Here is a 576,561-nt window from a genome sequence, read left to right as displayed (position 1 = left end):
TTTTTTAACATCTTTATTGGAGTATAATTGCTTTACAATGTTGTGTTAGTTTCTCCTGTATAAGAAATTGAATCAGCTATAAATATACATATATCCCCATATCCCCTCCCTCTTGCATCTCCCTGCGACACTCCCTATCCGCCCCCCCAGGTGGTCACAAAGCACCAAGCTGATCTCCCTGTGCTATGCGGCTGCTTCCCACTAGCTATCTATTTTACATTTGGTAGAGTATATATATCCATGCCATTCTCCTACTTCATCCCAGCTTACCCTTCTCCCACCCAGTGTCCTCAAGTCCATTCTCTACATCTGTGTCTTTATTCCTGTCCTGCTCCTGGGTTCTTAAGAAACTTTTTTTTTTGTTACATTCCAGATATATGTGTTAGCATACAGTATTTGTTTTTGTCTAACTTACTTCACTCTGTATGACAGTCTCTAGGTCCATCCACCTCACTACAAATAGCTCAATTTCATTTCTTTTTATGGCTGAGTAATATTCCATTGTATATATGTGCCACATCTTCTTTATCCATTCATCTGTCGATGGACATTTAGGTTGCTTCCATGTCCTGGCTATTGTAAATAGAGCTGCAATGAACACTGTGGGACATGACTTTTTTTGAATTATGGTTTTCTCAGGGTATATGCCCAGTAGTGGGATTGCTGGGTTATATGATAATTCTATGTTTAGTTTTTTAAGGAACCTCCATAATGTTCTCTATACTGGCTATATCAATTTACATTTCCACCAACAGTGCAGGAGGTTTCTCCACACCCTCTCCAGCATTTATTGTTTGTACATTTTTTGATGATGGCAATTCTGACCGAAGTGAGGTGATACATCATTGTAGTTTTGATTTGCATTTCTCTAATGATTAGTGATGTTGAGCATCCTTTCATGTATTTGTTGGCAATCTGTATATCTTCTTTGGAGAAATGTCTATTTAGGTCCTCTGCCCATTTTTTTGATTAGGTTGTTTTTTTTTTTGATAGTGAGCTGCATGAGCTGCTTGTATATTTTGGAGATTAATCCTTTGTCAGTAGCTTAATTTGCAAATATTTTCTCCCATTCTGAGGATTGTCTTTTCATCTTGTTTATGGCTTCCTCTGCTATGCAAAAGCTTTCAAGTTTCAAGGTCCCAATTGTTTACTTTTGGTTTTATTTCCACTTCTCTAGGAGGTGAGTCAAAAAGGATCTTCCCGTGATTTCTGTCATATAGTGTTGTGCCTATGTTTTCCTCTAAGAGTTTTATAGTGTCTGGCCTTATATTTAGGTCTTTAATCCATTTTGAGTTTATTTTTGTATATGGTGTTAGGGAGTGTTCTAATTTCATTCTTTTACATGAAGCTATCCAGTTTTCCAGCACCACTTATCGAAAAGACTGTCTTTTCTGGACTGTATATTCTTGACTCCTTTATAAAAGATAAGGTGACCATATGTGAGTGGGTTTACCTCTGTGCTGTCTATCCTGTTCCATTGATCTATATTTCTGTTTTTGTGCCAGTACCATAATGACATGATTACTGTAGCTTTGTAGTATCGTCTGAGATCCAGGAGCCTGATTCCTCCAGCTACGTTTTTCTTTCTCAAGACTGCATTGGCTATTTGGGGGCTTCTGTGTTTCCATACAAATTGTGAAACTTTTTGTTTTAATTCTGTGAAAAATGCCTTTGGTAGTTTGATAGGGATTGCATTGACTCTGTAGACTGCTTTGGGTAGAGTCATTTGCACAATATTGATTCTTCCAATCCAAGACCATGGTATATATCTCCATCTGTTTCTATCATCTTTAATTTTTTCATCAGTGTCTTATAGTTTTCTGCATACAGGTCTTTTGTCTCCTTTGGCATGTATATTCCTAGGTATTTTCTTCTTTTTGTTGCAATGATAAATGGGAGTGTTTCCTTAATTTCTCTTTCAGATTTTTCATAATTAGTGTTTAGGAATGCAAGAGATTTCTGTGCATTAATTTTGTATCCTGCTACTTTACCAAATTCATTGATTAGCTCTAATAGCTTTGTGGTAGCATTTTTAGGATTCTCTATGTAAAATATCATGTCATCTGCAAACAGTGACAGTTTTACTTCTTCTTTTCCGATTTGGTTTCCTTTTATTTCTTTTTCTTCTCTGATTGCTTTGGCTAAAACTTCCATAACTATGTTGAATAATAGTGGTGAGAGTAGGCAACCTTGTCTTTTTCCTGATCTTTGTGGAAATGGTTTCAGTTTTTCACCATTGAGAACGATGTTGGCTGTGGGTTTATCATATATGGCCTTTATTATGTTGAGGTAACTTCCCTCTATGCCTGCTTTCTGAAAAGTTTTTATCATAAATCAGTGTTGAATTTTGTTGAAAGATGTTTCTTCATCTATTGAGATGATCACATGGTTTTTCTCCTTCGATTTGTTAATGTGGTGTATCACATTGATTGATTTGCATATATTGAAGGATCCTTGCAATCCTGGGATAAACACCACTTCATCATGGTTTATGATCCTTATAATGTGCTCTTGGATTCTATTTTCTAGTATTTTGTTGAGGATTTTTGCATCTATTATGTTCATCAATGATATTGGCCTGTAGTTTTCTTTCTTTGTGACATCTTTGTCTGGTTTTGGTATCAGAGTGATAGCCTCGTTGAATGAGTTTGGGAGTGTTCCTCTCTCTGCTATATTTTGGAAGAGTTTGAGAAGGATAGGTGTTAGCTCTTCTCTAAATATTTGTTACAATTTTCCTGTGAAGCCACCAGGCCTGGACTTCTGTTTGCTGGAAGATCTTTGATCACAGTTTCAATTTCAGTGCTTTTGATTGATCTGTTTATATTTTCTATTTCTTCCTGGTTCAGCCTCAGAGGGTTGTGCTTTTCTAAGAATTTGTCCATTTCTTCCAGGTTGTCTAATTTATTAGCATATAGTTGCTTGTAGTAATCTGTCATGATACTTTGTATTTCTCCAATGTCAGTTTTACATCTCTTTTTCATTTCTAATTCTGCTGATTTGAGTCTTCTCCCTTTATTTCTTGAACAGTCTGGCTAATGGTTTATCAATTTTGTTTAAATTCTCAAAGAACCAGCTTTTAGTTTTATTGATCTTTGTTATTGTTTCCTTGATTTCTTTTTCATTTATTTCTGATCTGATCTTTATTATTTCTTTCCTTCTGCTAATTTTGGGGGTTTTTTGTTTCTCTTTCTCTAATTACTTTAGGTGTATTGTTAAGTTGTTATTTTAGAGATTTTTCTTGTTTCTTGAGGTAGTATTGTATTGCTATAAACTTCCCTCTGAGAACTGCTTTTACTGAATCCCATAGGTTTTGGGCCATTGTGTTTTCACTGTCATTTGCTTCTAGGTATTTTTTTATTTCCTCTTTGATTTCTTCAGTGATTTCTTGGTTATTTAGGAGCATATTGTTTAGCCTCCATGTGTTTATATTTTTTACAACTTTTTTCCTTTAATTGATATCTAGTCTCATAACACTCGTTGGGAAAGATACTTGATATGATTTCAGTTTTCTTAAATTTACCAAGGCTTGATTGGTGACCCAAGATATGATCTATTCTGGAGAATGTTCCATGAGCACTTGAGAAGAAACTGTTCTTTTTGGATGGAATGTCCTATCAATATCAATATCAATTAAGTCCATCTTGTTTAATATGTCATTTAATGCTTGTGTTTCCTTATTTATTTTCATTTTGGATGATCTGTCCATTGATGAAAGTGGGGTGTTAATGTCCCCTACTATGATTGTGTAACTATTGATTTCCCCTTTTATGGCTGTTAGCATTTGCGTTATGTATTGAGGTTCTCCTATGTTGGGTGCCTAAATATTTACAATTGTTATATCTTCTTTTTGGATTGATATCTTGATCATTATGTAGTGTCGTTCTTTGTCTCTTGTAATACTCTTTATTTTAAAGTCTATTTTTTCTGATATGAGAATTGTTACTCCACGCTTCTTTTGGTTTCCATTTGAATGGAATATCTTTTTCCATCCCTTTACTTTCAGTCTGTATGTGTCCCTAGGTATGAAGTGGTTCTCTTGTAGACAGCATATATATGGGTCTTGTTTTTGTATCAATTCAGTGAGCCTGTGTCTTTTGGTTACAGCATTTAATCCATTCACATTTGAGGTAATTATCGATATGTAAGTTCCTATTATCATTTTCTTCATTGTTTTGGGTTTGTTTGGGTTTTTTTGTAGGTCCTTTTCTTCTCTTGTGTTTCCCACTTACAGAGATTCCTTTAGCATTTGTTTTAGAGCTGGTTTGGTGGTGCTGAATTATCTTAGCTTTTGCTTGTCTGTAAAGGTTTTGATTTCTCCTTTGAATCTGAATGAGATCCTTGCTTGGTTGAGTAATCTTGATTGTAAGTTTTTCCCTTTCATCATTTTAAGTATGTCCTGCCACTCCCGTCTGGCTTGCAGAGTTTCTGATGAAAAATCAGCTGTTAACTTTATGGGGATTCCCTTTTATGTTATGTGTTGCTTTTCCCTTGCTGCTTTTAATGTTTTTTATTTGTATTTAATCTTTGATAGTTTGATTAATATGTGTCTTGGCATGTTTACCCTTGGATTTATCCCGTATGGGACTCTCTGTGCTTCCTGGACTTGACTATTTCCTTTCCCATATTAGGAAAGTTTTCAACTATAATCTCTTCAAATATTTTCTCAGTCCCTTTAACTCTTCTTCTTCTGGGACCCCTATAATTTGAATGTTGGTGAGTTTAATGTTGTTCCAGTTGTCTCTAAGATTGCCCTCAATTCTTTTCATTATTTTTTTTCTTTATTCTGCTCTGCAATAGTTATTTCCACTATTTTATCTTCCAGGTCACTTATCCATTCTTCTGCCTCAGTTATTCTGCTATTGATTCCTTCTAGAGAATTTTAAATTTTATTTATTGTGTTTTTCATCATTGTTTGTTTGCTCTTTAGTTCTTCTAGGTCCTTTTTAAACATTTCTTGTGTGTTCTCCATTCTATTTCCAAGATTTTGGATCATCTTTACTATCATTACTCAGAGTCCTTTTTCAGGTAGACTGCCTATTTCCTCTTCACTTGTTTGCTCTGGTGGGTTTTTACTTTGCTCCTTCATCTGCTCTGTATTTCTCTCTCTTCTCATTTTGCTTAACTTACTGTGTTTGGGGTCTCCTTTTGCAGGCTGCAGATTCATAGTTCCCGTTGTTTTCAGTGTCTTCCCCCAGTGTCTAATGTTGGTTCAGTTGGTTGTGTAGGCTTTCTAGTGGAGGGGACTAGTGCCTGTGTTCTGGTGGATGAGTCTGGATCTTGTCTTTCTGGTGGGCAGGACCACGTCTGGTGGTGTATTTTGAATGGTCTGTGAACTTATTATGATTTTACACAGCCTCTCTGACAATGGGTGGAGTTGTATTCCTTTATTGCTAGTTGTTTGGCATAGGGTGTCCAGCAATATATCTAGCTGGTCGTTTAGTGGAACTGGGTCTTAGTGTTGTGATGGAGATCTCTGAGAGCATTCTCCATTTGATATTATGTGGAGCCCAGCAGGTCTCTGGTGGACCAATGTCCTGAACTTGCTCTCCCACCTCAGAGGCTCAGACCTGACACCTGCGGAGCACCAAAATCCTGTCAGCCACACTGCTCAGAAGAAAAGGGAGAAAAAAATAATTAAGAATGAAAGAAAGAAGGAAAAAAATAAAATAAATGAAGTTATTAAAATAAAAAATTATTAAAAACAAATAATAAAAGACAGAAAGAAAGAAGAGAGCAACCAAGCCAAAATCCAGTCCACCAATGATAAGAAGCGTTAAAAACTATACAAAAAACAAAACAAAACAAACAAACAAACAAAAAAAATGGGCAGACAGAAACCTAGGACAAATGGTAAAAGCAAAGCTATACAGACAAAATCACTAAAAGACACATACAGATACACACTCAGAAAAAGAGAAAAAGGAACAAACAAAAATATATATATGTATATATAAAAGGAAAAGAGCAACCAAATCAATAAACAAATCTACCAATGATAATAAACTCTAAATACTAAGATAAACATAAAACCAGAATCTAATTAGATATAAAAAGCAAACCCCAAGTCTACATTTGCTCCCAAAGTTCACCGCCTCAATTTTGGGATGATTTGTTGTCTAGTCAGGTTTTCCACAGATGCAGGGTACATCACTTTGATTGTGGAGATTTAATCCGCTGCTCCTGAGGCTGCTGGAAGAAATTTCCCTTTCTCTTCTTTGTTTGCAGAGCTCCTGGGGTTCAGCTTTGGATTTGGCCCCACCTCTGTGTGTAGGTCATCTGAGGGCATCTGTTCCCTAACCAGACAGGACGGGGTTAAAGTAACAGCTGATTAGGGGGCTCTGGCTCACTCAGGCCTGGGAGAGGGAGGGGTACAGAATGTTGGGGGAGCCTGCAGCGGCAGAGGATGGTGTGACGTTGCAACAGCCTGAGGCATGCAGTTGTTCTCCTGGGTAAGTTGTCCCTGCATCACAGGACCCTGGCAGTGGCGAGCTGCACAGGCTTCTGGGAGGGTAGGTTTGGATGGTTTGGATAGTGACCTGTGCTTGCACACAGGCTCACTGGTAGCTGCAGTAGCAGCCTTAGCATTTCATGCCCATCTCTGGTGTCTGAGCTAATAGCTGCAGCTTGCGCTCATCTCTGGAGCTCGTTTAGGCGGTGCTTGGAATACCCTCTCTTTGTGCACCCCGAAACAATGTTCTCTTGCCTTTTAGGCAGTTCCAGACTTTTTCCAGGACTCCCTCCCAGTTAGCTGTGGTGCACTAGCCCCCTTCAGGCTGTGTTCATGCAGCCCACACCAGTCTTCTCCCTGGGATCTGAGCTCCGAAGCCAGGTCCTCAGCTCCCAGCCCCTACCCGCCCTGGTGGGTGAGCAGACAAGCCTCCTGGATGATGAGTGCTGGTTGGCACTGATCCTATGTGCAGGAATCTCTCTGCTTTGCCCTCTGTGCCCCTGTTGCTGCGTTCTCCTCTGTGGCTCCAAAGCATCCCCCCACCCACCCCCTGTCTCCACCAGTGAAGTGGCTTCCTAGTGTGTGGAAAGTTTTCCTCTTTCACAGTTCCCTCCCAGAGAGGCAGGTCCCATCTCTATACTTTTGTCTCTGTTTTTCCTTTTTTCTTTTGCCCTACCCAGGTATGTGAGGAGTTTCTTGCCTTTTGGGAAATCTGAGGTCTTCTGCCAGCATTCAGCAGGTGTTCTGTAGGAGTTGTTCCACATGTAGCTGTATTTTTTATGTATTTGCGGGGAGGAAGGTGATCTCCACGCCTTACTTCTTCGCCATCTTGAAGGTCCCCTTCTTTTATTTTTTAAATGCATACACCGAAGTAGAATCACTGGATCATATGGCAGTTCTGTTTTTAATTTCAGGCTGAACCTCCATACCGTATTCCACAGTGGCTGTACCAATTTACATTCCCACAAACAGTTTATTAGAGTTCCCTTTCATGACCTCCTCATCAGCACTTGTTATCGCTTGTCTTTTTGATAGTGACCATTCTAACAAGGGTAAGGTGATATCTCATTGTGATTTTGATTTGCATTTCTCTTATTATTAGATAATTACTGATGCTGAACACATTTTCATTTACCTGTTGGCCGTTTGAAGGTCTTCTTTGTTAAAATGTCTATTCAGGTCCTTTGCCCACTTTTAGTTAAGTTATTTGTTTTCATTTCTTTGTTCACGTGTTTTGGTATTGTTATGTGTTTCTTATATATTTTGGATATGAACCCCTTATCACATATGTGGTTTTCAAATATTTTCCCCCATTCTGTAAGTTGCTGTTTTATTTTGTTGAACATTTCTTTTGCTGTGCAGAAGATTTTGTTTGATGTAGTCTCATATGTTTATTTATTTATTTGTTTTTGTTTTTGTTTTTGTTTTTATTTTTTTTACGCAGGCCTCTCACTGTTGTAGCCTCTCCCATTGCGGAGCACAGGCTGCGGACACGCAGGCTCAGTGGCCATGGCTCATGGGCCCAGCCGCTCCGCAGCATGTGGGGTCTTCCCAGACCGGGGCACGAACCCGTGTCCCCTGCATCGGCAGGCGGATTCTCAACCACTGCGCCACCAGGGAAGCCCTATTTATTTGTTTTTTAATAGTGATCTTGGGGTCTTCTTATTTATTTTATTTTAGTTTTGGCTATGTTGGGTCTTCGTTTCTGTGCGAGGGCTTTCTCTAATTGTGGCAAGTGGGAGCCACTCTTCATCATGGCATGCAGATCTCTCACTATCGTGGCCTCTCTTGTTGTGGAGCACAGGTTCCAGATGCACAGGCTAAGTAGTTGTGGCTCACGGGCCTAGTTGCTCCACAACATGTGGGATCGTCACAGACCAGGGCTCAAACCCGTGTCCCCTGCATTAGCAGGCAGATTCTCAACCACTGCACCACCAGGGAAGCCCTCATATGTTTATTTTTGCTTTTGTTGCTTGTGCTGTTGGTGTCATATCCAAAAAGTCATTGCCAAGACCAACGTCAAGACGATTTCTTTCTATGTTTCTTCTAGGAGTTTTATGGTTTCACTTCTTACATTTCAGTCTTTAATCCATTTCAAGTTAATTTTTGTGAGTGGTGTGAGACAGGGTTCTAGTTTCATTCTTTTATATGTGACTATCCATTTTCTCTACTTATTTAATAAGCACTACTTATTAAAGAGACTGCATTGAGTATTGTCTGCCTTGTCAAACATTAGTTGATTGCATATTCATGGCTTTATTTCTGGGCTTGATTTTCTGTTCCAATGTTCTATGTTTCTGTTTCAATGCCAGTATCATACTATTTTGATTACGATAGCTTTGTAAAATAGTTTGAAATCAGGAAGTGTGATGCCTCCATCTTTGTTTTTCTTGCTCAAAATTGCTTTGGCTATTTAGGAACTTTTGTGGTTCCAAAATAATTTTAAGATTATGTTTTCCATTCTGTAAAAAATACCATTGGAATCTTGACAGGGATTACATTGAATCTATAAATGGCTTTGGGCAGTGGGACATTTTATCAACATTAATTTTTCCAATTCATGAACATGGGATATCTTTCCATTTATTTTCATCTTCTTCCATTTCATGAATGTCTTATAGTTTTCAGTGTACAAATCTTTCACCTCCTTGGATAGATATATTTCTAAGTATTTTATTGTTTTTGATGCTCTTATGAGATTGTTTATTTCTTTTTCAGATAACTCATTTTCAGTGTATAGAAATACAACTGATGTTTGTATTTTGATTTTATATTCTGCAACTTTACTAAATTTGTTGATTAGAGTTAACAGATTTTTGGTGGATTCTTTAGGATTTTCTATATATAAAACTATGTTATCTGCAAACACATATAATTTTACTTCATTTCCTAATTACATGCTTTTTATTTATTTTCCTTGGTTGATTCCTAGGCAAGGACTTCCAGTACTATGTCAAATAAGAGTGGTTATAGTAGGCATCCTTGTGTTGTTCCTGATCTTAGAGGAAAAAATTTCAACCTTTCACCATTGAATATAACATCAGCCTCATGCTTGTCATTATGGTCTTTATTATGTTGATATATTTTCATTCCAAGTCCAAGTTCTTGAGAGTTTTTATCATAAATGGATGTTGAACTTTGTCAAATACTTTTTCGGCATTTATTGAGATGATCACATGATAATCTTTCATTAATATGGTGTATCACATTTATTGAGTTGCAGATATTAAACCATTCTTGTATATCAGGGATGAATTCCAATTGATCATGGTGTTTAAAGACCCAAATAAATAAAACTATAAATGAGAGACATAACTGATACCACAGAAGTATAAAATGATCATAAGATACTACTATGAACAAATATATGCCAACATATTGGAAAACATAGAGGAAATGGGTACCTTTTTATTTACATGCAACCTACCAAGACTGAACTATGAATAAATAGAAAATTGGAACAAGTCAACAAGTAAGAAGACTGACTCAGTAATCAAAAACCTCCCAGCATAGAAGAGCATAAGACCAGATGGTTTCACTGGTGAATTTTACCAAATATTTAAAGAAGAATGAATTAACAATCCCTATCAAAATCTTCCAAAAAATTGAAGAGGAGAGAACACTCCCAAACTCATCTTAGGAGGCCAGCATTACTCTAATACCAAGGCCAGGTAAGGAAACTACAAGAAAATAAAACTACAGATCAATATCCCTAATGAATATAGATGCAAATATTCTCAACAAAATATGCACAAGCCAAGTTCAACAACACATTAAGAAGATCACACACCATCACGAGCTAATTTTTGTTCTGTATTCAACTCTTGGTTTCTGCATTATTAGCTCTTATAAGACTAGATTTTTTTTTTCTGACTCATTTCATTGTGGTAGACTTAGAGATACCTTGTAAATACAAGTATATTTGACGTAATACGAAAGATATTTTTCTTCTAAACTGTGTATACATAGAATGTTCTAGACTGAGTTCCTTAAAAAAGATATTTGAGTGTAAAAATTAGTAAAACAAGGAAGGATGAGAAGCAATTGACTGGCTTCTTGATGAGCCTTGAAACAACACAGCCAGTGAATGGCAGATGTGTCCATTCAGCCAAGTGGTACATAACCAGATATGCTAAATGGAGAAATCATGTCTCAGAACAGTCTTTGGAAGCCAGTGTCTGAAGGTTTTAGAGGCAATGCCAGGGGAATCCAAGAAAGTGCGTAAATATATTATGAAATTTTTGTAAATTAGGATTATTTGAAATGCAATAAAGCAATGAATTTTTTGTGTGTACATCTATCAGCATCACCTGTGGATCTTAGTTAAATTCCATATAACTGAACTAGGTGCTTCTGACACTCATCAGGGGAAATCACAATTTAAAAAATACTCAAGGTGGTCTTGAGATTTAAATCATCATCTTCTAATTTATTTGTTTGAAGAAAAAAGAATTCAATTTTATTTTTTATAGAGAAGAACACCTTCACATAAGATACCTATCTTCTTTTCAAATGTTTATGTTATTTTATTTAGGTCTTCAGAAAAAAAAGATAATTCAAATGAATACTGAAATTAAATGAGCAGTATATACTCGTCTATTTTTTATGCAACACACACACACCGACATGTTAAATTATACTATGTTAAACATATATATAAAGTTATTACTTAACTACACTATGTTAAACATATATATAAAGTTATTATTCTGAAAGTACAAGAAACATTTTTTTAAACCAGGACCATTTTAACTGTAAACTCATCTAACCAACTGAAATTTAATTCAATTTGAAAATATTTTAATTAAATATCTGCCAAATTTTCAACCATATCCATTCTACATAAAAAAGTAGATCTGTGCATCATATTTTTCTAAAATTTATTGTGAACTGACCCACTATTTTTTTACTGACCCTTGCAGAAAAACAATAAGAATGATTATCTTAATTCTAAGCTATTTCTCAGCATACCAATTATGATTAGAACAACTGTGTTTTTATTTCTTTTGTTACTTTTAATTTTAGTTTGTAGAAACGTGAAATGAATACTTTTTCTTATAAAAAAAGCAAATTTTCTTTTTTTCAAAAAAACAAATATATCACTGAATTTGATTGTATACTTATGCATATAAAGTCTGTCATTTTTACTTCAGGTCTTCATTTCAAATCTCAACACTTTTGTGGGGAAAAAATACTTTCCATCCAAAAATTATAAATCTACCCACAGCAAAATAATAAAGGAAAAAAAAGGCACTTTTTGATTTTTTTAAATATGAATGTCAACTCTCTATATAGGGAAACTTAATTGGTTGCAAATATTGAGTCAGATTCTCCAACATTCAGAAGACTCTGATTGCAGATAATTTTATGTTAACTATTTCATGTAGGAGTATTTTTCTTATATAAATTATTTAAAAATTTACTCACTTATTGGAAACTGTTAAGCTTTGATCAATAAATAAGCCACTGTCTCTAGTAATACACGGTGGGTTTTGGGTTTTTTTTTTTTTTGAGCTCTTTTGCAATTTTTAAAAATATTTTTATGGATTTGCAGCATTTAATTCAGTACCATGAACCATGTATATATATTTAAAAAGCAACTGATGAAAATGATGATAATGATGATGTGTTCATGATTTTAGTAGCTCTCACATTCATATTTTTTGAGAAATTCTTAGTGTATAATGTGTTGCTTTTTCTTTTAGTAAGAGCCTTTTGCTATTTTCAAGATCCACATAAGCCATGAATCATTTACATATCCAACTCTGCATTTGTATTCTAGAACTTTGGTTTCTAAATCTATATAGGAGAGATTTGCATCATTATTTCCCTACTTTAAATCCTTATCTTTCAATTTTAGTTGGTAAAATAAGAAGCATTTGAATATTTTGGATGTATAAATACATGAGATTTTCAAAACAATTATGAATTCTTCATGTAATCTTCGTTTGGCAAAAGCCAATCACTCTTTCTTGAAAGAGAAAAAAAAGTCACCCTTTACAATTATAAAATACTATCATATGGAATTTAATACTATTTTAATGATTTTTTTTTTTTTGCAACTTCGTAATGTCCTAGTAGGAAAATCTCAGTTCCAAGGACAGATGTCAGGAGTATGGAGTGCCTCAAACAAATACTGCCTCTGCTACATACATATGTCATACACATGTAACATCTAGCAAGTTACCTAGCTATCCTGTGTTTCAGTTCCTTTGTGTATAAAGCAGAGATAATCGGGTTATATTGAGAATAAAATTAATGAATATGTGGAAAGCAGTTAGAAAAGTATCTGGCAAATGTCTGGTGGTATGTAACTGTAGGCTTATGTCTTGGTTTATATTATATTTCACTGTCATTTTGTCAGAAAGTTTCTCACATTTACTTACATGCAATATTTGCTAGTAACATATGCTACATTATTAAGTAACAGAGAGGGAAGAGGAATGTTATACTATGTATTGCATGTATTTTGTATAGTAAGTACACTCCAGCTCTGCCTTTAAAATTTAATAAGTCCAAGTTGAAACTGAAAAATTTAGCCAATGTACTTATTTTTATTATTTATTTAATGTCACTCATCTACACATTCTGAACCTTAGATAAATGAATTAATCATTTTTCTTGAATTGATATATTGATTATACAATACTATCATGCACTCAACAAATAGTATTTATTAAACACTGGTTATGTGCTAAGCATTGTGTTAGGCTCAAGTCATACATGGAAATTATCTTAATGACTTTTGATATAAAACCATCTAAATATACAGGTAAGGAAACAAATCATGATACAAATTGGGAAGGATACTCTCTGTGGACACTAAGTGCTGGGAGAAATGCTTTTTGAGTAGGGAAAAGGCTGAAAAAGAGAGTCAAGGAAAGCTCCATAGAAGAATGGATACTAAAGAGTATTTAGTAATAGACAAATGTCTCATTCTCAATTCTCAGTCAGTGAACAAAACTGATTTATTTTTTCTTCTAACTGTGTCTTAAAATTTTCCTCTCCTAATTTTTTCTATCCTCCCTCTCTCACCCCCCATTTAAAAATTCATACTGCTAACACTTAAAATTAGTTCAAAAATCCTTAGCTGGCTTTTCTGATTTTTGTCTCAACCACATCCAATTAATCATCTCATGACATTAACACCAATTTAACTTTCTTCAAATGCTACACATATCATGTCCCTCCTCAAAACCAAAACCCTTGTGTTTAGTAGATCAAACCTTAACTCTTTGGCTTCAGTTTTTAAATCAGTTACAATCTACTCTTACTTAGCTTTTTGAATACATAATCTTCCTCTATTGGCCAATATAGACTTTCCATTAAAGTTGGAATCAATTCCTCATGACTATGAAGGCAACTTGTGACAAATCTGGAAGAGCCTTCTTTAATATTGTTTATCTCTCTATGAATAATCCTCTTGTATCCATGCCCCTGTCCATATGCAGCCACTCACTGGAAATCCAACTCAAGTGCCACTTCCTGCTTAAAACTTCTTAGTGGCATCTTCCTTCATTTGTTTTCCCTATCTCTGGGTACTCTTAAACCACTGCACAGAATTTAGTATGTTTCTATGTGTGTTATATGTCTGCTTCCTTGTTGTTTTTTTATAGGATTCACAATAAACAGATGGTACAAATATAAGATAGTAAGGCCTCTGTTACCCTGGGTCTATAAACATCAATTTGGAATATAGTCTCCTACCTTCTTGTGTCAAAGATGCAGTATAAATGAGAAATAAATTTTTTTGTAGTGGTTCTCAAACATGTTACTCTCAGAACTCTTTTGCTCTCCTGAAAAATATTGAGATTAAAAACTTTGTTTATATGTGTTTTACCTATCAATAATTCCTATATTTCAAATTAAAGCAGAAATGTATTAAAGTTTAAACCTTTTATTTGTAATACATTTAAAATAGCATATCTTATGTAAAATAAATGTATATTTCAAAGAACAAAATGAGTGAGAACAGTTGTATCTAATAACATTAAATTTCTTTATATTTGCCTTAATAGAATAAAATTGAATTTTCTTATCTGGTTCTGGATTCAATCAGTTGAAATATGTTGTTTTAATAGACGTACATGAAGGGAATCTTGCCTTGCACACATATGTAGTTAAAAACGAGAGGAGTGTTTTAAGGCTTTCCAGATAATTATGGATCTTATTCTTTGGTATTAGACAAAAATACTCAACAACTCACAGTTTCTTAAGAGTTAATGGCACTTAGGACTCTAAAGCCATATCAATTAACTTTTTACACTCCTTTCATTAAAACATTTTATCTATCATGAATTTTGAATGGAGTTTTACTGAGGCGTAATTATGTAATATCATGCATTGGTCACCTGAAAAAAATGGATTTACTGAATTATTCAGACTTTCCAGCTTTTGATATGTTTTTAAATTCAATATTTAAAAATAACAATTGATATTATCACAAATCTCATCTGCAAAATCTTTAGGTACTGGGAAGTTGTCAAGTTCACTATGAAAGATATATGATTTCCAAAGTTATTTCATTTGAAATCTTAATATAAATCATTGGTCATAAAAGCTGTCAATTGTTTTTCATGAAGCAACAGTCTCATTTCATTCATTTATTTTAGAAAATGTCTGCCAAATACCCAATTTTAAATAAGCATAGATTTTCAGTAATTCATTTAAGTAAAAATGACATTCCATGAAAAAAGGGCTAATTCAGCTGGCAATTCAATTACACAGGTACTTTTCCTGTATGACAATCATCATACTTTTATGTGTACTGGAAGTGTATACTTCCCATTGTGTCATATAGAATACTAAAAAAACATGTACTCACGGGTCAAAATTTAATAAAATTGATAATATTTACTGCTTCATCAAGGACGTTTTCAAGTGAAACTGTCCTTGTTTTTCCTTCTTGCCAGCAAAATATAGCAAAAAATATAATGTCTAATAGTAGCTTAGTTTGAAACCATTGTCTTTAATCGTGATGTTGCATCATCAGTGCAAACGTCAACAAGGTTAAAAGACAATAGCATTTTACTATTATTTTGAGAGTAGGTTTGCCCTCATCAACACTCTGAAAGGCGTCTTAGGGAATCCTATATATCCATGGACCATACTTCGAGTATCACTGTTTAATTTTGTTAAACCATGAGTTTAGGGCTTGCATGCAGCATAACCTATATATCCTGATCAATATAAATAAGTAGGAAATTTATAAACAAGAGGAGAAGTGTTTTAGTTAAAAGGCAGCACTTGCAAAGGCACAGTTGAAGAAAGATTCACAGCATATATGGGCAACAAAAATCACACCTGTGTGAATGGAGCTTAGGGTACATGAGAATGGGGGTTAAATTAAGAAGATTACTATTAAAAGACAGAGCAAAAACAGATTTTGAAGGACAACTGAATTCCATGACAAGGAGTTTGTACTTTATTCTATAGGTAAAAAGCAAATAATTATGAAAGATGGAGTGATATAATACAGATTTTTTTAGTAATTATAATACACTATAATGAAGTGAGAGGCAGACAATTCAGAAAGGGACAATGGAAATTGCAAGAGTGAGTGGGAAAGTGTTAGATACTGTGCAAATAAAATAAGTAGGTAGTTGAAAATTGAATATAAAATATCAATGAGGAAAAATGGTATTGTTTACTGCTTTTACTTTGGAAAGATTATCATAATAAAAAAAATTGGGAGAGTTTTTTATGTGATTTAAGTTAAGTTGTTATCAGCTTAAGATAAACAGTTATAATTATATGAATTTTTATGCAAGACTTATCATAAGCACAAAGAAAAAACCTACAGTAGATACAAAAAAGACAAATAAAGGAGAATCAATGCATATCCCTACAGATAAGTATCAAAACACAAAGGAGAAGAGCATGAGAAGAAGAAATGAACAAAAAGATCTACAAAACAGAGAGAACACAAATAACAAAATGTCAATTGTAAATTCTTACCTATCAATAATTATTTTATATATAAATGGTTTAAACTCACCAATCAAAAGATAATAGAGGGGCTTCCCTGGTGGCGCAGTGGTTGAGAGTCCGCCTGCCGATGCAGGAGACACGGGTTCGTGCCCTGGTCCGGGAGGATCCCACATGCCGCGGAGCAACTAAGCCCGTGAGCCATGGCCGCTGGGCCTGCGCGTCCGGAGCCTGTGCTCCGCAACGGGAGAGGCCACAGCAGTGAGAGGCCCGCATACCGCAAAAAAAAAAAAAAAAAAAAAAAAAAAAAAAAAAAAAAAAAAAAAAAAAAGATAATAGAGTGATTGAATGGATTAAAAAGTGAGATCCAACTATATGCTCTTTACAAGAAACTAGCTTTAGATTTAAGAATACACATAGGCTGAAAGTGAAGGTATGGGGAAAAGATATTCCATGGAAATGGTAACCAAAAGAAAACAAGAGTTCCTATATTTATGAGAAAAAAAAAAGTTTGTCAAAAACTGTAAGAAGAGACAAAGAAGGTCATCACATAATAAAAAAAGTCAATTTGACAAGAAGATACAACAATTACACCCAGTATATGCACCCAACATCAGAGCACCTAAATATATAAAGCAAATCATTGACAGATCTGAAGGGAGAAATAGCAATATAATACTAATAGAAGACTTCAACACCCCACTTTCAATAATGTATAGATCATCCAGAGAGAAAATCAATAGAGAACAAGAGACTTGAACACCACTATAGATCAAATTAACTTAAAATATATAGAACATTCCACCTAAAGCAGCAGAATACACACTCTTCTCAAGCACACATGGAACATTCTCCAGGATAGCTCATAGGTTAGTTTGCAAAAAAGTCTGAAAAATTACGAAGATTGAAATCATCCCAAGTATCCTTTCTAACCACACAGATTAAAACCAGAAATCAGTAAAAAAGAAAATCAGGAAACTCCACAAATATGTGGAAATTAAACAACACACTCTTGGACAACCACTGGGTCAAAAAATCAAAAGGAAAATTTTTAAAAATACCTTTAAGACAAATGAAAATAAAATCACAACATACCAAAACTTATCAGTAGTAAGAGAGAAGTTTACAGCAAAAAACACCTACATTAAAAAAGAAGAAATCTCAAACAGACAACCTAACTTTATAACTCAAAGAACAATAAAAAGAAAAACAAACTAAGCCCAAAGTTAGCAGAAGGAAGGAAATCAGATTAAAGCAGAAATAAATGGAACTGAGAATAGAAAAACATTTGAAAAAATTGACAAAACTAAGAGATCTTTTTTTGAAAAAAATAAAATAACCTTTTAACCAGACTAACCAAGAAACAAAAAAAGAGAAGACTCAAAGAAAAGTAGAAATGAAAGAAGATACATTACAATGGATGTCACAGAAATTTTAAAAATCATAAAAAATATTACAAACACTTATATATCAACAAATTGGACAACTTAAGACACGGATAAATTCCTATAAACATACAACATACCAAGACTAAATCAAGTAGAAAAAGAAAGGCTGAACAAACCAAAAATAAATAAGGAGATTGAATCAGTAATCAAAACTTCCCAACAAAGAAAATCCCAGGGCCATATGACATCACAGGTGAATTCTACCAAATATTTAAAGAAGAATTAAGACAAGTTTTTCTTATATTTTTCAAAAAAATTGAAGAGGGAACACTCCCAAATTCATTCTATGAAGCCAGTGTTACCCTGATACCAAAGCCAGTCAAAGACAACAAGAAAACTACAGGCAAATATTCCTGATGAACATGGATGCAAAAATCCTGAACAAAATATTAGCAATTAGAATTCAACAGCATATTAAAAAGAGGATACAACATTACCAGTTGGGGTGTATCCCTGAGATGGAAGGATGGTTTAACATAAGCAAATCAATAAACTTGATAAATGACATTAACAGAATAAAGGATAAAAATTTACAATCATCTCAATAGTTGTAGAAAAAGCATTTGACAAAGTTTAACATCCTTTCATGATAAAAACTCTCAACAAATTATGTGTAGAATGAATGCACCTCAATATAATAAAGGCCATATTTGAAAAGTCCACAGCTAACATCATATTCAATGGTGAAAAACTGAAAGCTTTTCCTCCAAGATCGTGAAGAAGGCAAAGATGCCTAATGTCACCACTTCCGTTCAACATAGTATTTACTGGAATAACTATCCAGAGCACTCAGGCAAGAAAAAGAAATAAAGCCATCCAAATTTGAAAGGAAGAAACAAAATTATCTCTGCAGAAGATATAATAGAAAACTGTAAAGACTACACACACACACACACACACAAACAGAACCAAAGAACAAATTTAATAAAGTTGCAGGATACAACATACAAAAACCAACTGCGTTTTTATACACCAACAACAAACCATCCGAAATGGAAATTAAGAATACGATTCCATTCACAATATCATAAAAAATAATAAAATACTTAGGAATAAACTTAACCAAGGAAGTAAATGACTTGTACACTGAAAATTATAAATCACTTTTGAAAGAATTAAAACTAACACAAATAAGTGGAAAGACATGCTGTTCATGGGTTGAAGAAATAATATTTTTTAAAATGTCCCTACAACTCAAAACCAGCTATGGATTCAATGCAATCCCTATCAAAATCACCATGGCATTTTTCACAAACATGGAAAAAACAATCCTAAAATTTATATAGAACCACAAATAGACAAAGTAATTTTGAGCAAGAACAAAGTTCAAGTCATCACTCTTCCTGATTTCAAACTACATTACAAAGCTATAGTAATCAAAGTAGTATGGTAGTGGAAGAAAGAAAAGACACATAAATCAATTGAACAAAATAGAGAGCCTGGAAATAAATTGACATATATACGGTAAACTAATCTTTGACAAGGTTGCCAAGAACACACAATGAGGAAAGGATAGTCTTTTCAATAAATGGTGTGAAAACTGTTTATCCACATGCAAAGGAAAGAAATTGGATCCTTATCTATGCAATACATAAAATTAACTCAAAATAGATTAAAGACTTAAACATAAGACTTGAAATTATAAAATTACTAGAAGAAAACATAGAAGGATAGCTTCTTCACATTGATTTTAGCAATGATTTATTGGATATGATACAAAAAGCACAGGCAACTAAAGCAAAAATAGATAAATGGGACTACAGAAAAAAAAAAAAAAAATCCTGCTCAGCAAAGGAAACAAGTAACAAAATAAAAAGGCAACTTACAGAATGGGAGAAAATATTTGAAAACCATATATCAGTTAAATAAGGAGCTCATACAACTCAAAAAATGGATAATTCAATTATAAAATGTCAAAGGATCTGAACAGACATATCTCCAAAGAAGATATATAGATGTATAAAAAGCTGCTGAGTACCACAAATCATCAGAGAAATACAAACCAAATCACAATGAGATATCACCTACCAACTGTTAGAATGGCTATTATCAAGAAAACAAACAATAAGTGCTGACAAGGATGTGAAGAAAGGGAACACTTGGGCACTCTTGGTAGGAATGTAAACTGCTTCAGCCACTATGGAAAACAGTATGGAGATCCCTCAAAAATATTAAAATATATATTCAAAAGAAATGAAAACAAGATCTCAAAGAGATATCTACATTTCTATGCTCATTGCAGCACTGTTCACAATAGCCAAGATATAGAAACAATCTAGATATCCATCAACAGATGAATGGACAAAGAAAATACAATATATAGATACGATGGAATATCATTCAGCCTTTAAAAAAGAAGGAAATCCTCCATTTGTGACAACATAGATGAACCTGAAGGACATTATGCTAAGTAAAGTAAACCAGTCACAGGTAAATATTACATGCTACCACTCATATGAAGATCCTAACATAGTGTAACTCATAGAAGCATAGAGTAGAATTTTGCTCGGCAGGAGCTGGGAAGAGGGAGAAATGGTACAAAATTTTAGTTATGCAAATTGAATAAGGCCTAGAGATCTACCATTCCATATATTGCTTATGGTTAACAACACTGTAATGTATACTTTAAAATTTGCTAAGAGGGTAGATCTTATGTTGTGTTCCAATAATAAATATAAGAATAAGAACAAAAAGGAGAAGGAGGAGGAGAAAAACAAGAAAAAATAGGGCAGGAAGAAACTTTTGGAGGTGATGAATATATTAATAACATAGATTGTGATGAAGGGTTCATGGATGTATACATATCTCCAAACTCATCAAATGGTATATATTAAATATGTACACTTTTGTATGACAATCATGGATCAATATAATAGTTTAAATAAAAGAGAGGATAGTCAGGGTGGCTTTCCTTAAGAATATGACATTTAAGCAAAGGTTTTTCAAAGGGGAAGAAATTAGCCTTATCAATATGTGTAGGTAGAACATTTCAGAGAGGAAATAGCCAGTGCAAAAGCCCTGCATTAGAATAATACAAAGCATGTTAGAAAAAGCAAGGAAGCCAATGTCAGTAGCAGGGCATACTGAGGTGAGAGAAAGGTGGGAGATGGAGTCAGAAAAGTAAAAAGGGTCTGGATCCTGTAGGACTTTTTGGATGCCTGTGTAAGAAGTTTGCCTTCTTCCCTGAATAAAAAGGTTGGAACGTTACACAGTTTTCGACAGATGAATTACAGATGTCTTAAAAGTATTACTCTGGTTGATACCGGAGCTCTGTTTGTAAAGAGAATGGGGAGAAGGGGATATAGGGTAAGCAACAATTTTTGCCACATCTAGTGCCTAGTAGTGAGCATATCACAGAAACTCAGTAAATTCTCATTAACTGAATGCAGAGTTACTGCCATTTTTCCATGCAAAAGTATTAATTTTTTGCAATTATAAAGCAAGCGCTAATCAAAAAGTGTTCAACCCAGATAAATGTGAAGTATTATTTTATGGCTTCTTATTGTATGGCAAATGTGGGTTAATGTTCTGGTTCCATAATTCTAGTTATTTCAAATATGCTTCCAATACTTTCCTATGAAGTTGATGTGTCTTGGGTTTAACTTTGGAACAAATTTAAAAACTGAAAAAATAATATGCTTCCAATACTAGTCACTAACTTACTGAACCCTCTCAAAGTTTAGTTATTCACAACACATTTATGTATGCTTTGTGCAACTAAGTAGCAATTTGCTTATAATACAAGCTGTGATGGAAGAAGACATTAATATTGTAAAGAATCTTGTTCAAAGACCCATATTTGCTTTTATATGCTGTAAAGTAAATATAGAAAAATGAATTCATTGCAATGAGAAAAATTTCTGCAACAAAATGCACTTAAAAGAGAGCTTTCTGTTCAGTGGCATCTCCCTTGCACATATATTATGCTTTATAAATTTTGCATGATTTTGGCTTATCCACCTCCATGCTGCTGCTGGTGGTGAAGGAAGTTACAATTGTCTTGAAGGAGGAATCTTTGTGAATCAGATTGCATTTCTGCAGACTTCTAAATCCATCCAGTCCTTTCATATCACTTATCATTTGCATTAGCACCACCATTCACATAACTCCACCCCATTACTTCCTCTCCTTCATTCACAAATACAATCAATCTCCAAGTCTACTGATTCTTTCTCTGAAAAATTTAAGTACTGATCTCTTTCTTTTTAGTCTTGCTATAATCACCACTGTATAGCTGTAACAGCTACTTTGAATATTTCTCCAGTTGCTATCCATGCTATGACCTCTGTATCAGGGTTCTCCAGAGGAACAGAACCAATAGGATATGTATAGGATATAAGAGGAGATTCATTACAGGAATTAGCTCACATAGTTATGGGGGCCAAGAAGTCCCACTATCTGCTCTCTCCAAGCTGAAGATCCAGAAAAGCTGGTGGTATAATTCAGTGTGAGTCCAAAGGACTGAAAATCTTAGTGCTGATGGTGTAGGTCCCAGTTTGAATCTGAAAGTCTGATGTTCAAGGGCATCAGACTGATGGCTGCCTCAGCCTAAGCAGAGAGAGTTAAATTGCCTTTCTCTGCCTTTTTGTTCAATATAGGCCCTCAACAGATTAGATGATGCCCACCTGCATTTGTGAGGGTGATCTTCTTTACTCGGTCTACAGAATCAAATGCTAATTTCTTCCAGAGACACCCTCACAGACACAACCAGAAATAATATTTTCCCAGCTGAGCATCCCTTAGCCCAGTGAAGTTGACACATAAAGTCAACCATTAGAGCCTTAAAGGAGAATTTGGCAGGCCATATAGACACAAGGAGGAAAATCCACTTATGGCTGATGGTACACTGACTACTTCCCAAAAGGGCAGAAGCAATGAGTGTCATGATAACTTACCTCTTCTAGAGACATCTAAGAGAGTTCACTGACATGTGAACTAAAAATTGTCCTTTGACTCCTCCAATTGTTGATCGAGTCCCTCATTATATTACTGTTTATTCCTCTTTTATCAGCCAAGTTTTTTATAATCTCTGGCCTTTTTTTTCCTTTGTTTCTCTCCTGGCTGTTCACCCATGCTTTCACTAGCCCTCTTCTCTTTACCTAGAATTTTCTTGTCTCAACAGCTGTTTGACAAAGTGCTAGATAAGACTGGCTAGGAATAATTCACCTTAGCACCAGTGACTTCTGCTCTCAACATTACCAGTTGAATCTGAAACATCTAAAGCCATATTACACCAGGTCCTGTCTCTCCACAAACTCTCAGGAACATGGTTACTTTATTCCAATTATGACATGAAACTGGGTAGATCCTTGGATGTAGTACAAAAGAGAAACTTGTAGCTTAAGCATGTTCTCTACTGACTATTAAATTAATTCAGTGAGAAAAAACTTAGCTCTTAAACCAATAACTTACATTAGGTATGTTGTCCCATAAGTTAATATTTATTATAATTAATATTTATAAAAGACCTATTATGAGCCAGGCCTAGATCTAAGGGCTTTACATGCATTAATTCAATAAATCATCACAGTAACCTTACAAATCAGAGAGTTTATTATGCCCATTTTATAGAATGGGCATTGTTCCAAGTCCCAGAGGGAACCAAGTCAATGCTGTGGTTGACAGCCTACTCCCCAAACCAAGTGTGTGGAGTATGAGTCTCAGCCACAATAACACTTAGAGATGAAATCATTGACTTATATAGTCAGTTCTACAAGTAGAAGTTTGTTTCTCAGAGCTGGAGAGGTAGTTGACACAGTATTGACAACACCAATTATAGCCACTAAGATGAGAGGGACAACCAGAACCACACAATTCCACATCCACATGCATTTATTGTTCCTCGACTCTAGAAAGAACAAAGTTCTCCCCTTACAGTGTAACCCGTTCTCAAACCCAATCTCCATATCTTTGGGTGATTCTTTAGCCTCATTTTTTTTTTTTTCATTTCATGGATAATTATTTAAAAGTTGAATTTGTGAAAACAGGTCTTAGATTACACTGGTCTATCCTAGTGAAGACTTACAAGACACCTAAAGCATCTGGTAAAAAGATAGGAAGAGGATAGCCAGCAAATGTTCCCAGTTGAGCCAAAACCCCAGATTATCTTTCATAGCAAAAGTGAGGCTGGTGATCAGAGGGTTGTGGAAAGGACAAGAATAGGCAAGAAGTTGCACCCAGCAGAAGCTATCAATAGCAAATCCCAGTCACTGGGAAGTAAAGTGCCCAGAAGAATTCTATTACTGAAGAGACCTCGCAGGGAGTCAAGTCACAAAAAGAGAAAAGGGAACAAGATAGCATTCCAGCCGCTGGGAAAGATGGGTCCATAGAGGTTACCCATAGCTAATCAACTGAGTTACCCCACAGGAAGACACATCACATGGAAAAAGGACCCAAATCACCAAGTGACTAGGAGAGTGACACTCAAAATCTAAGCCAGGATACAACAATATTTATTCAATTCTCCTCTAGGAATATCCTCAAGGACAATATATATTATTTTTCAGGCCTGGGTATCACATTACTATCAAAGACTGGAGTAATATTAAAGCATTTACAGACACTGAAAAATAATAGAGAGTCCTGAATTGACATCAGCATTCATCTTTCTACAAGTTCTTATTAAACATCCACTCTGCATCTTTTTGAGGAATAGGTGATGCTCAAGGCAGGAAATCCTTTTGCCCCGATAATTGGGAGAACAGCTTTCTGACTTCACTTCCACTATTGACTACAACCTTATGAAAGTCAGGCACTTCTTCCAAGTGAGGGCAGTCAGGCTAGCCACTACATAAGGCCCCATTCAATTCTAACTTTCTGAAATTCTGAAATTAAGTAGATATCTGTGTACCCTAAGTATGACTTTTGGAATGTTTGGATCAATTTAGATGTTGGAATATTCTATGTCAACAGGTTACTTTATTTATTCCTCTGCTAAAAGGAAGCTCCTCTTTCTCTCATGGGGGCTTTGTGTTGCTTTTCCCTGAAATAATTGTTATTATATTTCAAAATATGTGGATTTAAACTACAATTAATCAGAAATGCAGAAAGGAGTAATTGTCTTGGCACTAAATCTTAAGATTAAATCAAATGACTCAACAATGGAAAATCTTGAACTCTAGATTTAATTGAATGAGGACAAAAGGCTATTGCCAGAAGACAAAGCTATAATTATGTGCTTTAAACAATGGCTGAACTGTAATATCCAGGTATTAAGTAGAAATTCTTAATTAAAAGATTCCTATGATATTTCTACAGGTCCTTATATTTATGAAGTACCCAATAAGTGCAGTTTGGATTTTAAAATGCTTAATAATGAGACATTAGCTAATAGTCAATGAACACTTACTGTGTCCCTGGCACTGTAGTAAATGTTTAAATACAGGAATTCATTTAATCCTTATAACAACCCTATGAAGTAGTTAAGTTTTACAAATGAAAAACAAAACAAAACAAACAAGCAAATAAACTATGACACAGAGAAGCCAAATAACTTGTCTAATTTCATACATCTAATACGTCCAGGCAGTACCAGTATTGCCTTTACACACCCTTGCTCTGCCCATGTCCTCTGAGCTATGTGTCCCAGACTAGACTCCAAAATTAGACGGTCATTCTTTAGGAATAACTATTAGTAATCTTTGAAGAGCTGAACCAAACATAAATTGATGTTGCCATATGTCTGTTATTAATATTAATTAATATTTGTAAAGCTTCTTGTATATGTAAAGCTTTATACCTCAGGGTAGTGTTGAAGAATGTATTATTTGTTCACCTGTTTCAAGAAACCAAACAAACAAAAAGGTCCCAGAGACTGGGCCATTTACTCATTCTGATATTAGGGTTGATCTTGTCTAGTGTTTAATGCTCTTAACACACTGGGGCACAAGTACTAAACTCACCAGAGTCCTTTTTGACATTTATAGCAGGAAATCTGTTAGTAAATTTGCATGAGAAGCAAAGTGGTGAAAAGAAGAAAACATCTGGCAAATATGAAGTAAGCAAAAGGACTGAAAAAGGGAAAAACAGGTACAAGTAAGATGATACTACAAATTGTAGCAAGCTTTTTTCGTCTGGCCAACATATCATAAAAACAACTTTTAATTAATACATCATAATTTCCCAGTCACTCCTCTAGGTCTTTTATATACAATAATATAATACAAAACTCACAATAATTTTGAGAAATTAGTAACATTGCCAACATTTTACAAATACTTGGACAAAGAATATTTCTAATAATACTTCCTCTACCCAACAACAAATTTCTCTCCAGACCATATTTTTCTGGTTATATTCAGTTACAGCTCCAGAGAAATTGGGTACTTGAGCATTGAGCAGGACCCAAAAGCTTTTAGCTGGGTCTCTGGCTGCCAGGGTGGTGGGTAGAAGAGGTTGATATTATTTCTTCAACTAGATTAGTTTTCAAGAAACCCAACAAGCAGTAATGTCCTGGTATAAGACACAGGAAAAACACATAGGGCAAATCTTATTCCCACCCTCAATATATTTACACTGGGAAGAACTGCTTCAATATAGGAAGATCTGGATAAGATCTGATTATCAAGCTTATCACTGAAAAGAAAATGAAGAAACTGATATTCCAGTTACATATTATCATCAGCTGAAATAACTTCTTCCTCTTGACAAATCTCAAAATTCCATGCCTTTCAAAGCTACTATTCCGTGGACAAAGTAGTACCAAAGTGAAAGGACCAAGAAAATCAGTCAGATTCACTGATTCTTAGGGATGTCTTTATCCATAGTATGAAATGATTACATAGTAACAAACATAGGCCTGGATGGAATTTTCCAGTCCCTGTTGATCCGACAAGCATATACATAGATTTTCTTAAAATTGTGATCCAAATGAATTTTGAAATCTGGTATCATGTGGAAATGAAAGGCTATTTTATTTCTCTTCAGGATGGGCTTCAATTACCTCAAGCCTTTCTGCAGATGCTCAGGTACATTTATGCCCATATATAAAACATTCCATTTTTAAGCTCCCAAATAATAGGATAAATAACTCTTACTTAAAACAGTTTTTCCTTGCAAATTATTCCATTGTATTGGTCTTCTTAATGTATGCCTCATCTTCTCCAATTGTAAAATAATACAATTTTAATTTTTAAAAATGTCAGAAACCTATGTTTAAAAACAAACATAATCTTACAAAATTGCAACAAACATAACATTCCTGATCATCTCTTTTTCCAACTGCCGCCTAAATAATTGTTAACCTGAATAAATGTCTGAAGCACCTGGAGTACAGAGCCACCTGCTTAAGTGTATTTTACACCGCATATTTAAATACGTTGTATTATTTTTTTCAGAAGGATTATAAAGCAGAAAGGTTCTCATTTAATGCTTTTGAAAGGTAGATATTGTAAGTATAATAAAACACTGTACAATGCATTCATATGTAACATTTGCACAACCAAGGTCAGGTCTATTTATTTACCCCCCAAAAAAGGGCAAATCTATGCATAATTCATTGTATTGGGCTCTTTAGTGACCAATTCTGATCCCTGCCAATGTCTGATTGATTGTTCTATTAATACATCCAAGGCAAAAAATGAAGAATAAATTAAGCAATCGAGGACCAACTTAGTCATTCTACAGAGACATGGTCTATAAGCCAAAAAGCAAAATCCTTTGCAAAGCTTGGCTGAGTAGCTATTGACTGCCTGCTAAACCACTGCTGTCTTTGTGAATTAGGCTGGTTTGGGGGAGAAGAGAGGAGGGAGAGCCAAGGGAGCGGGGATTAGAAAGGGCAAGGAGCCACGGTTGATACATGTTAGTGGTATATGAGCTAGTATTTGTAGGTATTATACTATATGTGACCTGTATTTTCCATTATGAGATGATTTGTCTTTCAAGTTAAGTTATTGCCTTTCCAGAAATGTCCTTTTGAAAATCAAAGTACATCAGAGAAAGGTGATATATTAACAAATTTATTTGTCCATGACCAGCAAACCAGGAAGCAGACAAGATCATACTATAGGACAAGCTCTTCTCCTCTGAACAGCACATATGTATATTCTCAACCTCTCACCTCCCATTCACTCCTCAGTCTTCTGGAATTTGGCTTTTGTCCCTACCATTCCAGCAAATATCCTTTTATGGTAACTACTTACATCCAAACTGCTAAATTAAAAGAGTGCATTTTATTGCTTACCCTACTAAAACTCACTGCTGCTTTTAAATTTGTGAATCATTTCACTGTTCTTGAAATTGGCTTTCCTTTTACCTCATCCTCACTATTGCTTGATGAATTTTACACCTTTCCTTTCCCCTTTCCTAAATAGCCTCTTCACCCTTCATCCATTCCAGGCTTTTGTTCTCAGAACCTTTTTTACTCTGTAAGCACAGGTTTTCAGAATGAAACATATGTTAAACATTCCTAAATCTATACCTCCAGCACAAAATTTGTCACGGTTCTAAAAGTCATGTATCCAACAGCCTACTAAACTGAGTCATGTTGCCAACCCTTAATCATCCTTCTCTCATCCTCAAACTCTACCCATCACCAAGTGAGTCCCCTTGCTTTTATTACCTAAAAGAGTGGCCTGCCCTCACTCTTCCCTGCCTGTCCCCCACCCTTCTCTTCCCGAAATACAGCCCTCTCTATACTTGATTCTTGTTTCTCTCAAAGGCTGATAGAATCTCTTGATTTGTCTCTAGGTTTGAGCTCTTCAAATCTGTCCTCTTGAAATTTACTGTCTAGAAGAAGAGGCAGACAATAAACAAAATAAGTAAATATTCTAAAAGGTGATAAGTGCAATAGAAAAAAAATCAGGGTGGAGGATGGGAGACACATAGGCTGACTCCTCCCTACCATTTTAACTTCACCTCCCAAATTTTAAAGTTTTACACCAAACTATTTGCTTTTTTTTTCTAGAAAACACGATACAGTTTGCTACTCCTATATCTTTGTTTGTTCCCCTTCACTGAAGAATTCCTACTCATTTAAGCATTATTGGACTTACACTAGGCTGGCACAATGTTTGGACCTTCTAGTTCCTTGTGTACCCTGTGCATTCCTTTACTATGCAGTTAGGGCTGTGAATTATTATTTTCAGTTTATTTTTCTGTCTCTCTCACCAGGAGACACAATAAGATAGGGATCTGATTTTGCTCACATTTGTATTCCCAACATATTCAAATGGGCATTGCTTTATTTGCCCTGTGACTATATTTCTATAATTCCATGGTTGTTCAACTTCCACTTCTTTTCATATAGACACATTCTTTAGATACGCTATTTTTTTCTTTATTTATAATCCAAGATAGTTGATTTAAAATATCTTCTATTTCTTTCTAGTGTTTTTCATTTCTATGTATTATGATTAAATATTCAGAGTAATCCATCTAAAGATTCCAAAATCAGTCTTTCATCCATTTCCAAATTTCTGGGGTAGGATGAGGTGGGGGGGGGGGCGGATCACACCACTATAGTCCCCAAATCCAAAGAGTGCAAAATATATGTGCAATTTTTAAATAGAAATGAACTCTCTGGAAAATGGGGAATAGGAAGGAAAAAAAAAAAGATGTGCAGAAAAATACGCCATCTTTTCTAATCATAGTCACTATGTTACAAGAAAACTGGTCTATAAAAGTGGGTGGCCAAGGACACTACAATTTGAATTTTCTTCCTCCAAATTATTTGAAATGTGTCTCTTCACCATAATTTTAAAGCAGTGCTCTATGTACATTATTTTTAACTTAGTTTGTCTGACTTATTGCATATTTTTCCACTTCATATATTTATACATTTATAGCCTGCTTAAAAATATATATATTTGTGTACATACATACATATATTTTTATTTTTGTGAATGCTAAATATATATTTTAATATTCATGAATAATATACCTTGAGCTGTAACAACAATTTTTTTAAAGGTAAACCTTTATTTTTAAAAATGTTATATATTATACATATGTTTAACAAACATAGGGCAAACACTGCCAGTAAGTTATTCATGTAAATCAACAGGAATTTCAGTTAATTGCTGGTCATTAAAATTAGTAATGAAAAAGAAATAGACAAAAAGTAAATGTGAACTAATTTATAGTATCTCATTAAAAATGCTTTGTCGGGCTTCCCTGGTGGCGCAGTGGTGTAAAGTCCGCCTGCCGATGCAGGGGACACCGGTTCGTGCCCCGGTCCGTGAAGATCCCACAGGCCACAGAGCGGCTAGGCCCGTGAGCCATGGCCGCTGAGCCTGCGTGTCCGGAGCCTGTGCTCCGCAACGAGACAGGCCACAACAGTGCGAGGCCCACGTACCGAGAAAAAAAAAAAAAAAAAAACTTTGTCAAAAGCAAAATAGTATCTTTCAAGTTAAAAGTAATTGGAGCAATGAATTAGTCTAGGTTTTAATTAAAAATTGAAAATTCAGTAAAGCTGTTACCTAATTTCACCAGCTAGAAAAATAAAGCACAATAAAATTTAGTTAAACTGGTTTAATATTTATATTTATTAATGAAGAGATATCTGGAACATTATGTTTGATATACATTTGCAAATTAATTACAAATGAGGTGCCTAAGGTGGATATTTGAAAAGAAATGTACATATAACATGTAACTTTGCTCAAATTAATATGTTCTTAAATATCTGACAAAGCAAACAAAAATGGCTTCAAAAATGTTAAGGATTAATAATTTGCATTGCCCTGATATAGAATATACAATAAGCACAAATTCCAAATATGAACATTAATGCTTAGCCATAGACTAATGTTTAGCCATAGACCAGCTCTAATACAGAAGTGAGTAGATACATTCAAATAACCAAATAGCTTTCTATTTTCTAATATCTAATCTCATGATGGAAAGCAAGAATATTTGTTTTTGTAATTTTCTTATTTCACACTGTCCTCTGGATATTTTTATTTGATATCCTTTCATATTTTCAAATTCATCATCATCCTTCCACCTTCAAAGCTCCTTTACATTCCTCATGTTACTTTTATTAATGAAACTTGATGCTTCTAGAGCCTGCATATTCTTCCTTAGCCAATGCTTTGGTTAACATTATTCCTATACATGACATCCTTCAGTGACTAACCATTGCTTACCAAAGGAATTCCAATTTCCTTAGAATGCCATTTGCATCATTTATGACTTAGTCTCAAACTGTCTTTCTGGATTTAGCTCTCACTACTATAAAACAAACCCTAGAGTACAATCAAACTGACTACGTGTTATTGCACAGATGTGTGCTTCCTATTTTAAATTCTGAGTTCAGCTTGTTCTGTTCCTCTACCTCTGGTCTGAATGAGCATTAAACCTAATCTTTAATTCCCTTTTTGTCAGATCTCCATCTTTAAAATCTTACCCATCCTTCAAGCCCTGTTTCAAATTTCAATTCATCCACAAATCTTTCCCTCATCACCTAAGAAATAATAATTTTTCTTCCACTCAATTCCCATTAAGAGGCTGTATATTAATTACATTCCTGTGAACATTTTTATTTTAACACACTTATACTAAGTAGCAACTATGGCCAAGACACTGTCAGACAGTCCAAGGGATACTATGGTAAAGATATAATCCCTACTCTAAAGAATATTATAATCTAGTGGAGGTACAAGATAAGTGTACAAATGATTGTAATATCAGAAAGAGTGAGGACATTTTCCTAAGAAAAGTACATAAAAATTTGGGGAGGATATTAAAATCTACTGTTGAGATAAACTTCATTTGTAATGACAACTGAGATACATCGTGAACAAAATGAAATGATTTGGAAGACAGAGATAAGGTACAGAATATTCCCAGTTAAATAAATATGAATCAAGGTTTTGGAGAGAAACATGTTCAGAGTATGCTCATGGATAGTGTTATAGGCTGAACTCCTTTCCTTCAAAATTTCTATGTTAAAAACCTAACCTCCAGTACCTCAAAACATAACTATATTTGTATAGGGCCTTTAAAGAGGTGATTTAGTTAAAATGAAGCTGTTAGGGTGGTCCTAATTCAATCTGACTGGTGTCCTTACAAGAAGAGGAGATTTGGACACACAGAAAGACACCAGAGATGCATGCACACAGAGAAAAGGCTATGAAAGGACACAGCAAGAAGGTGGTCATCTGCAAGCCAGGGAGAGAAACCAACCATGCTCACAGCTTGAGCTTGGACTTCCAGCCTGCAGAACTGTTAGAAAATAAACTTCTATTGTTTAAGCCATATGGTATCCTGTTATGGCATCCCTAGCCAAGTAATATTAATACCTTATTCAATTATGCAACATAAATACCAAGTAATGGAAGTTAAAGCTAGATATGTAAGTTGGAGTTGATAATATAAATAAGTGAATTGATACTTATAATACATATAAAACACTTAGGACAGTATCTTGACTACTCAACCTACACTCTACTTCAAATGATGAATCTTAACCAATCATGGTAGTTTGATGCCCCTTGCTTGCCAATGATCAACTCATGGATTGGCAGTCTTAAGTCATTTCTGGACAATGAGACATGAGGTAGTAGGGATGCTTCTGGGGACAGCTTCCTTACCAATAAGAGAGAACAGAGGCAGAGATAGTCACTTTTTTCCTTCTTATGTTGTCTTGTCTGTATACAAGTCTGGGACCACAGCAGCCATCTTATTACCAGCCTGAGAGTGAAGGGATTCCCGACATAGAAGAGCAAGATGATGATGCCACTGAACTACTGAATCAACCTACCCTGGTGTCTGTTCTACCTCTGATTCCCTATTAATTAAGATAGTACATTTTTCATTGATTAAAACAATTGAGTTAAGTATAGTGTTCCTTGCAGACAAAAGCAACTTAAACAAATATAGGCTGAGCTGAGTAATACGTACTATATTCAAAGGCTAGTCATTAAAATATTGTATTTAGTAGTAATATTTTAGAAGTAGTGTAGGTGGGATTAGAGTGAAGGAAGTCATGAAGTTGGGAGACCCAGTTAAGAGTCTAATTATCTTAGTAAAAGTTAAATAGGCTTAAGCCTAGGAACATGACAGGGTTCTAGAGAAGGTGGCAGTGGTAGTGGAATAAGTTAATGGGGTTTTATTTCCAACTTCTTTGTCATTATTCAAATCCAGGTGTTTGTCTTTTCTTTCCCAAATTACTGTAGTAGTTGTCACTAATTTGTGCTCCTGCCTTTGAGTTTGCTCCCTTAATCTCACCCTCTTTTTCTACCCTTCTAAAATCCATTTACGATATGGCTACTAGGATTATCTTTATAAAAATGTTAATTCCACTCTTGTCACTCAAAATCTTTTCATTGCCTTTACAGAGCCTTTTAGAATAAAACCCAACTACTTAGCATTCTATACAAGACTTTTCAAAATCTGTCCCTCTATGTCTCATCCTAACACATTGTTACGGGTTGAATTTTGCCACCCCCCAAAAAAAATTATGCTAAAATCCTAACCCCCAATACCTCAGAATGTGACCTTATTTGGAAATATGGCTGCTGCAGATGTAGTTTGCAACAGTCTCCCACAGTCTCCTGGACTCTTCCTAACTCTTTGGCAACTCTTTTTTTGTTTCTCCTCCTAAATATTGTAGTATTCCAGTCTTTAGTCCTAGGTATTACTCCCTTTTCTGTCTGGTCACACTTGTTCTTTCGCAAGGCTTTAAATATCAACTCTAAACTGTGACCCTGAAATTTATACCTATAGTCATCAACAGCCCCACTAGATTTGTATATCTAACTTTCTACCCAATATCTCCAAATGTCTAATAAAGAGCATAACCCTCATACATCCAACAAGGCTCTAGACTCTTTCCCACCACAACTCATCCCCTCCAATAATTTTTCCCATCTCGGCAATTGCTATAACTATCGTGTCAGTTGTTCAGTTATCATCTCTGCTTCTTCTCATATAATTTAAATTTAATCCATCTCAGTCCTCCCAGGTTTTCTTTCATAATATATGTTAAATCTGATCACTTTTCATCACTTCAAACATTAAACAAGAGCTTCTTCGTCTCCAGAATGGACTTCTGTATACTGTTGCCACCTAAATGCCTTCATGTTTCCTATCTGGCTTCCTATGGTCTGTCTTCCACAAGTAACAAGAGTGAACTCTGTTAAATATGAATAATTAATACATTACATATATTAGGTCATTTATTTCTCACAACAACCTAATACGAAGGTTACATTTACTTTTCCATTTCACAGATAAGAAAAATGAGTAACTTGCCCAAGATCATAGCTGATAACAGACAGACTGGGATTGAAACTGAGGCAGCCTGCTTTCTTAAGTCATACTGTTATATATTCACATCTATACTTAAAACCATTCAATGGCTTTTCATCATCCACTGTGTTAAAGTAAAACACAAAATAGAGACCAGACTTGAAAACTCCTTGAGCAGACAAAACCATTTAAGCCATGTAGGCAAAACTAAATCTCTTTTCTTGAATTTAAGTGAAACTTAGGTTATTTCTTATAAATGCCTTTGATAATCAAAACAAACTTGTCATCTTCCTAAAAATGATACAAGATAATCACTTTTAACCAATCCCTGCCCTCTGGAAACCTCACTGTAATAACCAATCATTGTAAAGGTTAAACAACTTCCTCATTTTCACTCTGTAAGCCATCCTGTAACAAAGGACCTCTGAGCTTCATATCAGTCTTGAATTTGAAAGCTCCCAGTTCAAGAACTGCTCTTTTTTTTTTTTTTTTTTTTTTGCGGTACGTGGGCCTCTCACTGCTGTGGCCTCTCCCATTGCGGAGCACAGGCTCCGCGGCCGCGGCTCACGGGCCCAGCCGCTCCGCGGCACGTGGGATCCTCCCGGACCGGGGCACGAACCCGTGTCCCCTGCATCGGCAAGCGGGCTCTCAACCACTGCGCCACCAGGGAAGCCCAAGAACTGCTCTTATATGCATAATAAACTCTTACTAAATACTATTTTATTGATCTGGTGGTTTTAATTTTGCTGTTTCTGAATTTCTTTTTAATTTATTATTTATTTATTTATGTATTTTTAGCTGCATTGGGTCTTCATTACTGTGTGCGGTCTTTCTCTAGTTGCAGCAAGCGGGGGCTACTCTTCATTGCGGTGCACAGCCTTCTCATTGCAGTGGCTTCTCTTGTTGCAGAGCACGGGCTCTAGGCGCACGGGCTTCAGTAGTTGTGGCACACAGGCTCAATAGTTGTGGCTCGCGGGCTCTCGAGCGCAGGCTCAGTAGTTGTGGTGCACAGGCTTAGTTGCTCCGTGGCATGTGGGATCTTTCTAGACCAGGGCTCGAACCCGTGTCCCCTGCATTGGCAGGCGGATTCTTAACCACTGTGCCACCAGGGAAGCCCTGTTTCTGACTTTTTGACAGAATGCACACTTCTTACCATGACTTAGGCCTACATAATTTTTCATGATTTTGCCCCTGACTACATCTCCAACTCATTGCAACCATTCTCCCCTCCATCTTTATTGCTCATCAAACACCACCAAGTTGGTTTCCATCTCAGAGCTTCTGCACTTTTTGACATTGTGGTTTCCTCCTAGTCTTCTCCCAAATCTTTGTATGACTCCCTCCCTCAATTATTTAGGTATCTGTTCAACTGTCTCTAGCATACCTATCAGAAATAACCTTCTCTCTCAGGTTTTTCCTCTCTCCACCCCTTCACTCTCCATCCCTTTAGATGGCTGCACTACCCTCATCACTGCCTGGAATTATTAAAAGATATTTGTTTAGTGTTTAACTGTATGAAATTGATATGTTTAGCATAATATTATTTTATTTACAATTTTGATGTCTACAGTTTGAAACAACTTCACACTGATTAAAATGTGTTTCTATTTACTAATACAATCTTGGAAGAGGTCAACCTACAAGAAAAATTATACTTAACCATCCTTATATCCATGTAAAGTGCCCGCACAGTGCTATTCTTATTATAGACATTTGAAAAAGATATACTTAATAAATGAACACATTTTTTAAATGTCATTAACTAAATAATGATTTTCATTTGGGATAAACATTCTCTGACAAATTTAAAGTACCCAACTATAGTTGATAGCAATAAATTGTTTCAGGAAAAATAAGAGTTAATATAAATTAGAAATGACTGCCTTCCCTAATTCTCAGTGTCCTTAATTTCTCTTGCCTCCAATTCAAGTCCAACCATGAGACTATTAACCAAAGTGCCATTGCACTAGTACATCTATTCTTGTTAGTTGGCATCACTGTTTTAAAAATAAGATGAATATTTTACTTGAATGTGAGTTGGGCCAATTTTTGCAAACTTTAGAATATAGTTCAATTGTTAGTCTGGTAATACATTTTAAAATATCCTATCTCTTCAAGGGTTTTTGGATTCCTTCATTTCTTAAAATACTAGATGAAAGAAGAATACTTGTAAAGATAGAAAGTAACATGCCAAAGTTTGGAAAAGCAGCAGGTATGTGATGCATGTGAAAATAATGAGGCAAGTATATTTGCTGATCTGGACTTCAATAGCAGGCTGTTCTCCTGGGAAGGTGTTTTTACAGACACTTCAATCATTTATGCTACTAGCCTTTGCTTTACTGGTGGGTGTTGAGGGTTTTTTTGTTTGTTTGTTTTGTTTTTTCCTAAGTGGGTCAAGAGCACAAATGTTTTAACCACAGAAAAATATGTTAAGGTACTAAATAATAAGGCCTGGATTTTAAAATTATAGCATTCACAAGGATGTTAGTTATTCCCAGTGTGACCTCCTGGGTTTACTTGATTCTCAGCAGAAAACCATCTGCATTCTCTACAATGTATGCAAATGCTACCAAGTGTTTTGGGAGAAACACAACATATTAAGCACATGATGTGTCAGGTAAGAGAAAAAGAAAAGTGTTTTTCCTCTTGAATTTTAATCCCCTTCCTTCCTCATTTTTTGTTCTCTCCACAGTAGTAAATCTGTGCTGTGTGGTGAGATGTGTCAACTCGTTCAGGCCACTGGAGTCCCATTTAATGCCCTCATGTCCTTATGCTTTCAGTGACTGTCTCAATGTCCCCTTTCACTCCAGATTCCTGAACAAATTTATTACCTTCCTCCCTGTGCGTTTACAAAATATCCATTTCTTAGCATTCCAGGGATATTCAGAATGAAAAATAAAAATCTCCATCCAAGGCTGAGATTTCTATGAGTTAATGGATTTTTTTTTTCTTTTTTTTTTTTTTTTTTTTTTGTGGTACGCGGGCCTCTCACTTTTGTGGCCTCTCCCGCTGCGGAGCACAGGCTCCGGACGCTCAGGCTCAGTGGCCATGGCCCACGGGCCCAGCCGCTCCGCGGCATGTGGGATCTTCCCGGACCGGGGCACGAACCCGTGTCCCCTGCATCGGCAGGCGGATTCTCAACCACTGAGCCACCAGGGAAGCCCAAGAGTTCATGGATTTGAAGAAATGACAAAAGTAAACATTTATTAGATGTCTTGACCAATGAAAAAAGGAGACAAGGCAGAGAGGGAGAAAAGGAAATGTGTGAGTCTTGGATTTGTGGACAGATTGATCTTTTTGTCTAGTTATTCAGGCCTTGAAATTTCCAAATATTTGGGCTTTATAATTTCCTTTTTTGAAAACCTTAGCTGGTCTTTTCTTCACAGAACACAGAGGCAAATAGTTGTCAGCTTGGTTATTTGGTATATAAGTGATTGCCCAGCAAGTTATTAAATTTAGAAAAATATTTTCATGGAGTAGTTTTGGCCCTACTTATACACTTAAACAGTTTTATTAATTCTAGAAAGCTACAATATGCTCCAATTCTTTCATTAAGTATCTAAGCAAAAGCTGCACTTATTGACGAAATAAATGTAAACTTTTACATTATATGTAATCCCTACATACCAGTTTGTTCACTTTACTGTACTAAAATATAGATTTTTTTAGAAACTAAAAACATTCTTGTCATTCATGCTCAGCAGATGTCAGGTTGGAGAATTCACTAAGTGTTTAAAAAATATAATCGCTCTATGATAAATGTATTTGTTCATAAATGTCAGCTAGGCTTTTAAGCCTGGAGGAAACAAGTCTTGTAAAACTTTAAATTTTTATAAACTTTTAACATTAAATGTAGTCTGGAGGAATACAAATTAAGGCTGCTTCCTGTAAAAATGCACATTTATCCCCCCTCAGAGGTACTCCACTGCAAATATGCTATAAGTAACTCAAGTCATAGGACCAGGCTATGCTTTACTACTTAGTTGTATGACAAGAGGCTTAATCAGCCTGAAAAATGTTGACACCTCAAGATTTGTGTTAGAAAAGAACATAATGACTGATCTTTGGAACTTGGGACTAAAAGCTCACACTTTTCATTTAATAGAAAATCAGATAACTATACACCAGTAGGAATAGATGGTGCAGAAAAATTCAAATTAAATATGAAAGATGAAAATTGTCAAGCATTAGACTGTGCACTTACATTTGATTTAATGAAGCCCAATGTCTAGAGAAAGACCTCTAACTTGTCAGGTTTTTCTCCATAAAATGAACATTTTTCCTGCACCATGTTGCTCTTTTCAAAGGTTTATTTCTAACGTAGCCCGATTTCTACAGGGAAGCTCTTGGAAACAAAACCCACAGACTTCTAAAATACTTAGCAGTGGAATATATTAACTGACAACAGTAAGTTGAAGGACATATGTAATAAATATTTTGAATTAAATTATTTCTTAAGACACTTATTATGGTACAGTTTTCTAATCAAATTTGACTTTTAAAATTATTAAATTCTGCTGTTCTCAGACTAATGCAACTGGTTCAGAACCCCATTCATTTACTTCTTTGTTTACTAAATAATAATTGAATGGCTAGCACATGCTAGGCTCTTCTTGGATTTTCAAGGGCATTTGTTTCACTGTCTCATGAAAGGCATTAGAGATGCTAATAACTCTGGCGGTCAAATGAGCTTCTAAGACAATAGTTTGATACTCTATAATTCCAGAAGGAAAGACAAGCACAAATCATAACAGCATGTGACAGTATGAGTTCATATTTGAACATAGCCACTTAGTAGTTGCAGGAACTTGGTCACTTGAACCCTCAGTATCTCGATTTTTTTCATCTGTGCAAGGAAGAATACAATGATACCTTACTCATCATATTGTTGTGAGGGTTACAACATGTGATAATAGATGTAATGTATTTAGCACAGTGCTAGGGACATAGAAAAATGCCCAGTAAATATTAGCTACTCCTAGTAGTATTTGCGGTAGTATTCAATAGCAGCAGCAGTAGAATTTGTACTTAGGCTAATGCATTTTAATATATTCTGTATATAGTTCACAGATATATATTTATTAAACATATATAGCTTATGTAAAAAATATTTTGTGAATTATTCTTTTATTCTTCCTGTTAGATTATAACCTCCCAAATAAATTTATACATACACATGCACATACATTTGTATATATGTGTGTGCACAAATATATGTTCATGCTTTGTGTAATATGCATGTGTGTGCATATATAAAGGGAGAGAGCGATGAAGAGAACTTCATAAGGGGAGCATCCGACATCTGCCCCATTCTAAGATTTTACTCTAAGAAATGCAATTATAGTTACATTATCTCACTCATTTTGACTGATGCTGATTAACCTAAATTAATAAAATCTGAATTATAATACTCCTTTTAAAAATGTAACATTACTACTCCATTAAAATTACAAGCAATGCTACCTATGTATTATTCAGTAATTATAAATTAAATATTAACTATTTAAATGTTTACAAATATCAAATCTTCAGCATAGATACAATTATCAAGCAATAAACTATTGGTCGTTCACATTATGGGTAGATGAATTGTTATTCTCATCATCATCATTATTAAGGGATGTTAAACAACTTCTTTTTGTTTTAAAGATTCTCTATAAATATTCTCTAAAAATTAGTGGAGTATTAATATGCAAATCTACAAAATAATGAAAAGATTTACATAAGCAACAGCAAACTAAGTTACAACTACTAAAATTATTACAGACACCATGATGATTGAACCTGTATTAATGAGGTTTGGTTATGACAAGGACAGTATGATTTGTTCTGCTTCCCCAAATAAAATAAATTTTGTCCTGTCAATTTTTTTACTTAAATAGGCAATTTTAGTTAAGTAACTTTCATTAAATTATAGAAATAAAGTCAATAAATGCAATATATATTTGCCAAGAAAAAAATTATTATAACATAGTTTATAAGGTAAAGTAAGGAGAGTTTACATTTACAGTACTTGGATACTTCTTTCATTTAACCCCATTTCTTAGAGTATCTGTTGGGTGGCAGACACTATTCTAGGTATTAGGGGTTTGGCAGTGAACCTGATGAAGGCTCTAACTTCATGCAACTCCATACAAGAGCCACACAAGGGATGTTAGATTTCTTTCCTTATTAATAACAAATAGTTGTTGGCATAAATACTGCTTTTACTCATTTAAGAATATTTAACCTATTTAATTCAATAAACATATAGTAAGTTCTTACTGTGTGCTTAGTACTCCGTCAGGCACTTTAAGAACATAAGCGTTAAGTGAAAATGTCTCTGCCTTCCTAAGTCTGGCAAACCAGAAAAAATAATGGCACTGTGATACAAAGCAACCTCCAGGAAAACAACATAGAAACAAACAAAAAGCTCCTGAAAATATCAGGAGATTATATGGTAAGGAAAGAGACATATAACCAATTAAATTGTGAATGTGGGAAAGAGTGAGGGAGATGCTAGATCACATCTGTGTGAAGAATCGAAACAGTTTCTTTCAGTTGAGTAGAAAGAGAAAGGGGAGAAAATGTAGGGGGAAATGAAGCCTGAGCTATTTTCTCACAGGACCTCTGAAATCTATAAGGGAAAATCTTACCTTGTCTCTTAGCTTCTGCCACTTTGCCAGCAATCTTTGGTATATCTTGGTATGCAGTTTCTTAACACTGATCTCTGCCATTGTCATCACATAGTATTCTCCATGCCTGTGTGTCTGTCTGTGTCTTCACATGGCCATCTTTTTATAAGGACATCAACGCATTGGATTAGGGTTCACTCTACTCCAGTATGATCTCATCTCGACTAAATATTTTGCAACAATCCTATTTCCAAATATCATCCCATTCTGAGGTCCTGGAAAGTAAGACTGCAAGGTAGCATTCTTAGGGGGGAATATAATTAATCCATAATAAGACCTAATATAAAAATTATCTACTCAAAGAAAAAAGGAAAGAAGTTAAACATAGAGAAATAATTAAATTTTAGTTCATCCAGTTCATTAAAAAATTAGACAAAAAATTAGATTTAGTAAAGTTCATTACATCAGAAATATTTCTTTTAATTGAAAATAGGCTTAAAATATATATATACTATATAACTAAAAATAAAAGTCTATACTAAAATATAATGGAAAGAAATTCACCAAAATGTTTATTATGGTTCAATTAGGTGATAAGAACTTAGGAATTCTTTTTAAAATGTTTTTTACATTTTAATATTTTTCACATTTAATATATATTACTTTATTATGTATAAAATATTTCTTGATAAAATATTTTCCAAAAACTTTTGTGAAATTAGACGGGAATAAAGACGCAGACCTACTAGAGAATGGACTTGAGGATATGGGGAGGGGGAAGGGTAAGCTGGGACAAAGTGAGAGACTGGCATGGACATATATACACTACCAAATGTAAAATAGATAGCTAGTGGGAAGCAACCACATAGCACACGGAGATCAGCTCAGTGCTTTGTGGCCACCTTGAGGGGTGGGATAGGGAGGGTGGGAGGGAGGGAGACGCAAGAGGGAAGAGATATGGGGATATATGTATATGTATAACTGATTCACTTTGTTATAAAGCAGAAACTAACACACCATTGTAAAGCAATTATGCTCCAGTGAAGATGTTAAAAAAAATGAAATTATAAATTGTAAGTGAAATGTTAAAGCTCTCATTTTTGTTAATAAAGATTAAACATTAAACTGTATGAGCAACTCCAATTCTAGATAAATATCCTAACATAATTATTCTACATGTATACAAGAAAACATGTATAAAATTAATTATTGCAGCATCAACCCAGTAAAACCGGAAACAACGCATATGTCTATCAGTAGGAGAATGGATAAATAAATTGTACTTTTATTCCTACCATAGCAAATAAATAGAATATTGGGCAACAAATAGAATTTATAAATTTATATCTAGAAGTTACATATGGTTAAATATATAAAGTTATGTATAGTCAGAGTTCTACAAGAAACAGAATATATATATACATATATATGTGTGTGTATGTATATATATGTATGTGTGTATATATATATATATATATATATATATATATGGATTTATCTTATTTCAATTATGTGATTCATGCAATTATGGAAGCTGACAAGTCTTGAATCTTGTCAGCCAGTAGGGCAGACTTGCTGGCTGGGAAGTCAAACAAGTGATATTGCATTCTTGAGTGTGAAATTTGAAGAGCTAGCTGAAAGGCTGGAAACTCAGGCACAATTTCTATGCTACTGTCCTGACAAATTTCCTCCACTCTAGAAAACCTGTTTATTCTCTTACGGTCTTCAACTTAATGGAGGATGCCCACCCACATTTTTGAGGGTAATCTTTTTTACTTAAAGTCTATGGATGTTAAGTTTTAATCACATCTACAAAATATATTCACAACAACATCTAGACTAGCATTTGGCCAACAACTGGGCAAGTCAAGTCAACGTGACATATAAAATTAACAATCACATAGAATATAATATAATTTATGTAAATCATATTGGATACAAAACAACTCATTCATTGACTTACTCAACAAATAAATTTAGGGGGCTACTCTGTGCGAGGGACATCAGTGACCAGACAAAAATTGCTGACCTCATAGAGTCTATAGTCAGGGGAAGAAGACCATAAAAAAAACAATCCATTCGTGTTTTAGAGGATAGATGGTATAGAAAATATAGAGCAAGATAAGAGAAATTCAAAGTGATGAAATGGGGTTTGAAATGTTTCTAAATATAGTCACAATAGACATCATTGAGGTGACATCTGAGCAAAGACTTCAAGGAATATTAGTTTATCATTTGGCTTTCACTGAGTTATGCTGTGTTAACCACCCCCAAGTCACCATGGTTTAGAAAAACTGGTGTGTATTCCCCAGGTACATGGCATGACCTTCATGGATCAGCTGTGGCACTGCTTCAAGTTGTTGTAAATTCAGGAAACAGATGAGAAAAGCAGCCTCTATCTGGAGCATGCCAATCCCATGTCAGAGTAGGAGAGAAAATGAATGGAGGAACCACAAAATGCCCTATGGAAGTGGACTAACATGCCACTTCCATTCACTTTTTATTGCCCCAAGCAAGTCACTTGGCCAAACCCGATATCAATGGAGTAGGAGTACTCATCGCACAGGAGTGTCAGGAGTAATTGGAAGCAATAATACATCTTGTTTCCCTCTCCTTCTCACATGAAATACACTTGCCTCACCCACACACAAAAAACCAACCTAATTGTGCTATCATGCTCAAAGTCCATGATATGGTAGTCTTTAGATCAGGCCCATAATTAGCTTTTCCTGATCCAAAGATCCAAGAACTGAATAGTCAAGTTATCTGTCCAACACACATCACACAGAGTGGTGGAATACAGACAGACTGACCACAATAAACATTCCCATTGAAACAGGGTGAGAATAGAAAACAGACATCATCTGAAATCTCCCCAGGGAGAAATTACAAAGGGCCCCCACCCTGGAGGAAGAGAATGTTCCTTAATTAGGCTCAGCTTGCATTACTTTGAAGTAAATCCTAGTCCGATGTTCTTTTGGTATGTGTCGCTCCCTCCAGGAGATTTTCCTTTTCTGTGTCTCCTAAGTTCTCATCTGAAGACAACACTGAAGAAAATATTCTCCCTGAGGGCTACACAGCTTTCTCACATTCCTTTCTGTCTGTGGAAAGTGGGGACCCAAAGTTAAGTCTCAAGGAGTCACAGTGTATTTTAAATCCAGACTAATGACTCCTTTGGCAGTACAACTCTTTCAAAAGTATAGTTTGCTTTTCTTCTGTTTCCCAGCTCTTAAAGCTTCTACTTTGGAGAGGCATATATCACTGTTCATTTCATTAGGCAGATCAGTCATACATCCCAATGGGGTAGCAAAAACCTTTTCAAAGCAAAGAATGTTTGGCAACCATAACAATCTGCCACAGGGAGACAGCAATGCAGACATCTGGCACAAGGGAATTTCAGGCACAATGAACAGCCAGTGCAAAAAGTGGGAATATGTCTGTGAATAGAGAAAAGCGTGTAAGCTGGGAAGTTGTCAAGTGCAGAGATGGGAGAAGGAACAAAATTTTGTAGGGCTTTGTAGGCTATTGTAATGACTTTGGCTTTTAGAGTAAAGGAAGAGTTTTGAGCAAAGAAGTAATGTCCCCTAAGTTTTATTTTAAAGGAATCACTGTAGCTGCTGTGACTAGATGACATGGACAGTGGACATGTTAGAAGGATATTGCTATAAAAGTGAGAAAGTGATACCTTAGAGGTATATATATTTTATATATATAGATAGATAGATATATAGGTATATATATAATATATACATTACCTTAGAGGTAATAGAGATGGAGGTACAGAGGTGTGGTCAGAAGTGTATTGAAGGTGAGCCACAAGTTCTCCTAGTGGGTTTAATATGGAATGTGAGAGAAATAAAAATCAAAGTTAGATTCAGGATCTAACTTCTAACTTGCAACTAAAAGGAAGTTGTCATTAACTGATATGGGGAAGGTTGTGGGTACAGCAGGTTTAGGGAGAAGATTAGGAGTTCCACTTAGCATACAAGTTTGAGATGGCAATAAGATATCCACGTGTAGAAGTCAAGTTTGGGGGAAAGAAGGATGAATTTAAAAAATAAGAGATTATGAGTCTATAATTTTATTTAAAACCATTGGATTGAATGAAAAAAACAAATGTGTGAGTATAATTAGAAAAGATGACAAGGTCACTCCAATTTTAAGAGATCCAGGAGAAGAAAATGAACAAGGAAGCGCGATTGAGTTTACAGGGGGAAAACTAATAGTGTGTGATATGCTGAAAGCTAAGAAATTAATGTGTTCAAGGAGACAGGTGTGATCAAATGTATCAAATGATGCTGCTAGATTACTTAAAAAGAGACTGAGATTTTCCCCCTGGCTTAGCAACTTAGAAGTTATTGTGACTTTGAAAAGAACAGTTATGTGAAGTGATGGGGCAAAAACCAAACAGGAGTAATGTTAAGGACGAACAAAAGACAAGAATGGGGACACTGAGTATAGATAATATATCCAAGAGAGAATGGAACGGGCCTGGTGTAAGTTATATAATGGATTTCAACTTCACATAAGATGGTTTATTCTTTTATAAAAATTGACAGTAACAATATTCTAACATTTGTTAATTTCTATGAAAACGAAACATAGGTGTTTTCTAGTATGCTTTGTACTTTTCATTTAAAAGAAAAAGAAGGTAGAACAAAAATGAGTCCTTTAGAAGAGAATTAAGAAATTCAAACTTTAGGAATTTGATGACTGCTTAGAAAATCATGTAAAGAGAGGAAAAATATTCTAATTCTAATTCAGCCAAGACTGATTTATTATGGCTATCTCTTTTATTGTCAAAAAATCTGTGGGAGCTAATTAGATATGGTTGGAATAGATATGGTGGGAATCCCACTAGATATGGTGGGAATCCGAGTCCTGGGGCAAGTTGAGGGATGGGTTGTGATTTGTAAAGGTGAGAGGTAGAAAGAAACCAAGCAAGACAGATGACGTGCATATCCTTTATGAAGTCTGGGATCGAAGACCTGTGGCAAAATAAGTCAAATTATCTGTGAGTGTCAGGGAGATGAGAAATAAGGTTAGAAACTAGAGTCAAACAGATGAACAGAGTAAAAAGCTGAAGGTATCAATAATTCTAGGCTGTGTGTGAGAGGGAAAGGGGAGTAGTATGTAGATAAGATGTAGATGTGGATTAGGACAGAGGAACTGGATAGCTAAAATGCCCTTGAAGAAGTTAACTCTACCTCCGCTACTTCATAAAGAAAACCAAATTGCCTCTGGAAAACATTATGACCCTACATTTTTCACTGAGTTTGGTCAGGCTGCTTCTGGGCATTTTCAAACAGATCTATATCTATATCTATATCTATATCTATATCTATAACTATATGAAGAATAAGCTACAGATATGATATTGCAATAAGCTCCTTCATGGCAGTTACTTTGTTCTCTTATATGCACCCATCCCCCTTAATCTACGCTCAAAAATTAGAAAGGGTTCAGTATACACTATTCAGTGAACATTGATGTTCTTATAGTCAATAGATAAACTTGGTAAACAAATAACTTCAGATATATATGTATATATAACATGTTGATGAACTAAATCATATTTAAAGGCAATAGAAGACATTGCTTTTTCAAGGACTCAGTTGGATTCCTTTTTAAGGAGAATATATTTATGAAATAAAATTTACCCATTAAGCTAAATTGTATGTGGGTATCATTTAGATTACAGATTTAATGTAGTGCTTCAAAATTCAAAGTATTAAATATTTGTCTGAAAAGTGAAAAATATATCACAAAAGTGCCTTTGGGGTTCTTCAAAAATTAAATGTAATCAGTCAGAAACGGAATGTAACAAAAATTACCACTATATCGATACTTATTTTAATCATAAAATAAAACTGCTTAATACAATTGATTTTTCATTCCACTGCATTAGCTTAGAATTAAGTCCAGTATATTAAATCAAGAGTTAATTGGAAAATGTTGTTAAAGTTAAATATAACAGGTTTTGCTGAGATCAAAGCAGCTTTCTTTTAATAAACCCAAAGGTAACATTATAGTTGAATATGTTCCCCTTGAATATTTTGGAGTATTACTATGCTAAGACCAGCCTTTTAAGAGTTTTAAACTGCCAAGTATGATCTTATTTTATCTGATATATCTGAAGAACTCTTAAAAGTAATTAAGATGAGCAAGCCTTTAATTTGACATTTCTTAAATTTAAATATTCATAAGGCGATTGATATTTAAACATTATCTACTGAAGAGCTCAATTTCAATGAACCAATCAATGTATCAAATTCAGATGTATTACTTTGGGATGATGAGGGAACAGTAAAAGAGGAAAACCTGTTTGTTTTTATTAGAAAATGGATTTTAAATATATATCTAGTTTAATCTGTGAGACCTGATTTTTAAAGATGAATTAAGGGCTTCCCTGGTGGCGCAGTGGTTGAGAGCCTGCCTGCCGATGCAGGGGACGCGGGTTCGCGCCCCGGTCCGGGAAGATCCCACATGCCCCGGAGCGGCAAAAAAAAAAAATAAAATAAAGATGAATCAAATTTTCTGTAACTAAAAATACTATTGTCCTCTGTATTACAATATTTGCTACATATTATTTTATTATATTTTAATTGAAATATATTTTGCTGTAAAATTAAGTAAATATTTTAAAAGTGAATTTTATTATGGGAAACAAAAAGAAACTTACTGACCTTGCACATGAACTTTATATAATTTGCTCTCCATAAAAATATATATCTGGAAACTAAGAAGAATGTACATTTGTTTTAAGACCACAAAAATTCAAGTAAGGACAGGATTTAGGATATGAAATATAACTCAAAAAGTTAGATTTTTATAAACAGTTGCAAAATGATTCAGTATTCAAGATCCTGTTGAACTTTCAAAAACGATGGAGAAACTTTTTAACTCAAAAGTCAGAGATCTTGCAAAATATTTGGTAGGGATTAAAAAATCTCAATGACTGCCCTATAAAAACAAAGTGTTTCACACATATTTTTGTTGAATTAGAGAAAATATTTCAAAATTCAATGTTTTATTTCTAATGGGATAGATGGAGAATTTTTAAATCAATAAGGATAGGATGAAGTTCCAAATAAAAAAGTGCCGAGATAACTGGATCTGAAGGGTAAAAGTATCACCCTCTGTATAAAATGTGAAATACTAAAAAGTAAAACTATTTCATCACTGAAAGAATAGATTTTACTTTTGTTTGCTTAGAAGGAAAGGAAAGTGTACCTAATCATAAAAGCAAAGGAAGAAGCTATAATATAAGAGATGGATTTTTAGAATCTAGGAAATGTGAAATATTTTAGGTCAAACATTCTCAGAAACAAAGGAAAAAAAACACAATCATCAGTGAAAAACCACTTGCAACTTTTAGGAGAGAGACCTCGTATTATTACTATAAAGTAAATTCTCACAAATCAATAACAAAAAGCAAATAACGTGAGAGGAAATTATCCCCAAACAAAATAGATTAATATGTAATTAGTGGTATAAGGGGCTGGGCAGTAGGGGTGAAAATACACAACCTAACCAATAGTAAGTGAAGGACGAAATAAAATCACAGTTGCGGGCCTGCCTGACCACTTGTAGTTCAGCGCTGCTCTATCAGAATTGATTTTTGGTTGGGAGTCCGCCTTGGGATGCAGGGGACACGGGTTCGTGCCCCGGTCCGGGAGGATCCCACGTGCCGCGGAGCGGCTGGGCCCGTGAGCCATGGCCGCTGAGCCTGCGCGTCCGGAGCCTGTGCTCCGCAAGGGGAGAGGCCACAGCAGTGAGAGGCCCGTGTACCACCAAAAAAAAAAAAAAAAAGAAAAAGAAAAACCCAAAACTCTTAAAATTTGTAATATGGGTCAGTTAATCTTAAACAGTTCTGGTATCAGAAGGAACCTAGTAAGACCCCAGACAGCCCCTCAGAAACAATGACCGAGAAGGTGTAGGTACCTTTGGGCCTGAAGCCTGTGGGGTGGCGGGTAAATCCCTATGGGATCCTGGATTCTTAGCGCCTTTTCGTTCTGAGCTTTCAGATGTTTTTGCAGCCTTTCTTTTTCCGGCTTCAGGCAGGAAACCAGCCGGAGTCGGACCGGGTCCGTTCCTGGACCCGGTCCGACTGAGAAACCGGACTGGGTCCAGTGTGAGGCCCAGGTGAACAAAGTTTTGTTTTAAGGCTGAACAAGTAGGCATCAAAAGCCGAACTGCACTATGAGTAAAACAAGCAAAAAAAAAAAATGAGTTTATTGCAAAGGTTTTGACCTACAAGCAGGCAAACTTAGGGCTATGAAGGCAACGTGTTCCCAGCGGCTCACAGATTTGTGGCTTTTTATGGAGTAACTTCGAGAGTTGGTTTTTTCAGCGGATGGGAGGCCTGATGGTCTTTTTTCCTATTTGGGGAAGTATAGCCTAGTCACGGGACAGAAACGTCCAGAGAGGGCATAAACAGACTTGGCATTTGGGGACTGCCTGTCATCCTCTGCTGATTTCTAAGAACTGCAAATTCCTGCAACTTCTGTTAGGTAAAGTTTTGTTACCTAACTTTCTTAAATGCTCCTGTGTTGGCCAGCTCCATTTTGTCCCCAACATAAGTGACTCCATTTTAGTTTTGGTTCTACAGAGGTTAAACTTACCAAAGATAAAATTCAGTTACAATGGCCGCACTGGAGAACTTATAACCATCTGAGATAAGCTTATCCATTTAAAAGATGCCCTAAAGAAAAAGAGGTCTCAGTCAGGCACACACTTTAGAGGGTAAAAGGAAAATTATTTTTCCTCCTCTACAGGTTCTGGTGACCAGAATGAGACCCGCTGGGACAATCCACTGACTCTGGAGCCTACAGATGGCATCCTGGCAAAACCGGCAGAAGCTGGCAAAGGGTAAGAATTCCTACGGAAGTCAGCACTCCCAGATCTCTATCTGTGGTGTCTGGTCAAGAGAAGAAGGTAAAATTTCACATTGTCTCTTTCTTTCCAAATTCATATTGGCAGAAAGAACACATCATTTATCAATCCTTTCTTGCCTTCTTGTTTGTGTAAGAACTTGGCTTGGCAGCTGTCAGTTTGGGGTCCCTCAAACTATGGCTGGACAAAAATGTGGGTTGCCCTCCATTTATAGCTGGGGTCCTACTGACTGCTTCCAGCTCTCACGGGAAGTGTCTTAAGTCTTTCTTTCTTTTGGTTATCTTTGAGAGTGGCTCTGAATCCTGGGAGAATAGTAGCTTTTGCACCCTGTTGGGGACCCCTCTTGTGTGCATGGGGTTGTTCAATACTGCCAAGAATACCTACTGTTTCCCCTGGCTGAAACTTGACAAGGTATTTAAAAGGTGTTTTGTTTTGTTTTGTTTTGTTTTGTTTTGTTTTGTTTAAGTATCTCTGTGATCAGAAGTTGGCCAAATTGGAAGCTTATATTTAGAACCTGATTGGAACCGTGTTTTTAGGCCTTTTCCCATAAGCTGTTTTTAGGCCTTTTCCCATAAGCTAAAATGAAACTATGCACCCAAAAGGAAAGGAAAATATTCTCAAACCACTGTAGAAGGATTTACTAAAACATTCCAAAGACATGCAGCTCTAAATCTAAAGCATAGGGATCTTTTGATTTCCATCTTAGTTGAAGATCTTTGCCCTGAAGAAGGAGTTTGTACCATAATAAATACCTCTTGTACCTAGATCATCAACATCTCTGGTATTTTAGCAAATACAAAAAACTAACAAATAAGCCATTTGGCTAAAATAGGTTGATGCCCCTTCAGATACATTTCTTGACTTATTTGATATCAACTGGTTTCGTTCATTAAAATAATAATAATAAGTAAAATTCAAATCATGAGGTCATCACTCATGTTCAGATTGGTACCCTTTTAGACATAAGCATATATCCAATGTCAGTGAGGTGAGTTCATAACACTTATCAGAGCCTTAAAAAGGAATGTTTATATTTTGATCCAGAAATGAATACTACTATGGAAACTTCCTCTAGGAAAGTTAGAAACTTAGTCCAAGATAAAAATAAAATAAAATAAAATATACACATAAAATGTATATACAAGAATGGCTACTGGAGAATTATATAGGCAAAACTGGAAACAAATCCAATGTATAAATAATGCAACTAACTAAATAAATCTTCACATATTCATGAACTAGAGTACTCTGCTAGCATTGGAAAGCATGTTTTATAAAAATACTTAATGACTCAGGAAATGTCATGTTACTGATGCCTTTTTAAACTTAGAAAGGATTAGTAATAATAGGATTATTTTAAGACTAAAATGATAAATATGTAAAATATGTCATATATGTAAATAGATGTTTATATGTACATTCATGGTGTGGGGATATTACTAACAAGCTTTTCCTGATTATCATATTATTTTCCTGATCTTTTATCTGACTGAGATAATTTTGGGAGATTATTTTGCTTGGAACATTCTTTCAAAGTTAGATTTTTCAAACTTGCTTCATTTTTAAAACTCAGGAAAGACTTTCCTACTTCCTTCTCTATGGCAGCTTAAGCCTCAAGCCTTCCTACTCACAGGCAATCAAACCAGCAGCATCAGAGCAATTTGAGAGCTTGTTAGAAAAGAGAGTCTTAGGCTTCACCCCAGATGTACTACATCAGGTTCTATCAATATGTTGTAACATGATGGGGGGGGGGGTAATTTGTATGCATATTGAAATTTGAGAAGCACTTCTCTAAAACATTAAGAGGAATTGAAAATATATATTACTCACCTAACGATTCTTGCCAGTAACAGAATCATTTCAGAAAAAATTCAAAGTCTAAGAGAGAATGGGGCTTCCCTGGTGGCGCAGTGGTTGAGAGTCTGCCTGCCGATGCAGGGGACACGGTTTCGTGTCCCGGTCCGGGAAGATCCCACATGCCGTGGAGCGGCTAGGCCCGTGAGCCATGGCCGCTGAGCCTGCACGTCCGGAGCCTGTGCTCCACAACGGGAGAGGCCGCAAAAAAAAAAAAAAAAAAAAAAAAAAAAAAGAGAGAGAGAGAATGGGACTTGAGGACACGGGGGTGAGGGGGAAGCTGGGGCAAAGTGAGAGTAGCAGTGACATATATACACTGCCAAATGTAAAATAGCTAGCGGGAAGCAGCAGCATAGCACAGGGAGATCAGCTCAGTGCTTTGCAATGACCTAGAAGGGTGGGATAGGGAGGGGATATGGGGACATATGTATGCATATGGCTGATTCACTTTGTTGTACAACAGAAACTAACTAGCATTGTGAAGCAATTATAGTCCAATAAAGCTGTATTTTAAAAAGATTAATTTATGCGGTTGGAGTACTAATTAGTACAATTATTTTGAAACCATTCAACTCAGATTGGGACTTGAACCCAATATCTTTTCATTGAGATCACACACCTGGTCTCAGGACTTAATGAAGCTTAGGTTCTTGATGTCTCATCTCAGAAAGAATTCAGTGAGAAACAAAGTGATAGGTAAGAAGTGGATTTATTTAGAGAAAAACATACTCTACAGAGTATGGGCCATCTCAGAAGGGAAGAGGCCCTGAAATATGGGGCAGTTCGTTTTTACGGAATGGGTAATTTCATAAGGTAATGGGTGGGAGGATTATTCCAACTATTTGAAGGAAGGGGTTGAGATTTCCAGGAATTGGGCTGCCTCCCAATTTTTATTTTTATTTTTTTTGCGGTACGCGGGCCTCTCACTGTTGTGGCCTCTCCCGTTGCACAGCACAGGCTCCGGACGCGCAGGCTCAGCGGCCATGGCTCACAGGCCCAGCCGCTCCGCAGCATGTGGGATCTTCCCGGACCGGGACACGAACTCGTGTCCCCTGCATCAGCAGGCGGACTCTCAACCACTGCGCCACCAGGGAAGCCCGCACTTTTTAATCTTTGATGTTCAGCCTCGGAACTGTCATGGTGCTGATGGGTGTGTCAGCTTATGCTAATGTATTACAGTGAACATATAATGAGGCCCAAGGTCCACTGGAAGTCGAATATTCTGCCGTCTTGGACCTAGTTAGTTCTAATAAGTTTTTGTTACGTCCTATGGCTATGTCATTCTTCTTAAGGTTGTGCCCTGCCCCCTTCCCTCCTGTTTCAGTTTTGACAATTTGGAAATAGTATCAGAAATCTTAGAACGGTTATGCTTTATGCTTTCATACCTAATAATACACTTCTGGAAATGTATCCTAGTGGAAGAATCCAATGAATGGTAAAAGTTTTATGTACAAAGATGTTCATTGTAGCCTTATCTAAAATAGCAAAAAATTAGAAACAAACTAAATGTTCAACAATAGAAAAATAAATAAATTCTGGTAATCTACTAGGTAGTTTTATTGAACAAACAAAATTATGTTTTAAAAAATTTATATTTTAAATTCTTCTTTATCCATTTTGATAATGTTACTATTAATTATCTTTATATCTAACATCATTGCTTCAATTAATTTTTTTACATATCTCTGGTAATTCTTTTTTCATCCTTTATTTTCAACATTTCGGTGTCATTTTGTTTTAGATGTGTTTTTTGTAAACAGTTAAATTTTTATTTTTATTTATCCAATCTGAAATATCTTTTAATAGGTAACCTTAACCTATGGGTCTGAAAACATTGTCTAAAAAATAAAAACACTCTTAGTTCTTAGCCCATACAAAACAGTCCATGGACTTGCCAACACCTGGGTTAAACTTTAATCCTTTCAAATTGAACAACTCTAGTTAACATTTATGCAGAAGTTTCCACATGCTAGACACTATCCTAAGAACCCTGCATATAATAATTTAATAACCTACAGTAAGAACTATTATTATCCCCATTATACAGATGAAGAAATTGAGGGACAGAGACTTGCCCAAGGCCACACAAATAGTGATGGAACTAGAATTTGATCCCAGGCCATCTGGCTCCAGAATCTACAGACTTGATCATTACAGTATATTTCAACTTATAAATTAAAGACTGAAACGTGTGTTTCACAATCTCCCTACCATCTTATTTCACATTTTCTTTTATAAGTGATTAGTTTTGTATTGCTACTGTAACAAACTGACACAAACTTAGTGGCTTAAGACAACACAAATTTATTATCTCAGTTCTTTAGTTCAGAAATCCAGTGGGTTCATCTGTGCCATTTTCTTCAGGTCTTATGAGGCTGACATCAAGATACTGATGGGGTTGCATCCCTTTCTGGAGGCTCTAGGGATACATCCACTTCTAGATTCACTCAGGTTGTTGACAGAATTCAGTTCCATGTAGGTATAGGACTAAGGCTTTTCTTTACCTTGTGGGCCAGTAGCTGCACTTAGCTTCTGGAAGCTGCCCACATTCCCTGGTCATGCCCATCTCTCCTCCATCTTCAAAGCAAACTGAAGAATTGAGTCTTTTTCATGCTTCAGATATCTATTCTGTTTCCCTTTCCGAAACCTCCACCTCTCACTCTCTTCTGGCCTACTCTTTAGCTTTTAAGGGCCCAAGTGATTACATTGGATCCACCTTGATAATCTAATCTTCATATTTTAATGTCAGTTGATTTAGTGACCTTAGTTTCATCTGAAAACTCCTTTCACAGCAGTACCTGGATTCGTGTTTGATTAGATAACCAGAGAACAGAAAACTTGAAGGCATATCTTTCATAGATTTCTGTTTACTAGGCTTTCTTTTTCATTTTTTAAAAATTTCCCTCTCTGAATTTTCAATCTGGAAATATAGTCTTTTAAAATATTTATTCTGCTTTTTGTATAAGTTAATTTTCCTAGCAAGAGAGCTACAGAAAGCTCATTTCATCTCATTTGTGCTGCTTATCTTAAGAAGTCCTTTCCCATCAGATCTTTAACTGCATTTTGTAAACCTATATTTTCATTTCCCATAGGTTTTTAAGATTTGGGGAAAAATATTTTTAGTTTTATTTTTCTTACCTAGTCAGACCATTATATTAACTTTCCTTTTAATTGAATGCACAATATAATAACATTTTAACTAGGCAACACCATTTACCTATGTTCATACTACTCTCACATAACCATTTTTGCATATTACTTTTCAATTATCCATGTTTATATTTTACATAACTGCAATCATAGGTATATAATACTTTCAGTTTTTCAATTTCAAAACTGTAAAGATAATTGACTTTTTCATTCTTTTGTGAACATTTCATTGCCTAGGGAAGATACATGAGAAAGTAATATAGAGCCTTCAAAGCATGGTAAAAAGAGTTCCTCAGACCTGGACCCTGTCAACTTATCCTGCCCAAACATCACTTCTACTCATTTGACCCTCATATATTCATTTCAACATAACACAAAATTTGCAATTCTCACCTTTGTACACATGTCATCTGACTTCATTTTCTTCTGCTAATTCCTATTTGCCTTTCAAGACTAAGCTTATGTGTCACCTCCCTTCAGGAAATTTTCCTAGTCCAGGTTAAGTGACTGTTTTATATGTGCCCATAAAATTCTTTGAATACTTTTGTCAGGGCATTTTTTCATATTCAATTATAATCATCTGATTATTTCTACAGCTCTCAGAATGACTTTGCTTGTAAGCAAAGCCTGTGCCCTACTAGTCTTTTAACTGAGATGTGTTAGGTTTGGCTTCAATTAACAAAGAACACTCAAATATCAGTGGCTTAAGTCAACTCAGGTTTTTTTGTTTGTTTTTTTTAAACATCTTTATTGGAGTATAATTGCTTTACAGTGGTATGTTAGTTTCTGCTTTATAACAAGGTGAGTCAGCTATACATATACATATATCCCCAAATCTCTTCCCTCTTGCATCTCCCTCCCGCCCACCCTCCCTATCCAACCCCTCTAGGTGGTCACAAAGAACCGAGCTGATCGCCCTGTGCTATGCGGCTGCTTCCCACTAGCTATTTTACATTTGGTAGTATATATAAATCCATGCCACTTTCTCATTTCATCCCAGCTTACACTTCCCCCTCCCCATGTCCTCAAGTCCATTCTCTATATCTGTGTCTTAATTCCTGTCCTGCCCCTAACTTCTTCAGAACCATTTTTTTTCTAGATTCCATATATATGTGTTAGCATACAGTAATTGTTTTTCTCTTTCAGACTTACTTTACTCTGTATGACAGACTCTAAGTCCATCCACCTCACTACAAATAACTCAATTTTGTTTCTTTTTATGGCTGAGTAATATTCCATTGTATATATGTGCCACATCTTCTTTGTCCATTCATCTGTCAATGGATATTAGGTTGCTTCCACGTCCTGCTATTGTAAATAGAGCTGCAATAAATATTGTGGTACGTGATTCTTTTTGAATTATGGTTTTCTCTGGGTATATGCCCAGTAATGGGATTGCTGGGTCGTAAGGTAGTTCTATTTTTAGTTTTTTAAAGAACCTTCATACTGTTCTCCATAGTGGCTGTATCAATTTACATTCCCACCAACAGTACAAGAGTGTTCCCTTTTCTCCACACCCTCTCCAGCATTTATTGTTTGTAGATTTCTGATGATGCCCATTCTGACTGGTGTGAGGTGATATCTCATTGTAGTTTTGATTTGCACTTCTCTAATGATTAATGATGTTGAGCATTCTTTCATTTGTTTGTTAGAAATCTGTATACCTTCTTTGGAGAAATGTCTATTTAGCTCTTCTGCCCATTTTTGGATTGGGTTGTTCCTTTTTTGATATTGAGCTGCATGAGTTTCTTGTAAATTTTGGAGATTAACCCTTTGTCAATTGCTTCATTTGCCAATATTTTCTCCCATTCTGAGGGTTGTCTTTTCATCTTGTTTATGGTTTCCTTGCTGTGCAAAAGCTTTTAAGTTTCATTAGGTCCCATTTGTTTATTTTTGTTATCTCCATTTCTCTAGGAGGTGGGTCAAAAAAGATCTTGCTGTGATATATGTCATAGAGTGTTCTGCCTATGTTTTCCTCAGAGTTTTATAGTGTCTGGCCTTACATTTAGGTCTTTAATCCATTTTGAGTTCATTTTTCTGTATGGTGTTAGGTAGTGTTCTAATTCAAACTTTCACATGTTGCTGTCCAGTTTTCCCAGCACCACTTATTGAAGAGGCCGTCTTTTCTCCAATGTATATTCTTGCCTCCTTTATCAAAAATAAGGTGACCATATGTACTTGGGTTTATCTCTGGGCTTTCTATCCTGTTCCATTGATCTATATTTCTGTTTTTGTGCCAGTACCATACTCTTTTCATTACTGTAGCTTTGTAGTATAGTCTGAAGTCTGGGATCCTGATTCCTCCAGCTTCGTTTTTCTTTCTCAAGATTGCTTTGGCTCTTCAGGGTCTTTTGTGTTTCCATAGAAACTGTGAAAATTTTTGTTCTATTTCTGTAAAAAATGCCATTGATAGTTTGATAGGGATTGCATTGAATCTGTATATTGCTTTGGATAGTATAGTCATTTTCACAATGTTGATTCTTCCAATCCAAGAACATGGTATATCTCTCCATCTGTTTCTATCATCTTTAATTTCTTTCATCACTGTCTTATAGTTTTCTGCATACAAGTCTTTTGTCTCCCTAGGTACTTTATTCCTAGGTATTTTATTCTTTTGTTGCAGTGGTAAATGGAAGTGTTTCCTTAATTTCACTTTCAGATTTTTCATCATTAGTGTATAGGAATGCAAGAGATTTCTATGCATTAATTTTGTATATCCTGCTACTTTACCAAATTCATTGATTAGCTCTAGTAGTTTTCTAGTAGCATCTTTAGGATTCTCTATGTATAGTATCATGTCATCTGCAAAAAGTGACAGTATTACTTCTTTTCCAATTTGGATTCCTTTTATTTCTTTCTCTTCTCTGATTGCCGTGGCTAAAACTTCCAAAATTATGTTGAATAATAGTGGTGAGAGTGGAAAACATTGTCTGGAAATGGTTTCAGTTTTTCACCATTGAGAATGATTTTGGCTGTGGGTTTGTCATATATGACCTTTATTATGTTAAGATAACTTTCCTTTATGCCTACTTTCTGGAGGGTTTTTATTATAAATCGGTGTTGACTTTTGTCTAAAGCTTTTTCTGCATCTATTGAGATGATCGTATGGTTTTTCTCCTTCAGTTTCTTAACATGGTTTATCACATTGATTGATTTGCATATATTGAAGAATCCTTGCATTCCTGGCATAAAGCCCACTTGATCATTGTGTACGATCCTTTTAATGTGCTGTTGGATTCTGTTTGCTAGTATTTTTTTGACGATTTCTGCATCTCTGTTCATCAGTGATATTAGCCTGTAGTGTTATTTTCTTGTGACATCTTTGTCTGGTTTTAGTATCAGAGTGATGGTGGCCTCGTAGAATGAGTTTGTGAGTGTTCCTCCCTCTGATATACTTTAGAAGAGTTTTAGAAGGATAACTGTTACCTCTTCTTTAGATGTGAGGATTCGTCTGTGAAGCCATCTGGTCCTGAGCTTTTGTTTGTTGGAAGATTTTTAATCACAGTTTCAATTTCAGTGCTTTGGATTGGCCTGTTTATATTTTCTATTTCTCCTGGTTCAGTCTCAGAAGGTTGTTCTTTTCTAAGAATTTGGCCTTTTCTTCCAGGTTTTTCTTGTTTATTGCCATATATTTGTAATCTTGCTTGTAGTAATCTTGCTTGCAGTAATCTCTCATGATCTCTTGTATTTCTGCAGTGTCATTTGTTACTTCTCCTTTTTCATTTCTAATTCTATTGATTTCAGTCTCCTCCGTTTTTTTCTAGATGAGTCTGGCTAATGGCTTATCAATTTTGTTTATCTTCTCAAATAACTAGATTTTAGTTTTATTGTTCTTTGCTATTGTTTTCTTCATTTCTTTTTCATTTATTTCTGATCTGATCTTTATGAGTTCTTTCCTTCCGCTAACTTTGGGGGTTTTTTGTTCTTATTTCTCTAATTGCTTTAGGTGTAAGGTTAGGTTGTTTATTTGAGATTTTTCTTGTTTCTTGAGGTAGCAGTGTATTGCTATAAACTTCCCTCTTAGAACTGCTTTTGCTGCATCCCATAGGTTTTGGGTCATCGTGTTTTCATTGTCATTTGTTTCCAGTTATTTTTTATTTCCTCTTTGATTTCTTCAGTGATCTTTTGGTTATTAAGTAATGTATTGCTTAGCCTCCATGTGTTTGTATTTTTTACAGTTTTTTTTTCCTGTAATTGATATCTAGTCTCATAGCATTGCAGTTGGAAAAGATACTTGGTACAATTTCAATTTCCTTAAATTCACCAAGGCTTGATTTGTGACCCAAGATATGATCTATCCTGGAGACTGTTCCATGACCACTTGAGAAGAAAGTGTATTCTGTTATTTTGGAAGGAATGTCCTGTAAATATCAATTAAGTCCATCTTGTTTAATGTATCATTTAAAGCTTGTGTTTCCTTATTTATTTTCATTTTGGATGATCTGTCCATTGGTGACAGTGGGGTGTTAAAAGCCCCCACTCTGATTGTGTTACTGTCAATTTCCCCTTTTATGGCTGTTAGCATTTGCCTTATGTATTGAGGTTCTGCAATTGAGTGCATAAATATGTACAATTCTTATATCTTCTTCTTGGGTTGATCCCTTGATCATTATGTAGTGTCCTTCTTTGTCTCTTGTAATAGTCTTTATATTTTAAAGTCTATTTTGTCTGATATGAGAATTGCTACTCTCACTTTCTTTTGATTTCCATTTGCATGGAATATCTTTTTCCATCCACTCACTTTCAGTCTGTATGTGTCACTAGGTCTGAAGTGTGTCTCTTGTAGACAGCATATATATGGGTCTAGTTTTTTATCCATTCAGCCAGTCTCTGTTTCTTGGTTGGAGCATTTAATCAATTTACTTTTAGGTATTATCGATATGTATTTTCCTATTACCATTTTCTTAATTGTTTTGAGTTTGTTACTGTGGTCTTTTCCTTCTCTTTTGTTTCCTGCCTAGAGAATTTACTTTAACATTTGTTGTAAAGCTGATTTGGTGGTGCTGTATTCTCTTAACTTTTGCTTGTCTGTAAAGATTTTAATTTCTCTGTCAATTCTGAATGAGATCCTTCTGGGTAGAGTAATACTGGTTGTAGATTTTTTCTCTTTCATCACTTTAAATATGTCCTGCCACTCCCTTCTGGCTTGCAGACTTTCTGCTGAAAGATCAGGTGTTAAACTTATGGGGATTCCCTTGTATGTTATTTTTGTTTTTCCCTTGCTGCTTTTATTTTTTTTCCTTGTATTTAATTTTTGATACTTTGATTAATATGTGTCTTGGCATGTTTATCCTTGGATTTATCCTGTATGGGACCCTCTATGCTTCCTGATCTTGATTAACTATTTCCTTTCCCATATTAGGGAATTTTTCAACTATAATCTTTTCAAATATTTCCTCAGTCCCTTTCTTTTTCTCTTCTTTTTCTAGGACCCCTATAATTCAAATGTTGGTGAATTTAATGTTTTCCTGGAGGTCTCTGAGTCTGTCCTTAATTCTTTTCCTTCTTTTTTCTTTATTCTGCTCTGCAGTAGTTATTTCCATTATTTTATTTTCCAGGTCACTTACCTGTTCTTCTGCCTCAGTTATTCTGCTATTGATTCCTTCTAGAGAATTTTTAATTTCATTTATTGTGTTGTTCATCATTGTTTGTTTGCTCTTTAGTTCTTCTAGGTCCTTGTTAAACATTTCTTGTATTTTCGCCATTCTATTTCCAAGATTTTGGATCATCTTTATTATCATTATTCTGAATTCTTTTTCAGGTAGACTGCCTATTTCCTCTTTATTTGCTTTTTCTGGTGGGTTTTCAACTTGCTTCTCCATCTGCCATGTGTCTTCTCATTTTGCTTAACTTACTGTGTTTGTGGGTCTTCTTTTCTTAGGCTGCCACTTCGTAGTTCCTGTTGTTTTTGGTGTCTGCCCCCAGTGTCTAAGGTTAGTTCAGTGGGTTGTGTAGACTTCCTAGTTGTGGGGACTGGTGCCTGTGTTCTGGTGGATGAGGCTGAATCTTGTCTTTCTAATGGGCAGGACCACATCCGGTGGTGTGTTTTGGGGTGTCTGTTACTTTACTAAGATTTTAGGCAGCCTCTGTGCTAATGGGTGTGGTTGTGTTCCTCTCTTGCTAGTTGTGTGGCATAGGGTGTCCAGCACTGTAGCTTGCTGGTCATTGAGTGGAGCTGGGTCTTAGCGTGAGATGGAGATATCTGGAAGGGCTTCACCATTTGATAGTATGTGGAATTATGTGGACCAATAACCAGAACTCAACTCTCCCACCCCAGAGACATAGGCCTGACACCCAGCCTGAGCACAAAGACCCTGTCAGCCACATGGCTCAGAAGAAAAGTAAGAAAGAAAGGAAGAAATGAAGGTAGGAAGGAAGGAAGGAATTAAAAGCAAAAATTTTTTAATTATTAAAAATTTAAAAAACATAATTTCAAAAAAAGAAAAGAAAAAGAAAGAAAGAAGAGTGCAACCAAACCAAAAAAAAAAAAAAAAAATGATAGCAAGCGCTAACAACTATACTTAAAAAACAAAAACAACAACAACAAAAAATGGACAGAGCGAACCCTAGGATAAATGGTAAAAGCAAAACTATACAAACAAAATGACACAAAGAAACATACACACTCACAAAAAGAGGAAATGGAAAAATATATATGTCTATATATAAAGAAAAAAGGAAGAAAGCAACCAAATCAATAAACAAACCTACCAATGATAATAAACTCTAAGTACTAAACTAAGGTAAACATAAAACCAGAAACAAATTAGATACAGAAAGCAAACCCCACGTCTACAGCTGCTCCCAAAGTCCACTGCCTCAATTTTGGGATGATTCATTGTCTATTTAGTTATTCCAGAGATTCAGGGTACATCACGTTGATTGTGGAGATTTAATCCGCTGCTCCTGAGGCTGCTGGGAGAGATTTCCCTTTCTCTTCTTTGTTCGCACAGCTCCTGTGGTTCAGCTGTGGATTTGACCTCACCTCTGCATTTAGATCACCTGAGGGCATCTGTTCTTCACTCAGAGAGGACGGGGTTAAAATAGCAGCTGATTAGGGGGCTCTGGCTTACTCAGGCTGGGGGGAAGGAGGGGTATAGAATGTAGGGTGAGCCTGTGGTGGCATAGGCCAGCATGACATTCCAACAGCCTGAGGTGTGGTCTCCTGAGGAAGTTGTCCCAGGATCACAGGACCCTGGCAGTGGCAGGCTGCACAGGCTCCCAGGTCCCCACCTGCAAGGTGTGGATAGTGACCTGTGCTTGAACATGGGCTTCTTGGTGGCTGCGGCAGAAGCCTCAGTGTTTCATGCCTGTCTCTGGTGTCCGCGCTGATAGCCGTGGCTTGCACCCATCTCTGGAGCTCTTTTAGGCAGTGCTCTGAATCCCCTCTCCTTGAGCACCCTGAGGAGAAACAATGGTCACTTTCCTTTTAGACAGTTGCAGACATTTTCCTGGATTCCCTTCCAGCTAGCTGTGGTACACTAGCCCCTTTCAGGCTGTGTCATGCAGCCGACCCCAGTCCTCTCCCTGGGATCTGACCCCTGAAGCCAGAGCCTCAGCCCCCAGCCCCCACCTACCCTGGTGGGTGAGCAGACAAGCCTCTCAGGCTGGTGAGTGGTGGTTGGCACTGGTCCTCTGTGTGGGAATCTCTCTGCTTTGCCCTCTGCACCCCTATTGCTGCACTCTCCCCTGTAGCTCCAAAGCTTCCTCCCCCACCCCCCATCTCTGCCAGTGAAGGGGCTTCCTAGTGTGTGGAAACTTCCTCCTTCACAGCTCCCTCCCAGAGGTGCAGGTCCTGTCCCTATCCTTTTGTCTCTGTTTTTTCTTTTTTTCTTTTGCCCTACCCCAGTACATGGGGTGTGTCTTGCCTTTTGGGAAGTCTGAGGTCTTCTGCCAGCATTCAGTAGGTGTTCAGTGGGTGTTGTTCCACATATAGATGTATTTCTGACGTATTTGTGGGGAGGAAGGTGATCTCCATGTCTTACTCCTCCACCATCTTGAAGGTCTTCCAACACAGGTTTATTTCATCTTCACACTACACATGCATCATGGAGCAGCTGGAGGCTCTGTTTTGTGCACTTTTAACTGACAAAGCTGTCATTGTCTCTAAGATTACCAGCTGCTAAGACAGAGGAAAAGAGAAAGCATGATGAAGTGTACAATGACTCCTAAACCATCTCCCTGAAGTGACATATGTTATGTCTGCTTACCTTTCATTGACAAAGAAAGGATATGACCATCTCTATCCTCAAAAGGAAAGAAGCTGACTCCTATATGTGCCAGAAGAGAGTTATATTTGGTGAATAACACTAATAACAGTCAACAGCCACAATCAGGCTCTGTAACTAAGGATGTGGACTAGTTTCCCAGCATGGCCATAGCAAAATACCACATATTTGGTGACTTAAAGAGAAATTTTTTGTTTCACATTTCTGTAACCTAAAAGCCCTTTTGAGGGATGTTAAGGGAATGATCTCTTCCAGGTCCTTTCCTTGGCTTGAGGACAGCCATCTTCTCCCTGTGTCTCTTCACATCATCTTCTCTTCATGTCAAATTTTTCTCTTTTATAAGAACACCAGTCATATTGGATTAGGACTTACACTAATTCATTTTAAACTCATTTTAACTTGATTAATTCTGTAAAGATCCTATCTGCAAATAACATCACATTCTGATGTACTGAGCATTAGACTTCAATGTATGAATTTGGGAGAGACACATTCAATCCATAAAAACGTAATAATGTCACTGACATAATATCTTTCTTGAATTAGTGACTAAATCATGCCTGTTCTCATGTCTCTAAATAACCTTCATAACTATGATGTTAATGGATATGATTTAAGGGATATTTAATTTTCTAGGCAGAGTAAAACAATATTTATCATTGTTTTTTATCATAGGAAAACCACAATTAACACTTTCTTCTTAGAGTTTTCATTTTTCCCAGTTGATATTTTCTTAGGCTAAGGTTCCTACAATGGAATAACTGGTTATACATTATTTTATATATTAAGATTTTAATATGCATTGCCAAAATACTTTCTGGGGAAGAAAAATGTTCTGCTAATTAAGAATGTCACTGACAGTGACACAGTTAACACAGTAATTGTGGCAAAAATTTTACTGCCATAATTAATTATAGTTCCATATTTACAAAATAATATCTTAAATTTGTTTTTAAGTGGATTTTATTACTACCTAGATGACATTTCCCTATATGTATGTTCACTCTTCAATTAATCTCTGACTCTTTCACCATATTATATGTTCTGCTCAACACTGTATGCCCAACACTTAATAAGACAGAACAGTGTAGGCATTCATACAGTGGTTAAGAGAACAGCCAGAATACAAAGGAATGAATGCTGATCCCACCACTTAATGTTGGTGAAATCTTGGGTAATCTTTGGTGCTTCCTTCCTATGCTAAATTTCCTCATTTATAGAGTGGGAATCATAACATTCCCTACCTCACTGGTTTCCTTTGAAGATTGAGTTAATGCATATCAAGTACTGAAAGCAAAGTTTATAAGATGGTAAGCACTTAGTACATGTAGACTTGTATTAAAATTCTTGTTATTCTATACAATTTAGATATTAATGGGCTTTTCTGTATTTGGATTAAATTGTTTCAGAGTCCAAAATTAAATACTTTCCTCTTCTGATTGTTTCTTCCCAACTTTGAATGATTTTAAAAACCAAATTTATCACAGTATAATATATATACAGTAAACTGCATCAGTTTTAATTGAATATTTTGATGGGTTTTGAAATTGTATATACCCATGTAATCACCATCAGTATATTGAAAGATACCATTATTCCTAAAACAATCTCTTGTGCTCCTTAGCAAACAATCAACAGCCCCATGCCTGGCCCCAGGCAACAACCAGTGTGCTGTGTGACTCCCTCCTTTCGAAAACTCTGCCTTGCAATTTACAACGACCTCAGTCTCCCTGTACTCTGACATCTCCTCAATTCCATGAATCCGCTGAACTTTGGGATTCCTCCCTCTCATACTTCATCTAAAAAATGCAGTTATGCAGAAATCAACATATAATAGGAAACCTCATTAGTTACCTTCTTGCAAGAACAGACCTGAAAATAGTAGCTACATGTATTTTGTCCTATTTTTCTAGTTTTGATCAACAACAAATTAAGTCCAGTCCTTTAAACCACAGTGGCCACAGTGGAGGTATATGATACTTATTTAGAGAGAATTTATTTTGTAGTTGATGATGTGCTTATAAAGCTAAAAAACTGAGATACATCCACATGTATAAGAAAGCTCAAAGGCACATCTCTTAACAAACAAACCATGCCAGCACCCTCAGTCTGGACAGTTTCCTTAGTAAGGTAAAAATACTCATTTCCCATGAAAATTTAATGAATTAAAATACTCTGTTCCCCAGTCATGTCACTTAAGGAATACATTACTCCATGAATGAAAATTCTTTTAAAAATATTTGATGTTACATGAAAGAAGTGTTAAGAACTGATAAAAATTTTTAAATAAAAAAATTACTTTAATTAATATTTAAAATTTCAATGTCTATATTCATAGCCATTATACCAAATGGAATTTTATCTGGAATCATATTTTGTTGTATACTTCTTGAATAATATTGTATTGTTAACTTATTTAATTTTTAAAATTTATTTGTGCCCCCATCCTATTTCAGGAACTACTTATAATAGTAAAATCTTATTGCAATAACAATATGTTTATTCATGTGGTAGGGATTCATCAGACAAGAAAAAAGTAAATACAAACATATAAAACATATGAACAATGGTCTCCAAAGAAACCATATCCCATCAGACAACTTGTGATGTTTGAATAAAAACATATTGAGGAGGACCTTCAAGATGGTGGAGGAGTAAGACATGAAGATCACCTTCCTCCTCCCAAATACATCAAAAATACATCTACATGTGGAACAACTCCTTCAGAAGACCTACTGAAAGCTGGCAGAAGACCTCAGACTTCCCAAAAGGCAAGAAACTCCTCACGTACCTGGTTAGGGCAAAAGAAAATACAGAGACAAAAGAATAGGGATGGGACCTCCATCTCTGGGAGGGAGCTGTGAAGGAGGAAATGTTTCCACACACTAGGAAGCCCCTTCACTGGTGGAGACAGGCTTGGCAGTGGGGAAGCTTCAGAGCCATGGAGGAAAGCACAGCAACAGGATTGCAGAGGGCAAAGCTGAGAGATTCCCGCACAGAGGGTCAGTGCCAGCCAGCACTCACCAGCCTGCGAGGCTTGTCTGCTCACTTACCAGGGCGGGTGGGGGCTGGGAGGTAAGACTAGGGCTTCAGAGATCAGATCCCAAGGAGAGGACTGGGGTTGGCTGTGTTCACACAGCCAACACTAGAAGGGGGCTAGTGTGGCTCAGCTAACCGGGAGGGAGTCCAGGAAAAAATATGGAATGCCTAAGAGTCAAGAGACCATTGTTTCAGGGTGTGCAAGGAAAGGAGATTCAGAGCACTGCCTAAATGAGCTTCAGAGACAGGCGTGAGCCACAGCTCTCAGCACAGACACCAGAGACGGACATGAAATGCTAAGCCTGCTGCTGCAGCCACCAAGAAGCCTGTGTGCAAGCACAAGTCACTATCCACACCTCCCCTCCCGGGAGCCTATGGAGCCCACCACTGCCAGCATCTCATGATCTAGGGACAACTTCTCTGGGAGAACACAAGGCATGCCTTAGGCTGTTGCAACATCATGTCAGCGCAGTCTCACCCTGCATTCCGTACCCCTCCCTCCCCAGGACCTGAGTGAGTCAGAGCCCCCAATTCAGCCTCTCCTTTAACCCCCTCCTGTCTGGGTGAAGAAGAGATGACAGAGGGTGACCTACATGCAGAAGTAGGGCCAAATCCAAAGCTGAACCCCAGGAGCTGTGCAAACAAAGAAGAAAAAGGGAAATTTCTCTTTACAGCCTCGGGAGCAGCAGTTTAAATTTCAACAATCAACTTAATGTACCCTACATCTGTGGAATACCTGAATAGACAACGAATCATCCCAAAATTGAGGTGGTGGACTTTGGGAGCAAATATAGACTTCAGGTTTGCTGTATGCGACTGACTAGTTTCTGATTTATAAGTTTATCTTAGTATAGTTTTTAGTGCTGCTTGTTATCATTGGTGGATTTTTTTTTACTGGTTTGGTTGCTCTCCTTTTTTTTTAAATTTTTTAATTTTAGTAATATATTTTTAAATTTTTTATTTCAATGAATATTTTATTTTACTTTATTTTATTTCTTTTTTTCTCTCCTTTTTCTTCTGAGCCATGTGGCTGACAGGGCCTTTGTGCTCCAGCCAGGTGTCAGGTCTGAGCCTCTAAAGTGGGAGAGCCGAGTTTAGGACACTGGACCACCAGACACCTCCCAGCCCCACGTAATATCTGTTGGAGAGACCTCTCCCAGAGATCTCCATCTGAACGCTAAGACCCAGCTCCACTCAACAACCAGCAAGCTCTAGTGTTGGACATCCGATGTCAGACAACTAGCAAGACAGGAACACAACACCACCCATTAGCAAAGAGACTGCCTAAAGTCATAGTAAGTTCACAGAAACCTCAAAGCACACCACCGGATGCAGTTCTGCCCACCAGAAAGACAAGATCCAGCCCCACCCACCAGAACACAGGCACCAGTGCCCTCCACCAGGAAGGCTACACAACCCACTAAACCAAAACTTAGCAATTGGGGAAGTTTGGTTTTAGACACCAAAAACACTGGGAACTATGAACCTGCAGCCTGTGAAAAGGAGACCCCCAAACACAGTAAGTTAAGCAAAATAAGAAGACAGAGAAATACACAGCAGATGAAGGAGCAAAGTAAAAAACCACCAGACCAAATAAATGAAGGGGAAATAGGCAGTCTACTGGAAACAGAATTCAGAGTAAATATAATAAAGATGATCCAAAACCTTGGAAACAGAGTAGAGAAAATACAAGAAATGTATAGGAAGAACCCAGAAGAACTAAAGAGTAAACAAACAATGATGAACAACACAATAAATGAAATTTAAAATTCTCTAAAAGGATTCAATAGCAGAATAACTGAAGCAGAAGAATGGATAAATGACCTGGAAGATAAAATAGTGGAAATAACTACAGCAGAGCAGAATAAAGGAAAAAGAAGGAAAAGAATTGAGAAGTCTCAGAGACCACTGGAGTAACATTAAATGTACCAACATTCAAATTACAGGGCCCCCAGAAGAAGAAGAGAAAAAGAAAGGGGCTGAGAAAATATTTGAAGAGATTATAGTTGAAAAATTCCCTAACTTGGGAAAGGAAATAATCAAGTCCAAGAAGCACAGAGAATCCCAAACAGGATAAATCCAAGGAGAAACATGCTAAGACACATATTAATCAAACTATCAAAAATTAAATACAACGAAAAAATATTAAAAGCAGCAAGGGGAAAGCAACAAACAACATACAAAGGAATCCCCATAAGTTTAACAGCTGATCTTTCAGCAGAAACTCTGCAAGCCAGAAGGGAGTAGCAGGACATATTTAAAGTGATGAAAGGGAACAATCGGAAAGCAAGATTACTCTACCCAGCAAGGATCTCACTCAGATACAACAGAGAAATTAAAACCTTTACAGACAAGCAAAAGCTGAGAGAGTTCAGCACCACCAAACCAGCATTACAACAAATGTTAAAGGAACTTCTCTAGGCAGGAAAACAAGGGAAAGAAAAGACCTACAATGACAAACCCAAAACAATTAGGAAAATGGTAATAGGAACATACATATGGATAATTACCTTAAATGTAAATGAATTAAATGCTCCAACCAAAGACATAGACTGGCTGAATAAATACAAAAACAAGGCTTGTATATATGCTGTCCACAAGAGACCCACTTCAGACCTAGGGACACATACAGACTGAAAGTGAGGGGATGGAAAAAGATATAGAAAAAACAATTCTCATATCACACAAAATAGAGTTTAAAATAAAGATTATTACAAGAGGCAAAGAAGGACACTACATAATGATCAAGGGATCAATCCTAGAAGATGATATAACAACTGTAAATACTTATGCACCCAACATGGGAGCCCCTGAATACCTAAAGCAAATGCTAACAGCCATAAATGGGGAAATCGACAGTAACACAGTCATAGTAGGGGACTTTAACACCCCACGTTCACCAATAAACAGATTATCCAAAATGAAAAACTAATATAGAAACACAGCTCTAAATTATACATTAAACAAGACAGAATTAATTGATATTTATAGGACATTCCATCCACAAACAACAGAATACACTTTCTTCTCAAGTGCTTATAGAACATTCTCCAGGATAGATCATATCTTGGGTCACAAATCAAGCTTTGGTGGATTTAAGAAAATTGAAATCATATCAAGTATTTTTACCAACTTCAATGCTCTAAGACTAGATATCAATTAAAGGGAAAAAATGTAAAAAAATAAAAACACATGGAGGCGAAACAATACACTACTGAATAACCAAGATATCACTGAAGAAATCAAAGAGGAAATCAAAAATACCTAGAAACAAATGACAATGAAAACACAATGACACAAAACCTATGAGATGCAGCAAAAGCAGTTCTAAGAGGGAAGTTTATATCAATACAATCCTACCTCAATAAACAAGAAAAATCTCAAATAAACAACCTAACCTCACACCTAAAGCCATAAGAGAAAGAGGAACAAAAAAACCCCAAAGTTAGTAGAAGGAAAGAAATCATAAGGATCAGATCAGAAATAAATGAAAAAGAAATTAACAAATAATAGTAGAGATCAATAAAACTAAAATCTGGTTCTTTGAGAAGATAAACAAAATTGATAAACCATTAGCCAGACTTATGAAGAAAAAAAGGGAGAAGAATCAAATCAACTGAATTAGAAATGAAAAAGGAGAAGTAACAACTGACACTGCAAAAATACAAAGGATCATGAGAGATTACTATAGGCAACTCTATGCCAATAAAATGGACAACCTGGAAAAAATGGACAAATTCTTAGAAAATCACAACTTTCTGAGAATGAACCAGGAAGAAATAGAAAATATAAACAGACCAATCACAAGCACTGAAATTGAGACTGTGATTAAAAATCTTCCAACAAACAAAAGCCCAGGACCAGACGGCTTCACAGGCGAATTCTATCAAACATTTAGAGAGGAGCTAACACCTATCCTTCTCAAAGTCTTCCAAAATATAGCAGAGTGAGGAACACTTCCAAACTCATTCTACAAGTCCACCATCACCCTGATACCAAAAGCACACAAAGATGTCACAAAGAAAGAATACTACAGGCCAATTTCACTAATGAACATAGATGCAAATATCCTCAACACAATACTAGCAAAGAGAATCCAACAGCACATTGAAAGGATCATATGCCATGATCAAGTGGGCTTTATTCCAGGAATGCAAGGATTCTTCAATATATGCAAATCAATCAGTGTGATATACCATATTAACAAATTGAAGAATAAAAAACATGATAATCACAATAGATGCAGAAAAAGCTTTTGACACTATTCAACGCCCATTTATGATAAAAACCCTCCAGAAAGTAGGCATAGAGGGAAGTTACCTCAACATATTAAAGGCCATATATGAGAAACCCACAGCCAACATCATTCTCAATAGTGAAAAATTGAAATCATTTCCACTAATATCAGGAACGAGACAAGGTTCTCCACTCTCACCACTATTATTCAACATAGTTTTGGAAGTTTTAGCCACAGCAATCAGAGAAGAAAAAGAATTAAAAGGAATCCACATCAGAAAAGAAGAAGTATAGCTGTCACTGTTTGCAGATGACATGATGCTATACATAGAGAATCCTAAAGAGGCTACCAGAAAACTACTAGAGCTAATCAATGAATTTAGTAAAGTAGCAGGATACAAAATTAATGCACAGAAATCTCTTGCATCCCTATACTCTAATGATGAAAAATCTGAAAGAGAAATTAAGGAAACACTCACATTTACCATTGAAACAAAAAGGATAAAACATCTAGGAATAAACCTACCTAAGGAGACAAAAGACCTGTATGCAAAAAACTATAAGACACTGATGAAAGAAATTAAAGATGATACAAACAGATGGAGAGATATACCATGTTCTTGGATTGGAAGAATCAACATTGTGAAAATGACTCTACTACCCAAAGCAATGTACAGATTCAGTGCAATCCCTATCAAACTATCAATGGCATTTTTCACAGAACTAGAACAAAAAATTTCACAATTTGTATGGAAACACAAAAGACCCCAAAAATCCAAAGCAATCTTGAGAAAGAAAAACTCAGCAGGAGGGATCAGGCTCCCTGACTTCAGACTAAACTAAAAAGCTACAGTAATCAAGACGGTATGGTACTGACACAAAAACAGAAATATAGATCAATGGAACAGGATAGAAAGCCTAGAGATAAACCCACGCACATATGGTCACCTTATCTTTGATAGACGGGAGAATATACCATGGAGAAAAGACAGCCTTTTCAATAAGTGGTGCTGGGAAAACTCAACAGCTATATGTAAAAGAATGAAATTAGAACACTCCCTGTCAACATACACAAAAATGAAATCTAAATGGATTAAAGACCTAAATGTAAGACCAGAGAGTATAAAACTCTTAGAGGAAAACATAGGCAGAACACTCTTTGACATAAATCACAGCAAGTTCTTTTTTGTTCCACCTCCTAGAGAACTGGAAATAAAAACAAAAATAAACAAAGAGACCTAATGAGACTTAAAAGCTTCTGCAAAGCAATGGAAACTGTAAAAAAGACAAAAAGACAACTCTCAGAACGGGAGAAAATATTTGCAAAATAAGCAACTGACAAAGGATTAATCTCCAAAATATACAAGCAGCTCATTCATATCAATATCAAAAAAAACCAAACAACCCAATCCAAAAATGGGCAGAAGACCTACATAGACATTTCTCCAAAGAAGATATACAGATTTCCAACAAATACATGAAAGGATGCTCAACATCACTAATCATTAGAAAAATACAAATCAAAACTACAATGAGGTATCACCTCACACCCGTCAGTATGGCCATCATCAAGAAATCGACAAACAATAAATGCTGGAGAGGGTGTGGAGAAAAGGGAACCCTCTTGCCCTGTTGGTGGGAATGTAAATTTATACAGCCACTCTGGAGAACAGTATGGAGTTTCCTTAAAAAACTAAAAATAGAACTACCATACGTCCTAGCAATCCCACTTCTGTTCGTATGCCCTGAGAAAACCATAATTCAAAAAGAATCAAGTACCACACTGTTCACCTCAGCACTATTTAAAATAGTCAGGACATGGAAGTAACTGAAGTGTCCATCAACAGATGAATGTTTAAAGTTGTGGCACATATATACAGTGGACTATTACTCAGCCATAAAAGGAAACAAAGTTGATTTATTTGTAGTCAGGTGGATGGACGTAGAGTCTGTCCTACAGAGTGAACTCAGAAAGAGAAAAACAAACACCATATGCTAACACATATATATGGAATCAAAAAAAAATAATCGTCCTGAAGAACCTAGGGGCAGGACAGTAATAAAGACACAAACGTAGAAAATAGACTTGAGGACACGGGGAGTGGGAAGGTTAAGCTGGGACGAAGTGAGAGAGTGGCATTGACATATATACACTACCAAATGTAAAATAGGTAGCTAGTGGGAAGCAGCCACATAGCACGGGGAGATCAGCTCAGTGCTCTGTGACGACCTAGAGGGGTGGGATAGGGAGGGTGGGAGGTAGATGTAAGAGGGAAGGCATATGGAGAGATATGTATATGTACAGCTGATTCACTTTGTTATACAGCAGAAACTAACATAACGCTGTAAAGCAATTAGAGTCCAATAAAGATGTTAAAAAAATAAAAAACGTTCAATTCAATTCCCTCAAAATCTATTCAACACATATATACATTTAGTATATATATCAACACTATCCAATGCCTAGAACAGTACTGGTAAAAGTACTCCCTAAATATTTCTTATTAAATTATCACTACAGGAAAGAGAAGATAAAATGTAAAAATAGAAATATGCAAAGTTACAAAATATATATACAGCAGAGTATTCACATTATTATATAAGTTGAATATAAATGTTTTGTTTTGATCACAGTTTGGGTATTTGATTAACAATGGCAATGATTCAAAAACAAAATATGTCTAAAGGGCTATCTTTTTAAATTGCAGTGTTCATTTTGAAATGCAGTTAATTCTATACTTAATCCTTTGGTCCTTGAACTAATTTAATGGGACCAATAACATATTTGGTTTTAATTATGCACAGTATGTTTTTTTTTTTTTTTTTTTTTTGTGGTATGCGGGCCTCACTGCCGTGGCCTCTCCTGTTGCGGAGCACAGGCTCCGGACGCCCAGGCCCAGCGGCCATGGCTCACGGGCCCAGCCGCTCCGCGGCACGTGGGATCCTCCCAGACCGGGGCACGAACCCGCGTCCCCTGCATCGGCAGGCGGACTCCCAACCACCGCGCCACCAGGGAAGCCCCACAGTATGTATTTTTGATGTTACCAATTTTCCTAAAGAATAGTAAATGTTGCTTTTTACTCAATAGCTTTGATTTTGTGCATTACATGCTACACATTTTCTTTTTCCTGTAACAAATATTAAGCATGTTGACACCCACAATGTCCCAGCATGGCCAGGTGTCCCTTAGGATGTTTTTGCTAAGAATAACATAATTTTTAAGTGTTCATACTTTAAAAAATAATATATAACTTAAATATTAAAACTAAAACATTAATCCTAGTAGAAATTTGTGAAAATGATGGTGGAAATCTATCTAGTGCTGACTTAAAAGTTTCTATGCTCCTGAAATCCTGTATTCTTTCTTCTCTTTCATTGTTTATTCAAACGTGTGTATGTGAGTGTTGGTGTGTCTATGTTCATGTGTGTCTGTGTGTGTATCTGTAGACATACTGTTTTATTATGACTTCAGATATTCAAGGCATCATTCTTTCAAGATGCATTATTCTGCAGAAGGCACGATTATATAGATGTCTGTTGAGATAAATGAACTGATGTACTTACTCAGTATATTGGTTTAAACTCCCCCAGCACAAAAAAAAAAAAAAAAAAAAAAAAAGCAGAAAACATTCTCTTCAACTCTATCTCTTTCTGTCTTGCATACTTACTCACACACTAGTAAATGTGCACATAAAGCTAAACCATTACATACTTTTAAATACTTTTTTATGGTGTCTTCTTAATGATCATTTGTTCCCTTTGCTTTCTGAAAAATGGGAGCACTATATGAGCTACATAAAAATCACACGAAGTAGGTATGTTTCAAACTAACTACAGTGACCCTTTTTCTCAAGTGATGTTAAGCATTGTTGAAAAACTCAAGACGAAGTTTTATTTTAATTTCTCTCTTTAAATGAAACATTCCAACAGCCTTTCTAGAACCCTATCTATAAATGTCAGGGTCAGTTGGGTGAAAATATTTACAAACGGCTTTGTTTCATGTGAAGAGGTGTCAGGAGGAGGAAAAGGAAAGACCTTTACCCAAATTCTCAAAATGCATGCCAAGTTCAGGCAGAATCATAATTAACAGGAATGCAAGCTGGCAGTGTGGTTCAAACATAAAGTCAAAATTACCAAGAAGGGAGGATTGCATGTGGATGGATTAGGAATAGACAATTTGTAGTTAAAATGTGATAGATGGGAGATTACATACATACATACATACATACACACACACATATTTACATAAACATACTCAGGATTAAACCCATAGATAGAGATGTAAATCGGATTGAGAGTTCAGGGCTCTGGGAAGGGAGTGTGCTGTTTTAACTTTTTTCTGGTTCCTGTTGCTAAGGCTGACTGAGGTGTGGAAAGAAGCCTCAGTAAGTGAATATTAATGGTTCACATATGACTAATAATAATTCATTGAACATGTATACATGCAAATGCTGTGCTATATATTTTGTCTTTAATCCTTGCAATAGTATTGTGAGGGATGTACAACTTTTATCCCCATTATACAGATGGTGAAACAGAAGCTTGGAGAAGATAAATATCTTGTTCAAGCTTATAGAGCTACTAAGGCAGTGACGGAGTATGGATTTGAACTCAGTTCTCTCTGACCCTAGCCTCTGATATCTCAACTACTACACTTGTACTGTCAAATATGGTACTCACTAGCCACTTGTGGCTATTTAAATTTAGATTAATTAAAAGTCAGTAAAAATTTAAATTCAATTCCTCAGTCTTACTGGCCACATTTCAAATGCTCAGTAGCGACATGGATTTAGTGACGACCACATTGGCCAGGACAGATACAGATTTCTGTCATTGCAGAAAGTCCCCTGGGACAGTGTTGCAATAGACTGCACTGTTTTATCAGAAATTATTATTCTCCTACCTGATGCAATAGGGTTTATTTCAAAACCAAATAATTATCAATCTTCTTGAAAGAGATCACAGTTCAGGTTGACAAATTCTCCTTCCCTATTCAGGGCTTCTTTGCTTCAGCACTATTGACATTTTGGGCTGAACGATTCTTTGTTGTGAGGGGCTATCTTGTGCATTTTAAGACATTTAGTAGCAGCATCCCTGGCCTCTACTCACTGAACACTATATATTGATAGCATCCCCTCCCAGTCATGACAGTCAAACATCTCTAGACATTGCCAAATGTCCTCTGGGGAACAAAATTATTCCTAGTTGAGAACCACTTCATGATGTCACTTATAATAATATGTGACGAAGGAAGCAAGTTCAGTAAAGTCTGAGAAGACCTTTATTTTAAAAAATACTTTTTTATAAAAATCTGTGCACTTCCTGCACCTATAGCAGCGAGTAGCCAGAGCCAGTGAGGCCACCAGAAAGTTTCCTTTCTTGCCAGCCATTGTAATTTTCAGGGCTCTGCTTCTCTCAGCTAGCTTGGTGGGCTGTTTTCTAGAGACCCTATGGATTTCTCCTGTAATACACTGACCAACTAAATTTTTTTAAAAATGAGTCAATGAATGAAAGAACAAAGAAATGTACAAATATGTACCACGTGCCAGGACCTGTCACTCTATGACCTTTTCACAATGTTATATTCTCATGGCCTCAATCTTAGATTGGTTTTCCCCCAGAAGCAGACCCTGAAACAAAGTATTTGTGCACAAGTAGTTTATTTGGAAAGTAGTCCCAGGAAGAACCAGCAGTGGAGTGGGTTAGTGAGATAGACAAGGGAACGTGAGGAGTAAAGTGTGTGTTATTAATTCAGTTACAGCAATGGGTAACTGGAACTTAATCCCGCTGAGGAATTCTGAGACTCAGTGAGGATGGTGTGTCTTAGAGTTGTCCACACAACCCACACAAGGGGCGATAGAACTAGGGTGTTTATAGACCAACATGAACCAATCATGGAATAAAAACTCCTGGGAGGTCGCATGTGGCCAAGTTAGGTTCCCCCTTTATTGTAAGTGCTTTATATAGATTAACCCATTTAATTGTCACAATTTCTTGGATGTGTGTTATTAAGATAGTAATTTTACAGATGGGGAAGTTAAGGCAAAGGATGCTTGTTAGAGATTACACTACTGAAAAGAAGTGAGCAAATCTAGGGAATCTGACCCTGGGAGCCATGCTCTTAATGATTATGCTATTTTGTCTTCAGATAGAAGAAGGGATGGATACATATAGCGAGTTGTGCTGTTTTTAATAAGAAAATGACAACAGGCAAACTCGCAGTACAAAATATCATGGGCAAAAGAGGTAACACTGACAGAGAACTTTCATGATCAGTATAGAAAAGAAGGACATAGTTTCTATCTTTGGAGAGAGCGACAGATGGTATAGATGGTATATGGTATATAGATGGTATAATGGCTCTCAAAATCAAGAAAATGGAAATAATGAAACTTAGGACAGAGGCTTAAATTTAGACCAAAGCAATAGGCATTTTTAAGCAAATTGCTTCTTAAATATTTTAAAGTATGTGACAAGAGGCAATCTTTTTTTTTCAATATGTGATATGTCCAAATATCTAGTTTAATTATAGTGTTTCATTTGCTTTTATAAATCACAGTTAACATGTATATTTGAGCAAATCAAAACCACATTGAGCTATCACCTCACACCTATTAGATTGACTGTTATCAAAAACACAAGAAATAACAAGTGTTGGTGAAGATGTGGAGAAAAGGGGACCCATGTGCACTGTGGTAGGATTGTTTTTTTTGTTTTTTTGTTTTTTTAAAAAACATATTTATTTGAGTATAACTGTTTTACAATAGTGTGTTAGTTTCTCCTTTACAACAAAGTGAATCAGTTATACATATACATATGTTCCCATATCTCTTCCCTCTTGCATCACCCTCCCTCCCACCCTCCCTATCCCACCCCTCTAGGTGGTCACAAAGCACAGAGGTGAACTCCCTGTGCTATGTGGCAGCTTCCCACTAGCTATCTAATTTACATTTGGTAGTGTGTATATGTCCCTGCCACTCTCTCACATCGTCACAGCTTACCCTTCCCCCTCCCCATATCCTCAAGTCCATGCTCTAGTAGGTCTGTGTTTTATTCCCGTCCTACCACTAATCTCTTCATGACATTTTTTTTTTCTTAGATTCCATATATATGTGTTAGCGTACGGTATTTGTTTTTCTCCTTCTGACTTACTTCACTCTGTATGACAGACTCCAGGTCTATCCACCTCATTAAGATGCAATCTTAAAAGCTTTCTCTCCAAGAAGCTCTAGAACCCTTAAGATAATGAGGAAGATAGTGTCCTGTACTCACAGATTTAAGGTACAGAGATTCAGGATGTCAGAGTGGACAGAAGCACCAGTGGAGAATTAAAGAACCAGGAAACCAAGGGGACAGTAGAGAGCCTGACCAGGGGAAGCTATCACATTGGGACTGGAAGACCTCATCTGAAAAAATAAGGATTTCTGGAAATCAACCTCATTTTATTACCAGGAGCTACTCCTTAATTCCTTCTCTTATGGAAAAGCACAGACTTTTCTACCTGGAGAGCACAGCAACCCCAAGTTATATATTCATATGCCCTGTCCTCTAATGTAGAGCAGGTACACATGAAGCTCCAGAAACAGCTACAGAATCTATGGCTGTCCGATGTTTGTGTGCACTTTAATGCTTAATAATGGCCCTCTACTGAATATTTAAATAAAATTTAAATTTAAATGACTTTCAAAAATATAAACTGTTGGCTAAGAAACAAGGCAGGTCTTTCAGGATTTCTCAGAAATAGTCTGGCTTCAATTGTCCATGTGAGCCACAATATTTTGACAAAATGTCAAAAGGAGTCAAATTATACATAAGCATCCCCTTCCCCTTCACCCCCAGCCCCACAGGCGTCCACTTATCTGCCTTCGTTCTTCCCTCTGGCATCTTGCCAGGGTTTTTGATCCTAGTTCTGTGACACTCTGGAGTCTCCAAGTACCTTAAGGACTATAAGATTCCCATAATGAGATTAATTTTAGTTCACCTCAATTTAAAAAGCAAATATATGTCAGACTGTGCTTTTAGGAAGAGAAAATGACACAATGAAATTAAAGGTCTTTGCCTCCTGGCAAGCTGACAGGGCTGACCTTGAGCAGAAGTAGATAATATTTTCTCTGGGGCGTCTTCCCACATCATGCTAGTCAGCATTCACTTCCCAGGAGTCTACTGCTATCCGTTGGCTTGCTCCCATCTGTAATGAAAAGGACAATGGAACATCAACTGCATGCTAGACCCTACCCTGAGAAATTAATGCATCTCTGATCTACACAGAAACCCTGCAAGTCAGCCGTTGAGCTCCCATTTTACAGATCAGGAAAATCTTTCAGAGAAGTTAGCTGTTTTGCTTAAATATCTTGAGTAATAAATGAATTGGCTTAGAATCAAAGATTTCTCTGGCTCCAAATCCCCTCTTATGTGCTAATGAGGAGAGAAAATTTCCTTTTGTTGTTGTTTTTCTTCTCTCTTTAACCTTTGCCCAATAAGAGATGTTCAATTATACATTAGAATCTACCTCTAAAGCATTGCAAGGCAGGCTAACCCTTCTGGAAACACCAAACAGAGATGATGAGAAATTAAAGGTTTGAAATCAAGAAGTCAAGAACAATACAGGCTGATTCAGTGGGCAGTTCCTTTATGACAACCCCTATAAAGATACACAGGACAGATGCAGACCATGGAATTGAGTAATCAATACCCTAAAGAGCTATTAACTGAATGGTCGTAATAAAAAATCTCATAACAGAGTAGAAGCAACAAAGTGGAAGAGCTCTAACTAGCAGAGTGAGAGGCAGGCATGTTCAGTAAAAGTAACATTAGGCGGATTTACAAAGAAAAATCGGGAAAGAAAGCAAGCATAACACCAGCTTTCATTCATTGAGTACTTACAATGCACCAGGCTCTATGAACCATGTTTCACATTCATCATCTCACATAACCATCAAAAATGTTATTAAAATACCCAAAGTTCTTCTGCTAGGATTTGAACCTAGATATATCTGATTCCAGGATATTTCACACCCCCATGATAATTAGAAGTGGAAGAATGTCCAATAAATGAAATCAGATTTGTAAGTGATCAGTTCTTTTCGTTCTTTTTAGATTTTTTTAGATTTATAAGTGATCAGTTCTTTTATTACTCATTACCTGAATCCTTCTTCAAGGATTCAGATAATGAGTAATCAGTTCCCTCATACTATGTAAACATGTTCACAGTATTGAGTTTATACTAAATTTTATGTCATCAAGAAAAGTTTACACTTTGTTTAGTCATCTTCTCTTTGAAAAGCCAGAGGTTCATTTAATGTGTCTATGAAAGTTTTCCATTTTTATTATTGTTTACTTAATATTGACACTTTTAAGAATAAACTTCAGTCTGAAGGATGAATTCAAGGCCAACATTTTTCTTCTCAACTGTAGAGGATTGTCCTAACCGTGGCCGAACAACATCTCTTATAACCTACCTCCTTACTCTTGGTCTACTTTCTCACGTTACAAATCCTTGTCTTTCCAAAGTACAAGTCAGAAAATTCACATTTTCAGCCTCTTCCGCAGCTGGCTGCAGGCACATGACCTAGCTTCTGACAATTAGAAGCACCCGTGGAGATGTGAATTTGGAAGTGAACACCACGAGAAAGGTGCCACACATACCACACATACTCCATCTCCTGCAAAGACAGTACCCCTGGTGACCAGTCCCCATATCCTAGGTACACAGCAGCAGTGGCAGCAGATTTTTGCCTAAAGAAGTCCCCCACGCCCACTTGCCTCACTCCTCCTCACTTCTCCAACACCTTCTCCTTCTGTGGTTTGGCATAAGTCATGGCAGCATAACTTCCTAGCCTGGCTCCAGTCCTCCAGGAAATTCTAACCTGATATATTTGTAAACTTAAACCTAATGTACTTGTGTGCTTGAGCTAGCCAGGGTAGAGCCTATTGTTTACAGAAAAACAAAAACAATAACAAAAAACCCTGACAGACACCCAAATGCAAACACATCCTCATAAAAGAGAATAGTGCTTTTGAAGCATTACTATATTGAAGGGTACAGGTTTAGTGAAAATATAAAATATTTTCTGAATATATATTGAGGGAAAGTTTTATCTCAAGATTTTAAATTCAGAAAGTTAGAGTTTTGATAGACTTAAGTGATCATCCTAGTCTCCCTTGATCAAATTCCAGTAAGGACCTCACAAGTTGCAACATTAGCAAGCTCATCCCTTCTTTTTCAGTTGTTTCTATATTCATTATAAAAAGATGAAAAGAGCATTTAGGTTAGATGCAAGTTATATTTATAGAGAGCCTGCATGCTGTTTCATATATCAGTAGGTCATTAAAACCCCAGGGAGATGATGGCACCACCTTTCACCTTGATTGATGGGGAGAATTCTATTCTGTATCAGAGAGACCACATTGCATTGTGCTTAACGAATGGCTCAGGACCTCTATCAATAATTAATTATGTCCCCTTGAGCATGCTATTACTTAGTCTCTTGAAAGCCTTGGTTTCTTTCCTTGTATATTGGGACTAAAATATCACTTATCTCATAAAGATATTTATGAGTAACAGTTCATATAAAGTGCCACATATAGAGTAAGTACTTTACAAATGTTAGATATGCTGTTCAAATATATAAATATATTTATAACAGTCATTCACATTCTTAAGCAGTTCTGATCTCACATTTCTTTTAGAACTTCTGATTTCTATGACCTGCTGCCACAGCATCCAGTCAAGTTCGGGCTAGATACAGTGTAAAGGCAGTCTCTAGCTTAGAATATACCCTGAATACCATGACTATTATAAGTTGTCTACAGCTGCCTTATTCCCAAGCAGAGGTTGCATTGCTAACTTTGTACAAGAAACCCTGTATGGGGTGAGGATGAGGGGGGTGCTGAGGGGGAGAAAGCAAAAGCAATTTTAAATATTACTCATAAAAATTAAAGTCAAAACTCTTAGATCCATTATATGGAAGATGCCACAGTGGACATAAATCTTTAATGTGACAACAGTAGTAAATACCACAGTACACTGCTGTTTGGCTCTACATTGAGTTAGAACACAGCCAGAATTACCGAACTTTTGGTATGGTTTCACCCTATGTCTGATATGGCTTGAGAATAATGCTAAATGTGCTCTAGTGTTTTCTCCCAGGCTATAGACTTCAACATGGAGCCCTGTTGACTCTGCCTTCTTACTCCAGGGCCTGCTTTATACCTTGCTTACTAAAGCTATAGAAGAGAGTAGATCAGGAAATTTACCAAAGGCAGGTAAATGTCCTTCCCTTTACCAGTCTGTAATCTCCCCTAATATTACAGAGGAATTGCACCAAACCTTTAACAGGTTTATGCTGAAGTATTCAAATCAGGTGGTTACGTATCTTTTTGATTCATAGAGTACGATTCATAGAGTAAGATGATGCAGCTTCTCTTAGTAAGATACTATGCTTAACAATTTGTATCATTAGGAAGTGGCTAGTTTAAAGCCCACAGGCAATTTACTATCAATGCTAATGAACCAGACTAGATGTCTAAAAGTTAGTTTGAATATATTTTAGTATTGGCAAAGTTCGTTGCGTATATGTTTGTTATTCTTCTTGCACACAACTCTAATCTGTGTATAAATTATATTTCTACTTGCTTGTGATTCATTCTGAGGTTTTTCTGGCATCACCACTTACACTAATGAAACAATAATTTGGTTTGGAAAGGTCTTCCAAAGGCTGAATTTAGGATTGAATTTACAGTCAACTTTTCTGACCCATGTCATTTTTCTTTGTTATACGGTTTCGAATCTAAGCTGTCCTATAAATAGCCACTAGTCACATGTAGCTATTTACATTTAAATTAATTAAAATTACATTAAATTAAAAATTAAATGCCTCAGTTATGCTAGTCACATTCATGTGCTCAACAGCTAATGGTTAACTTAATTGGACAGTATAGAGAACATTCCTATCTACAGGAGAAATTCTGTTTGGTACCACTTTTCTAGAAGATATGTTAACAATGGAAAAAGCAAGTGAAGTAATAACATTAATTGAAATTACTCACTTGCTAGGCAGTTAAGAAGGGATTGGATATTATTATTATCCTCATTTCAGAAGCATGACTGGTGGGATATAATTACAAACAATTTAAATTGTGTTTCCCATGGCCTTTCAAATACACTCAATGGAGGGAGTTTTCTTCTGGCTCCTATGTGAAAATTTAGACAGTCTGTGACTTTTCTGGTCACTCCAAGAAATTTCTACAATAACTTTAAGTCACAAAACATAGTATCAATTCAATAATTAGAATTTCTGGTCCCATGTAATTATCAAAGCTCTGAAACTGATTTAAAATTGAGGCTTCACCCTTCCTGCAGTCTGGGCCCATAGCTGGCAGGAAGATGTCATGTGATAAGGGAAGTTTGGTTGGCTTCTTCCTTGTTCTTCTGCCTCGCATGTTTTCCTCCTCTATCGGCTTGAATATAACAACTGGTTTAACATTTCTATTATGGTCTGAATGTTCAGGTACACCTAGAATTCATATGTTGAAACCTAATGTTCAGTATGATTGCATTAGGAGGCAGGGCCTTTGGAAGGTGATTAGGACAGGGCCAGTGATTACTCTATACTGCCTCTTCTTCATGGTGATGATCAATCTCTGATCCATAGGAAACATTCACAAATCCTTTGCACTGAACAAACTCTGGGGATTTAGATTACTAGACAAAGCAGCAAGCTCTCCTGTTTCCACCACTGGAGTAGCTAGCCAGCCAGTCATTCATCCTTTCAATTAATCAGACTTGGTGATGCCAGCCCATTGTGTCCTCCAAAGTCCAGGAGATACATGTTAATGAGCCCTCAGAATGGTCACCTTAAAACTGCTATCTTATAATTGAGGAAGCTGGAACTCAAAGCATAACTCTCACCAAAGAAAATTTCCCCAGTCTCTAGCTCTGAAATTTTTTATGCCCTCAGTGTGGATGAGTAGATTATGAGCCATTTAACAGGGTTTTAAAGTATTTCCTTTCTTTTTCTTAATGTATAAACTTCAATAGTTTTTTTAGTGTAGTCACAGAATTGTGCAACCATCACCATACTAAATTTGAAAACATTTCATCACTCCCAAAAGAAATAGTACTGTAGCGCTTCCCTGGTGGCACAGTGGTTGAAAGTCCAACTGCTGATGCAGGGGACGCGGGTTCGTGCCCCGGTCCGGGAAGATCCCACATGCTGTGGGGCAGCTGGGCCCGTGAGCCATGGCCGCTGAGCCTGCGCGTCCGGAGCCTGTGCTCCGTAACGGGAGAAGCCACAACAGTGAGAGGCCCACGTACCACAAAAAAAAAAAAAAAAAAGGAAAGAAAGAAATAGTACTGTATACATTAGCAGTCAGTCCCCATTCGTCCCAATTACCACAGCCCTAAGCACCAACTAATCTACAGTCTGCCTCTGTAGATTTGCTTATTCTTGACATCTTACTTAAATGAATACAATATGTTGCCATTTGTGACTGGCTTCTTTCATTTAATCTAATGTTTTCAAGGTTTATCTATGTTTTAGGATGTTTCAATACTTAATTCCTTTTCATTGTGAAATAGTATTCATTATATGAATACACCACATTTTGTTTATCCATTCATCAGTTAATGGACATTTGGGTTGTTTCTACATTTTGGCTATAATGAATAATACACTATGAACATTTGCATAGAAGATTTTGTGTGGACATATCTTATTACTTCTCCTAGGAAAATACATAGGAGTTGAATTTCTGTGTCATATGGTAACTCCATGTTTAACATCTTTAAGATCTGACAGAGTATTTTCCAAAGGGTCTATATCATTTTACATTCTAACCAGCCGTGTATGAAAGTTTTAATTTCTCTGTATTGTTGTCATCATTTATTTTCTGTCTTTTTGTATTATAGTCACTCTAGTGGATGTGAAGTAGTATCCCATTTGGTTTTGATTTGCATTTCTTTGCTGGCTAATGATGCTGAGTATCTTTTCATTTGCTTATTGGATATTTGTATATCTTCTTTAAAGAAATGTCTATTCAGATACTTTGACCTTTTTTAAATTCAGTTATTTTTTAAAAGTTATTCATAGTTTTTTAATATATTCTGAATATAAAACATTTATCATAAACATGATTTGCAAATATTTTGTCCTATTATGTATTTTGTCTTTTCACGCTTTTGATGGTATGGTATGTTGCACAGAAGTGTTTGATTTTGACAAACTCCAATGTATCTTTATTTCTTCTGTTACTTGAGCTTTTGGTGTTATATACAAGGTTTTGCCTAACCCAAGGTCACAAAGATATACTTATATTTTCTTGTAAGAGTTTTATACTTTTAGCTCTTATATTTAGGTCTGTGATCCATTTTGAGGTATTTTTGTATATGATTTTAAAAAGGGGTCCAATTTCATTCTTTTACATATGGATATCCAGTTGTTCCACTGTCATTCACTGAAAAGATTATTCTTTACCATATTGAATTATCATAGCACCCTTGTCAAAAATCATTTGAACATAAATATAAGAGTTTATTTCTGGACCTTCAATTCCATTCCATTGATCTATATGTCTGTGCTTATGTCTTAATCTCTGTAACTCTGCAGTAAGTTTTGAAATCGCCTTAGGAAGTGTGAATCCTCCAACTTTGTTCTTCTTTTTAAAGATTATATTGACTATTCATTTCCATATGAATTTTAGGAATGGCTTGTAAATTTCAGAAAAGAAAACTGAAGTTGTGATAAGGATACAATGAATCTGTATCATCTGGGGGAGTATTGTCATCTTAATATTAATTATTTTGATACAGGAGCATGGAATGTCTTTCCACTTATTTAGGTCTTCTTTTATTACTTTCAACAATGTTTTGCAGTTTTCAGAGTACACGTGTTACATTTATTTTTTTATTAAACTTTTTCCTAAACATTTTATTTTTTGATGTTATTTTACAAGAAATTACTTTCTTAATTTTATATTCTGATTATTTATTTCTAGTTTACAGAATACTAATGATTTTTGTATAATGATATTATATTCTTCAACCTTTCAGAGCTCCTTTATTATTTACAAGTTTTTGTGGACATTCTTAAGGATTTTCTATATTTAAGATCATGTCATTGGCAAATAGAAAGTTTTCCTTTCCTACATGGACGCATTTTATTTATTTTTGTTGCCTGACTGCCCTTGGTAGAACATTCAGCACAGTGTTAAATAGAAGTAGTGAAAGATAGCCTTGTCTTGTACCTGATCTTGGGGGAAACTATATAGACTTTCATTAGTAAGTATGATGTTAGCTATGTTTTTTGTTTTTTGGTTTGTTTTAATAGATGCCCTTTATCTGGTTGAGAAAGTTTCTTTTTATTCCAAATTTATTGAGTGATTTAATCATAAAACAAAGTTTGATTTTGTCAAATGCTTTTTCTGTTTCTCTGGAAGTGATGATATGTTTCTTTTCCTTTATTCTGGTAATATAATGTGTCACATTAATTGCATTCTAGGGATAAATCCCACTTTGTTATAGGGTATAATTCTTTTTATATGTGGATAAATTTCACTTGCTAGTTTTTAGTTCAGGATTTTTACATATATATTCATTAAGATATTGCTCAGTAATTTTATTTTTTATGATATCTTTGTCTGGTTTTGTATCAGGATAATACATGATCTCATAGAATGATTTTGGAAGTATTTCCTCCTCTTCTATTTTTTAGGAAGTTTGTTAAGGAGTCACATTAATTGTTCTTTAAATTTTAGAGTTTACTAATGAAAAGTCATCTGGGCCTGGGATTTTTTTATGGAAAGTTTTTTAAATTACTAATTTAATCTCTTTGCTTTTATAGATATATTCACATTTTCTATTTCTTCATGAATTGATTTTTGTAGTTTATGTCTTTCTAGGAGTGTGTCCATTTCATCAGGCTATCTCATTTGTTGGTATACAGATTTTATAATATTCCCTAATATTGCTTTTTATTCTTGTAAGGTTGTCAGCTATGTCCCTCTTTAAATCCTGATTTTAATAATTTGAGTCATCTTTTTTTCCATAGTCAGTCTGTATAAAGGTTTGTCAATTTTGTTGATGTTTTCAAAGAAATAACTTTTCATTGATTTTCTCTGTTGTTTTTTCTATTCTGAATTTTCTTCATATTCACTCTAATCTTTATTATTTTCTACCTTCAGGTTTAATTTTCTCTTCCTTTTCCAATGTCTTATGGTGGAAGCTTAGGTTATGATTTGAGATACTTCATTTTAACATAAGTATTTACAGGTATAGATTTCTCTCAGAATACTGCTTTCATTGCATTTCCTAAATTTTATTGAGTTGTGTTTTCATTTTCTTGTATCTCAGAGTACCTTCTGATTTCTCTGGTAATTTCTTCTTTGATTTATTGGTCATTAAGAATTATATAATTTACATATATTTGTGATTTTCCTTTTTTTTCTCTTATTGAGTTCTAACATACTTTATCTGGTTTTAATCCTTTTAAATCTATTTTGGCCTCACAATAAAAACATTCTCTAGGCTCTATGCTAGAGAATGTTCCATGTGCATTTGAAAGGGAATGTTCTGATGTTTTGGAGGTGTAGTGTTTTATAGACGTTCTATAGATGTCTGTTAGGTATAGTTGGCTTCTGGTGTTGAAGTCTTGTATTTGCTTGTTGAACTTCCATACTTGTTACATCCCTTATTTAAAATTAGGTGTTAAAATCTCCAACTATTATTGTTGAATTGTTTGTTTCTTTCTTCAATTCTGTCATTTTGCTTCATGTATTTTGGGACCCTGTTAGGTGCATGTGTGTTTTTAAGTATTATATCTTAATGGGTTGATCTATCTATAAACTCTACAATGTTTGTCTTTGAAAATGTGCCACATAGTCTGAAACTTCATTTTGGCTACGGTTCTTTGGGAACTTTCATTTAACATTTATATTCTGTCTTAGAAGTTCTGTTACTTTCCCAGTGTTAGGAAACTAGAAAGGGAAGTCAGTGCCTACTATTATGCTAATTATTTAAATATCTCCTGCTTTGTTTCTTGGCCCAAGCCTCTTTTTTTCAGACATTTCTTCCAGAAATGCATCCTTTCAGAATTCCTTTTTTTTAATTTTAAATTTTATTTTCTTTATTTTTTTTATACAGCAGGTTCTTATTAGTCATCCATTTTATAAATAATAGTGTATACAGGTCAATCCCAATCTCCCAATTCATCCCACCACCACCACCTCCCCTGCCACTTTCCCCTTGGTGTCCATACGTTTGTTCTCTACATCTGTATCTCTATTTCTGCCCTGCAAACCAGTTCATCTGTACCATTTTTCTAGGTTCCACATATATGCATTAATATACAATATCTGTTTTTCTCTTTCTGACTTACTTCACTCTGTATGACAGTCTCTAGATTCATCCACATCTCTAAAAATGACCCAATGTCGTTCCTTTTTATGGCTGAGTAATATTCCATTGTATATGTGTAGCACATCTTCTTTATCCATTCGTCTATTGTTGGGCATTTCGGTTGTTTCTATGACCTGGCTATTGTAGATAGTGCTGCAATGAACATTGGGGTGCATGTGTCTTTTAGAACTATGGTTTTCTCTGGGTATATGCCCAGTAGTGGGATTTCTGCGTCATATGGTAATTCTATTTTCAGTTTTTTAAGGAACCTCCATACTGTTCTCCATAGTGGCTGTATCAATTTACAGTGTCACCAACAGTGCAAGAGGGTTCCCTTTTCTCCACATCCTCTCCAGCATTTGTTGTCTGTAGATTTTCTGATGATGCCCATTCTAACTGGTGTGAGGTGATCCCTCATTGTAGTTTTGATTTGCATTTCTCAAATAATTAGTGATGTTGAGCAGCTTTTCATGTGCTTCTTGGCCATCTGTATGTCTTCTTTGGAGAAATGTCTATTTAAGTCTTCTGCCCATTTTTGGATTGGGTTGTTTGTTTTTTTAATATTGAGCTGCATGAGCTGTTTATATATTTTGTCCATTGATTCATTTGCAAACATTTTCTCCCATTCTGAGGGTTGTCTTTTCGTCTTGTTTGTAATTTCCTTTGCTTTGCAAACATTTTTTAAGTTTCATTAGGTCCCATTTGTTTATTTGTGTTTTTATTTACATTACTGTAGGAGGTGGATCAAAAAAGATCTTGCTGTGATTTATGTCAAAGAGTGTTCTTTGTTTTCCTCTAAGAGTTTTATAGTATCTGGTCTTACATTTAGGTCTCTAATCCATTTTGAGTTTATTTTTGTGCATGGTGTTAGGAAGTGTTCTCATTTCATGCTTTTACATGTAGAAGACACTGTCTTTTCTCCATTGTATATCCTTGCCTCCTTTGTCATAGATTAGTTGACCATAGGTATGCGGGTGTATCTCTGGGCTTTCTATCCTGTTCCATTGATGTATATTTCTTTTTTTGTGCCAGTACCATATTTTCTTGATTACTGTAGCTTTGTAGTATGGTCTGAAGTCAGGGAGTCTGATTCCTCCAGCTCCGTTTTTTTCTCTAAGGACTGCTTTGGCTATTCGGGGTCTTTGTGTCTCCATACAAATTTTAAGATATTTGTTTTAGTTCTGTAAAAAATACCGCTGGTAATTTGATAGGGATTGCATTGAATCTGTGGATTGCTTTGGGTAGTATAGTCATTTTCACAATATTGATTCTTCCAATCTAAGAACATGGTATATCTCTCCATCTGTTTATATCATCTTTAAATTGTTTCATCAGTGTTTTATTGTTTTCTGCATACAGGTCTTTTGTCTCCCTAGGTAGGTTTATTCCTAGGTATTTTATTCTTATTTTTGCAATGGTAAATGGGACTGTTTCCTTAATTTCTCTTTCCGATTATTCATCATTAGAGTATAGGGATGCAAGAGATTTCTGTGCATTAATTTTGTATCCTGCTACTTTACTAAATTCATTGATTAGCTCTAGTAGTTTTCTGGTAGCATCTTTAGGATTCTCTATGTATAGTATCATGTCATCTGCAAACAGTGACAGTTTTCATTCTTTGCCAATTTGGATTCCTTTTATTTCTTTTTCATCTCTGATTTCTGTGGCTAAAACTTCTCAGAATATGTTGAATAATAGTGATGAGAGTGGGCAAACTTGTCTTGTTCCTGACCTTAGAGGAAATAGTTTCAGTTTTTCACCATTGAGAACGATGTTGGCAGTGGGTTTCTCATATATGACCTTTATTATTTTGAGGTAGGTTCCCTCTATGCCTACTTTCTGGAGGGTTTTTATCATAAATGGGTGTTGAATTTTGTCAAAAGCTTTTTCTGCATCTGTTGAGATTATCATATGGTTTTTCTCCTTCAGTTTGTTGATATGGGGTATCAAATTGATTGATTTGTATATATTGAAGAATCCTTGCATTCCTGAGATAAACCGCACTTGATCATGGTGTATGATCCTTTTAATGTGCTGCTGGCTTCTGTTTGCTAGTGTTTTGTTGAGGATTTTTGCATCTATGTTTATTAGAGGTATTGAACTCTAGTTTTTTTGTGACATCGTTGTCTGGTTTTGGTATCAGGGTGATGGTGGTCTCATAGAATGACTTTGGGAGTGTTCCTTCCTCTGCATTTTTTTGCAAGAGTTTGAGAAGGATGGGTGTTAGCTCTTCTCTGAATGTTTGATAGAATTAACCTGTGAAGCCATCTGTTCCTGGACTTTTGTTTGTTAGAAGATTTTTAAACAATTTCAATTTCATTACTTGTTATTTGTCTGTTCATATTTGTTTGTTGGAAGATTTTTAAACACAATTTCAATTTCATTACTTGTTATTGGTCTGTTCATACTTTTTATTTCTTCCTGGTTCAGTGTTGGAAGGTTATACTTTTATAACAATTTGTCCATTTCTTCCAGTTTCTCAATTTTATTGGTATAGAGTTGCTTGTAGTTGTCTCTTAGGATTCTTTGTATTTCTGTGGTACCTGTTGTAACTTCTCCTTTTTCATTTCTAACTTTATTGTTTTGAGTACTTTCCCTCTTTTACTTGACGAGTCTGGCTAACGGTTTATCAATTTGTTTATCTTCTCAAATAACCAGCTTTTAGTTTTATTGATCTTTGCTCTTGTTTTCTTTGTTTCTATTTCATTTATTTCTGCTCTGATCTTTATGATTTCTTTCCCTCTACCAACTTTGAGTTTTGTTTGTTCTTCTTTCTCTAGTTCCTTGTAGAAGGTTAGTTTGTTTATTTGAGATTTTTCTTGTTTCTTGAGGTGGGCTTTTATTGCTATAAACTTCCCTCGTAGAATTGCTTTTGCTCCATCCCATAGGTTTTGGATCATCATGTTTTCATTGTAATTTGTCGCTAGGTAGTTTTTGATTTCCTCTTTGATTTCTTCAGCGATCTCTTTGTTATGTAGTTATGTGATGTTTAGCCTCCATATGTTTGTGTTTTTTAGTTTTTTTTTTCCCCTGTAATTTATTTCTAATCTCATAGCATTGTGGTCAGAAAAGATGTATGATATGATTTCAATTTTCTTAAATTTACTGAGGCTTGATTTGTGACCCAAGATGTGATCAATCCTGGAGAATGTTCCATGTGCACTTGAGAAGAAAGTGTAATCTGCTGTTTTTGGATGGAATGTCCTGTAAATATCAATTAAATCTATCTGGTCTATGGTGTCATTTAAAGCTTGTGTTTTCTTATTAATTTTCTGTTTAGATGATTTGTTCATTGGTGTAAATGAGGTGTTAAAGTCCCCCACTATTTTTGTGTTACTGTCGTTTTCCTCTTTTATAGCTGTTAGAAGTTACCTTATGTATTCAAGTGCTCCTATGTTGGGTGCATATATATTTATAATTATTATATCTTCTTCTTGGATTGATCCCTTGATCATTATGTAATGTCCTTCCTTGTCTCTTGTAACTTTCTTTATTTTAAAGTCTATTTTATCTGATATGAGTATTGCTATTCCAGCTTTGTTTTGATTTCCATTTGCATGGAAAATGTTTTTCTATCCCCTCACTTTCAGTCTGTATGTGTCCCTAGGTCTGAAGTGGGTCTCTTGTAGACAGTATATATATGGGTCTTGTTTTTGTGTCCATTCAGCGAGCCTGTGTCTTTTGGTTGGAGCATTTAATCCATTCACGTTAAGGTAATTATCGATATGTATGTTCCTATTACCATTTTCTTAATTGTTTGGGGTTTGTTTTTGTAGGTCCTTTTCTTCTTTTGTGTTTCCCACTTAGAGAAGTTCCTTTAGCATTTGTTTTAGAGCTGGTTTGGTGGTGCTGAATTCTCTTAGCTTTTGCTTGTCTGTAAAGCTTTTGATTTCTCCATCGAATCTGAATGAGATCCTTGACAGGTACAGTAATCTTGATTGTCGGTTCTTTTTCATCACTTTAAATATATCATGCCCCTCCCTTCTGGCTTATAGAGTTTCTGCTGAGAAAGAAGCTGTTAACCTTATGGCAATTCCCTGTATGTTATTTGTCATTTTTCCCTTGTTGCTTTCAATAATTTTTCTTTGCCTTTAATTTTTGTCAGTTCGATTACTATGTGTCTTGGCATGTTTCTCCTTGGGTTTATCCTGCCTAGGGCTCTCTGTGCTTCCTGGACTTGGGTGGCTATTTCCTTTCCCATGTTAGGGAAGTTTTCGACTATAATCTCTTCCAACATTTTCTCGGGTTCTTTCTCTCTCTCTTCTCCTCCTGGGACTGCTCTAATACAAATGTTGTTGCATTTAATGTTGTCCCAGAGGTCTCTTAGGCTGTCTTCATTTCTTTTCATTCTTTTTTCTTTATTCTGTTCTGCGGCAGTGAATTCCACCATTCTGTCTTCCAGGTCATTTATCCCTTCTTCTGCCTCAGTTATTGTGCTATTGATTCCTTCTAGTGTGATTTTCATTTCAGTTATTGTATTGTTCATCTCTGTTTGTTCTCTAATTCTTCTAGGTCTTTGTTAAACATTTCTTGCATCTTCTCCATCTTTGCCTCATTGTTTTTCCGAGGTCCTGTATCATCTTTGCTATCATTATTCTGAATTCTGTTTCTGGAACGTTGCCTATCTCCACTTCATTTCGTTGTTTTTCTGGGGTTTTATCTTGTTCCTTCATCTGGTACATAGCTCTCTGCCTTTTCATCTTGTCTTTCATTCTGTGAAAATGGTTTTTTTCTACAGGCTGCAAGATTGTAGTTCTTCTTGCTTCTGCTGTCTGCCCTCTGGTGTGCCCTAAGCCTTTTGGTGAGAACCTAAATATCTGACAATCATTTAATGCTTCTGAGAAATAACTGGGTGCAGCTGAATTCATGAGCTTTAGAATCAATAATCTGTTATAAAGAGTAGAATAAATAAAATCAAAAGATAAATAATTTCTGGGAAAAATATAGTATCTAGTACAATTGCTTCACCTTGTGAAAATTGGTTAGTTTATTCTTAATATGCAAAGAAATCCTAGAATCAAAAACAAAATATAAATATTAAAAGTAAAAACTGTAGTAAAATATTAACAGGAACTTTAAAGAAGGAAAAATTCAATGATGTCTTGATGAGAAAATATTTTAGTTTTTAAAATGAAATATTCATATAATAGACTGGCAAACAATTAAAAATATTAAGACTATACTTAGGAAGTGTGAACTCTTAGACTTTCATGGAGGAAGTGTGAACTGTTTAAATCTTTCTAAAAGTTAATCTGGAATATCTATTAAAATTCAAACTGTGAATATATTTTAACCACTCTTGTGTTTGGAACCTATCCTGTACAAGTAAAAGCACCAGCTATATGTGGGTATGGAAGTAAGCATTCTTTTCTTTTTTTTTTTTTTTTTTTTTTTTTTTTTTGGTGATAAAATTTTACCAACATACTAAATTCTTTCTGTATGGAGAATAACTGAATTAGATAGTACATCCAGAATATAGAATATTACTCAGCTATGTAAAATCATGTTATACTGCTCATATTGACTGGGAGAAAGTTTCATTTGTAGGCAAAGTATTTGGTATAGTTTAACTGTTTATTAAAGAACAAAAATAAAAGAGATACATATATGTGTATATATACTTATATATATACATATATATGTATATACACACACACACAAGTTGTCTGTTTGTATTAAATTAGAGTAAAATGAGGAAAGCTACATCACCAATATGTTAGTATCTGTTACCTCAGGGAATGACACCTTTTGGTAAGGGAATATCATTACTTTTCATTTTGTATATTTGTACTGTTTGACTTGTTACAAGAAGCAGATATGACATTTCTAATTTTTAAAACTCAATATATATTTTAAAGACATGGAAGAGAAAAAATGGATGAGGTCAAAGGGAAAGAAACAGCAAGAGAAGATGGTAGAAGAAATATCACAGGTAAGTCTCAAATAGAATAGAAGTAAAATGAGAAAAACTCAGCACTAGATCATGCACTTTGGGTCAGTTAGTACTGTTGGATGAGGAAAGGCAAACACCTAGCAGCCTCACTTCTCCACTGTGGGAACATTTGCTTTAGCAACTGCAGGCACCTGACCATACCTGAAATCTTTCATTTTTACTCTGCTCTTACTTGTCAAATAATACTTCTGCTTTCTGTGGGAAGTGTCATTCTGCGTTTTCACTGCCCTTGAAGAAAGACACTGTGGTGTCAGAGACATCAAATTCCAATCAAGCTTGCTTCTGGAAATGAAACATGAGCATTTGGTTTTAAAATCAGTCAGGAGATTTCCATCAGAGTGGCCCTTCACTGAAGATAATTTGGTAGATGGTCATAAAACTCAATCCCATTATATAAGTTCATCCCTAGATGATATTTAATAATAATGAAATATCATTGTCGTTTTTACTTAAAAATGGCAATGGCAGGAAAGGAAAGAAACAAATAATAGGCTTAGAATGCATTCATGGTCTGTGGAACATCCCTATACCACCAATTCGCTTATTATTTATCAAAGCAACACACACACACACACACACACACACACACACAAACACACACACACACACTGTCCATAAGGAACAAGCTAGAATATATGCGTTTACAAATTTGGAGTATAAATCATACTGTGTCATTATAATGTTAAGGTTTAGAACAATCTTTATCTATAAAGTGATTTTAGATACTATCTGCAAAAAAAGAAGACCTTTTCTTTACCATAAATATAAAAGCCATGTTTTACAAATATTAACATACAGTGCTACTTAATAAATTTGATTAAAGTAATTTTTATTTTCAGCTTTTCCAAGGAAAGTCCCTAGGAGTTTTTCCCTTAATATATTAAAAGAAATTGTTGTTCCTACAGATCTTTAAAATATACATATTTTGCTGAACTCAAGGTGTCTGATGCAGGCTAGAAAATGCTGAAAAGCAATTCTAGTAAATTGTATTTGTTTATTGTATTATAATTCTTCATATTTTAATTTACATACTTACACGAGAGTCTTTATTACTTAAATTCATTTTTTTAAATGCTCTAGAAAACAAAAACAGCAATGGTAGTGTTTAGTGTACCTCTAATTCTTTTATATGTGATTTAGTTTCTAAATTCAATCATCATTATATATTTTAAGGCCTATCTTGTGTCTCAGTCTTTCAGTCCTGGCATTCCCTGTTTGGAACACTTCTTGGAGTGTTGCAGTTATGCCTAAGGGTTATTTCTTTTCTTAGTGGTATCTCTCAGAAGATGCCCAAAAGCAACATTGACAGTTTCCACTCCATTCCTTATTTAGGATACCATAAATCAAGCTACTTCTATATATAATTTCCTCTAAATACATGCTATTTAATACTTTTGACATGTCTCCATTTGTACTTAAATATATTCACAAATAAACATATATATATTATGTATATCTAAGTATAACAAATTTAATTAAAATCTTTATTAAAATATTAATATTTATATAATTAGATGACAAATTACCTATAAACTTCCATGCAAAGAGGTTTCTAAATAAAGACAGCTAGCAAATAATACAATTAAATAGAAAAATACTATCTTCTCAAAGAGTAATCATCATAAATTGAGATACAGTAAGTCCCCTACATACGAACTTTCAAGTTGCGAACTTTCAAAGATGCAAACATGCATTCACATGTCCAATCATGTAAGTTAGTTCACATGTCTGGTGTACATTGTCACGTGCGTCCATCCTCTACGAGTTGTGCTTTTGTGTACTTTGCTGTACAGTACTGTATAGAGTACAGTAGTACAGTATCTTTATTTCAAACTAGATCTGCAAGAGGACGACTTCATGAACTTCTTGCTGTGCAACACAAGGTGCTTTCTAATGACTACCTGATGTAATTGGAGGTCCAGAGAAAGGATGAAGAGAGACAAGAGAAGGAAGAAGTAACTGAAGAACTGAAGAGATTCAGAACGCAGGAAATGGCAGGGGATTTTCTTTATTTGAGGAGGCACTGTTAGTTTTTGAGGCACAGGACCTGAACTTAGAATGCTACACGAAGGTTGCAGCAGCCATTCAGAATGCCATCCAGTGCTACCATGTCATCTATGACAAGAAAAAAAGAGCTACTACCCAGACATCACTGGACTGTTTTTTCAAGAGGCTAGATAGAATTGAACCCAGCAAGGAATCAGAACCTGTGCCATCAATGTCAGGCGTGAGTGAAATTGCTGCTTGCCCTCCATCTCCTATTGCTGATGATCCTTCAGCTCTACCATCCCTCACCTCCTCTCCCTCCTCCAGCCAGTAACCCTTCTTGCCTGTTCACTAGATGCTAGACCCTGTATGCCAGCTGTTGTACCATACTACTGTGCCTTTCAAGGTACTGTATTGTAAGATTAAAAATGTTTTCATTATTTTTTGTGTTTGTTTTTTATGTATTATTTGTGTGAAAAGTATTATAAACTTATTACAGTATAGTACTATATATCTGATTGTGTTAGTTGTGTACCTAGGCTAACTTTGTTGGACTTAGGAACAAATTGGACTTAAGAACGAGCTCTCGGAATATACCTCGTTCATATGTAGAGGACTTACTGTATGCCAGAACCTCCCTATCTTATAACTTCTAATTCATGATTGGTCCTTTTATTTACCACATTATCCTGTGCATTTATTCTTCTGTTGGTGTACATTGTTAATATCAATGGTTCATATTTACAATTGAATGTTTGAATGCTTGCTTAGTTTTCTGTCTCCATTTATTTGTGATAACAGTTGTGCTGTTTACTTTAATGAAAGAATGATAATAATAACATGTATTCAGCACTATCTCTGGGCCAGGACCATTCTAAGCACTTTATATAGATTTTACTTTTTGTTTTTCTCATAGGTAGTTTCTACTTTTATTATTTCCACTTTATAGAAGAGAAGAAATCTGAGTCACAGAGAGTTTGTACAACTTGGCCAAAGCCACAGAGTTAAGCATCAGAAGACTCTAACTCCAAAGCTTCAATGATTAGTTAATAAATAACATCTGCTCTATAGACTAGATGTTTGAAATGCAGAGAGTTGAAAATCATGTATATTAGATATCTATTTCTGCATAGCACAATACCCAAAAAGCTAGTGGCTTAAATCAACAAAATGTATTATCTCACAGTTTCTCTGAGTCAGGAAATTGGGAGTGGCTTAGCTGGTGCCTCTGGTTCAGGATCTATCACAATAGTGCTTGGTGTCTGCTTGGTCTGTGGTCTCAACTGAAAATATGACTGGGGAGAATCCTCTTCTAAGCTCACTCACATGGCAGTTGGCAGGTCTCAGAAGATCCAAGCACATCCGGGTGACTATTGGCAGGCTTAAGGTTCTTGCTGAATGTTGACCAGAGATAACAGTTCCTGTCCATTTGGGCCTCTCTATGGAGTTACTCCTAACTGACAGCAGGTTTCCTCAGAGACAACAAAGGAGAGACCAAGAGACAGTCCAGGTGCAAGCCACAGTCTCTCTTTAACCTAATGTTGGAAATGACGCTTTTACTTTCACTATAATCTCTTTATTAGAAGTGAGTCACTAAATCCAGCCCACCAAAGAGGAGGAGATTACATGAATACCAAGGAGCAAGGATAATTGGGTGCCATCTTAGAGGTAGTCTACCAATCATGGGAACTCTCTTTTAATTTAGAATCTGCTACAAAATAGTTACTACTTCAGCAAGTCACAGTCACTAATTTTCTCATCAAGCACATGATGATAATAACCAGTCTGACCAAAGTCTTGGGGCTATTCAAGGAATAAAAGAAAAATCATAGATATGAAAAGTTAAGAGCTTGATATAAATATGACTTTACTATATTATTATTTTTCAAAGGCAAGGGATTATGACTAACTCATTTTGATTAGATCATATCTCTTCTCCATTTAGTTCCTCATTATACTGAATATCAGTGCTAAATTTCACTTTCATCTTATATCCAAAGATAAGCAAGTAATCAGAAAACGTGTGAAATGGCCAAAGAAATGCAAACTAATATTTGTGAAGCATAACTCTTATGTTGATCTCTGTGCCGGGTACTTTATATACATGATCTCATTTAAATCCTCACAATTATTTTCTTAGGGAGTAGCCCCTCTATTCCTTCTGCAGGATTCTGACCCTTACAGAAGGAGTACAGCTAATGATCAGACAGAGTAGCTCTATTTTTCCTCTCTCTTGTCCTCCAAGGCAAGTCCATGCTAGTATCTTTCATTTTGCCCCATTCAGAGAGTTTTAGAGATATAGAAATAACCTTATTAATCTTGTTCATTTTTTTTACCTCCAGGCAATACCACAGCCTCTAAAAATCCCATAAATATCCATCTATCATTTTCTTTAAAATCTCCAGAAAAAGAAACCTCCTTGTTTAACATGTCACATCACATTGGTTCAGTGCCTGCAGTACAGTGGCTCAGACTCCTCATATGTTGCTCCACATACATTATGTCCTCAGGTTAGATCACAACGCTTCAACAATAGAGATAACACCTTTCATAAAGCATAAAGTAATGAATCTCTCCCTTTCAGATATGCACAGATACGTGCACACAATATGCATAATATGTACACCTGTATGCATACACACACTTAAATCAAAGGAATAGTCACAAAAGTGCCTCAAGTACCTGGAATAGGAAATCCAAGAATGTTCAGAGCACTTGCAGTATCATGGAAGTAATTGCTCAACTTTTCAAAGTGACAAATTTGAAGGTACCTGAACTTATTAGATGCTAGACTCTGATTTGCTAGCTTTCAGAAATGCCTTTAGTAATTTTATATCACATCATAGTTAGCCCTATCCTAGAGGAGTGTTGTTCTCCATGAGAAGTCAAGGCATAAATACATTCATACTAAACAACTTAAATGTGTGATTTATGTATGATTATATTCCATGCTGGTTAAAATTAAATTAATGAAATTACTTGGGTCACATCATATACCTCTGCATCTCCCATAGTCCCTTGCTAATGTTTAGGTACAAAGTAGGTAAATAACATGAGTTTAAATTAAATTTTATGTGTGAAACTGATTACTGATGAGCAACTCTGGCATTTTCAAATGATACATCCCAAACTTTACGATAACAATCAATTAATTCCAAGCTAAAAATCACTCCCAAATAAGCTATATATTTTAATGCTTCCTTTGAACAATTGCTGAGTTTAGAAGACCATGAGGCAATGTAATGGAAACAAATTACTGGGTATATAATTCAAAAAAACCACAATTCTGGCCACAGAATTTCATTTAATGGGCTGAATGGCTTTGGTATAGTTGTTTTGCTTTCATATGATTGAGTTTTCCTGTTTGAAATTGGGAAACCTAAAATCATAGAATGTAAGTTCTGTAAGTGACTTTAGAGATATCTAGTTAAAAATCCCACATTTTATAGATCAAGAGACTACATCCATCAAAATTTGCCCCGAAACAAACACTCTCTAAATATCAGGAACATAAAACAGCAAGGGTTTATGTCTCACTCTTACAAAGACTACTCAAGATTTGTGTCACTATCCTGGGCATCTGTATTAAATAATTTAATAAAGCTCCAATGAATTAGGTACTACTAAAACCCCTAACTCCCATGACCAGTTACTGAATTGAGCATTTATGGTGGACCTAACCAAGGATGACCAGGGAATGTTTGTGTACTCTGCATGTTGGCTAAACACTCCAGACTGCTTTAATCTCACAATGCATATATATATTAACATGGTTAATTTTATGTGTCAATTTGATTGGGCCACACAGTGCCCAGATATTTGGTCAAGCATACTGGGTGTGTCCATGAGGATGTTTTTGGATGAGATTAACATTTGAATCAGTAGACTGAGTGAATCATTGCCCTCCTTAATGTGGGTGGCCCTCATCTAAACAGTTGAAGACCTGAACAGACCAAAAAGACTGAGTATAACAGGGATCTTCTCCTGTCTTACCACTTGAGTTGGGACATTGAGTTTTTTTCGGTCTTTGGACTCGGACTGAAATGTTGGCTCTTCTTGAGGCGTGAGCCTGCCAAACACAGATCTTGGGACTTCTCAGCTTCCAAAATCACTTGAACCATTTCTTCTAGCTCTTTTTCTCTCTTTCATAAACATGTGAGATGTATGTGCATATTATATACATATATCCTATATCTCATAGCTTCTGGTTTTCTGGAGGCTAATGTAATGCAAATTTTGGTACCAAGAGAAGGTCTAGAGAAACAGAATTTTAAGGATGAGTTTTCTGAATCGGTTCTGAGGTTTCTGGATTGGCTTTCTAATCTGTTTAAATGTAAAGATGCTAATGAATATATTTGCAATAGTAGAGAGCGTACTGATAGTCCATGGTGTGATTTGGCTCTTAGAGGTATGCAAAATAGCACCACTGGGTACTCCTAATCAACCACTTAGAAGAAGTAAGGATCTTGGTGACTCTGTATTTGTTACCTTTGCTAAGGTATATAATGAGATTGGCTAGTTACTCGTATTGTAGCTGGATAAAGTGGGGAAAATAAGGATGAGCTCAGAGATTCAAATTCCCGCTCAAGTGCCATATACATGACCTGAAAGTTTCTGTATGTGACCTCAAGCAGCTCCTTATCTCCTGTAGTTACAGTGCTGAGATTGCTGAAAATTAAACACAAAATATTTCCTGTAGCTGGCTGAATTACAATTCAAGTTGAATTTCCAGCTTTTCACAGTAGCTATTGTTAAAATGGAGGCATTAACCGGGAAGAAATGATATGTTATGATGTGAGCTGCCCATCATGAGCTGGGTCTCATAAAGTTGTATATGCACAGCAATATCCATTATTAAATGGAAGTGTTATATATATAATTGAACCCAAACAGGCCCAGAAGGCACAAGAAAGTTACATGAAGAAGTGGTCCAAATGTTCATGGTCCCCACTTCTGCTCCACTACCTTCTCTCTCTGTCTATATCTCTGACCTCATAGAGAGTTTCCTACAATCAGTTGACAGGGGAAGAGAACACAAGGATCTTGTTTACAAATGATTCTGCACAATATTCAGGCATCACCTGAAAGTGGATGGTTGCAGCTGTATCGCCTCTTATGGGACATCCCTGAATGACAGTAGTGAAGGGAAACCTTACTAGTGATCAGAATTTCAAGCAGTACAGATGTTGTTTACTTGGTATAGAAGGAGAAATGGCCAGAAGTATGGTTATAATGATTCATGGGCTATGGCCATTGGGTTGGCTGGATGGTCACAGGCCTGAAAGGAATATGACTTGAAAATTGGTGATAAAAAAATTTGAGAAAGAGGTATGTGGATAGGCCTCTCTGAAAAGGCAAAAAATATGAAGGTCTGTGTGTCCTATGTGAATGTTCACCAAAGGGTGTCCTCAGCAGAGGATGATTTTAATAATCAAGTTGATAAGGTGACCCTTTCTGAGATACCAGTCAGCATCTTTCCCCAGCCACCCCTGTTATTGCTCAATGGGCTCAAAAACAAAGTAGCCATGGTGGGAGGGATGAAATTTATGCATGGGCTCAGAAACATGGACTCTTACTCACCAAGGCCAACCTAGCTCTAGTCATGGCTGAATGCCCAATCTGCCATCAGCCAGGTCCAACACCATTCCTGAAGGTGATCAACAAGCTACCTCATGGCAGGTTGATTACATCTGACTACTTCCATCATAGAAGGGGCAGTCTCTTATTCTTACCTTAATAGAAACTCACTCTGGATAGAAATTTGCCTTTCCTGAATGTAGTACTTCTGTCAAAACTACCATCCATCAATTTACAAAATGCCTTATCCACCATCCTATTATTGTGCTCAGCATTGCTTCTGATCAAGGGACTCAATTCACAGCAAAAGTGTAGCAATGGGTTCATGCTCATGGAATTCACTGTTCTTATCATGCTCCCTTTTGGAAAGGCAGTCTCATGTGTGCAGTCTTTCCACCCCCACTTGGCCATATAAGAATGGGCCTTGGGCCTGGACCACTTCCTCACCAAGAGATAAAGAGCCCACACAGCCTGTCACAGGCTTATCAACTTGTGTGGGACTATCTTTCTCTGTTTCTGTCTCAATAAGCGTTGCTTTGTGCTGTTTAGGCATGTACATCAATGGCCCTCAGGCAGAAACCTACCTTTTAGTATTTCAGACTTCATGGAAGAGGGGCCAAAGTCCTTCTACTGTAGCATGAGAGGTATACATCTAGGCAAGTGGCCCTTCTTCAGCTGCTAGTAGAGTGGATGAGATGGAACTTGCTAATCTTAAGGGACCAATGTACACTACTGAAGCTGATGTTTCTCTGTCTCTTCACTATGTGAGTAAAACCCCTGTCCCATCCAGGGCTTGACGTTATTGTGTTTTCCTTAGCAACCTTGATATCAAAATGCAGTGGGTAGAAGTGTTTGGACTTCTAATCCTGGTGGCTGGCAGTGTGATAATTTTTGTTATTCCTCCACATAGTTTGAGTCCTCCCTTGCCATTGGTTAAGTGTGCAAGGTGTTTTGCTGTACATTTCCCACCGTCCTGAAGAAGCTGGCTTGATAAAACTGTGAAATGGCCTTTTGAAAACTCATTTACAGTGCCAGTTAGGTGGCAGTGTCTTGAAGGGCTGGGGAAATGTTCGTTAGAAGGAAGTATATGCTCTGAATAAATGTTGAATACACGGTGCTGTTTCCCTGATAGCCAGGATTCACAGGAATCAAGACATCAGGAATCAAGTAGGAATCAAGGGATAGAAATTCAAGTAGCACCATTATTACCCCTAGTGATGCAGAAAAAAATGTTTGTTTCTTGTTCCCACAAACATTATTCTGGGTTTTGTCTGTGAGGATGTTTTTGGTTGGGGTTAACAGTTTAGTCAGTAGACTGAGTAAAGCAGATTTTCCTCCTTAATGTGGGTGGTCCTCATTCAATCAGTTGGCGGTGCAAATAGAACAAAAAGACTGACTATGAGGAAACTTCTCCTGACTGCTTGAGCTGTGACATTGTGTTTTTTCTAGGCTTGGGACTCAGACTGAAACATCAGCTCTTCTTGGGTTGAGTGTGCTATTTTTAGACTAGAATTTATGCCATGGGCTCTTCTGGTGTCCTCTCTCTTTCTCTCTCTCTCTCTCTCTCCCTCCCTCCCGTATTATATATGCTCTGTTTCTCCGGAGAAAGCTAATATAACGTTAAGGAAGAAAAGATGGAACATTGTGTGCTGGCTCTTAAATGCCTCCACCAGGAGAAGACCCATATCATTTCTGTTTATATGTCCTTGACCAATGCCATTCCCATGGCCACCCTGACTTCTAGATATATAGAAGTATAGTCCTTCCTATGCTTGAATGTAGTCAGCAATGCACTTCGGTGAGTAATGAAAAATGACTAGCACAGTAATTTATTCCACTTATGAAGACGCTCCTAGTTTGTAGTAAAGTTCTTGTCATATTACTTGTCTATCCTTCAGGCATGTAATGAAGGTCAAGGCCGTAATAGAAGATGGAGGATCAAAATAAGTACAAAAAGCAGAAATTACATACAAATTTGAGGGCTTTATGAATATTAATCCATTGGACTGTTTATTAATTTAATATGTGTAAAGAGCCTAGAATTGTCCTTGGTATACCATAAGTGCTCAATTAATATTACCAATTGCTCTGATCATTGTTACAAAATGGTGCTCTACAGACAAAAATTAGATTATCAATAATCCTCTTAAAGAGGTCCTCTTTCTGAAAATACCAAGATAATGATAATTGCTACCATACTGTGGCTTAACACACTATAACAACATTTTGTGGCATGGATCATAAAGGTAACGAAAACATTACAGTGAAGCAGAAATGAAATATCAAAGCATGGGATTTTTCCATAAATATTGACTGTGTATCATCTTTGGAAATAAAGCTCCTTGGACTGAATATTTCCGTCAAAACATTCTGAATTAAATGAAGGGTCCTTGAAAGTTAGGAACAAATGGCATACTTGCTTTGATCTGAAATAAGGGAGATAGGTACATTTAAATACAGCCCTATTCGATGTTTCAGTCCAGAGAACTAGGAGCAGACTGTCAGTTAAAAACAGTTACACTCGGGCTTCCCTGGTGGCGCAGTGGTTGAGAATCCGCCTGCGGATGCAGGAGACACGGGTTCGTGCCCTGGTCCGGGAAGATCCCACATGCCGCGGAGCAACTAAGCCCGTGAGCCATGGCCGCGGAGCCTGTGCTCCGCAACGGGAGAGGCCACAACAGTGAGAGGCCCGCATACTACAAAAAAAAAAAAAAAAAAAAGTTACACTAGGGCTTCCCTGGTGGCGCAGTGGTTGAGAGTCCGCCTGCCGATGCAGGGGACACGGGTTCGCGCCCCGGTCTGGAAGGATCCCGCGTGCTGCGGAGCGGCGGGGCCCATGAGCCATGGCTGCTGAGCCTGCGCGTCCGGAGCCTGTGCTCCGCAACGGGAGAGGCCACAACAGTGAGAGGCCCGCGTACCACAGAAAAAAAAAAAAAAAAAAAAAAAAATCAGTTACACTGAAGACAGATTTTTACAAGAGAGAACCACATAAGATTAATTAAATGAAGTATATAAACAAGAAAGGTGTTTGGTGAGTCTGCTTATGGGTAAAACTCTATAAATTAATTAGATCAGTTCTCCATCATAATATAAGGTATTATTTATAATATATCAGAGCAAGAGTTTTCAAATATGAATGAACTAAATTGGATCCCCCCCAGCCTTAGTCACTTAATACCTGTGATATCTTTTCATTACTTAACCTCCTTAACCTCTTTAAGTTTCAGTGTCCTCATCTTACTATGGATAAAATAATCCCCATAATCTAATAACTTCATAGGGTTATTAGGAAATTTAACCTCCTTAAGTCTCAGTATCCTCTTCAGTGCTACATAAAAAATAATCTCTGTAATGTAATAACTTTATAGGTATATTATATTAAACAATAATCTTCATAGGTTAAATGATAACCTTATGAAATGCATTGAGAATGGTGTCTGGCACACAGATGAGCCACAATATGATAACAATTATCATTATTAAATCTGGTGCTGACATTCAGCATCTGTTAAATTTGCAAACAGAATTCTCATGTTCCAGCCATCTATTGCTAGGTAACGAACACCCTGAAACATAGTGGCTTAAAATAATAAACTTTTATTAATGTCACCCAACTTTTGTGGGTCAAAATTTGTGCAGGTCTCAGGCGGGTGATTCATTGGCTCCATATGGTGCTGACTGTGGTGTCAACCACTCAGTGGTATTCAGTTGTCAGATGGACCGATCTAAAGGGTTCCAGATGGCTTGACTGGTATGTCTGGTGCCTTGGAGGGGTGACTGAAAGTCAAGGTCCAGCTGAGACTGTCACCTATAGTGCCCACATGCCATGAGGCTTCTACAGCATGGTGGTCACAGGGTAATTAGACTTCTTAAGTGGTAGTTTACAGCTTCCATGAGAGTGCTTCAACGGACAGGAACTGGCACAAGTGTTACTTCCACTGTGTACTATTGGTAAAACCAGTCACATAATCTGCCCACATTCAAGGAGAGGGAACAGAGAATCAACCTCTCAGTAAGAGGAATGACCATAATTACAAGGTACACTATGAATTCTTTGTGTTATAATGAAAGTGTATCATTATGCATATGGATTATGTAATGTGACATTGGGTATACTTGAGTTAGAGCTTTATGGATATGGAGCTTTACACGTGGCGCTTAGCAACATATGTCCCATCTGTGCACTTCCATATTGCAGTAGCTCCTTTCTCACATGGAACGTGAAATACTGTATTTTTCAGTATTGTCGTTATACTCATGAAATTGATATTCCAAAAAACAGTCAGAAAACTTTTTCTGTTAATGGTCAGATAGTAAATAATTTAGGCCTTCCCGGCCACATGCTGTGTCCCTGTCCTATATTCTTTTTCTTTCGTTTTTAACAACCCTTTGAAGGTGTAAAAAAAAAAAAATCATAACACAGGGGGCAATACAAAAACAAGCCGGGGGCCATACAAAAACAAGCCAAGAGCCAGATTTGGCCTACAGACTACATAGCTTGCTGACCCCTGAACAAATGAAGAGCAATACAAGTGTAAATGGCTCCAATTCTAAACCATGAAAATGCATACAAAACAGAAATGAAGATCCTGAAAAATCTAGGATACTCAACCCTAAGTTCTCAGAAGAGCATTAGGAAAAATAAAGCAAAAATAACTTGTATTAAGAATTTAATTTGTTCTGGGCAGTATTAGGTTCTCTTATGAAATTATCATATTTACTACCCACAGCAACCGAAAAGGTGATTTGCTATTCCCATTATATAGACAGAATTAAAATATGAGCTATTTAAAGGCAAGTATTGGATTTTACTTATGTTCAAAATCTGGCACAGGGGCTGATATAAAAAAGAATTTAAATACATGTTGGATTAATTGAATTAAATTATGAAATATCAGGGTTCAGGGAGAGTCATCAAAAATCACAGAGGTCCAAAGTGGAGGTCTTGGAATTCAAAACCAGTTTCTTTATTTCCAAATACTTTGCCCAACTCTTTCTCACCATGCTACCACTTTAACAACTTCCAGCACCAACAATCTGGTCCAAAAATAATTTGTTATAGCAATATGATTACTGTCCTTAGGAAAATACCATAAGCAGTATTTATCTATAAATTAGATTATTTAAAGGCTTAGCATTTGTTTATTTTGCAGGATTGAATTTATGATTTGGGGGAATCTTTGATGTCCATGTTTTACTCATTTAAACCACTCTCTATCTATGCTCTTAATTATTACAAGCAAGGACAGAATCAGGTTTTGTAAACTTTACATAATTTGGGTGGCCTTCCTTAAGAAAAAGTATATAGAATAAGATACCAAAATAGTTACAAAATAAATACCTATTTAAAAATCATAAATTATAAGAAATTTCACATTTTATAGATCTGACAAATAGAAAAAGTATCACAATGTCTCCCCCAAACCCATAACTTATTAACTAATTAATGGACTGATGACATATGTCTATAATACTACTTTTTTGAACTTTGGTGTGATCAAAACTTCTGAAAAAATGATATATATATTCAATCTGAAATTAAGGCATACAGAAGAGCAATTGAAATAGATTTTTAAGTGTTACTGCACTGTATTAAACTTGATAATTGAATAAATAAAACATACTTTGACATACTGATGAATAGTTTACAGTAAGAGTTTGTCACTGAAACATTTGTTTCTTTAGGGTATCTTTATTGCATTGGTGGGATACAGGGTGTGCCATTTCATGTTCAAGTGCCAGACTTTGTCAGGAAAAGATGTTTCAGATGTGCGAACTCCAATACACTGGGATGCAAAAGTCACCCAACTACACACACACTGACTCTGCAGTATTGCTGTGTATTTGTTCCCTCAAACACAGGGACTCTGATAAATTCTGTAGTTGTACAATTTCTGCTTAGAAATTGCACACACACACAGACACTCAAAAGAGTAGTGTATATCTTCTGCCTTACTGAGTAATTCCTACAAGAGAGAATTTTTGTTTTAATTAGATGTCAATGAGAAGCACATTCTCCATTTGGAATTTTATGCCTAATAATTAGAAAAACTTTCTACAGACTTTTTTCTGTCTCCACACACTTAAGCCTTGATTCCACTTCACCACCCATATATTTCCAGGAACCCACACTAGGGGATATTCCATTACTTTAGAATCTCTGGCACTGAACCTTTGTGCCACCACACAGGGCAAGCTGGTGCAGTGGATGTCAAATTCTTGGAAGCAGCTCTGTACCAGGGTTGTTAGAAATAACTATGAATGAAAGAGACTGTAAATCCATAAAAATACATTCTTAACACACCCAAATTAAATGTATCCCCATCTCAACTTTCCCTTAAGTCGATTTCCAAAATGCCTGGGGCTCTCTAACACCATTTAAACACGAAGTGCCACAGAGGAAATTGAACAGGAAAGAAGCAGTGTTGCTTAAAATTCTTATTCTTGCAAATTTCAAAGACATGTGACTGTGTAAACATATTATTGCACACCCCCACACCCCAAGGTCTTGGAAGATGTTGGTGCAAGTGAGAGACCCTGAAAGCTTGAGATTCATTAGCATCACACATTAAGTCTGCCCAGGGGAGTAATTCAGAAACTGAGGAACACTGACAGGGATGCCTAAAGAGTAACTTTTGGTAGTTGAAGGCAATATTGGTTTATAGACCTTTGCAAAATACGATTTTAATAGGGCAAAATAAAACAGAAACTGGGATGTTACCTTAGTTTCAGTGATACCTTTTTAAGTTTCCCGTGTTTTTCTTTCACCCTCTCTGCTATGTTTTAAATAAATCTGTTTTACAAGAAAGATAGAAGCAAAGCTTCCCACTTGTTAGATGAAAACAGAAGCTTTATATCAGATGTCATTGAAAAGACAAGGATAGGTACTATTTCTTTCCTCCAAATAGTGAGATATGATCAGGCTAACATCTGCAGAGAGAAACAAGGAAACACTCAAAAACAGAAAGATCTAGTAAACCTCTCAGTGCTGAATTCAGATATATACTGTTGATGATATATACTGTTACAAATCACAGCTGTTTGTTTAATAATGCACCAAAACACTTACTATTTTATTCGTAAGTCAGCCAAATCAAAAGCTTCTAATTACATCCATATAGTGTTTTGTTTTGTTTTTTAATCTAGTCATTTGGAGACAAAACTGAAAATCAGCTACACAGCCAAACAAGAAATAAAAAGAATAAGCATAAGTACAAAGAATCAATATTATCTTTCCAACTCACTGTGCATCAACAATACTTTATCAAAGTCCTGTTCAAACTGTTAAAACACTACACCAGTTATGAGGGGAAAGAGAGTAAAATATGTTTGCTAATGTTGAAAATCACCAGGTACAAATATATATAGCTTTATGTAAATAGCAAAAACTTGCCTTGCATTGGAACTTGCATCTCCACCTGTGACTAAATAGAACAACTGCTGATTTATAGGGATTATAGTTGAAACCCATATTGTCTTTTTGGTAGGCCTTTTAATCCAGCTTTACTTGAATAATTTATCAAATAAGTGCTGAAACAGGCATTTAGAACATACTACTGCTTTCCAAAATCAATGTGGGTCTGAAATGTATTGATGGTTTCCAGGTATTGGCCCTAGGTCAGCTTAATAATCTGTGTGACTGACAGAGTTGAACAATGATTTCATTTTAGCCATCCATGTTCCTTTTGGAAGTGAACTTCCACTTCCACTCAGGGCTGCCCAGACCTAGTCAATGGCCTCATCTAGCCACAGGGGGGCCAAAAGAGTAATCCTACCCTAGGTCCAAAAGTCAGAAATATTTGGGGAAAGGTCCCAGGGATTACCATATAAAGATCAGCATCTATCATTGGAAAATTAATTGCTGCTAAAGTGGTCAGTCAGATTTACTATATTACCCAACCTAGAAACATTCTACATTTTGTATTTTCTAAATACAGTGGGTTAAACTTGATTGAGTGAAGTTTTGTACCACGTGGTACTGGTAATTAACACAAGAAGTAATCTAGTTAGCATAGGTCAACATAGGGGCTAAAACTTATAAAGCTAATTCATAATTTTCAACCATTCTTAGTACAAGCAAGGTCATTTATTTGAGTATTATATTCATACAAGCCATTATAATGAGATTTTTTTTTCCCTGAAACCCTTAGTATATTATCTAGCTTAGAGGTCATTATTCACAGCAGCATTTGACATATCCTGCCATGGTAGTAAAGAAATGCCAAATGTCTCAAGTCCCTGCAAAGGGCATTGGAATGTTCAATTTTTACTATAGATAGTGACAGGGAACGGCTTCAGATGGCCATGAATAATAGGATATACTGTTTTGAACTATCAAGGGTCTTTTTCCCAAAAATTCACCCAGATTTTGCTAAATACTCTTTTCCTCCTAAGTTTAGATTTTTGCAAATGTATAAAAATTAGTGTAAAGTTGGAAAATATCCACAAATTATCTTATAAATAAAAGACAATGTGTTCATCAGTTATAGTAACTGGCTATATAAATATCTATATATTACATAAATTGTAAATCTACACTATATTGCATATATTTGGGCATTTAAAACTCTAGACATAAAAAAAAATCTCTCAATCTGTGCTAAACTTAAAGTGAAAATTATTTCTACCATGGTCACTTTAAAACCAAAAACATTCCATTTAAATCAGTAAATCACACAGCCTATAAATTAATATTTAGATAAACTCAAAATTATTTTCATGAATTTCTTTCTCTTCAACCAGAGTTTTTACACTAGCCTTATGGAAATATTTAATAGTCATCCAAATAGGCAGTATGAATCAACTTAGTTTAGTTCTTAGCTTGTGTTCTTGTATTGATATATTCCAATATATGGCTTTGCATTACATGATTTCATGGTTTAAACAGTACAACTTGTTTTATTTCTTGGCCGGAGACCAATTAAATAACCACTGATGCAAGCAGTTATTACCTGCTTAAAAGGAAATCTGTGGTTTCCTTATTTAAACTGCTGAGATTTAATGTCCATCAAAAAGTCTGTAACTGCAATGAATAATTTAGCCATTTCAGTCTACTACACATTTTAATACTACAAACGTGTATTTAAGACTGCAAAATATGCCTATAGTTTCTCAGTCCCCAAAATCAGAATCATACTTGCTATAAGACAATGGTTATATTTACTGTTTGAAATGTTATAGGTTTAAGGGACGTCATTTTTCATAATTATTTAGAGAAAGACTAAAGTATGAAATTTAACAAAAGTAGTTGGAGAAATGATTCAAAAACTTTACACCTATGTAACTGGATACAGATGACCCTTCTGAAAAAGATGAAAGGTCAATGAATTTGAGGATGTAGGGGTGTCATTTCCTCAGTTTGTCCCTTGGTGGCGTTCTTGAGTCACTTTCTCCCTTCCCGTCAAATTGCTTTACATTTCTTTCCAGAACTGGCTATCATGTTTACTGTATTTAACCTTTTTCTTGTATTATCGTAAATACAGCGTCTATTATAAATGAAAGCCCCCCAGAGATTATATTTCCGACACCTACTTCTTTGTAATTCATTCTAACCCATAAACTTTTGTTGTCGTTGTTATTCCTCTTCCTGTCTTTTCTTGAGGCTTAAACTACATCACGGATCCTGAATGCTATTTTTCAGCTCAGTCACTGAAATGTTTTAACTGCAAAGTAGTTTCAAGTAAGCAAGCTTAGTCGGTAAATTTAAAAAGTAAAACCAAAAACTACCGGATATTGTAAGTTAGGCTAAAATATTTGGCATGGAAAAGAAATCGTTGGCCGAGCTTTTATAAAATGTCTATTAGAATGGGATGGTATTTCTATAATCAATTTTCTTTTTTAACCTAGGTTTCAAAGGGACATTTCTTTTTATTGTCCTAAAAAAAAAAAAGGAAAAAAGAAACAAAAACATCCCCAACATTTCAAAGTCTCTCAAACATTTTGATTCATACAAGCGATGACGTCCTATCTGAGGAACTCAGGTTTTAGGACACTGCCTCTCTTCAATTCTGGCCGCAAAAGCAGCAGTAGCAGCAGCGGGCTCTTTAATTTATTGCAGCCGGTTACACTTTCGATCCCATTTCCTTCTGAACCCTTTCCTCTCAGGTTGAGAAGATAAATGCAGCCTCGGGTCTGAAAAGCCGGGCGGGGTTTGTGGGTGGGAGCGAAGCCGGATATCATATTCCCTTGGTGAGGTCTTGTACCGGGGGGGATTTAGTCCCCCGGTTGCGTTTAATGAAATTGCTGAGCGCTTGAGACACTGGCTCTAAGACTGCGGAAATGGGGAGGGGGTGGGGAAGACGGCATCTCGCCTCCATTCATCCTCCGCGCCGGCTGGAGGCTGGAGTTGGAGTTGGAGTTTCAGTCCCTAGACAGGGGGCGGAAGAGGACGGGGAGCTCCGGCCGCGTCAAGACACCCCGAGGGCTCCCCTCACCTCGCCCACAACCTACCCCGCCCATTCCGTTCCCTTTCCCAAGAACCAAAGGCTAGGCAAATCTGCCAACAATCCTGGCTGCTCCGGCGTAAAGGTCGGAGCCGGAGACCGTGGGGGAAGGGAGGAAGTCCACAAGGCTTCAAGGCCTCAGCAGTCTGGCCGCGCAATTCTCCATGCAGCACACGTCGGACCCATTTCCCACGCTGGTTTGGCTTGGCGGAGGAGTTGGTAGGGATGAGAGTACGTGGGGGGCGGGCTGGAGACTACCTCCCGCTTGCAATGAGGAAACCACTCCGCTGTGAAGGACGAGCTCTCCCCCCGCCCCCCACCTCCGGTCAACTGGGAAGGAAATTTCAGCGCGCTGGGGAAAAGTCGCTCACTCTTTAGCCCTTCGCTGGTGCGCGCCTGAAGACTGCGCGCCGGAGCGGTGGGCGAATGTTTGAAGATGCTCAGGGGCTTGTTCAAGTTTATGGACTGTCAAGGCAAGAGGCACCCATGCGGCTGCCTGAAGTTTGCAAAATCTTAGTAGAGGCGGCGAGGGGAGTGAGTGCACTGCACCATATTGCCGCGTAGTGGAACGTGCGGGCGCAAGGCCGCGGAGTGGACTGGCTTCAGTCTTTCGCCCTGGGCCCTGGAAAAATGGAACCGGGTGTCGCAGGCGTTTTGATAAACCAGAGTTTGCCAAATATAACGGGAATTTGGCGTTACTGACACTTAGCCGGCTGCTGGGGCGCTGCGGCGCCCGCCCCCGCCCCCGCCCCCCGACTTCAGACTGCGGCGGTACGCACTGAGTCTGCGCGCCGGGCTGTTCTCGCTGATGTTGCAGATACAGAGCGGAGAGGCTCTGGTGTCTGCAAGAGGGTAGGAAGTGGGGGATAGGCGATGGGGAAGTGGGGCGGGAAGGCCGCCCTCCCGGCCTGGCCTTGGAGGAGGAGCCGCTGCTCCCAGAGTGCTGCTGTTTTAGCAGACTGGAAAATACCCGGCAGCTACCTGGCACATACCACACACGCTTCCTTCCTCCGCACCTCTACGGTCCCCCATAGGGAACGCTTGGAAATCTCTGCCGCCCCTCCCCCATTCCTGCCGGCTGCACCCGCCTAAACAGCGCGCTACAACTGCTCGTAGACTTTATTGGTGTTTGTCTTCTTTAAATCATTCTGCCGCCTCACATAGGTCTCGTAAAAGCAGAGTACCCACTCTGGACGGCTTTCTTTCTCTTTGCTTCTTTTCGCTTTAAATTTTCCTTTAAGAGGAGGCCCTTCAATGCCTATAAATTGAGCAGACCAGCTGAGGACCAACCAAAACCTAGCAGTAGCCTCTTTTCTTTTTTGAGGTGGAAAGAATTCTCTCCAAATATCTCCGGCCCACCTCAAACCGCCCCCTCCCCCAATCCTGGCTGGGCCCCCTTGTTTAACAGCCGCTGAAATAAATGAAGAGTAACTGGCTGCACTTCAGAAAACACGACCAGAATTGAGATCCGATGAGGCGGGCTGCGGTGGCCGTGACTGAAAACTGGGGAAGCCTCGCGTGGGGGAATACCATGTACGATCAAGTGGCACAAAGTCAAAAGAAGGAGAGAAAAGGAACTAGGGACACTTAGGTACACAAAGTTGCCATTAAAGTTTATTTCCCTTTTATCCAGATAGGTGACGCTACACTTTGCCAGTTACTAAAGGCTGCAGTTTTCTGCTCAGAAAATAATATCGAGGCTGCCAACATGTGTTTGTTACCCAGGCGCGCGCACACACACGGTCTACCCCCGTAAGCAAGCGCGACGACAGGGATGCCAAGCATTTAAACAAAGACAGCCGCGGCCCCCCCCCAACACCAGCCCTCCTAACTCTGCGCTCCCAAAAAAGGATCTCTCTACCACTCTCACTGGAGTTCGCTGTTCTCTCTTAACCACTGCAGCCCATCATGGTTTCTCAGAACACCAGCGTGGCTCCCTGGGTGCACGCGGGGTCCCCGAAGCCACAGCTGACCAAGCCTTAAACAAGATAAGAATTCGCGAACCAGAGACACTTCGAGAGGTGGGGAACATCGTCTGAGAAGGAGAAGAAGGAGAAACGTTTGCTGACACACGCCCGGCGCTCTTACACACACACTCGGCATTACTCAGAGCGAGGAAATTTACCAGCCACAGGGAGGGAAAGCAAGTTGCCCCCAGAACGCAGCGGCTGCACTCGCCGGGGAGGGAGAGGGGCAAGCTTTGACTTATGGGGGACTTGATGGGGTTGTGCACACTTGGAGTGGCCCCCGGAGCTGAAGCTGGGGTTTCCGGAGCGGGGCGGCTGGCTACTGCACCCTCCTGTCTCCCTTCCCCCGGTACTCCTCCCTCCTTTTCTGCTAGTGTGTAGTTTCCGCGGCTCCGCTGCTACTGCCGCCGCCGCCGCAGCAGCAGCGTCAGGGACATGCTTGAGCCGCGAGCGAGGCAGTGAGCTCCCAGCAGCAACCACCACTTTGGGCAAACTTGCCGGTTTCCGGCTCGTGGCTAGCGAGCGGGAGCTTCCCGCTTGCCATTGAGTGCCTTTGAGCCGTGGCAGTCAAAGGGGCGGCGGGAGCGCCCGCACCACTCTCCAGACCAAAGGGGACGAGACAACTGCGGAATTCACCCGCCGTGCCAGGGCACTTCCGAGGCAACAACCGACTGGCACTTTTTGTCCCCTTGGCAAACTGGATTTTTTCTTTCTTTCTTTCTTTCTTTTTTAAAGCTACTTGGCAGCTGCCTCTGACTCCACCGCCCCCACCCCCCCATGCCTTTTGCTTTTCTTCGGAAATCCGGACAGAATTGGGCATCTTTGTTAATTGACGTTGGGAGAGCCCGGCTGGGGTCTTTCGCCAGGCCAACCTCGCCTGCGCACCGAGGCTGGTTTGCTCACCTTTGAACTGCATAGGGATCAAGTTCAGCTCGAGTTGCCTGCATTGGGACTGGGAGAAAGGAGAAGGGAGCGTGCAGGAGAGAGGAGTGGGAGAAGGGGAAAGGGGAAGGGAGAGGAGGGAGGAGAGAGGAGGAGGAGAGAGGGAGGGAGGGGAGGGATCGAGAGAGAGCGGGGAGAGAGGGAGGCTGCAATCTCCTCCCTGAATCGCGCACAGCGCTGCAGATCCCGGTGCTCTGACATGCGGGCCGAATGCAGGTGAAGAAAGGCACAGACTCTGCGGCTGCGAACCCAAACTTGGGCACCGCGCGGGGCGCACGGCTCAGCCTTCACCCCCCGCGGGCGAAAGGCTGCTGCGGTTTCAGGCGGCGGCTTCGTGACTAATGACCTTGCGCAGAGTTGTTAAGAAAACAAGAGAAACCCGAGCTCTCTGGGGTGAGAAGGGACTGACTATCTGGGCGTCCCTGAAGATGGCTCGGGCTGCTCTTCCGCGCGCGGGGGGAACCCTGAAGCGGACCGCTGTGTGACTCGTGTCGTCTCCACTGCACGGTGCCCGAAGCGACCTGCCGGGATTTTTCATTCTCGATCTGTTGACTGGCTCCCCCGCTGCCTGAGCGGAGTCGGAGTTGAGACTGGCTTGTTGCTAGCCCTAGCACCTCGTGCAGGAAGCGACTCACGTTTGCCTGGGCAGCCGGAGCAGAAGCTGGGTCTGGAGTGAGTGGCTGGAACGTGAATTGGACGCAACTCGAGTAGCAGCAAAGACAGGCGGGGGAGGCTGCAGGCTCGCTCCCCGCTGCTTCCCGGCTCCACCGCCGGCCTGACGGACCGGTTCCGGCCCCATCCGACAGAGCGGGGACGGGAGCCCGGGATCCTCTGCCCGTTGCGGTGATGACTCTGCGGGGGCGGGGGCGGAGGGGGCTCCGAGTCCGCGGCGCTCAGTGTCCCGTGAACTGTGAGTACTGCGACTGAACAGCGGCTGGCGAGCGGGCGATTAGCACCCATTGCATGAATTATGAAACGATAACTTTAGGAGGAAGCAGGAGGAAAAAACAGAAGGATCTATCGCTGGTCGCCCCTGCCCGACTCTGGACGTTGCTCTTGCCCCCCTTTTCTCCCTCTCGCTTCTTCCCTTCACTGAGAGCGGAGAGGACTGGGAGGAGGGCAGGCGCCCGGCCCCGGAGGAGGGGGCGCCTGCGGCCGGGATTAGAAGGAGCAGTAGCAGCAGCAGCAGGAGAAGATGCTGAGGATGCGGACCATGGGGTGGGCGCGCGCCTGGTGCCTGGGCTGCTGTCTCCTCTTGCCGCTCTCGGTAAGCCTGGCGGCCGCCAAGCAACTCCTCCGGTACCGACTGGCCGAGGAGGGCCCAGCAGACGTCCGCATCGGCAACGTCGCCTCGGACTTGGGCATCGTGACCGGCTCCGGTGAGGTGACTTTCAGCCTCGAGTCGGGCTCGGAGTACCTGAAGATCGACAACCTCACCGGCGAGCTGAGTACCAGCGAGCGGCGCATCGACCGCGAGAAGCTACCCCAGTGTCAGATGATCTTCGACGAAAACGAGTGCTTCCTGGACTTCGAGGTGTCGGTGATCGGGCCCTCGCAGAGCTGGGTGGACCTGTTCGAGGGTCGGGTCATCGTGCTCGACATCAACGACAACACGCCCACCTTCCCGTCGCCCGTGCTCACGCTCACGGTGGAGGAGAACCGGCCAGTGGGCACTCTCTACCTGCTGCCCACTGCCACCGACCGTGATTTCGGCCGCAACGGCATCGAACGCTACGAGCTGCTCCAGGAGCCCGGGGGCGGCGGCGGCGGCGGCGAGGGCCGGCGCGCCGGGCCTGCAGACAGCGCCCCCTACCCCGGGGGCGGCGGGAACGGCGCGAGCGGTGGCGGCCCGGGTGGTTCCAAGAGGCAGCAGGACGCGCCAGAGGGCGGCGGCGGGACCAGCACCGGCGGCCGCAGCAGCGTGTTCGAACTGCAGGTGGCCGACACCCCGGATGGCGAAAAGCAGCCGCAGCTGATCGTGAAGGGGGCGCTGGACCGCGAACAGCGAGACTCCTACGAGTTGACCCTGCGTGTGCGCGACGGTGGCGACCCGCCTCGCTCCTCCCAGGCCATCCTGCGGGTGCTCATCACAGACGTGAACGACAACAGTCCCCACTTCGAGAAGAGCGTGTACGAGGCTGACCTGGCGGAGAACAGCGCCCCGGGGACCCCCATCCTGCAGCTACGTGCCGCCGACCTGGACGTGGGGGTCAATGGGCAGATCGAGTACGTGTTCGGGGCGGCTACCGAGTCCGTGCGGCGCCTGCTGCGCCTCGACGAGACGTCCGGCTGGCTCAGTGTCCTGCACCGTATCGACCGCGAGGAAGTGAACCAGCTGCGCTTCACCGTCATGGCCCGCGATCGCGGGCAGCCCCCCAAGACCGACAAGGCCACGGTGGTCCTTAATATAAAGGACGAGAACGACAATGTGCCGTCCATTGAAATCCGCAAGATCGGGCGTATCCCACTAAAGGACGGGGTGGCCAACGTGGCCGAGGACGTTCTGGTGGACACTCCCATCGCCCTGGTACAGGTGTCTGACCGAGACCAAGGCGAGAACGGAGTGGTCACCTGCACCGTGGTGGGCGATGTGCCCTTCCAACTCAAGCCGGCCAGTGACACAGAGGGTGACCAGAACAAGAAAAAGTACTTCCTGCACACCTCGGCCCCTTTGGACTATGAGACCACCCGGGAGTTCAACGTGGTCATAGTGGCGGTGGACTCGGGCAGTCCCAGCCTCTCCAGCAACAACTCCCTGATTGTCAAGGTGGGAGACACCAATGACAACCCGCCCGTCTTCGGCCAGTCAGTGGTGGAGGTATACTTTCCCGAGAACAACATCCCCGGAGAGAGGGTAGCCACGGTGCTGGCGACGGACGCGGACAGCGGGAAAAACGCTGAAATCGCCTACTCGCTGGACGCTTCCGTGGTGGGGATCTTCGCCATCGACCCCGATTCCGGGGACATTCTCGTCAATACGGTGCTGGACCGCGAGCAGACTGACAGGTATGAGTTTAAAGTTAACGCCAAAGACAAAGGCATCCCGGTGCTACAGGGCAGCACCACAGTGATTGTGCAGGTGGCTGACAAGAATGACAATGACCCTAAGTTTATGCAGGATGTCTTTACCTTTTATGTGAAAGAAAATTTGCAGCCCAACAGTCCCGTGGGAATGGTCACAGTGATGGATGCTGACAAGGGGCGCAATGCGGAGATGAGTCTGTACATAGAGGAGAACAGTAACATTTTTTCCATTGAAAATGACACGGGGACCATTTACTCCACAATGTCTTTTGACCGGGAACATCAGACTACATACACATTCAGAGTCAAGGCTGTGGATGGGGGAGACCCTCCCAGATCCGCAACAGCCACAGTCTCTCTCTTTGTGATGGATGAGAATGACAATGCCCCCACAGTTACCCTTCCCAGAAATGTTTCCTACACTTTACTGCCACCTTCAAGTAATGTCAGGACAGTAGTAGCTACGGTGTTGGCAACAGACAGCGATGATGGCATCAATGCAGACCTTAACTACAGCATTGTGGGAGGGAATCCCTTCAAGCTGTTTGAGATTGATTCCACCAGTGGTGTGGTTTCCCTAGTGGGAAAACTCACCCAAAAGCATTATGGCTTGCACAGATTGGTGGTGCAAGTGAATGATAGTGGGCAGCCTTCCCAGTCTACCACGACTCTGGTGCATGTGTTTGTCAATGAAAGTGTTTCTAACGCAACTGTGATTGACTCCCAGATAGCCAGAAGTTTGCACACCCCACTCACCCAGGATATAGCCGGTGACCCAAGCTATGAAATAAGCAAACAGAGACTCAGTATTGTCATTGGGGTTGTTGCTGGAATTATGACGGTGATTCTAATCATCTTAATTGTAGTGATGGCAAGATATTGCCGGTCCAAAAATAAAAATGGCTATGAAGCCGGCAAAAAAGATCATGAAGACTTTTTTACACCGCAACAGCATGACAAATCTAAAAAGCCTAAAAAGGACAAGAGAAACAAAAAATCTAAGCAGCCTCTCTACAGCAGCATTGTCACTGTAGAAGCTTCTAAACCAAATGGACAGAGGTATGATAGTGTCAATGAGAAGCTGTCAGACAGCCCAAGCATGGGCCGATACCGATCAGTTAACGGTGGGCCTGGCAGTCCTGACCTGGCCAGGCATTACAAATCTAGTTCCCCATTGCCTACTGTCCAGCTTCACCCCCAGTCACCAACTGCAGGAAAAAAACACCAGGCCGTACAAGATCTACCACCAGCTAACACATTTGTGGGAGCAGGAGACAACATTTCAATTGGATCAGATCACTGCTCTGAGTACAGCTGTCAAACCAATAACAAGTACAGCAAACAGGTAAGATGCATCCCAAATATATTTAAATATCTGAGACAGAGCATCTTCTGCAAAGTTTTGTCTTCTCTCTTAAAGCTACTAGTTAAAATTTTAATAGCAGGAATTTAGTGTTGGTGTAGTTCATACACCATTTATTTAGTAGAGGCCATGTACAAAAGGTATACCACTGTATTTTGCATGTTATACCAGAGTTTACTAAGTTACTAAAGAAAACACTGTAGGCAGTGTTTTACACTTCTCTTAGTACTTGACAATCCTAATTCATTCTACATTCTCTGTTTCCAGATAAATATGTAAGTATTGTTTGGATGGCTAGTTTTAACCTGAAATTATTTTCTTTTGTGCTACTAAGTGGATACTTGTGTCTAAAGACAAAATTTCTAAAGTTACTTCTGCTGTCTATGCAAATTGGACACTATAAAAGTTTTAGCTATGTTATACACTATGCAGAATTTTACAGATAAGGAGATGCTGATTTATGCAAATGAGTACTAAGTCCGAGATATTGCAAAACTGACTACTTTGACAAAATGCTGACTTACAGCATTTAATGATATGCAAAACCATGCAAAACTACATTTTTATTATTTAAGTATCTATACAATTAGGCTTCTATGAAGATATGCAGTCGGCCTTTATATTATTTGTATTTGGTAATCAAAGTTCGTAACCAAAAGTAAATTACATGAACCATTTATTATTTAAGCCAAGCAACAAAAATGTTCATGTTTGATGCAGTGTGTGCAAGAATATTTTGATGTGCATTGTGATATACTGAGACTATAAAGGTTTTATGGAATATTTGACAGAGTTATTATTCAGTGAAATGTGACAACAGTGGGGGAAAAAAAAGTGTATTCTGAGGTGAACTTCAAAAAATATAAAATTTATTTTTGAAAGTTTTGCTCATGTATGTGTGTGTGTGTGTGTGTGTGTGTGTATAACTCTCAAACTTTACTTTTCACGCCAATCAAAGTTTGACACACAACAAATAAAACCTTTTGGAAAATTCTGTGTCTAAAGCTGTAGCAACTCTGCTAATAAAACGTCACATATTTCCTACCACCAGAACATCTCAAGAGACACATTTATGTCTGTCAATTAATATCCAATAATAGTTTTTCTATTAAATATGTTTTGCATGTGGAATGTGAGATCTTAGAATAATTAAGGCAAAGAAAAAAGTTATTTTATAGCCTCAATGAAGATGTTAATTTGGATAAGGAGAAAGATAACATGCTTTTATATCCAATTAGCAAAGCAATCCAAGAAAACACAGGTTTGAACTACACTGAATTAAATGACTTTCAAAAAGATGTCTTTTCATGCACGTGAGCCTGAGTTATTTCTTTTAAACTGAAATATAACAAGTGGAGAGTATATCTGTTGTTGTGTTATTGCTTTACCTGGAACTAGAAGATTTTTGTTTTGTTTTTGGTGCTTTTATCTGTTTTGTAAACAAGGACGATTCCAGTTAAAAATAACAGCACTTTTATAAGGTTAGTTATAATAACACCCACAAATAAAGATCTGTAGAAATTTATTTAGAAAATGGTAATGTGTTATGCAAAAGCATGTGAAGAGATTTTTCTGCAGAAAACTTACTTCTCCACTGTCATCTTAATAGGACTTTTTGTCCTGTGGCATTCTAAATTATGTAATCTTAAACTTTTGAGTAGACATATCAAGTGGCAGGTTTATTGATACTTTATGCAACCACTTCCTATGTTCTATGCTGTCATTAAGCTTTATTTAGCTCATCAAATGGGGTTAGCTCTATATTCTTGAATATTTAAAACAGCCAATATCAAGACTGTTGTGGCATACTGTTTAAAAGGCAAAGTGATATGCTTATAAATAAACTAATGTATGGTGTTAGTCTCTTAACTCAGCAAAGAGGTCCATATACCAGAAGAGAAAACTACAAAGCCATTGAAATAAACCATGCACTTTGCTAAAAGTGACTTTGAAAAACTTGTGTTGTTAGGCATTCAAAAGATGAATAAAGTTTTAACCACAATAAATAGCTGACCTAAAATGAAAGAAAGGCAAATGAAATACACTCCCCTTAATGTGATTAGTAATAGTAATTGATATGCTTCATCTCCTCAATATTGCTGTCAGGAGATAAGGGATCCATTTACAAAGTTACATTCTGTTTAGACATCTCACATAATAAACAGGATCTTTTTTGTTCTCATTTTTGTTTGTAATGTAGATAGATGGTTTTCTATATTTATTTTTAAAAGATATTACATTTAGTTTTTAAACATTGCCAAAATGTATTTTCCTTGATTAAAACTGAAAAATAAAATTAAATAAAGAATACAGCATTTTCTTTCTCCCTTTTAATGCCAAATTTATCTAAAGAAAATCTTGAGGGTTGCTGTCTTTTACTTTCTTACAGTAGGGATTAATTAAAAATACGAGATTTTATCTGACATAAAGTGTTTTTCTATTTATATTTTTCCTGAATTTCTTTTCATAGTTCTTTACTTGTGATATAATGGAAATGATGTCTATTACAGTGTTCTTATCTTCATGAGAATTGGTATGAAGTGTTGCTCCTAAGTCCTCTTAATGGTTACATTATAATGAGTTAAACAGCTTTGTAGAAATAAAAGTCTGTAAATAATGCCCCCCTCCCCTTCTTTTTGGTTTGTTTTCTTAGGCTCTAGAGACATTCAAATCAATCTTCTATAGTTACTCTTGGGCAGAATCTAGGAGATAATGTGTTGCAGAGATGCCGGAATTATTTCTGAAATTCACACATTAGGAAAACTGATTACATAGCCCAGGTTTTCATAGTTCATACCTTTGCAATTCAAACAAAAGCCCTTGTTCTCAACTAAATAATCTGTCTAGTTCAGAAAAATCAGGATCATTGACAGCATTAAGTGTACACCATTCCATTTCATTCTTCCTTTACTTGGTAAACCTGGTCTTGGTGGCTGTTAAAGTTTTGTGAACTGGAAGTTCAGCTGTGCTTTTGACTTGTGAAATGAAGGCAGAATCATTCTATTTTTCTGTTTATTTTACTATGTGTTAAGTATTTTTCAATTTTCTTAAAAATAGTATAATTCCAAAAGGTTAATAGGCAATATAAAAGTATAGTTCCCACTTTGCATATTATTTTCAAGTTCTCTTGAGCTTATCCTTGCCATGATATTATTTAGATAATGAACTGGCAAGTAAGAATTTCATTTTATTTAGTAAATGGAAAGTAAGGTACTTTATTTCTGCAAGCATATAGAGGATACAGCTTGAATAAACATTAATTTAGAAAGCCATTTGTAGCTGATACTGAAATACTGAAGAAAAATTCATATTAACTCCAGTGACAGTTTCTCTTGCCTAAGGAACTTCTGAATGTCATCTGAATAAAGTTCCTTTTAATTGATCAAACTGTGTTCAGTCTATTCATTGTATACTTAGTAAAATTATGGCAGAATTATTTTTTTAAATTACTTCCATTTTGGAAACAAATAATGACTTGCCAACATGTATTAGAGTTCTAAGCACTGAGGAAACTGAATATCAATTTATTTGTGAATGTATATTACACCATATGTATTATAGTGGAAATGCCAACCACAGCTTCCAGCTTTAATTCTATAAAAATAACTTCTACAATGTGATTCTCCTGTCTATGACCAAGGACACTTTCAAGAGGCACAGTGAATCTGCATATGTTGGGATTTTTGTTACATACGACCTGAAATCATAGGCAAGAGACTAATAACTGATGAAAGTTAGGCTGTGTCTTTAGTCAGGAGGTATCTACTAAAGCAACAATACTTGGCTTTCTGGATGTCTGTGAAACAAGGAAAAGGTCATCCACTGATTTTATCTCTAATGAATATACAAATTTTTATTGAAGTCCAGGTATGACCATTTGAATCTTATCCCAAAGTTCTAAGTCAATTACTGACTTTGACATAAGACCACAAAGTCAATTTAAGTCAGGATTCTAAGTAAATCATGCAGCTGGACAACTATAGCAAAATCATTCTTTCTTGTTATCTTTTATTTTTGAGTAAGTACATATCTCTTATGCCAAAAAGCATGCACATGTGGTAAATATATATCATAATCTCTCTCTCTCTCACACATACACAGATGTTTTTATATAAACCAACTATGTTGCCATTAGGCTTTTATTTCCTGTGATATTCATACATTGATACATAGGAAACATTTGAACTTAAACACATATAAAACTGACATATGTCATAAACAATTGCTTAATGTTTGTATCTAAAATTACTAGAGTTACCACATTTTAGAATTAAAAGATATCAACCAAACCAACCCCCTCATTTTGTAGAAGAAACTGAGGCCTAGTATGAAAGTTAATTTGATTGATATTGTTAAGATAATCAGGGATATAATATGGACTAGAGTCCAAGTCATGGAGTACAGAGAGTCCAATGTTCTTTTTTTTTTTTTATCATGCTACCTGTAGGAAAAAAAAAATGAATTTCTCTCTTTCTCTGTATATATTTCAATAGTGACAGAAATCTCTTGAGGTTTAGTTATATATGTATAACTATATATTTGGTTATTAAAATGGATATTTTTTACAATAGTATATAATTCTGCTTTAGGCACTAGTTTATATCTGTAAAATTATCAGGGAAATTATAGTCCAAATTTGATAGATTAAAAGAAATTCATAGTTATTTCCCTCTTATGTAAGATAGCAAATGATGATGGATGTTAAAGTAACTTAACATGGTTTAGAACATATATTCAACAAGTTGAGAGAATTTTTCGTTTTAGCAGAACGACAGTAGATATAAGCTTCTACCTAGCATTTAGTATATCCTCAGTAAAAACATATTTGTAATGGAAATGAATAAAGCTTTCTATACATTATGTATGAAACTTTCTATGCTTTCTAATTGGGATAATCTTTTACCTTTTCCATCAATAGTGATGATTCCTTTGGCTCTATGCTCCTTTGCATTTTGCCAACTTTGTAGATGCACTTTATTAGCATCCTTAACATACAATTCTGGACTAATTTTTCCTCTAAATTTTTTTTCTAGAAAATTTATAGAAGAAAGTGACATTTTGCTATTTTTCAATTGAATTGCTTCCTTGTTAGGCAGTTAACCAGTATAGCATTTTAGATTCTAAATATACCTGTTGATAAAATATAAAAGATTGAATTTATTAATTTCAAAAATAAAATGTGAACTATTTTTAAAACTAACTATAATATAACAAAACCATTGCTTCATCATAGCCCCCAATGCTTTCAGACATTTTAACATCATTTCTTTTCCTAACAGAGGATGGTAGTGGAGGTTATGTAGAAAATTTAGTATAATAATTGTTTAGAGCTTTATGTTTAAATTGTATATAACCAATTTCTAGGCTGTAGCAAGGCTGTATATCCATTTATTTACTATGACTCTATAGAAATAGTGGAATCTGTGTGTGTGTGTGTGTGTGTGTGTGTGTGTGTGTGTGTGTGTGTGTGTATCTTGAGTCAGCTTTGCTTTTCTTTCTTATTTATTTTAAAAGCCCTTAGAATCTTTTCTAAAGCAGGGACCATGTTTTGGAACATTACACAGTGCTTTATTTAGCATTAGTGTTGTGGGAGAAATCACATTCCAAGAAGAACTGAGCTGAAACCACTAAAACTAATCTTAATTATCACTTCTGGTGAATTAATGTTTTAAAGGCAGAATAAAGGTTTATTTTCTAGAATTTAGTGATGAACTAAATTTTAGATTATTGAACTCTAATGCTGTGTACAAACAAAAAAAAACTATTAAAGCTTCCAAGTAGGATTCATCTGACAAGTTAACTGTTTTCCCCCTGAACATATTTATTATTTACAAACACATAATTTGCAAATAAGAATTTCTCTGCTCCAAAACCTCCATCACAGCATTCCAATTGGGCATAAGCCATTGGGGAAATTTCTTTGTAGCATTTTTTTTTGACCTGCATAAATCTTTATTTTCCTTCTTTCAGATGTGTCTGCATCCATACATTACAGTGTTTGGCTGAATTCCACTCTAATATGATGCTCCATTATGCACCATACTCTGGTGACCTTGCTACTTTGCAACCTGCTGGAGCCTGCCATTGGCCGTGGGGTGTCAGCCAATCACTGCTTGTTCCACTTGTTGTGCATCTGATTTTCAAGGATTTTTGTTTTGTTTGTTTTGTTTTTTTTCTCATTTAAGGAAAAATAGTATTGAAATAAATGTATAAAAGAAACAGTATTAATAAAGAAATGTGCTACTAATGGATGTCTAAGTCACCAGGAATTCCTTTCTCAGAGTGGTGGTTAGCAGAACTTAACAGTGAAGTCTTTTTTAAAAAAAACCCAAAAGCGTATTTCAACAATTATTTTAAGACACTGGCTTTGTGTGAACCAAGGAAAATTAAGTCTATGAAGTCTTTGTCTATAATACATTAAAAAATGACTTTGAATAAAATCCTAAATTGATCAATAGTTTTAAAGGGTTACGTAATCAAAGCCTTTTCCAGATCAGGGAGATAGGTCTGTCAGAGTGAAGGATGGTGTCTCCTTTGCATTGTGTGGGTGTATTTCTAAATGCCACTGTGCGTGTTTGCTCCCACACATGTGTATTCAAGGACTTGGAGCAATATTTATAAAAAATATTGTGTCTGTAAGACAAACTTGAGAGATTTATTTTGTGTTTACCACAGGCACTGCCAATGGACTGGTTTTTCCTTAATCTTGAAATGCTGACCAAAATATCTGTAGAATGTTTAAGATTTGTGTTGCTGTTGTTATTAAATTCCTTAAGAAAATTTAGAACCTTTAAGTTAGATTCACTGAAGTCACTGTGGTCACATTCAGAAGGAATATGTGGCTACCTATTTTTGTGGACGACATTTATCTGAAGGCTATTCTATTTGATGTCAGATAACATAAGTTCAAGCAGCTTCTGAGAATTCAGTACATTATATATTTTTGAGAAAGCAAGTAGCCTAATTTTAGTTGTATAAATAGTGATTTGCTAGGTAAGTCAAGAATTCTCTGTATGGTCCCTCTAACTCTCTCTGTTTATATTTTTATGTCTCTATTTGTTATGTTGTATGTGTTTATGTGCTTAAAAATAAGTGTTCCATGTGAAAACTTTGATAATTTTACATTTATCATATCATCTGCCTTATTAAAGTTTTCCCAAAGTTTTGAAATACTAAGAATTCAAGATTCTTGAGAATTTTTTGGTGAATTATTGTCAATATAAAAGCCCTTTATGAAATATAAATAAATACTAGAAGAACAACATTAAAATGTGGAGTGATAGGAAATGCACGCTAAACCATGTATATCACCAGTGCATGTATTTCAGGCTTTTTATTTTCTTAGCTGTTTATTTAATTTTGCAAAATAGAAATTTTCAGAAATATCACTGAGAATATAGTGAAATTCCTGAATAAAACCTAATTTTTATCAACCTCTCATTTTGTTTTGAGCACAAGGACCAGTGTAAGAAACTGGTGAAAAAACTTCTTTCCACTTTTGGCTTCTAGGCGATATTATGTTTCCTCAACCCAAGTAGTAAACTTCCTTAGATATATACTTAAACTAAATCCTGTAACAAATCACATCACCTCAAAACACATTACAGACCAAAAGATCAAAAAAAAGCAATCCAGAATTGGGGGATAAATTAATCTGTAACCACATGGAGGGGGTATTTATGAATAACTTCACAAGGACCATTCTAAGGCAGAATTTTGCAAACTTGGTTGCAACACACTATTGGGACATGAATCAATTTGTGAGTTTCTACCACAATTCAAAAGATACAAAATAAAGCAGAAAAATGTCAAGTACGCCATTCATGTAGTAAGAGTAAATATTGTCTTGTGCAATCTTTATTTCAGTTGTGTTTGTATGCATGTGTGTCTTCCTGCTTTTGGTTGCTATGTAAAAAATTTGTCTTATTGTGGAAGCAGTTGAAAAGGATTGAGAACCATCCCTCTAGATTGTTCGGGGTAGGGAACAGTGGCTATTTTACTGTTATGATTAGAAAAGCATAATAAATCAAAACAAAAAAAATTACTAACACTCCCAAGGATTTTAGTATGCTTTTTACCTGAATCAAAATAATCAACAGCAACAAGCTTTTGAGAAGTCTGTTATCATTCCTCTGTTTGTTTGTAAATCTTTGAGCATTTCGCCACTGGTTCCTATCCCTGCACAGACTTCCAGATTTCTCTCTGCTCCAACCCCTTGCTCCCAAATATCATCCTCCTCTTCAGGTCTCCTTTTCAGTTACTGGAATTTACCATTTAGGGAGGTGTGTGTGGACAGTTGGATATAAACTCAGAGCAACCCACCCACCTTATATATTTTAGCATTTGGACATTTTATTTAAAACGACAAGACAATACTTCCTTCTACATTACAAAATCTAAAGAGAAATATGAGAATGTTAGAGACTGGTTTAAATAAAGTTTTTTTCTTTTAACACAATTAATATAAGCCAGTACTGGGTATGCAAAGAAAAATAAGATAGAGTCTTTGTCCTCATGCAATTAATATATTATAAAGAAGATTACAGAGCAGAAAAATGATAGGTTATATTTGCATTATGCTTCTTAAGGGTCAAATTATTGAATGCATGTTTGCTTCTCAGAGTAATCTGTGAAAAACAAGCACCATTATTATTTCTGAGGTGAGCAAACTAGAGTAATGAACAGCTTTTTCAACACTCTGATGGAACTAGCTAAGAACTTTATCAAGTCTTTGAAGAAACAGCCAGTCAGAATTCAAAAGTACTGAAAGCATTTGAGGAAGGTGGTGAAATTTGTGATTTCGAATACCCTATATTTTTAGACTTACCTAGGTAAATTCTTCCCAAAAGAATTAGAAAAGGCGCAGCTTTTCAAACTTTTTCCAGTCAAACTACACTTTATACTACCAAAAAAAAAATGTTGTGGGTATAATTTGGAGATCTAATTAATTACCCTACTTTGTAAACAACAACCCCATATGTGGTTAAAAACAAACAAACCTCAAGAATTAGGTAAATCACTCTAATCTTAATTAAGTTTTGAGCCTATCTCTAGAAAAATGACTGAGATCCTTCAGAAGTAATCCCACAGTTTGAAATAGCTCTCTGGGAATAATTTCTATCTGTAACTTTGCAAAACACTTTTCTTGGATGTATGTGACTTTTTTTATCCATTTATTTTATAGAGAATCGATTGATTTGCGATACCATTTATACACCATGCAAGGCTTTGTAATTAAAATGGTGGCTAAAATAAGGCCCTTATTCTCTGTGCAAAAGTAATATACCTAAGGCAAAGGATACATGAAGCTCAGAGAGACTGCCCCCAAGTTTGTCTTGTCTGTCGTGGCATTCCCAGTGCCTACTAGAGTTCTCAGCATATAGGAGATACCCCCAAAATACTTGTGGAACAAATGAATGAACAAAGGGCCTGGGCTCTATTGCTAGGTAGAATGAAAATCCATCCACATGGGATCACCAGACTGTGGTATGGCCCCTTTATATTGGACTCTAGGAACATCCTAATTGTTATTTTCTTTCCCTGCTGGGTGGGTGTCTCCATGATAGAAGACTACCTGCTAGGTTGGCTAGAGTCCCTGTCTTCTCTGCAGGATATATGACTGTTTCTGTACCAAATGAATAATTCTCTGATTTCCCCTCTTCGCTTCTTCTTGGTGGTGTATAAACACCAAACCCTTAAAAAAGATAAAACAAAACTAAAGCAAACATGTGAGGGAGGTACTGGTCACACAACAGACTTCTGATATATTTTGAGGGGCTGTGCAGAAGTGTGCAGACAGATGGGTTTTCAAGATTTTTCTGGAGATGCTCATCTGCAAGGAAAAATGGACACACACACACCCAAACGCATGCATGGGTCTCTGTATTCATCAATTTATATAGTCCTGCAGGTATTTTTCAATCAGTGTACCAACCTATGCTCAATGATAATGGATCTTTTTTTCCCCATTTTTCATTCTGATTGTCCCTGAGAAGTCATTTTTAAAGATGAGAATCTAGCATATCTGTAAAGAGAAACGTGTACTCAGGAAAGAGGTCTAGAAGAAAGAATATGCCCTTACTGGGGAGTGATGGGCAGTGAGGTAGAAGCTGAGAAATGCCTTGCAAATTAAAAGCACTCCTTAGAAGTCCAGGGATTCTAAGAGGCACCTCTTGTAAATTGCAAATGACCTCTGAAGGAGTTGGTTCAGTCTTGGGCACACCTGGGTGTAAATTGCTGTAAGCAGATAACTAGGTCAGCACCTCACAAAGATCAATAGTTCTTAAGAAATGGGGATTTTGATTAGAGCCATGAGGAAGAATGAACAGCCTTCAGTAGTTTAGAAGACTGAGATCTCTGTTAAGGCACCAAGTGTCTTGGACTCCAGCTGGGAGTTAGGATGTAAGGTGAGATTATAGCAGAAAAGGGTATTCAGTCCCGACAAAAGCAAATGTATGTGGCCTTGATTTTGGCCCAGGGCCTTCGTGACCAGAAGGATGACACTAAGTGTCAAGGCTTGATATGATTGCAAGGCTGGTGTTAAAAAGTAGTAAACATTTACTTTCTCCCATTTCTACTAGTTGTTTTGCTTTGGTTTGGTTTTTGTTTTCAGCCTAGAGTATCAGGTCCAAGTGCTCTGTCTTCATTCATTTTCTACCCCTGTACTTTTGGGAGAAAGAGAAAAACAAAGGAGAAAAGAAAGGGGAAAAAAAAAGTACAACCACTGCATGGCAATAGACTCACCTTCTCCCTACTATTATTATTAGATTACTGTAATCAAAATTCGTGATGCTTGCCACATTATTGCCATGTAGCTATTTCTTATCCTAACTTAATTCCATTCTCAGAAATTGAGTTCTAATAGGTCTGTACTATATCCCAGAAACCTGAATTTTTAACACTTCCCCCTTTTCAATTCTGATTGCAGAAGGTAGGTAAGACTACAAAATGTGAGGTTTAGAGCCCCTGAAATTCCTAACTTCTGCTTACTGGTTTGCTTTTTGACAGCCTCTGGCAAAACAGAAAACTGAAGCCTAGAAAGGTGATAGGAAAATCTGCCTTCTGGCCCTGGCTTTCTCACTAACTGGCCAGTGCACCCTATGTAAGTCCTTTCAAGTCCTGAAGCCTCTCAAACTCATCTTGTGTCATTTTACATAATAACCCCTGCTCTGATTACATGACAGGGTTTATGAGGGTCACATAAAACGTTTGGGACTTGTAAAACGCCATGGAAACTTAAGATAGTACTTCTCCTTATCCATGAATTTCTCTAAGCCCTTCTTAAAGTGCATTTATTGTACACTTTGGGGGTATTTTCACTATCCATGATTTTAAAAAGTTTTTTGGTTTCAGTCTCTCAGTGGTTTTTGTTTGTTTGTTTTGTCACAATCACTTGTTTGAAGCCTCTGATGTTCTCTTATCCTGGTTGATTTCTTCAAAGTTATGCTGATCCCTGATCCAGGTGCAACTAGGGTGTGTGCTGTCCTTAGAGCAATAGCCACTGGGTTTTATCTGAAGTCATTTCAGAGCCTATGACATCTCGATGGGAAAAAGGAGAAGAAATAGCTTATTGCTGTAAAGCAAGTAGTTTAAGAAAGGCTTAAAATAGTTGGTATCCATTCTGATACTTTAAAATATTCACTACTTTTTAACAGTCCTTTCCTCTTCCATACAATATTTCCTGTGAGTTTTTCTTTCACTTCTCATGTCCGGCCTCTAACATTAAGCGCGATCATTTTTTTTTTTTTTTTTTTTTTTTTTTTTTTTTTTTGTGGTACGCGGGCCTCTCACTGTTGTGGCCTCTCCCATTGCGGAGCGCAGGCTCCGGACGCGCAGGCTCAGCGGCCATGGCTCACGGGCCCAGCCGCTCTGCGGCATGTGGGATCTTCCAGGACCGGGGCACGAACCCGTGTCCCCCGCATCGGCAGGCGGACTCTCAACCACTGCGCCACCAGGGAAGCCCAAGCGCGATCATTTATGGAGCTTTAATTCTGTGCCAATCACTCTGCAATGACGTGTGCCACATTATAACACTGACTCCTCCTAACAATTCCAGGAGGCAGGGTCTATTATTTTTTCTATGTGATACATGTAACTGGGGAATAAAATCAAACAAAACCTCTTAGGTCCCATCCTCTCTACGTAAAACAGGGGCCTTCAGCTACCCGCAGTCAACTCTTCTCTGACATAGTTCTCTCTACAAATCTGAGAATTATTATTGATATAGTCTTGATAGATTTGAATTTGCATATAGATATATATTTAGGCTTTTATGTGCATTTCATTCTAGTCCACAATATTTGCTATGTATCCTCAGCAAAAAGGGCTACCATAACAAAATACCATGGACTATGTGCCTTAAACCATAGAGATTTCTTTTTTACAGTTCTAGTGGTTAGAAGTCCCAGATCAAGGTGTCAGCACATTCACAGAGAGAGAGCTCTTGTGTTCCTTTCCCTTCTTCTAACGACACCAGTTCTATCAGATTAGGGCCTTACCCTTCTGACATAATTTAACCATAATTAGCCCCACGAAGATCCTAATTCCAAGTAAATCACATTGGATGTCAGGGCTTCAGCATATGAATTTGGGGGAGATTCAAGTCACTCCATTACAGATTCTATTCTTGGTCCGAGCAGAACACATTGGAATAGACCATTGTTTCTTCATGAGCTTGTCATTCACCACAGTCTGTATATTCATAGGAAGGAAGGTATACTTTCTATTTTAAAAGAACCTTTTCCCTTTTAAGATTGGCTCCAAAAGGCAGCCCTTTAGATGTGTTCTTGGCACTGATGAAAAATTGGTACAGTTGCTATAGCTTTTGTGAAAAAATATGAATCTATAATATGTATGCATGTACATAAAACTTGAAGTTCATTGTTTAGCTTATTATATCTAACTTTTTATGCACATCTTTGAATGTTTTTTGTAATTTTCAGTTTTCACAGGGATTTTTTTTTTTTTTTTTTTTTTTTTGTGGTACGCGGGCCTCTCACTGCTGTGGCCTCTCCCGTTGCGGGGCAGAGGCTCCGGACGCGCAGGCCCAGCGGCCATGGCCCACGGGCCCAGCCTCCCCGAGGCACGTGGGATCCTCCCGGACCGGGGCACGAACCCGTATCCCCTGCACCGGCAGGCGGAGTCTCAACCACTGCGCCACCAGGGAAGCCCTCACAGGGATTTTTGATATTAAATAACATCTTAGTTATTTTAATTTTGCCTACCAATATAACTGCATGTAGGTCTATTAATTAATGTAAAATCAATATTCGTATAAAATATTCCAGAAATTGTTCCACAAATGTAGCAGTGGTCTTTTAAAATGATGATGTTAGGGGGCTTCCCTGGTGGCGCAGTGGTTGAGGGTCCGCCTGCCGATGCAGGGGACACGGGTTCGTGCCCCGGTCCGGGAGGATCCCACATGCCGTGGAGCGGCTGAGCCCGTGAGCCATGGCCGCTGGGCCTGCGCGTCCAGAGCCTGTGCTCCGCAAAGGGAGAGGCCACAGCAGTGAGAGGCCCATGTACCACCAAAAAAAAAAAAAAAAAAAAAAGATGATGTTAATATTTAGTCTTAAATGTCTAGTATATTTTCAGCATTAAAGTCCAAATGAAAAGGAGTAGGAGTTAAGGGGTCGGGGGAGTCAGTTGAAACAGTAATAATGTAGGCTTGATAATCCCTCTTTTCAAAGGACAGTCTCAGTGGATTTTCACACACAGCGGCATAATTGGTCTGACAGAGATCCAATGGGTTTGATTTCTCTTGGCATATGGAAACTGCCAAACCTGTAACCAAGGCTGGTCCCAAGCTCTGAGTGACTCTTCACCAACTATTATTATGTATGCATGCAATACTTTGCATCAACACAAATCCATGGACATATCGAGGATTTTTTTTCACTGTGCCTTTTTATTTTCTTAATAAAATTAAAGAGTCGTGATAAAATACATAACGAGTAGCCTGGGAACTATATATGTATCCAGTGGGCTGTAGGAAGTGGTTATATTTTAGGGTAATAACACAGGATTAACTCATCAATGTCGGGAAAAGAAACTTCTTTTCTGTCGTTTGGTCAGAATTTCTAGGCAACGGAGTATATCAGCTGAACAGACCTTTCCAAAGAAGTACCTTTCTAAGCTTCCTGAGCTAATTTTACATTTGACCCCCTATATTAAAAATGGCAAGTTAATCAGTTCTTTTGTTCAGGGAAATGGCAATAAGTATGGCATGAATGTAAAGGTTTTGTTTTGCTTTTTCAAAAATTGCATCTAAATCTGCTTTTTGGTGTATTTAACTGTTGAACACAAGGACCAATTTTAGATACAGAGCTGGCTTTTCTATAGGGGATTAAGGACAAAAGATGGTAATGCCGATTTTTTTCCAAACCAATGCGCATACTATTAGGTTAGGAGCATTAAAATTTACCTTGTTACAAAAATTTCTTGTCTTTTTCTTCAATGTTTTAATGTTTCTTTAATAAGAAACTAGTGTGTGTGTATGTATGTGCATATGTATGTATGATATATATACTCATATATACATATAAATACACAATACACACACAAAGGTAAAACAGTTAACATTACAGAGAGCAGATACTCAATGAGTGATTATCTTATGTCAATTATGTGATTATATGCAAGGCATTGTTTTAGGCACTGGAGAAGCAGCAAAATAAAACAGACACACATGTCTTCCCCCATGGAGATTCAATTATAGTTGGATAATACATAAATAATAGGTAAACTTATACTGCATGCTATGTTCTACGCATTGGTCAACATATTTTATATATATTAACTTATTAAATAGGTCCAACAGCCCTATGAAGAACACCTGTAATTGTCTTCATTCTGTAGATATGGAGAGTGTTGCACAGTGGAGTTGAGTAACTTGCTCATTGCCCCACAATTTACAACGTGTCAGAGCTGAGGTTCAAGTGCAGACAGTCTGGCTACAGAGGCCATACTCTCCACCACTGTGCATATGCAAAGTAGAGGGAACACATTTATTTTACAGCCAACTAGTTCTGTGAGGATGAAATTGAATTCACTCAACTTCTCTTAAAGGCGTCAGTGAAATTTCAACCTTACTATTTTAATACCTGTTACTATGTTCTTGAAATTAGGTCACTCAGTCCAATTTTTTAATAGTGCCATCTTAAACCTTAATCAAAGTGCAAATCAAAAGATGGGAAGAGGGCTTCCCTGGTGGCGCAGTGGTTGAGAATCCGCCTGCCGATGCAGGAGACACGGGTTCGTGCCCTGGTCTGGGAAGATCCCACATGCCGCGGAGCAACTAAGCCCGTGAGCCATGGCCGCTAGGCCTGCGCGTCCGGAGCCTGTGCTCCGCAACGGGAGAGGCCACAACAGTGAGAGGCCCGCATACCGCAAAAAAAAAAAAAAAAAAAAAAAAAAAGATGGGAAGATATTTATTAGACTAGTAAGCACTTCCCTCCTTCCTTCTACCCATTCTGTTCTTTCGGGAACACCTCGTAAATATATTTTTCTCTTTTTTGTTATTTTATTTTAATATTCTTCATTTTGTTAAGTTTTCATTGTCTGTTGTGTATGTTATTAATACAACTAGGAGAAAACAAATTCATTAATTTTCGTGAATTGTCAATTGATTTAGGATAGGAAATGCCTTTATATAGAGAATAAGATTTTACTTAGAAGATTTTAAAATCATACATTTTGTTTACCTCTTACTAAAAAGAAAAGACATGCTTTCTCTTATTTTTGTTTTTTTTCCCCTAATCATTCAGAACATTTAAAAGAAAACAAGGTGAAAGTGAATTCCTTGTAAGATTGATTTCCTATCATACTCTGGTTTTCTTTAAATTAGGTGCTCATTATTAAATATTCAATTAAAATATGACCTACATCATTTCACAGTTTTTTCTCTCAAAACATATTATCATTCTATTCTTTATTTAAACATTATACATGTTTCTTTATGAGCCACCTTTTTTTTTTTTTTTTTTGCGGTATGCGGGCCTCTCACCGTTGTGGCCTCTCCCGCTGTGGAGCACAGGCTCCGGACGCGCAGGCTCAGCAGCCATGGCTCACGGGCCCAGCCGCTCCGCAGCATGTGGGATCCTCCCGGACCGGGGCACGAACCCGCGTCCCCTGCATCAGCAGGCGGACTCTCAACCACTGCGCCACCAGTGAAGCCCCTATGAGCCACCTTTTTAATCACTTAAAATTCAGATGAGTACCAGTGAAGCCTATCTGAAGTTGATTCTTTATGACAATAAAGATGTACTCATTTCTGCTATGATAGTGTTTTCCTAACGAGTTGATGATACTTTTTATTATAGGATGTTTACTCAACAGGTAGATGTCTCAAAATATGAATCTTTGTAATATAACTCTGGATTCAGTTATACAATATCTCTATACACTTGTGATCTGGATTGATCGTAGTATATGATTTATATGATTTAAAATTTTTTTTTTTTTTTTTTTTTTTTTTTTTTTTTTTTGCGGTATGCGGGCCTCCCACTGTCGTGGCCCCTCCCGCCGCGGAGCACAGGCTCCGGACGCACAGGCCCAGCGGCCACGGCTCACGGGCTTAGTTGCTCCGCGGCATGTGGGATCCCCCCGGACCAGGGCACGAACCCGCGCCCCCTGCATCGGCAGGCGGACTCCCAACCACTGCGACACCAGGGAAGCCCTGATTTAAAATTTTTAAGCTTCAGAATTAGTGAATCAAATTTTTGAGGCTATTTCCACAGTCAACAGGTTGTGGAATTTTCTTTTCTTAACAATAAGTATAAAAAATATTGCCAGCTTCACAGTTATTTCCTACTAATAGGAAGAAAGTATGATAAATTGATATGGAAGCCAACTAATAATCCCCTCCAGACCTCACTTGAATTCTTACAGAGCCCAATATATCACCTCTTTACCATTTGGATAAAAGTTTAACTCCCCCGGGCTCCCCTGGTGGCGCAGTGGTTGAGAGTCCGCCTGCCGATGCAGGGGACGTGGGTTCGTGCCCCGGTCCGGGAAGATCCCACATGCCACGGAGCGGCTGGGTCCGTGAGCCATGGCCACTGAGCTTGCGCGTCCGGAGCCTGTGCTCCGCAACGGGAGAGGCCACAACGGTGAGAGGCCCGCGTACCGCAAAAAAAAAAAAAAAAAAAAAAAAAGTTTAACTCCCATTTGGAAGCAACCAATTTAAAGCCAAAGGACTCTGGCAATTAATCAGTGTTAGTTATTGGCCAACTAAGTGTGAGCATCAAACATACATTCTAAAATTACTGGAGCATTAGAGTATGAGCAAAGTAGGGGATGGAACAATTTGGTTTGAGTTGGAAAGCTCATTCAAATTTAGTGTCTGAAAAGGGATAATTAGTTATGAATGTGTACACTTCAATGTAGTTACTGGTACACTTTCAGAAAGAGGAAAAGAGAAGAAAAGACAAAGAATACCGTGTATAGAGCACAACTACATTGTAAGGACCTGATGAAATCCATAATTCAGTCTGTCTGTATTATCACTCTAGAAAAATGTTTCCTGGATACACCTTGTGAGGTGTTTGTTTTTGTTTTTTAATCCACTTAGGCAAGTGGGGATTGTTTCCAGTCCCCAGCAGCAAATAGTATGAATACCTACCTTCCACAGTAAGCAAGTTATAAAAGTACATTACTTGCTTATGTGTTCGTGAGAATTCACTGCTATTAATTTTGAACTTTTTGACTGTTCTTTTGTAAAGCAAGAACAGTTGTTGCCAGAGCACAAGGCAGAAACTCCTAATGGCAAATAAGCATTTACAACCATGTAACTGCTCTGTTTATCCTGAGAAGTGGTTCAGCGAATAATTTAGTTTTACTGTATGCTTATGCTTTCAAATATCTATATTGTTTGCGGATCATTAGATGATGTGAACCTTGAGGAACTTAAAATGCTTGATGTCCCCACTATGTCACATTACATTTAATGGGATAGCATATGCACACTGTGAAGGAAGAACAGACATGGCTTTTGAATAAAAAATCAATTTGTACACAGGACTTCTGTAATCTGTCTATGTCTGTATACATTTCTCTACATCAGAAATTCTCAGTTCTATGTTTCAGGCTACAGAGGTGCCACGTGAAGAAAATGAGAGTGATTTGTGTGAAGCCTAAACAAAGGAAATCCAGCCACACTTCTAGTCCTTAATTACTGTGTCATGCACACTTATGCAATTTATCTTGTGTTCAGAGTTGACCTGTGTGCTGCTCTTTTGATCTCAAGCATTAGTAAGGACTAGAAGAGGGCTGCCACTTGAGTTGTGAATTTTGTTTTGATATAAAATAGTATAAGAAAGAAATTATTCATCACAATCTAGTTCATATAAAAAGACATTGAAATGCAGACAGATCCTCACATCTAAAAGCATGACTTACCATATAATATGCCTCTGCATTAGTGGGTACAATCCTGGCAGAGAGATAGATGCAGCTTTTATAAGGTTTATTTTGGTCTTGATCTCTGATGTTGAACAGATCTCTCGGTTTTTCTCTATCTCATTTTTCCAACTTATTCAAAACTTCATGGGAAATGTAATAAACTGTAAAAATCAAACAGTGAAACATTGGATATTGATGAATGTAATTTCGATGTTAGTAAACAAACTATCTTCAAGGAGGATGGAGGGAGATTCAGAAATGAAATAATGGTGCCAAAGCTGAAGCTTAGTATTTTCCTAGAAGAATTAGTTAAAAAAAATAAAAACTATCTTGTTACCCAAAATAATAGTATTGTCATTTTATTCCTAGCACTCACCTGTGGAGGAGAATTGAAGACATTATTTTATCACTCTGAGTAAAAGCAGAAATGTGTTATTGAAGAAAGGAGAAAAAATATGCTTCAGAACTAGAAAGGAAAGTCTCAATTTACAAAAGGAAAAAAAATGAAGGTTTTTGCTCAGGGGTCCAAAAAAATATTTGGCTTATTTCTTTTTTATCATTTAAGCTGGTTCCTTGCTGGGCCTTTTTATTGAATAATTGAAAAAAACAAAAAAGGTTGGGGAGGAACTTTTTCAGCAAAGGCAAAAGACAGTAAAAAAATAAAAGTGCTAAGGGAATATAGATAGGAAGTTGTATCTTTTTGTACTTTCATGATTGCCTGCATTTCCCCCTAAACTTATAGTTGAAAAACTCGGAAAAAAATATCAAGCCCTGGGGCTTCCCTGGTGGCGCAGCAGTTGAGAGTCCGCCTGCTGATGCAGGGGACACGAGTTCATGCCCCGGTCCGGGAAGATCCCACATGCCGCCGAGCGGCTGGGCCCGTGAGCCATGGCCGCTGAGCCTGCGCGTCCGGAGCCTGTACTGCGCAACGGGAGAGGCCCGCGTACCAAAAAAAAAAAAAAAAAAAAAAAAAAAAAAAAAAAAAAAAAAAAAAAATCAATACCTGACCAAAGTGTTAGAGAACAAAAAGCATAACACCCTGTGCTCTTTCAACTCCTCATTCTCGCTTCTACTCTCTTTCTTTCTCATGCACATGCATGTACACACACAAACACACAAGCACACAACGCTCCCACAAGCTCAAACCTCATTGAGTTTTAACACAATCGGACGTTGATAAATCAGTTTAGGGAGCATTGAAATTTGGAGGGCATGTTGGCATTTTTGAAAGCTGCTTTCACAAAAATGAGTATTAATCCTCCCAGGAGATTTCAAGTTGTGGAGGAAGATTGCTCGAATAATGACTTTAGCAAAGTGGACATTCTGCACTTGGTAATTTTCCTGAAAGACATCGGATTGTAGGTAGTCTGTGTTTCCCTTCTTCCTGCAGCTTCCTCTGCAGCGCAGTCAGTTTGTGATAGTCTGAGGTGCTGCTCTTGTCTTTCCCCTGGGGCATCTTGTAAGCTTTTACACTTGTTTTAGCTACATTTTTCCCACCAAGCGGGCTGAGTTTTCTCACTGTCTCAGAGGAAGTCAAATGTCAATTAAGTACCGAGCAGCCAAGTGATAAGAATATTTTAAACGCTGAATGTTTTTGAAGTTTTCAGGATCCCAGCTGCATTGAGAAAGCTATAAAGGGTGAACAAATTTGGGATTTTCTCTTTTATCAGCAAGTTTCCAATATTCTACAATCACATAACTAAAAAATAGTAAAAGCAAAGATAGAACTCGAAGTTTGCCTAAGATGTGTCCCCACCAACCTATATGACTCTAAATAAGGAGGGACCTTAAATAAGATTACCGGAAGTTACATGTCCAAATGAATGCTGTTCATTCATTTATCTAACCCCAATTATTGATGTCTCATTGTACCAGGCATATAAAGCAGGAGGTCACAGTTTCGTGGAGGAAACAGTCTTGTAAAAGTATCGTTTTAATGTAGTATGATAACGACTATAATGGGAGCTGTACGTACTTTGGGAAGGACTTACTGATTCCTAGGAAGGTTGATAATAGATAATGAGAGGAAGTTCTAACATGGCTTTAATTTCTTTCTCTTGCATCAACCCTGCACCAATCTGGCAACCTTGGCCACAGGCATTAACTGTTCTCATGAGAGCTGAGTTGGAACCCCATCCTCCTTTACATTTCAACAGGTTTTTGGTTTTTATGCATTTCAAAAGGATTTTTTTCTTTGATTGTTGAAATTAGAGCCAGCGCATGAGCAATTCAGTTAGCCTCATTGCTTTGTTGTTCTGTCATTTTGACCAAGAACTGAACTCGCTCACTGTAACTGTTTACTCTGAATTCTTCACACTTGGCTCTGAATGATTTTAAGTAATTTTTGATGTCAAATCACCTTCAAATGGGAACTATTATTATCATTGAAGAAATTGAAAGAAAAGAGACACATGCTGCGAACGGATTTCCAAGAGAGGAGTCATATAGATGCTTTTAATCATGGCAACATTACTGGAATGTTTATACTCGCTTGAGGCAACTTCTTTGAAAAATAGAACAATTTGTCTGAGCCATAAGTTACATTTTCCTAAAAACAGTCATGTAATCTTGTATTTTCGCACCTTGTATTTGTTTTATGCATTGATTGTCAAAAGTGTTATAGCCCCGAGGATCCTAAGAAAAATCATAATGATTTTTTCTTGTGATTTCTAATTATTTTAGGTGCTTTTCGTTTCTTCTAGGTGCTGTCTTGTTTTAGCCGAGCACCTTTCATGTATTCTATTAACACTGGTACTTGTTATCAACTGGCTTCTAGATAATCCTGCTTAAGTGACTGGTTGATGATAGCTTTTAAGATATTGCCTCTCCAAGTTATATTTCTATTCACAGAAGATTCTGGAACAACAAAAAGCCCTGATGTGAAGCTTTCTAATGAAGGGATTTATATAAGGCATTATCCAGAAAACAGAGGAAAACTTTTGGAGACAAAGCAATCCTGGTTGACCTTTCTCCTATCATTCTTGGTCCCTTGACCTCTTAAAAGGGTCACTTCACAATAGATCTTTAGTTTGTGTCAGTAAGGAGTAAGGTATTCCTTATTTACTGCCAATGATACTCAGGGTCTAATTACTTAGTTCATTTTATATATACATGTATATATACATATATATGTATATATAATTTTTCCTCAAAAGAGATAATATTATATTTTAAATTTTAGGGTAAATTTTGGTCTGGAAACCTCTCACCCCCAGGAGATAACAGAGGCTGTTAACTCTAACCTAGATAATTTTTTAAAAATTAAAAAATATATTTCTATCATTTCTGAAAAGTATTAAAAAGAAGCAGCATGTAGAAAGGTTGCATGTTTTAAATGACCTTGTCAAGCCTCATGGTAAAAGACCTTTAAAAAGGATTACTTATTGGAAGAACAACCCAATTGATTTTCTGGAAATTAGCTTCAGTTGTAAGACCTACAGCATGAATAGAGAGCAGAGAGGTAGATGTTCTGGAGTGGGTGTCACTGTTTAACTAGCCTTGGTTGCAATCTCTCCCTTCATATTTTGGCATCTCGGTTTCCTTGTTTTTGTGCTGCCAACTTTTCCAGTCTCCTGAGGCCTTATTTTCAGTAACTATTCCTGAAATCCACTCCATTCACTTTCTACAAAGTCTTGAAGAATCTCTGTATAATTCCCTCAGGGCAATGGTTTAAGCTAATACATAGGTTGGAATATTCTATTGAGAGTATATTTACACTGGTGACTGTTAGTGGGTTACTATGTTAATATTGCTAGCAACTATTTTTAGGAATTGGAAATTGACTTGACATAAAAACATTCCAGCTAGCAATGGTTATTTCAACTATCTAAGTCTGGCTAATGGAAGAGAATTTTTTTTTTCGTTCCTTCATTCCCTTTTTTTTCTTTTTCAGTTTTTTAATTGGGTAGAGTCTAGTAAACTGTAAATACATGTTTGTTTCAGGGAGCTTTTGAGGATTTAGTAATAAAGGTTCTTTTTATCACTGGGTCTTTTATACCATTGGTATCATGGTGAATGCTTTCATCAATCAGAACAGGGCAGTATAATTAATCATTTGAACAAGATATATGATGTCTTAATACTTAAAGTATTTTAATGCATTTTTCAATTATTCTCCATCGTGGCAATTTATATCATGATTTTTTAAAAGGTGTTGGCTAAAACCATTTGTGTAACGATAAAATGTTTTAATACACTTTATATAGTTAATGTTGAACTACATCTAAGAAAATGGAGGCATTGTGGTACTATACAACCAGGAGACTTTATTTTTTTTAATTATTTCTATTTTTTTTAATTGATTTATTTTATTTATTTATTTTTGGCTGCTTTGAGTCTTCGTTGCTGCATGCAGTCTTTCTCTAGTTGCGGCGACAGGGTCTACTCTTCTGTGTGTGGGCTTCTCATTGCGGTGGCTTCTCGTTGCGGAGAACAGGCTCTAGGTGCACGGTCTTCAGTAGTTGTGGCACACAGGCTCAGTAGTTGTGGCTAGTGGGCTCTAGAGCACAGGCTCAGTAGTTGTGGTGCATGGGCTTAGTTGCTCCGTGGCATGTGGGATCTTCCCGGACCAGGGCTCTAACCCATGTCCCCTGCATTGGCAGGCAGATTCTTAACCACTGTGCTACCAGGGAAGCCCCAGCCAGGAGACTTAATTCAGGTCCTACGTGATGTTGCCTAATGCATCTAACCATCATTTCCCAGGTGTCTTCCAGGCCTTACTTTAGTCTTGAATTAGTTTCCTATTGCCCTTGTAACAAATTATCATGAACATAGTGATTTAAACAGCAGTCATTTATTTCTTATACGTCTGATAGTCAGAATTCCGAAATGGATCTCACCAGGCTATAATCAATGTATTGACAGGGATGTTTTTCTTTTTAGAGGGTCAAGGAGAGAATCTATTTTCTTGCCTTCTCCAGTTTCCAGAGGCTACCTACATTCTTTGGCTCTTGACTCTCTTCCATCTTCAAAGCCAGCAATGGCTGGTTAAGAGTCTTTTTCATATATCACTCTGGCTCTCTTCTGTCTCTCTCTTAATCATTTAAGGACATTGTGGTTACATTGGACCCACTTGGATGATCCAGGAAAATCTCCTTATTTTATGATCAATTGATAAGAAGCTAATTCCATCTGTAATTTTAATTCCTTTTTGCCAAGATTAGGATGCAGATATCTTGGGAGGGGTGCATCGTTCTGTTCGCTATAGGTCTAATAGGCAAACATTCCAAAAATTTGATAATGACATGTTATAAACCACAAAATATTATTCGGGCAGTCTCCAGCCTGAGTTTTCTTTTCCTGTGAAATCTCAACATTTTATCTTATCACCAAATAGGTATTTCATTCTTACCTCTACTATATCTTACTTTTCCATCAAAAGAATTTATTTGTATTTGAAAAAGCTTAAGGATATAAAAAGCTGAAGTAATTTTTTTTCTGTAAGATAAACTTCTATATATAAAGCCATTAACTGCTTTGAGATATAATATGATTGATTTCACTCTCAACTTTATTAGGAGTTTATGGCTGCATCAACTTTTCAAACTATTTATTGAACTTATTAAGTACCAATTATGTACAAATACTATGATTGTTTTTAGATAGGGTCTGACTGACTTGCTCAACCAGAAGCAGTACAGAGGTGAGACTAGCTTTGCAGTAGAGTAAATCTGATTCGTCTTTGAGTCTCAATATCCTCATCTGTAATTTGAGGACAACAGTATCTGCCATGTAGAGGTGTTATGAGGGTTAAATGGGTTAATGGACACACAGATCCTGGGACATACAGAAACTCAACAAAGGGTAGTGTCTTTACACTTTAGGACTTGACCTGACAGTGATACCAACACAGGAATAACACGATGGCAGCGCTATCTTGAGGGAAGTAAAAGGTAATTATATCTGGCACTAGTCATAATTCCTCTCTTTCTAATTGCCATGGCTTATGGTTTGTTTGATTGCAGGAGCCCATACTAACCACGACTGGACTAGGTATCAACTGAGGAAAGGATATGCTTTGAATTAGGAAAGACTATTCAGTTATAGTTTGCTCAAATGCATTCAGTTTAGTCTTAGCTGTACTTTCATTGGAGACTGTGGATCCAAGATAGTGTCCCCCTAGGAAAGAAAAAATAAATAAATAAATGTTGACACTGGAGAAAAGATGTGGTCTCACCAATTCTCATCAATCAGTGTTCCCTGAAATCCTAATGGAGACATTACTTGCTGCTTCTTTGATTTCTGAACCTTTCAGGGCACATATATGCTGATATCACTTGGTTCCTTAAAGTCTGATGGCAGTTTGTATCTCTGTCTGAATGAGCAAATTTCAATAGAGCCAGGTTTTCTATAAGAGAAGAGGAAAGATAGAAGCAGTCTCTAGAATTCTGAAATGCATTAAACATCTTTCTTACTTTAACATAAAATGATCAAATACATAAGCATGCCTGGAGTTATTCTATTTTTACTTTGTAATTCTGGTGGGCATTTTTGTAGAGGGGTTCAGAATAAATTATCTTTGAAGAGGATTTCAACTGTCAATACAACATGCCTGCAACATTATTCTTCTAAGGGATAGGAAAAGAGATAATAGATGACTAAGTATATCACTCACATTTAATATAATGCCCAGAGAATTACATCATGACTTTTGCATTTCATAGGAAACTCAATATCCCTGATGATGAAACACTGGAATTCAGGCAAATGATAATATAAGGAAATTAAGTTCAATAAATGTTTACAAGGCCAGTATGAAATGAGATTATGATTTGGATATAAAAATTTTTGTACAAATTATTATTACTCTGTAGGATTTTTAGGTTCATGTGTTTTGGTTTCTATATCTATGGGTTTCATTTTCTCATCTGTAAAAATAAGTATTCTGATAATATCTATTTATAGAATTATGCAGCTCAGGCGAGATTAAATAGGTGAAAGTAATCTATAAATTGTAGATTGCTCTACAAAGGTTATTTATATCTATTGGGTAGATGCCAGGGGTGTTGCTAAACATTGTACAGAACACAGGGAAGCTACTCACAATGTAGAAATGTGATGCCCAAAATGTCAATGATGCCAAGGTAGAGAGACCCTGCCCTATAGTGAGTAATGACCACTCTGTCCCATCTCTAGGCTGAAGGCGACAAGGGGAGAGTGAAGTTAATGGAATTAAAAAGGAGAAACATTTGGAGAGGGCTGCCCAAAGTGGCCTTGGAGTCAGGGAATAAAAACTCTGACATCTTTCTTCTCTCTCTTTTTAGTCTGGGCCAAGAATTTCCACTGGACAAACCTGGCTATAAGCCAAAGAGAAAGGGATCCTGGGCATGTAATCTGTATTGGTCAACCTCCTGGGTGTCAAACATGATCATATGGATAAGGATGAGAGCAGACAGAACAGGTGTGTGTGAGAAATGGAAAATATTTAACCCCCACCATGAATCACTGTCTCTAATTAATATTCAGCTCTGTGAGTCCATGAGGAAATAATGTCTGTGGATAGGTTCGTATATATGTAGAGAGTAAAGTTAACCATGGGTACAAATTTGAAGAGAAGGAAAATTCAGAAATACATCTGTAAATTAATTCTTCCCCAGATAGTTTGTGTTGTTCATCATATTAAAATAGAGTAAACATCTGCTTGTACCTTGTTCAACTACATGCCTTTGTCCATTTGTGTTCATTCAATAATTTACCAAGTAACTGAAAGTGTGCTGAGTGCCAGGTACTTGACCAAGTACAGAAGATACAAAAAATGGATATAAAATGGTGCCCACTCTGGAAGCTTCTTTGGATGTAGTAGGAGAGATATTTATATAAACAAACTACTGCAGCACTTGGAGCATGTATGTCTGAAGTAGTATGGTAGAGAGAAAAGAGATACTCATTTTTCCTGGCATGTAGAAAGTGACCTTGACAGAGCCTCCAAGGTCAAGTAGGTGTTTTCTGGACAGGGAAATGGAAATAGTATGAGACTTAGAGGTGTCCTTTGTGACAGAGTGGAAACAGTGGGTGATGAAATAAAGTGGAGTTCCTATTTCTAAGGATCTTTTGTGCCATGCTAAAATATTGGAACTGTATCTACAAAGTAGTCGAGAACCATTGGATGTATGGGTAATGCTAGTGCAAACTGAGTTACCTTTCTAAAACTTTTCTAACTTCTGTACCCTTGTATGGTATGAGCCATTCAGAATATTGTCTTTAAATTAAAATCTTTAAAAATAATATCTTAAACTTGATGCTGTAACAATTCAGTTATTTCTGAGTGAGCTTAATTTAGTGAAGATTTTACAGAGGCATTTGAATGTTCAAAAGTGATAGCACTTAATAAATGTCCTTTGCTGGGTTATTCTGATTAAAGTGTTAGAGGATCAAAGATCTCAGAAACATTTCGAGAATAAGAGTCCCTCTTCTGTTTCTCAACTATAAAAATGTTCTTTAAATCCTCACATGCACACTGGGAAATATTTCTTATATCATTATCTTTTAGAAAGTTGTGAAATAATCATGGTTCGGGGACAGATTTTTTTAAGTTTGTCAGCTATATAATTGGGACTCAAGTTTTATATTATGTGAATGCATCTAAACTTGATTCTGTTTATATGAATACACATATATTTTTCTTGGCCTCTATAAAATTTATTAATCATTTTGTCTCCCCAACACATTTCCAAACCAAGGGAATAATGCCAGGAGTGAGGGTTTAGCAGCACCTACCTGCTGTCTCTTCTCTTTAGTTTTGAACCTGAAGCTTGAAGGAAAATTTCATTATAATTGAGTAACTAGACTCAATATCTCCACTTCTCAAAATAATGAACGTCCAAAGCTATCTTTTGATCTTAATGTGAGGAACGTTAAAAAATGCAAGTAAATATTAGAAGACGTGAATTCTTCTTTGCTACTGATACTTTTTTGCAAACCTTCCCAAGTTCTCATCTTTCAGTGAATCTTGGTGATTACTGGCGGCTGCCAAAGCTGGTGATGGAACTTTGACCCAGATTCTTATACACCCAGTCTCTTGTCTTCCTCTTCCCTTTTAGATATCTTGTTTTGGGGTAAAAACGCCTGGAAATAAACAGGACAAACTTTGTGAATAAAGGTGTTTGGCCCCACATACATTTTTGCTATTTAAATAAATGGTAAATCAGTTTCCAATGGGGTAAGTAAATGATATATTACTATAACCTAATTATAAATATTAGGCTTCAAAATGGGAGCATTTGAACTTGGTGTCATGGATTTTGGGAAGTTCTGAAAAGAATAGGAAGTGTTCAGATTACAGGAATCTTTGATTAAGTTATATTAATGAAAGTGGGAGAGTTCTCAACTGGCTGGTATGGAAGATAAAATACCATAATTGTCAGCATCATGCCTGGGAGACTCTTTAAGTCATTATAAACAATCATGGGCACTATAAAAGACAAGGTCAAAGCATTTCTCTTAATTCTTCCATACAGATTCTTTTTGTTTCTGGTACATATCTCATTTCCCTTCACGTATCTTTAATTGTAAAGAGAGAGATAACCGTTACAACTCTCTCTTTTATTGATAAGGAACAGAATGAAAGTCGCTCAGTTTATATGCAGTTGCTGTACTCTATGAACAGCATATTTTTCTGAGTGCTAATGTGGTTACATTAGCAGGAATCTTACAAGAAGTATATTTTCACATAAATTACAAATTTTGCTAAGTTGATGTATGAAGGTGTACTGTAGGCAAACTTGAGACATTTCTTCAAGTAGGCACTTAGCCCAGGGGAGACTACCAAGGACTTACCATGTAAGGTAGTATTCCATGTGCCATATGATCTATGGAGCTTTGGCACAGGGTTCAGATTGTGTTCAAGCTGGACTTCCACAGCAGGGACCTTTTTTAGGCTCTGTTAGGGGACGGAATGATTCTTCTATCATTCAACAAATATTTATTAAACACCTACATTGTTTTGGGCTCTGTTCTTGTTCTCATGTCGCTTACATTCTAATTTAGAATGAAGCAATAAAAATTATTGCATATGTGATGAATTTTTATAAACTGCAAAGTAGCCCCTTCTAAGTATTCCTCCCAAGGGAGTAGTTACCAGTACTACTGATTTCATTGCACACAAAAATAAGGAATTGCACTGGAAAATAAATTATTATATCTGTAATTTAAAATAAGGTTTGAATTATATTTGACTACTATGAAATTTATTGATAAAAACCTTGATTTTATCCGAAAGTGTTACTGATAATAGAAACCACCAAACATAATGGCACCGTATGCTTCTGAAATACGTTTTCATAAGATACGTTGAATCTCTAATACACAGGCTTGTCACGTTGGAGTCAGGTTGGACAGTCATTATTAACTTAAAATTAAGCCTTCTCAAGCAGTTAGCCCTGTCTTATTGACTCTGAGCTGTCAAGCTGTGCTGCAGACACTCCCTAGGGTTTTCTGGAGGAAGGAGGCAGTGGTAGAAGGGGTTACTATTAGCCTTTACCGTGACTCATTAGAACATGTCCTGAAATAAGTTTAGCTCCGTATCAAGCAAGCAGCAAAGCATTCCCAAGTCATTAATCAAGTGAAAGGGAAGGATGTTGTCATATTCAAGCAGCCCTGGTGATGTGAGCAGGAGTGTATCACTTTATTATTTTCCCTTTCTTGTGTAGAAAACATGATATATTGATTTATTTTAGATTGTTTAGGATCTAAGGTGTTTTATGCTCGCAAAAGTTATGAATTAGAGGTCCTAAATTGTAAGGTGTTAATGGGAGTGAAGTTCACACCCAATGCAGGAGATATTAGTTAGAAACAATAAATCTTGTCAGGCTCAAGTTACATTTATTGCTGTAAAAAAAGAATGAAGGTCACAAGATAATACTATTCAGGGAATTATGTGAGACATTTAAAGAGATTCATCATTTTTCATATGACATGCAGATACCCTTTTAAGAGATTTCAGTATTTTATCTCCGATTTGATTTGGTATTTAAATATTTTAAGTCAACTCTTGAGAAATCCATATGTATTTTGTTGACTTTATCTAATTGCATAGTTTAACAAGTGGATGGGTGGTCAGGGTTTCTGATGAGTGTCTATAATTATTTGGTGGTGTTCAGATGGCTTCAACAATTTTATTTATAATGAGGCTTAAGGAAATACACATCGACAGAGGATCGGTTGTATATCAGACACTGCGCCAGATGTGTTTAGGCTGATTAGGTCATTTAGTTCTTTCGGTGCTGATGGATATTGTTTTTATGTTGGCTTTCTCAGCTAAAGAAACTGAGGCTCAAGCTTTAATAACTTGCCCCGGATTGTATAGTAGTAAGGGGTAGAGCTGGTCTGGAGACCAGAGCTCTGTGACATCACAGATGCTTTTCTCTAAGAGGCTGATTAGTCACCAGCTGCACCTAGCTTCTCACAGTGTTTGTGCTTTTCTCTAATATTAATGGGGGCAGAAGCTCAAATATGCGTGATCTTAGAAAGTTAAACAACTCAAGAGTTTAAAATTGCACGTGCATCTCTATTTTTGAATAAGTAAACTGCATATAAAAATTTATTTTATAAAATTTTATAATAAGTTACTGCTTTCTTCATCTACTGGTGGTGTTCAGAGGTGATGCACTGTTTTGGTTCTCTTACAATTGTTTAGAGAAGTTTACATGTGAAAAGCTACTATAAACAAGTTTCTTCTTGGTTTCTGGAAGAAGCTCCTTTCACCTCCCCATACTCCTTCCTCCCTGCTGCTCACAATAAAAAGAGAGGCCTCTAGTCCTGAACCCTCAAAACATCTTTGTTCTCCCAAGTTATTTTCTCAACAAGTAAAACCTTCAGTTGCATCCCATGGGATAAAGACAAGACTGATGAGCAGAACAGAAAGATTCTTAGCAAATGAATTAATCCATCTACGCTTCTTGATTTATTTCTCAAGTTCACTCTGCTCCAGCCACACTGAACTATTTGCTATTTGCCCTGTGGAACGTTCCCTTTATTAGCTCCATCCCTTTGTACATTCTTTTTCCTCTGTCTGAAATGTCCTTTGATCCTTCTCCATTTCTCAGAAACACACGTGTATTTCATGACCTAGTGACTCAGCTCAAGTGTCACTTCCTATGCAGTGCTTTCCCTACCTCCCATGCTAAATGAGTTATTCTCCTGCTTTTGGTCTTTATTCAACATACACTAGTCATTTTGCATTGTAATTAATTTTTATATGCCTATTCCCACAATAATGTGATCTGCTCAGCAAAAAGGATTATATCTAATTTATCATTGAATACCCAGTGTCCCATACTGAGTAGGCTCTCAATAAAAGCTTATAGAACAGTTTCAGGGGTCAAATTAATGAATGTAAGCAACAAACTTTTATTTAACACATATTTAACATGTTCTGTGCCAGGCATTGCTCAAGGCACTGGGATATGGCAAAGAACAGCACTGGTAAAAATCACTGCTATCACTGCTATCACTGCTATCACATCTACTGGAGGGATGTAGATAATTAATGATATAAGTATGTAAAGTATTAAGATTAGATGGTGGCAAGTGCTATGAAAAAAATGCTGAGACAAGAGATGTAAAGGATGTCAGAGTTCTTCTTGGATAAGTACAGCAATCATTCTATTTATTTTCTATCCTGATTCCTTGTTACTTTTATAGTTAGTTTGAGGTCATTTTTTTAAATGGTAAGGCAGAGGATATTGAGTTTCCTGGAATTGGTTAGATCAGTGCTTAGGAAATTCTGAAAGTAAAGGTTCTTTGAAAGACGGAAAAAAAACCAAAAAAACCCATCTAACAGCCAAGTTTATGCTAATCTGTGTTGTATAGAGAAAGGTAAAGTTCCTATTTTCTAGGAAGCGTCAAAAAATGGAGACTGAATGTTGAATGTTAAATGATTGGATGCCAGAGGTTTATCTTTATATGAAAAGAAAAAAAGAGTAAAGTGTAGAAATGTTTCTTTATCTTAGCTATAACTTTTTTGAAATACAAATAAATACATTAAAATATAAAATACAGTGTATATATATATATATATATATATATATATATATATATAAATACCTACCTATATAATAGATGTCAAAGGCTTTTTCTGCAATACCGTGATCTAATTTAATTGAAATGTTTTTAAAATAAATTAATAACAAATGCTAGCTTACATCAGAAAGTGTCATCATTGTATTGGTCATACACAAATCTTCATTCTAAGTACAGATCTATCCTACATATTATTTTTTGGTCACAAACAAATGTGGCTCAGAAGGCTAGAGCTGTATTTCTCTCTATATTTCTTTGGGTTTATTTGTACTCTCCAGCCCCACCCCCCTACTAATGAATCTTAGGCCTATCTTTTCATTAAACTCTTCCTTTAAAATATTGGCATCACCTCTGTACATTGGAAATAGACATGGTATATATAAACACATGCATACAATTTTTATTACTGAAAAGAAAAAATCAAATTAAAAACAACCCAAGAAGTATGATAGTTAAGCTTCAGGTTCCATTGTTTCCTTTTCAAGGACATTATTTCTCAGCGTTTCTACATATTTGTGGGTCTTCCCTTGCCAAAATTCCTCGCACAATGTCTATTTCATAACTCTTACTGAAGACATTAAAAGAGAAGAAGAGAGAAATGGGAGAAGAGGGTCTTCAGCTGCTCCAAACACTCATCATTGTTGGCTTCCTGCCAGCTCTCCTCCTCCCTCCTTCCTCCTCACAGCCTCCTTGGAGTTGTGACTCTTCTTTTCCCCCAGAACTCTTGTTTTCTCATCCTAAGTCTTCTCTCACTTTCCAGGGCTCTGAGAAATGTTGGCTACCACTAGACTATATCACAGAAAATCTGCTGGTTTCTTCTCCTGATGAGTGATGGTCTCTTCTTGCTGATGGCTGGTGGTTCTGTGATAATATTTGAAATTAGAATAAAGTGTTCTAGTCCTACAGTAAATTATTAGTGGTCTTTTTTTAATTATTGGAAAAAATAATTAATGCATTCATTATTTTCTCAATTTAGATTTTCTTCTATACATTTTGCTTCTACTTCTGCTGCCTATTATTAGTTCTTTGCTGATTCTGGCACATGACAAAATAAAATGTGCAAATTGAATAAACAACCAGCAAACTTTTTTTTTCTTTTTTTTTAAACCCCACATTTGTTTATTTATTTATTTTTGGCTGTGTTGGGTCTTTGTTTCTGTGCGAGGGCTTTCTCTAGTTGTGGCAAGTGGGGGCCACTCTTCATCGTGGTGAACGGGCCTCTCACTATTGCGGCCTCTCGTTGCGGAGCACAGGCTGCAGACGCGCAGGCTCAGTAGTTGTGGCTCATGGGCCTAGTTGCTCCATGGCATGTGGGATCTTCCCAGACCAGGGCTCGAACCTGTGTCCCCTGCATTAGCAGGCAGATTCTCAACCACTGCGCCACCAGGGAAGCCCAACCAGCAAACTTTTATTCTAATATTAATGTAAAAATAATGAGCCACTTTTTCGGGTACAGATAAGCTTGTTATATGATTTTATATTTAACAAGTTTAATGTATTAATTTTTCTATATGTAAACTGTTCTTTATTCTTAATTAGATTGAATTTATTAAATACTTCACTCTACCATGATATTCCTCAAATGACACTGATGAGCCCGCCACCAAGCCCATGTGAGAACCACAACTTAGTAAGGCATCCTTTCATTTTTGACTCTTCTCCCCTCCTCTGGTTCTCACCTGTGTGTGTGTCTTAGGGAGACATAACCAGAAATGAATCACGTCGGGTCTCACAGAATGCCTTCTTCCTTGTCATCCTCTTTGTAATTCTGTCTGCACCCTACATTAAGAAAGACCCACATGATTCAACTCTACTTCTAAGATCAGGTGTCTGCAAATTCCCCTTAATCCAGAGGTTGACCATTTGGTTGGGTGCTTCCTAAAGGAACTGCTGTCTAATAGGCGCCTCTTACTTGTATCTATCTATATTCTCATCAGGCACTAAGTAGGAATAGTCAAATCTTTTAGGATTTTTAGGTTGAAGGTCAGAAAAGGGCTGGATTCTTGGCAGCATCTAATATATGTAGACCTAGGGAAATGGTTTTCAGATTTTTGCCTGCAAAGTATTCACTGGAGGAGCTTTTAGGAAGTGCAGTTCCGCTTTTGTTCACCTCAGGCATGGGCCAGGTTCCTGCATTTTTAAAAAGCACCCCGGGTAATTCTTATGGAAAATACTTTAGAACAGCACTATCCAATAGAAATACAAGCCACACATGTAATTTTACATTTTTTAGTAGGAATAATAATACAATAAAAAAGCAGATAAAATTAATTTTACTTATGTATTTTATTTAACCTCATATATCCAAAATATTATGATTCAGTATTTAACCAATATAAAATTATCAGGCTGACCAAAAAGTTTTGTTTGGGGTTTTCATAGGATGTTACAGAAAAACCAGAATGAACTTTTTGACCGACCCAATATTAATGAGATATTTGTCATTTCTTTCATAAAAAATTAAGTCTTCAAAATCTGGCCTGTATTTTACAACAACAGTGCATCACCTCAGTTCAGACTAGCCTCATTTCAAGTACTTCGTAACCATATGGAGCTAGTGACTACCGTATTGGACAACACAGCTTCAGAGAATTGCTTTCAAATCTAGTAAATAAGCTTCCAGTGCTAAATAAAAGCATGCTTTCTTTTTGTGCTTGGCACTAAGTTCTTAAAATGCATCATATTATATAATCCAAGCAACAGAAATAGGAGGTAGGTATGCTATTTTACCTACTTGTTTGGAAAAACACAGACTTAGAGGTTAGTATATCAAAATCATAAAGCAAGTAAGAGACAGAATGGTTTGATATGCTCTCAGAGAGCATCTGCTAACCACCCTTGAGTACCCCCTTCTTTACCATGCTTATTTCTCGAACAATTAAATGAAACACGGGCTTCTCTCTAATTTAAAGTCTTAGGCACATGTTCAAGGGATTGTGTGATGTAAATATAACATAAAATAGAATTCAGAGATAACTAACTGGATTATATTTATATATTAACCCTTATGCCACTTAAACGCCTAGAATTGGAATAAGCATCCTTGGCAAGGGATGCTTGGGAGGACTGGACATAAAAACTGTGTATTTTGAAAATGCCAAAATATTATGAGTGGCTTCTTTATCAGTTTTATATTTCTTAAGATTAGTGGGTTTTTTCTCTCTGAGGAAATAGGGAACATTATAACCAATAATATAATAAGGCCATTTACTGATGATTATTATCTTAAATATGAATGAATAAATAAAGTGGGCCAATGTGTAATAAAACTATAAGAGCTGCAGTTTTTCAAGGGCAAGACTCTCACCATATCATCATTTGTTCAAAGAAGGTTGTCAAAAGTTATTTACTCTTCTTTTCCCTTGCTTCCAGAACACATGCTATGAACATCTTCATTTATTTTAGTTCTAACTTGGTGGATTAAAGAAAGAGGGCTCCCTTTGCTTTTAATATTGCTGAATATTTGAAGATCAATTGCAGCTATTAAATTAAAATAGTTTACCCCTCGAGGACTTTCAAAGACCAAAGAAAATATTATTTTAAATGGAAAACGTTAGTCTTCTGTTATTACTGTCTCGGACTGGATTGCATTAGATCTTCAGATTAAGGCAGCAAGTGCTTTGAAAATGTAAAGCCAGTTGTACCATGTAGAATGAAAATAAACACAAAATCGAACAAACATGTTATTTATCTTGGTTTTTATAAGCAGAATCAACTTACTGGATTCATATTTATCTATCATTAGACTGAATCTACATACAGTCAGAATGTTCCAAAATTGATTACTCACCTGAATGAGAAGGGCATGGATAAATGGCAAACAGCAATTTAAATATATTATATTTGGCCTAACATAGGTGTATTATTTTTAAATCTTTATTGTTCTAATCCTGAGTGTACAGTGATATGTCAGTGAGTAAGATTTTTTTAGAAACATTCTGATATAAAGTCAAATTAGAGTTAAAAGTTTTGTGTAGATGATTCACCATGAAGATCTCTCATACGTAGACAATTCAGTGTAAGTTATTTGCATATCGATGGCTCTCTTAAATTGTTTATGTAAGATTACCCACGTATAAGATAAACAGGAAGCTTAGAAACTTCTCTTGATGTTGAGGCTACATTCATTACCAAGTCACAGTGTTATATCACGTACAGCTGTTACCTCATGGGTATACCTGTCTAGTCAGAAGTAGGAAATATAATCCCAGAGTGCTCTGTTAGCCTGGGATTTCAGGATCAGTTTTGGTTTTGATCCCACTATTTCTCAAATCCCTTTTCATTAATGATGAAATAGGGTCTCAATATCCTAAGCTGCCATTTGGAAAGAGAAAAAGGAAGATTATGCTGCTCACATCCTAGTAATTTGGTATCTAAGTTTCTTCTTGCTTTACTATAAATACTTACTTGCATTTTGATAAATTTATATGTTTTAAGCATATTTTACTGCATAACCTTTACTATTTGGAATAAAAATGAAACTTAGAAACAAGAAAAAAGAGTACCAAGTAACTAAAAAAGGGTGCTACCAAAAGTACTTTGGAAACCTCACATAACTCACTTCTAGGTCCTTACTCAGAACCTGCTGCTTCTCATTTATCCATGATTGTACCAAATGTACTTATTTATTTTCCCACTCCTAACTTAAAGCAGCCAGTTAGAATCCAAATGAAGTCATTAACACTACATATGTGTTCTGATATCAGAAGTAAATAAGTATTTAATATATGTATCTAAGAGAATCTTTATCTGGATCCATAAGTAAAGTTACACATACTTCATTGACTTCAGATGACACTAGCTTAGACAGCCTGATTAGTATTTATAATGATCTTGGAGTCTTCATGTATCCTTTGTTTAAGAATTCAGGTTACTATGGAACACATTTTGTAAAATTTCCACCCCAAATGATTGAATGTGTGTTTAATGGGTATGGTACCATACAGATTTAATTGTAATGAACATCAATGAGCCATCCTTATATATAAGTTTAAGTAATGACTCAAGAATTTCGAATCATAAAGGGTTTATAGTTTATAATCGACCCTAACATTTATCTATGTAACAATGCCCAATCAATTCATGATGGCAGATTTTTTATAGACATAGAAGTAAATGTTACTGTTAAATATATAGATATATTTCAATATAAAGATATTGAAAGAAATAAAGTGTGCAAGTGGCCTTAAAATACTGGCCTTAAGTTTTACCAAATCTTTATTGTTTTTTAAGATGATGACTGCCATTCTAATTCTACTAAAACACACACAATTGACCTGATTGACTGTTTGGTCTCTTATCTCATCTGTATTCTTGCATATATGATCTGCTTGGGGAATTTTCTTAGTAATTAAGAAGAGCCCACTTAAGGGAAAGGGGAGTAGGGCTGCAGTCACTTAAAATGGATTCAGGTACCTGAGTCCAAGTAAGAAGGAAAGTAAAGTGGCAATTATGTATTAAGGTGTCTCATTTCGGGCACATTGTTCCTGAAAACTACCTGGAATGATAAAGTCATGATATTGGATAACCAACCTGAAAACCCTCCTAACTTTGATATACAAATCCAATTTTGCCACCTTAAATCTAAGAGCAAGAAAAGCCTCTTATCCATGGCATCTGATGACTTTATAGCTAATGATCATATATCATACCTTCTAGCCTGGAATAGAAGCTATATGTTGTCCTCACAGAGATTTTTCTTTGTTGTTTTTAACACTCTGGAATGTTTTGGATTTTTTTTTGGTTTTGGATTTTTTTTCCCTTTTTTTTTTCTTAAACATTCTGGAAGTGTATCTTTAGGGCCTGGTAACTTTAGGTACCTTCAGAACTTCTTGTCCAAGGTTCTGCTTATTTTCTGATTTTACACTTTCAAGAGCTACTCTTGCACTTCTGGTGGAGACATTGGCATGAACAGATGCCAAGGGGACCAAAGGGATACGTTTTTCCTTATTTTCACAATTGTATTTTTTAGACTTTACAATTGCTTAAATTTTAGGATCTGATTGGTAAATCTAGGATGCTGAGGGAAAAAAAAATTAATTTAAATATGCATGTGTGCACATATGTTTTTTCTTTTTTGTTTGCAGATTCTACATAATTTTTAAACCCTTTTCTGTATTCTCCAACCAAGGAGAGTGTGCAGTGTGCATGGGTTAGAGGGTGGAGCATTTTAACAGTTGGGAGAGTTAAAGAAGGTACGAAAGGATTTGAGTCAATAATGACTTCAGATATTCAGGTTGATTAAGTAGTACTTCCTCTCCCACCTATTAGTGGTTTACTAGAAGGCAGTCCTTTCCATTTAGACAGTGTGTCAGTCAAGGGGGTGGGCCAATTATCTAACCTGCATATGTATAATTGGGCGGGAGTGAGGCGGAGCCAAACTCCCTTGAGACAGGAAGTGAGCCCAGTAATGCCTATTAAGAGACACTAGTGGGCTTGGAAAAGACGTCACAGGAAAGAGAGGCTGGGGACCAGTGGGATCTTTTCTTTTACGTGTAGGAGAAAAAAAAAAAACAAACTGAAAAGCGCCCCCCGCTTAAATGTAAAACACTACTGTGTTGTAAGCTAGATCTAGTATTGCAACTACCAGAATTTTGAGAGGATGTTTATATACAGTTTTTAAAAGGCACCTAAAATTAAAGTTTTGGTTACTATTTTTTTTTTTTGTAAGAATTCACTTGCAAAGTGATATGATCTAACAAGAATTTTGATGTGCTAAATGATAACAATACATGATTTGGAATTTTAATTTTATGATAACTGCTTCAGTGCTTCAGTGAGTGGAGGGAAAACACATGTTTTTAAATTTACTTAACTGAGATACGGCTATATTTACAAATATCATGTAATAATGTGTGTTATTTGTAGAAGTACTGTATTATATAAAATCTCAAACCTAGAAGACCATTTATATATATAAAATAGTAAAACAGTGGCTCATTTATATAAGAGAAAATATCTTTTGTATTTTATTAATATTTTTTAAAAAATTTACCAAAAAATGATTTTCTAGAATGTTATAGCTGATTCATTTATATTATAGTTATTTCCATTTTCATCACATGCTCTTCAAATTGAAATCGTTTGGAATTAATCAATACAATTTTATTTCAGTTACAAACAGATGTATAAAATGTACTGTTTATCAAAAAGATGTTAAAAGATAGGTTTACAAGTGAAAAAGAAATATGAGTAAAAATGTTTAATAATCTCAAATATTTGGTTAAATTATTTTAAAATGTTTGTTGCATGAGTTTGACCTATAATACATTGTTATTGGCCTTAACCTTCACCTGATACTTTTTTGTAATACGTATCAAATTTTAAAATTAGTAATGGGCTGTAAATAACTTAGACAGTACAAATTCTCATAGTAATAACATGTGGCCACTGAAATCTTATCAGTATCTTTCCCCACAACAAACACATTTGCTGAATATGTAGTCTTTGTTCACCCTGTTGTCAGGTAAGAATTAGCAGTCTGCAGTCATCCACTTTAAACTATGATCTAATCAGAACTCAAGAGCTAAATAAGAACTCGGATGATTAGCCCTTAGTTAGTTAGGAACCCCTATGGAAAACTTCAGTGCTACAGGAAGTGATGCTAATGATTTATCAAGTGGTAAACTTGCCTCTGAGAAAATACTGATCGGGTAACTTCACAGCACAAGGTAGTGTCTATCGGATATTCCAGCCAATCTGAGACCTTTTGCTAGCAGAAGTGCAACGTGCATTTTTTAAAAGAGAAAGAGACTGTAACAAGAACTGTGACGGTTTGTTCCTAAAAACTTGGACTGATGAAAATCTTACTTTCATTGGGACTATGAATCTTTAGTAGCTCTGCCAACGATCAGAAAACCCTTAGTCTCCTAGAAGTACTGAGTGAAAAAGGGTTTTAGAATTTAAATAAAACAGTCATATCAGATCTTACTAGTAAGGTAGAATTTGGTATTTATCTTGCAACTTAGAACATTGAACTGGAAACTTGAGAGAATTAAACTTCTCAGAAAAATCTTATTGCTCAGGCAGTGAAATAAACATCAACAGAAAGGAAAATTCAAGCTCTGTTACACTAAAACCATTAAAGGAGCTGGCAAAATTCCAATTTAGGTAACTCATCTCCCATCCTACACTGCTATAGTTTTATCAGTTGAAAGTGATATCCACCTCCACTTCGTTGGAGAAAGTTGTTTAATAATCTTTTAATCGTCATCGTACCCTAACAATATGATACACAGAAAAACTAGACAGAATAATTTTTTTAAAATAGTTTTTATGCTATTTTTGGATAAAATATTTTTAGTAGATATAAATGTGTGGCTGCCATTACAATAAATCTAATACCATGCATCAGTTGATGAGCTTTGAAAGATCTAGCAATTGTAGCTTATTTGGTCTCTGAGTTTATTGTTAAATTCCACAATTGACTATACATTTACTAAGTATACTGGCTATTATAGTGGTAACATATTGTAGTATGTTTACATCTTAACTTTCATTTGCTTAATGCCGGAAACCTCAGAAATTTCAAAAACATAACATTATGTCACCAAAAGAAGGTCAGGTGAACAGCTTCAGCTGTGAAACATTTGGTGCCTTTTCAGCTTCCCCATGAAGCTCCATTTGCAAAGGGGATGTGAACAGGAAGACCTTAGCCTGAATCAGAGATTAATTCCCTGCAATTCTGTCATCCTAAAGCAGGAAATTGCACTCAGTAAATACTGTAACGGAGTGAAAGTTTTAGAGTAGGAAGTTTTCAAGTAAGAGAAAAGTTCTTTACAAACACGATTTTGCTGTTTACGATGTCAGTAAGTTTATTTAACTAGGTGCTGTTGGGTATGTATATATTTTCCATCTTACCTCTGACTTGATTTCCAATTTCTGTTATTGTGCTCTTTCCTCTGTCTCTTTAAAAATCAACTAGAAACCTCTCTTAGAAGGACTTGTGTTTAGCAACAAAACTATAGGCAAACAGGTGATGATACGTGTTGTGAAAACAAATTGAAATAAAGCATTATTTTAAACTAAATTTCTTAAATCAAGTTTCTTTCAATCCGATTTCTTCAATCACGTTTAGGAGATGATGATAGTTTCAGGTAGCTTTAAAAAAATGTAGATTTTTTACAACAGAATCAATCTAATATTGATTAACAATGATTTTGTTTCTACTTCCATTCATTATTTAAAATAATTGAATCTGGTGAGCAACATGGATCAGGGTCAAATAAATGTTTTCATAGCAATTATTGGCAGACATTTCCCTTCTGATAAGTAGTTTCCCCCAAATAGAAGTATAATTTGCATCCAGTTAAGTATTGATGAGTCCAGGAGTGAGTTTTGATTTGTATGTATTTTTTGAGACCCCACTTGCAGAGTTGCAGGCTTGTAGGACCAGGACTTTCTGCACACAGATCCCAGTGCTGAGCCACATCTGCCTAAGGCCCCCACTGGCTTGGCTGCAGCACGGTCCCCATAGGCCCTGCTGCCAGATCAGGTGTGGAGATACTGCCGAGCTGTCACTCCGCATGGTTTCCTGCAAGTCAGCTATCTCATTCCCATCTGTGTTGATATTCTTTCCTGGCTTTTTTTCACTGCTTGCCTGGCATGCATATATTTGTCTGATAAGCCTCAATTTGGCTCTAAGACTTGCCTTCCCAGGTCGCAACTCAAAATGAAATTTCTCCATGGGTGTGTTTTCCCTTTAGTTGTACCTGTTATTTTTACTTAATTCTTAACTTTGAGATGTTTCTGTTTTAAGATACACTCTGTTAAGCTTATTAGAGTCCTTTTACATGTTGCCCATTCCATTTTGAATGTCTTAATCCTTTAAGATCTACCATGGTGCAAGTTTTGTTTGCTTTAAAGTTTAAATAACAGCAACATGGATTACTTAAATATATAATGGCATTTTTCCCACTTCACTTTTATTTTACATAATTCTCTTTAGCCAAGAGATCGCTTTTCAGCAGGAATTTATTTGGATATCTTTGATTATTAATATTCTGGTGAACCTCCTTGCAAAGTCAGGGATAGATTGCATAGTGGATATTTTTAGTCCATAAAGGGCTTTTCTATAGCTAAAGATTGGTTATTTCTGCTTTGCACCATTAATTGGCATTTTCAGGCATATTCTTGATTATGAAGCTAAAGTTTACTCTGAAGTGTCCAATCCTACAGGCTTTGTACTTGTAAAATACCCAATGAATTTATTAAGAGTGGAGTACTCATAATGGCCATTGTTGCAGGCTTGGTGGGTATTCTGAGTTGAAAAGTGAAAGGGTGGATAATTCAAGTACACCATGCTCTGATTAGAGGGCCGTGAACAGCTTCCTCCACTTACAGATTAACATCATTTCATGCTCTGTTTTCGAACAAGGAACATCTATTCTAAAAGTAGATCCCACAGATACTGCTAATGCACCAGGTTCCAGTTGTCCTTGCTTGAAATAGGGTATCAGGTTTTCTTTCCTTTCAAGAAATAAATCATTATGGCTTTCATGTCTTTTGGCAGATTTCCTTAGTTATGGTATTGTGGTTTGAAATTGGTTTATGACTTCCTACTTCTTAACAATGAGAAATAGCAGTTCAGTGTCTTAGCCCTGTTACCCAGTGTATTTGTTATGGAAACTGTTTGGAGTGAAGTAAATGGAAAGAGAAATATGAAACTCAGGTGGGAATAGAGTGCTCAGTAATAGCGTGTACTCTTCTTTTTACTATAGATTCATTCACCCCACAAATACTAATTGTCTACATCATGCTAACTTCTAGTGTAGAAGGTAGTTATAAGCTGTGCTCCAGATGATTATAAATTAGAAGCCTGTTAAAATTCCTGTTAAAAACATAGGAGTGAATTATAGCTTCCTCATTGAAAAATTGGAAAACTGAACAAAAAGTTCATTTAATAATTATCAAAAAAATCCCATTGGTTATTGCTGAAATTATACAATGAACAACATTTTAAGGGAACAAAATAGTTTGTCTTTAATGTGTCTTTAAAAATATCTGTATACACTTCAAGATTTATTATTAAAGAAACTATGCAGATATAAGCTTATAGACTTACTTTGTATTGCTATTATTTTTGTCACTGAATCCCACAAGTGAGCAGGTGGCTTGGATCTGAGCTGTGACAATTTAAAGTATCAACACTCTAAATATGGGTCTTCTCTTTTCTGGGAAGGACATGTCTAAAACTTCTCTCCATTGGAAGCTAAGATTTCACTGACAAAATCAGTTACCTGAATGTCTTAAACAGGACACATTTTATTATTTATTGTCAACAGATAGAAGTATTCTCTTGTATTTCTTACACTTAATCTCTACTTCTTATTTTGAACAAATTCAAACTTTTGTCCTAGCTACATGGAACTGACCATATTTGAACAGTCCTACATCTGAAAAATGACTATTGTTAAACCAGAATTGTAGTGAATCCCAGGGGTTTTTTTTCATTGTCAACAAAACAAAACAAAACTGTACACATAAGCCCTCACATTGTGGGACTCCATCCAAAAGCATTTAGCAATTTGGCTGTACCCACCTTCAGAAAACCCATACTTTGATTCTAAGTTCTGGGTACCATGATGTACTTATGTATATCCTGTATCCTAGCATTCACTAAATTGTCAGGGAGTGTTTAGAAGTTGGTCAGTTCTATTTTCTTGGCACCTAAAATCTGTATTTTCTTACTCAGGCTGTTTGCTGTTCACAGTAGGGAAAAGTGGAAAATTGCATACATAAATGTGACTTTTCATTTAATTTTATTTTTCAAAAAGATACCCAGATTAAAAATTTCAAGAAAATATTGTGTAGCCTCAGCATTTTAACTAATCTCACATTTTCTTTAATGATTGCAGCCATCAGGAATCATAAATAAATAGAAAAATATTTTTTGTTTTAAATTGTATACGCCTTTTCCCTTTATAAAATTCTTCATGAAATTTTATCATAAAATCATAGAGCTAACATTAAATTATAGAAGCAGAAGAGGATTATGTGTGGCCTTTTCTTATAAAGCTTTTATAGATTCAGATTTTCTATAACTAACTTGGTAACATGTTTCAATGCTAAAACCAAAACAAATATATTTATTTAGTTAGCACTCTTTGATTGCCAGTAAGAGAAACTAGCTCAAAATATATTATGCTAAATTAGAAGTATATGGAACTCAATCTTCATAAGATATTCGAAGTTCAGTACCACCAGCACCTGTGTGCTCTCTCTCTCCCTCTCCCTCCCTCCCTTTCCCTCTCTCTCCATCTCTCTTCTCTGTGCATCCACTTCTTTCTTTTTACACTGGAGATGATCCTTTTATCTTTTTCTACTCTATGTGGTAAAACATGGCTGACAACTCCATAGTTCCTTAATTTGCATGCTATATGCCCATCAGTCTGAAAGACTGGCAATTTTTCTGGGTACCAATTTCAAATGCCAGCGAGAGAAACTCTGGCTCTGCCTAGGTGAAGAGCTGACTTTTTCAATCAGCCATGCCTGGGGGAGAAGGCTCTTGAGCAAGATATTCTAGAGAAGATATGGGCAGGTATTATCTAATAACAATAATCATAATAAATAAGCACTTACTATGTGTCAGAACCTGTACCTAAGTGTTTTACTTGCATCATCCCATGTAAATAGCTATTAGTTAAGCACTGTGCGTTTAGAAAGTGTCTCTGCCTGCATTATATTGTTAATCCTAACACACCTTATCAGTGAAATGCTGTGACTTCCATTTTATATTGAAGAAACTCTTGCTAAAACTTAAGTGAGTTATTAAGTGACAGAGCCAAAATTCAAGCCCATGTCATCTGATTCCTGCTCTAGAGCTTTTTACACTTAGAAGCTACCTCCTTTCTGTAGGGTGTCAGTGATATAAAATTTTGTGAAACATGGTCATTGGTCAGACAGACTGAGACTCTTACAGCCGTGTGTTTGGTGTCTAATCATAGGAGCCCTTATAGTCATAACTTCTTTTTCTTTTTCCTATCCCCCATGGTCTTTTTTTGGATGATCCTTCTCTCTGTTTTTTCCCTTAGCAAATATGTCACTTAAGAATGCATGTAGTTGGGGACTTCCCTGGTGGCGCAGTGGTTAAGAATCTGCCTGCCTATGCAGGGGACACGGGTTCGAGCCCTTGTCCGGGAGGATCCCACATCCGCGGAGCAACTAAGCCCGTGCGCCACAACTACTGAGCCTGCGCTCTAGAGCCCACGTGCCCCAATTACTGAAGCCCGGGTGCCTAGAGCCCGTGCTCCACAGCAAGAGAAGCCACCGCAATGAGAAGCCCGCACACCACAACAAAGAGTAGCCCCCGCTCACCACAACTAGAGAAAGCCCAAACACAGCAACAAAGACCCAACGCAGTCAAAAATAAATAAATTTATATATTTAAAAAAAGAATGCATTTAGCTGAAAGTGATAAATTAATCATGGTTAAGTAAAGGGTTTATTTTTCCCTTATAAAAAGTTTTAAGAAGCCGTCAGTCAGCAAGTTTCACTGAGGAATCATGGTGCTGCTGTTCTCTTGCTCCACTATCCTTAGTTTTGGGTGTTTTTTCTCATATTCCCAAGTTGGTTGCTGCTTCTCCAGTCACTCTGCTCCTGTTTCAGATGAGAAGAAGGAAGAGGGACAAAAGGAAAAGGAAAAAGAAAAACTTCCGTTGATTCAATTTCCTTTGTGTCCTGAGAAGGATTCCCTCCTCAAGGACTGTTCTCTATATTTTATTGGCCAACATTTTGTCCTCTAGGAGAAAGCTAGATGTGAGTGTGAGTATTTTTCCTTTTAGTTTTGATGGTGTAGGAAGACAAGGGAGTGAGCCAAGCTATACCCTGTGCTTTAAGGGAGCAGAAAGTAGCAACTCAGGTCTGGGTACCACATACCTGTGAATCCTCTCAAACTGGTCTGTTTCACTTTGGCATTTTCAGCATTTTCTTTGTTCAATTGAATGACTCCAGTTTCTTTTAACTCTCTTAATAGGATCGCTCTCGAGCTTTTCTCTGACCTGTAGAGCCCCTTTCCTTGATTTTTTAAAATCCATATCTCTACACATACCCAAGAGGTTGCATACCTACACATTCCCAAGAGGATACCTGAGAATCATCCTGTTCTCCCTCTATCCCTCCTTTACATTTTATAGATGTATGCAACCAGAGGCCCGGAGAGGCAAAGTTGCAAAGCAAGTTAGTGAAGCTAAACTGCACTCCATGTCTCCTGACTCTCAGGCCTGGCTTTTTCTAGGCATTTCTAAATAATAAGTCTTTGAGTTTATGTATGTTGAAATTTAGGAGCAAACTAAAACCACTGACATATAAAGTGTTTATTACAGAAAAAAAAATAACCAACCTCTTGAAATGACCACTCTAAAATTTCAATTCCACAGAATGCTAGAAATTGACTAGTAAAATAGGAGGCATTCTCTAGTCTTTCAAAACAACAGCTGTTTACTGAGTGCCTGTTATGTCCTAGGCACTATAGAAGCCAGGGATACAGCAGTGAACATGAAAGAGGAAGTTTTGCCCTCAGGTAAGTTTATATACCAGATTATATTTAATGTATGCATTGATTTTCATATACTAATCAAATATTTATTAAGGGCTTAGTCCATGTCTTGGGCTGTTCTAAATACAGGATATACAATTTTTGACATGAAAGACAAGATTCTTATTCTTACTGAGCAATGAAGCCAAAAATTACTCTGTTTTTTAGGGATACACAATAAAGAACTCAGACACCATCCTTTCCCTACTGTTTATTAACTAATGCAATAAAAGAAACACATGCATGCACTCACACACACATTTAATTGATAGCATTACTTAATCTGGGGACTACAGTAAATTCTAAGCTTCTTTTACTTTCTGATATATACCTTTTGGCTGAGTATGCAATTTAGTTGGATTTAAAAATGGATCTAGATTTAAGTGTAAATTTTTTGGACTGAATTCTAACAACTCTGACTCTTTCTACCTTTATTCCTTTGTTTTACTGAATTTAACTTGAATAAAATCTTTTTAATTTATCTAAGTCTATTTCTATCTAGTAAGGAAGTTGAAATTGATCATGCCTTGACTTTGTGGGCCATCAGAGAACCATGACATTCCAGGGTATTGATTTTGTGGTGTTGAAGGGTGACAGATCTAGTGTTAAAGTGCTGAGAGAGAATAGGTTTCAGATTGTACACCATAAGCAGTCCTGACTTTTGCTGAGGCATGACTAGCTTTTTAAAGCAATGGAAGGAATTGTAAGTCTTACGTAATTTTTACTGCATAAACTTGGAAAGATTAATTTAAACCAGAAGTGTGTAATCATGCATACAGGAAAAAAAGGTCCACATGTATAGAGACAACTTAGAGTATGTGTATATGTGTGAATAAAGAAAGCATACTCTGTGCTAAGAATATTGAGTAATATTTCAATTCATTATGACTGAACTTTTTCAAAACCTGTTTCATCTCACATTTTGGAAGTTGCTTGGTGTTAACTGAAGTTTTGTTGTCTTTCACACCATTCTTATCATCATTATTTTGCATTTTGTTACTGTTGTGCTTTTACTTAGTCAGGTACTAGAGGATGTGAGTTATGATGCTCACAATTCAGAGAGGCCAGAGGTCTACAAGTGTCATGCTTGACAATTTTTTGATACCCTCTGGGACATGGAAGCTTGACAAGAACATTATAATTGCTGCTATAGACATGATCTTAGGAAGAGTAACCATGGTCATCTTTCAATGTCCCATTTTCCTCTGTATTTGTTCTTTTTCAGTTTAATGACCTTTAGTGAATGTATTGAAAATAACATTTTGATTATATGATTATTGTGTGAAAAACTCTACTGAGCTAAGTTGAAGTGTACCTCTGGAAACTAATCAGAGGTGCACCAGACTCATTGACTTTAACCAATCCATCATAGTCATCTTTTAATTTATTTCCACATTTTCTTCCAAGTTCCCATTATTGAGTGAGACTTTGACCTGAACAGAAGAATAGAATGTATTTTATAATGTATGTTTGTTCTGTTTTCTAACAACATAAGTATTTTGCTTAAGCAGATTTTCTAGAAAGTGACAGCTTTGAAAAATTGGACACAGGATCCTCTGGAAGCATTTCAGTTCCAGGCAATCTAAATAGTGCAGAAGGGGAAAATGAAATATCACTGTGGTTTAAAGATGACAGTTTTGTTAAAGATTCCCTTTTACTCTTTGGCTTAAAACAAATAGAGTAAATCAAGTATATCTGTTCAAAGTATGCATGTGCACTCACTGAGGAAGCACTCCTTCCTAGGAATGTTTCTTCAGAGACAACCAATGAGAGAATTACTTTTAAAACATGTATCATGGGTTGGGAAGACTATCATTTTCTAGGCTTAATTGTTAGGCACATTTTGAGGTCATGGGATTTCACAGGTACATAGTGTGCCTTTAAGAAGAGAGGAAAAGGAATACCTCCTGGCTTAACACCATCTATCATTATGTACACCTATTGTATATTCTTCATAAATGTAATAATGTAATTATTGTGTGTGTGCATGTGTGTGTGTGTGTGAGAGAGAGAGACAGAGAGAGAGACACAGAGAGAGAGAGAGAGGAGAGAGAGAGAGAGAGTTTTAATAAACCTAAGATCAGATGCTACACATTTTCTGGCCATATTAAAAATGCAATTATATTCTCTACCCGAAAAATGTTGAGTATATTTGAAAAGGTATAGCAAGTGTGATAAAACCTGCTTTGAAGAACAATTTTATCACTAATTGGAGAGGCAGTAGAGTGTAGTCTAGTTAAAAGCACAGACACAAAGATGAGACTTCTTGGGCTCTAAAATCCCAATGCTGCCATTTTTTTAGAACTGTGATTTGGAGCAAGTTAATTTCTCAGTTCTTGACTTCCTTCTTTGTTAAATGGGGTTAATGATAGTATCTACTTTCTAGGGACCACATACGTTAGCCTGAGATCTCATAAACACTCAATAGAGTATTCGTTTTTTGTAATTGAAAAACACTTATGTTATGAGGCCAGGAATAGAAGCACAAATTTTTTAAAAAATAATTCAGAGGATGAATTAAAACCTCAAAAATTTTCAGGAAGTCTGTAATATATTGATTATGTTTCTTTCAGGACAGTGGTAAATGAGTAGTGATCACATTTTTTCCTAACAAAAGAATCACTGCTGATTATCCTTTATGTCTTATATATATTCTGTAATGTACTTTAGGAATTATACTATAAGAAAGTCACTGGTAATTTCTGTCTTTCAGATTTCATAAAATAATCAGTTAACTGATTTCATGTTCATAGGTTATTCTCCGTTTTTTGTTACACTACTGTTAGAGATAGCAGTGTTTTGTAAATGAATGTATATTTTAATTATAATTTGTTCCAACTCACCTTTGGCAAGAGTGGTTACATTAGTTAGTACTCTTACTTTTTGAAACAACTTTCATTTAATATGCTGTATTCATTAATTCTCTGTTCATTTATGTGCTTAAATTGTCACTTATCAGAGGTGTACCTGGTAATATGCTTTATCTGGATTATCATCTAAATCTGTCCCTTGAAAAAGATTGATTCATTATGGTTTCCATTAAAAAATCTTATAACATGATCTATTTATACGTTTTACTTCATTTTAGGGCCTATCAGCTATTCATATTAATAGGATTGTCATTTTTATGTATGGAAGAATTCTTGGTATGGTCTGGCTCTGAGCCATAATATTACCTATCCTCTTAACTCTCTGAAAACACTGACTTACGTTCATTGCATTAGTGTAGGCTTAGTTTTATTTCATGTCCAAGACAAGGAAGGTCATTTCATTAGGCACCTCATTTGCCTTTCTTCCCTGTAGTTTTCTGGTATCTTACACTAAGTATCATGTAAAAACATGTTCTGCTTCCATTAAGAAAAAGTGAGCAGAGAACAAAGCCAATTATTTGCAGCACATAAAATCCTTATGATAATTTCTTAGACTTTAATTAAACTAATACATCACATTGCACTTATAAGACAAAGGAGCAAAAAAGAAGCAAATAATCTTCTCTATGTTAAAAAAACACCATATTGCTTTTTGATTAAACTCTTTAAGACTCGTGACCTATTTTAAAGTATGAGATTTACAGTCCTTTTCATACAAGGCATGTTAAAAAAGTTCTATGCAATATTGATTGGGACCACTCCCAAAAATTTTGAAATAAAACTATAAAAAAGCTTGGCTTCAAGTAATTTCTATTCATTTCTTAATGATTTTTCAAACTCTTCAAAATAAAAGAAGATTCTGCAACTTAGTCCATGCAGAAACATTTTTATTACAAAGAATCTTGTTTTGGTATTTAACATATAATTTCCATTGGTTGTTTTTGATGAGCCCAACTGACATTATTGATGCAAAGTTCATTATAACTTAAAAGGAAGTCTATCTAATTTGTGTATCTTCCCTGCATTTCACAACTGGAATGTACTGAAATTAGAGATACTTGGTCTTTAAATAATATCGTCCCCCAGTTTTCCATTTCTTTGATGTGTAATTCCCATAAATTAAATGGAAATAAACTACTGAATTGGGAGTGAGGACATTTAGTTTTAATCCTAGGTCTGTAGTGTTACATTCAATATGTCTTGTCACCCCTCTGGGCCTCAGTATTATCACTGGTAAAGTGAATAATTTTGTAGAGGATGATTTCAAGTGAGTTCCTTATCTCTGGAGTTGTATTTCTGCATTAGTTATTAATATAATGTCTTTCTGTGTCCTAAAAGTCAATATTTTAATATGCTCATATCCATCCTTAAATCAGCACCACTTAGTATTCACGAAAGTATTTATAAAAACATTTCTAGAAATTTCTAATGATCAGAAAGCAATATTTTAAAGTTGGTCAACTACAAATCATATCAAAAGAGAATTATATTCATCTTAGAAATGTATCTATTATAAACCAAGGGACCACATACTCATGGCACCAGTTCTTACACTTTTAACATTATCTTTCATAAGCAGGAAACTGGTTGGTTGGATTTTGTAATTCTGTCCTATGTCATCTTTACTTTTACAAGACTCAGTTAATTCATTGGATATTTACTTCATTTCCTTGTTAGTGGATCAAACTCTTAGTAAGTTTATCTATCACCTGGAAACACTTTGACTGCTTTCTACTTCCCTCTGTGGGTGTTTAAGGCTCCCCAAGTAGCTCTCAATTTTTCAGACACACGATTGCAATTTCAGTGGCATTTAAGAACAGCCGAGTTTGCTGTATTCATTTCATCTTCTCATTAACATCTAGTCTCAGTTTCTTTTGGGCAGCTTATTGCTTTGGCACACAAATACCAGCCAGTTCTGCTTTTGTTTCCAAAGGTGGCCAATACTATGGTCTGAAGAGGATAATGGTGACAGCTTAAGTTTACATCATTTTACATTTTTATTCTGAGCTTTAAGAATGGAAATTCATTAATGCTCAACTTTGACCAAATGTAATTGGAACTGTAATGCTGGGATCCAGTCTAATGTTTTTGGTTATTTAGTGCCTAACCGTCTGTTTGAATTGATCCCTATTTCTCGAGAGAGTATTTCTTTAAAATATTATTTTTTAAAAAAAGCAAGAAAAAATAAAATTGTGAAATGAGACATACGCGATTTAACCTTTAAGAGCAAGAGGTTCTAGAGGAGGAATCCTTGAATACTTAATTACGTTAGTTTTAACAAATAATTGTTTTCTGCATTCTCTGGCTTTTGACAGTTACCTTAATTTGTCTGTGTAATTCTAATTTAGGATGTTCAGGACAGTTTTGTTGTTGTTGTTTTTAATTATTACATTGGTTTCTTTTATATGTAGACTTGAGCTAAGTAGAGAAAATAGCTCGTGATGGAGTTGAATGGAATTAGAGAAATCTCTGGTTTAGGCAGGGAAATCCTCTCACTGCCTCCTGACCTTACCTCACATATTCCTTACAAACTTTCTCTCTTCTCGGAATGCAGTTTTCCCTCATTTCTGTAGATGTCAAGCTTACCTATCGTTTATTTTAAGACTCAGCTTAGGTTCAATTAGTCCGTGAGCCCTCTTCCTACTTCCCTCACCACTGTCTCTTCTCACTCGTCAGAGTTCTCATAATTTTATCTACTGGGCTCTTATCTTTTCTTCCTCAAGATTAGTAATCTGTTTATATTAGTAATCTGTATATATTTGTATAAATAATTTCCTCAGAACCAGGACTGTGCCTTATTTTGCTTTGTATTTCCCCTGATGCCTCCTGCAATGCCTTTCACATGATTGGACTCTATAACCTTTGACATTCTTTCTAACTCTGAGATTCCATGATTCTAACAGTCAGCCCGTCAATAAATATTGATTGCTTGGCTCTCCAACCCAGGGGATGCTTTTGTTAGGGCCCAAATCATTTGTATTCTGTAGTCAGAGCAAAAGTACCTATGATGAGGAAGTGGTATGATATTATCTAGCCCCTTTCCTTCCATGGCCAGTTCAGTGGTTGACTCACAATCTAAAAGCCCTCTTTTCTAAAGAGTGCAGATTAAACAGTGCTAATGAATGGCCCTTTTGTGTGTGTGTGTGCACTCTTACACATGTAAATGGATATAAACTTCCCTTTCTTTGATTGGATAGGATTTGTCTTATTGGTTCCTTTCCTTTCTTTTTTTTTTTTTTCTTTTTTTCTTTTTGGCAGTTTAGACAACTTGCAGATACGTTGAAGTTGCTTCTTATTTATTCACAAATTTAAGTAATTATGAATCCTGAATCTGATAGATACATAGGCTTCTAGAACTGAGTTTCATAACACATTCATTTATAATAGTATAGGAAACTTGTGTAGTTTTGCTTATTATTCCTTAAACCATGGCAAAAATGGAGACATTTGCAGTTATAACTTAGCTGTTTAAAAGATTCAAAGTCAAATTTAAAAAACAATTATGAGGAAACATATGTAAAGGAAAAAAATCTTTGATCAAGAACCAAAGTTGGTTTGGGGCCCTGATTCTCCCATTATCTATGTGATTTTTATATAAGGAGATTAAGCTCTCTGATCTTTAATTCCCTCGTATGTAAAATGAGCAAACTTATAATAGCTACTTCACAAGGACTTTGTGAGTTTAAGTTAGATAATTAAGTGCAATCTTGTAATAAACATCTATGCAGGTGATATATTAACTAATAATTATAAATTATGCGTTTTGATACCTCATTTATATAAATCAAAATGAAGTAAAACACCATAATACCATTCAGAATTGTCGTTCTCATAGTTCTCCATTCACCAAATCCCATGTTTACTTTCTGTCCCACTTTCTATTTTAAATGATTTTCCAGTATTTCAAAAAATAATAGATAAATTTTCGATGTTGATAGTGGCTCTGCCCTGACTCAGCTCCTATATCATGCATTTATGCTCTAAAATACGAATGTCCACCTCCTGTTCCTAGATTGCAGAAACTACCATCAATTTGATTTTCTGTGTCATGGAATAGACTCTACTTTTTATATGATACTTTTTATTTTTCCCTAGATTTTAACATCAGTCAGAGAAAAAAAATAATGAATAGTCATAGAATCCTTTTACATATTGCCAATTATATGGAAACACATTCAACACACCCTTGTACTTAATCTCTACTAGTTACATAGGTGTGTGATTTAGTTTTGAAGCATACCTAATAAAAATAAGTACAAACTAGATACATGTTCCTTTCAAAATATATATATATTTCCTTATATATGGTTTGGAAGTTTTTTCAGAATTATTAAGAGTTTTTCTATTCCTTTGTGTGAGTGTTCATTTATTCTCACACCTAAATATATATTCTTTTCCTATTCTCTGCATGATTCAGCTTCCTTCTCCTACCACTAGTCACCAGTTTGTTGGCCAAGGAAGTCTGGAAAAGAAGAACAAAGCTTTTATGAGTTAACTTTTTACTGATAATTTTTGATAATTAAATTCCCAGCTTATTTCAGTCTCTTTGGTTAGGAAATGGAAACTGAGTGAGATACAAAGATGGCCTGGTAAGATGTGCTCCAGGAATGGCTTGGTTTCATCTTACTGTGTGTGTCGTGTGTGTGTGTGTGTGTGTGTGTGTGTGTGTGTGTGTGTGTGTGTGGCTTGTTGCCTAGGTGATAGAAGAAATTGAGGAGAACGGCTGACAGGGGAAGACAAAAGCTGTGTCTATACATCCTCAACAGAATAGGACCTCACTGAAAGATTGGTTTGGTGTGATTTACTAGAGCCTATTTCCTCAGTGGCAGTGATCTGAAAATTGTTTCCAGGGCCATTTTAATTAGCTGATTAAAATCAAAACAAATACATCCTGGTAACATCCATTTCTACCCTGACCCTCACCAATGATTGTTTTCAGAATGAGGATTCCTAAGTAGTTCTGCTTGAGCTCAATAAGTGATTTGAGGTGTGCACTTTTGTTTTTAAACATGAATCTTTAATGGTGAGGAAAGAATCCATTTTTCTTGGCTTCAGTGACAGGTGAATATTACTACACAGATGCTTTTGTTCGGTGCATCAAAACTTAAAACCACAAAAATGTGAAACCTGCCTTTACATAGTTAATTTATGAAATGAGAGAGGTCTATTTTTCAATAACATTTTAATAAGAGGATTTCATTATGCCACGTGGCAGTATGGTGACCATATTACATAAATGCATTCTAATTGTTGGATATGCTTTTAAGTTAAAAGTATGTAAGGTCTTGAAAATAGAAAATGAAACACTTTGACACCCCTGATTTCCTGTTTTTATTGTTTTACTTATTTATTCATTTATTGAAAATATATATACACAGCACTTAACAAGTATTTAAGTATTTATTATTTATTTATTATTTAACTCTTTATTTATCAAGTATTTAACTACTTTTGTGAAGTTATTCATTTATACACACACACACACACACACACACACACACACACACACACAAACACACAAAGAGTACCTAACAGGAAGATCTAATGTAGTCTAGGTGTGCATTATGGCTACATCACTGTAGTCGGATTGGGAATAAAAAACAATATCTCAAACTTTTAAATATTTAGCTTTCACTTTTGTATAAGCAGTTTTTAACTGACGTGTAGTGTTTGGTTTGTGTAAAATCAGATAAACTTTGTCCATCTTAAACTTACAACTTAAATCATGAACACTCACTTATAGATTCCTCAGTAAACTTGTCCTCCGTGTGTAATTGCCTAGAAAATATCCCAAGTTATGTTAACTTTTAGGCCTGCTAGAGAAAGAAAAAAAAATGTTCTTTTTATTTCAAAGAAAAGATAAAAATTCATTTAATAAATTAAGATATTTTAAAGCTGCTTAATTTTATACAGCTAAATGGATACTCTGCAGTCAGAGCAATTTTTAAACATTTTATGCTCTTGAATATAAACAATTTTTAAATTAGACATTACCTTTTTTTATACCATTTATTTTCAAATGTGAGTTAGTTGATTATTCAGTGAAAGAAATCATTTACTTCTTTTTAACTTTGACTCTCATTTGCTGATGCACTGTGACACTGGAAATTAGGTGCAATATATATATTCTTTAATTCTTAAAATATTCTAATTCTTTTGGTAGTGAACTGTAGCACTTTTATTTTATGGAAGTGATTCATTATCTTTTTGGCAATATTCAAACTCACTAAAGGTTTTCCTTTCAACTGCACCATCAAACTGGAAACAATATTCTGTGTACTTTTTGGCACTCAGAGCAAAAATCAGCCTATTCGTCAGGCTCAAGTTCAGAGAAATAAATATTCAACACTATTTAAAACTCACATTAGCACCAAAACGTTTTGAAGGAGAATTATCATCACTTTCAATCGTGGAAAACATTGCCTTCTTATGGTCATGACTTTGAAGGGGAGAGTAATTCATCCTTGACCAGAGATTAGCAGAGAAGGGTGTGAACATTCAGATCAAGCTCACCTCCCAGAGATCTTAGGGACAGTAAATTGTAAAAGCAGTGACAACAGAATTACCATTTCATTCTTCTTTGTATTTATAGCATAAGTAAAGCCAGCAATACCCCCTCTCCTGACAGCCCCTCTCCAGGTGACATTTCATAGCCTTCAAATACTTGAAGCCTGAAAAACAATTAATTCAATGTTTCTTTTACCATGCAAATATCTCTTGTCAGAAATAACATCCAAGAGATTAGCCAGCAGTATTGATCTAGGTGCCCCAGGGTTGTTAATTGTAGCTAGAACAGTTACGTCTCCATGACTTCTGAAAGAGGTTATGGCCACTGCAAATACATCTTAAAGAAGGAAAGAATACTATCAGCCAAGATGTGCATCCAAACTTTGGAACTAGGCTAGCAAAACCCTACTCACATCCTGTAAAGCAGACATATATTTTTGTATTTTTTATAGGTGGATACAGTGCAGACCACGAAACCCCCTGGCCACATTGAGGAATCGTGTAAAATGAATGTATGTGCTCGTAAGTGAAATACATGTAATGTTCCAACTCAATGTGTTGGATCCTAATAGACCTGGATTTGTCTTGTGTAAAAAGAAATCGATTCCCAAGGGGCAGGACCACTAGCTGATTAAAATGAAGCTCTGATTTTGAAGAAAACAAAAATGGCTTTAAATTACAATCTCTGCAAAAAGGAATCAAACTATAATTTGCAACCAACTGAAAAAGAAAATCAAGCTCTCATATGGAATAAAGAAGGGATGTGAGAGAGGTTTTGCAATCTTATCAATTACTGTGGAGAAACAGAATGAAATATCATCATACTCAAGAGTATGAAAATAACAGAAAATCCCTTTCCTTCAGTTTGCACTTGAATGGACTCAAGCAAAGAATGGAGACCTGTATCCTGTTACTGTTTACAGTTAATAAGATGGAGATTAATATAGATGTGATTTCATTTGCCTTGCTTGAACTAATTGGATGCATTATGTAGAAATCACCTGAGGCTGTGCTAGATCTACAAAGAAAATGGAAGTGTATACCTCAGGACTGAATTCCGAGAAAATTAGCTTGTTCAAGGCTATTTCATAAGGCACAAAGAAGAAATACTACTGCCAATCAGGGAAAGTGAGAAACTAGTGGACATGAGAGAAAATAAAACTTAGGTCAGTCTGATACTTGTTGAAACATAATTTATTATGTTGTAAAAGTAGAAGCTCACAATATATCTCACAGACATTTTACACAATTTCTGATTGAATTTAGGGTAAACCCTGTAAGTGTTAAAGGAATGTATGGCCATTATTTAAGAGGAAACTGGCTTTTAAAATTTGTGGTCCCATGCATTTATGTATGCAGAGGAGGGCTTTTTAGATTTTGTTTAAAATGAATTGCATGCAGGAAGTACCTCTTTGCATTATAGTTACTTACTCAACTGAAGATACTGTATAAAGTCTAATTTTTGTATGGGTGTGAGTGTATACGTATGCATTTGTGTGTGTGTATAAGTGGAAGGAGGTAAAATTTAATGATTGACATTTGCACTTTGGTTTGTTACCTAGGATGTAAAGAGGTAGAGTAAACCGTCTTAAGCCATTTCGTATATGCCGTAATCATTATTAAAGATTATTATTCACAAAGGAAACAATTCTGAAGATAGAATGACTACTGCAAAGGCTCTCCAATTAAGTATGATATTTAATGCAATTGAGCCATTTAAATTAAAATGGTAGCAATGTCTGGAAATAATGAGAGTAGGCTCTTGTGAAATCAGTTTGAAGACAACTAGTTGGAAAGTCATACTATATTCCTTAAGGTCTCCACTCAGTGACAGAGGATGTGAATCACAGATTCTCTTATAGATGAGACTGGGGAAATATTTGTGTTCTAACTATAACTTTTTAATCTACCAATAAGTTACATGTGTTTTTTTCCCCATTTTTCTTCAGTGTAAATTATATAACAAGTGATCATATATTAACATAGATAAGATAGTAAGTATTTAAAACAGATTGACATATTTTTTGAGGTCACCATGTGCCATAATAATTTTGAAGCTATTGTTCTCTGGTATTTGTATTCATTTCTCTTTATATCTTACCCTTTAACTTTATAGTTGAAATTTTTACCTTTTCTTTCTATGTGACAATCAACTGAAGCTGGTACCCTATCTATATTATTGCAGGGATTTTTGTCTTTATTTATGCTATTATAATAAATTTTAAGTCTACAAACTGTATAATTCTATTGTATTGAATATTTTTCTGTGACCAAGACCAAAATAATAAAAAAGGCTACTTTATAAAATGTCTGTATTTTTTTATTTTAATAGTCTCTTAAAACATAATGGGATGTGTAATATATTCATGTTGCTGGTTTTTAAACTACATTCTCTGCATCTTTACAATTTGAAAGTGAAGAGCTTAGCCACTAAAGATAAAGAGGAAAGGTTTGACAGAGATAAATTAGAGAATGTTTGGAGAAAAGCACCCTGAATGGGGTCAGGAGTCTTGATGCCAAATTTTACCGCGCTGTTAAACAGCCAGACCTGAAAGGAGGATACATTTTTTGAGTTTTCAGGTGCTTAGATTTCTCATACATAAATGATAGGTTTGGATTACACTATCAATTTTAAGATCATTTAAATTCTTAACTCTTGATAAGTAAACTTAATTCTTAGGTTTTGATAACTTAGAAATATTAACAGTGTGCTATGGAACACTGATTATATCAATAATCAATACTGACCATCCATATTAAGATAATCATATGCTGTTTTCCACTAAAACTGACCCAAATCTCAACACATGTCTTAGGACCAAGGAAAAATATGAATTTATATTTGTTGCTGTTCCAACCTTAGTTTGACTTAATAGAAATATGTACTGAGGTACAAATAATCACGTCTGGGATCAATAGCTCCCTCTAAGTTAATTGAACCAAGCAGCACCCAAGTACAAAATCACTCAATTTATAACAGAGGAAATGTTTTTGGACTATGCTAAGTTGAATGCATTCCCTGGCAGAATATATTAAAGTGCTAGAACCAGTTTTTCTTGCTCTTTACCCCCCAAGGATTGATCAGCACATGAAGGTCCCCATAACTTCAAAGGCATTTCTGTACTTGGATCAGCCTGGTTGGGTTCAGAGGAGAAGGAAACACTAGCCCCTGATGTTTATTGCTGTAGGCTCTTTCATCTCATAGTAATTCTCTGCGTAGGAGAAGCAACAGGCAGAGGAGTCTTGCAGCTGTTATAATTTCACGATTAATTTTTAGTCACAAAGTGCCTCACACAGAAAAACAGTACTTTTATTTTAGTTTCCTGCTACTACTCCAACTGGGAAAGGTCAGAGAAACAGTGGGAAGCAAAATGAAATCATACGTATCATTTGGATTTTTTTTTCATTGCAATATACTGACTTGCAAAATAGTGTCACTTTCAATATCACAAAAATGGCATGGATAATCTTCAGGGATACTTATTTAGAGAATTGGTCACACTAATTTTTTTTTTCATTTAGGTGAATTTCTGGCCATTTATGGAACTGATTTTGATAATAAAATTTAATGTTGTCAATTTAGTCTTTGTTTTCCAAGATTAGAAATTTAGATGGGAGACTTGCAGGCTTCCACCTACCAAGCCTCTCCCAAGTCCCACTATTTCTAAATAAAACTTCTACCGTTGCCTCGTGCCTCTATCCATTTGGAAAAAAAAGGTGGGGAGCAAGGGGAGACTGCACTTGGCTATATAGAGCAGTGGAGCAACCGTCAATGAGAATTACCAATTGAAAAATTACGTCCAGAATTCATCAGATTGGATGCACATGGATAAAACTTTTGCTAAGATATAAAAGAAAATTAAAATATTATTGGGAATTAAAATATGTGCTTTTGGTTTCAGTTCTTGTTATTTTTTGAACTGCTGTTATTCTACCTCTCTGTTTTGGTAAATATAATTTAGTTGAACAGATTTTCATTTCTTGAATAATTTTTTAAACTTAAGTTACTGAGAGTCAACTCTGTGTAGATGATATATTAATTGCCCTATTTAATATTTATATCAACCTCATGAGGTAGATACTATTATTGTCATGACACCCATTTTACACATGAGGATAATGAGGAACAGAGGGTTTTGGTAAATTTACAAAGCTACAGAATTAGCAGGTGGTAGTGCTGAGCATTGAGCCCTGCCAGTCTGGTTTCTGAGGCTGCACTCAGCAGGTGGGCCACAGAGCCTTCATGCCAAACACTATTATAGATGGGGGTTCAAGATAGGTTCTGGAACTATTTGGGGGTGCAGAGGTAAATTTTGTGGTTCCCTAGATCACATATTAGTCTGAGTGAGGCCAGTTCAGAATGCATGACTTAGATGTGAAAGGTATTCCAAAGTTCTAGCTCACTGAAATATTGGATAGAGGTGGAATCTGTGATAAAAAGGTCTGTTCTAAATACTGTATACAGGGAAGAAGAGAAATTTTTCTCTAACTTACTTGCTTTGCATGCTTAAAATATATTAATATAAATATGGACTATTTGCATCAATTTTTTTTTAATGAAGACTTTGCTGCTGGAATCTGGATGGACTGAAGAAAATGGCAGCTGCATTCTTTGAATCAGGAGAGCTCCCAGTTTAATGGGAATTCCAGCCACGCAAGACTAATTATTACAATGCCATATGCTAAATGATGGACTATCACAGTGGTTAAGAGTTCAGGGTCTGGAATCCAGGCAGCCTGGGTTTGAAACGTGGTTCACACACATAAATGAGCGGACCTTTGAACAAATAACATCTCTCTGCTTCCATTTCTTCATATGTACTATGAAGTTAATAACAGTATCTACCTCATAAATTAGTTGTGATGATTAAATGAGATTTAGCCAGGCAAAGTGAGTATGACATAACAAAAGCTCAATAAACACTGGTAATTATTAATTTTCTTAGTGTTGTTTTTATAATTGACATGAATAGAGTGAGATGGCTGTTGACTGATATGTTCATGGGCCAAAATAAACTCAGTTATCACTGGCAAAAGTGAAATAAAAGGCACCTTACAGAAAAGTGTAATGACAAGCCCTCAGTATTCTCCATATGCTATGGTGTGAAATTCAGAAAAATTGTACAGGTCCAGGTTCTCCAGGGAAAATGCATCAGTTTCTGATCTGCTGCAGTTCAAATCTGGGAGCTCTGGGAGCTGTAATTTTTTCAGGCATAGACAAGTGAAAGGAAATTGTGAAAGCTGAAATCAAACCTTTGTCATGATCCAATGATGAAAGTTTCCAAAAGGTTAAAGAACAATTTTAGGAGATCACTTTATCCACAATCATAAGGGAATACAATTTTTTCTCATTATTAGTAGCTTAAAAATTGTGAAACTTAAGAATGAGAACTATGTCAGGCTATCATAAAAACTTAGGGTAATAATGCTGATTATGACAACCAATCCATAAATAAGTCATTGTTATTCTTTGCAGGTATTTAATAAATATCTATTCTATATGATTAGGGCTTTATTTTCAAAGTCCTTCATTAAGCAGAAAATATTGCTGCATTTATTAGATGCTAAGATTTGACTGTATGAAATATAAACAAAATACAAACTTGTGGAACTGAATTGGATCATATTTACTGTAAGGGAAGCCAGTGGCTTTTATTTTAAACATAGTTATTGGTTAAGTAAGCATATTGGAGCAGAAAAAAAATAATAAACCACTGAAAATCCTCAGTTTTGCCTATTTGAAACTACTTTTTAGATGAAATATATTGACTAAAATTGTGACTGTGGAAAATGTAGGCCTCAGAAGTGGCACTGCATTTTCGGGAACGCATAGCATTGCTGGTAAAAACATGAGAAAGTTATATTTTAAGTTCATATCACAGTTTAGCATCTGAGCATCTGAAAAAAACAAAGCCAACTACAGATTTTTATTAGACCATGCGTTTCAGTAATTTTTACACTTTTTATGAAAAAGTTGGCTACTCTCTATTTTTGTGGATGTTAATTCCTCTATAATAACCTATCTTATGCTGCTTTTTGTGAATTTCTAATGAGAAGTTAAAATTAATGTGATTAAAAATGAATATCTTTCTAGACTCTATCCTTAGATGTTTGGGGAAAAATGAACATTTCTGATTTTAAGAGATTGGAGTTCAGGGCTTCCCTGGTGGCGCAGTGGTTGAGAATCCGCCTGCCGATGCAGGGGACGCGGGTTCGTGCCCTGGTCCGGGAAGATCCCACATGCCGCGGAGCGGCTGGGCCCGTGAGCCATGGCCGCTGAGCCTGTGCGTCCGGAGCCCGTGCTCCGCAACGGGAGAGGCCACAACAGTGAGAGGCCCGCGTACCACAAAAAAAAAAAAAAAAAAAGAGATTGGAGTTCTGAGATCAGGTACAGCTCAGCCTGTTTTTTAATTGCCACTTCCCATTTTTGTCAGTGAAAGTTCTGTCTCAGTCGCAGCTGAAGGGGACCTGGGTCTCTAATCTTTCTTCTTCTCTCTGTGTCTAGCTGTTAAAAGGCGGGTCAGTAAGGACTTTTTCTCCCCTATGTGTCAGTCTCATGAAAGCAGCAGACATTTGGCATATGCATTCCAGAAGGATCAGAAACTGGCTTCTTCCCGATAATACATTTCAAGTGGATATAGCATAGTCTAACTTTCTGCCAGTTGACTTTTTAAAACCCCTGCATATTTACTAATAAATCTGCCATTTTTTGGAATCCAAAATTGAAACTTGATTGGTAAAGTCATGTAACTGAAAAAAAATTTGTTAAGGAAAACACTGATAATATTAAGGAAACAATTTATTACATGAGATTTTTTAATAATCCTATGATGACTTGTCAAGCAAATGCCTCACTATTTAGATGAAGATTGAGAACATGTTTTTGAGGATGTCTTGCTATTAGTACTACATTAAAAGAGGTTGTATTCAAATAAATACCAAGAATCTGTAAACACAGGATCTTTTAATCTTTCAATAAACCATTTTTAATACTAGGAATAAATGCAATATGTATCTTACTCCAGGGCTCCTCAGCAGTCATGCGCTTGTGCCATCTGAGATTAACATTTGGATGAAAGAGCATGATTACAGGGTTCTAAATTAGTGGTTACCAAGTTGAAATGACACAAAAGTTAAAACAAAGTAATACAGCAATCTATTTCATGCAATCTATTTCTTATACCAGTTAATTGGCAGTTTAATTAGCATGATGTTTCATGTCGTGGCCTAAGCCATTGTACTACCAGTGGGTGTAATGGAGACAATGAAAAAAAAAAAAAGAAAGCTTTAGAATTGTTGATGGTTATATCACATGCTACCAGAATTAAAAATAATTCTTCATTTTAAAAGAAGAGAACATACATATGCTTTTTTTTCTGAATCCAGAATAGATCTTTTAAAAGAATTTTTATGGTATGAAATACTTCCACAAATTAAAAGCCTATCAAATATGTGCAAGTGTTAACTGAAGTACATTTTAAATTCCAAGTGACCACAAGTAAATGACAAGTAAATGACTAAAGGATACACTTCGATAAAAAAAAAGTTCCATTTACGATTTTGAGAGAAAACATAAAACATATGTATTAGGGTGATCATATTTTGAAAGTATAATGTGATTGATAGGATTCTATTAAGGGCCATTGAAATGACTTACAAAGGACTGCATTTTGGAAAGGGACAATGGAACTCTGCCTTTGGACAGGCCTGAGGAAAAAAAAAATATGCATCTTAGAAATAATTTATAAAGTAAATGACATGAAAGGGGTCTCTCATCCCTCCTTCCCTCTCCAATGAGAACATATTCATATTGTGTGTGTTTGACTTTATCACATGAAATGGAAGTTTCTGCCGAGCCAAAGACAGTCATCTGCCAGCTGATTGGTTCTGCCTTTTTACAACAGTATGAGGAATGATCGCGGGCTTCCCTGGTGGCGCAGTGGTTGAGAGTCCGCCTGCCGATGCAGAGAGCCCGGTTTCGTGCCCCGGTCCGGGAAGATCCCACATGCCACGGAGCACCTGGGCCCGTGAGCCATGGCCGCTGAGCCTGCGTGTCCGGAGCCTGTGCTCCGCAACGGGAGAGGCCACAACAGTGAGCGGCCCACGTACAGAAATAAAAAAAAAAAAATCTGTTCAATAAAGAAAGCTTTCTTGTGCTTTCTTTGTACGTGCTACTGGCAAGTGATCAAGACTATGAGATACAATAGATCATGGCTAGGTATGGAGAGCATGGTGAACTGCTGTTAAAGTTGTGTACAGAGTATACATAATGGATTCAGATATTACACTGAAGGCTAAAGTATCCCATACATTGCCACCCCCAAATCTTGCAAGGACAGAACAACTTGCTTCTTCTTAGGCCATGCTCAGGAACATTTAGTGCCTGTTCATTTCTAATTAATACATTTCCAATGTCTTAATTTAGAATCATATTCCTCTGACTCTAATCTCCCTTTCCCATATATACTTTTCATTCTTTTCATGAACTCAATGCTCCTGTTAAGCTTGGTAAGTTTCGAGTGACTTTACCTGCTTCACACTTTCCTACCATTTTATCTTAATCTATACTGTTAGCTCCTCCAGCAAATCTCTGTCTTCTAATTTTACATGAGTGAATCCTACCTTCCATGATTCTTCTTTTATAAGCTGTTTCTGATTACCAGGTCATGAGTGTTAATGTTAAGTCATTTTATCTGTGTGATTTTATGTTACCTGGAGCTTCCTACCTTTAATGATGGAATTTTTTTGTGCATGTAAGTGAATAAATGTATTATTTTATTATTACACCATAATCTCTTCACTGGGAAGGTCCAAGCCTGAATCCTATTTGCTGTCTCCCCCCAGTTCTTAGCAGAGTGCCTTGCTTATGGTAAGTTAGTAGATGCTTATTAAACAGTGATTGAATTCATTTGTTGGTATAAAGGGGAATTTTATGTGATTTTAGGGCATTCAAAGTAATGTATAAATAGTTATTCAATAAATATTTATTGCATTGCTACAATAGATTAGGTGCAGAGGATGTCATATTCCTATAAAGAATTAACTGCTGGGTAACAGTTGGGGTGATGTGCACCTGTTTATATACATATATATCATATGTCATGTACACTGTGTGTTACTCGGGATCTACTCTATTGCAGAAATTCTGTTATTACCAAGATAACTATATTACCCAGATGTGATAACTGCATGGTACCAAGAGTAAGGGGTCTGGTGGAGGACAAGTAGATGCCAAGGCAGGATGATATAAAAGGAGACTGAGAAACAGATCAAGATGTAAATGGCATTAGATTTCCTGTGAAGGAGATTCAACTTGATCCTGGGAGAAATGGGAGTCAGACAGCAGAGGTCTTTAAGTACAGGGCAGTGGAGGCCTTGATTTGTTAGGGGAATAACCCTCAAAGCAGTGGGAACGAAGCACCAGAGAGGGAAGAGACAAATAACCCTAAAGGAATCTGGATTGTGCTTTAATGGAGACATATTTCTTTTAGACTTGGAATTCTATGCCATTAGTGACCACACTTTATGTGGAATAAGAAGCAGTAGAGACAACAGCTCTCTTTGGTCATTTCTTGGCACCAATACACTACTCTGCTCTAGAGACTTATTTCCTTATTCTAGACTTATTCTAGAGGAATTAGAATAATTAATAATAAAAGAAATACATATAAATGCATGGTTTCTAAAATCCATAGACTTGAAACTATTCTTTAAACGTGGAGTTCAGTCCAACTTAAAATGTTTATGTGTGATGATCTGGCAAATCTATATGATGCTGAGATATAGATAGAAAGCATCATTTAAATATAAAATTCTTTTGCTGTAATCCCGACTGTCAAAAAAGACTTTCCTTGATGTTAAGCTATGATCTCAAGTCATGCTTGGAGACTATCTTGGGGCTGAAGGCTAAAAATCATTGCTCATCAAATCAATGCCATACTGTTTCTACCTCTATCATTGTCTGAACTCACTCCTCACGCTATAAGCTGATTATTATTTCACACTTTACCCAAAAGTATTTTTATTTTGACCTTGCAGCATATAATTTTCAGTGGTTTTTACTTGCTTTTGTGTGTCATGGTTTTTAAAAAAATAATTAATGCCACAGATAATGCAGATATGACTTCCACAGTCCTGCTGTTTATAAGGCTCACTGTTTTCTTTTGAAAAAATAAAACAATTCATAGGATTTCATTTGTAGTGAGACTGTTCTGGCAGTTCTGTAACAGTGGAATTTTTAAGGATCATCAGTACTGAAGGTACAGTCTGCAGAGTTACTCTTTATTTTTTTTTCTCTTTTTTTCATCTTTAATTCCAATTAAAAGATACATATTCTATTAGACAAGATGCTTTCTGCCTGGATATTTTCTGTGTGATCTTTGACTTTCAACCAAGGAAATGTAGCTTCAATCTGTTAGAGCTGAATGGGACCACAGCATGCCGTGGGCTATCTAGTGTTTCAAGAATTTAGAACCCCTGGTCTATGAATAATGATTAATATGTGTTACTAACATTGTTAAATTTTCCAGCAAAGATGTCCGGTAAAGTTATTCTGTGTTGCTGAAATTATTCTTAATATTCATATAATGAAGACATTGCACATATCCTATATATGCAAAGTATTTAACCCACAGTTCTATAGATAAATATCCACATTCTTGATGTGCGGTTTTCAAAATGCCTGCTTTATACTTTATCATAAAATTTATGCAAAATCCTGTATAAATCATATTCAGTATGCTTTTTAATATCATTTTTTAAACAAAAGATTGTAATTTTGTTTGAAATTTGTATTGTGTTTGATAGGTTTCAGAAGGAATACCATGCCTTTAATGTTGTTCTTATCCATGGATTGGCAGTTCACCACATCTTCTCTAATTGAGAGAGTTAAATGTTTTCTTTTAAAAATTAACTTAAAAATCCAAATGTCTTACTAATATTATTATGAAAAGCTACAATCTGTGATATGCCATATTGTCAGATTATCTTACCTTTGTATATAATGTAGAATTTTCTCAATGCTTGATTTGCCGATTCTGAATATAACTTTTCTTGATATCATAAGTGAAGTATATCGGGAATACTAGTGTCAGTGTTGAGTCATGTATTGACTGTTGAAGCATTAACAAATGGAGTATAAAAGTATAAAAGTTCTGGATTATTTTGGATACACATACACATATATCTAAATATACATATTTAGATATAAATATTTTGAAATATATATTTTCTCTACATGTCTGTTTCACATATTCATATATATGTCCATATATATTATTCATATATATTCATATATGTACATATATATTTCAGAATGTATTTTTCTATTCTGAGTCACCAGAGAGAAACAATTACTCAAAAATAATTACTGAGTACCACTTTAGCCCAGACACTGTGCTTGAGGCTGGGAATATAAATGTGGGAAAGATGCCATCTGTGCTTTTAAGGAACTAGTTACCAAGAGGGTCAGATGTGTTACAAGTGCTATTGGGCAAAAGAGATAAAGAGGGAAAATGAAGTCATTTGGGAATAATACAAGAAGATTTGCGTTGAACCTTACAATAAATTAAGTTTATTTACACTAAGGAGGGAAGAAAGAGGCATTTCAACTGGAGAAGAAATCATGAGGAAAATAATGAAAGCATCAAAATTAATCATTTATTTGGTAAAAGACACATCATCCAGTTTGGTTAGAGTATAGGGAACATGGGAAGAGTGACTAGATATGAACTGGAAAGATTAAGTAGATTCAACTCAAGAGGAGCCCTTGAATTTTATGCCTAGGAGTTCGGGTTTCTCCTGTGAACATGTGGAAGTCACTGCAAGTTTTCAAGCAGGGGTATAAATGCAATGCTTGGTTTAGAATGATGGCTCTGTGGGAAGAATGGAGGGCAGTTTATAGTAAAAGTGCTAGAGAAAGGGATACTTGTTAGGGAACTCAGATAGTCTGATAAAGTCTGATCATGTGATTCTGATGCCACAACTTTGGAGACAGATCGAGAGGTGTATGGACAGATGGATGTAAAATGTTTGGCAGATGACTGGAGGTTGGGGAAGAGAGGAGAGGAATGGAAAATAATTTTGTTTTAGATTTTAGTTTTGAATATTTTAATAAGAATGTGGAATTTGAAATGTAGGCGATTAAGCTTGGGAAAAGAAAGAATTAAACAGTTCATCTACATTTAGTGATAGCTGACTCCAGTCAAGTATATGAGCTCCCTAGGGAGTTCACAGAGAGTGTAAAAACAGAAGACAGCAAAGGACCAATCTTGTTGAAATATGGGAAAGACACCATAAAAGAAGTATATGTAGAATCTGAAGAAAACTGTGTGATGAAAAGCTGGAAAAAAAATGGAAAGTGTTTCTGCTCATAGATGTACTAATAATAACAATATCAAAAACAATAATAATAGCAAAAATTGACTTAACTTTTACTAGTCACTAAACTTTGCACTAAAAATATTACACAGATGAGTTCATTTAACCCTAATAATAAAATTTATTTTCAAGCAATAGAAACCAAGTTTACAATTTAGCATTTTAGACTGAAGATGGCTTTGGGAACCAAGAGATGGGGCTCACAAAGTGCTAGCGGAGGATAAACATGCTCAGGAAAGAGAAAGGTCCGTTCCAGCTCCAGAGGGTAGAAGTCAATTAAGAGGTTAGCAGGGGTTGGTAAACTGTTCCTTTCAAGCTCACTATTCAGGCTCCAGAGAGGGAATGCTGAAATATCCTTTTGGGGTAACTTGTCAACCTTTTGGTTGACAAGAAGGGCAACACACTTTGAATAACAGTTTTACCAGACTAAATTCAGTGGGTGAAAGTAATTTGCTGAAAGGAACCTGAGGTATCCTTAAAAGTGACCCATACATCTGCAATTTACATATGAGGGCACTAAATCTTACGGACTTTAAATGCCTTTCCCAAATTGACACAGTTAGTAAGTAAATGTATTCATATTAAAGCCAAACTCCCAGCATTCAGATCAAGAAAACTGAAGAGTGAGAAAAGCATCCTTTGTGTAGCATTTCGAATAGTTTCATCAGCATGGTAGCCAGCTAAGATTACACCAGATTTTATGGAGCCAGTTTAAGTAAGCAGAGCCATTGAATGCAAGGTCCTTTGCCAAGAATCTTTGTAGGAAGGAAAAGAAAACAGCAACTTGATGGTGGAAGAGGGAAAGAAAGATCTTTTTTTACAAAATAGGAAATTGAGGTAGGTTTGTAGATTGAAAGAAGGTTAGAGGTTGAATGGAAAAGAGAAAACACATTGATGAAACAAGATCTTGGCAGAGGCAGGAAGAGTGGAATCAAGAGGTCAGATGAACAAGAGAATAAGAATTATTCTTCTTAGATGCAAAGTGAAGTCCCAGTGAGTAAAGATACCAATAAATTTGGAGACATAGAGGAGGGAAGTGGAGGGGGTTCATGCCTGATAGTGTCCCAATGTTCTCAGTAGTAGGAGGTGAAACCATGTGTTGAGGTTGAGGGGAGTGGGGGATCTGAGGAGGGTGTGGTGGGAACAGCTGCTGTGTGGAATGGGAAGACCAGCCAAGTAGGAATGAGTAATAGGACTGCTAAGCAGCTCTGAGAGTTCAGCTGACATTGGAAATCATAAATTTGTAGCAGAGTCAATCAGCATGGTTATTCAATTTTCTCAGTAACTCTTGGCAGCCCAGGAGGAGGAGGAGAGCAAACAGATGGTAGGATTGATTTGGTAATGGGATTGGCAAGGCCGCTGTGAGAGAAGGTCAAAGAATGGGGGAATCAATTGCACCCATGAAAGTGTGTTATCAGGGGGATCACAATTAGGAAGAGATAACAGTCAAGCCAGGAAAGAGCATCAGCCTTTGATGCCTAAGAGGAATTTTTGTGGGCATGAGTGGGATGGGAATGAGAGAAGAGAATTTCACAATTCTGGATAGTACAATAGAACACTTTTTGTTTAGAAACAATTTATTTTGTATCTATGGGTATGGATTGCCAAAGCTGAGTGGGAGTGTCGGTCACTGAATATAGGGGCAAAAGAATTTTGAAGCTAAATAGATGAATGAGTCATCCAAGTCATCTAGGATAGTGACAAGTGATAGAAGAAAAAAACCCAAAAAATGAAAAAACAAACAAACCAGCTGCCAAATTATTCTAGTGAATTGATGAAGTACTTGTCGATGACAAGATTTAGAAGACAGATGGTTTGATTGATTGTTTGGGTTTTGTAGACATAGGGTTTGTTGAACTAAGATAATAGAATAGTGTCTCAGAATTAGGAGGGGAAGTCCAAGAGAATGTCCCTCTTCCTCTTGGCCCTGAGATAGGAAAATGATTACTGTTTCTTACAGTGTTCTAGAACATAGTGAAATCTAAATTCAGTGGTCAGTTCTGTCTCCTTGTCTAAAATCTTAGCATTTGAGTGGTTGTTCACTCCCTCTCCCTGGAGCACTTCTTATCACCATCTTCACTTGGTTTTCTTCTCCATTGCTGACTACATCTTCTTAGTCTCCTATGCTGCTTCTACTAAATAGCTAAGTCATGTGGTACCCCAGGATTTTGTTTTTATGTATCACCATCCCAGGCTTCTCACCTGGGCTCCATACTCAATACAACTACCTATTCAGCTTTTCCACTGGTAAAGGTAGTAGTACCCAGTGGTCATGCAGTAGGTTCTGGCACCAGATTCTCCATGACTCTGTTAACTGGCTGACTAGGGCAGATTTCTCTGTAATTTAGTTTTCTTAATCTCTAAAATGAGGATGATAATAAGAACTAATTCATGGGGTTCTTGGGAGGATTAGGTAAAAGATATAAAAAATTAAATATACAAGTGTATAGAGGTATACTTGGCACAGAATAAGTGCTCAGTAATTGCTAGTTATTAATATTATCACAAACATAACAGAGTAAAAGTAGAACCATTGAGTTTTTTCCTCATATACCTCAGTTTGCCATCTTCATAAATCTTCCTCATGTGAGTGAATAGTACTGATATCCACTCACTTTTTTTTAGAGGAAAACCCCTGAGATCATCTTTTGCTCTTTTCCCTTATATACCACCCCAATCCCTCAGTAATTTCTATTACCTTTACATCAAAAATTTATACCAAATCTGACCATTTTTCACGACCTTCTCATCTAAATCGTAATCCAAGCCACCAACATCTGCTGTGTCTCTGATTCTACTATGCTCCCTGCGATACTCCTAGAGTGTTATTTCTAAAGTGCAAATGCAAACATGTCTTTTCCCTGTTTAAAATCTGCCAGTGTCTTTCCATTACAACGAGAGTAAAATCTGATCTTCCAAAATGGTCTACAAGCATGACCTGATTAGGTACCAGCCTGCCTCTGGGACCTCAACTCCTTTCACTCTCAGAATGACTCACTAAACCAGAGCCACTATGAACGTTTGTTCTGTCACTCAAACATGCCAAAAGATTTCCTCCTGCAGAGCCTTTGAACTTGTTATGCTTTCTGTTTGGAACACTCTTTCTCTCCTCCAGTCTTCATATGCCTGCCTCCTCTTCATCATCTAAATCTCACTTCAGATATCAGGTCCTCACAGAGGCTTCCTTGACCCTCTTCATCATGATGCTCTATTTTATAGGTTTGGTAGCACTCATTTGGATCTGCAATTTCTACCCAAACCTTAGTTCTCCCAAAATGATCACACCTAAATCTGGGAAATTAAAAAAATCTATCATAGAGTTTCATTTGATTTACTTGATTATTTACATTTTGGTCATCAGAGTTCTTAAATTTTATTTTTGTTTATACTTGTTCATATAAATAAAGTGATTATTAGATGATACACTGGTGTCTGCTGGTGTATTAGGCATTTGGAATGTTGTAAGCATCTCTAGCATTCCTCTTAACATTCGTAAAAGTTGACGTGAATAAAATAGTACTTGTTTTGGATCTGGAGTTCTCTTGGAAAACTACTATTTTTGGAAAATGAGCTATTATTCTTTTGATTTTTATAGAAGATATATATATATATATAGAGAGAGAGAGAGATAGATAGATAATAGAAGGAACTGCTAAAATGACCTGGAGGTTGTATTTAAGCCTATAAGTACTTCACTTGAATCATGAATTATTTTATTAATAAGGTTAACATATCAGAAGATAATAATTGTTATCAATAGTTCTCCAAAGTGTAATCAGTGAAATACAAACAAAACCAAGATATTGTCTTCCTTACATTCACTTTCCTTTTGAGTAAAAGAATGCAAAACATACTTATTATTTCTGATGAAAGGATACATATTTACTTGAGAATCCATGTGTTGTGATTATAAATATCACTTGGGATCAAGATATTGACTACAGAGGCATGTTCATGGATTACTGTTTTAAGGTAGATATATGTGGATATCAGGCATGCATGACCTGCAATCATGGGCTTTCCACTACAAAAATAGAATAGATTCTTATTCATCAAACATAATGTCATGTTTGCAGCCCCAACTAACTCCTTATAATCACTTAAGATTTGGATATAAAATTAGGCTTTCTACATGTAGTCTGAAACCACAAATATTACATTTCTGGATTCTGGTAGCATTTTTAAAGATAGGGTAGAGCAAGTATTCTAACTTAGCAGCTAAATATTATTATACTCATAGGCCTAACCCAGCACATATTGTAACAGTCATCATCTGTGAAAAAGAAAATTTGGTGATTACTGGCACAGTTTCAAAATTCCAATTGAGGGAAGATGAGAGAGGTTTTCTGACCTAAAATATTTTGTAAATCCCAAAGTGAGATGTTTAATTAGAGCATACATTTTTGGAGACTCTCAAGAAAGAGAAGTCTCAACCCAGGTTCCTTTTTTCCTGAAGGGAGCAAAACAATCACAGTGGCCACAAACTGCAATCATAGTGGGCTCTCTCGGGGGTACCTTCAGTGACATGGGTGGCTTCTTTTCTTAGCTGGTGTAGGAGGGAGAGGTGGGCATGTAACCACATCTCTGTGTTGCTGTTTGTAGAGATGAGTGAGATCCAGACATGTACAAAGGCTGTGGGATGGTTGAAAGAGATGCCAGTATTGACTAAATGAACAAACGTGTTGAAAAGGGGTTAAATGCCATTATCAGTCATTAATTTTAGAGAGAGAATACAGTTGATAATTTCCAAATATGACAGAAAAGTTACTAAAAATTACATTTCCTAGTATAAAATACTTCGTAGTTTTTCATATGGATTCATTAAGGTGTTTGAATAATAATAATTGTTTTTGGCTTCTTTACTGGCAAGTAAAGTCAGAAAACTTTTTCAGGGCATCTTGTTAAAAATTTCCTCTCTCTCTTTCTCTCTCTCTTTCTTATTCCTCCTTCAGAATAACTTAGGCACAATTCCTAAAAGAACACCACTTGGCCGATTTCCATATGGCAACCTTCCCCTCGTATTTTCACTGAGAAAAGTGTGGAGTCTAGTTTTTAATGCTATTTCGGAGTAAATTCAGCTTTCAACTCAGCACCCATCCTCCTCCCTTGTTTTTTATATAAGCAGTTACCTCATTTGTGGGAAAAATAAACAAAACTCTGGGCTCTAACTGGATAGAATCAGATAAAAACAAATTGTAGAAATATGGACTCACCGATTTCTAGTCATCTTTTGTAGGCTTTAGAGTAAAAATGTGTCATGTGAGAAGTTCCATCTGTGCAGGAGAATTGAGTATTTTACCCACAGATAATTAGAAAATTGGCAAGACATATGTTTCTTTTTACAAGTGAATTTGTATTTATTGTTTTACAGTTGAAATAAAAAATTATCATGGTGCTGAATTATGAAAAACCTCTCGACTTAGAGGTCTTCATCAATGACTAATTGCTACTATTTGTAACCCACTTTAAAAGCAAATAAAGCACCCATCTGGTAATTCTATTAAAGGTTTCCATATTAAAATGGCTACTGGTCCTCAAAAAGAAAATATGAAATTATAAAATATTCATGTTGGTGTCACTATTGAAAAGCTTAAAAATGTATCTGGAAAAATAGAGTTTATTATTCCTTTTCTCATTCTCTGTTAGCCTATAACCTTTTAAAAAATCAAATTGGACTAATGATGTTGCTACATATACTCAACAAAATGGAAGATTAAGCGATTATCTAAATAAATCAAGGCAAAAAACAAACATTCATAATTAATAATTTAGATAGCAGTATCGACTCCTCCCTGTCCCAAACTCTCTGTGTTGTCCACTGTAGAATTTATAGGGCTTGAATAACCTGGTCTCCCTGCTCGAAAGAGGGAAAGGGAAACACTAGTCCTGGTCTTGTTTTGAAACCCTTTGACCTTGAACAGAAAGTTGCATGTCTGTGAGACTCCATTTATGTGTTGGTTAAATGTGAGAAATGCCTCTGCTAGTCCTTGGGTTGTTATGAAGAATTAATGAAATGAAGAATGTGCAAATATTTTGTAAAAGTAAGTCCCCTACAGGAGGCAGAGATAGCTATCACCATCCAGGCTTCTGAAGTAGGGCACTCTTTGTCACCCACTTGAAGACTGAAATATTTTATCTCTGAGGAAAAACAATATGTAGAATTGCTCTAGCGCTGCTTCATTCTGAGCTTTAACCACTTAGAACTTCGTAAATATTCACTAACCTTGCATCTCCTGATGCATGAGGGTTCTATCTGGACCTAGAGGGAGACACTAATTTTCCTGCTTGTTATCTGCCTTTGATGACCCCTATGTCCCTCTCTGCAGAGGCAGAATGGGTTGGTCTGGTTTACATTATACATATAACATAGACTGTGCCCCTGGCCCCGATGCTCTAGCACCTTTTCAGATTTTGTGATGCCATCTCATTCCTGTTTGCATTTGTTCATGCCTGGAATGCAAATTCTCTTTTTCTTCTGGTTACATTTTCCTTGTTCTTCAACATGCAGCTCAACTCTGTGTGGTATGATTATAGGTGACTTAAATCTTTTTGTTCTTTATACTTTACATTTTTAGTTCTCTTTCATGGCTTTTATAATTTACAGTGCCATTTGAAGATTTAATTAACAAAAACCTGAAGTGCTTCCCTTGTAACCTGAATCAGGGTTAGGCGCCCCACTCACCTTTCACTAGCACAAAAGTTCGCCTCTCCTAATAATTATCTGAGTGGATAATGTTTATAATGGACTGTTTATTTGTCTATCTCACTACACTGAGATCTTCTGTAAATATAGTTATATTGGCTGCAATATCTATAATAGGCATTTATTACATGTCAGATGAATGAATGAATGGATAAACAAATAGTTTATGTATATAGTTCATTTTACTTTAGTAAATAGATGTGGGACAATATTCAACAGTTAATAATTAGATTTGCAGTTCATATAATATGCTACAAGTTCTTAGTTCATTTTGTGATTTTATACTCATTGGAAATCAATGTTGAAAAATAAATTTTATTACAATAACAAATAAATAAACTATAATAAATAAATGAGGGAAGCTCTTGTAAATTATCACTTTTAAGGCAATGTCTCATTCTCATTTGTTTTTTGTATTGTATAAGGTATTTTCATCTTGAGATCTGTGGCTAAACCTTAGTAGTCAAATAGAGGCACTATGCCAATATAAGAACATAGCTGATGAAATCCAAAAGTGACTCTTTGTAATGGATTACCATTACAAACAATTTCTAGCTATCTGTGTACTTTGTATCAGAACTGAGTTTCGGACAACTGGATACACCTGAATGACAATCAGAAGCTTCAAACATTGCTGTCGTTTGTATTCTCTATTGGAAGAACATTTCCTTGCAAGTGGCAGTCATTGGCATCTGATGTGAGTTGGCAAAGATGAAAACAATTTCATTCAATTCAATAGATATTTACTGCATACCAAATAATTTATGAGTCTCCAGATTTATAAAAGTGCATAACACCTTGGCCCTTTCTTTGAGGAACTCACAGTAAGTTTTAGGGAGGTAAAATGTAATCAATTACTGATAAAGAAAGGGTGAAATGTAAATTAGCAACATTAAACAAACTTTCTTAGGGGCTGCTCTTTGCTTCGCACTGTGTTGGGTGTTAATAAATGCTATGGGAACAAAGTTCTGTAGAATCTTTTAACTCTGGCATTGGAGAAGGACACTGGGATAGAACTGACTGTTTATTGGGCACAGTAGTTACAATGCTTTGGACCCACAATACTTTTTAGTGTGAGGCCCATGACAGTGTTTCAGTTTCTTCTAAAATCAGAAGAAAAACAAGGACCTTTTCAGTCAAATAAAATGTTTTAATATGTAATATTACTACATCCATCTTTATAACAACACAGTCCTTATATATAATTTGTAAGATTTTTTTTTTAATGATGAAAGTGTCTGTAAAGGCAGACGAGCCTAGGGTTCATGGAAGTCATAATATGGCCCTGACTGAGGGTAGGTGGAATCCAGAGAGGGTCAGGAAGAGATTCAGAGCACTGGAGTTGGGCTTTGAAATACTAGTACCATTTTACTAGGTAGAGGACAGGAAGGCCTTGTAGGGAGAAAGAATAGTCAAGGGCAAGGCCCAGACTTGTGAAAGTATAGGATGGGATGATTCAGAGGTGCACAAGATATGGTCCCCAAATTAAAGTTCAGTGGACAGAGACAAATGTATGCAAAGTACAACCACATAATAGAAGATATGTGCCTATTCCAAGACTGGAGAATAAGGTACCTGCTCCTAAATCTTTAAGATTCCTGAGAAGTAAAGATTTACAAACAGACAGCTTAAATAAATAAAACTGATTAAATAAGTCTACCATTGTAATATTCTCAGTGTTCTGAGATGTGTAGTACATTTGGGTGTAGGGTAGGTGGTACTATGGTTTTGAGACTATCATTAAGTCCTAAGATCTTTTGATATATCAATAACTGTGAATTTGTCACCATTTGTTTTTTTATTCTCCATATACATTTTGAAAATATTACCTAGCATTATAATATGTCAAAATTACATTGAAGTGTACATTTTCTCCCTCAAAAATTCAGTCAGGGTTAATTGAGTACTCTAATCAAAATGTGAATTCTTAAGTACATTTCATAAAAATGTTCACAAATAAATCAATAAACTTTCTTTCTAGGACAAATTCGAAATCCAAATTTGAGAAGTGAGTCATATTATAAATCATATTGATAAATTCTTTTAAACTACTTTTAAAATTTTAGAGGGTAAAGTAAAATTTTAGTCTATACTATTGTTTTCATTCCACTTCACCTTCAATCAGTTTCTTAAAGTATATGTTCTTTCCCTATTTTCTAAACGCTCTTCTCAGTACTATCTTTTTTTCTTTCCCCTCCTCTTACAATGAAGGGAAAGCATTATTTTTGTAATTTATGTTGCGAGAATAACATTAAGGCTACCTACATTTTTCTTGTTAGTATAATAACTGTAGTGAAGAGTAGGTGAGCTGATGAATTTAATTTTTCAACTAACTAAACATGCACATATTAAATTCTCTAACTGTCATAAATATAATCAGCCTTTAATTAGAAAATGAAGGAAACGTAATTCTAAGCATTATGAAGATATATTGAGTTTCTGGTGGTTAACAAATCTAGGGAGATGAGGTAACTCAATCAGAATGCCATACTCTCGCTCTATTCTGAATAGAACTTTTGCAAATCTATTATACTGAGCATATAGGAGGCCCTCTGGAAATAAAAGGGTATGCCTTTTTGAGGTAGATAATAGCATCATCTTCAAAACTAAAGGACACCAGCCCCTCTTATAAATAAGTTGGACTGTTGGATATCACAAACTATGTTTTTAAATAAGGAGGAGAATCTAGCCTTTAAAAGACATTTTTTTCATTTGTTGCATATTTCTTTGCACCTCTGAAAATATTAAAGGGGAGGCAGACAAAGGCATTGGAAAAAATTGAACTATTCACTTTGGAATGTGATTCATGGGGTGATTTTGCAAGTATTCCACCAGTGTCTGGATCCCCCCCCCCAAAAAAAAAATATCATTTATTTACTCAAGAAACCATTGACTTAGCAAAACATCATGCTAAAGACAGGGACTGTAGGGCTGTATAAGGCACAATCCTTGCCTTCAAGAAGTTTATAGTCTAGTGGAGGCAACAGAAACACAATGGAAACACTGTACAATATGACTAATACTGCATCCTGCAGTGTAGAAAAGGGCAAGTAACTCAGGCTTAGGGAACTTGAAGGTTGCTTCAAGAAAGTAATTTCATAAAAACCAGTAATCATCTCAATAGGTGCAGAAAAAGCTTTTGACAAAATTCAACACCCATTTATGATAAAAACCCTCCAGAAAGTAGGCATAGGGGAACTTACTCAACATAATAAATGCCGTATATGACAAACCCACAGCCAACATCGTTCTCAATGGTGAAAAACTGAAACCATTTCCACTAAGATCAGGAACAAGACAAGGTTGCCCACTCTCACCACTCTTATTCAACATAGTTTTGGAAGTTCTAGCCACAGCAATCAGAGAAGAAAAAGAAATAAAAGGAATCCAAATCGGAAAAGAAGAAGTAAAGCTGTCATTGTTTGCAGATGACATGATACTATACATAGAGAATCCTAAAGACACTACCAGAAAACTACTAGAGCTAATCAATGAATTTGGTAAAGTAGCAGGATACAAAATTAATGCACTGATTAAAAAATTAATTAAATCTCTTGCATTCCTATACACTAATGATGAAAGATTTGAAAGAGAAATTAAGGAAAAACTCCCATTTACCATTGCAACAAAAAGAATAAAATACCTAGGAATAAACCTACCTAAGGAGACAAAAGACCTGTATGCAAAAAACTATAAGACACTGATGAAAGAAATTAAAGATGATATCAACAGATGGAGAGATATCCCATGTTCTTGGATTGGAAGTATCAACATTGTGAAAATGACTATACTACCCAAAGCAATCTACAGATTCAATGCTATCCCTATCAATCTACCACTGGCATTTTTCACAGAACTAGAACAAAAAATTTCACAATTTGTATGGAAACACACAAGACCCCGAATAGCCAAAGCAATCTTGAGAGAGAAAAACGGAGCTGGAGGAATCAGGCTCCCAGACCTCAGACTATACTACAAAGCTACAGTAATCAAGACAGTATAGTGCCGGTACAAAAACAGAAATATAAATCAATGGAACAGGATAGAAAACCCAGAGATAAACCCACACACATATGGTCACCTTATTTTTCATAAAGGAGAATAAACAATGGAGAAAAGACAGCCCCTTCAATAAGTGGTGCTGGGAAAACTGGACAGCTACATGTAAAAGAATGAAATTAGAACACTCCCTAAGAGCATACACAAAAATGAACTCAAAATGGATTAAAGACCTAAATGTAAGGCCAGACACTATAAAACTCTTAGAGGAAAACATAGTCACAACACTCTATGACATAAATCACAGGAAGATCCTTTTTGACCCACCTCCTAGAGAAATAGAAATAAAAACAAACAAACGGGACCTAATGAAACTTAAAAGCTTTTGCACAGCAAAGGAAACCATAAACAAGATGAAAAGACAGCTCTCAGAATGGGAGAAAATATTGGCAAATGAAGCAACTGACAAAGGATTAATCTTCAAAATTTACAAGCAGCTCATGCAGCTCAATATCAAAAAAACAAACAACCCAATCCAAAAATGGGAATATGACCTAAATAGACATTTCTCCAAAGAAGATATACAGATTGCTAACAAACACATGAAAGAATGCTCAACATCATTAATCCTTAGAGAAATGCAAATCAAAACTACAATGAGATATCATCTCACACCGGTCAGAATGGCCATCATCAAAAAATCTAGAAACAATAAATGCTGGAGAGGGTGTGGAGAAAGGGGAACCCTCCTGCACTCTTGGTGGGAATATAAATTGATACAGCCACTATGGAGAATAGTATGGAGGTTCCTTAAAAAACTAAAAATAGAACTACCATACAACCCAGCAATCCCACTACTGGGCATGTACCCTGAGAAAAAACATAATTTAAAAAGTCATGTACCACAATGTTCATTGCAGCTGTATTTACGATAGCCAGGACATGGAAGCACCTTAAGTGTCCATCAACAGACAAATGGGTAAAGAAGATGTGGCACATATATATACAATGGAATATTACTCAGCCACAAAAAGAAGCAAAATTGAGTTATTTGTAGTGATGTGGACCTAGAGTCTGTCATACAGAGTGAAATAAGTCAGAAAAAAAAAATCAAATACCATATTCTAACACATATATATGGAATTTTTAAAAAAATGCTTATGAAGAACCTAGGGGCAGGAGAGGAATAAAGATGCAGATGTAGAGAATGGACTTGAGGACATGGGGAGGGGGAAGGGTACGCTGGGACAAAGTGAGAGAGTGGCATGGACTTATATATACTACCAAATGTAAAATAGATAGCTAGTAGGAAGCAGCCGCATAGCACAGGGACATTAGCTCTGTGCTTTGTGACCACCTAGAGGGGTGGGATAGGAAGGGTGGGAGAGAGACGCAAGAGCGAGAGAATATGGGGATATATGTATATGTACAGCTGATTCACTTTTTTATAAAGCTGAAACTTATACACCATTTTAAAGCACTTATACTCCAATAAAGATGTTTAAAAAAAAGTAATTTCACCTTGCTCAGCCTTGTGTTTTTTTGTTTTTTGTTTTTGTTTAAGAATTGCATAAGTAATTCAAAGTGATATACCTAGATTTATCTATGTCTGCAGTTATCACAAAATTTTGACATCTTCTTTGTATTATTTTTAAATTTTGGATAAACAAATGTACTTTCATGTCCCAGTTTCTTATTACCTGTTTTTACGTATAGGTAACATGTACTTATATATATAGATAATGTTTATCTATATGCAAATATTTATGAATATCCATATATATGTGAAAAAAACAAATACCCTTTTAAACACACTTTGGAAATGTTTTCATCATGCCTATCCAAATACTTCTGTAGCTTTAATATCATACCAGATTCACAGTAAAAATTTCATTCATCATATGGAAGAATCTATTGTTGGCTCACTTAAATGTGATTTTCTTTGGTTTACTCTTCAGTGAATTATCTTAAAATTATGTGAAATGCAGCATCAAGTCTATTTTATTTTCTCTTTCCTCTCGAAACATCATTGTTGGTGATATTTTTCATTTTGTCCTGGCCTACGAAAGGAATTTCCTTTATCTACCTAATTTTCTGTTTATATGAGGAAGCCACTTGTATTAGCAATTCCTGTTCACTTTTGTTCATTCATTGCACCGCTGCTTAAGACCTGGTACAAAAAACATATGGAAAGAAATCACACAGGTTCTTTCCCCTTGTGAAAAATGGCTAAGGCTTGAAATATTGGTATAGACTTTATATAATTTATTAAATAAATATATCCTTTAGCTTTTGGAATAAGTAACTAGCTCTTCACATTTAATTCCTAATGTAAGTATATAGGAGTGGATTAGAGTCAATTTTTTCCCATAATTTTTATTAAAGCAAATGTGTTGATTAAGACTCATGAATTGAGCAACTGCTTTCCTACATTATGTTTGATGTGATGGGAAAGTAAAAAGTACTATAGGACACTATCCCTGTACTGGTGGGTTTAGAGAGTAAAGCTTTGAGACAGATCAACAAGCAAAAGTTAAATAGCATTATATTAATAAAAAAGAGGATAAAACTAAATTTTAAGTTATATTATGAAGACTATAAATGTATATGTTCATTTTTATTTGTGAGTATGCATTATATATATGTGTGCATATGTATGTAAAATATAATCAAAACAATAAAAAGGAAATATACCCAGTATCTCACTGCAGGTAGACCTTTGAGGAAAGATATTTGAAACAATGCAGGTGGATTCATTCAATAAATTACTGAATGGATCTGTAAATTGTATAGGGACACTCCTCCAGTGAGACTCCTTATTGATTATTAATTATTAATTTGCAATGTTTTGTAGATGAATCAGTGGTTTTGTTCATCCTATTAAAATATCATTTTGGGGTTTCCCTGGTGGCGCAGTGGTTGAGAGTCCGCCTGCCGATGCAGGGGACACGGGTTCGTGCCCCGGTCCGGGAAGATCCCACATGCCACGGAGTGGCTGGGCCAGTGAGCCATGACTTATGAGCCTGTGCGTCCGGAGCCTGTGCTCCTCAACGGGAGAGGCCACAACAGTGAGAGGCCAGCGTAGCGCAAAAATATATATATATGTATCATTTTGTCTTTCTTTATAGGAAACTCAGAAAAATACATCCAGTTAAATTTGACCAAATTGGCTTCAAATGTATTTTAAAATATATTGTACACACTTAAAGCAATTCAAACGATGTCAGGTTGTCTCTTGAGTTTTTGTATAAAGCTGCTAGTGGCATATTTTGATTTAAGATGTATTTTCAGTTCTAAAATCCCTGAAGAACTTCTCTCCTGCAGTGATTGACTTTGTAGAGAAACATTTAAAGAGGAATTTAAATTTAAAAGCTGCAATTTGAAACACATTTTCTTGTGTCAAGTTTTTACACAAGAGGGACTTTCCTCTTTAATTATGTTGCTTCTTTTAAATTAAATCTACATCGTAATTCTTTACAAAATAAGGTACATTTTTGGAATGAGATTTATTTTACTTCTCCTAGATTTTAGAAGTGGAAAGTGCATACTTTTACCATAGGAATTCAGAATGATTTTTGAAACATTTTTCTCTCTTCATTTAAGCACTGGAAGACGAAATCTGTTTTCCAAAAAGTGATTGTGTATTATACAAAAATATATACCTGCATTTCAAGATAAGTTTTATTAAAACTTGGATTTCAATCAAGATTACACTGTAAACAGAGAAAAAAAAAGATACTGATGGGTAGGGCATTTATCAGAAAGAACTAGGGAAAAGGGACATTTCAGGAATATTTTTATTAAAGGCCTTTTGCTTCCCTTCAAATATAGAAGAACCTCATCAGTAGACTTTATCATGAGTTAGCACTGCATTCTATTCTGCATTACTTCACCAGAAATTCAGTGAACAAACCAATAGAGTACAGATCAGTCATATTGAGGCAAGTTACTGGCAGTACTGACCATTCTTAGGTATTTGATTATTTGCTATGCAATCTCTATTTTGAGGAATTTAGATAGAAGAAAACGGCATCTAGAATTAGACACCTGGATCCAAATCAATGCCTAAGATTTACTTGCTATGGACCTTGGGTAAGTCATCTAACATCTTGAAGCCTCAGTTTTTTCATCTCCCTCTACTTTACAGGATGTTGTAAGAACTGGATGAAATATGGTTTCTGAGGCTTCTACTCATAGTGCTTAAAAATTGTGCATCCTTTCTCTAGGTTTCAGTGTACTGAGTTGTTATATTATTTTAATATTTTAAAATTTAGTTTTTAGTCCAAGTTTAATTACTAGTGTGTCCTAACATAAAAGGGGCTTCATTGTAAATTAAGCATTTGGATTTCAGTTTTTCCTTTTGTCTGCATGTATCTGTTTTATAAATTTCAATAAGTAAGTAGATGTAGAACATATATGTAGGGATAATATAAAGCAAATGAAATGCTAGGGATTTGTGTAATTTGTTGAAGAACATGCATTTTTTCATCCTCCTTGGCTTTTCCCTTCTGATATTTGTATTCATACCCTGGAAAAATTGACTGGTCAGCAATTGCATTTTTTTCTGGACGTTGTGGATTTTCGTTACAGGGCTTTTATTGTTTTGTTTTGTTTTCTTTTGCTTTTATACAGGGAAATGCATGCTACTGTATTGTTTTGTTTAATTTTCTGCTATCTCTTCTGCATGGCAAAGAGTGTCTAAAAGACTCTTAATTAGTCTCCCTGCTTCTAACCCTGGCCCCTACAGCAGCCTATTTTTAAAACTGTAATCATAGTAAGAACTAGGGAAAAATATAAATTTTTATATAAATATAAAAATATAAATTTTAAAAATATAAATTATCTTGTAAAATATAATTCAAATTACTTCTCTGTTCAGAAGCCTCAGTGGCTTCTCATCTCACTGCAAGTTAAAGCCAAAATCTTCAAGACCCTGCATGATCTGATTTCCTTACATCTCTAAAGACATTTCTGACCACATTCCTCTCACTCTGACCACACTTGCCTTTTCTGTTCAAAACCAGGTCCACTTCCTGCTCAGAATCTTCAAATCTGCTCTGCCTTCTGGGGTGTTTCTTCCAGTCCCCAAATAGCTTCTGGTCATGTTAGCAGTGAGGACTTCCTGACCACTCTATTTCAAATAGCATCTTCCTCTTAGATCCCAAACACTCCCCACTTTTCTTCCCTTTTCCTCAATCCCTCTTAAGATTGTATGTATGTAAGTAACTATGTATGTACGTACTGTGTGTGTATAATATTTACCTATTTATTTGGCCTATTTTTCTCTCACCCATTAGAACATAGGTTGCATGAGTTTGGGAATTTGTGTGTGTGTTTTCTTCCACTGCTGTATCATCTGTACATATTACAGTGCCTAACCAAGAGGAGGTACTCATTAATCTCTGTTGTGATGAGTAGAGAAATTATTTCATGTTTCTGAGTCTCCATATCTCCACTTTCCATATCAACTCAAAGGAAGGCTTTGGGATCCACAAAGCAAGCCTCTGTTCCTTTCCCATAGTATGGACTAGATGTTGTTAACTCCTTTTTTTCCCATAGTATGGACTAGATGTTGTTAACTCCTTTTTTTTTTTTTTCCCATAAGAAAAAGCACTTTTCATTTTAGCCTGAGGATGAAAACACATGGTAGATTTCCAAAGCATCATCTTATGTGGTTATTAAATTATCTTAGACATTCAATGATATTTTTTACCAAAAAACTTCCCACCATTTTATTGACATCATGAAATCTTTTATCTTTTTCTGTCTACATGATTTTGACTACTCTAAGTACCTCATATAAGTAGAATCAAACAATATTTGTTGTTTTGGGACTAGTTTACTTCACTTAGCATGAAAGAATGCTAAGTGAAATAATGCTTAGCATGAAATGTCCTCAGGTTTCATCCATGTTGTAGCATACATCAGAATTTCCTCCCTTTTAAAGGGTGAGTCAAATTCCACTGTACGTATACACCACATTTTACTTATCCACTCATCTGTTAATGGACACGGGTTGCTTCCATGTTTTAGCTATTGTGAATAATTCTGCTGTGAACATGAGTGTATAAATATTGGTTTGAGTCCCTGCTTTCACATTTTTTTGGAATTTTCTTTCTTTATTTTTTTATACAACAGTTTCTTATTAGTCATCCATTTTATACACATCAGTGTATACATGTCAATCCCAATCTCCCAATTCATCACACCACCACCACCACCACCTGCTGCTTTCCCCCCTTGGTGTCCATACGTTTGTTCTCTACATCTGTGTCTCAGTTTCTGCCCTGCAAGCCTGTTCCTTTGTGCCATTTTTCTAGGTTCCACATATATGCGTTAATATACGATATTTGTTTTTCTCTTTACTTCACTCTGTATGACAGTCTCTAGATCCATCCATGTCTCTACAAATGATCCAATTTCATTCCTTTTAATGGCTGAGTAATATTCCATTGTATATATGTACCACATCTTCTTTATCCATTCATCTGTCGATGGGCATTTAGGTTGCTTCCGTGACCTGGCTATTGTAAATAGTGCTGCAATGAACATCAGGGTGCATGTGTCTTTTTGAATTATGGTTTTATCTGGGTATATGCCCAGTAGTGGGATTGCTGAGTCATATGGTAATTCTATTTTTAGTTTCTTAAGGCACCTCCATATTGTTCTCCATAGTGGCTGTATCAAATTACATTGCCACCAACAGTGCAAGAGGGTTCCCTTTTCTCCACACCCTCTCCAGCATTTGTAGTTTGTAGATTTTCTGATGATGCCCATTCTAACTGGTGTGAGGTGATCCCTCATTGTAGCTTTGATTTGCATTTCTCTAATAATTAGTGATGTTGAGCAGCTTTTCATGTGCTTCTTGGCCATCTGTATGTCTTCTTTGGAGAAATGTCTATTTAAGTCTTCTGCCCATTTTTGGATTGGGTTTTTGTTTCTTTAATATTGAGCTGCATGAGCTGTTTATATATTTTGGAGATTAATCCTTTGTCTGTTGATTCGATTGCAAATATTTTCTCCCATTATTGAGGGTTGTCTTTTTGTCTTGTTTATGGTTTTCTTTGCTCTGCAAAAGCTTGTAAGTTTCATTAGGTCTCATTTGTTTATTTTTATTTCTATTATTCTAGGAGGTGGATCAAAAGAGATCTTGCTGTGATTTATGTCAAGGAGTGTTCTTCCTATGTTTTCCTCTAAGAGTTTTATAGTGTCCAGTCTTACATTTAGGTCTCTAATCCATTTTGAGTTTATTTTTGTGTATGGTGTTAGGGAGTGTTCTAATTTCATTCTTTCACATGTAGCTCTCCAGTTTTCCCAGCACCACTTATTGAAAAGACTGTCTTTTCTCCACTGTATATCCTTGCCTCCTTTGTCATAGATTAGTTGACCATAAGTGCATGGGTTTATCGCTGGGGTTTCAATCTTGTTCCATTGATCTATGTTTCTATTTTTGTGCCAGTACCATACTGTCTTGATTACTGTAGCTTTATAGTATAGTCTGAAGTCAGGGAGTCTGATTCCTCCAGCTACGTTTTTTTTTTCCCTCAAGCCTGCTTTGGCTATTCAGGGTCATTTGTATATCCATACAAATTTTAAGATTTTTTTGTTCTAGTTCCATAAAAAATGCCACTGGTAGTTTGATAGGGATTGCATTTAGTCTGTAGATTGCTTTGGGTAGTATAGTCATTTTCATAATATTGATTCTTCTAATCCAAGAACATGGTATATCTCTCCATCTGTTGGTATCATCTTTAATTTCTTTCATCAGTGTCTTATAGTTTTCTGCATAAAGGTCTTTTATCTCCCTAGGTAGGTTTATTCCTAGGTATTTTATTCTTTTTGTTGCAATGGTAAATGGGAGTGTATCCTTACTTTCTCTTTCATATTTTTCATCATTAGTGTATAGGAATGCAAGAAATTTCTGTGCAGTAATTTTGTATCCTGCAACTTTACTAAATTCATTGATTAGTTCTAGTAGTTTTCTGGTAGTGTCTTTAGGATTCTCTATGTAGAGTATCATATCATCTGCAAATAGTGACAGTTTTACTTCTTCTTTTCCAATTTGTATTCCTTTTATTTCTTTTTCTTCTCTGGTTGCCATGGCTAGGACTTCCAAAAGTATGTTGAATAATACTGGTGAGAGTGGACATCCTTGTTTGTTCCTGATCTTAGAGGAAATGCTTTCAGTTTTTCACCATTGAGAATGATGTTTGCTGTAGGTTTGTCATGTATGGCCTTTATTATGTTGAGGTAAGTTCCCTCCTGCCCACTTTCTGGAGAGTTTTTATCATAAATGGGTGTTGAATTTTGTCAAAAGCTTTATCTGCATCTATTGAGATGATCATATGGTTTTTATTCTTCAATTTGTTAATATGGTGTATCACATTGTTTGATTTGCAAATATTGAAGAATCCATGCATCCCTGGGATAAATCCCACTTGATCGTGTTGTATGATCCTTTTAATGTGTTGTTGGATTCTGTTTGCTAGTATTTTGTTGATGATTTTTGCATCTAATTCATCAGTGATATTGGTCTGTATTTTTTTTTTTTTTTGGTAGTATATTTGCCTGGTTTTAGTATCAGGGTGATGGTGGCCTCATAGAATGAGTTTGGGAGTGTTCCTTCCTCTGCAATTTTTTGGAAGAGTTTGAGAAGGATGGGTGTTAGCTCTTCTCTAAATGTTTGATAGAATTTACCTGTGAAGCCATCTGGTCCTGGACTTTTGTTTGTTGGAAGACCTTTAATCACAGTTTCTATATCATTACTTGTGATTGGTCTGTTCATATTTTCTATTTCTTCCTTGGTCAGTCTTGGGAGGTTATACCTTTCTAAGAATTTGTCCATTTCTTCCAGGTTGTCCAGTTTTTTGGCATAGGGTTGCGTGTGGTAGTCTCTTAGGATGCTTTGTATTTCTGCAGTGTCTGTTGTAATTTCACCTTTTTCGTTTCTAATTTTATTGATTTGAGTCCTCTCCCTCTTTTTGTTGATGAGTCTGTCTAATGGTTTATCAATTTTGTTTATCCTCTCAAAGAACCAGATTTTAGTTTTATTGATCTTTGCTCTTGTTTCCTTTGTTTCTATTTCACTTATTTCTGCTATGATTTTTTGATATCTTTCCTTCTGCTAACTTTGGGTTTTGTTTGTTCTTCTTACTCCTTTAGGAGTAAGGTTAGTTTGTTTATTTGAGATTTTTCTTGTTTCTTGAGGTAGGCTTGTAAAGCTATAAACTTCCCTCTTAGAACTGCTTTTGCCACATCTCATAGGTTTTGGGTCATCGTGTTTTCATTGTCATTTGTCTTTAGGTATTTTTTGATTTTCTCTTTGATTTCTTCAGTGATCGCTTGGTTATTTAGTAATGTATTGTGTAGCGTCCATGTGTTTGTGGGTTTTTTTACATTTTTTCCCCAGTAATTGATTTCTAGTCTCCTAGAGTTGTGGTCATAAAAGATGCTTAATATTATTTCAATTTTCTTAAAATTACTGAGGCTTGATTAGTGACCCAAGACATGATCTATCCTAGAGAATGTTTTGTGCACACTTGAGAAGAAAGTGTAATCTGCTGTTTTTGGGTGGAATGTCCTATAAATATAAATTAAATCTATCTGGTCTATTGTGTCATTTAAAGCTTGTGTTTCCTTATTAATTTTCTGTTTAGATGATGTGTCCATTGGTGTAATTGAGGTGTTAAAGTCCCCCGCTATTATTGTGTCACTGTTGATTTCCTCTTTTTTAGCTGTTAGCAGTTGCCTTATGTATTGAGGTGCTCTTATGTTGGGTGCATATATATTTTTAATTGTTATATCTTCCTCTTGGTGTGAAGACTTGATCATTATGTAGTGTCCCTCCTTGTCTCTTGTAACATTCTTTATTTTAAAGTCTATTTTATCTGATATGAGTATTGCTACTCCAGCTTTCTTTTGATTTCCATTTGCATGGAATATCTTTTTCCATCCCCTCACTTTCAGCCTGTATGTTTCCCTAGGTCTGAAGTGGGTCTCTTGTAGACAGCATATATATGGGTCTTGCTTTTGTATCCATTCAGCAAGCCTGTGTCTTTTGGTTGGAGCATTAAATCCATTCACGTTTAAGGTAATTATCAATATATATGTTCCTATTATCATTTTCTTAATTGTTTCAGGTTGTTCTTGTAGGTCTTTTCCTTCTCTTGTGTTTCTTGCCTAGAGAAGTTCCTTTAGCATTTGTTGTAGAGCTGGTTTTGTGGTGCTGAATTTTCTTAGCTTTTGCTTGTCTGTAAAGCTTTTGATTTCTCCATCGAATCTGAATGAGATCCTTGCTGGGTAGAGTAATCTTGGTTATATGTTTTTCCCTTTCATCATTTTAAGTATATCATGCCACTCCCTTCTGGCTTATAGAGTTTCTGCTGAGAAATCAGCTGTTAACCTTATGGGAGTTCCCTTGTATGTTATTTGTCATTTTTCCCTTACTGCTTTCAATAATTTGTCTTTGTCCTTAATTTTTGCCAATTTGATTAATCTGTGTCTTATCATGTTTCTCTTTGGGTTTATCCTGTATGGGACTCTCTGCTCTTCCTGGACTTGGGTGGCTATTTCCTTTCCCATGTTAGGGAAGTTTTCGACTATAATCTCTTCCAATATTTTCTCAGGTCCTTTCTCTCTCTCTTCTCCTTCTGGAACCCCTATAATGTGAATATTGTTTCATTTAATGTTGTCCCAGAGGTCTCTTAGACTATCTGAATTTCTTTTCATTCTTTTTTCTTTATTCTGTTCCGCAGCAGTGAATTCCAGCATTCTGTCTTCCAGGTCACTTATCTGTTCTTCCCTCTTAGTTATTCTGCTATTGATTCCTTCTAGTGTAGTTTTCATTTCAGTTATTGTATTGTTTATCTCTGTTTGTTCTTTAATTCTTCTAGGTCTTTGTTAAACATTTCTTGTATCTTCTCAGTCTTTGCCTCCATACTTTTTCCGAGGTCCTTTATCATCTTCACTATCATTATTCTGAATTCTTTTTCTGGAAGGTTGACTATCTCCACTTCATTTAGTTGTTTTTCTGGGGTTTTATCTTGTTCCTTCTTCTGGTACATAGCCCTCTGCCTTTTCATCTTGTCTATCTTTCTATGAATGTCATTTTTGTTCCACAGGCTGCAGGATTATAGTTCTTCTTGCTTCTGCTGTCTCTGAAATCTTATATGTAATTTTTTTAAACATATTTATTGGAGTATAATTGCTTTACAATGGTGTGTTAGTTTCTGCTTTATACAAAAGTGAATCAGCTATACATATACATATTCATTGTTGTTAACCTAATCACCAGATGATTTCTTACTGCAATGAAAGAGCAGCCCTTTCCCTTTGATGAGATCCCAACAATTCTAATCATTGTAATAAATTCTATATATATGTATATGTAACCAGATAACCATAGTAACCCTCAGACTTGCTCCACAGAACTGAAAAATCAGGACTTCTTTATTGATAAAGACTTAAGGAAGCATCTGTTGAATGCCCCTGTCTCAGACATACCCACTCTTCCTGGAGAGTTTGAAGTTGAATCTAGAGCGTCAGGTTCCCAGGGCAATGTTCTTTTCAAAATATGCAGTTTAATGATCCCAGGAAATGAACCCTAAAGGAATAACATGACTAACAAATAAGCATGACAAGACCTGGAAACCAAAGGATTACTGGCAGGAAAGACTGCAAAATAGAACCCAACAGTGAGATTTATAATATTTTCTCTTTCCCCTTTACCTGCAGTTCTAAAACTTAAACTTATTGATTTCACTGTAATTATTCCTATTCCTAACCATTTCTGGTTTCTGTCTTCTGACTGGGAAGGAAATAGTAGATCATTCATATTGTCACAGGATGAGACAGAGGTGGCTGAGCTGTCCACAAAACACAGAACACTGATGATTTTTTTTTTTTTTTAAGGTGATGTGTTCCTTGTTCTCTCTTGAGGGTATAGGAGCCATTTCTCATAATGAATGAGCTCTTTTAGAAATTTCCTATCCATGTACTAAGACCTTCAACGTAAGCTGTGTCTTTTAGGGAAGAAAATCAGTATCAACAGGATAAAAAGTTTTGATGGGAACTTATGCCTGGCTATCTGTTCTCCTCTCTTGAAATTAGAGATTTCACTGGTTGGGCAGAGCAGTGCTGCTTTTTCTAGCGCATCTAGGTGTGCCCTGATTTAAATGTATTACATGAAGACTGTATTTAACTCTATATATTTAAAAGTATATATATACAGATATATATATATTTATATATTTATATACTTGTCATTATCTTGGGATCTGATCATGTTTGGGTGGATTCTGTGATTAATTAAGTGCAGATGGCTTTGTGCTTGTACAAGAATTTTACATTGTTGGGGGAAATTGAATAGATAAAGTAAAAATAAACTCTGTTGCCATTTTGCTAAGGACAAGTTAAATGATTCATCTTCAGATTATCTATCCCTGCCATTAATTTGTTGAGTGTGTAACGTTATGATAGTTTCTTGAATAATTAAGTTCAAGTTGGTTATGAAAGCATTTGTTTGGTGAATTTTGCTCAGATAATTTTCAATATGTAGAACTTTTCACTAACAAGTTATGATGAATAAATTCCTGTAATCAGGCTTGACCAAAGAGCTCATCTATTTTTGGTAATTAAATCCCCTAGGCAATTATTTTAAAGCTTTCTGTAAGGGACTGGGGACAAATATGGGTATTGAGGCATCGTCTATCTTGAAGAGAGCTTAGAGGAGGTGACTTCTGATAAACAAGTTCTGAATAAAGCCTGGATGAAGCCACATAGTGGCTTCACATGAATGTGAATCATGTTCTGTCTTTTGAATGTGCTCCAAAAATGTTAATAGCATCTTGAATTCTCATAAAACCAATGATCAGAATGCTTCAGAGAATAAAAGAATTCTAATAGATCAAGATTTAGCATTTCAGATAATACTTTTGGTCGCTTTTAGTTAAACCTTTTAGGTAACTTGATGATAGGAAAATCTTTTTGTTATTTAAAAAAAATCACAGAATACAGAGAAAAGAGAGAAACTGATATGAACACTTTTATAACAGGTCCAAAGTTGCAAAAGAAATCATAAATTTAAATATATTTTTTTGTTGTGAGGGTGTCTCCATGTACAAAATGCCCCAGAAGAGTTGTAAGTCCCTAGTTTATCTTTGTTGTCACACTTTTGACACAGGCATTAAAAAAAATGAAAACAGTTCTTTCTGCACCCTCTAGGAATATGTAAGAAGTGACATATTAATCTGCAGGGGTAGTATATTTGACCAGTATTTGCCTATGAAGAACCATATGGGCAGCAATGTGTGAAAGATGATAAATCATATTCAAATGAATTTTAAAATAATAATATATTATTCTGATTAGAAACTGAGCATATTACTGTAGGGGAAAAAAACTTATGTTAAGTAAACAACACTAGCTGTTTTTTTAAGGAATAAAGAAGTTCTGAGAGTATGTAGGTTATAACCAACAGACCAACACATCTTATATAAAAATGACTATCAGAAAATAAAATATACAGTTCATCTAGGGGCAAATGGGATTGGGGGGAGAGCGACATATTTTAATATGAATGTGAACATTTTGTTTTAAATGTGATCTGTTGATTATCTGGCATATTTGCAAAAACACAGTAGACTACAGGGATTTACTGGAGATGACACACAGGGAAAATACAAGATTTATCAAAAGGACCTAGGGTGGAGAAAACTTGGGAGGTTGTTACTGAGTTTTGCAGAGTATTTCAAGCACAAGTTCCCACCACTGCAATCCTCACGACTGAGTGTTTTTCTATGCCTCATTTCAAAATAACGGCTTAACTTTTGATATTGTAGCATCATCATCACAATATACATTTCTTGAGTGCTTATCACAAGCCAAGCCTTTGTTGTAAGGACTTGTCACAATGACTTTGTGAGATGGGTACTGTTATTGAACCCATTTTACAGATGAGGAAACTGGGGCTTACAGAGATTAAGTGACATGCCTTTTGGCCTTATAGCTAGTAAGTGACAGCACTGCATTTACACTTAGGTCAGTCCTTACCACCCTGTCTGCGTCCCCTCTTCAGATACATTCTCTGCCAAGTGCTGGTCCAAAATAAAAGTTTCATCCGTTTCCTCATATTTGAGGGCTTCCAGATGAATTGATATCATGCAGAGGAAAGAGGTTGGCCCCTTTCAGATATCAGAGGAAAAGGGGATGTGCAGTTTCAGCAGCGACTTAGGATATATGGTGTGTCTGTAGCTTGGCACCATGTCCAGAAAATATAAATGTGGCTAAACCGGTTCTGAGAAAAAACAAGGGAATGTGACTTTCTCAGGGTCTCACTTAGATGCTGCGCCAAGACCTCCCTGGCCACTCAAGGTTTCCCATGGCTTAGACTGCCCTGGAATAGACATAAGTGACATTCCTCTGCTGCAAATGCACTTGTCTTCTTAAACTCAGAGAGATACCTTTGCTCATTCATGGATTTCCTTCATAATCTCCAGTGACAAATGGCCTGCATTCACGGAGGCCCAAGATTTCCTTCCACTGGTGCTGTATGCATGTAGGAATTGCCAGCATTTGAAACTTTTAATTTAAACTCAAACCCATCCTTCTGCATACAATTGTATTGTGTCTAGGAATATTCAGTTGAAAATGGCTTCTGCATACTGATGTAACCAGAATAGAAACAGTGGGAAGGATAAAATGTGTATCCCAGCGGCACTGTTCAGAACCTTCTGAGCTATGTTCCCTGATGCTCAATTTTTATTAACGGTTAAATTAAGAGTTAGATAAATTGAGTTAAGCCCCATCACAGAACAGCACAGTAACTGGTGAGAGCAAAAGAGCAGTATCTCAGATATTGGGTGATAACATAGATAAAGTTCTTAAAGGGCAGGCCAGAAACCCGAGCATTCCCGTCATCTCCCAGCCATGATTAATTCAACTCCTTGGTAGTGAGGTCATCGGAGTGACCCCGCACCCCACCCCCAACCTAAGCAAATCTATTTTCCAAGAGCGCCTACTTTTACATGTATTTTCAAGAATCTTCCATTATTTAATTTCATGTTTACTCAAAATAATCAGGAAATTTGAAGCCGTACCTAACGGAGGGCTAGATGCTGTTAATGTTTCACTATGCGGACCAGTGCACATTGGGTTTGGAAAGTCACGCGCCACATCCAGAAACATTTTCTCATTCTTGTGTTGCATTAAACAGCCTCGGCCTGGCCTAGACTGACAGGGAGCTGTGTAAAAGGTTAGGTGTTCTGTTTTCATCTTTTGTTCGTGTTATTTTCCTGGCTGATAGATGGTACTAAACCCCTTAAATAGCTACTTTGCATTCCTATGGGGATATTGTGTGCATTTTTATGACGCCATCTTAGATTCCTTATATTGTGATTCCACCTCTTTATATAAAAAATTTATATTGTTCTGTTAGACGTTTCAAGTATGTGGCTTTTAAGCATCGGTGCTTCTTGTGGTCCCTGCACAAGGACTGTCCTTGATTACAGAATGCAAGTGTGCGGAGTGTTGGTGAGCAAAGGACAATCTACACGAGGTTTTATGACCCCGGCAGTATTCTTTATCTAGCTCCCAGTTTTCTAGAGAACCCTTTTGACCTTAAGTCTTCCAGAGGTAACAGAAGCCTTTAGAAATCATGTGAAGAATTCATTCCCTTTTAAAAGCAGCAGGATTCTTGTCATGCATTATCTTTTTCTTCATTTGCAGAGTTTCACATTTTATATTTGAGTAAGAAGAAAAGAGAAAATCGAGCATTACATAGCAAAGATAAAAGCCTCAGAGCTTGGATTAGTAGTAGATGACAATATAGGCATTATTAAAAATGAAATGAGCTTTGGACTGATATTAATATAGCAAAGAGTTTGGTTACAGTGTGTGATATTTATAATAAATTAAAACATGAAGATTTGCCCCATGCAAGCTTTTTGGCACACTTTTATTTCCTAGATTTGCTAATATGGTTCATCTGACTTTCAGCTGGTAAAAATATGGAGGCATGATCAGATCTTCTGATTTATCTCTTTTTGTTGTTATTGCTGTCTTCTTATCCATTTCACTCTGGTGCTCCTGTCCTTTGGTATTTTTCATAGCCTGACATGCAGCTATAATGGTTCTATTAGCTGCCACAGATGTGCTGAGCTTGCTTTTTGAAGCGAGTATGTCGTCACTGACACTTTTTTGCAGTTCCTTATTAGTACGTGCCCTTTACTGACTCTGCAGGAGCCATCACCTAGAATTAAACATTTTCTGCTAGACCTGTCCTTACTCTGTGCAAGATGATTATAGTCCATTATGCCACCTTCTTGCTGACAACCAGATACTGCTGAGATTACAATAAAGTCCCTGCAAATTTAAATAGGATGCTTCCTGGGTGTACAGGGGTCTTTGATAACGAGAACCACTTGACGAAATGCCTTTCAGAGAACAGAATGTGATTGAGGCTCCTTGAAATCATATTATGGAAACTCCTGGTTCTTATTAGATTGATAACATCGGTAGCTAGAATCTTGGTGTTTTGAGTAGCTGAAAATCTAACATCCTCAAATGATCTCAGAACGGGACAGATTAACTCAGAACAGGTCTGAGAGTGCTGACTCCGCAGAATGAAAAACATCGAACCCAAAATGAGAATTTCCAATTTCTCTCATTTTAGGGTTACCATTTACATCTCACTCCAAAAGTGTTTCTTTCCCAAAAGTGTTTCTTTCTCCTTTCACTCAGCAAAAGCAGTTTCCTTTTATTTTTCAGCAAATTTGAAGTAAGGAAACCAGAATCTCAAAAGGCCAGTAAGTTAGGAGGATTTAGAGAAATATCATTCATAGCAAAGGCAGAATCCCTCCTGACAGCTGATAGTACATAATTAAAATGAAGTTTCTTTTTTTTCTTCCCTTATATACATGCTTCCTCCTCCATCATCCGGGAAATTTTTCTTGTTTAGCTCTTCCTCGTGATAGCTTTAGAAGTCTTCATTATCTTGTCTTTAAGTCATTGCCCACCAGGTGTGGCCTGTGTGTGTTGTCCCCCAATCTAAAAGAGTGGACGAGGTGACACTTCCTGCTCTGAAATCCGATTTGACGTCCTCTTGGGAAACTTCAGATTTGCGGCTGTGGTATTTTGCTGAGAGGACAGTTAAGGCAATTTAAAGACATTTTATTTTTCTTAAAAAATGGATAAACAAAAATATTAAATGCTTTCTACATATGTCTGAGAAGGAGGAAACAACATAAACACAGTTAAAGAGCATGAAAATGGTTTTGAACTGTGAAAATTCTGTTGTGGTTGAGGAAGGAGAAGCCCAGGGCAGAATATTACGGCACAGGGAAAGATAGCAGGATAGCAGGTAGCATGGAGCTATCTGAATACCATGAAAAGGTGTTTTGAATTTATGCTGTAGGAAATGGGAAGTCATCAACAGTTTATAAAGAGTAATTATCTGAGATTTGTATTACAAGAAGATAATTCTGGCAGCAAATAGATTGGGAGGACAAGAGTCAGTGGCAAAGTGACTGGAATATTGTCCAGGAGACAGATGATGAGTAACCTAGCAAATCAAGTGGCAGTGGTAAAGGAAGGACAGGGAGAGACACACAAGTCATGTGTAAAGATGAATGGATAGAGCTTCATGAATAGATGTGATAGGTTGTGTTCACAACAGCAAGGACATAAAGATTATTCTGTGGTTCCTATCTTGGACAACAGAGTAGATGGTGATGCCAGTAACTGAGATGACGGGGACCACCTAGGACACTAGGTAATGTCACCAGTGTATTACTTTTGCTCCCTACTGCTTCAGCCTTGTTGACTCGTGTCTTGGTTTATAGACAAGGCATGTTACGTGATTCATTTTTCAGTGTTGATTTTGAGAATCTGTGAGGTGAATGAAAAGATTATCAATGGTATTTTGTTTTGGTGTAACATAGTACCATTTCTAATTTGTACTTTACAGAATACTTTTATATAACTAAACTTTCATTTTCTTTTTTCTTTTCAGCTGTTAGTTCCCTTCCCTTAGTGTACTGCCCATGAACCTTTAGGAATCCTAAGATAGATCAATGGCACATTAAAATTTAAGGAGCTACTTCATCAAAACCACATGCTTCATTTCCTGAGGATTGTCAGCAAGCCAAGGAAAAGAAAACATGTCAGCTGTGTATTGTTATTGGTGCTTCTTGCTTAACTGCTGCTTTGCCATGGTGGTGGTCCTAGGTAGCTGCTTCTCTGTAAAAACACAAAGAACACATGTGGCCAAGACAAAGAAAGAGTCAAAACTGAATTAGGGAGTTTTGAGAAAGAGCTACAGTGGTTTAAGTGCTTAAGCCCTCAGATAGTTTTGAACATATCAGAAGATATTAATATGCTTTTGTATGGCTAATTTTTTCCCTTTTAAAAAAATTCTAAAATGGCAGGTCAGACGAGGCCAAGCATTGACTGGCTTTTTAGATTAATGTTTAATAAGATGGAGTGGCTGCCAGTACCTTAAAAGAGTTGGGAACATGACTTGGATAAATGTAAAATTTTCTTGCAAATTTGGCTTCTGGTTTGTATATGGCTAGAAAAGCTATTCTTTGCTTCCCTCTTCCATCCTTTATTCTTTCCAGCCTCTCTCCCTCTCTTCTCCCTTCCTTCTTTCCTTCCTTCCCTTCAAGCATTAGTGCTGCGTCCTTCTCATTATTCATGCCCCAAAGAAGGCTTCTTTCTTAGCTGACCATTCTTTAAAACCTAATGGCAAATCTTAAGTTCTCCTCCATTTGATAACCTCATTAAAGCCAGGGCAGCACTGTAATGTATTTATTTATTTATTTCAAGGACTGTACTAAGTTTAGAATCATAAATATTCATTGTGGATTTTGTGGAAGGGAAGCACGACTGACAGAAAGTCAGTGTATTGTGTCTTATTGTGGTTAGGATTCCCTGGGACAAGGATAATATACGTAAATAAAATAAATGCACTGAACATTGAGACACACTTGGAACAGTGCCTCATAGGAGTAAACATACGCTTTTAAAAAATGCATCACAGGGCTTCCCTGGTGGCGCAGTGGTTGAGAAGCCGCCTGCCGATGCAGGGGACACGGGTTCGTGCCCCGGTCCAGGAAGATCCCACATGCCGCGGAGTGTCTGGGCCTGTGAGCCATGGCCGCTGAACCTGTGCGTCCGGAGCCTGTGCTCTGCAATGGGAGAGGCCAGAACAGTGAGAGGCCCGCGTACCACTAAAAAAAAAAAAAAAAAAAAAAAAGCATCACAGAAATACAGTTTGTTAATTATCCATCATTAATGCAACTGAGCCTCTAGCATATCTAGTATATTAAAAGCCATTCTGGGGCTTTTTCCCGTATTGCTCCACTTTAGGCAATACTGACCTGTAGTGTCACACTTGAAAATATAAACTAGGAAGTTTCTTATTTTGAACCTGTACCCAGAAAAGGATATACCCTATCCAAGAACATCTAGAGATTTCTAAATCACCAGATGTTGCAGACCATGACACTTAAAAGAGGTCATCATCTGAGAATTCTTAGAGATACAGTTATTTGGCTATTGATTGTTCTCAAAAAATTTTAATTTTCAACTTAACTTCCCACTACAACTCTGGATTTTACTCTTATGTGTCCTACCTCTAATAGTCAGTTTGTATATAAACAATGTAGATACATTTCTATTTTAGGATTAGAAAGATAAAAATGCAAAGAAAATCCACATATCCAACCCAAGTAAAGTCATAGGTAAATTTCATTTATACAATTATTGGGTTTTAATTTATTCCTTACTTCCTTGGAGAAAGTCTGAAAAGCAATTTATGTACTCACTATATGGTGCTTACTTTGTGCCCACTATTATTTTGTTTTATGTATTCCCATTTGAAAGCTAAGGCAACTGAGGCTCATGGAGGTTAAATAACTTTATCTAGGATTCAGAGGTAGTAGTACCCACGGTTGTAGAATTGGGGCACAAAGCCAAATCTGTAAAGACTGAAGTACTCATGTTTTTCAAGAAGTACAAAATTATGCATTCACGACTGTCAGAGCATTTTTTGAAAGCATAGTTTTAGGAATGATAAGTACAGAAAGAGTAGTCATTGGCCATGTATCTGGGTGTCATCTACTCAGAAATAAAAAATGAAAAGATAATTAAACTGAATGGGTATTTGTATCTTGAAGCATAAAATATTCAGTTCATATCTGTTAAATTTTTAAAGTTAAAACGTTATCACTTACATTGTCCTCACAAGGCCATCAATCTATACAGGCATCCATGCATCTAGTGCACATTCGCTGAGTGCAGACCAGTGCAGAACTACCCTGCAGGAGAAGACTGTGTGACAGAATTTGGTTTGTACTCTTAAGAAGCCTGCGATCTAGTGTGTGTACATATATCAGTTCTGGAAAATTCCTGGAGGAGGTGTTCAGCATCAAGTTGTTGAAGGAACAACCCATGCACATTTTTGTGAAGTGGCAGTGCCCCATTGTTAAGAATGATTAATAATGCAGGCTTTAGAATTAAATTGCTGGTGTTTAAAGTCCAGCCCCATCGCTCATTACCTCTTGATCCCTGGGAGTTCCTTAATCGACCTCTGCTTCCATTGCTTCATGTGTAAGATGAGAATAACAAATACAGCCTATTTCATATGACTGTTTGGCAAAACACTTACTTATGTAGCACTTTCTATGTGCTGGGCAGGGACCTAAGCACTTTACAAATTACTGAATTTGTAAATTATTGAATTCTCAGCAGAACTACATAGGTACTCTTATTGTTAGTATTGAGAGAATAAAAGTTGATGTGCATAAAGTATTTAGAGCAATGGCTGGCACATGGTAGTTACGTACTCACTAAATGCAACTTAATAAATACCATCCTTAACAAAGAAGCAAGAAAATATATTGGAAACAGGGAAATATCATGTGCATAATCTAAAGAGGTAAGAGCAAATACATAATACGTGCTTGCTGAAGCCACAATCATAAATTTGGTTCTGGTGACCGATATAGAGAAACTCTCCAGTGGAATATGACAGAGTGAGCTTCTTAATTTCCTATGTCAACATATGAGATATGCCCAGTTATTCACATTTTAGTGGCTTGAAAGTATTGCCAATTTTCTCATTAATAGTCTTCTCTTTAGGTGAGTAGGAAATCTACATTGTGATTATACATGTATTCATCATGGAGTCTTATTACAATGATATGAAAAAATGTAATGAAAATATGTGGCTCATAAATAAACATACCTGTTTTTTCTGAATTGACTCTTGTGGGTAAACAAATATAAAGCTGGTGACCATGGTCCAAGAGCCTGGTTCTCTGGTTAGAGTAACTCTCCTTTATGTGGTTGCTTACTTTTCTTTATTCTCAATGTACACATTCACTATCATGCGTGTGTAAAACTATGGCTGCCCAGATGTTTTCTGGTTTTCTGAACTCTCTGTACAGTGTACCTTTCACCTGACCCTGAGTTGTTGTTTTTGTTTTTAACCATAGATATTAATAGTAATGTTTAAACAGTACCTTTCTTACTCATTCGACCTAGTCGTTTGACTATGTTTTATAAAAGCTTCTAATGGTCCCCAAGCCTTGTGAGCACTTTCTGAATGTTGCTGCTGTGGTGTGTTTTTCTTTGAGTAAATTAACCTGGACATGAAAGTTGATGCTTGAGTTTAATCCAGATTCTATCTCACATGCAGATGCCCATGTGTCTGCACTTTGTTTGTTACTTTATCTTTTTGAGCTGGAGCAGTCCATCCAGATGCCATTCTGTTCTGTGTTTAGTTGTGGAAGGGAAGGAGGTTTTGAGGAAATGATATTGGGGTTTGTGCGTGATAAAACAGAGAGAGGGCTCTACCTAGGGAACCACATTATAAGCAGAAAGAATGAATGGTTCTAGTTATGTAATCTAACACTTCATTCCACAAGCATAAATTAAATATTATATAGATATTAAATATATACAAATGCATAAATATGGAAAATTGTCTCTTTATTTTCCTAAAGGGTACCAAACAGGTAAAATCCATATGTATACAATAAATTGAGAAAGCAAATGGTATGGATTAGAAGAGAGTAAGTTGAGGGGCGGTTTGAGAAATTTCCCAAGTTATAAGAGAACATGGAGAGTAAAATCCCTATTAATAAATCAGATTTTGAGCTTCAGAAGCAAAGTGGTTGGTGGATAGAGTATCAGTATATCAGTATTTAGAAGCAACAGCCTGAGTCCACAGATACAGCTCTATTCCTTGAAGCAATTGTCAGCAGTAACTAATTGATGTCCATAAAGTAACTTCTGCAAATGCCAACTGTTAAAAAACATGCTCAGAACTCTCTCAACAGCAATAAAGGGAAATTCTTTTACCACCAAGTGTCTAGATTGAAACCTTACCACATGTCACTATTTTAAATACATAGGAATATTACAGTGTCACCCATACTGGTTTTCAATAAACTGGGGCAGGGGAGGACCAAGTAATTTGCATGGTGCACAGTTTTTGAAATATGACTACTAAAATGTAGGAACCTTCATCATCTTATTGCACACTGTTTGTTCTAAAATAGAAGGGGGATGGAAACGTGGTGATGATATATTGTCATGTGGACCACTTTATGGCCTGAATTCTTTATGATACAACAGTTGCTCTATTGACACCAAGTTATTTTTTGAATAGTAGAGCAAATAGGCCAGTAAATCATGGTTTCATGTCTAGCCAATCAGAATCTGCCCTGGTTTTGTGGAGTGCTAATTTTTTAAACTTATTTATTCTGCTTCCTTTCATTTTTCTCTTATCAGTCTCTATTTTATAATAATCTTTTCTTTAATAGACTCTAATCTTGAGACATTTTAAAATGCACCACATGTCAAATCCAATTCAACTAAGATTCCTAAATGCATGTTATTTAAATTAAATATGAATGCTTTGAAAAGTGTGTACTTATATCATAATCGCTTAAAATTGCATTTCCACATTATGTACATTGTAGATTTGAATCTTGTCAATGTATACAAGAACCAAAGTTAGGTTTAAAAAAAACAGAAAATAACTTATTCACATTACATACGTCTATACATCTGATAGTGCAATTAGCAATCAAAAGTGCTACATATAGTGATGTAATAGAGACATTATAATTTTGTACATCCTGCTGTTGATGGATTTAGGTACCATATTTTGCACACTTTCTATTTCATTATTTTAGACTAAAAAAATATAAAAATAAAATAACATGTTTTCTTTATTTTAGTCCCTTTTCTAATCATCCTTCATGCATCTTTTGCTTTCCTTCCGTGTCTGGCTCTCATTTCCCCAGTTTAGATAGGACTTGTTTTTCTTCATTTATCTTTACTCTTTCCTGCTCTGTAGTGCTAACACTAATAATAACAATAGAAATCTTGGATCTAAATCTGGGGGATTTCAGAGGTCATTACGGTTACTTCTCTGCTTTTAGTTAGCTTTCTAGCCATTCCAGAATGAGAATTATTTATGTTCTTCTCAATATCACCACAAATTTCTTTCATTTCTCAAATTATCTTTGATATTATTTTTTGATATTATTATTTTTGTATTTTATGTATCCTAACATTGATTGCTCTAGCTAAAATATTACCTCACTAATTCTTTTTTTTTCCTCTTCTTTTTTTTTTTTTAACATCTTTATTGGAGTATAACTGTTTTACAGTGGTGTGCTAGTTTCTGCTTTACAACAAAGTGAATCAGTTATACATGTACATATGTTCCCATATCTCTTCCCTCTTGGTTCTCCCTCCCTCCCACCCTCCCTATACCTCACTAATTCTTATTTCCTCATAAGGTCTACACGTTTTCACTACTTTCTTCTACTTCAACTCATTTCACTCTCTCTTTTTTTTTTCTCTTTACTAGACTGTTGGACTTATCTCTGTTAGGTACATTAAAAGTCTAATCCATTTTACTAGAGTGAGAGCATTTTATTAAAATAATATTCTGAAAGTATGTTTACTTAGGCATCTCAATATTTAGCCATTTCCCACAAGTTACCTTAGTGCTTATGATTTTCAACACTCTTCTTTGCACTGCTAGCTACCTCTCTCCTGCATCTGTCCTGTTATCTGTGATGTTTCAACTTCCTCTCCAACTGATCAGATTTTATCCCTCATCCATTTATGCCTGGGAAATTAAATAGACAAAGACAATCATAACTGGAATTTATTCATATGAGATATGTTTCTGCTGTTTGCCACCACCTTGAGAACTAGTCTAGAAAAGACAAAGGGTATGGACTTGATTAACTTTTGAACTGGGTTCACATCTTGTTCCTGGCATTGAGTAGGAGTGGGACAAAAATCTCATTTGTAAAAATGAGTATAAAAACTATCCGTAGATTAATGTAAGTTTTAACTTGAATGAGACAACATTTGTAAAGTTCTTGGCACAAGTTCCTAACACAATGATGGGATCATGGATATGAGTATGCCAACATATTTTAAAAAAAACAAAATATTTTTTCTTCCATCATTTAAATATTTGATGAAACTATTCTTAATTGATTCATTAAAACAGAAACAGAACCAAAAACACACAAAAAGGAAGAAGGGCCCCCTACTCATTGTGCACACCCTCCCCTCCCCCATCAGGTGATTCCAAACCAGGAAGAGATGCATTAGCTACAATTCACCCAGCAACTGGTCGGTGGTGGAAGCCCTGTTTTCCTTCCTAGCTATGGAAACAAAGTCACATCTATAAAATGGACATGAATCACTTAGTCATAGGGTTATTACTGATGTGGATACAGCCATCAATAAAACTTCCTTGTCGTGCTCTGCTAAGGAAGTGTTCTTTCTGCTAAGTTCTGTCCCTAAAATTAATGTTGTTATTGATGGTTTATATTTCAGATGTCTTATAATCTTCATGAATCTGTATTTTTAATGTATGCCCCTTCACTGCAATCTAGCCACATATGAATCAGTACTTAAGTGATTTGTCATTTTAGTAAACCCCTAAGACTGGAACTTTAGAAAAGCACAGTAACTCACACATGAACAAATGAGATTTGTTAAACTTCTTTTGAAAAGAGTACAAATTCACATCTAGAAGTGAGTTCAACATCACAGATTGAGGCAGAATTGTGAGCTTTTTCTTGCTGTGGGTGAATGAACCTGGGTTTCAACTAGAAAAGATACAACCTATAATAACATAAAAATAGATCATTTGACTCCACTATTGAAGAATTTTATCTCACTTATCCATGACATGCATAGGAATGGTGTCTAACTTTTAGGGTCCTGAAGAGGTTTTTTGTTTTTGCTTTTGTTTTTTTAACTGTCTCTTATGCTACTGGATATAGTCTGTGAATCCTGAAATTACTTGTGAGCATTGACCAATTCTTGGTTAATGTTATATTATATTAACTGATAGCAATGAAACCTGTTGCTCTTTCATTGATCAGTGTTTAAATTGGGATTAGAAAGCTCTAATGATTCATAGTCACAAGCCTGGATTTCTGAATCAGACTTTACTGTTCATCGCCAACTAATGTCACTAACCAATGTAGTGCTTATCTCCTAACGTTGTTGCTAAATAAAATAAAAGTATACACTTACCCCAGTGTGTGTGTGTGTGTGTGTGTGTGTGTGTGTGTGTGTGGTATGTGTGAATGTGTGTGATGTGTGTGCATGAGCGAGTGTGATGTGTGTGCATGTATGTGATGTGTGTCTGTGATGTGTGTAGGGTGTGTGTGTGATGTGTATGTGTGTGATGTGTGCACGTGTGTGATGTGTGTCTGTGTGATGTGTGTGTTTGGGGTGTGTGTGATGTGTGTGTGCATGTGTGTGATGTGTGATGCATGTGTGATACGTGTGCATGTGTGATGTGTGTGCATGTGTAATGTGTGTGATGTATGTGTGGGGTTTGTGTGTGTGGTATGTGTGCATGTGTGAGGAGTGTGTGGGTGTGTGTGTGTACATAGGTGTGATATGTGTGCGTGTATGTGTGGGATATGTATGTGTGATGTGTGTGTGATGTGCGTTTGTGTGCCATGTGTGTTTGTGGTGTGTGGGTGTACACGTGTGTGATGTGTGTGTCCGTGTGTGGATGCGTGCTTAAAGAAATTTCTAGCTATTCATTCATTAACTTAAATCAAGAAACACTGATGGATCTTCCATATGCCATGCATTGTCACACCATGGATATGGAGATATGAATAAGGACACAGTCCCTGTCCTGCAGGCAGTCCCTGTCTAGTAAATAAGACAGATAAGTATATTAACTATCAGCTCATATGACCAACAAAATAATAGAGGAGTAGATTCAGTGTAGTTGAACCGTGTGGGGGTTCAAAATTATCAGTCTAGGTCAAAGAAGGCAGGCTGCTTGCATTTCAACTGAAATGTCTCTGTAGCCGAGGTGGAAACTTGTTTGGCACCCAGTGTGGAGTGAGATTCTTTGTTGACTTCAAGAAAGAACAGTATTTATGAGGGTATTTACTGGACCTTAAGGACAACAATGTTCAAATGCTCGAAAGTATATCTGGAGTGAGTGTGTGTGGTGTGTGTGTGTGTGTGTGTGTGTGTAAAGGTATTCACACACATACATCTACATATAGGTGTTATATTACTCTCCTACTGCTGCTGTAACAATTACCCAAACTGAGTGTCTTAAAGCATCCCATTGTTATCTTACAATTCTGGAGGTCAGAAGTCTGAAATGAGTCTCAGTGAGCCAAATCAAGGCACCAACAGGGTTGCATTCATTCTGGAAGCTCTAGGGGAGAATCTGTTTTTAACTTTTCCAGCTGTTAGAGCCTGGCTGAATTTCTTGGCTCATAGCCCCTTCTTCCATCTTCAAAGTCAGCAATGACCGGTAGAGGAATTTTCACATCACATCACCCTAGCACTGACTTCTTCTGCCTCCTTTATCCACATTTAAACTACAGTGTGATTACATGGGCCCACTTGCATCATCCAGGATAGTTTATCTTATTGTCAGCTGATTGGCAGCCATAATTCTGCCTCCAACCTTAATGTCACCACCCCCACCACTGCCAGGTGACATGACATATTCATGGATTCCAGGGATTAGGATGTGGATATCTTTGAGGGGGGCCTTTATTTTGATATCACAGAAGTGTATATATTTTTCCAGTTAAAAATTGTATATTAGGGAGAAAATGTAAAAAGACATAAGCAATAAACTGAAAGTCTCTTTCCATCTACACAGTGGAGAGAAGACCATGACTTGAATCTCCTGTTAAGAACCTTCCCTGTTACCTATACTGTGTGCCATATTGAGACAAAAACTATGCAAGTAAACAAATGGAAAGTATCATATAAATGCCATATAAAAAAGGATGGAACTCACATTGTACATATTTTGTGTGAAGGAAAGATGGAAGGATATGATCTCTATGAAATAAATAAGAGGTGGTACATGTCAGTGATGTGTCCCCAAATCCAGGGCAGATGAAAAGAACATTGTTACAAACTTGAGAGCTCATTCGAAATTGAGATCTAGCCAGTATCTAAAAACAATTACCATTTTCCTTTATATTTCTTCCATGTTTAGAGAAACTGTAAACTCTTTAATTATAAACTAACACTATATCACTTACTACGTGCCAAGCACTCTTCAAACTGCTTTATGTATATTAATCATTTATTCATCACCAGGGCTGTCTTCGTGGCCATCAGCCTACCTGGTTACACAGGCCCGATTTTGAGAAACCCCTCCCTACAGCCCCCTCCCCAGCCCTTGGTTTAATACTTCACTGTTACTCTCTTGAAATTGTTGATCATTTTATAATGAGGGACCCTTCATTTGCATTTGACACTAGGCCCTGTAAACTATGTAGCTGGTTGTGCTCAGCACATCAAAGCTATACACTAGATAAAATCATTACCAACATTTTGTAGAAGAGAAACTGAGATAGAGAAGGGTTACCTTGCCAAGGTCACACTATGGCCTGAAGGGGAGCTAGGATTTGAACCTGAGGAGAGTGAGCTCTGAACCACACCCGTCTCCTGTTTCTGTGAAGGCAGAGGTAATGTCTTCTTCCCAACTATGACCAACTGTCTGCTACATGGTTAACTTTTACTAAGTGCTTGTTGAACTAAATTATATTTGATGGTCTTTGGTAAAAATATTCATTTCATTTTTCAACTAATAGAGATGAAAGTAAAACAAAAAATTCTGAATCTTTTCCAAGACATTTGTTCAAACAGACCAAAATTGGCTTTTATCCCTTCACATATTTACATGTCTACAGATATTCCCTTGTTCAAAAATCCATTATTTATTATTTATTAGTTAGATTTATATAGCAAAATAGTCTGGAGAGATCTGATAAAACTACACAAAGCAATATTTTACCACTGTCCTAATTTATTCTTTAAAAACTTAAATTTTAGAAACAATGGTTTTATACAAATCCATTGATAAAATTAGTCTAAGAAGTGTAATTTCATGTATATTCAATAGAGTGAAAAATAGAAAAGACATATATAATAATAAACCGTTAGGGTGGGAGGAGCAGTTGAGAGGGTTTGTTGGTTGTTAGGCTTCAAATCAATTTAATATGCATTTTCCAGGGTTTGCTATGTGCTAATGCTAGGCTGTATCAGGGAAGTTTTAGTTATAAATATATTAGTAATAATAATAAAAAGTCATCCTCAGGGAGCCCAGAGTCCTACAGGCTGAGAGATCCAATCATACTGAGGTTGCATCAGAAAGATTCTATAGCACGGGCTGGAAGAGCCGGCATAGTAAGACCCTGAGGCCAGCACTTGGACATTTTAATGTTTATTCTATCAACTGATAACATGTGTAACTTTGGGCAGCTCACGGCCCAAATGCATTCAGTATCTGCATTTCACCTTCCGTAGAGTGGTGCTAATAATATCTTTTCTACCTACTTCACAAGGTGATGTAAATACTAAATGGATCCATGAATGTGAATGCATCTTGAATTTTTTTTAAAAGGGAGGAGTTGGGAAGTTTTAAACTAAGGTGTTTTTCTTGCACTAAGTAGAGCTCCAAACAAGACATAGGCTGTAAATCACGAAGTATAAAAAAAAGAAGCTTTATTTCACATTAAGTACAGCTACTTTACTTTCACCTCTATTTTACTACCTTATGTAATCCATATTCAGTTGACTCAGATTGCTATTGGATCAAAATTAAAAGATTGAAGATGTGAGCAGTGCTAATTTACTCTATTCCTTAATTCACAGTCTTATATTTATAACTCGTATTTGGTTGACTCAGTAGAGAAGGCAAAACATGCAGCTAACTTGTTTGAGTCCTGTAATCACTTTATTGGGCTTTTGTTATTTATAAGATGTTAGAAATAATGCAGAGAAATTAAATTTCTCTCCTGAAAGTTTTATTGTGAGGAGTAATAGTTTTGAAAACATGATCAGGAGATCTGGGAATAAAATAGTATTATGATAAAACCTGTAGCCTGGAGGTTATGATAATGGGAAAAAAATATCTGGCTCTAGCTTGTTCAGATCATTTCAAGATGGTATTACAATATCTGCAGGTTTCAAACACTAGAGGAAAAACCTCCTGAAGAATACACCCATTTGCATTATCGTGACCTTGAATCGTTGTCAAAATCATTGTTCAATCACTGTTGAACTTCACTAACTGAGCTAGTGAAGAGTTCATTGCAGCTGACTCACTTTAAGCCACACAGGCTAGCACAATAGGGCATTCTGGGTCCCTCCTTGAGACACAAATAAAACATGTTACAATGAGAAGCTAGTTTTTGGCTGTCAGTATTTTCAAAAATAAAGAGCAAGTGACAGACACACCAAGTCTAAATCAAGAGTGGTTTGGAATATAAGAACCACTTTTTTTTTTTTATGTTGGATCAGCAATTGTAAGTAGTGTAACAAGGATTTCAGCAACAAACATGCCCCAAAGCACTGGATTAGACCTGCAGAAATTATTAAAATTACTCGAGGCCAAAGGCTTTGTTCCTGCTGGTCACCTGCAGTGTGTAGTAATGCCCTTTTAACATTCTATCGATGGCCCTGCTTGGACTGTCTGACTTGACATTGGACACTACTAAGAGGAGACAAGCATGCAGAGAGAGAGTGATTAATGTAAGCCCTTCTGCAACTAGCCAGAGGCTTAAGGAATTCTTTTCAGCAGCATTCCAGAGATAATTGCCCACCATTTTATCTAGGAAAGTGTTAAGTCATTAAAAAATATGGCAAACCATGACATGCAAGATGGTGGTGTTACACAAGAAAGGAAATGAACAACAAAATGGAAAATGGAAAAAGAAAAATGTGCGTCTGTAGAGTCTTTAAGAGAGGGTGGGGTTCACTTTACCAATGTCCATCAGTTTTTCACATTGATAAACTCAGAGGTATTACACAATTTCTCCTTTACAGTTTGACAAACTTGCATGACTTCCTTGAAAAGGTACTATTTTATAAGTGGAATCTAATATACGTGCCAATTGAAAACTTATTTTCTCCAATTTCTAGAAATTAATTCTCACTTTATTGTTAATGTCTGTGTAAATGAAACTAAACAAAGTGCATATTTAAAAAATAATTGATCAGAAATATGTATAACATTATTGTGTTTGAATCCATTAGTCTTATCAATTCCATTCCAATTTGGCATCCACAATCCACAAGAGCATCTTAGGTTCCAAAATACTGTAGCCAAATATCCTCTTCATCATGCTGGGGCTGGGGGCTAGGGGAGATAATCAACTTCAGTTGTGTTCAGAATGCCTGGGCACTCCATATGGCCTGTTTTCCATTGGCAAGTTAGTCCTTAAAATCTTAGGGGATTCCGCTACGTATGCATAAGTATTATAAATTAATGTTCTAATATGCTTTGAGGTCCTTGCTGAATGAATGACAGGCAGAATGAAAGAAAAAGAAAAACATATTTTTTGAAAAACCATAGGCATGTGGTTCTCCCCAGGCACCAGAATTAGGAGTTTGAAGAGACTCAAGGACTCGATCCTTCCTTTTCTGGAATTAATTCTTGGGAGATACACGGAAATTAGGGAGGGTTTTTTTTTTTTTTTTTTTTTGGTAATTTATTTACTTTTTTTTTTTTTGGCTGCCTTGGGTCTTCATTGCTGCACACAGGCTTTCTCTAGTTGTGGTGAGCGGGGGCTACTCTTTGTCGCGGTGTGCGGGCTTGTCATTGGCGGTGGCTTCTCTTGTTGAGAAAAGAGCTAGAGCACGAGCTCTAGGCGCACAGGCTTCAGTAGTTGTGGCATTCGGACTTCAGTAGTCGTGGCTCGCGGCGTCTACCGTGCAGGCTCAGTAGCAGTGGCGCATGGGCTTAGTTGCTCTGCAGCATGTGGGATCTTCCTGGACCTGGTCTTGAACCAGTGTCCCCTGCATTGGCAGGCAGATTCTTAACCACTGCGCTACTAGGGAAGCCCTAGGCAGTTTTTAGATACCTCAGTTTTCAGAAGTGGCTGTAATCATTCCAGTTAAACTCCTTACATCATCTTATCACCACTTTTTAAACATATTTTAAAGGTTTTTTTTTTTTTCTTTGCAATTTTAAATAAAAACAGAAAATACATTTAGCCACATGGAAGTGATCTATCAGAAGGCTCATTTGGAAAGAAAAGCCCTCATTTAACAAGTGAGTCCCTGGCTTTGGTAGAGCAGCCTAAGAATCTTCTCTTTTCTCTCTCTTTCCTTCCTTCCTTCCCGCCTCCCTGCCTTCCTTCTTCTTTTCTTTTATTGAAAATTCAGATTCCTTCTCTCCATATGCTCCCTGGAACTGTAAAGCACTGTGGATCTTATTTTGTGTTGCAGAACAGTGATTTACAGGAAAAATAATTCCACCAAGGATCACTAATTAAACAAAGTCTAGGGTCCAGGATTTCACTCTCAAACCAGGGACCAACCATTCTTGCAAATCAGTTCATCATTCACACATTCAGAAATCTAATAATAATTTATGGACTGTGGGAACAAAGCACAGCTGCCTTCTGTCCTTCCTTCCCTCATTCCATTTTTCCATCCTTCTTTTCCTTGAGTATTTATTTTCAAGTAACAATAGAACACTAGTGCTAAAAGGCCACCCTGAATTCACAATAATGTATTACCAATTAATAACTTTTATATACATACTATGTATAAGTGTAGTAATTGCCATGTATTACACAGTATATATAATTACTATATATAATATAACCAGTTAATTACTAAATATTTTAATCTTCATTATTATTATTCAGTAGCAGAGATCAGGTCATGTAAAGGAAAGAAAAGGGAACTTTTCATCAAGTTGACTTAAGTTCAAGTCCTCACACTTCTTGGCCCTCATTTCTTCTGTAAAATGATGTTAACTATTCATAGTTTATATGGCTATTGTGTGGATTAAAAGTCACAAAATATGCTAGGTACCTAAAATAGTGTCTGGCTCATGGAAATGCTTAATAAATGGCAGCTAATATTATTATTTCATATTACACAAGTTGAGTAATAGTTACTAGTCTCCTTGGACCATCCTTGGTGGGGAAGTGGTCAGGGTAATTTTTATTTTCTGCCATAGAAACTGCAATAAGGGAAACATAACACTTACTCAAGGTCACCCAATAAGTTGCTCTCTGTCGTTAAGATGTACGGGTTTTCGGCTCCGCTGTCTGATTTCAGTCCATTAGGCCACAAAGTCATCAAAACAAACCAGAAGAGAGCACCATCAAAAAGCAAAAGAAATAAAATCAAAGGATCCTGGAGCAGTATTGTACTAAAAGCCATCTGCTATCTTAGCCCACATTCTCAACCCTCTTGAAATGTTATTTGTAAAGCTTTAAAAGGCTTGACTGGAAACCTTCATGTCTTTTTAAAGATACAGTATATCTACTGCTGACTCATGCATGCTGAATTAAGAATTGTAATATAGATTTTTCAATATACATCAGAGAAGTGCCAATAATTTTTACATTGCCAAAGCCCTTAGGCTTCTGCTGTTGAGAAGAAGCTCTATGATTAGCTAAGCAAATGATTGTTGCTACAGCAGGAATGGTGAGAAGAGTCTGTGTGTGTGCGTGTGTGTGTGTGTGTGTGTGTGTGTATTTTTGTACAGATAATTGTGTTTGGAGGAGTGGAGATAGTTTAACAAAAGTGTTTTCAACAGTTAAATGATAAATACTGGTATGCATATTATTTCATTTCTTCTTTTTTTTTAATCCAATGTTCTTACCAGCCTGCTAGAATTTATGCCATAATCAGGTGAATGAAAAAGAAAAAAAAGACAGGTAACTGCTGTTTTAGCATTTCCACTTGACTTTGGTACCTTGTCTCCCTGCCTTGCTCTGTCAAATGCCCTTATTCTTCCCACTCCTTTTCTCACTGGGGCTTGGCAGGCACACTTTCGCTCAGTGCCAGTGCGGTAACCTTAAACTCGCTTACTTAAGGTGGCTGATCTCATCTCTTCCTTTATGTGGTTTGTAGGCTTTTTCCCCCTCTCTGGCTTATTACTTCCTTCTACCACCTTGTAGGTTCGCCTCTCTCATTGTACTTCTGTTATTGTGTGATCTTTTACAAATAGAACAATAAATATTTAAAACATAAAGCCTTTTTAATGCCAATCGTGGGGCCAGATAGCTTTATGTGAACAAAATGAGGAGGAAAAATGGATTTCTTCAAACTTTATAAAGCCTCAAGGAAGCAGAGGGTACATTCTCAAGTTACAGGATTCTATTTGTCCTATTTCTGAGGAGCAGAGCAAAAAAAATTTTTTGCAGATATTTTAAGAGATGGCAAAACAGGGAATCAAACCAAAGTCATCACAAAAGGCTCCCAGTGTAGACCCAGCCATCTGCATATAGTTCACAGAACTCTTCTGTTTATTTATGAGTCGTGGAATGTGTAAAGCCAACTTCTAGCTGTAAAAGGACATACAGTTGCTCTCATATAATTTCTTTGGCCCCTTTTTTCTGCAAAATCAAGAGTTTGCTTTCTCATATAAAGGGAAACACTGCCATGCATAAGGACCCAGTTTGGGGAATTCAAATTCCTTTGCTAAAGCATTTAAAATAACAACTAAAAAATATACTAGGATTTAAATAAATGCAACTGATCTTGATATGCATACCTTGAAGTACTGTACCTGCCAAGAATACTTTAGAATAGCTTTAATGTAGTCCAAAAAAGAAACAATTAAATTGAAGATAGAAACATTAATTTTCTGGTATTACTTGGTTCTTTTCAAGATAATCTTCGATTAAGACAGGAGCAAAAGAAGACTATGAAAGAAGCCACATATTTTACCTTAAGACTTCACAATTTTCTTCATAGTAAGATTTTTCCAGAGGTTTTTATAGGGAAAAAATAATTTCTCAAATTTCATCATGATATAATGAGTTCAAGGAGCTAAATTGTTTATACATTGAAAAAAATTAAATGTCTTTGCCATTCTTGTTCTGCAACTCTGGGCTCTATCTTTATAGTTAAAAAGAACATTATGTTTTGCAGGACAGCAACTTCCTTGATATGATGTTTTAGTTTAATCTATCCAAAACTTTACCCTCCAGACATTCTAAGAAAGTTGCTTTTTTGACATGATGTGATTTTATGATCTTGTTGAAACATTTTCAGCCTTAAGCATTAAACACAAATAGATGGAAATAGGTGAGAGCTTGAGTGCTTGACATCTAAATGTGGGTTTGGGGTTACCCCCTAAATATGTGAAAATGTAAAATGATACATACACCCAGAAATATAAAAATATAAATACAAGCCACACTAGGCCAGGTCAGAGTTATCTAAGTCTGAATTCTCTTCATCTCCTTAGAATTTCCAGTGGATCTTGGCTACTGTCTGGGGATGAATAGTGTACATACAAAGAAGAGTTACTACCCACAAAAAAGGATGGAGCAAGTTTAATATTCTCTAGAGTGTTCTATTGCCAACATAAAATCTTCCTATCTGTACATTTAAGACCTTTACTCCTAGGGAAGTTGTCAGCAGGTAAATATATTTTGTTTAAAAATGCAGAGTCTGGCAACAGAGTTGCATAAGCTTTCAAGACAAAGGCCATTGGTTACATGAGTTGGCTGTGAGGAAGAGGGAAGAGCTTGATGTGGAAAACAAACTTGACAACAATAAAAACTGAACTTTTTTTTTTTTTTTTCGCCTCTGCTTTTAACAGTAATCTCAGCTATCTATAAAATGGTAGGAAGAGATATAAACCCATTGGAAATAATTCCTTTATCATTTGTTGTATATAATGCTTTATATACTAGGCTGGAAACCCAGAAATAACCTGCCCTTGAGGAGTGCAGAAATTTACTGAACATATAAAAACACTTAATTAAAACATCTAAAGATACATGCCAATAGATGCCCAATTGTCATTTCATCTGAGGATCGCATCCCTTTTTAAAAATTCTGATGGTATCATGTTCCTCTTTTGAAACACTTTTCACATTTGCAATTGGTAGTTTCTTTGTTGGATCTGTTTTCTATACCAGAGTTTAGGTCTTATAATGGAAGGGACCATGAATATTTATATTCAACATTGTGTCAGCAGCACACATAGGCATCCTGATAAATACCTTCTTGAATGGGTAGATGTATGAACGGATAAATGAAAGTTATATTCAATGTGACATAGCACTCTTTGTATGGAATGTGAAGTTGGAAGGGGAACAGGTAGGGAAGGGAGGTTTCGAGTATCTGGAGTACCACAGATATTAGATTATGTTCTGTAGGAGTTAATGAAAGAACTTTAGCAGGTAGGTGACACAGTAAGATTGATGATTTAGCAGACAACTGTGAAGGTTATATGGAGGATGAATCAGGAGAGAGAGGGCAGCATGGAGACACTGGAAGTGTACTTGTAGTAATTACCATCGTACTTTGTTTTATTTTTTCATATACTCACTTCTCCCTGATATTTGCTTATTTATACATTTATTGTCTATCAAACCCTGTTATCCTTCCATGAGAGAAGAGATAGTGTCTGTCTCACTCAATGCTGTAGTCCCAGCAATTATAAATACTGGCATAAGTTAGGGCGTCTATGAATATTTATTGAATAAATAAGTGAATAGTATTTTTGAGAACTTGAACATGGTTAGGGAGAAGTTTATAAATGCCTGCTGAGCTATATAGTATATTTTATTTCTACCTATCCTTTTTAACCTACCTTGCATTATGGGTGGATTGGAGACGTTAAGTAAAATAGACGTAATTCTTCCAGTTGAGGATGTAGCAATTATTTTCAAAGACTGTCACACTTTCTGACTTCTGTCTTCACATTTTTCAGCTTGTGTTCTGTTAGACATGAGGCAAACAAATAAACAAACAAACAAAAAACCTACTCAAGCTAATTTTAACACATAATCTAAAGAACAATCTTGTTCTGCAGCCCCTTAGATTTTGTTCTTTAGAGATTTGTGGTATATTTGGGCTGAGATTGCAATTTACCTTTTCATCAAGATTAGAATAGCCTTTTCTTATCAGCACAAGAATCTATTTAAATAAGTTTATGACTGCACTTTCTCCCAGTGGCAAAAAATTCTTCTCTGTGCCTAAGCATTTAAAATTCTTTCAAAACCTCAGGCAGAAATTCACAGTGATGATTTTCTTGCAGGTCTCTGTTATGAAAGAAATCACAGTACCCAGAAGCAAATAAATAACCTTGACAACCAAATTTTATTTTCTATTAAAATATGGTTCTCTTGTCTTCAATGTCCAGGAATTTTCTCAACTGGAAAGTTGGGAAAATCAGTTTATTTACATATGTGGCTCATTTTGAGTCTGCACTGTAGATGGTTCCCAAATACTGGATTCTTCTTTGTAACACATGGACATGTTTATTTGCTCTTACTAAGTAAATGCATATCAATTAGGCATGAACAGTATGATATGAAAAATTAACAATTTGTGTAGAGTTTTCCTAAGTCTTACAGTGTTATGAAGAAATGAAAAACTCAGCTTATTATTGCTAAATTGCTGCTATGGGAGTAAACAAAAAACGTGATCATCAATTTATTTTTTTCTTATATACTTAGCTATAATTATCAGAAAAATAAGCTTTTCAAATAGTTACATTCTAATCAATCATCTGTGAACTCTGTGGATTCCAGATATGTAAGTGTTGACTTTCATAGACTTTCACTTCCTAATTTCTATTTCATACTTGGCCTTTCCTAACTTTTTTTTTTTTGCGGTATGCGGGCCTCTCACTGTTGTGGCCTCTCCCGTTGCGGAGCACAGGCTCCGGACGCGCAGGCCTAGCGGCCATGGCTCACGGGCTTAGTTGCTCCGCGGCATGCGGGATCTTCCCGGGCCAGGGCACGAACCCGTGTCTCCTGCATCGGCAGGCGGATTCTCAACCACTGCGCCACCAGGGAAGCCCCTAAGAGCCTTTTTATAGTTGTTTCTAAGGTAGGTTTAGAATTAAGGTATTTGGAAAGAAGTTCCAAAACTTCTGTAGAAACTTATAGATGTAAGTTTCCCTCCCCAAATCAAGTACTCACAGAAATCATATAATCTACAATGTGTGTGTGTGTGTGTGTGTGTGTGTGTGTGTGTGTATACATATATATATATAATGTATATTCTGTTTGAAACAAGGAAGGATATATACATATATCCTTTGTTTCCAAAAGAATTTGAGCACATGTCAATTTGCATATTAACAACATAAGCAAACTAGTTCTGGTATGGTGATGAGGAATATCGAAAAAAGGGCAAATTAATATATCTAATAACTAAGATCCAGTTTTTCTCATTTTGTTACATATGATAAAAGTCAGGTGGGACTACACAAGCCATCTTTCTTCTACACTTTGAGGGGAATGGAGGGGAGAAACACAGCAATGTCCTTAAAAAAGTCCTATATGATTTTTAAAGTGCATCTTATAATGTGTAGTATCTGTTCCCCCTCACCCCGTCCCACCTCTTTTCACCTACCATGGGTACCAATACCACCACTAATCTTCAGGGGGGTTTTGTAGATAGTCATTACTTTATCAGTGAAGTTCTTATAAAAAGCTTAAATGCCTAAGTGATTTCCCTTGGAGAAGTAATGGTGAATTATGTGGTGCTCTAATTGTGCTATTAGTTTATCTAAGCTAAAATGCAATCTACTTAATTTGAGGGTTTTATTACACATTGGTCTCAAAAGGTGAAACACATTAAAAGCATATTGGTTCTTTTAACAGGAGGTTAAGACTTTTCAGATGGATGGAAAAATTGTCTTTCATGTTTACTTTGAATGTTAGTGTGAGATGTTTATTTTGACACTGAAATGTAACTTCAAAAATTTGTAGAGTACTTGTTTAATGTTTATTAATTTGTTATTATTTGTGGAGTTGAAGTTACAGTTCTTTTAGTAAAACCTATTCCAACCTCATGATGCATCTAATCAATATTTGAATTCTTATGAAACTATACCAGTTACTTTGTGATGTGCGTAAAAGTTAAAAACTTTGAAATAATTTCAAATAGGCAGAGCAGAGAGGATATTTAGGACAATAAAACCAGTCTGTGTGATGCTTTAATGGTGGATACACGCTATTATAAATTTGTTCAAACCCATGGAATATATAACACCAAAAGTGAACACTAAGGTAAGCTACAGACTCTAGGTAATGACGATGTGTTACTGTAGGGTAATTGACTGTAACAAAAGTTCCACTCTGGTGGGGGATGTTGATAGTGGGGGCGTTGTGTATATGTGTGTGTGTATGCGGAGAGAAGGATGTATATGGGAAATCTCTGTGATTTATGCTTAATTTTTCAGTGAACCCAATACTGTTCTAAAAAATAAAATCTATTTTTATATCAACACACTAAATTTTGACTTACATAGTGACAGCTGCATGTCTGACTATGTTTAGAACAGGGCTTCTCACCCTCGGCCCTATTGACATCTTGGACCAGATAATTCTTTTGTTTGCGGGTGACTGTCCTGTGCATTGCAAGATGTTTAGTAACATCCTTGGTAACCATCCATCAGATGCCAGTAGTGCCACTCAAGTTGTGAAAATCAAAAATACCTCCAGACTTTGCCAAATGTCACCTGATGGGAAATTACCTTCTGTTGAGAACTATTGTTTGTAAGGTAAATGTGTACAATTATACTTCATTGTTCAAAATATGTGGTGTGCGTGTATGTTTAAACTCCCAGTTCTCTGTGTAGAAATTAGGTTTTTAAAAGACAAGAGTGCAGAGGTAAAAAGAAAGTTCTTTTTTTGTTGATAATTTACAATGCTACTATCATGCTTCGTGCTTTTGCCTCTCTTTTAGGTGTGGTAGATTAACAAATGATGGATGCAGACTTTTACCCTCTTGCTCAAAGAACATGCAGGAGGGGGAAACCTGCTATCAGTAGACTGAGCTTTCCTTTCTGCATTAGGGGCTGCTTCAGACTAGTTGGGCTGCAGGTTTCCTCTGTTCTTCACACCAGAAGACTAGAAAAACCATTTGGCCAAAACATCTTTATAGGATACATCCAGCTGTCCTGTGATACTAACTGTTGCACACATCCATGTGCATTTATGTATGACTTGCCAAAATGTTTGTTTGCCTTCACATAGATAAAGTCACAATGCAAACGTGAACAGTATACTATTAAATTATCACTCCCTTAGCCAACCAAATGAACTTAGAATGTGTCCATTTATAACATAGATGGCTTAATGAACCTTTTTAAAAACTATGATGGAAATAACTAGCTGAAATTTTAGAAGAAAATAATTTAGAAATTATTATTTCTAATCATAATAAATAATTATGTTTTATAATATAATATATTCATTATATTTGTTATATGTCATATAACAAATATAATAAATTATAATTACATAATACATAATAATAATAATGTTAGAAATGATTAGATGGAAATGATTATCACTGAGAATCATGATTCGAAGTTAATCTTGCAATGAATTTTAATACTAAAAAGGAGTTTTACTAATAAATTATAGTACAATATTTAATTCATTTTGAGAATTACATTATATATTTTATGTTACATTATTATTTTTATCCTATCTCCTTACCCTTTCCTCTCTCCTACCTTTCCTTTATGACTTTGTTCATATTTCCTACTACTATTGCATCTCTAAATCGAGTAATATATCAATGTGAACTTGAAATTTAGAGTCGACACCAATAAAAGTAGCACATTCCCTTAAAACAATTTTCAAGAGAAAAATGCATCACCACTTCCATTCAGCTGCTATTAATATGTATTTAATGAATACATATTAATATGCCTGCTTGGCATATGCCTGCTCTGTCTTTAATGAGCAATATTATCTTCACTCCCATAAAATGTACATCTAGTCAATTGTATATAAATGGATTATATACATACACTATAAACACAAACTTCTGCAATTGTGACATCATATTACCTTCTCACATCAACTGACTTTTAAAATAGTTTGAGTGAGTGTAGCAGTGGCAATCTGAAATTTTTACTTGAACATAAAACTTTGCAGGTAGCAACTCTAAATATATTTTAAAATTTGAAGTGTTCTGTATAAACAGCTATGTGATCCAATCAGAAAAAAAAAATACAGTACAGATAACATATCATCAGTAATTCTCTGCATAATTATTTTTTAATGTGTATTTATCACAGTCCCGGCATACTAAATGGTGATTTTTAGGCATTTTGAAAGATTTCTGTAGCAAAGTGCATTCCTTCCTTTTTCATTTAGGTTTTCTTCTTTTCAGATGAGGACAGATGCCATGAGAGCTGTGTGCCTAAATGAATACTTTTACTCCTGACTAAATTGGTCTGGCATAAACACAGCACTGCTAGCTTTCAGTACAATCAAAAATAAGAGCTGTGGTTCAGAGGTCTTTCTTTTCAGAGTTCTGCTAAATCATGCTTAAAGTTCAGTTTGTATTGCAACACTAGCATTTAAGACAATGTAGTTAAGAATCTCTTAACATTTCCATTTACAACTTCTCTCTCATTCTAACATTTTCTTTATTGATTTTAGGATGGTTCATGGTAACAGCTTACCAGCGGTTACAGCCAATGACCTAAACATGAGATTAAAATTGTCCTATTTTAGTTAGGTGATAAACTGTCCCTCACTATGTTGCTTTGGAAATACTATTTTCTTCCTCAAGACCTCTTCTCATTACTAATTATAAAATGTAAAAGCACACTACTGAAGTTAAACCCTTTGGAGAAATCATGTTAGGTTCTTTATAGATTCAAAAATGAAGCTGTTTCAACATTATTTTGCCTTGTCAGTAATTGGCCTTTAACATTCCATTCCAACTAAAACCATTCATTTATTTGTAGTTTGTGGGTATGGAAAAATAGCATGGGGATATCTATATTTTTATAATTTAAATGGCCATGTGGAAAACCACCATCCAAGAGAGCATGCCATTAGATGAAACTTGGCCTTTTGGCAGTTGTGTGTATGTGTACAGAAGAGGACTAACTCCTCCCCCCCTCCCCACCACCAAAGACCATGCTTGGAAAAATCATAGGCTGGTGTAATGAAAAATCATGGTAGTTCAACTTCCTTTTTTTAAAGATGAGGCAATTTCCTCCAGATCACACGAATAATGGCATACTAGTTGTCAGATCACAACATGGGTTTCCTGACTCAGTATAGGTAGTCTCTGATAATTTAGGACTTTTGTCCATTTTACTTTCAGCCTTCTTTCCTCTGACTGCCCAAGGTATAATAGGCCAGATTTTTAGCAATTTAGAGGGTTCTGTTTTACTAATGGTAATGACACTCTTATACTGTATTATATTATATATGTGTGTGTGCATGTGTGTATGTGGATTAAGTTAGTTACAGATATATAACTTCTGCTTATTCAAATTAACTAGCTACATCATTTTCTTAACTTACTTTGCCTTTTGGGGTTTCATTTTCTTTGTCTGTAAAATATAACCCTGCTGATTGTTCTGAGACTGCTAATTCACTAAATTCAAAGCATTAATTGTTTTCTTCCACTCACCACCCAGCTCCACATTGACCTCCTCCTCTTCAAGCCACACTCTTGAGGTCTCTCTTCTTCCTTGCTGTTTTTTCTTTAACTTCTATTCCCTGAATCCAAGGCAGAATAGGTTCCCCATCTTCGGTGAACACAGATGCATCTGTGTTAGTCTGAAACCTAGGTTTATATTTTGTGGCTTCAGGTTAAAATTGTTCTCTTGAAAGTTAAAATTCTGTAAGGTCCCTAGTCTTGGTCTATAAGATTACTCTGCCTGTAGCATAATCTCCTTTATTCTGCAAAAGAACCAGTCTCCTCTGCTTCCTTTGTCTGCCCCTTCTTTCCTTGATCCTTTCTAATTTTCTTACCTATGTCTGCATACAGTTTCGAAGTGTCTTTCTCCACAGACACCAGCTATTATATCTTCTGATATAATCCTGTGTTTTTGCAAATACAATTAAATTACACTTTTTCTGTGAAGACTTCAACTGAAAAGGTATTCTTGATGCATATACATATCATCTGTGCTTGGAGGGCATGTTTTTATCGGACCTCCACATCTGTGCTCAGTCTTCATGGAAGAAATGGAAAGGGCTTTTAAACTACAATTTGATGGCTAAGCATTGAGACTCCTTTGATATTGATTTTCCCTTCACTCTACCTTCAATTTTAAGAACTGCTCTTCTCATTTCTGCAAAGAAGATATACAGATTGCCAACAAACACATGAAAGGATGCTCAACATCTAATCATTAGAGAAATGCAAATCAAAACTACAATGAGGTATCACCTCACACCAGTCAGAATGGCCATCATCAAAAAATCTGCAAACAATAAATGCTGGAGAGGGTGTGGAGAAAAGGGAACCCTCTTACACTGTTGGTGGGAATGTAAATTGATACAGCCACTATAGAGAACAGTATGGAGGTTCCTTAAAAAGTTAAATATAGAACTACCATACGACCCAGCAATCCCACTACTGGGCATATACCCTGAGAAAACCATAATTCAAAAAAAGTCATTTACCACAGTGTTCATTGCAATACTATTTATAATAGCCAGGACATGGGAGCAACCTAAGTGTCCATCGACAGATAAATGGATAAAGAAGATGTGGCACATATATACAACAGAATATTAGCCATAAAAAGAAGTGAAATTGAGTTATTTATAGTGAGGTGGATGGACCTAGAGTCTGTTATACAGAGTGAAGTAAGTCAGAAAGAAAAAAACAAATACTGTATGCTAAGACATATATATGGAATCTAAAAAAGAAAAAAAAAAGGGGGGGTTCTGATGAACCCAGCAGCAGGACAGGAGTAAAGACGCAGATGTAGAGAATGGACTTGAGGACATGGGGAGGGGGAAGGGTGAGCTGGGATGAAGTGAGAGAGTGGCATGGACATATATATACTACCAAATGTAAAATAGATAGCTAGTGGGAGGCAGCTGCATAGCACAGGGAGATCAGCTCTGTGCTTTGTGACCACCTAGAGGGATGGGATAGGGAGAATGGGAGGGAGACCCAAGAGGGAGGGGATATGGGGATATATGTATACGTATAGTTGATTCACTTTGTTATATAGCAGAAGCTAACACAACATTGTAAAGCAATTATACTCCAGTGAAGATGTTAAAAAAAAAAAGAACTGCTCTTCTCCTCATTCCTCTGACCAAGCCATAGACTATTTGTGTTAGAAATAGCTTTGGGGATAATTTAGTCTCATCCCATATTATATGTGAGAAAACTGAGATTCAGAGATCCTAAGTCATTTGTGCCGAATCCATTCAGAGTCAGGTCTAGAAATAAGGTTTTTATGATTTTGTTTTGTTGCTAGAGTTTCTAACTCTGCATCCTTGCTTTGTATCTAGTTGTTTAACTAGGTTGCTACCTTTGGCATCTATGTTTGAGACATGACTTTTCTTTTTCCAAGCTCCCATGGGACTGGGAGCCTACGTCATGGCCCTATCCCACAGTTGAGTACTCACCGCCAGACCCCAGACTAGCCTCATGCCTGCTGCCTGCTCACTCCTAGTACCCAGACTTTGCCTCCCCGATTGACTCTCCACCTGGTAATTCTATGTGGGCTCCGTGAGGCCTTCTTGGTTTTCTTGCAATATCACCTACCACTGTGCTTCAGTTACCATGCTTCTTTTCCTTGACTTCCTGAATTTTCTTCAGTTGTCTGCATAAGAGAAACTTTGTTTGGCTTCTGTCTTTGATTTATCATTTGTTCTGACTGATGGAGATATTGAAGGTGGCCAATTTCTCTGGAAATTTTTATAAAGTGACCCACGGATTGCTTTGGAAATGTGAAATCTTGTTTAGGGTGAGGAACATGTTCTTCATGACTTTGCAACTTTCCTTCAGTTCTTATGAGACCGAGTAAAAAAGTAAATGTGTGTGTGTGTGTGTGTGTGTGTGTGTGTGTGTGTGTGTGTGTGTATGTTGAAGTACGACACAAGTGATAAAAACCATGATATTATTGGAGGGATTCCTTTGAGGGCATTGTTATAATGGGTTAAGTTTGGTTCTGGGAATCAGATTCACCTCTTTTGGAACCCAATTCCTCTAATTACTTGGAAAAATTATATGTTAAGTGCCAAAGTCGGAATTCAAACACAAATTTACAAAGCTCTAAAAACCTATGTTTTTCACACGCCATGGCATAAGACAAACTCTGCTTGGGAAGATTCATTTAATGTAACTGAAGAGAAGACTGTTCATGGTTTTTTGCCTTTAGCATGAAGGGCAAATGGACTTCAACTTACCTGAAGGTAAATGATTGAAAACTGAATGATTGGTCAAATTGTTGAACATCTTTGAGCTTCAGTTGCTTCAGTTGTAACATTGAGCTAAAGATATTTGTAAGGCTGGGCTTCCCTGGTGGCGCAGTGGTTAAGAATCCGCCTGCCAGTGCAGGAGACATGGATTCGATCCCTGGTCCGGGAGGATCCCACATGCCACGGAGCAACTAAGCATGTGCACCACAACTACAGAGCCTGCGAGCCACAACTACTGAAGCCTGCGTGCCTACAGCCTGTGCTCTGCAACAAGAGAAACCACTGCAATGAGAAGCTCACGCACCGCAACGAAGATCCAACACAGCTGAAATTAAATAAATAAAACAAATTTTTGTAAAAATTTTAAAAAAGATATTTGTAAGGTTAAAATAAGGTCATGTATGTGAAAGATGTATTTTAGATATAGCACTAATAGAGCTATCATTCTACCCTCTCTGCATCCTAAGAAACTGAGAAGGGTACAGTTTTTTTTTTAAGTAATGATTATGACTTAGTCTCTTTGGGCTGCTATAACAAAATACCACAGACGGGGTAGCTTATAAACAGCAGAAATTTATTTATTACAGTTCTGGAGACTGGAAGTCTGAGATCATGGTGCTAGTACTGTTCGATGAGGGCCCTCTTCTGGTTCTCAGATTTCTCACTGTATCCTCACATGTCACAAGGGACAAGGAAGCTCTACAGGGTCTCTTTTATAAGAGCACTAATCCCATTCATGAAGGTGCCATCCCCATGACCTAATCACTTTCCAAAGGCCCCATTTCCTAACACCATCACCTTCAGTGTTAGGATTCCAACACTCGAATTTTGGGGGAGGGACACAAACATTCAGGCCATAGCAGATTATCATTAATTTGACTTCTGAGTATATTGTTGAGATGATGAATTTGACAGCTATCGATTTCAAATACATCACTAATGAGATAAATAGGAATGGTAATTTATAATAATTTACTCCTGAAAACTAATACATACATAAGAAAATCAACTTATATATTATGGCTACATGGAAGTAATGAAGCTCAGTGTTTTTCCCTCAAAGAAAACCAAAGTTATAATCTAGGGAAAGAGATGTGCTGAAGGAAAGTAATAGATAAAATATGCAGAAATTGTCATTTAATACTCTGCTATTTTATGGTGTTTATTCAACAAAGCACCTAAGAGTACTGTTTTCCTATCTAAAAAAGGTTGTGATGTAAACATTTCTATTTCTGGCTAGAGAATTGAGTCTCTTTGTGCCACTTTAATGTTTTATATTTAAGAGGCTATGTCAAAATATATAATACCATGCTAAGGCACGGGTTACCAAGTTACAGAGTCACATCAGATTCAATAAAGGCCATTTGTTTGCGTGTGTATATATATATATATATATATATATATATATATATAGAGAGAGAGAGAGAGAGAGAGAGAGCGAGAGAGAGAGAGAGAGAGAAAGCTAGATAGAGGAAGTGGTTCTATGAGAGATAGAGAGAGAGAGAGCGAGAGATTCATGTATACATGAATACAATTATACACGAATAAAAGTATACAATTTAGCAATTGCATCAAAGTCAGGGAAGTAAAAGGCATGGATACAGGGGTGTAGGGGAATAGAGAGTAGGGGAAATAATTATTCCAGATCTAAGCAGTAGCCCAAGCTACTGAGGGCTTCAGATATATCAGAGGAGAATCTGTCCTTCAGCAATACTACTTCATCTAATCAGCCAGGTTCCTAAACTCTCTCTTGAGACTCCTTGAAGTAGTCTCAAATTATTAATATGTTAACCAAAACGGTGGTAGAGTAGAAAACCTCTTGGTGATCAAATCAAATAGCACTACTTGATGTTCTTTATTGAATCATAATAGTCTTTCTGAAAAATCCTTGAAGGAGAAAGGACTTTAAAACTTTGCACATGAAACACTTATTTCATAATATCCTGTCAAATTTCAATACCTTTCAATACCTTCATCCCAGAATTTCAGGTGCTCTGGCCTGGGGTGGGGGATAAGGTGGAAAAGATCATAGAAATTGATGTGGAACTGTCAGAATCAGAATTTAAACTCAGGTCCACCAATCCCAAGGGAAAAATTTCTGTTCAACAATGTTGACCAGCCTCACTGAACAGCAAAGTGTTTCTTATTTATGTTCTTAATGTTTATCAGGGATAGCAAATGGTTTCATTCAACCTGTTGCTTCATAAGGATTAATTGGTAATGGCTTGCTGGTGTGCCCCATTGAGAAGACTTTATGATAAATCCAAGTTATTGGGAAAGTGACATGATTGATTAGAGAGACTTGCCTTGGAGTGTGATGGAGAGGATGCTTGCCAATACTTGACATTTCTAGGTTGAAATAAAATGTCTAGGAGAGTGCTTGGTGAGAATTAAGTATTTAAGCAATGTTATTCATCTTCCATTTATCATTACCCACTTCTTCTAGGTGTAGCTAGCAAGAACCTTCTTACAGTGGATTTAGCAGTGAGAGAGTCCTAGAAGGCAGAGTGGGAAGGTGAGTAGAAAGCTAGATAGAGGAGTGGTTCTATGTAAGGCATCATATCGGTTCCTAGGGGGACTCATTCAACTTTTATATATTTATATTTAATTTTTAATTAAATACGTTAGGATATTCATACAGGGTAGCATATTTTCTGAGTAGGGGAAGTAAGCTGAAGCTATATTTTCTCTTGTATTTATCACTGTGTCACAGTATGCCTAAGATATTCAAGACAGATATCCAGGGTTAATGAAGATATATTTTATTCTTCTATTAGCACCCTTATTTCTTCTACTTAAAGCTAAAAGTGACTTTAATGTAAAAGTGTAACTACCAAATCAGCCATGATTTTTTTAAAACCATTGTATACTCAAAAGCCTATTTTTCCTCTGGGTAGCTATGGAAGACTGGGCTTCTAAGAGACTAGATTAATCAAATTTAAAAGCAAATGTAAATTTAAATCAACCATGGAGCCCTGCTGTACAGTAATTAACATTTCAAGGTACAATGAAATGTGATGATAGTAAATACCAGTTCTATGAAGAATTAGAAACATATTCTGTTTCATGGTGTAGTTGGGCAGAGAGTGGAAATTTGAAAGGAAAAACCACGATTAATATACTAGCTTTGACATTTCAAGATATAATTTAAACTTGATTACAACTTCTATTAAAAATTTTTCAATTTCCCCACCTCATAGTCTAGATAAATTTCTCTATCTTGGCACTATTGACATTCTGGACTATATAATTCTTTTTTAGGGGCTGTGCTTTGTGCTGTGGGACATTTAACAGAGTCCCTGGCTTCTACCTGCTAGATGCCAGTAGCAACTTGCTCCCTCCCACCCTTGGCGGTTGTGATACAAAAAATGTCTCCAGATACCCAGCATTGATTTGGGGTTTACTGGGTTACCACTCAGTAGCTCTCATACTCACTAACTGTGTAACTTTTTGTGGTTACCTATTCTCCCTGGCCCATATTTCATTTAAATAAGTGAGGCTTTTGCATATCTTATTCAGTTCTAAAATTCTTTAGTTTGCTCTTTCTATCACTTTCTTCAAGGAAAATACAATGTTCCAGAGACAGTCCTTGAGGATGGTCCTTGGGGGTTAAGCTGAAAGGAATTGTGAAAACATGGGTTAAGATTGGTGCAGCAAAAGTAAAATTACTGGAGTCATGCATATACTTTGTGAATGTCACCCAGGAGTCTGAATTTTTAAAGTTGTTCTTGGTTACCATGGAAATCTGTTTGAAGGAATTGGGAGCAGTAGAAGGGATAGATGGAAGACTGTGGTGGTAGGTGAGGGGCAATCAATTTTAGAAGCATTCAAGAAGTAAAGAATTACCTTCTATGTAATGTTTATAATTTTAAAAGCTATTTTCAGGCAAAGCATGTATTATTATTTGTATATTTCTGATTAAGATCTCTGTGGTTCTGAGTTAAGTGACTCACCTAAAATCACGATCCAGTCATTACCTTGGTTCAAGAATCTTTTCTTGTACTCAAGGAGTGTAGGTCAAGCATTTGCCTTCTGAAGCCAGAAGCCTCATTGCTAATTTTTTTTTTTTTTCGGTACGCGGGCCTCTCACTGTTGTGGTCTCTCCCGTTGCGGAGCACAGGCTCCGGACGCACAGGCTCAGCGGCCATGGCTCACGGGCCCAGCCGCTCCGCGGCATGTGGGATCTTCCCGGATCGGGGCACGAACCCGTGTCCCCTGCATCGGCAGGCCGACTCTCAACAACTGCGCCACCGGGGAAGCCCGCTAATTTTTAATGTGCACAAAATCTGCTGTTGTGGTATTTCTGGGTCTGTTGACAAAGACAGGAAGCTCCACGTTGGTGAAGTGCCTAAGCATTGGCAGCACTACTGCTAGATAATGGAGATTCTAATTTAATCAGCTTTAGTTAGGGAGAGCAACATAAATTAAAGCTTTCTAAAGATGTTTGATTTGTCATGCTCAGAGCAAAACATCAAGGTACACCTGCTTCTTCATTTACAGTTGTGCTTCGTTCTGTTTCTTAACTCTTGTCCTTTCCTAAGACATCGGCGGGTCATTGTCCCTTTAGCCAGACTCTCCAGCGTGACTGTGGCTTGCACATTTGGTATGACTGTGACTAACTTTGTAGCTGGCCAGTGGGCACTATTGCTTTTTGCAGCAAACGTATCTTTCCTCCCCCATGAGAAATCACTTTTACTGGAAGTTATCCTTAATTACCAGTCAAATGAACCTCTCTTGAAATCTGGCTTCACTGTAACCTGCTGCTACCACCTTACCATATTGGCATCAAACATGGTCATATATCAGCGCAAGTTAATTTCTTGAAATCTGTTTAATAGGGTGATCTTTTGCTCTGCAGCATGCAGATTATGTTGGTAAAGTTAGTAATACATGGGAGTTAATCCAGGAAATAGTCCAATTCTGCTCTTTTTCTTGTTACAGAGTCAGGGGATAGGCAGTTTATTGTATGCTTATTCACCCTGAATAGGGCAGAACCGTGAAATTTGAGAATCCTTCATTTGAGGCTATCAGGTCATTGGGGAGATTAAATTTACATTGTGCTGTAATCTGCAGGATGGCCACTGCTATCAGTAAAATGTAGGATCTTTCTGCATTGTAAATGTAAGGGGCACTTCTGGGTGATCATCAGCTGAATGCAGTGACAAGTAATTTTATTGAAGGACCAAGTGAGAACTTAACCCTTTGATTTTTTCCCTTGAACCCATTTTCTTACTTTTGATGGAATGAGGACATTTTTAGAAAATACAATGAGTTCTACGTTGGTTTTAAACAAAATGTTTCTCTCTTAACATCTAAATTTAGTTCATCTGAGAGGTTATGCCAAAAGGAATTAACAGATTACCAAAAAATAAAAATAAAAATAAAAAATGTAATTTTATAAGATTTAACACACTCTATCCTGTGTTGTCACTATTTTTATAGTAATCTTTTGGAGTATTTACATTTAATTTTTGAATAGAAAAGGGTTCTTCCCCCTCTATGGATGTACAGGAGTTTTATTAATTCTTGATATTGCTCGAACCTACTTTTCATTATAGAATATGTTCTCTTTCTCTTTCAGACTGAGAATTTAGGCAGGCAAAGGAAGAAATACAGATTAAACTTAGAGCTTCTTAAATAATTCAAGATTATAAGATGTTACTAAAGCTTAGAAGTCAGATATTAAAAACAGAATTCATAGTCTGCAGTTGTCATATACCAATAAACGCTTGATCACAGTTTTATATTTATGAAATATGAAGTAACAATTTTACACATATATGTATATATATCCTATTAATGCTTAGGGGAGTATAACTGAAGTGAATTGGAGGTCATTTTGCAAGTACTTACTATATTCTGTTATATATGTTTTAAATCAGTGTAAACCAGGACTATAATTTGTTCACATAATAAGATTAAACAGAGGTGTATATATGTGGCTTACTGAAAATATGAGTTTAATGACTTTCAAAATCCACATTTTTACTGCTAAAAAAGAAAGCTAATTAGATTTACTTTCTGAAAAAAGAAATCCTGTAATATTTGACTGTGAAATTGTACATCTAACTCAGAGCAATTTGGGAAGCTTTTCTTTTTTTTCTTTTTTAATCTTCAGATGACTCCACTTTGTCAGGTATTTCAGTTAAGGAACAGCAGTGGTGGTGAGTCAACGTGAAGGTTGAAATAGAGAGGTAATGAAATACATGCTGAAATTAGAAAACAAGGTTAATGGTGATGTTTGAATGAAACCTTTTCAAACCCACTGTCAAAACACGACTTCTTTTCCCCTCTTGTTTGACTCTCATCGTGACCTTGCTACCTTTTACAGCGACTTCCCTTCTAGGGTGTGTTTTCCGAATGCTTTTCATTTAGTAGGCATATTTTAGAAATCTAATTTCGCTGTCTGCTTCAGATCAGCGATGCTGTAGGAACCTAACCATTTTAGACTGTCTGGTTGCTGTTTTCATCAAGTCATTAGCATTATTATTGACGGTGACATAAGGAAGTTATCTCCCCTCACTCAGAGCATCTTATTTGTTAGACCACGACCCCTTAACCTTTATAAAGGATGTGGTTTCACCAAGTTAACTTTTTATGTGGAACTGTTTTCCAATACAATTTCAGTTTATATCTGTCTGTAGTGATTCCTGCAAAACGTAGAAGGCTTTTTCGTGTCAGCAAAGCGTGGTTGGGTTGTGAATAGGTGTTCTTGGTATCCTAGTTTTTTAGCATATTAGAGTTGAGCCCAGACTCCTCACTTTTGAGATGAGGGAACTGAAAACTCAGGTTGTCCTGCCAAACAGCAGCAACATGACAAGCTCTATTATGATATCCTGACACTTCATCAAATGTGTTTTCCCTCTTCCACATCCTGCCCTCTTGCACCAGTCGTACCTTTGTCAGACTATTTTGAGACCCTGAAAACCAGGTAATTTATATTAGCCTTTTTGTTCTGGATCATTTCTCCTTTGTTTATGTTAAATCATGGCACAGACCCCAGCCCTCTGCTTTATGGTATGATTTATTTGGGCTAAACTCTAACATGAACTGAAATGAGGTTTGTTATAAAAGTAGCATCATTGCTTTAGTAAAAATGGTACACACTTGGGCACAAATTTAAAATAATATAGGTTTAAATGAAAAAAATACTAAAAATAAACAGAAATTACACCAGCCACTCAAACCCATGATTAATATTTTGGCAAACATACTGTCAGTCATATGTCTATGCAAAGATTTATTATTCATATGCATATGAAATTTTGCCTGCATTGATTCATATCATAATACATCACCAGTAATGCCTGAGGTTGCCATTTCCTTTAACATGGCTAATACAGATCCTTGTCAATATTTTAAATGTTTACGATTCTGATCTACATGAAAAAACATTTTATTTTTCTAGCTCAGCAGAAGCCTTCTCCTGTCTTTTGTTCTTATTTGTATGAGCACAACCATATCCTTTTGGTTCTTACTGATTTGTTAAATTTCTCATCTACTTGGTTATTTACTCTTTATATATGATATTTTGCAAATATTTTTCTCAGTTTAAAAAAATTTCCAACTTTTTATGTCTTCTTTTGTTGTTTTTGTTTGTTGTTTTCTGGTTTTTGCCACTATAAGTTTTCCTTTGTAGTGAGGATATATTTATTATTCTAAACCATGCAGGCACTCAATTACTGGAATTATATTCAGAGATAAGCCTATAGATAAGCAAGTTAATAGTTAATAATACCATGAATTGTTTTTTAAATAATAGGTAAATAATATTGATAATATCTCTGTAACCAGGAGTGCGTCTTTTATTAGGCAAGAGTAGCAAATGCCCAAGTATATGTAACCAAGCTAATTAGCTGTTTACTGATCTCCTGTCATTGGGTTAGTATCCCTTGGCCCTTTAGTTTCTTCATCTTGTTGTTGTACTGACACTCCACATGAAGCTTGATTTTTTTTTTTTTTTTTTTTTTACCTGAAGTGTGTTCTGGGTGAGAGTAGTTTCTGAGCTGAATGTATTAAATTCCTGCCTTGAATTCTTCCACCTTGCCATATGCTATTTTATCTTTGAATAGTGGAAATAAGATCATTTACCTGCAGGAGTTCTGCATTGTCTGAAGGCTGGCTGCCACAGATCTATTGGTCAACAGCATTAATGTTCTCTGTCTCTCATATTGAGCCTCACAGCTTATGACTCTGATGTTTTCTACAGGTCATTCTCTTCTTTCTATCTTTTTTTGTTCTTTACTGTCGCTACTCTTGCTGTAGTGAAGTTTCTCATTTTGTTTTTAATACAGTGCATGCTTTTTTTTTTTTTTTTTTAGCGGTACGCGGGCCTCTCACTGTTGTGGCCTCTCCTGTTGCGGAGCACAGGCTCCAGACGCGCAGGCTCAGCGGCCATGGCTCACGGGCCTAGCCACTCTGCGGCATGTGGGATCTTCCTGGATCGGGGCACCAACCCGTGTCCCCTGCATCGGCAGGCGGACCCTCAACCACTGTGCCACCAGGGAAGCCCTCAGTGCATGCTTTTTTAAGGACTTTCTATTTGCCTATTCAAAACTCTGTTGTTTTCATCCTGGGCACCTTCAAACACCAATGAAGTCAAGTGGAACTCTAGGTAACAAAGACATGGTCAATGTGTAAGGATGATTCAGCATTTAAGGATTTTATCAACTTTTGCATTACAATTAGGAGGTCACATTGACATCAGGTGAAGCCAGTCAGTCTGCCCTAATGCTTGTATACTTCCCTCTTGGCAAGCCATGTTTTAGAAACAGAAGATATTAATTTTGTCCCCCTGTATGTGCAGTGGAGAGGGCTCTGATTTGTTTAGAGGGCAAAATCATTCCAGGTTAGAAAAGGAAAGAATTGAGATGATTGAAAGGATACTAAAAGCCAGGGAGATTTTGCTTCTAACAGATATAGGAAAGTATATCTTACAGAAAAACCTGAACGAACTTTTTGACCAAGCCAATATAAAGACTGAATAAATCTCATTGAGAAGTACAAGAAAGAATTCTCTCAATGAGTTGGCATTTTGAACACTAGTTCAGAGGGAAAACCAATAAAAAGTAAACTTTTTATTAAAATGTGACTGAAACTGGGAATCTTTTACATTTCTTGGAGGGTAAATACTAAAATTAGTGAACGAAATTAGAATTAACGTTTGTTGGACAATCTACCAACGAACAAACATCAATAACGCATTGGATTCTCAGAGCTGTAAAAGATGGCTCTCATCTTTCAGATGGGAAATCTGAGGTCAACACCTAGGTCAAAGAGGTCAAATACTTTGCAATGTGTTTAGTTAGTAGTGGAGTGCCAGGTCTCTCTGGTTTCAAAAACATGATCTTTCTGTCTTCTCTGAGGGTTTTTTTTTTTTTTTTTTTTTTTTTTTTTTTTTTTTTGCGATACGCGGGCCTCTCACTGTTGTGGCCTCTCCCGCTGCGGAGCACAGGCTCCAAACGCGCAGGCTCAGCGGCCATGGCTCACGGGCCCAGCCGCTCGGCGGCACGTGGGATCCTCCCGGAACGGGTCACGAACCCACGTCCCCTGCATCGGCAGGTGGACTCCCAACCACTGCGCCACCAGGGAAGTCCCTGACGGTCTCAGAAAGAAGAAAAATCTCCAGGGAAACAAACAGGTTTGGTGAACTCTCAGATTGTCAAAACATATACTACTGAACAGAAAAAAAATCTCTTTGTGCTACCCTGAAGAAGTAGAGCAGACAGGATACTGGTAGGTTTAAATGAATGATTATCTAATGTTTTCTTGTTTGTTTGTTTTAATATCACCTGTATTTTCAAATTGGAAGATTTCAGGTTATGGTCTCCAAATATGGCTTGTCTACTTATTGTAATTTTCAGATCATGCATCGTTCCTTACATATGTTGAGAGTCTATGTGAACAAGCCTATACTGTTCCAAGCTATTCTGTTTATCTGCCCAGAATCTTATCTTCTCAAGTGATCACCTTCCGGCTCAATCTGCCCCAGGCCCCAACTAACATCATTTGCTCTTTTTTAGTGTTCCAGTTTTGAAGCTATTAAATGTATTTAAAAGTTTATGCAAAAGTAAATATGAACATACTAGGATTCTCTTTTAATTTTTCAAAATTTAGCATGTTACTCTTTCACAGTACAAATGCAAGCTAATTTCAGTTTTGATTATTAGGTTCTAGGCTCATGGAGGAAAGGTAACATTTTATACTTGTCTGAATCTCTAGCATCCAGTATGGTGTCATCTACTTTTGAACTGAATTGTTTTGATGCTGTTTAAGTAGAACACTTTTCTGTATCAAAATCATTAAAAGGAAACATTTTAATCTACATATTTTACAGTATATTAAACATGCTGGCTTTGGATAGACCTCTGGAGTTTGTGGTTAGGACTTACTTCCTGATTATCAAGTAAAGTCGTTGCAGAGCTGCAAGAGAGAGACAGAGAGAGAGATTCATGGGTTTTCTACAGAATTAGCTGTATTACAGGGAAGCCCCACCTTAGCCACTTAAAGTTCTATTCTTTGAATAAGAAGATGATGCCTCTAATGATTCAACATTAGCATTACACAATCTTGAGTCGTTTCTCCGGTGGAGGTAATTACTTTTCTCTGATTCACCCCCACTCACTTGGTTCTGATTCCCTAATGATAAACTGCATGGATGTATAGCATGACTGGCTGGGTGATCATTACATTCTCTCAACAATCATCTGAGCAATTAATGCATGTATTTCTTTTTTGTCCACACTTTATGTTATAATAACCACTTGAGCAAAAAAAATAGCTATAAATACACATTATGTTGAAAAAGCAACAAAATGACAAGAAAAAAATGAAAAAGATTTCTATTTTCTGCTTTGTAGCCCTTATTTCATTACCTGTCAATTGAGGGATTTATGTTAGATGATTTTTGACTATTCTCAAGTTCTAAAAATTTATGGTTCATAAATTCAATGTAGTTAAATGAATAGTTTTCACACATTAATTCCTTACATAGTACTATATTATTTAATGTTTTAGGGACATTGTTTTTATTGTTCTTGTTTAGAAAATAAACACAATTATAATTATCTTTGGATATATGTACCTGTCAAAATAACATTATACAAATTATTTATAGTTGATATATTTTCAATGGTAGAAAATAATCATATTTTAGTCAGCCACACACTGTCTAAGTAACATAGAAGTATTTTGTTTGTTTTTTATTTGACTTTTTTTTTCAACGTTAAACTTCTGATTCACTTTGGTCCTTATTAGTTTCAAATTATAAGCTATGGATAAGTTCTAAGCATGGAAACATATAATCCTATTAAGGGCACGTAAAGGAGTCTGGTCTATCTTGTAGGAAAGCTGAAAAGGTCCATAGAAATGACAGCCTTTAAGCCCTCATTTTATGGTTGAAGAAACAGGTCAAAACAATGTTGTACCTCTAGTTAGCTTCCCAGATCCTTTGAGTTCTAATCCTCAGTCTTCCAGCTTATCCATGACACATTTCTTTTTTTTTTTTTTATGACACATTTCTTTAAACTGGAAAATAATTAGTAATAAGGTGATGATGTTTAGTGTATAAACCCAGTGGAAATTCCTAGAGGTGATGCAGGCCAAAAATTGTTCTGGGCTCTCCAAAAATTTCAGAGAGAAATGCCAGCAGTGTGAAATTCTCTGTAGCTTAACATATTTCCTTTATAGGACCCAGAATTGCCAGGATCATGTTATTCTCCCCACAGAAAACTTTCTTGCCTTTAGCAATCTGGACCTCACAATGTATAAAATCATGCTGAGGTAACCCTTATTCATATAAGGGGTTTGCATCCTAATGTCTTGGCCATTGTGAAATGAAGAAATTTGCCTCTGAAACAGCCCTCTTTTAAGTGTACATATAGTGAGATATCACAGAATTATGTTTCAGAATTGATAGTATATTTTGTACAGTGTTTTTACCAAGATATCTTATGGCAATTGTAAATATCCTTTTAGAATTTGCCGTCTCTGCTGAATCTGTAGCTGCTGCAGGTTTTAAATAAATACGCTGAGAAAAATCTTGCTTTTTACTCTTTTCTCAGTAGTTTTTCTCAGCTAAACAACATAAGGGTTATAAGTGATATCAGGTGAAGCATCACGTGATTTTAGTCTTTCTTACTTGAAATGAAAATATTTGTTCTCCTGACATTCTGATATCTGCAGCACTACATTTTTAAAGGTTTTATATAATACCATGAGGTTGATTTAGTATAATTCCAAACCACATGATTATAGAAACATAATTCATAAGAACTTATTACCCAAAGTGAGTTAAAGAAATGAAAAAATAAGTAAATAAATGATTTTCTGGTCATATACAAGAGAAAAGACGAGTAAAATAAATTCTTTCATATTTATTAAAACCAGATAAGGGAAATGTTTTGGCCTGAAAGCTTTAACATTACCAATAAATGTCTCCCTTTTGTAATTTTTAAAGCTTTCTTCAAGTTCATTTGTGTTCTGGGATTAGAGTGCTACTAAGGGAAATTGGACTTTTGCCCTGTAGTTATGGAATAACTCCCCCTTGCTCCAAAATTTAATGGGATGAAGAAGATATTATATTGGTTTCCTGCCCAGAAAACGATGCCTCATTCTCTGATTAAGCAGTTAGCTATTCCCCATTTGGTAACCCTAAACTGCCATATATGGCTCTAATACAGTGGTTCTCAACGAGGGGTTATTGTACCCCCAGGGAAACATTTGGCATTTTCTGGCATTTTTGGTTGTCACAACCAGAAGTGGTGCTATTGGCATCGAGTGGGTAGAAGGCATGGTACCTCTAAACATTCTACAGTGCACAAGCCAGGTTCCCACAGTAAAGAATTACCCAGACCAAAATGTCAGTAGTTCCCAGGCAGAGAACCCCTCCCTAATGTGTATCACATTGTATCACAATCATTTATTTACCTCTATCTCACTTTTACTGGCTTGTAAGATTTTTACTGGTCAAAGACTAGCCTTCTGCCTCCTAAAGTATTCTCAGTATGAATAGGAGTTCCTAAATATTGACTGTTGAATGACTCAAATGTAAGTCTGATGGTGATTTCTACCTAATTTTACTTTTCTCCATATGCTCATTGGTGAGGTTTGGAAATCATTGCTTACATTTTGTATTGACATTTGGCACAAAAAAATGTACAAACTTTAAATGTACCAGTCAATAAATCATTAAAATAATGAACACATCAATATAAGTACCTCATAAATTGACAAACAAATGTGGCCAGCCTGCCATAAACTATATGTTTCCCAAACATCACTTCCTACCTCCTCTCCACTAGTAGCTGCCATCTTGACTTCTTAGATTTTCCTGTTTTAAAATTGATTTCTGGTTCAAAATCACGAAATGTTTAGGAGATTCATCTAAGTCGTGTATAGCTGTAAATTGTCCATTTTTATTGCTGAATAGTATTTCATTGGATTAATTTATCATGTTTGTTATTCATTTAATTATTGATGGACATTTTGGTTGTTTCCAGTGTTAAGCCATATAGTTAATATGACTATAAATATTCTTGTGCATGTATGTTGGTGTGTATATACACACATTTTTGTTGGGTATATAATAAAAGTGAAATTATTGGATCATAGGGAAATGCATATGTTCAACTTGAATAAGAGACATGATCATATGGAAAGATAGGCAAAATAATTCTTTTTCCTACTGAAGCATAGGTATAGTTTACGAGGAATTTGTTGCTACTTGTGATAAAAACTAACGAAAAACATCAGTGACTGAGGCAGAAATTTAATCGTATGAGAAGCTCGAGTTATATCATCTTCATAGTCTCCTATTGTTTTAAGCCTTTCTGATTCTGCTATAACATAGGCTTAGCCACTGTGACTTGATTTCACAACAGCTAATGTTAAATAAGAGATATTTATGACTTGATTTATGTTAACCACCCCTCCCCATAATACACACATCTCCACTATGCTCCATTTATCTATTGACCTTCTATTTTGAACCTTTGGTCCACATGTATATCTACTGCTTTTTTCCCCTTTTATTTTCCTTATTCAGATCATCTTTATTCCATCTCATCATGGTAATTTTTCCTCCAATTGAACTCCGTGCATCTACAGCCCTATATTAATAACACGTGGTACTATTTGTGCACTTTGAGAGAAATCATATTTAACATGCAGTGTGTAATTTCATAGTGACACTTAAGACATTATAATCTTATGTATTAAGCTTATAGCATTTTAAGGCTTTAAAATACTTATGAATTATTTAGTGCAAGACTCTTATTTTACTTTTGAAACCCATAGGAAAATTTAAAGTGACTTGTCCAAAGGAAAATGGCTACTTAGTAGTGGGGCTGCGGCTGCTCCAAGACTCTGGGATTTGTACTCATAGTCACAGGCTCCTTCCAATAAAAAATTATGTGCTCAGTAAAAAGTGATGGAAATGGCATAAGGGAATTATTCAATTTTTTAGAGTATGCTATAGATGACTACAATCTAGTAGCCAAAAAAAACTTGTCATAGGAAATATGTCATTTTCATACAGAAACATATAAATAGATATTCTTAACCACTTTGAGCAACTATTGGTGCAAAACATCTTCAGATTTAAAGAACACACACACCTAATCAATTTTTTGAAACCAAAGAAAGAAATTCTAAAAGAGAAACGGAAGTGGTTTTCCTGTTTTAGAAAGTGTGTGTGTGTGTGTGCATGTGTGTGTAGGAGAATGGTAGTGGTGATGGTAAAGTATACTAGGATTATATACTGAGGTTTTTTTTTTTCAAATGAGTTAAGTTGACACATATCTATTCCAACAAATTAGCTCCCCATTATGATGAAATCTCTAATGGAAACCATTAAAATCAAATTCAAATAGAAAAGTGGAAGGAAGCACAAAAAAGAGGAGAGAAGTGGAAAAATAATTTAAAAATTTGCTGTGAGTACTAGCATTTTTTCCTTTTAATAGCAGTTCCAATAACAATTTAAGGTTTGCTGCTGCTTATAGTCTAGATCATGGATAGAAAATAAATTTATTCCCAATACCAACTTCCTTCACTTGGTGATTGTTATAGGGAACAGTGTTTTGGGAAGATTTCTGAGACCAACGGAAGGTTGATTAAGGAGTGGCAGCAAACGTGCCAAGTATGTGCCATCTTGCTGGATACTAAAAAGGCCAGTGTTCCAATTACATTCTTAACCATCTTTGCATAGATTTCTCATAGGCATCTTAAACTGAGCAGATTCCCAAAGGAACCCCTGATCTTTTTTTCCCAGGCTGCTTTGCCAACATATTTTTCATCTCAGTGTATGGAACCATTGTTAATACTGGTGTCTAGGAATCATTGCTGCCAGCTCTTCTATTTTCATCCCACCTCCAAATAATCACCAAGTCCTACAGAGTCCGTGTCTCAAAGGGATCCGGAGTCCATCCTTTCCTCTGCATTTTTGCTGTAATAACCCCAGTACCAGCCTCCATTACCTCCCATCTACACTGCTATGAGCGTCCAGCACAATCTTCCTATGTTTACATTCTCTTTCCCAATTCAGTGAGTAATCCAAAAATTGAGCATGAATGATCTTAAAATACAAATCTGGTTATATCTCTTTCCTGTATAAAGCCCTCTGAAAGTTCCATTGCCCATAGGATAAAGGTGAAAATCTGTGTTATGGTCTATAAAACCGTGCATAGTCTGAACTCCAGCTATTTTCCTAGCATTGCCTTAGGCCTCTTCTTCACAAAATCACTTTGCATCATCCACAGAGGCTGTTCAGGTTTTGAGCATTACCAGCTTTCTTCTCTCTTCAGATCATACATACATGCTATTCTCTGTTCCTGCAAACCGCTTCCACATTCGTTTCATTTTGTTTGAAATCTCTTCCTTCCTGAAATCTCAGCTTAAATTTCAGGGAAGCTTTTCCTGAAGTCTCAATTTTGGTAAGTTTTCCTAGGTACATATTTATAACATTTTCTGCAGTCTTTATTCTACGTTATACAATTGCAATTAAAATCTTATCTGATTGATTATTTATTGAAGGTCTGTCTTAGTCTCCTATTGCTGCTGTACAAAAAACTACTACAAACATAGTGGCTCAAAACAACACAGATTCATGTTTTATAACTCTGTAGGTCAGAAATCATAAATGTGTCTCATGGGGCTGAAATCAAGGTGTCAGGCAAGTCTGCATTTGTTTCTGGCGGCTCTAGGGGAGAATCCATTTTTTGTGTTTTCTGCTTCTAGAGGCTGCCTGCATTTCTTCTTGTGGTCCCCTTTCATCTTCAGAGCCAGCAGTGGCCAATCAATTCTTTATCCTGATGTCATCTCTCTATTTCTGATTCTTCTGCCACCCTCTTCCCCAATTAATGACCCATCCGATTACATTGGACTCACCTAGGTAATCCAGGATCATCTGCCTCTGTTAAAGTCAGCTGATTAGCAAACTTACTTCCATCTGCAACCTCAGTTCTTTCTTGACATGTAACATAACATAATCACAGGTATCAGGGATTAGGGTGTGGACATCTTTGGGGGGCCATTCTTGCCTACCACAGGGTCTGTTTCAATAAATAAATTTTAAGCTCCTTAAGGGCAGGAACCATAATTATTCTTGCCTAATGCTTGATCTCTAACACCTAGCATTTTGCTCAGTACACTGTAGCATTTCGTAAATATTTGTTAGATGAAAGAATGAATTAATAAAGCACAATTATTATCAGTTATCAGAGACAGGTAGCCAGTTAGGCTCCATATTAATTATGCTCCATCAAGCTATCGTGGAAAGATACAGATAAATTGTTTGAACCTCTTTATCTAAGTCATCTCATCTACTTTGGGAATTAATAAACAAAGTTTTCATTTTATTTTGGAATGCCTTTTGGTTCTCTCCAGCCCCCACCAGAATGAATTTCATAATTATGTATTCTGTACAGAATTATCAACATAAATGTGCTTTCCTGAAGCATGCAGCTGCTATCACTGAAGTTGACTGTAATTCAGACATATGCTGGCGCGCAGCAGATAAGTTCGGCAGTAGTTGTGATAGGTAATCCACAAAATAGCTAGATGGCGTGCCAGTAATCAAGAAATTCACTGTAATTAATCTGTAATTGGCTCAACACAGCGGCACAAAAGACTGGCAGAGGGATTCTGCAACCAGAGAGGAAGTTGGTTAATTACTCCAAGACCATCTCTTTGTCCCCTTATTGATTTTGGGTTCTATGACTTTTTCATTCATTCATTAATATATTTATTCATTCAGTGGAATGTGTTAATTACAGTAGGAGCATATTAATTATGCTCGAAACAAAAACCATTTAGAACATGTTCCCTCACCTCTCAGGACATTCGGGCTTATAGTGAGAGACCAACATGTAAATAAACCCATAAGTGCAATATTAATTCTCTTCCTTCCTTGAAAAAAGAGAAAGTTGTAGACTCAAAGTTAGTAAACAATTACTGCGAGAAAGTCCTTTAACTTTTATATTAGAAAGACAAATTATTGGAAAACACACACCCAAACATAAGCACACAATTATATTGTCAACGGAGCTTAGTTTACTAAGGAAAGTAGTTTAATTTTTGTTCATTCCTGAATCTGCAGGCTATATAGACTCTATGTTAAACTTAAATGGATGACAGACTGTTTATTGTACAATAAAGTCAGTCCATAAAAATTAGGTGCTTTTGTATTCTCCAAAACAGTCATCTTATACGGTAAAGGAAAAATATTTGTATTTTCAAAGTTCAGCTGAGGAAACTTCTGATGCCGTCCCACATTCCTGGTTACCAGGATACCATGGCTTGATCCAATATGTAAACATCTCGAAGCAAACCAGTGCAAAATGTTCTTACAGGCTGGATTAAGGGTGGGGTCTTATAAGATGCTATTTAATACGGATAATGGAAACTTTAAAAAAGGCAATATTCAAATAAAGAATGAGGGAGATAAATTTTGAGAGCAGCATATATGAACATAATCTTCAGGAATTGCATGTGATCATAAGTTTAACATAAGTTAGCACTCAGTGTAGCTCTCACAACAAAATGAGCCCATTGATTTTAGAGTGCTTGATTAAGATTATAGCATATGAGAAATAGGAGCCGAGAGATGGTACCGCATCGGTCAGACACTACTAGTTGTATTGTTGTCAGGCGAGGTCACCAAGAGGACGAGACCTCTGGTTGACCCAAAAGCTGGACCCAGGCCATCAGAGGCTCCTCGGCCCCACCTCCATCCTTGAAATGTACTTTCTACCCACTGTTTCCACAGCGGGTGCCATTTTCAAGGACACAGTCTTGAGAGAGCAGTGTGTTGTTGAGACCATCTGGACAGTATATGTGACTGAACCCAGTGAAGGTCTCCATACAAACTTTTAAGACTCTGGCAAGTGGGCATGGAGATCTACTCATCGTCTTGCCACTGCCCAAGACAAGCATCCTATGTAAGTTCCCTTGCTTATTTAACCTGTCATCTTCTAACCTGAGGTGATTTACCTCGTTCTTTGGTCTCTCCTTGCCTGCTGTGTCAGAGGCCAGTTTCAGATTTTACCTGGGAAGCTCCCAAAATTTCAAGCCAACAATTGTGCTTCTTTTTAGGCATCTCAGGTAACAAGTGACAAAATACACTTAAAGAACTGGAATCATTTTTAAGAGGTAGGAATTCAGGATGGTGAACGGGTCATACAAAGAAAGGTTGAAGATATTAATAATGTTTGACTTGAACAATATAAGACTTGGGATGTTTATAAGACCATTTTAAAATTTCAAATATTTGAAGATTTGTCATGTTCAGGAGGAATTAAGATGTAGTATTTAGGACTCTAATTAAAAGTTACAGGAAAAGTAGCTTCTGATCAGTATTAGAGCATTCAAATGGGGCATATGCAGAAATAAAATGGGAAACCTGGCAAGTAGTGAGGGCCCATCCTTTCAGGAACTTAAACAGAGGCTGGACCATCATCATCACAGAGGAGATCTGAGCAATGGCTGCTTTAACCATATTAAACATCAGCTTGTACTCTTGTAGAGTTCTGATAGCTATGACATTTAGGTCATGAGACAATCATTGAAAGTAAACGGTAATTTATACGTATTCTTAGCGGTTTACAATGGCATCATACTTGGAGGAAAATTACCTTAGAAAACCTCATGCAAAAGAATTGATACAACTGTACATACCTTCTGCCTTTCCAACATAGTGGTTATTTTCTCTGGTGATGAGTAATGGACTCTTAAGTTAGGTACCAGCCAAAGTAGTTGGCATACTCATAGAATATGTTGTAGGAAAACCATGTGTCATTTGACCCTTGAATCACGCTTGGCATGGAAAGATCCTCACATGCTGAGCAGAAGGTTGGAACTAAAATGACTGAGGGAGGGCTTCCCTGGTGGCGCAGTGATTGAGAATCCGCCTGCCAATGCAGGGGACACGGGTTCGTGCCCCGGTCTGGGAAGATCCCACATGCCGCGGAGCGGCTGGGCCCGTGAGCCATGGCCGCTGAGCCTGCGCGTCCGGAGCCTGTGCCCCGCAACGGGAAAGGCCACAACAGTGAGAGGCCCGCATACCACAAAAAAAAAAAATAATAATAAAAAAATAAAATAAAATGACTGAGGGAAGAGCAGATCCAATGCTATCATCTCACGTTTGGGGGCATATATTCATGGGGTGGAAAATTGGACAAAATTTGTACACAGCCTGGTCTCCCCCTGTTTTGTTCTCTGAAGCTGTATAGTTAAATTCTCATTTGTTAAGTGAACATGCTATGACTCCACTCTTACCTTTTTAAAGCTCTGTTATTAGCTGATAATCTTGAGCTATTCTGCTCAGTGTCATATGACTCCTTCCAGTTCCTTCCTTTACCCTCATTGCTTTCCTTGGCAAAATGAATGATGCTGGTATTTCCATGCTAAAGTACTATATCAGGAAGTTTAGCCTTTTATTACGTGTGACTAATGAGGGGTGGTTAGAGAAGTTTACTTTCACTTATTACCTAACAGGTTTACTTTTGAAATCTACATGATTTCAAGAACGTATTATTATAAACATCTCCAAGAAAGTATTATTATTAACATTGTAAACTTAAGGTAACAGACTGAAACTGAGGACACAACAGATCTGTTTGACCCCAAAGTCCATATGCTTTCTGTCACACACTACTGCCTCCCTTTTTTGACTCAGACATTTTCAATCGAGTCATTTTTACATGACGTGGCTATAATGTTAGATCAAATTTGCTCTATTTTCTAACTTTTCTGTTCAGGTTTTCAGGTTGCATTTCTGTGAAATGAAGCAAATGAATATTTTTCTTAGATAGCTTTGCTGAGTAATCATTTGCTTTCTAGCCATGGCCATAAAAGGAAAATGCTTTCCACAAATAGTATCTTGGGCAAAAAAAAAGTAGTGTGCTTTTTGATGGGTTTTTACTCCTGTGAAATCCTTACATGGTAAACTGGAATAAGACAATAGTTTATAGAGAAATAGGGCTGTAAAAGAACAGAGGAAGCCCTCCAACAGCTAATAAAGAAGTTTCTGTATGTGGCTCTCATTTGATAGGGCAGCAAACTTGCAATAATTTTTTTTCCCCAGAACACAGAGCTAGACAGAAGGAGGAATAGGAAATATAACTCTACCGTTAAGTGTGAGTTAAAACTAAGATTCGTGTGGTAGAAATGGCAAATGTCTTTCTAACACCCTGCGTTGCTGCTATCAGAGATTCTGTTTGCCTAGGGTGAAGAGATCAAATTGATATTTCAGCCCAGGCTTTCTGTAAGGGTGCATAGATCAGCTCTCTCTGTGGCTTTCCAGAAACTCAAACCACAGATTAAGCATTATTGCTGGTTTGAACTTTCAGTTCTGATTTGATTCCGTTATTCCATATAGAATTAGCCTCTGTGTGTTAAGGTAGGAGAAAGGTGGTGCTGGAGGTGAAGGGCCAATTTAATATTTCTCAAAGTACCCGCATCAAGGAAATTGTTTGACTTTTAAAGGATATAATCCAAGCAGGGAGAAAATGTGTATGCTTTGTGATGTGCTTTGTGATAATCTAGAACATTTGTCATATACTCCAAGGCACTTAATAATAGAATAATTAATGAGCTAAAAGCAATGAAAATAGACTTTTTTGAGATGGTACATGACATATCCAATATCTTTTGCATTCATATTTTCATGTTTTTCTCCTGTGTCTTATCATCAAAGTTGTAAACTTCTTGGAGGAAGGAAAGGCAAGGTTTTATACATCCGTGGATCCATCTGAGAGCCTGGCACAGTGTGTTTCACTTGGTAGGAGCCCACAGAAGGTTTGGTGATTCACTGGTGTTGCCACTTTCCTTGTGAGAAAGGGGAAGACAGACTGCATGGGATGATGTGGAATATGCCTATTTTGCCCTGTCACCCATATGGATCACCTGCAGGGAAAATAGCATTCATTTTTCAGTCTGATTGTAGGACTATTCAAAAGAGCTGCTTGAATTTTATCAGAAATGAAATTCTCATTTCGAGAAACTCAAACTATATGAAACAACATATAGTTTCAGATTAAGATGCGCTTTAAAAATCACATGGTATTTTTAATATATGTTAATATTTAGTTCTGTCAATCGTGTTGGTGTTTCTATAAGAGGATGTCACAAAACCTTTCCCCAGAAAAGACTCAAATTTGAAGCCACATTAGTTATTATTAATAGTTATTATCCATCATTACACATCTTGTAAAATCCATCATTTTCACTACTTTTCAATAGTGCTGTCAGAAATGTATTCTGAGAGAAATAAAAATTCATGCACTACTAACTAGGACTTCAGTTAATGATACCAACTGTTATGAATATTCACTTTTTCAAGATACCAATTCTGGCAAAATTCCTGTATGCCAGGCATGGTGCTAAGTGTTTTACATACATCACCTCATTTAATCCCTATTATAATGCTATTTTTAAGATGAAGAAATGGTGACTTGGGTTCATTTGCATGTTAGGATCATACAAAATGTTACAGCTTGCAAAACTCCAGTTTTATACATTGCACTGTTGACTTAAGTTCCTTGCTGAATTGTGTCTGCCTTTTCTGAACACTTGGGAACAGCCATTGTATATTTTCTGATATAGCTACTTTGACGAGGAAACTTCAGTGCTTTCCATTTTATGATGCTTATCTAAAGACATCTGTTTGTGTAACAGCAATTCCAAGTGTTTTTTTTTTTCTATCCTTTTGTTCCCTGTGTGCATTTAAACCATTTAAACTAAATGATAGACCCCTGATGGAGAAAAGAAAAAATATGTATGTTTATGCAAGTGTGATTGATGAAAGCCAGGATCTAGTAATGAAAATTCTTGATCCCTAGCATAGACCTATTGTTTCAGAATCCAAGAAAACAAAAGCAATTTGGTCTTTTACTCAAGAGCACATCCAGTGCAAAGCTGTCAAACCCAAAGGTGTTATGATGCATCTGCATTGCCATATGTTGACAGATGTTTCTATCTGTAACTCTAGCTTTCTGATGTACAGTTTGACTTCTACTTAAAGATTTTTTACTTTACATTTTGAGTTTTCGTCTGCAAAGATAGTTCATCTATATGAAGAAGAATTAGTAAAATGAAAAAGAATGAATTAAAAATATACAAAATCAAAAGGGAGCCAAGGATGTTACCGACCTTTTTTTCTTTTTCTTTTTTTTTTTTTTAACCCCAGCTAATGATGGAGAACAACATGATAATCTTGGATTCCTTCTGTCAAATAGCACAGAAATATTACAAGGGAGAATGCCAGTTCCAAGATGGTGACATAGCCACTGATGGTACAGTAGCATGCTGCCCCAGGACATAAACCTGCAGTCTCTTTAGGACTTATTATAAAAAAGAAGTTTGCAATCACATGCAAGGGAAACATTAATAAAAATCAATTCATAAATCAAAGTTTAGCTTATGCAAATTCAGACAATAATCAAATAGACTTAATTTTTTTAAAAAGAAAGGAAAAACATAGAATGTCTCATTTGGAAATTTTTGCATTTAATATTTCATCTTTCTTTTCTCAAGGCAGGTAAATGTTCTTCTAGTCACAAATAGCCTCTATGGAGTTGCAGGTTTCAAGACCCATCCTTGACAGACACTGCTCTCAACATGTGTTATCCCATCTAGGAGGTGCAAAAATAGCACCAATTGATTTCCTCTCTGCACCCACGGAAATATCACATTTTGGCATCACTTAGAAACCATTGTTTGCAAGAAGGAAAGTTGTCTGTGACTCATGTATCCTCACCTCTTGTTTCAAACTTTGCTTCAAGCCCAGTCTTGGCTATGCATCACATTGATCTTTGGGCTGCATTTCTTTCCCAGATGTCCCCAACTAAATCTTATTGCTAGATTTTGTACTTCATGTTACCTCTAAACATATGGCCAAAATTCTGAGAGTTTACTCATTTTTTGTTCACCATGTAGCCGTAGTTTGGATGTCCTCTTGCCAAATATTTTATATGGCTCTTCTGTGGTCTTTGCACTGATGGCAAATATTGCTTGAATTTGGGTTGATATGTCTATGAACTTTACAATGGTGATGTCCTTCTCCATTTGGTTTTTATAGGGCCATCATATTGTAATACTTATGAGGAGCTCAAGTTCTACAAACTTGATTTTGTGTTTAATAGTTAATGAAGTTGATGTAATATTAGCTGATATAACATAAAAACATTCTAACAGCTTAACCTAACAGAGTTTTACTTTTCACTGACATACAGATCAGTTAGCAGAGGAGAGGGTTTTATTTCATGAATATTTCCAGTGCTCGGGCTCCTTCCATCTTGTGACTCCACCATCCCTTGGGCTTTTGAACCTTCTTCTAGATCCTCTGCATCCAGCCTGAAGAATGCAGACTGCTTCCTTAGTCACTTTGGTCATTATACTGCTACTGATATTCTGTTGATGAGTACAAGTCTTCTGACCCTGACTAAAGCTGGCAGGGGGCAGGGAAATGTTGTCTCTGGCTGAATGGATAGCTCCCAATTATAAGTCTACTAAAGAAAAACAAATGGTCAGCTGATAACCTGTGATACACTATTCAAAGTAAGTAATTTAGTGCTAACCTCTGTCTCTGTATATCCTAAAGAGCACTGTAGTAGTTTCCTAGGGCTGCCGTAATGAAGTGCCACAAAATGGTTGCTCAAAGCAATAGAAATTTATTCCCTCACAGTTCTGTAGACTGAAAGTCTGGAATCAAGGTGTCAGCAGAACCATGATATCTCAGAGACTCTGGGTGAAATCTTTCCCTGCCTTTTCCCAGCTTCTGGTGGTGGCCACCAATCCTTGTCATTCTTTGGCTTGCAGCTGCATTTTTCCAATCTCTCCCTCCATCGTCACATGCTGTTCTCTCTCTGTGTCTCAGTCTTCCCTGGTGTTTTCCTCTTATGAGGACAGCAATCATATTACAATAGATTACAGTACATACGAATGACCTCGTCTTAACTTGATTTCATCTTCATGAACTCTATCTTACAAACAATATCACGTTCATAGGTACCAGGGATTAGGACTTCAACACATCTTCATGGGGAAAACAATTTAACCCATAGCAGGAATTCTGGTCTCCTTAGGTTTTTTTTTTTTTTTTAATTTCTTTAGCAGTTTTTACCTATTAGTAAATTAAATACAAAAGATGGCAACTATAATCCAACAATGTTCTTTTAATTCTGCTAAGATCTCATCTAGGGACATCCTAGACCAGAGGTCAGCAAACATTTTTTGTAAAGGCCCAGACAACCAATCACTTCTGCTTTGTGGGCTGTATAGTCTCAGTTATGATTACTCTACTCTGTCCTTATAGCAGAAAAGCAGCCATAGTCAATAGTAAATGAATGAACAAGGTTCATATAAGCTCCAATAAAACTTTATTTACAAAAACTGGTGGCAGGCTAGATTTTGCCTGTGGGCAGTAATTTTCAGACTGCTGTGCTAGCCTATGGTCCTTTATAACCTGGAGGTGAACATTGTAAAAGGAACCCCAGCTGTGGATTCAGATACACATACAAATTCCTGCCATCACTGAGTACCAGTGACCTTGAACAGCTTAACCTCAGTAAGTGCTAGTCCCTCATCAACAGACATTTCACATAAATCAAATACACGGTGCTTAGCTCATTGGAGGCATTCAGATGGAGCTGTCTATATATGTCTTCTTTGCAGAGGCAGTGTAGCAAAACGGGTCTTAGCAAGAACTATGAAGCTAGACTGCCCCTTCCTAGTGTTGTTCTTGGGCATATTCTTTACTATCTCTGTGCTTCATTTTTCTCATCATTAAAATAAATGTAATCGTAGTGTCAACCTTTTGGCTTGCTTATGAAGATTCAGTGAGTTAACACATGTAAAGCAATTAGACCAGTGCCTGGCACTTAATAAGCACTCAGTAAGTGTTGCCTACTCGTATTGGTCATCATTGTTATAATTGGCTTCTCTTTTTACTCAGCAATAGGATGTATTGTTGAATTTTATTTTTGCTGAATTTATATTGAGAGAACTAAACGAATACATTATGATTATTCAGGCCTAAGTGATTTCTTTTTTGGATTTATCAGTTATATTAGGATGAAAGGGTGGTTTCTCTTTTATTCTCTATACTATTTTTTTCTACTCAACAAGGGAGAACAAAAGCATCGGACTGTTCAGGCAAACAATCTGTCCTCCAGTTGCGCTATGCCTGAAGTTTTTTGCACATTACAATGAGAATTAAAAGGAAAATGAAATTCAGTAAGTGGAATTCTGCTTTAGAGCCAACTTTGGTATGAAATATTTATCTATTACATCTGAGAATTCAAACACCATCTTAAAAATTCTTTCGATTAAAAGAATATATAAAATTGGATAACATTTTATCAAAATGTTACTAACGTATACTTGAGAAGCTTTCTTAGCTCTGTAGCAGAGAATAATCACATGGCTACTGTATCTTACTTGGTTATATTAACTTAATGATTTTCAGAAACTTGCCTTGTTCTTTTGGAAACAATTAATGATGAAGAGTTTTCAGAAGAAACAGAGTAGTAATACAGAATTAGAATCAGAGTAGTAAAATAGAAAATTACAACTTAAAATACTTAAACTTTTGTTGTTAGTAACTTAAACATGTAAATTCAATTTTTAAATACATATTTCTAAATAATGAGAACTACTTGCAGAGAACTAATTACAATGATCATCTAGCTGGTTTCTCTCTTAGAGAGGAAATGTGGGTCATATTGTTCAATTGGTTGTCTTGCAATATATTCATGGGGTCATGAGGTTCAGCTTAAAATTGATATTTGTATTTCTTTATGTTGACTATGACATGTGATATGCCTCCCTGTTCATAGTGTAAATGCCACCTTACACTGGTTTGGATAAATTCAAATCAATAGAAATATACTTTTGTGTGTTTGTTACTTATTTATATTCGGTGACTTTTTTTTAATTTTAAAGAATAAAAATGGGAATCACTTTAATAGTATTTGAAAACTGTTTAATTTAATGGTTCAGAAAGTTCCTACTTGTTTCAGCCAGACTATGTTAAATAGTGAACTTGGGAAAAAGATGCCAGTATTGTTTATTTCATGTAGAGACACTGTGAATCTTTAACACTTCTAATATTGATTCTCTTGGTGGCTCCCTCCCTCTTTTCTCCTGTAGCAGAGCCCATTACTTGGCTACTTCAGCCTCATTAAAAGCATTTAGCATTTGCTCTTCAGCTATAGCCTCTGGAGATTTTAATTAAAATTAATATTATTGCTTTTTTTTTTTTTTTACTGTGTCTCCTGAATATATATTACTGCTTCTGCTTGCTCTCAGACTTGGTGTATCATACAAATCCCCCAAATGCACACGTTTTTTTCCCAGTCCACATCCAGTAGGATTTTTTCCCAGGTTTGTTGAAGTCTACCCTCCTCTACATCACAGTATTTTAGAGTTAGAGACTGTATTAGTTTGCTGGAGCAGCTGTAACAAAGTACTGTGCTGTATGTCCTAAATAACAGAAAGGTATTCTGTCAAAGTTCTGGAGGCTAGAAGTCCAAATTCAAGAGCTGGTTTCTTCTGAGGCTGTGTGGGGAGGAGCTGTTCCAGGCCTCTCTCCTTGGCTTGTATGGCCATCTTCCTGTTCATATGGTAGTCTCCCTGTATGCATATCTCTCTGTGTCTAAATTTCCCTTTTTTTTAAAGGACACCAATCACACTGAATTAGGGTCCACCCTCATGTGCTCCTTTTAACTGGATTACCCCTATAAAGACCCTATCTCCAAATAAGGTCGCATTCTGAGGTACTGGAGTTTAGGACTTCAACATATGGATTTTGGGAAGACAATTCAATTCATAACACAGGCTCTTTAGAGAAAGACTTGTGCATCTAAGCAATTAGTCTAAGCTTCTGCATTCCCTTTGTGGCAGAATCACAATAATGACTCTAATTTCTTTTCTACTTTCCAGAGTGTTCTGTTGCCCTTCTCTCTACATTAATGCATAAGCCTGTTCTACACAAATAAACCAAAAAAGTCTCAGCACTGGACTCATTCAGGTTCCCTTTGAATTTATGTGGAAGTGATGGAGGCTCATCTGGATCTGTACCTGCTTTGTTGGTTCTTACCTTAAGGCTTTTTACTTAAAGATGAATGTGTTAATTAAATTTTCTATGTATCTTGTACACATAGTTACTGTTTATTCATTCAGCAAAGATTTATTAAGAAGGCTGGCTAGACATGAGGTGGTTAATTTCAACAGGGCCTGTGAATGTTCTCTTCTGTCCTGTGAGGGAGGGTGAAAATTAGTTGCCCTGATTTTAAGGAGTATGCGGTCTAACAGTTACATAAGTAGTTTCTGAGGTCTGTTGTCCTCTCAGGAGCATTTGTGATTTCTAACCAAGTATGCCTGTAACATCCGTGGGTACTGAAGGTGTCCCCCGTGATGTCTGTGAAGAGTGTCAGTCCCTGGAAATTTCAATTACCTTCCCTCCACTTCACCCTGGGCCACTCACAGGTGTATCAGCCAGCAAAAGGTAACAGTTTGCAGTATGCATTAACATCACCCTATAGTGTTAGTATCCTTATCTTTTTTCATCCAAGGAATAGGAAAGCACATCAGAATGGAAATTATTTATAGGCAAAGTTGCAGTAAACATATGCCAAGTATGTGATATATTAAACTTATATTTATTTTGGGCTTAATGTGCATAGGCTGTGAGACGTTAAAACAACTGTTCTTATCATTACCTTTTTGTATTTAAGATCCAAAAATGTTCTAAAGTAAAGATTGTGTAGATAGTAGTGGGGATACAGCCATTATGCCTAACACATTCTGAAGGATACTTTGTTATAATACTGTACTGTATTATAATATTACAATCAAATTTTGAGGTACATTTGTTAAGAGCTATAGTTTAAAATTAAAACTTAGTTTAGACCGCACAGGGCAGGTATTTACTTGAAAAACAGGTTGTAAGTCTTTTACCCACTACATATATTTTGTAATATATTTTGCCCCAGCCCTGACAGATATTAACACTTTCTTATTTTCATCTTTTTTTTTCCTCCATGAAAGTCTCCTTAGTAATAATTGAGGGGCATTATGAAAGTTTAAAGAAGTGTTTTGTGACAATACTAGTGAATATTAGATGAATAAAAACAACTACTTAGGAGGTAAGGACAAAGTTATACTAGGACACGATGTTTTTTGGGGTGGGTTGACAGGAATAAAGGCCTCCAGAAAATCTTGACAGGCCAGGCCTGAGAAAAAGAAGTTGGACCAATGTGTGGAGAACAAATGCCTGTTAGGACGAAAACTCTCCATCTGGTGTCAAAAATCAGAAAATAATTAGCGAAGAAATGTGAAAAGTGTCAGGAAGTGGTATGAGTCTTATGAAAATGAAATTACTCTGGCACTTCATTGTGTATTGATTAGTGAGAGATGAAAGGTAGGAAGAGGAAGTTGTAGCTATCAAAAAAGGACATGCCTAAAGCAACCATGCTTGTGCTTAATAAAAATAAAATAAAATAAGGCCTAACCTGAAAGAAAATAGGCAGCAAGCCAATGATAAAGGCAGATCAGCTATCCCTCTGTCTTCTTCAGAGACACCTCTCTCTTCACCATTCTAGCTCCCACCCATAATTTACACCTCTGACATATTGCTTTCAACTCTATCCTATTATCTTTTTCATAATCTATTTTTTCCCACTATTTCATTCTTATTTTTATGCTGCTTGCTACATGGTATTCAGTGGAAAATTTAGTACATACAGCTTTAGGCAAAAATTTCTGTTCTTAGACAACTTACATTGGAATCAATAGACAGAACTGGACAGGTGTCACGGCTGATTCTCTTCTGGATATGGACATTTGGATGGTTAGATAAGTAAAAGTTTTGGAGACAATTATTTTTTTTTGTAATGGGAACTCTAAATTTCTATGGTGCCTTCATTTATTTTGCTTGTAACAAATAACCCAATATGAAAAAAAATGTGGATGGGAGGAACTTACAAGTATGCTTGTAGCAGAAGAAGAATGGGAAGAAGTGCAGCAAGTATTGTATTGATGCAACAGTTCGGATATAGGCTCAGTTGCTGTGACATAAATTTGTTTATGTAACATCGACTTAAACAACAGTAGAATGTTATTTCTTTCTCACATAAAAACCCATTTTGCTGGTACAGTGGCTTGGTTCTATGGTGTTAGGTATAGGCTCCTGTGTTTTCATCCTTCACCACCCTTACTGTGTTGCTGTGGCTCTCCATGATGCCTGTTAGAGAATAAAAGGCAAGGGAGGGCTTCCCTGGTGGCGCAGTGGTTGAGAATCCGCCTGCCGATGCAGGAAACACGGGTTCGTTCCCTGGTCCGGGAAGATCCCGCATGCCGTGGAGCGGCTAAGCCCATGAGCCATGGCCGCTGAGCCTGCGCGTCCGGAGCCTGTGCTCCGCAACGGGAGAGGCCACAACAGTGAGAGGCCCGCATACCGCAAAAAAAAAAAAAAAAAGGCAAGGGAGGTCACCTCTGCTCCTTTAAAAGCATGATTCAATTTTTGTATATCATGCTGTTGTGCATGTGCACATGCTGTTGCCCATAAGTTAATCAAATAATCTTACCTACCTGCAAGGCAGCTTGGGAAATGTGGTCTTTCTGACATTCCATGGGGTTCATGTGATGGGAGAGAGAAGGCTAGAACGTATAGTGAGGCACAGCCAGTGACCCTGCGCAAAACGGAGTTTTTGGATATTGTGGTAGAACAAGATGGAAGGAATCTGGGCATCCAAGTGACCATCTTAAGCAGAGCTACACTGCCAGCTTGGATCACTCACCTCTAGACCTTGATTTAAAATAAATTTCTGATATTTTAAGCTACCCTGCCTTTTTGTTTTGTTTTGTTTTTTAGTCTCTTCGTTTCAGCTGCCTAATCTGCCAGTCTCCTAACTAATACAGTAAAGTCGGGAAAATATCAGCTGAACTTAGAGGGAGATGGAAGTTTCTCTGCAAATTTGCAGTGAGTGTAAAAAATACTCTCTTTCATTCTTATTTCCACCCTCCTCTCTTCTTCCCTCCTTCTTTCTGTCTTGGTGCTTCCTTTTTTTCCCTTCAATAAATGACTTGAAACAGTGATCTGACCCTGATTTCTAGACACAAAAGCACCAAAAGTGATTATTTTCCAGGATTAACATAACTGAATGTTCATTAAGAGGAAAATCTTTATATCTGATAATTTTAAATTTCAGAACTGTTATCATATAAATGATTCTAGTGTATTTTTGTAAAATTTTATCCTTGAGCCCTGAATTCTTACCATTTATGTGACAAACCCTTGAAAGTTTATAAATTTGTCTTTAAGGTTCAGGTCTGTCTGCACTGAGCTTAATTGTGATATCATGGAGATATGCTTCTTGCATTTAATTCATATTTGGATTATGTTTCCTGGCAGGCACACTGACCACTGAACAAAAAAGCAATTATTGCTATGATGATATGTAATATTGAGCAGATTATGTCATGGTTAACTTTACATATTCATAACCCTACCACCTGCAGACGCTGACACTTTATTAAACCTGTTTTTCATCAAGATAAATAGAAAATGGAAATTCTGAGAACATGGTAGCATCCCTTTTCTCTTGAGTTTCCCATTAAAGATCAAAATTTCTCTTATTATTATTTAATAACATTTTTTGCATTATAGACCTTTTTGAGAATTTGAAAAAAGCTAGGATACTTTCCTTAGGGGGAAAAATATACTCAGACACATGCTTCTGAAATTTTTTTCACACCACTTCAGTGGTCAACAGATTCCCTAAAGCTCTTTCATAGTTTCTATTTTAGAACCAAATGTTAGGCACCTCCACTCTTAATATATAAGATTGACTCATGGAATACCTAATGGAATGTCCTTAAGTATATTACAGCTTAGGATGAATTTTAACTTCTTGGCAAGGTGTAATACCTAGAAATAGTTGAAGAAAGCTAAAAGTTTTAACTAACTGGGGAAAATAGCCAGTGAAAAAAGGTGGTTTATATTGTTTCCAGGGAGGATCTCTAATGTGTAAGTTGTCATCATCTATGGTCACACAGAAAAACACAACTACACAAGAAAAAGAAAACATCAGCTTTTAACTTTTCTATAAAAAGTTTATATTGCAAAGGACTTTTCATATAAAGAGCTTAATTAAAATAGTCTCAATAACCAAATATCCATGTACAGTTTTAAAGCAATATGTAGAATATGCATAACTGTTATAGGACACAGAGGTATTGTAGTGGTGATTCATTGAAAAACAGTGAAATCACTATTAGAATAGCTCAGTAGAAACACCTCTGCGTTGAATTTCTAATAAAGTTCTATATCCACTGAGGTAGCATCTGTTTGTGTCATACGACTTGAAGCAAACACAACAAAACAAACACGGGAACAGGAGATCTGTAACAAAACAAAACAAACATAGGAACAGGAGTTCTATCTCCTTAAAAGTATACTTCTATTTTTTTTCTTCCTCTCCAGCTTCTTTAAATTACCTGAAGCCTCATAGGCCATCCACTCTTTTTTTTTGTAGCAAAGATACAAGCGAATGGTTTACTCTTTGAGTGACAAATAATAATATGGGGTAACAATGATCAGAAGAGGCAGAAGTGCATTCGTATAAAACAAACATAGAGAGTGCAAAACTGAACTGATTGGCAAACTCAGCTGAAAGTCCAGAGGCATTGTCTTGCCACAGGTATGGCTGGCCCTGGGGACTCAAACAAGGGCCTCAAGATTTGGTTGCTTCTTTGCTTTCCTTGCTCTTCTCTGTTCTGGCCTCACTCTCCTTCTTCCTTGGTGGTCTCCATAAACTCAGATTTATACCTTCTCAACCCCAAGACCATCAGATTAGCTCTCTTTGAACAAACTCAGATCACATAACTTCTGAATCAGTTTCTTTGAGCAGTGTCAGTATGAATTAACAGGGCATTTTCTCAAAGTGGACCAATCACTGTGGAAAGATGGATGGCAAAAAGGTTGACCAGGTCCTGTTACCCATCCTGGAATGGTTGGTGGTATCAGCAAAACATCACCACAGGTCCAGGGAGTAGGAGAGGGGTGAGTTCCCTCGGAAACGATAGTTGTCATCCCAGAAGAAGAAAGATGGATGGGTGGCAAGTCTAAAGAACAGCTATCCAACAATCCACACACGCATAAAAACAAGATGCATATATACGGCATCCAGAGACCACTGAAGAACTTGTTAGCTCTCACACAACTTAGGAGGCAATTTTGGTGAGTTCTGGTTGTCTCCTACCACCAGTTCTAGCTTGGTGACTTCAAGTTAGGTCTCTGAACAGCTTTGGAAGGAAATTATTTTATTTTTTTATTTTTGGCAGTGTTGGGTCTTCGTTGCTGCGTGCAGGCTTCTCATCGTGGTGTCTTCTTTTGCTGTGGAGCACGGGCTCTAGGCACATGGGTTTCAGTAGTTGTGGCACATGGTCTCAGTAGTTGTGGCTTGTGGGCTCTAGAGCGCAGGCTCAGTAGTTGTGGCGCATGGGCTTAGTTGCTCCGCGGCATGTGGGATCTTCCTGGACCAGGGCTTGAACCGGTGTCCCCTGCATTGGTAGGCAGATTCTTAACCACTGCGCCACCAGGGAAGCCCCAGAAGGAAATTTTTAAGTCATACCATCTGCTGCTCTCATATTAACTTAAAAATGGCCAAAACTGAATCTTCATTAATGTGACTTGTAGGTTTCACCTTCACTTTTATTTTTTAGCAGTGTTGTTTGAAACTAACTCTTCAAAATAGTCCTACATTGATGGGATTGTGCATTTTTCTGCCTATTTATTTATTTATTTATTAACCAGGCTGAAATACAAATGTGGTTCATATATAAAGTAACAGATACAAAACTTTTAAACACTAGTAATATAACTGGCCAAAAAGCAAAGGGGCCAGGCCTTACAGGCTACCAAGTGGGGAGACATGTCTTATTTTGGATGCCACAACTTGAGGCCAGCAACTCTGAGAATACCTATTCTCAGAGGCTTTTAGCTAGAAACGCTTTTTTTCTTTGTTAACACCTGGTAAAATAAATGAAATATACAGTCAGTGAATCTACCACCTCTGAGCTTTGGTCATGTAGGGAAATAAATCTTTCATTGTGTGCCTTGCTCTTTGAAGAGCTGAAAGAAGATAAAAACAAAGTAAAACTTTTGCTTTCGGAAGTCACTGCCTTAGCAATAGCTGAAATTACTGGGGATCGAAACCATGCCAGAGGTCGAAACCATGCTTCTTAGCTGGCACACCAAATATCCTTCTGTATCTGTGGAGACTACCTCATTTCCCAAGCACTTCGTATTTCCATTTTATCGCCCATTTTATTGTCCACAAACCCAGCCAGGTGATAGCGAGAACCTGTGATCTCAAGAAGCTATGGTTTCTCTTTCATTGTGACACGTTTTGCCTTGTTATCTCACACTTTGCCATTCTTTGTGTTAGCATTGGTTTCTTCCATTAAGCAAGCACACACGCGTGCACACACATACATACTCACACACACAAACATACCTTTCCCTCAAATATTTCTCTCAATCACTACATTGACTTTTGCCTAAATAGCTCAGAGTCCCACAGAAGTAATTAGAGAGAAGGGATTGTTATCTCCTTTTTATAGAGCAAAAACCCAAGGCACATAAAATTTAATTGATGTATCAACCCACTCAGCTTGTTAGTGATGGTATAACCATCAAGCCAAATTCTCCTCGTACTTTCTGGAAATATGAGACAGAACAGAAAGCTGTATGCTACTCTATATGCATGTATGTGAGTGTATATGTGTGTCTGTACATATTTTGATTTTTTTCTCTTTACATTGAGGTACTCTAAGAATATGTGTAGGTCCAAGCAGTTATTGGATCATGACTTTAGTATTTTGGGTATCAATAAATATTTGTTTGGCTATTATACAAACATGAGGAATGTGTCATGGTTCTGTGTGTTTCTAAATTTTTTTGACTGCTCCAGACATTAAGAAATACAATTTCCATGGCAACTCAGTAAACCCATGGTTATACACAGCACGACACATAACTGCAATACTTTGACCAAATAGTATTTGCTTTCACTTAACGTGATGTACACTAATATTTCCTGGTCACAGTCTACTAAAATGATTTCACGACTATTTAAACTATTTCATGCCCTATAGTATGAAAAGCACTGGTGTAGTAGAAAAATAAGGGTCAGGGAGTTATGGTTTCAAATCCTCCTGCCTTTGCCGTTTACTGTGTGATTTTGAATTATCAACAAGAATCAGTTTTCCTCACTGTAATATGGGAATAAGAACACTTTTCTTGTGGGGTTGAAGTGAATATTAAGTGAGGTAATTGTGAAAGTAGCAGATACTCTTTAATCTTTTTTGACAAATTGTTTCCTTTTACCATTTTCTCTCCTTTTGTAACGTTTCATTTCTGTGGGAGGTACGAGGAGAAACAGTTTCCCCTGACTACTTCATTTTCTATTAATTTTAATATTGTATATTAGATATGGTGGCTCCCCTTTTTCAGAACAAAATCTAAATAACATTGCTTGTGTTTTGGGCACATAATGATAAAAATAATAGCTAACATTTTTGAGTACCTTACTACTTGCCAAACACTGTACACGCTCATTTTTGTGAATCCTTACAGAATTCGAGTGAGGTAGGTGCTATCGACATTCATATTTTACAGACAGAAGAAAGCATGAAGTACATCGCACAAGGTCATGAGCCACAATCCAAGCCCAAGCACTCTGACTCCAGTCCAGGTGACACACTTTGCTGCTTCTCCTTTATTTCTCATCTACATGTTTTAGGAGGCAGTTTACCATACTGTTAAAACACATAACCTGTAGTCACATTGTCTAAGTGTGATTCCTGGCTCTGCCACCTATTAGTGTGAGACATCAGACAAGTTGATGAAACTGAGTTTTCTCATATACAGTCATTTGTAGTATCATATGTATTGTGTTGAGTGAGTTAAATGAGTTAATAGGTGCAAACAACACATGCCATGTGAGAAGCAGTATGCAAGTATTATTATTTCCTCTGTTCCTTTCAAAAGAATTTCTATCCTTTTTTGAGATAGCTCTGTGTGTGTTTGTGTGTGTGTGTGTATGTATGCATGCATGTGTGATTTAAGAGCTGTGAGGAGGCTCAAAATCTTAATCTCGGCAAATAAAGCAGTGGTATGCTAAGGTAGCTATGTCTAAATAATAATTCCCTATTGATAGTAAAAATATCAGATTTTGTAATAATCATTGTTTTTTTTAACTTGAATTTTTAAAGCTGAGGTTGTTAAAAACATACTTATACCATAATAAGTTTATAGCAGAAATAATCTGTGTGTATGTGTCTCTCTTCCGTATTATACTGAATTATACTGAATACTTCTCAAGACATCTTTCTACCCCAGGAGTCCAGAACACTAGAATACAGTAAGCACTCAATAAATGATCATGCTGTTTCTAATACAATGAACCACATTATCAATTGCCAAATCATTTTAGGGCTACAGCAAAAGGTGGACACACATTCACTATCTAAATACACACTACTATATATAAAATAGATAACTAATAAGAACCTACTGTTTAGTACAGGGAACTCTACTCAATACTCAGTAATGACCTATATGGAAAAAGAATCTAAAAAAGATTGGATATATGCATATGTATAACTGATTCACTTTGCTGTACACCAGAAACTAACACACATTGTAAATAAACTATACTCCAATAAAAATTAATTTAAAAAATAAACACACATTCATTATCTAAAGTACCTACAGTTTTGCCATAATTGTTCATGAAACACATATGGAGAGCCACTCCCTTCTTTTTCTAGAACTTAATTTTTTTCTATAAGACATTAAACAAATGTTATTACAATTTGGTCTAAGATAATTGTGTTAATTTTATATTCAGTAGTTTAGGTATGATTCAAACTGAATATGAAATTAAATCTTACATGAGAAGCATTGTATGCCAGAACGTGTAGGCAAATTAACTTGTATTCAATGAAATTTATAAGTTTGTATCCAGGGGGCATTTATCTGATTTTCATAATAGAAGCAACAGTGAGTATTTTCTTTTCTAAATTGATTTATATAATAGATCCACCACAATTTTAAAATGCAGACATTGAAAATACTGTAGGCACTTTCTGTGAAGTAGTCTTCTAAAACACAAACAGGATCTGATAAGCCTATATACAGCCATAGGATAGAAGGGACATGTTGAATTTGACCTCAAGAATGCAATCAGCAAAATTCAAACTGAGATAATGCAGTAACCAGTAAATAAAGAAATAAACATCTATTTTCCTCTTCAACAAATAAGTGACAAGACACAAACATTGAGATAGAATACCTATAGATTAAGAGAGACATAGAAATTAATTGCCATGTTATCATGTATGAAAGCTATTTAGATTCTACTTTAAAAACATAGAACAAATCATTACATGTATGAAACAATTGGACATGTGAACACTCACTGGATATTTGATGGTATTAAGGAATTAATATTAATTATTTAAGAGTGATAATGGTGTGGTAGCTTGGTTAAGATAGTCCATATTTTATAGATATAAGTACTAAAATATGGATGAAATGAAATTGTGTCTGGGATTTGCTTCTTAGTGTTTGGAGAGGAAGGAAAGTGGACAGAGGAGTGGTTTGGGCAGTTGTGCTCTTGGAATGACAGTTATAAGGACTGGCTGATGTGTGCATGAGAACTTCTTATATTATTTTGTTGAATTTTGTGTATGTTTGGAAGTAACCATAGTAAAACAAGTTTGAGAATACTATAGATTTACCTTAGTTCTATCTATTAAATTTTATTGAATTAATACCTTTAAAAGAGGAGGCACTTAATCAAACATTTATAGCGTAGCTTAAAAGTAACTGAGTGTTTGATAAAATTAAAAATGGTTTGCCATGTATAAAGGAAATATATTTCACTACTGGTTTCTTTAAAAAGAAAAAATAATAATTATAAGCTATAGCAAATTGACACTAGACTATATAACATAATCTTTAGAGTCTAAAATACTGAGAGCTTTTGTAGTGATTTACATAGCATGAGACTTGAAGATAATATTATAATAAATTTCACAATGTTACAGTACAAAAGAAATGCTTTGTGCTCAGTAGCAGAGACAAAAACCAGCCCTCACTAAATGAAAACTCTTAGTAGGTACATAAATACAGAAATAAAGAATTGCAAGATAATAGGATAAGTACAGTACTAGAGGTGTGTATTGAACACAAAAACATGGTGATAAGTTCAGCTTGGGCATCAGTACAGACATCAAAGAAAATGTTGTTATATGTTTTTGCTATGTGATAGGTACAGTGTTCCCTTGTGGTGATTTAAAATCATAAACTAAGATATTGTTAGCTGACTTTCAGAAATAAACACTTTAGAGTAATATTTGCCATTGACCACTATTTCTAGTGATCTCTTTTAAAATAGAGAAAATGAAAATCACTGTCAGAGTTATAATTTGTATGCCAAGTGTGTCTGATTTTAATTTAATGCAATTCATACTCATTTAATTTGAACGATTCTGAAGCTGAGGTGATAGAAAAAATGTCCTACACACTTAGTATACTTTCATTTTAATTGCATTCTTAACATAAATACCTTAGACTAGTACATGATTTATAGTGCACTGTTTTATGTGTCTGCTAAAAGATGTAATTCCATTAGATCTCATCATTTGTTATTTTTTTTTGGTCACTGTGTAGTCAATATCAACTGCCAAGAGTCAAATGTTTTGCAAACTTACACCTAAATATATGCTCAACTTTGCTTTTTACAGTTTGAGAATCTTTTCAAGGAGAATCTATTTTGATGCACATTAATGGAGTTCAAGTCACTAGTTTTCAAGATCAGAAAGAATCAATAATCTGATAGGTTTCTTGGGAAAATGGCATGCATGAGATACCTAGGTAGAGGTACGTTGTACCAATCTTTTTGCGGTACGCGGGCCTCTCACTGTTGTGGCCTCTCCCGTTGCGGAGCACAGGCTCCGGACGCGCAGGCTCGGCGGCCATGGCTCACGGGCCCAGCCGCTCCGCGGCATGTGGGATCCTCCCGGACCGAGGCACGAACCCGTGTACCCAACATCCGCAGGCGGATTCTCAACCACTGCGCCACCAGGGAAGCCCGTACCAATCTTGTTTTCTTTTTTTTTTTTTTTTTGCTTTCGGTACGCGGGCCTCTCACTGTTGTGGCCCCTCCCCTTGCGGAGCGCAGGCTCCGGACGCGCAGGCTCGGCGGCCATGGCTCACGAGGCCTAGCTGCTCCGCGGCATGTGGGGTCTTCCCGAACCGGGGCACAAACCCGCGTCCCCCACATCGGCAGGCGGACTGTCAACCACTGCGCCACCAGCGAAGCCCACCAATCTTCTTTTGAAGAGAAATCATGATTTTTCTAAAGGTATACCTTATATTTACCTAGTGTAATGCTACCAGTGATGTTTTAGTTATATCCAGGTGAAGTAACTGACCACTCAAATAGGCGACGTTTTCTGTACAAGCATTGTAGCAACCCAGTTAAGTGGACTTTCTTTATTAGTCTTGGGGAAGCAACAGGGACAGAAAGTTCCCCAAGGTTAGGCACAGGCTCACAGTAGGTGCTCCATAAATGCTTGATGAAAAAATCAAAGCTCTCATTGTGGTCATACAAGATTATGCCTTGTACATCCTCTGCCTGCATTTTTAAAAAATCACCTTCTCTAACTCTGTTTAAATGAGGGAAGAGGCCTATAATTACCAGCTGTCATTTTGAATCATATATTAACCCCTCTCCAGTCATTAAAATAGTTAATTGGGTTTCCAAGTTAGTTTAATCTCATGATACAGTGAACGATTATATCTATCTTAGCAGAGATAGGAGAATATATTGATTACATTTTGGAGGTACATTAACTGTTTTGAGCCGCTCAGGGAGTAGGAGTAGGCTCTTTACTAAATGGACCGAAAGCGCTGCTTTTCTTTGGAAGTTATCTGGACTCTAGTGCTGTAATTTCAGTTTTTTGCTTTTTAACATGAATTGTGGTATAGAAATATTAAGCTTGATTTTGACCTAACCCAGAGAGCCATTTACTGCATATAAATATGTGGAATAATTTATATAGTTAGAACACCAAGTTAGATGTGGATTAAGAGACTGGTTAGGATCTTGGTATCCCTAAAGAATTCCTCTTCCCCTTGCCAAGGAAATTATTCTCTGTGAATGAACTTGATATTGTGTCTGATCCAAATCCGCTGTTTTTAAACTTTAAATACAATAGCAGCAGCAACAAATTCTATTAGGGAAGGAGGAAAGATGACCAAAAGTCACTTATTGACTAATATAAAACTCTTAATTACATGTAGCAACCAACTAGTTTATTGTGTATGTGTATTTTTTGTTTGTTTGTTTCCCCAATTTTCAGTTGGCTATTTTATTCTATTAAGAGTTAAATTGCACTTTCCAGAGGCTGCACTATATAAATTACTTCAGAGAGCACTACAATGATGTCATTTTTCACTTAGGTTATCTGTCAGACTTTCAACTGATTTGCTCAGGGGAACATTTTCCCAAGAGTTTACATGAACGTACATGCATTTCACATAGAATAGTTAGGAAAAGAGAGATATTCTGTCAAAAAGTATGAATGTTAAATAAGTGAATCGGTTTTTATATGGTATTACCCCAAATCTTTATTAGGTAAGACATGGAAGAAAATTGGTAGAAATTATTATCTTTTGGTTATAAAATAGACTCTATGGAAAGATAGAGTTTCTAAACTGCCAACTATATACATATATGACAAGGGAAGAAAATTCACAAGAATGATCCCATATTCAGTTATTCCCAAATTAATTGAGAAAGGATTAAAATGTATTGGAATATTTCATAGGGAATTGAAAACAATAAAATAATGCTAGCAGAGAAAAATAGTCACTCTAAACAGAATTCTAAAGTGGAGTCTTTTTATGTAATAAATTGTACTGCATAGGTATGTGAAAATCATATATATTAAGTACACCAGGCACTTTTTCTTTGATGGATTTAAATAGTGAATGATTGGTAAATGAGGATTCTTTTTTTGTGAGATGAATAATCATATCCTAATATGTTATTCATATGACTTTTTTCTTTCTATGTTGAATATAATATATGTAGAAAATAAAATAACAAAGTATGTGTGTATGTATGTATGCATGTATTATTGTATTCTCTTTTCCAAAATGGATATATATGTGATGAGGCTTTTCATGGAATAGGATACTGGATGACGACTCTCAGTTAAACAGTATTGCTGACCCCTTCCACCAGTGTATCATTCCTGTTTACCTAGACCACTTCCTCTTGCCACTGTTAAAAAGGCCACAGTTCTTTCGACAACTAATCACTCTAAGCCATATGGTAGCTGCATCCTCATCAGGTCTGACTAGTATACTGAAGTGTGATTACTATTGTTCAAAAAGTTATATGAGTATGTAGACACTTTTCTCAATAAATTTTTTATGTTCTTCATAAGAAATTACTCTCATACCCTGTATGCTTTGTGTCACATACTATATAATCATAAAAATGGAAATTTTAAATAGATTGTTTTCCATGACAAAAGAAGCAGAACATAATTTGTCTATGTATTAAAATGATACTATTTTCGGTAATTAAAAAATTTCCAAGCTACCATTGCCATTGTTTTTCAAAGTCTGTGGTAACTTTATAAGTGGGTTTAATTTTACTCATATATACCATATATACCATATATGGTATATATGGTATATATATATATACCATATACCATCAAATATCAGTATTCAGTGGACTGCAATGGAGGTAGCAAGTCTGTCTTCCTATTTCTGGACTCACTTATGGCTATTTCCACTTTTGGATTTAAAGTCAGCAATTTAGCACATTTTCAGGTTTGCAGATATGTGAGCTAGTAGCCATGCAGGAATGTGACTGTGCTATATATGATCTGAAAGGTTCATATCCTGATGATAAAAATGGACTCCACTGCTTACACATGCCTGCACGTATCACCATGGCTGAATACACTAGAATAAGTGTCTAAGGAGTGGTTAATTTTAGGTCATCGCCGCTAAGATTTTGAGAAATATATATGGCAGAAGGAAGCCACTAAAGGTTGAATCAGTCATACTCCTCTAGGTGACAGTGCAGAGTACCAGGCAGACACCCATATGCTTCCTGGGAGAGTTGGATATAGAATCTTTCAATCCTGATAATGACTTATTAACTGCCCGGGACATTTTATTTTGTTTTTAAGAAATTATTCTTGTAGGTAAATGAGCCTAACATTCTAAAGAATAATCTGCAGTGAAAAATATGGGATCTCAGATGCTTAAGGTTTGCTTTGCACCCAGGCTTTCATTGCCATCAAACCAAACAGCACCCTAGAGTGAACACTTATTCCCAAAGAGCAACTCTGCTAGATTAATGTCCTATCAGGTGAGGAGTTATTGATAGAAAATATTTTTAGTGTCTGTGTCAAAGTATGCACTAGTGAATGATGTTTGACAGCCTTGCTGGAAATTTAGCTTGCCAAAGAAGCCCAGTTGATTAGAGTGTGGTATTGATGAGGCCAAGGCCATGTTCTGGAGACCAATTACCTTTGGGAAGAGAAGATTCTGTGGCATACACATGCACACACACACATTATTGAAGTATAATGACTTGCAATATTATACATCCTTGTAGCTTATTCATTTTACACATGGTAGTTTGTACTCTTAATACCCTAACTCTATCTTTCCACTCCTCCCTCCCCGCTGTGCACTGGTAACCGTGAGTTGTTCTCTATATCTGTGAGTCTACTTCTGCTTAGTTATATTTCTTCATTTGCTTTATTGTTTTAGATTCCACACATAGTGATAACATATAGTATCTGTCTTTCTCTGTCTGACTTATTTCACTAAGCATAATACCCTCCAGGTCCATTCATGTTGTTGCAGATGGCAAAATTTCATTCTTTTTACAGCTAAGTAACATTCTACCATGTATATATACCACATCTTCTTTATCCATTGCCTGTTGGACATTTATGTTGCTTCCATATCTTGTCTATTGTAAATAATGCTGCTATGAACATTGGGTGCATGTATATTTTCAAATTAATGTTTTGGTTTTCTTCAGCTATATACAGGAATGAAACCGCTGGGTCATATGGTAGTTCTCTTTTAGTATTTTGAGGAACCTCCATACTGTTTTCCATGGTGGCTGCACCAATTTAGATTCCCACCAACAGTGCACTAGGGCTCTCTTTTCTCCAAACCCTTGCCAACGTTTGCTATTTGTAGACATTTGATTATAGCCATTCTGACGGGTGTGAGGTGATATCTCACTGTGGTTTTGATTTGCATTGATCTGATGATTAGCTATATTGAGCACCTTTTCTTGTGCCTGTGGCCATTTGTATATCTTTTTTGGAAAAATGTCTATATTCAGGTCTTCTGCTCATTTTTAAATTGGGTTGTGTGTGTTTTTGATATTGAGTTGCATGAGCTGTTTATATATTTTGGATATTAATCCCTTATCGGTAATAGAATTTGCAAATATTTTCTCTCATTCTGTAGCGTGTCTTTTCATTTTGTTGATGGTCTCCTCTGCTGTGCAAAAGCTTTTAAGTTTAGTTAGGTCCCATTTGTTTATTTTTGCTTTTGTTTCCTTCACCTTAAGAGAAAGACCCCCAAAACTATTGTTATGATTTATGTCAAGGAGTGTTCTGCCAATGTTTTCTTCTAGGAGTTGTGTGGTTTCCCATCTTATATTTAGGTCTTTGATCCATTTTGAGTTTATTTTTGTATATGTTGTGAAGATTCTGTGTTTTGAGGTCGTAACTTCATCATTTTATCCAAGTATATGTTCTTGCTAATGTAAGCATTGGTCACGAGCAATATTTGATGAAAAAATACAGTTTTAACATGGACCCCAAACAATGACTAAAAAACAACTTTAAGAGTAGAATGATCCAGACCCTGGCATTACACTTTGGCTGTACCCTTTTGAGTGTTGGAAGGTTATTCAGCCTCTCTGAAACTCAGATTCATTTTCTATAAAATGGAGGTAATAGTTCATATGCCATATGATTCTTTTGAGAAATAAATGAAGCAACATATGTAAAACCTCTAGCATTATACTTAGCAAGTTGGTAGGTGCTAAATAAATTGTACTTATTTTTATTATATTGTTATTTTTTTATTATAATGTTGTCATGCATCAGTTTCATCTTTTTATACCAAGAGGATATATATAGCCTCCCTCTTTACAGAATGTTAAATCAATATATATTTTTACATTTAAACAGTTAGATTTTCAATATGAACATGACAATTTCAGCAAAAATAATGAGTACCCACATTGTGGCAATAGTTGTGGAGGATACAAAGGAAGCTAAAACCTAGTGTACTGGAGAATCTTCCAGTCTACTTAGGAAGACATGCACTGCATAATCCCTATATGTTTGAGTATATTACCATACCTTCTTGCTCGTATAGTATTCTACAGTGTTCGTCTAGACTTTTCATGACATATGATCTCAGCTATGTAGAGCAGTAGAAAAACTCCTGTATCTTATGTAAAATGACCAGAAAATGCAAGTGATGTTTAAAAAATAAACCTCTTCCAAACCGTTTGGGTACAGGAACATGTGATATATTTCTAATATGGAGTCAGTCGTGTATAGCTGTATCTCAGGATAGTGTCTATCTCACCCTTCTCCCACCTGCTGTCCCATTACAAAAGTTATTTTCCCCTATTTATTTTGTTCCCAAGAGGAGACAGAACAACATTTCTCTTTTCAGATAACGAGTGGTAAAAGTTTGAGAAAGTCATTTCCTACTTCACTACTTGCAGACCATCCAAGGTTATGGAAAATATACCTCACCTTCAAAAAAGATGTAAGAACACTGATGCCAGTTGCCCCAAGGACTGGCTTTGTCCTGGTCCAGTTCCTGACAGACTTCTCATTTGATGTCACCTTACTCAGCCTGAATTTATATGACAAATGAATCTAAATGGCAATAAACCCATTCAAAGTGAAACTGAGCACATGGAGGGTCGTGTGCAATGGAGATATCTGCTTTGTGCAATGAGCATATCAATAATTCAAAACTATCAGTGCTTGATTTTTCCATTTCATCTGATGTACCCTACAGAGTCAACATCAAGGGGATTCAAAGGGTTCCATGCAATCTTATAAACAAGAATTATTTTCACTACAGAAGTGATGATGTGTTACAGAGGTTGTTGTTTCTTTCTGAACTCTGTGACATAACTAAATATTCCAATGAAATTTTTTTCTACCTTTCACTACATCATAAACAACTTGTGGCTAAATCCAGTTATATTTGCATTTTGGACTGTACATTTGGTATGTCTAGAGAGCATTTAATTCACAATTTAGTTATATGGATTTGAACAGGCACTAAATTCTTGCTGTGAAGTTAGCAACTAAACAAAATATAATATGTTATTTTTTAAATTTTTATTTATTCCAATGCAGCTTACTTGCTTTTGTTGATTTGGGCAGCTGTTGCATTTCTGAACTGATTCTCAATGTTTTGTTTCTATAAATGTCCCCCCCGCCCCCAGACTGTAACACATCACAATGATAAAAAACAAAACTCTACTGTTATAAATGTTATGAACTGTCTTGTACTTTGAATATATAGTACAAACCTCATCACTGGAGCAAGGAATTTGTTTTTTACTTTTTAATCTTACAGATGATGAGTGATTGAGACAGTAACTTAACGAATTAGTGATAGTAAAACCACACTAATTCAGACTAACTGTGTGGAAATTTTTAATGAAGTGAAAAATTGGAGAAAGAAGTTTTAAATAAAGTTTTATTTCTTCAAAATATTTACCATATCTTGTGCTAATAACTAATTGTGTCATTGTACTGACTTCATATACTACTTTTTAAAGCAAAAACATGTAACTTATTTGTAGTTTACCCTTATCTTTGCACACACAGGAAGATAGGCATGCTTTTGAAATATTAGCCAAGTACTTTCCCCTTTTCTTCTGCCCCCTGGCAGTCCTTTTGTTTTTACCACTAAATTGCCTCAGAAACTCCTTTTTAAGAGGTAAGACAAATACCTAAAGTGCTTGAGGATACAAAATTTTAAAATAATTCCCTTCATTCATTCAGTAATATTTCATGTTACAGTCCACTAATTCATAACAGTGGTTTAATAACTTGAAATATGTTCTATATCCATGATAAATGGAAGTTTTTAAAGGTTATTTTAAGGGAATTCCCAGTTTAAAATATTTCTTAAGCTGCGTAGTTATCTCCTTTTATTATCGATATAAAATAACTGATTAATATACAATACAAAGGTATTTGATGTGGATATTAGTTGGATATATTTCTATTGATTACAGACTTCTAAAAGAGGGATAGACTTCTGTGATTCCTAAATTCTGTGACAGAAGCTATGTGATTTAATCTTGATGATAGAGAGTAAATATAATGTTCTTGATGATAGAGAATAAATATAATCAGGCAGACTGGAGCTAATTAAAACACATAGTTGTTTATCCTTCAGAAATAAGTCTTATGTGTCAATACTGTAGAAAAACAAAGTGGGTTGTATTTACTTTTCTGTAGTGATACCATATGAATGGTAGCAAAATTGCTTCTGGTTTTACTGAGAAATTGTTTCAAATTTTAGCCAATTAGTACAATATATAATCTTCTTAGGTAATAATAGGAAATATCTTTACAACTTGGTATAATCAGCTCTTAGTCCTGTAATGGTCTTCTTTACTCATGTAACTCCAGAGTACATTAGAAATCTTCTCTTTTTCCCTCAAAAGTACATCTGTAGTTTAACCCTAATAAGAAAATTGAGAAACTAAGTTTTCCAATTTGCAGTAAGATAAATACATGTTAAAAATAGGCTTGAGTCAAATTGGTTTAATATGTTCCTATTTCTAACCATAAAGGTAGCCTCAGGGGGAAAAGCTCTGTATGACATAAACCATAAATTGCATATGAGAAGTTCTTTTTGTTTTTTTGTTCTTGTTGAGTGGAACTCTGAGATCTATACAAAACCTATAGGAATTTAAAAACCAGGGAAATCTGAAGTGCGTTGTGAATTTATGTCTGCCACTTACCTTCTAGGACCTCAGTTTACTCATCTGTTAAATATGGTGCCAGGCATGGAACTGAGTCAGGTCTAATGTAAGCTTCAATTCTGGTTTTTAGTGGTGGAGAAGCAGACAGGAGCAAGAAGGTAGAAGATATCAGGGAAGGTGAGATCAGCTATATCTGAAGACAGTTTTAACTCTATAGGTAACAGTATTTTGAGAGATCAGAATCACCTAAGGCACTTATAGAATGCACATTCTTGATGCACACCCTCAGAATTATTAAATACCTATCTTGGGGTGAAGGTGGAGCTGAAATCTCCATTTTTAACAAATGCCATTTTTTCTCACACTGTAATTTAGACCCAGTAATGGGGCATAAAATCAATTTAGTGTATCTTAACAACCTTTTTTAAATTAAATAAGATAATGGAATGAGGTGGAATATGATTAAAATATATATAAATATATATCAAAGTACACTGCATGCAGTAAAGAAAAATATCATATTATCATGCTTCCCTTTGTGTGTGTGTGTGGTGTGTGTATCTGTACATACAGGATAGGAATGCAAAATGTATTTCTTACTATTGGTAGTGATTAAAAAAAAAATACTTTGAAGCCCACTAACCCTGGGAATACCTTACATTATAGATTTGGAGAATGTCTAGAACAATGCAAATTTATAAGATATTCCTGTTCCATCCACTTTGAACATAGATAAAATTACTTTATTAAAGAGAGGCACTTGGAGTATTACAGTATTTCACATTGTGAAGGGTAAAAATTGCCCTTACTTTCCTAATGTACATGTTTTGTGTATATGTCAATTTTTGTTGTTTCTGTTTAAACAATTACCACTTGCCTAATTTTCCATGCCTTTCTCTTTTTAAAAAATTAATTAATTTATTTGTTATTTTTGGTTGTGTTGGGTCTTCGTTTCTGTGTGAGGGCTTTCTCTAGTTGCGGCAAGCGGGGGCCACTCTTCATTGCGGTGCACGGGCCTCTCACTATCGCAGCCTCTCTTGTTGCGGAGCACAGGCTCCAGACGCGCAGGCTCAGTAGTTGTGACTCACGGGCCCAGTTGCTCCGCGGCATGTGGGATCCTCCCAGACCAGGGCCCGAACCCGTGTCCCCTGCATTGGCAGGCAGATTCTCAACCACTGCACCGCCAGGGAAGCCCTTCCATGCCTTTCTTATCTCCAGTACATTAAAGCTATCTTAGGAGAAACAGGTCCCTCCATAAGGCTGACCCCATCTGAGCTGCCCTTGTGAGGTAGGATCTCTCTCATCTGCTGCTGCCGCTCTCTCTTAGGCCTTTCAGCCAATGGGAAGCAGTAGCATGTCTGTCAGGACAAGGCTGTCATCTGGTCATTTTCATGATGTCCTTTTTTGGATTTGCTGTTGCCTCCATCTTTCAAAATGTGTCTTTAACTTTCCCTGGAATCTTTCTAGAATAGAACCCACTTGATTATGACTCTACTACCCACCTTTCAACAGTTCTGGACCACATACATTTGTTTGTGTGTGAGGGTGGGGAAAGCAATGAATGATTACAATGCTTGGTATTTGTTCTCACCATAATTAAATGTCCTGATAATGGGTGGGCCTGACTGCCACTTTATTGACTGCTATAAGGAGCTTCTCAGGGTTAGCCATAATAATGAAGGGCTGATAACAATTGTAATATTAATAAAACAAATAATGTGCTCAGAATTTTACATGGTTTATACCAGGGATTCTCAAAATTTGGTGTGCATCACAATCATGTTTGTTTTTTTCCTAAACAAACAGATTTTCTGAATGTGGGTCTAGAGAGCTTTTGAGTACTGAGCAATTTCTCCAGTACTTGCCATGCAACCTGGAGATTAGGACTCACTGGATTGCGTAACTTAAAACTCTTAGTTATACTCTGTTGTGAGTGCTCACAGTTTCCCCCCATATTAAACATTAGGAAACTGAGGCTTAGAGGAATTACGTATTTTGCCTTGGATCATAGAGCTTGTGAGTAGTAAAGCTCATGTGAACAAAGTAAGGATCCAAGAAATGTTTCTGAATTGCTACTGAAATGAGAAAGCTTAGGTATCAACTTCAAGTCCAGTGCTTTTTCTAGTTGAAGGAAGAAATATTTATGACTTTAGGAGTTTAATTTTCCTCCTCAAATTTCTCTTAATCTTTAGGTATGATATTCTTCAAATTTATATCACTCATGAAAGATTTTCTTAAGACACGAAGAATTTTTTTTTTAAAGGAGTGTTTTTATCCTCATTTTATTTTATTTATTTATTTTTTTGCAGTATGTGGGCCTCTCACTGTTGTGGCCTCTCCCTTTGCGGAGCACAGGCTCCGGACGCGTAGGCTCATAGGCCATGGCTCACGGGCCCAGCCGCTCCGTCAGGCGGACTCTCAACCGCAGCGCCACCAGGGAAGCCCCCAAGTATTTTAATTAATGATATTATATTACCTGAGGGGAGCAACACACTATCTAGAAGGCAATGCATAGGGCTTTCCTGGTGGCGCAGCGGTTGAGAGTCCGCCTGACGATGCAGGGCACACGGGTTGGTGCCCCGGTCCGGGAAGATCCCACATGCCGCGGAGCGGCTGGGCCCGTGAGCCATGGCCTATGAGCCTACGCGTCCGGAGCCTGTGCTCCGCAAAGGGAGAGGCCACAACAGTGAGAGGCCCGCGTAACACACACACACACAAAAATAGAAGGCAATGCATAAAAATTCTGGTTGTCATTACCATGGATATTCACAAATCAGTGCACACAGGTCATAGGACAGAGCAAGGGTAATTTGTCCTGGATGGTTGATGCACTATGTTAGTAGAATGACGCGAGATATTTGGGAGAAAAAGTGAAAAAAATATGGTGTAAAAAATGTTAAAAGGAGGAAGGGATACTAAACACATGGTTTTAGAAGTGCTTGATAACGCTGCCATTGATGGCATTCTATCTGGGGATTTCCTAGACTTAAAGGAGGAACTAGTAAATTATTGTGTAGAAATAAAGTCATGAATAGCAATACATATTTGTAATGATGAAAATAGAGTTATCACTAGTCATATAAGACTTATTGCTAATTGAGGAACAAAATAGGTCTCACATGTCTTATAATAAGTATTAGGTAACTTCATGAAGATGAATTTTCTTGTATTCTAATGGCATGTTGATCATTCCTATACTAATTAATAAATAAAACTCTCTTAGTCTTCTTATTTTTGAACAAAACCCCAAGTATGGCTGGTTTTAATTAAAAATTACTTTATCTAGAATGTATTATTGTCTTTAGAAAATAATACCCAAGTCATTTGTTTTCCCAAAGTAGATAAAGTGAATGATAAGAAACATTCATTTTCAGTTTTTCTGTAATCATCTTCAAAATGTAGCCCTTCTGCTTCCAAAAGATTTGGGATATTTTATGATAAAACAAATATATAATGAGACGTTAACACATAAATAATATCTCAAAAACCACATAGAGAGAAGATAAGGAAATGTACCTACCCTACTTGGGCTTACAAATAGATGGTGATTGAGTACTGATATTCTTGGCAACCAAGGCAGATTGAAATTTAGAATGACTTTCCATTTTATTTTAGGATTAGAGTGGATTTTCAACCCTGCTGACATAGAGGCTGGGCACTATCCCAAAATAATTCAGGGATATATTCCAAGTATGAATGTTCTTTAGGTGTCCCAGGTAATTCAAATGCATAAGCAGTGCTGAGAACAGCTGACCTGTATAAAACAAAGCAGGAAGGTTTATTGGACTTTAAGAAAATTACTTAAGCCCCACATGGTAGAAGGTGAACTATATGTCTTTTCTTCTATACTTGGCTTAAATGTAACAACAAACTACAGATAATCTCCAGTGGAGTTCAAAGCTGAATGTCTAATTTTCAGCCTAAGGAGCCCTTATCGGAAGTGGCTAAAATAATCAACTTTATTCTCCTGAGTACTTGTTTTCTTGTGTAGTCCAGGTTCTACCATCCTTTGCTTTTAAGTAAGCTGACCTGTGCTAGAATATGGTTTCTTTAAGCCAGTGCTATTGTCAATGTATGCAGAAGTCTCAGTGTCGGTTTATCAATTTCTCAGGGTTCAATTAAGTACAAGCTATTGCTTGGTGAGTAAGAACCAACCTATGGATGGATCACTTAGCAACTGTGTGACTTCAGGCAAGTTACCTCCATGGGTATTGGTTTCTACATTTACCCCATAGTGCTACTGTGGAAATTAAATAAGCTTTTTTTTTTTTTTTTTTTTTTGCGGTACTCGGGCCTCTCACTGTTGTGGCCTCTCCCGTTGCAGAGCACAGGCTAAATAAGCTTTGCATGGACACATGGTAAGCAATCAATCAGCTATATCATTAAGGAGATTTTGCCTTCTTCCAATATGTTCTGGAAAATGTCTGCTACCAATTATCGATACTGATTGCCACCTAGAAAGGTTTCTCTTCGCGTTGATCAGTTGCAATATGTAAGTTTCTTGCTCAGCATAGTATCTCTGCTTTACTTCAGGGCTCTCTGTCAAACTAGGTGAAGATAATACATGCTATGTTTAGTTAATTCATAATCTGCCAATTAAGCAGTTGTTAAAAAACTGAAGTTAAATATTTAAAAAAAAAACAGGGGGCTTCCCTGGTGGCGCAGTGGTTGGGAGTCCGCCTGCCGATGCGGGAGACACGGGTTCGTGCCCTGGTCCGGGAAGATCCCACATGCCGCGGAGCAACTAAGCCCGTGAGCCATGGCCGCTGAGCTTGTGCGTCCGGAGCCTGTGCTCCGCAACGGGAGAGGCCACAACAGTGAGAGGCCCGCATACCGCAAAAAAAAAAAAAAAAAAAAAAAAAAAAACAGGCATGCCATGACTATTTTGTTTCCCCCAGAATACAAGAGTTAACTTAATTACATGGTTTGTTATTAATTTTATTTCTTAACACACAGAATGTGTATAATGAGATCCAAGGGGCAGAAGCACTGGTGATTCAAAAACTTTAATAGACTATAATGAATTTCACAAACTATGGGTGTCAAAGTGTTACAATTTTAGCACTTCTAAAGTGAAAATTAAGATATCAGTGAAGGAGGGACTTCCCTGGTGGCACAGTGGTTGGGAATCCACCTGCCAGTGCAGGGGACACGGGTTTGAGCCCTGGTCCGGCAGGATCCCACGTGCTGCGGAGCAGCTAGGCCTGTGCACCACAATTGCTGAGCCTGCACTCTGGAGCCTGCATGCCACAACTACTGAGCCCACATGCCACAACTGCTGAGGCCTGCATGCCTAGAGCCTGTGCTCCACAACAGGGGAGGCCACCGCAATGAGAAGCCCATGCACCACAACTAGAGAAAGCCCGCACACAGTAACAGAGACCCAACGCAGCCATAAATTAATTAATTAGTTAATTAATTTTTTAAAAAAGATATCAGTGAAGGAAAAAAAAGATATCAGTGAAGCAATGTGTACAAAATGTCAATGTATATAAAGTTGTGTGAAAAGAAAATGATCAGAGACTTGGAAAAGGTCATAAGGTTTAAAAAAAGGAATAAAGTATTTTATTTTATATATGGCTCCCATGTATCTTCTAAATATGAAATGTAAACAGACTTAGAAAGCCAAATAGTAGTACTACTAATAAAACATGATGGTCTTATGATGTTATTGCTTTGTGAACTTGTTTTTCCCTCATGCTTAAAAATGTGCATTTTCTATAAGCTTAAGAATTTGACCATTTTTCTCAAGGAGGTGGGAATTGAAATAAGTTGGTCTTGTGGCATTTAATATTGAAATAATATATGGCAAATATTGGATACTGTCGGTTATATTTTCAAATTATGGCTAAAACTTAAACTCCAGTCAGTGTTTCTGAACACTTGCCCTTCTGTATAAGAATCACTTTTGAGTCTTCATGTTAGGGTCAAGTTGTGAGTATCCTCATTTCCCTAAAGAATCATGAGATGCCAACATGCTTACTTATTATTTATTTGGTGAATTTATTTTCCATTTTTCTTCTGAAAAGTTCAATTTTTAATACAAATAATTCACCCTCCTAGAAAGTTTCTTCAATACACAAGTATAAAACAAAGAAGACATAAGAAAGAAAGTAGCAGAGGCAATATCTACGAATATGGTAACTTCAGGTAGGCACCAATTAGGATTTATTAACTCTCCAGTATAGATGAGGCTATTCTTGAAAATCAAGACATTCATTATCTTTTTTTCTTTTTTTTTTAATGCTAACATGATGGGAAGAATTCATTTCTTCCAAATTTATGGAATTTTTCTTAGTGAATGTTATCAGCTCCCTAAATCTTTGGCCTATGGACAAAATTTTGAGCTCAATTCACCATTACAATTTATAGAACACTTCATAATATAAAATCTGACTCACTTATAAGATCAAATTGGATTTTCATTGTATTTAAAATGGAGAGATTATCATTTATATTTACAGAAGTTGAATCTGGCTCAGAAGAATTAAGTCAGTAGCCCAAGCTTGTTCAACTTCTAGTTAACATCAGGAAAACAAATTATGGTTTCCTGATTTGAAAGTCCATGGGTTTCCCCAAATACAATATTAGTTATCTGATAAGAGAGGACAGAAATGTAAATTTGAAGTGGTTTTCCCCACATGAATGAGTGGACAGAGACCTAGTCCACTTAATTTGGTTTTGTTTGGTATTGGTATTTTCACTGCATTAAAAGAATAACAAATGTGAAAATAAGGTTGCAAAGATTATTTTAACATTTTTATAGTTACTAAACACTTTCAACATAAAATACATAACAATATATTTGAGAGTTTTATAAAATAAGTACAGTTATTAGAATTAAATGCTCTTTCTCAATGACCTGCAGGTGGAGTGATCCAGGAATGGAACACCAATTTAAATTTGAATGATGACTAACCTGTTTCATAAATGTGAAACCTAAGTCCAACTGCTTTACTTCCCTTTTCTTCCCATCTTATCTCAGGCTCCATGACCCACTATATAAGTTTCTTATTGCTGCTATAACAAACTACCAAGAATTAATGGCTTAAAACTATGCTTTTTTTTTGACCTTATAGTTTTTGATGTCAGAAATCCAAATTGGGTCTTTCTGGGCTAAATCAACATGAGGTAGTGTTTATGCTGGAGGCTCTAGAGGAAAATATGCTCCCCTCCTTACCTTTAATAGCATCTAGAGGCCACCGGCATTCCTTGGAATGCGGCCCCTTCCTCTCCAATGCTGGAGAAGGTGAGCACAGATCTCACATTGCATCACTCTGACCTCATTTTCCGCCTTCCCTTTCTCCTTTTAATAATCCTGTGATTACACCTGGCCCAGGCAGATAATCTAAAATAAATTCCTATTTTAAGGTCAGTTGATTTTCAAACTTAATTCTATCTGCAATCTTAAATTCCCTTTTGCATGTAAAATCACCTGGCCACATGTTCCAGGGATTAGGATGTGGAAGTCATTGGGGTCCACCTTTCTGCCTTCCAAAACCACTTTCACTGATTTTTCTGGAGTCGTTTGACTTGTATTAAGGAATGAAAATGAGCATATAGTGGGCATTGAATAGGCTATTCCTTAGGGACACTGGTAACTTTTCTTTTAAGCAAAGTACAGATACAATAAAACAAGTAAACAGGCAGGGATGACAGAGGAAATGGGTTCACTGGGGTAGCAGAAGTTTCACATAGGTAGCAGAAGATTCTGTCTTGAATCTAGTTAGGTTTCAGCTCAGTTTAATAATTAAATGCTTGATTATGGAGCATTTGGAGCCTTGTTCCATTTGTCTGTCTTGACTCCTGTCAGACACTTTAATCCATCCATACCAGGAAAAGCTACTTAAGGACACAGACCTCCATTCCACAGAATATGAAAACCCAATGTTTTTAAAATGCATGTAATTTCCCAAACAGATTTTACCAGGTGCAGTTTCGATGAAATGTCTGAGATAGAAAAGAAAAAAAGAGAAAAAAATCTGGAGCATCTGTTTGAGTGGATCCTAAAATGCAAGTTTTATTTTCATTCATTTCAGTATGGAGTAATTGATTCAGGTGTTTATGAGGCAGGCTCCTGTCTGTGCTTCTAAACTTCTATGTATTTTAAGAGGTAGCTTTTTAAAGGTTGTTTTTTGTCCTTGTTTATTTGTTCATTTTTAGTGCTTTATAGTTGGAAACCTGGGCAGATCTTTTGGAGTTCCACTTGGTTCTTCAGCATTGCTCCCTTGAACTGCTGCAGACTAACTCCAACTGTGTAGTTTAAGACACAGGTTTATCGACCTCATTCAGCTGCTTCTGGAACTGCATGGGTGTGTAGCGTAGTCATGCAAAGCAACTGAGAGGCTTGTGAACCGAGCTTTTGATGAATATCACAATAGCCAAAAGAAAAAAGGAGAAAGAAACCTTTGCTTGTATTCTGTGAGTGCTTTTGTATGATTAATCCACACTTGCCCAACTGAGCTTAAGGCCTAAATTTGCAGCATGTAGATTTTTCAGCACAGTGGTAGGCACAAAGCAAGTGCTTAATAAGTCTTTGTTGGATTGAATATTATTGCAAAGATTGTCTTTTTCTCATTAGTTGCCTGTCAGTATTCTATTTTCTTAATTAGGACTCCCTCTGCCATCCTGTTTATCTGTGCATGTAAACATAGAAACTTCCAAGGGACTGTGTAGGGTCTCAATTGAATTGGCAGGTGAAATCTAATCAATGGCTCAGCATGTTTTCACCACTGAATTTCATACCAACCTTGCTAACCTCTGCTGTTCGAAGCATACATTTAAGCGACGAATGAGATTTCACAGCCTCTAACCCACAGTAGGAACTCAACTGAACATTTTTTTGGGTTGAGTCAAAGAAGAAATCACAGAAGAGGTGGTTTCAGAGGATAGGAAAGATTTAGATAAGCATATTCCATGGAGCTGACGTTCCAGAGAATTTCTTTACTAGTTACAAACACCTGTCTCAAAGATGTTGTCATCTTTGTAGCTTTTCATCAAGGTAATTGACTGAAATGTTTGGTTGGTATACATATTTTTGTTCATGGTTCTCGTTTCATGAGTAAATGCACTTCAAGTTGCATTCATGTTTTCAAGACCATACAATGTACTAAGAAATTTTTTAATGGGTGAGCAAAGACTACTTTAAAATCATGGATTTCAACCATTTATTCACTTATTGAACAAACCTATCGTCTTATCGTTTCAAAGAATTAAGGAACTGGAAAGGATGTTAAATATCATTTGTTATAACTCCTTCCTTTTAAAGTTGAAGATGAAACTGAAAGATTGATCTTTCCACCAGATTTTACTCTTAGTCTCAGAGCAAGTACTTGACTCCAAGTCTCCTGAGTCTCCAGTTCAGAGTTATTTGCAAAAAAAGGACAGTAAATATTAAAACAGGCTAACAAATGACAATTGAATCTAAACTATTTTCAAAGCACTGTTGAGGTATAATTGCTACACACTGTTTATGAGGACTTTTCACACTTTTTGAAAAGTCCACAGTAACTTGAAAAATGTTAACAAAATAGAAAAGTTGTATTTTTACATTTGATTTTTTACATTTCTATATGGTTGAAAAAATTTTAAAACAGCATTTTATGAATTAGGAAAATTATATGAAATTCCAATTCCTATTTCCATAAATAATGTATTATTGGAACATGACCATTCTTATTCATTTATGGTATCTTCAGTGACTGTTTTTGCAGGACAATGTCAGAATGAGTAATTGTGGCAGAGACCTATGACCTACAAAGCCTGAAATATTTACTTTCTGGCCCTTCACAGAAAAAGTTTGCCAAATCCTCAACTAGGCTTAATGGAAACCAGCAAAAAGAGAAAAACTAAATCAAACAACGTGTCCACAAAATAAAGAACCCACAGTTTGTGTTTTAGAGCACAATATCTTTTTTAGAAGTTTTCAGAAAAAAATGTTTGCCTATATTTACTAAGAGTTTTAGGCTTTGTTCTGTTTTCTGATAATTTTCATTAGAAAAAAAATAGGCAAGCGTGTATTTTTAGGCTAGAGTATTTCTTGCAGTAGTTTGAATATTAAATTCATTATTTTTTTATTTGCAAAATCAGAATATCAACGTGACCCATGTGAAATGAATAGCTCCTATTTTAACTACCATTATTGTTCTTTTGCCATATTAAATTGTTCGTGATCTAGTGGACTAAGAACTATAAAGTATAACCTGCATTCTTAGTTTCTGCAGGACAAATATACACAATGATGTCAAATATGTAATTGCATGCAAGTCAAAAGAAATACAGTTATTTAACTTCTTCCCCAAATGAGTGTTTTAATTAACCAATCCAAATGTCTCAGCATGTTTCTTTTTAATACCCTTTCATCTGCTATTGACTTGAAAGAACGAAAGTTTGAAGTAGGGAACAACCTTAACATGCTAGCAAAGGCAGATGCCCCCCAAAAGTTAAAAGACCTCATTAAAGTTTGTTTGGAGATTCTGCCAGACATATTCCAGCTAAAGCACCATGGAATCCTAGATACGTTTGTTCACTAGCCGCTGACACTGGTTGACAATGCTTGTAGATTAATCAAGTACCTGTTCATTTGCAAGGAAAGATCTCACTGTCTTAGATAGCTCCTCTTTAAAAGTAAAAAGCAAAAGCAGCGCTCCTTGTAATTCAGCAATGTTCTGCTCCATGACTGTTTCAGTGCTTTATGACTGACAAAGAGAGTCATTAGAAGTCTGTTTGATGGACATAACTAAGTGAATTGGAAAAAATAAAAAATCCTTTTCATCCCATTCAGAAATAATTGATGTGACTGAGACAGCTGTATGTGAGTTCCAGATAAGGAGACGATTTATGGAGAAACTATTGAAGCTAAAAAGAAGGTGCAAATTTAAAGTTCCCCATAAAGTTGTCTGTAAGACACAGAGCAGAGAGATTTAACCTGAAGTTCTTTCCAGAGGCATTCTTAAGAGTTCTATCCTCTTGCAGATGAAATCCTCATAAAAGTAGTTTCACTAGGTTGATGGACTCCAAGGGGAAACTTTCTACATTCTTAACATGATGCTGTGTTTTCTGTTTTACTGTAAGCATTGTGTATAATAGGATATTCCTAAAGTTCAACTCTTTTCTTTTCCCTTTTCAAAAATTGGCCACTGCCCTATCAGAGAAAACAATGCATTATTACTGTACAGGTTGTAACTTAGAAGATTTTGATAATGCAGATGGAAGGCCAATATTTTTAAGTGTGTCTGATTATGGGACTTAATATTTGCTTTTATGGTATGATGGTTACCTTTTAATCCAACAAGAATGGATAAAAATAAAATTTTCATTATTATCATATATTTGCAAACATGCATCTGGTCTTTATTGCTTTTCTTAGAGACTATAAATGAACTTTGTGACAAAGATTTTTTTAAAATAGGTAGCACCTGGAAATGTTAAACACATTTGACAATGATTGCATTCTGCAAACAATAAAATGTTATTGTTAATTTCAGAATTAATTTTCTTAAAGGTGTAGATTATAAATAGCATATGCTATTATATCAGTACTGTCAAAAAAGGAGGGCAGTTATATGGGTCTCTAAAATTTAAAAAAATTTAAAATGAATCTTCAATATAAAAAATGAGGCAGTATTAGAATTTGACATCAACTTTCTAGGTATTAAAAAACACTTTTTAGAAAACTGTTCCAGTCCTCTAATGAATTTGAAATGTATGGACTTAACTTTCTTTGAACCATCTGAATAAGACCAGGATGAGATCTGGCTTCTACTCTACATTTGAAGTGAGGATTGTGATAACTTTGTATGTGACCTCTAAACCAGCTAGACTGCCTAGATTTAGGTTTACTAATTGGTAGTCCACATTATCAATTGCTGAGATGAAATTTTACAGAAAAGAAGAATGAATCAAATGCTCATCACCTTTTCCCTTCATGAATGCCTTACCCCTTGCAATACTATCATTAGAACACAAGCATTGTTTCTGTCATCCAGACATATTCTAAATCCCCTCCTCATCTATGCAGACTGTCTTTCTCTTGATCCCAAGTTTACCAATACACCATTTTAACTTACATTCAGGTTTTCCAAATTTAAAAAAATCCAAAATATTAATAAGCAAATACATTTATTGAATATGTTACATTGTATATCCCCACAACACCCAACTTATTCCTTATTTGCTATACTTGTCTTTTCAAGGCTATGAGGTTGATTTTATGTGGAAATGATCATGGCAATCACATGTCCCACACCTTGAGCTCATCAGAATTCTCAATGAGGAGAGGATAGGAAGACACAGCCATACTTATGGACTCCCACAGCATGAGGGAAATAGTAGAAGGGAAAAGACCTCTCCATTCACATCTGTATCCACTTCCCATGTGACCTGTAGATTTCTAGAACAGAAAGTGAATAAAATTATATAAAGAATGGATAAAGATTATATAAAGAATGGACTGGTTTCCAGTCTATAGTAGTTTAAAAATGCATTTTCGTCAGCTGAGGCCTGGCATGAGGATGGAGGTACATCCCACACCCCAGGGATTGGATATTATCCAGAGTTACCTTTGAATATATTTGTGTCTTCAAGTGAAAGTCTCTAGTGTGTCATAATGGAAACAAAAGATAATTGATGAATGTCATTCTTAAATAACTGAATATAAAAATATTCATTCTCAATAAAAATGATTAGATTTGAATAGTTTTTGAAAAATGTGGGTATTACTGTATGTACCTAATTGTTTTACAAATAACTTGCATGTAGAACAATAAAAACTTAGTGCATTAATTGGAGGATAGGTTTGAAATTTCATATGAATTTTAAAAATTATTTAGAAACTTTGTAAATTACTGGGCCAGCTCTATAGTTCCTTAAAAAAAAAAAAAAAAAAAAAACCCTAAAACATAGTGGGAGATAGCTCTAGTTATATAGCTGTGGCCTGAGGTATAATACCTTTTATAGTATATGTCTTTGAGCGAGCTTAAGGTTCTTCTGTATAAACTATCTCATTATTTCTCAGAGAATTTAAGTTAGTAAGGGGCAGGTATTATTTTCTGCATTTTACAGACCCTGAGCCTAAGGCACAAGAGCCAAGGGTTAGCTAAGTTGTCTGAGGTCAATAGGGAATCTATAATGTTGCTTGGAATAATTTTTTTTTCCTATTATTTCTAATATACAATATTTTTTTCTCATTAAACACATACACACGCACACACACACAAATCATACATACAATTCCTCAATGAGTTTTATTGTTTACCGTGCCTTTGTGATTTTATTTTTAATTTCATTTTTCTATTAATTCTAGTTAGTTTACTTCCAGTCTCTGATTTCTTTCATTCCCCGACAACCTTATGTTATTAGGCATAATTTTGCTTGCCCTTTTTTGTTGCATCTTCAACTATTTACCCTAAAGCAGAACTTTTTCAATAACAGTGAAAAAAGACAAAAAAAATAAAGATTTTACACAAATCTTTTTTTTTCTTTTAACTGCTACCCCTCATCTCTCTTATACCATATTTTTAAAATTAGTAGGGCTTCCCTGGTGGCACAGTGGTTGAGAGTCCGCCTGCCGATGCAGGGGATACAGGTTCGTGCCCCGGTCCGGGAAGATCCCACATGCTGCAGAGCGGCTGGGCCCGTGAGCCATGGCCGCTGGGCCTGCGTGTCCGGAGCCTGTGCTCCACAACGGCAGAGGCCACAATAGTGAGAGGCCCGCGTACCGCTAAAACAAACAAACAAACAAAATTAGTAGTCTCTCCCCACTTTCTCCATTTCTCCATATATTTACAAGTGGGTCTTTTACTTCCTCTGGCTTAATCTCCTAGAATTGTTCCCCAGAGTTCAGAGATTTTTTAGCAAAAATGCCCTTCTAATGGATGAATCCAATGGAGCTTTGGTAATCAGCATTCTTCTCAACATCTCTGATGGCTTTGATAACGTAAGATTTTATTCTCTTTCCTGAAATTAACAGCTTCCTTTGCTTCTGAGTTTCAAAAGTGACCTGGTTTTCTTACTCACCCTATTTTTTTATCCTTTGCTGCTGGTCCCAGATATGAAATCTATTATCAGCCTTCAAATATGTATTATCTATCAAAATTATTTTAGAGATCTCAACCCAGAAACCCCTCCTTTGCAATGCCTGCCCTAAATTCCTAAACAGGTGTCATGGCATTTTGGGGGTACCTTTATTTTATTGGAAACTTAATCATGTTATATTTTGTCTTTTTTTATATAAGATTTTGAGTTCCTTAAATGTGTAGAATTATTGTTGGAACATCCTTGAAACCCTGGGACATAATGGGACAAAACAAGTGTAAGTATAATGACTAGATCCAGTCAGCCACACAGCTTTGCTTTATAGTGGCCTTGCTGGCCATTCTTTTTGCTGTTCCCTCATTCTTTCTTAGCATAATCCTCTGCCTTCAACATTTATTCTTCCTTCTCTTTTGCAGGGAATTGTCAGATCATGTCTTCAATCTCACCCCTTTAATTAGATCATTTATTTGCATAATAAAATCTTCGATTTCCACTCCCTCTTGTTTATAAATCTCACACATGTCCCATGCACAATTTTTGGAACAGTTTTCTCGGAGACTTCTTTCTTGCATTACTTACTCAATTTTCAAGCACATCTTCATAGTTTCAAAGAGCTGGGAAGCTGACACTCTTCCTCAGGCTCTTCCACTTTTTCCTGTTTTGTATAGACCAGCTTGCCTTTGCAAGACATGAAGTCATTTATCATCCTAGACAGAAAAATAGAAAGCTCAGACACCTCAGGTCACTAAATATCTTCATATTATACTTTTGCATCCCAAGATGAAATCATGGTTCTGTTGACTCTCCGGGGAAATTTTTGAACACTTAGGAGACCAGCTGGCTTCCTGAAGCAGTTTAGTCTTTTTGACCAAATAGTCTTTCGACTGTAGGGTTTCTCCTCTCTGTTGCCTCTTCATCACCTGGAGAGATTTTATAAATGATTGATAGCCAGTTCCACCGTGAATGCTGATTCACTGGGTTTAACTTGAGGCCAGATATTTGCATTGTGCTTTCTCAAAAGTACTCTGGATGATTCTGAGGCACATCTAGGTTTAGGAATCACCACTTAAACCACTCTGCTTCAGAGTATCAGTCATTAACAAAGTGACAGTTACATATACAATGCAAACTCATTCTCTCTGTCACACAGTCAACACATTGCTTACATTTCTGGTTTAGTCAATATATCCGGAGTATGTAAATAACATGAATTTCTGTGTCATAACTTCTGCTATAAAACCTATCTTCTCAATAGACCCAACCCAATGATGAAGGATAGTGTGTAAATACTTGTCTGTCTCCTGAACTATCTGCCTATCTATTTATCTATCTATCTAAATCTACATGTGTGATTTATTACTGGAATTAAAGCTTAATTCCTGCATTAATGGGTTCTCTTTCAGAATTCAGAATTCTGTACCAATTTGGTTCACATTACCAACTTAAATAGTTTGCTGTAAGATTTTATTTATTTAAATTTATCAAAATAGAGTTAAAGAGGTAGTAATGTAATGTTTATATTATATGTAGAGCTCTAATGGGATATTTTTAAGTGTAGATAAAAATGATAGATGGAGTATTTTATGATCCATTGTGTGATATTCTTTATTTTAGATTTTTATTATGAATCATTTTCCACTCATTTAGATATTATTTTGAATGAAAAGCTTTTTATAAAAAGGAAGTATTAATGGATCTAAGCATTTGCTAGTATATATATTGATCTTAGTATTTTTAAATTACAACATTTTCCTTCCATCGTTAAATATAATATGTAACCTACAGTAATTCATGGGGATCAATATATTCACAGTTAAAATAGGGTACGGAATCAAGAAAATAAAATGCACACTTTCAGGGCTTCCCTGGTGGCGCAGTGGTTAAGAATCCGCCTGCCAATGCAGGGGACACAGGTTCGAGCCCTGGTCCAGGAAGATCCCACATGCCACAGAGCAACTAAGCACTTGCGCCACAACTACAGAGCCCGCTCTCTAGAGCCCGTGAACCACAACTACTGAGCCGCCCGCACGCTGCAGCTACTGAAGCCTGCGCGCCTAGAGCCCGTGCTCCGCAACAAAGAGAAGCCACCGCAATGAGAAGCCCGCACACTGCAACCAAGAGTAACCCCCGCTCGCCGCAAATAGAGAAAGCCTGCGTGCAACAATGAAAACCCAATGCAGCCAAAAATAAATAAATAATATAAATTTTTAAAAAATGCACAGATTCACAGTAGCTATTACATAATACATAATAGAAAAATAATTATTTTTGACATTTTTCATTGCAAACATAGACTATCACCCATCTCTGCTATTCTATAATTACTTTTGGTAAACGTAGCATTTAGGCACAGATTCTGAGATTTCCACCTTTGTTCAAACATCACCCTCTTTTCTATTTTTATATCAAGATGGAACATTATCTCATAATTTCTTATTTCTCTTTGTCAATTTATTAGCATAATTTATGTATTTCTGTATTCATTTTGAACTTTCTCCTTGCATTAGTAGACTGATTCTAAAAGATTTGAGAATCATTAAAATAGAATTAAAAATAACATTTGGACCGTCCTTTTTCTTTTTATATGTTTTTCTTAACCCACTGCTATGTCTTGAAATGATAATATGTTTTCCTGACTCTTGGCATCCTTTCCTAAATTCAACATTTTCATTAACATTTTATTGTTCGGTAGTATTTGCTGAGTATCTTCTGTGTGCAGAACAGTATAGTTTTAGGAGACTGTCACTGGTCTTACTTCTGAGGTGAGACCAAACATAAAACAATTCACAGAGAGACTGCAGTCAGTTGGGAGTAATAAATGGAAAAAAAATAAAATATGCACACATAAGATAAAGCATGGGAAATACAAACTGATTTCTATGTTTATTAAGAAATAAGGTAAAATATCACAATCATACTACTGTAAAGCAATATGAGAATTATTAGTGAAATAAGGAAAATGTTTCTAGAGATTTAGTTGCCAGTAAATTTTGGCCCATGGTGTGCATGCTGTTTGTACTAGAAATACTTTGTAATTGTTTAAAAATCTGAAGTCCCAATTCAGTGAAACATTATAAAGAAGAGAATGTGCTTTAAATGTTTTCCCTTTGTAAGTTTGATTTTGAATTAAATTAAAAAGATTTTATAAAGACTGTACACTCCAAGTATGTACATGGAGGGAGAGGTACTGGGTTAGAAATATGAGCAAGACAATATTCCTGGCCAATCTTCAATATGAGACAAAATGAAAGAAAGACTTGTGGGACCATGTGTTTGTGTTTAGTAAAACCAATTTATAAATTTGGGGGAAATGTCACAATATTTCTTAGCTTTCCCATTAATAACCTACCATATGTAGATAATCCTTAACATTTAAAAAATTCTACTGGTCCCAGTTGTGATTAGTGATTTCTACCAAGAGTATTCAAGTTCTAAAAGTACAAAAAAGGTTCTTTACCTTTCTCACTATTCTGGCAACATTAGTTTTATACTTTATATTAGAAAGAACCAGTCTGAGTTATAGGTGCAAAAATCTGTACATTTATGCCACTTTCAAATCATACAAGAGCTTAATGAATACAACTATTGCCAAGAATAATCTCCAACAAATATTACAGAACGTTTTTATATTTTTTTCCCAAAATATTATGTGTACATAGCCCTGACAATGTATGGCATTAATTTGTTCCCTTAATGAGCCTAAAATGTTTTTGTTTTATTTTGTAGTTATGATAACCTTTAAATTCCATATATATTAAGTATTCTATCCAGCCAACATTAGTAACATGGTAAATTGTGATGTCCAATTGGGGAAAGATTTGCAGCACACTTTAAATACAACTTAAAGACTGTACATGATGTTACTTTTTTGAGCAAATTGTGAATAGTCATAATAAAAGCACATACAATTAAAAATTTTGGTGTATTTTGAATTCCCTGGTTCAGGGATTTTTTGTCTATTATTTCAATACTACCCTTACACTTTCAGGGTCAATAGGTAATATATTTAAAATGAATGAAGTAAGAAATATATTCAGATTTCCTAGCACTACATCTAAATTCCTGTTTATCAGCTGTACCTTTAAAAGCTTGTCAACTGCCAGAACACTCAGTTTTAAACCACTTGCCTTATGGACAAAGTATTTAAAAATGAAATCTTCTTACAGTGGATTAGCTCTATATTTATTGCTCTCCAAAATCACTGACCCTTGTTTTTATAAGGAGTCTATTTGTGGAAAACATATTTGAAGTGAAGACTACAGAATAGAAAAATGGTGAATATGTGGAAGTAACATATCAGATTTCCATGTGTGTGTTAGTGACATTGATGTTTTCTTATTTCTGTTTCAGAAAGGGAATTTTCAGTTTTTCCATAATAAAATCTAAGCTCTAGGTATTGCCTCAGAAAATACAGTTAACCAAATAGATTTCAACATGTTATATTAACCGTTTTGTATTGAATTAGTTGTCAGTTGACCTTAATGTATGTAATTTATGTATTTTTTAAATAAGATTATTTACAATCTTATACCTTAGTGACATTCAGAATCTTTTCTCTTACAGCCATTTCGTAGAGTGACGTTTTCTGTTGTGAGTCAGCCCCAGGACCCACATCAGGGGTCACTGCAGAGTTGCTATGACAGCGGGCTGGAGGAGTCAGAAACACCAAGCAGTAAGAGTTCATCAGGGCCAAGGCTGGGTGCCCTTCCACTCCCAGAGGACAACTATGAAAGGACCACGCCGGATGGCAGTGTTGGTGAGGCAGAGCATATGGAAAATGGTAGGGGCAAACACAACATCACACACATAATCACACTAGTGAGCCGTAATTAGTAGACTTGTGAAGGTCAGTCTAAAACCAAAATAAAATAGCTGACACTAAACCTGGTTTATTTGAAATAATCAATATTTGCCAAAAGTACAGAAATGCCAAATAAAGGAACATAACTCTATAGATAAAATTTACCAAACTTGCACCATCATTTTAAAACAAGCTGTCAGAAATAAACACATTTACAAATAAATCAGAGTAGTACCTTTTATGGAAAAGACTAAACTAGTACATAAAACCTAAACAATAGCCACTAAGAAAGGTCTTGTGTGATTGTTTTCTTCTATTCATTTTTGTCATGCAACTATTTCTTCAATTACAATCATCCAGTCTTGGTAAAAGGAAATGACAGTAAACACACCTTGCTGGATTATTTCCTCTTCTAGGTATTTAGAAAAATATTTTCAAACCTCTCCTTTCCAAGTGATAACTGAACTGGAGTAACAGTATTATCTTATTCTCCAAAATACATTGTAAATGCTATTAGAACTCCCCTCTTATTTAATTATAAGGTTTTTCTCTTTTTTGTGCAAGGGAAAGGGAGAAAGGAAGATTATAGCACTCTATATTCTTATCCTGTTGTGAGATGGTTCTCATATTATCACAATTGACCTTATGTACACTTTCCTTTAAGTTACAAAGTTAGATAGCAAGTAGTGCTTATGAAACTTTTCACATTTGTTTATGTTACCAAAGACAATTAGGTGATTTATATTTTGGATTTCAGGTTGTAAGTAAATGCCTGAAGAATAAATTTGTGTCAAATAGTGGAATGGTAAAGTTCTTGCTAACTTTATTATTTCATATATAAAAATAGGTTTGGTTATACATAGGGAAAGGAAGGGGAATCACACACATTTTTATTTCTAGTGAAACCTTGAAGTAAATTTTGTCATTCACCATTCCATCCCCCAAGTGAAGTAAGACACTCTAAATTTTTATTATATGCCAGTTTCTTTAGTGATGATATGCAAATAGAATATATTAGAGCAGGAGAAAGTCTGATTTTTTTTTTCTGGACATTTACCTATGAATATTAAAACCCAGCATTAGAGAATAATACATCGTAAATGACCTTAAGTGAAATTATTGTTAAATTAAATCATGTTAAATAATTATTTTTCCACACTGTTATCTGGTTGAGCACATACAATATTGAGCAGGGTCTGATGATTGACAACCTTCTTGATTAATTAGCCAGAGATTAAATGCATTTTGCCTTATGGCTATAAAGTCATGCTTACCTGTGTGTATGGCGGTGTGTGCTTATGTGGTTGGGAGTTTGATATGGTTTTTAAGAATTCACATTTTTTTTTAGTATTTTTTTAAATAAGCATAAAAATTTTGGTATGAATTGCAATGCAGATGAATGTATATTTAAGGTAAATAGGTTTAAAATGCTTTGCACAGAAGTAAAAATTAAATTAAAAATACTGTAACAATGTTTTATATACACATACCTCCCACACCCCAGGAAGTCAGAATTAATTTACTTTAAGGGCATTAGTGTATCTGCATTACCTTTTGATGATATCATGTAATTTTATTTGTGTTTTAAAAAGTACTTGTCTCACTATAAGCAACATAAAGTACAATTAAATCTTTATTTTTTGGGTGTCAACTCTCATTGGCATTATAATCATGTTTTAATGTTATTTCTGTTTTATGAGTTTGAGGATTCAGTGCCATTAAAATAAGAAAGAAATAATAATAAACATAATTATATAAGACAAACACATAGCAGTTACTTTTTAGGAAACATACATGTTATGGAAAACATAACTGGTGAGCTTGTTGGGAGACTAGAAAGTTTACTGAGAAACATTTTCCAAGGAAGACTTTTAGTTATTTTTTATAACCATGTTTTCAGTCTTGTCAATGGCCAAGGAACACAATAATGTAACTGATTTTTCCTGACTTTATATGACTGACACTTGAAATTCAGTGTTTGTATAACCATTTGTCATCTGCTAGCTGTGATTCATGTTAGCCCTGATCTATAGGTAATGACACAGGAGATGTGATTCACTTTGGGTGATCCAAATGTAGCAGTTGACATTTGAGTAAGAGTTTTGTTGGGTTCAGGTTTTCAGACTATTATCTAGCAGTAAAGTGCAATTGTATGCTTGAATTCTGGTAGTTTCATCTTCAATATTGACGGAGCATTCTGGCATAAATAGAATTGGAGTTGAAACCTGTCAAATATTCATTTGTCACATTTAATTGGAATCCAGGTAATCTGCAGTGTTTTGCTTGGTTAGGTTTTAATCAGGATTTGTATTGGATTTTCCGTGAAAATACCATTTTGGATGCTGCCCTATTTCCTAATTATTATTACCTCAAACATTTTTCTTGAATTTTAACCTATGTGAAACAATGCAGTTATAACTCAATTTTTTGGATTAACTTTCCTTGTAAAATTTAGAAGATAAATTCCAGTGCAGTAATTTTATAATATTCCAATGTGATGATGCAAACTGTGTATAAATTGGTACAGCTAATGATCAAAATAAATTGTCACAGATGCTGTAGTAAGGAAATAACCAAAATACAAGAAAATCTAATTACACAGGCAGTGAAATGCACTTACGTTTTACAAAAGCTTTTATTTCTGCCTTCTATACTTTAGCATAATAAAATTTTATTAAGAGCTTATGGCTTAATTCTCTTTATAACAAGTTTTACCCTATATTTCAACCCATATTAGTGCCAAATGATAAAAGAGGCTTTATTTTCTTATTGGCTTAGGTCAAATAATACAGTGTAAGAATAAACATAATTTCTTGAACCTAGAATCTATTAATTAATGTGAGACCCACTATTCTGATCATTTCAAATCTGGGGTACTTATATCCCATGGGTCTCTGGAAAGGAACAATGAAAATTATACATTAAAAATACTTTTTAAAAAACCCTCATGAATTATGCATTTATTAATGAAAAAAATCACTAAGATTTTTTCTTTTCCTTTAATTAATATCACTAGTATGATTACTTCAAGTTGATCCTTTGATAAAATTGGGGAAATTGGTTATTTGTTATTTTATTAAAATATATTTAATGGGATTACATATTTTAAAATATGGAGTACATGGTGGGAAGTTAAGTAATGATAAAATACTTTATCATTAATGATATTTTAATGATAAAATAAATTAATTATTTAAGTGAAAACCAAATATTAGGCTTAAAAGCACCACCACATTAAGGGTAACCATTGACTATGCAAGAGCTTGCCCTTATCTAAACTATGCAGCAGGCTTCAGAGTCTGTCTTGGAATGGTGTTTATGAGTTTCTTTAGGTCTATTGTAAGTTTTTATTTTGACCCCTGCCTTCATGCGTCTACTTATTCTTCCAGAAGTCCCCCTGAATCACATTTGCAGAGCTAGTTTGTTTTACTGTGTATCACTTGATCATATAATATGTTTAACAACTCAAATATGGAAAACACCCCACTTGACCTCTAATCCCAATTTTCGTTTAGGATTGGGTAGGTCACTTACTCCTTTTGGGTCTGTTTCTATCATCTTTAAGGCCATTAACTAAATTAACTCAAAAACCATATGGAGATCCAATAAGCTGTGATTCTTTTCTTACATCCAATTTTTCTTACAAAGTTTATTCTCCTGAATAGAAAGAGAACTTTGGGTCTCTTAGATGGTGAGTGAATTTGATAATATGCAGTAATATGAGCAAAGCAGAAGTAATTCTAGGGCCTTTTACACAACTTATATAACACACATGCATTCTAATAGTAGTTAATGAATGTATTACATAAATCAAAGAAATGAATAGGGTCAAAGGGTGTGATTTCTGGCCAGGTGGTCCAACAGCAGGTCAGTATGGGAGACAGTTTTGGAGCCTCCCCAAATTACACTGTGCAAGAGAGGCATTTTTAGGTCTGATCTGGCTTTGGGTACAGTGCCCTCAAAACCATTAATTATGACTAAGTTATCTCACAGTTGAATAAGCACATTTACTTTCTTACCTCACAGCATAAACTTTGGTCAAAGTAAGAGTAAACAAAAGGTACAAAACAGTATGTATTTTTCCTCTAGGTAAACTTACAAATAGTATAGCATAGAACTAAATTAAAATAAGAAAATAGCAGTTGATCCATAAGGCAGGTTTTTAAAAAGTTAAATCATCAGAAACTTGGCCATTTTAACTGCCTAATTAATTTTATGCTTTTGATTTTCTCAGACATTTACAATATAATTTTGATTTTTATATGCTAATATTTTTCAATTTCACACTTCCAAACTTTCTTACTTCTTCAAACCTATGTAAACTAGGCTTAACTGTTTTATTCATTCCCCTCACTACACGTGCTTTAGTGTTCAGAGCACATTGTTCTTGAGGGTTGAAACATGGTGCATTCCGCTGGGAAGTCTTTTCCTATCTGCCATGGACTTTCACATTGCTTTCAGAAGTAAATAACAGTATATTTGAAATATCATTTGGAAATGAAACATCATTTTTATATGACCAAGGGTAATTAGAAAAGACACTAAAATCATATCCTTGTGTGGGATAAAGCATCCTCTTCTTTCTGCTTTTCTTTTACATACCCAATTTTCAATAGTCATCTGTAAGGTACTATCATCTGGTTATCGTTGGTTTGTGCTGTTTTCATTTAGATTGAATTAACAACACTGTCTCTTCCAGCTTTCCAAAGATGCTCATATACTTGTTAATGGCATACTCATAATACCCCCAAACAAATGTCCTGCAAATTTTTGTCTGTAGGAAAAGACATATACCTTGGAAAGATTCATTTTCATGGTTCTGCATTTCACTGTGTCTAGTTACCAGTGTCTGACTGCATTTTTTTACTTTTCTAGCCATCTGTAAAATGGCTCTGTACCTCCCAAGTATCTCCAAGTCCACACACACCCCCACATTTCTGGAGGGCCTTATTTACTCCTACTTCTTCATAGTGATTATGGATAGTGATAATAGAGATTATCTCTAAGTAGAGTCTCAACTAATCAAGATGCATGCTACAGCAATTTTCTAGCTTTCTAGTAAAATGAACAGCACAATCTAAAAGAATCTAAAGAAGACATTGTCCTGTAGAAGAAGAGGTAATGTAGTAGACAGAATGTACTGGCTTAAGAAACAGGCTTGAAATCTAAGGACATCGGGTTAAATCCTGATTTCTCTTCTTACTAACTGTAATTTTCTGACTTCCCTTAGCCCCACTTAATAATAAATCGTAGGATTGTGGAAGACATTAAGTGAGATAATAGACGTAATAATTTATAAATAAATAGTAAAAGAGTAGCAATAATTTTACTATATTAGCTGATGATAAAATCATTTACTACTGTTATTTAAATAGCAATAATAAAATAATTGTGATTATTATTAACTTTAGGTAGATTTGACATGACATGATGGCGTAATCATGAAAACATCATAAAATGTTTAGTTTCACAAAGATAGCATTCTAAAATGACTGGTAAGAATGATATTCTCACCTTGAATACTTCCCAGTCAATTTCTCATTTCTGTGGAATACCAAGGGGTGACACCCAGTGACATTTAAACATATCAAGGAGTTAAAAAGAGCGGAAAGAAAGATTCTATCCTGAGGTATCAAATCAACCCATCTCTTCCTGTGCTCTGTCATTTAAGGTGAGAAGTCATTATCTCCCTATATTTCTCCTCTCTTTTTTAATGTTTTTACATTTTATACCCAGTTTTCCAGTTGAATGCATTATTCTTCAGGTGTATATTTCCCTTTGAACTGCTGCAAAGTAGTCACACTGACAGAGAAAATGAACTGAAAAAAGTGTCCTATTAGTATGCTTACCGAACTCTCAGCCCTTTCTTTTTAACCTCAGTATTAATAATTAACACTGATAAAATGTGTGGCCATATTATCCTTTTTATTCTAATTTAGTCCTTTAAAACTAGATCACTCTGCTGAACCCTTATGACATTTGAGGAGGGAATGAGTTCTCATCAAATCTCAAAGTGACTTTGGAGGTCAGTTAGGGGGTTTGTTGCCTCCAGACTCTCAAAGCATTTGCTTATCTGAATTTCAGCACACTTATTAGGTAATGATTTCTACATTAAGTTCCTTATTTAGTCAAGGTATTATCCCCATACTTGCATTCTTCTTTGCTTATACATTGTATATACTTCTGTTTTTCCTCTGATTTTATTCTAGAGTTATATATAAAATACTTGATGTTGCTGAAATATGATAACACCCAAGCATCTTCTGTGTGATTTAAGGAACTCTGGAACTAACTTAAAGTGTAGTTAGCACTTATTGAGAAACTGTTTCATCTCAGTATTCCTCTTTTAGGTTAAAACACTCACTGTTGTTACTTTTCCTATTGCAGGTATTTTTATTTATTTATTTTTTTGTGAGAAAAGCATTCTCTTAAGTAAAGCAAAACAGAGTAATATCCTCCCTGTCCCTTGTTTAATTGGGTAATTATATAGTGACAAAACTGTGGTTATTCATTTTGATTCAACAAACATGTGTGGAAAATAAAACTTGGCCAAGGCTTTCTGAGGAAGTAGAAGTGAACGAGAAAGAGTCTCTGTCTTCATGGTGGAAGTCCTAGGTTAGGAAGATACAACCTTGATTTCAATAACTTCACTATAATATGAAAAGGAGAAAGCTCATCAGAGAAGTTCACAGTGGTATGAAGCACAGAGAATGGAGAGGAAGATTATTCAGATGAAACAATTATAAATGCACTTACTGAAATCTTTCCATTTTATAAATAATAGCTTGGGCTGGAAGAAGGCCTTGAAATGTTATCTGTATCATAGCCTCTTTTTTTACCTACCCATTCTCTACATGATTTAAAAATAAGTACTATATTGGCCTGGAAGCTTCATGTCAAGCTAAATGAAGTTAAATTATTTGTTTGTTTTACTTTTCTAATCAAGTTATTTCTTTTGTTTTTCTTGGTGCTAAACATAATTAGTTCCAAAACTCCAGAATTTATCATTGATAAAATTGTTAGCATATGGTAAATCCAGGTCTCATCTACAGAACAGATTATTTTTATGTCTCTTTTCTCTCCCTGCTCATAAATATGGACAATTACTGTAAATAGGTGTGCTTTAAATAAGGCTTTTCAAACTTAATAAGAGCGTGTAAATAATGTTTTTTAAGTTCTTGTGATTTCTTTTCAGAAGACAAATTGTATTACTCAAATCAGATGATTAGATAGGAGTAGATTGGATTAGATTAGGTTTATTTTTTGAAAAACCAATTCATTCCTTCTGTTGTGGTTGCAAATTGTTTTTGTAATTGTTATCTCAAGATTCAAGTTAAATATTTGGGTATTTGTCTTTATGTCACATTCCCTTTCTATCTGAAATATAGATAACAGGTTGCCTTATTTTAAAATCTTGTTTCTGATAAATTTTATTTAATTTATGCAGGTGTATATTTTTTGACATCAGTCTCATTATCTTGTATGCCTTCTCATTACTGTACAGAAAGTGTAAGTTTATTACAAAATGAAAAAAATATTTGAAACACATGCAAATTTAAATGCCTCCTTTAAAACAGATTTTCAGCTGCTAAAATGTGATAGTCACAAAGGAAACTAAGTTTTGATACTGTATATTTAAAAGAAATCTGCAATGAGTGCTATAAAATATTTCGGTAATAAAAAGATAGAACAGCATCCTATTGTTTAAAACTAATCTACTCATTCATTTCTATTGCAAAATGTATCTTCTATGATTTTATTTCTGCTCTGAAATGCTTAGCATTTCCCACGATGAGGTCACTGGGGGACCCACATATGATCTGAGAGTGGTGTGCTACTCTGAGGTTGCATTCCTGTGAACCATAGTTCCCTATACTGAATTGTGCACATTGTTTCTTTTCAGTATGAGGTTTCATTTCACCAACCCAGCATTTGTAGCAAAAGGTCATCACAGCCATAGATGAAATTTTATACAATGAACAGGGAATTTAGAGCATTATGAGAATTCATGAAGTTCAATAACCATTTGTTGAGCATTTACTCTATGCAAATTCCCACGAAGGATCCAAAGGTGAATGAGACATTCTCTCTGCCTACTAAGTGTTAGATATTGTGATGGAGAATGACATGTACAGAATTAGATGTTTAAAAGTAAAGTTGTGAGTTTAGAGACTAAAGGTTACCAGAACCAGAATAGGATATGAGTTGGGCATGTGAAAAACCATAGCCAAACTTTGAAGGATGGGTGACTAGGATTTGATAAGCAGAAAAATGGGTAAGGTTATAGAGAATAGTGAGTGATACCAAGGATACCAATGGTGGGAAGACAGAGGTGCTATTTGCCAACTTGGGAAAAATGGAAGGAATAGCATCTTTTCAGGAGAACGAACCTGATTAAGACATGTCAGATTTAGGGTACCTTTGAAAAATTCAAGTGATATCTAGCAGGCTATTAAAATGTACATTAGAAACTTAGAAATAGAAATAAGTAACAGAAATACAGCGTTAGGAGCCATTGGCACCATGAAGATTATGAAACTTGGAGAATAGATGTGACCATCAGTTAAACATATAACACTAGAGAAGAGAGAGATTGTACCCAACACAGAATCTGAAAAAAATTACTGAAATATAAGAGAATAATGAAATAAGCTTCAGAGAAGGATATTTTAAAATAAAAAAGCAAAACCAAACAAAGCGTGGCAGGCTAAGGAGAAATTTAGAATGAGGGTTATACATAGATGTTCAAAAAAATTGTTGAATTTAGTTGTATGGACTAGGAACCCTGTGTTGCCAATAGAGATTCAACAGAAGTGAGACAATTGAGAAAGACAATTGAGAAAGCAGAAGACCAGGAGATAGAACGTAAGAACACACTTGAGAGACTTCCCTGGTGGCGCAGTGGATAAGACTCTGCGCTCCCAATGCAGGGGGCCTAGGTTCGATCCCTGGTCAGGGAACTAGATCCCACATGCATGCCGCAATTAAGACCCGGCACAACCAAATAAACAAACAAACAACAAAAAAAAAACACTTGAAATTTTTTCCCAAGGTCAGCAAGTCCATTATAGTGTCATTGTCAAAGGCAGGGGCATGGTTGCACCCCTTGACATCAATCTTAATAAATTTCTAACCAACCTATACTTTATGTTATGTTCAGGATTTTTTGTCGCTCTTTCTACAAAATTTTCTGAAAGTACAGCAGAGTCTGAAATTTCTGTATGATAGCTTTTGCTATCTTTCCTTGAGATATAATAATTACTCTTTTAAGTGAGTTTTGGATTCTCATGGAACTTCTATGTTTTATTTTATACCAGGTCATCATTTGTCCATCTCACTGGCTTGGAATTAAAATAGTATCTGACTAATTGCATTTTTGGTGAGATCCAATAATTGATATCAAACATTTTTATTTATCATCAAACATTTTAATTTTGTGATTATAAGACTCCTGACACTGTAATAGTGCTATCAATTCTTAGTAATATTATGCAAATAGATATGCTTCAAAACAGAAAACAGTGAAATAGAATTTGCAGGATAAATAAATTCAAATTGTAAAGGACTGTCCAGTTCCAGTCACAGAAATGCAAGGTCAAAGATGCTTACCACAGCTCGTGCACCATGCAAGGGAAGAATTGCCTCCAAATGTGTTATGTGCGGAGACTTACTAATGATGATTTGCCAGGCAGATGTCACTTTTGATGTTGTTTTTATCTAAGAAAGGACAACTATCAATGTCACATAAATGTATTCTCCTTTCTCTGTATTCATTGTTGCTTAGTAGGAATTATAAGTAGGTATTACATTGATAAAACTAGTCTTCCAGCCCAAGATAATCTAAATAATTGCTACATAATAATTTCCAAACAAAACTTCAACTCCTATTTAATCATGCATATATTTGGTTCATCAAAAACCTCTAGAAATGTGCATCCTTTCTGGTTACTGAGTGGCCTCTAGGCGGTACCTGAAAATTTTTTTCTAGATCCAAATATCAGTTTCATCAGTGTTCAGAACTGTACAGAGACAAAACAAATTCTAAACATTATTATAAGACCTTGGTGTTAAACTGGAATATTAGTTTACTACATTTTGAACAGGAGAATATCCCATTCCAGAAATAAGAAAGTCCCTGCTTCTTCTCCAAGGCAATATTCTTTATCTCTAAGGAGACCCAAGGAAAATCAGTGTACCTCTTAAAAGATTGCCTGGCGAGGATGAAATCAGAAGAGGAACTCTTCATCCAGACCCAGTGAGGCGGATAAGGTCTGCTGTAACATGTCTACCGTTGGCCGAGATCCTCTCCTGAAAACAGATTGCTTTGGTGCCCTAGATTCAGGGACTCTTTTAGTACTAGGCAGCAGCTGCAATTCTGTGTCTCTAACTCGTGTTTGTTGTTTTTGTTGTTGTTGTTTGTTTGTTTTCTCTTCTCTTTAAGGTTATCTCTTAAGGAAAAAAAATTTTTAAAAATATGTAACTGATTTTCTCAATATCAGCTTTAGGAATGATTAAATGGCCAGACTTTGTTTCCCTCCTTGCTTCTGGTCCATTCTGTAAGATGTCTCTGCATTATCTAAACATTCAATTATCATCCATCAATTTCATTGTTTACTGGGTTTCTCTTAAGTACCCGACTCTCAAAATACTGTGTCAATCAGAAACATCTAGACTGATATGTAATTTTCAAAATCATTATTTATAGAGTCATAATTTCTCAGATAATACTCACCTAAAATAAACTCATTTTGAAATTGTACAGGTATTTGAGAAAATTGAATTTAGGGCCCAGTCCTTATTCTTTCCCTTCATTTTGGTTGAGGCAATGTTAATCATACATCATCTTTAAACAGGTGATTGGAAAGCAACATGTGCACACAGCACCATATTTTATCTTTTTTTTCCCCCTTGAGCTTACTGCCCTTTATTTAATGTGAGCAGTTGTATTCAGCCTTCGCTAGTTCTTTGAGAATTCAATTTTAAGAGGCACTTTTAGTTTCTTGGACAACATTGGTTCATCTCTTTTTCCCAGAATTAATGAAGATCTAAAATCTAATTCTTGCTTATTTCAGCCCCAGACTGTTTTTATCCTCTTTTGTGAAATCAAACCCACATGCTTTTCCTTTGCAGCCTATGTCAGAGTATTATCTATATCCCCAGAATAAAGTAGCTATTAAATTAGTTCTATCAATTGTCCATGGGTTTAGAGGTCCCCATGTGTGTTTTTCTTAAGTAACCACATTTTATTTCAGGGCACAAAGTACAAGACTTCTGACTTGATTACTTAGCCTCTGGTCTTTATGTTTTAGTTTCTGAAAATAGCAGGGAAAATACATTACTCTTCTTTACCCTAATGAAAACTTCTGAGCTCCTCTGACAGTCATTTCATTTCTGAAGGAGGATTAAAGGAACATCCCACAGATTGACTCTGAGATTTTTTTTTTCTTTATTTTATCCTACTAATAATCTTGCTACTTTGCTTCTCCCAACCTCACCATCCCATGCACATTTTCTCCCTTCTAATACCTTATCTAGGTCATTTTGAGGATCAAGTAATTCATTTTCTCTACCAAAAGTCATTATGTTTGAGTCATTTCAGACTATCAAGTTTCTATACTCTTTTGGGGATACTTTTTGCAATAATCTGTTCTATAAGTTTTCAGTTTTAAAAAGTCCTACTTAAACCTAACTTAATTCTGCTGTGTTGTGGTATATAATACAATATGTACATTTGCAAGGAATTGATACCAGAAGTTTGGGTTCTAGTTCAACCTCTATCACATTTTCAAGAACGGAATCTAGATCAGTTCACATAATATCTCACTCCCTTATAAAATGAAGACAAGAATTATAATAATTATTGCCCTATCTTTCTTAAAGAGTTACCATGCAGTTATACATGAACATATATATATATATATATATATATATATATATATATATATATATTTTTTTTTTTTTTTTTTTTTTTTTTTTTTTTTTTTGCTGTACACAGGCTTCTCACTGTTGTGTCCTCTCCCGCTGCGGAGCACAGGCTCCGGACGCGCAGGCTCAGTGGCCATGGTCAGTGGCCATGGCTCACGGGCCCAGCCGCTCCGCGGCATGTGGGATCTTCCCGGACCGGGGCACGAACCCGCGTCCCCTGCATCGGCATGCAGATTCTCAACCACTGCGCCACCAGGGAAGCCCCTGAACATATATTTTTAGATAGTTAGCATTTAATAAAATTCTATCAGATAACTACTTTACTATGCTAATTTTTTTTAAAGATACCTTAAATTTTTTTTCTGGTTCTGTAGTTCTTTTTTTTTTTCCAGATTAAATCAGACACATGATGTTTAGATATTTTTAAATGCATAATTGTTTTCTTGCTTACAAAACTGTTCACTGGCCTCGCATATATTTTGCCATTAAAGGTAAGTTGTTTCCTGGCCCCTTTTGAATTCCGTATTAGTTTCCAAGTCTAAGAACACATGGCTCTCTACCCACTGTGAACAAGTGCCAGTGTTTATAGCAAATATAATAAAAGTCATAGAGAAAACATATTAATAGTTTCACATTTATTTTCTGCAGCTAAATGGCTTCTGTCTTTAAGAGGCCTGCATATATTTTCCTGGATTTATTGTTAACGAGTAGTAAATGACAAAAAACAGTAACTCACAGAGATATTCATCAAATAATTATTAAAGATCATTCAGTGCCCAGTAGCCAAGTGGTTCCTAAAAGACTGAGATTACAGCCAACTCTCAAAAATTCATGGCAGTAAGAAAAGCCTTGTAAAGATGACTGCCAATCACAGAGTGTGGATAGACTCTGCCAATTAGGCACCAATTCATAACACTTATTCACATCTCCTCTTAAACTACTAATTAAGCCAAATACATTTATAAATGTAGAAATCAACTTTTATCATTTAAAGGAGATAATTTTCAGATCACAGTATGAAACACCCCAGTTACAATACAATTCAAATATGAAGGGCTGAAGGGAATTTAAAGGAACTGAGTCATCACGAAGTATCTCTAATGTCAGAGACAAATGAATTATAGATTCATTCATGCCCTCTTACACTTACACACACAAAGAGTGAAGCACCAGAAAGGAGCAACATAACATAAAGAAGACAATCTGTCTATCAAAAAAGGCTTACTAGAATGATGAAATAGTATCTTTATTAAGTATCTAAAAATAAATGATAAAAGGGTAAGGAAAAATTGAAATAATAAATGAATATGTTTACAGTATATTAGTGATAACCTGAGGGTTCTACATATTCATTTGCTTCATAGAATCACTTTGAGGAAGGTAATATCTGCATTTTATAAATGATGTAACTGGGAAGAAGAAAATTAAAATTATGGTTAATACTTGATAATACTAGGTGCTCAACTTAGTAACTGTTATTATTTATTACTCTTGCTTTGTTGCTATCAGCTCCAAAGAGCTATGTTTATGTTACTACATTCAAAGCTCAGGAAAACCTATGATAGCCATTATAATTATGTCTATTTAAAAAATATCTTTAAGTAGGAAAAATTTAGTTTTCATTTTATATATAACAGAAGCATTAATGTATTATGCAGTTTTGAGCAAATCACTGATCTTGTTGTCTCATTATCTGAGGCAACCAGTAATCCATTCCCTTTTTCAGGGATATTAAGGGAATTCCCCTTTTTATTTGCATGTGTTATAAAACACAATGCATTTTTGTAATTTTGTGTAAAGCAGTTATTTTGTGTCATCATCAAGAAATACTCTACATTGTGGGCTGACATAAATGTTGATACCTGGGATCATAAGTGAAATAATTGTGTTCATATCACAACAATTAAGAACATGCTAATTATTTTTTCCCTTTAGAATACTAAGATAATAGACTCAATAAAATGAGCTGCTTAAAGAAATACCGTATGCCCAAAATAGGGTAAGAATTAATACCGGGTGCTTTATTCACTGATTAAACTATACAGTTTTATTCCTTATGCCTATATTTCATTGGTAGTTCATTCTACACACACACACACACACACACACACACACACACACACACACACACACACACAGCTTCATTGCATCCTTCTGCCAAGGTAGGGAAGGTGCTTCACTGAAAAGGATAATGTATGTGTATGAGAAAATATAGAACTAAGAGCCTGCTTCTGGAGTTGGTCCCATGACTCCCCAAAATTGTGGAGACAGAGCAATTAACTTTTTAATTATGCAAACCGTTCAGTAAAGCATGTATTAAAAAGATACTTAAAGTTTATTTAATACTTTTAATGTCTCGATAATGTTGAAAATTTCAAAATAAGCAAAAAAACAAGCAAATTTATAAACTCTTAGAGATTTTTCTTTCAAATGTTCCCCTTTGTAGGATAAATATAGCAAAAACACTTATTTACCCATATCACTAATTTCAGAACTACTAGACTGTGTTAAATAATATAATTTTTATAGTATATGATTGAATTAGAAAATATCTTAGCTACTTCAGGACTGGGACACACATATTTTTAACTGCAACATAAGCCCCATGCCTCTCTGGGGAATATTTATTTTAATTATGCCTATCAGCTGATATAAATTATTGAATTTGCTCAAACTTGCTTAAGAAAAAGAAGCTTCCTTAGATACAGTAACAAATTAAAATAAATTGAAAAGTAATTTCAAACCCACTGGCATAAACAAGTAAAAGCGCATATATATCATCTGCGCAAAAGATTTTCCAAGTCCTTTATTCTCAAATATTATATCTTATTAAATTTTTTAGTAGTCAGGAGAAGATATGCCTTACAAGTATAGATTGATAACTCAATCGGTGCTAATAGTTAAGCTATTGTAATTTGGTTTTCATACTGAAATAAGAATATTGCTTTTTTATTTGACATGGAATCATTTCATGTATTTAGGAACATGCAGAAAAGATAATGCATATTTCAGTGTGGGATTAAGTGAAAATATCTGTCTTCACTGAGAAGCTGGCATATTTAGTTTGCTAATAATTGACCTAGTCGTCAAGCAACCAAAAGCTCCCATCTGCCCCTGCTGCTCATTTGTATCTATTGTATATATTTTAGCTTCAGTGCTAAGGCCTTCATTTCCTTCCATAGGAAGAAGGTAGGGCATTTCTTAAGATGGTTCTCTTGCCTCAATAGGGGAGAAAAAAACCAGAAAACATAATATAACTACATAGAGAGATGCCTACCTCTGAGCTCTTTTCATTTTAGCAACTTGAGAAATATTGGTACACGTTATTGCTCAGACACACATTTTTTCTAAACAAAGTTTACTGCCATCCATTCCAAAGAGAAAAAGGATCCACTATAATATATTTTGCACTTCATTTAGCTAGCATCCTTATTGACTGGACTTCACGAACTATCTACTTGTACCTGATGTGACTTCCTAGACAATATTGAGGACAAATATTTTATTTGATGGCAAAAAATGTGGAGAATTTGACTTATCAATTGCTGTATATTGTGGATAATCATTCTGAAATTTATGAGCAAATTTTAAGAAGATTCAGTATTGCTCACCTGGGAAACACACATGCATGCATGCACACATGCATGACACACCATCCTGGATGGGCTGGGCTGGGAAGGCTAAAGCACTTCTTGGAAATAATTTGAGTAATAAACTATGCCTCCAGAAGGAATTTATTTTGGAAATGTTCCATTAAATTAAAGTCAATAGTTTCATCATTTGCAGATTTGACAGCCTCCTACCATATTGAGACTTTTATTGTAAAAATAAGTAATACTCCTATATTAAAGTAAGTTTATTAAATTGCAAATAGAAAATGTGTAGAGCATGTGCCTTTAAAATTAGGGTTGATTTTTCTCATTATGTAACATGCCAACTTGGATTTCAATGTAATCCCTTTGGTAAAAACTAACAAAGGGACTATAAGGTTAATTTAAGGCTGTAGTTTTCTAATGCCTTCTACTGTTTCCCCCCCACCTCTCAAGAATAAGATGTATACTTACATTTTTACAATGTATACTTAGGGAACTGTGCTGATTAATTAAAATAGCTGTATGTTTAGTTAGAGTATTTTAAAATATTGTTTCAAGGTAATTTCACTGGATCATTCAAATATTTCATCATTTCAAAATATCCTTTACACCTAAAAGTCTGGTTTTCCTTACAAGGGATTTTGTTTTATAATATAAGCCTAAAAATCCTTTGGGAGCATTTACGCCTGACTCTGATAATGCATAACAGGTCTCAACAAGAAACTGTGCCCAGAGACTGATACTGACAGAGTTGGCATTTCAAGTTTCTGTTGAAAATGTATGATAATCCGATGTAAATGTACCAGTTATTTATAATAACAATTTCAGTACTGCAGTATATTAGGCTTTTCAAGCTATTTCTCTCTTCACTGGAACCCAGCCATAACTGTGTCCTTGGCTTCTGCAATGCTTTTTATAATAAAGTCCTTCTGATACTACTGGTAATAAACCTTTATGGAAGCAATCCAAGATAGACCCTACTGATAACTGAATTCCTTTTAATAGTGAATTGTATTCTTGTGAGACTCCAGAATAGTTATTTTCCTTTAGAGTTAAGGGTTTTATGTTGAAATAGTATTTATTTATTTATTTATATCATTGAACAGTCTCACTGCTATGACTAAGAAAATTGCTCCATAAAATACTTGGTAATGTAAATGTGAGAATGAAAGTTATATATCTGATGATTTATTAAATTTATGGCTTGTAGGAACATGACTGTCTCTATAAAGGAATCTAACGTACACATTGGAGAATATTCTAGTAATGCCTTGTAAAAATAGGATGCTGTTGTAATTTGAAATCTCAAAAGCATGAACCACTGAAGAGGTATGCTTTCCGCATTTGTAATCATACGTGGCCTGGCTTTGCAAATCTAAATTTGATGTAGGAAAATTTAGAAAACACATTTATTTTAGAAATACTGGCTCTTACACAGAATGTAACTTCCCATGTACATGCCAACTTTTGATGTATTTCCTTACCTGTTTCTTTTATTGGCAAGAAATGGAAAGGTCCATTAAGAGTAGGAAGTTTGCTTCCATGTCCTGGCTATTGTAAATAGTGCTGCGATGAACATTGCGGTACATGTCTCTTTTTGAATTATGGTTTTCTCAGGGTTTAAAAAAAAAAGAGTAGGAAGTTTAACTGAGTTCATGTTAGAAGAAAAACAGGCCAAGGTTGATGAGCACAGACCTGGAATTTGGGACCAGTGATTACCCCAGAATGAAGAATATTGGTGTGTGTGTAGGCAAGAGGGACTCAGGGTTATTACCAGTGCTCTGAAACTGCATTTGGCATATCAAAATATATTTAACCTCTTTCTTCGTCTCCCAAGAATTAAACTTCAGAACTTTTGGTCCACATTTTAAAGAGCGGATTTTTTTTTTGTCTTGAACTTTTCAAAAGCTTTTATCATCACACTCTGTGAATTGATTTTCATTGAAACTCTACTGAGAAATTGAGTATATTTGGTCAGTAAACTTTTACTTAAAAAATGGTGATTTCAACTTCTTCTTCTTATAATGAACCCCCATTAATTGAATAATTGACTATTTAAAAGACTTGAAAAGTTTAAGCATACAATATAAAATTTTACAAAATTTTATTTCTATAAGTGGAAAAATATACAACAGCAAAATACAAAAGCGTATTTTGTGCATTATGTACAATTAGAGAAGATATACTAAGGCAAAGATTTCAAAGATTTGGTTTCTTTTTATACAGTGCTCTTAAACTTAGCTGTCATTTTTACAATGAAATCCATGTGGCATATGGCTTATTTTCAAGGACCCCTCCCCCGCAGGAAATGTATCCCTTAAAGATAAAAGAGCATATATGTGGCAGGGGAAAGAAAGAATAGGTTCTTCTCATATATTAGTAGGTCCATATGCTGTTTATTAAATTTGATGCTAATTTAACTAATTTAACTAATTTCTTCTTATTAATTCAAATAAGAAATCAACAACTTTGTGGAAGTATGATGCAGTTTTATCATCTGTCAGATTTCTCAAGAGGATTCCATATTTTATAGGCTTGAAATAAAACATTATGAGTTAATACATCCATAATGAAATAATATGTATGCTTCAAGGGAATAGCATTGCCCAAAGTTGGCATTTTAGTTCATGTAATTTAAATTATAGTATTGAAAAAGGTGTTCTCATGTATTAACTGAATTCCAACTTAGAGCATGCTGCCTATTTCTCTGGTTGTACATGAGTATGTTGAGGAGGAAATAATACCAAAAAAAAGTCTGACTAAGAGTGAGATGTTTTATAGTCAAAGAACAGCTTGTGTTTTAAAAAGAAATTAAAATACATTAACTCGGAACAGTGGGCAAAGTGTTTCAAATGAAGGATACGGTGAACAGACTGTTTCACTTCCCTTCCATTCCACATATCTATGAATAATCATTCCTTGAGGTTTAAAATTATAAATAACACTGCAGAGTGGAGTTATTTTGACTTTACAAAGGAAATCATCCATTTTGTTTTTATTTTCATTTGGGCAAACTCAAAATGGCTTAGCATAGCTTCTGCTAAACTTATTCAAGCCTGAAGCATTTTTGACAAAAAAAAAAATGTTTCCCAATTGTGAGTAGATTACTACATTTATGTGGCTAAATTTACACAGAATTGACAACTGTTGTTTGACTTGGCAAAGTTAGAATATGGTAGTTGATACCAAGAGAAGGGAGGTAGCAAAAAAAAATTGTAGGGAAAAGAGAAATTTCAATGAAGAATCTATATGCAGTTGTGTTCAAGGGAAGGATGGTTGAATAGGGACATTTTATCCTAAAGTTTTCACCATAACTTGATTATTCTATGTCCTGCCCTCACATACATGAGACCAGAAAAATGAAGGTAAAAATTTGTCATGTAATATTTAATTTCATTTATTAGTACAGTCATTTGTAAGTCCTGGATAATGAGTGCTACATGGAGTTAGACACTGTCTATTTGGATACAGAGCTTTACTATTCATATTTATAAAGTCAGGATGTGAGAAATTATTAAATGAAAAGCTTGGTTACATTTTTAACAATATATAAATTTTTTTACAACCAAATTATCTTGAAAATAATTTCTATAATTATTTGCATGTGCATTGGGTAGAATAAAATGCTGTATTTATTTATTAAGCTGAATTAAATAATAAATTAATATTTTCTGGGTCCAAGGTTCAACCATAATTTCCATTATTACTTTGGCTTTAATGCTTTATTTTCTTTGCTTGCTCTTCTGATAACTTAGTATGGGTTGAATTGTAGTGGTGGCGAAGTCAGCCAAAATGATGGATTAGTATAAAACATACTTTGTAAGAAAAGGAATAGGCTAATCCTAAACTCTTCATAGAATATTGCAAACTTTCTCACCTAAAATTCACAGTGTCTTAGCGGTCATTGGTGTATTATTACAGCCAGTGTTTGTACACTGAGCCTGGATATTTATTGTGTTTTATAAAATTCGAAACCTGGGCCTTGATGAAGTTTATTTTATATTTTAAAACCATGCTTCTCTACTAAGTGTATTTTTTTCCTCTGTGCCCTAATTGTCAAAACTAAGGTGCATTAGCAGAAAATAGTTTGCAGTTGGGAAATAGTTTTTAACATTCTATCCATGAAGGCCTTGAAGATCAAACATAGACTCTAGATGGTACAAACCAGCATGGGGAAAAATCATAACATTCTCTGTGTACCACACTCTTAGTAAAAGTATTTTCTAGATAAGTTGACATTGATTAGTAGACTTTATGAGCCTCCTAATTCTCAATTCCAGGTTGAAAAATCACAGTTGCCAGTTCAGATTCTTAATACATCGTTCATATGGGTTAAAATATATTTTCATTTATGTATTCATTTATTCATTCATTGCTAAAATGTAACTGAAATCTAATTTCAAAGAGAGCTGGGAGATTCATGTCAAGTAAACCTCTATAAGAGATGGAAGAGGTTGGTTAAATTTGTCTTAAGTTTTTTACCATCTATTTGATTTTACACATTCATTCTATATTTATGATGATACTGGAATATGTTTTTCTAAAATTGCAGTTTGTTTGTATGTTTTCCTGGGAGAGGATAGGATGAGGCTGGGTGGAAATCAAGATTCGTCTATGGGCTTGCTAAGATCTTCATGAGAAGTGATTCTCTTTGGAGTTTCCAAGGTAGTTCATTTCATACTACTGTATTTCTGTTTTTTAAATCCCTCATAGTCACCTTTAACCTCCCCACCCACTCTACTTCACTGCTGCCCTTTTCACTGCTGTTTATAACTTCCATTCTCTCCCCCCGACCTCATGGTACTCTGTGCTCTCAGCATGATAACCAATTCACTCTCCTTAAATATACAACAAAACGCAATATATTACTGAGTGTTCTAATTAACTGCCACACGTAAAAATACTTTACATATTTCATCTCACTTAATCCTCATGACATTTTAATATGTAGCTTTTATTATTCACAAGAGAGCAAAGGGAGGCTCACAGACCTTAGGTGATTTGCTCAAAGCCATGCAGCCAAAATAGCTGAGATGGGGTTTGAGGAAACTGTCAAACCAAAAAACTCACATCCTTTCTATTACAACATACTGTGTCTAGCCATGCCCTTCTTTCACTGGAATGGTCTTAACCTCTTTCACCTCTGTCTCTGTCCTGCTGGCAAATTCTTTCTTAAGTTTATTGCAAGTATCACCTCTTCTGTGGAGCCTATGTTGACCCTCTCCTGCTTAGCTCTTTGCATATCACACATCTGTATTAGAACATATCATAACGTCACTCTTCTCACTTATTCTTTTGGTTTTGGAAAGTATGGTAATCATTTTTCATAAAAATATTTTATTTATGTCGGCATGAAATGACTTTGTTATGACTATTTTCAAATATGTTTACAATTAATTATTTTAAACAATTTTATTTTTGAATATAATGAATACCAATGGTGACATACGCCACATAAAAACAAAAGCACTTGGAGTCATCTACAGTTTTTAAGTGGCTAGAGGAGTCCTAAAACACAAATGTTTAAGTACTGCTGGCAACAGCAGTGTCTAGCACAGATTGAACACTCTTTAAATATTTGATGAACAAAACTGAATAATCAAATTGATATAACAACTTTTAGTTGCAGAGACTATAAATGTACTATGTGAGGATTTAGGATTTACATGGTTTTATAAATTTACTCAAACAATTATAAGTCAAGAAGAAAATGAGCAAAAACCGCATTAAAATATTTTTTTAGGGAAAACTAAATTCAGAATATTAATTATATTAATCAAGTAAATCATATATTAATTAAAATTCTAAGTGAACATTATTCAATACATTAATCAATGATGAAGCAGGCACTCAGGTAGCCGATTAGTTTGTATGGAGGACACAGTGGGTCATGATATTATAGTTATAAATTGTGAGATTTTTTTTTAGAGAGAAGATTTGTAAAACATTAGAAATTTGAAAATAATAAAGCACAATATTATAGATTTGCTAGAAGCTTTATAAAATGTTTTTGATGCAACTAAATCTTGAAATTGTTAGAAAAATGTATGACAACTCCAGATTTATATATGGCAATACTTTGTCATTATGAAAATTTATTTTTAGGAAGTAATGTGTGATATTAAGTAAAATTAATGAACATCTTCAATTAAAGAGAAAAAAACAAAAGAATATTTCATGCTTTTATTGAGTTAAGAAATTTTAAACGTCATATACTAGCATTATTATACCACACTTTAAATTTACATATAACAAACCTAATTAAAATGTGTAATTCAGTATTAGTAACAAAAGTTTACACTTAAATCTCTTTAATATTATCTTCTAATTTCTTCATTACACAATTGTTTTACTAAAGTTTGTAGTTGGTAATATTAAGCACTGTTATTTAGCTGATTTTTATTGCCATTAAGTTAAGCAATCTATACTTTTAAACCTTAGGAATGTAAAATACAAAGCAAGATACTAGAAACCCACCACTTACTAAGGAGAGCTAAGTAAAGGGTTAATAGTCATTCTTTCATCTTAAATCACTTATAATTTTTATTGATTAAAAAAAACTTCAGGTGTTGCCTACACAATGATGTTATTCCCCTTGTATTTTCTGTTTTTTGCCTCCTCGTGGTCTCAATACTCAAGCTCTGACTGATAACCTTACCCAGGGTTTGTACGATTGTTTATTTTGTACTTAAAAAACAATACTGTTTGTTCCTCTTTAACAAAAACTGAATTGAGCCATGTCATATCTGCAGTGGAGCAGTTTCCTGAGTGCAGAAAGAACATGTAGCATTCCTTCCTCTGCAAAGCTTTTCAGATTCCACCTCTTTTCCTATTGCCACCAGGGCAGATCTTAACCCTGTCCTGCAGGAGATAGCAGGAAACACCAAACACTCCAGCCCTGCCTAGACACACTATGGACACTAGCATAAAGATGAATAAATTATCCTTTTTGATAACTTTCCAGCCACTCTTAGCAAGAAGGAGAATGAGAAAAAATTGAACCAATTTATTGCCTAGAGTGTGGCCCCCTAGGAGGAGTATATGAGACTGTGTTCAAAAAAGCCCTGGGTATGAATGTGAGAGACTAAGGGAAAGTTTTAGGGTCAGAACCAGGGCTAAAATATCAGTTTTCTAATTGTTAGAGAAAATGTATTTTTAAGATGGACCTTACAAATAGGATAAAAAACACTGTTGTTATCAGGAATGTTTATGCAGTATGGTAATGGCCTTTTCTCATATATCCTTATACCAGACAAGCCAGGTTTTGATAAAGCTTTAAGGACATCAAGCAGAGAACAGCAGTTTCACTGGCTAATTAATCTCCGTCTTTATATGTAGTTTGATGCGTCTCTTCTACATATCAAGGTGTGCTCTGTTTCTCCCACCATACAATCTATTCTGGGTTGACTAACTTCAGACTTGTCAACACTAAACAACCTCCTTCCCACCACATTGCATTAGGCTGTGTCAGCTTCCTTTTCTGCAAATGGTTTCTTTCTTTCATCCTTTGTCAATATCTGTCTTCTCAAAGTTCATCCTCTTATCTCTTCGCCTTTAACTTCCAAGCACTATGAAGTTCAATGCTTATTTTTGTTCCCCAACTAATGATTATATTTTTTGAGGATATGAACCGAGTCTTGTGCCTTAGTCTTTGGCATTACAACTCGATGTTGTGCTCTCTTTGCTGCTTATTTCACTAAGTCACACATCCTTTATATACAATATCTTAGTATTGGTATTTCTACTTTTATCATACATTTTTCCCAAAACAGAAACCTCATAACTTTGTCTATAAGCATATTCCTACCAAATACCGCTTTAGTAACAGAGATGATTTTGTTATCCTAGCCCTACCTTTTAAATATGAAAAAAAAATAGCTTTCACTTTTATTTCTCTTAATCTACAAAGTTCTATTGTCCACTCAATGAATTCATGACTTGGAAATTTCAGTTTAATCTTCTCAGTTACCATTCTATGTTGTTTTAGTTATTTATAAACTCGGCTATTTATAAAATAATTTTATTACTTGTTACATCTTGATAAGTTGTACTATTAGTGATCATCTGTGTTTTGCGTGTGTATATTTATTTTCCAAAGTTTCTCATAAGTACACCTTTGGTTATTTTTGTATCTTTCACAGTGCAGTGCTAATTTCCAAATATATTGTCTCATAATAATCTACCCTTCCTAAGATCAAAGGAAGAATTTACTATATATCAAATCCTTGCGGTATTAAGGATTCAGGTACAAAAAAATGCTGTATTTCATGCTAGATTAAAGTATTTTGCCACAAGTTTAGAGCATGAGGATTCCTTTTTTTGTTGTTGTTCCTGGCTTGGGAGATTCCGACCCTTGATTCTTCCAAAGATAAATTGCTGATCCCCAAATAATCACTTAGGAATATTTAAATGTAGGAATAATTATATTTTTGTTACTTTGATATTACTGGAATATGTAGGTTTTAATTTTGGAGGGAGATTTAAATTTTTAAATATTACATGTAATGGCAGTTAATATTTTTAAAATTAAATACAAAATTAAAAATTTAAAATAAAAAAAGCAAAGCTACCAAAAAATTGTGTTCAATCATATCAGATAAGATGTAAGTTGGCTACAAAAAAAAAAAAATTAAGTTTGCTACTTTGAGCTCTTTTATTTTAATTGAACAGGCCTAGATGCTGCATGTGCCTTCAGAATTCTTTGATGCTAATCTTTTATGATAACCAATTAGCTTCCAAATTTCTCAATTCAAGGGCTGACTAATACTATTACCTAAGCATTAAGTGGGTATGTTATTTTAAACAGAGATGATGGCTAATTGTAAGCAGTGTGTCAAAGACCAGAGGAGTTGAGAAACTGGAAAGTTTTGAGACATCCTGTCTAAACAGGATTAAGGCAAAACCAAAAGGATTATCATGCTTCAAACCCCAAAGATCTTTGTGATAGCTGCTTTCCTAAACATCAGGATTAAAGGTTAGAATCACATTCAGAAACAAGAATGCAAACATGTATTCACAAAAATCCCTGTCTTTAGGGAAAAATTCAAGAATGTCCCATCCCTTCTGTAAATATTACACTAAGAAATGTATTGGTGTGAGGGGTCAAAAAATTTTTTTTCACACAAAAAACTAATCTCTCCTACCTTTCAACTTTACTTAAAAAAATAAATCGACTATTTTTTTTAGAACAGTTTTGGTTCACAAAACAATGGAGAGGAAGGTACAGAGGTTTCCCGTGTGCCCCCTGCCTCCACAAATGCATAACCTTCCCCCTTACAATGTCCCCCACCACAGGGGAATACCTCTTCTTCATAAAATATGCATATTTCAATCAGTTTATCTCCAGTCTGTCTAAAAGCTTCTCTAAATACCATAAAAATATCATTTTTCATATAAAGTTTGTATTTAAATAAGAGCATATACAAAGTTAAAGATTTCTTTAAAAACAAATACTTAGTGCAAAATCTGTAGCAGTATTTGGTTTTCAGATGTGGTATTATCTCCTATATTGATTTATAAAAGCAGTTAATCACTATTAAAATTCAAATCGTTTAGTATTATCATCAACTTTTTATTAAAATTTTTCACTCTCTTTCCATATAATTCTATATATTTACTTTTAAAAACTTACATATAGTCCAGATTAAACCATGTCTACAAAAATATAATTAAAACACAAAACTTTTTGCAACTTTTATTAGTTTGACCTCTTGCAGTATATAGGGATTCTACAAATCTACTTCTTTTTTTTTGTTAAATTAACAAGTTGAAGTCGTTTTGATATCAAAACTACATACCCTTAGGAGAAAGTAAAAAGGAAGATGCGTTGTGAGCAATTAGATGTATGTCAATTAGATGGAGGCAGAACAAATAAATGGTAATAATCCTACTGTGTGTTGGGGGGAAAATACATATACATTTGGTTTTGTATATCCAATAGTTTTTTTTTCTTAAATCTGTTGTAAAAACAACAACTATACCTATAGAAAAATGGCCTGCCTTAAACTACCCCGTCGAAAAGTGAGAATAAGATGGTAGCTCATTACTTGTAGCAGCCCCCGTGTCCTAGACTTGGAAGATGATAGTTGGAGAGTGTTCAGATTAACGCCGTTGGAAATACCTAATTTGTTTAAATTATCTTTGAAACTTATCTAGATTTTTTTGAAAAAGGAAGAAAACAAGCTCAGAGTTTTTGGAAATTGTTTTATTGGCAAGGTCTATGGATGGACACCATTGTGTAGGGGCTGCTGATTTTCCCTTTACAAATTTCCCCATCTCCCTTCCCCAGGTGTTGCTGCCATCACTACCTTTCCCTTCCTCCCCTTTCCTCATGGCAAGACGCATGGAAGAAGAGTGCTGTTAAGGCCTCTCCATTAATGAACAGGTATGGTGGTTCTCATGAATCAGTGCAGTGCCCCTCTTCTGCGTTCTCCATTAATAGTCTATCTCTTTTATATTGAGAAGACTCATTTACCCACCTACACAGAGCCTACTGATACAGAAAAAATCACTCAACCTGAGTATATCTTTACATATTTCAGCATGCTATGCATTTTAGAATTCCCTGCACAGTTGCAGAATACTTTTTAAATGTAAAGGAATAAAGAACAATTAATTATATCATTTTCAGAGAAAGGTGCTATGCAGTTTCCTCAACTGATTGTACAGGAATAGGAATAAAATGGACCCTGTATGCTTCTATATGCCTCTTCCAATGTTATACAAATACTTTTTATATAACGTATCTTTGAAGAGTGTAAAATGGAAATACTTTGTGAATTTTAACTCATAATTCAATTATTATAACATTTGAATTTTCAAAAGCATTACACAAAACTATGTACATTAATTATAATGCTTATTGATCTGGTTATAGAAAATTAGGTATGAGCCAGTTCAAATGAATCTAAATACAAATCGATGTCATCGAGATGTCAGAGCTGAACATATGCTAATCGCTTTCCTCAAAACTTTCTTTTGTCAATTCAGCTGATGGCATTTGAGGGAGGTGGGGGGCACTATTTCTTTCAGCAATCCCAAGATTACCTCATTCAGGCTGCTACAGTTTGCAAGGAGCTAGGCCCTCAGGGCTCAAACAACTGCAGAGTCATAACCTATAAAACATAAATACTAAGTCATCACAGAGAAACACCCACCTTCTTAATTTCCTTTTTCACTAGCAGAACTGGTCCTCCTAGCTCCTGCAGGGGCTTGTTTTGAGGATGTGTCAGGCTCTGCATTACATCCTTGTGACTATCCAGATCTTTGAGACATGTAACTAGAACACTACCTTTGGGCTGGGAAGATTATTGGCAGATGTCTTAAAAACAAAAATAAAAAATCAGTGATTGTGTCTATAGGTGTGCAAGTGTGTGGCAGCACTATTTGTGGTATTCCTTAAAATAGCAAAATTAAGACTTGTTTGTGTACATAAACAAAGCAAACTCTTGATTTATAGGCATTTTCACTGATGCAAGCATTAACCATTAAAGGCTGGAGCATTAATCTTCATTCAGGAATGCATAGCCTCTTACTCCAAAAAGCTCTGAAGTCATTGGCTGGCCTTCATGATCCCATTTCTACCTACATTTCTAGTCCATTTTATACCTTTACCCTGATGTACACTGTACTCTGGACTCCCCATCTTTCTCAATGGCTATAAATAATCTTTCCTGTCCACAGACCTTTGCACTGTTGGGTCTTTGCATTTGGAGAGCACTTTCCTCAGGTCTGTTTGGAAAACTCACAACAACAATAACAACAGCAAACATGTACAGAGGGTTTACTGTGTGTCGGGCACAATGTAAATAAACTTAATAATCTCCACTTTCTTAATTCATCCATACAAAGGAACATAGAGTTAGAAATTATTATTATTCATATTTAATTGATAAAAAATGAGGCTTGGAGAAAACCTAAAGTGGCCAAAATCACTCAGAATTGACTGAAGTGCCATGTGCCTTATGTAGTATCTCCTGATTCCTCCCAAGCAAAGCTAGGATTCTCATTCATGTTCAACTGTGAGTTTCTATGATTCCATCTTATCCTTTATGAACTCTTCTATGTCCACAGTGTTTGTTTTTCACTAAATGCTGAGCAAATGAATGAATTTTTAGAAGTCATTCATCCTTTTCACCCTTGTATGGACCCTTCTCCTCATCCACAGTTTCCTCTACTCTGCTTTTATTCCCCTTAGCTTGTGGCTCTTGACTATTATTAGATTCACAGATGACTTAATAAATTGTATCATAAGAAATCAGTCATTATTTCCCCCTAATTTTAGGACCTGCAGTTAAAAACCAAGTAAGTATAAAATTATTGAAAACACAGAAAAAAGATCATTCAAATTTTATAAAATTTATCAAATCTAGTGGTAAGAAAAGAAGCACAGATATACTTACATCTCACATGGAAAGAAGGAAATTCAACCAAAATGTTCTCAAGTTTTGAGGGAAGGTTATCAGAGAAACACTTTTTTTACATTATAGGCAAATAAAGGAAATATGCACCATATAAGAAAAGAGTCGTTTACCATACAAGAAAAGAAAGAAATGGAGAAGTAAAATTAGATGAGGAAAAGAGGATAAACCAAGAAAGAAAAGAAAAATCGTTGAGAAAATAGAAACAAAAAGATTTTAGGAAAGAGAATAAATTGAAAAGCAATAAAAAATTGAAGGAAAGATATTGAAAACCACGGACACTGAAAGAACTTTAAGAGAATATGAAATAAAACTTGGAAGGGAAAAAAATCAATGCAGGTAGAGAAAAAGGACTTTATTTATAAGTTCATGTTTCCTTTATTCTTAGAAAAGCCTTTGAGGTAAAATGGCTGGATAGAGAAACGGGAGTTAAGATACATTACCTTGTGTACACTGTATTTTTCTAGGACTTTTTTTTTGTGGAAACAGTGCTTTTGAGAGCAAGATAAGCACTTAAGCATTAACTTGGAGCTATGTACTTAGAACTAAAAAAGTTGTGCCTAGAGGGTACAATTGAGCAGGCCTTGTTGGAAAATTAGAATACAAGTCAAAATACCCTCCTCTCCCCACTTTCTACCAAGATAATCTTAGAATTAACCAATCTATTAGCCCTGTTAATATAAGGATCATTTCATTTCTATTTTTCTTTATGTGGAGTGCCTGGAGCATAGAATGAATATTTGCTGAATTTGTCATGGAATTTTAAGAGTTGGTAGAGAGATTATGGTCCAACCAATCAAGTCTTAGATTGTTCATGCATCCCTCAGCACCATCATAAGAATCACTAATCTCTGCTCGAATGAATCCAATGACACAAAATCCAGAGGTGGCTCACTTTATTTGAGGACATGTTTAACTTTTCAGCTTTTTCTTATATTTCTTATCAAATTCTGCCTTCTCATAACTTGAATCCATTTATCCTGAATTTTCCCATTGGGAAAACACAAAATAAGTTCTATTCCTTCTCCAAATGAAAGTACTTCCAAGACCTAAATTCAGATACAAACTCTATCCTAATGTCTAGCTATATAATGTCTCTCTCTTTCTCTCTCTCTCTCCCTTTTTCTGGTTTATAGCCAGAAAACAGTTTTCCTAACTGTTCTATGTTACTTGATTGCAGATACTTTTAGCATTCTGGTTATTCTCATTTAGTGCAAAATACTTTATCAAAAGAACAAGGAATTCTTGATGGGCTCCCTCGGTTTATATGCTTATATTTGTTCAGTATGAAGAACCCAGAAAATCCACTTAAGTAACTTCAGGGAGAAAAAAGGAGGTGCAGTATAAAACTACATATAGCTTTGATCTGAATTTGTACAGAATAAAGGTATGGCTTGGCTAGTATATAATATAATATATAAATAAAATAAGTACAAGTATGCATAAAAATGAATGAAAAAAGAAAAAAATGAATGAATTAAAAAATAGTGTTTGATGAAAGTAAAATAATTTAAATGCCTACTTTTTATTTCTTAATTGAATAATACTTTAGTTTGAGTTGGTGCCTGATATGAGTTTTTCTTTAAGATGCCCATTCACCATTCTAACAAATTTGGTACAAAAAAATACATATCCTTACAGGGATAGTATCAGTGGAAGTAAAAGGCAAACAAAACAAAAATAGAACAAAACAAAAACTATTTTCTCAATGCAAATTATTGACTTTAATGCCTAAATGTGTGCTTGCACATAACACTATGTTACATGGAGGTCAAAATAGAGCAAAATAAGATTGAAAGATATATAAGGATGCCCTGTCAGATATGGACTTTCCTCAATAAAAGTTACCACAAAGTAAATTCTTCATGTATGTGAACTCTTTCTTAATGCCAAATTGCTATCAACGTCCCTTGGTGACTCCTATCTATGAGTAGATTATGGCACTCAGAAGCCGTGCACATCTGCCTTTCAGTGAGTGCCTACACAGAATATATGGCCTTTTCTAGAAGTGGGAAATTTAATCAATTTGCTGGCAGAGAATACTTTTTATGCCACACAACTTTTCCCTGAGCCTACCCAAGATTTCAGTTTTCAAAGTGCTTCATATATTATGAACCTATATAATCGTAATGAACGTCTTCCATAAGGTCATTAATGTGCTTGACTTTATATTCTCAAAAGCTCCAGTGCCTACATAAATTATTTCTCTATCATACTCAATGTTGCTTTGTATGCTCCCTCAATTCCCAAAGTAATACCCTTTTGATATTTGGTTATATATGAGTCTTAGGCAATATTCTCAAAATAACAGAAAACCTATATGTGCTTTGTCTATCAGTGCTATAGAAGATGTATATACTATGTGCACATATATAATTTAACATTTTAAAACTTCTTTTAATATTTTAGAAAGATGGGAGTTAAATGCAGGAGGTACAGATTAATCACTTAACGTCTCAAAACCTCACTTATTTCACCAAAATGAGAGATTTAACTAAAACTGATCTTTAACTTTCAATTTTCTACAGAATATGGAAGACAAGGAATTTTAGAAATTGGGGTTTTGGTCTAGGTTTTCCAATAAATGATATTTAACCTCCCTGGAGCATGGTTTCCTCATCTGTATAAAATGGAAACCAAGGTAGACCAGGGATGTTATCTTTAGTGATAGCATGTGTTGACCTATTTGTCTTTCTGGAGCTTTCTCTTGAGACGGATTCTGAGAACTTCCTTTGACTCTGTGGCATGGATTGCTGTGATCATGTGATCAATTAGCATTTATGTTATAGGCTTCTTACACAATTTCTAAGAAGGCTTCTAATTTTAAAAAAAAGTTTATTGATTGTTATCACTTAAGCTGCTATATTTTTTCCTTTTTTGTGTGCTTTTAAAAATATGTGAATCCAAGAAAATGTTTGATGTGCTGAGGAAGACAGGTGTGGGAGAGGACAGTCATTTAAAAGATACTTGAAGCACTTTAATGCAGAGAGAGACAAAGAATTTGACTCATTCTTTGTGATTCCTGGAGGCAGAACAAATGCTAGCAGGTGTAAATGGTAGAAAATTACTTCCTTATAAGGATAAAATGTATTATCTTAAGAAATGCTCAACAAAATCTGCTCCATAGACTAGTCTGTATTCTGAAATCTTTATCACTGAAGATATCAAAGCTTAGGTTGCATGATAATTTCTCAAAATCATTATTAAAGGGATTCATTCATAAGATAACAAGTTAGACAAAATGGATTCCAACACTAAAGGTCTGTGATTCTATGGTAATCAACAGACATAATACCGATAATTCTCTACTGGAATCTGGTGACATAATTCTCAAAGATTTCATTGGACTGAGTGATTGAGAATTTTTAACATAAGTAGTCTAATTTTTAGCCAATTCTACAGTGTTCTAGTGAAGCTCTTTTATCTTACTAAGACTACCCTTCCGAAGACAAAGTCGCTAATTTTCATTTGTGGAACCATCACTTCTTTTGCATCTGGAGACACAACACTGTCCTCGTTTTGAATGTTATTTCTCTATTGCAATGAAACTGACTATAGCAAAGTTGTAATAAAGACAACTTGCAAAAGTAATTTAATGATTGATTTCAACTTATTAAAGAGTGGAATATAAAGCATTCACATAGAATCATAAATTATTTTATCTGGAAGAAATTGTTTTATCTGAAAATTCGTCATTTTGAAATCTAGTTAATGAAAAGAGTAACTTTTTCAAGGTCATTAAGTTCGTGAGAGAGCTGTGCTCCGGATTTTCTGAATCACAGTCCAGGGGTAACCAAATTTACTGCAGTAGCGTGCTTAAAAGTACGGATCTTGGTGAGTTGACACTTTCTTTTGTGTCCTTGGATTCATTGCTTATCTGGAATCAGCAGAATGAAATAGGAAAGCAAACAATTTTATTCATAAGAATCCGAAAAACACTAGGTAGTGTAGTCTGGAGGGGCATGGAAGTTGACATCCTTTTGCAAAGCTTGACATTGCAAACATTTTTTGTAATGGACTAACAATTTTTGCCAGAAGTGAAACCAGTAAAAGATATATTGCAACTTAAAATTAGGAGTTGCCTCATATGACCTTATCACCACCACCTTGTGGCTGGGGACACCACAGTATGCAATACCCCCAGAGTTTACAGCAAATAAAGCAGAGCAAGTTACCAAAGATTCCAATCATAAGCCTTAACAAGACTCAACTATCATTATTTAAGCTTGCCTGTCCACTCTAATCAGGACAACAGGCATCAATTAAATAAATAGAACATCCGATTATAAAGAGAATTGTTAACACAGGCACATTAGCTTCTTATAATAGGATATTAGCTAATTGACAGGGGGAAAAATGTCCTTAGACACCATAATGCATATTACTCAGGATTTTAATTCTTTGTGATCTTTGTTATGTGTAATACCATGATAAGCCAATGTGTTCAAGTAATGAAGAAAATGCAGGAAAATATTCTTAAAACAACGAAGAAATGTAGATCTAATTTAGAAGTTATGCCACTTTTGTGAGGATAATGGAAAACTTGGCCATAATGCTAAAGGTTTACTGATTTCTGAATCTATAATTCAGAGCAAAAAAATGAGGTTGGGAAGGCTGATGGCTTTCCAGAGGTGTTTTGGATCATTTATTTTAAAAGGATTTTCCAATAAAGCATGATACTATCAATGACTTTTTTTAAATTTCTGAACTGATTATTAAAAAGACATTGTATAGTATATGTCTTTAAATATGTGAATTAGGTAGGCTTTGCATAGTAAGTATCTTTTAGTATATATCCATGAGACATTTTCTTCCAGGGGACTGAAGTTCTAATTTTATCATGGAAATAAATGGAAAGGTAACTTTCAGCTAATCCATTAATTTGCTTTATTGCGAACTCTGCTGGATCACATTAGGTTAGGGGAAAATATCCAAATAGTTTTCATTTCAATAGGAATGAGGAATCAAATCATTTGGTGATGTCTTGCAACACTTGCGCTTAAGAAAATTGTGGTTATGCCTCAGAGACTGAAAATATATGCTGAAGTGTGATGAGTAGAGGGTAGCTCTATGAGAAAGTAACGAGAGGGAAGATAGATTAAAAATAGGCAGAACAGGGCTTCCCTGCTGGCGCAGTGGTTGAGGGTCCGCCTGCCGATGCAGGGGATACGGGTTCATGCCCCGGTCCGGGAAGATCCCACATACCGCGGAGCTGTTGGGCCCATGAGCCATGGCGGCTGAGCCTGCGCGTCTGGAGCCTTTGCTCCGCAGCGGGAGAGACCGCAACAGTGAGAGGCCCGCATACCGCAAAAAAAAAAAAAAAAAAAAGAGGCAGAACAAAGTACATGTGCATGGAAAGAATAAGTGAAGTAGGAAGTTACAGTTTTTTGAAATCTGCTTAACTTATAGTTAATTTGTTTGTTGTATGACAAGACAAGCAGGTGGACTGGGAATGCGGACAAGAGTGAGGGAGGAAGGAAATAAATAGTACTGTGCCAGGCCTGCTCAAGAGAGTGCCCTTTTAGATGTCTCATATGGTTAACTGGGTCGATAGTCTCTTTTCACTTTTCCAGAATAAATGTCAGGGATATATGAGCATTATGTAAACATAGCAACCCATCAACTATGTATCAAAGAATACAGAATCTATTTATGACCAATTAGGTTGCCCTAATAGTGGTATCAGGTTATTATATATCACAAAAGAAATATATGCATGTGTGTGTAAAACTACAATTTATTACTTTTGGATTTAAAGAATAACTATAGAAAATGAAATATATTTTATGTACCAAAATTCTCCTTTTAACAAGTCTCTTTTAGTTTTAAGAAGAGTTTGGTGTAAGTTATGAGAAAAAAAATCTTCATGTATTTTTGGCTTTAAGCACTTTAAAGTGCTAATGATATATATATAATGGAATGAAAGAGTCTTTGAATTCTATAGTGCTTTACAATTTTTCCAAGTTCCAGACACATGATTTCATATAATCCTATAATAACCCTTCCTTTTCCTCCTCCTACCCCTATTTTGCCCCTCCCCCCTTCCCACACCCCACTATTAACCACTAGTTTGTCCTTTATATCTGTGAGTCTGTTTCTTTCTTGTTTTACCTACTAGTTTGTTGTATTTTTTAGATTCAACGTATAAGTGATATCATATAATATTTGTCTTCCTCTCTCTGACTTACTTCACTTAGTATGATTATCTCTAGGTCCATCTGTGTTGCTGCAAATGGCAAAATTTCATTATTTTTTTATGGCTGAATTTTATTCCACTGTATATATGTACCACATCTTCTTTATCCATTCATCTGTTGATGGACACTTAGGTTGCTTCCATACCTTGGCAATTGTAAATAATGTTGCTATGAACATTAGTGTGCATGTATCTTTTCATATAGTGTTTTTGTTTTTTTCAGGTATATACCCAATAGTGGAATTGCTGGGTCATATGGTAGTTGTATTTTTAGTTTTTGAGAAATCTCCTTACTGTTTTCCACAGTGACTTTACCAATTTACCTTCCCACCAACAGTATCTGAGGGTTCCATTTCTCCATATCCTCGCTGACATTTGTTATTTGTGTTTAAAGTTGTAATGATTTTTTAACAAATTGGATTAGTTCAATCTGTAAGTGAAATGGTTTACAAATGAAATAAATGATTATGGGGCATTGCAGGACTTTTAAAGGATATAGCTTTTATTTAATGAGATAATTTTAATCTTTAATTTAATCAAGAAAAAGTAGACCAAAATTTTCTTTTTATTTTATTTTATTTTATTTTAATTTTTTAAACATCTTTATTGGAGTATAATTGCTTTACAATGGTGTGTTAGTTTCTTCTTTATAACAAAGTGAATCATTTATACGTATACATATGTTCCCATATCTCTTGCATCTCCCTCCCTCCCACCCTCCCTACAAAATTTTCCTATGATAAACCATTGCTACAATTAAAATACTGACTGGCAAAAGACAAAAATCAGATTATCTCATTACCAATTTAAGAATAAATTTTTAAGAAAAGAAAATGTGTCATGAACAGATAAACCATACAAGTATTTTACTAAGTTTTTAATAATTTATTTTTCCAAACAAAATAATATATATATTTTTTCTTTTAAAGAGTCTAATATATTTGCTAGCCATTTAATTTTAATGTAACCAGTTAATAAATTGAAGAGTAGTTCAAGGAGATATCAATTATTTAAATGTTTGTTACATTTTTGTAATGGTGGGGGGAGCCTGCTAATTATTTCAACAGTGTGAAGCTCAAAGCACTATATTAGCAAAATTAGATGGTTCAGAAAGTTTAAGAAAGTAATGAATCATCTACAACTTTGTATAAATATCACTAACATTTTCCAAAAATGTCATTTATTGGACATTGCAGTGATGCTATATGTTTAGCTTTTACCTCCAATTGTAGTTTATTTATGAGATTCAATAATAAGAATGATTATTTTTTGAATTTTGCTTATAAATTGAGGGGCAATAAAAGGAGCATTTTAGCAATATAAAGATATTTTTTAGGCAAAGATTTATTATAAATAACTGAGATTTAGGAGTAGTTTACTATAAGGAAATTTGTGATATAAAAGCACCATTAGTACTTAAAATGATGAATTATTTTCAGGACTCTCATAAAGTCTAAATGTCAAAGATATAAATTATTTTGTCTTATTAAATGAGTTGTCTATTTTTAGGAAAAAAGTAGAATTAAACATCAGAACTACTAATTACTGAGCATTTTTGATAAAGGAAAACAAACTATATTAAGTGTGATGGAGTATACTTTGGCATGGCTGTAGTTTATATGAAATTATTTTTTCTGTAGTTTGATGAACATTATATTTATAAGTAAAATGTGTATATTACTTATTCTTCCAGAAGTCTGATGGCATTAAATTGATTTTCAAGTGTTTGTGGGTTACTTGCCTGCCTAGTACCCCGGCGCATAAGGATTTACTTTGTTGATAATGAAACTTTTAGACTTAAACTGCAAAGTCTAAGTGTCATACACTTAAGACATACACTTAAACTGTAATGTCTTCATCTATTTTAGTAAGTGGTTATTTACTTATTTCTCTCTTTTACTTTGAATAAATAGTTGAGAGCTTCCATTTTATTTTGCACAAGTCCTAAATGAAAGGGAACATAGATAGACCTAATGAGTGATTGTCTGTCAGGGCAAAGCATTTACACTGAATTGTCAGCTACTAAATATGATAGACAGTCTAACCACTCCATGTTCTATTTCTCAACTGTAAAATTATAACATACTAACATATGTCAAGCTCCCAATAGCTCATGTAGGCATGATACCCTACGGATGGTTTCAAATAGAAAAGGAGCAGGGAAGGAAGGAAGGAAAGAAGGAAACATTTTCTACTGTTTAATAAATGTGTCAATCCCTCAGTGCATTTGGAGATGCTGCATCCAAATAGAGAGGGCATAGAGTATGGATATAATAGAGAACTTCACAGTTAAAAGAGGAGTTTCTATGTAGTTGGGCTTAGAGAAATGCTCTTAGGAATGAATTGGAAAATGAGAATTGGCTGCAGCTAGGTCATGTAACAGGGCACTATGTGGACCCCAGGAAGCCAGCCAGTTTATTACTGAGCAGAATGCTGCCCTGCACCACTACTTCCTACTGCTAACTATAGGCAGAACTCCTTGGGCATAGCTACTCTGGGGGGATAATCTTCTAGAGAACACTTACACAGTGGTCACAGTAGAGATCTGGTGAAGAAATTACAGGATAAGTTTCATGCTGAATATTAGAGGAACAATCTTTACACATGTGAATGCTTATTGCAGGGTAAAAGAAGATGAATCAAGCATAGAAATTGTTGGGCTACAAATAATTTACAAATAGAGATAAACAGAAAAAATGTAAACATGAGACTGAAAATTATGTGAGAACTGCTCATTCTCAAGAGTTAATTAAAATATCATCTATCTTGTGCATCTTATTTTCTGTCCCAGGATTCTCTGGCTGTTATTGATGAAAATCAACTTTGGCTGCTAAGGGGGCCTCCTTCATTTTTCATGTGAACTTCAGTTATAGTCACATGATTTTTACACAATATAAAATGAGAAAATAATAGTAAGACCATACATGAGACCAAAAATATCTCTACTGAGTTGAGGGAAAGGGAAATAATATTTATTTTTAAAATGTTTTAATCTGAGTAAACTGAGTTAGATCTCATTTTGAATATAGAAATTTTTAATTAGAGTTCATTCCATTAAAGAGTCTAGGCGACTTAAATATATGAATTAAGAAAAAAGAAGGCATAGTTGTTATGTTACATTGAAATGAAAATATATGGATTTATAGATGTTCTAGGCAGACTATTTTCTTTCAACAGATCTCTTGCCATACGAATGCAGTCATTTATTATTTCTTGGGAACATTTATAAAATATTAACTATATTCTTAACACTTTTCAATTATTTTCATTCATATTTTATCTTATTCAAAAATGATTTAAAGTAGCTTATAAAAATGTATTATAAAAACTTGACAACTCGTCATGGTTTTATTATGATTGAAACATATCTAAGTCTACCAAAACCACAGCTCCCCCCCACCTCCTCCACATATTGTTCTTGTTATTTGAAAGTGTCATCTTGGTGATTGCTCATCACACATGAGTGTTGTCAATTGACATGGACCGCGCTTGCATAAAACTTACCTATTGGGTTCTTGACCTGATACCATCTCATTGTTTTTACTTCCATCTTCTTGCCTCAAACAGTACCAGATCAACTCACCTGTCTTGCAGATATGAATAAGCTATCTACTGCTGCTTTGTTCAAACAGAACATGCCCATAGGGTGTTATTTCCAATATTGTTTTAATAACTTTAAAACATTTCCTCTGACCTAACTAATCTCCCTCACTCACCTCTCTACCCACAAAGTAATGTTGGTAATCTGCCTTTCCCTTTCCTTAATCAACACTCACATTTATTCAGTGCACCTCTTCTGAGCTTGATATTAGGAACAGCAGAATTCAATGCACATTAGTTTATGAACGAATTGAGCTGGTCTTGGAGGAAACTATTTGAGTTGAATTCCTTCTTGTATATGAAAGACTAATAAGGTCCTAAAACAGGGATATCTACAATGTTTAAAATGTTTAATAAACAGATGTCTCTGTAATAGATTGAACTTTAGGAAGTATAACTGTCTGGCATTGTAAGAAGGGAATTATACAGCACCACAGATATGTATCAAGGGTCATCAGCTACTCTTGCTCACATTGGACAGCCTAAGGCATTATTTTCTTAAACTATTAGCCCCCCAAATATTAAAAAGCTGTAAGATGTGTGTATGTGTGTGTGCATGTGTTTGTGTACTCACACGTGTGTGTTTCCAGTGGAGGTAGAAAGGTGGTCAGTTAAGTGTAGTCATTCTACATAAGTCATTCATTCAAGAGCCATGAGATTGACGTAAGAGTCTTGGCTTAATATTAGTATCTATCTCTATAGCTGTTTGATTTGTTCATTATTTCTGCTGAAGTGATAACAGCTCAGCTGGGCTTCCACCATGAAAGTTAGAAGCCTGAAGACTAAGTTGTATAATCATCAGTGTTCTAATCAGCCAAGGTTCTTTTAACACTTAACATTTCAGGTATTTCCCAATGATAGGAAGTATTACAGCTATTGACAGGGTGAGAAATGCGGAAGAGGTATGCCTTGGGCCACTGTTGAAACCATCATATGAAACACAACCCTTGGCTAATGGTAGCTATAATCAGGATGATCTGATAAGGACTGACTCACTGATTCCTTTGGCTTTTGTTCTAAATCTAGTCAATCAAAAATAAGGTTTCAAGTATAAAATAGCATGCCATATGTTGACTAAGCATATGTTTTGAGACTTAAAAGTCATCGGAGATTAAATATTCCTTTCTAACTTTGGTAAGTTGCTTTTCCTGGATAATATTATTTTCTCAGTTTTTGTATATATGCTTCCTCAATATTGGGGATCTCTAAATAATGCAATTTTTCCCAATTCTTGGTGATTGTTTAAGGCCAAATAATACATTTGCATTGTTGCAATATAATGCACCTTTAGAAAAATAGTGGTAATTAATTTCATCGAACAATTAATAACAGTAGAGAATACCTTTTTTGTGCCCAGTCCTGTGCTAGGTGCTAGAGTGAATTTATAGAATTTAATCTGTTGCTTATATTGTTTTTATCCTTTTTTTTTCTATTTCATTACAAATGGAGTGGCTGGATATTTCTGCATTTGTTACATTTCACAGATAGTGAAGTGGTGTATAAATATGTAGTGCCTTTTAGAGGCACTAAATATCAGAAAATATCAGAAAAAGAATATCAGAAAGGAGAAAAAGAAAAAAACAGCACAACCAAGCAAGCTACCCCTTTTTCTCATTTCCAAAATAGTTTTTCAGCTCTAGGAAAATTTTGTTGTGAGTTAAAACCTTCCTGAACTTTGTGAACCAGGCTTAATTCAGAAGATCACCCTGAGTCTTATGGATCATGACAGTCTCAGAGAGGCCATATTTTTACATGGATAAACCATTCCAGGACAAATTCTACAATACATTAGACACAAACATATTACCTTTCAATTTCAAACACTTATGTTTTATCTTGCTCCCTTGATGTATCTTCAATAAATGCATGTATTTTGACTTTATAAGAAATACTCTATTTTCAGCTAACATTAAATGATCTGCATATTATCTTATCCCAATAATGTTGTAAAGCAGAGTCTACCCTGTGTTTCAGAGTTCATTTTCTTTGGGGAACGTCTCATTCACAGCTTTAGTTTGCCACGGGGAAATGACAGGGTGTATTAAGTTCCTTCAGTGGCAATAGTTATATTTATTTGGGGACTTACTGCATTTCACTTTTTATATCTTTGCATATGAGAACCTCACATGTACTTCGTTTCTTACCTCCCTGGGGTAGGCAGAAATAGCAGCAGAAGATGTGGCGTTTCAGAGCTTTGGACAACAAAAGGGCAGTACTGTGAGGACCAGCATATATTAGACTAAACTGAAATTGTTCAACAAACATTTTCCCTCACTCAGGCAATTCATGCACAAACTAGAAAGTCCTTTCCCTTTCCCATGTTTTTGGATGAACTGCTTTGGTTTTGTTGTTGTTTGTTATTTTTGTTTCTTAATGCTAATCCCAACTGTGGAGAGTAAAGAGGCACTTTCCATCCCTTTGCCTAAAATTCCTTTTCAGGGAACGTGACCGGTATTTAGAGTTACTGCTATAAACTTTGCTTGAGTAATTTTTTTTTTTTTTTTTTTTTTGCGGTACGCGGGCCTCTCCCGTTGCGGAGCACAGGCTCCGGACGCGGAGGCTCAGCGGCCATGGCCCACGGGCCCAGCCACTCCGCAGCATGTGGGATCCTCCCGGACAGGGGCACGAACCCGTGTCCCCTGCATCAGCAGGCAGACCCGCAACCACTGCGCCACCAGGGAGAGTACTTATTTTTTAATTCATAATTATGCCATGGTTTTTCACACAAAGAACTCAAGGCATTCTCCGGAATCCATAAGAAATGAATATATGTTCATTAGCTTACATCCATTTATTTTAAATACAAAAACTCTTAGTTTCTGTTGGTTTGTATTTTAATGATTTGCAATCCTAGTGTGGTATATTTGGTAGGTGATCTTTAAGATACAGTCATTTATATTTTAATTATATATGAGTTTATGTAGAATAATAAAAAATGATAGGTATTTTTTGCAATGTAAATGTATTTATGTTTGATGATCCTGACTCACAACTGTGAAATGAAGTAATCTGGATCAGCCAAAGCATGCAGATATATGAATTGATTAAATAATCTGTATTTCCTTAATTCTACTTATACAAGATGACATCTTTAAAATTAGTGGCTAATTTTAGGGAAAACATGAAATTTATTTTTTCAGCCTTTTCAACATGCTTTGAATCACTGTTATCAAAATAATTTTATTTTAAATATGTTTGACCAGAATATTTTATCAAGCTTCTGCTTTTTCTTGAAGCTCTTCCCTCTGTACATCACATGATATCACATCACCTTTCATCAGTCATGCAAAGCAGAAAATCTTCAAAATTCTAAGCATTTATCCCTCATGAGAGATGTTACCTCATGCTGTTGAATCCTTCCATGCAAATTAGGTTTATTCCTAGTTCTACATCAGCACTGAGAGAAATTAAAGAGAAGAAAGTACAAAACTTGCCAGCTGGAGATAGTCGTGTTAAATATTTTGCCCTTTTGTATTCTAGCATCTGTATACTTCCATCAAAAACAAAATAATCTTTGAAGTTTTGTGGAACTTCAAGAAGAAATTTTTTAAAGGAGAAACAAAGTAATGTTTCCCTAAATTTAGAAGAAACTACAGCCGGATTATTATGGATAATTTTCATGCAGTACCTAGACCGGATGGCCATCTTCATCCAAAAGTATTTCTGTGGAGTAAAAGTACATTTTTCTCTTGGAATCTTTCAAGATAATTAATTTTCAGCGCACACAGATGATTTAGTGGATAACCTGGCCTTGTTAAACAAGTATGCTGTGTCTGACCATCAACATTATAACTCATCAGACTTTTCAAGGCAAGAGCTGTTTAAATCAAAGGATTTTCATTGCAGATCCCGGACTGCTGCTGGCTAGATGTCAGAGCATGGAAGATACTCTCTAAGTAATTGTAAAGCACTGTTCTCCAATCAGCATACATTATTGCAGAGCAAGAACTACACCGTCAGAATTTCCATTGAGGTTTTAACCCAGTCATTTGAACTTTGAGTCATACAAACGTAAATGTCTCTACTGGATTAAAGGAATGTTACCTTATTCCTTACATAATGATGTTCAGGACAAAAATACACTATTCTGAGTTCTCGAATTACACACTCAGGGTAACTGTCATTGTTTTTGTGATAGGATTTAATATCCATACAGTGTTTCATGTTAGCCTTCATATGCAGAGTATATAACTCTTAAAGGACAAAGGAAATTGGAAGACTGAATATGAAACTAAAGGAAGAGAGATACATTTGTAGTTTGGTTTTGTTAAGTCTTTTATTTTTTTATTTTTTATTCTTTTTAAGGGAGTGGGAGATGAATTCAGTAAGAAGGGAGATATAGATATAAATATAGATAGGTATATTTATATATTTATATATATTTGTTTATATATATATTTTTGCCTCCAGCATTTAAGAGTAGAAGTAGGAAATCACTATGGAATCTTCACCAACTTTCACACAAAATTTTTATATTATTAGTAGCTGAAAAAGAAGGAAAGGCACCCTATGTTGAGATTTGTCCAGGTTACAAATAGGGAGCAAAATGTCCTCTGAGACTATGCATCAGATTACTGTTAAAGCAGAAATAAAAGTTGAGGTTATCAAAATTGCTTTCAAGGACAAAATTCTATTATTCTTGTGAGAGAACATATTTTAGTAAAAAGAGCATCAAAATAGGAACCTCCACTTTAACCCTTCTTAGGAAATAAACCAGGCAATCTGTCAGCCTCTGTGTCCCTCAATTTCCATATTGTGAAATTATGGAATTGGGCTAAAGATTTTTAAAATTCCATCTGGTTTTAAATTTGATTTTTTTCTGTGTGCTGGATGTTTTAAAATTAGCCAATATAAATAAAAAGTGGATGTTTCAAGTAAAAACAATTTATTATAAAAATTATAATAATTTAAAAGCTATTTTAAATTCATATAAAGATTGAGGCTAATGAAGAATGGTAAATTACACGAGAGAAAAGCGATGATTAACATTACAAAAAGAAAAAAATCTAAGTCATAAACATTATTGATTTTTATCCTCCCACTTTTTTGGTTTTGTTTGAATTGTAATTTCAGACCGTACTTTTAAGACTAAACATAAAAGAGCCTAATATCTAGCAATAGTGAGTTCCTAAAATTGGGCCCAATATCATTTCCTGCACATTTATAATCAAGCAATTCTTATAGTTCATATTATACTCATCAATAGACAGTCGTTGGCATATGACATCATTTTGACTTTGCTCTCTATGGTAAAAATTATAGTTTTTGATTTTGCAAGAAAACCTCACAGGCTGTGATTGGCAGAAAATATAGACAATTGTATAAACCAAAGTACACTTTAAACAGTAGAAAACACTGAGTCCTATAGAAGCTGTTAAGATCCTAGAGGTAGTCTTAATATTTTTTCTCTCATTTATATATATGTATATACGTATCTGTATATATATATGTATATAAAGATACACATATGAGAGAGAGAAGAAAATATAAAAATATAAATATATATTTATATAATTTATAAGCACTGATTGATTACACTCAAAGGGAGCCTTTTTACAATGACACTAAAAAAAATACATTAATAAATATTAACCTTCAGAACCAAATGCTTTGAGTAGCATTTCCCAAAACACAAGTATCAAAAGAATTCAAGAAATGAGGCATCCATACCCTCTGAATCCAAAACTTTGGTTTCCAATCTATATACTTTCCCCAATGAAAACCCACTGTTGAGACTATTGTTCTGGAATCCAGTACAGTGAACTGGCACAGTTTATACACAACTTACGGCAGAGCCCATATCACAGCTCTGAGGAGCCTTAGGCTGGGCGTTTGACTCTTGCCCTAGACTGAGAACCCTGTGAGTATAGGACTGTCACCGTGTCTGCTTCACTCACAACTTAGTGTCTCATATTTAGAAGCTCCAATATATATTCGTGAAATAGAGATAGTTCCTTGATTTTATTAAAAATATATCCTTAGATCCAAATATCAGACACAAGGACCCTATTCTCTCTAAGTATCCATTGTCCCTCTTTGACTTTATTTATTTTGCAAATATTTGTTGAGTGTACACTGTGTTCCAAGTACCATTTAGCTTTCAGGAAGGAAAAAGATGAACCATACGGAATTCTTGCCCCGTACAAATTCAGGATTCAGTGGGAAGAAAATAAACATTGATAACAGAAAAACTGATCATGAATGTGTAGAAAGAATTATGGAGTAAAAAGAGTAAAAAAAAAAGAGAGGGCAACCCAGCTTCAGGTTAGGGTCAGAAACTTTCTGATGGGGGAAACACATGAGCAGAATTTCTTTGCTTCTTTTCTACTTTAATCTCCTAAAATAACCCATAAACCCATGCTTCTCACACTTAACCTTCTGCTGACATAATTGTGCATGTGTTTTTTCCACAAAGAAAAATTACTTTTTTTTAATCAGGGATTTTGAGAAGATAGTTAAGTTCACTTGCCAGTTATTTTGAATCCAGCTTTAATAAAGAACTGCCTAACAATGGTTAGTTTTTATGTCTCTCTATGTAAACAAGAATGTCACCTGGACATTAAAATAATTCTTATTAAATGTTATAAAGCTGGAAATGGCTTATAATAGTTTATAGTGACACAAGACAACTCCAAGTTTCTCAAGCATGTATGTGTCTATATACTGTGTGTCCTTTGCCCTATTACAGTTTTTCTCTCTTTTCTTTTCGGACAGCCCCTATTCATGCATTAATGTCCACACATATTACCTCTTTCCACAAATTTATGTAACAATTTCAGGATCCTGCATGAAAGGATAATCTCTTCTTCCCTTTATAACATTTGTTATGTATCTCAGTCAGAGAATATTTACTGAGAGCCTGTTTTGTTTAAAGCACTGTGCCAGGAACAAAGAGTCATTTCAGCTCTACAGACAGGGCTGTTTTAGGCCAGAATGCAGAACATAGACTTACTGGTTATTTATGGCCAGTGTCCATTCTGAAAGCCTCAAGCCCTTGCTTTGCCAGTGGTTAAATATTTTGAATGTTGCCCCTACACAACACATAAAGAATTCCTGGGCATTTTAGATGTGACATTCATGTTACTTTCCTTGAAGCTCTACTACTGCACCTATGTGGCAAACTCCTCCATAAGAAAGAAGTTTGATTTTGTTTCACTTTTTTTCTCAGAGGTTCCCCAGAGGAGTGTTAACTCCTGTTCTATGAATCCTTCAGGAACTGAAGGACAACATTGGAAAAGCAATTTAGGAAATATGTTGACAAACTCAAATGAAGCAGAGAATTTGGTTCCTATACTTACAAGACTGACAAAGTGAAAAAAAGGAATGATGGAGGAGGTGTCCAAATGTGCAAGCGATTGCTTCACTTTTGAGTCTTATAGATCCAAGACTGCTTGGGAGGAAAGGAGAAGAAAGGAAGTTAGAGTAAGACAGAAGGAGAAATAAAGAGAATGCCTACAGCTGAAAACTCAGGTTGAAATACATGATTTTAAGGTATCTTATCTCTCATCAAAGTGTGTGGAACAAAATTTGAAGTTTTTATTCTCCGGTTTTCAATAATAATAGTGGTTAAAATTATGAACATCAGTGTCAGATAGACTCACGTTCAAATCTCATCGGCAGTTAGAAGCTGAGTGTTGCAGACACTTTAATGACCTTACTGAGCATCACCTTCCACAGATCATTTTTGCATGAATTAAAGAGATAACCATTGATTATCAGTCACTTCCAGTGCTTCCTGTGTGCTAGACTTTGCTCTCTGAATTGTGTTAATTAATTGAATTATCACAACAATCCCATGTCCTCATTTTACACATGAGGAAACTGAGGCTTAGAGTTAGTCACTTTGCCTCACTCACCCATCAGATATTTTCACCCTGGTGGTCAGATCACAGTCTGAACCCCGTGTGCTATGCATACCTCTATGTCTCGCCCGCATCCTGCATGCTGTGCCTGGCACGTAGTAATGCTATATAAGTAGTGTTTTATTAATAACAATTTTGAAATAGACCTATTATGCTCCCAGCATTTTATTGTAAATTACACAGCATAGAAGTGAGACAAAGTGGTAGTTGCTTTCTTCCTGGCACAAATAATATTTCATATGAGTTGAATGATACCCTTTTAATATCAGACTTCTTTTTTCTCCTATTCCTTTTTGGAAGACATAAAGGAAAACATTGTTTTCTTTACTACTTCTACATAACCCAGGCAATCGATACTGGTTTACAGAACATATTGCTATTAACTAGATTTGTCAGATGGAAGAGGGTTTCAGTATATTTTCTACAGCTACAGAGCAATCTATAAAGTGGTGTCATTGTAGTATCAAGTATTAAGAGCCCAGGTTTTCAGAATCTGTTCTGTGAAGTGGTGAAAGTCTCTTCAGGCTTCAGGCCAAGCTTAAGGCTAAGCTATAGGCTTCTCGTATGTAAAGTGTAGAGTAAGTTCAAATACAAATTACACTTCTAGCTCTAAGGTGAATAATCCTGTAATTTTGTAGGTAAAGTTCTAGGAAGGAATATTACTTGTACTTCAGTAGGATAATTCGGGCTATCCAAATATAGAATCATCTACCTTTTAAAGTAATCAGATCCATATCATTAGAAATATGCTAAAGAATTCCCTGCCAGAGGTGATTTAGAAGGTACAAACTGTGCTGAGTTGAAAGGTAAGCTACATTAGTTCTTAAAGACTGTTTCTTAACTTGCTTGTATAAGCTAAATGCATATACAATCAGAGGAACCTTAAGAAAGGACTAACAGAGCTTATATTCAGGTTTCTTAATGTCAGGGAAAAACAAAACAAAACAACATCCCTAAGCAGACTGAAACCAGGGCTCCAATTACTCTGTGAATTCTGGCAGCAAAGCAATAAGACAATAAACCCAAACACCTGCTGTGTGTTTATGTAAATCAAGTTTAGGCAGGATTATTTCTCTAAAATGTCCCAGGTAATTGTGGGTCAATAATTCGAGCTTTATTGGTAACTAATGTAAATTTGATCAGCGTTTCTTAAAATGTAGTCCTCAGGCTGTCTGCATTAGAATCACCTTATTAAAACTGCAGATCCCTGAGCCTCCCAAAATTTTGAATCAGAATCAGTCTCTTTGTCTGTATGGCTGGCTGGCTGTCTCGCTTTTCAAACAAGCTTCTTTGTCAGAGGTTTTCAAACATTTTTGACCAAAGTGCACAATGAGTGATGTATTTTAGGTCAATGTCTCATTTTAACGATGGGCTTGTAGTAGCCACACTAAATATAAAAGGTCCTATATGATTAAAACCAAAAGCTACAAAGATCATTCAACCAAAAAGAATATTAAAATGACTTTATTTATAATTTGCTTAACGTTTATGGAAAATCTAAGAAATCCCAGGCTTTGTGATAATGGATGTTAGTCATATCACTTTTTTAAGATGAAAAGAAAAATCTTTTTATAACTAAAATAATTCTCTGTCATTATTATTATTATGGAAATGAAAAATTTTCCAATATTTCTTAATCTGAACACCAATATCTCATTTTGCAGTTACTAAAATTTGTGGGCTATTATGGTATTTTAACACATTGTTTCTTTTGCTATGAGTCAGTTAACTGACTTGTTACATTTATTTTTAATTTTTTTTGTTATTTTTTGCATGTAGGTTAATTTTTTTTCCAGATGCTATTTCAATTCCAAGTCTGCACCAAAGTTAAGATGGGGATTATGAGAGGTAAATAGGAGGACGCCACCACTGCCATCTAGGAAATAAAGAACCTTAGAAACATGACCCGCCAAAGTCCCTTTCAACTCGAAAATTCAACCATTTTCTGATGTAGGTGCATTCAGGTGTTCCAATGAGCATACCACTTTCCAAAGAGTGAAGTAATCAAGGGCATTATAACGCCCAACCTATATTTGATGTAATTGTTCTCTACAGTACAAACAAATTATCTTCAAAACTCAGTTCACAGATCTTATTTTGCTCGTAAAATCACTGGCCTCACCCACATCATCCCACACCCCAAGCTTCATACTACCTAAGATGACATATAATTATTTTGCATAATCAGGCCTGGTCCATCTCAATCGTGCCCCACCCCACCCCATAGAGATGGACTCACTTGACAAGATAAACTCACACTCATCCTCAAATGAACAAATTCTAAAAAATATCCCTCACCACCTTGTTTGTTTTCTTCTAGTATAGACAGTTTATTTCTTTTTTTTTTTTTTTTTTTTTTTTTTTTTTTTTTTTTTTTTTTTGTGGTACGCGGGCCTCTCACTGTTGTGGTCTCTCCCGTTGCGGAGCACAGGCTCCGGATGCACAGGCTCAGCGGCCATGGCTAACGGGCCCAGCTGCTCCGCGGTATGTGGGATCTTCCCGGACCGGGACACTAACCCGTGTCCCCTGCATCAGCAGGCGGATTCTCAACCACTGCGCCACCAGGGAAGCCCAGACAGTTTATTTCTTACAAATATTTCTGGAACACTTGCTAGATGAGAAATAAATAGTATTATTAAGAGATGTGAGGAAATGATAGATTACTTTGCTGACCTCTGAAAAGATGACACGATTGAGAAAATAAGACATCCAGGAAAAAAAAAAAGACACCCAGAAACAAATTCCCTAAAATATATGGGAGTATGATGTTGGGCACAGATTAAACTCATAATAAATTTGCTATTAGGTGAAGATGCAGCATGAGCAGGGATTGAGAAATGCTGTGACATGTTTGGGGACAAAAGGGGAGCTTGGTTTGGAGAGTGTATTATTTGGGAAGATGAGTTTGGATAGGTGAGATAGAATTTAATCATGGACCCCTTGATTGCCAGATCAAGTGGTGTAACTGAGTGTGATAAGAGATTGCCTTCAGTTCTTGAATGGGAAACTACATTACTGGAATTTGGGGCAGATTGGTCTAGTAACATTCCAAAAGAACAAAATAATAATTGAGAGCTTCCTGAGGATGGGGACTAAAGTCAAGCATTTCTGTGGTTGAATGCACTAAATGTTGGTGGTACTGGCAGTAGGATAGTGGGTGAAATGAAGTGAGTATGGGGTAAAACTGCACTGGACAAGATGTGCCAGGATTCCCATGTTACTGGAAGTCAAAATCCCTGATTTTTTTTTTTTTTAATTTAGTTCAGATTCCATTGTATAAATTTGTTTTTAAGGGTGAAAATTTTATGTTTCTATTGTAATAGCTCTGAAATATGCCATGAAAAAAATTACCCAAATGGAATGTTACTTTATTTCTAGAAAAAAAACAAAAAAACCCACAAAACCCTGAAATTTGCTGGAGAATGTTGCTTGTTGAATTCATGTAAATTTATTTTCTATCTTTTAGAAAAAGCAAGTCTTGTTCAATTCCTAGCACAACAGCAAAGACAAGAAGGAGTGCTTGCAGAGGAGGGAGGTGTAGACTTGGGGCAGATACCCCTGCATTCACCCCAAGTCTCCTGTAGAATTGCACTAAAGAAAAATACTAGCAGATGTTTTCCTATTTCTCAAGACAGGTCCTAAGTTCAGGTGTCAGTAGATGAAATCTGATCATTGCAGTTTTTTCTTCCTTCCTCCCTTCCTTCTTTCCTTCTTTCTTTCCTTCCTATCTTTTTCTTTCTTTTCTAAATGTGAGTTTCTCTCTTTTTTTTTTTTTTTTTTTTTTTTTTTTTTTTGCGGTATGCAGGCCTCTCACTGTTGCGGCCTCTCCCGCTGCGGAGCACAGGCTCCGGACGCACAGGCTCAGCGGCCATGGCTCACGGGCCCAGTTGCTCCGCGGCATGTGGGATCCCCCCGGACCAGGGCACGAACCCGTGTCTCCTGCATCGGCAGGCGGACTCCCAACCACTGCGCCACCAGGGAAGCCCTGAGTTTCTCTCTTTGATATAGTGTTTTGGGTGAACTGGGGAAGAAAACAAAACAGAAATTCTTCACAAAGACTTAATAATTTCCCACTAAATATAAAAGTTATTTTTTTTCATTCAAGCATGCTTCATTTCATAACCAAAAGTCAGATACTTAATGAGCTAAATTGGCTGATAGAGACTTTCACTCTGTAAGCCTCCCATTTTTCTTGATAATGATAAGAAATAGTGGAAACTGTCATGCAACTTGACTAACTAGAAATTACCAGTTGTGTGTTGGCGACTTAAAAAGATTAATCTTTCCCTCAAGCTAATTTCTGATAATTAACCAAAATATCCAGAAGTGCCAAGACAAATTAAGCATGTAAGTTAGTAGTTTATAACCTCCTTTGGAAAGGATAGCTCAGCTCTGTAGTCCCTAAGGTCTGGCCGTATTTAATGTAGGTAACCATTTAAAAAATGCTGGAGTAACACTCTATTTAAAGTATATTTTATGAGGGCTGTTTTGAAGGCGATAGAGCTGAAGGAGGGAGGGAATTAGTAACAGCTACAGAAGAAAAAGGCCCTTTATTTAGTTGGCTTGTATTTCTCTCATTGTCTTTGTCACTCAGCCTAAGTTAAGCACACAGGTTATATTTCTCTGGAAAGAACCAGCAGGGCAAGGAGGCAGCTGCACTATAGTTCTCTGTCTGATTTTAGAGCTGGCAGCAGCCTGACTACCAGCAGAGAGAGTCCAGGGAGCAAATAACCCTCAGAGAAGCACAGACAAAGCAGTACTTTGCAAATCCATTCTGTTTCCCTTTCATTTCTCGTGTGTGTGTGTGTGTGTGTGTGTGTGTGTGTGTGTGTGTGTGTGTGTGTTTAAGTTTCACTGAACACTGATTGACTCAAAACACTCATAGGTTGGCTTATAAAACAGCCATGAAAAAGATTTCCAGAGAAAACATATCACTCTGGCATGTTCTAAAAATATGTAATATTCTATCTCAAAAATCATCAGAAGGGCTTCCCTGGTGGCGCAGTGGTTGCGAGTCCGCCCACCGATGCAGGGGACACGGGTTCGTGCCCCGGTCCGGGAAGATCCCACATGCCGTGGAGCGGCTGGGCCCGTGAGCCATGGCTGCTGAGCCTGTGCTTCCGGAGCCTGTGCTCCGCAAAGGGAGAGGCCACAACAGTGAGAAGCCCACGTATCTCACACACACACACACACACACACACACACACACACACACACACACAAATCATCAAAATTCTTTTTTCTCCATCATAATTAATATAATATAGGACCTTCCTTCACACAGGGAAAATCACGTTTATACAAGAACAGTTTTACTTATACAAAAACCCTGACATTCTTAGTGGTTTTTTTTAATGTCCTAGGAAGACTACTTAAATGTTCAAATGACATTTAGTAGTCTAGAGATGATATTACCTGTGCCCATTTGTTTTACGTTTGTAAAGTACTTCTATTTTACAAAGCAGGATGATGTTAGTTTTCCAGTTTTACTTGTTACATATATTTGTTTATTCATTTTTAGCTCCTGAACCCCTTTCATACTCCAAAAGCAGCTTAGAATTGATTCACTTTTCATGTTACACTTGCGGAAAATGCTTTTTGACCTGTAGTTACAATTATTTTAAAATTTATCAATGCCTATTGTCTGTGAATGTTAAAGCTGGCCCCCTAGCACAAACCTTTGAGAGTCTTTAAGCCAGACAGGAACTTCAGTGTTCCCCAGGCAGTCCTTGGGTATCCAGCCACAGACCCCCTGCCGCATTTCCATTATTTTTTTCAATCCCTTTCAGTCCTGGTAAATCCCTACCTCCTCAGGTGAGTGTTTGTCTTACTTTGAAAGAATGTACTACCCTCATAATGTGGTTATTTATAAATGCCCATCACTTTACAAATATGATTTCCTTGATTAACAAATGCAAATCACAATATCAGTGGGCTTTAATATCTAAAGTTTCCAAAAACAATTCTCTTAAATCACAGAGATTTGTAGTACCTCCAGGAGATTTTATATTTACTTTCAATATAAAGTGCTCAAAAAAAAGCCAGTAAGTACAACTGTATGGGAAAATGGTTTGGTTACCATTGACAAGGTTTTATTGCCTACTTCCAATCTCATTCTTGCCAGAAATTAAAACAAAAGTCATTGTCAAATAAGAGTAAACAATTATATCTCTTATTTTTCATTGTCAATAAGTGAGAATTATTTTATTTCATTAAGAATAATTAGTAACTCATCTGGAAACTGTGTAACTATTAAACTAAACATATACCGAGTATAGTTTTACAAGTAATAGTAAATTATTTAAATCTGTGCTACGTTTGTAAATAGTTTCTCCCAATGAAAATATGTGGTTATTTTGTTTATCTAGAAACTTTTTAAAGACTTCAATCCATGTTAAACACAATATTTACAAACCGGCATTTATAATATCTTTAAAAGCCTTATGTGTACAAGACAGATGACAAAAATTTTAGTAATATTTAGGTCAGTTTTCTTATTTGGAAGATTTAGAACTAGCATCTAGGTAGGTAGCACTGGATTCTTTTCTCTGTGCCACATTTATATTTGTCCTCAATCTTCTCAGCCCCTCTCCTTATTTTCTTCTGTCCCTAACCTCATTTCCCAGATAATTTGTCCCATTGCTGTCTGTGAAGGCTCAGTTAGGTGTTTTGAAGTCAAGGCAAGAACCACCTCTTCTATCAGTGGAAGACTCTTTCAGAGGCAATATACGATTTTTCTTTTTCTTCCCCTTCTCTCCTTGCCTCCCATCTCGGGGGGATATATGACTTGTATGGAAGCAAAGCTTGGAATGTGGTGGTATGTTAAGAAGTATCACCAAGTGCAAATCTGTGAGCACTATTTTGTTCTCAGATATTATCTATCAGAATTTCATTTCAGGATTCATATTACTTTCTGCCTTTCCCTCGTTGCAATGAGGTTTCATGTAGGCTTGTGTCTCTTTATTAAGCAGCCTAAATCTCAGGTGTCTCCTTTTCCCAGCCTTCTCCTCCTCTGGCAGGTCATCTGATCAGTTGTTTATTTATTTATTTATTATTTTATTATTTTTTAGCATCTTTATTGGAGTATAATTGCTTTACAATGGTGTGTTAGTTTCTGCTTTATAACAAAGTGAATCAGCTCTACGTATACATATATCCCCATATCTCCTCCCTCTTGCGTCTCCCTCCCTCCCACCCTCCTTATCCCACCCCTCTAGGTGGTCACAAAGCACCGAGCTGATCTCCCTGCCCTATGCGGAAGATCTGTTTTACATTTGGTATGAACAATTATCTTTTCCTTTTTAAACACCCATGTTGGCCATATTGAAATGAAAATCATTTGGTATTTAAATAACATGGTGGAGACCATTGCATATATGCTGATGTAGAGATGCACATGCCCTATCTTCATATAAATCTAAAACTTTCCAGCTGGTTATTTTTTTCCTACATACGCTGAATTTTCTTTGCTACTTGGCCATATTTCATGCGTATAATTCAAAAAGCCATTATAATGTTGCAGTGAACTACATATTATACATATATGTGGTCCAATCTGAGTTCATAGGGTCCTGACTCTTATCCTGAGTTACATAGGAAAATGTCTTATAAATTAATCAGGACCTATCAATATCCAAGAGAACTGGTTTTCAATCCTCACTCTGCCTCCACATGTTATGTGACCTTGGGTACCAGACTTTCCCTTTCTGAGCCTTGATTTCTTCATCCATAAAATAAAATGATTATATGTCATTAATTATTTTTCAAATACTTTTTCCATGGTAAAAATTACATTCCATGGTAAGAATTATTTCAACCCTCATACAATATAATCTTAGCATGGTGTTTGATAGCCCATACAGCCCTGCTGTCAGAAGAATATAAACATGTCATGTTTTGTACAATTTTTGTATTAGTGCTGTGATTTAGTGGAAAGTATCATTTGGTTCAAATTCACCTGTGATCAAATCTTTATTTAGCTGTATGATCTCAGGCAAATTTTTAAACTTTCTGAGCTTTGATTTCATCATTTGCAAAAAAAAGGAATAATATTTTTAAAGTTGTTGTGAGGAAATTTAAAAGTAACTATCACATTATCTGGTGATTTTTGGCATTTGATAAATGATCACATACTTCTTTTGTTTTAGCAATATCTTTAACAAAATATATCAGTAACTAATTAATATACTACATGTGAGTGTTGTCAAATATTCACGTTATTTTTTCACTCTGCTAAATAATAAAGACCCAGTTTTCATTGAAATGAAATAAAGGGATGGCAATGAAAAGTTAGTCTTGAATAGGAAAAAAGAAATTAATTATTGTCTCTGGATATTAATAAAAGTAATTTTATTTTTAAACAAAACCACAAAACAAACCATGTCTAAAATTTGGAACTTTTCAAGTTAACAACAAGGTTCATGGGTGAAGAAAGATTAGTGAGTCATCATATAGACTGAAATGAATGATCCTTTCAAAAGTATTTTGGGGCTACCTGAATTTTTGCCAAATAAGGAAAGGCTAAAGATGAGAATAGATAATGAGAAGATTGATGTTATAAACTTCAATACTGGTTGACTAGCTCAATCATAGATGAAAAGTGGATTGACTTTTGCAGTTCAATCTGATAGTAGAAAATGTATTCTTTTCTAAGTCACACCAGAAACTTTCGTCACTCTCAGACATCACTCCTCTGGCATGTACAATATTGCAGACAATATCATAAAATCTAGAATTCCACTATTTTATTCTCATTGTCTAATATTGTTACTTATTTTTCACTCATATGTGTTTTGATGTCCAATTAAATAAAAAAGGCTTTGAAGTTGGGGACTATGTATTATTACTTTTGTATCTCTCCCAGTATCTTGTCACAAGCATGCATTAAATGTACTATGCTCTTCACTACTTGTTGGGCCAGATTTTTCAGTAGTGAATATACATTCCTCATAAACTGCTTCATCTGTTACATTATAGCAAGTTTTTATTCACAACCTTCAGTCTGAAGGTGTTTATTTACCTATACATTGATATGGCATCATGACCTGGACCCTGAGAATATGTTGGGACATTGCCATTAAAGAGAATTGTTGTCACAGTGATATTAATAGTGTCAACAACTGTACTTCTAGTTTCCTTTCCCTTTGTTGGGCTATTAGACCAACAGTGTTAATAGTTTTGGAGAATAAGGAAACTTCTTGTTTCTTTGTTTCCTTGTATAGAAGCTAAAGATGCTTCTGCTTTCCAATAATACAGGGTGTCTGTATTCACTTTACATCTTACAAGTCTCACATAAAATAACATTAGGCGTAGAAGTATTCAACATGACTGTTTACATTAGACCTTTCTGGTAACAAAACACTTTTTCGTAAGTATAGGGTTAATAATTCAAAGTCATAATAATCTGCAACTCACAAGATCCTTATTAAAACTAAGATGTTACAACTAACTTTTTTTTTTTCTGTGAAGAGCATATTTAGCTACTAGCACAAGCATGGGATTTCTTTTTATGCTTAACAGAATTTAGTCTAGGCAACAGATACTGACTGACACAAAATGAAACAAAAGATGAACATTAAGAATTGCTCCTAACTTCAGTATTCATATTTTGTTTTCTCTAATGGATTCTGAAGAGGAGAAAAGATAAGGCTGGTAAAGAAAAAATGAATGGTGTATCATACTCACCCAGAAACAAATGATGCATTCATTATTGAGCAAGGAAAAAAAAACACTTCTAATAATTATAATTAAACTGGCTATTTTTTTAAATTCCTAAAAGTTGTTTCAAACTGTTCAATAATTTTTAAATTCTTAAAAATGGAATCAACTTTGGTTAATTTTGTATAGACAAAATATAAATTTTGCCAGAATATTTATTTACCTATGGTTCTGTTTGTTTATTTATTTATAATCATGAAAGATTAAGAGAAAAGTAAAGCTCCAATGGTTGGGGTACATTAACCCTCCCCCCATACCGCATTTTCCTATTTGTAGATTACTGTTAATACCATCATCGTCAAACACCAAGATCAATAATTTATTTGTGAAGCATTTTAAAACCACCAGAAAGTGTTGTATCGTTTGAAGTCTTTATTGACAGTAGATTATTGGTGAGAAACACATTTCATTTTTGTATGCCAAGATTTATGACAGATTTAGTTACAAGGGAAATGAATTTGATGGATAACACAGGAGGCTTCGAACTGAATGGAAAAATATCACAATTTTTCATAATATTACTGTCTCACATTGAACTATCTGCTGCCTTGCTGCCCAAGATCAAAGTAAATATTTTATTTAGAAATCAAATCAATTTTAGACAATTAAAAGCCCATATTCTATCACTGAATAAAGTACAAAGTCTTCAAAGATCTTCTTTTAAATTAATAGAATATATCAGTTTATGTATTACAATACAGCATCCAAGAATAATAAAGGATTCAGTTTTCACCCTTCTTCTTAGCCTTGCTCCTTTATGTGAAGTCCTCCGATGCCAGTGTTGATCTGATATGAAAATGCTTTGTGTGCTATGTCCCTGAGGTTTTCTTTTTTTCTAATGTTGCCCTTACTCATTTTTTTCTTTGGCCCAGGGTAGAGATAGTCAGAATTCCTATCTTTTACACTTTAGAGTACCATTCACCTTTGTGGGGCAGGCTCTGTTCTGTTTCTATTGCAGGGGCAGAGGAACACAGGGGAGGGAGGAGAGGGAACCCTGGTTGCATGTGTCATTCTCTAGCTCTTTTTCCCTTTTCATGTGACTCTCTCCTTAGGAGTGTTCACAAGTCTTTGCAGCAAACTCTCCCACGTACGACTTCCCTCCCAGTTTTTGTTCACTTCTCTCCTCCATCCCACTTTTTCTGGCAGGTCTACTTATGCTCTGGGTTTTCTTTCAAGAGAGCCTCCACCACTTTCTTACCCATAGGAGATAGAATCCTGATGCTTTTCAAGCCTGACACCCAGGTTTGATTTGATCTTCAGAACAAAGCTATTATCTCTACCCAAACTCCTAATTTGGGAATCCCTTTTCAGATTTCCTCCTTTTCAAATTAATTAACAAAATAACCCTAACTCTTTGCAAATTATGTATGGCCTGCTACATTATGTATAAAATGCCATTAAGGGTATCAGGATTTCTTTTATTTTTCAGCTACTTTACTAATCTCCTTCACATTTAACAGTAACTTCTCTGTCCACTCTTTTTTGTGTGTGTCACTTCTTTTACTGTCCTTCATATTTCCAAGATAGGAGGAACACTTGAGTCTAGGTCTGATAGCACCTAGAACATTCCTGCAGAATTAAAGAGGAATTTAGAGACTTTCTGTATTACTAATTTTTTAAAATTAATTAGTTTATTTTTGGCTGCGTAGGGTCTTCATTGCTGCATGCGGGCTTTCTCTAGTGTACTGAGTGGGGGCTACTCTTCCTTCGGTGCGCGGGCTTCTCATCACAGTGGCTTCTCTTGTTGCAGAGCAAGGGCTCTAGGCACGTGGGCTTCAGTAGTTATGGCACGTGGGCTCAGTAGTTGTGGCATGTGGGCTCTAGAGCTCGGGCTCCATAGTTGTGGCGGATGGGCTTGGTTGCTCCACAGAATGTGGAATCTTCCTGGACCAGGGCTTGAACCCATGTCCTCTGCATTGGCAGGCAGATTCTTAACCACTGTGCCACCAGGGAAGTCCTGTATTATTGATTTTTAAGGAGTTAAAGATTTGAAGAAAAGTATTTCAGTGTTTTAAGCATTAAACATTGATTGCAGTTGGGATCTTCCAGCTATACAACATGTTCTTCTCACAAAATTCAATTTATCACTTATAGGAAAGCAGTTAAAAACATGCCTCTACATTTGTCTAGACATCTCTTGCCTCTTCCTGAGATCAAGGAAGTAGTGCAGGGGGTCCGTTTTCTAGCTTACTTTGCTCTCTGACTACCTCTGTACAAGAAATCAAGTTGGTATTACACTGGCCAAAGAATTTGGATAAATATTGTCAAGTTATATATGCATACATCTGTATACGTATACATGTATCTTCATCTATCTAATCTATAAGGTAGTTTTCTTTTTAATAGAAAAGGGAAAATGTATCAACTTTAAACTGTTCTTAGTATAAACCGAAGGATTTCTGGTATTCATTGGAGAAAGATGAAAATCAATCTTCCCCCAATTTAAGAGGGAATGGTAATTTGTTTTAAAGTCAATGCATGGGTTGCCATCTAACTTTCAAATCAACTATGCTATTTGTTTAACAAAGAGCTAACTTAACTTATGAGATGTTCAAAAATCCATCTGCTTTCACTGATTATCATCCAAATTCTCAGTGAATTTACATTTTCCAAAATAAAAGGAAAGCAAACTTACCAGGGTTGGATCTTTAAAAAATATATATAACTGGAAATATTTCATATTCAGAAAAATACTATAATTGTACATTTGCATGATCATTGATAGCTTTGTTTTTCATCAGATTTTATTGCAAGCAGTGTAGGAGAGATTTATTAACCCCTAAAATGTTAACATATTTTTGTTTCTAAATGTATGCGGCCTAGTACAAATCAAGTGGCCATAATCAGTATGCATTTCTTGTAGAATGGAAACATAAGTGACATTTTGAAATATTTTAATTGCGTGTTCAGAAGTGCTAGTGGATATGCCAAAGTGAGAATAAGATCCTGAAACTAATTAATGTGGCTTCATTTATCAAGAGCACTAGAGCTGTTATAAATACTAATAATAGCATCGTAACAGTGTATTTTCGTTTGTCTGTTGACACCCTGTGCTGTCAGAGTGCCCCACGCCATTGAGTCGAAGAAAGTCTTTGTGTAGATTTAACAAAAAGCATTCCACATTGTTTTATAGTAAATTCATGAGACAGCCTACATTTCTAAGGCTTCTTACACTAATAAATAGTGATCTTACACTAGTATCTGTGGTACTGAGATTGATGGACTTGAAAGAAACAATTGTGTGCATTGCTTACAGAGCTGGAGCAATAGAGGAATCAGTAAAACACATTCTAGGTTCAAATACCTTAATTTTTAGTGCTCGCTTAGGCAGCACATATACAAATACGTTAATTTTTTAAAATATATAAAATACAAAAATAATCACATGACTTCTGTGCGGGAGGTAAAGGTGAGCTGAGGGGAGGTATGAACATGCAAGGGTTAGTTTTAATAGAAAGTCTTGCTTCATAAATAGCAACTACACTGAAATAGAAGTCTTCAAAATGGCATTCCTGGATAAAGGCCAGCCTTCATTTCTCATCTTTAAATATCTGGGAATCTTTGCCAGGGGAATGTTTGTCTACCACTACAGTTGTGACTACGTATGGAAAGAGCACTAGATTAGGAATTCTAGATTCGGTCTTGAATCTTTTATTCCTTGGAAAACTTTTTTTTCATCCACCTTTATTTCTCAGGGCTTCAGTTTCTTCATATACAAACATAAGGGAGTTGAATTCACAAACATTATAGGTCTTTTCAACTAGCTCTAAAAGGCTGTGATTTTGGACTCATTAATATAGAATGATAGGTGTCCCAAAGAAAGAATGCAGTGAGAGCAAAACTTACTAGTTAGAATTATATCCAAGAGAAAATTACCTGCTAATGTGTAATTCTACAAATTATTTGTGGGTTCTTATCAGTCACATCTAAAGGCAACCAGTTTACTACTTTCTATGGCAATGAAATTTCCAAGTTAAGTACAGAGATCTCCATGGGCAATAAAATAATCCAAGTAAAATGTGGCAAAGGAATAGTAAATCCAAATAAAACTCTCATATTAGAAAAAGAAAGAAAGCCAGCCATGAGGAAGGTAAATATGTGTGAAGAGAAATTCCCCTCAAATTTGAAATACATTTATCATCTGGGGCAAAGGCTAGATTAGTAGCACCATTAAAGGAAAGTACGGACACATTCCTGCATTGTTTTATATGTTCTCTTGCTGAAAAGCTTCATTTGTCTTTATTTTGAGCCCCAAGTACAGCTAAGTATTTTTTAAATTTATGTTTGCATTCCTCTTCAGGAAGCTTTATAAATCATTACCCTCATTATTTCAACAACTATTATTCTATGCTAGTTTGGTTATACAGCAGGCCTTCAATTTTAGTTATTTTAACAAGTAAAATGGAAAGAACACGGGATAGGAAAGAGGAATGCTTTGGGTTTTAGTGATAACCATGCAATCAACTTTACAAGCTTTGTGACCTTGGACAGTTTACTTAAGTAGTCTCTCTGATAGTCAGTATTCCCATTTGAAAATTTAGTTAAATCCATAACCTCATGAATTATATTAGGGTGAGATGAAAAACTGTATATGAAGCATGTATCATAGCCCCTATCATCAATTCTTCATCAAATCTTCATCAGTTCTCAGCTGATTTTCCTTCAACTTACTCATTCTCACATTGAAATAAGCACGATTCTTAATTCTTGGAATCTGTAAACTTGTGATTTACTCCTGGCTTTGCTGCAGGATGTGTGACCTTGAGCAAACCACTGTCCTTTTGCACTCCATTGTTCTTATCTGTAAAAGGAAGATCTGAACACTACAATCTTAAATACTCTACCACCCTTTCATTTAATTTTACTTCTTCTGGTCTTTGTAGTTTTAAAAGAACAACAGCAACAAAAAATAGATGTATTACTATTTCCTGATTCAGCAATAAAGTACAATAGTTTTCTATGCAACATGTCATAATCCAAGAATATACTAATTATTGTGACCTTCTTAAATCAAAGTCTTGTCCTATGTGAGAATCACCTTGAAAAGCATCGTAATCTCCACCTGGAATTGTTAAGAGACTTGAGATAGGTATTTTTAATCTTTCTTAAAAACAAGGAAGGGCTTCCCTGGTGGCGCAGTGATTGAGAGTCCACCTGCCAGTGCAGGGGACGCGGGTTCGTGCCCCGGTCGGGGAAGAACCCACATGCTGCGGAGCGGCTGGGCCTGTGAGCCATGGCCGCTGAGCCTGCGCGTCCGGAGCCTGTGCTCCGCAACGGGAGAGGCCCACGTACTACAAAAAAAAAGAAAAAAAAAGGAAAATTTAATCCACATTTAGACTTTTTTTTTTAAATTGAAATTTTCTTCCTATTAATTTCTATTGAGTTGTAGATATCTAGGTTTAAGTTTCTTTGGGCCTGCAGTTGATTTCTCCTTGTCTTCTAAATGACAGCTACTGATTACATTAATATTCAGATCTCTGTCCTGTCTTCCCAAAAAGTCACTTTTTATCTTTTTACAAAACTAAGCTCTTGTATTCCTGAGAAGACAATTATTATATCCCATGAAAATAGATTGTAGATAGAAGGGACTTTATTAAAGCACACAAACAAACAGAACACTGTCTCTTTAGATTATCAAATGATTCACTGTTATATAGGTATTATAACAAATCTGCAAAGCAAAACCCATGAGAAATACATAGACAATCCCTATTTCACTTGACCCCTGCCAAAAAAAAATAATGACTATAATACCATTATGAAGAAATGGTTGAACAATGACAAAGGTGATCTTTACACAACTCAACTTTTCTTACTTAAAATTTAAAAGTATTCTAATATATTCAGAATGCACTTGAAAATATTTTTGTCTTTGGGCATAATATTCTACAGTCCATTGTGATAGGTCACACTTACATGAAAATGACTGTATCATAGGTTATAGATTAGAGAGAGTGACTTCTTTATAATTTTATGATTCTTTCTTTTCCTTTATGATTTTATGATGGAGAAGCTAATCAATGTTATTCTTTTTTTTTTTTTTTTTTGTGGTATGCGGGCCTCTCACTGCTGTGGCCTCTCCCGTTGCGGGGCACAGGCTCCGGACGCGCAGGCCCAGCGGCCACGGCCCACGGGCCCAGCCGCTCCGCAGCACGCGGGATCCTCCCGGACCGGGGCACGAACCCGTATCCCCTGCACCGGCAGGCGGACTCCCAACCACTGCGCCACCAGGGAAGCCCTCAATGTTATTCTTTTTTTTTTCTTTTTTTTTTTTTTTTTTTGTGGTACATGGGGCTCCCACTGTTGTGGCCTCTCCCGTTGTGGAGCACAGGGTCCAGACGCGCAGGCTCAGCGGCCATGGCTCACGGGCCCAGCCGCTCCACGGCATGTGGGATCTTCCCAGACCGGGGCACGAACCCGTATCCCCTGCATCGGCAGGCGGACTCTCAACCACTGCGCCACCAGGGAAGCCCCCTTCAATGTTATTCTTATACCATACTCCAAAGTCTTCCACTTTCCCAACTCACAGGGAAAAGCAAACAAAAAACAAGAGCAACAAAACAAAACTTTATGCAAGGATAAGAATTCTTTAATTAATAAATGAATATACTACTCATCATTTTGCCTGCTTACCTTACCTGAATATCACGTAATTAACTTACAAATCACTTGAAAGTTAGAAGTTAGATGAAGATAATAAATTGTATCTATTTTGTCCCAAATGCCCACTTGAAAATCCTTTCTTTTTCTGATTTACCTATTCCTGTTATGTCTTTTCTGTAAGGGCACCTGGCTAATACCTTAAAAGTTTCTAAGTATGGCTGTCTGATTAGCTCCATGAACCCCATTTAGTAGTTGGTGGGTACTATTTATAGTATCTCTGGGAAAGTTTGTCACTAGTATTTCTCAAATTGTCACATAGTTTAAAATCATGAGAATGACTCATAAAAATAGCATTTTTTTTCTTTTCCAGATATGCATATAAGATTAAAAGATAGTCTGAATACATTTAATTCTTTTATATTTGAGAAATATCTGGAAGCATGGTAGTACCATAAGAACATGTTTTAGTTTAAATATTAGCTGGAATGTGAAGCAACAAAATAAAATATCAATGCAGGATTATAGACTAACCTAGGAAATAATTCTCATAATAGGCAGTTTAGGAGTATGTGCCAGGGAGGAAGGAACATAATGCCCCAGGTACGTCAGGGGATATTTAATGTCCAGGGAGGGCATTGTATTGCAAATGGTGGGCATTCACTTGGTCACTGTCAGGATGAGACTGAGCTAGACAAGAAATGTAAATTATTTTAAAGCCAGATTTGGTGCTTTGAAAACATGTTATTCCCTGAGAAGCACATAAATGTGGTTGCATGAAAATACCCATTCATAAAAATTGTGTGTTTCTCCCAGTTTGGCCATATGAATCACCACATGAGAAAGGAATATTAAAACATTAATCATTGTGATAAGCAGATGGAAACTTCATGATAATAACAGGTGATAAAAAAGGAATGCATTTTTTGGAAATCACATTATTTTGGCATGTTTATGCCCACAGGTGTATCAAAGCCACTACGTTTTCCTACATGGTAAAATATTGATAATAATTAGATTCAGACTACTGAAATATGTTTAGATAGATAGAATTATCACCTACATACTCTGAGTTATAAATAGTTGTAAACACTATAATATGAATGAAATTTAAACAGAATTCTCAGAATATGAGAAACCCAACATTTTCCATATGCACTGTCATATTCCATTCTTTTTCTAATATTCATATTTCATTAGCATTTAGTACACAGGCCTTGGGATTTTTTAAAAAGAAATATAAATATATTCAATTTTGGTATTTGTGAGCTATTTATCATTTAATTTACCATCAAGGCCTACTTAATTTTGTTTAAGACACTAAATTAATTTAAATCCCACCTCTTTTACTTTTGATATGCAAATATTTTTACTTTGATGTGTAGCAATACAAATTGAAGATTGCAACATGAACCGCTAATGCTAATTTGATTACTTCTGTATTAGTGTTGAGTGCTACAAAAATAGCGAGAGATTGTTTAAAAAATGAAACTGGGAATGGAAGAACTCTTTCTCTGCAGGCCCTCTGCAGTGATGGTAGTATTAATGCATGTACATTAATGCTTGATGATTCTCATAGAACCATGAATGCAATTTTAAAGGCAAATAATTTAGGATTTTTAGAAAACCTGACAGCTTGATTTTTTAAAAATTTGAGTTCATCAAAAAGTCCTCACTGGGGCTTCCCTGGTGGCGCAGTGGTTGAGAATCCGCCTGCCGATGCAGGAGACACGGGTTCGTGCCCTGGTCCGGGAAGATCCCACATGCCGCGGAGCAACTAAGCCCGTGAGCCATGGCCGCTAGGCCTGCGCGTCCGGAGCCTGTGCTCCGCAACGGGAGAAGCCACAACAGTGAGATGCCCACATACCGCAAAAAAAAAAAAAAAAAAAAAAAAAAAAAGTCCTCACTGTACTTTTTAATAGCTCAGAGAGTTTGAGTCTATTTAAAATATTTATTGGAGATGATTTAGACCATGATTTATTTTTAGCAGTAAAGCTGTTTATCAAATATAGTGAAGACAGGTGCCTGAATTGTGAATTCAGTACTTTTTGGATGTAAGTGAATTGGGCTTTTTAAAAAAGAATGAGCCTTTAAAAAAGATCTATTTAATTGATCTATTTGATAAAGTTGAGGAGATCTCTAGTGACCTGTAACAAAAAGGATGATATAAATATCTGCTGCAACTCAAGCTAAGACAAATATACCTGTTGAAAAATATAACTGTGGAAAAACGATTTTTCCCTCTTTTTAACTAGTACTTGAAAATGGTATCTCACCACGTTGAAAAAGAAATATATATATATATATGATCTATAAGATCTTCCAGTGGTGGAGCTGCAGTAATATCTGCCACCTGTAGTGTGCCTGCAGCGTGCATGTTGCTTGTCTGTTAATCAATGAAATGTCGGTGTATGTCTGTCTGTAATTTACGTTATGCCTGAAAGTCTCTATGCTCATTAACCTTTTACAGGTGCCGCGCCATTTCAAGGAAATGCAGGTACTAAAAGAATGGGCAGTACTTAAAAAGAGGCACAGCACACTTTGAGCTCCACCCTCTCCTCCTGCCTACCCTCAGGCAATGTTTTGGAGTTAGATATTTGTGACCAAGCTAAGGAAGTACAACAGATGAGTAGCTAATGATTGAATGAGGGCCATGTATATTTCCCACATATTACCCATCATCTGACTAAAGAAAAATAAAAGATTTCGTATAAAAAAGAGATGGAGAGAGATTGAGTGAGACGGACGAATCATTACTTTAGCAAATTATCAAAAGTTTTTCCTCAAGATGTGACTAGAAGAATGTTTTAGGACGTATGCGCATACTATTGGTTTTCTTAAAAGATTCTCAATAGTGTATGCGGTATGTGAAGATATAATACAGAGATTAACTATGTTAGGATATTGATGAATAGAGATTAATAGGCTGATGGATCATAAAATTAATTACATTAAGGTTAAATACTGAACACTGGTTGGTTGATTCTAATAGAATTTTTATGTAATGTAGTCTTTAAATAAGATCAAGCATTCACCTATTCCACACTTGTGGAAGTTCACAATTTGTTTACTTAGGGAGGGGAAAAGTATACAGTAATAGCCTCAAAAAAGTGGGGCAATGTTTATATATATAATATATATGGTATAGAAGTTTTTTCAACATGATAATAACTGATAGTAGAGAATTCTCTTCCAGAATGCTATGGCTTTGCCATAAATATTCTTAATCTCCATGTGGGAAAGAAAAAGATTCTGACTCTTTCTAATCAGTGCCTCCAGATAATCAATTTTCATTTTTCAAATTAGTCACAAATTTCTTTTTTGAAATTTCTTTTACAAATGTGTTCTTTTATATACGATGCAAAGTTTTAAAATAATTTAAGTCAATCTACCATGGGTAAAGCCTTATTAAATAGGTATTAAATAGACTTGAGCAAACCACTTATAAAATCCAACAGCCTTATTAAAGGTGGCGAATGCTATTGTGATTATGAAAATCATTAATGCTATTAAAAATAATGATGCCACTGATACTAGTCTTTATCACTGAGACTATTTTCAAGGGCTAAAAATGGGGCAAAACATAACGTGAGCCCACTTCTTAAGGGGTTCACAATCTAAATTACCATCTTGCTCAACCTCCCATTTTGAAAATGCAAACTCTTTTATGTCACTTATGGAAATTGTTAAGCATAATAGCCCCATCTCCTTGTTTTCATGATGAGTGTAAAAAACAATCTAAAATTCTTCACATAAATAATGAAGAAAATCAGTGCTGGCTATAGTAAGGATGGAAGTCATCCTATTTTCCTCACTTTAAAAAAGAGGTTTTACCGATGTAAACGTTCATTGTTTTGTTAATCTCTTCATCTCTTTCTCACGCTATTTCTTTCAGTTCAGATGCCATGCTTTTCAAAAAACTGTTTTAGAATGCTTCCTTTTCCTGGTAGGATTCAAGTCACCAATGAAATCTTGTGTCTTAAATTATATCTCCTGAAATATACCATTGGCTCATGTTAAAAGAAAACTGAGCCCTACTCCTCAACCTCAAGTCTTAACGTCAGTTCTTATTTTGCCAGTCTTCATTTTCATTTAAGCAGGCAACTTGTCCACTGGATCCTGTTAAAGATAATGTGAAAATCACAACCAGTTTATCTTATTCACAGTGCAGGGTTGTGAAAGGGGGAAAGAGGACAGAGCCTATACAAGGGGAAAGAATTAGGGTAGAACATCCTTGATAAAAGCATTGCTTAGTTAATCCTTAGTTTCATTTAGATCAGTGCTCATGTGACAGGAACTAATTTTTAAAAATTTTATTCAATCTTAATTTAAATTTCAGTAGCCACATTTGGCTAGTGGTTACCATACTGCACGGTGCAGATTTAGATACTCATGTTCTCATTTAATTTTAAAAGACAAAGATTAAGTGTTTTCAATTTAGCCTTTGAAAGAGACCCCAAAGAATAAAAACGGTCATCATTCTTTTGAAGATTCATCGTTCCTTTTGTTAATTTCAGATGACTAATCTTGGCTTCTGTGTTTTTAATCTCCTCCTTCATTCAATATAATTAAAATATATCCTGCAAATTAGTATTACACACATATATACATATGCATGTGCATGTGTATATAATTAATATATATGTATATATAATTAATATATGTGTTATATATATTATATATAATATATATTATATATATAATATAATATATATAATATATATATTAATTATATATATATTTTTTATTAGTGGAATTTCAATAAATACATATAAAAATTTTATGGATATTAGCCATGGAGCTAGCCTTAACACTTCTGTGGTGTGATGGTTAAGGTCATGGCTTTGGAGTCAAATAGACATGGGATCAAATTCTAGTTCTGTGACCAACTGAGTGACCTTGGAAAAATAACTAAGCTTCTTAAGTCCTCATTTCCTTCAGTAGGAAGAGATAATAATGCTTCATACATTGTAGAATTGTGGTGAAGATTAAATGAGCTAGTACTAGAAAACATTGTACGTCTCTCATAGTGTTTGTTCAGTAAATGTCAGCATGTCAGCCAGTCTCATTCTTAATGCTGTGAAAGGGGTCATATGAGTACAGCATATCCTCAGAAGGAACATGTTTTTTCTTTCATGTGGCTAACAATGGATAATTCCCAAGCCAGCTGAATATAAACAGTGCCAATGAGTTTTAGTACTTTCTCCTCCACTGGCCACACAAGGTATAGGGTAGTCTTACAGAGTGCCTCAGTATAACAACAGTCTTATACAGTTTGGAGAAATGATAGAATTTTCAAGTGCTTAAAAAATTGTCCCAAGGAAGGAGGAAATACATTTAATTCAATGAGTCTTCTTCTTGAGCTTCTAGCTTTTGTTTTTAATAGTAACACTTTGGAGGCATGTACCTATTGGCTTTCAGATGGGGCCAATTCCTTTATTACAGCCAAACTTAGGGAATGATCCTTGTCATTTGAGAGGCCTTCAATCAGTGATCTTATAAATGACATCAGCTGAAAGAAAAGGAGCTGACATTACCAACTGGGACGGAAAAAAATAACTAACACTAAAATACATAAAGTAAGTTCTTCATTCTTGGTCCTCCAACTACTATCATTAATGTCAATATGCAATGAGGGTATTTGTCCTACTCTTTTTTGACAAACAGTTGGATAACTGCCACTCAGAACTTCCTAAGATGTTCATTTCCTAAGATGTTCACTTTAGTAGCAGGTAGAGATGGAGGAGATGAGATGTGTGTCAGCCTAAGTTTCTTCTGACCCTAGTTTTTGCATTTTCCATTAGGTGATCCTCTATGGATGGATACTGTCCTTGACAATTTTTTTGAAGTAAATCTAAGAAGCAGGGTGTTCATATACTTTGAAATTGGGTTATGGTGTTTTCCCTTTCCAAAGTGAGTCATGGTGCCCTTGGGTCTAATGAACCTAGACTGAATTAAAATATATAGAGAAGGGACCATCAGAGTGGCAAGACATTATGGAGACTGATAATAATGATGAATAACGTCATTCATAAAGTGTAAGACTTTGTTAATTGTAGGGAAAACCTGTTCCTAACATAAATATTAGACAATTGGAAAAAAAATAGCATGCCCATATTTGAACATAAGCTATACTGTGTTAAGTTTTGTTACAGCCTTATAAGAAAAGCAAATTAAAGCCAGGGCAAGGAAGGGAAACATGTGGGAAACATTTTTATATTTCTTACAGGAAATAAAATATTTTAAGAGTTTCGAAGAACACCATCAGTTTAAGGTTTTTGCCAAATAGAGATGATCTTTAAAAAAAACCACTAGGCTTCCCTGGTGGCGCAGTGGTTGAGAGTCCGCCTGCCGATGCAGTGGACACGGGTTCGTGCCCCGGTCCGGGAAGATCCCACATGCCGCAGAGCGGCTGGGCCCGTGAGCCATGGCCTCTGGGCCTGCGCGTCCGGAGCCTGTGCTCTGCAACAGGTGAGGCCACAACAGTGAGAGGCCCGCATACCGCAAAAAAAAAAAAAAAAAAAAAAAAGCCTAAAGTTGGAAGATTTAGTTCATTGTAAATTAAAGATTGAGATAAAATTAAAGCAAAGAAAAAAACAGCTGCAATGCCCACCAAATATTTAGAAGAGGGTGCTTCTGTATGGGTATATGTTCACAGTTTATAACATTCCCTAAGTGTATAAGTCTGGAAACTAGAAAAGGAAAAAAAAAAAAAAAAAAAGGCTAGATTGGTAACTATTTGCATAGAATGCATACATAGGCGGTGAAAAAAACGACATTGCCCAATTGAAGTTTTCAAATATCAAGAATTATTTAAAATGCTGGTAGAAGTGTTAGCTCTGTTTAGAAGAACAAACATAATGGGGAAAAACTCTACTACCTGCTTAGGTTGAAATGAAAATCCTCAGGATTATTGATTTTCATAATTTACAATTGCTTATTTTTCTGTAAAATGTCTAATTAAAGTGTCTATTTAAATCTCATTAAGAATGAACTAAACAGTTTATATAGATTATCCCAAATTATAAGAAATTGAGAACCTGTAGAATTTAACTGGCCCTGGGAAAAGAAGGTGTAAAATACCTGTGCTTTCACCTGCAATACTCTGGCTACCTCAGCTTCCTCTCTCTGAGCAGACACCATGACCCATGAGAGCTTTGTGGCAGCTGTGCTGTGATATGAATAAGCAGCTATTCAGAGTAGATGTAAAGAAGGAAACTCATTTTACTGTAGTTTGTTTTGCTCTAGAAAAATTTGATTCCTCGCTTTTAAAAGTTGATTAGGTAAAAAGAAACTGAAATTGGAAAAAAAAAAACCCTAAATGCATGAAAGATATGTAAATATCATACATTTCTACTTAGTTATTTGAAAAGAATTCATAGGTTGAGATGGTCCTGTTACCATTTAGGTTTTTGTGTTTATGTTTGGACACTGTGCAGTGTCTTGATCAAATCAAAGAATGCACCCTTTGAAACATGTAAAGATATCACTATCTTTTTTTAAAAAACAGATACATATTAATATAGTTTTTTAATCATATGTAGTCAAAACCATCATGAAAATTAACTTCAGAATACTTATATATATATATATAGATAGATAGATTTAATATACAGATTTATATTGCCCAATAGAGCATCTACTAGCCAGTTGTGACAACTGAGCAATTATTATGTGGTCAGTCCAAATTGAGATGTGCTATAACATACCCATCAGATTTAGAAGACTTAGTAATAATAAAAAGAATGTAAAATATCTCAATAATTTCATATTGGTTATATATTGATATGATAATATCTTGGAAATTTGGGGTTGAATAAAACACATTATTAGAATTAATGTCACTTGTTTCTTTTTATTTTTTAACTATAGCTACAAGGACATTTAAAATTATGTCCATGGCTCTTACGTGTGATTTGAATTATATATTCGTACTAGCATTGATGTGGACAGTGTTTATCTCTAAACACAAAAGAGAAGTTCTGTAATTTAAAGAGAAACAGTGAGGCAAGTGTATGTATGTGTATGTTTATTTCTTATTGCTTCTTTAATTTTACCACAAATTTAGTGGCTTAACACAAATTTATCTTAACAGTTTTAGAGGTCAGAAGTCTGAAGTGGATCTCACTGCGCTAAAATCAAAGTATCAAGAAGGCCGCATTCCTTTTGGGGGCTCTAGGGTAGAATCCTTTTTCTTGCCTTTTCTAGCTTCTAGAGGCTACCCTCCCACATTCTTTTGCTAGTGACCCAGTTCTTCCATCCTCAAAGCAACACAGAGCAAGTAATTCTAAGGCTGTCATCCCTCCAGTTCCCTCTCTGCCTCCCTCCTTCTTTTATATATAAGGACCCTATGATTAGGTCCATCTGAATAATCCAGGATAATCTCCCCATCTCAAGGTCAAGTGGTCTGCCACTTTAAACCTCCCCTTGCCATTAACCTAAATATTCACAGTTTCTTGGGATTCGCATGTGGACATCTTTGGTCATCCATTCTTCTACCTACAACAATGTGTATACATATATTTAATCTAATAGATAAATATATAAAATATTTCCTCTTTCTTTCCTCCCTCTCCTTCCCTTCCTTCCTGCCTTCCTTCCTTCCTTTTTCTTTCTTTCTCCTCTCCATTTCATACCAAAAAAACACTGTTTTTCTTCAGACTTTTCCCTTTGTTTTCCTTTTGTACTACTTCTTAATATTTTAGGTCTCATAAAAGCTTCAGATTGTCTCATCTCACCCGAATACTCATAGCTAAAGGCCAGGACATGATGACACAGAAAAACTATGTTGTTCATTTTGGGGTTTCTGATTAGGGAAAATACCTCAGAATTTGGAATTGTTTGCTGTGTTCCCCAGGTAGAGTAATAACTGACACAGCAGCCATATCAGAAGGAAAGGAATGTGGATTCCGGTGGGTGAACACATTTTTCAGCATGGATAGAAAGTGTAGAACTTTCATGAAAAAGAAAAGGCTTTGAAACAAAGCCAAATAAAGGAAAGAGGCAAAGAACTTCTGTACCTCTCTAAGAGGCTTTGTTAGTTTAGCACACCTGCTCAGACCTTTTGAGATTATCTTGGGACATGCTTCTGTGAGTTGAAAAGTGGGTACTCAAGAAATTGTACAAATGCAGCAGCGACTTGGTAACATCTCTTCACCTAGTCAAATAACTGGAAAAATTCAATCTTATTTTTAGAGTATAGTTGATTAGAGACAGTTTCACCATTGCTTGAATAATATTGAGGGATAACAAAGCTTACTTATAAGATGATTGATAAGAATAGCCCTTAGGAGTCCAAATTTGGCTGCTGCATTTTTACACAAAATGATTCAAAGATTTTTCCAAAGGTAATGATCCATGGTTTTAAGTGAAACCCATCTTTTTAAGATATTATACTCCCTATTGCAATATTTAAATTGCTTTCTTCCTTTCAGTAATAAAAAGGCTTTAACTAGACGTAGAAAACTGTTCATTTACCGTATCAATTGGACAAAGATAAACTGGCTACACATGCCACAGAGGTATAACAATAAAATCAGTGAACTCTAAACATGGTGATTTAAACACATACTGGGTATTTTCTTTCTTCCGTTTTCTTTTCTTTCCTTTTTTTCTTTTTTTATTCATACCAGAGCAATTAAAATCAACTTTACTTCTGAAAGCTTTACATTATTTCCATTTAGGTAATTTTTATGGGAATATGTACCAGCTAAAGATAAATATAATAAAATTAAGTGCTTGAGGGAGAATTTATTTTATAATAATTCTGTAATTTATAACATTGTCTTTTTTTATTTTATAACTAGTTATTTTTTAATTATATAAATAATATTAGTAATAAGTTGTGATATGGAAGGAAAGGATTTTTGCTGTACATTTAGTCCATAATAACTTCAGTCTTGGTTTGGAGGAAGCTTTTGTTAGGTTTTAAAATGCATTTAGTGTAGGAGATATATTTTAATAGATTTAGAGTTTAGACTGTGTCTATATTTAGAAAATATAATTGGGTAGGTTAGTAAATATCAAACATTCATGATCAGGTAAAATCTTTAAAAATGAGGGTGAAGACAGGCCAAATCCTGAGGCATTTATTAACGTGAAGTCTGTGTATATTTAAAGACAGTGACTAAATTACACAAAAAAACTGACTGTTGATTTAGACATTTGTATCTCAGAGACACATGCCTACACAAGTTGTTTTTTCTAAAATCATGCAGATAATGTTGCCCTCTTTCCTCAGTACAGCTCTGCATTAACATACATGTTGGAGGTGATAATATATGCTGAGTGATATATTTGTAATCAAGACATTTTAAAAGAATACTTAATAAAGGAAAGTCAGCAGGGCAAACAAGTTTTCTGTTTCTTCTCCTAATTTTTACTGGGAGCTGGGAGACAAAAAAATGATAATAAAATACCTGAAGATATTTTAAATTTCTTTTTTTAGTGGAGAGTTAGGCACACAGAAATAAACCCCAAAGCGTCCAAAAGTGATAATTAAATGCAGTATAATGAACAATTCAACTGAGCTAGTACTAAGCACAATAGGCAATCACCATAAGGAATTATGAACTTTGCTAGGGGGAGCAGGGACATATTTCATACACAAAAAAATATGACCTTTGAAATAGACTTTGAAAGTTAAATAGGAGTTAGACAGATTGAGATTAAGGTGAGTACTTTATGCAAGGGAAACATCCTATACAAACGGAGAGCATGGTAAACTGTAAGCTGAAGGTGATTATCTTGCTTTCTGGTCAGTGGCATACCATTGGAGAGATTCAAGAAACATTAATTTGTTGGATAATTTTATTAGGTTTGTGTTTTTACTTGTTAAAATTGTCCAGGATAGACAGGACTGGGGATAAGAAAGGTGATGATTGATGTTGTTGTCGTTTGTGGTTGTCTGGCCAAGATATGAGGAGAGCATGCTGCAATAGCTGTGGATTAGGAGTGAAAGTATGCACTAGATTAGTGCTCTCGAAATGTGGTCCTCAGATCAGATGCATTGACATCACCTGGCAACTTGCCAAAAATGCCAACTGTCTGGGACTCCATCCAACACCTATTGAATCAAAACCTCTGATCCGGGGTCCAGCAACCTTTTTTTAAGTTTAATTTAGGTATAATCAATATACCAAAAATTGCACATGTTTAATGTATACATCTTGTTAAATTTGGACATATATATCATCACCACAACCAAGGCAGTAAACATATTTATTACCTCCAGCTACCTATGTTTTAACAAGTCCTCCAGAGAATCCGAGGCACACTAATATTTGAAGACCACTGCCCTAAAGATGTATTTCTAGAGTGAAATAGAATTAGACTTGGGTTTAAGGAAGATGGAGAAATCAGGAACAGCTAAAATTTATAATGTAGGCAGCTAAGTAGAGAGTGGTATCATTAAATGAGATAGGATATGTGAGAGGAGAGTTAGGCTAGTCCAACAAGGTACTTTTGAAAATATTTGTCAAGGAAGCTGTCATTACAAAAAAAAGTACAGGTCTCTGTTCAAATGTCAGGAATTGGTTTTGATTAGACCAATCTTTGGTCTTCACTGAACCAGAGAATCTGTTATTAATTTGTCTGTAGTTTTCTTTATGGAGGGGGAGTCTGGATAGAGGCTGAAACACCATTAGAATGTGTGGTATAGAGGAAGGCACTTTGGACTTGGGGGTTAGAGAGCCTGAACTATGGCTATGACCTAGAACATCTATAACACTCCTGGCTTTGAACACTAGTTCTGTTACCTATGGAAATTCACTTAACTTCTCAGAACTCTAGGTTTTTGTTTGTTTGTTTGTATTTTTCCCACCAGAAAATATTACCTATATTTCATAATTATTGTGAAAAAATGTGTGAAAAACATAACAGCATAAATGGTAGATTCCTTTCTTCCTTCTCAGCTGCTTGCTGATTACATACCATTTCCTTTGCAATACTCAAAAATCTGACTGAGAATTAGTGAATTGGGATGAAGATGGAAGAGAGAAAAAAATACTTCTCAGGATATTCTTAAACATGCAGAAGACCAAATAGTTACCTGGAAATTTATTTGAATAGTACATCCCTAATATAGCCTCACATAGTTTCCTAGAGAAAATTCTTGAGCAATACATCTGAAAATATTTACTAAGGCACTGCAGAAAAAAGGGCTAAGTTTCCTTCAGAGAGACATGGGACCAAAAGATATATTACATTTTAAATATAAAATAGCAACGTATTGTAATGTTTTGCTATCAGCTACACAAATTAATGCAGATGATGCTAATTAAAAGCAAATTTAGAGAGTGATTAGGTTCTTTCACCATTGTTAGGGAGAATTGATTCTTCTATAGATCTAATATGCTAAAGTAAGAAGTTAATGATATATTGATGTATTTTAAAGCGCCTAATTTAGGTTATAATTCTGAGGAAAACATTTGTGTTAATACTGAATATTAAATGACAAACGTTTTCTCTTGGAGGAGAAATGGCACCATTTGTGTACCCCTAGAGCAAGGCACATGTTGATGTTTCAAATAAATTATTGTGTACGGCTGTATAATCTCAATTTTAGTCTTATAAAACTTATAATACAAGAATTCTATTGCACATGTGCTCATTTATATGGCAGTATACAGCTGTGTGTGGCATAATAACTTTATTGAACAAAATTATGTGCTGTAGAACTTGCTGCAAAAATTTCATGGTCCCATCTGGACTAGCTTTGCAATTGAGAAGGCTGAAGTGGGCAAAGATTTTTACAGAATTACAGAATACAGCGGTAGCTTTCTGCTGTCAATTTTAGCATTTAGAAAATAATGTCAGTAGGTGTTCAAGCTAGAAGGGTGTCTTTTTCAGACTCAAAGGGATTTTCAATTTGGAACAAAGGCACTCTCACTGAAGGCCCTTATATAAAGATAGACATCTGGTTCATATCTGAATGTATTGGCCTTCACTTACTATGTTCCTAAAATCGTATATCTTAAACACAACAAACCAGTTGATTATTATATTTCGCTAACATAGGCAGTTAAAATAGCTATGATCCTAGAAAATTATTTTCTGAGAGATTAAACTTGGCTAACATTACATAAAACTTAGTTATGCTATCTGTTTTCTATGGGGAAAAGAGGAAGAGGTTAAAATAAGTATGAGGTAGATTAAATGGCAGAACACAGCATTCATTGCTTTTACTAATAGCTTCCTTCTTTCTTTCCCTCCCCTTCTCCTTGCCTCTCTTCCTTCCTTCCTCCCAAACAAAACATGTGACAAAAAGAGAAAGAAAAGAAAAGAAAAAGAAACAGTGCAAGGCCCATCTATATAAAAATCTAGTAAAACTGAGTTTAGAACAAGAAAATAGTATAGTCCAAAAAGGTAGTTCTTATATCTAGTAAAATGGTAACAAAATGGAGGTGCTATTATCATTGTCTTCACTGCTAACTAATCTTTACACTATGAAGGTATATTTTATGTATTTTGGGACCTATGTATGCACCACTTTTATAAAGATGGGGCAACTTCAGGAAATACATTAACTAGATGGTGAAAGTAGAACTGTGAGTGGTAGTAGTGTGGACAAAAAGTATGTTGCTGATAAATATGTATGTCCAATAATTACTTAAACCCAACATAAGTTATTATATTCAAAGATTATAGAAATAAGTGGGCTGGTTATTAAACCACCTGTAACAAAAGCCTGTGGGTAAAAAAAAAAAGTCGATGAAATGTCGCACAGCCTGACTCCTACGTTCTCATTTAAAAATATTTAACTAGGCAAAACAAGGTAATATATTTTGTTTCTAAAAACAAAAATAATAAACATATTACATATTTGTATGTCTGAGTTTGAAATTTTCTTTAGAATATATTTTTGAATTAGTTTAAATATTAGTTTGTTTCATGATACATTAAACATATGCTTATACATAAATAATGAATAAGATTAACAGACCATATTTTTATATGTGTGTATATATATTATTTATAATCAGTGTACAAATACACTCATATGAGGAGTGCTTTCACTGAATCAGACCTCAAATTCTGTTAACAATGTGATTGTATTTATGTATATAGTTACATACATGATGTTTGATGATCATCATATATATATATATTTTTTTTTTTTCTCAAATCTGTAGGGGCACACAGACTTCTATACAACCAAACACAGTTCACACATACTTTTACCAGCATGGATTTTCATTTTAAAAGGAAGTTAAAAAGCACACCTACAAACACAGCCATTAAAATCATGAGGTGAACAATGAGTGGGCCAAAATCTGATTATAGAGGAGCTGTTTGGAACAGTACCTTTTGTTTTAATTTTTATTGTTGGGAATAGTTACATAAATGAAGGGAAATCTCCAATAATATGTTCATATTTGATGTTGGAAACAAATATTTACCCCTACTTCTGTGATTAATACAATAATTATTTTCTTAACAAGTATAATATTGAAGTCCAATTAACCAATTGTATACAACAACAAAACAACAAAAGCATCATTTGGACTGTACTACTTAAGCTAATTATAAACTACTGAAAAAAATATTAAGGATGCTGAGCCAATATGATACAACATAGCTTCTTCTAAAATGTTGAGCAAGCTGCTTTCCTTTTATAAGCAATCATAGCAAACCATCCCTCCTCCACCCCTACAAATTCTGTTCATCTAGCTTTTTTCACCTAACAGAGAATCACCAGCATGCTTATAAAATCATGTACTTGAAGAATATTAACTGAAAAATAGAGAATCTTTATTTAACCTATAGGGGCAAATGAACAGGCATGATTTGAGTCAAGATTTAACTCTAGGGGTATATTAGTCTCTCAGGGGAATAAAATGATAAGCATTCAGGCACCATGTGCATTTTACCCCAGTACATGTTCACACAGTTCCAAATCAGACTATTGCTCTTTGAAGCAACATGCATTGTTTCATACTGTTAGTAGCCCAACCGTTTCACTGCACCATTGAAAGTAGTCTGATATTTAATATAGACTGTTTTGTTTAAATTAAATTGGCATAAATAAACTTGCTAGAGTTTTAGGCTCTACTTAGATGGGTCTTGAGAATAGAGGCCAGGATCTTTGCAGTGATGCTAATAAAATTAGTTTCTGATCCATGATTTGAACAGGAATAGAGATATAATCCAAGAAAACTAAAAAATAGACTATAAGCCAATAACAGATGTCGCTAAAGTAGAATGTTTCTTTAAATAAACCTATGCTTTACTGATTAATGCAGACTTTACTGCAATTTTGGCATGAAATAATTATTCTTTGAGGTATTTTCAGCTCAACTTAATAGAAAAATCAAGGGGGAGAATGCTGCTTGTGTCTGTTATATTGATTCTGTCTATAGTTATAGCCCCAAATATTTTGACATGTGCATTCCTGTAATATCTGAAGCTCTGTTCCATTTATAATCATAATTCTCCTGCTGAGAGCACGGCTTGTGCTGTTGCCAGCCTGTGCCTCTCTCCTTGAGGTCAGAAGAAAAGTAATTTATATATTTTAATTAGTCTAAACTTTAGCTCTGAGTCGATGACTTTATCTTAAATCATAACACTTCTGTAGATAAATGCATCCCTTTAAGAAAAATTGCTATTTTCACATTATTCATTCACATGCAGCTTTTTAAAAAGGCACAGTTGGTTTGGAAAAAATAAATCATACTTGTTTAAAATTTCTTTTAAAATGGTTACTAAGTGTTTACGTGCTTTAAGCCTCTTGATCACCTCCTAAGCTCCCTGCCAGAACACTTTCATTTAAACGTGTTTATTTTAGTTTCTTTCTTTTTTGCAGACTTTTCAGCTGAAAGATTTTACATAAAGGACAATGAATATGTACAAGTGAATCTTAAGTAGTAGTAGTATCTTACCCACCAAGAAAATTTTTCTGTCAGAGCTTCTACACTGTAAACGTTTCACCACAAAAAATACGCTAAAAATTTATTTCTTTAGAAACTGCAACTGTCTGCTATTGGTTCTAACCTTCATTTTCTCATTGCTCATGAACTGTATTAAACACGTTCTTCACTTTAAGTAACATTAAATGAAATAGGTTTTCTTTCCTTTTGCACAGATCCAGCACCCCCTTGTTGGGGTTGTATAGGCAAACTAAAGCCATTTTCCTCAAACTCGTTTGAATCCCAGAGGGTGAATACAAAACATGCTAAGGTTTTGAAGGAGGTGAGCTTCTTTTTTGACCTTAGAGATTTACTTCACAGCTATTGGTACCACATTTCCCATTACCTAGTGGTTAGGGAAAATCTTTCCCATTTATAAAAAACTGGCACATTGGAGAGACACATTAAATTTCATTCCATATGTAATTGATAGTTATAACCTATATGCTGCATTATACTAAGTTATGTAGGGGAGAGAGAGAGAGACAGAGAGAGACAGAGAGAGAGATAAGTAAATATGGGACAGAGACCTGGCCTTAAAAATGATTGCAGGAAGAATACATACATGCATGCTATAACAAATTCCCAATGCAAAGCAGGATATCCTTTATTTACTAAACTATGAAATATAGGCGATACTAAAATAAGGAGTGAGAATGCTGTATAAGAATAATAAAAGTATTGATAATATCCAATATTTATTGAACATTTACTATATACCAAGCACTGTGTGACATACTTTCTCTTATCTCAATATTTTCAGTAATCTTGTCAGAACTATTTTATTCCCATTTTAAAGAAGAAAAAAAGAGTGATTAATTAATTTGCTAACACAGTTAAATAGCTGGAACAACACTGAAAACCAGATATCTATTTTCAGAGCACATAGGATGACAATGTAAGGAGGGGTCAAAGTGAAACGCAAAAAAGCTAAACAAAACAAACATCCCCAAAATCTTCATTGGTGACGTCACTGTATGAAACACTATTTCTGTGAAAATTGGGCAAGTCAAATTTCCAAGTTTAACTTTTCCTTTCAAAAGTGTGAGATTAATCACATTTGGCCTACAGCTTGTAGGGTTTCTTGAATTTCAAATGGTTTATCTTGTAAAAGAACTTGGTAAAATTGCTCTGCAGATGCTAATTTTTTTATCTGTTATTGAAGTTTCCTTTTCCTTTTTTGTTTTTTTCAATGAGGAACTAAGTGTTGCTTAAAGTATTTTTAACAGGAAGTTTGGGGAAGCTGGGAGCCACACTCCTTTGCATTTATTTGCTGTGAGCCTCTCCCCAGTCACAGAGTTTAACACTGAAAGTGATATGGAAAGAAGGAGATACATATAAATGGAAGTGCCAGGGGCAGAGCCACTTCTGCTAGCAAGTTGATAGCTGTTTGCCCCTGTGAGGAAGCTTCCTTCCCTATTGTATCACTGGCCTTTCTTCACAAAGGGATCAACTTTGAAAGGGAAAAACCAAGTTCAAAATAGGTTCCATATATGAAAAAAGTTAAATTACAGAAGCAATGACTTACAAGGACTTTCTCCCTAGTAACATATTCTGTTAGGTTATCAGCATAATGATTTCAAAGATATAAGATTTTCCTCACTGTATTGTTAACATAATTTTGTTGAAAATCAGATGAAGGACTCTAACCATTTTACAATGGTTAGACTCTAACTTCCTGTGTTTCAGTCCAGGTTCATTTACTAGCAGTGTGACCTTGGTCAAGTTCTTATTGGGCTTCATTCTTCATCTGCAAAAATGGGGATGTTAATCATACCTATCTCATATAGTTGTCATGAGTACTAAGTGAGATAATATATGTAAAATATTTAGATCAGTATCTGGCACAAACAAAGGGCTTAATAAATGCTGGCTATTATTATTAGGGGCTAGCCATGTTTTTAGAGTCATTAAATTAAATATCATCATTAGTTAGAAAAGGATCAATTGTACATTTCAGGATTAAAATTAATACACTAATAGGCTCCTATAAAGTTTTAAAGTAACAGATTTCACTTCCATATATTCATATATTTCTTTCCCATTTTCAGAAAGGATTTGAGGCTATTAACAAAAGGTTGTTTTTTTAAATTTATTTATTTAATTTATTTATTTTTGGCGGCACTGGGTCTTTGTTGCTGTGCGTGGGCTTTCTCTAGTTGCGGCAGGCGGGGGCTACTCTTCGTTGTGGTGGGTAGGCTTCTCATTGCGGTGGCTTCTCTTGTTGCGGAGCACAAACTCTAGCCACGTGGGCTTCAGTAGTTGTGGCACATGGGCTCAGTAGTTGTGGCTCGCGGGCTCTAGAGCGCAGGCTCAGTAGTTGTGGTGCCCGGGCTTAGTTGCTCCGAGGCATATGGGATCTTCCCAGACCAGGGCTCGAACCCGTGTCCCCTGCATTGGCAGGTGGATTCTTAACCACTCCACCACCAGGGAAGCCCTAACAAAAGTTTTTAAAGGACAAATTCAAGAGAACTGAAAATGATTAACCTAATTTTAGAAAGACAAAACCAAAATCGATGATGAGGGTGGGAATTTATAGAAGACCATGGTTAAAGGGAGCTATTGCAATTGAACCAATATTAGCTGAGGCTCCAAAGGGAGATGTGTAATTTAGGCACAGTCTTAGATTAATATTTTGTTAATTCAGATTAAATCCAAATAGATGTAAGAAAAATTTCAGAGTTACATTAATGTACAATGTGAATCTAACTCAACCTTATATAATTGATAGAAAATGTCCTATTACATATAGCTATTTTAATAGCCTACTATTGTTTGTAGATTTTTTTAAAAAGGGAGATAATCAATAGGCCCTACTAGTCATCTAGGGGAAAGCTACCAGTAAATTAGCTAAGGAAATATGAAATACCAGCTCAGAGGTGGGGTACTGGTATAGCATAGAGTTATAGCAAAGAAAATAGAGTCTGACTTCTTGGACCAAATCTGTCTCCTACATTACAAGCTGAATAACTTGGAAAACTCCTTAATACCTCTGTGTCTCATTTTCCCTTCTGTAAGATGGAGATAATAATTGTAACACTCTCACAGTTTTTTGTGGAGGATAAAATTGCTGGTGCTTATAAAGTAGACCGCCTGACACTTAGTGCATATACAATACAAGCAGTATGTGATGTTAGTCAACAACATGGAATGGCTAAATGTTATTTTTCAGAATTCTCCTAATTCCTCTCTACCTTCATTTACCTCCTGAAAATCTGGCACAGAAGCAGGCTTGTCAATTGTCTGTATTGCAAAGATGATCACAGTATAAAATAATACATTATGAAATTTTAATATAAAATGAACTTAAATTTAGTTTTAATTTTCATACTTTCTTAAAAATGCTATTCAGTATTTTCATATGTTCTGATGCAGTTTCTAGAGGGTACAGTTTTATGTCCTTTTTGCTGTAATCATTTTGTTTCTTCTTTTAAAATATTTGGTCACTCTCTGCGGTAATTGTCTAAAGAGTGTTTCAACTTTAGGGGAAAAAAGAGCGAGAATATATGCTAATGGAAATTACTTAGAGAAACCTGAGTAAATCTAGTAATTGTGTGCCATCTGTGGTAAGGAAATTAAATAGTGCACTTAACTTGATTCAATAATTAAATATGTATTTATTAAATCATTTGTAATAGCTTTAGTATATGACCTCAGGTCTCAAAGGCAACCACATAGTGATTAACCTTGAAGCTTCATTGAAAAGTGAGTTACACAGTCAGCTTTGTTTTCTTTTACTGCCTGAGCATGCATTACCTTGAAACCTCATTGTGAAAGAAACTTTTCTGTTACTCACAACTCTTGCACATGATTTCATCACTGCAGTATAGTATGGGGTGGGAGTTGTGGCGGGAGTGGGGGCAGAATGTCAAGAAAAGTTGACAATAAACAGAAACAGTCAGAAAACTACCTGTGGGAAATGGCAGATGATCAGAGATACTGAGACAGAAGGTAGGCACTCTGTACAGCAGCTGGAGAGGAGAAAAGGTGCATTAGTCAAATGAATTATGAAAAGAATGAAATCAAATTCCAGATACGTGCTAACATTTTCTTCATATTATTAGGTTTTTTCAGACTTTGAGATATATTCTTTAGTTGCACCTCTCCTTTCTTTGCCAATGTATTACTTAGGGAAAAGAATTGAATTTTAGCATTTGGAGAATGCAGAACGTAAGTGGTCAACTTAGGAAATGACATGTTTCATAAACATAGACTGATTTTAACTTGATGAGCTTGAATGATTTACTTTTAAAAGTCAAATTTCACAGATCATGTGCAAATTTGTTTTATAAATTCATGAATTAACACTCAGGATGCATTTTCTTACTTCGTAAGCTAGATTTCCTGGGCAATATGGTGAAAATAAAAGTACTACAAAATTTTTTAATGCATTTTAGTGTTCCTCTTCCTGATTTTCTCTAGCTAATTTACAGGGTTTCCTGTTAAGGAATAACAGCTGTAAAATACGCTTTGAAGCTCCAGCTTAACCTCTTTATCCTATTTCCTGAAACCAAATGGACGTTTTATGATTCTAACTCCTACTCCCACAGATTGCAATACTATTTTGTCCATCTTTCTCTTTATTTTCTACAGTTCGGTGAGGTTTGTATTAAGGGAAATCCTTTCAAAAAGTAGTTTTGAGGAAAAAGTTTCCCTTAAGCTAACACAGTTTTTATTTCTTCTATTTCCAACTTCAACTCTTCTTTCCACTGCATTCTCAAATTTGCAGAGTTAGGTAATTTTAGATAAGTCCCTTGCCCGTTACCTACCACTGCCACACTTTACATTCCACCAAATAATGTACCAAATCATTTTGCACCTATGACACAGTTCAATCTGGGTTCTTTAATAATCAAAATAAAGAGATATTTTGGAAAATCAGTGACATATAACTGAAAGGCATTGAAAACAAATCCAATTTTCTATAACATTGGTTCTGTGTAATTAACACAGAAAATAATATTAACATTGAAATATTATGTAATGTCTAATATCTTGTAGATTTAAAGTAGCAGATTAGCTTTACTCAAGTAATCAATTATCAAACATCACTTTAGCAGGATAACATTTCTTTTAGTCCATTTGTTCCACCTGCTTCCAAGTTTTGGTGTTGGAAACCTCTCTCCAATTAGTGGAAACAGTGAAGCAGCTGTTTGCAAGGTCGGTAGAGAAATATTTTTGTTGAAAGCAGCTAACTGATTTATATGAAAATTGAAAGTGTGCACACACATACATACATACATTGTATACTTTTTGTTAGTATTAAGAAACTCCACAATTTCTGCACAAAATCTGCCAGGAGTCACAGCTGAAACCACCATCATATAGTTGTTATCAGAAAGTATTTTCCTAAGTCTACATATATTCACCATCTCTGTCCCTGGTCTATATAGCAATTATGTACTGGGATATTTTCAGAAAATTAATTTTGGACTGATTTCGCTGATAACTAACCATAAAGATTTTCTCTATGCTGAAACAGACTCCATCTTTGGTTTTGCCTGAAGTATATTGCTGTAGATGATAAAGATGTAACTGAATACTTGATATTCATTGACTGCTGAGGGTAAGGATGAATTTTTTAGTAAAACTCAAGAGAGCAATTCTTAGGAGGTAAGACTTTTTTTTTTATTGACATAAGGCCAAAGGTGAATGTTTTGGGGAGCTTAGATAAAACTAGCTTTGCTGCTCTTGAATTATATGCTAGAAAGGAGGGCGGAAATGTGTTCCCTACTGGACCATAAGACTCCAACAGTTTCTTTTGCCTGCAAAATTCAAAAATGCCTCGTGGTATAAACTTCAAACTCAAAATATTGTCCTCCTCATTGTACTGAGAAAAATGCATCGAGAGCAAAAGCAATCCGCATTCACATTTATAAAGCTGAGAGGGTTTTGAAATTCATGCCTGGATGAGCATCATATAAGCATTTTTCTGGCTTCTCAAACCAACCTTTCTACTGCTGGGCTGTATTAAAAATTAGAAACTTAAGGGAAATCAAAGGTTTAAATGTGAAGAACATACTTGTGCAAACCCTCTTTCTTCTAGGCCTAATGGAATTTTTAATTTGTTTGCTTGTTGTGTGCTTTTTGTAAATCTTTACCTTTTTCTATTTTTTAATGTTAAAATAGGTAATTTTAAGCCACATTTTACTTAATGATCACAGCAGGCCCAAATAAATTGGAAAATGTCAGGTTAGATGAAGAACATTAATAAGAACCAATTTTAGCTTGATCTGATTATCTCTACTGTTTGACAGTATGAGTTAGAAATCAAAATTACACTTTTAGAAGTACTCTAACTCAGAGCTTGTGCTTTTATATTAAAAATATATTTGTATTTAACCTAGTGTAAAAGCAATATTCTTAAGCATTCTGAAAGAACATTTGGCCATATAATAACTTTTCTAGTTTTCAACTCTTGTCACATGCTTTAAATAGATGTAATAGTTTCAAAAAAAAGACATCTAGACTAATGTTTAATCAGCCCTGCACATACACGAAGTAATAAGGAAAACTGTGGCAAAAGGAATTTGAGCCTTATTTTTCTTATCTGTATTTAAATAAGTAAAAAGATTAGGATGATAATTCCAACCTTTAGAGCAGTTTGGAAACAAACATATTATATGGACATGATAGATAATAATGCCAGTCTCCTTCTCTTCTAATAAATATGTTGAAATATATTTTTTCTCATCTAAATAGATGACTTCTTACCTCTCTGGATCTACACAGAAAATCAAGCCCATTATCATTTTGTAGGTTCTTATGTCTCTCTTTCAATCATTGTGGTCAAAATAAGTCAAGGCAAATAGCAGACAATAGGTTCCACTGACAAGGGCAACCATAAGGTCACAGTTTTGTAGCAGATGTAGAATGTATTGATAGATTATTCATCAAAGAAATCAAATAGGAAGATAAAAATGCATTAAGACATTTTATAAGAAGGTATTAAAGAACTGTGCTGCTATAAGAAAGTGTATCAAATTGCTTTTTTATTCAGTATGTCAAATGTCTATTGAAATATGGACCCTTCCCCAAAAAGGCTTATTATGCCAGTATATTTTAGAATTATTTGTTTCTATAACTAATCTAGTATAAGCAGCCTTTGTTACACCTAGTAAGATTTTAGATGGAAAAAAAAGGAAAAAGAAAAAAAAGAATACACAAGACAAAAGAAGAGAAATAAAGAGTAAAGGGGAGGGGAGGAGTTGAGATGACTGACTGATGGGAAAAGAAGGGAAAAGAAAGGAAAATATAATAGCACATAAGCTAGTTGAAGAATCACACATTTCTTTTGCAGTTCTACATTAATTTTATGTTAACTAAATTGTTATGGCCAAAATATTAAGTAAGAATACATTTTTCTGTCACTTCCCAATGATGCACAGATCATAAAACTTGAGATGTATAATGAATTCCTTTAAAAGGTAGTAATACACTTTCCTTAAATGATATCATAGGAAAATTACCTGTTAGACAGGATTGGGTTATCATTTAGTTTGCAGGTAAATGTCACTTTAAAGAGCCTCTCTGGCCCCCCCGTTCATTTCCTGTCTTGTCACACTAATTTCCTGCACAGGATTTATCACTGCCTCATAAGTACTTGTTTATTTTGTTTCTTATGTGTGTCCTACTACTGAATGTAAGCTAATGTAAGGAGAAAGATTGTCTTGCATGGCCTATGGAAGACAATATTTATTGAATGAATGAATAAAATAAATGTATATTTTAAAATTTGACCAAGTGCCTTGTCAATGAAGATATATTTTGTCATGGCACCATATCTGTACCTGAATATACATTGATGGCTGAACTCTCCAGATGTGCAATGAGAACATTCTTTTAGTTTTCATACCTATTCTTTTTCATAAGGGCAACAGCTCCAATTCATGCCCTGTCTTTTTCTGTCAGAAAATCAGAATGCATAAACTCAGCAAACTACCAGTTGCTTTATTGTGCACACAATTATAATTGGCTATTATGGTTTCAAGTCAGCACTTCATGATAAAATGCCAAGTCCATGATAATTGTATAATACAACCTTACAGAGATGTACTATGAATACCCAGGTGGTTATTTCCAGTGTGTTTTATAGATTATTGACATAAGTGATATGTCTATCCAATAGAAAAAAAGTAACATAAACCATGCAATACTTGGTCTCTATCAGTCAAGAATTGCCTTGCAAATATGTATATGATAACATATTTTTCAAGCATGACATAGAATATCCTTGTGCATCCATTAATTCCACCTCTTCCATTAATTCTTCTAAAATCTCACACTGCCCAGAATCTAACTCTCAACTTACATATAAGTCTATATTCATGCTTGCATTATATCACTTAATGCATTCTTTTCTAGTAGAGTAAAACTATCAGTATCTGGGTGTTTAATAAAACTAGTCCCCCATCCTATATTATAAATTCTTAAAGGTAGCGACAGCATTAGTTTTATCTTTACCCTTCTCAAACTGCCTATACCCTAGTATAATGCCTCATCTATAGGTGGATCTTTAGAAATAGTGAATTGAAGTATAGATCACATGTGTAATAACAGACTTCAGTAAATACATAAAATGTCAAAATCTAACAAACTTATTTTAGAATCAAATCTATTAATTATGTTCATATGTGCATTCATTAATTTTCACAGATTAATTTTGCGATGTGGTTACAGTTACCAAGATACATAGCTTCTGGCAACAAAAAGGGTGGGCCTGGAATGGTGGGTGTAATATAATCCATTATATTTTATGCAATTAAACTACTCAAGGCCAGCATTCCACCTGCCATATGTAATTGGTTTCTAAATGTCCAAGAATGTTAAAGTAACACCTATTAAAGGCTGATGTTCAGGTTATTTTTACAGTTTCTAGTTAATGTGCAAAACATGTTTAAATTCCCAGATGACCCAATGAAAATATATACTTTGTGTATCTACAATTGGTAATGCAATATCTACACATTCATGAATATTAGATTACGAGGGTGATATGGGTCTTTAAAACCACTTTAAAGAGAAAATGTTTTGAGTAAGAAACAGGTTTAAAACATTCTCTGAGGTTTTTTAAAATAATTCTTTCTGAAAGTTGACTCCTGGTATTTTTACAAGCATATGATTTACTATAGGAGCTTGCAAAGCAAGTAACTGAAAAGACGGATTTTGCTGACAAAACACCATTATTGGTTTTATTAGTCAGGCGAGGAGAAAGGGTCATCATTTAAACCTATGGCTCAGCTATGGGTTGTGCACTGAACAACCCCAGGGGCACCATTTACATGAACTACAACGGGAATAGTGCCATTGGATCCATGCGATGCAGTGGCTTTGGCAGGGGAAGTGGGCAGCTATCACGAATAGTGTTATAGTAAGATGTAGAGGATTTGTTAAGCAAATTATTATTTTGTGGTCTGTTTGTATAAAATTAATTTTTAAAAAAACTGAAATCTCTATATAGGATAATTTAGCTGAAGAAACTCTCAAATGAACTGTTCCAATATGGTTTCTCAAGGCAAACAGTTGAGTATAAGTGTTGCTTCATAGTGTGTGGGTAAAGGTGTATGTGTGTGTGTGTATTTGTGTTTGTGTGTAAGTTTTGTATTCCTTTTGTTTACAATATTGAGGCCTTATAGACAGTGTATGGCTAATAGTTTTACTTAATTAATGTGAGAGTTCATTTAGATAAAAGTGTTTAGAAATGTGGACATGTGGTGTGAAAGAGCAGGCCTAGTTGCTGAACAGACTGTAAAAACTATCTAAGAAGGAGTTATTGTGTACCTTCTCCTTCTAGGTGTAGTCTGGATACTGCTACTTTCCAAAATGCAACCTTTAATTCTATCTTTTGGACTATATTTGACATGAGAGATAATTTATATGACTAAAGAAAAATTGAGTTAAGTGATAGTTATTTTTTTTAATGACTTACATGCATTCTGTTTGTAGAATTATAAGGGCTATAATTTAAACTCAATGGGGGCAAGGACTTTGTTAGCTGTGCTCATTCATATATAGCAGGTCCCCCATATATGAGGACATATAAACAGTTCTTAGCACGTACTACATAACGGGCACTCAGAATCACTTATTAATTGAGTGAAGATACAAGAAATTAAGTAGGTCATCTTTGCTATTCTGAAATTTATGGTATAAAGATTCATTTAACACATACATGTACTATATACACACATATGTGCACATACGTATATACGTATATGTACCTATGTAGGTAGACAGATGGATAGACTCAGTTAGAAATTAATGCATCTCAGCAGACACCCTGCATACATACATACACACACACACACACATAAAGTTTATGTAAATGTATTCATTAAAGTTCAGTACTACACACACACATCACCACCACCATCACCACCACCGTTACCACCACCATCAAACAACAACAGTTATACAGTTAAAGCAGTGTGGTCTATTTGATTAGTCGCTGTAGTGACAGCAATATAGAGAGGAGAAAATTAAAACAGTGCTTAGCTTAAAGTGGGAACAAATAAGGAACTCTTCAAGAGTTGAGGATACATTGATTCCATCGTTGAATATAGGTAAAATGTTGAACAATATATAAGACTTGCAATGATGGTAGTACAAAGTGTAATTACTAACACAAGAGACTTTTTATTCCTTACCTCTAATAAATACAATAAAGTTTCTACCCAATAATATTACAGCAATAAAACTTTCCATTTACCTGAGTAACTTAAGGCCAGTTTCAACCTTGTTTTACTTAGAAATTAGACAGTTTTAATAATTCCCATACTTATAACATCAAAGCATGAACCTTTATTTTTTAACCTTTGGCATTTATGAAAATTTGAAAATCTTAATTAACTTGGTGAAAAGGCTGGCTAAGAAGATTATCAGCATGTGATGATTGACAGGATAATGAAAATTTTCTTCTGCAAAATTCTGATATATTTAGCCTGACTTGAGTTTCTTCCTATATCATCAGTTATCTCAGTTTTATTTTTAGTTTAGCTGAATCAATAAAAGGAAAATATTCACCACTGTACTTTGTGAAAAAAAAATCTGATTAGAAAACAAAGGTCACTGAACCTAGACCAAATTATAATTGTATTACAAGTGTAAGTGAAGTAAGTTTGTCAAAGAAAACATTCCTGATCCTATTCAACATTTTTTCTCCCTTATACCAATGTTTTCCTCACTATCCTTCAACTGCATCTTCACTGTCATGTACCTTCCTCCATATAATGACACTATCCTAGCAGTTTTTAATTCAGGACCGAAGTATGATATCTAGCCTTTTCTTTCCTTTAGTCGTTTACAATCTCACAAATACAAGCAAAGCCTTGAAGCTCTGCCCATTGTATTCTGCATTCCTATGAGATTTGAGCTAGAGGTTTTGTAAATTAGGTATACTTTGGTAGAATTAGAAATTTGAGCCAAAATCTGCAATTACCTGGGACCCTTACATGAATGTTCTAAATCTACTGAGAACTTACAGCATCTCATATATAGCACCTGACACACATTGAGGTAATTCTTTCCTTAGCTATTTGTTTTTGCAACTTGTTCCTCCATGATTTTTATATCCCCTACCCAGTTCATAAAAAGATTAGGATATATTTTGGAGCTAAAATCCATGTTTAAAAAAGTACATCAGAAATGACCAAAAGTTATAGGGAAATAGCTGAATATCTCTAGTCTAGATTTTTATCCTGCATAACTTACAGAGATGAAAATATAGGTCTAGTACTCAGTTAAGACAAAACTGAAGAGAAATCGACATGTTAATTTATACGTAGTGAGAAAATATAAATCTGTACAACACTTAGTGAGATAACTCAAAAATGTGTATTACAGGTAAATATGTATGATTAATGCCCCAACATTCCATCTTGAGTCATTTATCCCAAGAAGGAGCTAAGTACTCAAATGTATCTACTACAGTGGTATCTACTACACTGCTGTGGATAATTGAACAAAAGAGAGATAATGCCTTCATGAGATCATTGTTAAAGAAATTTTACCCATAACATGAAATATCTAATCTTAAAATTTGCTACAGTTGTATTTATTGACAGAAGAAGAGGTTTTAAACAATTAAAAAAGTAGGATCTCATTTTATTCATTTAGTCAGCCAAAATATTTATTGATTTCTACTTTGTATGAAGCCATGTGTTCCATGCCAGGGGATTTTTAAAAAAAGACAGAGTTCCTGCCTTCATGGAGCTCACAGTTAAATGGAGGGGACATCTATTACACACACACACACACACACACACACACACACACACGCCTGGAAGGATAGATAGTGGATAGATAGTACATGGTGTGTTGTGTGCTGTGCTATAGGGGCCAGAAGCTGGAGGTCCACAGGAAAGGAGGAAAGAAGGTGGGAGCAGCAGGGGGAATTCTGGAAGGCTATTCATATAGATTATATATAGTAGCTCTCTCTGGGAAGTAGGATTTCTGGTAATTTTCACTCTTGAAAATACTTTTGGTGGTATTTAGTGTTTCAGTCGTGAGCACATATCATATTTATTCAATTTTTCATCTTAAAAACAATTTGGCAAATGAAATGGAGTAACTTGTTAATAAAATCAGAGATAACTGCAGCTGTGTTAATGTTTTTATTTTTAAAAAAGGAAATGTAACTACACGTAAAAACCATATAAATAGATCCCCAAAGCCCCACTGATACATAGAAAAATAACCTAATTTCGAATCAACATTTCCATTTCAACATTGTGAAAACTGACCAAAGATCAACATGAACAGTGCATTCATGAGAAGATCCAAACACATGTCAAAATTAATGGAATCTCTTACTGAGGATTCCATCATGCAGTGACTGCAAATTTTATAAAAATAGGGCATTTTTATCATTTGAATTTTATTTCAAGGTGTGTGACTGTGTGTGTGTGTGTGTGTGTGTGTGTGTGTGTGTGTGTGTGTGTGTGTGTGTCTGATATGAGTAGTTTAGTGAAGCAGCTTTTAACGTGTTATGGACAAATCAAGCTCCACTTCAGCAGTAAGCTTGGGAATAATTGCAGTTGTTAAGTAAGACCTCTTAAGCTCTCTCCAGCATCCAGTGCTGTCTTTTAGAACAAGGAAAACAATGAAAAAACAGGGAAATAATCCGGGATAGGTTTACAAAAGATGTGTGGATACAGAAGCTAAATTCTTTGCTCTAATGTGGCAGAAGCTGTAACACCCAGCAGTCTTGGTTTAGTAAATTAACAGTAGGATTCTGTCTGCTTTAATGTAAACACAATCCAGGCCTCATTACAGTTGTTCACAGTAACACTAACCATTTGTTTGAGTAATGCAGGGCTGTATATATTCCCACTGTGAAGTCTGTGTTTGACTAGGATTCACATTGATTTCTACCCACTGATTGTGTGCAAAGATTCTCATCCTAATTGATTATTTTCATTTCCCCCCTCCCTTCTTGACTTTGCCTTCTGAATGGTAGAACTCAAGGAAGATATTTGCATTCTTTGGAAAACATTATCTTTCTATGCTACATTTCAAAGTAAAATGACCCATTCGGAAAGTATTGTGAAGAATGTAAAGAGCAACAAATATTTCATGCATATTTATTCAGGCTATACGATAAAATCATGCATGGAAAAAGGAAAAAAATATCTTGATATAAATTGACCAGTTTTTTTGTAGTATGCAGACCTCTCACTGCTGTGGCCTCTCCTGTTGCAGAGCACAGGTTCCGGACGCGCAGGCTCAGCGGCCATGGCTCACGGGCCCAGCCGCTCTGCGACATGTGGGATCTTCCCAGACCTGGACACGAACCTGTATCCCCTGCATCAGCAGGCGGACTCTCAACCACTGCTCCACCAGGGAAGCCCAATTGACCAGTTTTGTTTGACAAGAAATGGGCATGAGCAAGGGGTATCCAATGGCAGAGGCCCAGGGAATTAGATATATTTACCTCCAGTTCATTAAGATGCTGTCAACTGTTTTCCCAAGTGAGCTCACGCAGCCCCTAGGGATTTGTATAACTAACATATACTAGATCCATCACAGCTCAGACATAGACTCTTAATTTCCTTCTTTCCTTTTTAGACATTCTTTGAAGGAATCATCTGTGATCACAATGGGTTGTGGGAAAAACCTTAATCAAATTAAAGAACTATATACTTTTGAAAAGGCACTTCTGAAGTTTTATTGGTTGGCATAGGTTAATTGTTGTAATAAACAACCCCAGAATTTTAGTGATTTAACTCAATAGACCTTACTGTTTTGCTTATATAATAATTGATTGGCGATGTTCTGGGAGAGACTTTCCATTGGATTCAGAGACACAGGCTCTTTCTATCCTGTAGTTCCAGCTTCCCCCAAGACCTTGGAGTCCTTTCAATTCCTCAAGGAGACAAGGAAAGGAAAAGAAGCATCAGCAATTTCAAAAAATGGATCAGTTTCTGGAAATGGCAGGTATCTCTACGCCCCACATCACAATAGTCAGACAGTCACATGACTATGTTTAATTTTAAGGAAGGTGGGGAAGTATGGTCTAGTCTGGAGCCATGGAAGAGGAAAAAAAATGGTTGGATGAGCATAATCAGCTTCTATCACAGAAGAAACTTCATTGAGAAAGTTACCTATTTTCTTTAGCAAGTAAATACAAACTAAAAACAAAACAGCACCCTTCATCTTTGTGAAATGCACCCTTCATCTTTGTGAAATATAAACTTAGTGGTTTTGAAATAATACATGTGCCTTGTATTAGAAAATTTACACATCTTATTTTGCCTAATTGATTTTTTTTTTTTTTTTTTTTTTTTTTTTTGCGGTATGCGGGCCTCTCACTGTTGTGGCCTCTTGCCCAGCCGCTCCACAGCATGTGGGATCTTCCTGGACCGGGGCACGAACCCGTGTCCCCTGCATCGGCAGGCAGATTCTCAACCACTGCGCCACCAAGGAATCCCTGCCTAATTGATGTTTAGAGGAGAATTATTTTCTTTTAAAGTTATGAAATACAGAACATTTCCTTTGAATGACCTTTTATGGAGTGAAAAGACTCCTTAATAGTTAATAGTAATGAGATTTTTTGATTTTCTGTAGCAACAAACTATGCTTACAGCTGATTGTATGCAGGTGCCCTTTGGGTATTAATAATAATTTTTACAAATCTCATGTGTTCCACGTGGAAAACAACTTCTAGGTTTACTGATAAAGGTATTCTTGGCACTGCAGAGATTTTGTGATTTTGCACAGTTGCTGTCTGACTATTTCTAATGGCAGAGTAGGTAATAACTTGAAAATTCACACTATAAGCTCTAAAATTCTTAATGTTTAGTTTTATTGTACATAATTTTGCTTACTGTATCATTACATCTATTTAAGTAATGAAGCAAAACATTTTCTGAAGCATGGTGGGGAAGTATAAGAATACATTAAAAGTAAATGCGTGACTGAATAGTTTGTATGTTTCTTATGTGTTTGTCTAATAAAAACACATTCTTGGATCAAAGATAGACCACCTAGATGTTTAAAGTGATTTCAGTCTAGATATTTAAACTGTAAATCATTTATCATTTTGAGAGATAAGTAGAAATTTTAAATTCTCCCCCAATCCTGGGCTTAGTTTTTCCATGGAATGTAACTTGTAAATACTTGATGTATCTCCATTTTGATGAGTATTGATTACAAACTATTATGTGTAAGCTATCACTTTAGGCCTTGAGAGGAATACAGTGTTGAATCAAACTTGCACCTTGCTTTTCAAAAAGCTTACATGTAGCAACTGAAATAATATGTAAGCATCATAAGCTGCAGTGCAAAGTAGATACGATAATAAGGAAAATGAAGCTAATAGGTCAGGAGTTAAGAAGAAGGAAAAGGATGGGGAAGATAAAGGAAAAACATTCAAGAGAAAATGTAAGTTTGACGTGATGGAAATGGAAATAAAGTTATCAGGAAAATGATGTCAAGTATCTTTGCTTAGAACAAGAGGCTTGAGTTAGTAAGGTAAAGCAAATGAGAAACAGAAACTGGAAAACGTTTTTAACGGACACTGGAACAAGACTTAGGAAATGTTAGCATGATGTTTCTGAATGTAAGGAGGTGATGGGCTGGCTGGTGAGATCAAGGTGCAACAGCAGAGAATGAATTCACAAGGATGATGTGGTTGGAAATAGTGGAGACTTTGGCTCCCACATTCAGACTTGATTGTTGTCCAGGCTAGAGCTGCTATTTGCATGGAAGCTGACCGTGGTTTGAAATGCTCTGGAGGTTATAAAAACAGACCCTGGAACTCAGATGAGGCTCCTGCACATATTATCTACTTCACTATCCCTATTCTTACCCTGAACATCTAAACCTCCCTCTTCTAAGAGAATTGACAGGAGGAGTTTTAGAGTCAGATCAGGATCAAATTCCAGCTCTATCACAAATTAGCAGTATAATTTAACATTTCTTTTTCTCAACCTAAAGTAACTGTCAAGTAAAACTGAGGAGAATTCCTAATTTGCAGGCCTGTTGTTAGGAGTAACTGAAATAATATGTGTGTGCGCAGGTAAGAACCTAAAACAGTATAAGCACAAAGGAGGTCCGGCATAATGACTCACTCCCTTGTTCCCTTACCTTCATGTAAGGGTCAATTTTCTCCTTCTTTTCTTCCTCCCTTCCTTTTATTTGTAATTACAGAAGAATTGTCATGTATAAAATACATGCTACAGGATTTCTCTGCCTTACATTACAATATAGCAAAGAAAGACTTTGTGAGTCCTTAACAACGCTCCTAGGAATAGTAGTTAGGATTTACAAGGAGTTGGATATTAAAAAAATGCTCAGAGATATAAGAGAGAAAGTTCTCAACCCAGGAAAGACAGACAGTGTGATAGAAATCAAGGTCAGGGAATGCAATGAGGCATGGCTTAGGAGAAGCACAGACAGAGGCTTTTCAGACCTTGATGTCCATTTGGGTGGAAGCATGGAATGATGCTTGTCAGTAAAAAAATCATTAAAACTTTGAAATGCTAATTTCTGAAGTGTAGGTGAATGGCCATTTGACTGAAAAGAGTTCTGTGTTTCAGGAAAGATATACTCCAGAAAAGTGGAGTGGGGTGGAGAACTGTGGAAAATAATATTTTAAGAGTATGCACTTTTTTTTCCAGGGCACTCTACATGTCACTGAATAAAACAGAATTTTCTATAATCTTAAAAAAAAAAAAAAACTTGCAAGGTAGATACTGTTTATATTTCCATTTTCTTTTCTCCCTGAGCTTCAGTTTCTACATTTGTTAAAAACTAGGATAATGATACCTATGTAATAGGATTACTGAAAAAAAGGAGAGTTGATGACACAATGCACCTGGTTCAGTGCCTGAAACATATTAGGCTCTCTTCCACAAATGGTACCTCTTATCATTATTCTTGTTATTCCTATTTAAGAAATATAGAATCTGAGTCTCAGGAGGATTTTATAAACCAAGATCATGACATAAATAAATATCAGTCAGTACCAGAATTTAAATCTGTTTGAGTGCAATGTCTGTACTCTTTCCATCTTATGACATTTATTTTTCACTTTCGTCAAAGCATTTAGTCCTTAAAACTATACACTACAGCAGTAATACTCGGAGAAAGAATGTGTGTTTTTACTTAATTTCATAGTTACTTTAAATATTCTAATAGGTACTTTGGCTTTCTGTGACCTTTTTAAACTCTTAAGTTACTAATATTAAACTCAAGCTACATAATAAATACTTTTACTAAGAAATGTTAATCCTATTAATGACGCTGATAATATCTTGTTCTTTTGGGGGCAGCTTATTGAAATGCACTATTCTGTGCCATTTTTCTCTCGAGAAATCCAAGAAAAGCAAAAGGTTAACATGAATTTCATGGAATTTTCAGAGAAATTGCCTCACATATAGGACACACTGCATTTAACATCTTGCATAGCATCTGCCCTTAATTTTCAGCTATGAAAAGCTAAATGAAATGGCTATTAGAGTACAAACAGCATTAGTATAGTGACTTGTTTCTTAATGTAGTTCTAGTAAAAGTTGGAAGAAATCCCAACTCTGGCGAAGAGTATAAGAATTTGGAAGAATTTTTGTTTGCTTGTCATTCAGCTGAAATGTTTTGAATCCACTTAGCTAGGATTCACAGTGTTGTATTGTTCTTTGAGTACCAAGCAAATCTATGAGATTTGTTTTGAAGTGGATACTTTATTTATTAATTATCAGAGGTAGTTAACAGATGAAGAAAAGTAGAAATGTTTCCATTTGCCTATTATTTAATAGAAAATTTCTCTAAAATCTCTAGTCATGCAATATAGAGCCCCAGATATGTTTTAAGTTGTTCCTTCCCAAATATATCAAGATCTAGTTTCTCCATTATTTCACATATTCTAACTCTAGTGAATTTTAATTAATGTTTTGTTTTGGAAGTTCAGCCTTTGTAAAGGTAAAACTTAACAGAATATATTTTATGGCACCCACTGAAAATATAAATATTACCAACATCTTTACTAAAATCTTTGTGGAAAATGCTGGAAGTTTTCAAGACATATAGACCAAAAAAGTAATGATGTTTAGCAGATAACATACTAATATTTTTCAACAACCACTTATGAAGGAAATATGTTTAGAATTTCATACAACTATCATTCTTAGTACATATCAAGTAATTTATCTAGCGCTGTTTTGTGACATGTCTTCCACTGCCATTACTGAAATTCCAAACAGCATTGAGGTTTCGTTGACTTTGGGAGAGCCAAAATGCTTGCTAGGATTAATTAGACTTGCATTAATAACTCAGTAATCTCCTTTGACTTTATCCCTTTGTACCAGTCATCTATGAGATTTTTCCTGAGTTCCCTCTAATCCTAGAAATGTTATTTGAATTCTCTAAGTAGTTTTATTTCCCTCTCCTTTTGTACAACCACAAGTTGTACCTTTGATGTATTTAAATTTAAACTTCTTGTTTTGATGTGGAAGTGAAGGAATATGAATTCCTGAGGCTATGATCTGAAAGACAACAGCCAGCCTAGCAGCAAGAGAAGTTGAGATAACAACAGTGGGCATCCCAAAATGAGCATGCTGTGAAGACACGTGTTCCTAGTTTTATGAACATATTATGGAGCTGACAGATGCTATGATAAATTTGTATAAAGACATTGTCTGCAGCATAATTTTTATGTATTCCCTTTAAAGCTGTAAGTGTGTGTGTCTGTGAGCAAATATGTATTAGCATACGTGCCATTCTGCCTGCTTCGTTTACTTACTTTGGGACACAACATTCTGCCACCTTGGCATCCCACAGAATTAAAAAGTTTCTACACATCACTGATATCTGTAACACCTCTTATTTTCACCATAGAAAATATTATTCGGTTTTCCTTTGGGGGAAAAATGTAAAACACACACACAGATACACACACCTGTGTTCTTAGATCTTGGCCTAATGTTGAATGTCTACCACATTAAATACATTCAGTGATGTCACAGAGCCAAATGACGTAGTTGATTGGTAATTCGATTACATAATCAAAGTAATCTGTTTCACAATCTTTTCACCAGGGTTTCTGATGACGACATTTTGAATAAATGTTAGAGTAAGCAGCTAACTAACGAGTATGTCTAAGCTTTTTACAAAGCTAATCTAATGCAGTTATTGCACTAGAATCCTCTGCCCGAGTCCCACAGAATGTTCGTGATTTGCCATAAGGAAACCCAGCCCAAGCTTTGCTGACTGTTAAGATAAATGTATCTTTACCAGCCCCAACTCTTAGTGCCTCTCTGCTAAGTCTTGATGAAGGAGCTAAATTAATCCCCCCAAGGACTCTTTAAATTGCCAGCTGAGCTTCCTTGGAATGTTTTCACCAACAGGCATTATGTTTTTTTGTGAAGGAAATTCTGCTTTGCATTTGATCAAACACCTTGGTTGTTTGATTGTTGATATAGTATCCTACACTATTCTTTTCAAAATTCTAGAAATAAGCCCTAGATTTACATTTGTATATTGTATGTGAATATATGTTCATTTATACGTGCACAATATGCATATATAGTTATATGTATGTAAGTATATATTTATTAAAATGTATTATTAAGGGAAACATGGTTCTGTTCGTAGACTCCATTGAAATTGTAGTTTGCAACCTTTTACAATGTGAGCAAACCTGCTTTGTATCAATGCTGGCTACTTTTTATTGGCACTTTATCATCTTAATTCAATTTCATTATAGAAATGCTTGTATTTCCTGTGGAAATTAAATTAGCCAATTGAACTTTAGGTATAGCAATTCTTCTTTATATATGGATGACTTATTAATGGCCATGATCATTTCATGCCTTTTATAACTTTTAGTTTTAAGTTAATATTTTTTTCTTTTAAAATATGAAAAGTACTCCAGAAAGTTTTCTTACTTTCTAGAGTCAAGTCAGATTATTTATTTTATATGATACTGACTTTGAGCAGCTAAATACAATATCCACCAACAAGGCTTTAGTACATTAGGATATATTAAAAAGTTGATATGACTTGTAGTGATATAAAGATAGGGATATTCTTAGAATGAAAGGGTTTAGGTATGGTCTTTAAAAATCCCTGTTTGTTTCTTGTTTTGATGTTCATGGCAGTACACTGCACTCAAATTTGATTACTTAAATGTGAAAATCTCCTTTAAAACAGAAGGGAATACGATAAATATTTCACTTCAAAATTATCCAAAATTCAGGATTAATATTAGAGTTATTTAACTAGATGTTTTAATTATAGCCTTACTTAAACTACAGTTTTTTATAATGGGTAACATATGAGATGAAAAACATTGAGAAAGGTGTTAATCTTTCAAAAAGAAACTAAATGCTCATTGTAGAATAATCTGAAGATTTGGGAAGAGTAATATGTACAGAAAAAATAGAAAAAAATCCTTATGTCACAGAACATAACTTACCCCAGTGGTCAGAGGCAACCCCAAACTGGCTGTGTGGCTTTGATTTATTTTGATAGTTGACTATACCCAGAACAGCTAATAAAGCAAGGCTGTAGAAATGTTGTAATTAGGTACAGGTGGCAGTAATTTTCATTGATGATTACAAAATTTTATCTTCTACCCCCTGAAAGGCAGCAAATACTAAATATATCTTTGATTTTGAAGGCCTTGTTAATTATTTTGCTGTAATCATTGGTGTGTTTATGTGACCAGAAAAAAAAAAAAAAACTACTAGAGCATATTAATGCATCACCAGCAAACTTACCCAAGTTAAAAGCACGTAAGTCTATTTTTTTTGTGTAGAAATATTATGCCTCTTTTAATTAATGCACTATTAACTAATCGTAAAGTAAAAATGGTGGTCTCCTTCTAAAGACTGTGTGTCTCAAATATGAAAACAGGGTCAGAAATGTCCTAGATATCCAGATGTCTAGGGTAGGTCTCTCCAGATGGAAGTCAATGGAATCTAGAGAAAATTCTTTGGAGTGGATCCCAAGCAGAGCATGAAGACATATCTGCAGGCGTTGCTGAGGGACTTAAGGGGATGATACTCCAGCACTATCGGGGAAACATAGCGCTACCTGGGTGTAGCACTAGCAAGCCTGGGCTCCTGGCTCTAGAAAGGAAATTAATAGAGAACTTCAAATTCAGACATATTTGGGTTTGCAACTTAGGTCTACCACTCTTAATTCATAGTATATCCCAGATGACATGGTTCAGAAATCTAACAAGTGAGTAGAATGCTGGGATGGGGAACCTGGGCAATATCTGGAAACCCCAGGCAGGCAGATAGGCTTATAATGAAGGTCTGATACCAAATACCAGGGACCTAAGCTCTAGGCTGGGGTTCAAGCATAAGAATTTGATCCCTAAGGGTCTTATATTAGTAGAGACCAACCTTGGTGGCTAGGTAGTTAATGAGCATAAAAAAAGAGAAACAAAGACTAATGCAAAAGTAGTTTTAAAATAAAACAAAACAAAGAAAAAACTCGTTACGCTGGGGGCTGGCTAAGTTCTACTAAGTCTTGAAAAAATGTCCAATTTTCTAATCATGAATGAATCAGCTCCCTGAAGAACCCAATGCTGAGCTGCCAACTCTGAATTCAGTACCTCTGACTATGATTGAGACAATAAGCAAAGTCTGGGTAGTGTGCGTGTGTGATGGGGTGTTCAAGATCGCCGGTTTTATTTGAGTGTCATGTAGGTCCCAGCCTTGTTACATCAACTCAGCCATCCTTCATTGTATCCTCAAATTGCTTTGCCTTCCTTAGGGCCTCACCCTGGAGCTAGAGAACCCAGAAGTACTCATCCTTCACTTGTGTCAATATCAAGAGGGAAAGGGCTAAAAGGCTCACTCTACCAGCCCACCTCATTTTTTCAGACTTGCCTGACCATTGATTTTCCATTTGACTCAAAATTTCATTCATTCTGTTAGTCTTCCCTTTTAGGACTTAATTGGCAATCTAGTTCTAGGATGTTATGCTTTCTCACAAATAATAGAGCAAGACATGTAATTATTTGCTCTACTATCTATAATAACACAAAGTTTTGTATTTAAGAATCCTATCCAAACACTAACAAGGCTTAACCACAGACTTGGAAAGAAAAAAGAGAGAAAGACGGAAAGAAAAAAAAAAAAACAGTTGAAGTTTGTTATTCGAATTATTTGTCTTCAGGCTGAGAGCCAAGTTACATTTTTTATTCATATATTTTTTAAAAAAATCATAATTGGCATAATTTTATCTTATTTGTTGGTGCCTAGAAAAAGTTGTTGGTGCCTAGGAAAGAAAAATGGGAAAAAAATGACTGTGAAAGTTTCAGTGAGTTCTAATTACTTATGGCTTAGCAGCAGTAATTGAAAAGCTAGTTTGTTTAGAAATGAACTGTATCTACAGAGAGAAAAGATGAAAAGACCATTACTGAATTCAACAGCAAAGACTTACTCTCAAATTTTAAACAATAAAAGGGAGTAGAACTTGCCTGTATCATACTTCAGATTGATTAATATTAATCATGGCTTACATTTTCAAAGTATATAGCACAAACAGTGATGTAGAGGCTAAGAATATGGTGATGATAGTAATATTGACTGTTATATAACAAATATTTGTCACTTTCTGAGGAAATAAGAGGTGTGTCTTGGGATAAAGCCCTCTTGGAGACACCAAGGAAGAAAATGCATGATTCCAGCATTAAACCAGATTTCATGGTGACATAGATAAGATTTGGCCATAAATACTTATAATAAAGAAGAATGGGGTTGTTTGAATATGATACAAGTGATTAGTAGCATGAGGAAGACGTAAAGATTATATTTGATCTACGTCTGAAAGGAGAATGATGGTTACGATTTAATCAAGTATATATGAAGAGATTAAAGAGTGATTTTTAACAGGAGGACATTTTAACTTGCATCCCCTTCCCCCCACCTCGAGGAGACATTTGGCAATGTCTGGAGACATTTTTATTTGTCACAACTGGGGGAATGAAGCTGGCATTTAGAGAGTAGAAGTCAAGGATGCTGCTAAACCTCCTATAATTTACAAGATCCACAAGAGAAGTAGGCTAAGAGGCTACTGGAAGAGTGTAGTGGAAAGAACATATTAATTTTACTGTTTATTCATCATCTATTTTTGCTGGATGATAATACTTTTGATAAATAGAGGTCGTTCTCTAAAGATGTTTTTGTAGGGAGAAGATGTAACCCTGACGTAAGCATAAATAAGAAAGACAGAAGCCATATCTTTTGAATTAGAATTCTCAGAGAAGAATAAACTTTGCCAGTGGACAATGACAGAGAAAAAGCTGATCATGAGTCCAAAAACCAGGAATAAAGAGTTAAGTAATCTGAAAGAGTTAAGAGGGTAGACATGACAAATCCAAAGGTCATGAGCTTGGGGGTGAAAAGATGGTTTCTGCTTCCTTGTCTAAATGAATATAATTCTAAGACACCCAGCATTTCTGAAGAGTTAGCACCATTCTTAGATGAATCTAGAGAACCAAGAGGAGATGGACAAATTGCAGCAATTTTAGGATGTAGAACGTGGAGAATCTACTACTTATATTATTTTATTTAAAATAAGTTGGTTTTTTGTACATTTTAATGAATAAATTCTATGCATCTACAAATACACTGATGTGTAATGTTGAATTCATTCAGGCCTTGTGTCAGAACTCTAATTATACCTACCTGAATGTGTTCCTATAACCACTGATCGCAGCTCATCCCTGTTCAGCCAAGTGGGATGAGCATAGTTTACTAACAAGTATCTGAGGAGTGGCCTCAATCCATCGAAAGTGATGGGAAAATGGAAATTCAGTTACTTTTTGGGGGGTCGTTTTCTCATCTTTTTGCTTTCTCTGCTTTCCCAGATATTATACTGGCTGCCACAGAGCTAAATTGTTATGTAATCCCCAGATGTGGCCCCGCTTTGCCTGCATATTCTTTATGTGTTTTTACCTCTAAGAAAAGGTATATATATAGTTCACATTTTGCAAATTACACTTTATAGTTTTATAGGTTTCAAGCTAAAAATGCAACTGAAGTAAGTTTAAAAATGAGTACAAAAGAAATCTATCATCAGTACAACTGTGAAAATAGAAATGTTTATTGGAATAAGGAGGGAAAAAATAAAAGACAGCCCACCACAAGAATAATCCAGCCCAAATTGTCAATAGTGCCCAGGTTGAGAAACGCTGGAATAAAGAACATTCCAGGTAGATGGAAGAATACTCACAAAAGCAAGTTTTGAGACCTTTGGTAAATCCTGAATGGTCTCAATTGTCTGAGGTATAGACATAGTATGTATGAAGGAGTATAAAACAAGTGAAGGCTGGAGAGAGTTTACGACAAATTTCAATGCCGATTTAAAGCATTTCAATTTCTTAATTCACCTTCCTGATACCACCTAATAAAAATATTTCACATCTGACATAATATTAATAGAAAGTAGAAAATATCTTTCATTATTTAAACAATATTATTTCAAATATTCAGTAGGTATCTTTCTTTTCAAGTATTTCTCCCCTTCTTAGTGTAAGAAATTAACAGAGCATTTGGAAACAGTCAAATAACTCCTTGGAAAAATGTTCTTATTATGTGCCAGTTTTCTCCAAACTTATTTACAAAGAATAAGGGATTGTTTCCTCAGATAAGTGCTAGAATTCTTACTTAAGTCTTTCATGATTCTGGCATGACTTTCATCCATTATATATTTAATTATTTTCATGGCATTTTCATGATTATTTTAATTATATATAAGTAGTGCGTAATATCTGTGCCGGGCTAACTAGTTTTGTTGCTCAACCTCAGAAAGAATCAAGATAAAATGTATAGTTGCTTATTTCATTTTCAATTAACTTTTCAAAAAGCTTTATCTGCTTCAGTAAAATTATTTGTTTATAATTACCTGTATGTGTCAAGTTATGATAAACAACCTCTTAAGATCAGAGACATTTTTTATCAGATGATACACCCTTCTTAAAATGTTTAGCCTCTAATTATAGAATTATGTATGTGTATATTATATGTAACATCATATATCTAAAGAATTCTCGTATGACCCGTATTCCCTTTCAAAAACCAAGATAACTTTTATCAACACACAAATATGATTGGGTTTAGGAAATAATACATATAATTTTGAACATCTGATCTTTACACATAATGTAAATGCAAAATAAATTATTTTAAAACTAAAATTCAAATGTTAAAATGATCCACTTTTCATGAGGTTGAAAGATCTGAATTTTGCCATAAAATGATGTTTTACCTTAGAATCTATTTAATGGACAGTAATAAATCACAAATAGATTTTATGTAATGGCTGTTTCCTATCTTCAAGACTGTGTCGGTGTTTTCCTTGGTATTTATTTTCATAACAGTGTTTATTACTTTCTTTTGTAATTCCTCTTTTGTCTTCCATTGAAGGTTACTTTGGAATAGGTAGACAAGTTAACTCAATGCCCAGTGTGTTGGCAGGTGTTCAGAAAATGTTTATAGAATGAGTCATTTTAAAGTAATATTATATGTTTTTTTTCAGAAGACAGTTTCCCCAAAATGCAAAGTATCAACATAAAATGCAAAATAAGAACGACATTTAAGTTTCGTTAGTCCACTCTTTGTTTTTTTAATACTGTGTAAAGCCAATAGAAATGTGTTTCTATGAGTCTCAGCAGTGGGCCTCACAGATGGTAATTTACACCAACATGCACCACTTAATCTATCAGATTATGTGCAGCAACCTAAGAGAGCTAGAAAATATTGTTTGAAATTATGTCTTTTCCAACGTTGCTGAGAAAAAAAAATACTAAGGATGGGAATCCCTTACTCATAGGATAAAAGTGGTGTTTCAGCATATTTTATTAAAAAAAATAGAAATTAGCAAAAATGTATATGGGGTGAGGAGAAGCATCAGAGAGGATTATTTTTACTGTAGAATTTGCCTCTAGAAGCTAACTCCAATTCCATCATATTTAGAACTGGAATCTACATTGGCTACAGAAACTCAATTCGAGATATTAACATAAATTTTCTACAATTCTTTTGATTTAGACATAGTCACTTACTTACATAGGCAATTTAATAATCGCAGGAAATAATTTTCACCCAGTTTTACAAGCTTTCTGTCCAAAACTGTGTTCCCACTTCTTCTGCTTCCTAAAGCTCGCACCTCTTCTTTCATATTCAACCTTGAGTTGCTAGCTTTTCCATTGCTTTTTACAATATTTTATGTTGAAACCTTTCTAGACTTATCCCATTAAGCAAAAGCCCAACTCAACCCTATCTTGCCCTGATTGCCCTCATCCTGATCAATTTCTCCCTCTTCAAACTCTGACTTTTAGGTCTGTTCTACCATTTCAGTTGGGTTGTCAAATCTCCCCACCTTGAAGCTTCTTGAATGTTCTTTCCTTTTTGGTAAATGGCATCTTCACAGTTTAAGGGAAAACTTCTTTCTTTTTCATCAGTTGCTCATTTACCATGATGCTCTATCACCTTCCCTTTCTCTCTCCTATCTCTTCCCCTACGTCACATCAAACTGGACCTGGGCTTCAGAAGCACTACATTATATGCTTCTCCTCACAGAAAATTACATCCTCTCATTTAATTAAAAAAGAAACTAATTATTCATTATTAGTAATACATTTTAACAATCATTATGATGTAACCAACAACATGTACATTAAAATATCTAGGTATTTGATTTCCACATTTCATTGTAAATATTAGCATGAATGATGATGCCTATCTTTAAAATACAGTTTTAGAATGAGAACAACTGAAGCCTGGCTGCTCAAGACCTTTTCAAAAATTTGTATATAAAAAAAAATTTGTATAAACATCTGAATTTAGAAATTGCCATCATCTAAGTGTCATCTACCTACTGGTAATTCCATTTCAGAACATTTTTAGAGTTGTAAAAATCTATCGTCATTTCCCTGCCCACTGCTTCCACATTCATTCTATAATCTTGCCATCTGTTTTACTGAAATGGCAAACCCAGAGGGCAGGGAGCATGTCTTATCTGTGCAATGATGTATGTAAGTGTGGATTCTCTGTCAGCATTTAAAAAAATAATAGAACTTCGAATAGGGTTGATTTAAGCATCCCTAGTCAACAGTTAGTCTTGGTGACATGAATCACTCTTTCAAATGGTAATTTGCACCTGTTACCTTCATCCACAGGTTGGAAAATGCTTACACCTTAATTAATTACACCCTTGCCATGTGGAAGATTGTATCCTCAACTATGAGGCAGGGAGACTGGGGCATAGACAATCAACAGCTTTTCTGACATCTCAAAGTGGATTTTTGGAGAAAAAAATTAGAATTCAGGTCACTTTTCACTGAGTGACAGATGAGGTTCTTTAGGGATCTGTGTCTCTTGTGGCAGAAAACATGGCGATGTCATCCCTTCCAGTAAGGGAGGCACTTGTCCTAGCTTATTCTGTAGTATCAATTCAATATGACCTCAGAGAACATCTATGTTTCTTACTAACATGTTCCCTCTCTGCATTTGCAGTGGCTGATGTCATCCACTGAACCAAAGAGCAGGTGGTATGTAAATTACTTTACGTGAGCATGGCATTATAATATAATTCCCCAAATGGTGATGCCGCCATGTAATTAAGCTATAACTAAGTGACGAGTATCTGACATCAGATAATCATTTAATAGAGGAAAATGGGAAGCAGTTTATTATGTTAAAATGTGCTTTCTTTAAAGTTTCTTGAGAATGTGGAAGGGTTTTCTTGGCATTCAAATGATCTTAAGATGTTTGTATATAATTTTTGGCACATTTAGTAAAATGTTTATAATAGTGATAAATGTTTCCTTGGCATACATCATTCAATGTTCACAAGAATTGTAAGTGGACTTTCAGCTTTGATTTTTCACTGTCAGCAAAAATGTTGTATGGATTCATATGCTTTTCATTCCTTGAACAAAACATTAGGAAATGCTAAGATAGACACTTGATAAGGTATTATAAATGTCTTTTGCATCAATATGTGCTGTATGTTCTTATTATTTTAATTAATATAATTGCTTACTCAGTATTTTGCTCGGTATTATTTTGTCTTTTTCAGTGAAGATAGAAGTAAGAAATTATAGTTGTTGAAGTGTAGCAATAATACGTCCCATCTCCAAAAGATTCTTAAACCAACATTTTAACATATATATGAGGTCAACATTGTGAAATTTTGGAGAAAATTGAGTTAGAGAGTAAACCAAGTGATACTTGTTCTCTCATTAAAAATATTTCTTCATAATCTATTACATGCAAGGCACTCTACTGCACTAGTAACTCTAAATTAATAAAACATTAAAAATTCCATACCTCATTACCACCTTTACCTCTCCATCATCCCCCCTTTTTTTTGTATCTAAAATTAAATTTATTCAAATTTTAGAATTGTAAGATCATGTTCTTTGTGTGAGTGTATTTAATTAGTGCTTACTTTATATTTTTCCATTATCAAAGCAGTGTATATTATTATAGAAAAGTTTGAAAGTATAAGAAAAATTGGAAAATTACTTATAATCCTATCACTCAAAGATAATCACTTCTGTTTTTTTGTTTGTTTGTTTTTTCACATACACACTGTATTTTATTTTTACAAGAGATAAATAAACTAACACCAAGCATTGTAAATGGATGACAACAACAGAAGCAACAATGATTGTAATTGCCAAACACCAAACACACTCATACTATGTCATAATACTGACATTCAGTCCAGTAATCCTCCACTGTGACAGCTCCTTTACTTTGCAGTGAAAATTGATTTGTTTATTTTTTGCCTCTGAATCCTTGTGGGATTTTTTTTTTTTATTCAAACAGAAAGTCACAAAAATTATAATCATCCTCATCAGTTCACTCAGTCCCATGTAATTAATTTTTTTTTATCTTGATCTTTTGTTAACACTTTTATGAATTCATCAGTTTTCCATTAGAGTTCTGAAAATGCTTATTCATTCAGTTCAGCCAAGTATAGTCAGTTACCAGAAACCTGTATTTGTCGGCATCAATCCCCCCTTTTGAATCAACTTTATATAATCCTTAATTATATAATTTGATTTTATTGTCCCACTCCCATCTCTGCCCCATTCAATTCCCTATTCTTTATCCTTGAAGACTTTACCAATCTGAATTTCAGTTCCTTCAGCTGTATGTTGGGAATGAAATGTAACCTAGCAATTGCTTGCAAATTAAATAATATTTAGAAATCATTTCACTCAATTATTGGCAAATAGTAGATAAATAGTAATTATTTGCTAATTGTGTTGCTATTATTGATTTTATTCAAGATTCAGCTTAGATATCACAAGCTCTCCTGGAAGGAAGTTCCCCTGGTCCTACTGTGCTGTGTTCATACTTCTTTTGCTGTTCTAGGCAAGTTCTATCTTATTTTTCTCATACAATAATTAGTGAGCACCTTGAGAAGGTTGGCCTTGTGTTATTAATTTCTATATTTTCAATAATTAAAACATTGAAGAGTCTCAAAATGTTGGTCAACTAAATGACTGAAGAAATGTTCTGAAAAATATACCTATAGAGGACATTAGTTGTGAATATTTCACTTTCTCATACTGAATGCAGTCATCTTTTCAACCTATTCCTTCTTTTCTAGAAGACTGAAGAGTGCACTCCAGAGGGTATTTAAGCAGCTCTCATTTTCACCCACCACTTCCCTGCTATGGGGCTAGCATTTGCAGTATGGATTTTGCTTTACATAGTAGAAACCCAGATGAACTATAATATCATGAAAGTATGATAAAAGGAGACAGTGGCTCAATCAGACAACAGGTAGATGACAGGCGATGTGTGTTTCATGGCTGATGATCAGAGTTCATTGACAAAGAATGATGGAAACAAGCAATTTTCAGAATTTAGGCAGGCAAGTAAATGGATTCAATAATGTCTGGCAGCAGATGGTTGGGGCGCAGGCCAAGACTTCTGAGAGCAAGCCTGACCTGCAATTCTAGAAGTATGGTCAAAGCAGAGATCTTGTTGTAGAGAATAAATTACAAGATAAGAAAAGAGGAGTGTTCTCAAGGGGTTAGCCAAGCTACTTGAGCCAGGGGAAAAATTTAGAGTAAATTGATATCTAGTTACTCAGTCTAGATCAAGCCATTGAATGACATTTATCAGTAGCAAAGGGACTTGGCACAAGTCTTTTTAAGCATTGTTCTGTACACTTGGCTTCTGATAGTTTACATTACTATAATTATTACTTACATTAATCATTATAAACCTAAACATTTACTAAAATATGCTATTAGAATCATCAAGTAGGAGACTAAACCAACAAATATGATTTTTTCCCTAGTGGTGAAAAGCTTAACTATAAACGAAATAAACACAAAACTAGCTGGAGGACTATTTGAGATAGAATAAGAAATTATAATATAGAAAAGAAATAGGGTTTATTGATATTTATTTTTCATTATAATGTTAACAAATAGATATGTATCCCCCCGAGACATATTGTACTATGTTTTCCATTTATGAGCTGTGTGTAAATGTTTCCATACTTTGTATATTCTTTTGTGATTTAGGCACCAGAAATTATTTTTGTAATATTAATCCATGTTGATGTGGGTGTTGTGGTTCACTGATTCTCAGTTTTCCATAGCATATTATTGCAGGCCTATATGAGAGTTTATTTATCGGTTCTTCTATTGATAGACATTGGAATTATTTCCAGTTCTTTGCTGTAACTAACAATGATCCTATGCATGCACTTATGCAATATTCTATGGCATATGTGTTTTAAAATCCAAGCACCATCCTAATTTATCTCCCTCCTTTCCCCTTTGGTAACCATAAGTTTGTTTTCTATGTCTGTGGGTTTATTTCTGTTTTGTAAATAAGTTCTTTTGTAACATTTAAAAAAATATTTGTAGATGTGTCTTACCCCTTTGGCTCCCGGAGTGAGATTTTTGAAAATGTTTTCACCCCATTTTGTCAAATTATAAGCGTATTTTTCGTAAGACATGGCATAAACTTTGTTTAGTGTAAAACTTGTTTCTGAACATGTTTTGAAGGGAGTTTTTAAAAAGCAAAAACATGTTTATACCTGAAAATAAAGTGCTATAAACAACAACAAAACAAATACTTCTCCAATATTAATGATACCTCAAGTAAAAATAAATAAATAAATAAAATACTTCTAAAAAAAAAATCCAAGTGCCACTACAAATCTGTGTTAAACCTGAGAAAGCTACTTAATTTCTCAGAGTTAAATATTCTTTGTGGGCTTTCCTAGTGGCGCAGTGGTTGAGAGTCCACCTGCCGATGCAGGGGACACGGGTTCGTGCCCCAGTCCAGGAAGATCCCACTGCAGGGGACACGGGTCCGCAGAGCGGCTGGGCCCGTGAGCCATGGCCGCTGAGCCTGCGCGTCCGGAGCCTGTGCCCTGCAATGGGGAGAGGCCACAACAGTGAGAGGCCCGCGTACCGCAAAAAAAAAAAAAAAAAAGAAAAATTCTTTGTAATATAGGAATGATCATACTAACTTACTACATAGAGTGTTTGCAAAGAGAAAATAGATGATACATACAATGTACTTAGAACAGCACCTGCCCATAAGAGCAAAACAAATATGAACTGTCATTATTCGTATTACCCCAAAGCAGAGAAACCATTTCCACGTGGATCACTGACCCTAAATATCAAAGATCCTAGCTTTTTTACTCAGTGTGGTTTGAAACACCAAAATCATAGATTCAGTTTGGCATTTGTCTGTAGTATTTTAGAGTTCATTGTACTTTTGTAAAAGTGTGAGGATATTGGAGTGTTTATTACAACTCCCTCCACCATCAGATGTGAAAATTAGAGCCCCTAAAGCTGAAAGACAGTTGAAGCCTTTTCCCCCTTAAGAAGAGGGGACATGTTTTGAATTAGGATGGTCTGTTGTCTACAGTTTATGGTTTTGTTGTCTCTTTTTTACAGACCCAAATCTTCCTCCTAATGTTCTCTGCTTCTTGTCCTTTATTCTCATCTCTGGAATAACATAAAAGTATTCCTTGATTCTATACATCATAACTTTGTTAGAAGAGCAAATGAAAGGCTTATTTTGTCCAAATGTTTTGTTGGTGAGTGTGTGTGTGTGTGTGTGTGTGTGTGTAAGCACACTTCATAATTGAAAAGAATTCAGCCACAGTTCCTTGTAAGCAAAGAGAATTAATTAGAATCAGCCTGATGATTATATCCTCAAAACAGGATAGGTAGATTTCATTAATGTCAAGACAACAGACAGAACTGCTAGGGGTTGCAGACTAAGTTCATGCTCCCCTAACCTAGAGTTTGCCCTCAGTTCAAAAATTGGGGTCTTAGATATAAGCAGAGATTCTGAAAGGGGTTCTAGGATTATCTGGTGTTACCTTCTGTATCAGAAGGGCAAATGGCCAGGGCTGAATGCTTGTCTTTTAAATAAATTAGCTTTTTTTAGATATAATTTGAATAATTAACATACAATGAAATGCACAGATGTTTTCACGGTATGTTTCAGTGAGTTTTGACAAATATATACATGGATGAAACCACCACCCCATCAAAATATTTCCATCATCTCCAGAAATTCCCTTGTGCATCTTTGCAATCTCCCCTCTATACCTCCCCACAGCTTCCTGACCCACCTTAGCAATTATTGTTGTGATTTTTTTATTACTGTCTCTTTGTTGTACCTGTTCTAGAACTTCATGTAAATAGAAGCCTACTGATGTGAACTTTTGTGTCTGGTTATTTTTTGCTCAACAAATTGTGTATGACATTCATAAGAGGAAATAATGCTTTTTAATGGTTTTTCTGCTATAAAATTATATTCACTTAAAGTTTGTACACATATAGTGATTTAAATCACTTTAGTTCACATTACTCTAGTATATTGAATTTGTTGAAATTAAATGATAGAGGATTTCACTTGAGTGTATAGAGCATATCTACCATTAATCAGAAACTGGAAACATTTCTTGAGTTTAGGTTAGGTAGGCCAAACCAAGATGAAGCAAAACTTTAGTGTTTGGTCAATTCATTAGGTACGTCTTTACTCATTGTATGCTCAACCATCCTCAAAATTTAGTAATGTTCTCATAATCTAGATCATTTGAGCTAAAAATGATGACATTCTTTACTGTCACTGAAGACTCAAGTTGCCCAGATAAATAGCCTCTTGTTTACTTTTTTAGTTTGGAAATGAAAAGTTAAATTAATAAAAACTAAATCATATTCCACTTGGTAATGAAGTGTTTTCCCCTGAGTCTCCATTCAGCTGACATGTGTGATGAGAAAATACCTGAACTAGAAAAGCACATGGGGATACAGAGTTGGGGAGAGAAGTTGAAAAATTTTCTCAACTTTCTGAGAAAGGACATGTTCAAATGATTTTTGACAGTACTGACTTCCATTTGTCAAGGCTTGCATTGTAATATTCATTACTAAACTTTAAAAATTCTATAATGCTAAACAAATTTGGAACAACAACTCTTTAGGGATTTTGTTTTTTGTTTGCTTATCCATTTATAGGACACTTAAGATGAAATTCTACAACTAAACAAGAAAAGAAAAATAGTGCAATATACATTTTCTTTTGAAATATGTTCCTTCACAAGGGAATTACCTAGTCTATGGTACTTTCTACCTACCATTAGAATTGTTTGCTTGGTTATTCTTCCAGGGATGCTTTATGAGTAATGGCAATTGTTTAGCAGAGCATTGACTTAATATTCAGATTCTGGCACTTTATTATTCTTCACCTTACTTTTTTCCACTCAGTACATTTTAAAGAGCAAGCTCCTTCTTTAACATGTTGAAATCTGGTCACTACTAATCATCATGGCTGTAATTTCCAACTTTGCAAGTGAAAATCAAATTATGGACTCTTGCGTGACAGAAGGCATACAATTCTAGGAAAATCCCTGAAGGAGCACAGCAGAGCATGCCAGTTAAAGTCCAGTAGGCCCTGGCATTGAGCAGTCCTACAAAGACAGGAATTGCCCCCAAGCAGAGCAATGCTTCAGTTGGCATTGCTTTGCTAGTTACTCACATTTTCATTAGGGCAGAGCAATTTCCCCCTCAAACAAGCTGTTCCAATTTGCTTATGTGGCTTTTTAGCCCAATCAATATGCTTCTTCCTGTTGAAGAAGATATAGAAATGCCACTGAGTGATTTGAGTTATTTTTCAAAAGGTAATTTTGCTTTAAAAAGCACATTTTAATATTTCAAGGAATAAATAAATGCTATCTAAGGGGCATAAAATAAACCACAAATTTTTTTAAAAGCTTTCTGTTCATGGAACTGAGTATCTTTTCTTTCAAGAGAGTTGTGTGCAACAGGGGACAAGTGATAGCAATGGGAGTAGGAAAGTTAATCAAAAAGGTAATCATGTGAATCCAGGCGGCACTCCCTCTGCGACTAGATACCAGTGTTCCTGACTGACAGCGTGCTCAGTGAGTTAGGTCACTAAGGTTTCCATCAGCTGAGTCTGCAGCCTCTCTCAGTGATGGGGAAATGCAGAGCACTCAGTCATTCATAACGTTCGAATATGTGCAAGTATTTCAGGCTTGATTTCTATTCATATGTTTGTCTGAGTGATTGTCACTTTCTTTCTCCCTGTTTTTTTAGGTAAGAACAGAAAATATCAGAGCCTAGCAGTGCTTTCCCTTGTAATCAAATTATTTAAGTAACAGCAATGAGTCAGATACTCTTCATCACAAAGACTCTTTTCCCAAGGAAGTATCTAATCTTTTCGATCTTCTTATGTTTCATTGACAACTGTTAATTACAATGGCATGAAGAATATTTGACTTTTTTGATGAATAGTATTGTAGTAATTCATTAAAACCATCATATATATGTATGTTTGAGTGTGCATATATATATATGTGTGTGTATCATGTTTATGAATATTTTATGCAGGTTGTTTTATGTAAGCAGAGACTTGTAAATTGACTCCTAGATTAGTTTCCTTGAAGCACTGTGACAAGCAGTGGGGAAGGAGCATATATGGATGTAGACCTTAAAGATTTTACTCTTTTGGGGGAGAAAACTACACAAAAATAAATATGATGTTCAGTAAAGTGTAACAACTGTCATAAGAAAAATACAGATAATATTCAGTGATGGATAACAGGAAAAAAGAGATTGCCTTCAGCAAAATAATACACATAAAGAACTTAGTGTAAATGTGTGACTTAAAGTAGTGTGAATTTCTTGTATTGTCTTTTTTTTTTGGCTGCGTTGGGTCTTCGTTGCTGCACGCGGGCTGTCTCTAGTTGTGGTTAGCAGGGGCTACTCTTCGTTGTGGTGCGCAGGCCGGTGGCTTCTCTTGTTGCAGAGCACGGGCTCTAGGCGTGCGGGCTTCAGTAGTTGTGGCACACGGGCTTAGTTGCTCCATGCCATGTGGGATCTTCCTGGACCAGGGCTCAAACCCGTGTCCCCTGCATTGGCAGGCGGATTCTCAACCTCTGCGCCACCAGGGAAACCCTCTTGTATTTTCTTTATGGCAGAGGATTAAACAAACTTTCAGAGAGTAAGTAAGAGGTATTCAGAGGGGAATAAAAAAGATTTGGATATATGAACATTGAGAAAAGGCATTCCAATAGGTAGGAATAGCTTTGAAAGATGAACAAAGGCGAACAAAACACTAAACTTGTGTCAACTAATATTACAATTGAATGATCACAGGGCACACAAAATATTGGAAAAGTAAAATGGGGCTAGATTATATGAGGTCTTGTATGTCAGCTCAAGACAACCAGACTTTAACTTACAGGCCATGGCAGATAACTGTACATTTTTCAGCTTTAGAAAGACTAATCTGACAGCAATAGAGTAAAGTAGAGTGAGGAAAGGCAGGAAGAGGAAGGCTATTTAGAATGCTATTACAATATTTCCATTAGAAAGGCATGAAAAGTATGAAACAAGGTAGCAGCAGCAGAAGTTAATATAAGAAAGATAATAAATAAAAGGTACAAAGTGTGGTAGCTAATTTTATGAGAAGACAAATTAAAGGGAGGTTTACAAAAAAATTCTTGGAGATTTGAGGGCCATTAAAGCATTTAAGGAACAGAAAACAGAGGAATGATTTATGGAGGCATTGGTGTATTTAATTTCTGACATGATATTTGAGGCACTTAAAATACATTAAACATAGGAAGACGACCAGGAAAATAGGGAGATGGGGGAGAATAAAGAATTAGAATGGAAGACAAAGATAAATTTAGAAAAACACAAACCATCTTTATGGAAGTGATGTTTTAAAGCCATGGCATTTCTGAAACAACTATTACAGAGAGGAACAGAAAAATATTATGGAGAACAGTTAAGCTTAAGGTGTGTGGGTGGGTGGGTAGAGGTTAAGGTCTGACACAACAGGAATATTTGGAGTAGGAAAATAAAAAAATATCATGTCACGAAGGCCAAGGAGTTTTCACCTGTCTCAGTATTTTCAGAAGATTAAGAGGTCTGCACAGGCTATTGAGTTTATAAAGTAGATCCTTGTAAACCCGTCAAGGGAACAACTTTGGCAAGATAAAGACACAGGTCAAAGTGTAAGGAGCTTAAAATTGAATGGGAGATGAGAAAATGGAGATTGTTGGATGTAGTTTATATTTCTCTAAGGATGTCTAATCATAAGAGAAAGGAGAGAAGATGGCAGATTCAAATGGAATTCATGCCTGAAAGCAGCACTCTTTTTAATAGACAATTCTGCCAATTTAAATAAAGAAATAAATAGATAAGTAAGTAAATAAATAGCAGTGCCTGCCATTGAGACAAAATAATGAGAGGGTTAATGGAATATGACTGATTCCACATTTTGGGGGGTGGGTGGTAAGAAATTTGCAGTTTGTACAGAAGGCCAAGTGTTCTCGGCATTAACAAAGTGGATTCCAGAATTTTTGTTCAAGGCTGTGCAGAAAAATGTCAGAGGGTATAACGCTATTGGGACACATTTTAAAACTGTACCTTTTTTTACATCAATATATAGTTAATTTCACATCCCATATTTGTATAATAATAGTGATTCTGTGACAAAAATACATTATGCTTCCTTTTCTCTTCTCATTTTCTTTCTTAATTTAATTGTCAACAGTATGAACACATAAAACAGACCAGCAAGACACTGTTTTGATATTTTGTTGATTGATACTTCTGTGTTTCTTCATGCTAAGGGGCCAAAGATTCTGAATCTTACATATGTTATCTGAATTTTCAAAGATAATGATCATTTACTCTAAGATAATCAATTACTACCATACTTGTAAACTACTGAGTAATTACTAACTACTAAGGGTGAGACAACAAAAATATGTTCGTGGTCTTAGTTATATAATTTGGTGTTTTAACAAACAATTACAAAAGAATCTCTAGGTTAATTAATTGGTTATTTTCAGTAAGCTTAGTTTCTTGGCAAAATAAATGTAATTATAAGATCCATTGTAGCTTGCTTTCTTTCTTTTTCTTTCTTTCTTTTTTTTTTTTTTTTGTAAGGTTAGTTTCTTTTACATATTTGTCATTCTTCCACAGCTGAAACACAAATGAACAGAGAAAGTGTAGTGGCTTTTTGGCCCTCACTTCCTTTCCTCAGAGTTAATATCCAGCTACCAAGGTTTAGAGAGTCACCCCTAAACATATTATTTTAGTTTTTTACTTCACCTCTTGTCTCATTTATGGCCTAAAAGGAATCTGAATAACCAGCTAGATTTTTCAGGAAGTAAGCTAGTCCATAAATGAATGACTTGGAATTTTGAAGCTTTTTATGAATTTGTTCTAACACACAATGACACATAGGAATCACTGTGATTTTAAGAAAGAAAATCCATTAGAGCATTTGACTGTTTTCTTGCTTTCTTAATTTCTGATTAAGAAGATTTCCAAATGGACTCTCTGAATCCCTGTCTTTCTGATAAAACTTAGGCTGCTTTGTTTTTTGGTCTTCTTTTTTTTGGCTTTTCCTTTTTTTTTTTAGGTTACTCCAGAGTTGTTTCATGGGTATTTGTATTTTGATTGCAAACCCTCTATGATGTTAGACTTAAGGAAGGAATGTGCATTGTGTGTGTGTGTTTGTGTGTGTGTGTGTGTGTGTGTGTAGGTGTGTTGGTGTATCTGTGTGTTGGTTTATCTATGTGTATGTGTGTCCAGGGGACAACATGAAGAGCCAGAGGGCACTCTCACTTCTAGGAACATAAAGGCTCTAGACCAAAGAACTAAATTAAGTGTTTCACAAAACATTCAGGCTGACTATTGTATTCTTTCTGTTAGAAGTCATGGCATTATAAGCAGAATGGTAAGTTTATGCAAGTTTAGCATATTTAGAATCTTTTGTTGAATGCAATTCTGGATTTACTATAGTTTGGTATGGATATATGTTCGTAAAACATTTTTGGTTGAAATCCTCAGTACCAAGCCTGATGCTCTCTATGTGTTCAATTATCGCAACATGTCTTTCCTATAGTTATGGAAACCTAACCTACACCAGTTCTGTACCCTTGCATTAAATCTGATAATATTACAAAAGCTACCTTCTCAGGAAAAGTTTGAGGAGTCAACATGAATAGTCCTTTCATTGCATTATATTTTCTTAAAATTGCAAAAATAAAAGGCAGTAATTCCAGGATATGGAAAAGAACATCAGTTTACCTGAAGAATTCTTAGATAGGTAACTGGTGTCAAATTTCAAAAGTGTCCTCAAGAGGGCACTGTCACCTGTTTTATATAGTTTATAATTTGTATCTTTTACTGATAAGACCCCTTGCAATACCTGAAGAGTAATTTTGATCTATTTTTATCAGAAATGCAATGTTGCATTCTTTACATCATGCACAATCTTGCTGTCTATAGCAACCCCACCTGTGTATTGTTACATAGAATGTGTCAACTTATATATCAGTTAGTTAGCAACTTTTGACTGGTTTTACATCAGTAACATTTTATAGATTGTTCCACCTGCCAAGATAACTAAGGCTATTTAAATCTTAGCTATCGATTAATCAAAAAGTTTTTGAGGACCTCCTTTTTGCTTGTTATTTGTGCAGCTGATATGTGAAGGTAAAGTTTTGGCTATGAAATGTGAGGCTTAGCTGAGATAATAGTCCAGTCTAGGCCTGCTTAATAAAGCACTTTGGAACATCTCCATTTAACATCAAGCCTTTCCACTTTTTATTAGGATATAGCTTATAAATGATTTTACTTTCCATAATATGTATACACACACCATGCTTGACACTGGAATCAGACTTCTTGAGTTTAAATAGCAGCTCCACTATTTAGAGAATGTGAATATGGTCTAATGACTTCTCCTTCTTGGGTTGTTATGATGATAACATGATATCTATAGAAAAATATAGATAATATTAAGCTAATTTCATTAATATTACATATTTCAAAACTTCTCCATTGCACTTGCCATGACTCAAATAATCTAACTTAGAGTTTGTGTGACATATAATTGATCTCTAATGGTACAAAATGTTTAATTAATTTTTTGAAAGTATATATAATACTTTTAATTACTTAAGCAAAGACTTAAAAGATCCTCAAGTTTTGAAGACATTTCATACACACACACGCGCGCACACACACACACACACACACACACACATATAGTTTTGTGGAAATTCTGTTCTAAAGTGACACATTTAATTATTCAAAGAGGCAAATCCTTTTGAATTAAATATTCCAAAGTATAGCATGTTAAATTATTTTTAATAAATTGTCTTTTTAAATGGTACTTACATCATATTAAAATATTTCCTTTTCAAATGTTATATGATGGGAAAAATTCTAACATGATTTTTAACTTTGCACTGAAATAGTTGTAAATTTATGTGTTATAAATCCAACAGAAGAATTTATAAGCATAGACAGGAATTATTTCATAATTGATATAAAGGGATAAAAGAAAATGAAAGGACCACAGTTGCTACTATAACTTTCTGTACACAATAGTGCTTATTTATATTTGATTTTGACAGTATGTGGGTAGTTAAATTTTAGTAATTTCAAGTTAACTAAAGTACAGTTTTTTAAAAAATAGGCTTAATTTTCAAATTGTTGAAATTTTATTCTTCCTCTGGATATACAAATACTTCATAACAGCAGTTTTAAAAAACAGATAAGATGGACTCAAAATGTTCTTGAAGATTAAACTAATGAGTAACTTCATGTGGATTTCTCCTCTGTCATTGCTGCGGGCAAATATTCAAAAACAAATCCCTCCCCCTGCATTTGTACACTATCCTATAACATGACTGCCAGTTTATAAACTTCAAAGTGCAAACCAGTACTCTTGAACTTGGTCATCATTTACATTTTTTAAACTTCTGTTTTATATTATAGTTGATTAACAATGTTGTGTTAGTTTCAGGTGTACAGCAAAGTGATTCCGTTATACATATATCTGTATCTATTCTGTTTCAAATTCTTTTCCCATTTAGGTTATTATAGAGTATTGAGCAGAGTTCCCTGTGCTATACAGTAGGTCTTTGTTGGTTATCTATTTTAAATATAGCAGTGTGTACATTTTTTTTAATTCCAAGATTACAAACAGTGGGGCATGTACAGCTGCATCTTTTGGACAAATGCTCACTGTAATAGGAGCCACTATCTCTGCCTTTCCCTGATTATCTAATTACTATTACTCCATAGAAGTCAAACAATTGTCATTTCTCTCTTCAAAAATTACTCCTCAAAATACACCCATCTGTATTGAAAGAGAAATACAGTAACGGTGAAGAAAGAGACTGCTCAGTTAATTTATTGATTAATTGGATGGCTGATTGACTTCAGAGCTTCTTTTATGAGTTCATCATTTCCACATTTTGAAACCAATGATGCTTTATCAAGTTCTAAATGGCCTTATTTAATTGAATGTCTCTCATAATTGCAAAGGCCAGTATGTCAGATGTCCTTACATATACTTCATTCATTTTGATCATTTCCTTCCTTGAGGCTAGTATTTATTTCTGTACTCAGAACTAACTTGAGAGACATAGAAAAGTGGTAAGTTCTCATCTGATGGCAAATCTATTTGATTTAATTTGTGTGGTGAGTTTTTAAATTAACACTTTAATTTTTTTTACTTTAATTTTTTTAAAACTTTAGGGTTTTAATTCTGGTCCATGCTTTACATTTCAACAGTCAGTTTACATTTTAGAAGAATATTTCAAAGAAGTGACTACAAGTACATGTTTATTTTGCCTTTTCTTCCACGTTTTCTAAATATTAGGGTTGCACAGCACCTTGAAGGAAAGGAAAATAAGACGTTGCCTTTTTCTGCTTCTAGGCATTCTCCTTTCCTGATTTACTCTGATGCTTTGAGTTTCTTACTGCTTGCCTGATTAAAACTATCCCATCATGCCTGATGTGATAGGAAACACCACTTATTCTCATTAAAAAGCATTCAGGTGAACTCCACTCCCCTCCCAGGTTTACTGAGGTATAATTGACAAATAAAATTGCAAGATATTTAAAGTATTCCAATTATCATTTTTAAAGGTCCACATGCATAGGTAACTTGTGCCTTGGTTATATATTTTAACAATAATTAATATATTATAGTTGCATAGTATTTGCACTTTTCTGAACTTCAAGCAATCTTTGTGCAAATATTTGTTAGAACATGAATTCCATAAAGACAGGGACCTCATCTTCCCCTTTCACATAATTATGTCTCTACTATTTAGTTCAAGGTTCGTGCAGTAATGGGTACTCAATAAATACATTCTTGAATAGATGTATAAAATAAAGCTATTGCTAATTACTAAACATTATTAAATGACAGGTATAGGATAAGAACATCTCAGGAATTTTGAAAACTGAGAGATTAATGGGAGATATTTCTTAACTATGGCTATACTCAGTCTCCAGACAAGAATGTGTATATTTATCAAGTCCAAAACTATGTTAATAATCATAGTATTACAATATTGGGTGAAATTTAGATATTAGATTTTAAATAAAGATTACATCTTACAAAGGGATATAAATATTAATACTTTCTAATCCACGGTAATATAATTATTACTAGTCCTTAGACTGGAGGCCAGTTAGAATCTTTCCATGTCAGTAGAATCCAAGACTAATTTGCTCTGATTAGCAGAGAATTACTTTGCAGACTTTCTGTTCATTTATGCAAGGACAGACCTGTTAATTCCAACCTAGTGAATTTATACGGGATGCCCACAAAAGCCGTCAGAAGCCTCAAGCTTTTACTACAAATAGTTGATTTTTCCATATGCCAGGTACTCAGTTTTTCAGAAGAAAGCATCCTGCTGGTGCTGTTAGAAAGAGAAGAAAAGAAAAGGTTAATTCCTTAAGTGAGGTTGCTGTTGCCACTCAACAAAGGAAATGCACTTAACCCTGTGCAGTGGAAGAACTTCTTCCAAAGGCTCCAGTAAGAACATAATATCAGAATGCTGTCCTGAGAGGGCTCCACAATGTAAAAGAACAAAATACCCTTGGAGAATAAAAGTACAAGTGAGGAAAAAGACAGCTATGATGATATGGTATAATTGAACTGTAAACCAGGAACAGGCAAGTATGCTGTGGGTATGATTTGAAAGTGTATTTTTATTTTGCCACTTGAAAGGAGCTTATAGGTAGGTAAGCTAAAATGAGAATAGAGTAACTATGAGCATCATGTCACAGAGCATCAGGTCACGTGAGAGACAATTTAGTTATGGATAAGCGTAACCCATCCCTTATAAGTCTCTGACAGCATGTGACTTACTTTAGGGATGAAGATTGTATAGACTGAAGTTAGAAGGAGCCAAGAATAGATATACAAGAGAAATTCAGACCAGGAAGGATAGCTAGGAAAGCAACAAGCAAGAAATAAACTACGCTTTTTTTTTCTTGCTAGTAACAGGTATAGGGCATAAATTGTTAATATTGATTGTTAATTACATTGCAAGTAACAGAAAACTAGACCCAAATTAGCTTTAATCACAGAGGAGTTCATCACCTTAGGTATCTGAAAAGCTTGGAATCTGACCTGGTTTGTTCAGGTGCTATTTGGTTGTAAATGATGTCTCTTAAATATGATCCATGCTTTATCATGGATGCCCTTGTTCAAGAGTTAATTAGCTTCATAGGCATTAATGACAGTAATGTAATATGAAGAGACCTTACTGCAAGCTCCTCAGATTTTACTGAAATATTATTTATATTAAAGAGAAACGTGAAGTTTGCCTCTTGGCCTTGACATTTCTAAGAAGCATATTTTTGTAATTAAATGATCTCTACTTCTATACTCACTGGACAAAAAAAAAAGGTATAATTAGGTAAATAACATTTGTAAGGTGCTTTAGAACATATAGAACAGATTTATATGCTTTCCTTAATAACTCTGTTAATCCATTTTTTAAATCTACACTTTAGAGATTGAAAATTGGGCTGCATAAATTTTCCAGGGTCACTTCACTGTCTTGCATTTATAGCCAGGCCTTCTGACTTCACATCATCTGTTCTCTACTCCACTAGTGTCTTTCCAGCTGGGTATTATTTATGAATAGCAGCTGAATCTTAGTCACTTAGTTCACATAAGTATTTATCATTTTCTTACATTGATTTTTACTTAATCTGCCTTGGAAACTCCAATTCTTTCTTCAAAATATTGCTCACATGCTACTTTCCATTAAAGGCCTTCTTGAATCCCTAAGCAAATATACCTTATCTATCATAACAGCCCCATTGTACAAGCATCTGTTAGCACGTCTCACTCTATTATAATGATTTGTTTACACGACCGTCTATCCAACTGAACTGTGAGTTTCTTGAAGACAGACATCATGTCTCATGTATCTGTGTGTCCCCAGTTACCAGTGCTCCAAAAGCTTGGCACCTGAGAGTTAAGCAATCGATGTTTGATGAATGAATGAATGAACCATACATACTGAAAACACAGCAGCAGAGCTGTATGGATAGAGTGCTTTGCTGGAGCATATTGAAGTCAGAGATAAGGAATTTACAGCCATGGTATAATATCTCTGAAGTTTATATGTAGGGTTTATTTTTTTTTTCATTTTTTATCTTATTGTTAAGTTGCCAACCTAGAATTACAGTAGAGGTTTGATCCAATTTCTTAATCTAGATATTAAAACACTTCAATAAGGCCCTTTGTTTTAACATTAATTCTTAACAAGTACAATAAAACAGCACTAACTCACATGTTTTCCATGGGTAGCAGCAGAACTTAAAGCTTCACAGCATAAAAATAGCAACCTTGAGTTGACACTTCATCAGATATGCAATCTTCTGAAGAAAAACCTTACACTTTGTCTTAAACAGGAGCAGTCTTGATCTTTAAATCCAATGCATTTGTGTGTGTGTGTGTGTGTGTGTGTGTGTGTGTGTGTGTAGGTGGTGGAAGTGGTTCATGATATTTCAATCATTTAATATATCTTCAGCAGAAAATAGATGACCACTAGTTCTGTGATGTTTATACTTGAATTTTATGACATTAATTTGCTTATCAGTGGCATTCTAATAAACTTTTTTCTATGGTTTTAGAGAAAAAGACAGTTGTTGATTAAGCAAGTATCTAAACTAAGTGTTAAGGTTATTGCTTTATATCCTAATAGAAGTCTAATGGAATTTTTTGTGTCTTGGTACTGAATATAACTGTCATTTTTCTGTATAAAATGTTCAATATGTGTAGGAGGGAATAGGTTCTCATGCCAGTAGCCTATCAACCTTGGTTTAACCAAGAGTGTTCTCTCTATATAATAACCTCAGGACCAATGTTTTGATTTTTTGTTAAACTGATATAGAATTCTCTTAGTACAACCTTAGGGGTAATATCATCCTCACCATTAAACATTTTAGAACTACACAAAGGAATTTATCATTGTTATATTGAACATCAAGAACTTATAGACTCTTGGAGTTTACAATGTATCTGGAAATTGTTTTTTTTTTTTTAGTTTTATTGAGGAGTAGTAAGCAATAATGCAATGATTTCAATCCAAGGCCCATTTTGTGAAGAAATGATTTAAAATATATCTTTTCTTAAGGGACATTCAAGTCTCAGTTATGTAGTCTTTGCCCTCAAGTCCTCTTTAGGAAACAAAAATATAATAAGTGACAAGGAGTCAGAAAATCCTAACAAGTACGAGTGATTCTGAAAAATCTAGCTGCATATGAAATTACAAAAAGACCTTTGTCTCTGACACACTGTAAAAATTGTTGAATATGACGCTGATGGTGCCAGCATCTGACCACATGAATTATCTTAGTAATCACTTGTGTTAGATTGAATTTCAGACTCATCAAAGGAAAAGGAAAAATGAAAACAATATCATCAAAATGCATCCATTTAGAATAAAGATAGATTTTAATATATATATATTTTTTACTTCATGATTTTTCTCCTCTTTCCCCTCTACCTTTATTTTCCTTTTTTTTTAAACATCTTTATTGGAATATAATTGCTTTAAATTGTGTGTTAGTTTCTCCTTTATAAAAAAGTGAATCAGCTATACATATAAATATATCCCCATATCTCCTCCCTCTTGCATCTCCCTCACATCCCCCCTATCCCATCCCTCTAGGTGGTCACAAAGCACCAAACTGATCTCCCTCTGCTATGCAGCTGCTTCCCACTTGCTATCTATTTTACATTTGGTAGTGTATATATGTCCACTGCCACTCTCTCTTTGTCCCAGCTTACCCTACCCCCTCCCTGTGTCCTCAAGTCCATTCTCTACGCCTGTGTCTTTATGCCTGTCCTGCCCCTAGGTTCTTCAGAACCATTTGCTTTTTTTTTTTTTAGATTCCATATATATATGTGTTAGCATACAGTATTTGTTTTTCTCTTTTTCACTTACTTCCCTCTGTATGACAGACTCTAGGTCCATCCACCTCACTACAAATAACTCAATTTCGTTTCTTTTTATGGCTTATATTCCATTGTATATATGTGCCACGTCTTCTTTATCCATTCATCTGTCAATGGACACTTAGGTTGCTCCCATGTCCTGGCTATTGTAAATACTGCTGCAGTGAACGCTGTGGTACATGACTCTATTTGAATTATGGTTTTCTCAGGGTATATGCCCAGTCGTGGGATTGCTGGGTCATTTGGTAGTTCTATAATTAGTTTTTTAAGGAACCTCCATACTGTTCTCCATAGTGGTTGTATCATTTACATTCCCACCAAGAGTGCAAGAGGGTTCCCTTTTCTCCACACCCTCTCCAGCATTTATTGTTTGTAGATTTTTTGAGGATGGCCATTCTGACCAGTGTCTGGTGATACCTCATTGTAGTTTTGATTTGCATTTCTCTAATGATTAATGATGTTGAACATCCTTTCATGTGTTTGTTGGCAACCTGTATATCTTCTTTGGAGAAATGTCTGTTTAGGTCTTCTGTCCGTTTTTGGATTGGGGTGTTTTTGTTTTTTTTTTTTTTTGATATTGAGCTGCATGAGCTGCTTGTAAATTTTGGAGATTAATCCTTTGTCAGTTGCTTCATTTGCAACTATTTTCTCCCATCCTGAGGGTTGTCTTTTCATCTTGTTTATGGTTTCCTTTGCTGTGCAAAAGCTTTTAAGTTTCATTAGGTCCCATTTGTTTATTTTTGTTTTTATTTCCATTTCTCTAGGAGGTGGGTCAAACAGGATCTTGCTGTGATTTATGTCATAGAGTGTTCTGCCTATGTTTTCTTCTAAGAGTTTTAGTGTCTGGCCTTACATTTAGGTCTTTAATCCATTTTGAGTTTATTTTTATGTATGGTGTTAGGGAGTGTTCTAATTTCATTCTTTTACATGTAGCTGTCCAGTTTTCACAGCACAACTTATTGAAGAGACTGTCTTTTCTCCATTGTATACTCTTGCCTCCTTTATCAAAAATAAGGTGACCATATGTGTGTGGGTTTATCTCTGGGCTTTCTGTCCTGTTCCATTGATCTATATTTCTATTTTTGTGCCAGTACCATACTGTCTTGATTACTGTAGCTTTGTAGTGTAGTCTGAAGTCAGGGAGCCTGATTCCTCCAGCTCCATTTTTCTTTCTCAAGATTGCTTTGGCTATTTGGGGTCTTTTGTGTTTCCATACAAATTGTGAAAATTTTTTGTTCTAGTTCTGTGAAAAATGCCACTGGTAGTTTGATAGGGATTCCGCTGAATCTGTAGATTGCTTTGGGTGGTATAGTCATTTTCACAATGTTGATTCTTCCAATCCAAGAACATGGTATATCTCTCCATCTATTTGTATCATCTTTAATTTCCTTCACCAGTGTCATAATTTTCTGCATACAGGTCTTTTGTCTCCTTAGGTAGGTTTATTCCTAGGTATTTTATTGTTTTTGTTGCAATGGTAAATGGGAGTATTTCCTTAATTTCTCTTTCAGATTTTTCATTATTAGTGTATAAGAATACAAGATATTTCTGTGCATTCACTTTGTACCCTGCTACTTTACCAAATTCGTGGATTAGCTCTAGTAGTTTTCTGGTAGCATCTTTAGGATTCTCCATGTATAGTATCATGTCATCTGCAAAAAGTGACAGTTTTACTTCTTTTCCGATTTAGGATTCCTTTTATTTCTTTTTCTTCTCTTGACTGCTGTGGCTAAAACTTCCAAAACTATGTTGAATAATGGTGGTGAGAGTGGGCAACCTTGTTTTGTTCTTGATCTTAGTGGAAATGGTTTCAGTTTTTCACCATTGACAACAATGTTGGCTGTGGGTTTGTCGTATATGGACATTATTATGTTGAGGTAAGTTCCCTCTATGCCTACTTTCTGAAGGGTTTTTATCAGAAATGGATATTGAACTTTGTCTAAAGCTTTTTCTGCATCTATTGAGATGATTATATGATTTTTCTCCTTCAGTTTGTTAATATGGTGTATCACATTGATTGATTTGTGTATATTGAAGAATCCTTGCATTATGGGGATAAACACCACTTGATCATAATGTATGATCCTTTTAATGTGCTGCTGGATTCTGTTTGCTAGTATTTTGTTGAGGATTTTTGCATCTATGTTCATCAGTGATATTGGCCTGTAGTTTTCTTTCTTTGTGATATCTTTGTCTGGTTTTGGTATCAGGGTTCTGGTGACCTTGTAGAATGAGTTTGGGAGTCTTCCTCCCTTTGCTATATTTTGGAAGCATTTGAGAAGGATAGGTGTTAGCTCTTCTCTAAATGTTTGGTAGAATTCTGGTCCTGGAAGATTTTTTAATCACAGTTTCACTTTCAGTGCTTGTGATTGGTCTGTTTATATTTTCTATTTCTTCCTGGTTCAGTCTCAGAAGGTTGTGCTTTTCTAAGAATGTGTCCATTTCTTCATTGTTGTCCACTTTATTGGCATAGAGTTGCTTGTAGTAATCTCTCATGATCCTTTGTATTTCTGAAGTGTCAGTTGTTACTTCTCCTTTTTCATTTCTAATTCTATTGATTTAAGTCTTCTCCCTTTTTTTCTTGATGAGTCTGGCTAATGGTTTATCAATTTTGTTTATCTACTCAAGGAACCAGCTTTTAGTTTTATTGATCTTTGCTATTGTTTCCTTCATTTCTTTTTCATTTATTTCTGATCTGATATTTATGATTTCTTTCCTTCTGCTAACTATGGATTTTTTTTTCTTTTTTCTTTTTTCTTTTTCTCTTTTTGATTTAGGTGTACAGTTAGGTTGTTTATTTGTGATGTTTCTTGTTTCTTTAGGTAAAATTGTATTACTATAAGCCTCCATCTTAGAACTGCTTTTGCTGCATCCCATAGGTTTTGGGTTGTCGTGTTTTCATTGTCATTTTTTTCTAGGTATTTTTTGATTTCCCCTTTGATTTCCTCAGTGATCTCTTGGTTATTTAGTAGTGTATTGTTTAGCTTCCATGTATTTGTATTTTTTTACCGATTTTTTTCCTGTAATTGATATCTAGTCTCATAGCATTGTGGTCAGAAAAGATACTTTATACAATTTCAATTTTCTTAAATTTGCCAAGAATTGATTAGTTCCCCAAGATATGATCTATCCTGGAGAATGTTCCATGAGCACTTGAGAAGAAAGTGTATTCTGTTGTTTTTTGGATGGAATATCCTATAAATATCAATTAAGTCCATCTTGTTTAATGTATCATTTAAAGCTGGCGTTTCCTTATTAATTTTCATTTTGGATGATCTGTCCATTGGTGAAAGTGGGGTGTTAAAGTCCCCTACTATGATTGTGTTACTGTTGATTTCCCCTTTTATGGCTGTTAGCATTTGCCTTATATATTGAAGTGCTCCTCTGTTGGGTGCATAAATATTTACAATTGCTATATCTTCTTTTTGGATTAATCCCTTGATCATTATGTTGTGTCCTTCTTTGTCTCTTGTAATAGTCTTTATTTTAAAGTCTATTTAGTTTAATATGAGAATTGCTACTCTAGCTTTCTTTTGATTTCCATATGCATGGAATATCTGTTTCCATCCCTCACTTTCAGTCTGCATGTGTCGCTATGTCTGAAGTGGGTCTCTTGTAGACAGCATATTTACGGGTCTTGTTCTGGTGTCCTTTCATCCAGTCTGTGTCTTGTGGTTGGAGCATTTAGCCCACTTACATTTAATATAGTTATCGATATGTATGTTCCTAGTTTAATTTTCTTAATTATTTTGGTTTATTATTGTAGGTCTTTTCCTTCTCTTGTGTTTCGTGCCTAGAGAAGTTCCTTTAGCATTGTTGTAAAGCTGGTTTGGTGGTGGTGAATCCTCTTAGCTTTTGCTTGTCTGTAAAGGTTTTAATTTCTCTGTCAAATCTGAATGAGATCCTTGCTGGGTAGAGTAATCTTTCTGTAGTTTTTTCCCTTTCACCACTTTAATATATCCTGCCACTCCCTTCTGGCTTGCAGAGTTTCTGCTGAAAAATCAGCTGTTAACCGTATGGGGATTCCCTTGTATGTTATTTGTTGTTTTTCCCTTGCTGCTTTTAATATTTGTTCTTTGTATTTAACTTTTGATAGTTTGATTAATATGTGGCTTGGCTTGTTTCTCCTTGAATTTATCCTGTATGGGACTCTCTGAGCTTCCTGGCTTTGATTGACTCTTTCCTTTCCCATATTAGGGAAGTTTTCAACTATAATCTCTTGAAATATTTTCTAAGCCTTTCTTTTTCTCTTCTTCTTCTGGGACCCGTATAATTCGAATATTGGTGTGTTTAGTGTTGTCCCAGAGGTCTCTGAGACTGTCCTCAATTCTTTTCATTCTTTTTTCTTTATTCTGCTCTGCAGTAGTTATTTTCACTATTTTATCTTCCAGGTCATGTATCCGTTCTTCTCCCTCAGTTATTCTGCTATTGATTCCTTCTAGAGAATTTTAAATTTCATTTATTGTTTTGTTCATCATTGTTTTATTGCTATATAGTTCCTCTAGGTCCTTGTTAAACCTTTCTTGTATTTTCTTCGTTCTATTTCCACAATTTTGGATCATGTTTACTATCATTGCTCTGAATTCCTTTTCAGGTAGACTGTGTATTTCTTCTTCATTTGTTAGGTCTGGTGGGCTTTTGCCTTGCTTCTTCATCTGCTGTGTGTTTCTCTTTCTTCTCATTTTGCTTAACTTACTCTGTTTGGGATCTCCTTTTTGTAGGCTGCAGGTTCATAGTTTTTGTTGTTTGTGGTGTCTGCCCCCAGTGGGTAAGGTTTGTTCAGTGGGTTGTGTAGGCTTCCTGGTAGGAGCCAACTGGTACCTGTGTTCTGGTGGATGAGGCTGGATCTTGTCTTTCTGGTGGGCAGGACCCTGTCCAGTGGTGTGTTTTGGGGTGTCTGTTACCTTATTATGATTTTAGGCACCATCTCTGCTAATGGCTGGGGTTGTGTTCCTGTCTTGCTAGTTTTTTGGCATAGGGTGTCCAGCACTATAGCTTGCTGGTTGTTGAGTGGAGCTAGGTCTTAACGTTGAGATGGAGATCTCTGGGAGAGCTTTCTCAGTTTGATATTACATGGAGCCGGGAGGTCTCTGATGGACCAATTCCTGATGTCGGCTCTCCCACCTTAGAAACACAGGCCTGACACCCAGCTGGAGCACGAACACCCTGTCAGCCACATGGCTCAGAAGAAAAGGGAGAACAAAAGAAAGAAAGAAAAAATAAAATAAAGTTATTAACATAAAAAAAATTTTAAATTATTAAAAATTAAAAAGTAATTAAAAAAAGAAAAAGAAAGAAGAGAGCAACCAAACCAAAAAACAAATCCACAAATGATAACAAGAACTACAAACTATAGCTCCTCCTCCTGGGAGAAGCCTCGATAGTGCCCTGTGCTTGCACACAGGTTTCTTGGTGGCTGCAGCAGCAGCCTTCGCGTTTTATGCCCATCTCTGGTGTCCGCACTGATAGCTGCGACTCGTGCCTGTCTCTGGAGCTCATTTAGGTTGTGCTCTGAACCCCCTCTCCTTGAGCACCCTGAAACAATGGTCTCTTGCCTCTTAGGCAGGTCCAGACTTTTTCCTGGACTCCCTCCCAGGTAGCTGTGGTGCCCAGCCCCCTTCAGCCTGTGTTCAAACAGCCAACCCCAGTCCTCTCCCTGGGATCTGAGCTCCGAAGCCACAGCCTCAGTTCACAGCCCCTACCCGCCCCGGCGGGTGAGCAGACAAGCCTCTCGGGCTGGTGAGTGCTGGTCAGCACAGATCCTCTGTGTGGGAATCTCTCTGCTTTGTCCTCTGCACCCCTCTTGCTGTGCTCTCCTCCGTGGCTCTGAATCTCCCCCCCACCCCCGCCCAGCCTCTGTTTCCGCCAGTGAAGGGGCTTCCTAGCATGTGGAAACTTTTCCTCCTTCACAGCTCCCTCCCAGAGGTGCAGGTCCCATCCCTATTCTTTTGTCTTGCTTTTTCATTTTTCTTTTGCCCTACCCAGATACGTGGGGAGTTTCTTGCCTTTGGGGAAGTCTGAGGTCTTCTGCCAGCGTTCAGTGGGTGTTCTATAGAAGTTGTTCCACAGGCAGATGTATTTGTGGGGAGGAATGTGATCTCCATGTCTTACTCCTCTGCCATCTTGAAGGTCTCTCTCATTTTTCCTTTTAAGTAGTTAAATGTTATGTTGTGACTGGTATTGCTCCTTCAGGAATTGAAATCCTTTTTCACCAGAGCTTTGATGGCTTTTTTGAGAAATCATTTTCCATATCTCTCTCTTTGCAATAGTTAGGATACCTTTTCTGTTGGCAATATATGTTTTTGTTTTTAGAGATGCTAAAAAGTGGATACGACTTATAAAAACAAAAAGTGAAGCTAAATATTTCCTTTTATTCTCATCCCCCTCAGTGTTCACCTGTACTCTCTGAGTCACCCCAGCTGGTCTCTCTACTTCCGTGTCTTCTCATTTCCACAGTTCAGCATAACTATCACCAGACTAATCCTGTGTAAACACCATTTTCATAATGTTACCCCCCTCACTCAAAGTTCTTCACCCACTGGTCTAACCCAAAATTCTAATCTCATTACTTCATCATTCAGACTCTTTTCAAACTATCTTTCCAAACTTTACATCCTGTCCCCCAAACATAACTTAATTTTCTCTTGATTCTCTGCATTTGTCTTTGCTGTTTCCTCAACCTACATCATCCTTCTCACAAGGCCACTAACTTGGTTCCTTTTCACATGTCAAAACTCAGTTTGATTTCTTAATCTTCTGGTGAGTCTTCCCTGCTCTTCTCAGGTTTCTGTATTCTCTTTTTTACTCTAACTTTATATGACACTCAGGATTTAACACCGATTTACTATTTTGTCACCCACAAACTATTATTGTCCCATATCCTGTCATGGATCCATGCTCTGTCCTTACAGCTACATTTTACCTTCTAGGAGTTAGTAGATACATTTTATAATTCTTCTGATTTCCTCCCCCCATGCCATTAAACAAAATATATTTTAGAAATAATATGTTATTCAACTCTAAAACTTACTGGTTATTTGAAATCATTTTCAGCAGTAATGATAATAAAATACTCACCTGGTACAGATGAAACTCTTGGAACCCGGAACAGCTTTTGATTAAACCATCAAAGCAGAATTTCCTGAGAGCAACATGTAAAATCAGAATAGCTAGAACATATTTCACATCTGTAAGAAGTACTGAAGATTAGTAACATGTCCAAGTTAATGTGTCCAAAGAGAGTTGATGATTATTAATCTTACAGCTGGAGTTACAACCAGCAAGGAGATACAGACTGACCTTTACAATAGATAGGAATTTGCAAGAGTGAGAGATATCACTAGTTTAAACCACACCAACTTTGTAAGGAGCTGTCTTGATTTATTATATTATATAACTGTATTATATGTACAGTTCTTCTAACGTATTTTAAAATTCTTTCAATACCTACATTCTGTATAAGGAGATAAGTAATTGAAAAATTTAGCTTGCCTGACTTAAAGGAAGTAATCTGCATGCCATTAGATCAGCAAGATTAAAGATTCTGGTTCCTCTTCATGGTGACATTACATGGGAAAGGCAGAATGGTTAAAGGTATCAGATGTCCATCCGGTCTATGTCCTTAGTGCCTTTTTGTTGATTCTAATTAGGCTAATATAACTGTAGATTTCTCTTTAGAACTGCAATTTATTTTAATTTTTCCCTGTAATGTTTGTTATTTAATGTTTTGCTTTTTTTTTTTTTTTTTTTTTTTTGTGGTACGCGGGCCTCTCACTGTTGTGGCCTCTCCCGTTGCGGAGCACAGGCTCCAGATGCGCAGGCTCAGTGGCCATGGCTCACGGGCCCAGCCGCTCCGCGGCATGTGGGATCTTCCCGGACCGGGGCACGAACCCGCATCCCGTGCATCGGCAGGCGGATTCTCAACCACTGCGCCACCAGGGAAGCCCAATGTTTTGCTCTTTTGTTGTTGTTGTTGTTGATGTGGAGTGAGTGTAGGGTATTTATCAAATATTTGGATCAACCGGCCATAATTTTAGTCCCATCCCATTTCATGTTATTTTCTAACTGCTGTCAATGTCTCATTTTGGCTTTCGTTTTTAAATATTATTGTATGGCATTATCTCTATATGTTTTGTCCCTAGACATTACAGGAACATCTGAATATCAAATCATTTATGTTTGATGGTAACAGGTATGGATGTGACATGGAAACTCACTTGTTTTTAACTTTACAGCTACCTTTACTCCTCCTTTCTTCCTTATTTTTTTTTTTTTTTTTTTTGGTCCCTGTGGCTTGTGGGATCCTAGTTCCCCAATCAGGGACTGAACCCAGGCCTTCAGCAGTGAAAATGTGGAATGTCAACCACTGGACAGCCAGGGAATTCCCTGCTCCTTTTCTCCTTAACTGATATTTTTATTTCTTCTTTTATGCTATTCATCTTCAAGTGAAATATTATGATTTTATACCTTCCTCCAACGAAAATGAAAAAGGGTAGCTGTGTTTTAAGAGATTATATTTTTAAGTTTATAAAGCATCTTCTTTTTTTTTTTTTTTTTTGTGGTACGCGGGCGGGCCTCTCACTGTTGTGGCCTCTCCCATTGCAGAGCACAGGCTCAGTGGCCATGGCTCACGGGCCCAGCCGCTCTGCGGCATGTGGGATCTTCCCGGACTGGGGCACGAACCTGTGTCCCCTGCATTGGCAGGCGGATTCTCAACCACTGCACCACCAGGGAAGCCCTAAAGCATCTTCTTTTGTTAAGTTTTTAAATGGCAGAGAAATTTAGTAGATCCTAGCAGGCATAATAAATTTAAAATTTACAAATTTTAAGATTTCTCATGTAGTAGCTGAATATATTGGGTCTACAAAAGCTTTGGGTGATAAAAGGTTTTGAAAATCTAATACTGGACTTTAATGACTTTGGGTAGTAGCAGACTTTTAGAAACTTCAAACGACAATGATTTCATTTACCTCAGTAAACATCTGGCATCATAAATTCTTGAGTTGAGCCTTATAATACAGAATATAATTTAAATGTTATCTTCTTTAAGTACTTTCAAAAAAGATACCTTCTCATCTTTTTAAAAGAAGAAACACTAGATCAGTGATTGACACATCATTATAATGTAATTCTCAAATTTTATAACTAAGTCCCTTGTAGTTAGCAATGTTTTTTCTTTGAGACTAAGAATGCATCGTAAAAGTGGAGTAAGAAAATAATGAGAATCAAAAGGATGTGTTTAATAAATTGATTGCAAATTTCACATTATATTTAAGGTATCTGAATCCGAGATAAAGAGAACATCCAATGCTTGCTTTGTATCTTGCTTATTAAGGAATGTTAGATGTTCATCTAATTGTTAATGTCATTGATCACTAGGACTCTAGTTGGAGACACTTACCCACCTGGACATAGCTGTGCTCCAGTGTAAAAAGGAGAAATGTATTTTATGCAAACAGATTCCAGATGCCACTTTCATCTTTATAAACATTGGGTGTTCATATTTTCTCTCTATGACATTTTCTTAAGTTTTCATCCATTAATCAAACACCCAAATGAGACAAATTTTATACATATGTATGATTGTTGATGAATATTCCAATTTCTTTATTTACATATTAAGAATTTGCTTATTTTTAGAAAATGTCAGTGTTTAGAAAAATGTTGTTATTTAACAATAAATTTGGTATTTGGTTAAGTCAGTTCATAAAAGCACACTCAAATGTGCTTTAATTTAAAATATTTGTAAACATGTGAGACGTTTTCTTTCTTACTCATGGGTTTTGCCAATAAAAACATTTTGACTTTCATAAATAGAAAGCTTAGTCATGTTATCTTGTTCTCCTGAACCCACCAGAAATTGACATTATTTTTCTGATTCTACTTAAATAGTCATCTTATCTCCAGTTTTCTTCAAAATAAAATCATCATGGAAAATAGAAAAATGAGAGCTTGGTCTTAAGTACAATCTTTTAAATAGAATAAATATTTTCACTTTTCACAGTAGTGATTCAGAGAGAACAACCCAGGCATTCAGCAATTAATTATACTAATTTCTACACATAAACATATATTAGCTTGTCTGTATCGGTGATTAGAGAAGAAAATAAAATGTTGCTGTATGTGTCTGTGAGCTAGTTGGGCTCTAATGATACACCTGGTAATGAAGATCACATGCCAGTTAGCACTATAGGAATCTGATGCTGTTATTGGATTCAACAGCCAAAGTAGCACCATGCACTCTATGAAAGTGGATAAGGACAATGATTTTAAAAATACATAATTCAAAACTATTACTTGATTTTAAAAAATCCTATCTGGAAAAGTCACATTTGTAAAATTATTTGTATATATAAATATAAGGAAATATATATATGTGTATACACACACTAAGTGCCTTAAGAAAGTATGATAGGAGTTCAAAAAGAGATATTTACTAGATATTCACAGGAGATTCTTAAAATTTAACTATCTAATTAAGTTGAAATGAACTTTGACAACTGAAAGCAATGAGATTCTGAACAAGAATCTGCTATGCAACGAGAATTTGCAGAACTGAAATATTTTTATTTATGAGCACTGGGGGAAATTTTGTCTTGCTATAACAAACACACACACACACACACACACACACACACACACACAGAAACTAAAAACAAAAGTAGACAACTTCCACCAGTTAATTCCAAACCAGACATATATCTGTGCAAAGAAATCAGGTGACACACATTTTCACTTAAAGAGTTATTACTGTATTCTTTCCCTTATTTCATTCTGTTTAATAAAGTATTCGCAATAGTCAGTTTCTTTGGAATTCCTCTTATATATCATTGATGGTTTTGTAAGCAGTATTAACTGATTTGTTAAATATTCATTTACATATGCCAGTCTGTCAAAGAAAATTTTAACCAAAAACTTATAAACCTAACAAATAGATGGTAATCATCTAGTTAGGCAGAGTGCATTTACCTGAGATGTAAATGCTATATATGACATTTACTTATAAAGATGACTTTCTAAATTTTTATTACTTTTATTTTAATGTGCTTCCTGAGGACAATAAATATAATTTGATAAGTGATTTAATTAAGGAGGTAAAAGACCTTCTTACAATCTAGGTAATATTTTTGGAAATTACTGAATGAAAAATTTAATCACCTGGCAGTCTTTCACACCAACAGTACTGTCAATCCAGCGGCAAACCTAATAAATAGTCTCTCATATAGACAAATATGCTTCAGATAATAATAGAGTCTTTGAGTAGGGTATTATAGTTATTCAAGAGGGAAACAATAGAATAAGCAGAGCCAAGTTGAAGAATCAACAGAGGCAGTGATGCACAGAATTGTGAAACTATTTACAAGCTGACACTCACTGCCACATGTTACTGACTGCAGATCTAAAACCTATTGTTCCATTCTCATGTGGCAAAAACACAGGCCCTAGTGCAAGACTCAATAGAAATTGAAGCAACTTTCCCCCTTATACAGAGAAGTGCAATGATTCATCAACATTTCAAGTTTCTTCCTTAGAATTTACTTTTGAAAAATGGTGATACTTGTCTTGACTTTGTCTATCATATACCATTATTCCTTAACATCATGTTCATATTTGCTTGCTTTAAATTTTTTTTAGAAGTCTATGACTATTTATATTTGAATTAACTTGAAATAATAATGAATAATGAAGCAAATCTTCATTTTGAGAAGAAATATTCCATGAGTTCTTGATGACAAGTAGCATATATATTACTTTCATAATTTCTTAAACAAGTTTTTTAAATATATAAATCAAAACACTTTCTACCCAGTAACATTTCTAACAGCATTGTATAATTATTAATATTTAAAATAATTTTGGGTGTAGTCCTTCAGCTTTATTTTGACACTCATTAAGAACATGACAGTAAAATTGTATAAATTGTCATGCTTATTCATAATGTTCATTATAATTTACATAAATATTTTTCTTCTAATTATTAAGCTCTATGTCATTTCAGTGTTGTTTTATTTGCCCCCAAAATGATACAAATTAAATAGTTTTGAATATATAGCAAAATTATACACTTCTCAACTTGAGTTAGATGTACATTACCATTTTCACAATATTCTAGGGTAAACAATAATTTATAATTAGGACAAGGTAGTTGAATTAAATATCTCTGCATTCAAATTTATGCTTCTATAACCCAAAGAAATTATAATCAAGATATTTGCTTATTAATTATATATCATCTTATCTTTAAGGATTTATATGGCTGAAATGTTCTATACATTTACTATATAAAGTATTATTTTCTTACATGTATAAAATATTGAGTGGAAAATAACCTTAGGTATAGTCTGCTCTTGGTTACCTCTACAAATTGAAGAGACTTAGCTACAGTGAGGCAAAATGGCTTAGAAAACTCCACAATTATTCAGGCATAATGAAAGCTGGAATCAGCCTGCCTTTCTGTGGTTATAACAGCACATGTGCTTGGTCAGGCATGTCAGACCAAAACAATGTAGAGATTGTGTTGATTTCCATTAAAAGGTACCTTCATCTTTACACACAAGTTTATACTAGTTTGGCTAAATCCTATGAAGAATAAATCAGCTGCATCTAGTAGTAAGCTCATTTTCCTTTGCTCATATATACAGATAAAATATAGATGTTTTGTGACTGCATGCTTCCCAATTTTGGTTATGGGTCTAGATATCTTTCTATGAGAATAAATTAATTCCCTTAACATTTAAATAACTAAGAGCCCACCCAGTGAGAGTTAATTTATTTGAGGTCACTTAATTATAATTTGCTAGCATTTAATTTTCAAAAAAAGACGCTCCTATTTGTTGCATCTCCAAAGAACTGCCAGTACCATCAGATTCTTAAATGGTTTTGTCTTGTGTACTGCCATATTGTGTTTATTTTTGTTGTTGTTTTTTTTCGGTATGCAGGCCTCTCACTGCTGTGGTCTCTCCCGTTGTGGAGCACAGGCTCCGGACGCACAGGCTCAGCGGCCATGGGTCATGGGCCCAGCCGTTCCGCGGCATGTGGTATCTTCCCGGACCGGGGCACGAACCCGTGTCCCCTGCATTGGCAGGCGGACTCTCAACCACTGCGCCACCAGGGAGGCCCTGCCATATTGTTTGGATGGCCCTTAGTGACCAAACATTTAATTAAAGCCCCTTGAGGGGATAGTTTTTATTATTTGTTATTGGACATCTGCCAAAGCTCATTTTACCAAGTGTTTGTTGTCTACTTAGGATACTTCTGTGTATATTTTTAATACCGTCTATATACCTTAAGTGTTAAATACTCCCTTAAAGCAATCATTTCCTTCCATCTCCAAAGTCTAAAATATTCAATTTTTGTATATTTGAGGGTTAGTGTGTAATTTTGTCTTGTAATGTGATTAATTTTTTTTTTTTTAGTGATTTTTCATTATATTTTCCTTAGAAGAACAGGAACCCTCCACCTTGTGGATGAAATTTTTGATTTAGTTAGCTTATGTAATGTATCAATAGCGATAATAGCTTATCAAATGCCAAGTTTTCAACATTCTCTATAGTAAGCACATAGCACACATTATTTTGGTTAAATACCATTACAAATTTAGGGAAATTTTTCACTATTCTCAAGAAGACAAGACCTAGGCTGTTAAGTAACTTGTGCAAGTTTATTTCACTTTTAAGAGGGAATTTTGGTTTCTGTCCAGACCTCTCTGAGCCCAGGTTGTAACCATTTCACAGTACAGTCTTCTCTTTGAAAGAAAAAGCCTGGGCTCTTCACTGACTTCCCTTTATTGTCATGTTGGTTTCTATGGAACATAAAATGCTAGAACATGTATCATTTTTAAGAAAGCCTTAAATTACAGTGTCTGTGTTTTCTTTCAAGTCTGTGTTTTGGACATTTAAGATGTCCCCTGGATTGAATATTTGTGATTTTATTTTAAAATCTATTTTAGCAGAAGCTACCAGGTGATAATTGGTGTGCTAGGTTTGTCTCCCAACACTGCATGGTTCATGAAATCATTTTTGTTTGTTTGATTTTTTTAAAGTCATGTAATGTATAAGGTATTCAGATAGTGATATGATGATGATGATGCAAAATCCAAAGATTATAATTTTAATTGTTTTCTAGAGGGTTAATCTAAAGATCCTACTTTGTTTAGTCCCCGAGACTATAACTATTAGAAAATATAAAATCATATTTGTTTTTTTATTTTAAAATTTATCTAGATCTTCTCAAGAAAAATGTCTCCTTGTGTTTAAATTAATTTCCTTATTTTGCAGTTAAGAAAATATCCTGAGGCAAGAAAGAGTAGAAAGAATATTTTAAGAAAACAAACTTAAAACTCAATTTTAAACTCAGTGTTACATAATTAGAGTTCTGTTCTTTTTTTCTGGAATAATTGCATCACCTGTAATATCCCAAGCATGCACATTGAAAGTTAGTTTCTACTGATTTTTTTTTTAATTGATTGCTGGTTTGACTGAGCTGACCTTTGCTTTAAATCAGAATTGATTCACCAATTGAGTCAACATGGTTTAATTGGTTGTGCATATACACAGAGATTTTGTTTATTGAATTTAGGATATTCTGAGTAACATAATTTCCCTCTGCCTCTCTTCTGCTCCAGGAAACACTCTGCTTTATGATTGCATTTAATAACGTGTCAGAAAGCAAATGGAAATAGTACCATACACAAGGGAGAGGAACAATGGATTCAGCAACTGTTTAACATCCAAAGAAACCATTCTTACAAGATTGTTTCAGATTCATATAGTTTGTATATTACACTTTTTGTTATATTAAAGATGGTATCTGAAATCTGGCTTTGGTAAAGTTATCAGAAACCCAAAAGCCATCTTTTGGGTATGATAGCCATCTATTATAACTGTATTATTTCCAACATTTAAAAAAATTTGGAGAGCCTCCTAGAACGACAGGATAAATCTGAATGCACTAAGGATACTACATTCTATCTCTGTGTTTCCAAGTTACATTTTTACTGTTGTAACAGGGTAGCATAGTGTGCAAAAGAAATGAAGTAATACATAAAAGAACCAGTATAGATTCTAAGATCTTGGTGGAGGATAAAAATAATAGTTTTCTTGTTCTTTTAAAATATCTCATTTATTTTGTCCTGTTTTTTTTTTTTTTTTTTTAATCATTTGGACATCAGAAACAGGTCTGAAACTCAGAAATTAGTAATCAGAAGGATATGAGGGCTTCCCTGGTGGCGCGGTGGTTGGGAGTCTGCCTGCCGATGCAGGGGACACGAGTTCGTGCCCCGGTCTGGGGGGATCCCACATGCCGCGGAGCGGCTGGGCCCGTGAGCCATGGCCGCTGAAACTGCGCGCCCGGAGCCTGTGCTCCGCAACTGGGAGAGGCCACAGCAGTGAGAGGCCCGCATACAGCAAAAAAAAAAAAAAAAAAAAAAAATTAAAAAAAAAAGAAGGATATGAGAGCCAACTTTCTGGGTGCTAAAGGTAGCCTGCCTCTCAGTGCCAAAATTATAACTGATTTCATAAATTTAGTTCTTGTGTTAGGAACTGTAGTGCCAATGAAAATCATAAAAACAATTTCCTTCTACATTCATGATCCTCTCCTCACACTCATTCTTCACATTCTTTTCAGGACCATTTTGTCAAAATGCCACAGGGCCATACAGAATGTAATTTTGTCTTTCTGTGTGTATGTCCCATGAAACCTGATTTTTCCTGTGTGCTTTTGATTGGTATTAAGTGCAACAGGGGCTTTAGGAAAAGTAAACATTTCACATTTTCATAGTTTTTAAAATATTGAAGGAAACACCGAGTTTTGTTGTCATTTTTTATATAAAATTTGAGGCTGCGTACAATTTACATACAGTAAGTAGTATATTCATATAGAGAGCATGTGTGTATGTATGTGTAGTCACATGTGTGAATAATATATCTGCTGAGTTAATCCTTATTGGATGTCTGAAAAGATACTGAGTGAATAAAGATTAAAATGCAATTTTTAAAAAGAAAGACCTTGTTAAGCCCACAAATCTTTAACATAGTTGAAAACTCAGATGCTTCCAGACAGATAGGTTATTATTCATTAATTAATTCTCTCACTCATTCATGTATTCATTTATTCAAAGCATTTATCAAAGCTGTGGGCCATGTGGATTGCTGTAATGGCAGGGAAAATACATGTATTGATATATCTTTTTCTTCAAAAAGCTTATGTAAATATTCAGACTATAAGCTTAATACAAGCAAGTACACAATACATCATTTCTAACACCAACTAATTATTCCTTTAGATTTACGTGGTTCACCTACATTTAATTCTTGGGCATTGATTCTTCAAAATAATTCTCAAACATTTTGCAATAATTGAATATATTACTAGGCATGCAGTGTTTAATCTAGGGCCTGATTCATCATCATATTCAATAAATTATAGTAGTTATTATCAATATTATTTTTTTTCCAAACCTGTCCAAATGAGATATGTATTATTTTTTTCCATTTCACAGTTGAGCAAACTGATTCTCAGGTTAAGTTATTTTTAAAAGAGACTGCACAAATTAAATGGTACTGCTAACGTTGAAAGCAATAGATAATTGATTTTAAAGAATGATGTTATCTTCTTGAAGACAAGGGGATATTCACAGTAGTATGTTCATTATTTAAATTGTCTGTACCAGTCTGTACAGTATAATGTTATCTAATATTTAATGAGCATGCATGTGTTAGACATTGGGCTAAGCAATTCTCATGTTATGTCTTCTATATATTATAATATCTCAATGAGTGTAGGTTTTTTTATAAATGTCACCATTTTATAGATGAGGAATCTGAAATTAAGAGAAGTTTAGCAATCCTCCTCAAATCAAATAGCTGGTAATCGTTGAAGAGATTTAACCCAGTTCCAAGCAAAAAGTACGTACTACTTTTAAGCTTGATGTTGTACTGACACAAAGTCTGTAAAAATGTGTTGAAAGCTCAAGATGATTTGAATATTGGGTTTTTTTTCCCCATGTCTATTACAATATACTGTATATCAAAAAGCAGGTTAAGGGACCTAGCATTATGTTATGGGCCAAGTAGTAAGTAAGAGTACTGTTTTCAAAATGAAAACTTAGAATGTTAGGTACAAAGAAATTTAGATTATCAATAGAAGAAAATCAGATAAAATTTTGCTTATGTCCACTTGGCTATGCTGGGGATAAGCCCTTCTGTGAAAATTTATTATATGTTATTTTAATACAACAGAATAGCATATTTAATATAGGAAGTTTGGAAACAACATGCATTTAAAAAGTCAGATTTCTTCCTATCACGCAGAGATAACAACTTTGAAAATATTGACACATATGCATGTAGTATTCTCATTTTGCTGTATGCTTGTATGGAGCATGTTCTGGGTGGAGGGGGTGTGGTGGTGTCTTAAAACCACAGAAATTTATTCTTTCACAGTTGTGGAGTCTAAAAGTCCAAAATCAAGGTCTTAGCAAGGCCACAATTCCTCCAAAGTCTCTAAGTAGAATCATTCCTTGCCTCTTCCTAACTTCTGTTGGTGGCAGCAATCTTTGGCCTTCCTTGAGTTACAGCTGCATTGCTCCAGTCTCTGCCTGTAACTGTGTGGTGTTCATCATGTGTGTCTGTCTTCACATTGTCTTCCCTGTTCTTATAAGGATACCGGCCATATTAGATTAAGGGTCCACTATGACCACATCTTAATTATGTCTGTAAGGACCTGATTTCCAAATAAGTTCACATTCTGTAATGGGAGGTGTTCAGCATATCTTTGGGGAATACAATCAATTCCATCAGAAACACGATACTTACAGAATTAGAATCTTGTTTATGTATTATTTCAGGGCTTTTTTCATTGTGAACAACTTACATTGTCATTAATGAAGATAATTACATTTGATTACAGTTCTCCAGTTGACTTACTTTGATTTCGAATGTGGTAAAAATATTTAATTTAGAATTCCAGTTGTCAAATAATATGGTAATGTACTTTATCACCCCACGGTGCTTTTGTGAGGAAGCAAGACACCCCTCTGAGGGACTCTGTGTAAACCTGGCATGTTATTATTTTCCTCTGGCATTGCAGGAACACTAGACATTTGACTTGTTCTCATCCTTTCCCCTGCATATTGGCAATAAATATAAGATCCACGTGGCAGCTTCAGTCTAGTGTACTTGGCTGTGAGTCATCTTAACGACCAGGAGAGCAATTCTTGGTGAGGTGGAATGAGCAGCACTTTAATAGCAGTGCTTAGTGGGAAGGCTGTCTGAGAGGCAGAAAAGAGACTTTAAATTAAATGGACTTTACAGAAAATTGTCTTCACTTTGTAGTTTGGAGTCAGGGTTGCAATTTTCAACTTTCTTTTCCCTCACTTACCTGTTGCTAAGAGATCGCATTCAAGGTAAAATTAATGCTTCTCCATTACAAAGCATGTAGTCAGCAGTGGAAGAGGAAATATAACTGTGGTTCCTGTGTCGGTTAGGACTTCAGAAAAATACGTGGCATTAAGAGTCAGAATCATGTGTCCAGTAGACATTTGACAAATGATTATTAAATGAATCAGCAGGTACTGAGTAGTAAGTGTTAAGGGCCTGTCATTGTGACTGGATGCTTTTTGCCTTATCTTCTTTGTTTTTCCCTTTCCTCAGCTTTTTAACTCTTAAGAAAATCGTAAAGCATTCTATCAAAGTAGAGTTGATAGTCGTTATTATCCACTAGAGTTCACTGTAATATTAACAGAAATTGCCTGTGACTCTAGAATCTGTTAGAACCAGGGAAAAAATTATATCAGGACACTTTTAGTTGTGTAATACGATTTCAGGGTTAGCAACGGAGTTCCATTGATAATAGAGGTGAAACTGGAAGATACATGCTATAGGGTGATTAAGTTCTAGACCTAGTTAGTACTGCCACATTTTCCCTTCAGTGTTCTTGAAAGCTAGCATCTTGTATGTGAGTGTTCCTTGTATCCTCAGAAACATCATGCTGACCAACGATCACCATCCAGTTCCAAGTCAGCCACATCCTTCATTCAACAAATATTCACATCTAATTCAAGTAAGTCTTCACTTGAGTTTCTATGACACTACAATGCAGTGCAAGATGAGGCTATTTTTTAAGGTTCACTCTATAATTTAGGAGATAATACCTGAAAATAATTAGAACAGCAGTCCCCAACCTTTTTAGCACCAGGGACCGGTTTCCTGGAAGACAGTTTTTCCACGGGGCGTGGCGGGGGTGGGTGGTTCAGGTGGTCATGCGAGCGATGGGGAGCGATGGGGAGGGGAATATGAAGCTTTGCTCACTCACCTGCTGCTCACCTCCTGCTGTGAAGCCCGGTTCTTAAAAGGCTGATTGATTCTTGCCGGTCCTCGGCCAGGGAGTTCGGGATCCCTGAATTAGAAGGAAATGCTTCCTTTCCCCCATGTGAAAGGAGGGGCTTAGAGCTAGTTCAGCTTGAATATTGTTATAATGTGATGAGTTTTATAACGTAATACTAATGGTCTATTACATAAGAATAAATCTACTCATAAGCCACCGCCCTTAGAAAAAAAACATACAGTCTGCCCAGACACTGAGAAGCTTTCAGAAAATTTATATTCCTTTAATTTTTCTCTTCCGATTAAAAACAAAGTGAGAATCCAAGTGGGAAATTAGTTCAGGTGTCATTAGCCTTTCTCACTCACCAAAGCCACATTCTCAAAGTGTAACAGTGTCTCAAACACCTTCTAATGGGCTTTATTAATCTGTTCTGTGCACTTCCCCCTCTGGAATTTCACTATGAGATTGCTCTTTCAAGGTACTTTGACATGAACTTTGATTTTAAATGGGGTTTAATGTGCTTTGGTCAGGCCACTGACACAATACTTATCAACCCAAATATGCTTTCCCATATGGAGGGTACCATCTGTGGTAGTAAATATTTTTTCATAAAGGTTCAATTGCTCCCTCTGTTTCCTTAACCAAAATAATAGTAGACAAGGCACAGTATTTCATGAACATTTTTAAGCAAGTCTCTCTCAATAAATGCATTCATTTCATTCACAGTTTTCTAAAGAAAAATGACTAGAGACATTACCAATGCAAATTCGTGTGCCCGACACACAGTGAGGCCAAACAATACCAAAATGTCAGAGCTTGGAATAGAGAAAGGTTTATTACAGGGCCATACAAGGAGAACAGGTGGCTTCTACTCAAAAACACCCTGAACTCCCCCATGGGTTTCAGCAAAGCATCTTTAAAGACCAGGTGAGGGAAGGGTGTCCGAGGGTATGTGATCAGCTCATGCACAATTCTCTGGTTGATGGTGAGGTAACAGGGCAGTTGACATTATCAATCCTTAGGCATCAGTAGGTCTTCGGGCTACTTGATCACTATCATCAAGTAGTTAATTTCTTCCATTTGGTGGTTGTTTTAGCATCTGAAAAACTCAGGAAATATGCGTAAGATACTATTATCTGGGTATTCAGAGAGGAGCTACAGGAGAGGATATATGGGAGCAGTCTGTCTTGGGAAGGCCCCAGTGGGTCCTGCTCAGCTGCAGAGACAGTAAAGAGAGATAAAATAATAACTATGCAGTCCCCGGGTACAGTCATACACAAGGACTAGTTGCTGATCATGATAGAGTAGAAAAAAGACTGGTGAGAGGAGGAGAAGTCTGGGCTTTATTGCTCTCATCATCACAAACACAAGTCTCAGCTGTCTCATTTCTAAAATAAGGGATCTGGAAGAGTTCCATGCTTTCCAATTCCACTGCACATCCATTCAGCTGTGAAGCATGTTCAAAATACAAATACCTTAGCTCCAGCCCAGTCCAGGATAATCTGAATTTAGGACCAGTGCCCAAGAATCTTTGTTCTTTACTCCATAGTGATTTTGATTGCACAACAAGGTTTGGGAACCACTATTCCAGTAATCCCTAAGATCTATTTCAATTCCTAACGGATATGACTCTCAAAGTCTAATTCAGAGAAATTTCATCTATGAGCTGGAATATGCCTGATTAGGATTAGAAAGGCCAGGGTTGGATTCTGAGCTCTGCTGTTTACTTGCCTTGGGAGGCAAGACTTTAAATTGTTGAGACTCAATTTCTTTCTCCAAAAAATGAGGATAGTATTAGCTGCATTGCCCTGGACTGTTGCATATATTATAGTACTTAGTATGGTAAGTACTTCCAGTAAATATTAGCTGGAAGGATAAAGGGAGTGAAAGTGAAAATTGACCAGATCACAAAATGAAACATTATCAAGGCACCAGAAAGAAATACAAGTATATATGAAATGAGTGAGGAGTAACATAATGTTTGCTAAGCTTCCATTATGTCACCAACTTAATTCATTTCTTTTAATGAGCTTACAACACCTTTTAAAAAAATTTCAATGAATCAAACAAGCTTCTTCTTTTAAAGATCTGTAGGGAATCTTGAAAAGTTCATTCTAAGATATAGTAGAAGATTGTCCACAGCAAGAGATACTAAATTGTTAAAAATAAATTATACATACAATGAAATAATGAGAAGAGCAAAAATTCTCCCCCAGTCTTGAATAAAGAATATTTTAAGCCTCACAGTCTCTCTTATATCAAAAGATGCTTTTTCAGTGTTTGCTGTCTACTTCTTAAGGATCTAATTCTTCATAACTGTTTTTAAATACATACTTTCTTCTACCCATGAGCTTACAGTTTGATACAGTCCACACACAATTAGTTTCAGAGAGACTGAATATGGAGACAAGATTTTCTAAATGTATTGCTAGTTTTGTCTTGTGGGAAAATGGGACTTTAATATTTTTTCTACTTTTGAAACTACAATTCTCATAATTTTTGTCTTCTTTCTTACCTTTGATTCTATTAACTCAAAAGAAAATAGAAAAAACATTCAGTGGCATTCAACTAACACATTGTTGCTTTATAAAAATTCCCACACAGCAAGATGACTTGTAAGCTGAAGCTGGACAGAATGTATAGGAATTGTATTTGGCTTGTAGGGTCCAATACATACACCCTGGTACAAAGAGCATTTCAGCACAAAGAATTCAATAATCTGACACTTCTCTTGTGAAGTACATTATTCTGCTGTAGAGAAAATTGCTATGGCCAAGTTTTTCAGTAGGATTCAATTCTCTATAATAGTCCAGCAAGGTCAGACCTCAAACGAAGCTGTGATCTGCCTTGTATGTCCCCTCATAACTACTGAAGACTTCCAGGAAGGTAGTTCTCCCTAACCTGTCTGCTGGGATCCTTAAGTTTAGTTTGAGTTATAAGAAAGGAGGCTGTGGCCATTGAACTTCACCTGACATTGGTCTTTGTCACTGTATCCTTAACTTCTGAGTATTTGTTCCAAGGCTAGAGCATAAATAGGATGAACAGTGCCTAGAGCAGCTTCTGTGACTCATATAAGCCATAATTACACTGGCCATGCATCTATTTCCAGAACAGACATAAGACCTATAATTCAGAGAATAACATTTGTTTTAAAATATGGTTCCAGATACTTCCCTTGACTTTGTCCTAGAAATGTTGGGGTAACTGAAAAGATGACCTCTTTGTTAAGTACACATAACTTCTTAATATGTATGTGTATTTACATGTTGAAATAGCTGTTATGTCTGAGATAAATGCTAAACTGATAGACAATATAAATGCTTTTTAAACTACTCTATGATTTCCTCCTCTGTGTTTTTATTTTTAGGGGTAAATAAGAGTTTTTTAAAAGGGAGTTTACTTCAACCATAATGCAGCCCTCTGCCAACTGTTGCAGAAGAGGCCTTTAGACTTCCAGAAACATTAAGCCATGGAGGACTTGATTTATTCTGTTCAATCTGGCCATTAAAAACCTCATCCAATTCATTCACTTTGCAGAAATAAGCAAGTCTCCATGGTACCTCATGCTTCAAGTTTCCTTGTGAAAATACCGTTCCTTTTCATGGAATTTAGGGCATTCTCAGCAATCATTTGAAGAATTTTGTAACCAAAAAAATTATCAGAGAAATCCCAGGGAGAAGAAATGAGCATCACCTTACATATTATTAAAAATAATACTTAAGGAAGGCAAAACTGAGATTGCAATACATTTCCTTCAAAATGATACTTTAATGAGTTGAAGTGCTTTAGAATAACCTTTAGTTTTTGTGTAAACTTTGCAGAACAAATGATAATACAAGTTATATGTAATTCTACCAAAATTTCCTCAAAAACTGAAAACTTTCTATAAAAAAAGAGAGGAAAATTTTCTTATTAGATCACCTGTCCACGTGGCATAATTTTTTTTTTCATGCTTATATTTGTTAATTTTTATATCTGTTTATAGGATTGCATTAGCTATATTGGGGGTATTTGTCTTTCTTTATTGTTTCATTGTTTTATTTCTTTGTGTATGTGTATGTATGTGTTAAAATTGACATATAATGTTATATTAACTTCAGGTGTACAACATAATGATTTGATGCTTGTATATATTGTGAAATGATCACTACAATAAGTCTACTTAACATCTGTCACCATACATAATTACAAAAATTTTTTCCTGTGATGAGAACGTTTAAGATCTACTCTTTGCACAACTTTCAAATATGCAATACAGTATTATCAACTATAGTCACCATGCTGTACATTATATCTCTATGACTTATTTTATAACCAGAGGTTTGTAACTTTTGACCCCCTTCACCCAATTTGTGTATTTTGTAAGCATATAAATTAATCTCAAGTTTTCTCAGTTTTAGTTCATTTTCAGTTGGTGATTCACTCAACCAATCAACTGTAAGCTGAATTTTTGAAGTTTTGCCTTTTTTTTTGGAATGTTGGACACTAACATTTTATTTTATTTTATTTTTAGGTTTTGCCTTCTTAAAAGCTGAAATGTTATGCAATAATCTTTCACAGCTCAAATACTTTAATTGTATTATTGAGATACATAATGCAAATGATCTGGTTTTCAATCTGAAAATAGACTTATCTAGTCAGACTTCAATTTAAAAAGATAAACGTATCTAATTTTTAAAATGATACAAATGAACTTATTTATAAAACAGAAACAGACTTATAGATATCGAAAACAAACTTATGGTTACCAAAAGGGAAACATGGCAGGGAGGGATAAATCAGGAGCTTAGGATGAACATACACACACTGATAGATAACCAACAAAGACCTACTGTCTAGCACAGGGAACTCTACTCAGTATTCTGTGATAACCTATATGAGAAAAGAATATGAAAAAGAATGAATATATTTATATTCATTATTATATATTTATATTTATATATAAAAATATATTTATATGTATAGCTGAATCACTTTGCTGTACACCTAAAACTAACACAACATTGTAAATCAGCTATACTCCAATAAAATTAAAAAATAAAAAATGAAAAGGTAAAAGTAGCCCAAGCCTAAAATGAATTTTCCTTTCAATTGAAGGCAGAATTGATACAAAGTGACTTCTTAGAAAAGCATAAAATATGCATGTACATGTGAGAATGAACGTTTTTTGCCTACCATCAACTTCTACTCTGGGTGTTCTAAAGAGTTCACTTCACCTGGAGTATGATTTATCAATTTACCAACACATATGCTCCATATGTCCATCATTCAATGGTATTATTTTTAACGTGTTTCATTTAAACAAAATTGGCCATAAATATTTAGATGGACATCTGACAATGAATACTTTTCAAACTGGGGTAATGTTTTTAGCATCATTGATCCAGCAAGATCCAATAATAAGACTGACTTTTTGTTTAATAGAATTCTCTCTACGATGATGTTCCACTCCATTAGTGAAAAGGGAGTTGCTCAAGTTATATAGATATGTTCTTAAGGACATTGGTTAATAAAACGCAGACCTCTGTGCCCGGATGTTGAATGTTTACATGTAGGTATTTGTTTAAGCAAACCATTTTGTTGTATTAATCGAATGACCACTGTATTAAACTTAGGCTTATATAGACCTAATCAGATTTTTAAAATCAGTGTAGCCTATAGAAAATATTTCTCAAGGAGTATCAAATCATTTTGTCTTTAGGTTTCTATACAAAAACTGTAAGAACATATGCAAAAATATCAAAAGAAACACAGGGGCTTGCCTGGTGGCGCAGTGGCTGAGAGTCCGCCTGCCGATGCAGGGGACGCGGGTTCGTGCCCCGGTCCGGGAAGATCCCACGTGCCACGGAGCGGCTGGGCCCGTGAGCCGTGGCTGCTGAGCCTGTGTGTCCGGAGCCTGTGCTCCACAACGGGAGAGGCCACAGCGGTGAGAGGCCCGCGTACCGCAAAAAAAAAAAAAAAAAAAAAAATACATTATCGGAAGTTACTTTTACAGAGGAGGTTGTATTATATTTTTTTCTCCTTAACCTTTACATTTTAAAGCTAAGTATGTTAGATTTAAGAAGATGAATAAATATATGTATTTGTTAATACACTGTTGCAAGGTAGGGATATTTAGACTTATATCAGACACAATTTATATAGGTCCTCCAAAAAAAGACACTATGTAGTATTTTGCTGAGTTTGTGTAAAATACTATAGCTGTGTCTAGGATGCCTTTCCCGTGTGGAAAAGAAGCTTAATTCTGCCAAGCCAAGAGTGCAGGGCCCCTTCCTGCCCTTATTTGCTTTTAGAGATTCGTGCTGTCAGGTTGATAAATGGGCTTTGACAGAAGCAAAGGTAATTCAAAGCTCACTCACAGGTAGAATAGTCTTTAGTAGATTCTTTTAAGTCTGAGAGAGGAAATATATATATAGAAAATTTGTAGTATTAATTCACTGTGAGGCTGTTATTTTCCCAAATGCCCAAAACACATCATCTTTCTGAAGCTGTATTTTAAATTCATCTTAATATGCTTTCATGTACATGTGTGTCTATTTATTTACAAACGATTATTTTTTTATCCATATGAAAGAAAATCAGTTATTCATCCAGAAAATAAATTTGGTAGCAAATGCGTTTTTTGGAAGGTAACCTTTTATAAACCAAGTACTGTTAAATACATCTTTGATTAGATCAATCTAACAGAATGATACTTTGGAATTACAGAAAAGAGATGAAGGTTTTAGCAAATGTAAGTGAATTTTAGTTCTATACTCTTTGCTTTTGATGTTTGACAAATAAATTCATTAGTGATGAAATAATGGGATAAGTCTGCAGAGAGAGCTCAATTCATTGCATTTATCCCACCCACCTTAGTTCATCTGCAGAGTCGGTGCTCTGATTTCATGAGAACATATCCCATCATCCTCCCTGGCATAAGCCCTTCATTTTTCACTTAGCTGTGTAATAGTTAGTAAGCTATTCCCTTTTCCCTTTGCTCTTTTGGAAATACACAGGAATATAGCATTTAGAAAGAACTTTTCCTGTAGTGTTAAATAGATTCTGTAATTAATAGTAGATACCAATAATAGGAATCTGCATTCCTGGGTGTTCTGAAGAGAGTGACAACACTTTCCTTAGTTGTTATTACTTTTAGATTAGCTCGTATAAATAACTACTTTTAGTACTAAAATGGTGTCAGAGCTGACTCATTTTTACTATCTTTGTTTTTCTAAGTTTGGAAATGTAACAAGCTAATTTTCTTTGGAAGACAGTATTGGAGCAGTCCAAAACACACCCTAGATGCACATTAGCACATTTCTAGATAACAACAAAACTGGTATAAAGCTCTAAAGAAATCGCTTGGCCAAATAAAAATACCCAATTCAATGAAGGGTTTTACCAGATCTGGTCATCTTTGGCAGAAATAATATGTGAGATCTATTTTGAAAAAATGCAAACAGGATAACGTTTATAACTATATCAGTTATTCTATTGAGCATTGCAGTTGCCTCGCCCTAAAATGTGTGCTCCTCTGCACAGCTGTAAGAGAGTGGTACAAAGAAAACCATATATGATCTCATTTAAATGGCTTGTAATTGCATACACACATAAAGCCTTGTGCACCGATAATTATGATTTAATGTAAACAGACCCAATTAGAAAGAAATGAGAAAAAAGGGAAGCACTGACAATGTGTGAAGGAATACAGAGGAGGAAGGGATGGCTATTTGACTAAGAGCAAGGAAAGGCTTTGTGAAGGAGTGACCATTTTACATGGGTTTTGGAAGATGTGTAAGATTTCACAGGTAGTGTCGTTAGTGGAAAGAGGCAAAAGTAGGAACAGGGAACAGCATGAGTGGAGACACGAAGTCCAGAAATCTGAAGCCATTTCAGAGAATCATTTTATCTCAGTCTCTTTACACAGAGCACATTGTGGGAATGAATCCAATATAAGGTGAGAATGATATCTGCATGCAGTCATCTGTTCATTCACTCATCCATTCAGTTCACCGAGGTCCTGAAATGAGCTATACCCTGGTATAAACTACTGATAAATTCAGAAAAAGGTGAATAAAATATAATGCTTGTCCAGGAGGAAATCATTCTTTATTGTGGAATATGGAAATAAAAACAGATAATTACAAGACCATGTAATAAATTCTTTACTTGGAATGTTCAGAGTGTTACGAAAATAAAACGCATGTATCAATTAAATCTGCTTGGGAGAATCAGGAAGAACTTAATGGAAAAATTGACATTTGGCATGGATCCTGAAGGGTATGTAAATATTAGGGTGGATGAAAAGAGTATAAGATGAATTGTCAAAGCAGATAAAATAAATGTTTGTAAATGAAGACAGGTGTAGAAAGGCATAATGTGTCAGGGTAGAGGACTTGAGTGCTATGCTTAGGAGATGAGACTTTATTCCGTAGCCCTACAGACTTTGCAATTCTGTGAGTAGAGAAGTGAAAGATCTTAGCTGAACTTTAGCACCATTCCTTGGGCATTGATTTATAGCCTACATAGACAAACGAAATGGGCTGTAACTTAGTCAACCCACTAATATCTAGTACCTTCTAAATTATATTCATATCTTGGATCAAGTAGAATTTATAATGTATCAATCACTAAAAAGAACTGAAGGATTTATCTGATAAACTATTAGCCCAATTGCTTCATCTGATAAACTATTAGCCCAATTGCTTCATCCAGTTTACTCAGTCTAACATGAACCTCTGAATTTCAAGGAGAACAGAGCAAATGAAGAGACAATAACTCATTGAGTGTCATAAGAAACTCAATGGCCAAATGAAAGATTTTAGATCAAGGTTATGGCTGTTTCTATATAAGGCCACCAAATAGGATAAATCTGAAAAGAAGCATATCTGCTATGTGTAATAAAATAGTAGTTTCTCTAACCTCTGCCCTACTTCATATGAAGACTCAATACATCTTGATGATATATAATGATTATAAGGAAGGATTGTCTCACTGTGTTCGTATATAATTTTATAGAACAAAATATCTTTTTTAGGTAGGTAAATCAGTCCCTTTCAAATAGGTATTCAATTCCTTGTTTAAAATCCTCCAGTCCATCTCTCTAAGAATGAAATTTAAATTCCTTGCCATGCCTTATAAATATTCCAGTACCTGAACCCTGCGTAATCCTAACCTCATCTCCTGTCATCCTCTTCTGGGCTCACATTCTAACCAAACTGCCTTTTTATCTATTCCTCAAACACACCAATGTTCCAGGGCCTTTGCACTTGCTCTTTCTACTGCACACATTCTTTTTCCCCAAGATGCAGACAGCTGTTTTGTCTTTCAGATCCTAGCCCAAATGTCACCACTGTATCTGTTCTAAATTAGATAGACACAATCTCCAATCCCAAAGCCCCAGTCACACTCAACCATAACACCCCTCTTAACTGAAATCATTCCATTTATCACCTTGCTATGTATTTATTCTGCCTCTCCCACCATTCCTCCCCAACACACACACACACACACACACACACACACACACACACACACACACACACCCCTAGAGTGCAAAATATAAGAGCAAGTAACTTGCCCATTTAGCTCATTACTGTTTACATGTGGGCCTTAGGACAGTAGGTGTTCAGTTGAATGAATAAAGATACAGCATTCCCATATATTTATATCATTATTTTCAAAGATGCTGTTAATAATGAATACAAACTATTTCTAGGTGTGATTGAAAAGAACAACATATAACTCTTAGTTCTTTCTACACTAGGCAAAAGGTTCTTGGTTTGGTTGAAACTTTCATCTATTTGAGTGGCCTAGCCACACCACTCTGCATATGAGATTCATTCCCCCTGATACTTTGCTCATCACTTGTACCAGGAAAATTAATAGGAATTAGGAGGAAATGTTAGTGGCCTTTCTTCTTCTCCTCCTACGCTAGCATATAATCAACCATGTCTTTCTGATCTTCAGAGTACTTATTAAAGCTTTACTGAAAAAACCTTTGAAAGGGAGCCTGCATAAAAGAAATTACATGACTGTCTAGACCTCACCCATTCTTACAGAGACGGATGTGGATAAAAGTGACAGTATCGTATTTGCTGTGTGCAGTATGTTTTAACAATATGTTACCATCAACTTTTTGTTGTTGTTGTTCCTGTTGTCTTATTTTCATTTATTCAGCTCTGTTCTATAATCATGCATACGACCTTTGCATTTGCCTGAAAGTGCTCCTTTTACATGGTATGATACTAATCATAGTGATGATAGAGTGCTGTTTATAGATTAGCAACATACTCAGGATTGAAAGAGCCAGAGATTAAATCAGAAGGGAAAATAACAGATCACAGAGCTGGTTCAGCTAGCTGGTCAGCTTGGACCTCCGGCACATATGTCTCAGTCTCCAGAATCTGTTTCTACCTCTAAGATATATTCCCTCACAGGAAAAAGATCTGTAACCTAAATGAAATTCTGAGATATGTCTGAGATATATCTGAGATGTGTGATTTTTTAAAGAATCACAGGCAGTTTAGCTATGCACCAGGGTTGAGAACCAGAGGTCTGGATTATGACCTGAGAACCTCAAGGCAGGTGGCCAACTCTCTTCCTCTTTAGGTAACACTAGCTATGTCACAACAGAGAGCAAAGGTCAGTGTCTGACTATCTGGGTATGGGCCCTACCATGTCTCATGGGAGGTGATATCTGTAACTACATTAAATCTGATGAGAAATGTGATTTGTCAAGAGCTTTTTAAATCCCAAATTTCCTTCATTCCTCTTTCCTTCTCTCCTTCCTTCAATTATTCTTTGAATCAGCTTCACAATTTCACTTTATCTATTAAAATTTTCTTCATTTTACCTCCATATCCCAGAAGCAAAGTTCAAACAGTTTTAAATTCAAAGGTGTGCACAATATTCCAGCAAGCCATGGCATAGTTCGTGTAGGCGTAAAGCCAGTATGCCTGTTCCAATGTGCATTTTGATCTCCTAGGAATATTTATATCTCTATAATCTCCTTAGGGTTAAGTAGCATGCAAATACTATTTGACACATATATTTTATTCTAGTGAGGCAGTTGTTTTGCTTGCCCCTGTATAGTCTGAAGTCTGAAAGCATGCTGTTTTTAAAGCTCTTAGAATAGAGTGGAATGAATTTTGTCTGTTATGACACAATATGGCTGAAGGACCAGTTCTTCATCATCAAGTTTATGTTACCAACTCTCTTAGTGTGTACTAAGTTATGTCAATTAAACCTACATCCAGATATATGTTCACCTTTTGTGGTAACGTCCTTTATCAGAAAGGTATCACTTTAATTCATACTTTATTTAACTCTCTTTTGAAGGCTGTTACTATTAAAAAGAAAAACATTTAAAAATGCATTTATTTCATGCAGAAATGTTCCGAAGGAAATCTTAAATATAGAAATTTATTTCTTTCTACTTTCTTAAAACATAAATAAGACTTTAATTTAAAACAATGGTACTAAAATATACTGCTGGTGTTGATGTTTTCTCATCTAAATTGCTTTTAAATCTTTATACTTATAAAAGTCGTCTACACTTTATTTAAACAAATAAATATTGAGTAAGCTACATTTTATTCTTATTTTCTCAAAGTATTCATATGCCAAAGAAAAAAGCCAGAATTGCACTTTTTCAGCATTTCAACAGAATTAATATTGTTATAGCTATTAACTTTATGAAGGTCTCAAACAGACAGGGAGATCAGATATGGAACATTATTACACAGATTATCTATTAATGTAATTCACCACATTAAAAGATTAAAGAAGGAAAAAAATAATGGTCTTACCAACGGATGAAACAACTCTCATTCATTTCAAACAATAGCTTAGCAAACTTGGAATAAAAGGGAATTTTCTCCATCCTCATGAAATGTTATATTTAGCGATGAAACATTAGAAGAATACCTTTAAAATTTGAAACTAGGCAAATATGCTCATTATGACTGCTTCAGTATATCTTACTAGAGGTCTTTAGTGCAAAAGACAAAAATTGTAATGATTGGAAATGCTCTCTATATCTACATACACATTAATGTGATTATATGATATATATGTAAAAATCTAATGAAACATATGCAAAGCTTTTGCAAAAGGATGTTAAGTTGGAAGTTTACAATGCGTTGCAGAGACAACAGATATCAGATACCAAAGAGAATGGCAGACAAATAAATTACAAATTTTCAAAGGAAACTTTCAAAATAATTTACATCCTGTCTCATATCCCTCATCATGACATGCTTATGAAAAAGAATTGAAAGGGAATTGCGGGTAGGTAGAGACCATTTAAGAGATTGTTTTGGTTAGATCTGATAATATATGTGCTTCACACCCACCCTCTAGAGTGGAACTGATAAGGAGAGCACATTCTACATGCCGAGATGCCTAAAAAGAAAGCCTTCAATGACCTTACTTGGAGAATTTGATATATGACCCTGATATGTGGAAGGAATGTGGTCCACTGAGTAAATCCAAAATAGAAATCTAGAGAACGAGAGAGGAGAGGGGACAAGCTACTTTGATGAAAGAATGAAAATGAGGCAGCTGATACAGGATCAGCCTGTATCCCAGAAGTCATCAGGTTAAGAATGTAGATGTTTTCCAAGAATTAGAAGTGAGCCATGAAGAGAAGAGAGTTGGCTTATAACTAGTTTTACCTCTGTCTAATAAGAATAAAATGTGGAATTTAACAATGAGTCTACATCACCCTGGAAAACTAGGGAGCCAAGGCCAGATATAGAAGCTGGAAGAAAATGGTGTGCCACCCATTTCATTGTAGTTGTAGAAGGACAAGACCCAGCAAGGGAGCTTTTGTGGAACTTATGAAAGATCCCACAATGGAGTCAGCTTTGAACATCTGCCAGGCCCAAGCCAATTCTCCTTAAAGATTTTTTTTTTAATTTAAGGCATTTAGACCTAAATGTATTTTTCAAATAATTTTACAAGTTCATCTGCAAATTTATTTGGGATTAAAAGTTCCAAAAGTTGGCAAGATAAATTCTAAGACCAAAATTGGTGATAGGAATTTTCTGTACCTGACATGAAAACTTATTTTAAAGCCTGAGTAGTTAAGAGTATGGTATTAGCACAGTGTTAGACAAAATAAACAAATGGAACAGAACTAGAAACTATAAAATAGGTCCACATATATATGCATAATTAATTTACAAAAGCTCTATTAGAAATCAGGGGAAAACAATGGTCTATTGACTCTAATCAACAAGTGATCCTGGGATACTTGGGGGTTTGGGATGGATAGAACTCTACCTCATAGAATGCACAAAATAAATTCTGTGGTAGATTAAAGACCTAAAATTTAAGGATAGAAATGTAAAACTTATAGATCGCATATGAAAATGTTATGACTCCTGAGTGAGGACAATTCTTTTTCAAGCAAGACACTAAAAGTACAAACTCCAAAGAAGGCATTTAATTAACTTGACTTCATTAATATTTGAAAGTTCAGTACAACAGAAGACATGATAAACTAAAGTTAAAAAAGAATACCACGGAGTGTGAAAAGATATTTACAATACTGGGATATATAAACCAAATTTTTAAAATAGGCAAAATAGCAGTTGATGTGAGAAGAGATCCAAATGGCCAGTAAACATGAAAAGATATTCAGTCTCACTAGTAATCAAGTAAAGGTTGATTGAAACTATGCCTAAATATTATTTAACAACTATCAGATACCAAAGAAGGCTAACAAGAGCATGGTGAGGGTGTGGAGAAACAGAAATTCTCATATACTATCTGTTTGACAAGAGTTTGGAGTAAAATTTTGTAGAATCACTTTAAGGAGAAATTTGACAATAGCTAGTAAAGTTCAAGATTTCCACACCTTACGACACATTAATTCTCCTAGATAGAAGTTGGAAAAGCCCTTGTACAGGGGCATTGAGATGTGCCCAGGAATGTGAACTGCAGCTTTGGAAAGAGCACAAATGTCCATTATCAGACTTCTAGATAGACACATTTGGGTGGATTCATACAATGTAATATTCTACTGCAGTTAAAAATGAGTGAACCTATAAGAATCCTCCTGTGAATGCAGGGGACACGGGTTCGAGCCCTGGTCCAGGAAGATCCCACATGCTGCAGAGCAACTAAGCCCGTGAGCCACAACTACTGAACCCTCACACCACAACTACTGAAGCCCGCGCACTTAGAGCCCATGCTCCAGAACAAGAGAGGCCACCGCAATGAGAAGTCTCCGCACTGCAACAAAGAGTAGCCCCCACTGTCTGCAACTAGAGAAAGCCCGCGCGCAGCAACAGAGACCCAATGCAGCCAAAAATACATTAATTCATTAATTAATTTTTTAAAAATCAGTGAACGTAGAAATAGAGGAGAGTATGGTGTACAGTGGAAGAAAAAGGAATAATTATAAAAGGAAGATAAAGCGATGAGGGGAAAGTACATAATATAAAAAAACATCAGTAGCAAGAGTAAACACTCAGTAAGAAGTGCCATGTACTTTCTTACACTTCACATAATTTTTCCCCCTGGTCTGTTACCACCTAAGCCCTTGCTTTAGATAGGATAAAAGCAGAATCCTAGAACATATGTTTTAATTTAGCTGCTAAATCATTCAGAGTGCCCTCCATAAATCCTATAATTAGAAACATTTAAACATCACTGGAAGGAGAAAAACAAATACCATATGCTAACACATATATATGGAATCTAAGAAAAAAAATGTCATGAAGAGACTAGGGGTAGGACGGGAATAAAACACAGACCTACTAGAGCATGGACTTGAGGATATGGGGAGGGGGAAGGGGAAGCTGTGACGAAGTGAGAGAGTGGCATGGACACATATACACTACCAAACAGGGTGGATAGCTAGTGGGAAGCATCAGCATGGCACAGGGAGATCAGCTCGGTGCTTTTTGACCACCTAGAGGGGTGGGAAAGGGAGGGTGGGAGGGAGGGAGACGCAAGAGGGAAGAGATATGGGAACATATGTATATGTATAACTGATACACTTTGTTGTAAAGCAGAAACTAACACACAATATTAAAGCAATTATACTCCAATAAAGATGTTAAAATAATAATAATAATAATAAAAATTACTGGATAAAGGCTCCTCTACTATTTTAAAAACGCTAATAAAATGTTTGAGTTGTAAAATGTCACCTGATTTTTCCTACAAATCTATAGATGCTATTAACCTTGTTTTGAAAGGTGTGTTTAACTAGGATACCTATTCTTTGCCTCACACTTGATTGATCAATTTAATTTTTTTTTAAATAATAGTATGTGCAATGAATATGATACAAATGTCAAAATTTCTGTATTACTTAAAAAATAACAACATTCATAAGAATCCACCTGCCAATACAGGGGACACAGATTCAAACCCTGGGCCAGGAAGATCCCATATGCTGCGGAGCAACTAAGCCCGTGCTCCACAGCTACTGAGCCTGCGCTCTAGAGCCCACAAGCCACTACTGCTGAGCCCGCATGCCACAACTACTAGGAGCAAGTAGTAGGAGCAACTAAGCCCGTGCTCCTAGAGCCCGTGCTCTGCAACAAAGAGAAACCACTGCAATGAGAAGCCCACACACCACAACAAAGAGTAGCCCTGCTTGCCGCAACTAGAGAAAGCCTGCGAGCAGCAATGAAGACCCAGCACAGCCAAAAATAAATAAATAAATTAATTAATTAATTTTTTAAAAATCCTCAAAAGTGATTCATGTGCATGGGCTAGTGAATCTTGAAATAGGCCTTCTAAATTATACAAACTAGTCCCAAAGCCATTCTGTAGTATTATCTTTAATGTATACTCACTTGTAATAAGCCAGGGTTTCTTCTAATCTGTAACACTTCTATATCTATTCTTGTGCCAACACCCCACTGCTTTAATTACTGTAAATTTTAATATGTCTTAGCATCTACAGGTGGAAGTATGGAGGGCAGGGACTTTGTCTTACTCACCTCTGTATCCTCGGTACCCAAAACAGTACTTAACATATTAAGAGCACAATAAATATAGTTAGAATGAAACAAAGCAAAACATTCATTTTATTTTTTGGCTGTGATTTAAAAAATCGATGTGAAAAAGTATTAGTGAATTAACAAAGTACTATTAAACCCATAATATTTAATCATTTGATTTATTAGAAACCACTGGAACTCACTATTAAGTAAATGACTAGTGAATGATAATTGGAATAAGATTGTTCTTTAGAAGAAAATAAAATTCTTCTTATTTGCATTTATCCCTGTTTTCAAAAGTTATCTATAGCAAATTTTTCTTTGAAGAGGTGGAGCCACAGAAAGCTATAAAATGAGTAAACTTGCCCTAGGCCTTAGCAATAGTACCAAACTGAACTGTAATACATACATAACTTGCAGTATTTTGGAATAATGAAGAAAAATCCTTAAAAGGATTTCTGGTGTTAAAAGAGCTATACATACTATTGATTTCCAGAGAAAAGAGCTGCTTTCAAATTCTATTTCTAAATAGTAAGCAGGCTTTCTTATATTTAAGATTCTGAATAAGACTATTAAACTCTAATCAAGGAAATATCAAACCAGCTAAACTATTAAGCATTTATTCTAAAGCTGACCACATTTTACATTTCTTAGATTTTTGACCCAATTAATTATGAATAATCATATATGCATATGTATATTTTGATCATTTTATATGCAATTTTATAAGTGGAAATATCGATTTAGAAGCACTGTATAACATTTTCTTACTATAGCACTTCAGTTTATTTTGCTTAGAACTTCACAAGAAGTCCCAATGATATACCTCTACAATGACTCATACTTCTGTCTCTTTTGATATTGCAACATTATTATTTTAGGTTTCCTTGTATGATTTTTGGCCAAGATAGCTGAGATTACATGAGCTTATCTCAAAAACGTTACCAAGCTTCATTTTTCCCATTCCCCAACTTCTTATTTAAAAATAAAAAAGTCAAGTGATCCTTCAACAGCTCAGTTGGTAGAGTGGAGGACTGTAAAAATAAAAAAGTCAAAACTATCAGATAGCCTTTTAAGAACTCTCTTAAGTATAAAACAAACTTGTTTAAGAAGAGCATTTTTTTTTAACTTTCTTCTTATTTCTAATAGAAAATGAATTTATGGGAAGTTGAGAAAACAGACACAGAATAGTACATGAAACTAACTAAACTGCCTTTGAAAGTCTTGGACTACAGATACAAGTCTTAAATGACTCCACATTACTTCTAGGCTAAACTTTGTGCAATTTTATAGCAAATTTCCTGTGTTAACAAACATAGTCAAAATTGCAACAACTATAAGATTAGTATAAGTGGAGAACCATATATTTAATATGCATACAAAACACTTTAAATTATATTTATTTTCCCCAGCTATGGATCACGAGTTTTATTCTGAATTGCTGAGAATAAAATACGGTAAAATAAGGATTTGTCCATCCATACTTAACATAATTCAGATATTTTGTAAATTTTTAGATGCAACTCAACTGAACTGAAAGTTTGGATGTCTGGACAGTTGGTAGATACCGATGAGACCTTTTAAAAAAACAAGATTAAACTGAATCTTGACATTATCAGAATTTGATTTTAGTTTAGTTTTCAATACTAATCAGATTATATTATTGGTATTTAGAAATTATTCTAAATCTTGTGATATCTTTTGCACAATTTAGATATGAACTATAACTTGCCACAATCAATTTTAAGAAAAAATCTTAAAAATCATGTATTTTTTATCTTTATGACACACCTCCTGAATTGTTTTGTTTTCAAGATCTTTTCCTTGAAACTTACCTATATAGTATCTCTCTGCCATCCTTTTAAAAAGTGAAAAAACCTAATTTCACTTCTGTGTATATCTGAGCCAAATTTTAAAGGATTACATTCTTAATCTTGACTTTCAAAGGAGACATCCCATGATGCTGTAAATGTTCCAGCAGGATTAAGGAGTGAGACTGCAGTGTCTCTAAGAGCCCTCCAACCTATCTTCAATATGCTCATTTCTCAGTGGTGGTACAAGGAAGGACAGAATCTCTAAGCCATTGACCTCATCAAAGAAGTCAGCTGTGTCAAAGTGTGACTACCTTTAATTTATTATGCAATACCGAGGGAATTAATGCAGTATTTTTGTTTGTAACACTTTCCTCCCCAGCCTTATTCAGTGATTCTGAAATGATAAGTAGGAAATGCAAAACATAATAAATATTTTTTCTTTAAAAATTATAAAGTGGAAATGAAATAAAAAATCTATAATCAGTATTACATATAGGGTGCTCTGGTCAACACTTTTGCCATTTACTGTATTTCATTGTACCTGTTATATTCAAAGAATAAATATTATCCAGGAATTCCATGTAAAGATTTGATACACAGTTTTGATTCAGGTGATTAAGAAATGCCTCTATACTTCCCGACATAAGTATATTAAGACTGTAGCTGAGCTGCCTATAGTATGGGTACATAAAATACTAACGAAAGGAAGGCTGCATTTGCTTTCCAATAGTGAATATATAGATTGATTGCAGGGAAATATTTAAAAGTTGAGAAATATGATAGGTTCATTTACAGGGACAAGAATTTAATTTAGCTGCATCAATAGCCTGAGATGTGAAATTAGTTAAATGTATGGCTATGGAGCCCTGTTATAGAGAAGTTAGCACTGTGGTTGAATTCAATCATTGGCTTTCATCTAAACAAGTGTACAGCATTTTTGTCAACTTTCCTAATTCAGCAATGATACCTAGAAGTGTTAAACAAGTATTTTGACTTGGCAACTTCTAAAATTGATCATAAAGTCAAAAACATTTTGTGCCATCCTCCTTATCTGATTCTTATGTTCATCTTTTCCTCTTCACTGAGATATCACAGGCTTTTTTCTACAAATGACCATGTCAAATGTTTTGATGGCAGATTTAATGCCTAACAGGAAGACACTCTTTAAAGAAGGCCAGAAAATAAAAAAGTAAGTTGAAAAACACAAATAGTGGAATTTTGCCAGCTAAGAAAACATCAGGAAACTGAAGACTGAATCAGTTAATCCAGTTCACTCTTGGTTTTGCTTTGTTTGGAAAAATAGAATCTTTCTTTTGTAGCTCTATAGAGGCTTGTTAGATGAGGTGGAAAATGAATGAGATTTGAGTTTCTGCTCTCTGTGAAGCCCGTGGTGTCCCTAACACTCTCTCCTTCTATTCATCTTTTTGATGTCCAGACCTGTGTAAAAAGAAAGCAGAGGAGAGTTGCTTTTATTGGTTTTAAGTAAATAAATTAAAATTGCTGCAAAAAGCCTAATCCTTGATCTACAGCATTTCAAAAGACATTTCAGATGATGATCTCCCACAAGTATTTTTAAGATCCTATATACATTATCATGCATAATAAGCATCTTGTTTTGGTTTACAAAATTTGAAGACAGGTATACATGTATATGATATGCACAGAGAAAATAATATAGAGAAAATCCCACTTTCAGAAAAGAATCAGTCCTAGTAGGAGTAGTCACATGTGTATGTTTCTGTCTCTATAAGTATGGGACTATTTTATATTTATCTGTGCATGTAAACATATAGTCTTGGGCATCTCTTTTAAGACAGGACCATACAAAAACAAGCCTGGTATCTTTGCAACTCATGCTAGATAGAGGTCAGAATTCCAAAAGGGTCAGAGCCAAAGCACAAGGAATAATACATATTTGATCAAAATTCACTCGTAGGCTAAGAGGTGATTGGCAGAGAACAAGAAATATTAAGCACTCAGCTCTTCTCAGAGAAACCACAGTGAATACATAGCCAAGAATACCATCTGTTGAATATGAAATTCTTGGATCAAGATATTATAGATACATTTCCCCAAATAGCAGGGACAGAAGTCTTTCTGGAAACAAAATCACAATAGTGTTGCAGAGATGCCAAGTGAAAGTGAGGCAAATTACTGATCACTGCATTGTGGGGAGCAGACTTCCTTACTGCTAGTGCAGGGTGTGATTAATTACATGGCATGGTTCGTGATCTGGTAGTAAATAAACGTAGTCACCCTGTTCGAATAATTTCTAAATCACTATGTCAACTACTAGTCATGGGTAAATCAAAATCATTTCATCATGTGTGGTGTCTGTACCTTCATTCACTCTCAGAATTCATCGTGTTCCCTGTCATTTATCATGTTTTATAAAGCTAATAGAATGATGACTGAGTGATATTCAATGGAAGATTTATATTAAAAGATTAATGAATGACACTTATCCCTAAGTAAAACTGAGACACAATTCTACACTTTATATTTAGATCTGTATTCTTAGAAAAGACATGTTTTTCTATAGGCATCTTTTTTAGGGAAGCAGCCTGGTATCTAGAAGTAGACAATTGTTGATGTAGAAATGACCGATGGTAATGAGAAAAGGCATAGAAGGGCAAGGAGGAAGAGTGACAAACAGTGGTAGAATGTACAGATTTTAATGAAAAGGACCCTGATTCCCTTAACTGAACTCATTGAAAAAGGTTGGATGCCAGTGTGAAAGGGACTAAAATGTTGATTGATTCAGAATTTCATCTCATGACCTTGTTTTTTATTCACACTAATTATATGCAAATGTTTTATTTTGTATTTACCTTGGACATTTCTATATTTTTCTTCAGTTTCCTGCAGCATCATACATTGCTATTAAGACACAACTAATTATTATTTTAAAATATAGTAGGGGTTCAATAATTAAAGGAAGGACTAGAATGATGGCATAATATGAGCATTCTTTTAAGTACTTTATACCTATTAATTCATTTAATTCTCATAACAGTTCTAAGGAGTAGATGCAATTACATTCCCCAATTATTTCTGTAGGGAAACTGAGGCAGGGATTTCAAGTAAAAGTCCAAAGGTTACTCAGTAAACTGATTTGAACCCAGCCCTTTTTCTCCACATCCTGTGCTTCTAACCACTTTGAAATATTATACATGAAAATAGCCAAAATACCATCCACTGGGACTGTTATTATCCATGTAGAGGGATCTAACAGAAAGACCCATTTTCTTCTGGTAATTTTGAGAGGTGCATATGACAAAGAATTTCTGTAAATACTTCTATCAACAGATTGCAAGCAACACAAAGAGCAGCACAGTTATTTAGGTGAATTCAGACTTATAAAAGAAACATTTAAAGAAAGTTTAGTGACTGTCTCTTGATTTTCCCTGAGCCTTTCTTTATGTCTTATACATGCCATACCTTTTGTTTTGTGTTATATTTGTATATGTCTTTTTTCTCTTTCTAGGCTTCTTGAAGGCAAGAGTCATTATTTAATGGTGTTTATTCTTTAAAATATTACTAGTGAAAAAAATACATAACTCAAGGATATCTGTGATAATTTCCCAAATTAGCAATGAAATGAACATCTTATATTGTAATTTGACTTAAAACATTACTTCTGAACCCTTTAAAATGTATAAAAGATAAAGAATGTAAAAAAAAAAAAATAAAGTGCATCGGCTCCCTTAGAATCTCTGTACCCAGGTCTGCCATTTTTTTCAATGTGATCAACTTATTACGAAAGTCGATGTTTAAAAATTAGTAATTATAATTCTTTTCACCTACCTAGTAGAGTGTAGCAAAAGTTTCAAGTACCTTAAATGTTTTCAATGATAGTATTAAAGTCTGGTTTTATGCTCCAATGTAACTAAACTTAGTTTAGTTACATGACATAATATATCATGTGTAACACCCAAAATATCTTAGACTTTTACACATTCCATTTTTACTTCCTAATATGGTGCATTTGCACTACATTTTTGAACTATTTCAGACACGTTATCTTGTAATTCTGACTCAGTCAGAAAACAGCTAAGAGCACCACTTGTTTGCTTTAGATAAATGAGTTCCTGGTCATTCATCACCTCTCATGCTGAAAATGGCCACACTTCGGTGACATTGTGTCATTGGCAAAAGTTGGCAAAATTATACCAGCAAGTATAATTGAACAATATCTTTAAAACATTATTTCTGTAGTTTAAACTGTAAAATGTTATAGTTTCTAAGGCATATAATACAATTTATTTTAGAAACAGGAAAAGAATTTGTAATAAATACAGAAAAAAACATATATGCCTCTTAAAGACCACCCTTCGATTTAAGTATTTTTTGGCTACTCTACCAAAACAAAAAATTCCAAGAAAAATTTATCTTATTTTTTTCCTTCTTGGCATTACTTACATGTGAAGTTGAGTGAGATTGTAAATAAATCTCTGTACTGATAGGTGCTATATTAAATGCTGTGTAAAATATCAGGAATGGCTTGAATCATAATTGTGCTTTTATATTTTTCAATTCCCGGGATAGAAATATTAAGGTTAAATTTAGAATAGTGACATATTTACAGGTGTTTTCTGACTTGAGAATCTCTTTCAAGCAATTTACAAAAGCTTCCTATAAATTTTCTTCATTTTTCCCCATAATTCTACTTAATCATGCTCTCTGAATAGCAATTTTAGCTAATGGAGAAGTAACATTATATTCACAGAACCATCAATTAACTACCAGAGTCTTACAACAAGGAAAGATCCTAAAAAATGGCCATATTAATAAGATCCACATTTTAGCTTTCATACATTTCTGTTGAGTAAAACAAGCTAATTTTCTTCTGCAGGCCTCAGATAACTTAGTAAGATTTTAGAGCTGCTTGTCAAGTGTAATTTGACCTAATAATTACCCCTAAAGATGTGATTAAGAAACACCTGACTCAGATGTTGTGTACATATGCAAACCACGAGTCATCACCCCTTCCTCTCCTTTGATTTCAGTGGCTAACAGCCAAGTCAGCGGGCTGAGAGGTAGCCTTCAGGAATAACCTGCCAGTTTAGAGTTTATTCAGATCATTGCACTTATGCCAAATGTGCCTAATGCGAAGAGAGTCCTTGCTGTGTACAAGCATTAAATGTATGCATTGTTCTAAAAGACTTTATGGGGGGAGGAAAGAAAGGAATTCCTGTAATCTGTCTTTAATATAAATGCTAACAAATATTAAGACTGTAATTCAAACAGTAAGAATATTTGCAGTTACACTAAAGTAGATATATACTATCCTAATGATGCCAAAAAAGACTTTTTCTCCTCTAGAATTGGACACATACTTTGCATATGAGAAGATTGTTTTTCAATCTTTTAGGTTTACAAATTGATGATAAGCATACTACTTTTATATTCATTCTTCACTATTTTCTGTTCTGAATTCACTGATCAATGTTTAAATAAAATGTAACCCTATGTCTCCTTAGAGAATATCTATGGAAAGTGTTATCTAGATCCATTTTTTTTGCTAACTCGAAACATTCCCTTAAACATGTATCAGAATGTTCAAGAATACAAAACTTGTTCAGTAAAAAAATCCTTTTTGAAATACACTTGAGTAGCATTATTAGAGATTATCTCTTAATATAATGAATATTTTCAGTGGTATTCTGATTATAACTTTCAACTTTCATTTTTAGCTTAGTTCATTTTTTAAAACTCCTATTATGCAGAAGAAATTTCTGGACAGACTATTATTACATTCTGTCACCAAAGTCTGAAGGCAGCTTCCTGAACTTGCTGATATTTTATTTATTTCTTACCTGAAAAAGATTTTAAAATGTGCTTATATATATGCTTATGGATTTCAATTATTTGTGGATTGCTACAGAAACAAATATAAAAATAATTAAGGAAAATATTTTTAAATTTGTAACGTAACTTGAATTTATAAGATTAAGGATATGAAAATAGATGAATTTTTCAAAGTTAATTATTTTTGTTATCTTATTTAACACGTGGATTCACAGTGATTTTCCAAACTTTTATTAATCACTAATTCATTTATGTTCTGTATTTTGAATGAAACCATAGTAGTAAATATCACTAAAATTAAAAAATTAAAGTAAAAATGAGTTGGATAGAAGAGATAACTTTATATCCTAGTCTAATACACATTTATTCTCACAGCTATCGTTAGGAAGGTTTACTCAACCAAAATATAATATATAATTATATGTAATATATAATTCTCATTCCACTTACAAATCTGTGCATAAAGTTTCCACTAACTGAAGAAGAATTTCACAACTTAGAAACACAGAAAGTGAGATTCTGGATATATATAATTAAAGAGTGGAGCTAAATGCTTGCATGATTAAAGGAAATGAAAAATTAGAAGTATTTATAATGGTTGAATTGTGAAATTATAATCAGGCTCAGTCTGAAGTACTATGATTTCCATTCCGGTGGTCGTTTTAGTAATCTCTTGCCTGATGGAGTTACTATTCTTTCCCCATGCACGTGTTCAAATTTTCTGCATACTTTACATTATGAGAAACTGCCTAATTCCATGTTCTGAGAAGTGTTTGGTACGATGTTGTTGTGGAATAAGGTTTCTCTTTAAATAAGAAAAGTAATGTACAAATATTTTCTATAGATACATACTCTAAAATATACATTTTTCTATATCTCTAAGAAATGATATTATCCTTTTCCAAATAAATATAAAAAGGCAAATGTCAAATCTTTATCTTTGTTAGATATAAGGATTATATAATAAATGAAATTCAAAGAATTTTATAGAGATAGACATTGAAGAAAGAAAATAATGAATTAGAAAAAGCTACAAACATAAGGTATGTTTTGGATCAGGTTCTAATCTATCAGCAGTGGTAACATTTCTATTCTCCAGAGATTCGGTTACATTTCTCTGAAGCTATTTGTTCTATTAAAATCATAGAACCTTACTATTTATTGAAAGGGCCTTTACACATCAACTAGTCCAATGGTTCTTAACTAACTTGAGTTTTGAAATGCTTTGTGAATATGATGAGGGTGCAAGACCCCCTCACTGAAAAATTACACACGCCCAGAATCACAGTTCTGCACACAATTCTGTGTACATTTCCAGGAATTCCAGTTAATCCAGGCAACCCATAGTCACAATTTAAGAGCCTCTGATTATTCAAAGTTCACTTTATAAATGGAGTCAACTAGAGATCCAGAGAGTAAGAAGACTCCTTAATTCCAATTCCACTGACCTTTTAATACCTCTCAAGTTGTCCAGCCATCTGCACTGATAATGTTCCAAACAGACTCTCACGTAATGCTCATTTTTTCTATTTCTATGACTGAAAGGAAATGAAAATGTGTGGAAGCGACTTCCACTTTCATTAGAGACAATTCCAGCTCTACTACCTAATTTTGTAGGTGAAAAGTATTCTGTCCTTTCTCTTTTGTGTTAAGTGTATGTGTGTGTGTGTATCCATTACTATTTCAAAGCTTAAACTAAGCTGTCCAACCTTTCTTGTAAGTGTTTGATTCTGCTTCTATCTTCCAAAGAATAATGTGGAGTAGGGCATTTCTTATCCAGTGGCAGGTACTTGGATGCTGTATTCTTATTTTTAACAGATATTACCTGATTTTCAAACAGGATGGGATGTTCTTTTGTCATAAACAATAAGAAATTATTTTTAACCTCTTAGAGTAGAGCTTTGTGACAACTAAAAAATAGCAGGAGGAGTCACTTTTACCACTTTCATTTAATTACAATTTAAGGGGGTGTCAATGTCAGCACTGCTCCCTTCTCTTTTGCTCTGAGTAATAGTCAAAAGGTAAGTTCTACTTTTGGTATCACTCATTTAAAAAGATGCTCTGTGAAATTTTGTAGGGAGCAAATGGCTTATAGGCTTCTTCTACTTCTTTCTGCTCCTTAAAGACATATATCTCTGAGATCATCTCTTGAGGTAGTGGGATATTTTATATAGCTTGGATTTTCCTGAGCAGCACGGGAAGCATATTTGTCTTCTACAGCTTCCTTTGGAGGTTATAGAAATGAAATTGCAAGGTATAGTGAAATTTCTGTCTATCTATTAGTTGGAAGATGAATTGTTAAACTTAAAATGCAAACATAAGTTTTTCTTAAAAGCATCACTGCAGATACATCCACTGCATTGTGATTCATCTTTGGTTCCTCCTATAACCAAGTTCCTCCTATAATTGTGATCTTGGAGAAGTTTCACTTCTGAGACTTTGAAAGGCAACAGTGTGAGTCCCTTCTTTCCTCTATGGTTATTGTGAAGATTAAAGGAGTATGGGAAATCCTATTATAAACAAAATATCACAAGATAATATAGAAGCTGTTTATAAATCTTTATATGTGTCTTCTGAGTCTATCATCACCTAATAGCTGGAATCTTAAATGATCTTCCTACTTCTCTTCAACCATTCCAGTTTATGGTAGGCATTTTGTTAGAAGATGTGAATTCACTGTCACTGTTTTGGGGGACATTCTGTAACTTCCATCTGTACAATTTCCACATGCTCCAAATAATGATTATAATACCTGCCTCTTAGAGTCCTAAGAAGAATTGAGTGAAATAATGTATGTGAAAGCCATTTGCAAATTACCATTGCTAAAGAGAAAATAAGGTGATAGTTCCACTATCTAGAAAATCTTGCAGTGAAGTCATCAAAACTAATTCTGCAGAACCAAATATTTGAATCTGTGCAGATATCTGCAACAATCTCTAGAACAGAAACATTCCAGGCGTCCGAATACAAAGCTGAACCAATCCATTTAGATTTTGCATTAAAAAGAGAGATAGCTGTATGACCATCACTTCACCAGATACTTTATAAGTACATGTTAAAACAAATCAATGAAAGACTACAGAAAAGACAAAACATGTCTTAAAGACTCAAAAATCTTCACAATGGATTATGAGGAGAAACGTGTATTTTCTTGGTAAAAAATGTTTTAGTTTATACTACAGAATCACAGATAGGTCATACTGAGATAAGAGAAAGCAAATAAACCAAAGCAAATCAGCAAGGCACATCCAACAGTGGGGCTGGGAGCAATTTCATAGAATCTTTTAGAGGCAAATGGAACTGGGGAGAGCATTAGAGAAAATCCTACCCTTGGTCCAAACACCACTGATAGGAAACGCATAAACAACAACAAAATACGTATGGTTCAGCTGAGGGCTGCTTCTCCAAAACATTGCCTGCAGTCAATACATACTTTCCTTTAAATCCTTAAAACATTCAAGTTAAGTTTTTTGTTTAAGTTACCTTTATACAAGTCAATTTGTGTGTGTGTGTGTCTGTGGTACGCGGGCCTCTCCCGTTGCGTAGCACAGGCTCCAGACGCGCAGGCTCAGCGGCCATGGCTCACGGGCCCAGCCGCTCCGCGGCGTGTGGGATCTTCCCGGACCGGGGCACGAACCCGTGTCCCCTGCATCGGCAGGCGGACCCTCAACCACTGTGCCACCAGGGAAGCCCTCAAGTTAAGTTTTATGATCAATATAACCACAAACATTATGCCTTAGGGACGGTTCTTTAGACTTCTATCAACTGTCAATTTGCCATATAATTATTTTGTTATTTGAAAAGACAGGATCCTTGGGCTTAAATATTGATAGCCAAACTAGTCATCTTTTCAGTAAAAGTGTAGCTATAGGTGAGAAATCAAATACAGTAGTTGGGTGTATATTTTCAGAAACAAAAAAGACATCGACCTGTATAAAAGCCAAAGATATAATAGAGAACTGAATTATAGATCTACTAGGCAAGGTATTTTTATGGTTGAAACCTTAGGTTTATTTTAGGCTATTAATTGTGGTTGTGCAGATTGGTCTCCTGGTAGATTTTGTACCTAGCTTAAACTGCATTTCTTTGGTGTAGTGAGTCCCTTTCTACCACCCTCACCTTTACCCTGGAGTATTGAATCTGAGGATGATTAAGGATAGGAAACCAAAGGCAATGGGAGTCGTTCATCGGGGGGGCACTGAAGGGGATTTTATAACTTTTCTATTCCTATTGAGAATCGACTAACTGACCCCAGAACGATTCTCTGTAGGCCCTTCAAGGAAACCTAGTTTCTTATCAGACATATGTACTTGTTCTGTCTTCTAAAATAACTTCTGTTGGTGTCTTTTGTCTGGGTTTCTGTTTTGCAGTCGAGCATCGTGAGAAATTATTCATTCTTATTTTTCAAAAAAATGATTTCAGTAGAAGCATTTCTTTTTTAATAAAAAAGCACCTCCTGGTCCTGACAGAGGACCAAGTACTGGTCGATTGAGGCTTAGAAGTAAAGGAATCAACTGAGGTTTTCTGCATGGGAAACAATATGATTTTAAAATAGAAAAAAAAAAAAAAAAGAACCCCTGTACACTATTAATTTAGGAAATTTTCTGTTAATTAGTAACCTATCTCTGTTTCTTCTGATAATTATTATAGAATGATTGTTTCATTCTATTACAGGTAGATCTTGTATCAATACATTGTTGCTTTGTTAATGTTAAGCAGGATATTATAAATTCTTACCTAATTAAGCCTGAGGTAGTCTTGCCATGGTGCTCCCATCATCAGATGTTCATTTTCCTTGGTGCTAGTGACCTAGGGTAAATAGAAAATCGTTGTATGGAAATAACCTGCCTAATATTTCAGTCCCTTAATAAGTGCTGAAATATTACAAACCATAACTTCACTAATAATACATACCATAGTCTAAAACTTAGGTAAACTGCGTGTGTACAAGATATCCTCTAGGCCCCAAAGTATTTTCAGTTATTTGCATGATATAAAATTGTTCCCCTGCTGTGAGGAGTTTGGCAGATAGAATTATTTCTATTTTTTAGAATGTATTTTGCTTAAATATTCAAGAAAATCTATTTTATGTTTTTTCCAAGATTTGAGTCACCTTTCCAATACAGAAAAGGATACACTCAAGCTTGCATGAAAATAGAAAGTTGGGTCACTGGATCTGGAGGGGAAAAAAAATTTTGAAGTAATTGAAGGATATGAAAAGGACCTGGAGAAGAACCTCCTTTTCACCTTGTCCCAAAACACTGGGTAAAAGTAGACACTCTCAATTAAATTAAAGGGTAGCAAATTTAGAATTTCTTTTTCTATCATATAATCAACCTGTGGGATTTACAGCCTCAGGAGGTTAAGTTAAACCTCTGTCTAGAGTTTAAAAACAAATAAGTTCATGACTGCAAAAGTTTAGGTGACGGTGTAGGAATAATCAAATCTCACGCTTTCAGGCATAAAGTGATAAATGGACAAGGGAAACCTTTTCCCATAGTAAAACATAACTGGGGACATGTTTCAAACCTTAGACATTTGTCAATGTGAGGAAAAGAGCAATCCAGGTGATAGTAGATTCTATCATCCTTGCTCTATGTCGAGTCATAAAATTTGTTACTGAGTTTATTGTATCCTAGGAGATAAACAAGCTGAAAAGAAAAATCCCATAAGTATACTTTCTCTGAGTCCATAATTGATCACTTTGAGAACAATGAAAAATACATTCCTCTGATTTTTTATTTGTTTACTGTCAATAGGTTTTTCTGTCAATGTGTGTATGTGTTTTCCCATTAGGTTGTGTGCATATATTTTTATGTATTTATATATGTAGTATATATATATAGAGAGAGAGAGAAAGAGAGAGAGAAAGAGAAAGAGAGAGAGAATTGTTTACCACTATTATGTAAATTTTGTTTTAGAGGAAGTGAATTTTCCCCAATTTGTCTCATCTAGACATCCACTAATCTATGACAAATGGATGGCATGTGCCTGCCATTTATTTTAGACGATGACACAGTGACGTATTCCTATCTTTAAAAAAACCCAAAAACTTGTTTTCTCAAGTAACACACATGCACTGACTGTGTAGATGAGACTATGTTTTTTTTTCTCCAAAAATATGTCATTGATATATTTTTGGTAATATCCCTAGTGAGGTTTAATGACTTTATATTCAAGTTATTAACTACCTGATAAATCCAACAAGTACAATGAAAGTATAATGCAAAATGAGCTGGCCTGGTTCAAAGGCAGGCTAGGCTCTATGTACCTTTATATGTATATGTTTCCCTATTCAGTTGTTAACTATTAAGTACCCGCCCTTGTCTTAAAGAGATTTCTTTTAAACTTAGGCAAAGTTTTCAAAGATCTGACATGTTGAAAGTGTAGGCTGCTATTATTTTACCCTCACTAAGGAAATGTGTATGTTTTGAGATGATTCTTACCTAAGTAAATAATTTGCTAGAAATGGTCTTTCAGGCCATGGATTATCCTAATGGAATATAGTTGGGAGTATCCCTGTAATCCCAAATTCTTCATGTACTTCTATTTAGGCAAACCTAGGCTTGTTTCCTCACCCAGAGAGAAGAAAAATGGAATCAGGATCTTGGATTTATGTCCCCAGCTGCCAGTCCCCCTACAAAGTGATGTCACTGCCCACATAGGCAGGCCAGGGACACCAGTTAGCTTTCCTGTTCCCATATTTAAACTGTATTATCATCTCTGAGGGTATTTTTGTTTCTAGGTCTTACAACTGACCACTGGAAAAACTCAGGCTTAACCATAAGCTATTTTTGTGAAATGTATTTCTAGCACAATTTGAATTAGTGTTTAGAAAACACTAGCATAATAACAATGATCATATATTGAGTGTCTGGTGTTTACCAGTTTATATACATTATTTCTAGTCTTTTTAATAAGTTTACAATGTAAATATTGTTCCACCCAATTTGCAAGGACTCAAAGAGGTTAACCAATCGTTGCAGACTCTTAAAGCTAACCATTACTAGAAACAGTAGGAAGAACAGTGTTGTGGTTATAACATGGGGTCTGATACCAGACCATGTGGGTTCACATCAGTTTGGTCACCTTAGCTTTATAACCACTGCAAAGTTATGTAACTGGTAGATAGTAAACACATAATATAAATACCAGCTGTCTCCCTTGCTTTAGTTCTCAGAAAAGTTATCCTTGTTTCTAGTAGTCCCTTCTGCTTCTAAAATAGAATAGACTAGCTAGACACTAGCTAAAACACTTGGCCAGTATTTTAATGTTTGCTGGGGCTGCCATAAAAATATACCTGCAGGGCTTCAACAACAGACATTTTTCTCTCACAGTTCAGGAGGCTGGAAGTCCAAGACCAAGGGGTAGAAAAGTTTGGTTTTCCAAAATTCCTCTTCCTCTGGCTTGCAGATATCCTCCTTCTGGCTGTGTCCTTTCACGGCCCTTTCTGTTTGCATACACACCCCTGGTCTCTCTCTGTGTTATCTTATAAGGACGCCAGCCCTGTTGACTTATCTAACTTTAATTACCTCTTTAAAGGCCCCGTCTCCAAATACAGTCATATTGGGGGTTAGGGCTTCAACATAGGAATTTGAGGGTAATACAATTCAGTCCATAACACAAAGGGAGAGAATATTATTTCATTTGTCATTAACACAGTCTGGGAAACACTGGAGTGCTCCACTACAGGGCACAGAAGTCGCATTAGTTATGCAGCCTAAAAGGGGGCAAAAGTGGAGTCACTATTACCTTATACTGTGGGTCTGAGTTTGGTTTAATCTGCTCTCTAAGTAAAGTGGATTTCCTTTATATAAGCAGCATGTGTCTACAGAAGCAATCTGCAATCTGATAGGCAAATCATACACTCAGAAAAATGTCAGGGAAACCTGGGCAGACATATATTTATCATAGGTAGTGAATTTCCAAATATTATCTACTATATGCAAGACACATGTTATGGAAATCTATTGATAATGGATAAGGGGCTTTGCCTCAAGATATATGCAAATGCTTGGTATGCGTACAGATATCTTTAAAAATATATCATGTGCAGTTTACTTATTTCTTATTATGTCAGGGACTGTGATACATTATCTGCTTAATTCTTACTAAAAGCTGAGGAAGAGAATATTATTTCCCCCATTTCACGTATGGGGAAGTTGAGCCCCTGAGAAGCTAAGAAACTTCTTGAAGACCAAACATCTAGCAAGTAGAGTAGGTATGTCCTTTACATTTCTCAGCCCATGCTCTAAACCATACTGACCGACAAACCAAAATATGGAAAGATTACTTGACACGTGTCTCCATTAGCTTTTGTAGTAATGTCTTGTGATTTTGTATCTACATGGGCCTGTCCCTTCTTGCAAGAAGGGGATGTGATTGATTCTTCTTTACATCGACAGTGTTTAACACTGTGCCTATGCCATGGTAAGGCCAAGGTGAACACTGGACTAGGAGGGAGGGAGGGAAGGAAGGGAGGGAGGAGGGAAGGAAGGGAGAGAGGAAGGAAGGAAGGAAGGAAGGGAGGGAGGGAGGGAGGGAGGAAGGAAGGAAGGAAGGAAGGAAGGAAGGAAGGAAGGTTACACATTGCTAAGTATGGTTCTCATTCTTGCTACTCTGCCTTGGATGTGCCACAAAACCACCACAACCATTATACACAAATGCATACACATTCATATAAATTATAACGTGAAGCTTAATAAATTAAAAGCTCTGATTTCTTCAGTTCAGGAAAGGCCCCAAGAAGAAGATAAAAGTTGCAGCTGAGGGTTCAAACAGAAATAGGTTTCGATAAGATTAGTTAGAGAAGGACAGTTTAGCTGAAATACAGGGGTGTTATAAGGAGATCAGTGGGGCTGAAAGAGGTTTGGAGAAAAATAATGGGAGGAGATTTAAGTCAGTGTCGAACAAAAATTTAAATAAAAGGGTAGGTATTTATGTAGGCAAAGAACTTCAGTAAAACTGAGTTAAGATAATCCCAGAAGAAATATACTATCATATGATTTTTATCATTTGAGTGTATGGTATGTTCACTCTTGGTTTCTGAAGTATAACAACTGGGAAAATTTTGATAGCAAACAGGTTATTACTAGGCAAGACACTTGTCCTTTCTCACATGGTTAGCATTGGAAGCCAGAAGCAGAATTTTCGAGTCCCTGGTTATTTTAGGGATAATCTCTTTTTAGAGATAACTGAGTTATAGAGAAATTAACCCGGGCTAATTCAAGTTTATGGAGTAGCAACAGAACTGGATTCCAGAGCTCCTGGCTCTCTCTTCAGTGCTCTTTCAATACCAGTCCAATTTTCTGGACAAGTTATCAGTGGATAAGTCAGGAAAATAGAACCATGGTCTGATATAAATTGTTTGTCCTTAAAGTTATAGAAAAACGCTCTTTTATCTAGATAGTTCTGCACATGCATTTACTAATATCTTTGGCATTTGGAAAATTGGTTTCATAATCTCCAGAGAAAAATTATTAATTTCTGCCTGGAGCATTCTCTCTACTGATTCCTATCAGAACATTTGCAACTCTAAAATTAATTTTACCCTATTTACTGTGTTGGTTGTAATGAATCATATTCAAAATCACCAAAAACTTATACAAAAGACTGCACAGGAGAAAAGAAAATGCATTTGGTTTTCCCAAGCTGCTTCTCTGTTGATTATTACCAGGTAACATTTTTTTTCTCATTTATATGAAAATCGAGATATAAATGAAAGTAATGTTAGCTGTTTTGGCAAAAAACATATTAAGTCAATTATACTCTTGCAAGATTTATAAGAACTAAAGTGAGTTTAAATTTGAATTGTCAAAGGAAATTTTACATGCATTAGGCACTCAGTAAAATCCATCATATGTATTTAATTATGCTCTGGGTTTTGAACTGCTATATCTAAAGTGGAATTTTTATTTTTAAAAAAAGATTTTTTTAGAGAACTTTTTCTAAGCATTGCTTGAAATTGCACCTGTAAGTATAATTCAGGTATTCATGCATTTTAGTGAGAAGATTTGGAGGAGATTGTGTGCATATGTGTGTGTGACATAACCAGATATGGGTTTTTTTTGTATCTTTGTAGTAAGCATACTTTGGGAAAAAGCACTTCACAATTGTTAAGTCTGTCAAAATGCAAGTGCCTTAAACTTTATATATATTCAGGTGTCCTGGAAAACTTACTACTCTTTGTTGTCCTTTAGATTCCTAACAATGTGTGTTGAAAGTCCTGCGTAGTGGGGTGTTATTTCTAAGTATGAAAAAGTCTTATCTTGGCAGAGTAAGCATTGACCTTTAAATCTCCCCTTCAACTGAAATGTTAAAAAACTGAGCATATTACATAAATGCATTGAGCATACTTTTTATAAATGCAAGGCACCGCAAACCATATTGAACAATTCAAAGATCTATGACATGGTCCCTGCGTGTGTGTGTTGCATCTGTACAGTCTCACAGTAAAATATGGATGAACCAAGCACAATTCTATATTACAAATGAAAGGACATGGTAGGAATACTTTGCAATAACAAACTCATCTCTTTATGCATGGAAAAACTTCACATGGCTCTGGCCCTAATGACTTAAATATTATCTCTGTGGAGCATTTTTCAAGCCCTATTAATGTTTTCATATCTGCCAGTAACAGAGAATTATTTAAAATGAAATAAGATATTGAGAATTCCGGCAGTAGGCATCATTCTTAGAGTTGTTACTTTAAATGAAAACTGGTAGGTAAGGCAGCCCAAAAATGTAGCCCCTTTTGAGACAATAATTTTATCCTTTGTTTTACTCTCCTCTTCCCCATACAAAATCCACAACACGAAGTAATAATGTCACCTGGTATCAGTCTACAAGTCAAGTGAATAATGTAGAAATGAAATGCTTCATTTTGCTAGCCTCTCTGGGGCCATTGAGATTAACAGAAAGAGGCAGCATTCCTGGGAGCATCAGTGTTCGTAATGTTGAAGATTTCTTCTGAAAGTGGAATAATGAAAAAAGCATTTAAAACAAAAGAAAAGTGGAAAAGATTTATGAAAGGTATTTTAGGATGACAGTCAAGGATCATGCAGGGGGATCCATGTATGTGTATCTGATATATAACTTGAACACATGATTTTCATTTCCCGTACCTTTTATGGATTTTATATGTTAGAAGTGATAATAACTATCTACTTTTTGGAGATATAATTTAGAGTCATCATAAGATCCAGATCATTCACATTCAATAATACATACATTTTTCCATGAGATATTTCATAGAACTATATAATAAAATATGATTTAGTTAGTATAATGTATAATCACTGAAAGATGGTTAATGTTTGGGAATAAGTTTTTTTAAGTTGATGTTTACATTAGTATTCTCATGTGGCAGACAGAAAAAAATAAATAATGTGCATAATACTATCTTCATGTTTGAATATTTAGTATTAGCTATAATAAAGTTCTCCTTACAAAGCATATGGCTAATTGCCAGACCAGAGTCTTTTGTCATTTGATAATTATATTGCTTGGGAAATATCAAATTATTTTGTGCACCTATTTTCTTATATTTCCTTGCAATTCTTCCATAATTAGGAAGTTTAGATGATGTTGAAGGATATTTTATTTATTTATTTAATTTGGAGATAACTTGGTAGAGTCCTTTCTACTCCATATCAAACAAATACCAGTAATATTTTAGTACTGATTCACATTTTTTTAAAATTGGAGTATAGTTGCTTTACAATATTGTGTTAGTTTATACTGTACAGCAAAGTGAATCATCTCTATGTATACATATATCCTCTCTTTTTTGGATTTCCTTCTCATTTAGGTCACCACAGAGCATTGAGTAGCGTTCCCTGTGCTATACAGTAGGTTCTCATTAGTTATCTATTTTATACATAGTATCAATAGTGTTTATATGTCAGTCCCAATCTCCCAATTCATCCCACCACCACCCCTTTCCCCCTTGGTATCCATATGTTTGTTCTCTATGTCTGTGTCTCTACTTCTGCTTTGTAAGTAAGATCATCTATACCAATTTTTTCAGATTCCACATATATGTATTAACCTACGATATTTGTTTTTCTCTTTCTGACTTCACTCTGTAACTACTTATTCACTTTTTTAAAAAAATTGTTTGATTTCGTTTTCTTTGACTTTTTTTTCTTTTTTTCTTTAACATCTTTATTGGAGTATAATTGCTTTATTCTACTTTACTCCCTATGCTTCAAATTACTATCTTTAAAATGTTTCCCCAGTCTCCCTGCTCCTCTCCAGCTTTGCTGCCCATGCTAGTTTAACTGGGTTACTAGAGTATTTTCCTATCTGTTCCTGTCCACTCTCTCTGAAGTAAGAATGCTCCTCTCAAAATATATCTCATCATACCACATACTTATTTATAAACATTAGTGATTTACCGTTTTGACCAAAGGATTTGAGATAAGATTGGCATAGCACTAAAGAACCTTAACTACCTTCTTTTCTAACCTTATCTCCTCACATAATCTGGACTATCCATTCTGGATCAGTTTAGGAACCTCCAAATACATAATACCCTGTCATGCCTCCATGCATTGAGTCACACTGTTCCCGTCACTGGAGTGCTCTCCTCACCCCTACACCATTCCTAGGTAGACAAAAGCCAAACATTTCAAAATCCAGATTACATGTCAATGCCTCAGGCAGAATTCCTCCCCCCAGATATGGGCTTGTATAGCACAAGACTTTGTGTATTTACAGTTTTTCAATATTTGTATTATCTTGTATACTGTAAGCTCTTACAGTACAAACACCAAATTCTGTTTATTTTTCTACCATCATAGCACTCAGAATGGTAACTGTGATGTCGAATCTGCTCAGTTTCTACAAAATGAATTATGTGTGAGGTTTTCAGTAAATGCATTCTTCTCTAATTGTACTAAGTCATATTTCCCATCCAAAAACATTTATAGCAGGTAGAAAAAAATCTACTTGTCTCATACACATCCCTTCTGTCCTTGACCTCTGTGATTTAAATTGGGAAGAAATTAATTTGTTCTTATAGGTAAATGATATGATACTTAATCGAATCTATATCAATTGCTTCTTGCCAGAATGTTAGCATTTGCTATAACAGTGGCCTTGTCCAAGAAAATGTTAGTTTTTGTGGTAAAAATACATGACCATGTACTCTGTCTTCCCAAACTATTTTGGGTAACTACTTGTAATGATTTAATTTGCAGGACTGCTTGCCTAATAAGCTTTCTGTTTAAAATCCTAGCACTGAGCTTTGTGAGAGCGGCATGGTCTACATATAAACTCTTTGCAAACAGCATCTGAATTATGAGCAGAGACACACATTAGGAGCTGCCAGAATTGTGTTTGTTGTGGCTGCCTGGTTAGCTGCTGCTTGAACAGCTGAAGTAGGAGCGTATTGATCGATTAGTGCCAGCTCAAACAAGGGGTACGCCAACCTAAAGGGAAGTCAGAGTTGTGTGCAAAGCGAGGTTGGTAAAATTTGGCTGGGATAGATGGTGAGAGTGTGGGACTCACTATTTAATATGAAGGCACGAGTGTATCTTAAGAAATGCATGACAATTTGTATATGATATTTCGAAGACAGCATTTCATTTGCAATGAAGTAGAAAAGAGGTTCATTTTGACCCAAAGGATGGTACCTGCCTTCATGTGTAATGCAGGATGGGGAATGAAGTTGCTTGTGGAAAAATTCCAGTCTAAAGCCTAGCTTTGAACTAAACTGTTTGCTCTGAATAATTGTCATAATTATTAGAGGATAAATAGAGGATGTTTTAAATATAAAGCTATTAACCCAATTTCATAATAATTTATGAGCTTTGCAACAATGAAATTTTATCTTAAATCTGGTTCATATGAATGACTATAAGAATAATATTATTTTAAAAATAATGTATGTAGATGATTCACAAAATCAAGGTTGTCTGTGTTAAATTCTGCCTGGATATAAGTCAGGGAAACATCAAGAGAACATTCTAGAAACCACTCAAATATGTATGAGAGCAGTATGAGAGCAGTTGAGTACAGAGTGAGAAACTCGCTGACTGGAATATTCCTACTGGGACTCTATTTTCTGGTAACACCTGTTCTAGAAACTTACTTTGGTCACTCTGAGGAACAGCAGCTTTACTACAGTGAAGAAGTAGAATTCACTAGTCTAGAATTTTTTTGATAACACCGCCTGTAGGTGTGTGTGTGTGTGTGTGTGTGTGTGTGTGTGTGTGTATGTGTGTGTGTGTATGTGCTCATTAAACTTGTGGCTATCATGAGTATTAATAGAGAATTATAGAGCTTATTTTATGGATTTAAGCATAAGCATGGGATGCATATGTTTAAAACTTTAAATGATACGTGGCAGGAATAATGTTAATTTTATGTTCTTTAAGACAGATACTCGTTAAAACAAAAACTTAGCAGGGTATGCGTAAGGCAATCATCTATGTTCCAGTCCAGTTTTGATTCCTTTTCTTCCTGAGGTTCTCCCATTTCTTTTCTTTTTCCACCTTCCCTGACCTTGTGTCTGTGCTGGGAAGTGGCTTCCTTGAGTTGAACCCTTAATGTTATTTGCAGAAATGTTCAAACTTTATACTGGCGTTTGTGAAAAAAACCTCTGAATATACAGAATCTTTTTATGTGCTTCTATGAAGGATCGGCTTTCCTTCTTTTGGTCTCTGCAGTGCACTGGCCACCAGATACATGTCACGCATAGAATAGAGTTTCTCTTGCTATGTGCATGGCTTTCTCCGTGTCTGAGGAAGTGAGGCTTCCCTGTGTCCTCTGGTGATTAAAAGGAGGTTTTATACTCTGCTCCTTTAGATGGACGAGCCACTTCCTGATTGTGTTCTGTGCTAAAAGTGAATCTGCCTTTGGGCTGAAACATAAATGCCATGATACTTCCCATTTAACATTGTTAACCATACTTCCTGGCCCCAGAAAGCCAGCATTTGACTATTTATTTCACATCAGTTATCATAAAATTATTTGCAACAGAAAAATATTAGTGGGAGAAATGGCCACACACATTTTAAAGGCATCTTATGTAGACTTGTCCTACTGGATCAGAAATATGATTCATTTAGAATAACATTCTCTTTCTGGAAGTGGCATGCAGTGTGATTTATGAAAGAGCGCAGGTTTAATCCTTAATATTAGTCAATAGATTAAGAAGTTTAATTAAGGATGACCATTCCAACCTCTCTTAGTAATCCAGTATGGTTTTCTAACCATTAACCTTTCAATTTCTTCTTAATCCAGCTGATACTTGTAATCTGTACTAACTTTTAGATAATTATTTTCTTAATATAACTACTCATAGTATAAGAAGCTAATATCATTTACTTATTTTCTATATTTTCTTTTTTTTAAGTTTTCAAACTGTTTTTCTATAATACTCCTTGTCGTAAAAATTAACCTTATCTACAATGTTGATGTATTCTCAAAGCGATGTATATATATCATGAAATATATATATGATATAATTACCCAGACAATTTTTATTATAACGAAACACTAAAGTATACAAGTAATGTTGTGAATATATGGGTGATAGAATGTAAGTTGAAGACTAAATAGCAATAGAAATGCCTTTCACATTTGCATTTTTTTTCTTTTTCACAATGAAGCAGGGAAGGGTGATACAAATATACGTGATAGAAGGTCCATTAACTGGCATGCAAAATTGCTGAAGCAATGTAGTTCAGCAGAGAGACCAGAGATGTGTAATGAGAGTGAGAAAGCAGTTTTGATAATTAGAATGAGTCAAAAGCAATCTCCTTCCTGCTTTAGCTTGCACAGATGATGAGGAAGGAAAATGTTCTTTTCTTCTGAGACAGAAACAGGACATCAGTCAAAATGATAAGAGATGTCACTATAATATTCCTCTGAGTCAGGTACCACTGAGCTAGGCATCTGGGACGAGAGTTTCTAATCTTTTTTTTTTTGCTTCAGTTTTACTCTGGGCATTGGTGTAATAGATTCCATGTCAATATATTTCTAAAAATGTTTACCGTTCTTAGTTGGGAGAAATAAAAGCAATTTATAATCTAGTAGGGAAATAATAATCTTTGAAATCAGTGAAACTAAAGACTTCTAATTTTTTTCCTATGTTAACTTGAATAAGGAATTTATAGTCCTTAAAATGGGTACTAAATGACTTTTCTCATTGGAATTTTATATACATTGATAATTAAACATATGTAAAATGCCTTTGCATGGAAAAACATGATTTGTAAAGATTTTTTTTTACTTGTAGCTTTTATTAAATTCACTTACAGAATAACCAAAACATTTTTATACCAACAAAATGAACCAACTTAAGGTTAAGCCCTAATATACAAAATATGGTACTGCTTTGATTTATCTTGTTATATTTACAAAACAAACAAACAAACAAAAAAAAAAAACCTAGAGAGTAAGAAATGTATATCACTGATGCCAGTCAGAAGAAAAGCTTACCTTAAAATTACCCTAATCTCCAAGGCTAAAATAGACCACGGCCATGTTTATGGTATGAAATTGGTAAATGTTCACTCTATTCCTATGCCCCACACGATTAAAAAATGAACTTTTCTTTTTTAAATATGAAATTTAGTATAGTAGAGACTTTGTAAAAAGTTACTAATGAGAAAAATGTAGAATTCGAGCGCTATATACCAACATTCTAAAAATAGAGCTATGATTACTGTAGACTGTAACATAAGGCGTCTAGAAAAAATACACTGTCTAATTATATGAGAAAGAGAGGGGGAAAGGATTCTAAGTAATTGAATTTTCCTTTTAACTAAGTTAACCGCTAATTCAAAGATTCAGTGTTTGTGCCACGTGGAAACCTGGAAACCCATTCTCAGTGAGACTTCCACAAGAGAAAAACCCTATTTTTGTGATTCCATAGGCGCCTACCTCACAGCCGGAAAGTAAGGCTCACAGTTGCTATTTTTATTGGTGAGGAAATGAGCTGAGAATTTATGTAAAATATTGGAACATTCCTGGCACAAAGTAACTTTGAAATAAATTGTAGATAAAATGTATTAGCAAATATTGATTGATTCATTCATTTTTCTCCCAATGAGCACCACATGCATTAGTCATATAATGAGAAAGAATAAACTGTGCAGAGAAGACTCCAAAACTCAGTGACTTAATACACTATGCATTTATTAGTGGTTGGGTGGTTCTTTTCATCGGGACATGGTGAGCTTTCCCTGGCAGGGCTCTATCTGCCCCTCTGGTCCACTGTGGGTTGTCTGGGGGTTGCTTTGCTGACCTCTGCTGGACTCTTTCATTTGTCTTCTGCTGGGACAACAGGGCAACCCTACCCCAACAGGCTAGCTCAGGCTTATACTCATGGCTTGGCAGAAATAAAGCAAAAGCAGGAACACCCAAACGTTGGAAGTGTTGGAATGTTGCTTCCACCTCATTCCATTGTCCAAAGCAAGTCCCAAGGCCAGGCCTAATTTAGTAGGAGGAAGTACACTCTTCCACATGATGGGAGAAGCTGCAGAGTCAAATGGCAAAATAGGCAGGAAATACTATGGGAAAGGAGAGAGAATTATAACCATTTTAGGAATTTACTATGAAGACCGTGCTAAAGAATCATCGATGACTCTGCTTTTGAAATACCTTTAACAATTGTTACTACTGTAAGGTTGTCACCCTCAGTCTTTTCCCATATAAAGCAAAACAGTGCAAACAAACAAACAAACAAAAGTTGAGCCATAAAACAAATTGATCAAAGATATAGAATAGATCAAATTTATTGTTAAATTGTTACATGATGGAGATTTATTTATTCAGAGGTAAAAATGTCATAATGAATACAGGCTGACTCCTATCTCTAGGTTTAAATCTATGTATTTAAATTTTAATATACAGAGGACAGGACAAATATATGTTCACTGTCGTGTGCTTGTCACAAGTATAACAATTTCAAGGGCTTATTTCTTGCAGTCCTAATGAAATTGATAGTCTCCTTGTTGAAACCGTGAAAGACATGGTCTACTTTCCCAAATATGTGTTACTAAATACCTAATACGAGCACTTTGCCTTGCTTTGCTGTTGGTACACCTAATATTGATAATCTAAGTGATAGATTCATAAATTTTTTTCATTTTTCTATAAATTAGGCAGATTCCATTACAATCTTACCTTAGACTCATTGAAAGCCATCTAAAATTTTTAGCTTCAGTGTAAACTGACTGGTGCCAAAGGAAGTATGTGGTCCAGCTGAAGGCTTAGTGTTGTTAATCAGAAAGTATAGATAGAACAATCACCACCAGAGCACTTACTGAATACTCAAAACATGCCGGGCTGCCTAAGTCTGTTCTACGTTTGTTTTATGTATTATTTATTTCATTCAGTATTCACAGCAACTATGGGAGCTAGGTACTACTTTTAGCCCAGTTTACAGCTGAGGAAACTCAGAGAAAGAGTATTAAAAGTTTCCCAAGGTCACTGGAGCTGTGATTCCAACACAGACACTAGCTCCAAAGTGACAACACTTCACCATCCAAGATATACTGCCTCCCCATGCAAATAACTACCATGAAACCAATCATTTGCTTTTTTTTTTCAATTTTATTTTATTTCTTTTTTATACAGCAGGTTCTTATTAGTCATCCATTTTATACGCATCAGTGTATACTTGTCAATCCCAATCTCCCAATTCATCCCACCCCCACCCCCACCTTCTGCCACTTTCCCCCTTGGTGTCCATACGTTTTTTTCTCTACTTCTGTGTCTCAATTTCTGCCCTGTAAACCGGTTCATCTGTACCATTTTTCTAGGTTCCACATATATGCGTTAATATACAATATTTGTTTTTCTCTTTCTGACTTACTTCACTCTGTATGACAGTCTCTAGATGCATCCACGTCTCTACAAATGACCCAATTTCATTCCTTTTTATGGCTAAATAATATTCCATGGTATATATGTACCGCATCTTCTTTATCCATTCATCTGTCGATGGGCATTTTGGTTGCTTCCACAACCTGGCTATTGTAAATAGTGCTGCAATGAACCTTGGGGTGCATGTGTCTATTCGAATTATGGTTTTCTCTGGGTATATGCCCAGTAGTGGGATTGCTGGGTCGTATGGTAATTCTATTTTTAGTTTTTTAAGGAACTTCCATACTGTTCTCCATAGTGACTGTATCAATTTACATTCCCACCAACAGTGCAAGAGGGTTCCCTTTTCTCCACATCCTCTCCAGCATTTGTTGTTTGTAGATTTTCTGATGATGCCCATTCTAAGTGGTCAGTCATTTGCTTTGGATTATTTACTATTTGCCTGCCAAGAAAATTGGTGCTATATACTTACAAGACCAAGTTTAAGTTCAGTTAGTGGCTCTCTACTGGCAAATTTACCATGCCTCGAAAATTTAACATGAAATGTAGACTATAGAATGTGTTGATTTGACTAAGCCATTTAGTGGAAAGAGAAGAAAAGACTAATCAAATGTCTGATACATTCTTACAAGTTTGGATTGTGTCAGTGACTTGCTGGCAACGCTATGCTTTGTCATCTTTTTCTGAAAAGCATCTGCAAAAGTTTTATTTGTTCAATTATGGAAAGTAAAAGATGTGATGTTCCATTGGATATAAAATGAGTTTGCTGATTAAGCTGAAAGATTGAAAGCGAGTTTATCACGTCGTGTATACCACAAAAGATATTGCTGAAGGAAATTTGTTGTTTTGACCAAGCAGTTCATGGCTTTGGATATCAGAAAACAAACCTTAAAACTTAAAACACCAAAAGCAATCTACATCATCTAAGGGTCAAGTTAACATTCATGTAGTAAATTTTGCCATGATATGTTTAAAACTATTGTTAAATTTAAGTCTGTATTTATCAACAGAATTTCATATCAAGATTCACATTACAGATATCATACAATCTCCATGTGGTCTACTCTGGTTGAGGTCAGTATATTTGTGATTTCATAAAGGTTCAGTTCTAAAATATATGGTTCATACTTATTCTAGAAAATTGACTTATTCTTACAAGTTACAAACAAATTTCTCAATGTACCTTATATGTGGCCTAAAGCATATTTCATAATTTGCAGTATTGAATAATATTTAAGCAGCAGTTTAATATTTTTAGTAATTTACTATCTCAAATAATATGGATATTTATTCCAAATTTTCATATGTAGACATAGTTTCCATCCATGATAAACAAATAAAAATAACGGAAACTCCATTCAGAGACACAGAAGTTTCATACATCATATATTCTGACAACAATAAGCAATTCTGTGTTGTGGACACCCTGAGAGCAAGTTGTGGAAGATAAGGCACGTCCTAACCTTAATGGCCCTTATAATAATTAACTCAATGTCTCCCGTGTCAAATCATTCCCACAAAAGAATATTGTATTTATATCTTTTTCTTTTAGGTTCTAAGTATTGGCTTCAACTTTACTCTTAGTATGCCATATACTCAGGAGATAGACCGAGTTCAAATTCAGGCTAGGGCATTTACTAGCACAGTGATTTAGACAAGCTACTTAACCTTTTTGTGACTCATCAAAATTAGGATAAAAAAGTGAGGATAAAAAAAATTAAATGGGTTAATAAATAAGCATTGAAAATCATGGCTAGTATATAATAAGTACTCTACAAATGTTACTGTAAATTCTACAAGTTCAGTGTGGGGACAGATGTTAGTTAACTGAGATATTTATTTTTCTTGAAGTTTCCTTAAATTCTATTCGGCTGCCCTTTTATTTACTAACCTGCAAGGAGCAATGGAAACCTTCCCTCAATTGCCTAAACTGATTAGGTTTTGGTGATTTTGTGTCTTTCTTTAAGCAGATAAGGTTTAGTTGCTAGTATGTGGTACAAGAACCCTATAGACATTTGGTTATTCTAAAAATTAGCTTATTTGTATTTTTGAAGACTTGTGTCCAGCGCTGTGTCTTATCTAAATGTTTTCCTTGGATTTTATGTAGAACCAGGGTATTTGATTTGTACAATGATTTGTATTTCTATAAACGTTATTACTAGGAAAGCAAAGAAAATATATTTAGGAATTACTACAAAGAATCAAAGCCTTTTGAATTTCTATCTAAGGCCTTTCACGAGGCAAAACGTTTTGAAATGAGAATCTATCTGTATCAATACTGTATGTTCAGTTGGCATAAGATGCTGTGAGCTCTCAGGATGAAGAGGAATCTCAAATCCATGAAGCAAAGCCTCTCTGTTGTTTACAGTATTTAAAATAAATTGTTTCAGTTCTCTGTGGGATTGTTTCCTGTTGAGAAGAACCTCATAATTAAAAACAGCAACTGGAATGGAATTATAATGCAGGTATTTTGACAATGAAAGCACCTGGTATATTATCTTGAAATAAACTGACCAGTGGTTATTACTGATAGTGTTCTTTCTAGGCGGGATTTGCATAACTACAGAGAATTAGTCGCTCTGCCCATCCTTTTGAAAAGAGCACAGAGTATTTAGTAGAGAGGAGATAATTACGCTATTTGGGATAATAGTGAGATTTACTGTCTAGGACTGCTATTCTTTACACTACATGAATTTCAGGATAATTGTTCAGATCCTATTTAGATAAAAGCTGATTCATTTTTTCAGGTTTTCCTTTATGCTCCCTTTTTATCTTTATTGTTATTTTTTAAGCAAGCAGGTCTAGCATTGCAAGCAAAAATGTTATTTAATATTAAAATTGACCTTCTTTTGTACTTAGAATTTGTCTATTGGATGTTTTTTAATTGTCATAGATCAAAATCTATTCAAATTATGACAGCTTTTTTTGTCCAGTATTTCATTAGAACATCTCTTGCTGTCTAGTATTTAGGAAATAAGTAAACTCTATAAATTCTTTTTTTATATAGAATATTTGGTAACTGCCTATGTATGTATGTACATAAATTCCTTCTTCAGAGTGAATCAGATGTACATTAGCAAAGTCAAGTGACAAGTTGAAGGAATCCTCCATTTGACTTTCTTTTGAGAGGCAACCACAGAATATTATATTATTGATGCTTATGTATTACATCTTAAAAACTTTACTTAACCAGAATAAATCCTCATCTAGGGGACCATATTACATATTGTTTCCTCCTCTTCTACATTAGTAAATTAACCTTTTTACTTTTGTGACATAGGAGAGCTAAAACTTAAGCATTTTTATGGTTTACTCTGTAAATTATCCATTTATACTATCATACTGCATAAGCAAATCCAAAATCTTACTTAAATACAATAAGTTTATTTTATTCTATGTAATTTCAAGAATTATCTTTAGCATGTTCCCAGAAAGAGAACAGAATATTTTATCCATTGAGTTTTGATCATGTGGCTATGAGAAATTTTGCAGATCCCAAAATAATTCTTAGTCTGCCACACTCTTAATACACTGTCGATTTATAGACAATTTTATAAATTTAAAAGTTAAGCATTATAAGTACATACACCTACAACTGAAATGGTTTTCATATTATTCTGTCCTTATTTTTCAATTAAAAACTTGTCTAGTCAAAGAAATCACCTCATATAATTACAACTATACTACTACTTCTGACATTTAAGTGATGGGTTATTACATATTTGTGTGGCATCTGTGAGTAAATAATAATTGAATATATTGATATTATTTTAGACATCCAGAATCCAGTGAGGTACTGCCTCCCAGGTAAAATGATTATAATCCTATAAATCACCCAAATCTGTATTCAAAACACTCTTCTTTTGTGAGAGAGGGAGAGATAGGGGGAAAAGAAGGGAGGGAGGGGAGGAGGAGAGAGAGGGAGACTTGGGCATGTACAACTACTATAACAAGCAGAACTCCTATTATTAAATCAGATTCCCTAAATAAAATATGTGAGAGCTGTCTGTCAAAGACTTCTCTTAAAGCATGAAATTGTTATATGGCATCCTAATTTAGCCAGTCCACAAAGCTATCTGTGATGGCAGAAAAAGGTTCTTTCTTGAAATGGATGCTTCATTCTTTTCCTCCCAGTAGCTATTCAACGTCCTTTGTCTATTTATAGTCATTATTGTCACTGTAGGAACAGTGCGGGTTTTCATTACTTCATTGGCATGGGATGCACTGATTCAGTTTTGCTGTCAGTTCTGATCTCTTTCTTTCCCTCCCCCACGTTCACTTACTGAAAATCTACAAATAAAAGAAACAACATACACAGTATAAAACAGTACAAAATAAATAGCACATCATGAATTAAGTTGTCATGTTTAGCTTCAGTTTAACAGAATTGTGTGTATTGAACAAAGAACACAGAGAAGCTTATGAACAAACAGTATAATTTGATAATTTTTTTTGTATGTAATGGTTTTTTAAAGGGTGCTCAGTATTACTATCAATCCTCTGAATTTTTGCTATGTTATTATTGTGGATATTTTTTATTCCCTTTGATACATTCAATTGCGAAAGAAAAAGCACTTTGGTAAGATGATTGATGTGATAAGTTCACAGTTTCATTGTGAATTATATACAGCTATTAAGTATGAATTCTTTATTTTCAGCTCATTCCTTAATTTTCTGTGGCTAGTATGGTCATATGACAAATTTGATTTTTAAAAGTTTCTCATATGTGTATATTGTATAAGCTATGTTCATTCATTATATGGAAAACTGTAGGATTCTTATTTTTCTTAAATTTTGCTATAAGTAATAATATTAATAGAATGTAATGAATTCTTTATTGTAACTCACACAACTAGGAAAAGAATTCTTAAAAGATACATATTCTACACTTTCCTTCCTTCTAATAATCATGGAAAGGAGAAGGTGATATTAAATTTTAAAGCAGTTTAACAAAAGTAATTTGATCTCACACAACAGAAAATCAGTTTAAAATATACATTTTGTCAGCTCAGAGAATTCAGTCTGTTATCGCTATTGAATTCACATTTATTCTTTTCTTGCAAAATGGGTAAGAAAAACCTCCATTGTATCCAAATGCCTTAGGTATGGTTTAATGCTTCTCTCTTTTTCTCCCCCCCTAAATGATATTATTTACAAATAACCTAGGAAAGAAGGTAATGATGTGACAACTCTTCATTCTCTTATTCCTGGGAGCTATATAATATATAAAAATCCTTCTCTGGATGGATTTTAAAAAGATTCCTACAAGACCAGGCCTGGTCAGTGGAGGGGAGAGAAATGATCTTAGGAGGACTAAGCCCTCCTCGTAAGTAAGTGTCTCTGACCCAAGAAGAGTCTGTCTTTTGCTCAAAATATCTTGAAGCATCATTTCATCGTTGTTGAGTCTCTGCAGGCATCATTGTATCTGACACCCTTAAGCATAGTAATTCTCTGGAAAAGCATGAGACATCTTTGGTTTGTCAAAATGAATTTGGTTATAAAAACGTCCATAAACACTGTTTACAGACTTCTCTGGCTGTTATAGGCAGTAACCAGAATACTGCCTTTATGAGCATTTTGGGTTTCATAGAAACTTGTAACTTCACAAAAGCCCACCAGCACTTGTCCAAGGCTTTAGCTAGGCTGTAGTGATATCATCACTTCACATCTGGGAAAACTGAGGTGGACAGAGTTTGTGTCATGACCTCTTAGGTGGCATTTTCAGTGGTATTGGCGCTATGATTTGCACGAGTAGTTTATGGGGCTGCTTGAAAAACTCCATACAGGTCACGATGACTTTGTAATCCCGGGGAAATTCTTGCCGCTTACTCTTTTCTCTCCATATAGTTTCAAATGCTAGTTGAATAAAGGAGGCTGAGTAGAAAAAAACAAAACAAAAACAAAAAACAGCCTTACTACAATTGTAAAATATGTAAATCAAGCTAAGTATGAGCACCAATGGTAACCATGAATTAGAGCATTCTGACTGAAATTCTGTGAATTTTATATCATGTTTGCCGAATTGTGTATTAAAATTTTAAGCAACCAGGGAAGAGTTAAGGCACTTTGGAATCTGTCTTGAGTAAAAGTCAGTAAACCAATTTACCTGGGCTAACCTCTACCATGCTACCAGAGGTTCCAGTTCAATTCAGCGTTGGGTGCTGTACATTAGAGCTGTTTGTTTCCTCTAGTTCTGTTAAAGGCACTGAGCTTTTCACTGGGTAACAATGCGAGACTCCTGTATATATTTGATGCATTCAACAGAGCAGTAAGAAGTATCATAATGCTGAGATGTAGTTAATATTTTATTATTCATTAATTCACTTACTCCACAATTATTGATCATGTATCTAAATGTGGCAAGTGATATTCTAGGAAGGATATTTATCAAACCAATATGTTTTTTTTTCTTACTAGCATATTAGCATCATTATGATATTGCTAAAAACATAAATTTTCCAGCTTGGATGAGGCTATATCTGTTTCCCTATAGAGTAAAATGACAGATGGAGATAATTGGCTGAAATTTACAAAAAATATATATATATTTCACCATATTCAGGGATGAAGAAAACGGATTTATCTTTCATCCAATACTGAGTAATGACATTTGGAAAGACTTGGAAGTGGAGGTCAGCCTGTGTTGGGAATAATGGGTGGAGATGTTATTAATGCTATATGTTGTGAATGTGGGTGGGGACTGTTATGGACCAATGTTAGCATTTTTAATGACAGGGTCAATGACAAAAACAAAGTGTTATTTATTAACTGGAGGACTCCTTCAACTTGCCACTTGACTTTACTGATATGCATTTGATTCACTTTGAAGAAGGAATTAATATCTATATATCCAGTGGTTACCAAACATTCTATACAAAAATGGAATTTATAGAGCTTATTTATTTCATAAATATTTAAGGCAATGACAGACATGTTAATGAAATACTAGACCAAAAACAGGCAGTCATAATTTGAACAAATTTGATCTATGACAATTCAAAAATTTCCAATAGACAATTTCTAAATCCAAAATTAATAAGGTTGATTTTAATGTTAAATAACATTAATATTGTATATTCTCCCTTGAACAGTTCACACAATTTATTGTACTTCTGTTATCAAAGTCATTGCTTTCTAACAGGTTTAATTTTTCTGATATACTTGTCTACCTTTTGTAGATTCTCTGCATCTTTAAGACAGCATCCATGTTTAAATTAGTAGTGTAATTCCCACAGTCACTTGATAGGAGGAACCAAGTAACTATTTCTTGAGTAAATCACTGGTGTAAAGTTCTGCAGTTAAGTGACATGACACTTCAAAGTCTTATAAAAACCCACCATTCTGTTTTAAATCCACATCTACCATGACAAGAAAGTAGCAAAGCTTGTGTAAATTATGATGAAAGTTCTGCTGTCATTATAGTGCTCAGATTTACTTTGAAAGGGAATTGAAATCAGCCACTGGGAACACTCTAAAACATCTACTAATTTTAGGTCATTAGCTGTTCTTCTTTTGGAACATTAAACAGTTCTCAAATAACATTTTTTAACGTTGTTCTGAAATATATGCCTCTGCCTAGCCAAGTCATTTGGAAGTTCTTTCTTTCTGGGAAGCTAATCCATCATATTTTTAGTTTTAAAAAAATTTTAGTTCAAAGCATGTTTAGTGTTTAGAAACTCCTTAAGAAAAGGAACAGGATGTCAACCTGAGTAGTATCTAATTTAAAATCTGTTCTTGGATGTTCTGCCCTCAACAGAAAGCTGTAATTTGGGTACTGATGGTGCAAATGAGCAAGAGCTAAAGGTAGAGAGGGGCCTCAGGAAGACCTTCTGACCAATAGTGATATTTATTTAAAACATTTAAAACACTAAAATTTGAAGGAGCTTAAACTGCCTATGTTCTTTAACACAATAAAGAGACTAGTTAAAACATCTTGAAAACTCCAGATGAGATTCAATACTTGAAAATCAAACGAAAAGAAATAAAAGGAAAAACTATAAATCTCAATGTGTATTTAACAGACAGCTCTTGTTGGTTACTCCTCTTTTTTAATCGTTAGAGTACTGCTAAAAACTTTTTGAAATGAAGGGAGGATGCTAAAACATGTTCAAGTGTTCTCTATCATTGATCTACATTTTTTTCCTAATGCAATTGTTTGTTTCTTGCCAGGCCCAAAGTTTTTCATTAACTTGTCTACTGTGTTCCAATTTTAGATTCATTTCAAAGGCTTTTATACATTTTCTTTCTTCATGATACGAAATGACTGATCAACTCACTCATTCTCTGTTATTTTTCATGCCGATGGGTTAATATCCTGTAGAGTCATTTCTAAAATTATGTTTTAGCCTTACAGTACTGCCTGCCTGTACATATATAAAAGAAGGGGACTACTAGCTTCAACACAGCTTCTAATGGATTTAACCTAGATTAATCTGTCATAAATCTGTAAACCTTGAGAGTAAGTTTATAATTAATCCACACACTATACCTTAAAACAAAGCTGAAAATCTATATAAAGGTAATGAGAAATATAAATTCTTCCACAGGTCACACATCTAGCTGAGAGACTCATTATCTTTCTCAATTTTGTTTTGCCTGTTTTTGTTTGTTTTAATTTCCTTCTTCCTTAATTTCCTCATACTCTTTTCTTCTTTCCTTTTTTCCTTCTTTCCATCCATTTTTTCTTCTTTCCATCCTTTTTTCCCTTCCCCTTTACTTTTCCTTTCTCCCTGCTTCCCTCCTTCCTTCATGTGTTCTTTCACTCTTTTTCTTTTAAGTTTTTTGTCTTCCCTAACTTTCCCACCATGTCTCTTCCTTTCAGTCTTTTTTCACTCTATTATTTTCCTTTCTTTGTATTTTTTCAATCTCTATGTTAAATTTGCCATATGTTCACTGAAAACTAGGTAGGTATATGGAAAGAATAGATGATAAAATGAGGATCCCACCTTCCTTCCTTTATCCCTTCATTCTATCCTTTCTTAAACACATATTTATTGAAAACTTATGTGCACATGTCCAGGAATTTGAGGTGCAGATTCATGTTTTTTCTTCACAACATTCCTAGAAGTGAGTAGGGAGGCAGTGATTAAGCAAGGTTAATTAGCTTACATAAGCTCATACAGTGAGTTGTAGGAGTAGAAAATGACTGTCTATTCCAGGATCCCTAGCTTAGCCAAATTCTTTATACCTCTTTCACTTTCTAGATTTCTTTGTTTTAGACAAATCACTTGGCAACTGTTTCATATTTTTAGCACTCTGGGAAATGGGTATAATACTTGCCTCTTTATCTTCTTAATAGAAAAGATGCCCTAAATTGTGCCAGGCACTGAATAATCAAGTCTTATGATGATTTTGGGCTATTTGGGCTATTATACCCTGTGCACATTAATCCTTATTTCCATGCCCAGGTGCTGCAAGAGAAAAAAAAAAGACATTTTTAACCAAACTCAATTTAGGTTGAAAAGAATATTCATTTAGGACAAATTGTTAGGACAGGAGGTGGTATATATGAATTAGCAGGCTATTTTTAAAAATATGACAGAATAGCACTAGAAAGGAAGGAAGAGTAGGAGGAAACTATCAATAGCTATGATCAGCTTTCTTCACTGTAGAGGAACAAGCTAGAAGGACTATCATCTGTAAATGATTGCTTAAAAATTCAAAAATAATTAATTAAAGAATAACTTATTTAATGCTGATATCTTGGGTTTGTAGCAAGCAGCAGTGTAATATTCTGTGGATGCTTAGCTATTTAAGATATTTTATTTTTATGGACTTTTTATGTCACTGTATCTTTTGAGATACAGTCAGGAAAGTATGATTACTAGTTGAGAATTTGTAGTTGTTGTTTTCCATATATTTAGAAAAACACTCCCAAACTCCAAATAGGAACCACACTGAACAGTTTAGAAAAACTGCCAAGGAAGAGGGTAAGACATATCATACATCAAAATTTATTTATTTTCAGTTACTTAAAAGTTAGTTTAAAATAAGCAAATCTAGCATGATGATAGTGGCTAGGCAATTCATCTGTAAGTGGTTCCATTTTGTAAGAGGAAAAGAAAATGTGGATCTCTTTAGTTATCTACAAGATAGCAGGTTTAATTATATCTTTCCCAACTGGAAAAAAGTTTATAGTGCTTCTTCTTAGTTGGTAGCCCTGGGGTTAAATATTCAATATCATCATTATTACATCTGAATCACTACTTACCCAGAAGTTTTTTAATGCAAAGAAGGAGAAGCAGATCTAATACTGACTATTTTGGAATATTTAGCCCTAACTATCTGGACACACCATAAGCAGTATATTTTATTTTACTAGTTTCCCATATTCATGAATAATGCATCACTAGTCATACTTCTCAGATCATCTTATTCTGTATCCTCAACCTGACTGAAATTCTTAAATGCATTTAATCATGCCAAATCCCGGTGTGTTCTTTGGAAGCCATATAAGCATATCATGAGCAGATAATTAGTCCTTATTTTGACTGGACAACATTTTAAATAGTTAAATGACATTTCTTAATACAGCCGAAAGGATAAATGAATCCCTTAAGTCACTGCTAGCTTTTATTCAGAGAGACAAGTTCTCCTTGACAGTTACTTTAAAAGACAAGTCTCAAGATATTTGTTTTCCCTTTTAAATTCTCTCACTTTTGCACTTAAGCTCTGCATTATTTAGGCTAGTTAACATGCAGAACAGAAAGCTGTTTCTTAACTTTTTTCCCCCTCTTTTTGAAGATAATTTAATTCACATTAACTGGGATTCTACACCTTTTATACTTTCTGATCTGTTTAAAGATTCTTTAAACTCTTTTTTCTTTTAAATGCTGATACACTTGTAAAGTCCACCCAAGTAATAATTCAGAGATTATACTGTGTTGAAGGACATAATCTCTTTAACTTTCTCAATTTTACCATCTTTTCATGTCCTAGTATTTTTTAAAAAAGCAGAAAATTAGGATTTAAGCAGTAAAAAATGTGATTTTAAAGTAAGCAAAATAATAATTATGTAAAAATTGTTTCTTTGGGGGAAATGAGAGATTATACCTAGTCAAGTAGAGTACTAATTATTATTTATAGCCTTTAATATGATATACTTGCAAGTAACAATAGATTGTTTCAATTAACATTGAACAGCTAGTAATTATAAAATACAATGCTACTTGTCAGACAAATCACTAATTTAGGTACACCTAATCTTTGAAATTAAATTAGTTTACATTTCTTCTTCTAAGCTTCCTGTAGTATGCATTTTTAACATTTATTAATTTAAATAATTTTAAAATAAACTTATTAAAAGATGTCCTTTTTCATCTACTCTTCTGGGGCTTTATTTTAAAGATATGTATTTGGCAGTATAATTTATAGTACAAAAACATGAATTTATCATTTTTCATATATGAAGACTATTGTTTTTCTATAATTAATTGATAAATATTCTAAAAATGTAAGCTTTTGACTCCTTTAAATTATGCCAAGAAAAGAGGACATTGATTAAAAATATATAATTGTTGATAATTTAGAATCAATATTCTCCCATTCAAATATATGTGTGGAAAAGATACATAGCATAGTAGTTAGAATAACAGTGATGATAACAGCAGAAAAATATACTAACAGTGATGATAACAGCAGAAAAATATACTAAGTGTTTCTATATGTAGATCTTTATGCTAAACACTCAACACTCTTGTCTCATTTAATCCTCATAACAGCCCAATGCGATAGATTCAGTTAAGTAATTTGCCGGAGGTTACATTGCTAGTAAGTGGAAGAACGTGGACTCAATCAGACTTCCTTTGCTCAGATCCCAGGGTGTTAATCACTCTGATTCATTGATTCCCTCCAGTGAAGGGATGAAAGTAAAGATTTTCACAAAGTGAATGTAAAAGTTTACACTGTACATGGTTCCCTGTTTTTTTGCTCCAAGATACCATCATGAAAAAGTATGAGGTATGTAAGTGTACGTAAAGGCACCACTCTTTACCTCATTATATTTTAATAGATGTAGATTTCCCCATCCCTACAGATTAAATCTCAGCTTCATGGGTTGCAACTGTATATTCTCAAATAATCTAAAATTTTGGATATTAATCAATTACCTGATTAATACAGGGAATCAAGTTAGATAAGTATCACCCAGATATCTCTTTGTGTTCATTTTCCCTTAAGAATCAGTACACTCAGGTTTTCTATCCCAATTTAACCAACCCAATTGTGATTAATATGCCCTACCTAATCTCTTTGGTGCTTTGGTTGCCAGAAATGACTGTCCATACTTCTTTTTCTATTCTTAAAGCCTTTATTTCCACTCTCACATTCAGTTCACCAAGGAGTGGTTCAGCATCTCCCATTCTCAGAAGTTCAGCCCAGCACACCGTGGTTTCCAAACACGGCTTTTCTATCTCTGGAATGACAATGATCCAAAACCTCCTAACTGAGGTGTCTTTCTACCATGCAGAATTAAAAATGGATGCAAATTAAGAAGATGCAACCTTTTCTTAGCTGAATATGGCTTTAATAATAGTAGAAGTTTGAGGCTTTTTACCAACTTAGTAGTTTACACCCCTTATTTTGACTTAGATACAAAATTCTTCATCCCATTCAAAGACCAACTGAGGGACAGCTGTCCCAATGTCATTCAGGCCCTGGAACTTCTACACACGTTTCTTCAGTTTTCACCTTTCTCTTTGTCCCAACTAAAAATGTTCCCTTTATTTCAATCTAAGACTGTTGAGATTCCTACTATATCTGAAGTCCAGAGACATTGCTTTTTCTAGCTTTCTTCTATGTATAGGGAAATGCTTTTCTACTTGAATTCAGCTTAGGTAAAGATGCCTTTTTCCTACTTATAACATGAGTTTATAATACATTGATGTGGTATTGATTGAAAGAGAGTGTGGTATAGTGGTTAAGAGCATAGCTCTGAGGTCAGAATGTCTGGGTTTGCAACCTCATTAACACTCACTATATGCAAACTCTTGGGTAACTCACTTAACTTCTCTGTGCCTTAGTTTCCTCGTCTGTAAAATGGGGGCAATATACCACCTGCCGCACAAGGTTGCTGTGAGCATTGAATGAGTTAATATTTGTAAAGTCTTAGAATAATGCCTGATGTATCAATATTTCTTGAATGAATGAATCTACTTTTGCAGGTTATGTTACCATAAGAGTGTGACCTATCTTCCCTGAAACTGAAACCTTCATGCAGTAAACACGTGTGCAGTAAAGTCCATCTCTTATTTTCTCTTCATAGTGAAATTTCCTCTGAGTTCCCCTGTCCTGTCATTTAAAGGAAACTCCTAAAGCATATGCTTTAGTGATGATTTTCATTACAATACTTGTAGTTTTATATATATATTTGGTATAAGATTGATTCATTTGAATTGTACAAGACCCTGGGCAAAACAGAAAAGCTTGCTAAAATTAATTCCATCCAGCCAGTCTGTTTTGCCTAAGAGCCAGTGAAGCTAATTCATTGAACACATGGAAAAATCTGTTTATACCATGAAACCTCTTTTCCTATGTGATGCCCACTGCTGGCAAAGTAAAAACTGAAAACATTAAAACATTGGCCAAAAAAAAAGAGAGACAAATAAAGGGCATGCATGGCAGAAGGTAGAGATAAATAGTTGATCATCACTCTCTGCTAATCTCACTGTACTCTGCGTTGTTGCATTACCATAATTTTGCCACGATTAGCTGTGAAATTATGTTGACTGTTAAGTTCTGATTCATGCTTTTCTTAAGTCATCTGCAGAAGAGATGACATTCTAATTGCACTCCTAAATTTTTTTGCACTATGAGTTTGTTAAGCACAGAAACGTTTTACTTAAAAAAAAGAAGCCCTAAATGTATGTAATTTGACATTGTGACAGATTAATACTTAGGCATTAGACCAGTGGTACAATTAGACAACTTAAATGTGGCCTACATCTTAATGTCTATATGACTTTAAGAAGTCATATTAAGTCTTCCTTTTTTAAAGGGTCTGTTGCCATTTTGCTGATTGATATAAATCAAAGTCTATCAGAGGATTTAATTGGCTTATGAGAAGGATCATCACAATTACACATAATTCTAGAAAATTGGAATCTAGGGAATTAACTGTAAATTCAGAATGTCTCAAGGTAAGAAACTGTATTTACAGTAGACTTCCTGAAGTGGTTATTGAGGATGTGACTAACTCTTATTCGTTGAGTTATCTGTATTCCTTTTTAATGAGGATAAAATTTTAGTCTCTGAAGTACAATTGGAAATGACAGATGAAAATACAATTTAAAATTCACATGACATCCTGTGCATATCAAAATTATATTTTGTATTAAATACCACATAATATATAGCTTACTCAGAAGTAGCCAGAAATACACAGATTTCTACATGATATGATTTAAACTATAGATTCAGTGTGACCCAGAATAAAATATTTATTTTACATAGGGACTGAGTACACACATATAAATATACATACACATATTTTTTAAAACTACAACAAAATATTTATGAAATAATGTGAGAATGGTGTACACTGGTTATTACTTTGTAAATGGGTTCAACCACCAACCAGAGGATCATGATTCTCTGCTTGAAAAGCACTGATGTGACCCTACTCACTTAACATGTAGCCATCAGGTTGCTACGAAAAGGCAAATAAGATTTATTGAACTAAAATATGTAGGCATATTGCCTACAATAGTTTCTATTAAAATACACCCACATTACAAGAATGAGAGAAGAGAGCTTTCTTCTTTTTATTTTCCATCACATAGAATACCTCTCCTTCATGACCCCATGCTTTTTTTTTTTAACATCTTTATTGGAGTATAATTGCTTTACAATGGTGTGTTAGTTTCTGCTTTACAGCAAAGTGAATCAGCTATACATATACATATGTTTCCATATCTCTTCCCTCTTGCATCTCCCTCTCTCCCACCCTCCCTATCCCACCTTCTAGGTGGTTACAAACCACCTAGCTGATCTCCGCATGCCATGCGTCTGCTTCCCACTAGCTATCCACCCTGCGTTTTGTAGTATATATATATATGTCCATGCCACTCTCTCACTTCGTCACAGCTTACCCTGACTCCATGCTTTGAAATTTTTCTTCTATGATACAAGCTGTGTATAAGCCAAAAGTAAATTTTATTCCCCAAGTTTATTATTGAAAGATTTGTATAACTGCCAAGCAGAGGTCCTGAAAACACTAAAATAACTATAAAATAGCCACCACCTGGGGGCTTCCCTGGTGGCGCAGTGGTTGAGAGTCCGCCTGCCGATGCAGGGCACACGGGTTCGTGCCCCGATCCGGGAAGATCCCACGTGCCGCGGAGTGGCTGGGCCCGTGAGCCATGGCCGCTGAGCCTGCGCGTCCGGAGCCTGTGCTCCGTAACGGGAGAGGCCACAACAGTGAGAGGCCCACGTATCGCAAGGAAAAAAAAAAGAAAAGTTACCACCAATGAGCAAAGAAGCTTAACAAATTAGTTCATATGTGTAGCCTTGTGACCACTAAGTATAGGCTTTTCCCATTAGACTTTACTTTGCATCCACTACTGCTTCCAGTGACCCCACTAGCCTGTCCCAGGCTGAGGATGAGGACTGCATTTTGTTCTGTAAAATATATCCATGGGTTATTTCAATCAATTCCATTGTGCTGTTGGAAAGCAAATCTCAACTAGAGATTATAGGACAGGCTCTGGAAGAGTGTAAGGAGAGTGAGTAGTAAAGAAATTCATTCAGATCTGCACATACTGAAACACTTCACCTTCTGTTCTTGGCCAATTACATTGTGTTTGCAATTAACATATGTCCTTATCCTCCGTTTACCTGTGGCCATTGTGGAATTAGACAGAATCATCAGGGATGACATTCAATATGTCTCCCTACCTGTTTTTATTTATTTATTTATTTATTTATTTATTTGGCTGTGTTGGGTCTTTGTTTCTGTGCGAGGGCTTTCTCCAGTTGCAGCGAGCAGGGGCCACTCTTCATCGTGGTGCGCGTGCCTCTCACTGTCGCGGCCTTTCGTTGCGGAGCACAGGCTCCAGATGCGCAGGCTCAGTAGTTGTGGCTCACGGGCCCAGTTGCTCCGCGGCGTGTGGTATCCTCCCAGACCAGGGCTCGAACCCGTGTCCCCTGCATTGGCAGGCAGACTCTCAACCACTGTACCACCAGGGAAGCCCTCCCTACCTGTTTTTGATCCATCCATTCAAAAGGCACTTTTTGAGCATGTGACTGGCTCGGTGCCAGCATCCCAAGTACACAGTTAAGTAACTTGTGAATCCTAGCCACAGGGAGTTACATGTTACAGAAAAAGTCACATGAATGGGTAACAGATTTTAGTGCAATACATTAAATGCTGTGGTAGAGACAGCCATAGGATGAAGATTAGAGAGGCAAAGAGAAGTCAGAATTAGACAGCCTGGTTAGAAGAAATCTCAAAGTTGAAATGCTGAAACTGGATTTTGAAGGATTTGTGGGAGACAGATGACAAGGCAAGGCATAGCAGAAGAAGCAACGCATTAGGATTATGAAGACATGGAACAGCAAGGGGCTTTCTAGAAATGACAACTACAGTAGGTCTGTTGAAGTGGCAAATGGGAGCATATAAGAATGGAAAGAGGTAGGCAGGACCCTGATCCTGAAGGAACTTCTGTGCAAAAATACAAAGTTTGAAACGTATGCCGAAATTTATAGAAGAGGGTTTTAAAGTAGAGAGAGACTTATTCTACTTACTGTTCTTAAAACTATCATAAGGGTGCTTTTTAATTAGACAGTCTCCTGCTAATTACTAAGAGGGAACAGGACAAACAATCAGACAAATGTGACACAAGTAATAAATATCAAGAAGTCACAAAAGCACCATAATAATCTGACAGAGCCATCATTAAGTTTGTACCCTGGTACCTGGCTCTCCTTCCTATATGTTATGGCAAATTCTCTTTCTTTTCTCTTCTTGGGAATCACACCACCCAAATTTTGAATGGCTTAAAGTGGACTCTCTGGTAATAATTGCAGAGACAGCTATCACTGAGGGACAGAGGAGGAAGATGTTATCACTCAGAAAGGAGAGCTGTTAGCACTTTGTTGGACTTTGTTGATTGGTCAGATACAAATAACTTGCACTATTAGATACTAGAATGTAGCAAAATTTTCAAAAGTCTAAAACAAAAATTCCTGAGCAGATACTCAAAAATTAGGTAAACATGACTCAATGAAAACTTTGAAAATCAAAAATTTTCCACTCCATTTCCTTCAATGGATGAAATATGGGTAGAAAGGGCCAAATATAAGTTGTCTTACTCTGAGCAGAGAAGTGGTGAGAGTGTGTATCAGTTGCCATTGCAACTGTAACAAATTACTAGAAACTTAGTGTCTTAAAACAACAAAAATTTATTCTCTTGCAGTTCTGTAAGTCAGGGGTCTGACCATGCGTCTCCAGGAGCTAAAATCAAAGTCTCAGCAGCACTGCCTTCCTTTCTGGAAGATTGAGGAGACAATCTGTTTCCTTGCCTTTTCCATTCTCTGGAGCCTGTCCATATTCTTTGGTTTGTATCCTAGCCACCTATAATTTCCCTATTTTAAGGACAGTTTATTAGGAAAATTAATACCACCTGCAACCTTAATTGTCCTTTGCCCTGTGATCCAACATGTTCACAGGTTCTGGGGACTAGGATGTAGACATTTTAGGAGGGGAACCATCTTTCTGCCTTCCACAGTGAGGTTGTGGGCTCAGTGAGGCGTTTACAGCATCACAGGGAGCATTTGAAGTGCCTCTGAATCCATGCAGCATGAAAAGGTATAATGTAGGCATAAGAGGATCTCCAGAGCTTGTTTATCTGCTCGTCACAGGCTTGCAGGGAGATTCAACAGTGAGACTTTGCCACTCTCTGAAGAAATAGGAAGTAAATAAAGGAAAACATTTCAATGAGCAGCAAAAATCAATGAAGCAAACTGATCCAGTTTTGCTTCATTGATTTCCCCCACTTGAACTGCTCATTGAGTCCTGTTTGCTAGTCATCAGAGATCATTTCCTTCCTTTTCCTTTTATTTACCTGCTCTAAGCTCCCAAGCCCTTCAACACTCTTGTCCTAATCGTGGTTGCCAATTTTAGTTTAACTGATCAATTTATTGACCAGAGTAAGGAGCCAGCATTCCAACAGTTTTTAAACTCTCCCTATAAATATTGTTTCAGCTCCTACTAAAAAGCTTTCAGAGCCTCATCTCTCAAAAGTACTTAAGAACTCAGGGTTTTTGCGAAACCTTCCTCAGTAAGGAACACAAAGGAGGAACTCTGTCTTTCTCCTGAATCATAATAAGTAATAGAATTCTGTTACAACACAGCTTCTTGTTACAGGAGTATTTTCAACCAGATAAGCTTTCTGTATGATAAATATTTCAATAGGTACTCCCATGCAAATAGTTTGAGAATGTGTTTTTTAAATGGCCATATCATTAGAATAATGGCATAGTTTCTCAGGATCACTACATTGAAGGAGAAAATGAACAGGTTTTGTGATTTTGCCATATGTAGAAAAAATTAATAAAGTAATATCTTTGGTAAATCTAAATTGCTATGATTTTCCTCTGTGCACAAAATAATAATGTTACAGTTCTATTTCATACATGATTTGAGCTTTAATATAGTCTATTTTAGACTTTCACACAAAATACTGCATTGAAAAAATACACAGAAAAAATTTATATCACATTATGGCCACTGTAGTGATTCTCTTTCTTTTTAAAACATTCCCAAATACTAAATTAATTTGTTTCAATATTTAACATGTTCACATTAAATGTTTAGATATTTAATACCAGCTACTTATTATACAACCTATTTTGTAACTTCTCACTTTAAAAAATGCTTTATCGGGCTTCCCTGGTGGCGCAGTGGTTGAGAATCCGCCTGCCGATGCAGGAGACACGGGTTCGTGCCCCGGTCCGGGAAGATCCCACATGCCGCGGAGCGGCTGGGCCTGTGAACCATGGCCGCTGAGCCTGCGCGTCCGCAGCCTGTGCTCCGCAATGGGAGAGGCCACAACAGTGAGAGGCCCACATACCGAAAAAAAAAAAAAAAAAAAAAAAAAAAAATGCTTTATCATGAGGGAACCCTCCTACACTGTTGGTGGGAATATAAATTGGTGCAGCCACTATGGAAAACAGTATGGCAGTTCCTTAAAAAACTAAAAATAGAACTACCATATGATCCAGTAATCCCACTTCTAAGCATGTATCTGTAAAAGAGGAAAACTCTAATTCAAAAAGATACATGCATGCCAATATTCACAGCAGCACTATTTACAATAGCCAAGACATGGAAGCAATCTAAATGTCCATCGACTGAGGAATGGATAAAGAAGATGTAAGATATACACACTTACACACACACACACACACACACACACACACACACACACACACACACATATGTGCATATATACACACACAATGAAATATTATTCAGCTATAAAAAAGAATGAACTATCGACATTTGCAGCAACATGGATGGACCTAGATTCCATCAGCATTAATTCACCACTTACTGAGTGAAGTAAGTCAGATGGAGAAAGACAAATATTATATGATATCATTTACATGTGGAATCTAAAAAATAATACAAATGAATCTATATATGAAAGAGAAACAGACTCACAGACATAGAAAACAAATTTATGGTTACCCAAGAGGAAAGTGGAAGGGATAAATTAGCAGAATGGGATTAACAAATATACACCACTACATATAAAATAGATAAACCACAAGTGTTTACTGTATAGCACAGGGAACCATATTCAATATCTTGTAATAAGCTATACTGTAAAAGAATTCAAATATATATATGTATAACTGAATCACTTTGCTATACACTTGAAACTAACACAATATTGTAAATCAACTGTACTTCAATTAATGCTTTATCATGGTTTATATGGGAGGAAAGAAGGTTTGAGAAAATATACTTTAATTGATTTTTCCAGTTTCCTTTTTTTCAGCTTTTTTATTTGTATAGAATTACATGTTATATGGAGAAGCAAAGATAAAATGGGCACTGCCTTCAAGACTACAATCCAAAGATAATATTCTTACAGTTAATAGAGCCTTTAAGTATTATTTTAGAATAAATATCCATTCCTAAAGACAATGTTAATATTTATTGAGGATATATATTTTACAGTTTTATAGCCAGTATTGAAAACATTGAAGATTTGAGATCATTACTGGAAAGTGACTCTAAATTGATATTTGCAACTCTTTTAGAAGCACTCACTTCACACTTTACTGTATGTAAAACCAATGTACAGTGGCTAACACATTTTATTAATTAAAAAAAACTCATCTGTATCATTAATGTTTTGTATAAAGTTCCTTAATAACAAGAATTCACCTATTCATCTCCCTTCTCATGGTTAGTGAAGATCCAGCTGCTGGCAATTCAAGACACCGGTGACACCGGTGACACGGGTGTAAATGTTGGATGTAGCTGCTAGGAAAGAAAATACATTTCAAGTTAGTGATCAGCAATCAGTAAAATCCACCCACAAGTATGAATCTGCTATTAATACAAAGCCTTATAACTTGTTGGGGGTTTTTAGATTTAGGCATTTAAATGACCTATTTATGTACAATATTAACATAATCAAATCTAAATTATTTTCCTTACTTCTAAATACGTGTTTCAGAATTTTTTTTTGTTTACTTTAAATCATTCTGTCACTATTTGAATGGCAATTTATTTACCACATGTAAATTTCTATATTTCAAGGAAGAATGTTGATTTGTTAAATATTTCTTAACCAGTGATTTAAACTCAAATGAGAAAAGGTATCAGTATAAAAATGCACCCTTCTTTCTTCCATCCACCAGGATGCTGAAACCCTTACTCTGGTATCTTGAACCCCACTGAAATTTTATGCGGATTTTATGGGCACATGCTTTATGGAGGGAGGCAATACTTCCACTTTTCATCAGATTATTAGTCTATGACACCCAAAGCAAATAATTTCTAATTTAAGGAAACCCAAGAGACCAGAAGAAAAATCATGAAAGCTTTGATTATTGCAGTGGAAAAATAAACACGAATGGCCCACACAACCAGAATCTGGTGTATTTTCAGTGGGAGGATCAACTGCTAACTTGTGTAATAAGTGTCCCCAATGTCATTCTGGGTTTTATAAACTCTTCTGATCAATTTTGGAGCATCTTCTCATTTCCAGCACTGAATTCCTCTCCTTTCACTCTCCTCACTTAATACTCCCTTAACCTCCACCACCTCTAATTTTGCATTCGTGAATAGGGAAATCAAAGTGAAGCCCCATCTCTGATGTGCATAAATAGATCACTCTCCAGCAGCCACCATACATTTTTCTGCTGTAGTGCAGTTTTCATGTACCAACCAGCAGAATCATGTTTGAGTTGATTCAGCAGGACTGCTTGAGACTTGGCTTGCAGTCTCCAATGTATATGCTAATACCACATTCAGAATGACAGTGGTCTAAGCCTCAGGGCAGTAAATGCTTCTTGAGATACATTCAATTGCTGTTTAACTGAGTTTAGCCTAAGGTACAGAGAAGAGTTGCTGATGCTTTCAAACAGGTTTAAACATTTTAATATTGTCTTGTCATGTCAGCCCGAACTAGAGCACTGTTAGGTGAAAAATGCAGTGAAATCCTGTAATTACAGGACCAAAATTTCCAGAGCTTTCTATGGGAGCTCTCTGCTTGAACTACTGATTAAATGTGCTTACAGCCCTGAAAATGTTTATGCTTTCCATAATATTGGTCAGTTTGTTGCCCATAATAAGAAGACATAAAAGAAGTAGAATATATTGTTGCCACATCTCAGGCTGTTTATTGATTTACTGCAGATAATATAGTTTGTCCATGATCATGATCTCCGTGACTTATTGCTGCATCAAGGAATTCTCCCCACCCGCTAAAGAGACAAAATCAAACAAAGAAGCATAACTTATGACCTTCAAACAACAAAGATTGATTACTTTTATACTTCTGTGGATTGACTATTGCTTCTTCTGCAAGTTTTTTCTGAATCACTCATGTGGCTGCATTCACTTGGGGGCTTCGCTGGGGGTAGGCTCTGCTGGGCCAGCTGAGGTAACTTAGTCTGTCTCTCAAAAAGAGTTTCATCTTCAAAGAGGCTAGATCACGCTTTCTATCAGAATGGAGATGGCAGTCTTCCTAGGGCAAAAGCAGAAGCTGCTAGGACTCTTGAGACCTCTCCTGGAAATTGCACAGTATCACTCTAGTTGTCAAAGCTAGCCCAGCTTCAAGGGCTGTGGAAATAGAATCTTGACAGTAGGGGCAGTGATGTCACACTCCAAAGGACTGTGTATAAGAAGATGAGAGGAACGTCTGGCCTTATTTTGCAACTTAAAACAAGCACGTACATACATCATAAAGTCTGCATAGTTTGTATGCTAGATGGCTTTTATGTCTCATTATTTTTGATCTCTGAAGGGTGTTACGCATGTGAGGTGCACCCTGCTTTTTGTTGTCTTTTCTTGATTTTCAACCTCTTAGTCTTAGCTCATTGCTAATTTTTAACATGTCATTAAAATGGAGCTCTTTTTTTTTTTTTTAATGTTGTGGCCCATGCAGGCAAAGCAAGATAACAACCCAACATCTTCGGGGCAAGTCTCTTTGAAATGAAAACGATTAATTGTGAGGTTGATCTGTTTAGGTTGTAAAGATAACTGCAACTAATAGAGCATTTGCCCTTCAGTTTTGAGCAACTATAAATGACACATTCTGAATAAATCTTCACCGGCAAAGTCTTAATAAAGAAGTGTTAAGGGAAACATCTGATATAGAGTAACCAGTGACCACTGTATTTTCCTAAGTAGGTGGTAGCTCTGGCATACTATCAGCATAAATCCATGAGTACTATTGGAAAAGAAACTCCAAATACATGCCCTTTTTTTTTTTTTTTTTTTTTTGTTTGTTTGGTTTTTTTTGCGGTACGCGGGCCCCTCACTGTTGTGGCCTCTCCCGTTGCGGAGCACAGGCTCGGGACACGCAGGCTCAGGGGCCATGGCTCACGGGCCCAGCCGCTCCGCGGCACGTGGGATCCTCCCGGACCGGGGCACGAACCCGTGTCCTCTGCATCGGCAGGTGGACTCTCAACCACTGCGCCACCAGGGAAGCCCTACATGCCCTTTTGACTGATGATTGTTACTAGGTCCACAGTAAGTTATCTGAAACCCTTGGAAACAAATAAATCTTAAAAATTAGAATCTTTCATATATTAGAAAAGGTAATATCATACATGTATATTATTTTAAATATCAAAGAGTCTGAGACAATGTCCTTAATTAAACACCATTTCTCCTGGAAAACATATAAATATTCACACTATGTGAGATAAATAAAGATGAAAAATAACCTTGTACTGAAAGTCAAGTTTGTTGTAAATCTATGGAAAAAAGAAAAGCTTTTGGTTTTCAAAGCTATTTTGAGGACTGAATTGCAGATAAGGGATTGTGCACCTGAAGTTTCTAAAATTTACTGAGGGCCCACTGTGTGTCAAGTATTATTACAAATACTTTACCTTTATTAACACATTAAATCCTCACAATAATCCTAAGAAGTTAATTCATTCTTATGCTCTTTATAAAGATGAGGAAATTTAAATGAATCAAGTAACTTGTTTAAAGTTACATACTCATTAAGTGACAAAGTTAGGATTTGAGTTCAGGGATCCTGGTTCTGGAGCCTATTCCCTTAATACCCATTCATTCAGGGAAGACTGCAGAGAGGAAAAAAATTCTATACTTCTTTAAATTTAAATTAGGAAGTGGAAATATCCTTATATCTTCAGCCCCAAGCCAAGGGTCTGGAATAGGAATGGGTGACCAGGATTCTGGCAGAATGCATAACTGAGTCTATCAAAATCTTTACTGGTGCAGAGCTGTCTTTAAGAGTCTTAACAATTCCAGTGCTCTCCTATAATAATGATACCTCTAAAGGCTTCTGAATTGTGTAGGACAGCTTCTGGAAACATCAAACGCCTCCGTAAATCTGGGCTTTCCTTTTGAATTCTAATGATGCTACGAATTGTCTGTCGCTACTTGCTGAGGTCATTGCAGCAGTATCTTCTCACCACCCACTCATCTCCCTGCCTCTTAAGAGCAAATACATTTCTTTTCAGAGAAAGAACTTGACTTCTTAAATTAGTTATAATTACCTCCACTTTAAGAAATGTATAATTTTTAAAAAGTTGAATTTTTTTTTTTCATTAAGTAGTAAAATTTGTGTCTTTGTGGCATCTGTTTCCTGTGCTTGTCAGATATATATTTTTTTCTCTTTCTTTGGGGACTCTAGCTTTTTCTTATGGCTGTGGGTAGCAGTAATTGACCTCTAAATAACTCTGCTGTTACATTTTAAGAAGAAGCAATACGGTATTATGGAAAACACTAAAGCGAAAGTCAAAACACTTGTTCTTTGGCCTCAGCTCTTCCGTAGTCTGGACTCCTCACAGTTTCCATCCTCCTTGCTGTTGGGTTGAGGTGATAAGTAAAAGAGATGAAATGTGGGGAAGTATTTTATGTGTTATACATTGTTTGATATTATGATGGCTGAAAACTGTCTACTTTATAGAGGGAAATTAACTTTATGTCTAAGAAAGGACTTTAACTTTCTAAAGTTATGTAATGTTTCTAGTAAATAGCATAACTAGGTAAAAATGGAGAACTCTGCAAATGATGCCAAAGTAACAACAAGAGCTAATGAATACCATTTCTACTTCCGGTCCTCTCAAGATTTGATATGACTGAGTGCGTGTGTAGGGGGGGAACCTCTAAGGAACTGAGTTGGTTATGGAAAATGCTGATAAAGAATACCATTATATTTCGATACAGAACATTTTACTTTTTTAATTGATTTATTCAATACCAAGTAAACAGAGTTCTGATTAACTATTTTCCATTTCCACTGAGGTCAAAATGAGAGGGAAGAGTACTAAACTAAAGCGTGAAATAATGTTCTTAGATATCACAAAACACCTTCTTCAGTGGAAGAATGAAAGACTAAGAAGGATTACTATTTATGGAAGATCTGCCCATGTAATCCCACAACAAATAGGACATTTTAAGAGTATATCTTTTATAAAAAAGAGAAAAAAGTTCATTTGATGATTCTGTAAGACCCCATATAACTTTTGTCTTTTAAAATATATATATATAATATCTACTTGAATAATTAAAATAAGAAAATACAGAGACACAGAAAAATACTATTCCACTCATGCCTTCCTTTAACAGATTGCATCATAATATAAATTGTGTTTGTTAATCATTAGCATTTCTTTTGAGGATTCATTTGAGTCATCAAGATTGGAAGTTTTGATTGCTTGTGATGAATCTCTTATAGCCTTTCTTGATTATTTTCTAAATTTGATGATAAACACTGCAACATGTCTCAACCAATTAGTCTTGTCAACTTCCACTGTGGTCCCCAATCAAGTCTTCGACTTTGGAAATGACAGGAGATCCTTATTAAAAGTCATGCTTATAACCCAGACTATGAAGTAAAGGCTGAGGGAATGAATTAAAGAGTATCTCACTCCTAGTTGACTGGAAATTGAGTCAATCTAAATGAATATAATTTTTTTATGAGCTACAGGGAGTTCAAGGTGCACAAGTTAAGTGTAACAGGTAGGAAGAGGTGTTAGAGTATTAAGGTAGCTCTATGAGCTATCCCTAAATGCATCTCAAACAAATGAAAAACAAGGTGCTATGAATTTCAAACAGGAAACACAAATTAATCCCCAAAGAGCAGCGACCTCTGTAAGTCATTGTGTAAGTAAACTGTCACATTGCATGAGACTTAAGTAAATATAGGGAGATGATTGGAGAGTATTCTGGGTCAGTTCTGCAGGAAATGACAACCACATTTATAGAGATTTTTCCTATTTCAGTAGCTAAATTTCTGATTATTGTCTTGTGTCCTTGGTGGGCATAAGAAAAAAAGAAAAGCTTGAATTTATTTAAGCAGTGACATAAAAAGGAATGTTTAGAGTAAAAAGTAGATCTGATCTCACACTTTGCATTTTTATAAGGTTTTCTTTCTTTTTTTTTTTTTTTTTTTTTTTGGTCTTTTCAAAGAATTTAGGTCAGCTTCAAATAAGCAAAGCATCCCAAGGCAAGAAATATTCCCAAAGAACTCAATTTGCTCATTTAAACTGACCAGATTACAAAAACCATTCACAAAATTTGTCAATAGTTAGATTTTTTAAATGCATCTAAAATTTGTGTTTGAGAGACAGAGGGAATTTAGCACAAAAAATAAATAGAAAAGTGCTTTTTTTTTTTTTTTTTTTTGCGGTACGCGGGCCTCTCATTGTTGTGTCCTCTCCCATTGCGGAGCACAGGCTTCAGACGCACAGGCTCAGCGGCCATGGCTCACAGGCCCAGCCGCTCCGCGGCGTGTGGGATCTTCCCGGATCGGGGCACGAACCCGTATCCCCAGCATCGGCAGGCGGACTCTAAACCACTGCGCCACTAGGGAAGCCCGCTTTTTTTTTTTTTTTTTTTTGATGATAAAATTAATAGGGTCTGCTCACTTAAAAGTCAAATAGCAGCATTTGCAACTACAATAAAAAATTATCTTTACCGTTTACCTTTGGAAAAGAGAAAAGTAATCCTAGATTTCCTATGAAGAATAATGGGATTTCCTTGCTGAACTCCGAGCACACAGCATAAAAATCTCAGGTCACAGTGGTTCAAAAATCAATGAGTTGACAAATGTCAATATTTCAGTTATCCACCCATCACTGTAGGAAAAAAATGACATGCAGTATTGGACTGCCTTGATTTAGGAGTTTTGGCAGGGTAAAAATTCTAAAAATATCCTTATACAAATGATAATCAAATAAGAATATCATTATAAACTACATGGGATGTTGCGTGGAGGCAAAAGCAGAGGGTTTAAATATATTGGATATAATTTAAATAACCCCCTATTCTATTTTAAACCAAGTCTACCCAGGATGCATATGCAAATCTCACTGATTTCATTTGTTGTGAATATATTCGCAGAGGTTAAATTTGTCAGTCTTTTAAGTCCCAAGCCTTGTAATAAAATGATACCGAATGATATAAATTGGAGCATAGTCATATTAGTCATATTATGTTCTTATTTTTGGCAATAAAAGAAACTGTAAAATATATTAAATAAAACCCTAGAGGTAATTTTCTTAGAATCTGTTGAGGTGAAGCAGGTTTTTCTCTCTCTCACTCTCTTTTTCGAACCAAAACAAAAGTTGTTAAAAAAATATTTTTAATAGTAAGAAAATATATAACTATTCTCCAAAGACAGACACATATAATGATATAACTTAGCTTTATGGAAATAGAAGACAGACATTTCCCACTCCATTAGGCAACACCATTAATTAAGAATACATGCCATTTCATCAAAATTGTAGAAGTTTGACTCGATTTACCCAATACATTGCATTTCATATAATATTTCCATTCAGCAGACACACTGGCAGATGTACTTCTATGTGAACACTCAACAGACCATCCTACAGCACACATTAGGTCATTAACAGGGTGGGAGGCAGGAGCATGTGGGCTAGAATGGGGTAGGTGGTGATACTGCTAGTGTGCTCACACTTGGAACCCACTAGTATTTTGCATTTTTACTTTTTAACCACATAATGTGCTGTCGATTTAGGTTCTACTTCTGAGTCACCCTGATGTTTTATAATGTATTTTTACTATAAGGTTTTGCATATTTGCATTCTATGAATAATGTATAAGCAGGAAGGAATCCAATTGGCAAAGGTACACAATTTCTGGGATAATTTATAAATACAGAAAATTATCTTTTTGGATTCAATAACTTTTCTTATGCATGTGGAAAAATGTGTACCCATACAAATATACATGTGTACTTTATTTCTACTTGAGAATATGCACATGTACCTGTCCTGTAACACATGCATATATACCTGTCTGTTCTACACACTTAAATTTATCAGTTTGTCCATTCCTCTCTTTCTATAATATTTGATGTTTTTGCAAAACCTTATCTTTATTGGATACGAAATAAAAACTGTTCTATGAGATGATGAACAGCAGGGTGTTGAAAAAAGGGAAATAATAGGGTAAAGGAAATATATATGTAATATATATATTATATAAATGTTTTATATATATATATAATATATATATATATCCCCTCCAATTTTATATAGGTCAGGAAAGCCTATTGAGAAATGGCCAACGTTAATGGCTCCTTCTCCTTGAATTTCAGATTCAAGACCTCTTCCAGATGTAGCCCTAACTGGGAAGTGTACCCGTGAGTGTGATGAGTATGGCCACTCAGACTCCTGCTGGATGCCTGTCCGCACTTCTCCAGAGAGGAAGAAGAGCCAGCCCAAACTATCCACTTTCATGCCTGTTGATGAACGAGGAAGCCAGGAAAAGCTGGCCAATGGCGAAGCTGCCATCATGGGTGACCGCAACAGAAACCTCCTGAACAAAAAGTTGACCTCATCCTATGAGACCTTCAGTGCAGCTAGTTTCAGCAAAAATGAGGAAGCCAACACTGAGGATATTCCCCTTACAAAAACGGGGGAATACAAGCCATCTCCTGTCAATACTCTCACTAGAAGAGAAGTTTACCTGTAGGCTATAAAGAAGCAACAGCAAAGTTCTTTTCATGTATGAGAAGGAGAATAAGGGGTGAAAAACCTTACAAAACAAAACCTTGTAATCAAAAAGAGGGGGCTACCAAAGAGACAAAACTTTGCCTGCCACTTCTGCCTCCAGATCGGGCCTTTAGTGAATGATACTGTTTAGCCTGATTGTAATATACAATGTAGAAACCATCCTTGTTACTTGCATGTCTAACCCCCTCACTGATTCCCAACACTCACTCTCTCTCTTCCCCACCCCCCTCCAGAAAACAAACAAACAAACAAAAAAGATGGTTGCAAGTTTCTTTCATGGTAACAAGCCTGATTAGCAGAACACAACACACTCTCATTATCCCTAAGCTGAAGTATGATTTCAGTCACCTTGATTTAGTTCGAATGTCATCTGGTTGGTCAAAAGAAAGCAGATCAGGTGAAATATGTTTCAGATGTGTGATCAGAAATGATTAATCACCATGGAAGGCAATCCCTTAAAAAACGATAGAATCCTTCTAAAGGTACAGTCCTTATAGAGGGGAACTCTAGAAGCAGCATTTGGGGGAGGATCACAGCTTTAATATTCTAACAAAGGCTGAAAACTAAACAATACCCGGTTGGAGATTGCAGTCCCAAATTGGCATATGTAGTTTTTCTCAAGTCAGGAGCATCAACTTCAATACCATACCTGTACTGAATATTCTTAGTATATACATAATCTTGACCCCATGTATCAATTACACTAGTTACAACTTGTAAAATATTATATATATATTTTTCAGAACAGCACCACTATTATCAACTAACTGGAACAATTGTGTCATTAACAGGCCGAAGATCATACGGCAGATCAGGGAAATCATGAAGTAGATTTGGTCTTGATGTGGAAATCCATTAAGTAATAAAAGTCACTGAAGCCAGGCACGCACAGAAGCCCTCAAACACCAATTTATTTGACATTTTCTCTATACCCAGAAAGCATGCCTTTTCTTTTAAAATGGATTTCCTTTGAAAGCTCAGAAAATGAAAAGTCAATGAGACATATTTTTGGTATTAAAATAGTTAGTTGAGGTTAAAGTTTAGTTTCAAAAATATTATCAGGGAAGATTTTACTTTTTCAAATCATATTTGTGGGTAGGTAGGGAAAGAAAGATACATCAGCATATAGTCTTTAAGTTCACTATAATCATTGTAGAGTCAGGTTATGCTTGCTGGTCTTATCCACATTTCAAATTACCAAGTGTATTTTTTATGTGTTCTGTGCACTCTTCCATGTTAACAAAAGTGCATTAATTTTCAATCCTGTGCAATATGGCACATTTTGAGACTCACAACTTTGAAACAAGGTGACACCCTAAAAGACTTACTGATGTGATTTGAACATTATTTAACATATCTCCTAAAACCAATCCAGAGTAAACAAGAAAGAAATGAGCTCTGGACAGTGTGACATGTCTCATGGTATACACATCTCAAAGTTGGAAAATATGCAGGTTTTTTTCAGTGTAATATAAAGAAACAGAATGTGCAGGTTTTGAGTCACTTCCTCTACAGAGGATAATTTAATACAATTGGAAATTGAGCTGGGACATTCAGAAAAAGTGACAATCCAGGGACAGACTAGGGGATAATGGGTGAAGAGAGCAGACAGTCTCATCACTGAGTGTTTGTAACCTGGTTAAGGCATAGCCTTGATGGCTCTGTAGCGAACTGTAGAAACTATGTATCTCTGGGTAGCTTCATGCTTTGCAATATTTCTCAGACTACAACATGAAGCAGCCTGGAATATAGATTGTTAATTCACTATAGGTCATCAAATGCTTATCTTTGAAAACCACTTCTCTGTTTGGTGGGGTACTCTTTTGGGGTCATTTCCTTTTGCTCTTTCTTAAGTGGAGTTTTCATCTTGATGTTAGTTTATGTGTAATAGGATGAAAGAAGATATGTAATTGAAGAAACAAAAACTGGACTAAAATATCAATAATTGAACATGTTTATGTTTGATTATTATTTACATTATGGAAAGATACAATTCTAGTACTTTGTTAGGAAACTGCATTAAAGCAGTTCTGCCTTGTATAATCTGTAAGTACCTATTATGACAAAATACTTCTAAAGATACTTATGAAATGTATACATATTTTTTCTTGCACGTTACAAAGGAAATATTCAATTGCATAACACATGTGTGCAACAAACTTTTTAATGCATTTTTTTCTTTCATGAGACACTTGAAACATTAGATAGCTCATTTTACTCTATCTTAAAACCCTTCTGTTGTCTATAAAGCTAATACGGGTCATATAGGCTCTTTGGATTAATTGGATCCACATTCCCCAATGACATCTGCACCACATTCAAGACAGCCATGTCATTGTCCTTTAACTTGTGAGCCTCTTTAGAACTAAAATGGGTATGAAAGAATAAAATTCAGTGTACTGTAAGTATTTGCAGTAATTCTAGTAGAATTAGCTATCATAACATGTTTATTATTATAATGAGTTGGCATGACACAGAAATATATTTTGTGTTTGTATGACTTTTATTTTGAATAGGTTAAATCTGGTGCCACTCCATATATAGAGTGCTTTTGAAAAAAATCAATAAAAAGAAACAAAAAAATAATAAATGAGTGAATGCAAAATAAGCAACTGTGCCTTTTATACCTGTTGTTATGGTAAAAAAACGGTTGTTGGGTTTGGACAATGAGGGGAAATGGGCTATTCTCACCTTTTTTGATCTTGTATATTTATCCATGTTTATTTTCTGAAAATAATAAATAATATATTAAAAATTTGCCTTCTGACAAACTCAGATAGTGGAACAGTCTTAAATATCATTCATTCATAAAACAAAATTTATATGGGCTGCTTAATTCTGTCTAGAAGGCTAAAACATTTATTGTAATAGTAACACAGAGATTATCAGGGGTGAAGTCAGTCCATTTTGCAAGGTAAAATATTGATTTACAATTTCTATTTCTTTTTTTGTTGTTATTTTTCTTTTAACTGCTGTTTCACTTTGGTTGTACAGTATATAAACCATATTTGTTTTCTGTACACAAGAAGCTCAAGTAAATTTTGCATGCATTATACATTAGGACACATTTATAAATTGAGTAACTATATAAATTTATGTGTATTAAAACGTCTGTAGCTTCAGTCTAAAATCTAATGCTCATTCTGAACCTCCAGATATCATTATGGTTTCTGACTGGCCTGCTGCCTGAGTTTCAGAAAACAAGGGAGGCATTATTTTTATGGGAAGAAAACTAAGATGGTAATGAAGATGTCTGGCTGAAAGGCTACCCTAGGAAGATGTCTTATAGGAAAATAAAACACAGAGACCAGAAGAAACTGCCAAGAATCAAAGAATCAAACAGCTATCCTAAAACAGACATGAGAAATCTGAAGATCTCAGTAGTTTTAGGTATATTGTATCAGTAATAAATATACAATGTGTCCTTAAGGAAAGAAAAAAAAAAGAGTGAAGATGATCATGAGTATTGTAAAGCTTGTTAGTTGTGACCTGGGCAGAGGTATATATAACATCTGGAGGAAGGCGTCATTTTTTCAGCTACCTAGGGTTTACTTTCAGACAATTTTTCTTAACATTTTAAAGCACTTGCCTTCAGTGTGGTACGATCCGTTTGTAATGTTAATCATTGACTATTGTTCTGCTACTTGGATGTTGATAGTGAAGTGAGAACAATTTATCATCGTTTATTATGAGTCACTATGCACGCAACTATGCTAAAAATGGCAAAATGTATTAAACACTCGTCCAGTCCAACTATTTATGAGATACTTTACATAATTTAATTTGCTTTTGTACAGTTTTATGTAAATAAATTGCTTGTCATTTTTGTCTCTGCAGATTAAAATATAACATGGTCAAATGGTTTCACACTTGTCAGTGTACTTCTCTGTTGACAGGTAATTCAATTTTGATTGGACGAGAAGTGAATGGATGCATGTACCAGTTTGATTTTAAATGGTATGATTTCTGCTAAATGAAGATGGAATAAGGAAGATAATGCTGCAGTAATTGTTGATTTAGAGGGCACTGGGCATAACTGTTTATTACTTTGCCTTATAATGGAATAGACCTTGGATTCTTCAGTTTCATCAAAATAATTCCTGAGACATTTACCTAGCTGGCTTTGAAATCTTAAGTCTACAGTGGAAGAACTTCTCATCAGTAATATAAAAACTGATTTTTTTCAGGTGTTATCTAGAGAAATTTTACATTTCAGATAAAATTCAAAGTCAAAATGTATCTCTGTAAAGGAAATTTGGTTTTTAATCTAAAGTAATGATGAATACAAAAAGACTAAAAAGAAAAAAACCTTATATCATGTTAGATATAGAGAAACTTGAAGCAAAAATTAGAATTTTTACCTTACTCATTTGTTTTAGTTGAACTTTCTCTACTTTTTATATTTTTTCAATCATTTACTGTTTTTTTTTACTGTATCACTATTGCATTTACTCGTTGTCAGATTATTACCCTAACTATAGTGGTTATCTTGTTTATTAAATTGTTATTTATTCAAACAAGCAACTTCTCTTCTCCAATCCAACTCAGAGACTTAGAAAGGAAAGAAAATACTTTTTATATAAGCTAATAGATTGCAAGGAATGTTTGCCCCATCTCACAACAGTACTCCTAAAATCTACGGATGTGAAAAATAGGAATTCTGAAGATGCTTGCCTTGAAGTTTCCCTACCATTTTTATTCCCTTTCTTGGTTGAAAATTCAAAATACTTTATGTAGAATGACACATTCATTCTTAAATCAAAGATATCTTTGTAAATTGATTTTGACTAGCAGCTCTCCTTCTCTAAAGAAGAAATTAAGGGTGAAGTATGATGAGAAAGTCTGCTGCAAGTTGTAATGAAGTTAAAAAATGATATATGCATTCATTTGGCTTTATGATCATCTAATGGTGAGACCCAAACTTCAGTACCTAAATCAGTAAAACATAAAATAAAATCACTACTTTTCTTTTATTTTTTTTGCGGTACGTGGGCCTCTCACTGTTGTGGCCTCTCCCGTTGTGGAGCACAGGCTCCGGACGCACAGGCTCAGCAGCCATGGCTCACGGACCCAGCTGCTCTGCGGCATGTGAGATCTTCCAGGACCGGGGCACCAAACCGTGTCCCCCGCATCGGCAGGCAGACTCTCAACCACTGCGCCACCAAAAAGCCCCGACTACTTTTCTTTTAAATTCTCAATTTAGATTTAACAAATATATTTTACCCTTGAGACTACGTCCTTTGGTTAAAATATTTTTTAAAATCTCAAACACGTAAAAATACAGTGATACATTTTAGAAAGTAGACAGACATAAAGCAGGTCAACAAAAGTTGTGTGTATTGCTTCCAAGACTTAAGTTTGATTATTCTAACACCTCTGATTCCTTGAAGAGTTCCATCTAGTTACTTAGAAGCTTGACTTAGCACAACAGTCTCTTACATATACAGCACACATTATGGTTTATAAATGTCTTTGTAAGGTTGATTGCAAAATTCCCACAATACCTGTAATATAAACTGAACAATCTATTAGAATAGCCATGTATGAAAGATTTTACTTGTATTAAATTATTCTTAGATTGAAAATAAATTGAACACAAAATTCTGCCAGTGTTAACATCTTCTCTCTCTTAGCTCATGTACCAATGAAAACATTTTTTTAAATAATTTAACAGATGACAAGGAAAAGGAACTCTTCCCATTTACCTGAATAAAATAGGCATTTGGTAAATTGGGAACGGGACCGGAGAGGACACTAATTACTTAGACTGGCAGGTGGTTCTCTTCACTTGACATCACACAACATACTCTGGCAGTAATTGTAAATTGTATGGGATTTCTGACGGCAAATTGTAAATGTTGTAAACATCATAGCCTAATTTTCCCGCTGAATACCCTAGGCCTAATCTATCAGGCAATGAGGTTTTGGTGGACCTTGGCTGGATATCGAGTCATTCTAGGTTTGGGGACTTGAATGATCACAACCAACAATCAGCACTATCAAAATTGATCAGATAATTGTAGAATTCCCAGATTTACTTTGGTTTCAACAGACTGATTTCATAAAGAAATCTGTTCACGAGTTTTGGTTTTGTACTTTTTTCTCTTTATATTTAACTTCTTTGTGTCCTTATCTCAAAGCCCTTTGCCATACTCTGAGAAGTTTATTTGTTCTGTGTTTTTCCCCTTTCAAAAGCAAACCTAGTTTTCCCAGGAGGTGGCAGAATGTTAGGTAGCTAACCCAGGACTAGAGGATTTGCAACCCAATCAGCTTTATTTTAATGGCAATTTACAATATCACTCTTGAGTTCTTGGGAGTCAGAGTGAATAGGGACTAAACTTATATATGTTTATTTTTATAAACAAATCTTTATCCCTACTTTAATACTTGTTTATAAACTGCATGAAGGAAGGTGATTAACCAAGATAATATAGATTTTCTAAGCTGCAGGGAGTGAGGAAAGGATATGAACATAAAATGTGAAAAGCTAAAAATGTATGCTCTTCTTTAGGCCTAACTTCATTTTTTTCCTGTCTTGCTGCTGTTAAATGTAAATTGTATTCATTGGTTGAATTTAATATGTGTGACCCACAAAGAAAGAATTTTGTCTTTTTACTCAACTTCCTGTGGAAAGATGTAGAAGTTGCTCAGTTGTTCATAAATGCAAAATTTACCCCCAACATTCTCATATGATGCCTGACAAAAATTATAGTTCACTTGTGATATTCAGTTTTATTTTTCTCTATTAAAAGTTATGATTCAAATGATGTATCACCAAAAAGGTCATAAGAAATGTGCATGAGGTCAACAGAGAAATGCAGATATAATCTTAAAGATTAGAATGGGTTTTGAAAAATAAAAGTGTTAATCAAAGTGCCTAATTAAAAACAAAATAGTCTATTAAAATAAATGCCTGAATGAGCAGTCTAAAGAAAGAGATAGAAACAAGATGTTTTATTTTGGTAATTTAGTTGAGAGTACATTACAACATCCCAGACTTAGCAAAATTAGTGGTAACTTGATAGGATGATGTCAGTTTTTTTTCCAAGTGTGTTTTATGCAATAGTGCATGGAATATCTTTATTACAGTTTTATGGCTTGTTATAAAAATTTGACCATGTATTTAAACCATTTTATTATACATTTATGAAAAGGAAGTAAGGGCAAAAAATACTAGAAAAAAAAGTAATGCAAAGTAAGTAGATGGCTAGGTCATTTACTTATAATTTTAAAACCTGCCTTTAAGAGAGAAACACTTACTTGAGTGTTTTTCCAGACCCTAGGTACAGCTGGAATATACTAGAATAGTGTTTCTTAAACTGAAATTTGTGATCCACTAAGTTTCTAGAGATTCAGGTATTCTACGAAAATTTTTAAAGTTTTGAGTTTTATTAATATGATATCAAAGTAATCTTTCAGCATAAATAGTTTTCAGTGATAATTCTCAGTTGAAGCTAAATTTAACAGAATAAAATGTTCATTTTGTAAATCAGTATTTATCCATCTATTGTGTGAGCAATTATATTTTCTGGAGTCCAAAGAGATTGTTTTTTCTTTTTTACAGAGGTCCGTATTTTAGTTCAGCTATGAGAAAAACCAAATCAGAGATTTAGATAAGAAGAAAAGTCTTAAACAATGCGAATGATTGGACTAGAAGATACCAGCATACACAGACTTTCTATAAAGGGCTAGATAGCAAATATTTTAGGCTTTGCAATTCAAGAATCAAAATCAAGGATATTGTGTAGGTATTTGTATGAGAAGAAAGAAAACAAATGCCTAGTTTTTTTTTTCAACCATTTAAATGCATAAATAACATTTTTAGCTGAGGACACATACAAAAGCACTGGGCTGGATCTGACCAGTGAATTACAGTTTCCTCACCCTGGTGTACCAAAAACGGCTTCAGCTGAGATTAATATTAGAATTCATCACTAAAATTCCTTTTCTTACACTTTACTTAAGGATGCCCCTGTCTGACCTGGACAGTGTTAGTATATGGCTTTATCCAGTAAAGTCACTAATAACCACCCTCAAATTTTAGACTATGTGATTACTCTAGTTATCAGGATCATTTCTTCCCATTGACCAGATATGTAAAAATCTCATCCCTAGATCACAATAAGTAGACTCCTTAAGAGATGCAGGTCAATGTAAACAAATCCTCAGGCATTTAAAAAAGAACTCATAATCTTCTCAATGCAGGCATCATCATTGTCCACTTCAGAAAAAAAATAAAAAGAGTGTCTTATACTGGAAGTTCCCAGTTTGGTTTAGAGGTGGAAGACTTTCTTTTTTTCATTGGATCAAAAGCTTTAAACATACTTCCATTTAAATGCCACGGATAAGGGCTGATTATTTTATGTATGCAGTTTATGTTGAGTAACAAATAGTATGAAGTTTTCTATTTAGAGCATGACATATGTAAAATAAAAATAAGATATACAGTGATGAATGTAATGGCATTTTTGGAGTGAGGTGCGGTTTTCTTCGTTATTTTTTATGTTTTCTAAATTACATACATGGATGTTTTACATTAACAGTAAAAAACAGTGAACATTTTGATGTATCCTAAAATTATCTGTGGTTGAGTGAATAAACTTTAGAATAATAAGAGAAGCAATTTAATGTTAAAACATTGAACACTTTTCATCTGATAATACCCCCAAAGGAAATTGTGCTTAAAAAAAATCTTAGATTATCATTCTAGTGTGACATTTGACATCATCTTTTTCCTCTCCCAGGAAAGCAAATATGATATGCTAAATAACTTCAGAGATTGTTGTTACCAAACTAGTGCAAAGGAAATAATCTTTATAGAAAACCTAAATATGAACACTGCTAAACCTGTAAATTAGCTTTGAAGTTTATATTTTGAGGAAACTAACATATAACCATGCAGAAAAAAATCGACAATTACAATGAACCTATTTATCTAAGTTTTGATCAACATAGAAAATATGGATAAGTGCTTCAGCTTGTAAATTGTATTATTTCAATATACATTTTCTAATATGACTATCTCTGAACCTTCAATCTAGGAATTATTGTAGATGTTGACTGTGTAGTAGTCAGCGCTAGTTGATTTTGTTAAACCTCCAGAAATGAAGCTATTGAAAAAGCTACCATAAAAATCTATGCCTAGTCTAGAAACAATCAACATTCTTATTGACTAAAGTAATCTGGCAACGTAACTGAAGAAAAGAAAAGATAAATTTTCAGTCATAGCAGTGGGTACTGTCAGTCCATACATGGTTTAAGAAATAAAAAGGGCAAATGGGAATGCTACCATACTGGGAAACGCTTCAAAGCTATAGATATTATTGGCAAAGAGAGGGTGAACAGGGTAAGCAATATAGCCCTAATCCAAAGAAACTGATCCTTCAGTAAACTGTCTTTTTTTTGTAGTATTTGAGCTATGCTTCTTCTGTGTCAATTAATGGAATGCATAATGAGATATTTAATATACTGCCTGTTGACTTCTTTCCTTAAATTGCCTGGAATACTCCAGGCTCGTTTTTTTATTAGATGAAAACAAATAGTATTAACAGGTGATTTGATTCTTTTCTCTGCTTAGGATTTATATGTGTTTCATAGCCAGCATTTTGTTATCCTCAGGTTTAAAGGCTCTAAGTCATCAGAGAAATACTCCCACTTGACTATAAATGTAAGTCAGACGATTATAATGATAGTGTCACAGGTGGAAAAAGAATCTTCACTCTATTGTAATCAGACCCAACAGTGAAAAAGAATCATGCATTGCTCTGGTGCTTCAATGGAGATGAAGGCACCAATTTATACTTTAACTCTTCAAGAAGGGCAGGAAGATATGTAAACAGAAAGATATACTCAGGTTTAATGTCAATCTGAATTACAAATATAAAAAGATTGCTCAGGATAGTGGATTGGAGCCAAATTACCAGAAGTTAATTTCGAAATGGAATCTGCCTTGCTTGCTTTCACTGGACTCACGAAAAAAATGCCTTGACCTCTGCACTACTTGATCCCTCACAACACCATGGCAAAGAATTCCCAGAAGTATCACTCCTTCCACACACGTTTAAAATAACCAGCATAGAGGAACCAGGTAGAACATATTTATTTCACTCACACCGTGGTCAACTACTATCTAGGAATGTCTAGATGTTCCTCTTAGTTCTAAATTTATATCTTAGCTGTAAGTCGATTCAGTTTTAACCCATGTGTAAGTCTTGGTTATAACTGTGTGGAGCATAGCATCATTTCTAGGCTAAGATCCCAATTAGAAAGTGCATTTCAATAACAGCTTCTCGAAGATGTGATGGCACTTCTCAGTCTTCTCCAATTGTGGAGGGAAAAAACTTCTGGAAAATTGTCTATTAAAATGGTCATTGTCATTCTGACTTTTAAAGGTATTTCTCCTCATTTTCCAATCCATAAGGATAACTTAACTCAGAATAACATTTCTAAAAATGTATCATATTCTTTTTTTTTTTTTTTTTAATTGCGGTATGCGGGCCTCTCACTGTTATGGCCTCTCCCGTTGCGGAGCACAGGCTCCGGACGCGCAGGCTCAGGGGCCATGGCTCACGGGCCCAGCCGCTCTGCGGCATGTGGGATCCTCCCGGACCGGGGCACGAACCCGTGTCCCCTACATCGGCAGGCGGACTCTCAGCCACTGCGCCACCAGGGAAGCCCAATGTATCATACTCTTGCAGAAAAATTGCTCATATATCTTTTCCCCCCCTGAACTTTTTAACATTGTGCATTTCCTCCAGAAAATGTGGGTGTAATTTATTAACCTAACAGAATAATATGAGGTATATCAAACACAGTGATGGATATTTGGGGTACAATGAGCAAGTTATAGATAGTCTCTTCTCTTATAGAGTAATAAAATACATGGAGATAGCCAGAGAAAAACAACATTGAAACTGAAAAGAACTTGGTGTGGTCAAAGATGAGAAACTAAGTTGTTTAGGATAGCTTGTGATGCATCTATCTTAGACTTTTGCAGTAGGAATAGCTACTCAAAGAGGTATTCAAGATCAAGAATGAGGATGGATGGGGATGAGGGGTGAAGAGGTTTTTTTCAAGGAAAAATCACTGTGTATAAAAGACAGGGGGTCTGAGAGAGTATGAAAGTTTGAAGAACTGGAAGAGATTCAGGATGGGGAAATGATAGAGAAGGAAGGGTATGCAGATATTTTGGGGGTGGATAGTGGAAGGATATGGAGTAAGTGTAATGGAGGTAATGGTAAGAAAGGGATGAACCACCCAAAGGTTGTTCTCATCTCCCTTCCTGAGAAAAAAAAAATCCTAATATTGTGATTGACTTATTTAGTGTCATTCTGTGTCCAAGAACTGAGACATTTTCAGGTTGTTCCAGTAGTTGTGAGAAATAAGAAAGTTTAGGGTCCATCTTAGCAGCTGAAGCCCTGTCTCTCAGGCAACTGAATTGTTATTCATTATACCACCCATTTTCAACACTTACATTCATCTCCTGACTGCCATGGATCCCCTTATCTATTCTTAACCACAGCTGTGACTTGGCTCGTCTCTGCCTCTGCTGTCATTTTTGCTGCTGTGGCCAATAATTGTACTTTTTAGACATACCCTGTCCAATATGGTAGCCACTATCCACATGTGGCTATTTAAATATGAATTTAATTCAATTAGCATACTTCAGTCTCAGTTCTGTTACAATCTGACTGATTGAATGATTGAGCTCATAGGTTGATGGTCATCCTATTGGTTGCTTTCAGGTCATTCTGCTGCAATTGGTTGAGTGTGGGGAGAGATGAAGGCAAAGATGATAACCAAACCAGAAGGAAATTCCTGAATCTGCTGCTTTTAGTGGCAGATGGATGCTACAGGCATCATACCATATATATTTTAACAAATATTTGTAACTCTGCTTAATGCCAAAGTTAAAGAAGACATGCTCCATGAATTTAAGGAACATGTTAGTTGGAACTTTGGTAATACTAAATGCAAAATAAATATCACAGTAAGGAAATACATATCTATAGTTCTTAGAACATAAAAAGGCTGATCTGGCTGGGACAGCTGGAGAGGCTGAAAAAGGAGGTTCATTAAAGTTTAACCTGGAAAGATAAAGAGGAATTAGACAATAAGACGGAAATAAATATTCCAAGCACAGTGAACAGCAATGTTAAACGTTAAAGGTAAGAAAATAAAGAAATCAGAGGTTGTACCTTCAAGTGTCCTTTATTTCCAGAGCACAATGAAGAGGAGGGGCAGGCATCCTTACATCCGATCATACAGCTCTACCTCTTAGTTCTATTCTTTATACCCACACTGTGTGTTATTTAATCTTTCTTCCACATTATTTTGATACATCACTATTGGTGGGCATCTGCCCTTTTCATCAACCAAGTGCTCCTTCCACGTTCTTTCGGTAAAATCACCTCAGTTTTCCTTTGTCAGTTGTTTGCAGCTAAGGGTTTCCATTTTCCCCTGGCCTCGTGTTGGGTAACTCATGTTGGGCCAATTTGACCCTCTCTCCAATTCAGAGGATGTGGCGAGCATTGCCCTCAGAGGAAGGCGCCATTAAAACCCTCATAAGCCTCAGGGCCCGATTGTACCCTCCTTGGTATGCATCCTGGACTTTATGGTATGAACGTAAAAAAGGAGATGGCCTTTGGCCAGATCGCTCTAGGGACCTGCTCAGTTACTGGGAGTCCCTGGTTGTTCCCTAAAAGTTTGGAAAAGCAACCCTGGAGGGGAAATTGGTGCCTTTGAGGGAGAAGCCGAGAAGCCAATCAACCAGCTGATGCCGATAAGGCGTGACTAAGCCGAGAAGCCAATCAACCAGCTGATGCCGATAAGATGGTGACTAAGCAAATTCCCTGCTTTAGGGGTATATATACGGCTACGCTTTGTTGTTAAACTTCCTTTGCAACCATCAGTTGCTTGTGCCCTTCTGATCCCATACCTTAGTGCGTTCAGTTCCCTACCCCCTCTCGTCGATTGTTGCTGCACTTTGAGGACCCGCCGCGGCTGGCGGCAAGTGGCGCCCGAACAGGGACTTGACAAGAGGGACATCTGAATCTCGGTAGGTGAATCCCCGGAGTTAAGAGTGAAAGTGTGGCCACATAGTAAAATTGATAGTAACTCGGGGCAATAGTCAGAAGTAAAAAAACATGGGACAAAAAGTATCCAAAGAGCGACCTGAGGTCACTGATCAAGAGAAGGAGTTGTCCACCAGTGCTTTCCAGGCTTTCATAGCTGGAAATTATGATGTCTATCTGCAACATCTTGCCTGCCTACAAGATATAAACAAAGACGATTATAAAATAATTTTGAATAAGGCACTAGCTGAGTTTTTCAAAAGTAACCAGACAACAACAGATAGTTTAAGACAGACACTTAACCATTTGAAGAATCAGGTGCACTCGGCTGTTGAGGAAATGGATGGATTAGATGATGTTGAAAACAGTATGTTGTATTATAATCAAGCAGTCATCCTGTATCATGTCCAACAGTATACAGAAGCCATATCTGTTGGTGAAAAACTTTATCAGTTCATAGAACCTTTTGAAGAAAGATTTGCCCAAGCAGTGTGTTTTTTGCTCATAGACCTGTATATATTAACCTACCAAGCTGTGAAAGCTTTACATCTTTTTGCTGTTCTAGAAAAAATGATTTCACAGGTCAACAATAATGGAAAGAATGAGACTGGTAATTACAGCAACAAAGATGGGTCTAATCATAAAGCTGAAAGTGGAGCTCTAATAGAAGCTGCAAAGTCAAAGATACTATTTTTGTGTTGAAGTGTATGTAGGAGGACAAGGGACTTTACTGGCCGGCCATAGTTTAAAGCTAGTTAAAGCTGTTACAAGTTTGAAGTTTCCCTCTTTTTTTCCTTCTGATTTTCCCCAATCTGATTTTGAATTCTCAAATCTGGTGCACCTTAAATTATAATAATGGTACCATTTCAATTTCTTCAGTTTCTGTTACTAATAATAGTTTGGTTTTTTATAAGCATTGGGATTTGGGGAAGTTTGCATTGTCTTATTCTTATCAACCGGTTATTACTTGTGTTACACCCTCATATGCCTTGCTAATAGGAGATTTACAGATTGAGTTTACTTCTGGTTCCTTAGGATATAATATAACTTGTCAGAATTGTATTTTTAGTACTTGCATTCTGCCTATGAAAGGAACTTTTTCTGTTATGATGTTAAAACAACCTTCCTATGTAATGCTGCCTGTAAATATTTCTGAACCATGGTATCATAGTACTGCATGCAAGCTTGGCTAGAATTATCTGAAGCTTTAAAAAGACCTAAACGATTCATTGGACTATTAATATGTAGCATATTAGCCTTAGCCGCTTTAACAGTCACAGCCGCTACCGCCGGTTTAGCATTAAGTAAAACTGTACAACAAGCACATATGTTAATCAATTGTCTAAAAGTACCAGTATTGCATTAACATTACAAAGTCATATTGATACTCAACTAAAAACTGAGGTTGATGAGTTAAAAAATGCTCTCATAGGTTTAGGAGACCAAGTTATGGCTTTAAAATTGAAAATGCGTTTGATTTGCCATGCTAAATATACTTGGATTTGTGTGACTCAACACGCTTATAATGAAACTGACTGGGATTGGAACAAAGTAAAAATGCACTTTTTAAGTGTATGGACTGACGGACACATTAGTTTGAACATACAAAAACTTAATGCGGAAATACAAGCAATTCAAGAAGCTCATCTACAAGAAGACGGGCCCCAACAATTAATTCAAGGACTCTTGGGTCAGCTTCAATGGTTAAACCCAATGCATTGGTTTCAAAATGGACTCACAGGATTGATTACCGTGGGGTCATGTGTATTGTTGATGTTAATTGCCTTACCTTGTTTATTACGCTTTATTGTTGGCCGTCTCGCTGCTCTTCGTCAGGAGGTGTATGGGTTGAAATTGCATTATCAAGCTTTAAAAAATAAAAGAGGGGGAAATGTGGCGAGCATTGCCCTCTGAGGAAGGCGCCATTAAGACTCCCATAAGCCTCAGGGCCCGATTGTACCCTCCTTGGTATGCATCCTGGACTTTATGGTATGAACGTAAAAAAGGAGATGGCCTTTGGCCAGATCGCTCCAGGGACCTGCTCAGTTACTGGGAGTCCCTGGTTGTTCCCTAAAAGCTAGGAAAAGCAACCCTGGAGGGGAAATTGGTGCCTTTGAGGGAGAAGCCGAGAAGCCAATCAACCAGCTGATGCCGATAAGATGGTGACTAAGCAAATTCACTGCTTTAGGGGTATATATATGTGGCTACGCTTTGTTGTTAAGCTTGCTTTGCAACCACCAGTTGTATGTGCCCTTCTGATCCCATACCTTAGTGCTTTCAGTTCCCTACCCCCTCTCGTCGATTGTTGCTGCCCTTTGAGGACCCGCCGCGGTTGGCGGCAAGAGGAGAACCCAAAACAGAAAATAGTTTAGCTTGTTGATTCTGATTGTGTCATCTTGAAGATTATTCCATAGTGTCTGCAGCCTAGAGCCCCAGGGCTGTTTCCAAAGAGCTCTGTAAGAGTTTACCTACTACCTGCCTTTTATCGAATGTTTTAACCTTAATACCTTAATACCATTGAAGAAAAAAAACAATACCGGAAAAGAGACGCATATTCTCAGTGTTCTGTTCACACAGTTTTATCTTCTTCCCTTTTCAGTTGAATCTTCCTTAATCTCTTCATGACCACTCAGTGCCCTAGTTAGGCATCTTCACTCTGAACTTGCCTGGTAGATTTCAGTCTCTAGGGTATTTCACCTCGTCCCAAAATGTGTGCTTCAAAATCCTGCCCACGGTGCAATGCCTAGATCAGCCTTAGATTCCCTACCACTTTCTCTCATTATTTTGGGAGATAAATATTATTTCTTCATTTCTCATCTCCTAGAGGAGAGAGTTTCACAAAATTCTCTTGGCTTCTTGCCTCACACCTCACTCTCTCACAGCAGAAGAATGAATTGATTTATGGATGAGAAACAGACAATTGCTCATTTTCTTTCTTGAGTCCAAAGGAGTTTGTTTTTTTTTTTTTTTAATTAAAAAACAAAAACACAGGGGATTATTTGACCACAGGGGATTATTTTTTTTCTTTCACTTCCTTGGTAGAATATTTGCTTCTTGCATTTATGTACATCCTCATCCCATAGATCTTCTTGTAAAGCTATAGATATAGATAAAAATAGAGATGGAGATGGAGACAGAGATAGAGAATCTACAGGTTTCTCAGCATCTTCCCCAGATTGTTTGTGATATAAATGCTAGTGAAAGAATAGAGCCTTCCCAATATTACCAAGATTGATAAAAATCTCAAGACTCCCCAGATTGGTAAGATACTTACCATAATAACTTTGCTTTTGTGGTCTCTTTTTAATAAGGAATATTATGTCTCTATTCTGAAGAATTTCAAGAGTGACATTACTTGTAGTAATGGAACAATATTCTTGGAAGTAATTGAGCACATTTTCTGCTAAATTACTCAGCATATTTCAACAGTCTCAACATTCACTAATGTACTAATTTTGAGTGACTGCTGATTAATAGGTATCTTTATTCATTGTTCATGAAAAGTGACTATGATTTATAATAACAAAGAACCAAAAAAGTGGGCCGTAATGACTTTCTTTGAGATTAGCTTTACTATTTATTATACACATTGGCATAACTTTGAATATCTGTTTTGGAATCTGGAAGATACAAGAATTAACACTTATCCTTAGTGTCACTTTGAGAATAATGTAAATTAATATATATCAAAATGTTCTTTGTTTTAAATTTCCTTACATCCATTACTGATTAACATAGTCTGAGTTTTATACATAATAATAAATTTGTACAATACAAACACCTCCTCTACCTGCTCTTGTTAATGTTTTTATGCAGCATTTCAATTTCTACATATATAAGATGACATTAATATTGTTAATTGTCAGCTGAAGACTGATAGCCACTTGCATACTTAGCTGTAATATAAATTTTTAAACCTAGGCAATGACTAAGGAGTTTATAATGAAGAGCATGTCTTCGTGAAATAGAAGTCTGTAAATATGGGAAGAACTAGAAAGGGGTGAGTGATGGCACATCCTGTGCTTATGATGAAAAATAAATTTACATTTACAGCCATTCCATAGGCTGTAATATAAGTGATGTTAATTTTAGTTAACATGTGGGAATAGGAGGAAAATTGGTGAAAGGCCTAGAATTTCTTTTTTTTTTTTGCAGTACGTGGGCCTCTCACTGTTGTGACCTCTCCCGCTGCGGAGCGCAGGCTCCGGACGTGCAGGCTCAGCGGCCATGGCTCATGGGCCCAGCCGCTCTGCAGCATGCGGGATCTTCCCGGGCCGGGGCACGAACCCGGGTCCCCTGCATGGGCAGGCGGACTCTCAACCACCGCACCACCAGGGAAGCCCTAGAAATTTCTTAATATGAGTTTAATTTTATGCTTTCAGAATGATAACAATAAAGATAACAATGATAAAAGTCACAATTATTTGTTAACTACCCATGTTCCAAGCTTTGAATTTAATATCATCCCATTATCATGTCTAAATAAATAAAAGAATTAGATTTTATTATCTCTATTTTCAATGGAGAAATTGAGTCTCAATCAAGTTAAAATACACTGTTTGGCTATTAACTGAAAGGAATCCCAAACCCTATCTGAATGACTTCAAGGTCCATACTTCTATGTGCTTAACACCATCCCCCATCATCTTCCAATGTAGACTTTCAAATCTGCTTCAATAATTGTTCTTTGTGCAGAGAATTTCCCTAGTTAGCTCAGCACACACTGTGAAGAAAGGACAAGAATTTCTTTCTAGAGCAGGATTTCTCACCAGTGATACTATTAACATTGTAGCCCAGATAAATCACACCAGAGGGTATTTAGGAACATCTCTGGCTTCACTAGATGCCAGTAGTACCTCCTCCTCAGTCATTACAATTATATGTATAACTAAGTCACTTTGTTGTACACCAAAAATTAACACAACATTGTAAATCAACTATACTTCAATAAAATAAATTTTAAAAGAATTTCTCCAGCCGTTGCCAAATGTGCCTTCCTCCCGGAGTGGGGACTGGGGAGCAAAATTGCCTTTAGTCGAAAACCACTATTCTAAAGGTCATTTGTTCTTTAATCTTGCCAAAGTCCAAGTCACTATTGAGTGTTGAGAAATACATGCTTTGTGGTATCTTACACGGTACACATCAATGTAGAATTTTAAAGCACATCTTTTTCCTAATCCAGTATACCATTTAAGAGCAAAACAAATACAAAGGGTGATTCATGTTCTGAACCAGAATCAATTTTATACACATACATTAAAGAAATTGTTAGAGGGCTTCCCTTCCCTGGTGGCGCAGTGGTTGAGAATCCGCCTGCCGATGCGGGGGACACGAGTTCATGCCCCGGTCCGGGAAGATCCCACATGCCGCTGAGCGGCTGGGCCCGTGAGCCATGGCTGCTGAGCCTGCGCGTCCGGAGCCTGTGCTCCGCAACGGGAGAGGCCACAACAGTGAGAGGCCCGTGTACCGCAAAAAAAAAAAAAAAAAAAAAAAAAGAAATTGTTAGAAATGAATCTATCTCTTTCTCTCTCTGTTTTCTTCTGTCTCCTGTTTTCTTCTATCTCCCCACTCACCCTGAGACTGTATACCATTCCTTTTTCTTCCCTTCTTTCTTTCCTCCTTCCCTTGATTCCTCTCTCTCTTCCTTCCTTTTTTTTCCTTCCTTCCTTCCTATCTCTCCCCCTCCCTCCTTCCTTCCCCCAACCCTCTATTTCTTCCTTTTTCCTTCCTTTCTCCTTTCCTTGCTGAGACAGGTCAAAAAGAAACACAGTCGCTTTTCAGTAGTACACTTTTTATTTTTAAACATTTTTTTGATGTGGACAGTTTTTAAAGTCTTTATTGAATTTGTCACAATATTGCTTCTGTTTTTTGTTTTGGTTTTTTGGCCATTTTATGTTTTGGTTTTTTGTCCGTAAGGCATGTGGGATCTTAGCTCCCTCGATCGGGGATTGAACCGCACCTGCTGCATTGGTAGGTGAAGTCTTAACCAGTGGACCGCCAGGGAAGTCCCAGTAGTATACTTTTAACTTAGTCTTGAATGTTCTAGTCACTTTAGTAATTGAAAAAAAGCTAAATATTTGAAAGATTGTGAATTTGCATGAAAATTTAGACTCCAGAATGACTCACATTGCATTTTCTGCAAATAGTTTTGAAAAGGCTTTTATTTTAACAGGAAATTACATACTGCCATTGAGATTAAAATAAATCAATTGCTACAAATGATGCTTGAATTAAAACATCTATCTGTGCTGGTCTTAATTTTGTGTAGATAACATTTTCCTGATATTTTTACTTTTTTTCACCAAGATTAAATATAATAGAGAGTGGTGGGTACAGCAGTTTATATGGCACTTGTTAAACACAATAAGGCAAAAGTATTCAGAGCCATTTACTACCTGTTTAAAAAGCCATTTTATTCTTTCTGTACACAACTCCTTTGAGTCAATTGGAGCTCCAAGATAGTTATAATGAGAGGAAATGATTCTTTCTTTTACACTGTTGTCTTTTCTTATTTGACGAAAACACTAAGAGTTTTTAAGTGAGATGAAGAATCCATATGCAGTAAATAGAAATAAATCAAAGGGCATCAGTCCTCAATTGTTTAGGCAATAAACATGAGATTTAAAGTCAGAAGAATATTTTGTTCACTTTGGATTATTTTAGCTACTTACCATTGTGTTTCTTTTTTTTTTAAAGACAATATAGATATGACTATCTAGTAATAAAATCCACAAATAAATTCTAGGAAACCTTGCTATTAAAAAGACCACATATCTCTCTATTCTTTTTGAATCTGCCCTTCTCTTACAACTTTAGTGAATTTAGGTTTAGAGGTAATGTCACTCACATCTCTGAGCTGGGATAGAAAGAGAGATGGATTCTTCTTCTATACTAAAATAACCAGCAGATTCCTCCTTGAAATTTTGTGTGAATTTTGCTTAACTGTTCTGTGTCTTAAGAGTGGTAGGAAAGAATATCATATCTGGAACGATTTCCTCTACCTAGATCTAACTAGGTTAACTAAGAGACAGAATAATCCCTCTGATCTGTATTTGGAAAAAAAAAAAAAAAAGAAAAAGCAATCATTACCCTCAAGATGTTTTTTTCAGGGAGACATGCATGTTGAGCACTGTCTCCCATAGCTAGCACAAGAAATAATCTGCAAGGGAGAGTTTTACAGGACTTTTCCACTGTAATTCCCATATGGCTTCTCTCTTGCCCTTGATTATCTGACCTTAACACTAAACTTTCTTCTTCAGCTTGTATTTCTCCATGTTTCCACTCATTCAGGAGGTATATCTGCCTGCAACAAGAGAAAGGTGAGGTTTGGACATGTGATTATTTATTTCTGGGTCTCTTTGCTCAAGTCAATGACAGCTCATTTTCAAGTTAGCATAAAGTAACCTAGTATATACATACATACATACATACATATAGATATATGTGTTACTATATATCTGGTGCTATTTCAAGAGCTTTACTAATATTAACTTAGAACCTTCAAAACAACCCTATGAGAAAATTAATTATCATTATCTCACTTTTCCAGTGAGGAATCTGAGACCCAAAGAGTTTCAGCAAGTTGCCCAAGGTCACCCAATAGTGAATTACCAATTCAAACCCAGGCCATCGGCCTTAGACTCTGCCCTTCACCACTGTGTGCTACCAGCTCATTGACAAGTGAAGTCACATTCACTCCAGCCCTTCAGACACAGGATAGTTGACTATTTGCACACACCCTTTCAGTAGGGAAAGAGACTTTCTAATGCTTTGGATGAACATCTCCTTCAAAAAATATTTCCTATAAATCAGAGGCATCTCATTCTCTTGAATAATCTAGTGATACTAAAGAGGCCAGCTGACTTCAGAGGTGGTCCCAGATGGAAAGAGTACACAGGTATATGGCACTGCATCTTCGCAAGGAGACTTAAGTGATTCTGGGGATTCTATGAGCACAGTTTTTGGCCTACATAAGACTACTGAATTTCTGTGAGTTATAACTTCTATGTATGTTTGTTTATAGTTGATAGAACTCAAACTTCAAAAGTGAGATTAATAAAAATTCAAGAGTTTGCAAAAAATAAACCCAAGTCAATCGATATGCATATTCAAATCTTAGAAATACATGTTGGATGGTCAGTTTTAGAATTATAAGGACCTAATGTCAACATAAGCAAATCTGAAGCAAGGCTAATTAAAATGTCATGCTCTTTCAGAGGTCATTGTACTTTTATTTATTTTTTCTGAATCTTAAAGAAAAGCTGAAGGGGAAAGTCTGGGATTGAAATATTGGTGGGTAGCCAATCTTTGAGGTGAGGTAGAACTGATTTCAAGATTTATGAATGGAGTTGAAGTTGATCATAGATAATATTAACTTACCAACGGAAAGGCTCACTAACAGGAAGAAAGAAGGTTTGATTTTTATTTTTGTAGTCTCCAAGATGGATTCAGGTGGTCATTGAGATCAATGACATGAACAGACTCCTCAACTAGATTCTAAGTTCCCAGAGGACAGACAGGGTGTCTACAATATTCAGCATTTAATTAACCCAGTTCATGGCACATAGTTGATGCCCAACAATATGTGACAAAGGAAGGAAGGACAGAAGATGAAAAGAAAGAGGGAAACAAAGAGGGAGGGAAGGAGGGAAGGGGGGAAAGTTGGGAGAAAAGAAAACAGCCTTTTAACTACTTTATAGGAAGCGTTATCGGAAAGGTTCTTAACAGTCTGTTCTCTAATGTAATCCTCAAATGAATGGCCTTCTAATTTCACTGTTAACACATTCAGATGTCTTAGCCTGTTTTAGAAAGGATGAATTCACAAAATTACCTCTCCATTCTATTCTATTCCTATTATCTTGTAGAAAAAGCAATTATCTCACAAGTATCTATAGACATCTATAATTTCCATGGGGGGCATTCAAAATTATTGCAGTTAAACACAACACTTACTCTCTTTTTTGATTGGCTCTGAAATTGTAGCTCCTAATATTCAAAACCTGAGAGGATAAACATGAATCATATCTGAGAGTTTATAAAGGCCATGAAGACAGCAGATTGCAACGCAATGGATTTTGACCTAGGTTCTAGGAAAGTTCTTGTGAAGAGTCTTAAAATCAAGTTTGAGTTCTTCCCTGTTCCAGGCAAAATTCCATTAACCTACTCTATTCATTCAAATATTTAGAACATTATGGCATGCCTCAGATTCTCATCCAAGATTTGTCTGGGATTTTTACAAGTAGTTTCTGTCTTCTCAGACAGAGGCTCTTGCTATGATTAAAGACAGTTAAGCAAATCAAGAATAGGCAGGCTCTTGGGGTTCATTTTGCATTCATGAAATCGTTCAAGTCCTTTAAAAAAAAAAAAAAAAAAAAAGCCATCTTCTAATCCCAGCATGACTAATGCTGGGTTGTGGTCATAACACTTTAGGCTGAAATAAAAATTAAACACTTAGCTTTAGATGTTTTGCCTTTATGCTTACCACCACTGGAAGTTTGTTAAAAAGCTTTATTAGGACAGGGCTTGTTTTACACAAGGTGTTCCTGTGAAAAGGGTGGAGGGAAATGAAGGTTAATGCATGAACAGAGTTCAGTTACTCTGCTTCTCCTAGTTTCTAGGCATTTCTTCTGAGTTATTTATAAATAGATGCATTAGACATCCGTTATTTTGAATAAGTGTCCAGTTTTAATTAGGCAAGGTACATAAGCATTTTAATTAGATATCAAAATACACCATCTGAGATTTTTTCCCTTAGAAAGTAAAAGTAATTTGATTTATTCTTCATTAAATATAAGGACAGTAAAATCTTATGAATATATTTTCAGCTCAAGAGATTGATATCTTTTTGATAGGACTATAATATATGCACAGATTATTTCCACTTAACTTTCTCTAAGTTATGAAGTGTATGAAAGTAATGAAGTTAAACCACAACTTGTTAAGTGTGGTGCAATTTTCCAACATGACAAAGAAAAAGTTTCTAGGTTAATGCCAGTCCCCTGAATTAGAGCCTACTTTGTTCTTTTGCTTTTTAAATTCAGTAGAAAAAAGTGTTAAGTGTGTGTGTGTGTGTGTGTGTGTGTGTGCGTGTGCGCGCGCTTTCTATGAGATGAAATGAAGGGCAGCATCCTGTTACTCCACTGGAATATATCTGTCACTTTTTTTTTCTGTCACTATCTATTATTTAACTATAAAATTAGGGCATGAGTGTAGAAGAAAAGATCTTTAACCATAAAAATTGGACAGTGTAGACCCTGCATTTTTCAGAATGCCTTTAACATATATAAATCACAGCGTTTTCCACATGGTTTTCACTGCAATCAACCAACTAAAATTTGCTATGACACTGCTCATCATTCTCAGTTTTCTTGCACAGAAGTTAAATCCTGAATAATATTGCAGCTACAAGAGACACTGGCTTCTAAATGGGGTTGTGATGATTTTGAAGCCCAGCACTTCCACTCACTGATGGGGTCCAGGTTAAATAATGGAGACCCATTATTTAACCTATTGGAAACTCACTTTTCTCATCCACATTATGGAGACTCTACCTACCTTATGGTTGTTGGAAAAGTTGCAAAGAATGTAAAGAGGCATCTGCTGTCAAATGAGTCCTCATTTTATCATCTTTGCTCCACAACCATTTCTTTATCTTTGTTTTCTTTAATTTCCATTGGCTCAGCCTAGACTATCTCCATGATTGAATATTGCTCACACTTAATGTACAAAAGCATCTTTTTACTCTTTTCAACAGTAGTCAGTGGGAATCATTTTGTCATCTGAGATTGTCTACTTCATTCCTTAATGTGTGGCTAACCTGAGATGCTTAATATGGACTTAAGGTTACAGCACAGTCTTTAATAACTTTTACCATGAATTTAAAAACATGTTTAAACTTGAGATTTATTTATGTTTTTGGAGGGACTTACTTAAATCATCTATATTTCTATCTGTTTTTTCAGAAATTTTATTGAATGCATCTTGAAAATCAAGAGTTTTTATAAGCGAGAGTATTTTTCACATTATCTTTGTGTGACTATGTCTTTGGAGGATTCTATTCTTAGGAAAAATGTGTTTCTGAATGATTGTGTGCACTCAGATAAAAGCAAATGTGGGCCTACAAGCTAAGTGAAACCTAAGTAAATTAGGATAGATTTCAAACTTTTTAAAAAAAATATTTATTTACTTATTTGGTTGCACTGGGTCTTTTATTTTTGGTGGTACACGGGCCTCTCCCTGTTGTGGCCTCTCCCTGTTGTGGCCTCTCCCGTTGTGGAGCACAGGCTCCGGATGCGCAGACTCAGTGGCAATGGCTCACGGGCCCAGCTGCTCCGCGGCATGTGGGATATTCCTGGACCGGGGCACGAACCCGTGTACCCTGCATCGGCAAGCGGATTCTCAACCACTCCGCCACCAGGGAAGCCCTGCACTGGGTCTTAATTGCAGCTCGTGGGCTCCTTAGTTGTGGCATGAGTGTGGGATCTAGTTCCCTGAGTAGGAAATCAAACCTGGGTCCCCTGCATTGGGAACTTGGAGTTTTATCCACTGAGCCACCAGGGAAGTCCCCAGATTTCAGATTTTGAGATATCTCCTCTTTGATGCATGGCTAAAGTTCCTTTCCATGATGGCAGTCATATTGCAATACATAAATGTGCCACATCAACACATTATACACTTTGAAGTTACACAATATTATATGTTAATTGTACCTCAATTTTAAAATGAATAAATTAATATTTTTGGAGGAATATGATTTGGAGAGGCCAAATAATCCCTAGATATCCTCTTGGGATGATCATTATGTATTTTACACTATTTTTAGAAGGCATTTTCTTTTTATGACCCAGTTCAAGGAACAGCTCTCTGAAACGACCCTTGATGGTGCAGAATTAATTGCTCTTTCATCCAAGTTCCTATAGTACAGGCTACATATTTTTGTTAAATTATGTATCACATTACATTTTAGTGATTGTATGCAAGCATCTGCCTTACTAGATTTAGTCTCCTATAGGTAAGTGATTGTACTTTTTCTGGCCCCAGAGGGCACCCAGGTAGAATAACCCCTCTGCATATTTACTGGACTTGTGGATATTATAGAGTTTGATGTTTTGTTACTCTTAAGTGTTGATATGCAACCTCTCAGAAAGCAATCCCCAGAAAGCAATTCTACTAAGTAGTCTTTGTGGAAAATTTTGCAATAAGTAAGAATTTATGCAGGATTTCATAGATTGGCATGAATTAGGGATTTAAAAATTATTTTACTAGGATGAAATTATAAATTCATTGTATTTACATATCTTCATGTTCCCTAATATTTTGCCACTTTAAATGGTCCAATATATTTTGCATGCAAATAGAGGTATTTAGTTCAAATTCCTAAATTAAATGTGGTTTTAATCTCCCTCCTAGTTGCAAAATGGGTATTTACTGATAAAAAGGGGAAGAGTTCCCCCAATGTCCTCTGGTCACTTTCCTGAGCTCCTTACCCAGGTAAAACCACAGTTTGTTGCATTTTTCTAGTAGACCCTTGAGTTATAAATAGACTAAATATATCTGCTTTTAGGGACATTTTACGTTCTTAAGAGTGCACAAGCTCTCATTAATAACTGAGGCAATTAGATTTAATTAGAGGGGTCTCTGACTACATGAAATCAGGATAAGATCAAATTAAGCCCTTTTACCTTATATAAGGTCTTTTCTATCTCCTCTCTTAATGCCCTCAAAATTGAGTTTTCCTAACCCTACTTTTCTCATAGAACTAATGATATTCTGCAAAGCAAAATGTCTGATTTTTAATGGTCTAAAAAAGCTAAAATATATTAACACATTTACCCTTACTTAGATATTTGAAGCCTTTGTAAAACTTTTTAATTTTTATTTTTTAGATTCTGCAAGGGTAAATCAATTCAACTAGCACTGGGTAAATTTCTATAGGATCCTGTGACTGGGTCCCACTGCTCTGTAGATCGAGAACAGAATATTTATGATCAAAATTGCTTTCGTGCTCCACGTTAGGAAAGCTCTGGGTGTGTCTGCCCCTCTCCCTTTATTCTCTCATGCCTACACGTTTATGGGTGTGCATGTCATGTGTGAAACAGAAGAACATTCTTATCTCCAAGGCTCAGCTAATTTTGTAAGAGATAGCAGCAGTCATAATAACATAAGGAGATATTTTTGGATTCAGACGCTGAACCCAGCCAAATATTTCATGTAGTGCAGTACGTCCACATGGAGCTGAAAAACAGCTTTTGTGTTCCAAGGAGTCCCTTAAATTGAAGCAAATTTAAACTAGGCTGCAAGGTCAGTAAACAATATGTCCTTTTAATTCCTTTCTGTGTGTATGTGGATTTCTAGCTCACTTAAAGGATTATCATGTGTGCCCGTAATAGCTTTCTTATATTAAGGAATTTAAGGACTGATAGTATATTATATATAGAGAGAGAATACTAGGGAGAAGTTGCAAAGTATGCTATTTTGGAGTAAAATAAGTGATAAGAATATATAAAATTACATTAAATAGCTAGAGGGAGAGATAGGAAAGATGATGCCTTTGGGGGTGTAGAGGAGTTGAGTTGATAACTCATTTGCCTGTTATTTTTCATAAGTTTGTAAAATTTTCTATTTCTATTTAAATGTATATTCATTCATTGTCATATGACAGGTATTGTGTCCTATCATGTCTCAGACATCATGCTAAATGCAGGAGATACAAAGGTGAACAAAACTAATGTAATCCTTGCTCTTGCAGAGTTTGCAGTCATTAAATGTGTATGTGTGCATGCATGTGTGTGTATTTGCAATGATATAAGAGACATGGGAGAAACACAAAGATAGAGGGTGATATAAAATAGTAAAAACAAAAACCTAGCTTAGTCCCAGGAGGCAGGGAGTCACTCCTGGAGGAAATGACAGTTAACCTGAGATTAAAAGACTGAGTAAGAATTGATTAGGTAACGGTGGGAGGGGGGAAAGCAAGGAGAAGGGAAGGCGGGGTGGATGTGATGAGTTGAGATTTGGAGCAAGAAGGAAATTGGCCCATTTAAAGAACAAATTAAGTTGAGGACCATTATGTCTGAACTATAGTAACAGCAGGTGGTAAGTCTGAGACACGGGGGAAGAGTTAACTATTAATATGACACAGTGTTATTTTAACAGGGGAAGAGATAAAGTACATACATGGTTTTAGCTCTTTCTGGAGTATTCATCATACATAAGTATTACTCTATAAATTACTGGTTATCATTTTATAAAAACTTTCCTGAAACTCCCAGGCATAATTTATGACTTTAAACCCAGTATTATGTTGATAATTAATACCTATTTTCCTGCATTCATTGATTTGTTCAACCAACTTGTCCAGATACCAATATGTTCTAGAGACTATGCTAGATGTTGATATAGGGGATAGAAAGTTACACTTAACAGTGTTCTTGCCCCCAAGAAGTTTATATAAGAGAGGGAAAATGCTTGTCTCACTGTTGTATAGGATGTCTCAATAAGTTTTCTATTTTATAATATTTCTAGATTTACAGAAAAATTGTAAAGGTAATACAGAGAGTTCCTATAGTCTCACACCTACTTGCCCCATTAACATCTTAAATTAGTATAATACATTTGTCATAATTAATGAACCAATATTAATATATACATTCTTATTAACTAAACACCATACTTCATTCAGATTTCCTTAATTCTTACTTTATGTCCTTTTTCTGTTTCAGGATCCCATCCAGGATATCATACCACACATTTAGTCTTTTTTTTGTTTTTATTGAGGTATAGTTGATGTACAGTATTATATAAGTTTCAGGTATACACACAGTAATTCACAATTTTTAAAAGTTATAGTCCATTTATAGTTATTATAAAATATTGGCTATATTTCCTGTGTTGTACAATATAGCCTAGTAGCTTATTTATTTTATACTACTACATTTAGTCTTAATGTCTCCTTAGGCTCCTTTGACAGTGAAAGTTTCTCAGACATTCATTGTTTTTGATGATCTTAAAATTTTGAGGTCTGGGTCAGGTATTTTGGAGAATATTCATCAGTTGGAATATGACAGACAGTAGTTATGGGTTTTGGCAGGAAGAGCACAGAGGGGAAGTATCCTTTTCATCACATCATATCTAAGGTACACACTATCAGTATGACATCATTGTTGCTATTGACTTTGAGCTCCAGGCTGAAGTAGTGTTTATGTTTCTCTAATGTAAAGTTACTCTTTTTCCTATACCACCTTTTTTGGAAGCCCATGCTCAGTAATGACTACTCATGTTCCACCACCTTGGGGGAGGAGTATCTACATAAATTATTTGAGATTCATCTGCATGGGAGATTTGTCTTTTCTTCCCTATTTATTTATTTATGTAATTATTTATATCAGTATGGATTCATGGATTTTTATTTTATACTTTGGATTATAATTCAGTACTATTTTAATTATTTTGTTGCACGAATTGTTACAGATTAGTCCATTGGGGGTTCTTTTACTTGGTCCCTGCTTCCATTTGCCTTACCCCCAAACTCTCATCAATTTCATTCTCTCTGCCCCTAGCACTTTCTTTTTGACACTACATGATGTTTCAGGTTTATCTTGTGTATTTCCTGCCTCAGTAGTAAAATCAGTCATTTCTCCATGGATAATTTTTTTGCTTTATTTTCACATGCATGTTCTTCAATATGTTGAACTCCTTTAATTGAGGTTTTTGCTTATTTGTTTTAATATCTATATTCTTTAGACTAAAATCATGTTTAATCCCATGTTAAGACAAATTAGATGTTTGCTCAAGAAATGAATTAATCATGCATATGTTCTGATGCAGAGGTCACTCCATATTTATGTTTTCTTCTGTTCTCTAATAATACCTCTTATTGATTCCTATTATGTAATAGCCTCTATGCTAAAAGGTTGTCCTCAAACACTAGCTAACATTAAAATCTCCCAACTCTTATTAAACTGGTATTATTTTATTTACTCTTTACAGGTGAGGAAACTGAGGCACAAAGAGGTTGCCTACCTTAGCTAGTCACACAACTGAAGTGTGACCAGCAGGAGACTTGAGTGATGGACTTGCCCCAAAGACCAAAGCAGGCTGTCTTGATAAACAGCCCTGGGTTTTGTTTTTGTTTTTGTTTTGCGGTACACGGGCCTCTCACTGTTGTGGCCTCTCCCGTTGCGGAGCACAGGCTCCGGACGCGCAGGCTCAGCGGCCATGGCTCACGGGCCCAGCCGCTCCGCGGCATGTGGGATCTTCCCGGACCGGGGCACGAACTCGTGTCCCCCGCATCGGCAGGCGGATTCTCAACCACTGCGCCACCAGGGAAGCCCAGCCCTGGGTTTTTAAGCTCAATGTCTGGTCTCCTGTACTACATGTGGATCCTTCTGGTCATCATGGTTGCTTCTTTATTTCAGCAAGCTCCAAATCCTATCTTTCACTTGTAGGGCTTCACTCTGCTCTTGTCCTCTCCTACCTTTGATAGCTGCTTCCATCTAGATTATGTTCTTTTGACTTTTCAACTGACTTCCCTTGTTGTGGGATACCACCTCTCTAGTTCTTTATTAACCTACACAACCATGCAGAACTTTTTCTTCAAAGAGGCCTCTGATATTCTTCACATGAAAAAATATAGGTTGGGCTTCCTTGGTGGCGCAGTGGTTGAGAATCTGCCTGCCGATGCAGGGGACACGGGTTCGTGCCCCGGTCCGGGAAGATCCCACATGCCGCGGAGCGGCTGGGCCCGTGAGCCATGGCCGCTGAGCCTGCGCATCCGGAGCCTGTGCTCCACAACGGGAGAGGCCACAACAGTGAGAGGCCTGCGTACTACAAAAAAAAAAAAAAAAAAAAATATATATATATATATATATATGTATATATATATATAGGTAATAACAAAATTAACAGAGAGGTTTAGAAGATTGTAAAATACTGATTCTTTATGTACTGCTCCTGATTCCTTCACAGAGGATAAGTTGAAGCCATAATTGGGCTTTGAAATTCAGTCTCCCTCCTCCATCATCACTTTGGTGAAATCACATTGTTCTTTCCTCCCTTGATTATGCCTCTTCTGAGATGAAGTCACCATAAAGGCCAGAAATTGATCTCCTGTTTCAAACCAATGGCTAGAATCTCTGAGGCTTCCAGGTGAGCTGGCACTTAATTCACTAGGTCTCTGCCCTGATTAGAAATGATTTCCTTGTAAATTTCCTAACCCTTCTTTTGAGAAACATTTCTGAGTTCTTACATTTCTAATCAACCTCTGTATTAAAAATTCCTACCCTTTCCTCTGGACTTTTGAAGTGCTCTGCCTTCAACTGTGTGGCATTTCCTAGAGAAATTTATTTTCCCCTCTAGTTCTGGCTATTTAGATTAAGCAAACAGACATCATTTTTAGCTTTGCCTTAACCCTGTTGTCGATCTCTCTAATTTTCATAGACCAGATATGCATGGGGCATGTCAGGATGCAGTGTTCTTGAGATTTCCAATTGATAAAATAGCTAATAACAAAGCTTTTTATTGTATATATTTTCCCTTATGAAATCTATTCAGCTTTTAATTTTGATCTGAAGTTTTTCTTAGTTCACTCAGAATTGGAATGTAATAAAAGTTTTTCTTCCAACTCCATTCATGAAGCAAGGGATTGTTTTTGATTTATTATATTAGACATACCCTGAAGGGATAAAAAAGTTCAGGAAATACATATAAACAGACCAATAACCTTGAGTTTTATAAAAATCACCTGGCAAATCTACCGCCCCATGCAACCTCATGGCACTGATATCTCTAACTCAGAGTGGGTCAAAGAATGTGCTGTGCTCCCCAAGGGTTTCAGACTGGAATGTGCCTCTTAATCCCAGACATATCTGGGTATTGCTGAGAGCTTGTATATGGGCAGTCACATGTTTTTAACCATTTACTTAAGTGTCTTTACTATTTTGGACATATCCACTCACTTGATAAGAACTATCAATTTAAAATTAGCTGTTCACACACACTACTATGTATAAGACAGATAACCAACAAGGACCTACTGTTTAGCACGGGGAATTCTACTCAATATTCTGTAAAAACCTATATGAGAAAAGAATATAAAAAATCATGAATATATGTATTTGTATAACTGAATCACTTTGCTGTGAACCTAAAACTAACACAACATTGTAAATCAACTATACTCCAATAAGAATAAATAAATAAAAGTAACTTTACATAAATTAGAACATTTTGTTCCAAACAGTAAAAACAAATTTGAGCTAGATTAAGTCACAAGGGAGAATTTGTTCTAAGGACATAAAAGTGTGTTTTAGGGAACTCATAAGGAAGCAGTGCAGGCACTGTAACAGGAAATTAAGAGCCTTCCAGAATTCGAAATCTCTCTCTCTAACCCCAGCTGAGACTGGTATCTCCTGTTCGCAGTTCTAAATCCCAAAGAAAGGAACTCTGATTGGCTCCCCTTGAATCAACTGTCTGCCTAGTGGTCAAGGCCTCAGAGACAGGCTTGACTTCTGGAGACCAAATTGGAGAGTCAGAGTTTGGCAGATCATAGAATCCATTCTAGGTATTTAGAAGCAAAAGCATTTACAGGTATTAGAAGGTGGGAAAGTGAAGGTCAGAAAAGACTTCCTTTACATCAGAAATACTAAAAGCAGCTGAAAGTACAGTCGGTCACCAATAATTTCCTCTTCTCCCACAGCGTCCATGAGAGTGTGTGGTGAGTAGGAAACTGACTAGTGCTTGATTGACTGATAAGCTGGCAGTGTGCCTCAGCCTTGAGTATTGTGTGATATCCTTTATTGTTAAACATAACTGGTAAATCATGCCACAGTTGCTGAACTAGTCAGATCTGGAACTTTTCGAAGACACACTTCTTTGTCTACTGCTAAAACAATCAATAATTAGTAATACATTGTAGATCTTCAGTTCTGATTTCAACTTCATAAAATGTTGCACAAAACAAATATGTGTGGAAAGGAATAATAGAAAAAAAACACTGAATAAAACACCATGGAAAAAGTAATTTGGTAAGGTGAAGAGCATGCTAGATCTCCCGATTTCTTTTTTTTTTTTTTTTCCCCGGTACGTGGGCCTCTCACTGCTGTGGCCTCTCCCTCTGCGGAGCACAGGCTCCGGATGCACAGGCTCAGCGGCCATGGCTCACGGGCCCAGCTGCTCTGCGACATGTGGGATCTTCCCGGACCGGGGTACGAACCCGTGTCCCCTGCATCGGCAGGCGGACTCCCAACCACTGTGCCACCAGGGAAGCCCCTGATTTCTTTTTGTGATTTATTAGCTAGTGTTATGCTACCTACAAGGGAGATAGATTCTATATATCCATTAATTTTGGGGGGTTGAAAATTACATATATCTGTGTTTTTATTATACTACAACAAATTACTTGTAAGAATTTTTGAAGATTGTTTAATATGTATACAATAATTCAAATTAGTATATTGTATTTATATTTATTTCAAATAAAAATTGCTATTATAATGCTTTAAAAATACACTTTAATATACATTATATATAAACAGATATATAATTTCACATGCTTCTTACTCTTTTCTTTATCAGATGAATAAGCAGAAGTTCAGAATGTTATCTAATTACTGAGTCACTCAAATAAAAAGTGGTAGAACTGGGTTATTTCCTTTTTTCTTTTAGTTATTGTACATTCATGTACGTTTTTTCTTTTTTATTAACTTTTTTTTAGAGCAGTTTTAGGTTCACAGGAACATGGAGGGGAAGGTACAGAAATCTCCCATCTACCACTTGCCTCCACACATGCATAGCCTCCCCCCTTATGGTATATTTGTGGCAACTGATGAGCCTACATTGACACATCATAACCATCCAAAGTCCATAGTTTACCTTGGGGTTCACTCTTGGCATTGCACATTCTGTGGGTTTGAATAAATGTGTAATGACATACGGTGTCATACAGAGTATTTTCACTGTCCTAAAAAATCCTCTGAGCTCTGCCTGTTTCTCCCCCTGCAACCCTCACAGTCCCTAAAAAACATTGGTTTTTTACTGTCTCCATAGCTTTGCCTTTTTCAGAATGTCATATAGATGGACACATACAGTAAAAATGCTCCCTACAGTAAGTAGCTTTTGCAGATTGGCAAATATTTTCTCCTGGTCTGTGACTCGTCTTCTCATTCTCTTGACATTGTATTTTTCAGAGTAGAAGTCTTTAATTTTAATGAGGTCCAGCTTATCTATATCAAGCAAGTTTTTTAAAACAATCTGTTACTTCATAGCTGCATTTCACTTGCAAAAATTAATTCATACCTTACACACACACACACACAAGATAGAGGAAAACAATATCCTTTTAAATGGTGTAAGCTATTTTACCCACATTCTACTCAATAAACAAATATCCCAGAACTACCATGAAAAACTAGAATGTAAAGATGTTTTTCTATTACTTGGCCTGGGTTTCCACATATGTAACATAGTGTGAAATGATCACCATACCGAGTGGGTTTCTAGTATTTAGAGATATGTACTTTTGGCAACATGCTCCTAAATACAATCCAACTACTTCATCCAGTGCTCAGCTTAAAGAAATCACAACTTATTCCAGTGATGGAAGTTATACCTTCAACTACCTGCTAACTTGAACTTAATGAGAAATGTCTGGGAATTTTCAAGGGTATTTTTGACTGTATATGACTATATGTACATCTTTTGTTTGGTTGTTTCTTTTTTTTTTTTTTTTTTTTTTACTCTATGATTTTACTGTAGAAAACCAGCATAACTAACAATCTGTAGACTATTGGAGGACATCAGCTGCAAATAAGATATAAGGTATGATGATAAAATAATTCAACTTAATTTTTGGAAAACCTATTCGAGCGTTGATAAACCAGTGTGAACAAGTTTCTTAAAAGCTGGCACCCATTCTCTTATTCCAGAATTCATTTATATTCAGATATTTTCTAATTTCTTCTTTTGGAATATCCTTTGAAGCTTGCTCAAATCGTTTAAATTCAATTAACCTTGGCATGTGGCCATTCTTCGCGAGTAGACTTGGTTTCTAGTAATAGTCAACATTCTTTTCATGTAAGTGTTAGGCACTTAAATTGGCAAAATTATTTTAAGACAAAATGTGTTGTGCCTCTAGATTAACAAGAAATGCTTCACTCCTAACGCTCATAATCTAGCTCTGAAAGCAAGTTGCGGGAATGAATTTCAGAATGCTGATGGGAACATCACTGGAATTAATAAATAAATATGATGACCACTTTGCAAAAAACAACACATATTTGGACGTGATGGTTCTAATACATTTGCTTAAATTTTTACTCTCCAGTAGCCAAATCTCCTTTACTTAAAAAAAAATGCTTCTTACAAAAGAGGACTGTAAAATAGCTTTAGACCTTTACCTGCATGCTGTTTCTAAGGTCATGAAAATAGGACAATTGTCTTCCTCCTCTTAGTCCTATTCCATTTTTAAAGAAAAACTTTAGTTCAGATTATTACTTGTCATGATTTCTTTTTTGGCAACTACCCAAAAGACATACCACAATGTGTCCTTGAGTATCAGATTTATAGAGAATGTTCATTGGGCATGCCTGGACTTTTCTATGATTCTTAGCATATAAAATTAGAATAGATTCATATAGTGTAGGACTGGGATTAATTGAAGTGAGTGAGGCACTTACTGCAGGTACAAAGTTTAAGAAGCCCAAAACGCTGTCATCAAGATAAATAATATTATAAAGCAAAATATTAAGCACATCAAAATTAATGAAAAAAGTTTTTGATGTACAAAATATTAATTTTTAAAATAAAATAGGGGTTGGTTTATTTGCCACCATGCATGAGTTTGCAAGAAAAAAGTATCAGCTTGAAGTTCTGGGCTGAATAGATTCCATGTTGCCATGTTGGTTTTGAGAGCTGGCAACCGTGTGGGAACAGATTGAATAATATAGACTGTAATGTATCATTGTTTTTTTGGTTTTTTTGGCGGTATGCGGGCCTGTTACTGTTGTGGCCTCTCCCGTTGTGGAGCGCAGGCTCAGCGGCCATGGCTCGGGCCCAGCCGCTCCGCGGCATGTGGGATCCTCCCGGACCGGGGCACGAACCCATGTCCCCTGCATCGTCAGGTGGACTCTCAACCACTGCACCACCAGGGAAGCCCTATCATTGTATTTTTTGATTGTAGAACTTCATTACATTTTTCCAACTGGTTCTAAACATGGACGAATCTTTTCTAAGTGTATGTAGGAGAGCACATTTTCCTCAGGATACAATTTTTTTCACAGCTGAATTTGCTTTTTGCTACCAAGCACTGATAGCCACTTTTTTAGCTCCCCAAAGAGTGTGTGTGCAATTCACCATCATCCTGTGTTATATTACATAATGGACAGTCAGTACCATTGGTAGAAATCAAGTTGAATGTTTGTGTAGACAAAACTTATTGTTTTTTCAGATTGTTATATTGTTTCAGAATAGTGTAAAAGTATGTAAAGGGCAGAAATAATGTGAAAGTATAAACATCAAAAGATAAATACTAAAATGTACTATTATAAAGAGAAAATTCTTCTTGTTCTTTGATATTTAAATGTTTGCTGTTTATTCAGCATATGACCTGATTCAAATTATTTACAATTCAAGTATTTGTGTCTACTGTGGAGCTTGTTTTGGCTGTTTAGTCTAAAATGGTTCTCCTTGTTATTTCTTGTATACTGTATACAACCTAGATTAGCATAATCACTGTGATTAACATTAATTGAGGAGAAGAAATGAAAATGGTTGCTGAAAACACTTTGGCTGATATGTACAATGGTAAAATTTTGTATTACATGAATAGTCAAATTATAACATTTGACTTTAGTTCTAAAATCTCTGAAGCATTAGTGGGAAAATAGAATTGTGGGCATAGATGAATATACAAACGTATGCTAGACAAAAATGCAGATGTGATCTGTATAGGAATATGCACTGCTGTCCTAATGTATTTATTTGGAGCACCATAATATGGCTGTTAGGAGTATAGACTTTACAATTATGCTAAGACACAAGTCAATCCTTGCTTTAAATGTTAGCTGTGTAACTGTGAGTCAGTTAGTGAATCTCTCCAGAGCTCAGTTTTCTTACTCGTAAAATGGGAATAATTAATATAACTTAGTAAGGTGGTTGTAAGTTTTAAATAAAACTCTTTATGCAAATTTTTTGGCATAATGTTAGGCAAATGATAAATGTTTTAAAAATATTATCTATGATCTATCACATCTTTGATTTTTTCCCTGCTGTTTCATTGCCTAATGTCACATTTTTTTTCACTGTTCTGCACTTTATTTCATATTCTTTCCACTATAGTTTTCACTGTTTGTAATGTTAATGACTTCCATAAATTTACTTTCCTTTTCATTTCTGTAGAAAGGTTCTAAAATTCTCTATAGGTTTTCTTTCCCTTGTTTCTGGGCCTATTGTCCCATTTCTGATCCAAAATTAATGCAAGAAGTGCCAGGTTTTCCTCTGGAAAACACACTAAGTTATAGTGTGTTCAATGAAAAATGGCCTCCTATTGTTTATTTCAAATAAATTTAAATTGGATAAGTCTACCTCAAAAATACAAAGGATATCTGCATCAAAAATATCAATTTTGGAAGAATAGCTAGTGGAGTTCATTGTTAACTGCTAAAAATTATAAATATAAATATATAAATATTAATTTATTTATAAATATAAAATTTAAAAGCTTAAAAATAAAAATGTAAAAACAAAGGTTGGTTTGACTTCCCTGATAATCAGATATTTTTTGTGAACAGGTACCAATAAAGGTAGAGAAAGTTGTCAGACTACCTATCATATAAGAAATTATAATAAATTTCAATACTGAGACTGTAGAAGAGATAAGTCTTCTTTCTGTTATCAATCACTAAGAAAAATTTGCTAGACTTCCTAACCTTTGTCTTCCAAGACTATCATCAGGAACACATTCAATTGCAAATAACATTAAAAAAATATAAGTACTATTAAAAATATTTTTTTTCTTCTACACAACAATTAGTTTAGAGATAAAAAGTTGGTAGGGTGAGTTCAGTTATTCAGTGTATCATAAAGAACCCAGGATTCTTCCATGTTTCTACTCTATGATCCTCAGAATTTTGGTGTTTTAGTCTTAAGTTTGTTGACTCTTGGCTACAAGAAGGCTACTATAGCTTCAGATATCAAGACCTCGATCTAAGACAGGGATATAAGCCAGAGCTGTAAGACAACTTCTCATGCCACTTTCCTGCTTGTGAACTTTTTACACAAAGTCGCTTAGCAGAATTCTCCTTTATCTCTTTTACGAGAAATGGAAAATGACCACTCTCTAAACAAGTTTTATGCCCATTTTCTCTGAGATCAAGGGATCTCTTCTTGATGTCTTGAGAAAAATCAAAGCTCTGTTAGCAAGGCAGTGGTGTGTGAGCAACCATTATGCCTGTCACATAAGCATACACACACACACACACACACACACACACACAATTTTAGTCTACAGGAGGAAGCATGAGGTTCACAAAGCAACTGTCATCTCTCTTCACATTAACTTCCTATTTTTTCCTATTTTTTCACTGGCTCTAAAAATGTTAGAAATGTTAGAGTGCTATTAATCACAGTTAATGCTTCTTTGATCAAAGGTTCTTCTGAAACTGAGGTTCTATTAGAGAATATACCTATTTTTGAGGTGGCTGTTATATCTCTCCATACTCCATAAATAGGGAAAATGAAGAGCAAAGAGAAAATACATGCAGGGAAATAAGATGGTGGATACATAAAATGCATATCAAACATGTTAATCTCTTTTTAAAAATTGGTCATAATGTTGGCTTTAAACTTCTCAGCAACCAACAAGAAGAGGAAAATCAATCAAGTCAATACATTCATAGTATCCATAAGACAGAAATTAACTTCTGACTCACAGGAAACCCTACTAATCTGGAGAAATCCAGAGGTGTTTTCTCCAGGGTTCTGATAAAAGGAACAATGTATAACCCAGTGAATATGGTTCCATTAACTTCTTTACAGCAAACACATTGCAGCATTTCTCAGGGGGCAATTTCCTATGAGCTCCTTCAATTTGAACAATAGCAAACCACATAAACATGATTCAGAAAACACAATTTTTGGTCAAGCGCCATAGACCTGGAAAATCCTGAAACAGGAAGGATAATAGAAAAATATGTAATAAATCTATCTTCCCTTTCCTCCTTTGAAAATTCATCTTCATAAATGAGAGTAACAGACACAGGAAATGTACAAACAAATCTATCTGGCCTCACAGTTGACAGTAAATTTGGTCAGTTTTGGTTAGTTTATTACCTTTTAGTTCTCAAGATCTCAACAAGCTAATATTTTTCTTAGGTTTATGCTAGTGGGATTGCAGCATCTACTAGCAACACTTAAAAAACAATTGCAATAGAACAGAGACCATAAGATTCAAGTAATTCTCAGAACAAACTGGAGTTGCCATTTGACTTATTATTATTATTATTATTTTTTTTTTTTTTTTTTTTTTTTTTTTTTTGCGGTATGCGGGCCTCTCACTGTTGTGGCCTCTCCCGCTGCGGAGCACAGGCTCCGGACGCGCAGGCCCAGCGGCCATGGCTCACGGGCTTAGTTGCTCCGCGGCATGTGGGATCTTCCCGGACCAGGGCACGAACCCGTGTCTCCTGCATCGGCAGGCGGATTCTCAACCACTGCGCCACCAGGGAAGCCCTGACTTATTATTTTTTAAAATTTACTTTCTTATATATATTTCCTAAAAATAAATTAAAGATTTTTTCATGAAAGACCCTTCTGAACAATAGTGTGTCAAAGGATTACCTTTGATCCTGACCACTGACTTTTATATTTGTAAGTAATTAAATATTTAGGGAGTTAATTCATTTCCAACCATTAATTTTCAACTCAGGTTAAGTGATTTGTCTGTTTGACTTCATCTCAAATTATCATGACTTGAACTTAGACACCATTTGGCAAAAGATAAAAATCTCAAGGGTCCAGGAGCCCCAATTATTAAACCCTCTTATGGAGGTAACCATTTAGCCTGCATACAGAGCATATTTTCAATATAACCTTTTAACCTTCCATGACACATGTAAAGACAAAAATAGACATAATTTATAAGATTTAGGAGATGTGCTATTGTTTTTTAAAACAGTATTTTAATATATAATAAGTGTATATAACCCTTTAAAATTGATCTCTAAGTTCTACTTGTAAGGACTGTTCTTTTGGAAAATGTCATCATTATTTTAATTAAAAATAACTCAACTTTTTGACTAAATCATTGTCAGCTCATCTATTGCTTGCCTCCAAATTCACCTTGGAAACACACACAAAAAATGTTTAAACAGTTTAAGCAAAAAACCTACTATCTGGTAAGATTAGCAAGTTGGAAATGTAAATAAAGACACGCATACTGATTGCAAAAGGTCACCAAAATTGCAGGTGCAAAAATGCAGGTGCAAACAGTTAACCTCTTGAGCAGGAAACTGGTTGATTGCAGGTGCAATTAGTGACATGCAGACTAAAGAAGGAATGGTGGAGTTGAAAATTTAATCTCAAATTGTATGAGTTTTAAAACTACATTGCAGTCAAGTTAAAAGTATTGTAGAAAGTTCAGAAATAACAGATGTAAAGCTACTGTATCACCTGTTAACTTAAAAGAAATAGAATGCCAGATATCTCTCCAAAAAAAGATGGGTTTCTTTGGGATCAGCAAAGAATTGCTATCCAGAGTCTACAACCAGGGTGAGCAAGTACCTTCATGGCAAAGGAAGAACACTTTTATAGAAAGGAATGAGGAAGTTGGGAGGGCTAAAGTTTCATTGGCTGCATCCTTGCCAAAGAAGAGGAGTCTTTCCTGTTGGGCTCTGCTCTTATTGCAGGGTGTGAAAGCTCCCACTTGTGGTCTCCTGACACTATTTAATTGAGGTTTCTGTGTATTAATTTTTTTACATGCTGAAGAAATAATTAGTAAAAGTTTATTGTGCAAATACCAAAAAGACAGTTTGTAACCTGGGAGCACTCAAACCAAGACATGGAATGAGCCTCAGGGATATACTGTTACAAAGCAGCTTATACAGTGAGAAGGCGGTGACGGTTTATTCTTCATAGTGATTGTTTATAATATTAGACTTTTCTTAAATGATAGAGAATTGGTCAGTGGTTACCTCATATCAACCTTCAGAAACAGTTTAAGCTTTGCTTACAATTTCCAGAGGTGTAAACAAGACATGACTCAGGTCAATTTAGCCTGCAAAATAAGCTAAACTAAGTTTGGCTTGTATGACTAAACTGGTTTCGTCTGCTCAGGGAATTTTCAGGGCTGCTCTCCATTTGTTTTTGATTTTATCAGTATCAAAAATTAACTTGCTAACAGTTGGCTTTCATAGCATCTGTCTATTTTGTAGTAGTAAAGAAAAATAATGCTGGTAAGAAAAACCATAGGATTTTCACTTACTCTGTCTTTCAAATAAGGTTTTAATTTCTCAGGAACAATGTTTCTGTATACCTGATCATAACAAAAGTTCATAAAAGAATAAAGCTTGATGTCTGGATCAGGGCTTACTACCAATTTGAAGAACTGAGACCCAATAGACAAAATCCATTTCTCCCCTGTTCCAGTATTTCCTAGTTAACTATTTATTTTTTTAAATGGAATCATCAATATAGGGACTTCTGGAAAGAGCATAACTGTGTAAATTTTTATCTATCCCCTTTCCTTCCAGTAATTCAAAAGAAAAAATTCCCATTTTGAAAGAAAGTTGAAGAAATACTTAATTCAGGGATTTCAAAATAAGAGTAAGTTCTATTAAAAACATCTGGAATAGGGCAAAAAACTGAACTGGAGGAAGTAAACTAAAAAAAAAAAAAAAAAAAAAGTGGAAAAGGGGCCAAATGGTGGCAGATCTCAGAAAAGACCAGCAAAACACAATTCCTGAAGATGAGGGCATGATTATAAAGTATAAATACTGAATCTCTTGTGGACAGTAATAGTTGTGGAAATTGGGGTGAAGAGGGACAGCAAGAGAAGCCCTCCTGGGCACAAAACCATAGGGAAAGAAGAGGCAGATCCACACAGAGTTTAACAAAGTTGTATTTGCAAGATGTTTCCTTTGCAAACCAAAGGAAGGAAGCTTTGTTTTGTGAAGCCAAGAAGGTGATCCTGGTATCCTACTTTCCATACGCTCCATGGGATTCTTCTGAAAAGGGCTAGTCAGTCAAGAAAAAGGCAACTCATTTAATAAAGGGTAATAAGAAAAATAACAAGGACAGCATTAAAAAATATATATCATAAGAAGTTAGAAAAAGGATGCAGAATTTTTTAAAAGACAAAACAATTGCACCCAAAATTTGTTGTTTTGAGAAAACAGATGAAAATTATAAACTAACATTTCACCAAGAATTTATAAGAAAAAACAAAGCATCACCTCTTTGAAGGAAAACTAAGCAGCAGAGATGCAAAACCTCAGGAAAGTGATACTAGATAACAAAATGAGATGAAGCAAAAGTGGTAAAATCAAAATGAAGGAGCAGAAATAAACAATATCATTAGAAAAATAAAATAAACAGGGATTTAGGGGCTTCCTTGGTGGTGCAGTGGTTAAGAATCCACCTGCCAATGCGGGGGACACAGGTTCGAGCCCTGGTCCGGGAAGATCCCACATGCCGTGGAGCAACTAAGCCCGTGCACCACAACTACTGAGCCTGCGCTCTAGAGCCCGCGTGCCACAACTACTGAAGCCTGCGTGCCTAGAGCCTGTGCTCCTCAACAAGAGAAGCCACCACAATGAGAAGCCTGTGCACCGCAATGGAGAGTAGCCTCCGCTAGCCACAACTAGAGAAAGCCTTGCCCAGCAACGAAGACCCAACACAGCCAAAAATAAATAAATAAAATAAATAAATTTATTTTTTAAAAAAACAAAAAAACCCCTCAGGGATCTAGGAGCATAAGGGAGAATTACAGTATAAGTAAAAAGAATAAAAATGAGAACAGCAGAAATAAAGATAGAAGACAAAAGCAATAATTAACAGAAGATTTGCAAAGGAGGTCCAACATAAGTAAATGTGTGGTACCCAGAGAAGAAAACCAGAAAATGTATTATTTAATTATAAGTGTATTTGAAGTACAAAAGTATATTTGAAGATGAAACTCATGATACATTTCAAGAAAAATAAAATAAATTTACCTTGTTAGGATATGAAAACTATATTATTAAGTTATGAGTGAGGAATAATTGACCCGAAACGGTCAACATCAAGATGCATCATAATAAAATGAAAAACTTTAAGGCAGAATCTCTTAAAGGGTAAAGTTAAAACCAGCATATTTCCCTACAGCAAAATTCAACCAATGAAGACAGGGAAACAACATCTGTGATACTTAAAGAGGAAAAGTGTGAACCAAGGTTTTCTATCTAGCCAAATGGTTTTTCTAGATAAAGACTACTGAAAACAATTTGGACCATGCAAGAGTCCAAACTAAATCACACTGAGATATGATTTTTTACATTCTATATCAGCAAAAATCCAAAAAAGTATCAATGTAACATGAAAAATCTAAAAGATAACTTATACACTCAATTTATGAGGATAAATTAGTATATCTCTGTGCAGGTCACTTTAGCAAAATTAATCAAAACTGCAAACACATATCCACTTTAAACAATTCTGTTTCTAGGATTACATTGTACAAATATCCTTGCATTTTGGAAATAATGCATGAAAAGTGTTATTTACTCAACATTATTTTTGATAACAAATGAAAATAAAACAAGTGTCTATCAAAATAGGACTATTTATATAAACTGTGATTCATCCACAGCATGGAATACTACACAGCTATGAAAATGAATTGGAAAGCTCTTTATGAACTAATATAGAAAGATTGCTAAGACATATTAAGTGAAAAAAGTACAGAATAATATGAATGTTACTTTATCTTTTGCATAAAATATAGGTTTTATACTAATATTTGCCTACATTAACACAAAGAAGATTAATAATAATGGTTACTGTATTTTCAGGGGAGGTAGCAAGGGCAGTGGGTGAATATGGGACAAAGCTGGGAAGGTACTTTTAACTCTATACTTTTTACTTTATGTATGTTTTTGAATTTACTAATTTTTGAGCAAATTACCTATTCAAAAAATTACAGAAATATAAATGAGTTGTCACAAAATTAATGAGTGTTGTTCCAAATATTTTTCTAAGATCAATCAATATACTTTAATATTGAGAATTCTTTCTTTTTAACATCTTTATTGGAATATAATTGCGTTACAATGGTGTGTTAGTTTCTGCTTTATAACAAAGCTATACATATATCCCCACATCTCCTCCCTCTTGCGTCTCCCTCCCACCCTCCCTATCCCACCCCTCTAGGTGGACACAAAGCACTGAGCTGATCTCCCTGTGCTATGTGGCTGCTTCACACTAGCTATTTTGGTATACTTGGTAGTGTATATATGTCCATGCCACTCTCACTTCGTCCCAGCTTACACTTCCCCCTCCCTGTGTTCTCAAGTCCATTCTCTACGTCTGCATCTTTATTCCTGTCCTGCCCCTAGAATTCTTCATCTGTCTTCCTAGGACAGTTTCTTGGTAAAGGAAGATTAGACACTTCAAATATTCATATAATTTTATTGTTTTGTCTCAACTTTTATTAAGAGTTTGATGAGATACTTTTTATTTCAATTCTCTGAATAATACCACACTGTTTTGCTTTAGATTATGTTCTTAGGGATCCCCAAGCTGACTTTAAACACCACATGAGCAGCAGCTTTGCCTGTTATGTTCATTGCACTTTTCTCACAGTCTGGAAGAGTATCTGGCACATAATCAGGCTCCACATACACTTGATAAAAGAGTGAGTTCCTGTGAGAGTACATGAATAAGGACTTAATACTTTGAGCAAAACAGGCAAATGGGATTTTTCTTAAGTCAATCTCTGATCCTTTCTGTTAATGAAGCCTCTTCTAAGGCTGTATTCTCATCCACAGGTACTTTCTTACCTCCCAGGGCTTGCTGCTGCTGTAGTCAGCAGTAAACCCAATAAAAATCACTTTTATTTATGTCAACAAGTTGTTCTGATAATCTGGTACATTCTAATATGATAATGGGGTAGGTCTAGAAGGCATACCTAGGTTATTTATGTATTCATTTTAATAAGGGCTTCTGGGACAAGATGCCTATATAATATATATAATATATGTATGTGTATACACATATATATATCAAATCAAACTTCTTATGTGAGCACTTTCTTTTTTTTTGGCATGTGATTGGTTTGGTTCAGTGTAACCCTCAATGAAATGACATTTTGTTGGTAAGTCTCACGATAGGACTTACCTGATAGGATCTACACAACCTCATAAGGCAGCTGATTAGCTACTTAATAACTCTTATTGAAAACCCCCACAGTAAAATGTAATCAATTTTTCTGTGATTTTAATCTATTATTATTATGTCTACTCTTTGGCCCTTAAAAATATAAGACTTGTCCACTGAACAGCTTTTCAAATATTGGAAGGAAGTTGTACCATCTTCTACTAAAGTCTTTTTTTTCCCCAGCTGGTATCCTATGTCTTTTTTTCCTTGTTTTCATTTTATTTCTATATGTTTTAATTTCAGAAAAAACAAGTTTCATTAATTTTGCAAATTTGTGAACATATATATCCTTAAATTTAACTTATGAAATTTTGATTGGTTCTACTTTGGCTAATTTGGCTTCAGAGACATTTTATGCAGAAATTTCTTTGAGTCATGAAAATTGGTTTACATGAAAAATGCTAATGCAATTGCACATGCCATCCTAAGAAAACCAATTTGTATGCTTTCAATATATGTCAAAGAACAGAGCTATAGAAATATTATCACTCTGTAGTTTATTCTTCATTTACGTGCTTGAAATTTGCAGCAACTTAACAAAATAGAAAGCAAAATAACCTTATAGTTCTAAATTTGCTTTAAAATATAAACTCAAGAAACAGAGAAGTACTGATGTCACCAGTTGATAGCTAATAGAAACAAACACTAATGAAGAAGTTACTTTTTAATAAGCAGACCTTGGAAATGCTCTTGAAACTGAATTTGTAAAAGACAGGAAGTAAGTTATTAGATTTAGAAATTTTACAATAAAATCATCTGTTATATATTTTAATGTATCCTTAGTGCTCCCACTAGGTTAAATGGCATGTGTTTTCAAAAATCATTTCTGTATTTTGAAATCTTTGTATATAATGTCTTAAAGTTGTCAATAGTTTGAAAACAATAGATACAGTTCTTCTAGAAGTAGGTTGTGTTTGTGGGAAGCAGAGAAGCAATCATACTGAATAAAATGCCTGGGCAATGACATCTAAACCCTATAAAGGGAAGAATTCCTGTTCCAGAGGATGTGGTGCCAGCTAGTCAGCTGGTCTGAGGCCCTGCTGGACGCATGAAGCAAAAGAATGGGTTGTGGCTCTAGCCTAGAGCTTTTCAAAGAGAAAAGGAAACAAAGAGACTAGACTTGATAGGCCAACTGTACTATACATCCTACTGTCTCCAGCAATGGGACCTTTTTTTTTTTCTTTCAATCCCCACCCTAAAGCCAAGAAAGAAAGGCAGAACCTCTTTAAAGAACTCCCACAGCATATCACTGGGAAAACTTTCCAGGGAAACAAATGACAGGAAGGTCATGGGGGGAAAAAAAAAAAGAAAGAGTAGGAGATGGCTTTGGGAGTCTTGGAAAAATATAGCAAATGTTCTACCTTATGTTATACAAGTAGTAGCCAGAGGACAAAAGTTACTGGAGTTTGCTGATACTCCTGGGTGTAGAGACAGCAAATGTCTTAGGACATTTGTTGATATGTGTAGAAGGATATTTATATCACTCACCCTCTAAGTTTTGACATGAAAAATGGGGGCATTTAAATAGTTGGGCAAAAAAGATCAGCCAAGCTTTGGATTTATTATAGATTCACACATATTCTGATTACCAAATTCTTAATGCAAGGTCAGAAGGAATGAAAGTTGTTTTTAATGATCTAAGAAACAAAGTCAGTAGGTAACCATCTCACAAGGAACTTATTTATTCAACAAGCAGTTCTGAAATATTTTATCTGTACAGGTTACTATAGTTAAGACATAATCAAAATTTGTCTTGGTCGATTCACTCATTTGTACATTCAACCATTTATTTACAAATTAATTTGAGGAATTACATTTTTTCAAATATTCCAGACAGTAGAATTTGTCCAGTGACATACGTAAAGTTTTTTTTGAATACTATTTTGTAGTATAAGTTAATTTTGCAATAAATGTAGAAATTCCTTTACATGGGTTCAAATGTCATAATATTGTAGTTTAATACAGTAATGATTTAAGATTCATGTCAATGAGCCTTTACCTCTATCTAATTTTCTTAATTAGGTTCAAACATTGGACACTTGAATATTTACTATATCTTTAGTATACTATATATATACTATGTATATGTTAAATATTTTACTTTTTCCCACATAAAGAGTAGTATGAAGAGATCACAAAAGATACGAGGAAAGACCATCTAATGTCTTTAGATGATGACCACAGAGATGATGTTCTGATATGAGATTTTAATAATATAAAAAGTTTTTAACAATAGAATTTTATTCAAGTTGTAAGGCTGTTTTTCCTATAAAGACTCCTAACCTTGTAATAAAGACAAGAATTCTTTAGAATTCTGCTATAGCAGAGGCTGCTACTTATCTAGTAATAGCTGATGTTTTCTTTGTCCTTTTGATAATGGAAATATAAACTTAACTCCATTTTGGTCTCTATATAACAGCAGCTTAGCTTTTACCTTAACTAAGGCAAAACTCTCATTAGCCAGCTTTTCTAATGGTGAAAAATTATTTAGTCTTTTTGGATTTCAGTGGGTTAATCGCACTCTAAGAATTTTTCCAGCTTGAAATGTCCATGAGCCTAAAACTAAAAGTTGTCATGCGACTGTGGAAAATCATTGGTATTCCTCACTGTAACCATCACAATACCTGAAGGATCAAATTAATTTAGGGAGATAACTGTACTAATTTTTTTTGGTAAGAAAAGTTCCATTTTGAAGTCTACCTCTCTTCTTAGCCCCCATTGAGTGATTGATATTGCCTAAGACCCATTCTTGGAAGCTGTATGACATAAGTGTATTTCAGGATAGACCACTAATTGCCCATAAATAACATGAGTGGTTGGAATAGGAAAGGACCCAGAGAAATATGGACATCAGAAAACAAACTGAATGGGAATTCCCTGGCAGTCCAGCAGTGGTTAGGACTCCCACACTTTCAGTGCCAAGGGCCCAGGTTCAATCCCTGGTTAGGGAACTAAGATCCCACAGCTGCATGGCATGGCCAAAAAAAAAAAAAAGAAAAAGAAAAAGCGAACTGAAGGAGAAAAATAGAAGAAAAGATAAGTAGTGAGACCTTGTATCACCAGAAATAAGAGAGGATAAAAGAGCAAATTTGATATTTGTTATAGAGAATCTTTCGTTCAACACACTAAAAGAAAGAGTATAGTCACAGCAGAGAGCTGAGCATATTGTTGGTTTTCAATAAAGCTCTTAGTGACTATTGAGTTCAACTGATTACAGTATATAACTAATGAGGCCACGGCCCAGTCCCCATGTGGTCCAGTTAACTGTGCCCTGTTCCACATCCACACAGCATGCCCCTAACTTTGGCCAGCAGTCTCCAAAATGCATGCTTTTTATCACAAAAGGGACCAGGTATATATGGATCAGTAAAAATCTATTCTCAACTAGGAAAAATTTCTTAAGGCAGATGGTAGGTCAGGAATGTCACTTTAGCATATAAAGGGTGGCATGTGTTCTTATTTTGAAAAGTAAAGGGCAGATTTGTCAGTTATCCAATTGTAATTGAATATCTGGGCTAGAAATCCAATCAAGTTTAGTTTAGTCGGTCAACATGCAAGTTTATGTGATTTACTAAAGGCACTACCACTTCAGGGTCTCAAACTAAAATGACTTTGGTAACCAAAGAGATACTCTGGCCTTCTGGATGACATAGGGAGTGGTGGAAATGGTAGCAAATTGGGCACTTAATGCTATACCTAATGTGATTGAAAAATGTAATAAGAAAAACTTATTCACCAAATTCCTGACTTATTTGTGTGTGTTATCCAGAGGGAAAAAAAAATCACATTGTAGATGGGTCTGAAGTGCCTGACAATAGAACAAAATATGTTGATTTAATAAAAAACATTCACAATACTTAGTATTTTTTATTGTAATTATTTGTTTGAATGTGTATCCCCTCACTAGATATTGAATTCCATGAAGAAAGCACGATGTCTTGCTTATCTTTTCTATCCTAGAGCATAATATAAAATATGGCACCCCATCATCCATGAATGGTAAAATTTTCCTAATGCGTGGCTACAGTGTAAACACAAGATTATATAACAGTCTCAATTATCTATAATATTAATTTCACTTTCCTAAACATATTTAAAATCTAATGTGTTAGAAGTTTATTAGAACAAATAGATATAATTAGCTATGCAAAATCATATTCCCAATAGACAACACAAAACTAAAAGTTAATTTAATCTATATAAATTACAACAATTGAAAAATAAATTTACTCTCACTTCAACTAGACTTTATCAAGGAAATTAAATGGACTTCAGTTTAGTGTACATCTCAACAGAAACATTAAGAAATGTATTTGCTTAGTTGCTAGATTTTATGTTAAAGCAGATGAAGATAAAAGAAGAAATAAACAGTAATTAAATTACACAGAAATTTCTGGATGAAATAAAACAATTCTTTACAGTTTCTAGGTAATGCCAAAAGTGTTCCTGGCAAGAAAAGCATAATTAACAGCAGTGTTAAAGTTTTCTTTACATTCTTTTGGCAATTGAGTCTGCTAAGTTGAAAGCTGTTGAGTATTTGAGTTTCATATTAATTTTCATTTCACTTGACTGCTTTTTACTGTTTTGTAAGCATGAAACAGGGAAGTCTGTGTTCAACACAACAAATTACTGTACAAAATAAAAGATTGCTACCCAAGCAGCTTTGTGTTTTTTCTACTGGGTTTGTCATGCTGTGAGTAAAAAAGAAAAAAAAAAAAAAAAAAAAAAAAAAAGAAAAAGAAGTGTTGATTCTTTTAGAGGCATTTCAGCACCAGATCTGCACTATCAAAAATAATCCTCGAACATAGAGTTATCTAGAAATTCAGCAGTTTGCAAACAAGTTCACTAGGGAGTAGTTTTTTCACACTAAAATATTTTTGTTCCACATCAGCAAGTCCTTGAGGAGAGCCTGCTGGCTCCAAAGGCCTGCAGTTTGCTGTCGAAATGGCAGAGCAATAATATTTAGCCGGTGCTAACAGGGAAGCCATGGTATATCTACTCTTTATGGTGACTATTACATTTGACCAAAAATGGCTTAACCACTAGGATTGAAAGGCAGGACTTCATTTTAATTCTTAACTTCTTAACCTTTGATACCTTTTATTATTATTGTTTAGAAGTGCTAATTATACATGCCACCTATTGTTTTCTTAGGCATTGATCACAAAATATAGAATGAAAGATGACTGATTTCCAAAAATAAACACATTCTAGTCTTTGTGATTGTGCTTATTGTATGTGTGTTTATGTAGGTGTATGTACTTACCATCAGTACTGTGTTTTGTTTAAGAGTTGGCAATGATAAAATTAAAGCAAAGAGAACCTTGCTGCGAGGGTATTATTACCTGAGTCTATTAGTTCTCTGCAGTATTAGAAACTGAGTTACTGCATAATAATATTCTTAAAGTCATTAGAATATTTCAGCTTCCCTTTATCTATTTCAATTTCTTCCTACATATTAATGTAGGTTTCAATAATTATATGTTAATCTAATTAATTCATATTACCATGGGTAATCTAAAATATTTTGTTTTTGACCTTTAAACTTTTTATATTAATGCATTTATGTTTTTCACTGAAAACCTGCAAGAGAACATGTATGTGAAAAATATGACTCTAATAAACAGGGGAATAGCAATTCTTTATTGAAGGAGTTTTTGTATTGGCAGCTATCCAGATGGCAAATAGTTGTTTAAAGATTTACTCGTTAGTGAAATGAAATGGTATCAATTTAATTCATTCCCATTTCATATTTCCTATGTTTCAAAACAACTTTTTAAATACATACTCTAAAAGATTCTCTGGAGCTTTTGCGCTGTAATTTGCTTTCTTTTTCTCTCTAACTAGATATAAATGAATAAAGTCATACTGGATGAGGTGTTGGGCTCCTCCTAAAATCTTCCTATTCATTTGTTTGAGTTTGGCTGTAAATTTCAGTGACTGCAAAATCACACCACGTGCATCACTAGCAGGACTCAGGGGCTGAGATATGTTAATGAAAGAGACCTTAAGTGTCAGATGGCAGAAGCATCCCAAGACTATTTAAGGCAATAAGAGCCTGTCACAGTAGGAGAAACTGCTGAGTAGGGCTAGGTTTATCTTGAGACCTTCAGATAGGGAGATAAAATGCATACTAATCCCTAAGGATAAACAGTTCTTGCTATTGTACTGGATAAGCATCTGTTTTGTCAAATTTAGCCTAAATGTTGGCAAATGGAGAGAAATCAGTGCTGAATTACTGGATCAGGGCTGGGGGCTGAGAGAAGAAAGTTAAAAGAGTAATAGATGGTGCCCACCACATTTTGGCAATATGTCCCAGTGCTGTCCTCTTCCACCTTTACTGATGCATCTGCATTTTGGGTAGCCTTAAATAAAGCTGATATTTTCATTCTCTTCTAACTCCGTTTTGCCCAGGACCTACCAAGGGGAATCTAGCGAGCAAGAGGGTAATGGACATATCTGAACCAACAAGCATCAGGACCCTTCACATACAGTTTTAAAATTAATTTTTATTGGAGTATAGTTATTTTACAATGTTGTGTTACTTTCTACTGTATAGCAAAGTGAATCATTATACATATACATATATCCCCTCTTTTTTAGATTCCCTTCCCATTTAGGTCACCACAGAGCATTGAGTAGAGTTCCCTGTGTTATACAGTAGGTTCTCATTAGTTCTCTATGTTATATATAGTAGTGTATATATGTCATTCCCAATCTCCCAGTTCATCCCACACCCCTCCCCTTACTTGGTAATGAGAAGTTTGTTTTCTACATCGGCACATACAGTTTCTTGAGGTTGAGGATGTTGTATTGTTTTGTACAATTTTTCTATAATGTCCAGCCCCATATTAGGAAAAATAAGTACTGCATATATCTTTGAATGAGAATCCCAAGGATTATGAGGTTTTTACCTTCTAAGACCAACTGTTGTCGTTTGTTATTTTTACTTTTTCTAAAAAGGAACATTGCAAAAATCAGACCATAAACCTTTAGATGAAGTAGAACAAAGAGTTTTAAATTATTTAACCATATTCTTGTCCTCAATCTCAAGCATCACCTACTTTTACTGAATCTTTCCAAAAAAGCTAAATAAACATACTTACCTTATGTTACAATATAGGAACAACTTCAGCCTTGGGGGCATCACCATAGGTCACTGTTACCACCAGCAAAAGGCAAGATTTGGAACACAAATCCAAGTAATTATCCACTTGTTTTGAATACTAACTTAACTGTTCGCTTAGAGAAAACATTAGATGACCTCTTACATTTCCTTTCAATTATGATTGTTTCATAATGTTAAATTTAGAGCATAGGGGATTTTTAAAATACTGGCTAAATTTCCATTCAAACAATGCATTTTTAGAAAATGTGTCGAAATGAGTCTTTAGAAGCTGTGCCTACTTTTGCAAGGTTAATTCTGTAAGCACCCAGTTGATAGATGCTGTATCAAGGCTTCAGATACTAGATACAGAGCAAATATTTTCAGTGGTTTAGATCAATTTCCACTTATATGATGTACATATCATCAGTATTCTATTCTTCAAGAAGCCTTCTGAATACTTCTTAGTCTTCTTTCCCAAAGGCAAATGTAAGGATAATTCTAAAAGACAGAATCAAAATATTTTTTTAATACTGATTTCAAATCCTTTATAGATCATGGACATTTTCTCCTCACTGCCTGTGGGGATTTGTTTCACAGCTGAGCTTCTGTCTGACAGATTTCCCTATAAATTCTGTATTGCTTATGGTAGCAGCCATCTCCAAGATGGCCCCCCAAGGAAACTTGCTACCTGATATTAATTCCCTTGTGTAGTCTCCTCACAAATTGTATCAGGATTGTGCTGTGTGACCAGTAGAATGTACATGTGGTTAAATAAATTGTTACTTCTACCTTATTCTCCTGGATTGCTCACTTAGGGGGAAGCCAGCCACCATTTCAAGCAGCACTATTGAGATATACAAGTGGCAAGAAACCAAAACCCCCTACTAACAGGCAGAACCAACTAGCTATTCCCAAATTCCTACTCCACAGAAACCATGAAATAATAAATGTTTATTTTTGTTTAAAGTAATTAAATTTTGATCTAAATCATGATACAGCAATAGGTAACTAAAACACCCACCCAATAAGCTGCTTTCTGAAAGATTTGAAGGAGTGATCTTTTAAGGATTTTTGTAGGGAGTGGAATAACATTCTAGGTTTGAGAAAATCTTGGTATACAAATAGTCACTGCTGGGGTCAATGGGATAATTCCTCCCAGAGTGAAAAAATTATTTTCCCTGATATAATGAAAGAAAAATCTTTCCTCATCTTCTTCTTCTTTTTTTAAAGCACCTCTCAGGTTTATAATTTGGAAAGTTAATATGTTTACACTACTTTAATCAAGTGAGGAAATTCTGCTAACTAGAATCATAGGAATTTTTTAAAGCCCATCACAGTAGGCAGAAAAAATGGTCTCCCAACGATGCCTACTTCCTAATCCTTGAAATGTGTGAACATTGCCTACTTGGCAGATATAAGACCTTCTCCCCACCAATTTTACAGATAGGAAACAGGTAGTAATACCACTCAGCTAATGGTGGAGCCATGGGCCCAGAATCACAAGAGGATTATTTCCAGAACTCTGAAACAAAATGGGATTTTTCCAGGCTGGATTTTGAAATTGTTTGGTACTGGTGACTTCCTTTTTTTCATCTTATTTTCTCCCTTTTTGAATGGGAATGTTTATAATTTTATCATATGCCAGACAATCTCTAGAAGCTAGAAAAGGCAAATGGACTCTCCTCTAGATCCCTCAGAAGGAACGTCACCCTGCAACATTTTGATTTTAGCCTAGTGAAACCCTTTATGGACTGCTGACCTCCATAATTATAATACATTTGTGTGGCTTTGAGACACTATGTCTGTGGTAATTTTTTGCAGTAATGATCGGAAACTAATTCACCCATGTTTCAGAAAAAGTAGTAAAATTTAAGAGGTAATGACTATACAGTCTTTATTTTATTTTGTCTCCTTCAACCAAATCTTAACTAATGTTGAAATGCCAGACTCAAATATATCACTTCCAAAAAGTCTTTTTAATTCATTACTCAGTTTCAAAGTGTTCTTATCCTCTGCTCTGAAGATGAAGGCAAGACTTCAACTTACAGTTAACAATAGACTGTTTTGTACTATCACTTACATTTGTATTTAAAATTATTATTTAACTTGTGTATGTACTCTTTCACTGTAGTTAAAATATCAGTTGCTTGAGAGGAGACTGGTTTTCATTCAATAAATACTTCTTGATTGGAATTGTTGTAATTTCACTTTTTCTTTGTTGTTGTATTTGTCCATTGAGGTGTAATTTACATTAAAAAATCACAGGTTTTAAATATTCATTTGACATTTGTATGTTTGTTGAATTTATCCAGCAGTGTAATCACCATGCAAAACAAGATACAGAACATTTCCATCATCCCCAAATGTTTCCTCCTTTCCTAACTTCAATTCCTATTCTCCAAGAAGCAGTTACTTTTGACTTTTTTCATTCAAAAAAAGTTTATTATTAGTGGTATCTCATGATATGACTATAATGCAAATTGTTTATCTATTCTCTGGTGTTGATTTAAGGGAGATATTCATTCAATTTTGTCAGACATTAATAACTTTATCGGAACAGCACTCCAAAGTCTACCATTTTACACCTCTACCAGCAATGATGAAAATTCGTGGTGTTCTACATTTTTGCCAGTATTTGATATTGTCAGACTTTTAAATTCTAGCTATTCTAATGAAAATGAAATAATATTTCATCATTGCTTTATATACACCTTGTATATTTTGGTCCTTTGAAATTTACTAAGTTTTGTTCTTTGGCTCAACATATGATCAATCTTGGTGAATGTTCAATATGAGCTTGAAAAAAATGTGAATCTTGTTTTTGTTGTGTTTAGTAATCTTTCCATGCCAAATAAGTTGGTTAATAATCCTACTCAAATCTTCTATGCCATACTAATTTTCTTCTATTTCAAAAAACTCAGTTCCCATGAAGAACATTATATATCCAGCTAGGATTGTGGTTTATCTTTTTCTCTCTTTAGTTCTGTTATTTTTTAAATTTATATATTTTATTTTATAATATTTTCATAATATATATAGCCACATATACTCACACAAACATGTGTATATAAACATACATATGTCTATAAAAGCATATATATATATACATATATCTATAAAAATAAGCATAATTTTAAAAATCTGCTTTATTTATGCGTGTGAATACCCTTGGTGGTGTTTTTCATTCTTTCTTAACATCCAGAGTTCTGTTTTCTGTCATTTTCCTTCA

At 35.7% G+C, this 576,561-nt stretch overlaps 1 protein-coding gene across 7 annotated transcripts; it reads left to right on the top strand.

The window, feature by feature from the left end:
* The first annotated feature begins 113,257 nt into the window (after window positions 1-113,257).
* Window positions 113,258-524,524, top strand: PCDH7 (protocadherin 7). 7 transcript variants are annotated; one of them, XM_059065818.2, is made up of 4 exons: window positions 113,258-118,658; window positions 306,974-307,166; window positions 333,018-333,113; window positions 521,336-524,524. In XM_059065818.2, the coding sequence occupies exons 1-3, from the start codon at window positions 115,485-115,487 to the stop codon at window positions 333,104-333,106; spliced, it is 3,456 nt and encodes a 1,151-aa protein (XP_058921801.1). In that variant the 5' UTR covers window positions 113,258-115,484; the 3' UTR covers window positions 333,107-333,113; window positions 521,336-524,524. The 7 variants fall into 7 exon arrangements, with proteins under 7 accessions (XP_058921801.1, XP_058921800.1, XP_058921805.1 ...); XM_059065817.2 differs by having other exon boundaries at window positions 306,974-307,190; XM_067036313.1 differs by lacking the exon at window positions 333,018-333,113 and having other exon boundaries at window positions 113,259-118,658; window positions 306,974-307,082.
* Window positions 524,525-576,561: the final 52,037 nt, after the last annotated feature.

Source organism: Kogia breviceps, chromosome 6 (genome assembly GCF_026419965.1).
Source record: "Kogia breviceps isolate mKogBre1 chromosome 6, mKogBre1 haplotype 1, whole genome shotgun sequence".
Lineage (NCBI taxonomy): Eukaryota > Metazoa > Chordata > Mammalia > Artiodactyla > Physeteridae > Kogia > Kogia breviceps.
The sequence above is the reverse complement of the archived record's forward strand: the minus strand, read 5'-3'. Positions and strand labels throughout refer to the sequence as shown.

Bases quoted from the DNA above. Each gene is read 5' to 3' on its own strand.
- PCDH7 (XM_059065815.2), top strand. From the start codon at position 115,485: ATGCTGAGGATGCGGACCATGGGGTGGGCGCGCGCCTGGTGCCTGGGC. The intron at 118,659-306,973 runs GTAAGATGCATC...TTTCTCTTACAG, and splicing joins ATAACAAGTACAGCAAACAG to CCATTTCGTAGAGTGACGTT. The intron at 307,191-521,335 runs GTAGGGGCAAAC...CTTGAATTTCAG, and splicing joins GGCAGAGCATATGGAAAATG to ATTCAAGACCTCTTCCAGAT.